At 37.9% G+C, this 576,716-nt stretch overlaps 2 protein-coding genes, 1 long non-coding RNA gene and 2 other non-coding genes across 11 annotated transcripts in view; 1 reads left to right on the top strand and 4 right to left on the bottom strand.

Annotated features, from left to right (window-relative positions):
• Positions 1–11,571, bottom strand: part of NPAS3 (neuronal PAS domain protein 3) — an 856,869-nt gene extending 845,298 nt beyond the window's left edge. For 3 of the 4 annotated variants that reach the window (XM_043555962.1, XM_043555964.1, XM_043555963.1), the window contains exon 1: positions 11,342–11,570. In XM_043555962.1, the coding sequence (XP_043411897.1) occupies positions 11,342–11,499 (158 nt within the window). In that variant the 5' untranslated portion in view covers positions 11,500–11,570. Of the gene's footprint in view, positions 1–11,341 lie in introns of all 4 variants that reach the window. The other variant, XM_043555965.1, reaches the window with a different exon arrangement.
• Positions 11,572–19,593: 8,022 nt separating this feature from the next.
• LOC122469891 lies at positions 19,594–19,722 on the bottom strand. The gene has a single exon (XR_006293770.1). It is a non-coding gene; the product is annotated as a U6atac minor spliceosomal RNA (small nuclear RNA).
• Positions 19,723–62,367: 42,645 nt separating this feature from the next.
• On the top strand, positions 62,368–64,134 carry LOC122467933. Its single transcript, XR_006293103.1, has 2 exons — positions 62,368–62,596; positions 63,687–64,134. It is a non-coding gene; the product is annotated as an uncharacterized LOC122467933 (long non-coding RNA).
• Positions 64,135–91,641: 27,507 nt separating this feature from the next.
• AKAP6 (A-kinase anchoring protein 6) lies at positions 91,642–571,702 on the bottom strand. Of its 4 annotated transcripts, none has more exons than XM_043555958.1 (14): positions 571,496–571,702; positions 461,568–461,925; positions 376,073–376,324; positions 364,859–366,625; positions 338,682–338,804; positions 320,093–320,189; positions 318,789–318,955; positions 239,893–240,041; positions 222,192–222,312; positions 188,134–188,280; positions 184,854–185,078; positions 154,040–154,255; positions 100,104–103,516; positions 91,642–94,863 (listed from the first exon to the last, which is right to left on the bottom strand). In XM_043555958.1, exons 2-13 carry the CDS (start codon positions 461,889–461,891, stop codon positions 100,145–100,147), a joined length of 6,960 nt encoding a protein of 2,319 aa, XP_043411893.1. In that variant the 5' UTR covers positions 461,892–461,925; positions 571,496–571,702; the 3' UTR covers positions 91,642–94,863; positions 100,104–100,144. The 4 variants fall into 4 exon arrangements, with proteins under 4 accessions (XP_043411893.1, XP_043411896.1, XP_043411894.1 ...); XM_043555961.1 differs by having other exon boundaries at positions 318,789–318,952; XM_043555959.1 differs by lacking the exon at positions 571,496–571,702 and adding an exon at positions 477,960–478,057.
• On the bottom strand, positions 212,984–213,090 carry LOC122469698. The gene has a single exon (XR_006293593.1). It is a non-coding gene; the product is annotated as a U6 spliceosomal RNA (small nuclear RNA).
• Positions 571,703–576,716: the final 5,014 nt, after the last annotated feature.

Raw genomic sequence — 576,716 nt, 5'->3', positions numbered from 1 at the left:
CCACAAGTGTCTGTCTGTGCCCACGGGGGAAGGGGGACTAAATAATGAGAACTTATCATTTATGTATTTATTGTCGTCCATTTTAAACAAGTTTTTAATTAAATGAGTTAATTAATATATGTAAAGCCCTTAGACTAGTACCTGTCACATAGTGCTATATAAATGCTTGCTGTCAGTATTCTAATGCCAGATAATTTGGCAGGAAGCCAACTTGTAGGAGTCCTTATATATTTCAAAAGACAATACCCAGCAATACAGTTAAGTATGAAAGTTGTTATTCAGAACGTCGATGAGGCTGTTTCAACCCATTCAGTGGCAAAACTATTACAAAATAAAAATGTCTCCACTGTAATCTTTAGGCAAACTGTGGCCCACTCTGAGGATGGAAAACGTGTGTGGAAGAGGCCCTGGAATATTTCACAGTCTATGACCAAAAAGGTGAGTGTACGTGGCAAACCGATTCTAAAACCATTTTTTAGAAAATCTGCCCTGCAGTAGACAGAGCTGGGGTGCTTGCCCACAAAACTGCTGGAATGTTAAGGGGTAGAGGGAAAATAATTTAAATATTAATTCTTCTTCTAACTTTATAATCGCCGCATTTCTGAATTTCTCCAAACCACTGACGAAAGACCAAGAAGCGGAGATCTAGCTCACTATCCAGAGTGTACAGGGTCTTCCTGCCCCAAGAGCTCTCTGGCATCAGTGTAGAAATCCCTGGCTCCAGGAAAGTCCAGAAAGGGAGGCCCTGCACACGGCTGTTAAGGTGCATTCCTACAGAGACAAACCTGCATTCAGTCTCTAACTCTACTCCCTTTGTTGGTTGGATTAGCTTCTGTTTTCTTGACCATAAGTAGGGATATTAGCACTTCCCTCACAGGGCACTGAGAAATTTCTTGTCAAGTGTTTAATACAGAGCCCGAAACATGGTGGTCAATATTAAATGTTTACTATTGTCATACGTGATCTATTTTTATTTTTTAATCCCATCAGAGAACATTTTAAAAATTTGCTATGATTTCACTTGCATTTATATGGCATCTTTTCTTTCTCACCTCCAAGAACCTCTAACCATTTCATAGTCATTAGTTACAATATTTTACAATCTCAATAGCTGCCCCCCTCTGCCCTGAACACTAAACTAACACAAGTCAAAAGAGATAGAGGGCCTTATTTATATTTCTATGAATTCTGCTCTTCCTCCTCTTGCAGAAAAGGATGTTTTCTCACTTTTGATAATATTTGCATGTCCAGTATAAGGGCAAGTCTATGACCAGAGCAACTGCTCTTACGGAGTGTTATTTACTATCAACTCTGGCACAAGTCATGATGGTCCATAGTAGAGGTTCAATAAATAAGGCTGAGTGAATGAACAATCACTAATCATAGTCAAAGGCCACGAGCAATTTGGGCCATAGCGATACGCGATTTTCATCTTGTGTCTCATGATTTTGTACACAAGACTACAAATATTCCAATTAATTCACCAAAACATTACGCTCTAAAAACATATCCAGACAACAACTTCAAGTGTTGTTTAATCTTGTCACCGCCCTAGTCATTTTAGATATAGTAGTAACCATTTTACTGATACTAAGCTATGTCCTGCTTATGCACTGTAGTATTACTAATATTACTACAAATTATTCTAACTATGTAAGGTTCTATCAAACTTAATAGTGCAAACATCCTATTCACACTAATGGGGCCCAGAGCAGTAAAAATACCATTCAGTTACAGTTGGTTTATTACACTGCCCAATGAGGAAAAAAAGGGGGGGGCACTATTTACCGTGAAAATACTAACATCATTAAACCCACAGCAATATAACTGAATTTTCCCATAAATCCTAGAAGTTCTTAGTACAGATTTTTGTTTGTTTGTTTGTTTGTTTTCCAACGTTTATTTATTTTGGGGACAGAGAGAGACAGAGCATGAACAGGCGAGGGGCAGAGAGAGAGGGAGACACAGAATCGGAAACAGGCTCCAGGCTCCGAGCCATCAGCCCAGAGCCCGACGCGGGGCTCGAACTCACGGACCGCGAGATCGTGACCTGGCTGAAGTCGGACGCTTAACCGACTGCGCCACCCAGGCGCCCCCTTAGTACAGATTTAAATATTGGTATATATCACAGTACAGATTTAAATATTTAAAGTTTCACATATTCCATTATGTGCAACTTTGATAGCATTTAAATTTTAAAATTAATGTTTAATCAACTAATCAAGTAAATTTTCCACATACCAACTCTCCTAAGTTTCCGCCTTATCTAGTGTAAACAATTAAGGAATGTCTATAAAACACCTGAAGTTAGGTTTTAAGCCAAGAGAAACACAAAGTTTTTAAAAATGTAACTCAAATGATGAAATGTTACACTGTAGAAAGAGTGGCCATGTAAACTTAACATGAGGGGCTACTTCTGCTCTCCTGCATGCTGAGTTTTCTTTAAATTTAGCAAGAGGCATTCTACAGAGGAAAAGAGGATCACAGGAATACAGGAAAAACAAGAAAACAAAAATAGACCATCTAAGGTTTACACTGGGGTCTTTATTAATAGGGAAGCACTTAAGAAAGTTTATAAGGGAAAACATTACTAGGAGTGATTTAGAAATATTTGTGACATATTCCCCACAAATATCTCCCAAAATATAAAGCTCTACAGCTTTAAACATAACTAAATGAAAGCTACACTGTCTAAATCCTCCCCCAAAAGTGCTGCTTTACCAAAGCATGCATCTATACATCTTGTCAAAGAAAACCTCAGCACAGAGCAGGGGATCCTGGACATCAGGACCCATTTCAAACAGATGCGATTTTAATGTGCCACTGGATGCCATCCATGCTAAGATCTGGGACAGAGCAAAATTATTAAGGGGTTCATGGAAATTCTGGCATTCCCATAAAATAGCTCCATTGTAGGGGCAACCATTGTGTAGAATTTCAGGGGGAAATCAAACTTCTTGTCACTAAAAATATCAAACTGTTGCAAGATGTAGATTATATTTAAATTACAATGCAGTTCTTACCAATTCATTGCTGAGATCTTAATTTTCATGTAACTTTTAGTAAAATGAAAGTCATCTTTTTAAGAATATGCAAAGATACGGGAACCAAAAACTGTACTCATAATACCACTTGGTGCAGAAAATACCCCATGTAGCTTTTTTTTTTTAACCCAAAGCATCAAGTAATGTTGAAGTCAAGTTTGCTCCTCGTAACAAATCAAACCTAGTAACTGCATTATTATAGAACATGCAGAATTTGGAATAGCGATTTGTCTCTCAATTCATAAATCAGAAATTGGGAATATGGGAAGATGTTGCAATGTGGGAGGGTCCTACTAATAAAGGTCATTATAACTCCTGGCTCCGGAGCTATACTATCTAATATCCTCTCTGGTGGTTCTATGATATGCCCATGCATTACAGTTCTTGTTGACAGCCTGTTGCCTTGGAAATATTTCATTATTTCAGTTTTTCCATTTGTAGACCCTTGGCCTTGTGATATGAAGGCCATCCTATTTCATATTTTCGATTATCATTTAAGCAATCTTGTGGAGCTATTTATATATAAGCAAGTGTTAGACAACGCATATCATCATTTATCACTCTGTGTTTAAGCTTACAATGTAAAAAGAAATACCTCCCAAAAAAAAGTCTCCACCACTACCTTCGACTTTTTAAACCAAAAGCCCCGTGCTGTTGGAATATGCTTTGCAAACCAGCATGGGCACATCACATGCTTGACACTTCTATCTGTCTAATCTTCTTGGTTATACATCCACATAGTGGAAAAACTCTGTGGCAGTGCTATATAATTTGCAGCCTATGCAGCCTATTGGAGTTTAAAGAAAAATCAAGCAAATTTAAATATACAAGGTTTTCAACTCCTTCTCTCAGGCTCTAAAAAGCTACTTTCTGTGTGTAAGAGCCACAGAAATTCCAACAGTACTAAAGAGTAACCAAAAACATTATTAAGAAGAAGCTGCTTTTTCCAAAAATTACTCTGTGAACACTATTGGAAGGAAATGACTTTTGTTCTGTATGACTAAACTCAGGTCAGGTATTTTATAAATCAACAAGACAATTCAAAAGATATATTTTTTTTTCTATAAAAGTTTTCGATTACTAGTGTATTTGAAAAGCAGTAAAGAGTAGTGTCTATAAATGCCTTTATGAAATTGATTATTTGGAAACCATTTTTTTTTAAATAAATGTCAGGATGTCCCTTAAAGCATGTCCACAGGAAGTCATCTTTTATAAACATACTTGTGTTCAACCATTAGACAGAAATACTACTACTAACCAACAAGTTTCAGGCACAAAGTGAACATATAGGTGAAATGACTCTACTTAGTTGAAGCAAATAACTATGAAAAACACCCCCCTCCTGAACAAACCATCTGACTTTCCATTTCTCATTACAAAACCAAATCAACTAACATGTGTAATGTTTACACTTAAAAGTGTTAAGAGCATTTAAAGCCCTAATAACAAAGTGAACCCTCGGGGTATAAAACAACTGTTTGGATAACGGGCCAAGTTTGAGGTTATTACTGTTTGAAACATTTAGTTTATAACTCCTTCTTTCCTCTATACTGTTCCTTCTGCCCCCTACCTCATTATTACTCCTCCCTCTCTCTACAGGTTAAACCTTCTCAGATCCAACCTTTAAAATGACAGCATCCGAGCTGAACAAGAAGATGCTATTAAAGGGCATTAAATTAAATACAGTATATCCTCCTACAACTTCAATCAGAATTTCAGACCAAGTGTTATTTAGTTCAGCTCTCAAGTGGAGCAGAATAACAAATCGCGCACTTTGATTTACCTTCTTCGAATGCCAAATGGAGACAGGTGATAAAGAACGCGCTCATGCACAGGCTATGAAGTTTCCTCTAGAAATTAATTCTATCTTCAAGATTCCTATCTCAGAAAAATTCCCAAAATGGCACACAAATAGGCCTCTGCTAGAGAGATTACTGGGGCCATCCCAGTAAATACATTTACTACCAACAGACTGGGGAAGAAGGAAGGGTGAAAGGGAGGAAGGAAATCAGTTACAAACTTCTGATCTGAAATTGTTAAATGTTAAATTAAAAAATAATAATGATGATGAACAGACCTGCACAATACTCTGAAAATTCTTTTCTATCTACAAGATAGAAAAGAGCAAAGTACTTAATATGTGAATTCTTCATAAACCACTGAGTATTCCTTTTAGCTAGTATGAATTCTCAGACAGTTAATGCTATACACATTCAACATCTTTAAAAACTGGATTATGCGTGATTTACTCTCAGGTATATAATTTATACAGAAATTATCCAGAGTTTAGAATTAGTCACTTATGTACCTACTTAACAAAATTATTTCCTTAATCCTGACAATTCTTCTGTCCCCACTGTATGAAGGAAACAAGCAACAGAGCAATTGAAGCTTTCTAATGAATAGCTTGTTTAAATACCTCTCTACCCTCTCTTGATGGAAGCTATAGGTTAAATGCTAAGTTGTATCAAATATAAAACTGCTCATGTAATAATAATTAAATCTTGCAACTACTACGGATTTCCCTCATCTTTTTTCTCAAGTTCATTTATGCCTATGAGGAAAGTGCGGGGGCGGGCGGGGGGGGGGGGCAATGTATCTAACAACATTTGTTTTCCTCAAGAAGCAAAGCCTGACATTTCATACTTCCTACTGAGCATTTCCTCTTCGGAGACAGAAAAAGATACTTTGCTCAAACCAATATGCTATATGCAATTAATGTCATTAACGCTGCCAATTAATAGCAAATAGGATTCCAAACAAAGTAGGCTGGGTGGACAGCAGGAGGGAAAACCACGTGGGGCGGTGGGGGTGGGGGGTGCTTAGTTACTCTGAAACCTAACAATGCCATTCACGTAAGACGGTTAAGGATATTTTGAATACAAACTCCCTTTCCCTTTGGCTTTAGTTTAACTAACTTCAAACAGACATGCTCGGCTGAGCCCCTTGCCTGGATATGCAATTCTCACCAGGAACTTTTTAAAACACAGATCCCCAAACAGTAACTAACGGGGCATAGATGTTCCAACTGTTGGCACATTTTGAATCTCGCTGTTTACTTGCTAATTTGGATTTGAGGGTTTTCTTCTTCCTTTTTCTTTTTTTTTTTTTTTTTTCCTTTGGGGACCGGAGGAGTGGAAAGGAGGGCAAGATGAGAGCACAGCAGGGCAAAGCTGGAGACCCACAAGTTGCCAAGGCTAGGGGCGCAGCCTGGGCGGCGGGGAGGCGGCGGCCGCGCGCCTCTCTCCGCCCGGCCCGGCCTAGCTGCTCCGCGCGGAGACAGCCCCTCCGCGACACATTCCGGGCCTGGCGCGAGCTCCGCTCCCCGCCCCCGGCCTCCTCCTCCTCCTCCTCTCCTCCTCCTCCTCCTCCTCCCGCTTCTCGCCTGCCTTCCCTCCCCCTCCCCAGCCTCATTCCTTCCTAGAGAGCAGCTGCCAAGGGACCTGCGGCGGCCCCGGGGATCCCCCGGCCCCCCACCCTCACTGCTGCTCCCCGTCACACTGCAGCCCCTTCTCTTTTTTGTTTGTTTCTCTCTTTTTCTTTCTTTTTTTTCTTTTCTTTCTTTCTTTCTGTTTTTTTCTTTTCTTTTTTTTCTTTTTTTTTCTTTTTTTTCTTTTTTTTTTTTTTTGTCAGCGAGTCACTCCATTCGCCGAGCCGAGGAGGTGCGACTGCTCAGCGAGCCTGGCGCCGCCGCCGCCGCTGCCGCCGGAGCCCGCTCGCTGCCGCAGCCGCCGCGGGCGGACAATGCGCGCGGGGACCGCGGGCGAGCGCGGAGCCGCAAGCCCGCAGACGAGGTCCCCGTGGGCTCGCGGCCCAGGAGGCGGACTGCGGAGCGGGCCCCGCCACCTCGGCGGCGGAGGCGGCGGCGGCGGCGGCGGCGGCAGGAGCAGCCGCCCCGGCGGCAGGTTCAATAAACAGAAAAGTGTTACCGTTCTCGCCTGGAAGGATCCTGCTGAAAGCTGGGCTTGGTGGGCGCCATCTTCCTGCTATTTTTTTTCCTCTCTTACTTTTTGCCTCTCTCCCCCCTCCCGGGGTGGGGGGCGTGGGGAGGGCGGGGGGTGTGCGTGTGCGTGGGGTGGCGGGAGTGAGTGCGGGCGTGCGCGGCGCTCAGCGGCGGCCCGGCGGGCGGCGGCCGTGGCCCTGGCCGTGGCCGTGGCGGCGGCGGCGGCGGCGGCGGCGGCGGCGGCGGCGGCGGCCGTGCTGCTGAGGCTGGGAGGCTACGGAAAAGTAGTGGGGCCGGAGCCTCGCCGGCGGCCGGCCGTCCCCTCGCGCCGCCGGTGCCTCTCGCCGCAGGTCGCCGCCTCCTCCGCCGCCTGCGCCTTCTCCTCCCCCTGCTCGCCCGGCGCCGCCGCCGTCCATGCGCCGCAGAGCCCCCGCGGCCCGGGCCGCTCCGGCTCCCGAGACATGCCCAGCGCGGAGACTGGCGACCGGCGGCGGCGGAGGAGGAGGAGGGGGAGGAGAAGGCGGCGGGGGGGAGGCCGCCGCGCGGCCCCGCGGGCAGCCCGGCCCAGGGCCCCGCCGCCTCCGGGTTCTCACCCTCGCGCGCCGCCACACCTCCCCCGCCCCCCCCCCACTGTCGTCCCCCACCGCCGCCACCCGGAGCTGGCCTGGTGGCAGGTGGGGCACACACCCTCGCGGCGGGGGGCGGTCGGGGCCTAGGCCGGGAGGGGCGGGGAGGGGGAGGACACGCGGGGGTTCCCAGCTTGACCGCTGTGAAAGTATTTCTGGGCATTTTCCAGCTGCTTTGCTCCAGAGCGCTCTCTCGCACGCAGACACACCCCCCCTTCTCTCTCCCGACACTCTCTCACTCCCCGTCTCTCTCTCTCCGTCTCTCTCCCCTCTCTCTCCCTCTCTCTCGCTCGCTCTCTCTCGTGGGGGGACTGGGAAGCTCGGCTGCCAGCGCAACAACGCCACTCAGTTGCAGTTGCGAACACTTCCCTTCTCGGGAGTATGTCAGCCCGGGAGAAAGAGGCGGAGAGGAACTGGGAGGCCACGGAAGCGGCCTCGGACAGGACACCGTCCCGGGAGCTCCTTCAGAGACCGTGGAAATAAACGCGGGTGGGCGTGCGCTGACCAAGACCGGGAGCCACGAAACCCTGTGGGCTAGCGCAGCGGCTGCACAGGCACCTTATGGCTCCGGCGCTCTCGCCAACATTTCCTGACCGGAGCATCTGCATTATTCACCCGCATACATGTCTGCAGACCCAGGGGTTCACAGGTGAATCCCCAGGAGTTTCAACGCAGTTAGATACAAATGCCTGTCCCCACTCGGCTCCTGGCACCTAAGACCGGACCGGACTACGGACATCTCTCTGTGGTTTCCCCGGTTTACAGCTCAGCGAGGCCTAGAGAAAGGGCCACTCAATGAAGGGCCAGTGCTGGAATCCTATTACCTGGGTAGACCCTGGTCAGAGCGTCCCCTCCACTAAACCTTACTCTGCCGAGTGTGGGCAGCTTTTTAGGCAGAGACTTGGGTCAGTCATGTGTCAACCAGGAAAGCAGAAAGGACTCCCAATGCATTTCCACTTTGAATAAATGAGAGAGCCACACGGAAAACATCACTCCTATGCGAGGCTTTGCATTTTACTTTAAACTTAAGAAAAGAAGAAAAAAAAAAAAAAGACCTGAAAGGGGTCCCATTCGGTCCTACCGGTGCAGTAAAGTGTGGCTGGGAGTTGGAAACTTTGAAAACACAAGTGTTTTTCGTTGCAGAGGCGTTTAATCTGCATGATGGTGTTTGAGTTCTCTTTGGAGTACACTCTACAGGTAGAAGATGAGAGTGATTGAAAAATGAACTGAAGTGGAGAGTACAAGATATTGAGTACAAGATATACATGGGCTGGCAGGGAGGGGGAAAAGTTGCCGGTTGGAAGTTTTGGCTCCAGGACAGCCAGCCTAGGGTGTTGCTGCCCAAAGATGACAGATGAGAGAAGTTCTGTTCTCCCAACAGGCCACTCTTGCTGGAAAAGCCCCCTACTACTGTCACTCCCTCATCAGACTCCCCAAAAGCACTTAATGCAGAAATACATTTTGATAGAATGATGTGTCACCATTCACTTTAGCAAACATATCCAGCTCTTAAAGTGAAAACTAAGTCTGCCCCTCAAAGCCTCTGAAGCCTATCATGCTGGTGGTCCGATGAAGAAGTGCCAGAGGACGGGGGACTCATGACTCAAATCCTCCCTTAAACATTTGGCTCACTCTCCTGTCCCCAAATTAACAAAAATTAAAGGCAGTAACAGGTGTCATCTGACTAATGAAACCAAAGAAAGGTCCATTTCCCACAGCTAGCACCTTCTCTTCAGTCATTATGACTGAACATAAAAAAGAAGGAAGGAAATTATACACCCAAAGGCTAAAGTTGATTATTTTTAAAGCTCTAGTCTTTAGAACCACAGTGGGATTCAAAGACTTGATAAAGTAGCCCAGATTCAAAGATGAAGGTGGAAGGCATCAGTTGGCTTTTCAGGGTGGGAGGCTATGGAGGATTCCCCCTGGAGGCTCCTGGCTTATTGGGAAAATTGGCCCTGGGAAGATCTTTGTGGTGAAGGACATCAACACTCTGAGGGCAAACCTAAAGGCTGAAAATTCACGACCACCTCTTATGTTCCATTTATATCTCATGGATTAGTTGGAGGTCTCTGAAATTGTCCAAAGGCCATCTGACATTTCTGGCCCTTGACTCTCTAGGTCACAACCATAGTATTGTGACTATTGCCTGCACCTCCTAGGTAAAGTGACCACCAGATTATATTGTCATTTAAATGTTTTGTGAGTGACCAAAAAACCTTACCTGAACCATGAAAAGGAAAAATCTAATTCTTCTCTAGTCCTTTATGTTTGAAAGATTCCCAGATCTTTTGTATTAAAGGTTCTTGTAATCACTGAAGTAAAACAAGACTAAAATAATTTAAATTAAAAAAAAATCCTTTGACCAGAAATAGCCTGTTTTTTGAGTTATTTTCTCAAGACTCTCTTTTTAAAACTTCTGACAGTACCCAGAGCATATAATGAAGTCTTCTACAGAATATTTGCAGTCCTGGGCATCAACTTGGAAAACACTCAGTGTGTTATGCAAAATCTGCTCTGGTCGCTGGGCCATTGGTTAGAAAGCACAAAATATGGCAGTGATAGATTATCTTAACCTTTTCAGTTTAAACACTGTTGGTTCAAATCAAAGGTTCTCAAATCAATGAAGTTTGAAATACAAGGTAAAAATAGGAACTGTTATTTGAATTATGCATTGTGTATATTTTAAGTTAAATGCCATTGGCAAATCTCTCAGATATTTAATCGTGTGCAATCTGGGAAACACAAATATTTAATTTCACACTTTCACGTGTTTTTTCTTCCTTCTTCTCTAAAACCGAGCCCCACAAATGGGAAGCTTACCTTTCATACTACATTGTTAGTTTTTCTCAACACATTTTTGTGGATTACATTTTTGATAAAATATTGGAAGATTACAACTTGTTCTTAAGGAAAAACTTTAGGGTTCTAGAGCTGTTGGTGGTAGTATTTCCCCCCCACACACACACTTCCTTTCATAATTGCATCAAAGAATGTTTACTAATTCAATGTCACAACTCTATTTTATTAAATATCTATAAATGTTTGGGAGAAATGCAAACAAGTAATACTTTAAAACTTCTTTCTCACCCACCTAGCCTAACTTTGTAAAATTTGCTTCCTAACTCGCATCTCTGAATCTGACGCATTTGCATTATAATGCATTTAAGATGAATACTTAACAGCGCCGAGGAGACTCGGATTTCATGCTGTATTTCCCTGTAGTAACAGGTGACATGATAACACTATTATGTAGAATTGCGAGTCTACAGCTACACGTGAAAATCGTTCCTATTCTGTTTGGAAACAAATGATCAATCAGTCTCCCGTGATCAATTGCCCCCCTGGCTGCCGGTCAGCGCGGGTCCGCACCCGGCAGAGGCAGTGAGAAAATTCCGCGGAAGGGGACAGGGATCCCAAACTTTGCAAAAGCACCTTGTGCTTGTGTCTAAGACTTCGCTGCAACTCCTAGGCTACGCGGGGCTGGCGTTCTGGATTTGGGGCCAGGCAGAGGGCAAAGGATGATTTCACTTCGCCAGTAAACTGGAGTGCCTTTCAATCCGAATTGTGAATTAATTTTTTCTTTCTCATCTGTAGAACGAGGAGCAAGCGAAGTGAGCCCTGACGATGTGCATGTGTGTTGTAACGCATAAAACAGGAGGCAAAGTGAGTCCCACCCCAGCACCCCGGGGCGGGGGCACTAACCCAGCCCAGGCGGGACTACTCACCGCTGCTGGTAGGAGGTGATGCCCTGGACGTTCTGCGGGGTGCCGTTGGCCGCGGCGCCGGCCCTCCCCATGCCCGCGCCCGCCGGCACCCCCGCGGCCGCCCCGCCGGCCGCCGCGGCCGTCACCTGCACGCTGAAATCCGGAAAGATTCGGATCATCGCCGCGGCTTCGGCCCCCGGGCGCGGCGGCTCTGGGCGAGAGCTGGCGGGGGCTCTGGTTTGGGCTCCGGCGGCGGCAGCAGCAGCAGGGCGAGCAGCGGCGGCGGCAGCAGCGGAGCCAGGCACCAGCCTGCAATCCCATTAGTGAGCCGCGGCCACTGTGCGCGGCGGAGAGGCGCTTTGATGTGCGCGCAGCGGGCTGGGGTGGGGGGCCGCGAGCACTAGGAGGAGGTGCGGGGGGGCGTGCGAGGGACTTGCAAACAGCAAAACGTGTCAGGGTGGGGCCTTTTTTTCCCTTTTGGGGGGCGGTGGTGCTCCCCCCTCTTTCCAGGATGTTGCTCTCACTGGCTGCTCCGGCTGCGCGGCGCGAGCCCAGCTGAGGGAAGAAGGGGAGGGGTGGCGGAGGAAGGATGCACCGGGAGGCTTGGCGAGGACTTGGCCGGTGCAAGGGAATGACGGGCAGCGGAGGGTGTCTTTCTTTCCCGCCCCCTCTACACACACACACACACACACACACACACACACACACACCGCGCACTTCCGACCCAAAGTGCAAGACTGAGGCGCGCTCTCTCCCCTCTTTTCTCTAGAGAAATAACCACCATCCAAGCAGGCTCGCGCCTCCCGCAGCTTCCAGCAACCTGGACTTCAGCCCGCGTGTGCAGGAATGGGGGCGCAGACCTTCCCCTCCCACCCGGGACCCCTCTCTGCCAGTCTTCTGCACACCAGGCGGCGCGGGGGTTGCCAATTGCAAGTTGGACTACTGGAGAACTTGCTTATCGAGGAGGGATGGTGTGCAAAGGAAAAGGGGGGCGGGCGGAGAAGCCGCTTTTGTGCAATGGAGAGTTTGTTCCCTTTATCAAAAGGGACTCTGCTTGCTCCTGGTGGGCGGGCAGGTTAGTCTTGGACAAACTTGTGAGCTGGGGAGTGTAGGTCCAGCTAGAGGGATCCGGGTGTGCTCCCGATGACCCATCTCTACACGCCCTTTTCAAACGTTGAAACGAATAAATTAGCAGCCACAACTGAGGCGAACTCTGCAAATTCCAACCACCAGGGAAACAAAAAGAGAAAACACGTGCATTTATTTCCTCGTGTCTCCCAGTTACTTCTCTGCATTGTTACATCGGTATTTCTTAGGGTGTGAGGAGGGATGCTAGTGATTTCGGCGCGCCTTTTTAATGACAACTTGCACCCCTTCGGGCCCGATTAGTAGGTGGGGGCAGTGGGAGTGGATCGTTTCCCCACCCCCTGCCCAGGACCCCCTGTTGCCCCACTTCCTCCCTCTTTCTTCCGGCTTGAAAGCCGGGACCGGAGTTGCGGGGCAGAGGGGCGCGTCCCTTGCGGGAAGCGGGGCTCTGTAGGGCTCCCTTCCTCTTGCACGCACCCACCCGCGACCCACTTTGCTGGTGCTGGTGTGGTTTTCCCCATCTCGTTTTCTCCTCTCCCCGCGCGCGGAAGCTCCGGCCCGGCAGCCGGGGTGCGAGCGGCCGCCGCGCCCGCCGCACGAACCCAAGTTGGGCTCGGCGGAGCATGGTGACCGCGGCCGCGCCGCCCCGGCTCTCGGCCAATAGCGCCTCGCCGGGCGAGACACCTGCTTAACCCTTTGAGCCTGGGGCGCAACCGGCCGGCGGGGACCCAGAGGGGCAGGGCGGATTGGCCAGAAGTTGCCAAGGCCGAGGGCGGCAGCCTGCCCAGCCCAGCATTCCCGCACACGGGCTAGGGGCCAGACGCCTGCCCTAGCTGTAGAGCTGGACGTCCCCTTCCACCCTCGCGGCTCTCGGGAAGCACAGAGCGGCACAAAGGCCCGTCCGCGCCCCAGCAGCGTCCCGCGCCTGCCTAGGCAATCTCTGCACTCCCCTAACCCGAGTCAGTTTCCGGAGGAGCCTCCCGCGCCCGGCAGCCACAGGGAGACAGAGGGAGGGAGCCCCAGCTCTCGCTGGCCGGGCCCACGGCGCAGCTGCGTTTCCATTTTCCTCTCAAAGAAAATGCTTTGGACGGCAGATAATACCAAGAGATATGAAACTGCTTCGTCCCCCACATGTTGCACGTAAAAAGAATCGTAATGAGCATCTGTGGCGTGTGCTAAGGATCCCACGAGTTAGTTGAAGACCTAACCCAGGTCCTGACTCCTTCCTTCCTGGAAAGGGGTCATTCTCTAGTTTAATGGCATTTCATTCGGAGATACTTGCTTTTCAGAGGCCAAACTCAAGGTCATTGAACGGAGTGGGGGTGGGTGTTGAGAGAGTGGATGGTCTGAGTACATGGAAAGCCGCCTTGTAAGGATCTGGTCACAGATGTGGGTCCCTGTGGGAGCACCGCGGCCAGGAGATGCTGATTGACTTGGTTTCTGAGCCCTCTCCTCTCCATCTCTCATCCTCAGGGCCGGATCTTAAGCGAGAGATCTCAAAAAGCATCCCTTGACTCCAAGCTGGCTTTCCAGTTGAAAGAAATGGGAGTTCATTGCAATTCTAGAGAGGTCAAGAATGTTTCAGGGGTTGGGAAAAGTTCTCCTCTGACTGCAGAGGTCAAGGCCGGCCAGCAGTACTGTAGACCAAAGGAAGCCAAGTAAAATGGCTGAGGAATCAGGCTAAAAATGAACACAGATCCAGGCCGTGGCTTTCTATAAAATAGAATTTGTCTGAATTATTGGCCCATTGTGGGGTGATGCTGTGCCTGCCACCTGATATCTAGGTCGGCCAGTTGATGGAGGCTTCCAGCAAGCAGGTCCAGCTTCCATGTGTGCTTTGACTCCAGTAGCATAATGCAATATTCCAAGCCAGATCCCATTGATCCAGAGGCATTCCCAATGTGCCAAATGATGCCAAAGGGGGGAAACCCTCTTTGGCCAAAAGAGCAGAATTTTTAGATTACTTTCCCTTTTAAAGTCTTTCTGCACAACCAACAGTGAGTTATATTTATAAACAATATCCCAGTTCTTCTTTGTTTCAGTACAATTCTATGAACGGAAAAAAACCAGTGATTATATTTTATGGACTACTTATTTTACCAAATAGCTGGTCTGGAAATTTGTGGTCCTGCTTCACTTCCCTTCTGGAGGGCAAGTTTTTCTTGAAAGCCTAAAGGGCAAAAGTGTCCCAATAGAAAGAATGTGTGAGATCTGTTGTTAGACATTTAAGACTAGACTTGCTGAAGCTCACTTCAATTCTACTTTATATTATTAAAAGCAAGTTTAATGAGTACATTCAACTTCAAAGTTCCAAGCTGTCAATGCCACATTTAAGAGAATATATCTCCTGCCCTCCAGAAACTTTCTTTTCTAAAATAGAAATACACAGAATACTTGAAGAAGACTTGCACAGTAGGTTACCTTAGAATGCATATAAATCTGTTTTCAATATTTTGTCTTTAAATGTGTAAGTCCAGAAGTTTGGTTTGCATGCGTGAGAGACAAATTTCCTATTGGACCTGCTTATCTCCATGTTCATTAAGGACCTTGAGCAAAATATAAGTTTATGCACTCATTAGTAATTCAGATTTCATTACTGTATTCTTTCAGTTAAAATCTTTACATGCTGGCAGCTGTTTTGAAATATTTTGAAAGTTGTTTTGGCACTCATCCAACTAAAAGGGCTCCAGTTAACATTAAACTGGATACTTTCTCATTTTATATTCTCCTCCCCCCCCCGAAATCTACATATTAGTGTATGTAGAGATCTAGAAAGACTTTTACGATCTTTTAACCCTCAATACGTACATATGATATATACACAGCTATCACAATTACATATTTACATCTTCATCCTTGTTGTCACTGTAAAACTACGCCTTTTTCTCATGTGATAAAAATATCTATTCTCTGGAAATTCATTTCCATGTACTTAGAGTTAAATGGTTTGACTTTGAATTTTTACTACTGCCTGTCAGAAGCTACCAAGGAAAGAGGGGCTATACGGCTTGATTGTATCTAATGTTTGTGTTACTTTGGTCAGATATTTAAGAGGAAAATAAAACAGTACATAGAGATTAGGATAATATGAAGCAAAACAAAATAAATAGAAAGAAAATATAGTATGTCATGAATAAGGTAAGAGATGTTTTACTCTGAAATGTTGAGTGTTTTAGCAAAGTGATCACAATGCAAAGAGAGATTTTCTTTTTCTATTTAAAAAAAGACAAAACAAAAACAAAACCTCCTGTGATCATTTACTACAATCTGTGAGATGAGTCTTCATTGTAGGAAGAGCCATGAGTTAAAACGAAGATCCCTCCATACCAGGGGAAGGAGATCTTACATTCTGTAGAGGGGTTAAATATTTGATTTAAACAATTTTCCATCTTTGCTCCTCAATCCAAACTGAATTCAAGCTCTTACTGCTAAATTTGCCATGCTATTAATATGTCCTCTAGTCTGTTCAAAAGCAAGACTATAATGTCAGGGGAGGAAAAAAAGTAACATAAACTTAGCAATATACACTTTCTGGATATTCCAGAAGAGAAACTAAGGAATTAAGAGAGAATATCTAATAAATCATTATTTATAATATATGTATGTTCATATATAATATATAAGGAGAGTACTGAGAATTTTTCATATTAATACTACCTATATCAAATACTGAATATCTCAAGCTATTATGCTAAACTAATTCTCAGAGGACTTTATAAATATATAGCTAGAAAGAGAAGAGATTTAGTTAAGAGAGGAAATCCTTTAGCTATTTTCTAAATTCAGCAGCAGACAGTAAAGGAGGAGGAATTGTTTTAAAAAATTAGTGAGTAGGAAATGGTCTCAAATCCTTATGCTTTTTTTTTTAGTTATAATATTCACATTGTAGCACATATTATTCCAAAATGTCTGCAAATCAATTGAATCTAATATTTGTAATTTTGGAGGGGAATATTTAAAATCTACCTGTCATTATAAAGGAATCACAAATGTTGGTTCTAGTTGTTTCTTCTGTCAGCATGATTAGAATTTGCACAGAGCCCCTAAGTGTGTGTGGGTTGGTACTTGCACCACAGGTCCAGAGGCCATGCACCTTTGTATTTCAGTGAAAATTATACCTAGTGCTAACTGGAAATTTCATTTGTTTGCTTTGGTTCCTCCAGGTAGGCATATTTATTTAGCCAATGGACTCTTTTCTTCACTGAATTTTTGAGTGAATTTAATCATTATTAATTCAGTGACGGATTGTTTAAAGGAGTGGCTATTGTTTTGGATTAATTTTTTTTTCAAAATAAAAACAACCATGCTAGATGAGTTTTTGCTTGAATTTTTCATTTTCTATAGGATATTTTATAAACCTAATCACACAGCAAATCAAAGGAATGGTTTTATTATGCTCCATGCTGAGTCAACCATTCTGTTTCTATTAAACTGCTAGGTTTCTTCACTTAGAAGAGTGATTCTGGAACTTTCGTGTGCATTAGAATCACAATAAAAACATATTAAAATACAGATTTCCGGGCCTTACCTTTACAGAATCTTATCCAAGATTATCCAAGATGGTGGTGAGGGGAGGATGCTAATAATTTGCATTTCTAACAAATTCCTAGGTGATACTGATATAGTTGGTCCATGCACCATATTTGAGAAGCACTTACCTGCAATGTTTACCACAGAAGGTTAGGATGGGAGGCCTAGATTCAGATCCTGACAATACACACTGATTGAGTGGGAAAGCTATTTAAACTCATTCAGCTTCTATAGCCTAACATGGTATTAATTCAGCCCAGCAAAAATGGATTTTCCTGTGCGGTGGGAATTCAGACACAGTTCCTTCCTTCAGGGAGCAAGAAGTTGATTAGCAGAGGCAAATACATAAAGAAATGAATTGCAACAAAGTATCCTAAGGGCAACAATAGATTCATGTGTAGAGCACAAAAGTGGCAAGTGGGGGAGGTTAGGAGTTGAACCAAATGAAAAGTAACAAAATATGGTCAGCAGCTTGGGGTGACAATCACCGGCACTCTGGGTTTGAATACAGTTCTACCTTTCACTGTTCTTGAGAAACAAGGTAAGTATATAAAGTACTTAGGACAGTTCCTGACTCATGTTAATTACTCAGTGAAAAGTAGTCATAGACATGACAACAATCTCTAAATTATCTTCTAAGATCTCTTCCTTGGAGATGGGACAGATCTTGATAATTACCCAGATAAGTTATGCAATATTGACATGCTCTATTTATGAATGTCTACAAGTCTAAAGAGTTATTTATTTTTTAATTTTTAAAAATTTTCTTTTCTTTTTTTAAATTTTTAAAAATTTTAAATGTTTATTTAAAAACAGAGACAGAGAGCATACAGTGTGAGTGGGGGAGGGACAGAGAGTGAGAGAGAGGGATAGAGAAAGAATCCCAAACAGGCTCCATGCTCAGTGGGAACCAACCTGGGGCTCCATCCCACCACCGTAATATGACTTGAGTGGAAGTCAAAAGTCTGATGCTTAACTGACTAAGCCACCCAGGTGCCCTTTTTTATTTTAAAGTTTATTTATTTATTTTGAGAGAGAGAGAGAGAGAGAATGAAAAGGGGAGGGGCAGAAAGAGAGGGTGAGAGAGAATCCCAAGCAGGCTCCACACTGTCAGTGCAGAGCCTGATGCAGAGCTCCAACTCAGGAACTGTGAGGTCATGACCAGAGTCAAAATCATGAATGGGTTGCTTAAGTGACTGAGATACCCAGGCACCCCAAAAGATATACCTCAATTGTTTATAGTGGTCATCTATAGGTGGTGGATTGGCAGCGAGTTTTCTTTTCTCCACTGTCCTTATTTATTTTCCATCTTTGAGGCGTTTAAAACTAGATCAGAGAGAATTTCAGAGTCACCTTTAGAATGACTTACTCTCATTTTTGACTACTTCTGTTTTTTTCTTCCTTTTTAAACTCTGAGAGCACAGAAATATTTAATTATCCCATTAATTTCATTAGTTATTTTTTATCAGTTTAAACTTTTTCAGGTACATCTCATTTCTATTACAGTGAAAAAGTCTCCAAAATGATACTAGTTATTGATAGACGCGAGAGGACAGTCAACTGGGAAATACCTTTTGTTTTAAATGTTTATTTATTTATGTTGAGAGAAGGCGGGGGAGGGGCAGAGAGAGAGAGGGGAGAGAGAATCCCAAGTCACTGCAGAGCCTGACATGGGGCTCAATCTCATTAACCATGAGATCATGACCTTAGCCGAAACCAAGATTGGATGCCTAACTGATTGAGCTACCCAGGTGCCCTTTTTCACCTTCAAGTTTATTTATTTATTTTGCAAGAGACAGAGAAAGAGAGCAAGCATGAGCGTGGGTGTGCAGAGAAAGAAAATTCCAAGCAGTTATTTATTTTAAACTCCAGGACATTATACCTGCAGTTATGAATGACTAATTTTTTTTATCAAAATCAAGAAAGGTAACAGATAAAAATACTGCAAGTGTTCCATGGAGTTTTTACACTTTTTTAAAGGCTTCAAGTTCTAGTTTACACGAAGGGCAGTAAAATTCTGGCATTAACTGTGTGCAAGATGCATAGAGGCATAAAATAAAATAGCTTAACAAAGTGTAAATACAATACTATTGGTTATTAGAATGAAGACATTGGTTCTGTTTTTTGTTTTTTTGTTTGTTTTTTTTGTTTGTTTGTTTGTTTGCCAATCTTTTGGAATGAAGGAGGGTATGACTTGCTGTAAACTTTGACCAGAATATCCCTAGTGGAGTCATTCACAACTGCTTTTGTCTCAAGTCCCCTCTAACTCTTAAATGTTTTCGGGCCACTCAAAGAGCTTAGGATGATACATATCACATTTATCAATATTTAATGCAGTCAAAATTTAAATACATGTAGAAATGTCTTATTCATCAAGGTCATTTAAAAATGATAAAAAATGATGAACTCATTACATGTTAACATAAATAACATTTTCAATTAAAAATTAACTATTTTTCTCCAAACAAAAAAACCAGAAGAGTGATATTGTTTTATATTTTTGGTTTTCTCAAATACCTGGCTCTGTATAAGACAGCCAGACTCCCATATCTTTTCTGCATTCAATCTGTTATAGTATGTTGTTTTGGTTTAAGTATGTGAAGAAAATTCACTTCACACAGAGATATGTGTAAATACTAAAGAATTAATAACTGGATATTATTCTTTGTTATTATACCAACACTCATTAAGTAGTAATTTCTTTACCATACACATGTGGTTATGTTGTCAGGCCCAAGGGCCTCTTCCATCCTTGTCAAGGGGAGTGCTAACCTTTCACACAACACAGTAGTGATTTCTTAAAACTTAGCTGCACTGTAGAATCTGGAATTATAATAAGAAATTTGTTAGATTCTAATCATTGAAATCCATTGAACTATAGATTGTTTTTTGGTTGATGCATGACTTTGTATCATCAAGCAGTGATAATTTTTAAAACACTTTGACTGTATTCTGCAAATCTTCCAAATGTTAACACATTTCATTGCACAATATCAGAAAATCACATTTATTAAGATCACTACCCATCTGATCAGTAAAGTCTTTACATATTGGGAAGCTGTCAAGCTGACGATAGCAAATACAAGCTTCTTAAATACTAATTTTCACTTGGAATCTCAAATATTATTATTGGCAACCGAACTCTGTCAGTTGTATCTTCAAAGTCATAGATGCATTGTATTCATTTTCAAGAAAATGTCTGCCAAATACCCACATCTGAATAACCATAGTGTGTCAGTTATACTTTCAAGTATAAACAATGTTCCATGGGAAAAAAAAAACATGGCTAGCTCAGCTCATAATTCAAGAAATGGCACAAGTATTTTTTTGTTCCAATAGCACAAGTACTTTTTTTAGAGACAGAGTTAGAAATTTGCAATAAGAGTACTTTATGTGTACTTCCCACTTCAGCAGAAAGAATATTTGGAAGATATGTGTTTAAAGGTCCAGATTGAATAAAGTTAATAATTCTTACTGCTTCATCAAGGACATTCTTAAATGATACAGGCAACTCTTTACTGTGAATATGTGGCAGGGGAGAATACAGTGACTATCAGTACAGCTTGATTCACTCTAATTTCGTTTTACTTCCCAGTGCTTTTGCATCATCAGTTCAGACATCCACAACAAAGAAAGCAAATACTGTAGTGTCTTGGTATTATTGTAAAATAGTGATACCCTGATAAACTCCTAAGCCTACACTTTGAGAACAACCATCTGAATAGTAAGCAAGTCTCACGTTATTACAACCAATAAATAAGAGAAGTTTAAAGTCTTCATTTTCTGTGCACTTTGTAATTATGTACTGCTTTGCTATCAAATCATGAATGGATTATTATGAACATATTAGGATTTTGATTTTGAACGGAACTCAGAAATAGGTGCTTTGTTGTCTTATATGGTCACTCAGGAAGTGGGCATAGTTTGGAGCAAAGCAATTCAAATACTTAACATTGAAGCTCTGGGAACAGGAAATTAGTTTTCCCTTTATTCTCCACAAAAAAAGGATGAGAATACAAAAATTAGAACACTGCTCCAGAAGGATGGAATGATGAAACACATAAGGAGCTAGATTAAGTTCCAGAGCAGAAAGAAGTTTTCCATTATACAGAAACTAAGGAGGACCACCTCTGGAGGTGCTGAGCATCCCTTACTTGGAGGTATTTTAGCAGAACAAGATGACTACCTTCTAGGAATTCCAATGAAGAAATGTTTCACTAGGGGTCGGTTAGGGTCAATGTCCCTTAAGTTCATAACGTTTACACACATAATATTTAATTTATATTATCTCTATACCATAAGCCAAACATCATAACATTGTTTTCAAAGTGTTGTACAATCTTTCTAATATGATTTACATAGGCAATCGCAAATATTTTATTTATTACCGTTATTCTTTATCATTATTCAAAGTCTTGTTCAAAATGGAAAAACTAAATTATTGTAAAAAGCAGCTTCATTTTCTCAAAACCCGCAATCCAAGAAAAAAAGGGAAAAAATCAGTAATTTAAGTATTTACAGTAATTAATTTTAAGTACCCTGGACAGCTGCTCAAGATACAGACCAAGTAGGAAGAGGTAACTGAACCTTTTGAAATTAAAGAACACTACTTGTTCTTAGTGATTCATAATCAAAGACTTATCTCAAAGAGATGATGAATTACCAAAGAATTAATCATTTAATCTATCATTTAAAATAATCTTGTTCAAGAGTTGTATCTCAACTATCAGATAAATATTGATTAAATTTCCAAAAGATGCAGCTTCTTGGCTAACTTATTTACAGAGACAACTCTCCAGTGGTTATATCTCAGGGGAGTCAAGAAAGAATGTCATCAGAGAAACGGTATCTGTGTAAGTCTGCCCAAAGCAAAGACACTTAAAACTCTGCTTTAATTTTACTTATTTTGACTGAGAGAAATGATCCCTGCTAAAAAAGTGATTTGTGTGGTCAAAGCCAAAGAAAACTACAAACTTGAGATTCATTAAGAATTATATGAGGGAAAACATCTAAACAACTTTTCCACTTCAAAATTTTGCCAATTTTATTTAGTTTTATTTTGGAGAATGATACCAAGTATTTTCACTCTGCAAGTGCCTTGTTGTCAAAGATCTTGCTTATTATGATTTCCTCATCTTTCACTTTTTCTAAAAAAAAATTGAACATTACAGAAATAAAATATATTGTATATGAAATCACTTCAGCTGTGTATAACAAAAACCCAAAATAATAATTGCTTACATCAGATAGAAGTATTTCTCATGTAAACATTTGGAAGGTAGTACAAGACAGATGTACCTGGATTATCACGCAGGGGCCTGGACTTCTACCTTGTTTCTCCATCATACCAAGACCGTTGAACTAATCCACATAGTCCCAGATGATCAGCTGCCATATTCACCTTGTAGGCAGCAGGATAGAAGTACCAGGAGTAAGGAAGAGAAGGGCACGGATCTTCCTCTTAAGAACATGCTTTAGAAGTGACACGTACCACCCTTACATCTCAGTTAGCAAAATTTAGTCACATGGTCACGAATGGCTGCAAGATAAGCTGGGAAATGAAGTCTCTGTTATAAAGTCATGTGGCCAGACACAAATCAAGAGTTCCATTATTGTAGAAGAAGGAGCCAGTCCAACCCAGAAATCCACTTGAAATTAGGAGAGAAATAAATCCAGATAAGTGACTCTTCATTGAAGTTTACGAGGTGTAGTTTCAAACAGCATTTATTTGAAATCTAATAACCACATTCTGAGGTATTCACCAATGAAGCTGAAATGCATTCTGATTGTAACTTAAGCCAAAGAGAAAGGGATATAGGAATAAAATGTGATTACATTTTTTTCTTTTTTAAAGGGAAGAAGTTGACAAACTTTTAAGTTTCAGTGTAATAAGAAATGTTATATGTGCTGTGTAATTTTCATTTGATTTATAACTAAATAAAACCCAGACAAATGTGCAAATATTATTTATTCAATAATAATGTGGTTAACTATTGTTCCAAGGACACTAGGAAGACTCACGCACACCTTTCATTGAGGAAATGGCTGCAGGCATTCAACAGTTTGAGATTGAGAGAACTTGCTTTTGGTAATCTCAGATGTCCTTAACATCTGTTTCTGCACAAAGGCAAGATACAGCTATTGAATAACTTGCTGATTCCAGCCATTCCTTACTAAAGACTCTCTAACTTTCAACTCAAGCTTATTTTGAACTTTTATCTAAATTCCAAGTTTCTTTTTAACTGTTACCATTTGAAAGTTACAGGCAAACTCAGATATTTTAATAGCTTAGAATAGTCCAGATTCTAAAGTATATGTTAAGAGTCAGGAGAAGAAAAACTTGAGTCAGAGCACCCGGACTTTAACATGGCCAAGGACTTGAGGCAAATTTCTTAACTTCTCAGGGAAGAGTTGCTTTCATTCATTTCCTTTCATTGATGCATAAATTTATTTCAACACTCTTTGAGCATCTACCTACTATATGCTAAGTATTTGTTTGAGCAGTGGGTCTACAGAAGGATATAAAACAACGCTGTTGCTAATGGAGCTTTCACTGTAGGAAGAGGAGATAGCAATAAACAAATATCTGTAATAGTAAGAAAAGACAACTTCATAGGGTTGTTATAAGGATGAATTAAGGCAAGCAATGAAGTTTAGCCTAGTTCCTGACATGTATACATACTCCTGTCTATTATCTATTGTTGATATTACATGGATTTGGGAACAGTATGAATCAAAAAATTCAATTTTGCAATAATCATCTAAAATAACATGCCTGGTCTGCATTGAGGACCTATTATCTAAAAAAATTTTTTTTGAAATTTTTGAAGGACCAAGAGACAGCGCAAGCAGGGGAGGGGCAGAGAGAGAGGGAGACATAGAATCTAAAGCAGGCTCCAGGCTCTGATCTGTTAACACAGAGCCCAATGCGGGGCTTGAACTCACAAGCCGTGAGATCATGACCTGAGCCAAAGTCAGGGGCTTAACCAACTGAGCCACCCAGGTGTCCCCCTATTATCTAATTTCTACTTGATTAAAAACATTTCTGCAATATCTAATAAAAAATAATCCCACATTAAAATGATTTATGCCCTTTTTTCTTATTTCTCTGATTTTTCAGAGTAAAAATAATAAATAATAATAAATATATAATCTATAATATAATATATATTATATGCCATTATATATAATAAATAATAAATACATATATTTTTAAAATACTGAATAAAACTAATGGTGTTAAAATGGGCAAAGAGATGAAGATGGAAAATTAATATTTCTTGATTATCTGCTGCTAGTCAGGCACTATGTTTGGCATTTGATACACTTTCTTTTAAGCCTTCTAACAATCTTATAAAGTACCTGTTTTTAGCCCCATGTTCCAGATGGGAAAACTTTCTAAATTTCAACAAATTCACGTAAATATTTGACACAACTAAAGAAAAAGACAACTAAAATCGTTTATGTTTTTTTAGTTTCCAGTTATCGTTTTACAAATAATTGGCCACAAGTACTTTTCCTGTAAGAAACAAAGGAATGTAATGCCCATGAGACAGAGAAGATAAATGACAGGTTTTATATCTTAAGTAATTGTCCTAAAATAAATCAGGGTTTTTATTTTCTTTCCCTGTTAAGTTCAATTAGTTATAATACAAAACAGTTATAACACTTTCATTCAATTAGGAAAGCTCACAGAGATTTTAGGAGTTTTTTCCTATTAAGTAATATAATAATGGTATAGATCAACAGTTCTCTAGGAGTGTTCCCAATCTTTATTATCATCATAGAAACTTGTTAGAAATGCAAATTCTCAAGCCCCACCTATTGAATGCAGTCCTCTGATAGGGGGCCTGGCAAGCTGTGTTTTAACATCCTCCAGATTATTTCAATGTGCCCTAAAGTCTGAAGATTACTACTAGTGACCAACAAACAGTGTTAGGGACAATTATAATACTACTTTTTTCTGAGGCAAGAATGTCTCTTCTTTGCCTAAAAAATGTATGTCCTTAGTTTCCTCACATGCAAAGAGAAAGCGGAAGCCAAGACGTTCTTTTATAAACTCCCAGTTTCAAAACAGTTCCAAATATCACCCATTTGGAAGCTGCGCTGGTCGTAACACTGTAGCAAATGTTTCAAAGGGAACCAAAGACTGATTCCCTTCCTAAATTCTTCTGCTTCCAAAAGAGTGGAGAATATTTTGCAAAGACTTAAGATCCTGAAAGCACCGAAGAGAAAACCAACAGAAAGGGAGAATACAGAGCCCTCACAAATGTGCTTTAGAGACTTACTTTCCTACCTGGAGGGCCAGAAGGAGCAGTTCCTGTTCAATATGTAGGAGGCCAGAGAGCCGGATTGGTTTGTTAAAGCTGTCACTGAGATTAGAGCTTCCCGAAGCTCCTGTCCTAACATCAAGTCAATTTCTTGCAAAACTCTTTCTCATTTTAAATGGGAAAAAGATTAGACTGTTGAGTGCTTGGGGAAAAATATAAAACTGGCTGGTGGGCAAGCTTTCTTTCTTAAAAGAAAAATTCTCTCAGCCTTCTGAACTCAAAGATAGCTTAATAAAAGTTACAGAAAAGTCTAAAATGAGTGGGTAAAAATGAGAGGGTAAGGAAAGGAAACCAGATCCCTCTTAAAATCAGTGTTCCTTCTCAGTATCCGTGCAAGAAAACACCTTCGAAGCTCTGAGCAGAAATACTGTTGACACAGAGGGAAAAACTAAAAAAAAAAAATCATTCAAAATAATATTTGGAGACTTGAACTTCAGAATAAGTTGGGAAACATAACATAAAGGATCCAAAATAACGTTTCACATTCAAAGTGGCCATAGTTCCCACACGCACACTTGCCCTTCTGTGGTATGGATGCCCTTCCCTCTATTTCATCAGCAACTCCTTGGGCAGAGACCTGTTGCAAACTATAAGAGAAAGGAAGCAAAGGAGACGAAATTGTATTTTCATACAAACAGAAAAAGTAGTAAAGAAAGGATTTCTGAAGCTGAAATTATCGCCCCAGTCTGTTTGCCACAGAGCTTTGACTTGCACTACAGTTTTGAAAAATGAGGCTAAAGTGAACATCATTGAAGCAAAGGTTCTAGTGTTAGTTTCACCAGGCACTGGTCAACAAGTTCTGTGAACTAAACTGGAGGAGAATTGACTGATCTTGAAGCAGGTAGGCAATGTAGGATTTAGCCCAAATCAGAATTTTACCAGATTATTTAGTCAGTTATTACTCACTGGGAATTAAATGCTAAGGTGAAGATAGGAGTCCAAGAGGCTCTAAGGTGTGTGGGAAGGGGATGGTAATAATGCCCATGAAAAATAAAGAGACAGGAAACAGGATCTGGCAAGGAAAGTTGGGATATAAATCTGGATAAAGCCAAGATGTAGACCAGGATATAAATCTGAGATGGAAAGTGGAGGGGGAGGAGAGAATTGGTCAGGGAGAGTCTTAGACTGTGAAACATGGAGAGTTAGACCATGTGTCAGAAGAATCCCGCACTGGGAAAAAGTGGTCAGGTTCTGGTACCCCCATATTGCTCAGTCATTGAGGACCACCAGGGAAGAGGATAGCCTTGGTTCAAAAGTTGTGACATATTCCCAAAGCACTGTCACTGGAGGCTGCCAACTGTATGAATTCCTTGAAGTTGGATGGAAAGATTTTTTTCCTGAAGGGAGATCCAAGCAATACACTTCTATGGTGTCACAGGTCACCCTCATGCCATATGGATCCACTTCTCCATGTATTTAGCAGTCCTTCAGGATTCCTGTGGGTCTCTCTTCCTACGACAAAACTGTAATCCTTTTTGCAACTGCTATTTGTCATTGCCTTTCTGTACTCTTCATTCTAAGTTCTCCTTGCCCTCAGTCATCACTTCTATGGTCTTGATGGTTTTTCAGAAGTGTCTATTTATCTGCTGCAGATAGCTTGGACTTTAGAACCTCAGGGTCCTGCAGTGAGATTCTCTGGCTGGGGTTTGCCATCAACCCCACTGCATCTTTTCCACTACTGACATCTTCGAAATATAGAGTCCTGCTCTAGAGCCCTGCACCCTGGCATTTGAGCTGAAGTAGTGTTCCCAAGTATGAAATGTGTTTCTTCCAGAACCCAAAGAAACACCATTATACAATTATGCTCCTTTCTTTGTTGTAGTCACTGGTATTTCTTTTCCTACTTAGCAAGGAATGTCTTAGCATGTCTGTGGCTGCTGAGTCCTGAAAATTTTACTGATATTATGGGCCTCTGAATCTTCTCGTGGTTATTTCTTGTACTCTGGAGTACATATGACTTACCAAGACTTTCAGGATGTTAGCCACCTCTTACTCAACCTGCCTGATCTGCATAATGTAATCAATGCAATGGATAAAGTGATATTCTCAAGGATATTGGGTGGTCTAGATCTCTTAGAACTATAACATAGTTCCCATAGCCCTGTGGCAAAACTGTCAATGTATATTGTTGACCATACCATGTGGACCAAGGTGAACTATTTCTGTTCATCTTTCTTGATTAGGATAGAAAGTAATAAACATTTGCCAAATCAAAAGCTGCATATCATGTCTTGAGGTTCTCACTAAAGTGAAATCCTGTATTCCAAGATGGCACTCCTAGGTCAATTAAGTCTCCAATATCTAGTCTTATGTTCTGGCTCCCTTTGTCCAGCACACTCAAAATCTAATACCAGGGGTCTTTCCCCAGCTTCTGCTGGAATATGCTTACTAGTTTTTGTAGCATATTTAGGATATGATTGCTTTATCTATTGCCAGGTTCAGCACATCTCTAGCTGGATTATGCTGAGAGTTGATCCTAGTCACCAGCATGAAAGTCGGAAGTTCTGGAGGCAGATATTAAGGGGATCTTTCTAGGAAGAAGACTGCAGTGTCTTCCCATATGGAGAGACTTCTAGCTCTTGGTAGGGATGGGCAGACCCCTCTGCAAACTCTGAATGTTCAGAGGGTTGGGGAACCAAAATCTTTAGGGGTATCTACTCTGATGCCCCCACACCATATGTCAAGCTTGCTGATTTTCCCAAAAAGTGCCTTGATCATGAGATTTGCCTCTGCTGAGCATTTAATCATCTGAAGCTCAGTGATTCTAACTCTAGAGTTTCTTTTTTTTACTTTTCCTGCTTTCCTTCCACAGAAGGTAAAGGCTACTTTTGAAGCACCAAAGAGGTCCCCTGGACTTCTCCCTTACTTTTCAATTTGGTAATTACCCTCAGCTTGTCATTATTTTTTCTCTAGAGTTTCAATTCAGCCTTATAACAGCAAGCCAAATGTATTGTCCTTATACACATTTTTCCCCACCCATCTCATACTCAACATTTTCAAAGTCCTGAATCACTGTTGCAGTCAGGCTGTTCCCCTCCACTGCAACATTGTCCCAGGTCACCCCTCTCTGAAGGTTCAGTAATGGAGTCACCACCTGTGCCAAGGACTATGTGTACCCTGCTTACCATCCAAGTACTTGCCAGGTAAATGCTGAATAATCTAGGCCCAAACCCCATCTTATTATCCGTTTGGTCCTCCAGGAGGCAGATGCTGAGACAAAGTTAAGAATGAACAAGATTTATTGGGAGAGCTAACACTTTTGAAAGGTAAAAGGGAAGAAAGCATTATTTGACAGGGAAAGCTTTCAGATGAGACAATTGCCAAGTTGCAGGGGGACACCTGTGAATTTTGTCCATTCAGCATCCATGTCCCCTGTTCGGAAAACTGTACCTCAGTTTTCCTTTGAGGAATCACCACTCTCTGTTCATGTGGAAATGCCCTACACCCCCGTCTTCACTCAGCCCTAACACCACCAAGACCTGGCCAGTCAGGACTGTTGTTAGAATTAAGTTTTTGTTCCCCACCAGTGTCGCTGACTGGAAAGACGAGGTAATCTGGAGTTACCAGGGAATGCCACCTGAAGAGAGCCTGCCTATGAATGAAGCCAAGACAGAGGAAAGCAGAGCTGAGAAAAAGAATGTGAAAAACTGGATTCTGATGATATATCTGGAACCCTTGGATCCCTCCAGACTTCGAGACTCCTGGACTTTTGGGTTTCAGGAGCCAGTCAACTGTCTTTTTGGCTTTGGGCTGTTTGAGATAGATTCAGTCCCTTTCAACTAGAAGAGTCTTACTACAGAAATGTTAGAGAAAGGACTGGACAGTGGTATAAGCCATAATACTCCTTAATATGGGCTCAAAAAGAGTACTTAATGTTAGAATTAGAACAGAACTCACAGAGCATCCAGTTGCAACCCAACGCCTTTAAAAGAGAAGCATTACAGGGGCATCTGAGCGGCTCAGTTGGTTAGGTGTCTGACTTTGGCTTAGGTCATGATCTCACGCTTTGTGAATTCTAGCTCCTCGTCGGGCTCTGCACTGCCAGCTCTGAGCCTGATTCGGATTCTCCGTCTCTGTCTCTGTCTCTCTCTCTGCTAGTGTTCTCTCAAAAATAAGATAAGCAAACAAAAAAAAAAGGGAAGCAGCAGCACAAGTTGACGAGTTGAGTGACTTATCTAAGGTCACAGAGCCACTTGGTGGCAAATCACATTTTGATTCTGAGTCTTCAGTTTCTAGGCCACAGTAATTTTCACTGTAACACTCCATCCCTAGAGAGACAGGAGATTACACAATGTAATTCGTAGAACTCACAGAAACAGGAAAAAAATTAATTTATAAACAATAGCAGTCAGCTAATGCTAATTTAGTATTTAATGCCAGTAATCCTGGATAATGTGGCTATTGAAGAGTAGTTACTAACGTGGGCTTCATACTGTAATTTAGCATTACTTAAGTGAGAACAAAATCAAAATATGCACTTTTGAACAAAGTGTGGAGAAGGTTTAATCCTTACTAATTTTTCTTTTTGTGACTTGCCTCAAAATGTTCCTTTTCTTTGTTCAGCACATTTCTATTCTTTAGGTCTTCTGTGTAAAATCTGGAATGTTGTAAGATGAAAACCATTTTGGAAAATTAACAGGAACTTTTTCTAGTGCAGTGTTATTTACTTAATTATTATAAGGAACGTCAAAGAGACTTTGCTGGTTTGAGAGTCCCTGTCCCTTGTTGTTATAATGTATTCTTATAGCAGTATTTTTTAGAAATCAGCAAGCTTAGGTTTTAAAGGTTAAATTAAAAGCTAAATTTTTGAATGATGAGTGTGTCCACATAAAACACCTTAAGGAAAAGGTGAAACATTTATACATTTATGAGTAATTGATTCTTTTATAATTTTTTATTTTCTAGAAAAGGGCTCATAAACCATCTGAGGGTTTCTATTTCAGAGAAGATTTATTTGTAGGTTTTCATTTGTTTCACCCAGGCATTATATTATTTTAATTTTAAAATGTATTTGGATTTTTTCATAAGCTGGATTTTAAAAATATTTTCCAGGTTTTTCTAAAAGCAACATTATGATCAATCACATGCTGACTGTTATATAATTAGCCTAGTACATCAGGTTTACGCACTGCAAAATGGAAACGGAGAGAAACAGACCAAGACTGAGCAAGGCAACAAAAAAGGTATACCCCATGATACACACCCCACTTGGTAACTCTCTGGCCTTCTATTTTTTAAAGATAAATTTGATACCAGGAAATTCATCTACAATATTCGACTTAAAGCCTCAAGTAGTCCCACACAGATCTTTAGATTCAAGAGGCCGTAATTGCAATTAGATGCACTTAAATTGTATGTAAATTGCCATCACTGCAAACATCTAGTTAAAAAAATATGGATTGATAAGAAAAGCAAAGAAATAAAACTTGAGTATATCAATAAGGAAGGAGAGAAGTTGTATCTTGGTATTTTTCTATTAAGGAAAGCTTGATTTGTTTGCCTCCTCAGATTCAATAAATCCATTTATACATCCAAGGAATACACACTGAGCATCTATGTTCATTTAGCACAGGAGTTATGGAGATGGATGGATCCAATCCTGATGCCTGAGGAGCTTCAAGCAGCAGGGAAGATAGACACACGAACAAATGACTAGAGTGCCATGTGAGAAAGGTTGCAGTACAACTTTGTGATGATGGACGGGGAAGTGGAGCTGAAAAGTGAAGTGGACCTAGACAAACAGAAGGGAGGATGGGGAAGCCGTCATGAATGAGGAAATCAGTAGGAACTTAACAGGTGTAGAAGAACAACACAGCAGTTTCAAGCAGATGAATGAGAGTATGTATGTCTTCTGCAGGGGGTGGAATGTGGTTAGAGAGTAGGCAGGGTCTGTGGTGGGACACGGAGGTGAAGCAGCAAAGCAAAATGCACAACGGGAAATAAATTCAGGTGCGCAAGACGGGCAGGTGTCAGATATTAAAGACCTTGAGTCCCAAGCTATGGCATCTGAATTTCATCTCACTGTCCATGGAAAGTTATGAAAGATGTTTTAATTTTATTTTATCAAGATTATGGCATGATCTTATCATAATATAGAAAGATAAAGTCTACCAGATTTCACAGGATGGATTAGTGGGGAAAGACACTGGAGCCATGGACCCTCTTAGAAAACTATTTCAGTAGAACGTGGTGTGGTGATAAATGCTTGACTTGGGGTAATGTCGTGGAGTAGAGGAGACAGGAATGTAGCTTAGACAAAGGATAAAGGTCAGTGATACTAACTAAGGTAGGAGACATGTTGCAGTGGAGAGGAAAGCCATGTTGGGATTAGAACATGTTAAGTTGAGGTGCCTGTAGGTACTGAGGTAGAACTACCCAGCTACCTTGGAATATGAGTCAAAAACTGAGGATAGCTTCCTGCTGCTGAGCGTCGCTGAACACCGACACTCATGGCACAGAGGGAACACAGGCCATTGAAGACCACTCAATGCTTTCACAGCTATAAACACAGAAAGTTGCTGTTTTTATCTTAATTGTCTCCTGGATGGCTATCAACACACAAGAAAACATGTTTGAGCTCATACAGCTTTCATTAAAGAATAGATGTTCAGAGAAAGCAGGTGACTTGATTCAGCCAAACAGCTGGTAGGCGGTAGAATCCAGAATCAAGTCCAGACCTCTAGGCCATTGTATTTCATCCGACAAAACCAAAAGAAATGTGATGTCTGAAGTAATTAACACATCCAATTCTCTGGGCCTTAACTTCTTCATCTGGGAGAAACTTTTAGATGGCATGGCCTCCAAAATCCCTTTTGACTCAAAAATATCATTATCATGTGCCACATTAAAGAGTAAAACCTAACTCTGGTTTACCACATCCAAGCTGAGTGAATTTGAGTAAATCACAAATCCGCTGGAGCCCAGTTTTGTCATTAGTACAAATTGCTAGGAGGATGTGATCAATGTGGCAGTGTGCTTTTCTATTTATCACAGTGGTCTTTAGGAAAATGCACATTAAAACAGTATGATGCCACTACAAATTTTCTAGAATGCCTCAAATGTAAAGCACAGAAAAGACCACGTACTGGAAGCTATGTGGAGTCACTCTCAGTCACTGCCTGTGGGATTGTAGATCAGTACAACCATGTTAGAAAACCAGCACTGTCTAATATCCAAACAGCATGCACACCTTGTGACCCAGCATCTTCTCCTTAAAGTACCCAACAGAAACACGTAAATCTATTAACCAGAGGTCCTACACAAGAATGTTCAGGTAACACTATTTGCATGAACCTGTGGGGTTATAGAAAAAATATATGTTGGGGGATCTCTGCCCCTCATTCCTGGAATAATGCTCTGAAAACCCTTGTAATTTCCTAAATGATAAGAGTGCTGGGAGCATGTCTTGTAATCCTTGGTCCATGTCCCCAAACTGTGATATAGGCTCCTAAAACCTTTATAAATTCCTAAGTGATAGGAGCACAGGGAGTATCTATTGTTCTTTTTTTTTTTTTGAGTTTTTTTTTTTTTTTTTTTTTGAGAGAGATACACAAATAGCACAAGTAGGGGAAGGGCAGAGAGAGAGATAAGGAGAGGGAGAGAGAGAGAGAATCCCAAGAAGGCTCTGCACTGTCAGCAAAGATCCTGATGTGGGGCTCAAATCCACAAAGCAGCAACATCATGACCTGGGCCAAAATTAAGAGCTGGACACTTCACCAACTGAGCCACCCAGCTGCCCTGAGTATCTATTGTTCTAGTGAAGCAACTCTGGGTGGGCACCTGGCTTCTGAATGGGAGCTGATCACCACAAACAACTAGGCCTTGATTAGAAGCTTGAACTTTTCAGCTCTGCCTCTGCTGAACTTCTTTAGAAAGCTGGCTGAAAACAGAGTTAAATGACTGATTAGGCCTACATGGTAAAGCCTCCGTAAAATCCCCCAAGTACAGGGTTTGGAGAGCTTCCAGGTTGGTGAACACATCCACATACCAGGAGGGTGATGCACCCAGAAGTTCCTCTGCTTGGGACCCTCCCAGAGCTGACCCTATGTATCTCTGTATCTGGCTGTTCATCTGTATCCTCTGTCACATTCTTTAATAAACTGGTAAATGTAAGTGTTCCCCTGAGTTCCACGACTGTCCTAGCAAATAATCAAATCCACAGGGGAGGCAGTCATGGCAACCTCCAACATGTGGAGCCACTTTGGACACAGCCTGGGGACCTACTATCTGTGATTGGCATCTAAAGTGTGGGGGAGGGGCAGCCTCATGAGACAGTGCTTAACCTGTGGTATCTGATGCTATCTCCAAGTAGACAGTGTCAGAATTGAGTTAAATTGTAGGGCATCCAGCTGGTGTCACCAAAGTGCTTGGTGCAGGGAAAAATCCCACACGTGTGGGGACCAGAAGTGAAGTGTCCTCTGTGAAAGTAAGAGAGAAAGACACAGGGGGAGAACTCTAGGGTTTTTTTTGTTTGTTTGTTTTTTTTGTTTTTAATTTTTTTTTTTCAACGTTTATTTATTTTTGGGACAGAGAGAGACAGAGCATGAACGGGGGAGGGGCGGAGAGAGAGGGAGACACAGAATCGGAAATCAGCCCAGGGCCCGACGGGGGGCTCGAACTCCCGGACCGTGACCTGGCTGAAGTCGGACGCTTAACCAACTGCGCCACCCAGGCGCCCCTTGAGAACTCTAGGTTTTTGACAAAACAGAACTACAAACTGGAAATTTCCCCCAAATTCATCATCAAGAAAATGGATAAATAAATCAAAGCATATTCAAGATAAAATGACAAAGAAAGAACAGTTGTATACAACATGACTAAATCTCACCAACAAAGGTAGAGCAAAAGAAGTCAGACACAAAATAGTACACACAGAATGTTTCAAATTATAGCAAGTTCCAAAACAGGCAAAATTATTCCCTGTTGTTGGAAGATAGGAAAGGGATACCCCTTGGGGTGGAAGAATGAGTAGCTTTAGGAATGCTTAGAATATTCTGCATTGTGATCTGGGTGCTGATTATGTAAGTATCGTTTGTAAAATTCACGGAGTTCTACACCTACGATTTTTGCATGTACATTATATTTCAATAAAAGTTTAAAAACTCATCCTCGTATCTAACAATTATTAGCATCTCTCTATATAAATATTTACTTCTAGATAGACCTATGCTGATTTTACTGTAAACAATGCCTTCTAATTATTGTAATCTGGTACAAGTATGTCCTATTGATTGGATTACCATGCTAAAAATAACACACAGTTTCGTTAATTAAAATACTGAGACAGGAAAACCAATACTTAAAATTAGGTAATATTTAAATGTAACACCGTCAGAGCTTTAAAGCCATGGAAACTGGGGCAAAAAGGCTGAAAAAACTATGAGTTTCAAATAATGAATATTTGTGATGGTGTAAGAAAAATCCAGGCAATTTTTTTTTAATTGAAACTTTCAGAGAAATTTTGCATATTTTCTTTCAACTGTTTGTGTAAAATAAGAAAATGAAGATTGGAACAATTATTTGTCCGACTTGAAACAATGCTCAAAATTTGTTAAGCAAATTATAATTTGTGGATCAAATATAACAGTACCTAAATCTTCTCATTCTCTAGCCCGTTTTCTTTGTCCAAATTAAAATAAAAAGGATTTTAGTTTGAAATCCCATATGATTTATTTCTTTATACTAGTTTATATTTACAAACCATCTCTAGTTGAGGGGAACCCTCCTCAACAGCTTGAAGTTTCTTGCAGGAGACAAACCATTTAACTATAATAGGTGAAAACAAAACAAAACAAAACAAAACAGGAGACAATGCTGACAGGAGGGAGCCGCACAGTAGCCCACAGAGGGGGAAACCAACAAAAGAGAAGAAACGCAAATACTTACTCATTTGTCTAAAAGGTATTTTAATACAGTCACTTTCTCTTAGCCATGGGTTTTCATCTTGAATGTGTATCACGCACGTGTTGAAAGAAAATTCTGTTATTTAGCTGTCCTCACGTTCAGTGGCCAGAGGGGGCTGGTCACGGCTTGTGGGGAGGGGGACATTTTTAGCAACTTGGATTTATGGGGACCTAGACATGGCTTCATATTTAAACTGGAAGAAACCCTTTGGCTACGGTTTCTGACTGGGCTCTAATTTCTGAAATGATGAGAACATTCCAGTGCCCACTCCTGCTACCTCCCCTAAGACTAGCTCTTTCCCTTCTCCTTCCTTCCTCTTCACCCCACAGGCAGCAGCCTTAAGGAGTATTTTCCTCTCCAGCCTTTATTTCACAACCAGCCTCACTGAAACAGCATTCTCAAAATAAATAACACACGTCACCAGCCCCCTACCATTGTCTGACAGAAAAACGCCAATTAAAAGAAGAAACAAGGTTAATGTAAAAATTACAGCTTTTGGAAAAACCACCACTAATTTTCAGTTTTAGAAGAAACTGGGGAATACAAGCCTGGGTGAATTGGAAATTGCAGTGTTAAAGAAGAAAATGAACACCAGTTTAAAGTTGCAAGTCAAGGGGCGCCTGGGTGGCGCAGTCGGTTAAGCGTCCGACTTCAGCCAGGTCACGATCTCGCGGTCCGGGAGTTCGAGCCCCGCGTCGGGCTCTGGGCTGATGGCTCAGAGCCTGGAGCCTGTTTCCGATTCTGTGTCTCCCTCTCTCTCTGCCCCTCCCCCGTTCAAGCTCTGTCTCTCTCTGTCCCAAAAATAAATAAACGTTGAAAAAAAAATTTTTTAAAGTTGCAAGTCAAAAATTCACCGGTACCAAAAAGTAAAAGCCAAAAAAAAAGGGGGGTTAAAAAAGAAGGTGACAGATATGCTGATTAAAAATGATCTTAAAAATGAGTTTCTTTCGAACATTAAATGGAAAAATCCAGAGTTTGGATTGCCAACTGTTTACAAAGAAAAGATTATTCAGAAGAACTACGTGACTCAAACAATAACATCTTTCAGATTCTGCTGGGAAGATTGGTAGATAATATGAAATTTAAACTAACATTTGGACTTTGTCCATTTTGTGCTCAGTGAAGACATTTTTGGCATGCTATTTAAAATATTTTCATATCAGTTTATCATTTCAAAATACAGTGAAAACACACACATCTGCAGTTGCACTCTGTGGTATAAAGGAAAAAACTGGAAAAGGCTAAGGCCATTTTACCTTATATAGAAACAAATAACAATTCCCTGCATCCACTTTGCACTTATTTTCACCCTTTAATGTACATAAGATACAATTTTTAGACATTCTTGGTAAGAGCAAAATCATCATGAAGACTTGAGCAACTTGTTTAACCCCTGCTATGCTTTCATTCTCCAGGCTAAGGCACAGGAACAACAAGACAACCTATTTCCCCGGATTACTGTGAGCATCTCAACACGGCTAAATACCAAAAACTACTCAGGATGGTGTGTGGATGTAGTCCCAAAAATCAAGAGAAAAAACCAAAATATAAAAGTGAAACATTATTTGCTGTTTATTAAATTACCAGCCATTGAAACATTGGGAACTGCTAGGAAAAAAAAAAATACAAAGAACATGTGACAAAGACCATATGTGTCCTGCAAATCCTGAAGTATTTACTATCTGGCCCTTTACAAAAATATTCATCAATCCTTGCTCAAATAGATCATCCTAACCACAAAAGATAACGTTCATTAAGCGTGAGTAATACGTATGGAATGCCAGAAATATTCAGATTTTTCTCTGGGGTTACATAGCATTTACCAAAGTTAAAAATTGATTATATAACCAAGTTATAATTTCTTGTATAAATTCAAATGGCACCAAAATATTTATCAAAGAAATGTATTCTGAAGTATGCCTGATGCCAGCAAATTGTTGAATCAGGGTTTTGTTTTGTTTTTGTTATCTTTTTTAAGCCTGGCCTATGAACATGATCACCAGGAGCTACCATATGTGCATAAATGCCTCAAGAGTATTATTGCCAAATAAACCTCATTCAGGGCTGTGGTCGATGCACAACTCCAGGGGGCACTAGCTACATTGTGTTCTATGAGTTATGCTGAGGGGTTGACTTGTGAGCAAAAGACAACATGAATGAAGCTCCCTGAGGTGTGCCACACAATGGTATTGAGCCAAACTCCTTTTCATTGGTAAAAAAGGAAAATAATTTACATCATGTATTTCTATTTTGACAGATTTTATTTGTTATTTATTTATTTGTTTGTTTATTTATTTATTGAGGGAGAGTGCACACACAGGAGTGGCAGAGTGGGTGAGAATTTAGCAGGTTTCATGCCCAGCCAGAGGTGGGGCTCAATCTCACCACCATGAGATCATGACCTGAGCCAAAAAACGAGAGATGCTTAGCCAACTGAGGCACCCAGGCACCCCATATTTTGACAGAGTTTTTCATAAACTCCACATTGAAACCTTCCTATGAAGAAAGAGAAATAAAGTTGAGATACCAAGAGAGTAATTCAAAAAGGTTAGTTGATTTTTCCAGAAATTTAAAGATCATTGACTGAAATATGCCAGCTTGTTGGGGACCATTGCAGCCATACTAGTGGCCTACCATTGGACAGTTATCTGGTCCAGGAAAGCCCAGTTTAGTTTCAAACAGTGATCTAAACGAGGACACAGAAGCTATGCTTGTGGAATTTGCTCATGATGTCAAGTCGGGAGGCCAGGAAGATATTAGGCCTGGTTTCCAAGTGAAAATTTCACCATAGGCTAAAACTAAGCAAAACAATCCTAACAGAAATCGCTCTTGTATATTAAGAAACTCTCTAAATCGTGACTATCTCAATATTGATCTGCATAAATGATTTTAGAACCTGAATGTACTTTGGGTTCAAACGACTCAAGAAATTTCAAGAACACTGGGGTAAATATGGAGAACAATAGTTGTCCTTAAATATTGGACTTTTGTCCTCTTTTTTGAGTAAAATATAAATTTAATACATGTTTTTTACCCTCCCACAGGTGAAAAGGTGAGGCAGAATTTAACTCCAAAGTTAAAAAACTGAAGGGCTACAGCCAGGTTTAACCCACAGATATGTGTATTTAATCTACCAACCTCATCCACAGTGTTTTATCTAACAGTTTGAATTAATTATCATGTTGAAAAGCCACAGATTTCACAGCTATATCTAGATTTTTGGTATCTCTTGAGTCACAGGATGGCTTGGCCACATTGGCCCCTCACTCCTCTGGAGGTATTCAGCTGGAACAGAGTAGCACCTTCCAGTCCCCACAGTCCCCACCACACCCTGTTGAACCACACCTGGCCTGCTGTACTCATGTACATACAGATATTTGAACTTATGTAACTCCTGTAAAATAAAATGATAAAGAAATTCTTTAAAAACAGAATCTGTCCCCAAATGTGATGGGTTGCCTTAAGAGATGTTAAGCTTCCTATCATGGAAAGCAGCGCTACTGAAACAGGTTGAGATGAATGTTACAGTCAGGATGGTTATATGGGGCTTCAATTAGGCTACACCAGTATTTATCAAATTTCTTTTTAAAAGAAAAGAGATTTGTAGTGTTTGCTTAAATTAGCTTTATTCTAATGACTCAAGTCTCCACAAACATAAAATTTGTGAGTTAAATTCTTGTTTTATCTCAGATTTGTATAAATCCCAAACAAATATTTAAATTCCAAAATTATTGCTGTCAACATCTCTATAAAAACTTAACAAAAAACCCAGCCAAACCTTTGTGTTTCCAGATTTTTATATTTTCAGATTTTAATCTGAGTGTTTATGATGTACGCAGGCTACTTTATGTTATCAACTTAGTTTTGGATCAACACCTAGGCACTGTGCTTAGTTGAAACTATAAATTTCAGGATGATTCCTGTGGTCCAAGATTCCCATGAAGGTAGGTCATTCACAACCAATATTCAGAAAAAAACAAGAAGATGATCCTCATTATGCCAATTCATTCCAATCATGAATTTTCAAGAGCTGGTTTATACTATTTGATATTCAGGTGCCCATTCATAGGTTCCTTTTTCAAATGAAAAGCTCTGACTCATTGAAATGAAGTCAACGGGTATTTGTAGTAAGTACTTAATGAGTGGCCAATATTGTGAGGACAAAAGATGTATAAGATAAGGTCCTTGCTCCTAAGGAACATATTCCCTCTTGAAAGTCAAGTCCTAAACAGAAGAAATAAATAAACATAATAAAATCAATGTATAAACAAATATAATACAGACTACAATATACAGTAGACATTTGAGGAAGGGAAAGATTCATACACACTGACGTAATTTGTGGAGAATAAGTAGAATGTGAACAGTCCAAAGGAGGAGAGAGATATTCTAGGTAACAGACACAGTATGTGCTAAGAACATCCTCCTACCTTAAAAAAAAAAGTTTGAGGCATATGTGGGTATGTGAGAAGCTTGATCGTAGAGGTCCTTAACACTACTCAAGGTTGGAACTTTAAGCATTCCATCAGTTATCGATGAAAGAGATTGTATGAGGTAGTGATTGTGAGAGCATCCTGAAGACCAGCCAGGACCTTAGTGCTCTGATCTAGGTGGGGTGTGAAGAGGACTATCACAGGAGGCAAAAGAAAGGAAACTACAATTTGTTTCCAAAGATGAATGCATTCAGTTGACCATGGGTTGGTATAGCAAGATGGTGACAAATCAAAGAGACATCCTATTGAAAACCTGGAGGACTTTGAGCATGGTGGTGTGCTGACAGAAACAGTTGAATGAACTCAGATTAGAGCCTGTTGTATTTATTTTGGTATTATTGCCTGAAAGGGTGGAATTAGCCTACAGCCTAAAGGTGGGCTAGTTTTTATTCAGAGATAAAACCAAAGAAAGGGATTGGCTAAAGGTACCAATTTGGGGGTGGAAATAAGAGAAATTTAGAGACCTTAGGTTGTAACATCAGTCTCTGGTTCCCTCTCTCTTTTTTCCTCCAGTGAAGTAGGAAGCAAGGCCATCTACTGAAAATGAGTCATAAGGTTAGGGTAGAAGCATGGGGAATGTGGAAGAAGCATGAAAGGAATACACTCATCCAGAAATTGAAAAATACACAATAAAATAAGAATGCCATTTCAGCAGATGAGATAGTATGAATTTGTAGCTGAGAATGATATCATGGCTTTGAGATTTTTCTCCAGCATCCTTGATAAGAACCAAGGATACAGAAACAAGAGAGTAGACAGTAGGTAAAAGGGTCCTAAGATTTTAATATGCATCTCATAGGTTATTAACAGGATTGCTCCTTTCAAGAGTCCAGCCTAGGTAAGGAAGCAAATAAAATCAAAATTGCATGGATATGAGCTGGGAAAAAGGGAAGTATTGAGGGCATAGGGAGAACAAAGTGAAGAGCAAAAGGAATGAGGAAGTGAATAGATTATGTACCAAAATCAAACAAAATTCCTGTGTTCAAGATATACTAGTGTGGAGGGGTGCCTGGGTGTCTCACTCGGGTAAGTGTCTGACTTCAGCTCAAGTCATAATCTCACAGTTGGTGAGTTCGAGCCTCACGTTGGACGCTGTGCTGAAAGCTCGGAGCCTGGAGCCTGCTTTGGATTCTGGGTCTCCTTCTCTCTCTCTCTGCCCTTCTCCTGCTCCTGCTCTGTCTCTCTCCCTCTCAAAACTAAATAAAAATTTAAAAAAAGATGTACAGGTATGGAAGGCCCAGGTGGGAGTGTAGCCACATATGTGGCTATGGCAGGGCTAACTGAAGTTGAGCGATGCCTGAAGATGAGGAGTTTTGAGATGAGGAAGTAATAGAGTCATCCTCATCAGTACTGAAGCCAGGGAAAATGGTGACAGACCCAGAGAAGAAGATGAGATTGTAATGCCATTGAGGAGGTTGGAACAGCATCCTGGTGGATATGAGGGAAAGTGGAAGTGAGGGAAAGAGTAGTTTAGGAAGATGTCATGTACCCCCCAAAATTAGTGACTGAGTAAAGTTAGAACAGTATGCCGGGTGCAGCAATGATTAAGGAAGTGGTTGTCCCTTACTTAGAACATTCCCTGTGCCTCTCTTCACATTCCCTTCAGCCATGGATAACTTTAGAAACTGCTACAACCACCAACTTCACACAGATGTAACCTGACAGCACCCCAGCTCAAGCGTATCACTCGGCTGTTGACTTCTACCTCTGCCTTTCTAAAGGCAATCTAACATAGAGGGAGTTGACACCAATTAGGACAATATTTGTCCAACATTTAGCTGGTGGATACATCCTCCCCTCTTCCATCTACTGGGCAAACAATTCTGAGGTGCTGTCTGTAAGGCTACTAAGGGGTGTCCCACATAGATTGTTCTCCCGTTGTCCGTGGCAGTGATCAGTTTCATAAGGCATCTTTGTATTGGCTTTCCCTCCTTCCTGGGGTCATCCCTCCAAGTTTCCCACTCTATTCCCTGGGATTGCTTCTTAAAATTATACCAACTCAATGCAAGCCTTTGTGGCAGACCTGCTTTGTTGGAGGAATCTAGGATCCTTATCTGTAAGTAGAAGCCATCAAGTGAGCAATATAGAAGGTTTCATGGTCAAGTAAAGGTCAACTTTCAGTTAGGTTGAGGAGGAAGGAACCCTGAAAGAAGAGAAGTTATTACAGAATGTAAGTTTCTAAAGGATCCTCTGGGTGAACGGATGGGTGACAGATCAGAGCTAGAGCAGAGCTGATAGAGATGAAAGCATGGAGGAAAAAAGAGGGAGGTGAAATATGAATCATATATGTTAAATAACTTCCTTCATGCTAGAAAATAAATATGCTAATAACCATGAAGGTCACGTTTTAGACAATTGTATTTATTGCTATAGCTTTGCATTTGCCTTTATCTTCATTTGTTCCACCCTGGACAGAACATCAGACAGTCTAGCCTGCTGTAGATTTCTATTTCTTGCCAACATGCTGATGTCATCCCATATCCAGCCCTTAAAGTCATTTCAATTCACATTCACATCTTTTGTCTTTTTCTTGGTGTCTAATTTACTGTAGCTTCGTTGAACTTACTTTTCCCTAAGTAGGAGATGTGGTCAATTCAGCTAAGAGAAAATGTCAGGAAACAAACCATATGTATACACGATGATACCATGTGGTGATCACCAGAGAAAGTTTTAAAAATATGTATGCACACAGTAATTTAAAAATATATACATAAAAGCATATAATTCTGTCAGATCACTAGATTCGCAGAGAAATCTTTTGTAATGTCACCACCGAACTCTGCCATATTCCTTGAACTTTTGAAATTTGAACCAATAAGTCATGAAATATTTTGAGTCTATTTTGAGCTGAAGTTTGCCACTGTTAGACACTTTTGGTTTCAAATTTTAAGTTATAAGAAGCTTCAGTCAGGAGTTAAAACAAACAGAGCAAAGACATCTTTTGTTACTTTCTGAACCTGCTGAGTCATAAGCCATGAACACTTACCAGACCTGTACCATACAGCAGGCCTGGGAGAAGGCCCGACACATGTTGACATTCAAGTGAACCTCGAATTATTGTTGCTTAGAAAGAATTCACAGAGGAAACACATTTATTTTGGAATCATAGAAAACTGAGATCAAAAGAGACCTTTCAGGTCATGGGCACCCCACTTCCTGCCAGTCTTTAATGCCCTGTTCTATTTTTTGTTTTATGCACTGTTCCCTTTGGCCTTAAATTTCTTCACTGATGACCCTTTATGAAATTAAATTTCATAATAATATTATTGTGTATAATATTGTCGATAAAACTGCTTCACACTTGTAGGTCTTGTGCCCCCAGCAGTTCTGGATTTGGTCTTTCTAATGCACAGCAAAGTGCTGATTGCCCAATTCCATCACACTCTCCTCTTACCTGCTCACATCAGGATCATCTTACTCCCATCGTCCTGACTGAAAAAGTCCTACACACAGTTTGTAGACTTCATCTTTTTTGTTCAGGCTCTTTCAATTATTGCTGCTATTTGTTTTTTTAATTCCTCCTAGTTTACCTCTCACTTCTCAATGATGAGGTAGTTTAAGCTGATTTTTTTTCTTCAGTATAATTCATCACCCCATCATCATAGTTAGTGATGGCAGTTTAAGTTATGGATTTAGAAGCACAATTCAAAAAAACATAATCCTCACCATCCAACAGACTCTAATCCACAGAAACAGTCTTATTGGGTACCACCCTTCCTTTCTTGAGTAATCACTCCAAAAGCTACTTGGTCATAGCAATACTAATGATCAAGATTAAATTGAATTTATTAAGCATGCATTGGCAGGTGCTTACTAAACCCTCTATGAAACAAATTAGTTCTCTGTCACTAGGAATTTGAAATCTAAGATCATCCACATACACAGCTAGGTGGAGGAAAATGTAGCATTTTACTGGCATCTATTGATGTGAAATGTGTTATATAGTAGACTTGGACTGTTTTCCATAACTAACACATTGATTTTTTGTTGTTGTGGAGGAGAGATTTACTTCTACCCAATGGTTAATCTGTGGAGTTTAGTTAGATCCATTCCCTCTGCCTCCCAACACACACAAACATATGTTTATACACATCCACACACACATACACACACACACTCACTCATTTCGGAGGTGGAAGGGGACAACTGGGCAGATGACTCTGGCCTGGCCATTCAGAGCATTCTGAATGTTTTAGGGATCAGAATATGATAAAACTCAGTCTAATTAGGCTCAGTCCTAGGACTTTTGTCTTTCCAATGAAGTTGCTGAGAAGATGGCATATGAGCATAGAAATGTTGCTGACCAACTTGCCAACTTTTACAAAGAGTCTTCCTGAAGGAACCAACATAGAGGAAAACAAATCCAAAAGATGGAGTGAGAAATAAAGTCTGGATGATATCCTTTGAAAGCCAACAGATCGTCAGATTTTTTTTTTTTACTGGTCAGTTCTGATCCTATATTTCCAATTACATGAGTTAATATATATTTGCTTTAAGTCCGTTTGATTTGGGTTTCTGTTACCTGACACTGAAAGAGTCCTTATTAATGTATGTAGTTTGACAAATAACCAGTTTGATCAGACTTTTTTCTTCTCCCTTCCCTTCCCTTCCCTTCCCTTCCCTTCCCTTCCCTTTCCTTTCCTTTCCTTTCTATAATCTCTATACCCAATGTGGTGCTTGAACTTATGATCCTGAGATCAAGAATGCATGCTCTACCGACGAAGCCAGCCAGGGACCCCTTGACCAGAATTTTATAATATATCTTTTGTATTCCAACATTTGTCATGGTGGGATATACATGCCATTTGCTTCAGAATCTCCTAGAATGCTTATAAAATGCAGATTCTTAGACCGTATTTCAAACTTCTTAATCAAAATCTATAAAGGGAAGGCTTAGGATCCTCATGTTTGTCAATCTCCCTCTGGTCATTTTATGCACATTAAATTTTGAAAAACACTATTGAAGTCATAACATTACATTATATCAGCACAGATCAACCAGTTTTTATCGAATTGACTAGTGAGTTCAGTCAAATGGAAATTCTTTTCAATAATTGATCATCAGATTGTTAAATGTCAGCACTGATGTAGATAGGGGAAAAAAAGCAAATACTTAAGGGCACGTGTGAAGGAACTGTCACAGGACTTACAGGTTTAAATGACTGCAGAAGTTCATTACATTTTGCCTGTAATCTATGTGGCCATTAAAAGAAACAGATAAGGTAGGAGGGAGAAATTAAGCAACTTCACCTTAAAGAGATACAGGAGGGACCACTGCAGAGACCAGACTATTCATTGTCTCTGTTCTGTCAGATGTTGAATGAACTTTACACCTCTCCAATATGGCATTAATTCCCTCTCTTGAATAATTCCACATTTCCCAGAGAGCATTAGTTCACTGGAATGTGGTTTATTTGTAAGGACCCTATGGAGCCCTCTGCTTCATTGGACCTTTTCCATGACATTAAAATGCAGATATGTTTAATTAGTTAAGTTTTTTAAAGCAGACACCTTGAGACTTAAGAGATTCACTTCCAATTCAGTTTCTTTTTTTTTATTTTGCATATATATGTATATAAATATGAAATGTATTGTCAAATTGGTTTCCATACAACCCCCAGTGCCAAATTAGTTTCAAAAGACATGGAAGATGTGGAAAAAATCAATATGAATCTGTTATCTAATCAACTGATAAACATATTGTGGTATACACTCAGCAAAAAACACGGGAAGAAATATTAATACACTTGATTTACTGATGAACCTAAAAACATTAGGCTAAGTGAAATAATTCAAATACAAATAGAGTGCATATTGTATGACTCCTATATGAAATTCTAGAAAAGACAAAACTACCATGAGAGAAAGTAGTCAATGGTTGCCTAGACTGGGGAATCAGAAGGCTTCTATTACAATGAGGCTCAAGAGAATTTTTCAGAGGAATGGAATTGCTCTATTATCTTGCTTGTGGCCGAGGTTACATTACTGCATATAATTACAAAAATTTAACAAGGTGTATACCTCAAATGAGTGTATATTGTATGTAAATATACCTCACTAAAGCTATTAGTAAAAAGTAAACTTTACATGGAATGGGAACAGATTTTATCAGAACAGGCTAAGTAGGACATAAAGAGCAGTTCTAGGGAGGCATGGGTTGAAGTCTGGGAAGATTTCCCATGGCCTGGAGGTCCCAGAAAAGAAAGGACTTTGGAGATCTAATGGGAAGGGGAGGGAGTCTCTTATTCTAAAGTGGCAGCTCCCTCACCCACTCTTGTTTACGTCACCTACTGGATTCAGGGCCACAAGTGATCAGAGCCACAGGAGGCTCATAGCTCTACCTAAATAGTAATCATGGAAAGAACGAGGCCTTTTGAATGAGTTCACTGATAAGAGCATATCAGCATAGGAGGCATGGGCCAAGAAGGGCTGTAATAGATGAGAGTAACACACAGAGACTCATCCCAGTGGTGTGCCGCTGACAGACGCACTGGGAAGGAAAAGAACACCTCCTAGTCTAGAGGACATTCATCCAGAGATCAGTGACCTTTTGTTGCAGGATAGTCCCCTTGGAATTATTTAAAGATATCCCCTGGGTATTTGTCCAAGGCACAAGTTCTAAACAATTTACAAGTGTAAAACTAAAGGATACTAGTAAGTATCCATTGAATTAGAAAGTTACCCTCTGGAGGGGAAAAAAAAAGCTTTGTGAAAAATAAGGAATTGCTTCTGAAAAATTGAGTGCATTTAGCAAGCAAGCTTGATTACAACCACTTTACCTCAGACCTTTCCGTTGAGAGTGGAAGGATATGTTGGTTTTTTTTTTTTTTTTTTGCATTTTTTTGAGAGTGCTTTCCTATAAATATCCTGTCTGCATGCTGAGGGAACAAATGGGAACAATTGAATTTTGTCCATTTCATGAACCCCTTAAAAATAATAGGGTGCCCCCATCAGTAGTGTTTTATGAGCCAAAGGATAGGTTTGGGCTGCCAAGTGGGATAACTTTCTATTGAAACCCTAATTTTCTCTTTTACTCATTTGCTGCCATAAAGCAAATGAAATTTGGCTTTTAAAAAAAGTGGTAACTCATGTAAAGAAACTATTAGAGGGATTATTAAAAATCCATAAATTACATTAAATTTATAAAAAGCTCTTAGTGCCAATAAATAAGTCATGTCCTTATCTAGACACATTCAAACTGGGCATCCATAAAAAAGCACAAGGAAATGAAAAGTTCAAATGGAAGAAGAATCACTAGATGAATTACTTCATCCTAAATGTTGCAATTGGCTTCTTTTACAGGAACAATTTTTTTTCCAGAGGTGATAAACGCAGAACCTCATCAATCTAGCTCTTTACCCTTGGCGGATACTTGTCTTTCTTTATGCATATTTTTTTTTCTTTGGCTCCAGACACAAAACGGAGAATCTTTGTGATCCAGGATTTGTTTGAAGAGATTTCATCTGGAAAGAAGTCAAGCAGGGCACTAGCAGGGGAGCTTTTACAGATTATGACCCGTAATCTGGTTAATACTCTGAAACACAAAGATCCGAATGTTGGGATAATACTGCTTCATATGGGGCCATGCGCCCTACCTCTCCCACCCCCTTTGGAAGTCATCCCAGAGAATGAGAAGAACCCGGCTTGCACAAGCTGGCAGACAAAGAGGGAAGAGAACGTGGCTATAAAGGCATATATTCCGAATCTAGCATAGGATAATCATCCAATCATAAGATTCACTTATTCTGCTATTGTGGCCAAAGAAATCCATTTTTTTGTTTGTTTGTTTTTACTTTAGGATATCACATCCATCACCCTTGATAAAGACTGGCTGTTGGGATCAAATGTAAGGCTTGATTTCCACTCAAATATTTGGGTTAATCCTTCAAGTTTTAGTTTTTGTCTTTTTTCCCAAAAGTTTACATAAAACTAATGGTTAACTTTACTATATCCATTTGGAGACCAGTCCATTTTAATTTGTCTTCTTTTCAAAACCATCTGCTGAGAGTAAATTTTCATAGCATCTAAGTTAAATTGTGAATATATTTTCTTTATGCATAAAGAAGTTTCTATAAGACACTCGATGATATCATTTTTCTATCTAAAACGAAAGGATAAAGTGCATTCCTCAACTCAAATTTGATGCTTTTTTGGTTGTCTAGATTACAAACAGATTTTTCAATGGCCATTTTTAAAGTTTTAAGACATTACGTGTGTTTTGAAAATAATAACTTGGTGTGAGACAAAACCTCCAAAACTCTGGTTTTGTGTAGGTCTGTCTTCCAACACATTCACTTGCATACACATGCCCTTTGTGCATAGGAATTAGGCACCCTGTCAATGATTCCCCAAATAATAAATGCCTGACCAAAGAACAATCTGTGTGCAGAAACATTTAGTGGAGGAAGCAGACCCCAAACCCACAGTTCTTATAAGCACCATCCCTTTGCTTCACAGTAATACTGGGAGCAAGTTATTTAGGGAATACTAAAGTTATTTTGTAGGAAATAAATAACTGTGGGAAGTAAGTTATTTAGAAGAATACTTTGACAAACGCATGAGAGAGAAGTCACGAGACCTCAGAAATACCTATCCACCTGCTCTTTGGTGGAGCCATTGTCCTCTGAATCTGTACCCTGTATTGCTGATGCCCCCAGGGCCGAGAGACGGGTGAGAAGTTGGAGTGCTTATTTCTGCTGGAATAACATCAAAGTTCCTGATTCACGATGGATGAAGTTTTCACAGACTAGCTGGGGAACCAGACTGCATTTTAAAAAATACTTCCAGAGAAAAAATAAATTGCAAATTTCATTCAATTGACTTTTCTACTCACTCTTAGAATCCACTCATAAATTGGGAGCTTCTGGGATTATTCTTCCAAGGTCAATTATTTGCTGTATTCGGTGACGTTAGGCTAAGTAATTTCCTCAAAAGATTCAGAGACTGAAATGACTGGAAATTCCCAGACAGGTCTACTCTACACATTATTTATCTCATTCAACCTGCACGTTGTTATTTTGTTCATATATGCACTGACTTGTCAAAATAGGAGCTAAAGCATTGTTCCAAGTGAAATTTTCAGTGTGAACGTTTTTAAAAAAGTCCTTTTGGATAGACAAGACAGTAGATTTTAACTCTCCATTCGTCTAAGACTTAATAGAAAGGATCAGTTTTTCTTTTTCTTCTTCTCCTTCTTCTTTCTTTTCCTACTTCTTTCTTCCCTTCCTTATTATTATTATTATTATTATTATTATTTTAGAGAGAGAGAGAGAGTGAGGGAAAGGGACAGAGGATGAGAGGGAGAAAGAGAAAGACAATCTTAAGTAGTCTTCATGCTCAGTGAAGAGCCCGATGTGGGGCTTGGTCCCAATGATCCTGGGATGATGACCTGAGCCGAAATCAAGAGTCAGATGCTCAACCGACTGAGCCACCCAGGTGCTCCTAGAAAGAATCAGTTCTAATACCACCTTCACCGTCCCACAGTGTTGAAATTAACCTCATTTTAAAAATTATGTTTTGCATGTTTTATACCTGTTAAGGTAGAGAAGAAAAAGAAAAGGGAAAAGGGGAGCTTTCAACCTGAATATGTATTGCTGATTTAGGCAAGTCTCTCTGCCCTATTTTCTCTATTTATCAACCCAGCTTCTCCATGCATTTTTACAATAAGATTTTTAAAAACAGGTTTATTTTAATAGGGAAATGCAGAATAAATTTTAAGACACAGTTAACACAATTCTGGGATAGAGCAAAGTGTTAATGTGAAATGAACATACGTCAGAGAACGTGTAACCTTTCCCAGGATGAACTTCCCACATAAATCCTCTCCTTTCTCTGAAGGCTGTGAGACAAATATCTAGGCTGTCAAAATTGGAAAGCTTTTGATTCCGAGTAATAAGGGGCCTGGGGCAAGGGACATAATTTTTTTATACCATTCTCCTCATTTGTAAAATGAGAATAACAATACCTTCTTATTCTACAACACCATGAAAACTAAAAACAAAATTTAAAGTTCCAGTTTTGTAGAGGTACACTCTAAAATATCAGTCTTTAAATTTCAAAACCCACTGGACCACGTGACTAGGACTTTTAAACACCTGAGCAGATGAGTTCTATTTCCTTTGCACATCTCAACCTTTTTTCCCATTTCTCTAATCCACACGCTTGTTAAATTCTAATATTTAGAAGGTGACCACCGGTTAATAATACCCTTCCACAAACATCATTTTGTTTGATCCTCCCAGCAGCCCTGTAAGGCAGATGTGGTGTTCTTGGTGAGAAAACTCAAGGATGAAGAAGCTAACATATTCCCTGAGTCTCACATCAAGGAAGCAGCAGACTTCTGTCCTGAACCTAGGACTGCCACGAAGCATCATGGCTGGACACAGCCGGTTCCCCATCAGGGAGAGGGCCCCGTTTTTTTGTTTGTTTGTTTGTTTGTTTTTGTTTGTTTGTTTTTTTTAATCCCTCTTGTTTTCAGGACTCCCTTAAAGCCCACCAGAATGCTGGGATGAGTTCTCAGGATGGGAGATATATTAAATAGGATGCAGATTCTGTGGAGACAGCCACAGAATTTTATGCAGCCTTAACTAAGAATTGCTAATTGTTAGTCCTTTACCTTATTTGTTCCAAATATTTTTTTTTTCAAACGATCAAATGGGGGATGGGAGCAAGAGAGAATGAGCCAGAAAGAAATGCCAGTAATCACGGTGAATAACAGTCGTAGGGGGAAAGTGACAGCTCAAGGCTTTACTGTTGTCATAAAAGTGGTGCAGTTTCAGAGCTTTCAGATGAACAAATCTCTGGGGTCTATGGCCACCATGGTTCTAATAGCATGAGAAAGGGTGAGTCGGTATAAACAATAACAAGATTTATGTGAGCACAAACTGCTGACTATTGACTCTGATTTTGAAGAGACGAGAGAAGAGAAAGCGAAACCAGACCGATTCTCGTTATGTCCCTATTTATGGGAAAGTGGGAAACTTGACTGATTCCAGTGGACATTAACAAAGAGAAGGCAAGCAACTGATTCAGATGCCTTAAGATTACAGTCAATAGAAATAAAATGGAAAAGAGACAATAAAAAAACAAGCTGTCATGTGGCTACTTTGCACTGAAGGTCTCTGACCACCAAAACGGACTGAGAGAGAGCTGGCCGGGGCAGTTGTATACTCACAGCAACAAAGACTTTGAAATTCTGCTTGGTGGAACAAAACATCCACCCTATGGTGGCTACCAGCAGAAAATAAAACTCAAACACGCCTTTATTCGTGGCTTGTCCTTCAGTTGGTGAAACTTATCTGAAGAAAAAACCCAGGTTTTGCCTCTTCTGCTTTTTACACCATATTAATGTGTGAGCGATCCCACCTCCTCTACCTTCTTTCCTTGTCAATAAAAAGGACCTTAAACCAGACTCTTCTTTTTTCAGTTTATTGTAAGTTAGAAAAGGTACTTTTCTACTCTGGAGACTTCTCTTTGGTTTTACGACTACGGTTGAGCTATCACATTTTGGCCTCACAGACTTATATTAACAACCTCATTAACTCAGGTAGATCTTTTCAGTAACAAAAGAATGCTCCTTATTACATTTTCTTAGATGGGAAGAACATCTTCTTAAAAACCACACAATTATAAAAACAAATATGCAGAAAAGGAGTCTTTGGCCACAGAAGGGAACTTAACCAAAGTGCCACTGACAGATCTTAATAAGAGAAAAATCAGGCTTAAAATAGGGAATTGAGTATTTGAGCACAAGATCTACTCCCATAATCTGGGAATTTTATGGCCTCCCTAAAGGAAAGAGTATGTGGTCTGTTAAATCTGATCATAAAATATCTCCTTGAGACCTTAAAATGTAATGCGTCGGATGTTCAATCCATTCAGTATGGCCCAAGTGCAGATCTGAGACGTCACCCCCCAATTTCAAGACAGTCCTTCTGGTGTTATTGTCACAGTCTACAGCCTTCAGAAAAAGATGGAAACTGTAAAGCTGAGGACATAATACAAATAGTAAGATAAAAATACTCTGTCGTTCCATATTAAATGTATTTGAACATCATATCTATTCATCTACTTTTACACAAAGGCCTGGAAGGATACAAATTAAAGTCTTAAGTGGTTATCTATGGACACTGAGATTGTTAAGAGTCAGCTTTTGCTTTTAATTTTGTCCATTACTGCATTTGATTTTTTTTCAATGAGAATTTGTTAGTGAAATTTAGTGATTAAAAATAAAGTCAATACAACCTTTTTTCTAAAGTATGTATAAAGTGATAGGAGACATTTTAAAAAAAAGTAGCTGGTAGTCTCAGACAGTTTCAGTGCACAGTTAAGATCAATTGTTTTGGGGGTGATTCTGAGGCTAAACAGACATCATGACATTTAGAAGGGTCATTTTAATATTTACTACAGCAGATCTGTAAATTCACTAATTCACCCTAATTTTTTATTGCCCTTGAGATGCATTTAGAATCAAGTAGTCAGCAATTATTTCTTCTTTGGGGAGAATAAATGATCATTCCAGGTAAGCAATCAATCCATTGCTGAGAGTTCATCCCAACAAAAAAAAAATTTTTAGAGTATCGATTCTAGAGTTGCGTGTTATAAATATATACTATGCTGATTTGGAAATGGGAATTTATGCTCAAAAAGTAGAATAACAGCAAGTTTTTAGCTTGTGAGTGACATCATTGGCAATCTTACGCTACTTAGAAGGTTGGAATGCTCTGGGCAGAGAACTCTGCACCCTGTCAGGTTCATCTCAAACGGATCAAAGCATGCGGTTAAACAGACATATTTTTTTGTGAGAATGGAGATCATAGCCAGACTGCAGTTAGGTTTGCTTGCAAATGGTTTAAAAATATGTTGTAGAGGGGTGCCTGGGGTGGCTCAGTCGGTTAAGTGTTTGACTTCGGCTCAGGTCATGATCTCACATTTCCTGGGTTCAAGCCCTACGACAGGGTCTGTGCTGATAGCTCAGAGCCTGGAGCCTGCTTCGGGTTCTGTGTCTCCCTCTCTCTCTGTCCCCTGCCCTGGCTCATGCTGTGTCTGTTTCTCTCTCTCAAAAATAAATAAACATTAAAAAAATGAAAATATGTTGTAGAAACAAAGGATCTAGTGCTGAGGTGCTCAGGTGAGGGAAAAGGGAGGGGCGTGGTGTGGGTGCGTGGGTGCTTAGAGTTGTCCCCACCAATTTCATAAATCAATTGACTTATAAAAGTATACGAAGTAGAAGACCAAGTTCACAAAAGCCCAGAAATTGCAGATTTGTGGAAGAGACATCCTCTCTGAAGCCACTGAGCAAGGAGAAAAAGGGCAAGAAAGAGATACTTCATAAAGCCGGGCCTAAACTAATGCTTTTTGCCCTACACCTTCACATTTACACTTAACCTAAAAAGATTAAAATATCATAATAATTCTGAGATTTCTGGCTCTCAAGATTTCCATTATGACACATCAATAAAGCAAGGCAAGGTGACTGAGAAAGAACGGCCGGCTTTCATTTCCTGCTCATTTGAAGGTCACTTTTGGAGATAAAGATTATATTTTTGCAGAACCAGAGGATACACGAACATTTCTAGAAACTTGTAACATCAGATGTTCTGAACGAGCGAAGGAAAATGAATGATCCTATTAAGATACTTCTGACCATAAATCAGAGGTGTTAAGCTCTGACTGGCTAACTTCAGCTTCCCATTTGACTCATTTGAAAATGGAACTGATGTGAATATAGATTGAGGAAAGATGCTCGGTACCATTAGAGGTGGCTCATAAGCTACCACTCGCAGGGCTCAGCCTGAATGAAATACAGTGTGCCTAGCACCTGGAGACAAATATTTGCATCGTTTCATTGTTAAGTGACTCCGTACGAGTAGCAGAAAAATGGGTGTCATGCTTGTAATACAAAAGAAGTGCTCGTGTTAAAACTCACAGGCTCACTGCGAAGAGTGGTGAGCAATTTATTAACGTCGAGCACTTGGAAAGCCATTCTCGTTTTCAGGCTGACCCTTCTGCCATTTTCAAAAGCATCTATTTCTCCCCTTGTGCCACGGTTCCAACCTCCCTCCCCCTAATATTCTTAGTGAGGGTTTGCTTGGATCCGCTAACGAGCAATGCTTCCGCAAGAGCAGGGTGGCCCCACCTTCTGCCATTTCTTCGGAGTTCTTACTTTCCGGGGACTTTTCCCCAGGGAGCATGGTTTCAGTCTGCCACTCGGTCATAGGCGAGTGAACAAGCTTCCTGAGCCTCAGTTTTCCCATCTGCAAAATGAGACTAAAACATTTCTTATCCCAGAGGGTTGTTTTGAGGCATAGACTTGGATTTGTTAACGTGTATGAAAATAAATAACCTGCCACTTAACGGGTGGCCGACAAATGTTATCTTCCTTCTACCAAAAAGATGTCAGGTCCGTAAAGACAAACGCCTTGACAAAAAAGAATAGAAACTGCATTTACCTTTGTCTTTCCAGGGCTCCATTTGGTGCCTGGCACACGAAAGATTCCCAGTCATGTTTGCTTCATAAATGTTGCGTGGAACGTCCTCTATAAATGCAAATACGTCCACCATTCCGATGGTCAACTCAGGGCGGAAAAGCCATCGGAGTAGTTTAGGAAATGTCATCAGCGAACCTCGTTGTTTGAGACAAGCGTTCCCGGGCTCAGGGAGAGCCTCTGACTGCCTCCCTCTGAACAGGGTGCGATCCCCCTGCCACGTGCCCCTTGTCAACGAAACGCAAAGCGCAGAACATTAGAAACAGCTGCTCAAGGACTTTGCGACTATCACGTCTCCTTAAATGTGAAGTACCGATATGTATACTCGTATCTGCAAAGTATAGAATAGAGACACCCGGACGTAATCTTTAAAAGAAACAAAATTGGTATCTTACACATTCTAACATAGGGACCATAGACATTACAATTAGGGAAGTCATATATGAAAGCAATTATAAGGCTCATTATAAAAAAACACCCTAAGAACTAAATAATGGTTCAACCTATAAATTGTAATTTCATCATCTAGGCGGTTTCTTAAACTTTGACTTGTTGGGAAAAAGAACTATTTTTCATACTTAGAGTTTAAATGATGAACTACAACCCTTTAATACTAGCACATTTTAAAGAAAGAAGAAAAAGATACTCGGGTAAAATTCTATAGGTTTTTTTATAAAGAGTTTTGTTGGACAAGTCTGTAAAATTCTCAAAGAAATACTTTAAATTTAGCAGGACTTCACTGAAAACCCACAGTTCATCTGAACTGAGAGTTTGTTTTTGAGTAAAGAAATGATCAAAACACTGTGTTATAGAATCCAGAAACTGTTTCTATCTCCTAAAAAATTTCTGGAGAGGATACTCTAATTTTGTTTGACATGTTTTTGGTGTTTGTAGGGATGACTTCTGTGCCTAGATAAAAATATTGTAGTCTGTAAGGCTTTGGAAGTTACTTGTTTCTTCATTCAATGACAAGCCAAGATTTTCTTTTTCTGTGAGACTGTTTTCTTTGTTCAAGGTGGAAAATTAAATTTAAATAATTAAAATATCAAATATTCATGGATGCTATGTGGTATAAATGTTAAAATCACAAATATTTGAAAACTACGTTTGTTAACTTACCATCTATGAAAGTGTTTTCAAGGTCTTTCAAACTTCATTTAAAAAAAGTATTATTTCTTACCTTTATCATATACTACATAATGTATTATATACTTGATATACTTGTATACTCCAAGTACAATGTTATAGGTTCCCACATTCATCCGTTCTTTCATTTGTTTATTTAAGTGCTCATTCTACAAATTCTTGTTGTTTCCCTATAAGGCCCTAAACTCTGGATATAAGTATGTACAAATTCCACAATACTTCTTGCCCTTGTGGGGCTTACAATCTAATATGAGAGACAGACAATAATTTTTTTTTTCAACGTTTATTTATTTTTGGGACAGAGAGAGACAGAGCATGAATGGGGCAGGGGCAGAGAGAGAGGGAGACACAGAATCGGAAACAGGCTCCAGGCTCTGAGCCATCAGCCCAGAGCCTGACGCGGGGCTCGAACTCACGGACCGCGAGATCATGACCTGGCCGAAGTCGGACGCTTAACCGACTGCGCCACCCAGGCGCCCCATCAATAATTTTTAAAAAGTCACACCAGACAATAATTGCAAACCATGACAAGTGATCTAAAGAAGATGTCCTGGGGTGCATGGGTGGCCCGGTTGGTTAAGCATCCAACTTGTGATTTCTGCTCAGGTCATGATCTCACAGTTGTGATATCAAGCCCCATGTCAGACTCCATGCTGAGTGTGGAGCCTGCTTTGGATTCTCTCTCCCCCTCTCTCGCAAAACAAATAAACATTTTTTTAAAGAAATTAAATTAAAGAAGATGCACTGGGTACATCGGGTGTATGAAAAGGGGACCTGATCTTGTTCGGTGGCTCAGGGAAGACTTCTCTGAGGAGGATAGCCAGACTCAGGCATGAAGGTTACTGGTCATTCACAATGGATAAAGCTAGAACCGAATGCCAGTTTGTTGACCTAGTTTGAAAAACTGGGAAGAATCATTCTTCTTTGCAGTAAATAGTAAAAATGGCCGTAGGAGCTAAAAACTTTGAAGGAACAGTTCCCCAACCCTGACCACACTGGGGGACTTTAAAAATATCAGGTCCTGAGCCCCATCTACAGAGATCTGGCTATAATCATTCTGAGATGGGATTGACCTTTCTTTTTTGGTTTTTGTCTTTTTTTCTTTGTTTGTTTTAAGGTCCCCAGGTGATTCTACTGCATAGTGAAAATTCAGAACTACTGCCTTAGAGTTAGGGGGAGTGTGGCCAGAGAAAAAGGCTGGGATTAGACCCTGTTAGAACCTTGCATGCCTTCTGAAGGCTTTTGGTCTTTATACTAAGAGCAATGGTAAGCCTTTGAAAGATCATGTCACAAGTGGCTATGCCAATGTAATGGTGGCTGAGATAACCAGTGGCTGCAATAATAGTAAATAATAAGCTTTCGTGACCTGGAGACCCTTATTCATTCATTTAGTCATTTTATCTTTCTCTGTGGAAAACCATTTCATTGAGATACTGATTTGTGTTTTGCCCTCCTACATTTCTTTCTCCATCGCCACTTCCATAGGGTAACCTCCCTTGCCTCTGAACAGAATTGGAAGTGAATGTTTTTGCTCTTTTGCAAAAATTTCTTATCATTGAAGAGATGATCTTAGCAGTCCTGGAGTGGAAGGGAAGGGATGTGGTGCCTGCAAGCCTCAGGCTCGGGGTTGGCTGGGGCCAAAGGATGTGGAAGACCTCACATGAGAGTGGAGTGGGGTCACAAGTAGTGAGCTGGGAGATCACCAGCTGAGGACTCAGGGGTGGTGAAGAGTAGTGGGCATACCCTCTCCTCACTCCAAGAGTCAGTGCTAATTAACATTATTTTCCCACCATCCATGCAGAACCCAGGCTTTAGGTTGAGTTTAATGTGATTTTTAAAAATGAGGACGTGTGCCATATCAAAGACGCTACAGTTATGGTCACAGCTTTGCAATCTGTACATCGCATTGGACCAAATACAATGAGTACATGTAAGCAGTAGTCATCACGCCAGAGGCTGGGAACAGAGTTGTGTGCAAACTAGTCCCTGGTTAGAGCTCACAGTGCAGTGACGGAGACAGACAAGATATAAAGTTAGTCATTCTGTAAAGAGAAGTGCTTGGAAGACATATGCAGAGATGGTGAATGTGCAGGGAGGTTACTGATACAGAGTGGTCAGAGATGGCCGCACAAGGATGATATTTGAGCTGAAGAAGCCAGAAGTGTCCAGAAAAGGGAAGGAAGGAACCAGACTTGAAAACATCAGGCCAGCCAGGCTGGCTATTTTCTAACAAGCAAAGAGGAGAACAACATGAGGTTCACTCTTAGAGGTTTAGAGTCTGATCACGCAGGGCCTGAAAATAGGGAATTTGAATGTGCAGAACAGGCTGACAGCTGACTGCTCTTCGTAGACAACACCCCCAGCTGCTGGGGCAACGAGGCCTTGAATAGGGAGCATATCTCCATATCTACCAGAAGAATAATTCCATCATCTTGAGAAAGTTCCCTTATGTCAGTTCTCAGCCCCACCAGAGGCAATGGCTGGTGGAGATATTTATCACTGTGAGTTAGTTTTGGTTAATCCTAAACTTCGCATGTAAGGAATTATAAGATCTGTTCTCTTTTTTGCCTGACCTCTTTCACTAAACGTAATGTTTTTGAATTTCATCCATGTGGTGTGTGTGAGTAGTTCATTTCTTTTTAATGTGTGCTGTTCTATTGTATTGATATGCTACCATTGGTTTTTCCATTTTCCTGTTGAACATTTAGACCATTTCCAGATTTGGCTATTATGAACAAAGCTGCTATAAACAAGTCTTTTGGGGAACAAACATGTTTCTTTATCTTGGGCAAATACCTAGCAGTAGAAATACTGGGTCATGAGGTAGGTGTATATTTAAGAAATTGCCAAACGTTTTATATTTTCACATCTAAGGTCTGAGAGTTCTAGTTACTCCACCCCTTTGCCCGTATTTGGCATTGTCACACCTTTTCATTACAGTCATAGATGTGACGAGAGGCATCTCTTGGTTGTTTTCGTTTGCATTTTCCTGCTGCCTGACACGCCTTCGTGTGTACTCGTCTGCCATTTGTGTATCTTCTCTTGCATAATATCTATTTAAGTCTTTTGCACCACCACCATCTCCTTTCAAAATTAGATTGGTTGATTTCTTATTTTTGAGTTGTCGGGATTCTTATACATTCTGAATACAAGTCTTTTATCAAACATATATTGCAAATATTTTCTCCCAGTCTGTAACTTATGTTTCATTTTCTTAACTACCTTTGGAAGAGCAAAGGTTTTAAATTCTGATGAAGTTCATCTTACCAATTTTTTCTTTTATAGTTCCTGCTCGTCATGTCTTATTGCCAAATTCTAAATATTTTTCTCATAAGTTTTCTTTTATTTTTTTAAAGTTTATTTATTTGTTAAGACAGCGAAAGAAAGAGAGAGGGTGCCAGCAAGCGGGAGGGGGCAGAGAGAGAGGGGGTCAGAGTGTCGAAAGCAGGCTCCGTGCTGACAGCTGAGGGCCTGATATGGGGCCTGGACTCACAAACCACGAGATCATGATCTGAGCCGAAGTCCCATCAATTGAGCCACCCTAGTTCCCCTCTCCTGTGTTTTCTTGTAGAAGTTCTATTGTTAGCACTTACATTTGCTTCTAGTATAATGTTTCAACTTAAGATTCATTTTGTTTCTTTTCTTTTTTTGAAGCAGTTACAAGCCCACTCAGATTACAGAGAAGGGCATAGACCCCACCTTTCAGTGAGATAATACTATGTATCATTGTTATCTACGGCTACATGATGTATTTGTGTGCCAAGTGGTTGAAATGAAATATCTGGTGCATCCCTAAATATTTTAGACTGGTGGCTGCACTTTATAATAGGTTAAAAAGTATGGAACTTGAAAAAAAAAGTACATAATTTGAAATTCTGATAGAAAGGAAATTAAGACATCCAACTTTGGCAAGAGCAAAATTTCCCATAGAAATGAAGAAACTTGTACAAAATTCTAAAACAAGGTCTTTTATCTTAAAAGAGGTAACCTAATAAAGGATATGAAGCACACTTGAAGAATATAAAATTTGTTTATTTCTTTAAACAATGTGTTTAAGTTTACTTATGTTGAGAAAGAGAGAGAGAAAGCGGGAGAGAGTGAGAGCACAAGCAAGAGCACGAGCAGTGGAGTGGTAGAGAGAGGGAGAGAGAGAATCCCAAGCAGGCTCTATGCTGACTGATGGCGGGGCTCAAACTTATGAACTGTGAGATTATGATCTGACCTGAAATCAAGAGTCAGCCACCTAACCAACTGACCCACCCAGGTGCCCCTGTTTATTTCTTTATCCAATAGTTATTGAGTATATGCTACGTGCCGTGCTGAGTTGAGCTTGGGCACTGAAAGAGTTCACTGCCGACAGTCCCTGCCCTCAATGACTTTACAGTCTAGTAGGGAAGACCATCATGTAAACAAACAACACCCAAAGGACAATGGTCATAAAGCAGGCTTTTGGTACGCGACGTGCCAAGTGTAAGACTTCCACAGATTGCTCTGGAGAGATACAATCTTGTTTGCCAGGATGAGCAGTGACTTGCCATGGAAACTATCAGGGGCCTCTGTGGTCTAGGCAAGGGAAGGAACATGCGAAAGAGAAGATTAGAAAGTTTCCAACTGGGGTGGCATGTTTAGAGAAGTAGGGGAAATCTTGCTGTGTAAAGTCTGCTTTCAGCAGCTTTTCTAGTCCACGGGGGTAAAGAGCCAATGGTTTCTGACAGATTCTGTTGCCTTTTGGTTTGGCACTTTATCCTGAGGACATCAAGGAGACTATTCCCATTCTCCGATCCTGATAGTTAAGGACCAGAAGGAATCTAACATCCTGCAATTACCCTGGAATGTGGAATTATTCCAGCATTTCTTTTAACCAGTTTACAGGATATTGGTCGCTAAATGTTGGGGTTAAAAAAATACTTCGCAAGGAGAGTATCGAAGCTACGTTTATTGTTGTCCACCCTGCCATTTTTCAAATGTACAGAGAAATTCTAAAGAAATTTTTCTAGAGAAGTTGCTGGAATTATGTAATAGTGACAGCTGAACAGTTAAGCATTGCTATAGTCCAGTTAGTCAGGGGAATCTAAATCTCAATCTTAAATGTGAGGAGGAACCTAATATCTCTAAATTTGGTTTTCCTTACCATCTGCTAAATATATTTTAGAGAGCATATACATCCAATTTACATATATTTGTATGAAAAATGCTATGAAATTCTGAACAAATATGTATTTGAGTACTGTTTATTAAGAAATGGCCAGAAAAGTAAATTGTGCCAGAGGTAAGTGCAAAAGAAAAGAACGTGTAGTCTTCAGGAAGCATTTTTATACATGGAGGAAAGACTACAATGAAGACATTATTCTCAGCGAATAATCCTAAATTCAGAAGGGAGACCTAAATATATTTATTCAGTGTTTTATTTGAAGAAGCAACAACTTTAATTTGATCCACATTTGATGAGTATTTTTCTTCTTATCGGAAGAAATACATAAATAAATAAATACCGACAATCTGAGTTTCTTTTTAGGCAGCTTCCAATTTCTGAAGCCCAGGCTGCAGAGTCCTCTGAGAGAAGCATCTCTTTCTGCACTGTGCATTCATCACTGTCATGTTGCGTGGCCATCACAGTTTCAGAAAAGTTTCTGAAGTATTCCCTTTTTTTCTACCCAAGCAATACAAATAACACCGATAGTATTTTCCATTGTGAAGTTGATACTATGGCGATGAAAATAATGTGCTCCTACCAGATATCTGAATAACTCTCAGGAGATGCCACCCAAAGACATTCATGTCCACATCCCCATCCAGAAAGGAGCAGAAAAGGCAGAAAAGTCCAGGAAGCCGTCTGTGGTCCGCCTGGCAGCTGGACCTGTCAGGTTTGGTGTGACAGTGGTTTCTGTCACAGTCCATGTTCTGTTTATTGAGCACTGCTCTTCTGATGTCTGAGAGTTATACTTCTGTGGCTTCATCCTACTGAATTATGGGAGACACCAGCTTGCTAAGGTGGATCATTTGGTGGATAGAGCATAAAAAAATTTCCTGCCTTATTAAAACATCCAGGTAACCTTAGTTTTATAGCACCTTCACATGTAGGTCAAGGTATAAAAGTATTCCAAGATTAAAAAAGAGTTTCAAAGCATCAACGTTTCAGAAAGTTCAGATTATCAGCTACAGATTAGTACTTTTAGATGCATAAAGCTGTTTTGGTTTGGTCTGGTTTTTTGGGAAGACTGTTTTGGAGCTTGCCTGTGACTGGATATAATATCCTATATGGTGTGAGATTCAGAGTTATCACCACTGGGCATCGTGCCGATTTGGATCTTTTTGATTCCTAGTTAACTATTCTCTATGCAAGAAGGGTAACAAACACTACATACGACACCAGCCACATTCTTAGGAAATCTAGCACCTGATCATAGCCAGGCTCCTCAAGTGTCAGTTTTCCTCTTAGAAACTCCAGACTATTCATAATAAAAACTCTGGAGAGAAAACAGGAAGAAAGCTCATTTCTGTTTTATTTCCTATTTGAAGTCCTTAGTGAGATATGGGCATTACAAGGAGAAGAATGCTGGGAATGACAAGTATGAGGTGCTCAGATTAAAATCTGAGAAGTGCTTTCTTGGGCAGGTTGGTCAGGGATGCTGGTGGAGTGAGCTCACTGGAGGAGAATAAGAACTTAAATCAGAGTAAGGAGATATTTCCTGATGCTTACTTCAAAGATTATTGAGTGACTTATTTCAGGTGTCAAGTGATTTATGCCCAAGAAAGGTGGATACATAGGCTTTGAACAGATTGACTTAGTTTGCCTGTAGTGTGTACAGCTAATTTATTCAGTTCATCAATGAAGCAGTAAAATAACGGATAGAACAGCTGATTGCAGGTTAGTTCTAGTTGATCTTTGACATCCTACATTGCCAGCCTCTAAGATGCTCCCCTCTGATCTTTGCTTCTTGGTATTCATGCCTGTATGTAGTATCCTCTCACACTGAAACATGGCTGGTCTGTGTGACCAATAGATTACGGCAGAGGTGACTTCCTAGGCTAGGTCATAAAGGACAATGAAGATTCTACCTTGTTCTCTTAGTTCAGTTTTTTGGAAGAAGCCCATAACTATGTCATGAAGGCACAAAAGAGGCCCTAGGGAAAGATCCATATGAGGAAGAATTGGTCCAACAGCCAGTACCAGTTTGTCAGCCACGTGAGCCACCTTGGAAGTGGATCCTTCAAGATCTGTCCAACATTCAGTTGAATACCTCCCCAGCCACTATCTGAAGTAACCTCATGGGATACTCTGTGCCAGAACTGCCTAGCCGAGTGAGTCCAGAACTCCTGACTCACAGAAACAAAAAACAAATTGTGTTATTTTAATGTATTAAGTTTTGTAGTAATTTGTTACATAGCAGTAGATAGTTAATGTTGAACTTCATCTCCCATCTGATTTCTAGTTGCCTCAAAAATTCCTAAACTTGAAGGCCAAGATCCATACAGTCCTTGTGCTCTCATGGATTGTTATTGTTCACTAAAATCTACTTTCCTCAACTTCCAGTGCACACAGCTAGACTATATCCTCCAGGCTCGCTGGAGGATAGGTAGGCCATGTGATTAGGTTCTGGCCAGTGGAGCATAACTCAAAACCTGGATCATAAAACTTCCCAATTGTGCTCCCCCATGCTATTTTGCCTTTATGCCTGATTTGGATACAACCCTCAGAGTGATCTTTTAAGTTCTGTGTTGAAGATGGCATTGCCACCGTCAGCCCTAGTCCCTCGAAGACCATGTGGAACAACGTGGACTGTTCTGTAAACAAGAAATGACCTTTGTTCTAATGCCACAAAGCTTTGGGGATCTATCTGTTATACGAACCTACCTTATTCTAATCTATGCGGTGCCCTCCTATTTTCCAGACCCTTCCTGGAATCTTTACCAAATTTCCCTCCCCACCCTGCAAAATTTTTCTTTCCTGTGTACTATTTCTTGAAAGTAAAGTTCTCTCATAAACTGGTAAACAAATCTATTCTAATACACTCAACAAGTGGGCCTGCATTAAGGTTTGAGCACTACAAGATAACGTATTGCAATTTAACAAGGTCTCTGACAGATATCTATTAAACTAAAGAAGAAACTCCAGAGAATTTCAAGAAACTTAGCAAGCTAATGAAATAGCTTTTGGAGGAAAGGCAGAATTTGTGTGACTCCAGTCACAGCACACAGGGACCTTCCAACATTAGTAGGATGTTGGTACTGAATTACAATGTATTCTCAGAGTTTTAGTCTCGCTGACTCCAGGGAGGATGAAGACGGAGCTTTGCCTATCAGCTTGGTGTGACACCACATCATTAGGTTTGTTGTTCCTGGAGACTAGTGTTTGGGCTAATTTCTTATACTTGTTTTCCTCATCCTTTAGGCAAACAGCAAGAGAAGAGGCCAAATATAGTGATCTGAAGATGAGAAGTTATGTGGCATACTAAGACACGGAGGAGGATCCCACCCTGACTTGATGAAAGCATTTTGGTTTTAGTTCAGTTTTTTGTTTGCTTTCTGAGAAGGAGATTAAAAAAGAAGACAGGAAGGAAGAAAATATCCACCTAGTGGTAGCCACACCTGGAAGGTTACGCCAACTAAGGAAAGATTATGCCAACATCAGATTTTACCAGATACTTGCCTTCATGACTCCTGCTACAGATTTCTTGCCATTCCCCATGCAGCCAGAGAGGGGTGACTGGAGAGTATGTCATGTTCTAGCACATTAATATCTGTAAGTGGTAACAGAGCAGTTTAAGAATGTCTCTTATGGATAATAATTAGGAAATACAGAATAACTAGGAAATAAATACATAATAACTAGGAAAACATTTTCTTTGAAGTAGTGCCTTAGCCTGGGCTCCCCAGGAAGCAGAGCCCCAGGCAGAAAGCCTATGTGCAATCCCTGTATTAATTCCACACCATCCTAGGGGGCAGAAGTGAGGGCAGAGGAGAATGATGCAAGGTGAAGGACGCATTTGTCCAAGGTTCCATCACCTACTGGCCAAGGATTCTCCCCACAAGGTATTAACTCCCTTGAGTTTCCAGGTTGTACTTGGAGGGGAACACATCAGTAGAGATTAGTTGCATTTTCTATAATTTATGTAAATGGAATCAAAGTAAGTGCTTTCTTTTGTTTTCTATTTTTATTTTTTTTTCCACTCAGGATAATGAATTTGAAATTCATCAGTGTTAGCACACATCAATAGCTGTAGCAGATGCAAGCTAATGTGACCTCCTCAGAGCCATGACCTTTTCAGTCTCCTCCTCCAAGTTGGCTGGGACATGAGACTTGCTTCTGACCAATAGACTATGGCAAAGGTGGTGGGATGCCATACTCCTGTTCATTTTACTTTTGTTAACTGAGATTGTTAACTCTACTGTTAACTTGAGATCCTTAATTCACCTGCAACGTATTTTAAATAGTGATGTGAAGTAAGGTTCTAAATTTTAAAATAACTTGTAAGTAGTCCCCAGCTTATTGATTTCTTTTTTCCATCATTAAAAAAATTTTTTTAACATTTATTTATTTTTGAGAGACAGAGAGAGACAGAGCATGAGCAGGGAAGGGGTAGAGAGAGAGGGAGATACAGAATTCAAAGCAGGCCTCAGGCTCTGAGATGTCAGCACAGAGGCCAACACAGGGCTCGAACCCAGGAACCGTGAGATCATGCCCTGAGACAAATTCAGATGCTTAACTAACTGAGCCACCTATGTGCCCCATGTTTTTCCATCATGTTGCACTACCCGTTGTATCATATATTAAATTCTTATATCTAGAACAGATTCTGGATGAGAAAGGACTTTCCAAAACTGAAAACCACAGGGGAGGTGGAAATCACAGAAAAAATAAAATGAGAAAAATTGGAAAGACAAAATGCTATTACTGGAGGACAAAATAGCAATGAAAATGGGGAAAGAAGGGTTGTTTCCTGCTTATACAGTACTTACAATTTTGTGTGTAAAGGAATTTACAAAAAAAGAAATATACGTTTCTGACAAACATAACCCTAATAAAAGTTAACATGTGTTAAACAGTAGTGCGTCCAGTCACCAGGCTAATTGTTCTACATGGGCCTCAGTTAATCCTCACAATAGCCCTGTGAAGTCATAGAGTTTGAGTATATTTTAAGCTCAGAAAGTACCAAGATACTATTCATTTTTCACTTAATCAATTAGCAAAGTTTATTGACATGCTGTTGGTAGGAATTCCTGGATAGGACACAAAACCACAAGTCATTAAAGAAAAATATCAAAAATGTCATTACATTTAAAATTACATTTTGATATTCAAAATATACCATTAAGAAATGGAAAGACAAGTCACAAATGGGAATAAAAGATTTGCACTAAATATATCCAATAAAAAGACTTGTGTTTGGGAGATGCAAAGAAAGTCCTAAAACTCAATAAGGAGAAAACGCATTTAAAAAATAGGCGAAAGATTGGAAGAGACACCTCAGCAAAGAAGATATACAGATGGCACATAAGCATATGAAAAAGCTCACCAACTTGAGTCATTAGGGAAATGCAAATTAAAGTCACAGTAAGATTCCAGTACAACATATCGGTAGGGCTAATATTAAAAAGATTGGCCACACCAAGTGTTGGCAAGGATTTGAAGCAAGTGGACACTGTTGGTGGGAATGTTCAATGGAAAATCACTTTGGGAAAACAATTTGGTGGGTTTTTTTTTTTAAGTTAAGCACTCACTTGGGGCACCTGGTGGCTCAGTCCTTTAAGCATCTGACTGGCTCAGGTCATGATCTCACAGTCTCCTCTGTAAGTTCAAGCCCTGCCTCGGGCTCTGTGCTGACAGCTCAGAGCCTGGAGCCTGCCTAAGATTCTGTGTCTCCCTCTCTTTCTGCCCCTCCCCTGCTCATGCTCTGTCTTTCTCTCTCAAGAATAAATAAACATTAAAAAAACTTTTTTTTAAAGGTTAAGCACTCACTTGGCATATAACTCAGAATCCCCAATTCTAGGTATTTGGAATGAAAGCATCTTCAGAGGAAAACTTGTACACAAATGCTCATCGCAGCTTTCCTCAAAACAGCCAAAACCTAAAGCAACCCAAATATTTCAAAGGGAAAAAGAATAGACAAATAGTGGTAAATCCATACCATAGAATACTCCTCAACAATAAAAAGTAATGAACTTCTGCCATACACAACAATGTGGAAACATATCAAAAACATTATGAGGAGTAAAAACAATGCAAATCCAAAAGCATACATACCATGTGATTCTATTTATGTGAAGTTCCAGAACAGGCACAACCCATCTATATTGACATATTGATGTTGCCTAGGCCAGGGAAGGGGGGGAACACAAAGGGACACTTTCTTTTATCGAAAGATTCTGTATTTTAATTTGTAATAGTGAATGTAGGGCATGTAGTTTTTTTTCTAAAATTCCTTGAGGGGCGCCTGGGTGGCGCAGTCGGTTAAGCGTCCGACTTCAGCCAGGTCACGATCTCGCGGTCCGTGAGTTTGAGCCCCACGTCGGGCTCTGGGCTGATGGCTCGGAGCCTGGAGCCTGTTTCCGATTCTGTGTCTCCCTCTCTCTCTGCCCCTCCCCCGTTCATGCTCTGTCTCTCTCTGTCCCAAAAATAAATAAACGTTGAAAAAAATAAAATAAAATAAAATAAAATAAAATTCCTTGAAATACAACTTAAAATGTGTGTATTTTATTGTAAGTATATTATACCTTAATGAAGCTGCTTATTTTAAAAGATTTTTACTCCAGTGGGTTTTTTTTACATTATTAAAACTAAAAAACTAAAAAAGTATCTTGAACAAAAATTTTGCTATACAAAAGGAAACGTTGTTAAAGACATAATGACATAGCCTCATGTTCAAGAAGTATATATTATATACAACAAGATTTAACTTATGTGTGGAATCTAAAAAACAAATAAATGATGGGGCACCTGGGTGGCTCAGTCAGTTAAGCATTTGACTCTTGGTTTTGGCTCAGGTCATGATCTCACAGTTTCATGAGTTCGAGCCCCAATTTGAGCTCTGTGTTGACTGTGTGGAGCCTGCTTAGGATTCTCTCTTTCCCTCTCTCTCTCACAATAAATAAACATTTTTTAAATAAATAAATAAAAACAAGTAAATTAAAACAAAACAGAAACAGACTCGTGGTGAACAAAATGGTGATTCACAGAGCGAAGGGAAGTGGGGAGGGTGGAAGAAAAGGGTGAAGAAGACTGAGGCCAGTCTTCAGTTTTAAAAGAACTAAGATATGGGGATGTAAGGTACAGTATAGGGAATATAATAAAAAGAAAGGTGAAGAATGTCTAATGACAGGAAAATGATTAAAATGGATTTTTAAGGGAAAAGAGTCACATAACTATATGTGACTTGTACCTCTCTTCAAAATTTTCCAAATCAGCCCTTACAGCTTGAAAGTCAATTTCTTTTGTGCTTGCATGCTCCCTTATTACTTTTTTTTGTCTTGGCAAAATGCTTGTTTAATTGTGTAGCCTTTTCACAAATTAGTTTGTTGCTCAAGGATATATTTTGTCCCTGACTTTATATTCATAAGTGAGAAGAAAGAAGAATGTAAGTACACAGTTTGCTTCTTCACAACATGGGAATAGATCTAGTCACATGAAGAAATACACTTTGCAGAATTTTTTTTGTTTAGTGGGATCGAACCAAACCAGGTACGCTGAAAATACTACACATTAAAAATTTGGTATAAATAATATGTTTAAAAACACATTTAGGTAGAGCTTATTGTAATTGTGCTATTTTTCATGGGGGCGCCTGGGTGGCTCAGTCGGTTAAGCGTCTGACTTCGGCTCAGGTCACGATCTCACGGTCCGTGAGTTCAAGCCCCGCATCGGCTCTGGGCTGATGGCTCAGAACCTGGAGCCTGCTTCCGATTCTGTGTCTCCCTCTCTCTCTGATCCTTCCCCGTTCATGCTCTGTCTCTCCCTGTCTAAAAAAAAAATAAATAAACGTTAAAAAAATTAAAAAAAAAAAAGAAAATTAGAGTTCATGAAGTTTTGCACAGTACATGATTTTATCTTTAAAAATAGTTATAAAAATTCAGGAGAAATTATATTTGACTTTATTTCACATTTAGTCTAAGATTTTATCATTTTAATTGTCCTTGGGGCTACTTGTATGTCAGAGGAGCATTAACCCAGTTTTCTTTAATCAAGAGAGTGGAACTCAACACCCAAAACATAATCCAATGAAGAAATGGGCAGAAGACATGAATAGACACTTTTCCAAAGCAGACAACCAGATGGTCAACAGACACATGAAAAGATGCTCAACGTCACTCATCATCAGGGAAAGACAAATCAAAACCACACTGAGATACCACCTCACACCAGTCAGAGTGGCTAAAATTAACAACTCAGGAAACAACAGATGCTGGCAAGGATGTGGAGAAAAGGGAACCCTCTTGCACTGTTGGTGGGAATGCAAACTGGTGCAGCCACTCTGGAAAACAGTGTGGAGGTTTCTCAAAAAATTAAAAATAGAATTACCCTACGAACCAGCAACAGCACTACTAGGAATTTATCTGAAGGATAAATGAGAGCTGATTCATAGGGGCATATGTACCCCAATGTTTATAGCAGCACTTTCAACAAGAGTCAAATTATGGAAAGAGCCCAAATGTCCATCAACTAATGAATGGATAAAGATGTGGTTTATATATACAATGGAATACTACTTGGCAATGAGAAAGAATGAAATCATGCCATTTGCAGCAATGTAGATAGAACTAGAAGGTATTATTCTGAGTGAAATAAGTCAATCAGAGAAAGACAGATATCATATGTTTTCACTCATATGTGTATCTTAAGAAACTTAACAGAAGACCATGGGAGAAGGGAAGGGGAAAAAATAGTTACAAACAGGGAGGGAGGGAGGCAAACCATAAGAGATTCTTAAATACAGGGAACAATCTGAGGGTTGATGAGAGGGGGGTGAGGGGAGAGGGAAAATGGGTGATGGGCATTGAGGAGGTACTTGTTGGGACGAGCACTGGGTGTTGTATGTACATGATGAACCAAGGGAATCTACCCCAAAAACCCAGAGCACACTTTACACACTGTATGTTAACCAATTTGACAATAAGTTATATTTAAAAAGAAAAAGAAAAAGAAATAGAGACCTCAGGCAAAGATTGGGAGGGAAATTGAATATCAGCTCCATTTATGTTTCACAGAGCTAAAAAGTACAAATGACCTATTATAATTCTGGAAATGAATACTCCTACCCATAAAACATTTCAAGAATTATTTTACTTGCTCAAAACACCTTTAGTACCTCCGAGATGTCAGCTAAATAGAATCTTCATTCTGCATATGGAATTCAAGGCTTTCCATGACCAGTTCCTGGTTCTACCACTTACCAACAATGACTTTGGGCAAAGGTACTTTTTCTGTCTGAGCTTCTAGTTTCTTAGTTGTTTTTAAAAAATACACAGGGAAAGTAACATCTTGGGCAATAAATGAAATAAAACACTGAGCATACTATACATGTGGCATAGAGTGAATGATTTAAGAATGGAAGCTATTCATTTTATGTGTTATTATTATTTGATTTGTTTATTTCCCTACTGGGCTATAACTTAAAGGATCACTGTTGTCTTTATTTTCATTTTTCTCTTGTCTGTTCAATGGATATTTACTAAAGGCCTACCACTGCTGGGCATCATGCTAGATGATGAGGCTACAGCAGTAAAGAACATGAACGTGGCACAAACACTCAGGTAGCCTTCAGTCTAGTGGGGAAGAGACTCAACAAATAGGAAAAGAAATTTCAAGGGGAAAATAACTGATGGGGGATATTAGCAGGGAGCAGTGGGGAAGGAGACCTGATTTTTGTAGTTGTTGCCATCAGAGAAGACCCCTAAAACGTGAGGCTGAGACCTGAGAAAAGGATTAGTTATCACGCAAAGAGCTGAATGAAAGGGATCCTGGTAAAGGTGTAGTATGTGCCACATCAGATTTAACAGAGCTTGTGTGTGAATGAGCAGAGAGAAGGGGCTAGAAGTCACTGAGTGAAGGAGTGACAGTCCTGAGATCTGCCTAGAGCGGTCTGCAAGGGCTAGTCTTACAGACTTGGCAGTGGAGCTTGGGTAGCATTCTATGTGCTGTGGGAAACCATAGAAGGATGCCTAGCAGTGGAGGGAGAACATGTAATTACCCTGAAAAAAAGACCATCCTGCCAAATACTGACAGTGGAATGAAAGGGGCCTGGGAGGCAGGATGGCGACGGAGGAGGATGAAGGTAGAAGAGGAGGTCTAGCATCTGGCACCTGCCCACCACTCAGTCCTCACCAGGATTCTTTCTCTCCTGTTCTCCAGCCACATCCTTCTTCCTCTCACATGTGATAAGCTGGTTGCTTCCTATGGCCATTGCCCTGTTTTCTCTGCCTTCAGTGCTCCTCACCCAGAGCACTGCCTAAATGGCTCAGTCTTGTAATTCAGGTCACAGCTTAGTCTCCTTCTCAGAGAGACCTTTCTTGATTCTTGCTAGATGCATCCCTAATACTATTCTTTGGATAAATGCTGAATTGCTAAGTGTTAAATTCAATATTTAGTTCATTATAAAAGAGAACATCTGGATTAAAAAAATAAATCTAATGTTTGAATGCATACATTTAATTCTATAATTTTATCACGGAAGATTTTAATAGTTAATTTTAGAAGTGTGAAAACACAGGGCAGAAACAATTTTTCAGCACTGCCAGCCACTATAATGCTGCTTCCTAGTAACTTCAGTAGAGAAGCAAGATGGTTTTGGGTTTCCTGATTTTTCTCTGAAAGTCTCTTCTTGTCTTCAAGCACTTTGTACTCTGCAGTTATGATTGCACTAATGGTGGCTCATCATGGGTGACATGAAACATGCTTTTTAGAATTCCACCTTATTAGGAAATTTTGAGTGTGAAACTTGGTTTACTATTTTTAATTCATCTTAACAAGATGCAAAGAACTACCCAAGAGGATATTTCCTCAAATTTACAACCTAAATGAGTTTGATCATTGAAATGTAAATATACACCTTAAATATTTTTTTAATCTGCTGATCTATTTCCTTATTTATTTAACTGGTTGAAAGTTCTTCACAATTGTGTTTATACATAAATGAAATCAATAGCTTTCATAATCATCCGATAGTATAGCAGTTATTCTTGTGGTAACAATAAATATCTTGATTTTAACAAACTCTTTGTAACTTCAAAGCACAAATTAGATTTTTTACCCCAAATTCTATCTAGAATGCATACCTATAGTCGAAAATGAGCACAGACATTAACAATAAATCTTAATGATATATCCTGTTTGTATTGCTGATGTTATTTTGATTGGAAACCTACATGATTACCCTACATGATAACTGATAAATTTGGGATGCCAAAAACAACCTTGAAGTGGGCATTCAGCTTTTTGTCTTCTGAAATCTGAAGTCAAAGACAAAAAGTGTATTTTGTCTAAATGTGAAGGCCCAAAGAAAAATTTCATGTATCTCTACTTCCTGTTGTCTCTGTCCTGTTGTCTCTGACAACGGAACCCTGTTTTACTACCATCAGTATACTAATCACTGACTTGTTTTTCCTTCTTTTTACAATTTTCTGTATTCCTTCTTTAGAATGCTGCTCCGTGGAAATAGGGACACTGTCTGTCCTGTTCAGTAGTGTCTCCTGAGCCCAAAAAAAGCACCTGGCACATGGTGCCCAACAAATGCTTGCTGAGTAGATTGGGAGATGGATGGATGAATGAATACTAGAGTAGTACAGGCAAGAAATGATGTTGGCTTGGATTCTTGCAAAATAAATGGGGAGAGCAATAGATTTTTTTGGATAGAGAATCAGCAGCACTAGCGAAAGGATCAAATGTGGGACATGAGGGCAAATTATCAGGGTTGATTTCCAAGATTGTGGATTGAGAAATTTTTGTATCTTCAGTGTTTAGCGTCCAGCCCAACACATGGTAGATGCCCTAGAAATGTTTTTTAAATTGGTGAATTGACTTCAGCTTGGACTTTTTTTTTTTTTAACGTTTATTTATTTTTGGGACAGAGAGAGACAGAGCATGAACGGGGGAGGGGCAGAGAGAGAGGGAGACACAGAATCAGAAACAGGCTCCAGGCTCTGAGCCATCAGCCCAGAGCCTGACGCGGGGCTCGAACTCACAGACCGCGAGATCATGACCTGGCTGAAGTCGGACGCTTAACCGACTGCGCCACCCAGGCGCCCCTCAGCTTGGACTTTAATAGATCCAGTTTGTGTTTGTGATATTTAGAAGTACCTATGGACATTCTGGACACGTTTTCCCAAAATTGTGCACACCACCAATGCCTGATGCCCACATTCTTTTCTCAGGGGCTGAACTATGCAGGCTGAGGCAGCTGCATGGCAACTGTTGAACATGACTGGCCTGGAGAGAGACACAAAAGTATGATTGCTATTGCTATCATTTAACTTGTGGTTTCAACCAGGTTGCTATAAAAGTAAGTGGTTTGCAGTTCCTCACCTTCTTCCCTGGAGAAAAATGAAGAACACTAATTCAGAAAAATATGGCAAATTTTCAAATTAATTATTGGAACAGTATCTGAACCATGAAAAATTCAGTTTCCAAAAGAGGATTAAAAAAGAGCATACGGCACTAATTGTCATAGAGTCCTTGTTACATTTTATAGATTTTTCATTTTGTAAAGCAGTGAATCATTTAAAAGAAAAAAGTTGAACAGCAATTCTAGCGAAAAGTTAAATTAATACAGACATTAGCCCAGACTCTACGTGTATGATGTTGGCAGCCTACACAAAGCTCTTGCTCCTGTGGACGCCGTGCATAAGAAGACAGACAGCCTCCCAATTTCTTTACTAGTAAAGTCATTTACTAGAATGTGAACCCTGATGTGTCCTTGTCCCTGGAATTCATTATGTAGGCTTCATGGGCTTGCTGGCCCTCCAATTAGCCAGTTTTCCTGCCTGATTTTTTGAGAAAGGGACAAAGCTATTTGAATGCAGCAGTATCTTGCACAATATGGAGTCTTTATCACCTTCCCCCTGTCAATGATTTTACAAATAATGATGTGGAGAGCAGGGGGAAGATAACCGTTTCAGCATGTGGTCACCAATCATCTCTTATTGTTTTCAAAGAATGGGCAAGTGTTATTCTACACTTTGGGTCAAAAGAATTTTTTAAAAATTGACTAGAGTCATATGCATGCGTATGTAGAAAAGTTTCATTTTTAGAATCAACAAAATCGTAGCCCCTTCTCCTAACTGACCTTACGACACCAAATCTCCACTGCCTGTGACGAGTCTGAAATGCTGTAAGCCTGATGTCTTTTCCCCACCCTCCCTGCCCTGGCTTTCATTGGTTTTATGGACTTCAGGTGACAAGCAGGGCAGCGCAGGGTAGTGGGAAAATAATGGGCTCTGGAAGGGACGAACTTGACTTCAAATCTTTGCTCAGCCCCATTATTGCTGTTTGACCTGAGAAAAGTGGCTTATATTCATCTGTGGAATGGGTTTCATAATAAACACCTTGCAAGGTAATAGAGGTAGTGTGTGTATTAGAGATATATCTGGAGTCGCTGCCATGTCATGAGCAATCACAGCGGTCATTGTCATGGCTTCACGGCACCCTGATTTGTTCATTTATCAGCTGGACCACCTTCCTTTGAGTTTTACCCTGTGATGCTGTCTCACGTTCCATACATTAAACATCTCCCCATTGTTCCTCCTTTGTTCATTTAACAAATTCGAACTGTGGATTTATTATGTGCTAGGTCTGACATGAGTCAGGCTGATTTAGAAATCCCGTCTTTTGGAAGATTGTCAAACTTTTGGAAGAACTGTCAAACTGCCTTTTGGTATTTTTTGGAAAGCCAGGATACCTTTTATCTAAACACTTATATTCGTTTCAACATTAACCCACTTGGAAGGGATGGTGATAGCATTGGCAGAACAGCACACAGACCACTAGGAATCTGCAGTCTGATAGTTGATGCAATTGTATGCACACCATTTCAAATAAGTAATTTGTTTATGTGTATTTAGTTATTTTGAGAGAGGGAGAGAGAGCAGGGAGGGGCAGAGAGAGAAGGAGAGAGAATCCCAAGCAGTCTCCATCAGCAGGCTGAGGATAGCCAAGCAGGCTATCAGCCCAGAGCCTGATGTGGGGCTTGAACTCATAGACCATGAGATCATGACCTGAGCCGAAATCAAGAGTCAGATGCTTAACTGAGACACACAGGTGCCCCGACATCCAAGAAGTAATTTAACAAACATGTTCATAATTTAGGTCTGGTATTACAGTTTCCTATCTCTTGCGAGAGGCCATATAAGATTTGAGGAGTCACAGAGAAAAATATATGGTATGGTATGTCCTTCACTTATGTAAGATTACAACTTTCCAGACATTAAGATATACCATTTTTATATTCAGTAGAGCACCTAAAACTGTTATGTCTAGAAAGGAATGTCCATTTTTACATGATAGAACATGGATAACTGGTACCTTCAATGAATATATAAACCTCATTTTAGTCAAAAATATTAGTTTTTTTTCCCACCACAGTTTCAGCCAGTGCTACTAAACACAGAAAAATGGATGGAGAATGCTAGCAAGTATGAGCCATGAACACAACTGCTGGAGCAGCAAGAATTTGGGAATGTAGGAAAGGGTCCAGTGCTTGGCCACCCCAGAAGGAAGCAGGGCAGTTGCCCAGGAGCTGCTAGGGGTGTCTGTTGACCCATCAGGATTCTAGGGCTGCCGAGGAAGCCAGGAATATGTGCAAGGCCTAAACTCATGGCAGGAGAAAAGCCCAGCCTGTTCTGTGAGGGTAATTAAAAGCCTATTCTAAATGCTCAGAACACTATATGGAATATCCCATGGTTATTTATTTACTAACCATTAAGTGTCTACTATGTGCAAAGACCCTGTGTATGTGGGCATTTTGCACGCCCTTAATCCTGCTTTTATTCTCCTCGTCCCCCCACAGGATCTTGTTGTTAGGGAGAGAAAAGTGCTCTATTTGTCATTTCTGAACTGAAATGCTTCCATCAACCTTGAATTACAGGCAAAGTCTCCTATACTTAGCCATTGTTGGCATCATCATCGTCATCATTATTGCAGGCTCCTGAAAGAGAGCTGAGAGTGCTTCTTTTAATGCCAACTGTGATTTGCATGTTCATAGAAGGTTTGAAGTTTCAGAAATTAAATGTCGGGGTGTAAAATTTTCCTGAAGGAAGAAAGTATGATTGCATCGAACTTTCAAAGTACAATCAAAGTCTAAAGGAAATATAATTATTATTGTCGGTTTATCACTTCAAACATGTTGTTGTAAATGTCATTATATCAGATGAGTTTGGTAACAGGTTTTCCATTTTGCACTTTATTTGACAAGGTGATTCATTGTTTAGTGCAGTTTAAGATGTCAGTCCTTCTGGAAGGAATTGAGCTGAGCTGATGTGCATAAGAACATTCTTCCATCAAAGTATATGATTAAGGAAGGGTTAGGCTCCTGAAATATTGTTTCCAAACTTGCTTTGAATAAGCGTAGTTTCTTTGTCGAGATATAATTTATCACATTGTGCTACATCTGGGAAAGTGTACATAGACTAGACATGCTGCCTATGGCACCGCGCGTAGCTGTAAGCCTGTGCAGGATGACCCTATTTTGGATAAGTGTGTCTGCAACATAGAAACCTATTTAGTAATTGAAATTGTGTACTTTGTTTTTGTCTCAAATAAAATATTCCACAAGGAGCCAGGATGATGGAGCAAACACTTGGCTCCACGTTATTGCCTGTAGTATTTGGATGAGTATGTGTTAGTCACCCAATATTAGACGTTTTAAGACAGATCATCCAGCTTTTGAGTTCATAAAGGGAGCCTACAAAGAGCCAGCAATTGGGCTAATTAATACATTATCTATAATATCTAAGGCAATTTTACAAATTATTTGCATCCTCATTATACAGTCAAGGATCTGAGGCTTTGAAAGGATGAGTAATTCTCCAAGAGACATACAAATGGTGAGTGGCAGAGCTGGGATTCAAACAGAGGCCCTGCAATTCCAATGCCCAGAGCTCTTCCTTTACTGTGTAGATGTCCAAAACATATCATGCCTACCCTCTTTTTAGCAGTTTTCCCTATGGGATTTACTGCTGGCCTGGGCAATGCTTTTATTTATACATAGTATCTGTTAGAAGTGCACTTGGTGTCTGACCGTTAGGGTCTTGCTTTAGGAGCAGTTATTCATATCAAACATAAGCTTTAAGACAGAACATTTCTTCTTTTCTTTCACCAAATTGAAATATGTGCTGATTTCAGGAAAGGTCAAAATGTCCCAGGCTTCTTAAAGTGAAATTAGGTAGTAAGGAACTCCCAAATACCTTCCAAATCACATTATTTAAAATTAACCACAGAGAGGGTATCATGTGCTAGAAGTCCTTGTTTAAATTGAACAGCCTTTTTATGAGATACAGTGGCCAACATTTGAGAATGTAAAATAGTTGTGATATATTTATGCAGTTGCCATTAAAAAATGACTGATATGTCGTAGCTGAATAATATCCTCTCCAATAATGAGAGCAGAGGCAGACTTAACACCTATGGAGGTTCAAGGTTGAAAAACGTTCAAGGCCTTTTAGTTTGCATTGAGGATGGCTAAGTCCAGGATAATTTTCAGAGCTCTGAATCCTGTCTCAGCTTTGCTGCTTGGAATGGAGTCAAGACACCAAATTTTGGACCTGCTTGAAAACTCCAGTATCCCAAACTAGGGGAGAGGTTTTGGTGACTTCCTATTTATTTATGTTACTGCACTGGAAGATTTGAAACTTGAGGTATGTTTGACCATAGGTTTCTTGGCTTATGCAACTATGAATAAAACCATCTCTGAATAAGAGGGCTTGTTTTCATTTCCATTTAAATTTTCAAAAGGTGTATCTGCATGCGTACGTCTGCCTACACACACTTATCAACAAACACGTACTTTATGGTTTTAAGTTCAGTAATAGACTTAAAATAGTCATCATTCATTCTATAAATAACACATTGCTCAGCAAAGCAATAGAGGATTGGAGAGCAGTTAAGTGCTTCATCTCTGATTCATAGGTTCAGATCCCAGCTCTATTTCCATACTATTTCTGGGATTTGGGGAAATTATTTAACTTCTCTCTCAGTTTCTCCACATTTAAAATAGTGGCTATTTCATAACCCTATATGGGTTCATATTTATAAAGTACCTAGAAGAATATTTAGACACATGGTGAATGTTATACAACTATTTGCTTAATAATGTTTTTTCAAAAAACAACATGATTATCACCGCACACCTGTTGAAATGGCTATCATCAAAAAAAGAAATCACAAATGTTGGCAAGGATGTGGAGAAAAGGAACACTTGTACACTGTTGGTGGGAATGTAAATTAGTGCAGACACCCTGAAAAATGGTATGAAGGTTCCTCAAAATATTAAAAATAGAACTACCACATGATCAATAATATCCACAGGATATTTATCTGAATAAAACAAAAAACTAACTTGAAAAGCTGTGTGTGTGTGTGTGTGTGTGTATTAGAATATTATTCAGCCATAAAAAGGAAGGAAATCTTACCATTTTACAACATGGATGTACCCTGAGGACATTATACTAGGTGAAATAAGTCTGACAAAGAAAGATAAATACAGTATTACCTCACTTATTTGTGGAAGCTAAGAAACAAAAACAAACTCAGAGATACAGGGACAAACTGGTGGTTGCCAGAGGCAGGAGCTGGGGTTAAGGAGTGAACAAAATGGGAGTCAAAAGGTACAAACTTTCAGTTATAGATGTCACGAGGATGTAATCTATAGCATGCTGACTATAGTTAATACTGTATTGCATATTTGAAAGTTGCTAAAAGTGTAAATCTTAGAAGTTCTCCTTACAAGAAAAACATTTGTAACTATGTATGATGGATATTAACTAGACTTATTGCAGTGATCATGTGACAATATATGCAAATATCAAATCATTATGTTATACACCTAATATATGTCAAATGTACCTCAATAAAAAAACACAGTCATGGGGCGCCTGGGTGGCGCAGTTGGTTAAGCGTCCGACTTTAGCCAGGTCACGATCTCGCGGTCCGTGAGTTCGAGCCCCGCGTCAGGCTCTGGGCTGATGGCTCAGAGCCTGGAGCCTGTTTCCGATTCTGTGTCTCCCTCTCTCTCTGCCCCTCCCCCGTTCATGCTCTGTCTGTCTCTGTCCCCAAAATAAATAAATGTTGAAAAAAAAATTATAAAAAAAAAATAAAAAAAAACACAGTCATAATGGATTAGAAAAAAACATGTTTAGAAGCAGATTTTGAGAAACATTAACACTTTTGGAGTAATACTTGGTCCTCTTAAAGAGATACTCAATAAAATTTGAAGTAGAAGTCAACTTTTAATGTGAATTGGCCTCTACAGCAGGGTAACTACAGAAAGAACCAGAATAATGTGTATACTGCAAATTGGTCTGGCTATTATTCTTCTGAGCTACTATTCTCAGAAACAGTAAGTAGTGATGGTCAAAGAATTAATCTGTTTGAATTCAAGAGCAAATTGTCTAATTCCCTGAGCCTCAGTTTCCTCACTATAAAACGGAAATACTAATATATCTATCACTTAGGTTGTTGTGAGAATTAAATGAGATAACATTTGTCAAGACCTATTAAGTATAGTGCTTTACTCACCAACAGCTATATAGTTAATATTAATATTAATATTTTTATTATTTGAGTCCCTTATCCACAGTTTCTCATCTATTAAGATTAAGTATAAATGGCATCAACTGACTGCACTTAGAATGAAATAATACATGAGAATGTTAGGAGACCACAGTGAGAGGTGAACAGCATATGGCAGTGGTGGTCAAATGTTTCTGGAATAATTTGTCACTTCTTTATTTCTGTATTTAAAAAAAATTTCAGATAAATCACAGTGAACTTAAAGTTCAAAAATTTAAAAAGATAAAATATTGAGGAAATAGAAACCCAAACCTGAGAAAAGAGATAGAAAAGACTGACCTTATTTACCTGAAAACACTGACAAATGACTTATTCAAGATTTTGAAGGATAGTTTTTATGAGAATGTTGACTTTCATTTATGAGAAGATAAAGGATCTGACTATAAATAGCAGAGAGTAAGGTGGCCAACATAAAGACTGTATAGGAATGATATTCTTTCAGCAGAACGGTCTTTGAACAAACTTCAGAAATCTTCCAACATATGGTAAACAATCACTATCTTGGATATTTAGAGTTATTTAATCTAATGCCTAGGAATGAAAAACTGGACCTCATAACCACTTTCTACTCTAAAATTTGATATTTTATACTTGAAGACCAGGGCTTCCCAAACTTTAGTCTGTCAGACACCAGAATATAGTGTTACTCTTGGGCTGAGGTTGGATCCTGTCAGCCTCCATGGTGGCCCAGAGGGCCTATCACCATGACCAGCCTCCTTCATTCACTCCAGAGTATGAGATCATCACTTCTTATGTATGTCATGAGGTGAAATATAAGAAATCCTTGACTGGCTTGTGTAATGTACTGAAAAAGAGCTGGTATCTAAATACAAATGTATTAGCCATCAACTGAAAACTTTTTGGAGGCTAAAGGTAATTCCCTGATATGCACATGGGAACCACGAGATAAATGAAAAAAATTAAGGAATTTATAGTCTTCATGATTCAGATTTTCTAGGTGTTCTTTACATTTTCCTTAAGAACATTAGAGGAATCCAACTGGAACATTATAATGGCTTGGTCAATGTGACAAGGTCTATAACTTCATAACAAGTGCTGATGGAGCCCATCCATTTTCAAAATCTGTACCTTGAAAATCCGGGAGTGATAGGATTCCACATTTTCTTGACTGAAAGCCAAAACAACCTCTTGAACTAAAATTAAAAAAAAAAAAAAACAGATCACATTCATCACATTCTTTGACTTTGCTTCTTCCTTCTCTGTTTCCAAATTGTATGGTTAGGAACTCTGTTTTTGAACATAGCCAAAATAGGATATATTCATCCATTTATTCATTTACCCACTATTTATTCATTCTTTTTTTTAAACAAACATTGAGAGCATTCATATATTTATAGAACAACTGTTCAAGACTTTGGATGATCCAGTATAACAGAAAACTAATTGGACCTATAAGATATATGTTAAAATAAATACGAAACAGTATGTAAGAAGAGGCATGAAGATAGATTGAGAAGTAGGTTTGGATAATTGAAATGGAGAAATCAGCATGCAGAATATATTTCTGAAGATAAAATGCAGTCTTTCAATCAGTTAGAAGCATTTTAAGACTTTTCATGGAACTTATTGATTTATCATTGGACATTGAATCCATAAAGAGGCCTAAGTGTATGATCTCAATAGAGATTCTAGGCTTATAATTCTCTCTTAGAGACATTACTGCTGAACAACGTGGCACAAATTAACATGGATAGAAAAGGACCTCTTTTTGACAGATGAAATGTCTATTTCACATGGCATAAAACAGGGCTGGATCCCAAGTGCCCTCTTTTTAATTTTATAACTAAACAAATTGGCTGGTTTTAGATGACCTAGCCACAGCAAGACAAGTACCTCTCATGTGTTGATGACATGCCTTCCTGTATGGTCACAGAAGTGGTTTTGACAAGCAATTCAACCTATTGGGCAACTTATGTCAGGAAAAGCCACTAAATATTAATTCTTTTAAAACCAAATGATCAATTTTGGTAGACACACTGTGACATCTAAATGGATAATTATAAGCTGGTCTGCTCAAATGATTGCCATATGTAGTTTCTTAGGATCACAGCTTGTTATTTACCTTGTTAACCCTTGGTATACAGTTGGTCTCAAAATTAAACATTTAACAAAGGTCATGTTAAGGATCTTCTGTGGTCAAGACAGACCTTTAGCACTTCTTATCCTCAAAACCTTCGAAGGCAGGCTATTTCTTTTGTGCTTGATGGTACAGAATTCTGTCATTGCCATTAATTTGTACAGATACAGAAATGCTTGTGAGAAATGCCCTTTATCTGTTTGAAAGTACTCAGTTAGCTCAATGTTGTCCAGAGGTAAAGTGATTCTCCATTAAGATAAAAATATCAGACAAGTAATTTTATCTTTACAAGGAAACAGCATCTTTGTCATCCACACATTGGATCTTTTTCAATCAGAAATGTGGACAACCTCTGAGGAGAACCAGATAGTATTCTCAATTGTGAATTGTCTATTATTCATCTTCAGTCAAAAGCCTGACTGAGACTATCGATGCTTAGAAAGAAGAGATAATCGAAAGAATCCCCCATTCACTCCTTTTTAAGATTCTCCAAAATATTACCATATAATGCCTTCAGTTTTCACCTAAGTTCTTTGTAAGAAGTAGCTCTATGCAGGCTTCTTTAAAAAAAAAGATTTAAATTATATTATCAATGGTCCCCAAAAAATAACCATTGGGCAAATTCCGCTCAAAGCTCGGGTGCGACAGGAAGTTACTTCTTTTTACTAGACAAAGAATATTCTTGGTCATGTTTTCTTCTTTACCTTGATTGCTGAGAAGCTTGGAGTGAATTTTTATGCTTTAGTTTTAGTACTTTCCCTTAGTCTGGATTTTCAAATAATTATTCCCTCATTGTTTTTATTTCTTGGCTCGTGCCTTTTATTGTATTAATGATTTTCCATGTAATTGTGATTTTTATTGTAAGCTGCCTCATATCACACTTCACTTTTGGAAGTAGGTAGTGTAAAAATACATATGAAAAATACCATCTGTTCAACAAGGAGTTGGTACTAGATTAGGGACTATTTGGAAGAATGTGGTCAGTGTAATACCTGCAAAAGAATAACCTTGGTTATTTTTTATACATATGCTTAGGATCTACCCCAGATCTACTGGATCAGGATACAGGTGGGCACTGGAAATCTTCATTTTCACAAGCTTCTACAGACTAAACAGAATATCATAGCTGCCAAACCATTTTCAAGAACATACTTCTTATATTTCACAAGCACTTTCTTCAGCTACAGTAGGGCACAAATTTGGATACTCACTAAGGACTTCACTAAATCAAATGTGTGAGAGAAATTGATAAGCATTATGAATGACCCCAAAATGAATTAAAAAATTATTGCTATGAAACATGAGTCATGGGGGGCTTGGGATCAGGGTGGCAGTAGGAACAGAAAGTACCTAAGTAGGATTTCAAAATCTGGGAGGAAGGAACACCACAACTTTCCTAGTCGCATTTGTGGAATTAAAGAGAGAGGGAGAGAAATCAGAGCTATCCTGGAATTTGAATATTGAACAAGTAGGAAAAGGTTAATGTCAGTATCTGAGATAGAGAATTGTATAAAAGAGTGAAAAATTACAAGTTTGGTTTCAAAGTATGAGTTCCACAGTGAACCATCAGGTGGAAACACAGTTGAGTACAATGAACTAGACCTAGAATTCCTGAGAAAAGTCAAGCTTGGTAATGAGATGTTGGAAAGTTACACCTAGAATTGAGGTGAAATTATGAAAGTAGGACATAGATAGGAACTAGAGAGTGAAAAGAGAGGAAGCTTATAAAGGAAATCTGGAGAAAGACATATAGCAGAAAGGGCAGGAAGGAGACACATGTCAAAAAGGAGGAGGTAGGGGTACCTGAAAGGCTCAGTCAGTTAAGCATCCGACTCTTGGTTTCAGCTAAGGTCATGATCTCACAGTTCATGGGATCAAGCCCTACGTTGGGCTCTGTGCTGACAGAGTAGAGCCTGCTTGGAATTCTCTCCCTCCTCTCTATCTGCCCCTCCCTCACTCATGCTTTCTCAAAATAAATAATAAACTTTTAAAAAAGGAGAATATAAGGAAGAGGATTATAGGCTTCAGAAGTCAAAAGAAAAATGGCTTTGGGAAAGGTTTCAAGTGCCAGAAGCTTCTTTGCTGTCCAGTAGTATTATAATTTTCTGAGGAATTGTGGTTGAGCAGTTTCAGAGGAGTGGAGGGGGCAGAAATAAGACTACAGAGGGAGAATGAATGGGAAGGATATGCTAGCATAAAATTTCTGAGAATTCAAATAGTGTAGGCTGGAGCAATATGATGGTACCATGATAGGAAAAAAGCATGGAGGACAGAGCTGATGTCAGACTCTATAGAGCCTTTCTGAAAATGACGAAAACTTGACCCTTGTTCTGGGTAGACATATTCCCATGTGAGTGCTGACATGACTTGGCCAGCAGAATATTGGCCATATTTTATCCTGACTTGTCCCCCCAACTGGGAGTCTTCGTGCAGTATACAGAGGCAACACTCTTTAAGACAAAGTTTTTGACGACCACAGATATTTAAGCATGTTTCTAGGCCTAGGAAAACCTTCAAGTTGTTGGTGGGGGTAGGGGAGACAGGGAGATAGGGATAACTGCTAAAAGAAAATCAAGAGAAGCATGAAATGATGGACTCAAAACACAAATGCTCTTAGAAAATAAACAGAGCAGATATGACCATTTACACCAACATTTTACTTGAAAAAAAACCTCTCAATTAATCTTCACACAAAATCTTTTGTAGTTGCAAAAGGGCTTCAAAAAAGTTGTGATCAGTGAGTGCCATATAGCTACAAAAAAGATGGAGGAAGATCCTTATGAAATGATATGGATTTATTATAATAATAATAAAGCAAAATAATAAAGCGAAAATAATAAAGCAAAAGACACAATAATATGCTCTTTTGTTCTAGACAAGAAAAAAATATGCTTTATATATACATATATATTTTATTTATATATGCTTTATATATATATCATATATATATGCTTTATCTATATTGCTTATTATTACAGAAAGAAACAGAGGACATAGAAAGCAGAGGACAATGAAAATTGTGGACTTACAAGGCCAAGGGAATACAGACTAATACCAAAGTCAACTGATAATTGGTGGAGATGCAAAATCATAATTTTGCAACCATCTTGGTAAGGAACAGATTAGACAAAAATTACCAATGAATGTTAAATATATGGAAAATTTTTAGGTAGAGCAGGATATTTGCTGGCTTTAAAGTGTTTCTCTACAAAATGGTCAAAATTAGCATCACTAATGGGGGACAATTGGACAGACATTGTGTGTCTCCAGATATGATACCCCGAGAAGGAAAGAACATCTATATTCCTATTGAGAGTGCATGGCTTCAATCTAATCGTGAAGAAAGGTAAGATAAATACAAAATGAGAAATAATGTATTTTTAAAAGAGGTTGGGGGGTGTCTATTCTTCACAATTATCAACATCATAAAGAGACAAAGGTTTGGGGCGCCTGGGTGACGCAGTTGGTTAAGCGTCCGACTTCAGCCAGGTCACGATCTCGCGGTCCGTGAGTTTGAGCCCCGCATCAGGCTCTGGGCTGATGGCTCGGAGCCTGGAGCCTGTTTCCGATTCTGTGTCTCCCTCTCTCTGTCCCTCCCCCGTTCATGCTCTGTCTCTCTCTGTCCCAAAAATAAATAAAAAACGTTGAAAAAAAATTAAAAAAAAAAAAAAAAGAGACAAAGGTTGGAGAAATGTTTCCAGATCAAAGGAGGCTAAAGAGATATGACAACTAAATTTAATACCTACTCTATTGTACTGAAGAATGAAATAATGCTATGAGTGATATTATTAAGGAAACTGACAACATTGGAATGTGAAAAGTAGATTAGATGAATCTATCGTATCAATATAAACTTTTGAAGTTGATAACTGTACTATGGTTATATAAGAGAATATACCTATGTCACTATTAAGAAAAATACAATGAAATATTTAGAGATAAAAGGCCATGATGTATGTTACTTATCTTCAAATGGTTCAGAAAACAACTATATGGATGGAGAGATAGAAAATGATAAAGCAGACATATTATGACTGAGTATTTACCCAGAGAAAATAAAAATACTAATTAAAAAAGATACATACATTCCTATGTTTACTGAAGCATTATTTACAATAGCTAAATATGGAAGCAACCCAAGGGTCCATTGATAAATGAACGGACAAGGAAGATGTGGTATATACATACAATGGAATATTATTTGGCCTTAAAAAGGAATGAGATTTGTGACAACATGAATGGACCTACAGGGAATTAAGCTAAGTGAAATAAGTCAGAGAAAGACAAATACCACATTATTTCACTTATATGTGGAATGTAAACAAAAATGAACAAACATAAAAACCCAAGACTCTTAAATACAGAACACAAACAGGTGGTTGCCAGAGGGGAAGAGAATGGGGGATAGGTAAAATAGATAAAGGGGATTAAGAGGCACAAACTTCCAGTTATAAAATAAATAAGTCATGAAAATGAAATTTATAGTATAGGGAATATAGTGAATAATATTGTAATAATGTTGTATGGTGACAGACAGTGACTATACTTATCATGGTGAGCACTGAGTAATCCATAGAATTGCCGAATCAATATGTTATGTACCTGAAACTAATATAACATTTGATGTTAATTATACTTCAAAAATAAAAAAAAATAAAAAAGGAAATGATAAAGTACATGGGGTAGGATATTAAGAATAGGCAAACCTGGTTAAAGTGGACCCTCTTATTTTCACACTAGTTTGTAAAATCTAGCTATTCTATTGTAAAAAATAAAAGAAACATTGAATTTGCTATTTTAAATGTTTATAGTTTGGTGTGTTGCCAGAGTGAAATCCAATAAATATGATTCAGGAATTCTTCTATCTTAGAGAATATCTCTTGAAGATAAAAGAGAAATTTTGAGATAAATTTTTTGGAAAGTGAGACTTCATTATTTACTCTTAAAGCTAGAATATCTTTGGGGAAAAAAGACCCATGTGAAGAAAAATCATATAAAGAATGCTAGGAATCATGACAAAGCCCAATTTTCATTTCATTAAATTAAAGTTTATATTTTATAGAACTCTCTCTTCAATACCACTTGCAGATATGAAAAAATACATAGAAGGGAAATTACACATTTTAAAGTATTTATCAAGCAAAATGTAATGATAAAAATGTGTGTTCCTGATAGAACATTAATCTCAACCTTCATGATTAACTATTGCGCTTTTCTTTCATCAGGCTCTGACCTTTAAGGTGTTCCTGTTGTGTGTGTGTTTTAATGCCTAACTTTTCTGGAAAATGTGCAGAGGTCATAATGAGGCATAATTAAACACAATATATAATTTTCTTTGGCCTTTTTCAAGTGCTAATTTAGCTATCATTTCTTCCTATAGAATTTTCATAAAAAAATTTTTAAGTGAAAATCTTTTCTTTAGGTTTGGCATGAATTTTATGTTCAATAAGTAATACAGACAGGAAATTTAGCAACGTGTGTATGAATGTTAAGTGAACTCTGTAAAATAACTCCTTATTTATCCAGATGGAAAATTTCTAAAACAGCCTTTTTCCCTCCATACTCTTCTTTAATGAAAAGGAGGCAAATAATAAGTAGCCAACCTCTTTTAGTCCACAGTTCCTTTATTGTAAAATGGCTATCACCGATTAGCATAGTGCCTGGTGCATAGGAAGCACTTGGGTGATAATGAGTTATTTTATTATTATTTAGATTGATTTAAAAAATAATATCCAGAGTATGTTTATTGACGTAGAGTGATTTCCCATAACTTAATCATTTGCTATGCCAAACAATAATTGGTAATCAATATGGTGATGCTGAATCATCAAAGAATACATTTGTTTGAAAATGTTCGAGTTGCCACTAAGCCACAGATGACTTATATAATTAGACCCTTAGGTTCTAAGTAAGAATACTCTGATTTGCAATCATTCCAAATCAGAATCTGTTTTCTTTTTTAAAAATAATATACCTATTGAGTATTATTTCATTCCTATGGAAAATGTCTCTTTGCCTTTAAATAATTAGTAATTTTACTTTCTAAAAAATATTTTTACATATAGTGTGTAGGGAAAGACATCATTGGTAACAGGACCACCCTGAACTTAGAACATTTATAAAAGTATTCAGAAGAGAGGCAAAATGGGTGTTCACGTAAAAAAGAACTGTTTCCTGGGGGCACCTTGGTGGCTCAGTTGGCTAAGCATCAGACCCTTGATGTCCATTCAGGTCATGATCTCATGGCTTGTGAATTTGCGCCCCACATCGGCTCTCTGCTGTAAGTGCAGAGCCTGCTTCGGATCCTCTGTCCACGCCCCCCCCCCCCCCCCCCACTGCTACTCTCTCTCCCTCCCTCTCTGACTCAAAAATAAATCAACATTAAAAAAAAAAGAACTGCTTCTTGAAAAGTTAAGAAGCTTTCGTTTTACAAAACCTTGTTGTAAACATCATTAGTCATTTGAGATCGTCAGGGATAAGAGAACCTATATGAAGACTGATTTGATTTTCACACCATTTTAATGACAAGATAAATTTTCAGCAACTTCGATTTCTATATAAAAAGACACTTTAAAATAAATGAAACATATTTGCAAGCAAGCAAATACACACAGGAGGAATTATTTGTTTTGAATTGCTGACAGTGTAAGTAACTTGATCAACTAATAGAACCAGACTAATTCTATAAACCTTAAAGTATTTTTTTATAAACCAGTGGTTAGGGAATATTGGGACTTAAAGAGGATCTTACGCATTTTTAGGATCCTAATACCTTCTGTCATGTTAGCCCTTGAATAAATTTTGCTGAATAATGTTTGTTTTATGCCTGGAATGGCCCATTTGTTTATAGGGAGTTAGCATGTGTTTTTAATGGCAGGATAAGTGTAAGCACAAAGAAATATTTTAATGATTTTAGTATTGTTACTTATGAAATCATGTATTTATTAATTTTTATTAAATTGACAAAATCCATTATTATATGTCTTGATGGTGTGGAAAAAAACACCAAATTATACATCTGGTAATCTTATTCCAAACTTCCCACATAAAATAAATGTAGAAGGGAGAAAGAGCAACTTCAGAGTCTATAATGTTGACGAACATGGCAGTTTACGTGGTAGACGCACAAAAGGTTTTGTGTACTCTGAAAGATCTTAATGTTCCCTATCTTATGCCTCTGTAGTTAACCATACGTGAAGTTACCTGAGCTAACTAATCAGCATTGGCCATTTTTTTCCAATGTAAATTAGAGCCAAATTTTGTTGCATTTTACATTTGCTTCCTTTAAATTCACTTTTTTAAAGAACATACTCACCAGAGAGTTTGAGTTTTTCACTGTTGTGGAGTATCCAGGGCTGTCCATCCATGCACAGGGGGGGTTGTTTCTCTTGTTCTTTGGAAGTCCTTTCCCAGGTTTTGAGGCACTTCTTTTCAACCAGGAGAATACAAGCCTCAATATCAGTGATTCTTAAACATGATGTCATAAGGAAATTGTAACCAATAATAAGGTATCAATATTTAAAAATAATTTTTAAGTATGAATTAGCTTTGCTTCAAAGTTATGTATAGAGTAATGTCACTCCATTCAGCTGTATTACGATCCCCTTTATGAGTGGGAGATGGGCGGAGAGTCTTTCCTTACTGGAAATTGCTTATTAATGCTTGGTAAAAGCCTGGAAGGGTCTCACACATGTGAACATCTTCTAGTTTTGTGTGTTACAACAGAAAAGAGAATGATACAAGTTGCTTCATGCAAGGCCTTGTTATACTTCAAAACACAAGTGCAAGTAACACTGAATATTTTCTGCATTGGTAAGGGCCCATCAATAAAGGATCAGATGGTCTGAAGGCATTGGCCAAAATGCCTTTGCTACAAGAAACCATACTATTGTGGGCCTGACTTGCACACATCATTGCATTATTTTACTCTGTGAATGCAAGTACATGGCAAGTCTCATATTTAGAGGTCATTGCTATATAAAATGTATGTGGTTGCTTTTTAAGGAGGAGGAAGTAGTTAAAAGCCTTCCTTGAGTGACCCCTCCAAAAGCATGTGGCAGTGGGAGGTGGTAGGGCTCGCAAAGGTAAATTAACTTGTACCTTTCAGACATCTTCTATTCAATAAGAAGGCCCACCTATGGCCACAGTGTGTCTGTGGTGAATACTTATTTCGTTGGCGAATTCAGATTGTTAATAATGATCAGTACATGGGAAACGAAAGTGTATCTGAAACAATCACTGATTATGTTTTTACCTTTGTTTGGGATGAAAAATAAGTTTGAAAAACTGATTCTGAAATGGCCTGGATTTTAAAATGCTTTAGAAAAAAAAATGCTTTAGAAAAACATTTAGAGAAAGGATTCCAGTCTATCAGTGAATTGAAGTGAGTTTAGGTTATGTCAATTTTCCTGTTGGTTCTGACTGAACTAATGACTTAGTCTGTAATTGACTAACCCTCTAAGTCAATCAAAGCCAGGCTATAATAAGTGAACTAAATTTAAATCCTTAAACCAACTGTGGTTGTGGAACAATCTTAAATTTATGAAACAAGGCACACTTTATGTTACTAAAGGTAATATGAAACTAAAATGGAGGCCTCAACAAAATCTGAAAAGCAAAAAATAACTAGGTGCTAACATGTTATATTGATTTTGCAATTGGAAATCTATCTGCCTGTAAGAAAATGGTGTCAGAATTTAGAATATCGTAGACCAGAAATGGGAAAGCTTTTTCTGTAATTGATCAAATCATAAATATTTTGGGCTTTGAATGCCATATGGTCTCTGTCACAACTACTCAACTCTGCAGTTATAGTGCAAAAGCAGCCATAGACAATATGTAAACAAATGTGTGTGGCTATGTTCCAATAAAACTTTATTCATGGACACTGAAATTTGAATTTCAAATAATTTTCACATGTCATGAAATACTTTTCTGATTTTTTTCAACAATTTAAAAAGTAAAAACCATTCTTAGCTCATAGGCCAAACAATAACAGGCAGTATGCCAGATTTAGCCCACCCTGTAGTTTTCTGACCCCTACCTTAAACTAATAAAGCATGAGCTGTAAGAGTAATTTGTGAACTTCAAGATACATCAAAAATGTCAGTGACTCATTCATTCCTCATTAAAGAGTAGGTACTGAACAATATACTATACTTGACAAACACGTTTACCCTGAGTTCAATAATGAAGAAACAACTGGACACATCCAGATTGTGGGTCATTCTATTAAAGTGGCCAGGACTCTTCAGATAGGTTAGCTATGAAAGACCAAAGAAGGAAAGAATAAAAGCACAGGGAAACTGTTTAAAGTGAAAAAGGCATGAAAACATGAAAGCAATGCATGAGCTTTGTTTGGATCTGGGATTAAAACAAAAACAACTATAAATGGACATTTTTAGGGTATTTGGAGAAATCTGAATATAGATTTGATATAGGCTTTCAGATATTACTATATCAATGTTACATTCCTTGGGTGTTATGATGGTATTGTGGACTTGTAGAATAATATTTTTGTTCTTAGATGATTATGTTGAAGCATTTACAGATGAAGTGTTAGGATCTGCAATTTAATTTCAAATGGTTCAATCACAAAAAAATGTATGTGTGTAAAGAGAGAGAAAAAGCAAATGTGGTAAGATATTAACAATACATGAATCTGAGTGATGAGCATGCAAATATTGTACTGTTCATTCAACTTTTAAATAGGTCTGAAATTATTCAAAATAAAAATTGAAAAAAAGTATATAAAGACACAGTTGTAAGTTTAATTGGTTCAAGTTAGAAAATTTGAAATACATTCATCAAAATTCTAAAAAATACTAAACTCATTTGGAAATTAAAATAATTTGACTTGTAAGAAATAGCTGGATTATTTCAGTATGTTTTGATATTTGTATCTAATTTGTTCCCAGGAATTTTAGCGTGGGTAAAACCTAAACTGGATGAACCAAACACAGCAAAATAATTAAACTCAGATTCGCAAAAGCCCTGAATTTAGATTGTTCTGTTGTTGTGTAAGATGCATATTTATTCAGTGACCAGAAATCTGAAATTTTGTTTCTGTAATTAAAAATTTCAAATACAAAAGAACATTTCACTTCTTCTAGTAGTCAGATTCAGATAATTCTGCATACTATTTTTGCTCACTATGTTTTCAAAAATGTAAAGAAACTAGATAGAAAACAGAATAAATGGGTCATCATTTAATTTGGAGAGATCATTCTATTCAAGGATATGAAAGGCACTTTCACAAGGAAAACTATAAACCCTTTGTAGGCAGAGACCATGTTTTAGTTGCCTTTGTATCTCTAATGCCAAACACAGTGCCTCACACAAGTAGCCACTCAATGAATGTTTGTTGAATGACTGCATAAATGAATAAATAAATGGGGGGTGGAGGACCCTGCTTAATATGGAAACAGATTAGGTCTGGATTTGATGTAAGGAAAAGATTCAAGAGGACTCCGGCACTAGACTGGTCCACTAAAGGATGTAATGGATTATTTATTTATTTATTTATTTATTGAAATTTACAATAATAGAATAAACATATATCTTGAATATACTTTTAGAGAAAACCACTTAAATGTTCAGATATTTTTCTACATGTATGATGATGACAGTTCCTCAGTTTCAAGGATTCTGTCTGCTAACATTCATTCAGGTTGAAATGGGTCTGAAAATCGTGGCATATGAAGGGCAGTTGAGGGAATGAAGAACAGAAATCATAGCAGCTGGGAGAAGACAAGTAACTGACCTCAGTTATCTTAAAGGTTGCCATGAGAAAGAAGGGGTACAAACACTCTGAGCGGCTCCTCAGGGTAGAGCTAGAATCGTGAGCAATAATGAAAGGCAGGGGGAAAGGCGCCCTATGCAGCTTTTAGCCACCTAAGAAAGAACTTTCCAACAAAGATACACTCCCAATCATGGGACAGCTTGCCTTAACAAATCACGAACCACTGTCACTGGAAGGTGTGGCAGATTTGGTGTGACCATTTTCAAGGATAACTGGGGAAGTCGTGCCTACACACAGCAAGAGGTTGAGGTGATTCCGTCTCTTCCAACCAGAAAAAGTACTGTTCAGTAAAAGTCATCTTACAAATTCAGTGTTAAAATTAAGTAGATAATTAGTAAATGAATATTTTTAATACCTCATGGTCTTAAACGAGCATATATAACAGGTAAATAGAACATAATGGTCAGTTTGTTCTTTGAAGGTTTTACCAATAGATGTGGCCCTTGGCATCACCCAAGGAAAATTTAGGTTGTCTCAATATATAAAATAGTTCAATACCTCAACAGGGATCCCGAATGCTCTTAGGTAGTTCAAGACTCTAGGATTTCTTCTTTCTCTGCATTTCCGGTCACTATCCCTGCCTACTCTGTTACTTCAAGCCTCCCTTGTTTTCTACAGCTGCCTCCTAATGAGACATTTATCTCTAATCTCTTTCCCCTGTCATCATCTTGCCCACCGCTACTAGATGTCTGCCTAAAACTTCTTTTGAATAATTACTACCTATGCAAAAGCCTAGACGATTAATCAATTTAGAAATACATATGGAAAAGATTAGAAGGGACATAACAATTCAAATTGTTATTAAAATGGGAAAATCATAGACTAGTATTTTAAAAATGTTCTTGGTGTTGTACTAATGTTCTAATGATAAATAAAATCAGGTGCAAAAGAAAGACTCCACAAAGTCTTACTACCTACCGTATTACCTACAAAAGCTCCAACTTAACTTTTTAAAAGACCCCTCATTAGGTCTCCCAGGCTACCTGTTTTCCCACCACCTCTGCAAGAAAACTTCACTCCTTTTCTATGGTCTACCTTTCAGTTCCCTTCTAGCCCCTTTCTTCCCTCTTGTCCCTCTTTGCTACTTCTGTCTTTGTGCCTCTTTTACCACTTTGCTCTGATCCTTGCCTGCAGGACAACCACTGCATCTCATTTGGGTGTTCACTCTGTCCACAGTGTAGGTAAACCTCCGAAGGGCAGGGCCTTTGTTCATCGTTGCATTCCCCACATCTACAATAGTCCTTGCAGATAAAAGGTGTTAATTAACTATCGGTTGAGTGAATGATTGCATTACACATTTTTCTAGTTGTTTATATGTTATAGTGTAGGTCTCTCAAAATGAAAAGGTACATGTCATACATATTGCCTAATTCAATACTTCAACTCAGTAAATGTTTACTGAATACCTACTGTGTATCAGGCACTTTAGTAGGTGTTAGGATATAAATTAAAAACTGCATTTAACAAGAGCAGTAAAGACCAAATGGAATATTTTTCAGCTGATTTCTTTTTGCACAAAATAAATACACCTGAAATCTATACTCTAAATCAAAATAGTCAAATTTTCTAGACTTTTCTACCATCTTTCTATCAAACCCATTCAAAAGAATTACATAGAATAAATATGAGACATACTAGGTATTCTGAAATCCAGTATTAAACAATTAATGATAAGTAGAAATAAAAAAATCTAAGATAAGTTTTTCTTGGTTTAGGGGACCTGGCATTTAATCATTTGTGTTCCAAGATCTTTGCAGTGATCAGAAAGATTTTGAAAATTGTAAAGGCTTCACATGTAGTTTAATTTTAAGCCTCTTATGCGATATGGATATTTTGGAAGCTACTACATATTCTAGTTCTTCCAGAACCAGATGTAATAATTTGGTAAAGAACACAGGTAGAAGAGATCACTGATTTTCCTTTTCCCCCAATGAACTATGTTTATTATGCCAATTTTAATTACCATGCAATCTAATGGTTTAAGGCTTATATTTTCCACATCACTAGACATCATAAACATGAAAGCATTTTATACTGTCATTATACATCAATGTTTGTACTTGGTTATACATATATACAGAAATTATTCACACATCTTAACCTTGCTATTTCCTCCTTTCAAACCAACATAATTTTACCGTGAAAGCAGCTTTTTAATAAATGGTATAAGAAATACAGCAAGGCACACTTTTTTAAAAAACTTTTTTCTCATTACCACCTCAAGAAGCATAAAAAACGAAAATGTTGTACATAATTTAATAGTAGAATGTCACCAGTTTATAATATACAACACCATATAGTTGTTTCTTGAAGTGCTGCATAGATAATTATTTTTAAAATGAAATAAATAAAATGGCGCTTTTATAAGTTGCTTAATTTTGAAAGAAGGACCAGTGTTTCTTCTGTATGCTGCAATCAAATCAAATGTTGGCCTTTTAGGTAAATCTCTTTCAATAAACATAGGCATCATACCATTTAAAAAAATCCAGATCGAAACATGAAATTGGTCAAGTACCGGCAGGGAGGGGGGGGGAGGAGGGGGTCATTCCAGACACGTGAATTTAATGGACCATCAATTTGGTGGACCGCAGAACTTTAAAGAGTAGATGGGGAGGGAGGAGGCAAACAGAAAAGTCTCGCTGGAGAGGTGGGGTTGGTAGAGGTAGCTTGGGAGAGGAATCCATGGGAGAACAAGCAGCTTTGCCGAACTTCAAAGACAATCACCTAAAGAAAACCAGTGCACAATCCAGATCACAAGGCTCATGTGGACAAATCGCATTCGGAGGGAAGTTTCATCTTGGGAGAGGTCAATGTAACAAATGGCAGTGACGTGATGGAACCACAGACCAGCCCAGGGTGGGACTATGAGGCCACCCCCGAGTTACAGCCAGGCTTATCTACAAGAAACAAGAAAGTGACAAGAAAAGGTATCAGAAGTGTCTGTTTCATTTGCAAAACCAGCCCTTTGAGGAATGCTGCCATTTTGGAACTACCTGCTGATATTCTGAAATAAGAAGATACATAAAACATAGTAATTTTAATAGCCCAAGATTCGTATTACTGACAACAGTGTTTCAGAATCCATTGAAAAACACATTGATTTTTTTTAAAGTGACATGGTTTTGAATAAAACAAGAAAAATCATCAAGTTTGACCTTTTCCCTGGATATAATCTGCTCTTCTGCTTGTGAACTTGGTTTCAAACACTCAAGATAGCTTCAAATCACTACGAAAATGTGAGGCTGCTGGTGCCAAGTGAAGCAGCAAAATATCAACAGTGATTCACCGACTGGGAACCTGGGCCCTCAGGTGGTTTAACCTTTACTTCAGTGACTGTATGTGTGACAGCAAAACTGAACAATTCTGCTATTACATAGTGGTAGAATATTCATAGCATCGTTATACTCCCAAATGTTTCAGCCCCTTGTCTGTAAAAGCAGGTAACTTGGGCTTCTAGGTCAAATACGAATGCATTTCATTTAAGGTACAGATGCACTGTGCAAATAAGAATGACTCAATTATATCTGTACATCTTGATAGCTCAGATACAAATTCGTTCCAAACTCAGTCAGTTCTGCCTATTTCTAATTGGCTGAAAGCAACAAGTCGGATGTGAGGAACAACTGAATTCCAGGTACAGGCAGTACAGGATTTAGTTTCTTTAAGTCTGCTGACCAGCTCTCAAACAAAGCAGGCTTTTGCTTGTCTGGGTTTAAAAGGAGTTCTGATGTCTGATGTCAGTTTGCTTTATTATCTTTCTAGAACTAAATATTATCATTCTCCATCTTTCTCTTTCTGTATAATCTTGTAACCCGTTTAAAAGCCAGAAAAACTAGCAAATGTGGTTTGGGCTGAAGCCACAGGAAGCTGGGGAGAAAAGGCAGGTTCTCAAGAACATGGAGAGATAGAGAGATAGACAGGAACAGATGGGACAAAATTTGGTACAGTAAAATGCTTCAGTAACTCAAGAAAGATCATGGTGCATTGTTCACATGCTGAGGACATGACTCATTGGAAATCTGGACGTTGAGTAAGGAATCCTTAGGTGAGGCAAAGCTGGCCTTACTAAATGCTGGTATTTAAATTCTCTATGGATAATCAATTCTTTCAACTTGGCTCACTTGGAGAGGGACAGGCAAAATTGATTGAAGCACAGATCTGGGGTGTGTGTGTGTGTGTGTGTGTGCTCGTGTGTGATAGGTGATGCCCAATAAAATCTTCATTATTTAGCATGGTAGGGCTAGTTACTCAGAAGGGCTGGATAATTTTTGTTAATTTTTAAATTTTATATTTTTAAATCTTTTAAAAATTTATTTTTCAGTCAGAGACAGACCATGAGCAGGGGAAGGACAGAGACAGAGGGAGACACAGAATTTGAAGCAGGCTCCAGGCTCTCAGCTGTCAGCACAGAGCCTGATGCAGGGCTCAAACCCACGAACTATGAGATCATGACCTGAGCTGAAGTTGGATGCTTAACCGACTGAGCCACCCAAGCGCCCCCAGAAGTGCTGAATAATTAAAAAACATTTCACATCCACCAGAACCTTAATTTATTAAAGTGATTTTAAAGGTAACTTTGATAAGATTATACTTGTATTCTTTAGTGAAAAATTAATAAACTATCACCAAGAGTAGTTTCTTAAATCTGCTTGGCCAGCTTCAGATCATATTAAATACTTAGTGTCAATCAAACGAACAGCATAAGAACTTGTGTTGTATATGTGAGGAATGTGTGCTGTTCAAGTTTTCTCAGTTTGTAAAAACTGAGTAGCAGCAATTTTACTAGGTATGTGTATGCTCGAGCATGCGTAATTATAAGTAATTGCTGAAAATCTAAAATCTTTGAACTACCAACAATCAAATTTGCAGACCCATAAGATAGGAAAAGCAATGGAGCTAAAAAGATCTGAAGGAAATCTATGAGTCCTAAGTAAACACAACCCCTCCAACACATACACATACACACACACACACACACACACACACACAAACAAAACTGAAAAACAGAGTAAACCAAAAGGGAAAAAGAAAGGACACACTGGCTGCATGCGATGAGTTAAATTTTTATACCACAGGATTTATCCAGCCTGAAGTTTACGGTTAAATCATTCACCAAAGATCAGAGGCTTATGATGAGGATTATGAAGAAATAACTGTCAGAATACAGCAGAAAGATTAGTGCAAAGTACATCTCTTAGGCAGGTCCTAGGAGGCACTCTAGACATACATTATGTGCTTCCTCCAAATTAGGCAGAAATATCTGGATCTACCCAGTTACCTTTCCTTTGATGTGATTTGCTAGAACTGACCTCTCTATTTTTGTAGAAACATGACACATAAATGAAAATAGTGAAAAGCACAGCAGTGTGCCTAGAAATCAGAGGAAATGCATCCTGTGTTAGATCATGTTTAAAATTCCAACGGTTTCAGTGGGTTTTTAATTAGAGCAGTAATTGAAAAACCTTCTCAAAAATTTTTGAAAAAAAATATTTGTTACCATTGCAGACTGCATCTGCTATTCTAAGTTGAAGTTCCTCCAGATGACATCATAATTTCATCACCTGAGAACTTATTTCTTAAAAAAAAAAAACAATAGCCCAGCAAATTGAATATGTGTATTTTATTACCCTGATAGAGCACCCTGACTGATGGTTTTGAAGTGACTTTAAAAAGTAGACCACTTTTTGCTCCTTTGAACCTTGTAGGAAGAACAATGAGAACAGTTAAGCTTTTAGAGACATGAAGTCTCATATTTACCAAATAATTTTACTATGTATTCTGATAACACCAAGGGCATGTCAATGTTTTGACATTAAATAACTCATCCTGGTTAGTAGTATTTTAACAAAATGTAAATGTTTGTACCCAGGTACCCAAGCCCAATGACTGGTGAAAAATCTGGGCATTCGAGTATTTTGTCTGCATGATACTGAGAAAAATGAATAGGGCAGTAAACATGGCTATTTAAATGGCCCTCGGGTGATAATAAGTCACTTGGGGGCGATGTGAGTTCTGCAGAAGTAAAATCTGGCTGCTTCCCCATTGCCTGAGATAGGGCCAGAAACCACATCTCCGGGGTGGGGCAGGGGGGTGCTCAAGAAAATATTGCTGGCTGGCAGGCCGGCTAGCTGATAGGTTTACACTGTGGTGTCGGTAAAAGGTGAGGGATGCACAGACCCAACAGCACTTTCACTTCCCCGGGTCTGAAGATGGAGCTCCTTGTCATTTACACGGCAATTCTCTATCTATGTAAGGGACAGAAGAAATTCCCAGAGTGCCTAAAAGGGAAGAGTGTGACCCGGAGGCTTCTCCAGTGCCAGAGCTTCTGGAGCTCCGGATCTCAGCATGACTGGTGACTTGAGAGTCATGGTCACATGATATGCTCAGAGTGGTGTTACTTTCAAGCCTTTTATCCCCTTTCAGAAAGCAGAAATCAGCCAGGCTCCGCCAGCCTCTGCCGAAGTTGGCAGAGCCAGCAGTACGATCGGTACTAATAGAACTTGTTTAGAAGCAGCTTATGGAATTGCAGTTACTCTCCCTTAATGGTCAGTTTTACTGCATACTGATGGAGAATGTGATTATAGGGTGGACATGTTTCACAGAAAATACATTTCTCTCTCTCCTACTTTTGTTCCCACTTGCAGCCAATTGTAAATTGAGTCTGAAACACAGAAAATTAGTTGAGCTACATGAGTAAGTAGGATGTCTTTCTTCAGTTTTGCATACTGAGTTTATTTTTAGGGTATATATATGGTATAGATTCCCCCCTCCCCATTTCTAGCAGCTCTACATGGAATCACACATTTTAATGAGCTTAGGGCACAGGTGTTGCAGGAAAAAAAATAATGATGTTTGCCATTCATCTTTCAAATTAAATAATGTGTTTTTAAATAGTAACTTTTTTCATAATACATTATGGGAACAACATTTATCTGTCACATTTTAAAAGATGTATTTGTAATAAATGTAAATTACTTTTAGAAAATCAGTAATTAGGCTCATCAAAAAATAAACAATCTGCCACAAAAAAGATAATCTTTAGCATAGTTAAGTATAATAACTGTTATTTGAATAAGTTAACAAATTAGGGTAGATTGCTTCTGTAATTCATTTCCTATAGCACGAGTTTAGGTTACGGCATTAAGCTTCTTGGAGTGGGGGCTGGAGACACCATTCGGCACCTCATACTTTGGTGAAATACAACTCTCAACATTCAAAAGCTCAAATTTTCTTCTTTAGACTTGATTGAGAAAGTATATTCATCACTGGGGTTTAGAGATGGAAAATAACAGAATTTTTGTGTCACTTTCAGAGCTATATCATCATCTCAGAATAATCAATCAATAGCTGTCTTATTAAATACGAAGAGTGGAATGACTTTCTTAAAAATTTTGATGGAAATCAGCCTGTCACCTTGAGGCAAAATTCAAAAATTCTGTTTTTATCAAAACGCCATTAACTTGTCATGTATTCTCTCTGCATTTGCTTTCGGGGCCTGTTCTCGGTCTGTGTGTGGATAAATAAAAGCTTCTTCTTTAACATCAACTTTCCCCTCCTGTTTGAATCCTCAGACTCGGCCATGATCAGGAGCTGTGACAGCACAGCCTTCCACTGGGGAAGCAAATGTGATGATAGTTACATTAGACAGAAGCATAAAAGGAAGGCCCAGATCAGGAGATGCAGCCTTTAACCTAATCATTGTTCATTTCCAGGCACTGAAGGGTGTGGGCATCTCTGCGTGCAGGAAACTGAAGTGGGAAGCATTGTCACTGTGCATGCATTTTGATCAGAGGCTATAATTGTAATTGGGAGAACCTTTTTTCCTCCCTCCATGGAAGGTCCTAAATTATCCGGCTACTTCCTCAAATTTTGTATTCTTCTTGCCAGAATGATGTCATAAAGATAATGTCACTAAAAATGTCAGTTGTGACTGTTTCTCTCCTTTTTGCTTCACAGTTACTTGCATTGTTGGGAATATGCCTTCCACCTAAATGTCTTATTCAGATCAATATCTGCATGACCAGTCATTTTGACTAGTCTGTTCTCCTCTCTCCTATCATGGCATTGTTGACTCATACACTAAATATGTACATTAAAATATATTAAAAATATATATTAAAATGAGGACTATACATACCTTTCAATGAGATGATTTTCATGCGTGGAGAGGGTTGCATTCTACCTATGCATATTTTTATGTTGTTCTTCATGAAGATTTAGAAGGTTTTCTTCACAGGTTAAAGTTTTGGGGTTGGGATGCAATGCAGCCTTGTCTTTTGGCTGCTTTGCCTTTGAGGAGAGCCCTGGAACTCTAGATTTGGCTGAAGCAGCATTATGTTCTCCTGGCATTCCAGATTCACCTGTGTTTTCCAAACTTTCCTTTTCACTGCCCAGCCTTGAAGTAGTTAACTCTGAGCTTTTCCCATGGACAGTAGCTCGGGGTAAACCACCCCCTTCCTTTCCAACATCAGATTCTTTCTGATGGGGAGAACCTGAAAGAGCCACCATGTCTTCCTCATCGGCCACGAGAGAAATATCATTGAACTTAGAAGAGCCAGATGCTGCTTGTTGTGGCAAGGCAGCTTCAACGGAAACAGGTTCATTTGGAGGAGCATTGGGGAGGCAGGGCTCAACTCCATCTGGGTCATCTTCAACACAGGCCTCAAAGAAGCATTCCGTGTCCTCCTTGTCTTCTAAGCCAGAATCGCTAATGTCCAGTGGCAACGGAGTGTTGCTCTTCTCTTCTACGTAACTGGTGACCTCCCCACAATCACTGTCATGAGATGAGAGAGATAAATAGGAGTAAAAGTCCCCTTTTCTCAGCTGGATGGGCCGGTGAGAATGTTCTAACACCTTCTCCTTGATTTGAGTTAATGAGGTAGGAGCAGCTGCCTCATTTTCAGGTTGAGATTTACTTTTTAGGGCCGTTGAAGCCATGTCAATGATTTCCTTAACAAAGTCATGTACTGAGCAATCTTCAGCATCTTTTTGATGGAAAACATCTGGCTCACAGTCACAACAGGAAATGTTGTCGCTGACAGAAACATTCTCCTCTGTTTCATTTTGTTCAAGTGCTAGGCAGCAGGGAGCAGATTTTCCAGCCATATTTGGTACATCATTAGGTGAAGGTTTCAGTACCTCAGAATCCTGTCTATTGATAATGCTGGTTTCTGAGGGCAGTTCTGGGCAAGACTTCTCAGTGGGAATAGAAGCAGTAGTTGGGTTTTCAACATGGTGGTGGTTTTGACATTTCTTTGGACGATATCTAACGGTTTGGGGAACAGATTCTTTTCCAGCAATATTTGAATCATCTGAGCTATCCATAAATACTTTACACTTACAATGCTCACTGTCTGAATTCTTTTTCCCAGTTGAACCAAGATTATCTGATTCCTTTGAAATCCCATTCTGTTTGTCTTTCTGCCTTTCTGGAGTGCCTTCAATATTGCCATTTTCCATGTCAGCCACATATGGATCTTTATTAACTTTGAAAACATTTTTCTTATTTTCACCCTTTGTCCCTATCTCATGGGTGTTGGATAAGTTCTTACCATTTCCATTATTTTCAGAGAGACATTTTATGGAGCTGTTTAGTAGAGCCTCAATGTTCAGGGTATCAGACGGATTGGTCATCTCACTACTACTTACATCCTTACTGCCCTTTATTTCATCACTGATATTACACCTTCTTTTATCTTTTGTCAAGGAAATCTTTGGTCTAATCCAGGTCTGTAGTTCATTCTTTATATAGTCCAGCCCTGACATCAAGTTGCATTCTTCATAAATTTCATCATCTGTTGCAATACTGGAATCATCATCTTCATCTTTGATGCATAGCTCTTCTTCTGTCAAGGTGAGGGTAGAGCTGGAAAGGAGGTCACTGTCATCTTCATCATCAGTGCAAGCAGAGGTGCAAGAGACATTAACAATCATGCTGACATTGACGTCGCTTTCATCAGCCACAGAACGAGTCAGGCGCTTCCTGAATGATGCATTTGATTCCGGGACCTTGTTCTTGTGTAATACAATATCCTCTGAGCAAAGAGAGAGCTCATCACTGCTGCTAAGTTCTGTAAGAGATGCTGGCGAGTCTTCATTGATAGAGGATGCTATGTCCAATGATAGCTGGCCAGTAAAGGGCATCTTTTGGGAACTACTTTGGAGAGTGATATCAGAAACACTTCGCTTTATCTTTTGCTCTGAAGGGCTCTGGATATTCTCTAAACGATTCAGGAGATCTAATGTCCTTTTACTCAGTTCACCAACTGAGCCACTGCTCACACTTATGTCCCCAGAGCTGTGACAGCTAAAAAGATCCTCATTGCTTTTATAGGATGTCAACCAACTTTCTAAAGAAGTGCTTCGCTGGAGGCTGTCACTGCCATTTTTAAGGATGCCCAATCCAAATAAATCACCCCCTGGAGAAAGAGACTCAATAGATGAACTATGTGATAAAAGGGAGAGCTGTCTGGCATTCTGCATGCCAGTGAATGTCTTCTCCACATCGCCACTTTTATATGAGTTTCGATCCATTTCATGGGATGCACTTGCCAAAATCTTTTCATGGGGAGGTGCATCTGGTTGTAACTCTGTAGCCTGATGTTTAGATTTGCAGGATTTTTTATCAAAATAAAAACCACGAAGCAGGGGATCCTCCACATGTGCTTTTTCACTTTGTGACTGTTTCATTATCATTGGCAATTTGAGTTTTGAGCCTTGGAGGTACGAGTAATCATAAAATGTAAACACATCATGTTTTCCTTGTAATTCTTCTCCCAAACAATCAGGGGTATATTTGGTAACACTGTTTAAATCTCCAACTTTTCCATTTACACAACCCACTGGTGAAATGGATGGCTGAGAGCTATTTGGAAGCTTAATATGTTCCTCCTCATCTTTAAATTTTTGCTTTAACACGTTAACTGCATCTCCCATTTGTGGGTCCAGATGTTCAGTTTCAGGGTTACTTGGGGACCCATCCACCATATTGAGCAAGCACATTTCAGAGTTGGTAGTGGTTTCAGTGTCTCCCTCGCTGACGATTCCACTCTCACTGCCTGAATTCTGGCTCATGTCTCCTCCATGGCACGGGCAGGGCTTCACCAAACTGGAACCTCCTAGAAGGTCTGGCAAAGACTTGGTAGATGAAAATGAAGAGTCTTTACTGAGACTCTTAGTTAAAACACTAGGCTGTGTCATGCTGGTGAACTTCGGGTTGTTTTTCAAGAACGGCATGCTGCTGTCTTCATAGAGTTCAATGTTGTGAAGGCTGTACACTTGGTAAATGTGTGGACTAGAGGGGACAGTGACACTTGAGGCATACTGAGACCCCCCATGGTCACCTGCCTCTTCTTCATAACCAGGGTCTTCACCACCTATCTCTTCAAGCTTTAAGGAAGGCATGAGAGGTTGGGGTTCTTGATCAAGGTCATTTGACTCTTCATTCAAACTAATTAACTTGTTACTTATGTCAGTTTCATCCCATTCCAGGGCATCCTCACTTGTCCCATTTAGGTCCATCAAGCCAGGATCAATCACATTCAAAGTCTCCTGTGTAGGAGAAAGGGGAAAAAAAGAAGAATTAGGGAACACATGTATGAACACTTTATCAATTCAAAATCTCTTGGAAGAGTCAGGGAAGAAATTTTCCCCAAGCATGGATTTGAAAGAGAACATAATTATCAGCTCTATTCTTCTCTGGAATAACATCCAAAATTATTGAAATAGGTTTTTCTATCAATAGCAACTTGTCACTGAAGGCAATTACATTGATTAAAGTGTAAGATTATTACAGTCCATTTGTAAGTTTTGGAATTAACCATTTCCTATTGATTCTTCTACATTCTTAACCTAGGATTGGGAGAAGATAAAACTGTAAGGTAAATTGAGGTAAATAGAGGACAGCCTACGACATCTTTAAGGCACATTCACTCTGATGCTCTTCATTCGGCAGTCCACAGTGGAATACTATCTACACCTACAAATGGCAAACCCCCTCTTGCATCTAATTCTTGGTTTTCCGTTTGAAGCAGCCTTTGCTTTGGGGAAATGGGATACACTTACGGCCACCTGTAGAATGATTCATGGTCAGAGATCCTTCCTTGTCTATCCTTTCTTCTGCCATCCCTTTCAGGGCTTTCTGCCTCTTGAGAATTTGGCCCTGCTCCCAAATAGACACAAGACAAGCAACACCTGACTGGTTTCCTCACCTATATCTTTCTGGACCCTGAGTCTCGGGCCCCAGTTCTAAAAGTCTCTCTCTTCCCCAGTCTCTTTCTATGACAGAGATTCTACTTTGATCTTGTTAACTTGTCTCACTATTGTCAGTCCTGCCCCTATTTATTACAGGCCCCTAGGGCCTGCCTCTAGCCCTAGAATAACAACTATCTGAAGACTTTTCTGGCTCTCAAGTTTGATTTAGCCCAGATTCTCTTGTGCTGCACTCTGCCAGCACAGTTGAGATCCTTGATCTTTCCTTGGACTTCCTGGTTTTAACTTGGTTTAAGTAGAGCTTGACACATAGTGGGACACAGTGGTTTGAATGAGTTCCTGGATCTGTCCAGAATCCTTCACCATCCTCACTTGCTGTCCAGCTGTCTGGATTCATGCTAGAGCCAAGAGAGGTGATATGAGTGTGCAGGCCCTGACAGGCTCACCTATACACAGAAACTCAAATAGAATTTTCAGCTTGGCTTATGTTTATGCAGGGTAGTCAGGCAGATGACCATGGCTCTGAAACTATGCAGAATGGGTGAAATGCTGACTTTGCTGCCTACCAGCTGCGTGGCCTTGGGCAAGTTTCTTAGCCTTTCAGAGCACCAATCCCTTTACATAACTTGTTAAGGGGGGCTAGCACTATCTATATTTTGAGAGAATTCTGAATACTAACAAGCTAATGCTTTCAAAGAGCTTGAGGAGGCCATTGATATAAGGTAGCTATAATTCTGAATACATGTAGCATTGCTCTAGAGTGGGTTCAGTCCATTCATAACGGGTTCTTCATGCCCACCTTCTTCTCTCCTTCTCATTATTCCTTTCAGTTTGTCCTAAAAACCATAAGGGATTCGTGATATGGTAGGTAGAGAGAGATGTCACACAGTATAATAGGTCAGCATATTTGCATTACAATTCAGAATTATTTTAACAGTCTGGTTGAAAAACAACCAATGATGCTTTTTTCCTCAGTAGTGGGGAAAAGGCTTCACCAGCAGCCCACTCACAAAACTTTCCTAAGAAGCCCTCAATCCTTTCTGAAACTAGTACTTAAAGGATACCACACAGTCTCATTAAGTGTAAAATACCCATTAGCACTTTATTATACTGGATATGTAAGAGATTATCTGTCTAGCCTACTTAAGTTTAAAAGAGTCCAGTTACAAAGTAAACATTAATTAAAGGATATTTTTAAATTTTATAACAGAAATCTTTCTTGCTGCCAATGTTAGAGCAGTTAATCTAGAACACTGGCAGTCATCATACTCACTTAGGTATGGAGTACATTCACGGTGATGAATTTTTATTAGAATTTCTGTTTATTCTTTGCTTGCCGATAAAGGAAGTACTAATGACCGGTTAGTATGGCTAATGAATGTTAACATCTTCAGCTGTAGAAACAATCAATCAGTCTAATCAAATAGTATATTAATTTCAAATACTATCTTGCCTGACACTGTACTCTGAGAGTGCTAATAAATAATTGAACTAGTCTTTCAAAGAAGCTCCCTTTGTAGCTCTCTGGTCGACTTAAACATTTAGCAGCACAGATTTTCCCTGGGAGTCCCAAACCTGGGGGCTCACTCTAGATGCAGGAGTTGTTCCATCTGGGTGTGCGTCAGAAGCCCAGCCCACGTGATGCCTGTAACTTGGACTTGTCTTCCGTGACACAGTTGTTCTCTAACCAAATGCTGCCTCTGTGACTTTACAAATGTAAGCCTCAAAACTTATAGCAGCACCTAAAAGAGCAAATCCTTTGCTCAATAAAATAGTTGGAGTGGGAAATTTCCATCAGAAAAGATTACACTTTTGGATGTAATGCTGTCCTTTCCCCTCCTTAACTCTCTCTTCCTCTACATCTCTTAAATTTATTGTAACTGCTGACATTTTTTATATGTCAATTCCTGGGAATATCTGACAAGATACTTTAGGAAAATCATTCACTTTAGACTTTAAAGTTTACATATTAAGGAAGTGCTATTTGTTCTGCCCTCATTCACTCCCTTCTGTTGTGGATTAAATTCTGTCAATATTTTCAATAAAATCTCCATTTCCTCAAGACTTAATGTCAAACATAAAACATCCCCTGGGGGCAAGAGAGTGTGTAAAGTTTCTGAGAGGATGGGCATTGGAATATTTATATAACTAAAAAGTATCTGTGAAAAAAATGATGCATGTTAGAGTGATGTAACTGGCAGGGAAATTATTTGGTCGAATGCTCTCTTTGATGATAGCTCAATGGCCAATAATGCTCAAACTAATTAACTGTATTTTGTTGTTGTTTTCTAGAGGTTCTGTCAGGTACTTTTTTTAAAGACACAAATGTTCCTGTCTTTGATACAGTGATAAATCAAAAATGAATTCAGACAAAATCTAAGAATATTTGACTGAAACCAAAAGGATGGTGAGTAGTACATGAGGTTCCAATAGAAAGTGTGCAATTCAGGGATAATTCAGAATTAAATTAATTTGTGCAAGGGTCCATCATTCATAAACTTTGCCTCACTGGTATAGAATTTGGCCTAAACCTAAAGCTCTATATAAATAACTGTGGGCACACACACACACACAGCCCTTCAAGATCTACTCAAGAAACAAGTGGAATTAATTGGTGCTCTTTTTTTCTTTGTTTTATTCTTGGAAACAGGTGGTTTATTTCAACACAATATATACAGAGAAAGTGAAAGGGGCTGGAGAAGAGATGATGATGTTGGTGAGAGAATGAAGATTCCAATTCTAGTAAGTAATATCTATCCAAACTCATTTCCTTCTGCATTTGTATGGCTTCAATTGAATTAGGTCTTCCAGGATCACATTTCTAGGATTTTCTAAAAATTTTAGGTTACATTGTGGGTTTTTGTAAGAGATGAGAAACACATACCGGCTAAAGAATGGGGACAAAGGAATCTGACGTTCTATAAAACAAGCCAACAGAGATACAATACAGCTACTTCTAGACTCCCTTAATTTCCTTTAAAAGGTTGCATCTTTTGAAAAATTAAAGAATGTCAGAAAGATCAGGATGAACTGGATGTTCCAGTCGAACTTCTGGCACTCTACACCATTAGGAGGTCTTGCAATTTGTGTTCCCCCCATTTATTCTAGATCCAGGAGATTATTAAAGCAACACCACTTGCAAAGTCCTGGGAAGAGAGTTTTATCTATAGAAAAGTGAAATACAACAGAAACACACAAATAAATAAAAATGATAACATAAATATCGTTAATTGTAATCAAATAAAGATCTGCATGTCTACCCCTGGTCTACCCCAGGAGACCACACGGAAGTTTGAGGTGATGGACAGGAGGGAGAAATAATATACATAGATCAGGGTAGGGGAATCAAATTAAACAAGGGGAAATTTCAACTTTCATATATTCACTGTGCTTTTTTTTGATGCAAATATTTCCCCTTGTATCCCCCTCCAAATCTAAAACCAAAGTATCTGAACATTAGATGCATAATTATTTCCCTAAATTTGACTTGAGTAGATATTTTCTCAAAAACAAAACAAAACAAAAAAAAACAAAACAAAAACACCAACACCCATAACAAACCACTAGTCCTCAGAAAATGCAAACACAGCTTTTTTTTTTTTTAACTTTTTTTTTCAACGTTTATTTATTTTTGGGACAGAGAGAGACAGAGCATGAACGGGGGAGGGGCAGAGAGAGAGGTAGACACAGAATCGGAAACAGGCTCCAGGCTCTGAGCCATCAGCCCAGAGCCCGACACAGGGCTCGAACTCACGGACTGCGAGATTGTGACCTAGCTGAAGTCGGACGCTTAACTGACTGTGCCACCCAGGCGCCCCAACAAAGACAGCTTTTAAGAGAACTCGGGGTTTGTAGTACTCTGCCTCTTTTTGGGCAAAGAATAGATTCAAGGTTGGAATGAAAAAATATAGATGAAAAAAGAAATAGAATGAAAAGCAAAAATTTTCACTGTTTATCAATCATTTTGGGATTTAGGGCAGAATCTCAAATAGATCTGAGTGTGAATCCTGGATGCCCCCCAATCCCACCTTACATGTTAGCTCTGTGATCCTGGGCAGGTTCTTTGACAGTTATGTAGTTATTTAGTTCAACTAAAATAATTTGTATATCCAAGAAAACTATAGTACATTGAGTCTACCTTAGGGGGTGTTGGGAGCTTCAAATGAGAAAATGCATGTGAAGTCCTATGGAGGGGGTGGGAGGCTGGTACACAGTAGGTGCCAATGACTGGTAGCTCTTGGCATAGATTCCCCATGCTGAAAAGGGGGAAGAGAGTGTGACTAACCATTAAATAACTGTAACCATGTTTGCATGAAGATTGGTGGTTGGTTGGCTAATCTTTTTGTACAACCACATGCATGGAGTTTAAGGAAATAAACATCAGTTAGACCCCTTACTCACTCCCATTGCACTGTAAATGGGGTGTGGGTTTGTCTTTCCATGTCCTGGCTGGGCTTAGCCCTCAGGAATAACCAGATGAGAAAAGACACCTGCCCAGCCTTCTGCAAGGCCCATAACTCAAGCACTTTCTATTTCCTGAAAATAATCTTTTTTTTTAAAGGCAGGTCCATTGTCTGTGAAATCCTATCACAACTGACACATGAGAGCAATCAAATCCTGCTCACTATCTATCAGATTGACAATAATGTTAAAGTAACTTGTCTCAGCTCAGAAAATGCTTTGAAAGTCTATCTCACACTAATGATCAAAAACTGTTCTAGCGAATGCTCTTTTTCAATAACAAAGCTGATCAGAAACTCAAAACAGACAAGTAAAACCCAAAGTCATCTCACAAATCTCACTAAAATGAGTACTGACATGGACATATTTCCTAGTCTTGACTATACAGACATTTCTGAAATAGTAGAAAATGAAAAATCCATTAGATGTTGTTTTAAAGTACGTTTTACAATAGCAAAAATTGTCTTAGTTCTCAACAGGGACCAGAGACAAAAGAGATCCAATATTAGGAACCAGGGGTTTTCCTCCCAGATATAAACCCCATGAGGGCAGGGGCTCTGTCTTGTCTCCACTAGAGCCCCAGAACCTTCAACAGTGCCTGGGAGAAAGCAGGTTCTCAAAAAATGAGTGAACTGAATGAGGAAAGACTGGGCTGTGGTCTCACAAACTATTGTAGAGATCTGGGGAAAGGTCCCAAGGTTAAATTCTGCCACAGTGAAACACCTGGAGAATTTCTGACTTTCTAGCTGCTACCTCCTAGTTTAAAAAGCTAGTATCCTCTGGGCACCTGGAGGCTCACTTGGAAGACTGACTTCCACTCAGGTCATCATCTCACAGTTTGTGAATTTGAGCCCCACATTGGGCTCTCTGCTGTCAGCACAGAGCCTGCTTCGGATCCTCAGTCCCCCTCCCTCTTCCCCTCCTCTGCTGGTTCTTTCTCTCTCTCTCAAAATAAATAAGCTTAATAATAAAAAAAAAGCTAGTATCCTCAAAAACATCATGCTCAGTGGAAGCCATATAGAAAACCCATATACTGCATGGCTTCATTGATATGAAATTCCAGACTAGGTAAATCCATAGAGACAATAAAAATTGGGGGTCACCAGGAGCTTGGGGAAAGGGAAGAGGGAAGGAATTGCTTAATGAAATATTTTGAGACTAGACAGAAGTGATGGTGACACCACATGTAAATGCCAGTGAATTACTCACTTTAAAATGATTAATTTTATGTTATGTTAATTTCACCTTAGTTGAAACAAACAAACAAACAAACAAGCAAGCAAGTGAATAGGAGTCTTTAGTCCTGTTGGGTTTCAAAAAACACAGGACTTCATCACTCTATTGAGGAACTTGCTTATAAAAATATTAAAACAGATAATATTTCTGAATTCATTTATATCTCTGTGCATATATTATCAATAAAGTAATTTTATATCACAGGCTTCTTTGTTTGGTCTGCACACATGCTCATCATTTTCAGAAATGCTGAAGAAAATAACATCCTGTGTATAGTACTTCTCTCAGCTCAACTTCACTCATTTTGATGCAGCAGTCTCTTTTGAGGAGAGAGGACTAGGATTAACAGAGCCCTTATTTGCTGGGATAGTCCAATCTCCTTCGACCTTATTTTACTTGATTCCTCTATAGTAGTTGACTCCATTTTTTTCTTGAAATTTTCTCCTCTTTTGATTACTTTGATGCTAAGCCTTCTTATAAAATCCACTTCAGCTGCCTTTTAGATGACAGTGTGTCTCACAGTCCTGTCTTGCCTCTTTTCACCCTATAGTCTCTGCTGCCACATTGCTGTTGTCTATTATTTTGAAGGGTATATAGGCTGTGTTGAGAAAAGAATTCAGAGAAAGTATTGGGGGAGGGGGACATTGCAAGAAGAGGGAACAATAAGCAGCGAAGGCAGATGGGATAGAGCTTTATGGGTACTTTCATAGGAGGGAAGAGCAACCAGCAAAGGAAACAAACAGCATGGAAATCCAAGTAGGACTGGTATAATATTCTGGGAGCTGTGAGAAGGGGACGTTTAAAGTAGTGGGTGGGTAAGAGTGTTATAAGAGCAGAAAAGGTAAGAATGGGAGGTGAGGGAAAGTCACTGAATTAGCAAGAAGAAAGTTATTTGTAAACTGAGAGAGGTCAGGTCCTAGAGGCTGGTGGGTGAGGAAATGAGCAAGAGACTAGCCAGAGGAATCCTGGTTCCACAGTAATATTGCTGTTGAAATTGGGAGCTCTGTCCTCACAGGTGCTATTCACCACCTTTCTTGCCCTCCAGGATCAGTCTTGGAAGGAAAACAGAAGTGAAGAAACCATGGTAGCCAAGGAATGTATAAGGTTTAATAAACAAGGTGATCATGAGGCTTTAGGAAGGAATTCTATAGAGGAAAGATGGATACACAAAGTATAAGCACCTCTTTCTTCCCTTTCTACAACTTCAGTTTCTCTGGAGGGCCTGCTCCACAGGACTGCTGTTTAGATTAAGAAGCAGTATGTCTGGAGCACCTGGGTGGCTCATTCAGTTAAGCATCTGACTCTTGGTTTGGGCTCAGGTCATGATCTCACTGTTCCTGAGTTGGAGTTCTGCGTTGGGCTCTGTGCTGACAGCACTGAGCCTGCTTGAGATTGTCTCTCTCCTTCTTTCTCTGCCCCTTCCACACTTGTGCTCTTTCTCTTTCTAAATAAATAAATAAATAAATAAATAAATAAATAAACAAACTTTAAAAAAAAGAAGCAGTATGTTTGTGCCAATAAAGAGATTTATTTATTTAAAAAAATTTTTTTAATGTTTATTTATTTTTGAGAGAGAGGCAGACAGAGTGTGAGTAGCGGAGGTGCAGAGAGAGAAGGAGACACAGAATCCGAAGCAGGCTCCAGGCTCTGAGCTGTCAGCACAGAGCCCAATGTGGGGCTCACACTCATGGACCGTGAGATCACAACCTGAGCTGAAGTCAGATGCTCAACCGACTGAGCCACCCAGGTGCCCCAAATTAAAGAAATTTAGGTGTTGTCATAATTACTAAATAACTCTTAGGTGCAGAAGCCTCAGTGTTGGCAGTATTAAAGCTAGGTGACAAATGCCTTGCTTCAAGCTATATTTTTCTTTTTTCTTAATTTTTTTAATGTTTATTTATTTTTGAGAGAAAGAGAGACAGAGCGTGAGCAGGGGAGGGGCAGAGAGAGAGGGAGACACAGAATCAGAGGCAGGCTCCAGGGTCTGAGCTGTCAGCACAGAGCCCAATGCGGGGCTCGAACTCATGAACTGTGAGATTATGACCTGAACTGAAGTCAGAGGCTTAACTGACTGAGCCACCCAGGCTCCCCTCAAGCTATGTTTTTCTTAAACTAATTATTGTATAAATCATTACTCATATTTGTTAGGAATCCACTGTAGAAAAAAGATACCTTCCCACCCAACTATGATTTTTTTACTAGAAGTTACTAGAAAAATAATCTACTTCTACCGGCAAATAAATTATTTTATCTTGACTGTTGCTTTATATACAAATACATTGTAATTTTTATTATATTCTGAACAGACTGAATAGGAAAATTATTTTTCTCTTCTTGGTCATTATTTTATTTCTCTGAAAAATTTTCCCCAGAGTTTCAAGAAAGTAACTGAATTCAGAATTGCTTAAAAATGAATTTTAAAAAAAGAACTTAGGAAGAGATTTTTAAATAAAAGAATTTCCTTATCTGACCTCGTCAGCATTATATAGAGCTGAAACAAATAAAAGGAAGTAGGGAAGAAACAGAACTTCAATAAAGTTGTAAAAACCCAACCACAATAAAATGGTGGTATTTTCTACATTCTAGCACATGGTAAACCTTCTTGGATGACAATGACAGAACCACATGACAAGTCTAGTAAACAATTTTTTTTTCCCCTAATGATATAACATGTGGCCTCATTTTTCTGGCATTATTTAAGTGGCTTGGTGTTTGCCTTTTTTTTTTTTAATTTTAGAGAGAGCATGAGTGGTGGAGAAGTAGAGAGAGACTGAGAGAGAGAGAGAGAGAGAGAGAGAGAGAGAGAATCCCAAGCAGACTCCACGCTCAGCATAGAGTCCTATGTGAGGTTCAATCCCATGGCCCTAGTATCATGACCTGAGCAGAAACCAAGAGCTGGATACTCAACCCACTGAGCCTCCCAGGCACCCCAGTGCCTCTCAGAATTGACATAACATTGACCTCTCAGAATTGACATAACATTTGAGTTTTGTACCTGTGGATATAGTTTTGCCTCATCTTTGCTTTAATGAAAAGTATACTCTTGTTCCTCCTTTGTGATAAGGATCTCCCATTAATAAAAACTTCTAATTTTTAAAACTACAAAGCATGTTTGTAGTAAAGAGGAGGTGAAGAGTCCTGTAAACAAGTGAAGTTGACTACACATGGCTTTTCTGTGACGTAGGCTGGGGTTTACAACTTTCTGACTGAATTGCAAGCACAGAAGATTTGTGGCATGTTCCCAAGGTAGCCTGATGTGTAAGGAGAGCCTTGTCAACATGCTAAGGTCTGCCTGAAAAGCCGAGCATCAGATAACAGTGTTTACCCCGTTCAGGACCTACGCCTTTTACAAAGTCCATATTAGTGAAGAGAATTTTGTGTCTTTTCATTCTCAACAAGATACATATTAAGTGCGATGTGGTATTATTAACCATTTGTTCCTCTCAGATAAATAGAGCATGGGGGTTTTGTTTGGTTTGGTTTTTTAATTCTAAAAAAATTTTTTTAATGTTTTATTTATTTTTGAGAGACAGAGAGACACTGAGCATGGGCAGGGGAGGGGCATACAGAGAGGGAGACACAGAAATCGAAGAAGGCTCCAGGCTCTGAGCTGTCAGCACAGAGCTGAACGCGGGGCTCAAACTCATGAGCTGTGAGATCATGACCTGAGTTGAAGTCGGACGCCCAACTAATTGAGCCTCCCAAGCGCCCCTTGGTTTTTTTATTTCTAAGACTGACTACAACTTACTGTTCAGAGAAAAAAGTAAGACTAAAATGTTGGCCAATTTTGATTAAAAAAAAATTAAGAATTATCAAAAATGGTACAGGTGCAAGTAGGTCATCTATGATTCATTTTCTTACAATAGCTTAACCGTTGTTTCTATATCTGATTTTATTTGATTTTATTTATATTATTAATAGCTCCTTTAAAGGTAACTGCTTTTAGACTTAGGGAGAATGAAACATTCTCAGAATTGCTAGAACACCTCCCTTGCACTGTCACTATTACCTCCGTGAAAGGGATGAGAGAGTATATACAAGTTACACTTGATGCTAGAAAAGTTGGTTGAAATTTCAGAATGAATTTTCTTATAAGGTAATAAAGATCTTTGAAGTAAGTTTCCAAGAGACTTTATAGTATACTCTGATTCCTAAATCCTTAGACATGTTAAAAATGTACAATCCCGGGGCACCTGGGTGGCGCAGTCGGTTAAGCGTCCGACTTCAGCCAGGTCACGATCTCGCGGTCCGTGAGTTCGAGCCCCGCGTCGGGCTCTGGGCTGATGGCTCAGAGCCTGGAGACTGTTTCCGATTCTGTGTCTCCCTCTCTCTCTGCCCCTCCCCCGTTCATGCTCTGTCTCTCTCTGTCCCAAAAATACATAAACGTTGAAAAAAACTTAAAAAAAAAATGTACAATCCCTCAGGGGTTTTCTTTTTGTGATCTCATGAGAAAAATACTAAGGATCTTAAGATTCCGATTAGATTTAAAAACTCCGTCTTGATTGCCATAGAAGCTCTGGTCCTGGTCTCTCACGGAGGAGGCACTTGAGAGTTTTGAATGTCAGGACATTAATTCAAACTGTAACCCAAATCAAAGGTACCCAAATCAAAGACATGTAAATTTCATTCTAGAGGAAAAATGATCTCAAAATGTGAATTCATTTTGTAATTTTTTTTTTCTAAAAAGCAGTATTAGGGGTTTAGGGTCACCTTAATCCCTTAAAATCCTTTTACAATGCAAGAAATAACCAAAAATAACTATAAGCCTCAAAACCTTCAGATATGGGTCATTACACTGGCAGTTTAGAGAAAATGCTGAGTTTTATAGTCCAGGGAGGCAGGACACTGACCAGCCAGGGGAGCTAATCACCTGGGCAAGATCTGCTGAATCTATTACTCCAGACACTCGACAACGGTAGCATTTGTGACTTATCTCTACTTTGTGTTTAGTCAGTGCACAGCATAGCATACGTTGACTACATAAACCTCCACTGCCTTTTCCCCCCCTTAATAAATAGCAAGTAATCAGGGAAATATAATGCAGGTGACCTCCACCTCCTAACAAATCAACGATATTCTTCAAAGGTCTACTCTATACAAGACATTTCTCCTGGCAAACATCATTGCTGCTATTAAGAAGCATGGGGAATGCTTGGATAAATAGAGATCCCTTATGTTTATCTGCAGATAGGTTCCATACTAAGGTAACACGGCATTATTTTTTTCTCCAGATTCAAAGGCCCTCCTCCCACCAAATTAATCATTTTCTCTCGTTATTTAGTAAAATCACTAGATGAGCTGTGACTCCATAAACTTTAGGAACTCATTTATTATGTCGCCTGATCAGACCTTGCATTTATTTACACGCTGTACCCATAAAACCCAGCTTTCATTAGTGCTGGGGAGGAACAGTCCTGCTCCCTTCGCAGGGGAAGGTGAAGCTGGAGAAGATAATTAACCACAAAACAATAAGGAGGCTTGCTGGGTAAGCAGTAGTGTGAAAACAGTTACTACTCACAAAAGAGGGGAAATTAGCTTGCTGGATAAAAAAGGAAGTGTCAGATTGAAGACTGAAAGGCCTGCCAACAGAAGTAGATAGCTCTATGCATCATTAATGAAATTTTTTAACACTTAAACGCCACAGCTGTCCACATTTGAATGCATGTAAATGCCATGTGTTTCCTGAGATTAATATGCATGTTGAAATATTTCTTTTCCCCTTAAACTTCTAGATGTTGTCTCTGTCTGTTTCATTTCACCTACTTTCTTTCCAAGAATAAAAATGCACCAGCTTTCTCAGCATTGTGTCCTCATTTCCAAAAACCCACGTACACCGAGCATCCCGGAGATGGGCAGCGTGCTCATTATATTTTAACAAACACATTATTTTACATTCATAATACCGATATTTTAGTAAACAGAAAGTTTGTTTTGATTTTGCTGCTTCACAGAGTGAAGACTTATGATGTGCGTTTCCTTTCAAAACTTCCTCCTGGAGCATTAGTGCTCCCTGAAGCAGCCCCATTTTGGCAGAAATTCAGTTCTGTGAAGTGCCAAAAGAAATAGAATAAACAAACACTGCTCCATGCAGCTGGCAAGATCATTTACATATTCCTGCACACCAAACATGAAGACCTGAATATGGATTAGAGCTACGGTGATGACACAAATGTCATATAGATAAAGAGAAACAAAATCCAACACATCGTTGTTTATTTTACCACCGCTACTGTGTGAGTGCCACTCAAGAGAGAGAGAAAAAAATGGAGGAATTGCTTTTTGAAAATTGGACTCCCTTCCTCATTTGAAGTGGTTCTTTCAGACTATAAAACAAGAAAAAGAGCAAAAAGGCATGGATTATTTTGGATCCCCTAATATTCCATGCTTTCGTTTTGGGAGCTAAACCAATTTTAATGTACATCAATTTGAATGAAATGGGTTAGTGATCTTACAGGAACAACCCTTAATATACACACACCTGAATTCCTATCTAGTCTTTTTTTTTTAATTTTTTTTTACAGAGAGAGAGAGAGAGAGAGAGAGAGAGAGAGAGAGGAAGAAGCAGAGGGAGGGAGGGAGGGAGAGAGAGAGAGAGAGAGAGAGAGAGAGAGAGAGAGAGAGAGAGACAGGGAGGGAGAGAATCTTAAGCAGGCTCCATGAACAGAGAGTAGCCTGATGCAGGGCTCTATCTCACAACTGTCAGATCATGACCTGAGCTGAAATCAAGAGTCGGATGCTCAACCGACTGAGCCACTCAGGCACCCACCCCCCCCCACCACCTAGTTCTTTTGCTGCCCTTGATAATTTTGGCCAAGCACATTGCTCTTTAATGAGATTTTAAGTTCCATGAATGGGATCCTTGGGTTGGGAGGTACAGTAGACCATTTGGGCCCATTAAAGCTCCAGCAGCAAACAGCAGATAGTGGACAGGATTTGCCCAGACCCCTCAGCTAACTTATCTTCTCTCTTCATTTCTGCACATGCTGATTGCTTGATTGCTACAAATGAATGGCCCTACTAGTTCATAGCTAGATGGATAGGTGTCCTAGAGAGGAAGGGACAACTCTCTAGATATTTACTGCCATAACTCTTTTTTCAGTCCTTGGGGATGACAAGAGCTATATGAAGAGCTAAGACAGTAACACCTAACAAATGATGATGGTGACAAGGTGAGGAATAAGGAGAATGCTAGATATTTTTAGCCTCCACCAAATTAAAAAATCTTTACCCCACACTGGACAAAGTTGACTTTTTAATGCACAAACTGCCCTTGAAATGGGATTATCTTAGGAGCTTCCAGTACTTTAATATTTAGAAGTAATTGCCATTATACTTTTGCATAAATGTAAAAACAAGGGGAGAAATCAGAGCCATGTGGCAGAATCTAGTTAGTTAGATATCATTAAAGTTTAATAGTCAAGGAATGTTCTTTAACATTGAAGTAACAAACCATTAAGAAAGGTCAAGGGAGTTGGAGCTATTTTACCTGGTGCGAAAGACTTATTTTTCATAGCTTTTGGAAGGTTTATATGACTAGGACAATGAAAAAGTTCTCTATTTCCAGGGTGCCCGGGTGGCTCAGTTGGCTAAGTGTCCAACTCTTGATTTCAGCTCAGGTCATGATCTCAGGGTTTGTGAGTTCCAGCCCTGCGTGAGGCAGTGTTCAGCCTGCTTGGGATTCTCTCTCTCACTTTCTCTCTGCCCCTCACCCACTCTCTCTTGCAAAATAAATAAATAAGCATTTAAAAAACAAAACCAGAAAAACAGTTCTCTGTTTCCAAAGCTCCAAGCTCAAGAAATAGAATTACAATATAGCAAGAAAAAGAAGGTAAGACACATCAAAAGGATTTGTTATTAAAAGGGCAACAAAAGGGGAACCTGGGTGACTTAGTCAGTTAGGCAACTGACTTTGGCTCAGGTCATGATCTTGCAGTTCATGAGTTCAAGAGCCTTAACAGGCTCTGTGCTGACAGCCCAGAGCCTGCAGCCTGCTTCAGATTCTGTCTCCTTCTCTCTTTACCCCTCCTCCATGAGTACTCTGTCTCTTTCTCTCAAAAACAAATGTAAAATAAAATGAAATAAAATAAAATGAAATGAAATGAAATAAAATTAAATTAAATTAAAAAATAAAATAAAATAAAATAAAATAAAATAAAATAAAATAAAATAAAATAAAACAAAACAAAATAAATCAAAACAAAACAAAACAAAATAAAAGGGCAGGGAACCTGGGTGGCTCAGTCAGTTAAGCATCCAACTTGGGCTCAGGTCATGATCTAACAGTTCGTGGGTTTGAGCCCCGTGCTGAGCTGTCAGCCCAGAGCCTGGAGCCTGCTTCCCATTCTATGTCTCCCTCTCTCTCTCTGCCCCTCCCCTGCTTGCAGTCTGCCTCTCTCTCTCTCAAAAATAAATAAACATTAAAAAAAAATAATAATAAATAAATAAATAAAAGGGCAACTAAACATTCCCATAGACTCCCATGAAAGTTTGTAAAAAATCTATTCCTAGACTTTTTTAAAAACAGAAGGGAGAATAATGTGTTCAGGATAATCCTACTCACTACTTTCAAACCAAGCTTCCTAAAATAAATCCTTTCATGGTAGTACCCCTGTCATTAAAAACAAAACAAATACCAACAACAACTTTCAGTCGCTATTTTCTCTTTTAAATTATTCTGACTGACTTTTAAGGCATTCCATAATCTGGTCATATAAAAATGACTAAAATTTGGGGCCCTTGGGTGGCTCAGTCTGTTGAGCGTCCAACTTCAGCTCAGGTCATGATTTTATGGCTCATGGATTCAAGCCCTGAGTTGGGCTCTGTGCTGACAGCTGAGAGCCTGGAGCCTGCTTTGGGTTCTGTGTCTCCATCTCTCTCTATCTCTCCCTCGCTCATGTTCTCTCTCTCTCTCAAAAATAAACATTAAAAAAAATTTTTTTAAATGACTGAAGTTTAATTTAATGCTTCCAAATTTCATCTTCACCACAGTAACTGCCTCATGAATATCCCTCACTCACTTATGGTACCATGCCTCTGTTCATAACAGGTATTCAATAAATATTTTCTGAATGAATGAATGAATGAATGAATGAATGAATGAATATGGTTTCTATTGCCCTCACCAAGTCTCTCAAAATTCAGTCTTAAACTCTTCTATAAAAATTTATCTGGATACTCTGCCCTCAGTGGTTTCTCATTTGATTTATATACCAGTTATAGAATCATGTAACTTAGTATTTACATTTGTTTGTTCATTCAATAAACATTCACTGAATACTTACTATGACCTACCACCCAATCACTGAGCACAGATGAATTGAGCACAGACTCACCTCTCAAGTATCTTGCAGCTTTATATTTAGTTTTGTAATTGGTGCTGTCATTTTCAACCCAAACACAGACTGGAATAATTATTATCTCATTTATATCAATATTACCTTACCATCAATACAGCTTGCAAATTTCTTCAGAGTGAAGATCATGTCCTGTACTACTTCTGTGTAGATAAATCTCAGGACAATGCTGAGCATATAGTAAGTACTCAAGGTACTCTTGATTATCTGTCTATGGGTTCAGTCCCTTCCAATTCCATGACCCAGTGGAATCAGATGAGAAACCATCTTTGCAAATATTCAGAATCCAATTCTTGCATAATCAGCAGTGATACACTGATGCTATTATGGCTATGGAAAGCATATTTAACCTAGGTTAAGATAGCTTTAGTTTTTCAGACTTAGGGCCTATGGATCTGCCTTTACTATACTGCACTACTATACTCTTCTATGCAAAAGTTAGCTTTTTCAGTACTGGTATCAATTTTAACCTCCTGGATGACAAAACATAAAATCTTTTCTGTGATGTTCAGTAAACTTAGCCATTTATGTGTTAAAAAATCGTAAACACAATTCAAGTGAAACAACAGACCTAAAATATTAGACCTGAATAAAACAGAAGACTAGAGTAAATCTGATCATCTTCTAGGGGGTTAAGAAAATTCTTTGACCCCAGTGGCATTTTCAATTAAATGTTTTCTCTTCAATCAAAATTTAAATGTGATTGTTGCTTCAAGATCAGCGGGTTGGTATTGAGGCTTAATACCTATTATTTCTAGACCAGTGCTTCCCAATCTTTTTCCAGTCATGACATATAGAAAATGCTAATATATATATTTGCTTACCAGGAAGGAAGGAAGAGGTTACTACAGAAGGCAGATGACCTGGACTCCTCCCATGCCCTATCCAGCATTTCCCCCCTCCTTCCACACACCAGGAGGAATAACGGTTTCAATATCTTAGCTCACCTCTAACTAATTTAAGGTACATGGGTGGGAATCTATATTTGACATAAATATAATTAGAGGTTTCTTTGGTTGGGAAAACCATGAATATATGAGAACATGGAGAAATGGGTTGATGAAGACTGAAATTATGGCAGTTTGATATAGGAAGAAAAAATAAATAGGTAGACTAAAGAAAGTTGATATGAACTTTTTAGAAAATGTCATTCATTCAATAAATATGTATTCAATAAATTTATTCAGCACATATTTATTGAATGCCCTGTACTGAATAAAAAAGACAGGTTTTAGTGAGTAAGATTTACTAGTAGGTAAGATTATAATCTGTGATAAGATATAAGAGGAAGACTCGATCTACTCTAGGAGGTCAAGAAAGCTTGCCAGAGGAAGTGGCTCTTCGACTGATTTCTGCAGGATAATAAGAATTTTCTGGGAGGGAACTCACAGCATGGTGTGTGGTGAAGGCAGAAAGAACAAGGCTCTTAGGCAGGAGGGAACATGCTACATTTGGGGGCCTGACAGCAGGCAGTGGGTCTGGCCTGCAGAGAGAGGAAATGCAGAGACTGGAAATAAGTCTGGAGAAGCAGACAAAGTGGAATGATCAGGTGAGTATTTTTAAAAGATTACATAGGCTGTAAGGTAAGAGATCGGACAGGAAAGGGGGCAAAAGTTGATACAAGGCAGGCAACCATATAGACTACTGCATTGGTACAGGTAAAAATAATAACTAACATTTGCTGAGCACTTTTTCTGTGCCAGGTAATATCCTAAACACCTTATGAGTGGTGCCGCTAGCTTGGACTAATGTGGTGTACCGTTAGGGAAAACTGGATGGACTTCAGAGCTATTTAGAAATTACAACTAACAGGACCTGAAAAACATGATTTTTAATGGGCTTAAATATTCCATCAACTTACACTTTACTTAAATACAAATTTTACAAATCCCTATTGTTTCCAATTGTTTGATTTTTTTAAAGTATGATAGACCTATTCATATAAATAGCTCAGATTATTTTCTGAGAGTAAATTTGAGACAAAATTTGAGACCAAAGGGTATCACACTTTTTAGGATATTAGTAAATAGCTAAATAAATAATTACGCCAGTTTGGAACTCATTTTAACCTCTCTAACACTGGAATTTGTCATTAGATTGGATATTTATTTATTCATGGGTTTAGTAACCATTTGTATTTATTAAATTGTATTTATTTATTATTTGATCATACCCTTTGCCAAATTTTTGAGTATTTAGAACTAACTGGATGGACAATTATTAGGGTAAACAGTTTATGTAGTGTGAAAGAATTTTAATATAAAATGAAACTGGAGTATACAGAATGGAGAATCTCACACATGCTCCCTCAGAAGAACAGGACTTAAGAACTGAGAAACTGATATCTCTTAAGTTCCTGATTTATAGAAAATTGAAACTTCTCTCCTGACCAATGAATCTCTCCCCATCCTCAAGCCAATGAACTTACTGCTTGGACTCTGGCTGGATTTCCCAACCTTTGCACTCTTTGCGCATAAAGACAGCTCACCCCAAACCCTCGGGGGGACTTACCTGTAGCTTGCTACATCATGCATTTCCTGAATTGCAATTCCTCTACTATTCCTGAATAAACTAAATTTCTGGAATTCAAGCTTGCCTCAGTTCACCTCCTTCTTTAGGTTGACAGTAGTCAAGAGTACGGCCAGTATATGGTGGCTTGGAAGGTTATGAACTCTAATTTCTAAGCAAAATGGAGCGATAACATGTACTTGTTCAGGGAGATAACATCATTACAACAGCATGCCTGTCATTAAAGCCACATAGTGGTATGCTGAGTAGACTGAAGAGGCTAGTTGGAAATAAACACACTGACAAAGAGTAGACACTAGCCATTAGGCTGTGCCAATGGTGGATTAGAGTTAAAAGGGTGAAAACAGAAAAAGGAGAGTGTGAGTTTTCACCAACTCCACTTAAAAGTTACTAAGGTAAATGGAAGCCTTACATACATCCAGCCCCAAACCATTTGCACCATTAACAGTTGCATTTCTACAGATTCTCTCTTAAAAACGTCTGCACTCCTTTGGGAATCACTCTCATTGCCCTTGAGCTTACTGTGCATATAGTCCATTTGCTTCAATACAGATTTCAACCTCCTGTTTTGGACCTCTTGGATCGATGTTTGCCAAGATTTGGATTCTTAGCTCTGCTTGATCCTGATCCTGCATCTTAGATTTCTCCTGAATTTACATCCTGCAGCCTTGGATCTTGTATGCCCTTCTCCTGCACCTAGTATGAAACTCTGGAGTCCTAGTTTGGGCTAGAACATTTCAACTAGCTAACTTTAGCTAGTTTGGGTTAGACATTTCAACTAGCTAATTTTAGCTCTGGCAGGTAAAGAGCTTTGGATGTTGTCACTCCCACCTTCAAAAGAAGGAAAAGCTAAACAAACTGAAATCCAATGACTTCTCTCGGACCCTTCCAGGCTCTAAGGTTGCCAGAAAAACTGTCATCCTTAAATCTATAGATTTAGGCAAGTCCAGATAATCATAGATAAGATCTACTTACCTAAAGCAGAAGCTACTAGAGCCATAAACTGGCTGGAACTCCCTTTAGCTTTCCTGTCTCTCCTAAGGGGTGGAGAAGCTAAGAAACATTTATGAAGGATGTCGCCCCAGGGCGTAGGCCACTGAACTGAGAGTTGATCTTAAAATTATAGAACACTTCTCCTCCCTCACTTATTACCTACACCACATAGGGTGCCAGTAAAGTAACAGTGGATTAGAGCTAAAAGAGTGGGAAAATATCTGAAAAATCCTTAGGAAACCTCAAAGGCAATAGAGAAAACAAAAACAGGACACTAAAGAAGTTTGAAGGGTGGCATAAAAGAATTACAGCTATGGCAAACATGAAATTCAGGTCAACTCCTAGCCAGATTAACATCAAACCCTACATTAATGCCCTATTTACCTCAATTCTTATTACCTGACACACCATGTCCAGCTTTCAACAAAAAAATTATAAAGCATGCTAAAAGGAAAGTTTAAAAAAAAAACAGTCTAAAGAGACAAAGCAAGCATCAGAATCAGACCCAGATATGACACAGATTTGGAGATTAGCAGTCAGAAAATTTTAAATAACTATGATGAATATATTAAAGGCTATAATGAAAAAAGTAGACAACATATAAGAATAGATGGCAGTGTAAGTAGGGAGATAGAAACTCTAGGAATGAATCAATAGAAAACATTAGGTAAAAAAAAAAAAACAGTAGAATGAATGATGAATGCCTTTGATATACTTATCATTAGCCTGGTTATGGCCAAGGAAATAACTGATAAACTTGAAGATAAATCAATAAAGAATTCCAACCTAAATGCAAAGAGAAAAAAAGTGATTAAAAAAAGAATGAAACATCCAAGAACTTTGGGATAATTTCAAAGGATACAATAGATGTGTAATTGGAGAGAAAGAGCAGAGAGAATGGAGGACAAGAAATATTTGACGTGGAATGACAGGATATTCCAAAATTAGTGGCACACACCAAACCCAGAGCCAGGAATCAGGATAAACACCAAACTGGTCTATCATATTCTCAACCATAGAAAACCAAACATAAAGAGAAAATTGAAAGAAGTCAGAGGGAAAAAAGCCTCACCTATGGAAAAAAAATGACAAGAAATACAATTAACTTCTCATCAGAAACCATGCAAGCAAGGAGAGATTGGAATGAAATGTTTACATTATCACAAGAGGGGCACCTGGGTGGCTCAGTCAGTTGAGGGTCCAACTTCAGCTCAGGTCATGATCACACAGTTCGTGAGGTACAGCTCAGGTCATGATCTCATGGTTCATGGGATTGAGCCTGCATCAGGCTCTGTGCTGACAGTGTAGAACCCGCTTGGGATTCTCTCTCTCCCTCTGTCTCTGCTCTTCTCCTGCTTATGTGTGTGCAAACTCTCTCTCTCTCTCTCAAAATAAATAATCATTTGTTAAAAAGTGAAGGAGAAATAAAGACTTTCCCAGACAAACAAAAACTGAGGAGATTCATTGTCATCAGATTTTCCCTGCAAGAAATGTTAAAAGGAGTTCTTCAGGAATAAATTAAATTACATAGATCAGAAACTTGGGATCTCTGTAAAGGAAAAAACAATAGAGAAGGAATAAATGAAGGTAAAATAAAATCATTTCTCCTATTCTTAACTGAGCTAAAAGATACTGTTTACTTAAAGTAGTAATAGTAACAATGTTTTAGGAAACGAATGACAGCGATGTCATAAGGAATAGAAGGAAGGAATAGAGAATACTATAAGTCATCTGTACTACATATGTGAAAAGAGTGTTATTTGAAGGCAGTCTTGGATTAGTTAAACATATATATTGATAGATCTAGGACAACCACTAAAATGTTCTGATATGCTAAAAGAGAAGACAAAATGAAAGGTAAAATGTTCCATTAAAAATTTAAAAAGCAGTGGTGCCTGGGTGGCTGAGAAGGTTAAGCTTCTGACTTCGGCTCAGGTCATGATCTCACGGTTCATGAGTTTGAGCTCCACATCGGGATTTGTGCTGACAGCTCAGAGCCTGGACCCTGCTGTGGATTCTGTGTCTCCCTCTCTCTCTGCCCCTCTCCTACTCATGCTCTGTCTCTCAAAAATAAATAAATGTTAAAAAATTTTTAATTTTTATAAAGCAGGAAAATGAGGAAAAGAAACAAAGAACAAACGCAATGAACAGAAAACAGTTACAGATATTAATTACAGATATTAATCCAACTCTATTAATAATCACTTTAAGTGTGAATAGTTTAAGTACTGCAATTAAAAGAGATTTTCAATCTATAAAGAGCTCACCAAACTCCACACCCGAAAAGCAAATAACCCAGTGAAGAAATGGGCAGAAAACATGAATAGACACTTCTCTAAAGAAGACATCCGGATGGCCAACAGGCACATGAAAAGATGCTCAACGTCGCTCCTCATCAGGGAAATACAAATCAAAACCACACTCAGATATCACCTCATGCCAGTGATATCTGATGCATAAGGCACTTGTACCCCAATGTTTATAGCAGCACTCTCAACAATAGCCAAATTGTGGAAAGAGCCTAAAATGTCCATCAACTGATGAATGGATAAAGAAATTGTGGTTTATATACACAATGGAATACTACGTGGTAATGAGAAAGAATTAAATATGGCCTTTTGTAGCAACATGGATGGAACTGGAGAGTGTTATGCTAAGTAAAATAGCCATACAGAGAAAGACAGATACCATATGGTTTCACTCCTATGTGGATCCTGAGAAACTTAACAGAAACCCATCGGGGAGGGGAAGGAAAAAAAAAGAGGTTAGAGTGGGAGAGAGAGCCAAAGCATAAGAGACTCTTAAAAACTGAGAACAAACTGAGGGTTGATGGGGGGTGGGGGTGGGGAGGGTGGGTGATGGGTATTGAGGAAGGCACCCTTTGGGATGAGCACTGGGTATTGTATGGAAACCAATTTGACAATAAACTTCATATATTGAAAAAAAATAAAAAATAAAATAAAAGAGATTTTCAGAGTAGATAAAAGAATAAGATCCAACTATATGTTGTCTACAGAACCCCACTTTAAATACAAAAACTCAGAAAGGTTAAAAGAATGGAAAAAGATATACTACGCTAATACCAATCAAAAGTAAGCTGGAGTAGTTATAGAAATTTCAGACAAAGCAGACTCAAAAACAAGAAAAGTTATCAGAGATAAAGAGCATTACATAATAATAAAGGGATCAGAAGAATCCAAGGATCCAAGAAGAATTCCCAATCCTAAACTTCTAACAAAAAGACATCAAACTATGTAAGGCAAAAACTGAGAAATGCAAGGAAAATTAGAAAATTCTTTGTTATAGTAAATTTCAATTTTAGTTCTATTTTTTTTAGTAATTAATGTATCAATCAGGCAGAAAACCAGTGAGGATACAGTTGACTTCAACACCACTGTCAAGCAACTGGTTCTAATTAACACCTATAGAAATTTCATTCAAAAACAACAGAATACAAATTCTTCTCAAACTCACATGGAACATTCACCAGGGCGGACCATATTCTGAGCCATAATACACACTTTAACAAATTTAAAAGAACAAAGATCTTACATACAATGAATGTATGCTCTGAGACCACAGTGGAATTAAACTAGAAATCCTTAACAGAAAGACAGCTGAAAAATCCTCAAATATATGGAAATTAAACAACATTATTTCTTTTTTTTTTAAGTTTATTTATTTTTGCAGAGAGAGAGAGATAGACAGAGCATGAGTGGGGGAGGGGCAGAGAGAGAGAGGGAGACACAGAATCCGAAGCAGGCTCCAGGGTCTGAGCCATCAGCACAGAGCCTGATGTGGGGCTCGAACCCACAGATCCCGAGATCATGACCTGAGTGAAGTTGGACACTTTACCAACTGAGCCACCTAGGCACCCCAAAACAATGTATTTCTAAACAACATTTGGGTTAAGCAAGTGTCAAGAGAATTTTTTTAATATTAAAGCTAAATATTAAAATACAATTCATCAAGATCATGAGATACAGCAAACGTAGTGCTTAGAGGGAAATTATAGCATTAAATGCATATATTAGGAAAGAAGAAAGACCTAAAAATTAATAAACTAAGCTCCTATCTTAGAAAACTGAGGTTGGGGGGAAAGCAATTTAAGCCTAATGCAGAAGGAGACATCAATTAAAGTAGATATAAGAGAACAATGGAGAAAATCAAATCAACCAGGGCTAAGAAGGGTGTGTCCAACTGATTTAGGTTTGGCCAATTCTGGCTGGAAAGGAGGCTAAAGATGAGAGGAGGTTATGTTAACAACAGAATCTATCATTCAAGATTTCCTTAACTACTTACTTATCTGCCATTTGTTCATGTGTTTATTAAGTAAAAATATGCTGATTGCTCAGTATGCCAGGCAATGTATTAATTTCTAGACAATTACAAAGGTAAATAAGACTCAGTCCCTGTAGTAAATAATAATAGTTGCTAACATTCATTGACTGTAAGGTAGCAGTTGTTCAAAGAACTTTCCAGCTATTGGGGTGCCTCGGTGGCTCAGTTGGCTAAGCATCCAACTTCGGCTCAGATCTGGATCTCGAGTTTGTGGGTTCCAGCTCCAAGTCGGACTCTGTGCTGACAGCTCAGGGGCTGGAGCCTACTTCGGATTCTGTGTCTCCCTCGCTCTCTGCCCCTCCCCCACTCGCTCTCTATAAAAGTAAGTAATAACAACATTAAAAAAAAAAGAACTTCCCAACTATTAATTCATTTAAACCTCACATAAACTGAGGTAGATATTATTGTTATCTCTATCTTACAGATGAAGAAAATGAGGCATAGAAAAGTTAAATAATTTGCCATAATCACTTTGCTGCTAAGGGGCCAAGTCTGGCCCAAGCTCTTAGTTACCACATTCTACTGCAGCAATATTCAAGGAGAGGTAATTTCTCCTACTCTGTCTACTGAAAATCCTTATATTAAGGACACAGATCTTATATTTAACATTAACCCCTTCAACTATAATTTGGGGTATGTGGGTGGCTTAGATGGTTAAGCATCCAACTCTTGGTTTTAGTTCAGGTCATGATCTCACAGTTCCTGAGTTCGAGCCCTGCATCGAACTATCTGCACGGATAGTGTGGAGTCTGCTTGGGATTTTCTCTCTCCCAATCTCTCTCTGCCCCTCCCCTGTTTGCTCTCTATCTCTCTCTCAAAAAATAAATAAACATTAAGAAGTCATTTCTTTCTTTCCTTCTTTCTCCCTTCCTCTCTCCCTTTCTTTCTTTCTTTCTTTCTTTCTTTCTTTCTTTCTTTCTTTTTTCTTTTTTGGCTGAGTGGAAACAGGAGGGAGGGGATATAAAACTGTATATAATGCACTTCATCTACTTGAAAAAAAATAGTAAGGAATTCATGAAAGAAAAAGAAATTTATTGGAAATTACTTTTAAAAGAGCTTTTTGGTATTTAAAGCTTGGCTAGAAATACTCTAAAGAGGAAAGCTGTTTTTGACATGTATAAAGATTTTTTAACAACCATCTCTCTTGTAAGTAATTAAGTACAAGTAATTACATAATTACTTGATTATGTAGCAGCACTAAAATTTTACAGGAGGTTTTTCACTTAAACTCTAGCCTTATAAAAATAATTGCCACAAGTCAAAATTATTTTCTAAATGCAGTAATTTTTTCTGCTTTTAATTTTTTTGAGGGGGGGGGCAAGGAATCTAGGTCTATTTTTGTTTATCAACCAGAGCCAGAGAAATATGTAATTTAACAATGTGTCACTGTGTTCAGACACTGACTTGAAACTTAGAATGAATCTCCAAGTTACAATGGTGAGAAACACTTAGTTGGGAAATGAAATCATAAGCCAAGGCCACTTTCTAGAGAATTTCCTTGGTCATAAATTTCTAAAACCATCAGTCATATTTGGGTGAGAGTGCTATTACTTTACTCACAAAATAGCATTTTAAAATACTTGGTTTTTCAAAGCACATCACCAAATAAGATCAAGAGAGAGAAAAATCATTAGAAATAAAGAAGACTCACAAAACATAATTTTATGTAACATTGGCTTGTATGATATAAGCTTGAGTAACAAAATATGTAGGTTTCCCCCCTTTTCTTCCTTCCTTCACTTCCTTCCTTCCATCCTTCCATCCTTCTTTCCTTCCCTCTTTTTCTTTTTCCTTTTAAAAGTAAGCTGTCTCATCATTGCAAATTTTCTCAAGTTCTTAGAACTCTAATTAAAATGTGGTAATTGGTTATGTTACCTCAATTACCATGATGCATGGACATTGATGCAAAGTGACACCAATTGAATCCCTTGGGTGTTTTACCCTGGGGCCATCCCATTTATCGTGGCCTTATTATTTTCAATTATGTGGCTAGATGTGTTGCATACTTTCAAGGCCAATAACTGTGCACGGGTTTTCTGAATGCAAGGTTCTGTTTTCAATGCCAGAGCTCTGGAATGCCAAGGCAAAAGGAAAAAAAGACTAAAAACGTAAAATCCTAAATTCAGTAAGGAGTCAAAGGTACATTTGCTAAACTAAAGGTATTTCAAAAGAATACAGATTTTTCTGTTTAAAACATCGGTTTGAAAAGCAAGAATGATTTATTTGTTACTGACAACTACTCCTCCTAACTAGGAAAGTAGTGATGGGACCATTCAGAAACCTTATATGATGAGTTAGGTGAGGAAACAGAGATAGAAAAGATAAATTTTAACAGTTTGGGTTTCAAAAAGGGCTAAGCAGAACTGTACTGAGTACGTTACAGACTTCTATTACAAGCATGATAATATTTTATAGAGATTGGTCCCAGCATGAATGTGAAGGTGAGATCACTATACAATGGTTATAATACATAGTGTTGCCCAATGAGGACACGACTGTTTGTCGGGAAAAAGCCATTGTTGGTTCTCTGCACTCTTACTGTCTCCCCAACCCATTCATCCAATGCCAGTGGTGTCTGTAGTCATGATGAATGACTCCTGGTCATTCTCCATGAAAATCTAGGAATGACTTAGAAAATTATTTGGGCCATTATCCATAAATATAATTTAACACTATGTCAAACCAGTTTCATTTTCTGAGAATGATCCCTGTGTCTTCACAAGCTTTTATATTTGAAAAAAATCACATTTTCAGATTTCTAAAAGTGGAAGAACATTTTCTGTCCTTTTACTTATTAGTTTATATCTTGATTTAGTTTGAGTGTTTCCAAATTGGTAAAACATTTGTTCATATGCTGCAGATGATAGAGGAAACTAAATTGGGAAAGTGGTAAGAGAAAGGAGGAATTGTACTGTTCAGAGATCTATTTTATTTTTCAATTTTTATTTTTTAATTGAAATATAAAAGACATACAATACTATATTATTTTCAGGTGTACAACAGTGATTTGACATTTATATACATTATAAAATAATTGCCACAATAAGCATAGGTACCTTCTCTCACCGTGCAAGGTTTTTAGAATACTATTGACAGATTCCCCTCGCTGTACATTACACTTCCGGGCTGTATCTATTTCATAACTGAAAGACTGTATCTCTCAATTGCCTTCACCAATTTCCCTACTCCCACCCTCCTCCCCTTTGGCAACCACCAGTTTGTTTTCTTTATCTATGAGTCTGTTTCTATTTTGTTTTGTTTGTTTATTTGTTTTGCTTTTCAGATTCCACAAATATGTGAAATTATATGTTATTTGTCTTTCTCAGTCTGATTTAAATCACATAGTATAAAACTACTAGGTTCATCTGTGTCATCACAAATGGCAACATTTTATTCTTTTTTATGGCTGAGACATATCCCATTACATATATACACACTTTTTTAATCTATTCATCTATTAATAGACACTTAGGTTGCTTCCATATCTTGGTTGGCTATTATAAATAATTCTGTGATGAGCGTTGAGGTACATATGTCTTTTCCAATTAGTGTTTTCATTGTTTTCAAATAAATAACTAGAAGTGAAATTCTGAATCATGTGGTGGTACTATTTTTAATTTTTTGAGGAAACTCCATACTGATTTTCATAGAGGCTGTACTAATTTCAATTCCGACCAACGGTGCACAAGGGTTCCCTTTTCTCCATGTCTTTGCCAACATTAATTTCTTGACTTTTTGATAATAGTCATTCTGACATGTGTGAGGTGATATCTCATTATGGTTCTGATTGGCATTTCCCTGATGATGAGTGATGTCGAGCATCTTTTCATGTGCCTGTTGGCCATCTGTATGTGTTCTTTAGAAAATGTCTATTTAGTTCTTCTGCCCATTTTTAATATTTTTTTTCAATATTGAATTGTGTGAGTACTTTATATATGTACTTTGCATGTTAACCTCTTATCAGATATATCGTCCCCCATTCAGTAAATTGCCTTTTTGTTCTGTTGATGATTTCCTTTACTGTGCAAAAACTTTTTAGTTTGGTGCAGTCACATTTGTTTCATGGATTTTGTTGTACTTGCCTGAGGAGACAGAGGCAAGAAAATATTGCTATGACTGACATCAAATAGCTTACTTACCAACTATGTTTCTTCTAGGAGTTCCATGGATTCAGGTCTTACATTTATATCTTTAATCCATTTTTAGTTTTTTAAAAAAACTTTCTATTGAAATATAATTACCATGCCATGTTATATTAGTTTCAGGGATACAACATAGGGATTCAACAATTCTATATATTACTCACTGCTCACTAGACAAGTGTAATAATCATCTGTCACTAAACACCATTTTTACAATATAACTGACTATATTCCCTATACCTACACTGCATTTTTCATCTCTATGACTTATTTATTTTGTAACTTGAAGTTTGTGTCTCTTAATCCTATCTATCTACCTACCTACCTACCTACCTACCAGTCTATCTATCATCTATCTCTTCCCCTATTCACCTCCTCTCTGGAAACCACCAGTTTGTTCTCTGTATGTAAGAGTGTTTTTTTCTCTGACTTATTTCACTTAACATTAGGTCTATCCATTTTGTTGCAAATGGCAAGATCTCATTTTTTTACTGTTATTAATATCCCATTACATATATACATATACTACATTTTATTTATCCATTCATCTATTGATGGACACGAGTGGTTTTCATAACTGGACACAAGTTGTTTTCATAACTTGACTATTGTAAATAATGCTGCGATAAACATAGGGGTGAGTTGATATATAGGCATATATATTTTCAAATTAACGTTTTTGTTTTCTTTGGGTAAATACCCAGCAGTGGAATTACTGGATCATATGATAGTTCTATTTTTAATATTTTTAGGAACCTCCATACTGTTTTCCATTGTGGCTTTACCAATTTGCTTTCATACCAACAGTGCACAAAGGTTACTTTTCCTCCACATCCTTGCCTATACTTGTTATTTCTTATCTTTTTGCTTCTAGCTATTCTGACAGGTGTGAGTTGATATTGCATTGTGGCTTTGATTTGCATTTCCCTGAAGATTAGTGATGTTGAGCATCTTTTCATGTATCTATTGGCCATCTGTATGTGTTCTTTGGAAAAATGTCTGTTTAGGCCCTGTGTCCACTTTCTAATCAGATTATTTGGCTTTTTTCGTGTTGAGTTGTATGAATTCTCTGTATATCTTCTCCTATTCAGTATGTTGTCTTTTCATTTTGTTAATGATTTCTTTCACTGTGGAAAGACTTTTTATTTTGGTGTAGTCCCAGTAGTTTATTTTTGTTTTTGTTTCCCTTGCCTGAGCAGTCATATCTAGAAAAATGTTAGCCAAAATCTATGACCAATGTCAAAGAAATTACTGCCTATGTTGTCTTCTAGGAACTTCACGGTTTTAGGTCTCACATTTAGGTCTTTAATCCATTCTGAGTTTATTTTTGCATATACTGTAAGAAAGTAGTCCATTTTATTGTTTTGCACGTAGCTTTCCAGTTTTTCCAACACCATTTATTGAAGAGAATGTCTTTTATATTGTTGTATATTCTTGATTCCTTTGTTGTAAATCAATTGAATATATACGTGTGTTTATTTCTGGGCTCTGTAGTATGTTTCATTGATCTATGGGTCTCTTTTTGTGCCAGCTCCATACTGTTTTGATTACTATAGCTTTGGAGTGTATAGTTTGATATCTGCAAGTGTGATGCTGACAGCTTTGCTCTTCTTTATCAAGATAGCTTTAGCTACTTGGGGTCTTTTGTGGTTTCACTCAAATTATAGGATTATTTGTTCATACAAATTTGAGTTCTGTGAAAAATATGCCACTGAGATTTTGATAGGAGATTGTAGATCTTTAGGTTGCTTTGGAAAGTCTGGACATTTTAGCAATATTAATTCTCCCAATCCATGAGTAATCCTCCCATATACGTGTATCATTTTCAATTTCTTTCATCAATGTCTTAAAGTGTTCAGAGTAAAGGTCTTTCACCTCCTTAGTTAATTTTAGTCCTAAGTATTTTATCCTCTTTTGATGTAATTGTAAGTGGCATTGTTTACTTAATTCATCTTTTCAATAGTTTGTTATTAGTGTATAGAAACCAACAGATCTGTGAATATGAATTTTGTATCCTGCAATTTTACGGAAGTCATTTATTAGTTCTAACATTTTTTTGGTGTGATTGTGAGGACTTTCTCTAGATAGTATCGTGCCATATGCAAATAGTGACAGTTTTACTACTTCCTTTCCAATTTGGATACGTTTTCTTTCTTTTTCTTGCCTAAGTGTGGGGGGGGGAGGGGGGGCAACTCCAACACATTGTTCAATAATAGTGCTAAGATTGGGCATTCTTCTTTGTTTCTGGTCTTAGAAGAAACACTGTGATGATACCTTTGGGTTTGTCAATATAGCATTTATTATGTTGAGGTATGTTCTCTCTATAGTTACTTTGTTGAGACTTTTTATCATAACTGGATATTGAATTTTCTCACATGCTTTTTCTGCATGTATTGAGATAACTATATGATTTTTCTCCCCTTCTTTGTGTTAATGTGCTGTATCATGTTGATTGATTTGCAGATGTTAAATCATCCTTGCATACTTGGAATAAATTCCACTTGATCATGATTTATAATCCATTTAATATACTGTTGAATTCAGTTTGCTCATATTTTGTTGAGGATTTTTGCATCTATGTTCATCAGGGATATTGGCCAGTAATTACCTTTTTTTGTAGCATCTTTGTCTGGCTTTTGTATCTGGGTAATGCTAACCTCATTAAATGAGTTTAAAAGCATTCCTTCCTCCTCAATTTTTTTGGAATAATTTGAGAAATATAGGTAATAACACTTTTTAAATGTTTGATAGAATTCATCTGTGAAGGCCTCTGATCCTGGACTTTTGCTGCAGGGGGATGAAGGGAGGTGGTTGATTACCGATTCAATCTCCTTGCTAGTAATTGGTCCATTTAGATTTTCTATTTATTCAAGATTCAATCTTAGAAGATTGTGTTTCTAGGAACTTAGCCATTTCCTCTAGGTTTACTTTACTTTGTCAGTAAATAATGTTGGTAGTAATCTCTTAAGGTCCTTTGTATTTCTATGGTTGTAACTTTTCTTCCTTCATTTCTGGTTTTATTTATTTTGCACCTCTCTCTTTTTACCTTGATGAGTCTGGTTATAGGTTTATCAATTCTGTTTATCTTTTCAAAGAACCAGCTCTTGGTTCATTGACTTTTTCTCCTTTTTGGTCTCTCTATTTCATTTGTTTCCACCCTGATCTTTATTTTTTTTCTTTCTATTAATGTTGGGCTTTGTTTTTATTTTTACTAATTCCTTTAGGTGTAAAGTTAGATTGTTTATTTGAAAATGTTCTTGATATTCTAGGTAAGCTTGTATTGCTATGAATTTCCCTCTTAGAACAACTTTTGCTATGTCTCATAGATTCTGGAATATTATGTTTCCATTTTCATTTTTTGATTTCCTCTTTTATTTCTTCACTGACCTATTGGTTGTTTAATAGCGTGCTGTTTAGTCTCCATGTGTTTGTTTTGTTTTGCATTTTTCTTCTTGTAACTAATTTCTAGTTTCACACTGTTGTGGTCAGAAAAGATGCTTGATATGATTTCAGTCTTCTTAAATCTATTGATAACTTGTTTTGTGGTCTAACATGTGGTGTATCCTAGAGAATGTTCCACATTCACCTTAAAAGAATATGTTCTCCTGTTTTTAGATTAAATGTTCTATATATATCTATTAAATCTATTTGGTTCTAATGTGTCATTTAAAGCCAGTGTTTTCTTTTTGATTTTCTACCTGGTGGTGATCTACCCTTTGATGTAAGTGAAGTGTTAAAGTCTCTCACTATTATTGTTTTGTTGTCAATTTCTCCCTTTATATCTGTTAATACTTGCCTTATATATTTTAGGTGCTTCTCTGTTGAGTGCATAAATATTTACAAATTTTATACCCTCTTGTTGGATTGACCCATTTGCCATTTTTGTCTTTTATTGTCCTTTTTTGTCTTTTTATTGTCCTTTTATTTGTCCTTTTTTGTCTTTTATTGCAGTCTTTGTTTTAAAGTCTATGTTTTTAGTATAAGTATTGCTACCCCCGTTTTCTTTTTCTTTCTATTTGCATAGAATATCTTTTTTCATAACATCATTTGTGGTCTTTGTGTATTTTTAGATCTGAAGTGAATCTCTTGTAGGCAACATATAGATGGTTTTTGCTTTTTTTTTTTAAGTCATCCAGCCACCCTATGCCTTTTGATTAGAGAATTTAGTCTATTTACATTAAAAAATTATTATAGGTTTGTACTTATTGCCATTTGTTAATTGTTTTCTGGTTGTTTTGTAGCTCCTCTTCTTTATTCCTTTTATTTCCTGTTGTTCTTCATTCTTCTGGTTTAATTCTTTTCTTTAGTTTCCTGTGTTTGGACTCCCTTCACTTTGTTTCTGAGGACCTATTATAGGTTTTTTGTTTGTGGTTACCATACATTCATATAGAAAAATCTGATGTATAGCAGTCTATTTTAGGCTGATGGTTGCTTAAGTTCAATCACATTCTAAAAGTGCTATATTTTTACTGAACCCCTCCCCATGTTTTATGTTTTTGTCATCATACTTTACATCTTTTTATTTTGTGTATTACAAAATTAATAATTATTATAGAAAAAGTTGATTTTCCTTTTGTGTTTTAACCTTCATACTAGTTTTATAAGAGGTTGATCCACTACCTTTATTATATAATTGCCTGTACCAGTGAAATTTTTGTCTTTCATTTATGGTCTTTTCTGCTTAAAGGAGTACCTTTAACATTTCTTGTAAGACTGGTTAAATGATGATGAACTCTTTTACTTTTTGCTTGTCTGGGAAACTATCACTTCAATTTTGAATGATAATTGCGAGGTAGAATAATCTGTGCTGTGTTTTTTCCTTTCAGCACTTTGAATATACCTTGCCACTCCCTTCTGGCCAGCAAAATTTCTGCTGAAAAATAAGCTGATAACCTTATGAGAATCCCCTTGTATCTAACTAGTTGTTTTTCTCTTGCTGCTTTTAAGATTCTTTCTTTTTTTTTAATTTGACATTTTAATTATCATGTGTCTTGCTTGATCTGTATCTCTTTGATTTTATTTTGTTTGAGACTTTCTTGTGATTTCTGAGCTTGGATATCTGTTTCCTAGGTTAGGGAAGTTTTCAGCCCCTTTCTCTTTCCCTTCTCCTTCTGAGACCTCTTAAATGCTAATGTTAGTATGCTTGGTGTTGTCCCAGAGGTCCTTAAACTATTATCATTTTTTAATTTTTTAAAATATATTTATTTATTTTCAAGAGAGAAAGAGAGTATGAGTGGGGGAAGGGTAGAGAGAGAGGGAGAGAGAGAGAATCCCAAGCAGGCTCTGTGCTATCAGCACAGACCCTGATGTGGGACCTGATCCCATTAACTGTGAGATCATGACCTGAGCCAAAATCAAGAGTTGGGTGCTTAATCAACTGATCTACCCAGGTGCCCCATCCTCATTTAAAACAATTTAAACTCATTTATTTTTGAGAGAAAGAGAGACAAAGTATGAGTGGGGAAGAGGCAGAGAGAGAGGGAGACACAGAATCTGAAGCATGCTCCAGGCTTGGAGCTGTCAGCATAGGGCTTGACATGGGACTCGAACCCAGGAACCGCAAGATCTTGACAGGAGCCCAAGTCAGACACTTAACCAACTGAGACACCCAGGTGCCCCCCCACACCATCCTCATTTTTTAAAATTCTTTTTTCACTTTGTTTTCCAGGTCACTGATCTGTTCTGTATCATCTAATCTGCTGTTGATTCCCTCTAGTCTGTTTTTCATTTTAGTTACTATATTGTCCATCTCTAATTGGTACTTTCTTATATTTTCTATCTCTTTGTTGAAGTTCTCACTGTGTTCATCCATTCTTCTCCTGAGTCTTGTGAGCATTCTTATGACCATTAATTTGAACTATTTATCAGGTAGATTACTTAGCTCTGTTTCACCAAGGTCTTTTTCTGAGGTTTTGCATTATTCTTTCTTTTGAAATATATTCCTCTGTCTCCTCATTTTGTCTGACTCTATGTGTTTATTTCTGAGTATTAGGCAAATCAGCTACCTCTCTCAGTCTTGAAGAAGTGATCTTATATAGGTGTCCTATGGGGATCAGAAGCATAGTCTTCCCCCGATCACCAGAGCCAGGTGCTCAAAGGAAATCTCCTGTGTGTGCTATGTGTGCCCACCTTTTGTGGTGGGGCAGTGGTTGTGGTGTAGCAGTGGACAGAGCTCTCTGCCCTGCCCAGCTGGCTGGGGTACTACAGCTGCCACTGAAGTGGAAGAAGTGTTCTCTCCTGACCCAGGAGGCTGGGGTTGTACTTAAGGGAAAGGCTCTCTCCTAGTTAGGCTGGTTGGGGTACTGTGGCTGCCACTGTGGATGCTGATGTGGTAACAGGCATGGTTCTCTCCCTGGCACAGGTTGTTGGGGCACCACATTTTTTGTTGTGGCTATAGCAGTGGGTGAGGTCTTTCCTCACCCCCCAATGCCACCCCACACCCCACTGTAGCCATGAGAAAGGCTCCACATCGGTCTAGCTAGCTAGGGCACTACAACTGCCACTGTGACCACAGTGGTGGGCAGGTCTGTCCCCCAGACCCAGCTGGCTGAGACACCATGGTGCTGCTGCAACTGTGGCAGTGGCTTGGGCTGTCAGCAAACTGCACTTGCCCACATTAGCAGGCTAGAGTGAGAGTTCCAAGATCATGCCCACCAGCAGTGGCACTGGTAAGGTAGACTAGGACTGCAAAAGTGGCATCCAACATTGTCTACATCCCCAAAGAGTGTCTCAGCAGATTCTTCCCTGTGTGGCTAACACCGCAGGTGAAAGTGGGTCTCTCCCATCTGTGTTCTAGGTCCTTTTCCTAAAACTGGTATTTTATCATTAAGTGTCAGGGTGCATGAGACTGCACACGAGCTCTTTGAGAGTAGGTTCTCCTGGATATAATCCCTGTTAGTTTTCAAAACCTAGCTTTTGGGGGGCTCATTTCTCCTGTGCAGGATTTAAGGGTTGAAGTGCCTGATGTGGGGCACCTTGGTCCTTAGAGGAAAGTTCTCTCCTTCTAATATGCCTCCCAACTGTGGATTGCTACACCTGAGATGGAGTTTTTCTTTCTTTGGCAAGACCTTGTCTCTGCCACTCCCACCCATATTAATGCTGCCCCTTTGTCTCTCATTGGGGAGGCTCTGTTTATACAGTTCTTAGGGCTTTTTTCTGAAGAAATTATTCCATATGTAGTTGTATATTTATTTTGTCCATGGATGGAAGTAAGCTCAAGACCCTCCTATGCCACTGTCTTGAGCAAAGATGTTTTTACCTTTCTCACTCTATTTTATTTTATTTATTTATTTATTTATTTATTTATTTTGGTGGTGTTATGCTACACAGTTCATCTGCAAGTTTTTTCAATTTGTTGCAAGTCTCTAAAAATTTTTCCTATTTACTGGAAAAAGAATGTGCATATAAGTGGACCTGGGCAGCTCAAACCCATGTTGTTGAAGGGTTAACTGTATGTATGTTTGTTTATTTACTGTTTTTCCTCATAGCACTTATCACTATCTGCAATTATTTTATTTTAATTCCTGTAGTTAACATCCAGGATTATATTAGTTTCAGTTGTGCAATATAGCAATTCAACAATTCCATATATTAGTGCTCATCAAGATAAGTGTACTCTTAATGCCCTTCACGTATTTCACCCATCTCCCCTACCTACCACCTTCTATTTGTTCTCTATAGTTAAAATTTTTTTTTGGTTTGTCTTTTTTTTTCCCTTTGTCCATTTGTTTTGTTTCTTAAATTCCACATATGAATGAAGTTATATGGTATTTGTCTTTCTCTGACTGGCTTATTTCTCTTAGCACAATACTTGGTAGATCCATCTATATTGTTGCAAAAGGCAAAATTTCATTCTTTTTTGATAGCTGAATAATATTCCATTGTATATTTATAGCACACTTTCTTTATCCATTCATCTATTGATGGACACTTAGGCTGCTTCTATAATTTGGCTATTGTAAACAATGCTGCAATAAACATAGGGGTGTATGCATCCCTTAGAATTAGTGCTTTTGTTTTCTTTGAGCAAATACTCAGTAGTGTAGTTACTGGATCATAGGGTAGTTCTATTTTTAATTTTTTTAGGAACCTCCATACTGTGTTCCACAGTGGCTGCACAAATTTGTATTTCCACCAACAGTGCAAGAGTGTTCCTTTTTCTTCACATCCATGCCAACACCTGCTGTTTCTTGAATTTTTGATTTTAGCTATTTTGACAGGTGTGAAGTGGTATTTCATTTCGGTTTTGGTTTGTATTTCCCTGATGATGAGTGCTTTTGAGCATCTTTTCATGGGTCTGTTAGCCATCTGTATGTCTTCTTTGGAAAAAATGTCTGTTCATATCTTCTGCCCCTTTTTTTAAATAAAAAAAATTTTTTTGGGTGTTGAGCTGTACAAGTTCTTTATATATTTTGGACACTAATCCTTTATTGCATATGACATTTGAAAATATCTTCTCCCCTTTAGTAGGTTGTCCTTTAGTTTTGCTGATCAGAAGCTTTTTGTTTCTTTGCTGTGCAGAAGCTTTTTGTTTTGATGAAGTTCCAACAGCTTATTTTTGCTTTTTTTCCCCACTTGGCTCAGGAGACATATCTAGAAAAATATTCTTACAGCCAATGTCAGAGAAACTCCTGCATGTGCTCTCCTAGAATTTTTACAGTTTCATTTAGGTCCTTAATTCATTTTAGTTGGTTTTGTGTGTGGTGTAAGAAAGTGGTCCAGTTTTATTCTTTTACATGTAGTTGTCCAGTTTTCCCAATGCCATGTGTGGAAGAGACTCTCTTTTTCGCATTGTATATTCTGGTCTCCTTTGTCAAAGATTAATTGACCATATAATCATGAGTTTATTTCTGGGCTTTCTATTCTAGTCTGTTGATCTATGTGTCTATGTCTGTGCCAGTACCATACTGCTTTGATTACTACAACTTTTAAAAACTGGCAACGCAGGGATACTTATGGCAGAATCCCAGACTTATTTCCAATCAACACCCCAAAAGCCTTGTATTTGCAACACTTTTGAAGTCCTCTCTAATCTAGCTTCTTGCATAGATTAACCGTCATGTCATTTTCCCCTTTATTTTTGTCTTTGAATTCAATAGCAAACTCAAGAAAATTTTACAAAGAAGTCATCCTATTACATTTAGAAATACTTTTAGAGTAAAAAAATATGGAATGATGATGTGTGATGATCATAACCAAAACATTTCAGTCATAAAAATACATGCCGAAATCTAAACTTTACTCTATTATTCAAACTTTTCCATTTTTCAAAACCAACTTTTTTCCTATCAAATATTTTTCTTTTTTTATTCAGTGATTTTTCATTATTTGATTTATTTTTTCCAAATAATCCACTACTTAACTATACCCGTGTATTTTTTTCCAATGAATCCAATTCTTTCTTTACATGAGAGCCAATGGATAAGATTGCAGGGAAGCACTGGGTTTACTTTCAAATGGAATCCTCTAACTAAATCCAACTTAGCTTGAGTCTTTAGATCTTCAACATATCATTTACAAATTCTTAGGACTGACCATCTAATAAAAAATAGTATGTTAACAGAAATTACTGTGTTGCCATTTGTTTATATGATTTTTCTTGTATGCAATTCAAAAAAAGATTTCTAGGAAGTTTCTAATATAAAGGAAAAATAAGATTATTGGGGGTGGTGGTGAGGCAAGAAATTATATCAATAAAGCCTTTAAGAGCTGTGAAAGAGCTTAAAGCCCTGGAGTCACATATTCATGGATCCAGATCTTTTTCCTCCACTTACTAGTTCTATGTCCTTGGGTAATTAATCTTTCAAAAAGTTAGTTTTGTCATCTACAATGTTATCACGATTAAGTGACACAATGGATGGTAACCCAGTGACTAAGACAAAGTACACATTCAATACTGCTAGCAAATAAACACAACAGCCCCATCCTTTTAGTGACTGACACTTAATACTCCTTGTCTTTTTATAGGGATATTGTCCAGATAATAAAAAAAAAATAATTTGAGAAAATAAAATAAACTGAGAGACATATGTCCTCACAATGTTTGATACCTTGTTTTAGGAATGTTGGGTTTCCCTGAGGGAATTGGTCTATATTAGACCAAACCTGTCTGGTAAAGGTTTATTGAGATGGCATTTGAAAAAAGAAATCTGACTTGTGATATATAGAATTCACCACTGGAAAACTGACCTTCTTGGTACAAATTCCATGAAAGTCAGGAGTTTATGTGAAGCAATTGTGAATTAATAAGAACCTCCACGTTCTTAAAAAAAATGTTTAAATAAATAAGTGTCAGTGAAATATCAGTGGTTAACCAACTCACATGGCAAACCAAATTCTCTTTTTTATTTTTTCCTGGTATTGTAAAAGGGAAAATGCTTGCTTAGTTCTCTTCCTTAAGGTTCTGTATAAAATATTACTCTTTTTCAAATACAAATCAAAACCACACTCAGATATCACCTCACGCCAGTCAGAGTGGCCAAAATGAACAAATCAGGAGACTATAGATGCTGGAGAGGATGTGGAGAAACGGGAACCCTCTTGCACTGTTGGTGGGAATGAAAACTGGTGCAGCTGCTCTGGAAAAGAGTGTGGAGGTTCCTCAAAAAATTAAAAATAGACCTACTCTATGACCCAGCAGTAGCACTGCTAGGAATTTACCCAAGGGATACAGGAGTACTGATGCATAGGGGCCCTTGTACCCCAATGTTTATAGCAGCACTCTCAACAATAGCCAAATTGTGGAAAGAGCCTAAATGTCCATCAACTGATGAATGGGTAAAAAATCGTGGTTTACATACACAATGGAATATTACGTGGCAATGAGAAAGAATGAAATATGGCCCTTTGTAGCAACATGGATGGAAATGGAGAGTGTGATGCTAAGTGAAATAAGCCATACAGAGAAAGACAGATACCATATGGTTTCACTCTTATGTGGATCCTGAGAAACTTAACAGAAACCCATGGGGGAGGGGAAGAAAAAAAAAAGAAAAAAAAAGAGGTTAGAGTGGGAGAGAGAGCCAAAGCATAAGAGACTCTTAAAAACTGAGAACAAACAGAGTTGATGGGGGGTGGGAGGGAGGGGTGATGGGCATTGAAGAGGGCATCTTTTGGGATGAGCACTGGGTGTTGTATGGAAACTAATTTGACAATAAATTTCATATAATAAAAAAATAAAAAAAATAAACAAGATACCTAGGTAATTCATATGTACACTAGACTCTGAGAGCAACTGTTACAAATCTTGGCACTGTAAACTAGTGCTGTCCAATAGAACTTTGTACAATGATGGAAATTCCCTGTGCTATTCAGTACAGTAACCAATAACTGCATATAACTATAAGAACTTCAAATATGGCTAGTGCCAATAAGAAACTAATCTTTTTATTTTATGTAATTTTAATTAATTTAAATTTAGATAGCCACATATGGCCAGTGGATACCATATTCTACATTGCAGCTGTAACTTTTTATTCAAATGTATTTATGGGAACAATGTATGCCTTCTGAAGCTTTGGGACATTTGTTCTTTTTATCTCATTTGCCAAAGGTTATGGGACCCTCATAATACATTGATACTTGTAAAAAAAATATTACTCCTTTTCATAAATGAGTTAGAGATGGTTAATTTTTGGCAGTTAAAACTTCTTCACATATCACTTGTGATAATGAAGAAATTTGATCCATAATTTCCTAAATTGTATTGGAAAAATGGAATGACCTAATTTCAAAATCCAATAGACTTAATACGTATTTATAAAACTATTAACTTAATTAAAACAAGAGTGGATGCATATGCAACATTCATATCATTAAAAAAGACCTTATCTTAAAGAGACAATTTAGGATGCTGATTCAGGACAGTGACTCTGGAGCCAAGATGTCTAGGCTTTGACAGATCAGTTACAAACTAGCTGGGTCACTTTGGAAAAGTTGCTGAAACTCTGCTTCAACTTTTCTTATGCAAAATTGAGAGGATAATAGTACATATATCATATGACTATTAAAAGTCTTAGATTAATTAACATGTAACAGAAAAGGGCCTAACACCTAGTAAGTGTTATTATGTTAGCTATTATTATTTTTGTTGCTGTTGTTTTTTGGTCCTTCAGAAAAGGGATGCTCATTTTATTTACTTACTCCAAAGCAAGGATACTCACTGTCAGGCTTCAGGGCAATCTATCAACCCATTTATAACTACATGTAAAATTCTGTATATCCCCATGTGTTTTTTAAATAGTCTTATTGAGGTATAATTGGCATAAAATAACTGCATAACTTAAAATGTACAATTTTATACATTTTGACATATAAATATACCCACAAAACTATCACTACAATCAAGATCATGACTATATTTACCATCCCCCAAATCTTCCTCATTACACTTCATAATTCTTCCAGTGGTCACAAAGATTTTACCCTATAATTTTTTTTCTATTTTGTTTTACATTTACATTTAGATCTATGATCCATTCTGACTTCATCTATTTTTAAACTTTAAAAAAAATGTTTATTTATTTATTTATTTTGAGAGACAGAGAGAGAGAGAGAGAGAGAGAGAGAGAGTAGGGGAAGGGAAAAGAGAGAGGAGAGAGAGAATTCCAAACAGGCCTCTCACTGTCAGTGCCGAGCCTGGTGCGGAGCTCAAACTCACAAACCATGAGATCATGACCTGGGCCGAAATCAAGAGTCAGATGCTCAACTGACTGAGTCACCCAGGCTCCCTGACTTCAATTTTTCAGGATGGTGCATGCAATATGGAGTTCAATTTCATATTTGTGCATATAGATGTTAAATTGTTCCAGGATCATTTGGTGAAGGACTACCCTTGGAATTGCCTTTGCATCTTTGTCAAAAATCAATTGACCATTTTTGTGCAGCTCTATTTCTGAAATATCTACCCTGTTCTATTGATCTATTTCTTGGCCTTGACACTAAAGCCATACTCTCCCAAACACTGTAGCTTTATTTTCAGTCTTGAAATCAGGAGGTGTAAGTCCTTTAACTTTATTCATCTTTTCCAAAATTGTTTTGACTATTCTAATGCCTTTGCATTTCCATGTGAATTTTAGAATCAGCTTATAAATTTCTACAAAATACATTACTTGAAATGTCATTTGAATTACACTGATCTTACAGATAAATCTGGGGAGAATTGATATCTTAATATTGTGCCTTATGATCCATGAGCACAGTATACTTCATCACTCATTTAGTTATTTAATTTCTGTCACCAATATTTTGTAATTTTCAAAGAATAGGTCTTCATGTATTTTGTGAGATATATCCCTAAGTATTTTGTATTTTTGCTGTTATTATAAATTATACTGTTTTTTTAATTTCAAATTCTGGTTGTTCATGGATAGCACGTAAAAATACAATTGATGTTTGTATCTTGGTTTTGTATACTATAACTTTGTTAAAGTCTTTTACTAGCCCTAGGATCTTTTTTTTTTTTGAGAATCTATAGCATTTTCTACATAGATGATCATGAAGCATGTGAGTAAAGGTAATTTGGTCCCTTATCTTCCAAGTGGCATGCCTTTAATTCCTTTTTTCCTTGCTTTCTTGTATGGGCTAAAACTTTCAGTGCGATGTTAAATAGAAATGGTGAAAATGGACATCCTTGCCTTCTACTGATACTAGGAGAAAAGTATTCAGTCTTTTACCATTAAATATGCTAGCTTTAGATTATTTGTAGGGGTTACTGGGTGGGTTTAGTCCATTAAGCATCCAATTCTTGATTTTGGTTCAGGTCATGATCTCATGGTTCATGGGTTCAAGCCCCACATCGGGCTCCATGGTGACCATGTACAGCATGCCTGGGATTCTCTCTCTGTCCCTATCCCACTCACTCTCTCTCTCTAAAAAAATAAATAAACTTTAATAAATAAAAAATAAAAAATAGATTATTTGTATACATCCTTTATTAAGTTGATAAAGTTTCTACATTATTTTATCTAAATAGTTGAACTTAATGGCATAAATATTCATAATATTCCCTTCATATTTTTTAATATTAGTAGAATATGTAGTGATGTCTATCTATTATTCCTGATGTTGATACTTTGTGTCTTTTCTCCATATTCCCTGATCAGTCTTGATAAAGCTTTTATCTTTTCAATAAAACAGCTTTTTTTATTTCATTGATTTTTTTTCTCTATTGTTTTTCTGTTTTCAATTACAGTGATTTCTGCTCTGATATTTATTTCCTCCCCCCCTTTCTTCTACCTACTTTGTGTTTAATTTGCCCTTATTTTTCTAGTTGCATGTGGTGAAAGATAAGATCATTATTTTAATAGCAAATTTTGGTGGCACAAATTTTAATTTTTTCTATTTCTATTCAGTACAAAAACACTTGATAATTTCCCCTTCTAATTTCTTCTTTGTTCCATGAGTTGTATATAAATTTGCTATTTAGTTTCCATATATTTGAGGGTTTTATAAATATATGCCTATTATTTATTTCTAAATTAATTCCATTATAATAAGAGAGCATACTTTGTATAATATGAGTCCTTTTACATTTTAGACTTATTCTGTGGTTCAGAAAAGAGTCATTTTGGTAGATGTTCTGTGTGCACTTGAAAATAAAGTATATTTTTTGTTGTGGGATGAGATGTTTTAAATGTCAGTTAGATCAAGTTCATTTATGGAGTGTTTATGGCTTTTATATTCTTACTGATTTTCTGTCTGCTTATGCTGCCAATTATTGAGGAAAAGTGTTGGAATCTCTTTCCAAAACTGTATCCCTGCCTACTTGTATCAGTTTTTGACTCATGTAAGTTCTGTTATTAGAACATCAACATTTACTAATGGTGTGTCCTCTAAATTAATTAGCATCTTTATCATTAAAAAAAGTGTCCTTCTTTATATCTTATAATATTTTTGCTTTGAAATCAAATCTGTTACATATTAACGCTGTGTTAGTTTAATGTATGTTTTTCCATACTTAACCTATTTTGTCTATAATTAAGGTGGGTTTATTATAGACAACATATAGCTCAATCTTGTTTTTTTAATCCAACCTGACAATTACTGCCTTTCAATTGAAGTTTTTAGTCCATTTACACTTAGTAGAATTACTGATATGATTGGTTTAATCTTCCACCTTGCTTCTTTCTCTTTGTTACACCTGTGCTTTATTCCCATTTTCCCTTTTTTCCTTCATTGTGTGTGTGTGTGTGTGTGTGTGTGTGTGTTTATGGTTAATGATTTCATTTCCCTTGTTGGACTATTAGATACAGTTTCTTGTCATAGTATACATTTTATGTTTTCACAATCTATCTTTAAATGATATTATACTACCACATGTAGTATAAGAACCATTCAACAGTATAATTCCATTTCCTGGTCTTTGTGATATTGTTGTCATATGTTTTACTTCTACATGTTTTGTAAATCCCGCAATACATTGCTACTATCTTGTTTTAAACAACCTATTATCAATTCAAGAGATTTAAATAATACAAAAATAGTTTCATATTAACCTACATAGTAGCCATTTCCAGTACTTAACATTCCTCTGTACAGATTCAAGTTTCCCACTGATATCATTTTTCTTTTGCCTGCAGAATTTCTCTTAACATTTCTTGTAATGCAGTTCTGCTGGTGATAATTTTTTTCTTCTTTTGATGTCTGAAAACTGTTTTTATCTTTCTCTTTGAATATTTCCCTGTGTGTAGAATTCTTGGTTGTTATTTTTTCCCAATACCTTAAAGATGTTGCTCCACTGTCTCCTGATCTGCATTGTTTTGAAAAAGAATTCTGCTATAACTCTTAATAATAATAACTCTTAATAAGTCTGCTATAACTCTTAATAATAACTCTGTTTTCTCTGCATGCTTTGAAGATATTCCCTTATCACTGGTTTTAATCAATTTGGTTATGATGTCCCTTGTGTAGTTTTTTCATGTTTATTGTGCCTAAAGTCTACTGACAAGTATCAGTTTATACTTTTCATCAAATTTGGAAAATTTTGGCCATTATTTCTTCAAAAATTGTTTCTCTTTATGTCCTTTCTTTTAGGGATTCCAATTACATATATATCGTGTTGCTTAAAGTTATCTCACAGCTCACTCATGCATTGTTTTCTATTTTGTCTTATTTTTCTCTGTGTTTCATTTTAGACAGTTTCTATTGTTACATTTTCAGGTTTATGAATCACTTCTATAATATTTAATTGGCTGTTAATACCACTCAGTGTAGTTTTCATCTCAGTTATTATAGTTTTTATCTGTAAAAGTTTGATTTTTGACAGATATCTTCAATGTCTGTACTTAATATGCACAATATTTTTGTCTAACTTCTTGGAAGTTAGCTTCTCTCTGCAGCTCTCTCCTCTCTATTACTCTATAGCAAATAGCAAAATAGATATAGTCCTATAGCACATTTAGCTGTCTTGGCCTCCTCAGACTCCCGGACCTGTCTCTTCAACTCAGTGAGACTGCCAGAATCTGTATAGACTTCCTCTCCATATGCTGTGCCTTGGAATTTCTAGGCAGAAAATTGGGTAACCATAGTATCACTTCATTCATTTCACATGCAAGGTTAAAATTTGTGATTTTGGGAGCACCTGGGTGGCTCAGACAGCTAAGTGGATGACTTCGGCTCAGGTCATGATCTCATGGTTCGTGGGTTCAAGCCCAACATTGGTCTTTGTGCTGACAACTCAGAGCCTGGAGCCAATTCAGATTCTGTGTCTTCCTCTCTCTCTGCCTCTCCCCACTTGCTCACTCTCTCTCTCTCTCAAAAGTAAAAAAAAAAATTAATGTGATTTTGCCCAGTTTTTTAGTTGTTTCAGGTACAAGGATAAATGTGATCTCATACTTTATCTTGGCTGAAAGTGGATATCTGCTTATGTACTTTAAGAGGAAGAAGGCCTACAGCCTTCATCAAGGAGTTATGGCCTCTTTATTAAAAGATAAGAAACACTGTTCTGAGTAAATTTATAGATTATTGGTATGGATGATTGTCGTTACTATGGATTGTCTTATACATTTTAATTTTCATCTATTGTAAGAAGTGATATTTAAACTGGTAGAATCTTGGTTCTCTATAATAAACACATAATAAATTCAGAATGCTATTTTGGAAGATGGGATGGCTTAAGGTAACATAAATGTATAGTACTGTCAGTCAAGATATGGGCCTGAATCAATGAAAGGAATAAAAGGAACAAAGCTCAAGTTTCTTTGGCTCACAAAGAAAGAAGGCAGAAGACTAGGAAAGAGAAAAACCAAAAGATACAATTCAAATAAAAATTAGAATTAAAGCTTGAAAAGTATGGACACACATTACAGTTAACACACACACACACACACACACACACAAACACACAAAAGTAAGTCTGGGTAAAGAGTTTAAATGTATGAAGAACAAATGTAATGTAAAATAATTATGCAATTTCAAAATCTTGATAAGGGAAAAAGATACTTTTGGGATTTGTCAAGATACTTGATAAGGGAGAAAGGTGCTTTGGAGGTTTTATACAAGATCTCTTGCTTTCTTGTAACTTTTGAAAAAGAGATAAATATATTCATTATTTACCTAGTTAGGGGTAATAGGGAAGTTTGACATTTATACACTTACCTAAATTTTTCTGAATATTATGGAAAGTTTTTCCATATTTTTGTCTGTAATTAGCTATGGATATTACCTAGTATGATAGTTATTTGTACATTTGTATTATCTTTTGAACTGTGCTTTTTAAGGAAGGGGAAGGGATCTAATTTACTGCTGAATCTCTAACACTGACTACTATAGAGCATCTCTTAGAGAAAATTCACTTATTTAACAAATATTATGAAGTACCTATTAAACCCTATATAAAGTTTTAGGAATGCAGAGGTGAACAAAAACTGGCTATGTGGCTGCTTTCTTCAGACCAATGGAGAAGACCAATAGTAATCGAATCATCACACAAACAGATGTCAATTGAACCATAAGGAATACTGCATATGGGATTAAGTGACATCTCTTATATAAGCTATTTCCAAAATGACTAATGAAGACAATCCTATAACACAGTGACTGAATCAGAGCTTCTAATTTGCAGTATCAGAACCTAGTCCACATTTAAAAAAAATTTAAATCCCAGTTAGTTACCATATAGTGTAATAATGATTTCAGGAATAGAATTCAGTGATTCATCACTTGTATATAACACCCAGTGCTCTTCCTAACAAGTGTCCTCCTTAAGGCCCCTTGTCCATTTAGCTCATCACCGCCCCCCCCCCCCGCCCAACACCACACCCGTTTGTTCTCTGTATATGAGAGTCTCTTATGGTTTGTCTCCCTCCAGTTTTTATATTATTTTTGCTTCCCTTCCTTTATGTTCATCAGTTTTGTATCTTAAAGTCCACATATGAGTGAAGTCATATGGTATTTGTCTTTCACTGACTGATTTATTTCACTTAGCATAATACACTCTAGTTCCATCCACATTGTTGCAAATGGCAAGATTTATTCTTTTTGATTCAATTCTTTTTCATTGAGTAATATGTCATTTTATATATATACCACATCTTCCTTATCCATTCATCACTCAATGGACATTTGGGCTATTTCCATTCTTTGGCTATTGTCAATAGTGCTGCTATAAACATTGGGGTGCATGTGCCCCTTCGAATCAGCATTTTTGTATCCTATGGATAAATACCTAGTAGGGCAAATGCTAGGTTGTAGGGAAGTTCTATTTTTTATTTTTTGAGGAACCTCCATACTGTTTTCCAGCGTGGCTGCACCAGTTTGCATTTCCACCAGCAATGCAAAAGAGACCCTCTTTCTCTGCATCCTTGCCAAAACCTGTCATTGCTGGAGTTGTTAATGCTAGCCATTCTGACTGGTATGAGGTGGTATCTCATTGAGGTTTTGATTTGTATTTCCCTGATGATGAGTGATGTTGAACATTTTTTCATGTGTCAGCCATCTGGATGTCTTCTTTGGAAAAGTGTCTATTCATATCTTTGGCCCATTTCTTCACTGGATTATTTGTTTTTTGGGTGTTGAATTTGATAAGTTCTTTATAGATTTTGGAGACTAATCCTTTATCTGATATGTCATTTGCAAATATCTTCTCCCATTCCATCAGCCTTTTAGTATTACTGATTGTTTCCATCACTATGCAGAGGCTTTTTATCTTGATGAGGTCTCAATAGTTCATTTTTGCTTTTGTTTCCCTTGCCTCTGGAGACATGTCAAGTAAGAAGTTGCTGTGGCCGAGGTCAAAGAGGATGTTGCCTGTTTTCTCCTTTAGGATTTTGATGGCTTCCTGTAATACACTTAGGTCTTTCATCCATTTTGAGTTTATTTTTGTGCACATTGTAAGAAAGTGGTCCTGGTCATTCTGCATGTTGCCATCCAGTTCTGCCAAAACCATTTGCTAAAGAGACTGTCTTTACTCCACTGGATATTCTTTCTTGCTTTGTCCAAGATTAGTTGGCCATATGTTTGTGGGTCCATTTCTGGGATTCTCTATTCTGTTCCATTGATCTGAGTGTCTGTTCTTGTGCCAGTACTATACTATATTGATGATTACAGCTTTGTAATATAGATTGAAGTCTAGAATTGTGATACTTCCAGCTTTGGTTTTCTTTTTCATGATTGCTTTGGCTATTCAGGGTCTTTTCTGGTTCCATACAAATTTTAGGATTATTTGTTCTAGCTCTGTGAAAAAGCTGGTGTTATTTAATAGGTATTGCATTGAATATGTAGATTGCTTTGTGTGTGTAGTTTTGACATTTTAACAAGGCTTGATCTTCTAATCCATGAGCACGGATTAGAATTTTTTTCCATTTTTTTGTGTCTTCTTCAATTTCTTTCATAAGCTTTCTATAGTTTTCAGTGTATAGATTTTTCACCTCTTTTGTTAGGTTTATTTCCTAGGTATTTTATGGTTTTTAGTGCAAATGTAAATGGGATTGATTCCTTGATTTCTCTTTCTGCTGCTTCATTATTGGTGTATAGAAATGCAACCGATTTCTATGCATTAATTTTATATCCTGTGACTCTAGCATATTCATGGATCAGTTCTAGCGGTTTTTTTGTGGAGTCTTTTGGGTTTTCCACGTAGAGGATCATGTTGTCTGCAAAGAGTGAAAGTGTGACTCACTCCTTGCCAATTTGGATGCCTTTTATTTCTTTTTGTTGTCTGATTGCTGAAGCTAGGACTTCCAACACTATGTTGAATAACAGTGGTGAGAGTCACATCCTTGTTGAGTTCCTGACCTTAGGGAGAAAGTTCTCAGTTTTCTCCCATTGAGGATGATATTAGTGGTGGGTCTTTCATATATGGCCTTTATGATCTTGAGGTATGATCCTTCTATCCCTAATTTCTTGAGAGTTTTTATCAAGAAAGGATGCTGTGTATTTTGTCAAATGCTTTTTCTATATCTATCGAGAGGATTACGCAGTTCTTATACTTTCTTTTACTAATGTGTGGTATCAAATTGACCTAGTCCACATTTTTATCCAATAGCTCATACAGAATTTCCTTCAGAAATAACTTTTGAAGAAAAGAGTATACTACCAGATACTTTACATCATGTTTTAGAACTTGGAAACATTGTCACTATCATTGGAAACATTATCACCATCACACAGGTCAAAAGGCACCTTCTTGGTGGTCTCATGAAGGTGAATAGTCTTATAGAAATGTAATAATACTCAAAGCCATTTTGGGGGAATATGAACCCTGATCATGAATGTAGATATAGTTTTAAACCAAATGTCAGAATAAAAGAAAATTTATTAAATAAAAGCATGTACTCATCCATTTAGCAAATATCTGTCAAACATCTACCATGTGCAAGTACGTCCCAGGCCTTGCAAACAGTCACTGAAAGTCCCTGTGCATGAAGGACCATGGGGATGGCATGAGGGTGAGGCATATGATAAACAAGCAAACAGACCACTTAGAGACTTCTGATTTTCTGCATAGGTAGCCTCCCACAATGGTCAATGGTTGCTTGCCTATCAAAGCAATATGGACTCTTTACTAAACAACAGAGATCAGAAGCAAGAAATATCTCCAACTTAATTAGGTACCCTCTGCTGACTGAATTGTTGCCATTAGCCTTACTCTGTTCTATCCTTTTCTTGACAGTGATTTTCAACCTTGTTTAGCACAGACTTTATTTGCTACCTCCATCATTCCAAAAGCCTACACACTCAGTAGACAACCTAAAGAAAAGGGGAGACTTTTCTCTATCTGCAATTTATATCTACCTCTATGTGTTAGCTTGAGCCTCTAAGAAGTAGCCAGGGTTTTAAAATGAAAGCTTACTTCTACCAAAGAAGCAGGATAAAAATGTCTACATCTAGTCCACAGAGATCTAGTCCTGCAACCCTGATCATATGATTTCAAGTAAATCCCCAAAGAAAGCCATTTTTGTCTCCTCCAAAGCAGCTTGAATGCTTCCAAAATGTCAGAGCTTCTCCAGGTGCAGATGGTTTTTGTGTAAGTTTTATTATGGTCACTACTATGCTTAGAGGCTTCAAAACTATAGAATAAAAAATAACCTCTTTTGCCCTTCTAAACACTGAAAGAAAGAAAGAAAGAAAGAAAGAAAGAAAGAAAGAAAGGGAAAACACAGTAGCTAAATAGCTTCATAGGTCTTTTCCAGGAAAGACATCCAATTATATAGACTCTGATTACTGGTAATAACTTGGAAGTCTTAAGAAATTTAACAACTTCAGCTCAAAACAATTAAATTGAACTGTTGATGATACAATCATCCCCTAGACTCAACATAGCTGCAGATGCAGAAAAAGTGAGAAGGCTTACTGATTCATTGTCCTTTCTGTTCCCAGTCCCCAATGCCAAACACATCAGACAGCAAATATTAAGAATTTGTTAAAATTAGAATTCACAGGAGAAGACTTTTTTCAGTGGCAGGATTATTACATTTGATTTTTCAATTTTGAATCTTGGACTTTCCAAACCCATAGAACTGATAATATAAACATATAACAATAACTTTCTATTCCATGTATGTATGTATGTGTTTCATTTATGTAAGTCAAACATGAAAATTAGGTATTCAACTAATGGTCAGTGACTTCAAAGTCATTTGGGGAATGCAATCTTTTTATCAATAAATCTTTTCTATTAAGAATATGAAGGTTTTCTGGACAAGAACTTATTCTCTACTATTATTAAACAACCTTAGTCACATATATTTCCTTCATGTATCAATGGTTTGAACTTATAATCAACTTGGAAAATTCTTAAAAGGGACCCTACCCCTACCTTGAACACTGCATTAGAATTCACAGAGAAAACTTTCTAGCTCTCAGCAATGAATATCTATCAAAAGAAGCTCTAAGCAAAAGAAATGGAGTTTGTTGTACGAACAGTGTTAAGTCATCATGTAATGAAAAGGTAAGCAGTATACTTTATGTCATTGCCTCATAGAGCAATGCTTCATAGAGCATACACACTGCTACACGTGCTTTCAAAGTAGAAAGCCGCCTTCTAACAAAATCTTCATGGGGTATTTTATGATTAAAGAATATCACTGGTGAAGGAATGACTGAAGGAATTAATGGCTTAGTTTGGCAAGATTAAGCCAACTCTTCCTGTGATTTTTTTCAAGACAATGAGATACACTGAAACACTTCTTATTGGTAGGCAAATAAATCTCTGTGCCATGACAAATGGAATTTCATCTAGTGGTTGGAGAGATCTATCCCTTTCTTTTACAAAACCACTTGTAAGATGAATACATTTTCCAAGTTCTGAAATAATTTTTTTCTGAGAAAAATAAGAGACCATTATGCTTTAAAAAAAATATATCACTCACAGACTCCTTTCCCATCTTCTTTTGTAGCCGTGTTTGCCACTGAACAGCTTGCATGACAATGGCTTCCCATCTTCTTTCAAGATTTACAATGATCAGTTGCATGGGCTGGTGGTCTGCGTTCAGATTGCAAGTGTCCCGGTCATCCAGAAGATGCTGGCACAATCGCAGGATGGAGGCCACTCCACGTCGTCGCTGTTTGATTTCACCACAGAGGGACTGCAACACAGAAAGGGCTTGATCCGTGGGTGTTTATAAAGCATAATTCCCCCCAAATTGAAACACCTACTTCCACCATAATTTCAAATTATAGTGATATGCTTGGCTATGAATAAGACAAGAATGGCTCTGGAGTTGCCTTTAGATTGGAGACCGTCTGTTGATACCCAACTAATGCCAAAGAATTCAGCTGCATCCCACTCTTCTTCCCTTTTTTTCAATGATTTCTCCATCTAAAACGCTGGGTCCCACCTGGACACCTAGGTGATTAACAATTTACAACTTAATGAAATTTAGGTCATATGAATGCCAAACAGATTGACCTGCTTTAATTCCAGGTGACAGGAAACACAAAAGATAGAGAAGTGCTCCAAAAGGAAATGGAAATTTTCCAAACTTACTCCTAGATTTTTTAAGGCCAAAAGTTTAGTTTTCTACTGGCTGGGAATAAGTTAAATAAGATTGCAGAGAAGTTTCATACCTAACATCTATTATTGGGGAAAAATGGATAAGCAACATTTCTCTTCCGAAGCTTGATTAACAAAGCAATAATGTTCTGAGAACAGAAATTAGGATACTGGATTATTACTGCACTATTTGTTGGTTGCTGTTTCTTTTAATAGACATTCACACAATTTAAGAAGGATATGCATGCATCAAAATAGCATTTTGCCCCCAGAAGCATTTGTATTGCTGCAGTGACCCTAAGCTGAACGATTCAAGCAAAATAGTGGGTACACATGTCTAAAAATATTATATCTTTTCTTTGCCTACGGATAGTGTGTAAGTGATATTCTAATTCAAAGCCTTCAGGAGAAATGATGATTGTATCCACAAACATCACTGAATTACTAATCTCCTTCTACTGCTACAATTGGACTGTTCTAACAGTTAACAGATTGCTTATTAATCAACAAGGGTAAACAAGACAATGCAATTTCATTTAGTGTGAGAGTTTTAATGCCTAAAAGTATTTGTGCTTAAAATGTTAATCTAGATAAGGCTTCATTAGTAGAAGTCTTAAAATGATTAAATGCGGTTCATTGAAATGTGCACAGAGTGGCAGTAGATCAGCAGGTGGACATTTCATACAGATGTTCCACTTACTGATATAATACATGCAGTAGCCATTTAAATGACCCTAGCTCAGTAATAGCTGAAATTCTATTATTTCTGTAATGAAAGAACACTGTACCTTTAATATTTCTGAATTTTAAATAAGGTGAATGACAAATTCCCAAACCTCTATTTATGGCAAAATATGACTAGGAATTTTATTATTCAATTTATACCAGTGCAGCATTTTTAGTTATGTTTCCTGAACTTACCCTTATTTATTTTCCTAGCATTCATTATTATTTTCCTACATAACTCCTGATATAACCACCAGGTCTGACAAATTTCTTTACTGATGCTATTCATTTGTTCAAGGCTGAATGAGGAGAAACCCCTAGATATTCAAAGATAAAACTTGAGGGCCTATCAAAGCAAAAAGCATTGTTTCCATCTCCTCCCATCCTGCTAACTGCCCCCTCCTAAATACATTCTCTCTCTCTCTCCCTCTCATTCTCTTTCACACACATACACACACACACACACACACACACACACAATTTGCTCTCTTGCTCTAGAACTGTTGAGCAAGTCAAACTGTCAAGTCCAATTAATACCTGCCAAGTTTTGATCCAATATTAACACTTCAAGATAATAATATAGCCAACTGAAATTCATTGAAATGAGTCCTATGAATATGAATATTGAGGATTTCTTTGTTTTGTTTTGTTATACATTTGTTAACAATAAAGGGCTAGAAAAATCAAGAGTGATATTTCCATACCATAAAATTGGATCTTGCAAAACTCTGTTTGAAGTTGACTAGACCAGTAACTGCATTCATCAAGCTAGCAAAAAGTCCCCATGTCTCTTAGCCAAATGAAAATTTGCCATGGACAGCACTAAACGTATGTGTGTAGCTAGCACAGCCACATTGGTAACATTTACAAAGTAGCCCAAATAAGCTTCATGCACCTTAAAGGCATTTTTGAAGTTCTGAAACAGGGCATGTGAGATCACTAGGGGAAATTTTCATAAACGCCATAATCTTTTTATGAGTATCTAGAATGCACCCAGTATTTAGGTATCCAGATGAACCCCAACCCACATCTTAATGTGAGTCAGTCCAGGTAAAAAACTGTGAAAGCTGTTTTTGATGTTCAATATAGGATTTTATTAAATGTTGACATTCACTACCTAATTTTGGGATCTTCACAATTCCACAGTTTTTTTTCTCTTACTTTAAATATCTAAAGAACTTAGTCTACATTCTGGATTAATAATTTATCCTATATGTACAGTGGGAAATAAACGACTTTAAAAAGGAGGCAAAAATTGAGAATTTTAAATGCCAACATAATTTTTGATAGTTTTTTATATCTAGGAGATATAACTGATAAAATAACATTCTTCTACATAAATGAGTTTCCATGACAACCATTAAAATATACATATTTATTTATAATCACAAACACATACTCAATAAAACCAGTGCATTTTCTGGTGATGTTTCTTAGAATCAGTAGTTTACGTTATTTCCATGATAAACTATGCACAGAAAAATGTTAAATGTAACTACACAGGAACAAATAAGTATTGTAACTACTCCTGGCTTACATCTTCAGAGAAAAGTACTTTTAAACACAAATCCAAACTAAATAACCTAAGTAAGGCACTGAAATAAGATAAACTCATCCCTGCCTCTTAGACTTCCTCAAATGTGCATTGTACCTTCTGTCTGCTAGGCAGTGGTTTATGCATGGAGGCTTCAAACAGGAGCAAGTTCCTGCTCCTTCTCTCAGGGAGCTGAAGTCTACTGAAGGTGGACTATCCACAAATAAGCATGGTACCAAGAGTAATGTAGAGAGAGACCTGTTAACAGAATGTTTGTGCAAGTTGCTTTTGGAGGAGTTGGTGAAATCTCCAGGGAAACAATGGGAACCAGATGGTCCAAGCTGAATGGTTGTGGTTATAAAGATAGAAGGTTCAGGAAGCAAGTAGCCTGGGGCAGCGGGAGCACCTAGTGTGTTAGGGAGAAGAGACAGTGAAGCAACTGGACAGGAAGTAATTAACAGAAAAATTTGTAATGTTTTCATTATTGCCAATTCTGAAGCATTTTCCTTGATATCTGATGAGATATGCTTGATTCTCAAGCATAGTCATATTGCCTTCACAGAAAAGTATAAAGACAAGAAGAGTAAAGGAAATTTATTTTTTTTTAAGTTTTTTGATGTTTATTTACTTTTGAGAGAGAAAGACAAAGCATGAGTGGGGAAAGGGCAGAGAGAGAGAGAGAGAGGGAGGCACAGAATCTAAACCAGCTCCAGGCTCTGAGCTGTCAGCAGAGAGCCCGATATGGGGCTTGAACTCAGAAACGGCGAGATCATGACCTGAGCTAAAGTCGGTCGCTTAACTGACTGAGCCACCCAGGTGCCCCGAGTGAAGGAAATTTAAAAAGACAGAAAAAAGACCCCACTAATTATCAGTATGTCTAAGAAAGAGATTCCAAATGTTTTTGTATTAGTTGTCCTATTATTTGGTCATTGTTAGGCAATGTCTTCTTAGAAGACTACCTCTCAGTATGGAGGTCATTGTCTTACATCACTTCAGAATCCAATTGGTGGAATATAGTTTGGTGTGCTACTTTAAAATTTCTAATCTCTTATTTTCTTTATTTTACATTTCTATTCAATTTCCTTATGTTATTAAAAAGGCAGACTTGCTATAAGAAGTGTAGAAAAGTAAAAATCAAAATTTCTAAGTCATTGTTTTCCTTTACAATAATCGGATATCCAACCTTCTAAACACATCTTTTTCGACATGTTACAATAGAGTTGCCAACAGGCTGAAGGTTTTTCTATCACACGTATAAACGGTCTGGTTTTCAATCAATCAATGGTGATGCAAAGGATGTTTTTGGTCTATCTTGCAGGGGGGGGGGGTCTTTTATTTATTTAGTTGTTTGTTTGTTTATTTTTAACATTTTTATTTATTTTTGAGAGAGAGGAGACAGAGTATGAGCAGGGGAGGGGCAGAGTGAGAGGGAGACACAGGATCTGAAGCAGGATCCAGGCTCTGAGCTGTCAGCACAGAGCCCAAAGCAGGACTTGAACTGGTGAACCACATGATCAAGACTTGAGCAGAAGTTGGACACTTAGCCAACTGAGCCACCCAGGTGCCCCTATTTATTTATTTTTTTAATGAGGGTTTTTCTTTCTCCCCTCCTGACATTCTGTCAGCCTTTCTGACTGTTTAAGCCACTCTATTATTAGCCAAATGTGATGTAACATCCTTTTTGACATTGGCTTCAGTTTAACACGATTAAAGGTAAGACTTCCAATACTGATACTTTGTTTTTCATTATATATTAAACATATGCATATATACACACATATACATACATATATTGCATAATATTATACTTACTTGTATACCCATATTCTTGACCTTAAATAATAGTGTCATCTACTATCACAGAAGGATATAAATAAGCTTACAAGAAAAGAACTACAATTAGACCAAAAACCAAACCACACAATAAGTAAAACAAGAACTAAATAGAGAAAAGAGAGATGAAGAGGAAAATAAAAATTTTAAAATACCAAAACTAAGCAGAAAAAAATCTGTTTAAGAAACTCCAAAGCAATTTGTGTCTATATCTCTTACATAATTTTATTCAGCAGGTTAATGTAACATCATTAAGTAGGTCAATATTAACAAAGTGACAGGACATTAGATGATCTGTCAACTAAAAACTATTTATGAAGTGATTCCATTTATAAGAGCAAACATAACTTTATTTTCTAGATTGATCAAGTTTTTAACAATATCTATTGAGTAGGCCCTCTCTGTAGTAAGCACAATAAAGAAGTTTTAACCTGCATATATATATGATACATACTTGCCTTCAATCTAGTTGGAGTGAGGAAATAACAGAGAGAAGAAAAAAGTGAAAAAGACATGCAAGTTCTTCTGGCTTAAAGAGTCACAAGTAAATAGCTCCACCTCTTTGTTGCAAGGGTCCCCCCCACTTTTTCATGTTGTCTTTCCTTTTTGCACTTTCTGTATTTTACCATTTTAATTTCATAAGGTGGGAAACTGTCTTCTCGTAGTCTGCTACCTGTGACCAGATTTGTAGAGCAAATATTCTCAGAGACTTCTCCAGGCCAAGTAGCACTAGCATCACCTGGAAACTCGGAAATGCCAGTGCTCTAGGGCCACTCCACCTGTTCTGAATCTGCAACTCTGGGACAGGCATCAGTGAGCTATGGTTTAACAAACACTATATGTGATTACAATGCATGCTGAAGTTTGAAAACACTGGCCTATGGAAACAGAGGAACTTAGTTTTATAGATAAGAGAATTAATCCAATTGAGCGGATTTTTTTTTTAGAAGTATAAAATAGAAGTTACGGGGCGCCTGGGTGGCTCAGTCGGTTGAGTGTCTGACTTCAGCTCAGGTCACGATCTTGCGGTCCGTGAGTTCGAGCCCCATGCCAGGCTCTGGGCTGATGGGTCAGAGCCTGGAGCCTGCTTCCGATTCTGTGTCTCCCTCTCTCTCTGCCCCTCCCCCGTTCATGCTCTGTCTCTCTCTGTCTCAAAAATAAATAAACGTTAAAAAAAATTAAAAAAAATATAGAAGTTACAATTCTGTTTCTGGAGTCACATTGTTAGCCAAGAGCCTAGAGACCACACCAATGGTGCTCAGTTCTTTTTTTAATTGTTACTGAATTACTGCCAGAAAAAGAATCAATCAATGAATAAGTCTTTTTGACCAGAGATATCTTTATCTTATTAGTATGTGCTTGATGATCTTTGGAATTTTCAGTATAATTATTAAGCATGATGATGTTAGGTTGTTTGAATACTATATTGGGGGATTTTTCTCCTTTTAATCAATTTTATCAAAGAAATTATTTAGTAATTAATGACTCCAATACATGTGTCATTGTGCTAAAGATGCTTCTCTCAGAAAGTGTATATAATAAAACAAAACCATGATGATTGTTCAGAAGGTACAAAGCATCAGATGCAGATAATGTTAATGCTACAGCCATTGTCTAACAAGAACATACAGTATGTGGGGGGAAATGAGAGGCAATACTGGTACCTCTATGAGCCTTCAAAAGATGCTTTTTACTGGTTGGTTCTGGATTATTATTTTGGGGCAAGGATGCCAAAGATAATATGAATGGTATTTCTTACAGCAATAAACATTTATTGAGTATCATCTATGTGCTAAACACCATACTTTTCATTATAGGTTGGAATTAGTAAGTAAGGGGAATATAATAAGATGTGGTACCTGTTTTTAGGTGCTTGTTATTTGGCTGTAAAGAAAAGACTCTCCCTTCTCAAAGTAAACGTTGACTTGGGGGATGAAAAGATCATTACCAGCAGGAGTATACAGATTAATGTTCATGGACCTAGTACTATGTTAAAGTTGCTGAAGATCAAAAAGGTGGAGGGAAGAGAGGTCAGGCATTACAGTTGGAAGAGTCACATAAGAAAGGTCAAGAAACTACAATTTTGGTAACATTTTAAAACAGGATGGAAGTTCAAGTGGACAATGATGATAATCATAATTCAATTATCCATGCATCCATCCATCCATCCAACAATCCAAATGCGCTTATTGAGTGCCTCTTATGTACCAGGCACTGTTCTCAGGGATGGGGATATAGCAGTGAGCAACAAGAGTTCTGTTTTCATAGAACTTACATTTGAATTTGTGTGTGTTGGGGATAGTGGTAAGAGGCTGGAAATAAAACATAAATAAACCTACAAGAAAATATCAGATAATGATGAGATATAAAATAAAAAAGGGTGAAATGGTGGAAAGTGGTGGGGGTTACTTTAAACTGGATAGTCAGTAAAGCTTCTCTGAGGGGGTAACATCACATAATAAAACATTTAGATATAGAAACAACATAACTTAGTGTTCTGATGCTGCAATAATTTAGACAAGATAATGTTTGTAACATGGCCAATTTAGGCCATAAAAAGGCATATTTTATGATTAAGTATAGGATATTAATGATTAATAATTGAATGCTTTCCAATAAAGTTAAGTGGAATTAAAAAGATCTTGGTACAATTAAGTCAGAAAAAGCATTTTCAATAAAAGGGGCTGGGATAATTGCATATCCACATGCAAAAGAATGAATTGAACTCCCCCACCTCACATCATATACAAAATTAACTCAAAATGAATCATAGCCCTAAATGTAAGAATTAAAACTAAAATTGGGGTGCCTGGGTGGCTCAGTTGGTTAAGTATCTGACTTCAGCTCAGGTCATGATCTCATGGCTCATGAGTTGGAGCCTCACATCAGGCTCTATGTTGACAGCTCAGACCCTGGAGCCTCCTTCTGATTCTGTGTCTCCCTCTCTGCCCCTCTCCTGCTCACACTCTTGTCTCTTTCTCTCAAAAATATGATAAAAACATTAAAACATTAAAAAAAAAGAACTACAACTAAAAACATCTGAAAAGAAAACATAGGAGTAAATATTCATTACCTGGGGATAGGCAATGGTTTTTTAAATAGGACACCTAAAGTAGAAGTGACTTCTGACTTCTTAGGCAGTGATTTCTTAGAGATGCCACCAAAAGTACAAGTGACTTTTGGACAACTTAATCAAAATTAAAAACTTCTGCTCTTCAAATGACACCATAAAAAAATGAAAGAACCCACAGAATGGGAGAAAATATCTGAAAATCCTATATCTTATAAAGGACTTGTACCCAGAATATATAAAGAACCCTTAAAACTCAACCATATAAAGATAAGTAACTCCATTTTTAAAATGGGCAAAGTATTCAATAGACATTTATTCAAAGACAACATACAAATGACCAATAAACATATGAAAAAATGTTCAATATCATTAGCCAACAGGGAAATGCAAATCTAAACCACAATTAGATACTACTTCACCCACACTATGATAGCTAAAATAAAAAAAGACAAAAATAACAACATTGGCAAAGATACAGGGAAATTGGAATTCTCATACACAGTTGGTGAGATTGCAAAGTAGTGCATTCATTTTGGAAAATAGTATGACATGGAGCAACTGAGTGGCTAAGTTGGTTAAGCATCTGACTCTTAATTTCAGCCCAGGTCATGATCTCACAATTATGAGATAGAGCTCTGTTTAGGGCTCCATGCTGGGTGTGGAGCCTGCTTAAGATTTTCTCTCTCCCTCTCTCACTACCCCTCTCCCACCTCTCTTTCTCTATCTCTTTCTCAAAAAAAAAAAAAAAATAGTATGACATTTCCTCAAAAAGTTAAACACAGAATTACTACATGATCCAGCAATTTCTGTCATAGATAAATACCCAAAAGAATACACAAAAACCTTCAGACTAATATTCATAACAATTCATAATTGATATATCAATTATATCAATATATAATTGATATATATTAACCATATATATCAATGGTTAATGGATTTAAAAATGTAGTATTTTTTGGCCAACTAATCTTTGACAAAGCAGGAAAGAATATCCAATGGAATAAAGACAGTCTCTTCAGCAAGTGGTGCTGGGAAAACTGGACAGCAACATGCAGAAGAATGAACCTGAACCACTTTCTTATACCATACACAAAAATAAACTCAAAATGGATGAAAGACCTCAATGTAAGACAGGAAGCCATCAAAATCCTCAAGGAGAAAGCAGTCAAAACCTCTTTGACCTGAGCTGCAGCAACTTCTTCCTTAACATGTGTCCGGAGGACAACAAAAGGAAACAAGGAAAACAAGGAAAACAAAAGCAAAAATGAACTACTGGGACCTCATCAAAATAAAAAGCTTCTACACAGCAAAGGAAATAATCAGCTAAACTAAAAGGCAACCAACAGAATGGGAGAATATATTTGCAAATTAAATATCAAATAAAGGGTTAGTATCCAAAATCTATAAAGACCTTATCAAACTCAGCACCCAAAAAACAAATAATCCAGTGAAGAAATGGGCAAAAGACATGAATAGACACTTCTCCAAAGAAGACATCCAGATGGTGACAGACACATTAAAAAATGCTCAACATCACTCATCATCAGGGAAATACAAATCAAAACCACATGAGATACCACCTTACACCTGTCAGAATGGCTAACATTAACAACTCAGGCAACAACAGATGGTGACGAGGATGCAGAGAAAGAAGATCTCTTTTGCATTGTTGGTGGGAATGCAAGCTGGTGCAGCCACTCTGGAAAACAACATGGAGGTTCCTCTATTTTATTTTATTTTATTTTATTTTATTATTTTTTTTTTAATTTTTTTTTTCAACGTTTATTTATTTTTGGGACAGAGAGAGACAGAGCATGAACCGGGGAGGGGCAGAGAGAGAGGGAGACACAGAATCGGAAACAGGCTCCAGGCTCCGAGCCATCAGCCCAGAGCCCGATGCGGGGCTCGAACTCCCAGACCGCGAGATCGTGACCTGGCTGAAGTCGGACGCTTAACCGACTGCGCCACCCAGGCGCCCCAAGGTTCCTCTATTTTAGTTATTAAAAATAGAACTACCCTAGACCCAGCAATTGGACTACTAGGCATTTATCCATGGGATACAGGTGTGCTGTTTTGAAGGGACACATGCACCCCCTTGTTTATAGCAGCACTATCAATAATAACCAAAGTATGGAAAGAGCCCAAATGTCCATTGATGGATGAATGGATAAATAAAATTTATACACACACACACACACACACACACACACACACACACACAATGGAGTATTACTCGGCATTCAAAAAGAATGAAATCTTGCCATTTGCAACTATGTGAATGGAACTGGAGGGTATTATGCTAACTGAAATTAGTCAGAGAAAGACAAAAATCATATGACTTCACTAATATGAGGACTTTAAGAGACAAAACAGATGAACATAAGGGAAGAGAAACAAAAATAATATAAAAGCAGGGAGGGGGACAAAACAGAAGAGACTCATAAATATGGAGAATAAACAGAGGGTTACTAAAGGAGTTGTGGGAGGGTAGATGGGCTAAATGGGTAAGGGGCACTAGGGAATCTACTCCTGAAATCATTGTTGCACTATATGCTAACTAATTTGGATGTAAATTTTAAAAAATAAAAAATAAAATTAAAAAAATATGAAATACAATAAAATAAAATTGTTAGAATGCATCCAAAAAATGTAGTATTTTTTATTCATACAATGGAATATTATTTGACCATAAAAAGGAACAAAAGGGGCACCTAGCTGACTCAGTTGGTACAGCCTGTGATTCTTAATCTTGGGGTTATGAATTCAAGCCCTGTGTTGGGCATAGAGCTTACATTAAAAAAAAAAGAGGAATAAAGTACTGATACATACCACAACATAAATGAACCTTGAAAAATTATGCTAAGTGAAGAAGCCAGACACTAAAAGGCCACATAATTGTATGATTCCACTTATATAAAATGTCTGGAACAGACAAACGCATACTACGTATATTAGTGGTTTCCTTGGGTTGCAGTCAGTGGGGGATAAGGAATGACAGCTAATGGTTAAGGGATTTCTTTGGGGACTGGTGAAAACATTCTGAAATTAGATTTTATGGTATGTGAATTATATCACAATAAAGCTATTTTTTTAATCTCTTGGTAAGGCCAGGTATATATTATTAGCCACATAACTGGTAATAGAATCAGAGAATTTACCACACATACATTTAGGGTGTGTCATGACAAGAGATCTTATGATATTACTAATACCATTCAGACATCACAGTTCTGCAACAGTGAGTTCAAACACATATTAATACACTTAAATAAAGGCAAACTCAGAGCTTTCATTTTTTTTTTAAGTAATGGCTATACAATTCCCTGGGATAGAGTCATAACTGCAAACCTATAAATCTCAGTCAACAGATAAGACATTCTGCTATATGATAAAAATAATACAGTGCTGTTTTTAATATAGCTGTCCTACTTCTAGAAATATCATAAAACATAAACAGAAAAGTATATATAGAAGAGCATGGATCTGTTAAAGGAGTTGAAGAAAATGTAGAAATTAAAGAATGTTAGTTAAGTCTAATTACTGCAGTGGTGAGTTTCATGCACGATCACACATCTTATGAAACTGTAATCCATTGTGTTGTTGGTGTCCATATGAAAATGAGAAAAGTGACATATCAGATGTACTTCATGTATTTTACCAACAGTCATTCTAAGTTAACTATATGTATGTGAACCTATAAGAAGTCTTTTAAATGTTATGTTCTCCTCAAATATTTAATCAAGGATTTACTTGATTGCAAAATAATAGCCAACAATCATTGAATATTATTAAATTGCTAGAGCACTATTCTTAGTATTTTTTTAGTTTTCACTAATCTCAAACACTAATGACAAACATTATTTGTGTATTTCTTTCTGCTATGCATTCTTTAGGTATTTTATATGTATTGGCTCATTTAATCCTCACAACAGCACTATGAAATATATATTATTGTCATGTACCTATTTTACAAATGAGGAAATGGAGACACAAGGAGGTTAAGTAACTGACCAAAGATAACACGGCTAATAAGCAGCAAAGGCAGGATGTTACCCCATGCAACTTGAATCCTGAGCTAATTCATAAAAACACTATGCTACATTTCCTTTCTAAAAGACCTGAAGAGGCTTATAAAATGTTTCCATTTTAAGACTGTTCCTGTCCCTTATTTCCAACCAGAAGTGGCCACAACCATAAAGTTATTGTTGATAAGAGAGCCAACAATGTACTTCAGTATACTTTTCATAGGTGTCTCTTATACCCGTTTCTAGACCTGAGTTAAAAATTAGTAATCTATGGGGTGCCTGACTGACTCAGTTGGTAAAGCATAAGTCTCTTGATCTTGGGGTTGTAAATTCAAGCCCCATGTTGAGTGTAGAGATTACTTAAAAATGAAAATCATTTGGGGCTTTGGGTGGCTCAGTTGGTTAAGTGTCCAACTTCGGTTCAGGTCATGATCTCACAGTTCCTGAGTTCAAGCCTCGCGTCGGGCTATATGTTGACAGCTCAAAGCCTGGAGCCTCCTTTAGATTCTGTGTCTCCCTCTCTCTCTGTCCTTCCTCCCCTTCTCTCTCAAAAATAAAATAAATATTAAAAAAATAAATGAAAAAAAATAAATGAAAATCTTTAAAAAAATAGTACTCTGCTATTCTTAATTCTAGCGTGGTTGTGAGAGCAGAGATGGAAAAAACACAAATTCATTTACTGAGCAAATATTTATTGAGCACCTATTGTAATGGGCACTGTTCTGAGTGTTTGAGATGCGTCAGTGAACAAAACAGACAAGCTTTCTACCCTCAAGACCCTCATATTCTAGCAGACAGTGGAGGATAATCTTTTTTCTGAGAAAAATGTAAATTAAATACATAATCAAAAAGAGATCGAACAAAAATAAGAAACATTTATTAGGCAAATGATTATCAGAGTTCCCAGCAAAGGTCAGCAGATCTTTTGGTCTTGAGAGCACCATTCTTGAGCCAATTATGTGCTTACCTCAACTGTATCTAGTGCATAGTGTTGCAATTAAGAATTTCCATCCAGAAATTGTAAAGGGGTAATTCTTCAAAACAGCAAAAAAAACTAAAATACCTCAAGTGAGGTATGAATGATGAATTGCATATTTTAAAGGAAATATGGGCAAATGACGTCTGCATACTTTAACTGATTCCAAACTTAAAAGACAGCGTCAGCCAATATAGGAACTCAGCTCAGTTGAGAACCCTGGGACTTAATCTATATTGAAGCTAAATATTCTATAAGCATGCAGTGAAGTGCAAAAAATAGCAATTGAAAAATGACACGATTAAATGGCACGACATGCAATCATTTGCTCTCAATTATATCAATGTATCTTCTTCATTTCTAGGAGTCAGGCAGAAATATTGTTTTTTAAATGCCTCTATTAAATTGGTCACCAATAATAAAATAGATGAGAGTCCTAATAAGCTCATTTACATAACATACATCATACACTACAAAACTATTCTCTCCAAACAGTTTTGCTCATAGATTTGTCTCCTGGTTGTCATGAGTCTTTGCTACATTAGCAGATTTCAAAAGCATAATACTGCCTTCAGAACCATTTGTAGAAAAACGTTTATGAAACTTTTCTAGTTAACCCTTGGCAGGATCCTTATTGCTAATTATGGAAAAGGTATTGATATAATATCTTGGCTGTCACATTTTATTATGGTGATGGTAGAAGCAGAATCTAGGTCTGACATTTTGGAAATACCACCTAATTGCAAGTTAGAAACACAGAATGACAGTTTTAAGTAGATTATAACTTCTTTCAAAATAACACACAGGTTTATTTAATGTAAAAGCTGGATTTTAAAAATAGCATTAAAGACCCCTGAATTGGTTTACTAAGCACATCTCTATCAGCTCCTTGAAGATGGTCTGGGATGTGTGCCAAAATAGTTTCAAAATTGTACATGACAATATAAGTCTAGATTCTAACACCAAATGATTTCTTATAACCATTTAAAATCAAAATATTTCCAGTGAGTGCTTCCATTTTTAAGAAAAATCATCTCCTCTCTGTTCATCGAGGCAGCAAATGAGTGAGGTCCAAAGTCAAGTTACCTTAACTTTCATGGCCTACTTAATTTGACCTTTGACCTAGAAAAAGCTTTTACTTTTTCTTGCAATCTAGTATCCTGTCACTTGGATACTAGTTTGGATCACTTAGGGCCACCAGGACTATTGGTTAATACTATAAATTCTTGGATGAATGGTGTCATCAAGATAAAAGCTAATCAGTTTGTTATAAACATTCATTTAATTGTTTGTACTTTTCATGTGTTGAAAAACATTAATTATATTTGGAAAGGAGATTTCTATTTCTGTTGGCTATTTTGTTAGCTGTGGACCAAAATATAATAACCATTTTAGAATTGCAGACCTTGCTTTGTTATTCCATAAAAACTGTTGCTATCCCTGTGTGGTATTCTTTAATTTTTTTCTGACTTTCCCTACATTAGGTTAAGTACTTTTAAATATGTTTGTTTTTAAGAATCAAGCTCAGTGGTCGTGTGCTTAGTTCATAGTCACATGTAATTAGTAATATGTTATATACTTCCTTTTGTAAATTAAAAACACTATTAAAATTCCAGACATACAAAACAATATGAAGATTAAGTTACTCTAAAGAAAACTGTAATAGCTTACAGATTGCTTGTATCATTACTAAAATGCTGGTATCTATTACAGAGTCTCTCTGGAATAAAGAATGCACTTTGGCAATAATCTTTTAAAAACATGTCCATTATTGTTAAGATGCTAAACTAGTCTGCAATTATAGAAAGGTAACTTTTAGCAAAAAGGGGGAAAGGGTGCTGGATATAAATGCAACTTAGCCATTATACTACAAAATACCTTTTCTTAAAATTCCACAATCACTCTTTTCATAAGCAGATAAGGTATTAATTGCCATTTAGTTCTACATTATTATATTTTGAAATCTATTTACAACACCCACTGTGCTTTTTATCTCTTGTTAGATTCCATGGGAATCATTTCAAAGTAATTCTGGGGAATGGATAAAGGTGATTTTCTTCCTCTAGATTCTCTGTTGATCCCAGGTACCTGAACTCATCTTCGTTTTTAATGGATGTTGGGTATTCACTAGCCAGGTCAAAGGAATATTCAAGTTGGTCTTGAGGAAAGGAAGAAAATAATTCTATGTGACAAGGTGCAGCACAATACATCCATTAGGCCAAATCTACAAAAGAAGGATCATCATAAAGACCACACTTGAAGAATGAAATAGCAAGGAAAAGCAAGGAGAAAGAAGGAAAGTGAGAGAACACAGGAGCAAGGATAACCTGGGAGGAATTCCCAGGGATAGTGTGGAACACGCAGGAGAGGACAGATTACTGAACTAACTGGTTTCATGACTTGCTCAGCTCTGTTGCATGGTATTTTCTAGCTCTCTCATTCATACATTTGACTCCTTCTCTCCTCTATTAGACCGTGTTTTCCCAAATTTATCTCTGAGTAACATAGTTTATTTCCTATGAAGCCACTCTTGGCACTTGTCACAAAGCTCGGAGTGTTACTGGAAGTAGAACAGCTAGGAATTGGTATTTTAGGGAAGTATTACTGTTATTCCAGAATCCTGCAGATGGGAAATAAATGAATTCAAGAACACGTGGGACACAATAAGAATGCAGGAAGAGAGTTAGGCTTTGGGGAATAACAACACTAAAAAGGAGGAAAATGATACTAGGGACAAAAAGTCAACACTAGAAAGATCCTTCTGTTTATTCATTTATTCCTCCCTGACCTGGAAGAGACTGAGGTATAGACAGCTCTACAAACTTCATATTTCTGATTTTATTTTTATGGCATATAAATAGGACATTTTCCTGTGAGTTTGGATAACTAGGAAATTGCTTCTTAGCTCTTTTCCTTTGCTTTTGTGGTGGAAGCCCAGGGCAACTTGACTCCTTCTCGCCAGTTTTCAGTATTCCCAGATGTGCAGTAACACTAACCACACTCTCAGGGTCGTTTAGAAGTTTAACTAATATATAATAGCAACTCACTCTTCAACCATTATATTAGGTAGTAGAGAGATGCTGACTCAATATTAGCCAACTGGTAAATTGCTATAATGATTATTTAGCTCAAAGCAATATTCCAGAACCATGTGAAAAGGAAATGTAATAAGAACTTCATTCTTTAAACACTCCCATAGCTAAAATAAAGCAGAGGTCCAGGAGAATTTTTTGAGAGCATTTTCCTGAATAAAGTTAGTTTTCCTTTTAGAAGGATGATGTTTTCATTTCTTCTGAGAAGAGATACTACATCTCTCTCCTGCTTGCTCCCCAAAACATGAATGAGTATATTGGGGGGCAGTGTCCTCATTCACCTCATCTAGTATTTTGGCAGCAAGGCAGAATATATGTCATCAGGGCATGAAGGTGTTCTAACTAAACATCTGAGAAGCAACTTGGACTGAGGGGAAAAAAACACAACTTAGAGTCTTTGCCTAGTTTGGCAATAAGTAGTTGTATTATCTCAAGTAAATCATATAACTTTTATGTGCCCTCCATATTCTTTCTCTAAAATGCAATGATCCTTTAGCATTTCACATCTTCTGGCATCAGATTATGACATAATCTTGTTCTGTTATGAGGCAGGAAAAATATCAGTCTATCTAAGATAGACTTCTAAAAAATAATAAAATACAACTTTGAATATTTCTCAAATCAGTTGCAAGTTGACTCTCATCTGCTCTGGTGAACTTGTAGGAGTGAAAGAATACTAACTTCATTTCGTCTTTCATTTTTATTTATTTTTCCTTTCACTGTCCTGAACTGTAGGAAACTAATTGGGCAAGTGCTTTGTTGCAATCACTTGTATGAATCAACCTTGCTTGGCCTCAGATTCTGCTCATGTATTCTGCTCATGTTCTAACATATTCAAAGTCTAACTCCAAATATCTTTATAGTGAGAACCACATGCCTAAGCAAAGCACACAAGATTGAAAATTTTAACTTCCATTGTTACGTTTGTGAAGTTTTGAAGTCCACTGCACCAGTGTTTTACCGAGAATTAGGATGGCATGTTTGAATGGATATCCATTGGCTCTCTTGGTGGTAATCTTGGCTGACAGATAAAGGAGTGAATGGGTCTTGAAACATCCTTCTAATTCCTAAAAGTCATTTCTCCTGTCATGACTGAAGGGTAATAAAGAAGGACATTTTGAGAAAAGGAGGAGAGCTTGAGGGGAAGGAAGAACCTGGTTTACCACCTATCCTGTACTTTTCAAAGAACTTCTAACACCAGACCCATTGATCTATTTTTATACTTATCCTCATGACATTAAATTCAAAAAGAAAGAAAAATATCCTTGGGGAAGAGAATGCAATATTCTGAATGTAAGGGTATAAGTTAGGATTTAATCAACAGTTTAGAGCATCAGTGAAATTAAGAGAGATAACTTAGGCTATTTTTTTTTTCCAGATGGGAATAATGATTTATGCCTCCGTCCTATCTTAGAGAGGTTTGGGGAGGATTAATGAGCTAATGTCTCTAAAGCTCTTTAAGCTCCTCATATGGAGGTGCAACATAAACAGAAGGTGAAAAATGATAGCAAACTGTACACTGAGTTGAACTTCCAGAGCAAAGCCCCTGGAAATGAGAAGATGTTGCAGGTCAAGATGGTAAGTCTCTGAATTCCAATACCAGAGGAGTCTTGGTTTATTGTCATATGTATTTTTAACACTATTTAAAATAGGACTTCATAGCATTAACAAGCATTTCTACATTTCTTGTCAATCACAATGTCTGTTGTAATGATCATTTTTTTAAATTTCCAATCATCAAATAACATAGACTTATTATCTCTATTTTATAGAGAAAAAAAATTGAGTTGTGAAAATTGCAAAGACATCAGTATTAATTCACATGAAATCATTGGTTTGGTATTATTGGACTATGGCCTGGATTAGGATTCAGGAGATGTGGGCTGACATCTGGCTCTGGTTGGGTAGTTATTTAATTTATCAGAGACTTGGTTTTTTCTTCTTCAGAATAAGAAGGTTAAGCTAGCTAAATGATCTCAGGTCCCATCATGATGATCTGCAATCTGCTAAGTACTTCTTAAGTATCTAGTGACTCTAAAGTACATTGCCTATGGTACTATGAAGGGTATGCAAAACAAATACTTTAAGATGGTTCCTACTTTTAAAAAGTTTATACTCTTAAAACAACAATGAAATATCAAGACACCCCTATTAGAGTGGCCAAAATTCAAAACACTAACACCACAAAATGCTGAAGGGGATGTGGAAAAAGAACTCTTATTCAATGCTGGTGGGAATGAAAAATGACACTAGCACTGTGGAAGAAACTTTGGTAGTTTCTTACAAAACTAAACATACTCTTACCATACAAGTAGGCAATCGTGCTCCTTGGTATTTACCTGAAGGAGTTGAAAACTTATTTCCAAACAAGAATCTGCATATGGATATTTATAGTAGCTTTATTCATAATGGCCCAAACTTGGTAGCAACCAAGATGTCCTTCAGTAGGTGAATGAATTAATAAATTATGTTATAATCAGACAATGGGATATTATTAAGTATTAAAAAGAAATGAGCTACCAAGCCATGAAAAGACCATGGGAGAATCTTACATGCATATTGCTAAGTGAAAGAAGTCAATTTAAAAGGGCTACACACTGTATGATTCCAACTATACAACATTCTGGAAAAGGCAAAACTATGCAGAGTAAAAAAAATCAGTGATGGGGTGCCTGGGTGGCTCAGTCGGTTAAGCATCCGACTTCAGCTCAGGTCATGATCTTACAGTCTATGAGTTCAAGCCCTGTGTCAGGCTCTGTGCTGACAGCTCAGAGCCTGGAGCTTGCTTCAGATTCTGTGTCTCCCTCTCTCTCTCTGCCCCTCTCCTGCTCATGCTCTGTTTCTCTCTATCTCAAAAAAAAAAAAAAAAAAAAACAACTTAAAAAAAAATCAGTGCCAGGGGTTGGGGCAGGGGGAAGGGGGCTAGGAATAAATAGGCAGAGCACAGAAGATCTGTAGTGCAGTGAAAATACTTGGTATAATAAACCACAATGATGGATACATATCATTACACAGTTGTCTAAACCCACAGAATGTATAGCATTGAGTTAACTGTAATACAAACTATGAACCTGGAGTGATCATGATATGTCATTGTAAGTTCATCAACTGTAACAAATGTACCATTTTGGTGGTACCATGTTGATAATGGGGGAGGCTCTGTATGAGTAGGGACAGGGAGTATATGGGAAATCTCTGTAACTTTCCCTCAATTTTGCTGTGAACCTCATACTGCTTTAAAAAAAAAGCTTAATTTAAAAAAGGTTTACACTCTAGTTTGTTGATAAGACACATAGATTCATAAATTTTTTTAATGTTTATTTACTTTTGAGAAAGAGAGAGAGACAGAGCACAAGCAGGGGAGGGGCAGAGAGAGAGGGAGACACAGGATTGGAAACAGGCTCCAGGCTCTGAGCTGTCAGCACAGAGCCCCACGCAGTGCTCAAACTCACAAACTGTGAGATCATGACCTGAACCAGAGTCGGACACTCAACTGACTGAGCCACCCCGGTGCCCCTAGACACATAGATTCATACCTATCCACACAAGAATAACATTTAAATAAGTACACAAAACAACACAGAAGTCTCTTATCTCCAGAGCTCCATGCACATGCACATGTTATTCTGTTCACACTCCCCCTCCTTCACTTGAGATATCAATTTAGAGTCACTCACTCTAGGAACTTCCTTGTCCCTCCCCAGGAATGCCCCATTTACTTCCATAGCACATTATGTTAACTCCAAATAATCTTGAACTGGCTTCTCTTTTTAGGTACCAGAGCCTCTCCATCCTTACATGTGTTCTATTACTTCCAATGCCTTTTCTTGAAGATTTTCTTCTTTATTTAAAGGGGACTGTGAAGGCAGAGGCAATTGCATTCCAGGAAAAGAGGAGCTCTTAGTGGGAGTGAGTCCTGAGAAGGTTTTCTCCTACTTCCTCACCCCTACCAACATTAGCAGTTTCTAAATCCTGTCATCTCTAACAGGAGGACTCTCTTAAATCCAGCCTCCTATCTTCCACTATAATTGTACTAGTTCAAGTCCCCAGAACGTATCACCTAAGTAACAGCATAGTTACCTTCTAATGGGGCTTTCTCTCTGAACACTGATGGACACACAACTCTGCAAGACCACTCTGCTGCTCTGGGACACTGAAGATGCCCCTGATGAATGAGAAAAGTATTGACTCCTTAGCTTGCTTTAAACTTCACCTGATATTAGTTATATAGGTACCCCATGTTTCAGTATCAATGGACAATTGGCTATCCCTTGTATATGGTCTACATTTTCTCATTCTTGAATTTTCATAAAACTCAAGGGAATCTACATTTTCCATTTCCTTTTTGTCAGGGCCTGAAATATTTGTAGAGGAAGCCACTTACAGATTCTCTCAGAGGACCTACCTTAACACTCAGTCCTGGCAAACAAAACTCTCTCCTTAAGAACAAAGAGACATAGAAAAATCAACACATAGATTAATAGACATTGTAGTTAAAAGGAGGGCCCAGTTTGAGCACTCAAAGCAACAGACTAATAGACTCCTTTTGAAATAGAATTAGTACAAGAAAAAAGAAAACCTTAGAAAATTTTAATCTAATTCTCAAAAATATGCACAAAGATATTGCATCCATGGCACTGAAGTAGGCACTTCTGCAAATGAAACAAATCAAGAACAGGAAAGATTGTACAAAGATGAAAAGAACTTCTGTTGAATTAAAAATTGCAGTGAAAAACTACAAAATTAGGTACTACAAAAACAGAAAACCTTGAGAATTCCACCAAAAGTCCCTGTATTAAAAAGTAGAAATAAAAATAGGTTTCTTTAAGGGAAGGAAAGATCTGGGGGACTCAATATACACAGAATGGGACCTCTAGAAAGAGGGAACTAAACTAAACATATGGAGAACTTGTGATAATCAAATGGTAGGCAAAACTCTCTGATCTAAAGCAAAATTTCAGTTGTCAAAAATCAATTAAGACTCACCAGGTTCCCAGCAAAAGAAATACAAAGGGACCAACACCCAGCCATAGATAAGTGAAAAACAAGGTTACTATGGAGCAACAAAAATCAGCCTTCTTTATGACTGTAAATGCCAAAAGAATCATTAGCAGTTTTGATGGTCAAAGGTTATATTTTCCATGACAAAATTTTACAGTTGGCCAAGCTATTGTTTATTTGTGAGGTCAAGTAAAATATATTTTCTGACACACAAGGTTTGGAGCATATACTAAGAATGCACTTTTCCTGTAAAAATTATTAGAAGATAATCTAATAGTACTAAGAATAATTTTTTTTAATGGAAAACCGTGGTATTAAAAAAAACTGATGTTGAGCAACGAAATGAGTATTATAAAGAATTAATTCCAGGGGCGCCTGGATGGCACAGTCGGTTAAGCGTCCGACTTCAGCCAGGTCACGATCTTGCGGTCCGGGAGTTCGAGCCCCGCGTCGGGCTCTGGGCTGATGGCTCGGAGCCTGGAGCCTGTTTCCGATTCTGTGTCTCCCTCTCTCTCTGCCCCTCCCCCGTTCATGCTCTGTCTCTCTCTGTCCCAAAAATAAATAAAAAACGTTGAAAAAAAATAAAAAAAAAGAATTAATTCTGAATCATGTTTCATATTCTTATAAAATATAATGCAAACATAAAAAAATTATTGCAAGTATGAGAAAGAATGTCATTGTGTTAGTAAAATAATAATAACATTAGGTAATAACTGCATCCAAGATGACACCAACAAAAATGGAGAAATAGGGTAGAGGATGCAGAAAAGTCAATTTATCATTTTAAAAGTGGCATCAATAAAAGGTAGATTCATTCTTGTTCTTGAATATAAGGGATATCTTTTTAAAAAAAATTCCAATTCACTAGGATAAAAATGAAGAAAACAACATGCCTTATAGCAAAATATTTAGACAAGACCACTGTGTAAGTAAGCTTCATGCATTGCTAACACTCAGCCCAGGGCCTGCCACATGGTAGGTGCCCAAGAAATATTTATTGGATGAATAAATGAAGGAACATGATGAGTTAAAAGATCAGCAATCTTAATCAAGAAACTAAATGTGGGCTGCCTGGGTGGCTCAATCAGCTGAGCTTCTGACTCTTGATTTTGGCTCAGGTCATGATCCCAAGGTTGTGGGATCAAGCCCCATGTCGGGCTCTACACTGAGCATGGAGTCTGCTTAAAATTCTCTCTCTCTCTCTCTCTCTCTCTCTCTCTCTCTCTTTTCTTCTGCCCCTTCCCTGCTCAAACATGTGCCCCCTCTCTCTCTCAAATTAAAAAAAGAACTATATGTGAAAGGGCTTACTTTTTTATTAGAAGATAGAGACTTTCAGATTTGATTAGAATGCAATTTATTTAAAAAATTCACCTAAAACAACATGCTAAAAATTTGATAACCAAATGACAGGCAAAGATATATGAAGACTTTAGGCATATTGTGAAGGACTTCAAGGCACCTAATAGATGAGAAAGGAATAAGGCAATGCCTCTGATTGTAGGGTCTCTGGTTAGTTCTGTTACATTCAAATCCCGCATCTCTTCAACCTGGTCATTAATTTTAACCAAGAGTGTTCTGTATTCTGTTTCTCACAGACCTGTACATTTGCTTGCCATCACTGTACCAGCCATTTGTATAATTCTTTGCACTTTTAAATCAACCGAGTCCTGATGATGTATAAAACAACAAAAACATATATATTCATGCTACCTGTGCCACCTTTCTGATTGAAATTTATAACTAGGAAAACCTTTTCTTTCCCATTTTAGACCCGCATGTCTATTCAAATTATAAAGATATTATAATGTTAGAAAGGAAATGGATATAAAGACAAAGTTGGCTACTGTGGTGCCAAAGGCAACAAACTTTGGTTCAAAAGATGCCCTTGTCCTTCTGAAGCATCATTCTCAACGAAGTAAACATGACTCCTGGAATACAGAATTGTCTGTATACCAGAAGTTTTATGCCAAATGGAAAGTGTTGTTTAGAGGAATTAAATGACATCTATAATTGAATAGATTCATCCAGGGAAAAAGATGGCTACGACACAGTCACAGAATGCTAGAGGTGAGGGGAAGCCTTTCAAACAAAAAGCCTAAATTTACAAATAAATAATATTAGGCAAAAAGAAATTATTTACTGAGATCACACAGCTGGAAATCCTAGGTCATAATGTTGCCAACAAACATGACCTAGTAAGGGTACTCTATAACTACCATTAATTGGTAAACTGTAAAAGAATGATGTGGTACTAAAGTTACAGAAGAGGATTCACAACTCAATATTAACACTAAAAAAATAAATTTTGTTTATCTCCTTAAGTGGAGTTCTAATTGTCTGTGTAGAGCAGTAAACCAGGAGAAATATGATGAAGATATAAAAAGAGTGTTTACAAAAGAAGGTCAGGGAGACAAAAAATGGGGAAGAAAAGGGACTCTAAGCAGCTGTTTTGCCATCTTGCTCAAAAGCCGAAAAGTAGCCTGATGTGGAGATCCACCTTTGATAATCTGGGATCTGGTCTATTGCATCCCAAAAGAGCTGTCCTTTTCCCAAGTGAGAGGGGAAACTTGGAAGGTGTACTGATTGCCTCCTTTTTGCTAGGCTTTAGAGGAAAACAATCCTCTTGTGGTTTTACCTAGATGATTATAGGTCAATGACCAAACAATAAGATAGATAATTCACTTCCTATTGAGCATACAACTTACCTCAAGTAACTGAAACCCCATGGACTTTTCTTTATGTTTACTACTTATCTATTTATTTTGCTGTATTAACAATAAATATTTTTTTAAAAGACCAGTTTATGCTATAGTAATTATAATGCTAATATATATTGAGTTCTTACTATGCAGGCTCTAGTTGCAAGCAACTTTCATATATAGTATCTTATAACCACTCTATGAGCTAAGTGCTATTACTATCCCTATTTGTAAGATGAGAAACCTAAGGGGCTTTAAGATCAGGGATTAGAAATAGTTAGAGTCATGATAAACCCAAGCATCTTGAACTCACCTGTGTAAGCTTCTTCCCTAATGTGGAACAGATTCACTGCTCCCATCCTACACTTATATAAGTGGAGAGCATGGAGACAAGTTTACAATTCTGTTCCCCATTTTCTACTCAAATTGAGTGTGTTAACAATAAAAATAACATTGAAATAATGTTAAGAAATCAATTAAGACTTAATAGAAACATTAATCACAGTGGTTTCAGAGCCTAAATGTATTTCTGTCTGATTTTCTAAGCAGCAATAAAGTAAAGATGGGTGAGATCTCCCTCTCATCTTCCTAGATTAGCATTGCAGCCTTTAATTTCCATGAATCTGGTTTACCTGATAGCAATAATATGAATGACACCTTTGAAATAAGTACACGGCTATATCTTTGTATCCTCAACTCATTCCCCTTCATGGGAATCATTCAGTATCTCCTTCTAGTGAAAGGTGTGCTCAGAAAGAATTAGGTCTTTGTTGTTTCTTTCTTTTTTTCTTTCTTTTCTTCTTCTTTTTTTTTTCACTTCAGAAGGCTGCACTAAGACTGCCAATAAAAATTTCCTGTGGATCTTCCCACCAAACCCAAATGGTAGTGTGTATAACATTTATTTAAATCTCTCTTTGAATTCAAACCTTAACCCAGCCAAATTTTTTAAAAGACAGTTCTGGATTGTATCCAGTTACTTAAAATTACTTCCAAAGTGTTAGATGATGGATTTCTTATATGTGGTGGGACAAAATATCTGCTAAAAGCTGAATTCAGTATTTTCTTTTGATGAACCTAACATGGTTAATATAATAGCTTTTTAAAAAATTGTATCTAAGACATATAGAAAAGATTAAATCCTGTCTGATGTCTGTTGATTTTGAAAGCATTTGCATGCTTTTGTCACAGCCAGATTGAATCACTGTAATTCTTTGCAGCTTTGCCAACAACATCATTACAAAGTTTGTAATGGCTCCAGGACACAGCAGCAGGGATGATCCTGAACCTGTAGGAACCATGGCTTCCTTTCACATATTACAAAACTTCCAAAATATTTTCTTCTGTCTTTCAACCTAGTCTTAAAAATGTGGGTTTGGGGGGACACGACCAGTGTATTTATGCTGCCATTGAGATTGGTTACAGTGGACATGGGAAATTCCCTCTAAATGTCTTGGCCAGATTGGTCCAATTTTTACTTCTGGAAATTACAGTGAGATTTGAGAAAATGTTTCTTAAAGCATGAGGACTGTGTTTAGCTCTTTTATTTATCTCTCTCTTTTTTTAAGTACATTAGTGATATCCCTTTTCGGAGTAATTACTTAGTAATGCTGCACATTTAATAGTTAATTTGAAATCCTTTTAAAGACTGTATCCTGAAAATTTTAATTTCTAAGATTTCAAACATTGATTTGCTGATTCCTTCAGCTGGCTGTCAAGTATTCAGACATGGGGTGAGAGCAGGCTACCAGTTGATGTGTGTTTTGTAGATCTTTGACCTAGGGACTATTGAGTTTACAAAGTAGTGGCAGATTCTGGAATAAACTTACTAGGTCTGACTATTGGCTCTAACACTTACTACCTGAATGACCTTAAGTAAATTACCTCAATTTTCCCTGCCTTGGCTTTCTCATCTATAAATACAGAATAAAAAACTACCTGCCTCAGGATGGTGATAAGGATTAAATAGGCAAATGCAGGTAAGACATTTTGAAACTGTGACTTACATCCTATGAGCAGGTGATAAGTACCAGTTGTCATCGTGTCATTGCTAAAATTATTAAAGAACATTTTGTCTCCTTCTACTGCAATTCCCACATGGCCTCCTTTCCTCAAAGGAGATGCAGATGGTACCATTGCCATGCTTGTGATAATTTTTGTAATCTAGAGCACGGTCAGGAAACTAAGGCCTGATGGCCAAACCTGACCCACTGTCCACTTTTGTAAATAGTTTTGTAACTTAGTTCTATTGAACACACTATACTAATTCATTGACATATTATTGGTGGCTGCTTTTACACTACAGCAGCAGAGTTGAGTAACTGTGACAGAGATTATATTATCTGGCCTTTGGAGAAAATGTTTGCCAACCCTTGATTTAGAGTAAAACAAGGTTTCAATGTTCATTTTGAAGGATCAGTGAGTGACAGGGAGAATACTGGAATTTGAACCCAAAGACCATGGCTGTTGCTCTGTCTCTGCTCCTTGTTGCTATGTGGATTCAAACAAGTCATGTTGACTTTCCACATCTCAAGTTCTTCATTCATAAAAATAAATAAAAACATCCTTAAGGAAGTGACCACAATTTTCAACTTACATAATTAGTAATTAGTCTAAGGTTTAAGTATAATAGCTTGCATAAAAGTGCTTGGTCAAACTTAAATTGCTAAGCAAATTTGGGCCATTAATCATTGCCAAGCTTACCAAATCTATTCCACTCATTCATTCACCTTCTTGATGACAGAGCCTCTTGGCAACTCTAAACTTGTCCTTCCCAGGCTGATTCTGGGCCCAGTCCAGTGCTGCAGCCTCCTCTGGCTGGTAATGAATAATTTCTCCCCAATTTGAGTCTTTAGAATAATGAATTTAGTTATGGAATACAATAAACATATGATTAGGTAATTATTTTCTCTTTGAAGGGCCATCATTAAAAAGTAGTGCTTTCCAGCCAATGGCATTAAAACTGCATGCAAACAGCTCTAAGGGGCCCTTCGCCAGCTGACCTCATGAAATCTCTGACGTGCCTTCCACATTTTATTGTAATGGTGTGTTCACTCCTTGACAATTTTGCATTTCTGTCCCAAGGGTCTCAGGTTCGCATCTTCATGTATCTCCCCATGCTGGGCTTTGACTCTTTCTTTCTTAGGTAGAATTTCACCTTGTGTCTAATCCCACATTTATCACACTTACTGCCTTAAAGAAAAAGAATACATTCCACAATTGCTTTTTCCCTTTTTCTGAAAACTTAAGATCCTGATCCTTTCTCTCATCCCAGACCAAACTCAAAGAAGGAAACAGTTCTGTCTACAAAGGGACAGGTTTTCCTTTTCATATGCAGCACCCTCCTACCCGTTCTCCTGGGTAGTGCACTGTGGCTTATCTATCATTACTCTGGGTGTCATATAAAGGAATTTGTTCCATTAAAAGCCTGAGATTATAGAGAATGGAGAATCATAAAGCTATATCCTGTGGATAAATCCTGTCTTCCATGTGACCAATGACAGCAGTAGACATTTGGGAACCCACAAGAAGAGGCAAATTGTGGCAAAGAGTTCCACACATAAAGATTCTTTAATAACTCCTATCTGAGAAATTTTATCACCTAAAAAGGCAGAGGGTATCTGTTCTTTGGATTTGTGGTAAGTAAAAAGTTTTTATTCTGCATATGCTTATTATCAATTATGATTTTGACAGGTTATAAACATTATGTTACATTATTATTATATTACAAACATTTGGTTTGATTCTTCCAATGAACGTGATAATATACAGAACACTTGATTAATCATACACTAAGCACTAAAGAGTAAACAGCTCAGAAATATTTAAAATTCTGGCTAGGAAAGACATTTATTCCAACAGACAGGCATAAAGCTTTCTTAAAAAACAAAAAAGAAGTGCCATCATGCTAGATCCACTTAGCTCATCTGATCAAATTCCTCAAGGTCAAAACTTTAGAAGGGACTCAAGTTTCAGGTTATAGAGAATTATCAAGACTCCATAATCTCAAAAATTTTGAAAGTTTCAATTTAAAAAGTGACACATGACAAAAATAAAGGTCTACACTGATATAGTATAAAACTGTAAAATAAAAACACAAATACTTTCACCTCCCAAGATCTTCAATAGCCAAAACTATTTGCTATTCTGGCCCAGTTGCTGAAGATTGTGACTGATAAACCAACCGCAAAGCAATAGTGACATTTAGTTCTGTTCTGTTCTTCTCTCTGAGTCATCCAGCATTGAAGGGAATTCAGTAAATATCAATAAATATCAATTTTGCATAGTAGTTCAGAGAATAGACTTTAGAGTCAGACAGCCCTAGATTTAAACCTAATTCTAGGGGTGTCTGGGTGGTTCAGCTGGTTAAGCATCTGACTCTTGGTTTCTGCTCAGGTCATGATCTCATGGTTCCTGAGTTTAATTAAGCCCCATGTAGGACTCGATGCTGATAGTGCAGAGCTTGCTTGGGATTCTCTCCTTTTCCCCCTCTTTCTGCCCCTCCCCTGCTTGCTCTCTCTCTCTCTTAAAATAAATAAAAAACTTAAAATTTGTTTAGAAAACAAAAGAAAAAAAACCCCTAATTCCACCACTCATTCTGGCCTTAGACATACAAAACTTAACCTTCAACTGGCCATTTCCATACTTGCAAAATCAAGATGCTATACTAACTTCACAGGCTGCTATTAGCATTAAATTAGATACAGGTATATATTCACAATGGAATATCATACAAATATCAAAATAAATGAATTATAGCCATACTCAATGACATGAATGAATCCTGTCATTACAATATTAAATGAAAAAAGAAGTCCTAAAAGATAATACACAGCATGATTACCTTTTAATAAAGTTAAAAACAAATAAAATAAAAAAAAATATTCTTTCCTATCAAAGGAAAGCAAGGGCACAAAGAATATGGGGTTCATGATTATCTAAGGTGAGGAGGGCAGGGGATGGAATAGGGCTAGAAAATCAGATCGAGAGATGAACATTATCATCAAAGTCTTACCTTTTGTGGGAGGGGCAGGATAGAAAAATGTCTATACCTACTTTAAAACCAGCTAAATATGTAAGAATGGGGTACAAAAGCAATTAGTTTGATGACCAGAGACACTGAAAATATAAAAATGCCCTAAGAAAAAACAATCTTTGAGGAAAACAAATAAAACAGCAAAGAGCATATGATAGTCTCTAGCACTTTTGAAATAAAAATCCTAGGATTATTTTCAGGCACTAAAATGTACATGGTAAATACTGATTCAGATGTAGTGAATATTTCCCTAGTGGCTACAAAGTATTAGCAAATGACTAGGACACCTAGGAATTATCTACTGATCTGGAAGTCTAGAGATTTTTCTCTCTCACTGTTTCTCCTTTGTTTCTTAAACTCTCTTAAATTTGTTACTAGGATAGCTGAAAATCATGACACTATACAAAGCTAAAGCATAAAGCTAATGTCTTTTGGAAGCGTCAGCAAAATGAATGCAGAACAGCTCACTCTTACATTTATAATAATAACAACAAACATGGGAGGGGGAGTTGTTTATAAATATCTATAAGATATGGTGTAGGTATATAAATAATTGTAATAACAAACTTCCTGTTTTTATTTCCAATTATTGTATAACATTTTTGGGTTTATAATATTAAGAGATTTCTGGCCTTTAAATGTACCATTACACAAAAAGCAGAAGTAATAATTTATACATATAAACTCATAACTGTGTGAGATAAATACTATCAGCATCCCATATTTTAGATGAAGAAATTGAGGCACCAAGGGATAACATAAGGAACATGACCAAGGTCACACAGCTGGCTGGGGTCATTTACTGGTTCATTAATGCTGTGACATAGATACTGTGGAGAAAAAATATATTTCACAACATCCAGCCTACTAATGACCAGGATGCTTTATAAGGTGCATGCTATGTTCAAGTAACACAGGGAAATACCAGAAGGCTCCATCTCCCTGCGATGGGGGTTAGAGCAAGACAAGTAGAGATGAAATAACAAATCTTCTGGACATTAGAGTTTAGAGAGTAAAACCTATTTGCCTTGGAAAGAGGCTTTCATTTCATTTCCAGTTTGGTCTTGTCAGTTCAGCGGCAGAAGAGAAGGTTTTCAACCAAAGCAATTTGTAGGTGTGTAATGCAGACAGTTTATTGGGAAGTATTGTGGCCTTACCTTTGACAGCTCCTCCTCTAAGGCTATGCAAGTAAGCAACATGAGCCTGCTTATGTGGCAGACGGAAAGGGAGCCATCATGTGACTCAATTCTACGACAGACAGTTGGAAGATTGCAGGGCTGCAAGGGGATGGCAGTGGGGGGAGGGGCTGGGAGTGAATAAAACCTGGTCCTGGAAAGCATCGAAAAGGGACAATTCCTTGGTCCTAAGAAGTTCTCTCCTTCTTGGTTTTCTCCTTTCTCCTCTTTGAGACTATTTATGCCAGAAGGTTTCTTGCCACCAAGTTCATATCCTGTAACCCCAGAGCCTCAGACTGATAACAGCCAGAGCCTAAATAATCACTGCACTTACAGGAAGATTCAAAGGGAATAGACTAGCATAGGCAATACAAGAAAATATTTGAATTTTAAACTGCTTTTGAATAGATGGTGCATAAACCATGGACACAAATGAGGTACATGCTTTTTCGTGGACATCCAGTGAACACACACATAGCTGTGTTGCTAAGGTTGGCATTTTTCTATGGTGGAATATGCCTGTAATGTAGGAACCTCTTACTTTATTTCTTCCCTCCATAAATAATTGATACTCTCACATGTAAAAATTATGTTTCTTTTTGTTAGCATTAATGGTATTCAATTAAATCATGTGCTTTTATCATATCACTTCATGGAAGTATTTTTAGCCACATTATTTATGGAACATTTAGGTCTGCCTTTCAAAGTCCTCAGGAATCTTTAGTGTTTGCTGGTCTGCTTTTAATTTATCAAAGCCCTCCCTCCACAGGCACTGCACAAAACACACAAGCAGCAGAGACTCCCCCCCCCATACAATGTGTATTTGATATGCTTAATGTTCATCTTTATACACACACAGACGTTGGCGTACAAGAAACGTGGAGGGTGTCTATAAATTCAAGGAAACATTTGAGTGCACAGTGATACATAGATACATGGGTATAATACTTTATGTACTTGATAAATATTTCATCCCTCCCATAAAGAAAGCTTTTTATCAACTTGGATTGTTTTTTTATTACCTTAAAGTATTGCAGTTGTTTCTCAGCATTCATTGTTCCTTCCTTTTCTTGTCTCAGACAGGAATTGAAGATGAAAAGCTCTGTATCTCTTAGCCACCCTTTCAGTTCTTTGATCCTGACCTCCAGCTGCCTTACCAGGCTTCCGCTTTCGGGAGAGAGCAGGTCACGTGGACCAGACCCACTGTGCCCTGCCATTGTGTCCTGGATCTTCTGTCCTAGGGTTTTCTAAGGCATCGGATTAAAAACAAAAACAAAAACAAAAACACACCAACAACAACAACAAAAAAACACAAAAACATAGATTAGCTCAGGTACCAAAAACATATCACAGTTTGGCTGGTAACAAGAGCCACCTGGAAGGTGTCCGGCTGCACCTGCTACTTCACAACTGACATTCAGTTCAGATTAGCTCATTGTTCCATTTAGGATTTTCGAATTCTTGAGCCATGTGTGTTGTTCTGACCACCACCAGAGGCTTAAGAAGACCTCATTCACTTATAATTTCCTTTAACAGGAAGGAAAAGTTCACCATGGACACTGATGAAAATTCATTTGAATTCTCATGATGGGAGTTTACAGTAAACTAGTGTCTGCATAACATTTTCAGGAGATAGAAGTCTGAGTTTAATCAATATACTAAAGAGGCCAGGAGTAGATTATGCATGGAGAATTAAATTCCTTTTGTTTCGTTTTGTTTTGTTTCATAAAGTATAATTCCCCAAACCATATATGACTGAGGGCTGTTCAGAAGGGGTAGCCTCCTCGGTGCTGTTGGCACATTTTACCTGACTTGGAAATTGTTCAACCCACACTTAACCACTTTGCATTTCTGGTTGCTAGATTTTCTTATATATGTGTCAAAATAAGCCCCAATCCACTATGCTAGAAGCCTTCTTAGATTAACCACTATGGCATGAATGTGCAGTTGGGAGGGCTTTTTTTTTTTTTTTAATGGAAAACACTCTGGAGAATCAGTAGGAGTTAATCTATAATGATGAATTAAACCTACAAAAATAAGCTTAAAACACAAATAAAATTAAGTCAACAAACATTCATTTGCTGTGTGGTGTTCTGTAAATAGTATCTTTAGGAGATCATAACAGAAAAATAGCCTTTCTTGGCAACACCCTTGTATTTTCATGGTGCAAATATTGATAATTTGAAGACCCTCAGTGGAATCCAGATTTAGCTATTGTTTTTATGCTGTAACAAAAGTAGCAGCAGGAGGTGAAATCAATGCCCTTGGAGGGTAGGGTCACAAAAAAGAATTTATTGCCACTTTTTTGTTCTGGAACAGTTTGCAATCATAAATTCTTCATAAACAGAATACTTCAGAGAATGGTCCGTCTTCATAAATATACGACAGAGGACATCAATTTCATTTAATTCACAATTTGTGTCAGCACAGCAGATGCCAATGCCTGCCTTGATAGGGTTGTTTAATATGCAATTGAGACAGAGTAATATGCAGCACAGGGGACAAAATTTCACAGATTAAACTGTACGCACCACTGACATTTCATTCTAATGTATTTCCATTCCACACTGTTCACCTTAGATGAAAGTAATATTAAAAACCATATCCCTCTATTTTACTATTGTTAGAAGTTAAAATCCTTGTCTTTAAATTTTTTTCATGCCAATTAAAATGTAATCATGCCAATTAAAGCGGTATGCCTGGTGGTGTTACTGCAGCACAGGTTTTGTTAAAAATCTTCCCCCCGCCCTTCTCTCCCCCTAAATCATGACAAAACTCTGCATATTGTATTCAAATGGTATTTTTGTCAAAATGGCAACCGTTTTTCGGGTATCTGACTCATGAAGGATAGCTAAATATTCTGTTTCTTTAATATTATGTTGATTTAAAATTTTTGTTGAGGAAGCAATATACGTGCCATCAAACAATTTTCAAAAAAGATTGTGTTTAGTTATTTATCAAATTAGAAACAGATATATTAAACTAAAGCTCTTTCTATCAAACACATAAAGTTGCTGTTCTCATCTCTTTAGTAAAACAACCCTTTAAAAATGTCGTACGCTAACCACATTTCTCCTGCAGGAGATCAATGAATTCTGTACAAGTTAGTAGGTTCCAACTTAAATCACCATATTATAAGGTGGAAGCCATTAATTACTATTAAAAAGTAATGTAACAGTAGGTCAGAGTAAAAACTTTCCATGTTTTAAGTTACTTTGCACAAGTGTAGAGCCTAGTGAATTTAGATGAGAAAGCAAGGATTTAAACTTGCAGTTTTTTTAATCACCTAGATTAAGTATGGCATAAACTGAACACTGGCAATCCTCCAAGTCATCAAGGTACACGGAGAGCTTTTTATTCAAAATATTTTTGGAGTATTATTTCTTTAAAATTAAAAAAAAAAGAGGCAGGAAATGGAAGGCATGCAAAATTATGCTCCATAACTGACACCACCCATACTTTGCTGTTATAATTAATCATTTAAGTAATTGACAAATTTAGCTTACCCTTGATTTGAAGTGAAGGCAATTTAGGAGAGAAGTTGATGAAAAAATACAGTCTAACCTCTCTCTCTCTCAGCTGTCTTCCAACAAAAGGACAGTACTGTCTCATGCACAGTGCCATCCAGGTCTCTGGGTAACAGAATCTCTATATTGCCTTTTTGCCAGATTCTTGCATCTCAGGCTTTGGCTGAGACCCAGCCCATCATTGCGTGAAATGAATTACATGAAACTTTTTTTTTTTTTTGGCTTTTGTTAAAAGTGAGCTGGAAATTGAGGCACAAAACAGAGGCCGATTTCATTCTGCAATTCAGATTTGGGTCAGATTTGCATCTTTGTTTTGGTGGCTTTAGTGTCACTTGAAAGCTGTAGTGACAACTCCCCTTTTCATCTGAAGGGTACAGTAAATAGTTACACAGTGGATGTCTCTAACATGTACCTTCAGAGTAAATTCTATTAACATTCATTCAAGCATGACAGTCAGTGTATATCAGATATACTGTATTATAGTTCACTTGGTGCATACCCATAATACATGGCATATTTTACTTACTTTTGTATGTATTAAAGAACCAAAATTATTAAAATCTGAGAGGAGACAAGCTCAGTGTAAAAAAAATCCCACAGAAAAGGAAAAGCAGTGTTTTTTCCTCATAATAGCATAAATAGCTTGTTTGAAATGTAGGTAGTGAATTGAAAGAGAGAGATATTTGTGCTTCAAATTAGAAATTAGACAGATAGAGTACTTCACTACACAAAAAATGTACACATAACCTACAAACAGTAATAAAAATGCAAATACCCCAAGCAGTTCCCATTTTTCATTAATTGAATCCACTTTTTCAAGGAGATCATTTGGTAGTAAAACGCCACCTTTCTTCAAAGCTTCAACCTTACTAAGCAGCTCCGTCTTTTTCAGGTCCCTGATGGACATTTCCACACTGTATCTCTAAAACGAGAAGAGAGAAGGAAAGCTATCATTAGGGAGACAGGTGTTCTCTGCAAATCTTTGAGCACAGAGTTAGTGACGCTCATGAGGGTTAAAAGTTTTTGTTTCCAATAAAATTTATGGGAAGGCTAAACCTAAGTACCTTGAGTCGTTGAGCAATACTGCTGAAAATAGTTAAAGTATATATTACTCACACATACATAAACATCCAAGGTATTCCATTTAGTTGACTAAAATTTATGTCACATTAAAGTAAAGTTTACACACACATTGGGTCTTTAATTTAGAATATTCCAAGTAGGAAAATACCTGGTCTAGGAAAATTTACTGTTACAGTTAATTTGGGTCAACATTCGCTCCAGAGCGCTGCCCATCTCTCATGTCTGCCCCACAAAGGACTAGTGGTACAGGGTGGTACAAATAAAATGTTCCCTAAAGATTGTGTAAACTTCCTCCTTATTCTGTAAGTCTCCAGAGTTCTCAGTTAACCCTTTTTTCCCCATTTTCTTTTACTTAAAAATTGCATGGGCTTGAAGAAGAAGTACTTATATAGAGAAAAAAGCAAACCAGAGCTTTGAAATGGTTACAAATCTATGTTTCTTTATTGATTATTGTAAAATGTCCCAAACATCACAATTGATTACAGTCCCCTCTCCCCCAATATACATTGTATTGTAACAAACTGCCAAGTGAGTCTCTAGATGTTTTGCTAGATGTTTTGCCAGAGATAATGTAAGTGCCATTTAATATGGCAGTTACTATAGTGACTCTCTTCAAATAACTCTATTTGGATAACTTCATAGTTAGAAAGTCTTGTATTATGAATAGATATAAATGACTGTGGCTATATTTTTAAAAGGTACTACACACAAAAAACACCTCTGCGTTGAAAACTAGATTCTAGTTAAAATACTACACCTATTTTACAACTTCAGCACATTGTCAAAGTATAATGGCAATCCCCATTTTTTTTCTTTGAGCCATAAAAGTTGGGGCACTAAGGTTCTTGGTAGTACTGCTCCATTGCTCTAACCAAGCTAAGAGGAGCACCTTAACAGATCTAATAAGAAAAGCTTTTGTCTGGGCAAATCAGCAAATCAGCAAGTTCAAAACCTGCCCAAGCATGTTATTCACCTTTAAACCATGATATTGTATATGATCCCAAACTAAAATACGATTGGAAGCAGCTTAAAGGAAAAGAAGGTGTGAAATCCTTGTTTTGGGTAATAGATCCTCAGCATTTACGTGCATATGTTTGCATACTTTTAGTTTCTTATTTTAATCTTTCATTTACGCTAAGCATGCACATCATTTGTATTATGTAAACTTCTCCAAATGTTAGTCATTTGTGGATCACAGAACAAAATGTTTTAAATGAGGTGATTTAAAGCATTTCATAGTATTAATGAATGTTGATCAGGGTGTCAAAGTATCCAAAATTACATGAATATGCATAACGAAAAAAATCAAGGGTTGTTTGAGAACTCTTCCAGAATTTGACCTGTGATAGGTGGGAGATTCTGATTGCATTTTCTAATGGCAGGCAATTACCAGGATCATGTTACTCCAATACTTAAAAAACACACTGGCCACTCGAGTTTTCTGGACCAAACACTCAACAAGTATTCCAGAAACCCAGATAGTGTTTTATTTATCAGAGTGATGATTGAGGAGAGGGCAATCTGCTTTATGTAATCAGATTCCCATCTAAAGATGATGCTGCCGACAAAGATTTACATAATTAATTTGGTAAGACTTCTTTGACATAATATTGGGGAAACCAGCATTTCGGGCAGGCAGACGAGTCCTATTCAAATCTTTTGCTTTTGCCACGTGCCCTGACAGAGGGAGTCCTCCGGCTGTGCCACCTGGGAGCAGCCTCAACCAGTTATCACTGTCGCTTGTGACAATCTCATCCCCTCTCTTTATCCCAACTTTTAATGGCTCCCACATAGCAGATCAGTCAAGAAAGAGAACAGTTTAGATTTGGCCCATAAAAATAATAGTCTTATAATAATAAAAATATAAAAAGCAATTAATTTAATTTTAGACATAATAAAATAATTTTCTCTATGAAATGTGGTACAAGTAGTCACAGCAACCTCTAATAAACGGTTATTACATTAAAAAAACTTGTCTTTATGTACTCTCTCTGGTCTTGTCCCCACGTAACCTACTGTATAAAGAGCTTGATTAAAGATGTGATTGATGGACAATGCCTTCAAACTATAAAAGCTAAGATAATCCAGCCAATTATTAGGTGTGTTGGTATGTACCTGAAAGATACTAGAATGTCATGTAATTTAAGGCAAAAATATTTGTTCTTATTTTTGAGGCACTCTGAAGGTTGAATCTGATATGATTTGAGACCTCAAGCAGTATACATATATAATAATGCAAACGTTTTCGTTGATGCTCAGGACATTTTGCTCTTCTCTCTCCAACATCTTTTCAGAAGCATCAGACGGGGAGAATCAACGGCCTGCTCTATCAGTCATCCTATCGAGTAGGGCTACTTTATCCTGTGGTGAGAAGATAATTTAATCTTCATATTCATTTCACCCACAGCAGTAAGTGAGCAGAGGCTGCCCCATTGTGTCCTATAGCCTGGGATATTATGATAGAGACTACTCTTCAATAGCCAAAAATGAGATTAACGAAGTTAAAGTCAGATGGCTTTTCTTGAGTGCTAAGGTAAATAAGCATCCAGTATTTAATTTCCCCACAGCACCTGCTGTGGGCCTCTCTGTCTAGTCAAAAATAAAATATACTCTATTGAAAGGGCATATTTACATTATTAAGTGTATTTGCTTGGCCAATTCAATTTTGACTAATGAAGCCTCCTAATAGATACGTGAATGATCTAAATTAAAAACGCAGGCCACTTCTATCCTAAATGCCACTCCTAGGTGTACAGAAGGTATACGAAGAAAACTTTAAAAACGGAGTTAAAAATAACCACCAATGTTAGCTTGCTGTTGCCACTAAAAATTAAGGAAGTTTTCAGAAATTCTCACTCAGTCCTTTCTTTTTAAAAGTACAAACGCTAAAATTGAATTATAAAACAAAGCCAGTAAAAATAGGGATTTCTGAAGTAAATATAATTAGAAATGCATAAAGACTTGATTGAGATAACTTTTTTGACAGTTATGCTAAAGGCTCTTTTCCCTCCTAAAATCTTTTTTTTTTTTTTTTTTGTTAAAAATCACACCAAAAATTCTGCCTAAATGGAGACTGGAACAATGCCTTGAAACAGTGTTAATTGTCACCATGGAAACCAGAAGAATAAGCCATTTTGAAACTGGTATAGAAGGCACACATTGAGAAACTCCAGCATTTTTCTGCCTCCCTCAATGTTAAAGAACAAGATGCCTTGTCACGGTGAGGTCAGAGAAAGAAAGCATCATGAAAGGGTTGTAGATACTCACTGTCTAGTAAATAAAAAAATAGAAAATAAACTACATACAGCTAATGCTATAAGATTCTACCCAGTGAATCTTTTTGAAATAGAAAGATCATCAAAAGATGGCCAGGATTGGGGGATGGATTCCACCTAAGCAAAACTTCAGGGCTATATTATGTGAACCTTGCCCCCAAAGCTCCCTGGGAATTCTGCTGTTGTAATAAAACTTCAGAAGAGGAAAGAAAAAAGGCAGCATGATGGAATTCAAAATAATGCTCTAAAAGCACACAGAGAGATTAAGACATCCATTGTAAGACTTTTGTATGGTGCTTCTGTTGGTTATGCTGAAAAGAGACCAGACATTGCTGAGCAGAGAGTGAAGTTTTGGCTACGAGAAGCACAAGAATTAAACCAAAGAATTTTCTTGATTATTAGAACAGGGCTGTCTGATTCTGTGTCTTCGGGGTTTAAGTATTTACATCCTATACCATATTTTAACTGGGCTTGATGTGACTTTATATTAGGAAGAGTTAAACTTTAAGCAAGGAAAATGATCTAGTCATTAGAATAACAAATTTGAATATCTTTCCAAGTGCCAAGTAATACCACAAACACCTGTATATCCAGCATAATCTCCTTTCCTGTAAACACACAACAGATAGAGAAAATACAGTGGGGGGGGGGGATGTATTTTAGTCTTTTAACAAGAAAGCCTATGGTAGGAACACACCAAAACACCAAACTACCACCAAAACTATATGTGGAAAATAGGCATTTTTGCACAAAAATGCAGAGATGTGTCTGTCTATGACTCCCGCATTGTGTTTTCTGGCTAGTGTTTGCCCTCCTCATGTGAGACTTCATGGTGGCCCCTCAGCAAGTCCATGCCTAATGCCATTCAGTGGTGAACAAAGAGTCTTTTTATATGAAAGTCCAGGGTCCACAGCTCAGCTGTACATGCCCCCGCATGCTGGAATCTGCTAGAGGCCAGTGTCGTCTCTGCAGCACCTCTGGTGTTGCCCCCTTTTCCAGAACACCAGTGTCCAGCATCTCATGACGCATGTGATGTTTCACATTGAGCCAATTTCACCAACACTTTGGGAAGATGTTCGAGAATGAAGAAGGCGGCTCGAGCCCACGACAAATAAGAGTCGTTATTTCTTACAAACTCTTTGTATTTTACCATTAGCAATTTATGGCGAATAATTGCACAGAGAAATTATAAAGACTCCTACAATTGTCCTTGTAAATTAATAATAGGCTTTCTTGATTGGGATAAATTTGCTGCTGAGCCTTTGGAAAAATTAAAAAGTGCAATGTCATTTAAAATTGCCAGAACTCGCACAGCAAATTACATCTGAGGTTAAGAATTGAGTTTTACCCCCTCTTCTAGCTTATTCCATTTGCATGATCTGGAAATCACATTACATTGGCCATGTATTGTTAATTGGACATAGATTGCATTATCTTTAATATAAATCAAACTACAAATATTAAAATGAATTGCAAATTCCCTAATAGAAGATCATAAAACAATCTTTTTTAAAGTATCTCCCATTAATAATTTAATTCCAATTATATCACTCAGAAAACTTAAGTAGGAAACCTGGCAACTTATTTCTCCAATCATTTCTTTTACATAACAAATACCTAAGCCTTTGAAAATAAATACCCAGAACGGTATTCATTGTTATAGAACAAAACTAAAAACACCAAGAACTGAAAACTTTTCATTCTGATTTCCTGTAAAATACTGCCTAAGAACACCAAGCCTGCCTGTCTTCTCCCTTCCCTGCCCATGTCAAGGGTGAGAAAAAAGTCTCCATTGAAAAGATTTACTAAGTTTAAGAACTATTGTAATCTTACTCTCTAAAATTATAAAATTGATTCTCCTTCTATTTATCTTTTAAAGGTTCTCTAGTCCCTTACATTTCTCTATAAATCTGATATCTTTCTGAAGCCTTTGCATGGCCTTTAATGAGTTTATATTAAATATTTAATACTGTTTAGGGCATATCTACTACTACCAAAAACAGTTATATTCCCAGCAGTCCCACTGTTTCAGGCAGAGGACTTGATTGATCCTCCTAGCCTGAATTGAGTAGAATGAAAAGAAGCAGTTGGAAAATAGCTGCAATCATTTAATGCAGATGACCTCTGACAGCCTCGCAGCTCTTCTATCTGAACAGAAATTTGCATGGGGTCTCTGTGCAGAGGAACAATGTAACCTAAATGGTAGACAATCTTTATTCTAATGAAGTGGGTGTCAAGGTCAATGTAAAACTGCAATGATAAATGGTGCACCACTAGGCAAGAGAAGTTGCATAGGCATTGTAGTGCTTTCACATTAATTGAAGACTGAAATGCGCTGCGTGAAAAGCACAAGCCTCTCTTTTCACCATAATGTGTTAATGCGCCAACGCCGAAATGATTTCTTCAAGATGTTTGCCTGTTGACACGTATCTTATTGCAAAAATAACGCAAATATGGAATTAGGGCAAAAATGGGCATTTTTAGAATTTAGCTTTTTCCTGTAATAGAATTACAAAATTCTAAATAAATCTCCCCAAACAGCGTCCTGACACCTAATGTAATTCCTTTGATCCCTTTTTCTTTTCTTTTTCTATTTAGACCTGTCTTTAATTAGTTTCAACCAAGCAACCTTTACAGACCCCTTTGCTGGGTACTTTTATACTGAGCTAACTGTAAAAGAGGACTGAGGAGAGGAGAATCATTCAGATATTATTTTTTCTTCGCACTTCTAAGTTTTCTGCTTAGTCTGCAGTTAAGATCTTCAGGTATTGTTTGTCCTGAATGAAAATGTAATGAAAAGCCTATGGTTTGTAAAAGAAAATAACTATTTTCTAGTGTGAGAAGTAGAAAACTATAATCTGGCCGTTTGACATTGCCAAAGTGACTACACAACAATAATTACACCATTTCTTCAGTTGATCTAGCAATTCTGTGGCAGCCAACTTTTTTCATTATATAAAAATAAGGACTGTAAGCTGCTTTAAAAAAAAAATCCTGATCTACTTAAGCCTGTAGAGGGGACATTGTTTGCTAATACACTCATTAGCAACCAAGCATTTTAACTTCATCAATTAAACAGGAAATGGAGTTGCACCATTAGTTTTACAGTTTGCTAAAATACTGATAAGGGCATATTACTAACCATTTGAGAAACATTTCCAGGCTCAACCCATAATATGTCATAAACTCGATGCATTTTTATGGTTGACTTTTTTTTTTTCCTGATTCGGGTAGATGTAACCACCGATCTAAAACTAAGCTTCCTGCTACAAATAGATTTTAATAGTGGAATTACACTTATACTAGTCAGAAACGGTCTACACGTCTTTCAGTCTGTAGTCTTGGTGACTAGGAGGCTATTAGTATGATTTACTAGAAAATAAATGATATTGCCAGTTTGTAATTCTGATGGAAAACAAACTGTTCCACATAGAATTTAAGATTCCTTAAATGGTAATTCAGAGGGAAAAAAAATCTCAATATGAAGGAGGATAGTGAAAAAGATAAAGAAAAGTTACTGATGAAACTGTTTAAAAAACTGTACAGCTTCATCTGTGTGTGATTTGTCAGGTCTGAAGCTTTGACGTGCCCAAGGGGCAGACCCCAGCGGGGAGTAGGCTGCCGAGCTAAATAGCTGTGAAAGAAGTCTTAATGTAGGATGGAATTCAAACTAACCTTGACATGACCTCAGGAAAAATATGCAAAAAGTAAAATGAATGCACTCTGCAAGATACATCCTAATTTTGTGGTGGAGCTGGTTAGTTTTACAAACATAACTGAGACCTTAAAAGAAAAATAGAAAGCTAGTAAAAGGGGCAAACTTTGGAATTCAGGCAAAAAACGTAAGCAAGCATGATGTGTTACTGTGAAGGCATGTGAACCATTTGGAAAGAATCCAAATAAAAACCCACACCGAACAATATTGTTGTCAGCCTGTCTATTCAAGAAAATTGTTTTTTTTAGGTTGAATATAAATGACACAAAGCCAAGATTACATCACTGCATTACAAAGTCTGTTGTGGTTTTTAGCTGAACAAGCCCCATGGATCTATTGGTTTAGGACAGTAATTCAGTAAGGAGGTTTTAATGTGTTATTTTTCCTCCAGTGACAATAAAAAATAGAGGAATTTAAGGAAGAAATATCGTGGGTGCTCTCTAGTCTATCTCTTGCTTTTGATCTGTATTTGATAAGCCAAACTCACATTTTAGTTGAGGCATTGAGTCTTGATTTGACTGTATTATAAAATTTTGCCTGTTTTGAAGTGATCGGCTTAGGAGGAAGGCATTTGTTCTAGCTCCCCGGCCAAGAACTGGCTAACTCATTGGATATATGGAAATTTTAATTGACTGTCAACTTGTGTAGAAATTCAATCCTATTACCTTCTCAATGCAATTTTGTAGCAATACCAGTTATTTACTACACTACTAACCAGATTTTAAACATAATTAGATTGCTAAGAACATACACCCAAAATCTAATGACTTAAATCCCTACAGCAAGGATGTGAATTCCTGTATCAGGTGTATGTGCTTCTATTAGATTTTCATAAGCATAAAGGGAGCTGAAGGATGCAATCATTTAGAAGCACAGAAGTACAAGGAGTTTTCCTGAGAACCTGTTGAACAACCATATGCAATGATCACTGTTTAATGGATAGGTTATACCACAGGTTGTTTTTTGGTCATCTTATTCAATATTTTTTTATTAATGACACATATGAGTAAAATACATGTATGGCATGTTGATTTGATTGGCTGATTACACTAATCTCAGTGACCAATAAATAATAATAAATATCTTATGTCAGAGATCAGAAATTCAAATACCTACAGGTGGTGGTATACTAGTAACCCAGCTCTCTGGGGGTGTGGGGGAAGCCCTGATTTATGGTGCTTGCTGATTTCCCTGGTGTATATACTCCCACCATGGCAGATTTCAAACTACCAAAAGTTGCTACTGCTAGCAAAACTCCTGAATATTTAACAATCAGCTCTCTTGAGCCAGTACTGGCCAGCTCCAATAGCCTACTAACTGGCAACTAACTAAAGTAGTTGAACGGAGCTAAGTCATTTTCTTTCATATTCTAACTACTGCCAGTGTCTTGGAAAAAGAGAAGTGTTTTCTCTACTAAAGGAAAAACACTGCAAAAATGTGATGATTACTAACATTTGATCCCAGTGAAGGGGCAATAGGAAGAAGTAGTGTGGATTGTGGAGGATAGGAGAATACAAGTTTCCTCTAAAAGGGGTAGCCGCTAGTCAGCTTTGCCAACTGTTCACATGTGAGAATATGGCTTCAATATGGCTTCTATATGGACAGGTATATGTATTTTTTTTTAATTTTTTTCAACGTTTTTTATTTATTTTTGGGACAGAGAGAGACAGAGCATGAACGGGGGAGGGGCAGAGAGAGAGGGAGACACAGAGTCAGAAACAGGCTCCAGGCTCTGAGCCATCAGCCCAGAGCTTGATGCGGGGCTCGAACTCACGGACCGCGAGATCGTGACCTGGCTGAAGTCGGACGCTTAACCGACTGCGCCACCCAGGCGCCCCAAGGACAGGTATATGTATTTAAGAGCAGATAGAAATATATATTTTTATGTGAAATCTCCTAACTTTTATATGTTGAATTAAAAGTTTTTAACACCTACAGGCCAAACTATATCTTTGAGTTGGATCTGAATGCATAGGCAACTGCTTCACAGTGTCTATTTATGACGATACTATACTCTAAAGGGAACACAATATACTGGCATAGTAGATTAAATCTAAGTAGGAGATAAGATCAATGTCAAGTCTGAGTTCATAATCTCTCCCTGATAAAAAAAAATACAAAAACTGTACACACAATAGCAGTTAATAGGCTTCATTGTCATTAGGTTCAATGAGTCAACGGATAGTGGAAGGTAAATATAAAAAAGGAAATATGATTTGGAGCTGGACTGAAACAATCACAGGGTTATAAATAAGAAAAGTAACAAATCAGCTCGACTATGATTTACTAAGCCCAAACCTGCAGTCCTGGTTCTGGTTGGGTTCCATTTTCCAAGGGAGACTTAGACAATGTATAAAATGTCCAAAGGAGAACATTCAAGGAAGGCAGAATATTCAACACTTCTCCAAGGAGCAGGCTGTTGAAGGAGCTGAAGATATTCAGCCAAGGAGTAAGGAAGAATTGAAGATGACAGAAGAGCGGGAAGGACATGTTAGCAGACTTGGAAAATTTAGAGGGCTTTCAATAGAAAATATTCATTTCTTTCATCTGATCTCAGAGATCAGGAATGGGCTCAGAGGCTAAAGAGTAAGTAGAAATGAAGCCTGGGCAACCGTGAGTTTCCACTTACCACAGATATTCAAACACAGACCAGAAGTCTATCTGGTTGGGAAATTTTATGAGACAATAGGGCATTAAATGAGGATTGACCTAGAAAATAAAATTGAAAGTTCTCTACTTTAAAAAGTTGAGTTTCTTTGGGCTCACATCTGCCAAATAAGCCGTAACAATCATATTATTATGTATAGAAAGAATGCCAAGATCAAAACACACCAAGTTAAGAAGAAGCCATCATTTACTGAACAAGACTCACATATAAGATTCTCATGTAGAGAAACCCAGGAGAACAATAAGGGAGCAAAGCTACAACCACATAAAACGTAAGCCATACAATCTAAGCTCAAGATAGGGCACGAAAAATGAGAAGAAAAGACAAGATTAAATGAAAATCCTCAAATCATCCTCAATCTGTCCTATTTCAGGAAAAATACTTCAGTCATTGAATTTGAGGTATTAAACGAAACCTAAATATTTTATAGGAAACTTCTATAGAATATATGCAGTTAGGTCCATATTTCAACAAGGTCTTTCTTGCAGATTTTTTTTTAAGACAAAAACTTCACAAATACCAGTCTCAAAAATTTTCTTCCATCAATGCAGAACTTTCTCTAACATATTGAAGAAATGCATTATATACTCTTGCTGCCAGCAATGTGGGCATAATGGCAATTTCTCCTCCATGCTATGAAACTTCATGGTTGTGCTATATTATGTTGAAAATCTGCACATCTCAATGGGTTTTCTGTGCATTCCAATGCACTTCAGTGACGATGTGGATCATTGCCATAATACATCATGACTGTTCTAATTACGGTTTCATTATGATGCACCATATCAGGGCTGTCGTAATGTCATGTCAGCACATAGTAAGAATAGTTATGCAATTATGTAATATCTGTTAGAGTACGCAATGTAGGAAGAAAAAAGACATGAGGAGCAGCAATTAATGTAATGAAACTCAGTTTTCTCCTTTTAAAAAGTTTCCAATTTAAAAGTATTATTTCTTTTGCTTTCCATCTTCTAACCTAAACAAATGCCTTGAAATACATCTATTTTTGCTTAATTGGGAACTACTGTAAAATTTAATGGATTTTTTTAATAAGGCAAAATAAGAAGAGAAAAGGGACATCTGACTTGAGCTGTTCTCCACATGTCACAGAAGAATGAGACATGCTAGAAATCTACTATATGCTAGAAATCCAGTAAAAATTTGAATGTAGTAAAGCACAGTCCACTGAAGGCTTACTATTATGCAAACTTCAAACACAAGGTCACCTTCTTCTGTCTTCTTTAATCTCTTGTGTAGACATAGAACTTCTTACCTTACCCCTTAAAGCTTGATTGACCAGCTATGTCTTAAGTAAACTATGATAATGAAATGAGATAAAGCGCTGATATCCACACTTAACTTCCCTGAATTAGGACCATAAATATATACTTGCCTTTAGTCTAGCTGTCAAAATATACTCAAATATCTATTTAAAAAAACAGCAATCTTATTGTTTGTCTTATATTTGAAGAATAAACTCTCAAAGGATGAGGACTATACTTTGTTTGACCAATCATGGAGTACCTTGAATATTTGAGATCTTTAGAAAACATTGAGTCAATGGATAGTTTCTCAAATGAAATGACGCATGAAATGCTGTTTGTTGTTTTAATATATAACCATAGGAGAATTTATATATCAAAGCTTACCCCCATATCTCTATAGCTGAATTATAGGCCTGTTCAATGCAAGTATTTATAATAGAAATGCTGATGAAGCCTAAACACCATGGACGTATATGGTTGTGCAGCGGCAGCCATTTCAAATATAGATATATTTTTAGTATTAGGAGGCACCGAGTTTGTTTAAATCTGGACTTTTTTTTTTTTTACAATTGCAAGTAATGTTAATAGCACACTGTAAATGTTAAGGCTAAGTGTGCAATGTCAAAATAGATTGAATCTCTCTGAAAATTGGAAATTCAGGCTTTTCAAACGTAATCCAGATGTTTGGCTTTTATTCAGATTTCAAGAAAGAGGGAACTAATATGATATAAAATTCATACATGCATATTTCATTAGTGCCTTTTGTATTGCTGAATTAAACATTCTGAAACGTGCTTTTCCCAAATCACAGAGTTTTAAACCAAAGCAGTTGCCAAGATATTGCGCACCTCAAAAATAATGCCAAATTAATTTCATAAGGAAGAGACTATATATTTCTCATGTTAATGCTGTTGATAATGCTTCTTCAAAGAGAATGCCTTGCTTTCTCTTTGAGGATGACAAGAAAAATGAGAGGTAGAATACTGTAGCCATAGTAGTTTATCAAAAAGATATTGCTTCAGAACATGGTGACTTTGGAAATCCATGAGAATCAGTGGCCCAAATGAAGGCTGAAAGCACTTTCCCCCATATTGCCATTATAAAAAACTATCTTGTCAAGGTTAGTGCAAATGGGCGTTCCCCAGGGACTATGGCCACTAGCTCCGAGAAACATATCCACAACTCACTATGTGTGTACGTTTTAAGACAAAGCCAATCAAAACATTTCAAGAGTTACTGCTCTCAAAACACAATGGAAATGCCATCGCACCTTTATGTATTCACATCGAGGCTTTTTCTTTTTAGAGCACTTATGACTTTTTACATCTATAATTTTAACAGACCCAAATGCCACGGAGTTTTTCTTGGTGACCACCCAAATCCCTGAACTGTAAAATATTTGATGCCTTAGGCCACTTTTTTGACGGTACTCTAGTACCTTCACAGCAGATGAGGATGAATGTAGTTACAGAATTACATTATAAATTCCAACAGTGGAGTGTGTAACATCATGGATCATGTGTTGATCACCCTTTATCCACTGTAACTTTTAGCATTATGGGTTAGATGTAGAAGGTAGTTGGAAAACATTTTATTCATTTGAATTTCTCCCCCCAAAAAGGCCAAGGGAGCCCATATCATCTGTTGAAATATATGTCAGGTATAGTATTAGTACACAGAAATGAGAAGCATGTGATTGCCTCCATTTATCTTTGAACATTAGGCACACCTGGATGGCTCAGTTGGTTAAACATCCGACTCTTGGTTTTAGCTCAGGTCATGATTTCACAGTTCGTGACTTCGAGCCCCACATCAGGCTCTGTGCTGATGGTGCGGAGCCTGTTTGGGATTCTCTCTCTCCCTCTCTTTCTGCCCCTCCCCTGCTCACAATGTCTCTGTCTCTCTCAATAATAATAATAATAATAATAATAAAATGAACATCATGCTCAGTGAAAAACTTACTTGATCAGAACTTCCAATATAGAAGTATTACTCTCAATTTTTAGACAGAAACTGTGAACAAAGTTAATTGTTTCCCATGGCCAGGAATGGTTAACATAAGAAAAGCTTCTATAAAAAGTATCAGGGGGGCGCCTGGGTGGCGCAGTCGGTTAAGCGTCCGACTTCAGCCAGGTCACGATCTCGCAGTCCGTGAGTTCGAGCCCCGCGTCGGGCTCTGGGGCTGATGGCTCAGAGCCTGGAGCCTGTTTCCGATGCTGTGTCTCCCTCTCTCTCTGCCCCTCCCCCGTTCATGCTCTGTCTCTCTCTGTCCCAAAAATAAATAAACGTTGAAAAAAAAATTAAAAAAAAAAAGTATCAGGGAAAAGAGGAAGGTGACAGAAACCTTTTCAATATTTAAGGACACCTTTTGGGAATTCAGTTTTCTCATAGCAATAATATTTGACCACGATGCAAGAGGCTGGGTCCAATTTCCAGTTCCAACGCCAGTCTGCTATAGACTTAAAAATCTTTCTGTTGTAGCCTCTTTGATTGGTTTCTTTGGGGTACATGTCCATATTTACTACAGAGAGCTCTTAAGGAAATAAACTAGAGGCTTCAGGCTTTAAGCTTTAAGCACTGTTTGTTGCTTCAGCATCAGAAAGTTTGTCATTTCAATGGATTGTTTTCTTTTTTGTTCTCCTATGGCAAGCCCATGGGGAAAGTAAGTGATATCACTTCTGTCTTACAGATTAGAAGTTGATACACAGAAGCTAAGTGACTTGCCCAAGGTCGTTAAGATATCTCTAAAATCCAGAACAGAACTTTCAGAAGGAATTTAGCTTAATTTGCTAGGCTATGCTGTTATTCTTGAAAACACATCTTTAGATATCGTCCAGAGTTGTGAAGAAATTAGTAGGCCCTGGGGGTACAAAGTCAATAAGGTCAAGAATGCCATTCAAAGTGACTGGAACCAGGTTCATTAGGGATATTGGCCTGTAATTCTCCCTTTTAGTGGGGTCTTCAGTAAGGGATGAATCACTGGGTTCTACTCCTGAAACCAATACTACACTGTATATTCATTGAATTTAATTTAAATAAATAAATTAAACACACACACAACAAACAAACAAAAAAATAAAGTGACTTCTGGGTGGTCAAAACACACTTAAGAACTCCACCCTTGCAGCTTCTATGGCCAGATTCATTTGGTATAATTTCATCTTCCAAACCTCCACAAATTTTTAGTAGCATGAAGTTGAGGCTAAAAGGGCAGATAGGCTCTCACTGAAAGTCATAGTTATTCAAAAGAATGATAGCTCATAATTTAAAGAAGCTCTAAGGTACAGGTGAAAATTTCTTAGCATAAACTACAAAGAATAAACAAACCTTGGTTATGATACTTGCTTTTCAGCATTTTTCCAGCTATGTGAGGGAGTCTGCCATAAACATTCAAGGAAGTTTATTGGAACAGATCCATCAAAAAGAAACACAATGTGCGTGTGTGTGTGTGTGTGTGTGTGTGTGTGTATGTGTATCCAATCACAAGAGTGATAAAAGTGAGAAAGAGGAGGGAGTAAAGATTTAGAGAACAAAATGAAAGAAATGCACAGATGGATGGAGAGAAAGTAATAAGTAAATAGGGGAAATTACAAAGGTTTTTCCAGATAGGGGAAACAGTAACAGTCCACAGAGTATAAAGCATAAAAACTAATAAAAATAGAGAATGTTGCAGAAGGGGAAAGAAATCACAGCTAGAGAGAAGGTTTTCGGTGAATGGTTCCTCGGAAATAATCAGATGAAAGAATATGATAATGATGACTTAAAATTTTGCATAGGGGCTGCAAAAATCTAGCAAGTGGAGATCTAAACAAACAAAAAAGCAGAAGTACTAGAATGTGGCCATTTAGGGCAGCCATAACGCTGGATAACTTTTCAAGAAGAATAGGTCCTAACATTTGTGATTTCGTTGAATTTTCTCTAAGCTTATCAATAGGGAGCCCCTGGACTGGGCACCACTTTCTTTGTGACTGTTACTTCTGCCTTTGCTTTATGGTGGCTTGCTATAGTGAGGGACTTTATTTCATATTTCCTTGGTCATCCCATCTGTAAAACAGGGACAATGATATACTTACCACTTATCCACCATAGACATTTTAAGATATAAATAGATCTTGTTTGTATGAAATTTCAGTTTTCTATGTATAATGTACTATTTTAAAACAAAGTCTTTGATTTTAATATGTTTGTAGTATGACATTCTCATCTGTTACCCATTTGCAAGGTAAGACTGCATATTTCCCATTTGTTTTTGTTATATGTCTTAGGAATAATGTATTGTAACTGCTGTTCACATTAGAGGATAAAATAGGACACAGGAATGGAGTCACTGAAAAGGTAAATAATATTTATATATAACATATATTATATATATATTTATTATAATACATATTTATTAACTATGTATATACAGTTTCCTTCTTTTAGAAAATATATCAACAAAGTGTTACTATTTTTCTCTACCATTAATGGAAGGAGGAGGGAATATGTTGATATTACCTAGTAAAACTACTTCTCAAAACCTACATACACATAACCATTTGATCACTAGGTTCTATAAACATGGTAATAGACAAGGACCCATGCCAAATATATTAATTTGTGAATCAGTGAGATTCAAAGAGTTTGGCAAAAATAAATAAATAAATAAATAAAAAATAAAATATATGCCTGGAATTAGATTGCCCATTTTTGGTTTTGCATTTCCAAATGGATTATAAATTACTTAAGAAAAAGGATAATCTTCCTTTTATTTTGTTTTTTCATAGCATATAATAATCCCCAACAGACTGGACAGCAAAATTTGTTTGCATTGCTTGCTAACTGTGCAATTCCCTGTGCCTTAGTTGCTCATCTGGGGATACTACCGATACTTCTTTCACAACCTTGCTGTGAGGTTTGAATGCATGCATACACGCAAAGATCTTAGAACAGTTCTGTTACATAAAAAGCACTATATATAAGTGTTTGTTCAAACTTGATCCAATGTTGCCTGCTAAGAAAATATGACCTTTTGCATAACTTTTCTCATCTCCTTTATGCCATTAGTTTGTATATTTATGTATATAACTTCCCTTCACTAAAGAAAACACTGAATCTAGGATTCAACATTCAATAGAAAAGTCTCTTGCCTTTTGTTGACTTTAATTGAACACATGGACAAAAGCAATTATGATGTGTTGCTCATTTCCTACTCCTCTCCAGTGTATCTTCCTGATTTTGGTAAAGTCCTTGTTAGGTGTCACACCAAACCAACCCCTACCTCTGAAGGTTTTCCTCCCCCACATCCCATTCTTCTGCAATGCCCCTATATCCATTCCACCTATTTACATTCCATCCAGCAAGTCCCAATTCAAATATCATTTCTTCTATGAAGATGCTCTAAGAAGGCTAGCACTTATTTTTTGGTACCACACATATTTGTTATCTTTACTATTCTTTTGTGTTTTTTGGTTTTGCTTTTCCAAATGGATTATAAGTTACTTAAGAAAAAGGATAATCTTCTTTTTATTTTGTTTTTTCATAGCATATAATAATCCCCAACAGACTGGACAGCATAATTTTCTACTTTTCCCTACTTTTAAAGTAAAGGTGAAGTATTAGACCATTCATTCCTAATATGCATCAGACATCAACATGTGACATATGAACATATATTTAAAAATACATGAGAAAAAAAGAAAGTAGGAAATGTTTGTGCTTATGCAAACAGAAAGTAATGCAAATTTCATATATTATTAGTTGAGCTTGATACTAATTAGTGCAGTTTGCAAAGTGGGAAAAACCTTGTAATCAATTTTTCCCCAAGCAAGTATGAATCTGCCTTTAACCAGATAGCTCTCCAGAGAAGTAGTCCCAGTAGGGAATTCGGAATTAGAGAGATTGCCTGTCACAATGTCTCCCTGGGTAACTCTGAATTCAAACGTGAGCCTGTTCTTTACCAAAATGCCCTAGGGACAATTCTGGTCCTTTCCTCATAGACAACTAAATGCCTTTAGCAGTATTTGCCATGACATCCAATGTGACAATTCAAATACAAACCAGTGATGTGCGTATCCCAACTCAGGCAGAAAGTAAGAACAGGTTATCTGTACCATATAAAATGACCCATTTTCAATGGAAATATAAGTGAATATATCTATTTTCTGCTGTAAAGAAATCTGAGGATTTGATCATTGTGTCCAAAGAAAAAGGTAGGAAAATTTAAATGTGTAGAAAATAAGACATCAGAGAGAAAGCTAAACTTCCATGACAGATTTAAGACACTGTTGAGAATCCAACTGAATAGTTATCTACCACTGAACGAAAGTAAAATGTAAAGGAAAGGTCTAGAAGTCTCATAAAGTATGCATTTATGAACACCATATGAAATGAATCAAAATAATTTGACATTTAGAAACTATACACTTTTTATGGTAGTTTTCCAAAAAATTATATTTACCCATGGGTTTGTTTCCTTACCGTTTGAAATTGAGTTCCTAAAATTCTGGTTTTGCCAGATTGTTCATATCAAATCAATTACTAATTGTATCAATCATTGATTTTTCACCAATGAGAGAATACTGAAGTTGGAACGGGCCTCAGAGGCTCCCAATCCATCCTTCTGGTTTTACAACAGATGAAGAAAATGAAACCTGCGGGGAAGAAGAGTCTTTGCCCAAGGAGAATCCAGCCTCCTTCTCTGGCACTTTATCACACAGCTTTCTAATCTTTCTCGCCAAGCACTGGTCTTTCGTAAAGCTCAAAAATAAGATAAAATAAAACTCAAAATAAGAATCTGGAAAATAAAATAACTTAATAAAACTGGGGCACTGAGGTGAAGTCCACCTATGCTCTTCAAGAGAAATTAACATATGGAGATCTGAGTGGCAGTGGCTTTTGTCTTTCCTGTGGAAGCTTCAGGATTAGTTAACTCTGCCAGTACACATATGAGAATAATACTGAGTCATGGTAAACCTCTTATAGAGATAGCCAAACTTCTTTTTTTAAAAAATCACTTTGATGTATGTGTGAGTATGCATTTATATATTTTTATTTTGTTTTTACTTTTTAACTCTTTCTAACTCTGATCTATAATTCATCTTCTAAAAAGGTCAATGTGAATTTATGTTTCGGGGCCAAATATAAATATAGAGCGATTTCAGAGCAGTGGAGTCACCAGAGAAGTGCTAATAAGAGCAGCATCACAGCCAAAGTTAAAAGAAGTGCATTAGATCCATTTTCTGCTTTCCTTTGGGTCCCACAAGCACAATAGAGCGTAGGAGGCCACCTGGTGGTGAAATGAACCAATTAACCATTTAATGCTACATTGAAAAGCAAGGAAAACAGGCCGACTTTGGGTTGTTACAAAAGGAAAACTAGAACCTTGGGCAAAAGAACGATATTCAACAGGTATTATTGCGATACAACAGATAGAAAATTTGAATTGGAAAATCATTCAAGTCTGTAGAATAATGTATATTACAAAAGAGTTGACATAATAGTTATTTATACCAGGGACTGGTAAAATTTTTTTGCAAAGAATCAGATGGTTTAGGCATGCTGGACATATGGTCACTGTTGAAACTATTCAGCTCTCTTATTGAACTCTAAAAAGAGTCACAGGTGATATATAAATGAATGCACCTGGCTATGTTCCAATAAAACTTTATTTAAAAAACAGGCTGGGGGCTGGATTTGACCTTCAGACTATAGTTTGTTAGCCCCTGATTCTGGACAGTATTACTTATGTATTAAGCTATTTACCAAGCACAAGGATGAACCCCTTACATACATTACTCATTGAACCCTGACAACCTTTCAAAGTGGGTGCTATCCTTATTCCCATTTCACAGGTTTGAAAACTACAGCTTAAAAAGTCTAAACACTTTGGTGGAAAATGTACTATGCTCCTTCTAACTTAGAAATGCTTTCTGTAGCCTCAAGACCATTTTTTCTCTGTGACTACAGAAATATGTTCTGACCCTCCCTCCCATTTATCCTGCAGAGGCTGCTTTGGGTTCTCTCCATGGAGACTTTGCTCCTGTTTCTCCATCTTGCATTCCTTTGAAATGTTGTTTGTCTCTTACCATCTCTTTCTCCATCACTTCTTTTATGTTTAAAAACTTTATGTCAGTTTTCATAACAACAGATGTAAGCAAGCATGAAAAAAAGACAAAAGCAATGTATTAAAAATAGATAGCCATATATACAACAATAAGCCAAGGAAACTGTCATACTGTATGTGCTCCAAATGGAATGTGAGCCAAAAGCATGATGCTCTCTCTTACATAAATAATATATTACACATCCACTGGGAGAAGCAGCAGCTCTGTCCCTAAATGGGAAGAGGATTTTTTAGCCCACTTTTATATCATTTTCTTTTCCTTTTCAAACTCCTTTTTCTTTAGGTATACACTGTAAGTCATACCATCTCAGACAGGCCATATTCCTCTTCCAAACCATCCATGAAGTATTTTATTAACTGTTAATAAGAGAGAGTTGAAAAACCTGATGGAGAAATCCGTGGAGCTTGTTAAAGCTCCTCAAATATATGGATTTACCAGTACTGTCTCAATATTAGCATATTTTCTCCTACGAAAGAGGGCAGAAGTGGTTTCAGTTAGATGGAGTATAGACAAAGCTGATATAAAGGACTTCTAAAAGATTTTTTAACTTGAAAAGAAACCTGCAAAAGCTTGAGAAATGTGACTGTATAGAAAACAGAAAGAAGAGGTTTAATTACAGACCATGGATTCTGCCCGATTTGACAATTAAACCTAACAACAGAAGGGATTTACACTAGATATAAGAAGACTTTAAGGGCAGAGAGAGTTGTTAAACATTTTAATGGGCGGCTGTGGAATTCCCTCTGGAAAGATCTTTAATGGAGGACAAATTCTCTCCTATCTGGGATGGAGGAAAAACAATCCTTGGAAAAGATGAAATGAAATGAAGGTCCTTATGAGGTCACTTGCAGTCCTGAAACTCCAGGTAACATCCTTACTTCCCATGGAAATAAATAACTGTGCAAAACCTCTAAGAGATTCACTTTGGAAGATTCAGAAGAAAACACTCATTACGCAGGCAGTTTAAATCAGAAAGTATTTATCAAGTGCCCAATATTACCTAGCCCCAGGGAGACGTACGCCCCCAGCAGAGCACAGATCTGAGCAGCAGTGTTGGCCAATGGACAGAGAACACAATTATTCACTTCAGTTAATTTTTTAAAAAAAATCTTTGAACTCCAATCAGCTTTCTGGAACTGTCTATTTCCTGAACTTGGTGAGCTCAAAAAAAAATCCCACAAGAGCTGGCTTTCACATGAGATTTCTGGCATTACTCATGGTATCCCTGGATCTTTTTGTAAACAGAAAAGGCTTCTGACAGTGTTTCCATACTTCATTTCTTTCTCTAACCCAAACTTGGACGGACAGAGCCTCTTAAACTATCATCAAAACATGGATTATAAAATGCTAGCCAAATTTGAGTTATTTTGCTATATTCCCATGTTGTAGAACAAGAATTCAATTAGCTTAAGTTTTAATGAACATGAGGATTTTTGTTCATGGCTTGTAAGAAATCCAGTGATTCACAGAATGGATCTTCAGCATCAACAGGCAGAAGAGACTGAGGAAGAAGAGAGAAAATCACACAGAGAGGAATGCTCTTCACACTTATTTTCAAATGTCAACATGTCTCAGCTGAAGAAAGCTGAGGAGGAAGGACAAAGTTCAGTGGGAAGGATGTCAAGGTGGACATAAATAGGAGCAAGAAGTAAATTCATCACAAATCTTTCTCAAATTCCAATTATAAATAGTACATCTTTTAGTTTTTTCTTAATTGCTTAAAATCAATAAATCCTATAATTAATGGCTAAGTAAAAAATATAAATGACCATATATGAGGATTATTTTTAAAATTATGAAGTGTGAAACTTTTTTTTAAATGAAAGAGTGGGAGAAAATTTCAACATTACATTTCAGCCTTCTGACATTACAGCAGTGGATTTTTTAAGTTGCATATTCTGAGTTAGTTAGCTGTAGCTTTGGGGAGATGAATCAGTCTTTTAGGTTCCATCCATCCACCCTCATCATGATGAGCTAAAGTCCAAATCTCTTATTGTTTTTCTCACTTCCTTCACGACAACTTTGTTAGATATACGTACCCCTCTGAAGCCAATTTTCTACAATAAATATGTCAATAAACTCTCCCATTAACCATGGTAGAATAAAAAAATGTGCTGATATTCCTACCATTTCTAATGGCGGTGCATGTTCACCTGTATCTATTGTTCTATTTTTAGGTTTTATATTTGCATGATACATGTTATCGTTATATGAAATAAGTAATTATAATGTCTACATAAATAAAATACATCAACAAATATTACAGTTTGAGAGGTTGTAGACTAGCTACAGAATTATGGTGATTAGTTGTACATTTTTGTACCATTTGTCTCAGACATGGGCATCATTATCCTTCCCTTCCTCCCTCCCTCTTTCTTTCCTTACCACCCTGTCTTTCTCCCTGATACCAATCTGGTCAAATTCAAGTATTCTGAGTATTAAGAACTACAATTAATGCACTTTGGTTTTTAAATGAGAGAGATTTTTTGTTTTTCTTTTTTTTATACAATATAAGAGGATGCCATGATGTTTCATTACCAGAGCATGACAATAGGGTTGTTCTCTTGCAAAAGTAATGAAATGATAGCATAGTTCTGATTGATAGAATTTAATTAATAGATTATTAAATAAACCTATTTGAGAAGTGTTTCTCAACTTATATTTATTGGGTTTCTATTATGTGCCAGGTATTGCACTAGGCAGTGGAGATATAGCAATAAACAACACAGACATGAACCTTGCCATCCTGGAGTGTGGAGTCTAACAAAAATTATAATCATTCATTCTCAAATTTGGTCCACATAATCCAAATCTATCATCACTAAAAATATGCACTTAGTTATAACAAAGTACTCATGGCTAAATTATTCTCAAGGAGGGCTCTTTTAGGGATGCACCTATGAATATTGAAGGAGTAAACTATTCTAATTAAGGTAGCAAAATCCAATATGCCCAGATTTATAACCTAGAAATGAGCTCCAAACTGAAACTTGGCATATACGAAGGAAGTTTATATAGTTATTTACACATGCATGATTTAAATGTCTTGGGACTACAAGCATATCTGGTCCAAGGAATCTGGTTTCATCCAGATTCAATCCTGATGAAAGATTTTTTTTAAATAAATGAGTTAATACTTTGTAGACGCATGTGTATATCTGTAAACACACATAAATGTGTGTGCATAACCACGTGTGTGTTATACCTCTCCCACAAACTTCCTACTTTTCAAAAACAAAACTTCCTACTTTTTAATGGATAAAATGAGATGACAAGGGAAATATCACAAGTCACAAATTTCCTTTAAGCAAATGTCAGTGAGCATATAGAATCAATTACTTAGAAAGAGGCTGAAATAGTGTGTTCAGATGAGTTACTGGGATGTATAGATGTCCTTCTGGAGAAAGGCTGGAGATCTGTGGTCTAAAAATATTTAGAATAAAAATTATACAACCCCAAAGGTATTAGCCTGCTTGACTCTTTCTTGGCTTCAGTACAAGAAAATATGGGTGTGTATGTATGTGCGTGTATGTTTATGTTTTGTGTCTTATGTAAATGAATGAAGGTTCAGCAGGAGCACCACTTCCTTCTTAGCTTACCCCAGTGTGCCTCATTAGGTACAGAGTGTCACAGAAGTGCCTAGTTTAAGAATGTATGAGCTCTGCAAATGCCAACATTATTAAAAATATGCTTGGGAATGCCCTTGTTTCTGAGAACTAAAATTGCCTCCTTGACAGGACTGGAAAATGGCTTTTCCGCAAATGATATTCCTCTAGAGTATCTCTCCATGGGGACCCTTCTTCAGTAACTCCCTTTGGCAATAACAGGATCCATGAGGTTGAACCTTTCTAGGGCAATGCTGCCTTTAGTGCATCTCACCCAAAAACATAAATATTTTCAGCCTTAGCTTTCCTGAGTCTGACAAAACATGGGAGGTTCCCGTGAGACTCAAAATGGTAACACTTTCCCAGGGTGCTAAGGTGCTTAAGAAAGTTTGGGGAGTTTCACAGAATAGCCTGATGATTGGCTAAAGAGCGAACCCAAGTCCATCATGCTTTCTCTGCTGATGTTCCATTTAATATGTAGGACCTTCTTTCTTATCTAGGCACAAAAAGCTCATATGGAGGGAGGAAAATGCATTTGCAAGAATTTTTCCTCTTGTGGAGAAGAAAATATGGGACAATAGTGAGCAGGCAAGGAGCACGTGAAGGAAAGATTGTGGGTATTAGAGCCACCCAGACTGGGTTCAAAGTGACTTATTTCTTGTGATAGTTATTGATACAGCCCAACAACAATTTCTTGCTTTCTGCCTTTCAGGCTTAGAGTAGAGATGCATTTCCCCATCCACTTTGGAGTTGGGTGAGGCCGTGTGATTACTTCTGGTCATGATTTTGAAAGGAAGTGAACTGTGTCTCTTCCAGGTAAAGGTTTAATGGCAAGAGTGAGACCCTCCAGAACTCTCTTTTCTCTTTGCCACATTGAAGGAATATTTAAGAGGGTGACTGATCCTGTGAGAAGTAAATCTTCATAACCGTAAACTTTTGAGACTTGGGGGTTGTTTGTAATTTCAGCAAACCCTAGTCTAACTTGAGGCACAAGTTGTCTTTTAGGCTAATCACTTAACCTCTCTGTGTTTCAGGCTCAGATGCATGAAGTAGGGAAAAATAATTCAGGATCATTGTGAGCATTAAATAAGAATGTGCACAGGGGGCACTAACATAGTCAAATAGTAAGATTTGACCAATTTAGTTTTTTTTCTCCCTCCATCCTACTCCTATCTCATAACACACACACACACACACACACACACACACACACACACACACACGAATGTACTTCCCTTTTTATCAAATGGTGGAATAAATAACATCTATCCTTGGTCCCCTTCCTAGATTTCTTCTCTCTACCCCTTCTATCTTCCCCTTCTAGTGCCCTTCCATTTAAACTAAATGTTAAAATTGACATTTAATTCAGTATTATTCTCCTACCCCCATAGAATACCTGCATCCAGTAAAGTGAACTCTTTTTTACCTCAAAGAAATGAATTAAAAAAAATTTTAATGTTTATTTATTTTGAGAGAGAGAACAAGTAGAGGAGGGGCAGAGAGAGAGAGGGAGAGAGAGAATCCCAAGTTGGCCCTGTGCTGTTAGCACAGAGCCCCATGCAGGGCTCAATCCCATGAATCGTGAAATTGTGATCTGAGCCAATATCAAGAGTCAGACACTTAACCGACTGAGCCACCCAGGCGTCCCCAAAGAAATGAATCTTAAGGCTGGGATTTAAGGCAGGATGGAAATTTAGTAAAGGAAATAGTTGGTTTTGGACAATCTTAATACTCCAAATATGATGTTCCTCAACCACAAATCTACCTCTTTCTAAGGTTAGACATGGTAGCGAGATTAGGACAAGAAAAAAGCAAGTTAATGAGTTTATCTGTGAAAGTACTATGGTTAAGCTTTTCCCATCCAGGGTTCTCCAGACTATTCTGAACAGGTACCAGGACTTTTTTTTTTTTAAATACGGAATGCTTCATGAATTTGTGTGTCATCCTCATGCAGGGGCCATGCTAATTTCCTTTGCATTGTTCCAATTTTAGTATATGTGTTGCGGAAGACAGCACCAGGACCTTTTTTGAAATAACTAAAATATCATCTAGGTTCCCTTCTATCCCCACCTTCCTGTTTTGAGAATACATGCATGAAATTCTAATAAATTATAAAAACTTAGAATAATAATACAGACTTAATATTTGGGTTCAGTAGCATATCTTATACACTTGATTATGGTATAACTTACATTGTAAGTTACATGATTTAGTGTCGTCATTATGATATGGTTACGAAAACCAATGCCTTCCTGATATAGGCAGTTATAGATGACAACCAGTGCCTTACTGATGTAAATGCATGGAACATTAAACCTAACATTTATTATTTTTATATCAAGACCACTTTGACAATGATAATACTTGGTTTTCATCATTAAACTTTGGTAGTCCTTTTTTAAAAAAAAACAAATAAATAATTCCCAGCTCATATCATGTAAAGTGTAATCATACATCATACATTTTTTTTCTAGGTACAAGCCAGATTAGCCTACATATGATTATAACCATTGAAGATACATAATTTAAAAATAGGAAATGCAAAAAAGTAGGTGAGGGACATTTCCATGCAGTCACTTAACTGAAACATACACATAGTATGGAGCAGTTCTGGAGCCAAAGGTGGCAGTGAACCTAACAAACACCCTTTCTTATGAGGAGTTTAAATGTTCCTCTAATTTATTTTATAAAAAACCAGAAAGAAATCTACAAATATGTGGGGTTGAAGCCAAATCTCTCAGCTTAACACAGGAGGGAACACTGCACATTCACATCTAATTAAGAGTCGTTTTTCAAAAGTTAAAGGCTGAAATTTTTGCAATTTAATCCAAATTTTATTAGCAAACTCTAATGATTATCCTGATAATTGCAATTAATAAAAGCTCCCAAACAGGTCAACTCATTTAAGTGCTATCTGTAATCATTTGGATTTTAACATGATGGTTATTACTTATTACCCTGAAACCAAGCTGCGCAATGAGATATTGATTACTTTTAACCTTTAGATCCAAGGATTCGGGAAAGGTCAGAGGAGGGGAACACTACACCTTTCATGGCTGGCAAACGTATTGCCTTCAGGAGAATTCAAATGATTCCCATTGGCCAAGTAGATCCAAGATTAGTTTATTCTCTGGGCTGACAAGAAATGATGATGCTTTTAAAAATAACACCCAGCACGTATTTAGTGAAGTGTTACATTTATATAACCAATGGCCTCAAGATGTGCTTCACATCACAGCAATTCTCAGGCTGTTAACCCTTTAACAAGTTTTGTTCACGGAAGCATCTTTGTTGGGATGCGATGCTAAATGTAGTAGCTCTAATTGGAATAAACTCATCTCATTAAATTCAATTGTAGGTTCCAAAAGGCTAAACACAATCACTGGACACCGTTGGCCACCAGCACTCCTTTTGGTTTTCTTTTTCCATGACAACATTTAGAAATATTTTTCACATTTTGCCACTGAAAAGCAAGGAGTTAGCTCTTGGTAGGGTCCAGCAGAATTACGGGCAAGGGAAACATAACTGTTATGTGTTAGATTAATTTGCAGAACACTTGGCATTATTATTGCCAAGTCGTCAAATTGTTCCAAGTTGTTCCGGAAGGTTGTTATTAATAGTATGTTTTCTGAGGAAAGTTCTGTCTACTTTTGGAACTGCATTTCTGTTGCCAAGGAAACTCCTTGAAGCACAGTTTTCTAGGAGCACACTGCTGCTTTTGTTTGCCAGTGTCCTATTCATATCATCTAAGTAAGCGTTTTACATGCTCCAGCCTTCAGTCCCAAATGTTGAAGTGTTAGCCCATTTAAGTTGCTTTTTCAAACACAGCTAATGCCTGCTATGATTTCCCTCTTTCTCTCCCCCCTTTTCTCTCTCCCTCTCCATCCAAAGCCCCTCTCTCCCCGCCTTCTTCCCACTCTCCCTCCAACACGCCCAACTCTTACTATTCAAGGTTTATTTTTTTTTAAACAGTTGCATTAGGGGAGATAGTTTTCACAAGTTTTTGATAAATTAACTTCAATTTGAATAATAATTCCATAGGTTGTAGCATTAGTCCTTCAAGTGTTAATTATCTTTTCACTTTAAAATTAATGTAGTCATTTCCTCCTGACTCCTCTACCCCATTTATTGAAGTGCTGAGGAAAACATGTCATTGAGTCCTGAGCCAGCCCTGTTGTTGTGATTAAGCGTGGTCACATGGCCCATCTCTGCCAAAAGGAGGGCCCTGAGAAAAGGTGACAAAGACAGTGATTTCCTGTCAGCAAAGAGTACGACAGGGCTGTCTAGAAGTGATGCAAATGAGGGGAACTTTCCCCACGGCTTGTTTGATCCACTCTAGGCCAGAGCAGGCCAGGCCAGGGAGAGAGGGAGCAGCACAATACAGCAGAGGCAGCCCAGAGAGCCAACGCACCTTCCGGACAGTAGCTCACCCACCAGAGACAAAGACTGCTGGCGGCCTTTCCTCGCTTGCCCCTATGCACACACAGCCAACTATTTCTTGGCATACTATTCTCTTAACATCCTTCTTTTTTTTTTCCTCTTAAAAAAGTGATTCAAACAGGAATTGTAAGCTCCAGCAAAAACAGTGTTTCCTATATTGTTCAGAAACCTCATCCATCCACTTTTTCCTCTGAACATGTTCAGGATGAGTTTTATCCTCTCTCAAAAAAGGAAAGAAAAGAAAAATATATGCATATTTAAGTCTTCATAGCAAACACTGATTCATCAATGCTCACATTAATATGGCAGTTAATCTAAGGACTTTTTAACTTTAATAAAAATGGAAAAACAAATCCATTTCTACATAGCAGTGGAGGTAGCCTAGATTTTCCTATTCTGATCACTTTTAAAATGACTAGAAAATGTTATTTGAAATATTATAATGATTTTAAGCATATTCTTCTTATCTTAATGGAGTTTTAATCTAACATACAATTAAGCTCTACAATTAATCTACTGAGAAAGAGGTAAAAAATTATCATTAGATTCTTGTGCCTGATATATCTGCTACATTTTTACCTTGTCTGCTTCAATAACTAGTAATTTGCTTCATTTTGGTACTGAAATTCCAAACTAAATCCTAATTAACAGAATTTAATTTTTTGACACACTTCTTTTATACCCAAACACCAACATGTAAAAAAAAAAAATTTTTTTTTAGGTAATGGATTTTCTTCTATTTTAAGCCTACCTCCTATGACCTAGACTATGAACCACCCTAACATATTTTTAGAAGCTCAAGTTCAGTCTTAAAGGTATCAGGCCACATATGAAATTATTTAGACCTGGTCCAGAACAAAATAAAAGAGAACTATTAGAGAGGGTTGATTTGTGAATTTATAAAATATAGAGATAGCGTGATTAATCTGTTTTCTCTGATTGGTTCATAGCTATGACAACATCATTTTGGCATCAATAGTTATAAAATAGCAAGCCAGCTATGTCCCACTTTTCTTTTTTTATGCTGTTTCTTATTCCCCAGAAGTTTTTCTTTTAAAAGTCATAATGCTTGCCTTTTAATACAGACCCAAATTCTCTAAAAGTGACATTTTCTCCTTTAAAATTTATCCCTTTCTCTTATCTGTTTTTTTCCTAAAACAATCCTTTCAGTGTTTAGCTCTTTTTATTTGTTCGTATTTGGTTTTTTTTTTTTAGCATTTTCTTATCTATTCATTCACCCACCCATGATTTAAACTTACTCTTTTCTATTTAATTGTTTTAAATTATTCATTTTTGTTTGGTAAACTGTAGATTAACTAATTTCAACTGTGTTTCTTTCTCTTCAATGCTTATATTTCCCTCTCACTTTCCTAATATCCTCTTCTCTTCAAATATATAATATTGATGTCCTCTCTTATTAATTCCACCTGGCCAAACTATCATCAAGAGGAGTGCCACCTTCGGGTGAGAGCTGTGATCAAAGTCTGTAAACATTACCTGGCAACAGAGTTAGAGAAAAATAATTAATTCACTTGGTAGAAGTATTATGTTTAGAAACTTACTTGTAAGAAATATGGTGGTTAGATATTTCACTACCATGCCATTCTAATCCCTTATATATTAAAAAAAATCCTAAGAGAAAATGTATTCATATCTAAGTATCAAAATAAACTTAATGTCTTCAAATGAAGTGTGATTTTTTTTCTCATGGAAGATGTAAATTTTGCGATTGAGCATATTTCCCTCTTCGCTTTCACTACCAGGAAACCCAGAGTGGAGTTTTGGGATCTTTATTAAGTGTGTAGGACCATACAGTCTATATGCCTACATATTAACTCTTCTCAGAGAAAGGGACTCTAGTCTATGTATATTTTCCCCAGTTCTGATTTGTATTTCAGTGTTAAAAATATTTTAAAAATTTTCCTGTGAATTCTTATAAGCAACCTCAAATCCAGAGCAGAGTAAAAATGTAATTAGCCCCTTTAGTGAACATTGTATTATGCAAAGTGAACGGGCCTTTTCCTTTTGCACATAGGACATAATTGTGTAACACTTATACCAACAGAGAAAGATAGAGGTCATTTGCATTTTTGCCATAAAAGCAGAACTATATGAGAGCAACTAACCCTTAAAATTAAATGTAAAATCTTCAGTATGAATTCCTTGAAAGTATAAAGGTCTTAGTTGAAATGCGTACTAATTTATACAATCTTTAAGCTGTAAGGGCTATTTTAACCCCTTGGAAATGATATAATCTAATATTTTATTGATGAGGAGCAGCTAGACCATTCTCAAGGAGTAAATCCATAAATGTGCTGTTTTTGGTGAGCTTCATACTATCTGAATACTATCTGAAAACAGCTCTTGTTCAAGTATAATAGTAGTAATCACCAGACTGCAACTTTTGAATTTGGCCCTTGAAATTAACCTTTGGACTCTAGAACTCCACACCAATCCAGGATCATGAAGGGCTCTGTCATCTGTGCTTTGCACTTGGCAGAGAATGGGCAGTGCTTTGTGGCAACAGTAAGGAGCCCTGGCCAGGGCACACCCTCCCAGCCCTGCAGAGTCAACTGTGTCTGCTGCAGAGGGCAGAACGGCAACAGCAGCAGCCTGAGCTCCAGCCTCGTTGATTGTGGAGATACTTCTAGGTCACTCAGTCTATAAAATTCATAGGATGGGGGAGGAGGTGTCTTAAGCTTCCCTGAGCCCAAGAATAATGCCACCTTTGATCTGTAGAAATGAAAAAATGGAGCTTTTCCTTTGCAAGTGGGTTTTAAATATTTCTCCATTAATAGTTAATGCACATGCAGACCAGCAGAGTGACAGCTCCCAGTGATTATGAATTCTGGCTACGTAACTCCAGTCCAAATAGGAGCTGAACTTTCAAAATCACGGTGGTTACTTTTGACAAATTAAATTGTCCTACTTAGGAAAGTAGAAGGAATGAAGAAAAAGAACGTGAGAGAGGGGGAGCAAATTCTCCTTGGAGGTGATTCTCACATTGAGGAAGAAAAAACGAGAAAGAACTACGTTTCTGTTTTCCAGGCTGACAATACTGCCAGTGTTTATTAGAAAATAGCTATAGAAGGTCCCCATTCAGAGGTTGGGTCAGTGGGCCGGACAAAGAAGGGAGAGGGAAAGATATTGGCAGTATGGCTTACTATCTCAAAACAAGTAAGAAAGTATTTTTAAGGAAGTGGTTATACAAGGAAAGAATATATAAGGAAGATACAGGTTGCTCTTAAGACCCTGCGGTTGAAAATTTAGAAAAAAAAAATGGTCTTCAATTTCTAACAATCTGAAAATAACAAGAAATGGTTTAAACAGAAAATCCACTTTGTAGCCCATTGTAATGTTAAGTTTCTAAATTATGTCAGGTTGTGTCAATGTATTCTTTGCCTATTAAGTCTAATTCCTTTCCTTTAATAAATCCCTTTGGTATTTTGCTGGTTTAGGGTAGCCAATATACCACAGTAGGCACCCAACTTGGGAGGTCTGCTGAATGAATAGTCTAAGGTATTTATTGGTACCTCCCTATCTAGGAGTAAAGGTCAGATGACTTTCTATCGAAGACCAGAATATACAATAAATTGGTAGTAGTACTTGATGTTGAAAATGCTAAAAAATCTTCACTCTCATTGACTACCAACTTATTATACTTTCTCTAACACAACATATCCAAATGTGGACTTTGGGAATCAACTTAGGACTGTATAATGCATGTAATGAACCAGGATCTGGGCATGACTATCTACTCCAGGAAAAGAGTTGAGTGATGAAATATAGAGATGCCCCCAGAGAGAGGACAGAAAAACTTTTGGATTCTATGATAACAGGAATAATGATTCTGTCCTGGTCTCCAGTTCCTGGGATTTTACCATTGCTCAGCTGAAGGTCTCTCTTAAACGTTTCCCCTTCATTCTTTACATTAATACCAGAGATCACAAACTTCATTCTCATTCTTAATTTTTTAGTATATGTGCTGCTGAAGCAAGCATTCATCCTTAATTTTTTCACTCAACAACTATTGGTTCAACATCAGCTATATAAGGTGTTTTACTTCACAATGTACAAAATACAAAAGCAAGGAATTTTTCTTGGGTGTTACAGAAGCATTTTAAGAAATGAAGATGATGTACATAGGTTGAGATGGATTGGGAATGCTGTGACATGTGGTTGGGCATCCTGTTGAATTGTCACAATGACTAGGGAATGTGAATAGTAAATGCTCTATAGTGGACAGGGTAGTCCCCTTCACCAACAGAAAATTGTTTTGTCCCAAATGTCAGTGGTGCCCTTGATGAAAAATGCTGAGAAAGCATTGATATCTTTCAGGGCCAACAAATTTAAAGATTAAAGTCTCAAATGGTATTGAAAGCCTAGGAAGGCCTGGGGACCAACTGAAAAGCCCTATTACTCAGGGGTCTCTATGATCAATAGACTTCAAACCTCCCTCCCCCAAGTCATCAGTTGAGTTGATTTCTGAAAAAGCGCATTAGAACAGACGAATGGGACATTGAAAATGTTGACCTAACCTAAGAATCCCTGAGGATTCTAGACAAAGACCTGAAATTAATTTTCCTCCATCAATTTTTCTAATTCAGGAGCCATCCCAAGTTCTAAATGACTCCTTAGCCAATATCCTCAGGATTGCTTTGGAGGTTTCTAAAACTCTGGAATAATGTGGGGGTTTGTATAAAGAAAGACTCTGCACACTTGTAGCATTCGCCTTTGGTGTGTAATTCAACCTTTAATTTTGCTTATAAGCCAAATGCAAAGTTAGTGCTAGTCTCATGAACTTAGTTAGCTATGTTGAACACCTCTAAGCAGAAAGATGATAACAGGACATGAGTCACAAACGAAGAACCCTGGTACGGAAAATGTATGGGAAAACACTATAATCCAGAAGTACTGAGTGGGTGGAATAATAGCTTTGAATATGCCAGAATGGGAATTCTTAGGCAGAGCACTTACAAGGAAACCACAAGAAAAAGAAGACTGATTTCCTATTAATTGTGATGTAAATTATATGGATGTGATTTTGACAAAGAATAGCACTGTTTCTGAAAAAAAAATAGTGGTTTATGTGCAAAATACAAAATGCATCAAGAAGAAAAGAAATGTTATTTGGCATCAAGAGTGCAATAAAATCTGAGATAATGGCTTATGATTAGTTAACTTTTGTATTATTTTTTCCTGGTTGGCTCGATTTTTAATGCTTAAGTATTAGGAATAAAACTAATATTTTTGTATCAATAAATTAATAAAGATTAATAGGCATTTTTTCATACATAATTCTTGATCCTGACATGAAATGTGAAATCACCTAGCTTTGTTTACATTAGGTGAAGACTGTAACTCTAACAATATATTATGCTCAGAAGATATATTGGATAGCTTTGTTGTTAATGTGGACAGCTATCCATACAGGAAATAGCTAATAGTCAACAAACACGATTAATGTCGGAACACAATTCTTTAAGGAATAAAATATCACCATGTGCTGACTCCCTGGGGAGCTTATATCTTCTCTTAACCAAGACGATTCTCAGGGGACACTAATTAAAGTCAACCAGACCCTTGAAAAGTATAAATAAAGATCTCTCTTTAGAGAAGGTAAAAGTTAATATATTAAGGAAAGGAACTCAAAATGATAAATAATGAGGAAGAAAGAAGACAATTTTTATTTGACCTTGAATGTACTTCTTATTCTATAAGAAATTTTTTAAAGCTAGAGGGTAGTTGTTTCTTGTCATTATACTGTTGCTGATTCTGTGGTTAGTTATTAATTTTATTTTTTATGATTCACAATCTGCTCTTTGAAATATGCCATATGCTCAAAGCAATTCAAGGATGACAACTGTCAGAATTACTCCAATAAAAATTGCCTAAATGAGGAAGATTTACTGCAATCTGATATTTCAGTGGAAAGTCCCTCTAACCCTCCCCAACAGCTTTTTCAGACACTGTGAATCTTGCAACCATTTTTTTTCAGTCAAAATCACATAGATGTTTTATAAGAACTTCTAAGACTATTTAAGTAGAATTGGTAAAACATACTAGGCTAAAGGTGAATTAGCAGACACGGAAAAACAATATAGATAGTTATTAGATGGATTGCCTGCAATCAATATATAAGTTCCAAGCCAGTTTTCTTAAATCACACGAAAATGTATTGACTTAATATGACAACGTCTGCTCTATGTATCACTAATAAACATTAAATTGAATGAGCCCTCTACCCTGAAAGTAGCAAGCCAAACTGAAGGCAAATTTCTTTTTTCTCTGCAAAGATCTGAGGGGTGGATAGAATCCACCTGAGTGCTCCAATGAAAACACATTTTGTTAAATGTTACCAGTCCATTTATCCTTCATTTTGTTTCAGTCTATTTATTAATGCAGTTTCATTTATTGCTATTCATCTTGGAGATAAATCTTTGTCCTTCTATAGAATTACACCAAATAGAATGTGATAAAGGGAACTTTCTTGCAATTATGATGTCGGTGCAGCCTGTCAGCACACAAGGGATGGAAATGAGTTTGGGGACAGGGAAGGGAATTCTAATAGACACCATGATACATACAATGAACGCAAAGATATCCTGAGAGAGAGAGACTTGTCAGGCTAATCAGATCTTCCACAGCAAGGTAAAGGCAAGAAGGGTAGCTCTAACCTTGTAAAGATGCCGCTGCTGCTCCTCTGACATCATCAGGTCGTGGCTGTCCATCACGAGGGACTCCATGTCAATCAGCCAATCCCAGAGCTCCTGATATTCTGAATCAAAGTCCAGAAGCCTGAAGATAAGGCACAAAATGTATTATGCATAAATACAGTGTAGTTGTTAAAATCTCATATTAGAATAATATATTCTTGAAAACCCATGATGTTCCTAGGTGATACCTGTAAAAAGAGAAGAGAAAAATTCTCTGTGTGGTTACACAGTGGGCAAAATAGAAACTCAAGCCTGTGACATAGCATTTCTTAGATTTTGAAAACATAACATGTAATTCTGATGCTCATACCAGCGACACTTCATCACTCTTTCCATCTGCAAACCCTTTTTGAGGATTTGCAGCACTTGAACAAAATGACTACTTCTATGTCCTTGAAAGAGAGCATTGCCATATTAACAGTGTGAGGAATGGAGGGTCAGTGTCTTGTGAAAGTTACATGGCCCAGAATTTGGGGTCAGAATAGCACCCTCAAAATTCAAATCTCTTTATCATCTACTAGGTTTTCATAGGTATCACATCCTAAAATCAGCCATGATTAAGAATACTAATTTGACTAATTTCTCTATTATGATCACAATTTCTTATCATATCTTAAATATCATTTTCACTGGGAAATGACTCAATCATTTATTTGTCCCTCTGCTGTCTACCTGCCTATCTCTGCAAACATATATGCTACATTTATTGTCATGGATGAGTAGCCAGCATTTCAGCTTAACACTGAGAGATAGGCTTGAGTGACTCTGGTAAGCCAGTGAGAACCAGGGGCAGATCCAGTATTAGACAGGTGTTCCCCACAGACATGTAGGAAACAAAGGTAAGGACAGGAAGTCAAAACAATGAATCTTTGAATAGCCAGCAATCATTAAAATTCAAAGGAGGATCACTATGGTTTTCAACAAAATAAATCATTAGAATAAGGAGCTTAAAAGGATTAATGTGATTCTCTATTGAAAGCCTGGTGCATAAGTAAAGCCCAGATTCTTCTAAAACACTGTGATCAGAAAATGAAAGTGCAGGATGAAAAACTATGACTTTGTCCTTTCTCCAAAAATCATCTCTTTAAAAGAAATCACATCCTTGCCAAACTGTAACTGAGCAAAACCCTATCAGTACCAATGAAGCAGCAGGCTCAAGTATGAATCTGGATTTATCTATCAAGTGAGTATCTTATTACTATCTTGTTCCTGTCTCTGTACGTTAAATGACTGCTTTTCAAGAAAATGAACACCCACTTTTCATAACTTACAATTTAATCTTAATCTGTCAAAAAAAAAAACAATTTAAGGTGGGTATGGTGATGGAGACTGAATCTAGAATTGTCTATTTTATTTTAATTACTTTACCATCATTATAAATATTACTGGTTAAGACCATAAGCATCCAAGGGCAAGGATTGTCACAGACTGACATGTAGAATTAATGTTTAGCTGAATGCTGATCTTGGGTATAGGTGATATGACCAAAAGCTTCAGAAAGGCTATGGTGGCCCAGAACACTGATTCTCAGACTTTAATGTGCAAGTGAGGAGTTTGTTGAATGATGATCCTGATTCAATAATTCTAGGGTGTGGCCTGAGATTCTGCATTCTTAACAATTGTTGGCAACTGGCAAGGCTGCTGGTCATGGACCTCGCTTTGAATAGCAAGGAATTCCAGCATACACTGGAAATCTGAAATAGGATCTTATTTCAAAATATTAAAAAACAAACAAAAACCACGGTAACAGGGACAGATAAACCATCAACTTTCTTTATTAACTCTGTGAGTTACTAGTAAGAAATGACTAATAAGCATTTGCTCACATGAAGGTTCAATCATTTAGAAATACCACCTGAGGGGTTCCTAGGTGACTCAGTCTGTTAAGCATTTGACTTGGGCTCAGGTCATGATCTCATGTTTCTTGAGTTTGAGCCCCACATCAGGCTCTGTGCTGACAGCTCAGAGCCAGGAGCCTGCTTTGTATCCTGTGTCTCCTTCTCTTTCTGTCCCTCCCCTGCCCGCACTCTTTCTCTGTCTCTCTCAAAAATAAACAAACATTAAAATTTTCTTTTAGAAATGCCACCCGAATTATGGTCATCATTTCTCTCTCCTTGCATTCTCCCACATTTTAACCATAAAGACAGGAGAAAAGCAGAATGCCATCCCCCAAATTAGGAAGGTATGATTCAGGGGAATGGTAAGAACAAAGGAGAAATAAAGGGAAAAGCTCACCCTTTCCATATGTATGGATCTGGAGAATAAGGAAAAAATAAAGGCAAAAGGAGCAGGTGCTAAGATACATATCCTCCCATCTCTTGGACTAAGATCCAGAGAGGAAGTATGTGAGACAGGTTGAAAAGAAAGCCAAAAGCACAAGGATATCAGCTCCATCACCTGCTAGGAAGTCTGGGAAGAGACTTCCTTAAAGTTCCTTCACCATAACCTGGAGTGGGAATGCTATGGTCAGAGGAAACTCTGGTCAGGACTCCCCTTGCTACCTGCTCTTTTATCCCCTCCCTGAGGACACTTCTCTCTCCCATGAAGTTTCTGGGAGTTCACCTGATGAACTTGACAAAGGTGTTGCCATAGCAACAGAGGCACAGTGACCCCAAGGAGAGGAGGAGGAACCTCTGAAGCCAGACCTCAGAGAGTTGGCAGGGTCAGTGAGGGCTAAGATAACGCCTAGTCAGCAAGAAATACCCCCTGTCCAAGCCATGAGATAACAACACAGACGCAGTCCTCAGTGGGAGACAACCTTGGAATATCTAGGGCAAGATCCATTTCATTGAACCCAGCCAAACTATACCCAAAGGTCATGGTAAGCCAGGGGAACTCACTGCACCCTAGAATCACAAAGTCATATAAACCCAGATGCCATCTTAGAAAAAAGCAGGGAGAGACATAAATCTGAAAAACAGCATTTACCCCAAGAGGTAGTTCCCTAATGACAATGTTAAATTTTAGGGGAGGCTATAAGCATCGTGTTTAAGTGCCTGAGCTCTGATCTTAAAACAAGAATTTTCCCTGCTTCACCAGGAAATTGTGTGTTTAGGATGTTTCATAAAAATCATTAATCAGCAAGGAAAACAAAGAGGCCTGTTTTCTTTTCCATATGTGTCTGAAAAAAAGAAATTTTGATTATGACCAAACAATGCAAGGGTAAGATATGAGTTTATCTTTGCATTGCTAATGCTCAGCATAGCACCTGGAGAATGATGATGAATGAATGTAGATAATGAAGCCAAAAACCTTTAGTAGGGCAAGAATGACTTCAGCATGTGACAGAGAGCATAGTATCTTATCTTCAAATGCCAATACCAACACAACCAGTGCAACATGGACAGGCTTCTTCATTCATTCGGAAGGTGGGATTTTGCCTTCTAGTACATGATAATGGCTCATTTGCTAATAAAAAAAATATTATGTGCAGTAGATTCTCAATTAATGTGAGTTGCTCTCCTGTTCTTTCCACATTTTCTTCTTTTCTACACTGAAACTTAAAGCAGATTTGAATAAACAAAACATATATAGGGTGGTAGAATGTTCAGAACCATGGACATTTTTTCACCTTTATGTCTACTGAGCTGTTCCCTCCTATTATTTCCCTTATCAAGAGGCTTGGAACAAAAAAACATTTCTTCTAGTTAAATGCACCTCAGACTTCTCAGAGAGTCTACACTGGAGACCCACCAGAGGCAAATGAACCTAACACAGATGCTCACCCTTTCTTTAGCCTATTTTCATTTTAGCTGGGAATATGCAGGCTTGAGTTTGTTAGGTACAGTAAATGCTTTGGTTTCATATTTTGCTTCATTAGCATAAAATCAACACCAGTGTTTGCCAAACAACAATTCTCATAAGGTCTTAATGCTGAAGATGAAAACACTTTTTTTTAGCATTCGGGCCCGATTTCAGATTCTTGGCCACGTGTTAATTCACAGCTTAGAAAAGACCTGAGAGCTTTCCAAATTTACTAAAATAAAATAGGTAACTTTGTAGCAAATCACAAATAAATTACTAGAATTTCTCTGTTGGTTCTTTGAAACCTTCTGAAATGAATGCAATTTAATGTGCTCATTATTTCAGGAAAATTCTTAGGTAAGAAAGTAGTTTACTTCCTTATGTTTACATTACCTGCAAAGGTGTGCTAAGTGTTTTTCAAGTGATTTTAGGAAGGACGATGTCTTCCAGGAAAAGTGGCAGCTATTATACAGGAAAACAGGATCATCAATGAGTGAATTTATCAGGGGTAGCATAGAACTAGTTAATAGTTTTATATCCCTTTGAAGAATATGCTGATTCTATCAGCTGAATTCAGAACAAGGTTCTTTTCTTGAATTCTTGGTGACAAAGGCCCTAGTCTTTCTTTTTAGGAGAGAGAGGTAATTGAAACTGTGGCCAGTGGCTCAGAATTTTATAAGTGTATAAATATAGGAACTACTCTTTTGGAGGAATTTTCCTCACAAACTTTTCTCTGTAGTTGTGCTTTGGTTTGTGTTAACTCTTCCACTCAAATATGTAATCTGTTAGATGTTAAAAACTCTCAAATTATACCTTTTCAGTACTGTAGGAATCTGTTATATTCTCTATGAAACTGTTACAAAGCAAACTCATATCTACTCTATGAAAGTGTTACAAAGCAAACACATCACCCAAATAGTATTATTTTGGATACTTCCTTAAATTGCCATATACTGCATCTTAACTGGGTTCACAATAAAAGAGTCAGACACTCTGTTGTAGGTATAATATTCCCATTTTAGGAGGTTGAAAGCCTTCATCACATGAGGAAAAACAGTCTTCTAAATCAGAGTCAGTTTTTGTTAGAGAAGCACAGAATTATGAGTGTATTTATTTCATAGATGGAGAATTTAATAGAGATGGAGACAAATCTATGGAGAAATAACTGTGTAACTTTTTCTTTAGTATTTGTTTCTAAGTTTGGGTTCACTACTATGGGTAATTGCCAAAAATATTTCCCAACATCCTGTCCACCATTTTACTCTGCCTCTTCCAGGTTACAAAAAGATTCTTTTCACCACAGAAATAAAATACTAACAAGCTTATTCAGTATTATTTTCCTGCAGATTGGAGAGCAATACATTATTTGTAAGGCTAGCATAGTTTAAGAAATAATCCTTCCTCTAAACCCTGATGGGAGTTATGTTTGACTAGCTAAGTGTTTGAATACATAAATGCATTCAGCCTTTGGTATTTAAAGTGAGCATCATTAACTCAACATTTCAACTTAAACTTTGCTTAAAAGATAAAGTTTCACCCAAGTGAAATCAATGGGAGGTGTGTGTGAATATATGAGGTTTCAGTTTGGCCCACTGAGGAATTTTGATTAAAACAGACAACCAAATGAAGAAATCATCCAAATAGAGCAATTATTGGTTGAAGAAAAGATAACACTATAAAGTCCTGGCAGTTTTTCTACCTAAGTCTCAGTGACACATATTTAGGAGCATTTAAGAATCCATCTTTTATACGCTTAATGGTTCATTTCACACCAATACATCCAACAACACAAGACCGGTTCCTGAAATACCAGCTTGTCTATATTGGGACTTCTATTAAATGATCCAATTTTCCTAGCTTCTTTAGCATATTGATTCTTTCCCCAAATATTCACTAAGTGCTCACTGTTCACATTATTTGCTCAAGGAAGTTTGCCTCTGCTTTTCAAAAAAGACACTAAAGGGAGTGGTAACAAAATCTTGTAAAAATATGTTTTAAGAATTTTACAGAAGTGAAATACTAATAATAGATCAGAATTTCCCATCATCCTCTACACCATGTGGCACGTAAGCACAGAAGGGGCACCTGCCCCAATCATAATATCATTAAAGAATAAAATTTAGCTTTCTGGACATGGAATCTGATATGCACAGTTGCATGTAGAATCCCTTTCCACTCTAAACATATTAAAGTGTGGACACTAATTTACTATTTTGAATGAAAATTCATGAGCGACTTCCTCATGAGAAAAGCAGTCTGCCTTTGCCATTAATAAATAAAAAGGAATATGGAGTTCTTTCCAGCAGTAATTTTCTCAATTCTCATATATACCCACATACATGTAAAAATGCCTGAGAAAAATAAAATCAACCCTACAAATCTGTTAATGACTGGCCCCACTTTCTCATGGGCTCATGGGCTGCCTGTCCATAAACAGTTGTTATTACAATAACAGTCACAAAGCAAAACAAAATTCTGATCTCCAAGGTTAGAAAATATCAATTAGAAATATCAGTGTATATTTCTGGATGTATTTGGAGGATTCTGTTAGGCTGTCAGGAAGTCAAACCCTTGTCTAAATTTCCAGATAATACACTGGACTAAGCTCTAGACAAAGAACTGGAAAACATTCTGAAGAATGTAGAATCAGTAGTGATTCTAACACAAATGGGGGAACAATACAAAGCAAGAGACAATGTTGTTTTTCAAAAAAAAAAAAAAAAGAATAAATCTTCCTTGTATCATCTGTGTGTTAGAGGGGCTGGATCTAGACGTGCTACCAGCACACTGGCATGCGTCAGGCAGCTTGCTCTTTTTAAAAGGACTACCACACCCTAGGCCTCACTGGTTTTCAAAGATTTAATAGGCAACGGAGAATATGGACTCTTAGGGTTAGGGCAGGAAGTAAATAATCTGGAAATTATCCTCTGCCACCTAATCCCTAACAAAAGCCTGGTGGCAGAATTAACACAGAGAGCTCTCCCAGAATGATTCTATCTCCTTCATCAAGGTTGTTGACTCTGCCCAGAGAGTGCTATGCTCGGACTACAATTTTAGTTACTTGTAGAACTGCTCTTACTGAATTATGCTTTGACATCACTTCTCCAGCCTACATTTAAAAACTGCCTTCGGAATTTTGTTTCTCTTGTAGGGCTGTAGTATCACAGATGCCTGTCTTCTCCTTAAAGCCACAAGAGAAATTCTCGGGCCACAATGGCATAAGAAGCTGGGCTTCCCTAGGGGCACCTGGGTGGCTCAGTTGGTTAGGCGGCTGACTTCGGCTCAGGTCATGATCTCGCGGTCCGTGAGTTCGAGCCCCGTGTCGGGCTCTGTGCTGACAGCTCAGAGCCCAGAGCCTGTATCAGATTCTGTGTCTCCCTCTCTCTCTCTGACCCTCCCCCGTTCATGCTCTGTCTCTCTCTGTCTCAAAAATAAATAAACGTTAAAAAAAATTTAAAAAAAAAAAAGAAGCGGGCCTTCCCTAGATACATATGATTTTTAATCTTAGGACACCATACATTTTCTGATAGAGGAGATTTTTTTTCTTTTCTTTCGTATGTAAAATTGAGAGCCAAATCACAACCCTTCTTGAGGACAAGCAGAGAATACGTATCTGTTTGTTTTCTTACATGTATTTTACTTTTGCTTAACTTATTTCAGTCAAATATTTATTTTATTTTATTGCAAATATGTTTGTAAGTTGACTCAAATCCTTTGTGAAGATGGGGGTATGAACAGGAATAAATTTTAAAGTGAAGAGTTAAGCTCTGCACATTACAATAAGGTAGCTTAGATCTGTCTTAGGTACCCTCTCATTGCCCCTGCTAGCATCTCTCTGCCTCTTCAATGGGCCTCATCAGCCCTCCAAAGCAGTACAGAAATTAAGATGGAAGGGAGATACAAATATATCTCTTTATTGGTTGACTTTCCTGTTAACTTTGAAGTAACAGTTTCCCGGGAAGTATGCTTCTGCCTCTCTGGCTTGCCTTTTGCTTGATCCTGGCATGGATGGCATTAGATCACTGAAGTGGAAGACTGCCCAGGTCTAAAATTAGTTTAATGTATTTGCACATTAAAAGGGTATAATATCATGACTCCAATGAAAACATTTCTACTGGTAAGGTGTTTTTTTTTCCCAGAAAGACCTATTTTAACAGTTGCATAGTACCCAGAATATCAGTTATGCAGAGGGTAGCCGGGTACTTTTTGCTCCCTTTGACTACATCCTGATCTTTCTATTTAATAACATCACGATACAAAGGATGGAGCAAAAATAACCTGAAATGAACACAGATCAGCTAGCTATTCGTTAGATTGAGACAAGCCAAGAGTCAGAGGAAGAAAGTAGAAATTCATGGTGGAGATAAAATTTGTGTTGCCTAGTGATTTATCTGCAAGAGCATTTCCAACATTAGCACAAATAAAAGATGGTACTTCATTTTATGGCTGGCGTGTACCCGAAAGAAAACATTTTACATAGCAATGTTCCAAAAAACACCCATTGAGCAGAAATCAAAATGGTCATTTTGTGTATGAAAGAGAGAAAGAAAGAGAGAAAGAATATGAGTAAGCATGAATGTTCATGTAACTGCAACAGAGATATTTTTAGCATGTTGCTCAACAGAAAACCAGGAAGATCACCCTGCAGCAGTAAAATCCAGGTTGATTATATCCCTTCTCAGGAGGTTAAAATCATTCAGTGTATCTTACTGCTTAATTAATTTAAAGAATCAAATTTGATCTTTAATCAAACAATAGTTTAAATAGTGATTTATTTGTTTTCATTTATCAAAATCATTTCCCTTTGGGGATGCTATATATATATACATATATAGTATATGTGTATATATATACATGCATATATACACATGTACATATATATGTGTGTGTATGTATATATACACACATATATACAATACATATATAGATATATATATGTACATGTACATATATACATATATATATATATATGTGTGTGTGTGTGTGTGTGTGTGTGTGTTTGTTCACACCAGTACAGAGATGTTTCTTTTTCTAAAGAAAAATGGACTCATCCTTTCTGCCAAACTTAACTTTTTACCTATTTAAAGTTCATTTCAGACTGTTGTGCTTGGGAATTACCTATATATTCTGTTTGTATTTGGGAGTAAAATTTACACTGAAACCTTGCATGGTGAGGAGTGAGTTATTCCTACATTCTTAGACTTAGGACAGAAACCTTGACTGCGTCTCTGAGACATGGCTCAAATTTCCCCATAGCCAGAGGAAGCCTGGCATATGGCCAGTGAGACTTGAGGTATCTTCTAGAACTTTACCACCAGAGCAGAAGTCCCTAAAAACTCACCTGGTATTCCCTCCTGATCCCAGGAAGCAGAGTCAAGAACAATCTCCATGCCCTTCTGCTTCAATAACATTGGATTATTATTTATAGTAACCTCAACACACATACACACACACACACACACACACACACACACATATTCTTTCTCCTTACACAGTTACTGTCTTCTGGCCGAAATCCTCACCTTCCCTCTACCAAATCTTTTTCTAATAGCTAGCACCTTTTCTAATATCTATGCACCTTTTCTGACAGCTCAGATATTCCCTGCCCCCATAAGTCTCCCTGATTAGGCAGACCTCCTAATTACTCTCATAATACTCTCTATCTTGAATTTTACCACTGTTTCATAAGGATTATCCGAGTGTCTTTCTCCCTCACTAGACTGAGGACTATACAGATTAAGTTTTTTTTCTATCTTTTCTATTTCTAGTATCTCCTACCACTTCCTGCAACATAGTAGTCAATGCATATTTCATTAACTAACATATATATATAACATATATAACATAAATATTTTAGGCATTTTCTTATAGACTATTGTATTTCTGTGCTACAAAAACTATACAGAGTAGGGGGGTAAGGGGATGGGCAAAATAGCTGAAGGGGATTAAGGGGTACAAACTTCCAGTTATAAAATAAAGAAGTCACAGAGATGAAAATACAGCATAGGGAATATAGTCAATAATATCGTGATAACATTGTTTGTTGATAGTAACTAGACTTACTACCGTGAGCATTGCTTAAGGTATAGAATTGCTGAATCACTATGTTGCTCACCTGAAACTAAAAATAGCATTGTATGTCAACTATACTTCAATTAATAAAAAAAAATAGGTATTTAAAAGTACAGACAGAGATATTGCATCTTGAGAAGGTTAAGTGTCCCAATCAAAGTCACACTGCTAAATGCATCAGAGTGCCGACTTGAATTCCAGTCTTTAGTTTTTAATCTAGTACACATTCTTTCCTCCTTGAAGAAATTAGACTAGACTGAATTCATGACTACCCCTAAAGGTACATGTTATTTGTGCAGTTGGAAGCAATCTGAGCAGTCTTAACTCATTCTAATATCTAGGATCAGGAGCTTTTACCTGCAGCTTTGAGGCAGAAAATAATAGTTGACTGTGGTCCTAAATTCCTGCCAATCAAGATACCACCTTGAATTCTCAATGATGTAGTTTTTATTTTGGAAGCCTTGTATAATATAGCATGAAAGATTCTAACTGAAATCAAAACGTTCTGATTATCCACACTTTTTAAAACAAGCATTCCTTAAAGGTAACGTTATGTCCACCTGGGTGAGGGAGTAGTTTACCATAAAGTAAGCTCCTACCTCTCTCAGCGTCTGCTGCCTCATAGTTACCACACTGTCCTTGTTGATGGTCGAGAAGCGCAAAACATTCTTGAGACCCAGACCTGCTTCCTGGGCATTTACACTTGGAGGTTCCACAGACCATCAAACGGTTTGGAACTGTACCGCAAATACTCAGCTTCTTTCCCCCATTCCTGCTCCTCGCCTTTCTTCACCACCTCAGTGAATGACATGTCCATCTGCCAGACTGCACAAGCCTGAATCATGGAAGTCCATTCTTAAATTTCCCTCCCTTAATGTCACCTGCTTGGTGTCCAGGGCCTGTCTTCAACTTCCTTCTTTCAGTTTCCAATGGAAACTTTCAGCGGCCATTGCTACTGTCCTAGCTCAGGCCCTATTTATTTCTCACTTGGATGACTAGAGTAGGATCTTAATTGAACACTATCTAATCTTGCCCATGCCAATCTATTCTCCTCACCACTGCCAAGATACCATTTCAAAACTGACCATCTAGTCAGTCTGGGCATGCTTTACTGGTCCTAGAAGTTTGTACACAATGCCTCCTCTGTAGGAAGCATTCTCATGGTCACTTCTGACCCTGAGGCATATTCCATGACACTTCTGGAAGGCTTTCCTGACTTTCACACACCTGCCACATGCTGTGTCTCATTGTCTCTCCATGCTCAGTACAGCCTGCACTTAACAGTTGTAATTCAACGTTAAATGACACAAAAGTCATTTGAATCCAGATTCTCCCATCTTCTTTCTCCTCCCTGAACTAGCAATCAGAACATCAGTGTGGCTCCTTTCTCTCCCTCATTCCCCTCACCTGATGGGTCATCAAGGTTTATCAATTCTTTCTGGCTTTAGTCTCCAATCCAGTCTCCACATACTCAATTAATTTCTAACCTGAAATCTTCATTGACTAAAGCAGTGCTTCTCAAATAGCAGCACCAGAATCACCTGGAGAGCTCATTACACAAAGATTGCTGGTCCCCAGGTCTAGGCTTTCCAATTCAGTAGGTCTGGAGTGGGACTGAGAATTGGCATTTCTAACAAGTTCCCAGGAGATGCTGATGCTGCTGGTCCAGAGAACACACTTTCAAAACGAATGGCACATTGGTTCTCAAACCTGAAGTGGGCATTAGAACATATTTATACCTTGGCTCACTCCTGACTACTGAATCAGAATTTTCAGTGCAGTGGGGTAGGCAGACATTTCTCAGCTTAAAGACTCCACAGGTGATTCTGATTCTGAGTAACAACTAGGAATTCAATGATTAAGTCCTGGACCTGGACTGTGCCTTCTTCCCAAGGCTTAATTTCTCACCCCTGGCTTTCTATCCCGCTTTCCAGTCATATGGAACCAGCAGGCAGTCTGATGATTCCAGACCTGTGTTCCCTCTCTCCGAGCCCCAGATCAATTTGAGCTACTCATTTATGCATCCATTCATTCACTGACCATCTAGCATGCACAAGCCTAGCACCCGGTGTAGGGCGGAGTATGGTGAGCACTACAGATGCAGCTTTGCCTCACGGAGCCCACACTGTTGCTCTGAGCTCCTCAGCATCCTCTGCTTCCCTTTCTCATTTCCCAGGTAAATACTGGCTTGATGCCACACTTTCTTGCTAGACTGTAAATTTCATGAAGGCAGGGGCCGTGGTCTGTCTTTGTAGGTGCTAAATAAATATTTGTTCAGATTAAATTGAGAAGCTCTTTCCCTGACCCAGCCTTCTTTCTTTCCTTTTTCTTTTTTTAAATTTGAGTATAGTTGACACACCATGTTACATTAGTTTCAGGTGTACAACTTAGTGATTTGACAGGTTTATTCATTATGCTATGTTCACCATAAGTATGGCTACCATCTGTCCCATTACATCACTATTACAAGATCATTGACTATATTCCTTATGTTCTGCTTTTCATTTCCATGACTTACTCATTCCGTAACTGGAGGCCTGTATCTCCTTTTTCCCTTCACCTGTTTTGTCCCCCCCTTACCCCTCCCCTCTGGAAACCATCAGTTTGTTCTCTGTATTTATTGTTCTGAATCTGCTTTTTGTTTGTTTATTCATTTTTTAAAATTCCATTTATGAGTGGAGTCTTCTGGTATTTGTCTTTTTCAGCCTTACTATGTCACTTAGCATAATATTCACTAGGTCTATCCATGTTGTTTCAAATGGTATGATCTCATCCTTTTCTATGGCTGTATAATAGTCCATTGTGTATATACCCTACATTTTCCCTATTTATTTATCTACTGATGGACACTGAGGATGCTTCTGTGTCTTGGATATTGTAAATAGTGCTGCAATAAGCATATGAAAAAATATATAGTGGGAAAAAGACAGTCTTTTCAATAAGTGGTGCTGGGAAAACTGGACAGCCACGTGCAAAAGAATAAAACTGGACTACTTTCTAACAGCATACACAAAAAAGAATTCAAAACAGATTAAAGACCTAAATGTGAGACCTGAAACCATAAAAATCCTAGAAGAGAACACAGGCAGTAATTTCTCTGACATCAACCATAGCAACATTTTTCTAGATATGTCTCCTAAGGCAAGGGAAACAAAAGCAAATATAAACTATTGTGACTACATCAAAATAAAAAGCTTTTGCATAGCAAAGGGAACCATTAACAAAACAAAAAGACAACCTACTAAATAGGAGAAGATATTTATAAATGATATATCTGATAAAAGGTTAGTATCCAAAATAAATAAAGAACTTACACTACTCCATACCAAAAAACCCCAAATAATCCAATTTAAAAATGAGCAAAAGACCTAAATAGACATTTTTCCAAGGAAGACATACATATGGCCAACAGACACATGAAAAGATGTTCAACATCACTGACCAAGCCTTCTTTCAAAAATCCTCTCCCTGCTGTCATTCGTAATCTGCTCCAGATCTACCATAGTCAGAATTGAGCTATGTCTTCCCTGAGCCGAAGCCCCTACCCAAATAACGGTTTCTAACTTAACACTTGTGATCCTTTATTCCATGTTGTTTATAAACTGGTTCCTTCTACCAAACTGTGAACCTCTCTTTTTTGCCTTTAATCTCTATACTTCATATTAGTAATATTTGTCAAATTAATGACTGAAGTCAATTTTGTCTTCACTTAAGCCTACTTCCAAATGTTTTTGCTCAAACTTCCTTGTGGCTTTAATGAAATCTCCTTAAGACTCTTCAATTTCTCCATAGTAGAAAAATACCATAATTAAATTTCATACACTATGTAATATGCACAACATAGGATTTAGAGGGGGAAAAAATGTTTATCGAGAGTCTGAATGAAATCCTCAGAGAGAAGGCAAAGCATGACTTTTTGAACTGTCTACTGCATTTAGACCCAGGGTCCTGCACTGAAGTCTTAGCTCCAACTTAAAAAATCATCCTGGGCATGCCAGTCACCCCAGCCTTTTTACCTCCCAGTTCTATCATTTATAAACTGAACAAAAGACGTGGTTTGTGATCGACAGTAAGTCTTGACAGCAAGTAGGATGCTACTTAATGAATTAAACAGCATCTTTGAAATTCATTTAAAAAATGAAATCAGACAACGTCTGGATAGAAAGAGGTGTCAAGAAAAGAGATGGTTACACTTTACAAAATATACAAAAGGTAAGTGTTCTTGACAAACTTTGCTCAGACCATTGTGTCATTCACATAGTAGGCCTTCAGTGGATATTTACTAGGCGAAGGAAACAAACAAACAAAAAAAAACAAACAAAACAACAAATCTGTAAGTGTTTTCATTTAACTTGGCAGGAATCAAAAAGCACCAATCTGCTCCCATAAATAATCATCAGTGATTCGTGCATTGCATGTCCCTCCAGGAAGCCATAGTTTCCTGCTTTGTGGTGCTGGAGCCAGTGCCAACGGTCTCCCATAGGTAAACAACTCTGTTACTAGCACTCACACAGTCTCACATATTCAGAGAAATCTTCCTACCACAAATATTCATGACTGTTCAACACACAGTTCATAGTTGTATATTAGCTCTGTTCTATCACTTTGCTACCCAACTTTTCATTAAGCCAGAGGGGTTAAAATTCATTTCTTTAAGAAATATTTTAAGTTCATTTATTTATTTTGAGAGACACGGAAACATCCTGAGCAGGGTAGGAGTAGAGAGAGAGGGAGAGGGAGAAAGAATCCCAAGCAGGATCCATCTACACGGTCAGCACAGAGCCCAATGCAGGGCTCACACTCACAAAACTGTGAGATCATGACATGAGCTGAAACTGAGCATCAGATACTTAACCGACTGAACCACCCAGGTGCCCTGAGGTTAAAATTCATTTCTACACTTGATCTTAGGCAAAAGTCCAAAAAGCGATTAAAATTCATTTCTAAGCAATACTGTGGTTATGTAAACTTCCTAGAAATTTAAGATCACCATTCTATCCAGCTGCTGAGTTTTCCCTGGAGTAGCTTATACATTTTTTCAACCACAAACTGATAGTGTGCATGTAGACATGGGGAGGAAATAAAAATATACAAATTGTATCACCAGCTTAATTAAAAAAATTTTTTTAAGTTTAGTTATTTATTTTGAGATAGAGAGAGAGCGCGCGCAGAGAAGGTGCAGAGAGAGAGGGAGGGAGAGAATTCCAAGCAGGCTCTGTACTGTCAGCACAGAGACTGATGTGGGGCTCAAGCTCACAAACTGTGAGATCATGACCTGAGCCAAAACCAAGAGTTGGGCATTTAACCAACTGAGCCACCCAGGAGTCCTTAATTTTCTCTTTAGTAGACTGGATGTCTGTATATGGAATGAAGACCCTAGAAAGCCCACACTATTCCCACAATTGCTTATTGCAAACAATGCTCATTCTATGCAACAAAACTATTAATGAAGTTTATGTATCATTGGAGCAGATAATTTTACAAGGCGGTGTTCTTAAGGCTCCAGAATTAAGGATTTGACTGTGGGAGCAGGGAGTCTCGGGGGCAGGACACCCCAGATAACCTCACCCACATGCATTCCTCAAACAATGCTTTTCTGTATGTAAACAGAAAATAGAAAGGAGTATATGGTTTTTGTCTTTAGTATTAAATAGCTGCCTTTTCTTCAGTACGCTCTTAAATTTCTGCACAATGCACAGCCTTCAGCACCCCAAGGAGCATAAACAAAGGATATCAGGCAAGTTCACCTACTCCCACTTCACAGAACAATGCTTGTTGTTAACTAAGCAATTCCCAGGGCAAATTTATGATTTTTGAAGCCCAGAGTAAGTACTCAGGTTGGGTCCTTGGAATCTGAGGTCAGAAGCACGAGGTGCCCGCTCAGTCCCCAGGGCTTTCAGAAAACATGAAAATGTGACCTAAAGTTTGTGCTTGCATCTACGCCAAAGACTATTTAGGCACAGAGAGAAATTAAAGCATATTAAAGCCTCAAAACAGCTTATTGTTCATGCTCCAAGACCTAACCTTTTCTTTCTTATATGCTGCAATGCTTTTCTATATACATAATGTATCTGTATATAAAAAATATCTTGATAGAGAGGAACCTGGGTGGCTCATTTGGTTAAGCGTCCGAATTTGGCTCAGGTCATGATCTCATGTTTAATGGGTTTGAGCCCCATGCTGGGCTCTGTGCTGACAGCTCAGAGCCTGGAGGAGGCTTTGGATTTTGTGTCTCCCTCTCTCTCTGCCCCTCCCCCACTTGCTTGCATGTGCGTGTACGTGCTGTCTCTCAAAAATAAACATCAAAAAAATTTTTTTTAATATCTTGATAGAGCAACAAATTATATAGATTTGAAAATTTGAAATTTGAAAATTTGAAAATTAGGAAAATTTAGTCCATTTCCTAAACAGAATTATAACCCGCATCATTTTCCTGTATTCTTAGACCTTAGGTTATATCACAAGACAGAATTTATAATCAGTACTTAATTTATCCCAAAATATCTGTAACTATATGCATTTAAAGTGTAAATGCAAACAAGTACACAAAAAGATTTCTTTCTTCCTGCCTTTTCAGGGAATATTTTGGCTACAGTTAAACCCCATATGATGCTTATTAACATGTATGTAATGGAACTTGAGGGAACAGTTTCTCCCCCTTATTGTCTGGCGCAAGTATAAAAGTGAAATAGGTTACTGTTCCCATTTTTATGAGTATACTTATTATTAAGTCATTAAAATAATGAAATAATTAAATTTAATTAGTATTCTTTTATTCTTTAATAATCGCCTATAAAATAATAGAATTGAGCCAGAAAAGAAAAAAAAAAGAAAAATATATATATACATGCAGTATTTGCATAACTTGAAAGTCATTTGGAGGGGCGCCTGGGTGGCACAGTGGGGCGCCTGGGTGGCTCAGTTGGTTAAGCATCTGACTTCAGCTCAGGTCATGATCTAACAGTTTGTGGGTTCAAGCCCCACGTTGGGCTCTGTGCTGACAGCTCAGAGCCTGGAGCCTGTTTCGGATTCTGTGTCTCCCCTCTCTGCCCCTCCCCTGCTCATGCTCTGTCTCTCTCTGTCTCTCAATAATAAATAAATGTTAAAAAAAATTTTTAAGTCATTTGGAAATATCTGAAAGTGTAAGTTATTTATTCAATAGTATAATTGAACATAGTATATATAAATTGAATATAGTATATTTGGGTATTTAGTACAATGTAAATACAGCCATGTGTGTCAGACTGAGGGAAGTTGTTGATGGATCACTGAATTTGTTGGGTCTTTTCACATACCATGGACAATTCTAGTGCTAGACTGTTATTCTAATTGACTTTATGTGAATGCCACTGGCTAACCCAGTGTCTATGAAGAATTATTAAATATCTATGTTTTCAGGAAAATTATGTAGTACCAAATTTCCAGTGAGATTTTGATATTTAAAAGTCCCTTGGATAGACTTTAAAATAAATGGTGAAGTTAAAAAGGGGGAAAAAAACACTGAAAAAAATTTATGAAGAAGAAAGACCAATACTATAAGCACAACATAGTCACACAAACATTCCCAACATCACTACTTTGAAACAGAGATTTGAAGCTTGCAAAAAAGCTGTTTTGAAAAAAATAACAAGAAAGTTAGGAAGTTCTGGGTTAGATGAGAGAGTCTGATAAAATCCACACTCTTCCATTCTGGCACAAATGGAAAAGAACGTAAACGCCTACTCTACTGAGCTTCGACTGGTCTGTTAGCTAAGGAGGAAATGCCTTGCCTAACACTAACCAGTGGAGAATCATTGAAAAAGTAGAGATTAGTGAGAATAAAACAACAAAAAGAATAGCTCCCTACCCATTGCCTCCCACTGAATGAACTTTTGACATATCAGCAAACTCTTCTTTCCTCTTGCTGCTGCTGGTGTACTGCTCACTGTACAGCTTTAGGGACATCTGCTCAACAGCATCTCTTTGTGCTTCCAGGTAGCATAGCTGAACCTCAGCCTGGAGAGAGAAACAAAGGGGAATTGCTGTTTTAATCCAGAAGGAATGCATTTCAAGTGAGGTGTAACAACTCAAAGAATGGGAATTGTTCACATCATTATACCGTTCCTTTTTGGGTTGGATTTAATGGGATCAGCTGGGCATATTACAGAATTATACTTTAGATCTGAATCTTATAAGTTCCTCCTTAAAATATGACTTGAATAAGTGAACTCTCAGAAGACTCAGTAAATATCACAAAATATCCCTGTGATCATAATACTGCATGATGAGATTTTACATAAAAATTCTGTGAAATTCCTTAATAATATTCTTCCTTATATTGCCACATATGTAACATTTATTTTTTAAAGATCTCCCTCAAACCCATACATTTTCATGGACATATATTCTGAACGTTTCTCATTATCTTCCATGAGAAGAATAAAAGCCTAGTACAAATTCTAATGTTTCAATAATGACAATAGACTTCCTTTGTTACTTTTTTGGGGGGTCCCCTGTATTATTACCTTAATTTTAAAACAGACAGAATCATGATTTTGCTTACATGTTGGTTTGAATTGTTACATCTTTCATAGTTACTTGGGGCTTACTGTAGTAAAGAGAGGTAGTAAGTTCACCATGCTGTTTTCTATCAAACCAAGGCCAAAAGAATGCTGAATAATATTTGGCATGGAAATTTATTGAATAGATGCTTTATTTATTGCAGCTGTTATGATCCCTGTGGCTTTAGGGTTCCCCAGAACACCAGATGAGACCGGGAATGCGTGCCCATGGTAGAGGGGAGGGAGAAATGCTGACTTCATGTGCACTGCGCACCAAAGGAACTCTTATTTTCTTTTGGCGTACTTCACAAAATCCATCCATGTCTGTTAACATTTCTGATAAGCCTTAAAACTGCTACTTCTTTCTAATTTAATTACATATTGTGTTAAAAAAAGTTCTGGGTCAGCTGTTGGGTAGTTGCCAGAATTCTGTAATGTTTAAGAAAAGCCAAGTCAGACATGAGGTCCTACTTTTTGTGAACCTATCAAGGCCTTTTGCCTGCTCTCTGGCTGTATAGACTTGACCATGGAAGAAAAACAAAACAAAACAACAATAACAACAACAACAACAACAAAAACAGTGTTACAAAGTGGCAGCTGCTTAAAACAGCAAATCAGGACTCTGTAAATGAAACGGGTAGTTTATGAAATGTAAGATCTCTGAAGTTCCTCTGTTGTTGCTTTCTACAAGCAGCTAATTATGAACACTCTAGACTATGGAGGAGAAACTTATAAAAATGCTAAAATTACTATATTTTGATCACTGAAATTTCAGAAATCAATTAAAAGCTATAATCTATATAATGGTTCATGTGAATTTTTCTTGCCCAAACTAATTGGAAAGTAATAGTCAAAGAACTTAAAAACAATAATCCTCCCAAATGCCAACCCCTTTTATCCTTCCCCTCTTCCAAGCTGTAGGGATAATAAAGAGGTCTTCCCATACCATGTATTCTATTGGAAAACCCATTCAAATAATGTTTCTCCACCATTAGGTGCCAAGGGACATGTCTGATCCCTAGAGATTCTCATAAGTTTTTAAACATCCTAAGATAACAAGCCAGACCATCCTCATTCTGGATAATGATCTCACAAATGTGTGTCACTGGTCACAAAAAGAATCATCAAGAATGAAGTCAACTTAATGTAGACATCACTACTATAGAAAAATAACTGGAACTCCTCCCTCAGAGACTCTAGGCCATTTCTGTGTACAAAGGAACATACCTCTCATATGACAGGGATACATGGAAAGGAGTTCAGAGAACAATGCGGAGAGCAACTCAAAGATAATTAGTCACCTTATGAAAATGATTGAAATGTTGTAATGTAAGACTTTTATTGTACAATATCTCACAGGCATTTGACATAGGAAACTTCCCTGCACTAACAAAGAGATGAATTAGATGGCCCAAGTCTTTCCTATCCATCTCTATTTCTCTCTCTGCTTTCAATGATTCATTCCTAAATGTGATGATAAAAATAGAACCAAAATAGCTCCTTCTGCTAAGGTTGAATGGCTTTGCCAGTCTAACTCTCTGCAGACTGGTTAAATTTTTCTCATACTATATCTTAGTCCAAAGACAATTTTTTAGGAGGAAGATATGAAGAAAATATACTACTTTAAAAAACAGTAACACTGAATCTCTGATTAAAGGAATTTTATTTGTTAGCATTTATGATAATAGTGGATATTCTGTAAAATACTATATTTTACAAATGGTAGCTCAACTTAATTAAATAACATTACTGTTATGTTATCAACAGAATTTGGCAACTTACTCATTAAGGAAAATAAAGGAAAAAGAGGGTGCAAATACAGTGACAGATCAACTTGTTACTTCCTGGTTGCTGAAAAGCCTATGGTGCCATCAATTAGAGTAGGTATAAAAAAAACAGAATTATGGATGGATGAAACAGATGATCCTGGATTTGAGTCTTTTGGTTTGAGGTACTGGTGGAACACCCAAAAGGAGATGATCAGTAAACAAGTGGAAAAAATTAAGTCTGATATATAAACCTAGAAGCAATGAATGGCTGACATTAGGAGAGGAAATGAGAATGCCATGGGAGAGAGTATATGATGACAGAAAAAAATATCAGTTCTCACTTATTCTACTCAAAGTCTGCATTACCCCTTAGCTGACCTAATGTGATGGATTCTCAATCACTCTCCTTCCTTCCTTCTCTACCATCACCAAATCTGTTTTACAGATGGTTCACTGATTGATTTCTGAATCAGAGCTGAGATCACTAGTTGTTGTTTCAGGGCTTAATTCTGGATTGCTTTTCTTTATTTATACTATTCTCCATGGCTTTCACTGAAATCTATATAGTAATGGCTCCTAATCTTTTCTGAGCTCCATATTATACATCCAAGCAAACACCTGACACTGCTCCTTGGATTTACTTTAGGCACAAATATTCAAAACTGAATGCTTCATTCTCATCCTCACCACATCCCCCAAAACATTCTGCACTTACGTCCTTCCTTTCAAATAAATGGCACCATGTGTTGCTAAGGTCAGAAAACTGAAAGTTGTCCTTAATTCCTCCCTTTACTCATTTCCCACAGCCATTTATTCTCTAAATTCCATTGATTCTTCTTCCAAAATGTCTCTCCAGTCTGTCTCCCCAATCTGCATTCCTGCTAGCCTAGTCCATGCCTTCATCACCTCTCCTCTGCAGTGCAACAGTTATCTTCTAACATTCATCTCTACTCACCCATTCCTGCCCCTCCAATCTTCCTTTATAGTGGCCTCAGTGGTTCTCATAAAAAAATAAAATAAACAAAACAAAACAAAACAAAAACCCAAAAACAAACAAACAAACAAACAAACATCCCAAACTTCTATGCTCCAAGACATTTGGTTCTTCAGATGTCATTTTCTAATTGTCTCTCTCATGATCCCCATGCCCTGTCATCTCTGTCTATTTTCAGTTCTTTAAACAACTCTTTCCAATCTCAGGGCCTTTGCACATATTGCTCTCTTTCTCTGGAACACTCTCTTACTAATGTCTTCTCATCCTTCATTTCTCAGTTGACATTTTATCTCTCGAAAGGCCTTCCCTGATCACCCTATCAAAGGTATATTCATTCTATTTTTTTTCTCCTTTGGAACAGTATTAATTTCTTTTACAGAATATATCACAATTTAAAAATTCTCATATTTACTTGTTTATACTCTGTCTCTGTCTCCAGACTCTAAGCTCCATAATGGGACTGGGTCTGTCTGTCTCCTTTGTTATTTTGTACTCCCAGCACCTTGGCAAAATATGATAGGGGCTCAGTAAATAACTGTTGAATAAATGAATTATACATTCATCCATCTATCCACTTATTACTCATATGTACATTGAGCCTTCAACATTTGTCAGGAACTGCACCCAGGACTATGTGTATGACGAGGAAAAAACAGTCCCTTTGGAGAAGGAAAGAGCTATGCCAACAGATAGCCTCAAGTGTGCTATGTAAAATGAATGTGGGGAGGATGGGAATTAAAAAACAAACAAACAACTAATTGTCTGAAAATGAGGAATGGGCAGTAAAAGCCTAGGAGAGGTGTCATTTGAGCCAGATCTGGGAGGATGGGTATGATTTTGTCAGGTGAAGAAGCAGATAGATTCTTTATAGGCAGTGACTTGTTTGTTCAAAGGCCTAGAGTCATGAAAGGATATGGCATGTTCAGAGAGTGGGCTGGAGCTTTGGGGCATTTAGATGAAGAGTCTTACAGAGAAGAGGATGTCAGGTTAGAGAATTTGGATGCTATCCAACAACATGACAACAGAAGATGCCACTGTTTCTGTAATGGCCTTAATCTTCCTCCATCTCCCCTTTTCTCTCATGGCAAGGGAGTCATCTGATGGATTAGTCCAAATATGCTCATAAAGCACTTACCTCCTGATGTACTTTGAGAATACTGCATTGAGAAGGAATCAAGTTTCCATCAGGCCAGAAGGTCAGTGTCCCAAATAAATGCCTAAGAGATTCTAGTAACTTGTACCTCTAGTAAACCTTTAACATAATATGGACTGAGCTCCTCCCACCCCCAATTCATATGTTGGAGTCCTAACACCCAATATGACCATATTTGGAGATAGTCTTTAAAGAGGGAATTAAGATTAAATGAGGTCACAAGGGTGGGGCCCTAATCCAGTAGGAATGGCGTCTTTAGAAGAAGATGAAAAGTAGGGACAAAGAGAAAAGGCCATGTGAGGACACAGCGAGAAGATGGACGTCTCCAAGCTAAAGAGCGATACCTTACAAGAAACCAAACCTGCCAACATCTTGATTTGGAATTTTTAGCTTCCACAACTGTGAGAAATACATTTCTGCTGTTTAAGCCACCAGTCTGTGGTATTTTGTTATTGCCACCCTAGCAGACTAATACACATAATAAAGTTAGAAATGCTGCCTTCCCATCTGAGGTTGAATATAATTCCTTTGCATTCCTTCACTATTCCTAATAGCACCTTTGTGCCTTTGTTTTATAAGCACCTAGAACCTAAGTCACAAGGGATACACCTCTTCAAAGTTAGACTACACATTAATAACTTAATCAGAATATAAGGCACAGTGTGTTAAAATAGTTTACTTAAATTTGGCTTCATATGTAGTGATCCAAATTCAATAATCTTCTTTTAGGGCCTGAATAATTACTTAACCATACAGTTCCCCTTGATACTGAATCGAATAACAATATAGCTAACCCATGATAAATTTGCAGGAAGGGTTAAATTTCTTAACAATCTTTTTTTTTCAATATATGAAATTTATTGTCAAATTGGTTTCCATACAACACCCAGGGCTCATCCCAAAAGGTGCCCTCCTCTATACCCATCACCCACCCTTCCCTCCCTCCCACCCCCCATCAACCCTCAGTTTGTTCTCAGTTTTTAAGAGTCTCTTATGCTTTGGCTCTCTCTCACTCTAACCTCCTTTTTTTTTCCTTCCCCTCCCCCATGGGTTTCTGTTAAGTTTCTCAGAATCCACATAAGAGTGAAAACATATGGTATCTGTCTTTCTCTGTATGGCTTATTTCACTTAGCATCACACTCTCCAGTTCCATCCACGTTGCTACAAAGGGCCATATTTCATTCTTTCTCATTGCCACGTAGTACTCCATTGTGTCCTAACAATCTTTAATGATTAAACACATAATCACTTTTATAATTACATATAGACATATCCCTTATCCTTGCCTTAAAAAGCACTGATTTAGTCAAGAAATGTCAATTATTTCATCATTGCTGCATGTCCCAGAACCCTTTGCTGGGTTAAGTATCCTGAGAATGTTAAAATTAATTTCACTATTTCTTAACTCATGCTATTAGAAGTCTGCCCATCCATTCATACTGTATTTCATAGCTTCCCACCACAACTACCTGCCTTCTTGCATCTGGGTCCACATCCTCTTCCTTCCCTCCTGTTTCTGTGGAAACAGTCCTTTTTCCTTTCTAAGTCTGGTCCCCTTCACCTGTGCACCAGATCTCCTCTTATCTACATAAATATTGTCACCTCTGTGGTAAATCGCCCTTCTTTCCTGCATAAAGTTTTTTTCTCTCTTCTGTATTACTCTCATCAGCACATCAGCCAGAAAAAAAATGCTGTTGCTTTTCCCTTGCTGAGAAAAAAAAAAAAGAAAGAAAGAAAGAAAAGGAAAAATAATCCTTATACACCAATTGACACTAATCTATCCCCTGGCCAAAGCCCCATTTCTCTGTTCTCCATTATTGCAAACTCACTTTTATACTATATAGATATACACTATCTATTCACTATGTCCAATTCCTCTCTTATTTACTCTTGAACACACTCCAGTCAGGGTTTTGTCCACATTCCCCATGCCAACAGTTAGTCCTCAGTCCTCAACCTATACTGACCTGCTCCAGCAGGGCTAGTAGGCATGCTCTAGGGGCACTTGGCCTTATTTGCATGACAGCTCAGTCCCTAACCTCTCTCAGGTCTTTGCAAAAATGTCATCTTCTCATTCAGGTCTTCTCTGATCTCCTACTTAAAAATTCAACTTACACCCACCCCCCACATCCTTATACTCTTTCATACATATTTACCATATCTAGCCAAAATATGTTACCTATTTTTTATTGTCCATCTTCCTCCAGTGGATTAGAAGCCCCATGAGGGCAGGGACTTTGTCTATGTGCTTGTTGCAGTATCAACAGCACCTAGCACAGTATAGGGTATATCACAGGTGCTCTATAAAAATTGGCTGAATAAATTTTACTGAGTTTGAAAATCTGAAACAGTTTAAAATGTACAAAGAAATAAAATAGATTGTTTGAAGGCTGCAGCCTCAGCTTGATTTCTGAAACCGTTGGCATCATTCTCACTTAAAAAGGAGATTCTTTTCTTTCACAAAAGAAAATTATTGAAATATATAACTTACTTTTCTCTATGAAGAAAAGAAGAAAAGGAAAGCTTTAATTCAGGAATCACTTGATAATGTTTTATTCAGCTAACAGAGTGATCTTATACGCCATACACTATATTAGAAACTAATGACGGCAGTCACACACACATAGAATAAAAACTTGAGCTATTTTCTTCATGTGGTTATCTTCACAATGCGTTTCAAAACAAGTTTTAAGTCTTTAAGTCTTCTGGGTAGGAACTTGTTTTCGCTTAATAAAATCTGATTTCTCATTTTAAAGAAAAAGAGTATTTGAGCTTTTGGAGGAGACATTAACAATGCCATAGTTTGTTTTTGGAAGAGTCCACAGTTACTCAGGAAGATCCTTTAATATAATGTGGGGGGGTAAAAAAGAGAGAAGATAGTACTTTTTCTGGCAATAATTTTGTCATTTGGAAATATATTTCTACTTTTACTACACAGACTTTTTTAACCTTTGATGCAGTAAATGTAAGCACATGCCTTCTTCTCCTCCTTATATAAATATTTACTATGACTTCTCTTTTTCTTCCCCATTGTATCCCTCTCATGCAACTAGCCGAGACTGCCTCTTCTTCTGGAAGCACCTACAGGTCTCAAGACCCCACAGTCCTGACAAGGACTTCCAGGGTTTATTAGAATCTACACTGTAAATCTCCATAATTTTGTTTGGTAGAGCTCCCCATACTCACTCCAGGATTTAGAGTTGTCATTTTACAGTATTCCTGGGTTTTTTTTCCCTCAAGATTCTAGTTATTTGGGGGCATTTTTGCTTTTGTCATCATTGTAGGTGGTTCATAATTTCCTAAAATAACTCACCTCAGGAACTGAATTCAAAGTGCATCTCCTTTGAGGAGGGTTTGAGATGACAGTATAGAAGAATCCTGAACTCACCTTCTCCCATGAACACAACAAATATACAGCTACATATGGAACAATTCTATCTGAAAAGGAACTGAAAGGTAGCTGAACAGCACCTCCACAGCAAAGAATAAACTGCAATGGAGAGATGGGTCCTAAAGCGTCTGGCCTCAAAAACCAATAGGACTTACTTCTAGGAAAACTATAGGGCTGTAGGGAATGTAAAATCTACCCTTAAAGGGCTCATGCACAGACCCAGTAGCCTAGGGACCCAGCACAAAAGCACAGTTTAAAATGCACCTATCATAAATGAAGGACACTCATTTGTTAATATTAAAGTATCTACCAGAAAGTCAGGAGCCTGTTGGAATTCTCTCTCTGAGGACAAATGCACTGGTGGGAGCCATTTTTGCATTCTGCTTCTGTCTTGTTGGTGTTGGCCCCATGGAGGGACATTTTCACATTACCTCCTAGCCTGCTAACTCTGGTGGGAGTGCCTACATCTAGGAGTTGCAGCCATGTCCCACTATACCCTTGCTAGGTTGGCTGAACACACTGCCCCCACACACCATAGCCATAATCCCTCAGGCATCATAGCAGGACTACCTGAGTGCTCCCCCAACCCCTGCATCTCCAAGCCTTACTCCCCTCCTCTCCACAGTAGCTGGTGGGAACATGCAACCCATACAGTGGATGTTCCTTGAACATCTGCCTCTGGTAGTCAGGGGGATTGTATTTCTGGCTCCCAAAGGTCTGAAACAATTGAGGAGATAGTCTTTGGCAGGCTAGTCCCAGGGCACTGCACAAACACTAGACCATCACCTACAGCCATCATATAAAAAAGGCCTATTTTCTTGTCCTGGAGCTTCAGGCCTGAGGGGCAGGTTTTAGGTTTGCCCTACATCCAGAGGCAACAGAGTTGCCCCCCAGGGAATATGGGTGGAAAGATATAATATTTTCATCCTTCTTTGACCTCACCACAGCTAGCTGATACCTCCCAGAAAGGTGCTTATACACACATCAAAAGCCACAATATTTACAACTATTGTCCAATAAATACCTCCAGATCTCCTGATCTAGAAGTCAGCAGGGTTTATGATTGCAGACCCACAAGACTGTAGATATTTAAATACCTTAAAAGATGCTGCCTGAAGATCTGGTTTACAATTACCCTAAAACTAGGCACTGTCTTAGATCCCTCCATTTAGAACACTGAGAGGTTTAGGCACACCCTCAACAGCAGGGAACTATCAACAACAAATCAGGCTATTTAGACAATCACAAAGGTCTGAGAAACAACCAAAAGCTAGAGAGCAAGGTTGAACCTTAAGTTCTATCACCTACATAAGGCCATTCCTTCAAGACTAGAACAGGCAGCTGTTTCATCTAATAGATAGAAACAAACACAAAGAGTCAAGCAAAATGAAGAGAGACAGGAATGTGTTCCCAGTTAAAAAAAACAAGACAAAAGCTCAGAAAAAGACCTTAATGAAATGGATATAAATAATCTACCTGACAAAGAGCTCAAAGTAATGGTCATAAAGATGTTTAATGAACTTAGGAGTATGGATGAACACAGTAAGAACTTCAACAAAGAGATAGAAAACATAAGAAAGTACCAAACAGAACTCACAGAACTGAATAATACAATAGCTGAACTAAAAAATACTCTAGACAAGTTCAACATCAGACTGGAAGAACTAGAAGAAAGGATCAGTGACTTAGAAGACAAGGCAGTGGTACTCATCCAAGGAGAACAGAAAAAAAATTTTTTAAAGTGAAGATAGCTTAAGGGACCTGTGGGACACCAAACATCAAGAGAAAAGCATCTGCATTATAGATGGAAAAGAGAGAGAAAGAAAAAGTGGTAGAAAAGTTACTTGAAGAAATAATGGTTGAAAACTTTCCTAACATAGAGAAGGAAATAGAATCCAAGTCCGGGAAGCAGAGAGTTCCAAATAAAATGAACCAAAAATCTCCACACCAAGGCAGATTGAAATTAAAATGTCAGAAGTTAAAGAGAGAATACTTAAAAGCAACAGGAGAAAAACAATGGCTACGTACAAAGGAGCCCCCATAAGGTTATCAGCTGATTTTTCAGCCAAAATGTTACAGGCCAGAAGGGAGTGGTATGATATGTTCAAACTGCTAAAAGGAAAAAACAAACAAACAAACAAACAAACAAGAAACAAAACAAAACAAAGCAAACAACTTCAAACCAAGAACACTCTACCTGGCAAGTTTATCATTCAGAACTGAAGGAAAAATTAGGAGTTTTTCTGATAAGCAAAATTAAAGGGGTTCATCACCACTAAACTGGCCTTACAAGTAATATTAAAGGGATTTCTTTAAAATGGAAAGAAAGGCACTAACTAGTAACAAGAAAACATGTGCATGTAAAACTCTCACTAGTAAATACATGTATATTGTAAAGGTAGTATATTAACCACATGTAAAGCTATAAGAAGGTTAAAACACAAAAGTAGTAAAATTAACTATAACCATAATAATTAGTTAAGGGATACACAAAATAAAAAATGTAAACTAGGACATCAAAAACAGAACATTGAGGAGGGGAGTAAAAATGCAGACTTTTCAGAATGTGCTCAAACTTAAGATGCTATCAACTTAAAATAGACTGTAATATACATAGGATGTTACATGTGAATCTTATGGTAACCACAAAGCAGAAATCTACAGTAGATACACAAAAGATAAGGAGAAAAGAATCTAAACGTAACATTAAAGAAAATCACCAAACCACAATAGAAGAAAGGAACAGAGAGGAAGTACAAAATTAATAAACTGGTAATACATACATACCTGTTGATAATTATTTTAAATATAAGTGGACTAAATTTTCCAAATAAAAGGCACAGAGTGGATGAATGAATAAAAGAACAAGATTCATCTATATGTTGCATATAAGACACTCACTTCAGATCTAAGGATACAGACAGAAACTGAAGGAAGTGCTGAAAAAAAGATGTTCTATGCAAATAGAAATAAAAAGAAAGATGGTGTTCAGGCTCTGCACTGACAGGGTGGAGCCTTCTTAGGACTCTGTCTCTCCTTCTGTCTGTCCTTACCCCGCTTATGTTCTTTCTCTCTCTTTCTCAAAATAAATAAACTTTTAAAAAAATTAAAAAAAGAAGGATGGTGCTGCTATACCTATATCAGAAAAAAAAAATTTTAAAGCTAAGATTGTAATAAAAGGCAAAGAAAGCCATTATAAAGGGGTCAATCCAACAAGAGGATATAACATTTGTTAATACTTATGCACCCAACATATGAGAACTTAAATATTAAGAAACCTAAGAAAGAAATTAACAACAATAAAACAATAGTTGAGGACTTTTAAAACCACCTACATCAATGGATAGGTCATCCAGACAGAAAACCAATATGGAAACATCAGCCTTAAATGATACATTAGACCAGATGGACTTAATACATATATACAGAATATTCCATCTGAAATCCAAATGCAGAATACACATTCTTCTCTACTGCACAGGAACATTCTCCAAGATAGATCATATGTTAGCCCACAAAACAAGTCTCAACAAATTTAAGAAAACTGACATCATATCAAGCACCTTTTCTGACCACAACAGTATGAAAATAGAAATGCATTACAGGAAGAAATCTAGAAAAATCAAAATATGCACAGATTAAACAACATCCTACTGAAAAACTAATGGTTCAACAAAAGCAACAACAACAAAAAAATCAAAGGAGTTCAAAAAACACCTGGTGACAAATGAAAATGGAAATACAACCATACCAAATTCTATGGGATGCAGCAAAAGCAGTTTTAAGACAGAAGTTTATATTGGCGCCTGGGTGGCGCAGTCGGTTAAGCGTCCGACTTCAGCTAGGTCACGATCTCGCGGTCCGTGAGTTCGAGCCCCGCGTCAGGCTCTGGGCTGATGGCTCGGAGCCTGGAGCCTGTTTCCGATTCTGTGTCTCCCTCTCTCTCTGCCCCTCCCCCGTTCATGCTCTGTCTCTCTCTGTCCCAAAAATAAATAAAAACGTTGAAAAAAAAATTTAAAAAAAAAAGACAGAAGTTTATAACAGTACAGGCGCACCTCAATAAACAAGCAAAAAGAATCTCAAATAAACAATCTAACTCTGTATCTAAAGGAACTAGAAAAAAGGAGAACAAGCAAAAATCAAAGCTAGCAGAAGGAAACAATCTACAGATTCTGTGTAATCCCTATCAAAATTCCAATGGCATTTTTCACAGAACAAAAACAAATAATTGTGAAATCTGTATGGCACCACAAAAGAGCCCAAATAACCAAAGTAATCTGCAGAAAGAGAAACAAAGCTAGAGGTATCACATTCTCTGGTTTCAAACTATACAACAGAGATGTAGTAATCAAAACAGTATGATACTGGCATAAAAACAGGAAGATAATCAATGGGACAGAATAGAGATCCCAGATATAAACCCACATATATATGATCAGTTGGTTGTTGACAATAGAGGCAAGGACATACAATGGGGAAAAACAATCTCTTTAATAAACTGGTGTTGGGAAAACTGTACAGCCACACATAAAAGAGTAAAAGTAGACCACTATTTTATACCACTCACAAAAATTAACTCAAATGAGTTAAAGATTTGAATGTAAGTCCTGAAACCATAAAACTCCCAGAGGAAAACATGTGGTAAACTCCTTGACATTGGTCTTAGCAATGTTTTGTTTTGTATTGTTTGGAATATGACTCCAAAGGTAAGGGAAATAAAAGCAAAAATTTAAAAATTGGACTACATCGAAATAAAAAGTTTCTGCATAACAAAGGAAACCATCAACAAAATTAAAAGGCAACCTACTGAATAGGAGAGGTTATTTGCAAATCACATATCCAATAAGGGGGTTATATCCAAAACAGATAAAGAGCTCATACAACTCAACAATAAAAGCAAAAAACCCGATTAAAAAATGGTCAGAGGATCTGAATAGACATTTTTCCAAAGAGGACACACAGACAGCCAAAAGGCACATGAAAATATGCTCAACATCACTGATTATTAAGGAAATGAAAATCAAAACCAGAATGAGACATCAGCTTACACCTTGTTGGATAAGATAAGAAACAACAAGTGTTGGAGGAGATGTGCGGAAAAGGGAAGCCTCATACACTGCTGGTGAGAATGTGAATTGGGGCAGCCATTATGGAAAACAGTATGGATATTTCTCAAAAAAATTAATAATAAAACTACCATATGATCCAGAAATTCTGCTTCTGGATATTTATCCAAATAATACAAAAACACTAATTCAAAAAGATATATGCACGCCTGTGTTCATTGTAGCTTTATTTACAGTAGCCAAGATATGAAAACAACCTAAGTGTTCATCAATAGATGAATGGATAATGATGATGTGGAATATATATATACATGGAATACTACTCACCCATAAAAATTAATGAAATCTTGCCTCTTGTGACAACACGGTTAGACCTTGAGGGTATTATGTGAGGGAATTAAGCCAGACAAAGACAAAAACCATATGATTTCACTTACATGTGGAATCTAAAGAACAAAACAAAACAAAACAAAACAAAACAAAACAAAACAAAAGCAAGCCCATAGGTAGAGAACAGATTGGTGGTTACCAGATGGGAAGGGGGCTTTGGGGTGGGTGAAGTGGATAAAGGGATGCAATTGTATGGTGATGGATGGTCAGTAGGCTTACAGTGGTGATCACTTGGTAGTGTATACAAATATCAAAGTATATCACTGCATGCCAGAAACCTATCTAATGTTACATACCAATTTTACCTCAATGACAAAAAAAGTTCATTTCCCCTGTGCAGAAATGAACTCTCTAAATATGTTATTATTAGCTACATTCTGGCTAAGTACAAATAACATTTGGCATCACAGTGGATCAGAATCTCACATTTTTAAGTCCCGTGTGCATGACTAAGTGGAATAGCAAAGCCTCCTTCTCCTACAGAGTTGGAGCAGAGAATCACAGGATTACGGAGCAACGTATTTTCTGTAATAAAATTGATTAAGGGCCTTCATTTATTCATGTGACAAATATATCTTGCCAGTCTTAAGTGTAAGATATCGTGCAAGTTTCAAATCTGGGTCAGACATGGTCCCTGCCTTCAGGAAACGTAGAACTTAGAATTACAGAAAAATTGTACTGCATAATAGGAGCTAAAATATTCATCCAAGGATAAAACTAATATTACACTTCAACAATGTTGACAAAGAGACAGTAAGTTAGTTAGAATGTTCTTTTGAATATTATTCTTGGATAAGAGCGTTATAAAAGTATTTAAAAACAAATATTTTTCCATTGTTAAGAATTAAATATACATCAAGTATTTAATAAGTGACTCAAAGCTACCTCAATATTATACTCAGAAAAGACTACTGTATATACTAATCTTTTACATTAAGATACAAAACTCCCATGACCATACTGGCAGCTCCAGAAAACCAAGCCTTAGGTTCCCAAGGTTTATTTATATTTCATTCATGGATATATGGATAATCAAATCAGACAAAAGATAACTGATTTAAGTGAAAAATACTGTATTTATATCCCTCAAAAGTTATCTTTATTTCTACTGACTTGATGCTGTTTGCAAGCCATTAAAAACATTCATGATAATCTTTAGAAAATTCAATTTTAAAGCTATGTCTTTAATGATATTTGTTAAATGGTGAGCATTTAAACAAAGTGGACAAATTAACATGAATGCTAATTTCATTATTTATTCTGCATTTGTGTGTAAAGAAAAATGCCTTCCTCCTCCATTTTAATGATAGATGAGTTGTTTATTAAAAACAACACCACCACCTCCACCTAACAAATATAAAGAACAAATACATCACGCAACTGCATTTGTGGAGAGCCTCACCCACCACCATCCTCCTCTTTATAATGCAAGTAGTTAAAATCATTAAAAATTCAGCATTTTATGTCATGAGCTACGGTGGGAAGGGAGTGTGATTACACTGTGTGGACTGGAGGGGATGATTAGAATTTCGATGTTTCTCCATTACTGTTTCCTTAGCATATCTCTGCACAATGACACAGGCATCAAGTCTGTGTTTATATTCTATGGCTGCACCTTGTTCCCATCTTCCAAATTCCACTACAGCAAATCCTTATTTACTTTCTGGCAGAAACTAAAAATTAAAGATGTATAATGTGAAGATACAATCTTAGCTTCTCTTGCCCTGCAGGACTGGCAGTTCCTTCCCAAGTACAATTATGCTGGCAAATGCTGCTATTAACTCTATGGCTACAACATGCTCCCCAGTTCCTTTGAAATTCTATAAAATAGTTGTCCTTAGATGGTGATAGAGAGGAAGGAATGAAGCAGGAACAACAAGAATTACTTTACATACTAATAATAACAATTTAGTTATCAAAACAGAACTGAACAAGTGTGCCTTTATACTGTTCTTTTAAAAATTTAGCCTCCTAGGGTTCTAATAATCAGGGCCTATGGTTCAGGAATGCACGGTAGCACTCAGCTCAGTGCCTATATCCTCATTTCAAAGAGAATCATTCAAACCGACATCCACCCTGTCAAGAATCTCGACTTTGAGCTGCTAATGTAGAATAAAAATCAATATAAATTTTGATCATTTGATGAATATTTACTTCTTTCTTTAGTGTTTGGGGAGTTAGAATTGAAAAGTGCTGAATCAAGTCATTTTATTTTTTTGTGTTTGTGCCAACACCAATTTACTACCCTCCAGAAAGTTCCTGAACAAGACGTCTCAGGTGGCACGCATGTTGGTTTTTCCTGTCAATCATAACTGTATGTCAGTAGGGAACCATAATCATTTCCCTTTCATACTCTTAGTGTTCCAAAAAGGAATATTTTCATTACTTTCCTGGAAGAGGTAAACTTTCTCATTTAGACACACTATTGTAAGCCTGGGTGTCTCTTGTTTTTGGCATTCAGCTGAGCCTAAATTGATACAATCTATTAAAAGTTAAACACTTTATCTGAGGCTCCAAGGGTCGTGCACAATAAATAGAGTTTACGAATGGATTCTTCTATAAGCAACATTCAGCATCACCCCCAAGACAAAGAGCTTTTATAGAAACTTCCATCTTCGTCCATATGTTTTCTGAAAAATAGCAAAAAATATCGGCTGGCTGCTCTAATCAGCAGAATGACTTCACAACAAAAACTTTACAGTTTTTTTTTTAATAAATGAAAAGAAAATGCACTACAGACAAATGACTCTAAATGAATGTGGCAATTAAAACATGATTCTAGTGTAAGGCTAGTTCTAGGAGTAGAGCACATGCCACCATTTTTATTATGATATATATATATATATATATATATATATATATATATATATATACATACACACACACATATATATATATGACTGACTATTCTTACTTACTATTCTTGCAGAATGTTTCCATAGTGATTTTTAGAAGAATGATCTTTCCCAATTTGAAAAAGGCTAAACTAATTGCAAGCACCAGAATGGTAAGCTATTATCATAAACACACACACACACACACACACACACACACACACACACATTTGACATAATTGCAGAAGATTCAATACTAAGGAAACATTTTTGATGGCTCCCTATAAATTAAATAAAAATGGCAGCATCTGCCTCTCCCAAGGATGATATAGCCCTGGACAATCACTAGATATTATGTAGACAGATGTTTTAAATAAAATAAGTATTTAGATTGCTAGATACCTTGCTATATATGAAGGCAATTATAGGATGTCTTTGTTAAATTACATTTTTCATTTTTGTGAGGGGAAAAAGAATTGTCCTGGAAACAGTACCGACAGGAAATGATCCTATATCTAAAACAGCTGGAGACTGTAACTAATATAAATTTACTTGAAAATAAAAATGCTGTGTGTCTCTGGAGACATGCAGCAACGTGCCATAAAAACAGATGAGAATATAGAAGTATTTAAAAGGATGGAAAATAGCATTTAATCTGGATATTATATTGAGATGTGGTTCACTGATAAACGAGAAATAAAGATGAAAAAAAGAAAGAGAATCAGAAGAGTTGTTTTAAAACTTATAATATTTTATTTAAAACCATATTTATAGGGAATATGAAAATATATTTCCAGAAAAAACCCTCTGCTTTTCAATATATTGGTTATTAATCAATTTACTAAAGTTATAATAAAAATATAAAGGTGATAACAGTGTTTAGTTGGGAAATTCTAATGGAAGCCAAGAATACTCACTTCCTCTGTGTAAGACAACCCCAAATGTTGGATAAGAATACTCCATTAAATTTCAAAGCCATATGTAACAGCCTCCACACAAAAGCTCCCATTATCTTTGTCCATCCCCTGATCGCTACTTTGGTTAGCTATTGAATTAAAAAAGACTTCAATATATTAATTCATAGTAAATATTCACAGGCATTAACATCTTAACATGGTAGTTATCTCCAAGCTCATAAATTTCAATATTCTTCATTTAAACACTGAAATGCATAAATCTACAAGATAACTTTAGGAAAGACTGGATGAAAATCTACTTTCACAGTAGAGAGCCTGAAAAAGACACCCAAGTCTTGAATGTCCACCTCTTTCGTCTGTGCCTAAGACCTATCCTGGCCCTGTTCCTGGTGATCTGGGTATCAGGCAGGAGGAGGTCATGTGAAGCTGGAATTTCCTATGTGGCCCCAATTTGCATAGCCAGGGAAGATTGCAGAGCCTCAGAAGTTACCTTATGCATGTCAACCAAAAGGGAGACCCAATAGGAGGAAAGTGGGATGACAAGAATAGGGACAGGGAAGAGCAAATATAAAAAGCAAATATGGATATGAGTGTGAAGAATGGTTGTCACAATTGTGCCCACAGAACCCAAAATGAAACGTTCTTAAAAAAAATCTTGACTTCAATAATTCTTTTGTAGGCTGAAGTTTCAATACCCTCAAAAATGAAACTCTAGAACTCAAACTCAAACTCAAAACATATTTGGTGTAGATTGAATATTTGTGCCCCCCCATTCATATGTTGAAACTTGATCCCCAGTGTGATAGTATTAGGAGGTGGGGTCTCTGGTAGGTGATTAGGTCATGAGCCCTCATGAATGGGATTAGAACAGAACTCCCTTGCTCCTCTGCCATGTAAGGTCCCAGTGAACCAGCAAGTAGATTCTGAACAGACACTGAATGTACCAACATCTTGATCTTGGAACTCCCAGCCTTCAGAGCTATAAGAAATAAATGTCTCTTGTTTATAAGCCACCTGGTCTATGGTATTCTTTTAGAGAAACCCAAGCCAATTAAGACAATATACACTAATTATTTCCTCCTTTCTACAAGTTCCCCCAAATTAAGTAGCCACTGGTGCTATTTTCTGGTAGATCTGTCTCACAAACACACTTGCACGAAACCCTGTAACAGTGATTCCTATACATTCATACCATCTTTATGACTACATCCATCCATCATCATCACTGTTGCTTAGAGTTCATAAAGGTTGGCTTGTTTTTGTTTTTCCTGAAAATTCCCACTAGTTCATTGCTATTATATCCGGAAGAGACTGGGAAGAAAAAAAAATACGTATTTTTTTTTCCCTCTCCAGTGACTTGATTCCTCCTACCCATCAGGCATAGTGTTATTCTAAGTTAAGGATAGGTTAAAAAAATTATATCCTCCTGCTTTTTCACCTCCTGCTTCCTCACCTTTGCTTACCCCAATTATATATTTTTCTGCTCTTTATTTTAGGACTAGAGTGAAAAAATGAATTATTGTTATCTCTTGAACCAAAAGACTAGTTATAGAGGATTCCTAAGCATTGCTCTGTCCACAGAAAATTTCCACAAATTTCTCCATTATTATCTTATGTTTCTATTATTCTGTATCCCTCCACCACCCATACTGACAACATAAGGGTAGGTATTAGATACTATGCTCAAAATCTATTTAGAGGAAAGATCTGACCTGGGCCTCAACTTGTATATTGCAGACATATCTCCCCTTGAATACCAGAATCTTCAGGGGCCTGCCTGTCTAGTCTTCACTGTCCATCACCCCTCCTGAGCAGCTCTCATCCTTGTCCACTTATTCTAGCTATGCTAGGCTTCTTTCAATTCCTTGAATGAACCTTGCTTCTTCTCACCATGAATACATTGGACATCACCTTCGTATCCCCTTTAATTCTTACTTTAAATGTTACTTCCTTCCTTGATCATCTCACCTAGGACAGGTGTCTCCTGGTATGCTCTCTCTCAGGTCTTATTTATTTCCTCCCTAAGATTTACTAGCTTACAAATATATTTATTTGATCGAATAACTTTTTTTGCTTATTTGCATGCTTGCTTTTTCTTAATTGTTTTCCATGCCTATTTATTTTGAGAGAGAGAGAGAGATAGAGCATGTGCACATGTGAGCAGAAGAAGGGCACAGAGAGAGGGAGAGAATCCCAAGCAGGCTCCATGCTCAGTGCAAAGCGTGAAAAAGAGCTCAATCTCATGACCATGTGATCATGACCTGAACTGAAATCAAGAGTCAGATGCTTAACCAACTGAGCCACTCATGCACTCCATGTATGCTTGCTTTTTTTCTGATCCATATCCCACTGAAATGTAAATTCCACAAAAGCAAAAACCTCATTGTTTTTATTCATAATTGCATACCGAATGCTCAGAAAACTGTATGCTGAATGAATGAGTGAATGAAGGGTGGTGAGCAGAAGTTCATGAACAATCTCAGTAGAAGGCCTGAAAAAGAAGTGATGTCCTAGTAGAAAGCAGAGATCCCTGGCAAGTGCTTGCAAATACCTCAGGTTGCCAATCTGAGAGCCAAGATATGAATGGAGACATTCAAAGGACTTCCTGAACTGTGGCAGCATAAATACTGTTAAAAAGGGATGCTTTGACTGAGATTCTTTCAGCTTAAGAAATAGGTTTGGATTGTCTATGAATTGCAAACAAAAAAATTCCTAGTGGGTACTAAGCCTCCATGCTACACATTTTAATTTAAAGTGGTGACGTTTAATTTTAGCAGATCTCTATGACACTTTAACCCTAGTGATAAAAGACTCAGTTGAGCTCAGACATGGGGAAAATATATCACATTCCAGGCTATAGTGAGAAGCAGAATCTTTAAAGTCATTGTAGGGAAGAATAGTTGAACGACATATAACAGGATAGGAAAGTTCAAATCACGAGGAACCAACAGAAAATGAAAATGCTTAAAAAATAGTCAAACTTCCTAAGATGAGTTTACAAATCCAAAACCCCTCTAATTAGGCTGTCAATCATCAAAGGGGAGAGGGATGGAGCACTTTACCTCTTGAAATGCCAAGAATATTTCTTTGAATTTAATTTCTTCCATTTAGGATGGAAGTCTGAAATATTACATATCCTTAAACTGAATCTATTCTGTGGGTGACTGTCAAGATATAAACAACAGTTATACTTGCAGACATTATTAGAGCTGCTTTTCGTCATACAGAATGGCTTTAGACCCAATGATTTTAGTGTTCTTGTTTCCCATTTAACAATGTATGCCCTGTACTATATCTAGGCTAGAAGAATTAATTATTCCTTGCAATTCTTGATGTGACAGCCTCCAGTAGCTTGTCTTATCTTTGACATGATATGTTAAATTAAGCTGGGAAACTACATAATGAAAGTTGTAATAAGTATCAAAAACAAGAGTTAAGTAGCCTCAAAGTAAGAGCGTGAGATCCTAGGCTTTGAATTTTCAGCAGCATTTCAGTTGTTCAGGTATTTTGCTTATGTGCTGTAGCTTATACAGTAAAAGTTGACCATGTAAAAGTTAATATCTGGAGGTATAAATATCAAGATTTCAAGAAAGAACCAAGAAGGAAGGAGTTCTGTGCTTGGGAGAAAGATATGTGGGCTGCATGGGCTTTTTCATAGTTACAGGCAATTGAACCAATTCTTACTATGAAGTGACACTAAAACTTTGTTGGTGGGGCGGTTGGGTGGCTCAGTTGGTTGAGCGTCCGACTTCGGCTGAGGTCACGATCTCTCGGTCCGTGAGTTCGAGCCCTGCATCGGGCTCTGTACTGACAGCTCAGAGGCTGGAGCCTGTTTGGGATTCTGTGTGTGTGTGTCTCTCTCTGCCCCTCCCCCACTCATGCTTTGTCTCTCTGTCAAAAATAAATAAACATTAAGAAAAATTTTAAATAAACTTAAAAAAAACTTTGTTGGTGATCTGCTGTTGCATGTAAGAAATATCACAGAAGTACCTAGTTCCCTGGTATTCTAGTCATTATACCCTTTACTAGCCAGTTGGTTCAACATCCAACTGACCAGCAGTATGATTACATTCTCCTTATGATGGCCCACATGAGAAAAGGCCTCTCTGCGAAGCTTCCTCTGGCACATCTGTCATATCACTGCTCTGGTTTAAAAATAAAATAATAACAACAAAGAATAAAAGCCTTTTCATGGTTGCCATTTTCTTTAGAATAGAATTCGAATGTCTTAGAACACTTTTTAAACACTGTTCAGTGGTAGATCCCAGTCCACCTTCCTCTGTACCCTCTGTGACTTCCTTTTCTAACATACAGCAAACCCCACATATACGCACATCAGACTGAACCATGTCCTCCCAGGTACACAACCTTTCCACCTCTGCTTCTTCACAAGCTTTCTCCGTCTCTGCAACTCTACATCCCACACATTCCAACAGGCCCAATAACCTTCCCCCTCACCTGAATTTCCTCAACATATGATACGCCCTTCTATTATAAAACATGTATCTCTTCCCACCTTTAGATATCCCTGACTCCTCTATCCTATTAGATTTTAAGCTCCCCAAGAATAGGACATAAGCCAGATTTATTTTGATATTGCAGGTTCCTGACACATGGCAGACACTTAGTGAGTACTTGCTAAATGAATGAATGAGGCAAAGAGACAGTCTGGTACAGCTTGTTTCCTTACAAAAATAGCCGAACATATCATTTAAAAATCCTTTTACAAATTTGGAGCAGGAAAAGAATAAAGTGAGCCTGGGACATCTTGTGCCAGAAAGCAAAGCATTCATTGACTAATGGGATCTGTCAAAAGGGTACAGAAGTCATCAAGATGAGGCTCCTTTTTGGAAAATTTGAGACAATCTAAGCATCCTAAGAAGAATTATTCTAATTGATTGTAGCATATTGAATAAAATCAATCAATCTATAATTTTACTCAAAAAAGAGAATGAAAAAAGGAGTGTCACTACTGAAGGTGACTATTACAGCAACTCCTTACCTCAAAATTTGGTAAGGAAAGAAGAAAGAGGAACTGTAGTTCATCTGAAGTTGAAAAGGAAGATTTATAGACAAATAATGCCTGGTAAAAAAAAAATGTGAAAGAAACAATAGAATTAGAAAACTACCATTTTACAAAGAAATAATTGATTCCAGAAAGACTCATCAATGGATTCTAAAATCATTAAGCAAACTTTTCATGGTGAACTGAATATTAACACGATGTCAAAGCACTGCCCTATAGATTACCTGCTAATGACAAGGGAAATCTATGTATGTAGCTGTCACCATGTTAGCATCGCAAGTAAGGGACAACCTGACTTAATGAGATGCCATAGAAAGTACACTTGCCAAAATGTTTAACCTTATTCCAAGCAAGCTTCAGGACAAAACTTACAGTTTCCAGGAAATAGGGGGCAGAGAAAAAAGTTACAAGACACTGTGAGGAATCAATCAGACAAATCTAGAACATAAAACATTTCACATGACAATTCACCTGTGTATTCACATTGGTATTTAAAGATGGCTGGGACTTCAGCTTGAGTAGAGTTCTGAGGCAGAAAGAAATGTGTGGGAATAAAAGATGACAGTGAGGAACAAAGTCATTTTATATTGGCACTAAATGCGCAGCTGTCTTCAATATCCTACTTTGCAGTTTGAGGACTGGCCTTAAGAAAGAACTGTATTTTAAAAAGTGATAAATAGCTTGCTTTTAGTCAGAATTCCATACCCAAAAAGAAACTCTCCACCCTTTTATTGGACGTGTGAAGAGAACTGTAAGATTTTATATTTACATAATGAGATATTTATATTTTATAGTTCCATCCCAAATAATCTCTTTTCCTTGAAACAAGTATTGATTTTGTTCTGTTTTTTGACTCAGTATGTAAATTAACAGGTTAATTGGATGTGATGATCCTGGGTTCACTATCTCTCACCTACGTTAGCTCACAATTCGCTGCATACCTGAATAAATGCTTCGATCATCACTCAGAATAGGATAGTGATACTTTTTGACAATACATTACATTTGTCCCTCTATGACTCATGTGATTTCACATACATTTTCTCATTTGATAGGTACAACAATCTTAGGCTCTGCTCAGGGAGATCTGGTATTTGTATCCCCACTGAACAGACGCAGAAGCCAGAGATCAGATAAATGAGTTTGTCCAAAGTCACATAAGTAAAGAGGAAGAGCCAGGGGTTTCTGGCTCCCAGTCTAGAGCTTCTTCTACTACCCATCTCTGGCATCCTCTTAAGCAGGCAGTCCTGCAACCATGATTCCCAATCCCCAACCAGTCCCTGGCTAAGGCAACTGAAATAGCTGGGGTGTGGCACGAAGTCCCTGTGTAAGATATACACATCAGTAACTTTCTTGCAAGGCTCAACATATGTTATCCTGTGTTTCGTGGACTCAATAAAAAACAGAAACAAACAAACAGACAAACGCCTCTCTGCTCCTTTACCTCTAGAAATTACAGTGATTATGAAATGTTAGTTGCTGGGTGCCACCACAATGTGCTCCTTCTCTGCCCTAATTATTACCTTGCCCTGGAATAGCTCACCACTCAGCCATCTTGTCACTCCTTCCCTTCATAGGTCCAGGGTGTGATGAGTAATGCCGCCTCACTGTAAGGAACTTTTTCTTGACAATTCTGATTGCTGGTTCCCAGTCAGTAATAATTTATTACCATTATCATGATGTATTGATATGCCCTGTCAATAGGGGTCCTGTGGTAACTTAGAAATTTAGGGCTGGGGTTGCAGTACATGTTGAACATTCAGTTCGTCTCCCTGCTATTCCTTTCTGGAGACACTATACCTATTCCCCTGTGACCTCCTGTTCCCTGTTTACCACCATTTCTCTGAACTACTTCTCTAGGGCTTTTGTTTATGTGCCATCCTGACTCAACTATTCTTGTCCAACTGTTTCCCCTCTCATCTCTGGCTCCTCACTCCCTCATCCCTCCACCTCCCCCCTTCTTTCTCTGTAGTTGGGTTCCACCTGACCCTCTGCTCACAGCAACCTGCCTTTTCTGAAGAGAACACATACACGCCAGACGTTTGGAAAGTAAGGTGGTCAGACCTTGCGTATAGTAAATGGTTCCACTTCTTGTTTTCATTTACTTATTTGTTTGAGCCTGGGTCGCAAGGGCAGGACAGACATACAGCCCAGTTGTTAAGGGGGAAGATGGACCTAACATTTATTGAAAGGCTGTACTTTGAACAGTCTGGTTTAATCCTCTAAGTGATTTGAACAGCAACTGGGAAATTCACGGATCCTCCGGCACCAACACAGGCTTCATGGAGTAACTAAGGGCTTGTCTGGTAACCTGTGAGAAAATCTGCCCTAATAATGTAACAGGCAACGGTGGCCTTTGTCTCCCCAAATTCTACCTATCAGCCCCATAGGGAAAGTTGTCCTCACTGTTCCTGTTCTATGGGAAATAATAAATTTCCAAAATGAAATGTCACTCTCTGTATGGTGAATCTTGACAGAGAGGTTATGAAAAGTTAGGTGATCCTTGTCAGAAAGTGGGAGAGCAAGCAATGAGACATAGACAGTCAAGGACAAATGGCTGGAGTGGAAAAAAAAGTGAAGAAATATAGAGACAGAAATAGCCAAAAAGCCTTTTTATATTTCATCTAGGTTCCAGAAAAGTCATGAGACAGTAAATCAAGAGAGAGGAATGGTGAATAGAGTCATTAAGTAGTCCACCTTCCTCACTCCAGTTTAATTAGTGTTTCCATATTCTCTCTGAACACCTAACCTTTCCATATACCCTCAAAATCCTACATTTTAAATATTATTCATAATTTGGTGATGAATCAAATTTCTTCCTAAAGTAGATTCCAGGTCCATTGTGAGCCTCACAGACACCTTTAAAAAGTGTGTTCTTATTTAACGCTTGGGGAAAAGCAAATTAATTTTCTATAGTTTTTTCTCTTCGCCAGGCTCTAAAGTCCACTTATTTTCAGAATTCCCTCAAATCACTGAACTAGAATGTAGTACTCCATCCAACTTCGTTCTCCCACCACCAAAACATTGAAGTTTCTTTCCAGGCTTTTTGAGTGATTGCCTCACAATTAGGAAAAGCCCAGCACACCCATTAGGTTGTCACTTCCTACCAGATGTTTTCCAGCTGTTCCCAGTGTCTTTCTGCTAATGCTCTGCCATCTGCCACCTTAATGGTGCCACGATGGGGAATGGATGCTTTGGTGACTTTGCTCTCCGAGTTGTAAAGACCTGGCCCATTGCCTCATCCTGGGAAAATCTGATCTGCATATTTGTCATATTTCTCCAGCTAATTGTTGCATTTATTCCACCTACTAACTAACCAACAATGAACCAGTTGTGACATGAAGTAAGAGAGCTCTCTCACTGTCACATCTAAGCCTGCATTGCTCTTCATTAACAGATACATTCACATCTCATTTCCAGTAATCACATGGCTTGCCATCAGGATGACATATTCTTGCTCAATCAATACTAATCCTGTTTACCTTAATTTTTTTTTTTTTACCAGCATGCCAATAGTACATCAGGACAGTAAACAGTGCCTTTTATGACACCTTGCTGGTTATACCTTACACATAGAAATCTTATGCTTATTTGATATTCTCCACAGTTGAATGAAGACAAATCCTGGCCCCGCTGCAATCAACAGTCAGAGTCAAAGTTTGCGAAGGAACACCAGTAACTAGTACTTATTTCCAGGAGCTGCAAATCAGTGTGTGATCTATTTGTGTATACTTATCAAGGAGATTATTGCTTCCCCTATTATGCAGAGTAATGGAAAATATTTTTCTGAAACCAGGATTATACTAGAGGTCAAAAAGGTTAGCACCATTAGCTCATAATCCTTTCCAAAGACCCAATAGAAATACTTGTTATTGGGTCTTCAGCAAACATAACAGTAAGTTCAGGAGAATTGATAAGCATACTGATTACAATGTATTTGTCTCTAGCCATCTATTTATATTTTTAATTCATTTTTTTAAGATTTGGGTCCACTACGTGGCAACCCCATGCGTTATCTTCCAAGATAAAACAAACCTTCTATGGCTCTCTTAAATGAACAACTTGTTTAAAGTGTCTGTGCTTATGGTCATGAGCTAAATTTGCATGCAGAATGGTCAGATTCTAAACCTGGGACTGAAAGGGGATATTAACATCACCCCTGCCAGCATAAACACAGGTCCTCTGGTCTCATAACACTGACCATTTTATCTTGAACAAGTAGCCTCTTCCCCATTCCAGCTCATAGTTAACTGAAATTAACAAAAACATCAATCTTTAAGGTGATAAAAGCAATAAGATCACAAACAGCAATTTCATGCTTTACTTAAAGCAGGCATAAATATAGCAACAGTGCAACTGTCATGTGCTAAAAGTGAAAAGTTCACTCATTTCCACTTCAGTCAATAAATGTATTTAGTTGCTTTGCAAACAATTAAAGACTGTCTTCAACTTATCGAAATATGCTAGCTTCTTATCAGGTGTGCTGGCCCTTGTAAGGGATGGAGACAGGCCTTTAAGAAGCTTCTAGTTAGCAAGGGACACAGACTGTAACAAGTAATTATAATACAAGGCAGAATGGCATAAAAGAAGAGCAACAAACAAGTGCTGATACTATAATGGGAACTGGAAAATACCTCATGGAAGAGATATTGTTTTCACTGGGTCGTGGCTGATGAACAGAATTTTGACCAGTAGACAAGAAATAAATGTAGTTAGACTTTAAAAAAAAAACGAGTCTCTATAAATTCACCTACCAAACTCCACCATACTTCATATAATCACTGATATTTTGCACCCCTAAGAGTGTTATTTAAGTTTTCAATGCTGTTAATTGAAACCCTACTAGATGCAAATCAAAAGTTTCAGCCTTAATTGAGATATTTTGAAAATTGAACCCATTGCTTCAGGCAGGTGCTACATGAGATTCCATTAATATAGGTAATTAACATTAGCCTCTGCTTTAATTAACATGCACACTTTAATTAGCAAAGCATTAACCAACATTAAAAAATCTGATCTTCATGCATCACAAAAAACTGCAAAGTTATGACTACTATGTTATTTTTCTCCAAGGTTGTAAATCACAAAACAGCGATCAGTTTTGAAGTACACACCAAATTTAAAATATTAAAGAGGGAGATACATACAATATGAGCGAAAACTCTGTCAAAATGAAAAAGAGTATTCTTTACAAAATATAGAGCCCACAGCTTTCACATTTTAAAGATGTGACATTATAATCTTTCAATGATCATTTGGGGGGCAGAAACCTTTGACTTGAAAAATCTCCACAGATTGGCACCTTTCTTACATGTAATAAACAAATGACTATAATAGAGTTAATATTATCAATGTGACTATCTACCTCCTAACCTCTATTCATCCTTCCCAGAGACCAGAGAAAGCATCAGTTGCAATGTCATTTCATACTTGAAGCCTCAAACCAGCAGAAACTTCATTTTTAAAACAATCTATGTTGCTTTATCTTAAAGATCCAGATGTGTTAGAGTAGTTCTTTATTGCCAACCTACCATGTGCTGGACTATCAACAATTAATTATTAAAATGAATTTTTGTTAAATACAAAACTGACTTTCATGTTCTTTCCTTACCAAATCAATTAGATGGGCCAATTTTCAAGTACCGTTAATAGTGTACACTACCTTTTTATTTTTAATCATTTTAATGAAAACAGCTTCATCATTATATGGAATAAATGGTACCCATGTAACACATCACTGTATTCTTTTGTCCCAAGGCATGCTAAGATTATAGTAAAAAAACCTGCAAGCCTTTCCAAAAACACATTTTTAGAAAAAGTGCTCATATTCTGGTTAAGCATTAAGAAAAACATTCATAATATTGCACAAAAGTTCCCATTGATACCCTGCTATGAATAAGGCGGTATTTTAAGCAGAGAGAAACCCAAGTGACCATGACAAAAAATGTCCCTCATGAGCTTACATTTAAATCTGAAACTGAAAATACCAGAAATCACAGCCATTGTGGTAAATGTTGGCACAATGAGAGACAAGAGCTAGCAGGTGGATCAGTAGGCCCACTTGCTGTGTTAGGCAGTTACTACCACTGAAAATTCTTGTTGCCAGTGACTTAAAAGAGAGTTGGGCTTCTCTCCTGTTGCCACCATTGACCCCTTCACCATAGCCTACCATAGGGTCAGCATGAATCAGTATCTTTATTCTCTGAGCTCCTTTTCAGCTGACAAACTAGGAAATGAATATTTCTTGTGTTTGCAAAGCCATTCTCCAAGCTGTTACAATGAATTCCTTGGCCCTTTCTCTTCTGGCAAATCAGGGCCTGGGCTCCTGGAAGACCATATGGGAACATTCTTCCTGGATCAGTGTTGAGGGCAGTGCCCTGGAAACTGATGCAAGGGGGAATTCTCAATCCTGTTTAAATGCATTTGAGGTTTTATGAAATTATTTCTCTATTCTAGAGACTATATTATGACAAAATTCCTTATAATAGGGTTGCCATATGTCAGTATTATCCACATTCTGCCCATTAAATTCACTGGGCTTTTAGGCAAGGAAGTAGAAGGAAGAGAAACAGAAGCACCGAATGTTGGTTTTAGAAATGTGTGACAAACCCTCACAAATATCCCTTCTGATTTTAAGTTCCAAAGATCTTCTTTAGAGAAGGCCTTCAGAGATGCAAGAGTAGACCCACAGCATCAGGCACTGAGTCATTTGTTTGCCCTTATATACATATTTAAGACAAGAGAGAGTTCACTCTCCACTCAGTTGGTTTATTTTCCTTCACTCTGGATAACGTTTCTCAGACCACCAGCTTCCCAATCATCCTGTGGATTCACTAAAATGCAGGTTCCAAGGACCAATTAGCATCATATGAATCCTAGTTTCTGGGGGTGGGTGAGTTTTAACCAGCACTCCCAGGTGATGTTTACTCATAGTAAATCAGAAGAAACTCTAAGAAAAAGAAACCAGTTTCCTATTTATTATATTACAAGAAATTGTCTTAAAAATAAGCAAAATATTCCATGCCTAGTCTTACAGCCTCTAAATAGATTAATATGAGAGGGAAAAAGTTTTGAGGGAGAAAAAGATTTATTAAAATAGAGTCACTTTTGATAATGAACAAAATTTGATGGGCAGATAAAAGTCACATAAAAATGGAAAGATTTATGTTTACTTTGAATATATTTTTATAGTCATATCTGCTGTAAATATTGCTTCATAAATACATTTTTAAGCATGGAGTTTTCAAACACATTTCTTTAAAAAAATCAACCTAAAAAACAAAACAAAACAAATAAATCAAAATTAGCTCTGCTGGTAGAGTATATTACTTTTATTTCTTTTACTTCACTAGTAGATGGCTGAATCTTTCTCATGGTTCATGTCAAGCAACTCCTTCTGATTTTCACTAAATAACAAAAGGACAGACTTATCTTTGGAGAAACCAACAGATTTATCTTAAAAGACACAAGTTTAATATATACTAACTTTCTTTATATTTCTGATTATATTTCACATAACATGACCGCCATAAACCTGAGAAAATATAGTCCAACTCACCTACCTACACAAAAAGGTTAGGTTGGCAAAAAAGTCTTCTTTCAGTCTGACCCCAATATCCTTTTCCAATCTTATCTATCTCCCATTACTTTGCACACAACCTTCTTCCTTAGGCCATTTGTCTACTCATTACTGGCTCCAAAATAGAAGCTTCTTACCCCTATGTCTTTGTAAGCAACATTTCTCTGTATGAAATACCTTCTCTAGTCTGCTTTCTTACTTACTTAAAACCAGAAAGTCCTCTAAGAGCCATCACAAACACCAACTCCCCAGTTCCAACCGTTACACTTCTATTCTTCCACTATGCATCACAGACCACCTTGCACTGGCAGTGAAATCACTAAACATCTGTGCAGGTATGTAGGTCTTATCTTCCAAACTAAAGCATGAGCTCTTTAAAGTCAAGGAATCTCCCAAAGCATGTAAAACCTTGCCTTACACATCAAAACTTGATTATCAATATTTTAAAAGATTTACATCAACATGGAGGTGAGAGGGGGAGAGGGTGAAGTGGGGAGTGAATTGGGTGAAGGTGGTCAAAAGGTACAAACTTCCATTATAAGGTAAATAGGTCCCAGGGATGTAATGTATAACATGACGACCATAGTTAACATTGCTGTACTGTATATCTGAAAGTTGCTAGAGGAATAGGTCTTCAAAGTTCTTATCACAAAGAAAAAATTTGTAACTATGCGAGGTGATGGATGTTAACTGATCTTATTGTGGTAATCACTGTGTGTGTGTAATATACATATATACATATATGTACATATATACACATATATGTATATGTATATATGTATATGTACATATATACACATATATGTATATGTGTATATATATATAATTATGTTGTATATAATATATATACAATTATGTTATAGACCTTAAGCTTATGCAATGTTGCATGCCAATTACATCTCAATAAAACTGGAAAAAAAAGCTTGAAAATAAAATAAAATCAATCACTCAAAAACAGATTTACTAAAAGATCCAGTGATAAATTGTGCAAACATGCTATATGGTTTAGTCCTTAGTTTGAATTACAGTTAAAATCTTTCATCTACAATCCAGCTGAGAACCAGATACAGATTCACATAGTTCACAGATATCACCAAGACAGAAGGTAATAATAGAATGTTAGTGAGTAGGTAAGTGTTCAGGTGAAAGAAGTTCAATTATCAGAATCATAGGCTGCTACAGTTAGGGTTGACTTCAATTTTTTTTATAATATTCAATTTCTAGAACAAACTTTCAGAATGATAGTCATTATTAAAGAAAATAGCACAAAAATGGAAAAGCACTTTCTTATCTATCCCTAACTCTAAGTAAAAATGAGGCTTTTGTTGTGTTGGGGAGAAAAATTTTTATATAGCATCCTGAACTAAGGATAAAGAAGTAGGGGTCTGGGGCTTCAAGGTAGGGAAAGACAATTCACAGGAAGATGAGAAGAGCAAATGTTTGGTGAGCAAATGTTTTGTAAACAAACGTTTGCTACACCATGCAGATACATCTTTCTAATATAAAAAGTTACTTTTGGCAATAGCCCTCTCCCTGTTACAGGCCCTCCACCTAAATCCTTTTAGACAGAGATAAAAAGTTTTTCCTGAGTCCACTGGGTCTTAACTGCTTTCAGCTCACAACAGTCCACATGCCAAAGTGGCACATTTTGGGGTAGTGTATTCCACTCCCCCTCAGTTGCAATCTGTAGTACCTTATTGGGTAGAAGAGTATGCAAAGGTACAGTGGTATACAATCCTCAAAGTACTGACTCTACCATCCCTCAGAAGTAACCCTGTATTAGCTAAACTAGAAAAAAAACCTGAAAGACAAACAGGAAAGACAATAAAAATATGAAATGCGATTAATTCTAATATATATTCATCCACATGTCATAAATTAATATATCATCACCCTGCCTTTTTTTCTTTATTATTTAAAAAAATTTTTATTTTAATTCCAGTTAGTTAACATATAGTGTTATATTAGGTTAAGATGTACAATATAGTGATTCAATCATTCTATATATCACCCTGTGCACATCACAAGCGCCCTCCTTAATCCCTGGCTTTTACGTTATGTTACTATATGTATTTATCCCACACACATTTCTGAGTGATTGAAAATTCTTTGGGAGGACAATTTTTACTTTTTCTGCCAGCTTTTCTTTTTTCCTTCCCCTTCTTTTTCTTCTTCTCTCCTGTATTTTCCCTTTCCTCTCAAAAATGAAAAATATTTTAACGAATAGGAGCTACCTATTGAATTGAATAGTATAATCAGGGTAGAAGGTAACTGAGAGAAAAGAAAGGTTGATAACAAAGGTGATAATCTGCCCCAGTTACAACCAATTCACTCTCTCACTTTCTGTCTCTCTTTCTCTCCTCAGAGACTGAATCTAACATTGTTCAGACAAAGAGTAGTGATCCTGTGGCAAAACAGGCAAAACATGGTAGAATCAGTGGGATACTTCGGTCCTTCAAGGAATTTGTAGGAATCGTCTAAAAATCAAGCAGAACCATAGGTTCTGCATAGGTTTACAATGCATGAAATAAATTGAAACTTGAATTCCGTTCTTAATTGAACATTAAGTAGAAAGTCTTATGGTGAAACCATAGTGATTTTTATGCTTACCAATTCAGAAAATATTTTATTACAAAAGGTTCTTTATATCTTAATTCAAATTAAATTATTCAAATAAAACTCATTTTTCTGATGAGATAATAATCCCTGCCACAGTCAACTATTTCTTAATCTGCTGCATATTCATGCTTTTCCTGATAGTTATTTCTCTTTCAATAATCAATTTTAACCATTGACACAGTATTTCTATTGATGAATTCTTCTGAATTCAACTCCTCACTTTGTATTTTCCTCATCAAAATATTTTACAACCAAAAGTTAACTCTTAAACAAGATTAAGATTGCAAATCTTACATAGTTTTGTGAATTTATAGAAGTGCTTAAAAGATGATTCTCTTGTATCCTCTATATATTTTATAAAAATATCTGCTTAATATTTTTAATTGTGTACAAGGTATCTTCCTAAAAGACTATCAGTGTAGTATATCTCATTCTTAACTAATAAATCCACAGAACTGTGTTTTGTTTTAATTGGTTTGTTGCATTTGTGATTGGGTTCCTCTCAATTCACTTTCTCATAGAGGAGAAAATTCTCATTTTAGTCAATGCCACTTCATTCCATGACAGAACATCCCCTAGGGGAGCCCTTAGGGTATGAAAAATATGCTGTGGGATTGTGACAGGAAGAGAGACCCAGAATGTCAGTGGTGCAGGCTTCAGAGCCCAACTCTTGTGAAACTAGAGTTTGTAATGGCCTCACAAAGACTCCCAGCCACTTGCGAACGACAGACCAATATTAAATTGAGCATGACATTTTTTGAAAGAGGAAATTACACAGCAGATATATAGCTGCTAAAAATTATGGGCATTTTATAGTGCTAAGTCTGATTTTTAATAATGATCTAAAATAATGACTTTAAGTTTGAGCAATTAGTAAGAGTTTAAGGTACAATGATTTCAAATTAGACTTCTGAACATGGCAGAAGAACCCAAATGGCCCAAGACAGGGGTCTTCTGATTTGCTGCTATGAGTCTGCACAGGTTTTTAATAGGCAGAAACCTGGAAATTGCCACTCATTCAACTTGCATGAACATGAAATGGTAGAAATCAATTATCGTGTTTTTCCGTTGAACATGCTAATTCATGACCACACACAAAATGAGGCAATCTTTGGTTTGCTCTAGTTTTGCTAACACAGAGACCAGAAAAAGCAAATGAACAAATACAAACCTGTTACTTAATACATAACAACTTTTTCATGTTCACTGAGATAAATATTGTTATGCCTATTTTATAGACGAAGAAATTGATACACAAACCTTATTTATAGATTAATAAAAGAGAAAGAAAGCAAAACAGGCCAAACAGGGTAACTAAACTTTCAATGGTAGAATACCTAAATTGAGGCCAAATATGTACCAGTTAATACAGCAATTCCTTAGCACTTTAAATGTAAGGACACACCAAGTTGCATGGGAGTAACTCAGCAATGGATTGAGAGGTTTGAGAGATGCACATTCAGAAAGAAGAAAGGGGAGGAAATATCAAGCAAGGACAAAGGAGAAGAAGTTCAGAGGAAAGCAGCCGAGTTTTAGCTTGAATGGAGAGTAATTTTCCTGACTGGAAATGAAAAATTGATTTGGTGTGATGGCTGGAAGTATCTTTAAAGAAAAGGCCAAATAACTTGGATCTGATGCAACAGGGAATGATTATAATGCATGGAATTTCCTTCTAGGAAAATTTTCTGTTTTATAAGGATCAGAAGGCAAAAGAATGCTTAAAAATAATCCAGCTCCATGATATTCTGGGTTTCTAAGAGAAGGAAAGACAGGTAAGAGGCTGGTGGAGTCATCGAGACATAAATAGATGAAAGCCTAGGCTACTGGGACAGCTGGGGAAATGGACAAGTATGATTCCAAGAGGCCTTATCAAAGAAGATTCAGTAGAAGTTGGTGGCTGATGGTTCCTATTTGGGAAATAAAAGAGAGAAGAAGAGTGAAAATGACTTCTGGTATCTATTGCTGAAGGCAGTACTAGCAGGGTAATGACGGGAAAAGTAGAAAAGGATGAAGAGATACATTTAGTTATTATGGAAAGTTTTAGGTGTCACCATCACATAAAACTGGCAGTCTTCTATAGAATTAATTGAAGATGGAACTGTAGGATGCAAAATGCACAGTGATTGAACTAGAGACGTACATCTGGACACCACTGCTTATGATGGTGGTTGAAATCATCATAAATGATAAGACTCCTAAGAGAATATGTATATAGAAAGATTTACAATGGACTTTGAAGATAGTCAAAGGTGGGAGGAAAAAGGGTAGTCAAAAACAATGAATCTAGGATATAAGGGACCTAAAGGAAATCATAAAAATTTGTTGTTTAGGGGCACCTGGGTGGCTCAGTCAGTTAAACGTACAACTTCGGCTCAGGTCATGATCTCAGGGTTCATGAGTTCAAGCCTCACATCAGGCTCTGTGCTAACAGCTCAGAGCCTGAAGCCTGTTTCAAATTCTGTGTCTCCCTCTCTGACCCTCCCCCTGCTCATGCTCATGCTCATGCTCTGTCTCTCTCTCAAAAATAAATAAACATTAAAAAAATTGTTGTTTATAATCTCTATAGGAAGTAGGTCTTCCACAGTACACAGAGCTGCAATTGATCCCCCAAAGACTAGCTAGACTATTTGTAACATTTAGACACCATGCCACCACCATGATGACAAAGAGCCAATCAAACAATGTATAAAGAGTTAACTTCATGATGCTTGGCTGACATGAGGCACAAATAGAATAGACATGAGCACCTTGCTTAAAGTACAGAAAGTGGTTGGAAATGTGGAGGAATGGACAAGGCAGACACTGCATAAGTGTGTTCACTGGCCACCCAAGGTGGGCCACGCAATAAAATGTGTGAAAGGGCAGAGAGAGGCTACTGGGCAAATTCCTGTGACTGGTCAGTAGGTAGAGCATCCAATAACCTATGCAAGAGCCAAGGATTTCTGTGTCCATCTGGGGCTATCCTTGGTTATTTATATGTTTTCCAATCAAAGTTAAAATAATCAGCTATTATATATAATTTTTTTCCTTTATATGTCTCACTTTATGGCTTAGAATAAGCAAATTTTACAATCCTCTTTGGTAAGTCAAAGAATTAACTTTTAAAGATTATGAAATAGAGAAAGAGAACTCTTGGAATTACCCAGCCTAAACCAGCCTTCTGAATAGTTTTTACTATTTTCTCAAAGTATTAAAAATCTATGCACAGTCTAGATGAATGCAAAATAGGTCTAACAATGCTGCTTTGGCTATTATTGTATATGTATGGGGAACCTTGGTCTGATTAAAACATATTTGAGCTGGTAAGTGATTTCTTTTTTAGTTGGTATGGATTTTTGTAAATTTATTGCAATTAACATTTAGAAGTTAGACTGGATCACTAGTATGTCTTTAAAGGGCAAACTGCTGGGGTGCCTGGGTGGCTTAGTCAGTTAAGTGTCCAACTTTGGTTCAGGTCATGATCTCATGGTTCCAGTTCATGGATTTGAGCCCCACATTGGGCTCTCTGCTGTCAGCACAAAGCCTAATTCAACCCTCTGTTCCCTCTCTCTGTCCCTCCTCCACTCACATTCTTCCTCTCTCAAAATAAATAAACATTAAAAAATCATTATCATCATAATAATAATAAATAAAAGGTAAATCGCTGGGGCACCTGGCTGGCTCAGTGCAGGCTCATTGGGAAGAGCATGCAGCTCTTGATTTCGGGGTCATGAGTTGGAGCCTCATGTTGGGCGTAGAGATTACTAAGAAAAAAAATATACTTAAAAAAATAGGCAAAATACTGTAAGATATACTGGGCTCCTTGCACAGTACACAGCTAATGTGGCTCAAGATGAAATACTGTAGAGTAAATTGCATATACTTGTCTGCATTGTACATGACTACATTTTAGAAAAGAAGAAAAAGACTCCAATAACAAGTTACCTTTTTAATTCTGACATTTATGATTATGAGATGAACTCAAATCTACAAAATTATAAGAAAACCCCAAGCCCTAGATAATTAATTCAACATCTATGTTTAAAAAAGAAAGAACAAGAGCCCTTCTCAGGCTCCATTTTTAAAAGTGATCTAGATAAAATGTGAGCCATGTGAGCTGCTTAGAGAAACCCTGTGTCTCCATCAAAGGCAAGGAACTTTTCTCTACAACATACTTTCTGCCTTCTCTTTATTTGTGAAACCAACTTAAAATCATCTGCCACATCAACTTGCAAATGCAGTTTAGTGACCAATCAGCTCTTACATTTTAATATTATTTTTATGAAATCCAGGCCCCTTCAAAAACGGGTTATAAAATATTAACCATAAATTATTTAAAGTGATTTGTTTACTATTGCATATTTGTTCCATATTTGCATACTAAATTTACAGACTGCTGAAATTTATATTTAATTAATTCATATTTATAAAAGAAGAAAAAATAATGCATAAGACTTGCTGTAAAAAAAACAAATGTTCATAAGTGATAAACATGAAATAAAAATAAAATTACATTGAAATCTATTGTAGTCTTTCAGTTCATGCCTTAGAAATATAAAGATATTTGCAGAGATTTAATGAAAACTTTGCAGCACAATTAAATGTAAAATAAGTTTTCACATGCATTTCTCTTGCCAATTGGCATACATAATAGAAAAATGGTAGAGAATAGGTTAAACAGTCTAAAAGGATTTTAACCTTAAATTTGACAGAAGTTAAATGGCTGTGACATTGGGTTCTTCTGCTTTATTCCAGCTAGTAATCCACCCTCAAAGTTCCTGTCAGGTAAATGACCTTGTATTTCATTAACTGATAATTAAATGGATTTATTCCACTAACGGTTTTAATTAAAATGCTAGAAATATTGATTACCCCTCTCATCCTTATTCCCCCAGATGAAAAAAAGGTTTTAGGAATGTTTATTTAGAGAAGACAGAGAATTAAATTAGATTGAATCTCTATGAGACCCGAAGACTGGTTCTTTCATTTCTGCTGCTCAAGCAGAAAAAGGTTTCAATTTTTTGATGTTTGATTAATTATTTTGAAATCCATTTATGCTTACCTTGGTGTTTAATTAAAAATGTCATTTTTAGCATAATTAAATTGGCTATCTGTGGAAGACTAACTTCAAACTTATATTTTAAAAATGCAATGCCTTTTTTTTTTTGGTAAAAGAAACTTTTTAGTTATTTGCTTTTTCGGTAGAGCTACTGCCTCATGAATGAAAAACTAAGGAGAGCTGGAGCTTAATTGGATTTCCTACATTTGAATATTAGGCCACATATGCTTATGACTAGTCTAGGTTTATTTGGCTGTGCTCTTTAATCCATTAGTGATTCATTCATTCTAACAAATACAGAGTATGTTCTTCCAAATGTGTTGGATTTCATAGTGTTTACACTGACAAAATGTACCTCATAAAAGCTGTCTTCAGCATGCCTGGGTGCTTTTCTACAGCACTGATTCAAGTAAGTTAAGATACAGTTTCTACTGTCAGTTCTGTCAAAGCACATACAGGCAATTGGAAAGCGTTTTTGCTAAACATCAGACCTGATAATGACAGAGTGGGAAGTGTAATAAACAGGAAAGGAAGACCCAATACTTCTTGCTTGAGGCAATTGACCAAAAGGGAATGCATTCACATGTGCTCCTCAAAAAGGCAATCTAAAAATGATCACTATTATTATTTATAAAATAGTGCCAAAAAACTAATTTCTACATAAGCGAATAGTAAAAAAAGACGACCTGGGAGGTAACTAATGGAAACCAAATCTTACTTAACAATGAGATATTTTGTTATAGCTTTTAAACCAAAACCAGCTCAAATCAACACATTTTCTAAAATGTCTGTCTTTGAACAGCTTCTTCTAAATTCTTCTCTAGTTAACTTTGTGAGTTACTGTATAGGTCAGGCTTGCTGAAGTCACAGAAATGAGAATACATGCAATTTCATGCTCATGATTAGGCTACAAGAACCAATGGCAGTCATTTGCATTATTTTGAATGGAAAGACAATAAAGGGAGAAATAGTGATCCAAAGACTTTAGATAAATTCCTGTTTTGGTGCATTTTCATATTCCATGATTTGGGGGTTTGTTTGCTTTTGATAGCTTAAAGGTATACCTTTTCAGGGTGCACTGACATACTTTCTCTTTTGATGGAGAAAGGCAAGTGTAGTCAAGCTGATAATATAATTCTTTTAATTCTTCAAGTAACTCTAGAAGGGTTCTTGGATATGTTTGTGCTCCGAATAAAAAGGCATATTTCATAGGGCTGGGCAGAGTAGATTCATGGTAGCTCAATGCTCCAAAGACATAAAGTTCTCAGCTTCAATTACTAAAAAGAATAGTAATTGTCAGCACTCATATTCTTAAATTACACCAGTGGTACCAACATTTATTGGCTAGATTTTAGCAGTCTAATTTCAACTATGTGGATTTTCTCAAAGACTGTAACAAGCCATTGATTGATACATCTTCATCCTGTCATTATCAGAAGAAAATTCTGGCCAAAGCTCTTCCAGAGAGCTCCATTCAAAAAGTGGGGATGCCACTTAAAGTCTTCCTGAGAAAGGCTTCCTAAGAAAAGGTAAGGAAAAGGGCTGTACGTGAGCAAAAAGAGGACCAGCAAAAATGAAAGTGGAGAGGATTCCAAAGCCTACTTTTCTTACCAGTAAAAGGAAACATATTTGGTTATATACCTCAGTTTTCTCATCTAGCAAATGGGCATAATGCTAAAGGAGAAGGATCATTCTTTTCTAAAAGCACCAGCATCTGCTTCACTGGAAATGAAGACCAATGAACACCATTTGCAAAATGATATTTGAATCAACAGTTTAAATTTGCACAGAAGAACAAAGACACAGAGATAAGAGAAGTTGGCCTGAGCTACTATACTTTAAAAATGTCAGGTTTCATTTTCATAATAATAGAAGCAGGTTGTTCATAATATCTATCATTTCTGGTACTTAAACAACAACCACTTGTCAAGATTGCTGATAGTCCTAGCACATACACCTACTTTCTTGACTACTGTTTTGGGAGATAGTGACTGGGTATGCCCTCAGATACATATGGAAATATTTTCAAGTTACTAATATAGTTTTAGTGCCTTTCCCATGAACTTTAAGAAACTAGCCAAGATGAATAACTTTATTTTTATCACTGATATATGACATATTTTAACCTGTCTACATACAAAAGTAGTGCTGTTAACAATTGCAACTTTCTTCAAGTATGCTATGAATCACTGTATTCCTTTTCCCTTTTTTCATGCACCATTGCCACTATCTTACCTTCAGCAGTTTTGCTAGATTTCAATGAAGATGGAACTAGAGGGCACACATTAGAATTTTATATTAGTTCAAGAAGGGGAGAGAAGAAAGACATATGAAGCCAGAATGACATTCATTGAAGGTTCCCTAGGGAAGATAACACATGTTTTTTGTCTCTCACCTGCTAGGCATGCTAAATCAGTGCAATGATAAGCTAATTTATGAAATATATTTCATTGAAACCTGGACATCTTTACTGTTGCTAGTTCAGCCATTAGAATTTCAGAAATAATGGACGTCTAATTTTTAAAACCTAGAAGATGTGAATTCTCTGCATGCAGCTTCAGATGTCTAACTAAAATAATTGTTAACCATGCATGTGCTTAGCCTAAACTCAGACTCTCTATCTGTGCCTCTCTGAAACTTGTCACACCAGTGTTGAATGCATTTATTTTTCACTATAATGTCAAAGTGATTGGGTTTTGGGAAATCCAAATATATATAAACATGCCTATTATATATTATTGTATGTGTTTTCAGATGTACAACTGCCATTTAGCTCTTTAAATATCCTTTATAATGCTTTATAACTCACATGGCCAAACTTGGCTTTTTTTCCTGATCTTTTAAGACCCAATCCTGGCCCATTTTTCTTCAGAACTATGACTTTAACAAAGCTTTTAGGCAACATAATCAGAAGAGTGGGCACAGAAATAACAGAGATGGTTCCAGAGGTGTGTGCTTCAATGTTTCCAGGAAGGCACCACTAAAATACAATGCCATCATGGTAGCCCCTGAAACCAATCCTGTTTTGTTAGCAATAGAGCAGATAGTTTTTCATATAATCAATGCCTTCTCCAAGGAATGGCAAATTAAATGTGGATCAAATTAAAAGCATCTAAGCATAAAATTAGAGTCAAAACAAGAATTTCCCATTAAAAAGTGCTAGTCAGCCTTGTGTGATATTTTTTGAAGACTCCTTCTCCCTGCCATGCTCTGATCTTCCTGCCAGGTTCCCAAGAACTGTGTATAAACAGCATTTGCCTCCCTCACCATTCTCCTGTCCCTCTTGCCAGACTCACTGGAATTCCACACAGCCTTGTTTAAGGCTCAACACAAGAGTGCGGTCCTCTGCCACCCACACTAGAAAGTGCCATCAAAGAGTGTACAGGGTAGGAGCAGGCCAGTTATAAAAGAGATTGTCTGTTTACCCACAAATCTATTGTCAAGCAGCAATGATGGGAAAGGAAGTGCACCAAACATTACTGATAGCTTCATGGCATTTAAATAAGATACTCGAGGTTGAAAGTTTCCTCAATGCTACTTTGCTCTGGGAGCTGTGCACCTTTTAGGATGAAATCGTTTTTCCTGATACTATGCATATAGACAAATAATTGCATTTTTATTTAATGACCTAATTCTCCTGTGCACAGAGATAGAATTTAAGTAAAATTTAACCTATCAAGATTAAGTCACTGTCAAAAGTAAATATTCTTTTTCTTCAGCTAGAAAATAGCACCAACCTAAGCAATGTACTAATGCATGTTTTACAGCAAAGATGATAACAAAAGATTTAGGATTGTTACAGAAATAAATCCGTAACTGAGAGGTGACTGGTTTGTAACTTTTGTGCTTGAATGATCCATTGATTACAGTAAACACACCTGTTAGTCTGTCAAAGACCAGAAGCATCACCGTGTGGCAGCTTTTTAGAAAAACAAAAGCCTCTCTTGAACAAAGACAGAAGCAAATTTTATTGGGGAATCCTATGAAGAACTCTTGAGGTCTCTGTAACAAACTGGGGAAATTAAGTGAAAAGGCTAAAAAATAATTTGTATATTTAGGGAAACACAAATGTTTCAGTATATGAGAGTTGGTGAGTAGAGAGAAGAGAGAAAAGAAAGCAGGCAGAGAGAAACAGAGAAGCTGCAGGGTTAAAAAAAATCTTGGTCCCCCCAAAAAATAAAGAACTAAAACAATTCAAGGCCTTGTTATATAGACTTTGTGCCTTTTTAAAGCAAACAAGAAAAAGAATTTGAGTGCTTAAAACCCTTTCTACTTCCTAGGCCAGTAGAACTCTCGGGAACATCTTGGAAACAAAACCCCTTGGGCAGTATTTACAGAGAGATCAAGTGAGTGTCTCAAGAAACCAGCACTGCGTTAGACTTTTTTTTGCTCCAAGGTCACCAGATGATACCCAGCCAGGTTAGAAATTACTGACAGCTTTCCTCTCTGACGCTGGCCTGGAAACACTTGAGAGGACGGAGAAATGACCTTCACAGAAAGAGCCACTTCTCTGGATGTTATTTGACAGCCTTCGGAGGGTAGCAACTTCCCATCTCTACAACCTCTTCAAATTCCTTGAGTGCAATCCCAACTCCATCTGGACTAAAATCTATGTAGATGTTGGACTTCCAATGCCTCTGTATAAGTCTGTGGTAAATAGAAGATCACCAAACTAAATCAGATCATTTAACATCAAATGATCTGTCAGAAATGGTCTATCCAGCAAATGTCTCATCCTCAAGCGTCTGCAACTGAGTAGCTTTCATAAGTCAAAATTATGAGCTCTCTCTATATGTGTATACAGATATATATGAGCATTTATTAATGTAGGATTCATTAATATTTCAGTATGTCAGGTGAATATATCTATGAGAAACAGGGGAAAGAGGCAAATAACCAAAATCAGCATTATGAGTAAGTTAAGCCTATGAATTGAATCCTATGTGAAGGTCAAGAACCACGCATTTTTCATTTCAATTTCAGATGGCTTTGGTTGGGCAAAGAATGAAGACTAAGTACTACACACATTAGAGCTGAAATATCCATTTATGTAAAGGATGTCTCTTATCTTTATGTTTTCCCCTGATGACTCATAGTTGGCATAAGGCAACACTATAACCCTTCACCCTTCTTCAACAGCACAAATGTTTATGGGAAAAAAACACAAAACAACAACAAGAAATATATTCATGAATCAGGAGAGAGGAAAACAATTGTGGAGGCAGAGTGTGCAGAGAAAAGCAGAAATGGAGAATGGAGGAAGAAAATGAAGAAGGCAAGAAAAAGAAAACGGAGGGAGGCGAGCAGTAAACACTTTTCTCATCACAATATACATCCTTGTAGATGAGTTTTACTTTCTACTTTCAGGGCCAGAAGATTTCAAACACTCATTAGGACAACATGATGGTAAGAGAGTCCTTTTCAAGAGATCCAGAACATTAACCTTCCTTATTATATGTATTTCAGAGCTATACTGAAACATGTGCATTTGTTACAGTTGCACAAGTAAGTCTCAATTTATCCTCTTATATTGTCTTGAAAACTTTTTTTATCTTAATGAAAAAAATTCTAATACTATGTGAACTTTAATTGTATTGCCAATTTCCTTGTCATATTGTATTCCCACGGTAGAGTATTAACACTGATATACTTTAACTGTGCTTCATGTATAAATTTATACACACAGAGGCATATGCATTTTTTAATGGGATTTACCTGAGTAATGCTAATAGGGAGCCACACATGTAAATCCTTGAACATCCAAATGAAAATATATCTCCACATATTTTCAAATAAGGTTTCTTGGGGGTTCATTTAATGTTTATGGGGAATTCATTTATATTTGTAACCAATTCTAATCATCTGAAGGTCACAGAATTTGGAGTATTTTTGAAATGCTTCTTTCTGTGGTGAACGAATGGAACAGACTACGCTCAGGTTTGTTGCTTTCTTCAAAGCCCATTTCAAAATAAGATGCCTAATTTTAAGGACATTCTTCCCTTATTTTAAAAAATAAATCAACTCTGTGAAAGAAAAAATATACAGCTGCCAAGTATATATAAGTTCAAAAGTTTTTCTATTGCCTGAAATAGAGATGCAAGAAATTACATTAAAGTTTTAAACAGAAACAGAAGTTTTCAGTCGATGTAGATAAAAATCTATTAGAGATAAAATTGTTTTGACAAAAACTGTGTAAATACAATGCCACTGGCTGCAAGCCTATTATTGAATGCAAGTGGAAAATAAGAATAGCACTCCTGAAGGGGCATTGCTAAAGTGACACAAAATAAACACAACCATTTCAGTATAATTTTTCACATTAATTATGTTCTCTTATCGTAGATGTATAACTAGCCAAGTATAACAACAATAACAAGATAGCACTGAAGTTATTTTGCAAACAGGAAAAAGCAAATAAAATAATACTGATATGCTAGTTATTAGATTACTAGCCTTTTATCTTGTGGAATAGCTTCCCTGAACAAAAAAGACTATATTAATCATTTCTGTTCCTCCAAGTAAATGATACTGCATTTCTGGAAAAATAATGTTAACAGCCTTTTTCCTTAAAGATACCTTCATTTATTTGCTGATTTGCCATCTCCAAGTCTCCAACTACTCAGAATATTTTCAAAAACAACTTTTAGCTTAATAATGTTGGCTTCTTTTTCTCTCTCACCAGGTTAAAATGTAATACCCTAAAGACAAAAGGTTCCCCACTTCCTTTAATGGAACCCTTGCATTCTGTTATTTGAAATTTTTATCAAGGATGTACCTATAGATAGCACTATTTTTAGCCTCCTCAAATAAACTCCCCTTTACCCAAGTTCTAATTGTAGCTCTCTGCTGTTTCTCACCGAGTGGAAGTTAAGGGACCACAATGAATTTAACCTATCTCCATGGATGGCCTTCAAGGTTTGTCCTCTAGAGGCCAACATTTTTGTCAGTTAATCTTAGAAATAACTCGCAAGTTCAACTGCAATAGGTTTGGTTAACATACGTTCTTCAGTTTTCAACTAGAAGACGGGAAGAAGTTCTTCTTCTCTTTGCCTGGTAGGTCCTAGCTTTCTGATTTTCTTTATTGTGTTGTGTATTATTGTATATTCCACTTCTGCCACTTGCATACTTTGTACTCTTCTCTTGCCTTCAGATCTACCCTTTGGTATACTGAGCATGCCAAATTTAATTGAACACACACCTGATTATTCATTACCATCACAGAGAGGAGATGGGCATATTTTTCTTTATTAGTCCCAAAACATTATTTTTAGCAAAGGAAAAATTCACAAGAATCTTCCAGGGAGTAGAAGAGCAGTAATCTGTTTCTCTTTCATCTCCACTAAAAATGGTATCCGTGATATGCCCACAACTTTGGATTTTTGTTTGTACATTTCTGTTTGCAAACTTTTGTTCGTACATTTTTTGATTGTATATTTGTGCAACAAAGAGTCCTGTGCCATTACTATAATAAATTTTCTGAGGTAGTATTTCTATGTCATTTCTAAATCACATTCTTTGAAGTCTAGCATTCATAAGGTTTAGAACCTTGGTCTCTTTGAGGGATAACAGGATATTAAAATATACAACTAAATGTTCCTAAGACTCTCAGTCAGTTGAGGGTTATCTGTGAGGGCTAATGTGAACACAGACAAGAGAGAGTTGGTCTCTATTCACAATGTGAAGCATATTGAATAACTGACTTATTTTAAGGATTGATTAGAATACATGCTTATGTTTGAATTTTATTTATATAGGTGTTTAAAAATTGACACAAAAGGAAAATTATTTATTTTCATCTTGCTAAGTCAGTTATGAGAAAAATAAAAAAGAAATGTTGAGGAAAAAAACTGAAAAGTCATGGACCCCAAAAAGAAGTAAGAGGGCTCAATCCTCTCTAAGGCCTAAATCAAAGCTCTTGAGTATTTTTAAATGTTTTTAAATGTTTTTTTAAAAATGATTTAATATAGTGAGTTGAGATACATTACATTAGATATAATTAGACCTAGACAGGAAAGGTGGTTCTGAGAAGCTAATGAAATATCATTAAGGTTGAATATAAGATTGTTGATTAGGATAAAGCTAATCCTGATTAGGATAAACAAGATAGGAGCTAGAGATCTTATTTTTCCTCTTATTTATATATTTATTTTGTGAATAAAGAAGAGGTGTGCTACCTCACCTTTATTGGAAAGAAAAAATAAAGAATATTACCATTTTTACATTTTGTTAAAATATTCCATCATGATGATAATGTCTTTTCAACTTTATTCTTGGGAAAGGCATTTGCCTTGAGATGTATCTATATTAAAGTAAAAGATATGAATAAAAATTGAATTTACTTGCTATATATTGTGCCTTTATGGCAAAGAAGTACCACAAGGCCCCAAGTAATCTGGCTGTTCCTTCCCTCCCAAACCTCACCCCACACCAGGGCCCTCCTAGAAAAAGATTTTCAGTCCCTCATTCCCCTTCCACTTTTGCCCATTTAATATCTAATCGTTATTTAGGTCTCTACTCCACTCTGCTTCCTTGGCAAACACCTGCCTGACCTCCCTGACTAGATCAAATCAACTACAGGTTCTCCCAACACTCTGAACTTCTCCCTTTGTGGTATTTTTCATAGGTGCAATTTTATTTTATTTTTACATTCCATCTTTCTCAAGCCTCATGAGGGGACAAGTCCCCATCTGATTTTGCTCACTATTGTTTTTCTAAAAGCTTAATGTCATTCCTAGCACATTCAAGGCACTCAAAAAGCATTTGACAACTGAATGAATGAATTAACAAATAAATGATTTTCCCTTTGTATTGAAATGGTTGGTGTTGTACAGATGCAAGCAATCATTGGTTCTAGTTGTGAGACTGACGAAGATGACTGCAGCATCCTCTCTGTAAAAATTTGACATATACTTGAAACCTTTTCTCCAAGAGTAAATATCTCAGTTCTTTGAGCACATCAATGATTAACCACAAACCATAATTTCATACACACTCATGCAAAAGCAACTTAGGTATTTCTGGATCATTTACAGTTCCTTTAATCATCTTCAGGTCTTATTTGTAAGCATTACTACATTATAACATTAATACATTGTGAGTTATTCAATAGCAATAGTATTTAAATACTATATATTGCATATATACCAGTTTTCCATGATGATGGCAGAGAAGCAAAGTAAATCCGATATATAATACAAAGCCAAATAGACTTTGAAATTTAGAGACCACTATTGCCATATTAGGACCAAAATCCCCACTGAGGCATATAAATTCATAAGGTATTTCATATTCTTTAATTGCTCCTTCCTCTACACTTCCATAAGAGATCATTTATACCTTCATTTTAGCCCATGTTTTTGGCTGGCCTTATAGTTATGTATAATGTTAATTTTTTTCCTTATCTATAACAACCTTAGGAATAAGAACCAAGTTCTCTTCATTAAATACCACTTCCAATACTCTAGCACACCAACAACCAAGCACAGTGCTTTGGTAGTTAAAACACAATGTATATGTTTTAAATGTAAGGGGGGAGAAAAATTAAAGTAAGAAAGAGAGGGAAGGAGGAAACAAGAAAAAAAAAAGGAGGTACATAGAAAAAGTGGTTTTCCATTGATGACACCAGTTTACTTGGATCAAGCCATTAGATAATATCAACTATTTGCTGAGTTATTTTTCACAAACTCAACAGTTTTTAAGATTTCACCACAATATACAATCAACTGCTGATTAGATTTTCATTCCTTCTCACTATCTCTCTCCCCTCAATTATCTGGCTGACATGCTAATACACAGTGAAATAGGCAAAATGTTGGATATAGAAGAGAAAAGGAACCAAAAAGAAACATATAAAACATAGAGTTGAATATATTGTCTATTAGGCCGCAGGCTGCTGTATCAAAATGGAAGTTTGGGGCCAGTTAATTCTACTATGTTTCTCGTCCTCGCTAATCTTCACAACTATTCAAAAAAGAAATCCCTTGTTCTGTCTTTTCACCTAATCTCACACATTACTGCTCCCAACTTATCTTCTGCATATCTTCACCATTCCTTTCCTCACAGGTAGAGACTACTCATTCTTCCCCTGTACACTCACCATAATGTGAAGAGAGATAGTCTGTGTCTCCCATAATCTTTTCCAAACCATTGCTCCTTTACCGTAATTTAAAGACATGTGCCTTGAGACTTATCTCGAATCTCTGTGTGTGGCCCATGACTCCTGGATTTTTCCCATTCATTAGTTGAGGATTAAGGCACCTGGCTCAGGATCTTTATCTCTGCCCAACTCCAGTGTGCCTTGGACAATTCCATTTTACATGAGAGTGACTCTTCCCACATTCCAGTTCCTTGACTTCTTCAATTTTGATAAACTAAGCATTCTTCAATCTACTCCCATAACCATTTCTTGACATATCTAGGATATGAATGTAAACTCCCATGTCCCACTTCTCTGACCACAATCTTTTATTTCTCCCAGCTCACTTGTGTTTGTCCTCCCCTTCTCTCTCTCCCTCATTGTTAATGGGTTTACTCTTTCTAGACCTGTCTTGAGTAATTATAATCCCTGCTCATATATCAGTAATCTTTTGTCTTCCTGTTTTTTCCAACCCAGATCTCAGGGTTCACTATAGCAACCACCCCCTGGCCATTATTCCCTGATTCTTGACTCAGTTGAAATAGTCTTATAATGTTACAAACAACCCAAAACAAAAACAAAACAACAAAAGAAAATCTTTATATAGTATCTCTCTTTGGCCATGATCTTGATTGTCTCCTTCCTTTCATAATCAAGTGTCTTGTTAGAGTAATCCTTCCTTTCTACAATTCTTCACTCTGAATTGTTCTTAGACCCACCACAATCTGGCTCCTGTTCTCCAGGATCAGTTTTTCCTCCACAACTGCGTATCTTACAATACACTGCTTTTCATCCATTACCTCATCAAAAGCCAGCGGTTGCCTATGTTCTCCCTTCCCTCCCATCAGTTACCAAGTTCTGCTGATGTATTATGATATATCATAAGCTAACCTTCACTCAACTTATGTTATGTTCCAGCCCCTGTGCTAACAGCTTTACATTTCATCCTCATGGCAACCCTGTGGAGAACATAGTACTATTATTATTCCCATTTTATACATATGAAAAGTATAACTAGAGATGTTAGGCTAAGCCCAAATCCTTCTACCTCCTTAACATCTCTTGGACTCATCCTCTCCCCCATTTTCCCACTGTCACTACCTTGTACCAGCTCAACAAGAGGCCCCCCTCCTCACTGCTTTTCCTGGCTCCATTCCATGTCCCCCATCCATGCTCTCCATTGCTGCCAGAGACTCTTCTAAATTTCACAGCTTAAGTACTTCCACAGGTTCCCCTTAACTATCACGGTAAAGTTCAGTGGTCATACTTATTACACAAGTCTGTTCACAGTCTACCCCTTGCCTGCCTCTCTGTCCTCAACTCATGCCACTTTCTCCTTCCCACACACCCAAATGGAATTATTTATTATTCCCTAACAGTGTTGCGCTGTGGCCACTGCATGAAGTATACTTTCATTCAATTTATTTTTATTCAATCTTTAAAACTAAGTTGCAGCACGGGAAACTTCATAACCCCTGGTGTAGACACCTTTCTCCACCATTGTGACCTACCACATTTCACTCACAGCATGGTGTTACATGTCACTTTTTCACACTCAACTAGAAGTTCCTGTAGGGCTGGAAGGACTGTGGTTTTCTGAACTCTGAACCACCAGTTTTACTCATAGTGCCTATCAATATAGAAGAACTCCAATAGTCACTTTTCAATCCCTTCTAATTTAGCTGTTCTGATTTGAACCCACACATCAAGAGTGTTTCTCCAATTCTATCATACACCTAAAGAAATGTTTTTATCATTTTCCAAGCGCAAAACAAATGATGTTGTGCTAAGTTAACACTCCTAATGAAGATAGCATCCATGAATTTAGAGTACAACAGAATCCATTTGCTTATTTTGATGGGCAAGTCATTTGATTGCCAGCAATTATGTTATGTGTGTAGATATTTCTGCACATGTACCATTTGCTGCATTTCAAAGTTTGTTATGTTGTAAGGTATATAGATTTTTGGTTTAAAATGTCTAATAGATACGGGGACACCTTCATTTTAAATAATTTTTTAAATAAGCACAAAACAGTTCTGGGCAAAATACAAAGTCCTTACAAATACTAGTCTATATACAACTGAGCAAGAAGACAACTATTTGCATGTAAATCAGTAAGCTTAATGGTGGATTTCAGGTCTCTTGAGAACTATCTAACATAAAGCAACGAATAAATTGAATGGTACGACATTGTTCTCACAAAAGCTAATAAACATGGCTTTACGGCACCCTGTTCTTTGAAGTAATCTCCTCTTCTACCCTTATTTGGCTTAGCATATATATTCCTACAACTTTCACAGATGTACTCATACTTAAAAAAATTAAATACTGTAATTAATCACTCATTTCAATATTCTTGGTGTGTTTAGCAAAATATGTCCAGTGAAACATAATTTTCCCATAAAAATATTTGACATTCTTTCCCCCCACACCATACTTACCAATACCTTGAGTATAACCATTGTCTATTTCTATCAGTGTTCTTCAATCAGATTTTGCTCTAATTCATTCATCTATCCTATTTCCCAGCTCTAAGACAGCTTCCTAGCCACAGTCCAATTAATAATGAAGTTCTCTGTTGAAGCTAGTACTTTCTAAATTTACTTTCAATTTAATAATTACAGATGGATCCGTGATGTGTTTGCTTCATGTGATTCTTTTTTTTTTTTTTAGTGAATGATACAAACTAAAATAGACAATAAAACATCCAAACCCAGGGCCCTCATTACTTATTTGTACATAACTCACATATACCTTAAGCCTTGAAGCAAAGACTTTTTACTCTGACCATGACTCATAAATCAAGCTTTCCATAATTCCCTGTTATTCACAGTTGTATAGAATTGGCAAGCTGCTTTTCCATGCCCCTATTCCCTCACTAAAATAAATTGACTCCCAGAGTTTCCTGGAAAGGCTGTAACTTTATTTTTCAATCTGAAAACAATTAATAAAGTACTCAGCAGTGAGTACCAAATAACACAAGACAATTTGACAGAATGTACACTTCACTGAGCTAAGAATGATTTTCCCTTCCAAAACTTCCCTGATTAAACTCAGTAATATTGAGGTCACCTTTGAGTCCTACACTGAGAACTGACCCTAATGTCTGGCCCTCACTTTCTTTAGCTATGAAGTCCCTTCTTTTTTTTAACTTTATTTACTTATTTTGAGGGGGCTGGGGGCAGAAAGAGGGAGAGAGAAAGAATCCCAAGCAGGCTCCATGCTGTCAGCACAGAGCCAGACATGGGGCTTGATCTCATGGTTTGTGAGAAGATCAAGACTTGAATACTTAACCAACTGAGCTACTCAGACACCCCTAGCTTTGCATTCTTGACATGTTTTTATATTAACATGAAACCAATTGTTATGTCTACATGATTCTTTCAAGCTTGTGGTGTAATTAGGCAACTGGATGATATGCTAGATGTTAATCACTTTCACACTGGTATGAAAATCATATTCTGTTCAAACTATGGCCATTTCTACAATGAATCTACCCCTACATCCCACTTCCACCAAATACCTAGCTCTCAAGCAAATAACCTCAACAAGAGAATTACTATTAATTGATTAGGTTGGATAGCCATGATGTCCTCAGCCTATAGAAAGACACAGAGTAAGTTTCATTCATCACTGTTTTCAAAATATTAAAACCAGAAGTAAATAATAATAAATAAAGACAGTACCAGAAAAATTGGAAGACTTCATAAAGAAAGTGAACTTTGAACTCAAAGCTGAAGTTTGTTTAAAACTGAGATAAATCAGAAGAAAAGCACTCTACATGAAAGCAACAACATAATCCCAGTTACCACTTACTGATCATTCACAATCAGGGGATTGTACCACACCGAGCACTGTACATGCTTAACATTGGCTAATATTACAGCTCTGTGACTTGGGTATGCTTATTATCCCCATTTTTCAGCTAAGGAAATTGAACCTTAAATAGCTTAAGTAACTTATTCAAGGTAACCCAGCTAGTTGGTAGTAACAGCAGGGTTCCCTCCTATGTTGTCTCAATCCAAAGCCACTCTTAATCACTATACTCTAATGCCCTAAACATATGTGTGCAATGAGGAACCTGGCCCAACCAGTAATGGAAGCTATGTGAAGTGAAAACAGAAAGTAAGTTTGCCATATGCATTAGACTATAGGCTGCCTTAGAACTAAAAAAAAGGTTTGAATTTGAAATAAGGAGCTATGGAAGGTTTGTGAGCAAGAGAGAAGTGTTGGAAAAAGACAGAGTTGGGGAGACATGCAGAAGCATAGACTGGTTTGATGAAGATGGGGAAATACCCAGTCAGACCTTTGGTAATTGTATTGGGTAAGCTTTGCTGCAGTAACAACCCCCAAGTGTTGGGGGCTTACAAAAACAAATGTTTACTTCTCACTTACATAACGTGTCTGCTAAGGATGGCTGTGAGTGAGTTGTGAGTTTTCTCCATCTGTCTTCTTCATTTCCTGAATCCAGGATGAAGGAGCAGCCCTTATTTGGTCATGCTATTCTTGTGGCAGAGGAAAAGAGCGAGAGAGTGGACAGAGATATGCAATAGCTCTTAAAACATCTGCTCACTTACCACTGTCAAAGGGAAGTCACATGGCCAACCTTGAGCTCAAGATGGATGGGACTGGGGTGCATCCTCCTCCACAGGAGGCCTGAAAGTCACATGGTAGTAGGCAAGGGTGTATAATCCTCTTACAGGAAAGGGGAGTGAATCGTGGGAACAATAATGCAATCTACCAGAGGAAGCCTGCGATCTTTAAAGATGCTGTCACTATAAATTAAAGCAACAGACCGAAATGAGTAAACTTCATAGAAGGGGGTGAAATCTCTTGTTCTCCTCAGATAGAGGGCTCTGTCCTAAGGAGAACAACTGCTGTTCTATTTCCATATTTTCTGGTGTAAAAGCCTTATGGTGTATGATTTTATCATCCTGTGCCTAAAATCTGTCAAAGACTGAAAAGTGAGTCAAAGAGAGTTTATATAAATTGTGGAGTGGATATGAATCCTTTATACTCTGGTTCATCACAATTAAAATGAAATTAACTTTGAAAAATAAACAGAGAAAGGACCCAATTAACAGGTGTCATACCTTCTTGATTTTCTATCATAGATGGCATTACAATTAAGATGCCTTTACCTGCTGACTCTTTGTGGCTGCTGACCTAATAAAATATTTTAGCTGCATACAACATATATGTGACACAAATTAGTGATAGTTAAGAATGAATGAATCTAACTACATTTGGGTGCTAAACAAGCTTCCCCCAAATATGCAAACCATTAAAGCAAATAAAAATGATCTAATGGTATTCTTAGAAAGAGTTGTTTCTAAGGCTTTCTTTGGAAATTTTGAAATCTACAAAACTGAAGCCTGAATCTTAGCTTTACACTGTCTGTTTGGTTTTTTGTTCAAATTTCTTGTCCCTACTAGTCATTTATAGATTCCAAGGTCTTTTCAAAGGTCACTGTTTCTCTAGTCCAAAGCCTGGTTCTTTGATCCTCTTCTCAGCTCCCCATCAAGTTCTCTTGTTTGGCTTCTTATACACGGATGTATATCTCTGGAAATTTACCATTTTATCTGAGCACAACATTTGCTTAATGCAGAACATTCCCATTAAAGATCAGTTTTGCCTGATTTTCAATTAGAAAATGGTCTCTCTCCTTCCTTGCAATACTACCAAATCTTTTAGGGGAAGCCCAAGTTTTCCCGGAACACAAAACTTGAAACTTTGGGGAAGATGACATATTGGGATTTGTGGTATATATTAAGTACTTAATAAGTGTTTGTAGAATAAATTGACAAACTTATCATTATAGCAGTTAAGTCCCTCCTATATAGCAAAGGCTCCTAATCCTTCATTCAAAGACATTTAAAGAGAATACCATATGTGTTTTTCATATAAGATGCTCAATAAATATTTGTTGTTTAGTTGGCAAGGAGGGAGAAAAAAGTATGGTCAATGGTTCACAGCAAATAAGATGTCCAGTCCCACCATCTCCCACCTCCCCTATTTTTAAAAATAAAAGAAGTATTTATAAGCCCTGGAGAAAAGAATGAATATAATAGTGAAAATTCTACCAGTAGGAAGAGAAAGTTGTCTCACACTCCATCATCTACAACGTCATTTCCTAAATACTATAGAATGCTATTAGAATGTCATCAAAGTCTAAGAGGGCTTCTTTTGTATTACAATGAGCTACTACAGATAACCATATTTATAAAAGAATACTGACAACCCACAGCATAACCACATCTACGGTATATTGTATTTACTTTCTAAAGACCTTTACTAAATTGACAATAGAAATGCTGCTGTAAATTTTTAAATCATTTTAAACATCTCATTTATGTGGCAAATTCAACAGCTTATTCTAAGGCTACTTTCAACAGAGTAACTCAAATAGTCTTATGAGCTACATCTTATTGGTGAAATGCTGGAGTGCTGAGTTCAATCATAGCAACGAACTTTGAAGCACTAGAAGAATGTGAATAGAATCCCATCTCTTCACACTGCAATTACTGCTCTCAGGAGATCAATAAATGTATTTCTCCTACTTTTGTACAACTGCACAACGGTAATATATAGTGTTTACTAACTCTGTTTTGCTACATTTGTAAAACCTATTTAAAATCTAGCCAATCTCAATCTTAAAAAATCATAAACTATTCAATCATGAAATCCAATCATGAAATCATAAACTATCCAAGAAAGCATTCTGAAAAGTGGAAAATTGGTAAATATAAAACCTGTCATTATAACATCATGAGCTTATTTGCATAAGCACAGAAGTGGTGCTAATCTTAATCTTATACACAAACATAGGGTACTTAAAGAATAATTTTCTAAAAATAACATGATAAACAATAGATGGGATATTTCAAGCACAATGTGAGATTTTAGTAAAATAAACATGAGAATGAAGCTCCCTAACAAAATGAAATGCTATTTGTGGAAAATGAGGCATGGGAAGGATATTTCTTAATAGAAAATAGGAAGTATAACATATCTGAATTTAAATCTCTTTCTATATAATCTGTGAATTTTTAAAAATTCACCAAAATTATTGGCAGTAGAAGAAAGACTAGAAGGAAATATTGTACATAAGAATTTTAGCCATCCTTCAATGATAAGAGAATTATTTTTTTATTGTGGTCTGCAGCTTCCAGGTTTTCTTCACTGAACATCCATTACTATTGATATTGGAAAGAACAATGAATCATTTAAAATTTTAAAAGAACTAACACCTTTGAATCAGGAAAAGGTTACACTGTTAAGTTGACTTTGTACGTTCTATGTGGAAGGGCTTACCATTTACCTCAGGTTTCAAAGAACACTGAAGGCTCACATTATCAGTTATAATTTCACTGTGTTGGAGTTATTGCTTGCATATAAGTCCTAGCAGGAGAGCTTAGTTGTGATAGGGATATTTTCTCTCTGATACAAAAGCATCTTGCCTTTTTCCCTGAACTATTGTAAAAATTATTACCAAAATGTCTCAGAAAATAAAATCAATGCTGATATCTAACTCTATTGCATTAACAGGTTTTTCATCAAATTCTACAAGCAATGCATTATATTGCTTTTCTTTTCCAAAACAGCAACATGAGGTAATTCCCATTATCCTCTTTTTATAGTTGAAAAAAAAATCCTTCATTTTCTAAATGTTGAACAATACAATAAGCTGCTTGCTTATATTCTCATCTGGGACCTTATTTCTAATTTCAATTTAAAGATGGTTTGAAGTAAATTAAATGGGCCTATGAAACAAGATCTTCTCAAAACCCAAGTTTAAAATGAGATGAGATCTTCAATGAAAAATTTTACATGTTATGTTGTGACAACATTATTTAATGGGGACAGTAAGAGGCAGTTGAGAACTGCAGCCTCAGTTTGCATACAGGAAAAGAGAAATCCACATATCAGAATAAATTCCTGGGTATTACACAGAAATGGCCCATATTTACCTAGTTATCAGGAAGCAGTTTGCTTTTCCCTTCACATCAAGGTCTTTCCAAACTTTGGTTTGGTCCATGTAATTACTTTGGTTAGTCCATGTAATATAGCAGAGTATTACCAAGACATAATTTCAAATCTCTGAAGAAGTTTGGTTGTGTTTAAAAATCTAGCGTCTAGGGGTGCCTGGGTAGCTCAGTTGCTTAAGCATCCAACTCTTGATCTTGGCTTATGAACCATGAGATCACGCCCTGTGTCAGGCTCTGTGCTGACAGCATGGAGCCTGCTTGGGATTTTCTCTCTCTCTCTCTCTCTCTCTCTCTCTCTCTCTCTCTCTCTCTCTTAAAATAAACATTTAAAAAATAAAAATTAAATTAAATTAAATTAATTAAATTAAATTAAATTAAATTAAATTAAAATCTAGGGTCTAGGGATGCCTGTCTGGCTCAGTCAGTAGAGCATGTGACTCTTAATTTCAGAGTTGTGAGTTCAAACCCCATGTTAGGCATGGAGACTCCTTAAAGTATAAAACATAAAATAAAAATCTAGGATCTAACCCTTACAGCTTCCTGATGAATGCTTACATGCAACTAGCTCACTAGATAATGTCATAACCTTACATGTATGTTCTCTGATTAGGAACAAAGCTTAGGGCTGTCCTCTCACATTTACAGAAAAATCCTCCTTATACCTGGGCATCCAGAGACGTGGGGCTAGTTTAAGAGCATTCTTCTACTGGATCTTGAGGAGGAAATGCTGAATGTCTTTCATATTGAAAACATTTATGCATGTGTTTTTTCATTTCTTTCTCCCTCTTTTCTTTCCTTTTTGTTTTTGTTTTTGTTTTTTTCTTGTTTTTTGAGAAACTATCACCTTAGCAAATCACATGGTTACACTGTGTTATGATGCATGATGTTTTCATAGTAATGTGACATGTCTAAATGACAAAATTCTGGCTATCTACCAAAAATGTAAAGTAGTTTAAATATTTTTCCAAAGGAAAAAAAGCCATTATCAATTCCTTTAGCAAATTTCTTTGCCGTAAAATGGCAACCAACCAACTTAACACCAAATCTTCACAAAATACAATGAAACAAAGCGTTTTAGGTATGGACGACTTTGTTTATGAAATTGTTCACTACCCATAGCTTCTTCCTTCTTGGCTCAAAGAGGTAAAATTATGAACCTTGAAATTGCTTTATCTCTCCTTTGTTCCTAGAAAAGGAGTAATAGAAGCCTCCCTCCCCAAAATACATGTCCCTCCCACTTTATGAGATCTGAACTGCAGGTGGTTGGATGTTTTTATTTAGAAAACAACTTATTTATAAATCATGAATGGCAAAGTTCTGGCATTGATTCTCACTTTCGTGTGGTTCAACTTCTATATTTTAATAAAACATTTCTTTTTTCTGACTCCTCACAGGGGCTGCTACTCTGAAAGAGCCAGTGACACATATATGTGTGTAATTATCAAGAGAGATGAGCTTCCTTCAAATTTAGAAGGGAAAAAAAGCCCTCTTTTGGGGGGAAACTTTTTCTATTTTTTCCCCGTTTATTTGTACACAAAGGGGAAAAAAAAGAAAGGAAGAACGGAAAGAAGGAGGATGTATACTGTGTTTTATGGGCCTGGTATATGTACCCAAACCTAGCCATACAAACGAACACTTTCAACTTGAAAATAAGAAAGCAAAAAAAATAAATAAATAAATAAAGGAACTTTATCATTCCCTCTTTTTTTTGCTTTGCAATGGTCCATAGTGAAATTTTTCTGGGAATCATTCACCCAGCCCTAATTCTAATAGAAGACTTCAGAGCAGTTTGTGTCTAATAACAGCTCTGTGGAGGCCCTTGAAATTCTAATAAAGAACCATCAACCTATCAGAAGAACATGTAATTTTATGTTCATTACTTCTTGGTGCCCAGCTGTAGAATTTGGATGGTTGCACCTCAATTAAAAGTTGAATTGAAGTTAATATCATTTAAATAAAAACTTCAATAAAAAGTTAAAGTTTTATTCTTAATAGCATTAATACCCTCTAATGACCGCTATGGTCATCACCACCAGATAACTGACCTCCTTGACCCTTTCCTAACTGAGAAACCTTCTTAGAACACAATTATTTAGCAGTAATGAGCACTCTATGGGAGATTACTGTGGAACCCAGCACCTTGACTTACCATGCTCAGTTATCACCATTCTTCCACAAATGTTGCGTTTTTCCATTACAAGTGTTCCGTTTGGAAAAGAGAAAGCTGCTCCAGTTCCACATCAGCTCCTCCCACCCACCTCCCCTTGCCCTGCAGAGGTTTATCATATAATTGTTAAAAACCTTAAATGTAATTACAATGGCATAGAGGAGGTTCTGCTATTCATGTGCAGTGACTGCTGCTTATTAAGGACCTTAATCTCCACCATTTGAGACCACTCTAAAGAAAAAGAAGGGGAAAAAATGAATGCCTAAAAAAGAAGTTAAATGTGGCTTTCTAAGTCTCTTTCCAACTGGACTTTGCATATGGTATTAAAGTGGAAAATATGGGAGACAAAAAGAGGTCCAAAAGGATGATTTTAACAGGAGAGACTCCCACAAATCCTTTAAGAACTTCATTTCCTGTTTGCCTTTTCCTGGAGACTGCCATTAACTGAGGGTGGGGCCAGAGAAGAAAGGAAAGGGACACTAACCCAATTTTCTGTTAAAATAACATCCTAGTAGGCTCAGTTCCTGAAAACATTGAGAAATTCTTATTTCATAATGTATCTTTCTTTTTTAATGTTTATTTTTGAGAGAGCATGAGCACAGCAGGGGAGGGGCTCTAAGGAGTCACATAATCACTTTTTTTATAAGTCTGTCAGACTTTAAGTCTATATTGATTTAGGTCTATATACATGTCCATAAGTGCTGAACAAAGGCAGGGAGACCGAATAAAACTTCAGTTGATATCAGCCTTTTAAAGGCTCAGTGATTCCCATTTCTTTCAAGTTAAAAAAGAAAAAAGAAATATTGTTCATGCATTCACCAATAAAACAGTACCAACTAAACATTGCGTAAGGTATTGGTACAAAAACAAAGATGAAATTGGTATAATTCCTGCCCTCATGGAGTTTATAATCTAATGAACAACAATAAGGTAGAATGAAATTTATGAGAAATATGTGTTGCTTCACACAAAAGCAACATGCCGAAGGAATATAACAAATGTGATTAATTTTGACTGAGGGAGAATTAGGATGACCCTAATGGGTGAAGTAATATTTGAGATGGACTTTGAAAAAAATTGAGTCAGGATGGATAGAAGGCAGAGAAGAGCACCCATCCCTGGGGAATAAGCTTGGACCTGTGGTTGGTCAAGTGAGGCATTGGAGAAGTAGGGCTGAGGGAAGGGCTGGGCAACAGGACTAAGGGCCAATGAGCCCAGAAAAGTGATTTGTTGCTGGATCAAGGAAAATTGTGAATACCTTGTTAAGCAGTCGGATTAATTTCTGGCAAGGCTTCTGAGCTGGCATTTCATGTGATCCAACATGTATATTAGGAAGATGACAATGGAAGTAGAGTGATCAGTATACGGAGATAATATTGAAGCTGAGAGTCAATTAAGTCAAGGACATTACTCCACCTCAGCACTGTGGCCGAATACTGAAAGGCTCAGGGTAAGGGGAGCACTGCCAACATTAACTATAGGATTATAGGCCAACAAGTCAGGAACTTCATATGCAATATACAAACTATTTGCAACTCCCTGATTCAGTCTGTGGGAAATCAGATTCCAAGATTAGCCGCAACCCTATCTGGCTAGAATGACAAGGCCCATACCAAATGAGTGGATGTAGAAGAGATGAGAAGTAAGAGAAAAGCACCTCTATGGTTCAGCCAAATGCTAGTGCTCCAATGATGTGTAAATAAAAGCGTTCTTGATGAATCATCCTTGACCCAAGCTGGGAAAACAAATCAAATTAGACATAAATTTGGCATTATAATGGGATTCCCATTTAGTCCTTATTGCTGTCTGTACATATTAGACCAAAGCCAATTGCAAGTACAGTCAACTAAACAGCACCTGGAATGACCCCTGAAGGGCTGGTAAAATATCCTTTTGGCTAAAATGGCTGAAATGGTGCTTTACTCATGTCTTTCCCCTAGATGCCAGAAATAGAACGAGCAATGTTCTACATGCAGCTGGTGCTCAGGTATGACCACAGGTGAGGCTTCCACCAAAAAGAAAAACTGTCAAGCAAACATTTTTACTACACTGAAAGAAAATGGAGCAAGAAGGTTTTTTTTTATTTGTATAAAATATATTGTTCTTCCAGGCTGCAGTGAAATAGTTTCTATTTAATTGCACAGAAATCCTAAGAAGGTTACAGCAGTGAAACATTAAAATTCTAAGGGCAACTAATAACATTAAAACTTTATAGCCCCAGATAGAATAATTTAGACAAAAACAACATGAACATATGTTTTGTGTAATAATAACAAACATTTATAGCTGTCAAGAGAGAAAAACACAGGTTTATGCACACCTTAATGGTGTGCATGGGTGAGCATGAGTATATTTAAAACATAATATATTACAAAAATGACAGCAGGCATGGCTCTTCTGGGTACTATGTTAAATCAATGAATAAATTACCAAAAGTGAGCTGTGGCTGTTTGGATGTGTAATTGAGCTTAACGTATGTAGTGTTATTTCAAAAGAAACTGTTCAAGGAGTTTCGAGCCCAATCCACTCTGCCTCTATCCTAGGCAGTTTACAAATAGCAATAAATGAAACTGTTTCACAGTAGGAAGGAAGTTTAGTTATACACATTACTTAAATGGAGGAAAAGTTAATTTTAATATGCTTTGCAGGAATTGAAAACAAACTTATAATAATTTGCTTATGTTCACCAAACTGGAAATTGAAATGTTAATATTTGAATTTAAATTTATTTTAATTATTCACTGGGTGACTCACAAAACCACTAAAAATTATCTGTTCAACTTAAAACAAATACATATACAACCCTTCATAAATACATGTTTATTATTCTACTTGTTTTAATTACATCATTTGAATGCCACACTTTTTCAAAAAAATTATTAGGACTACAGAATATGAAGTAAATTTTAAGCTTGTTTGTGCCAACAAGTTAATGGCAATTGGTAATAACTGTGCTGCAGACAAAGCCATTAATGTGATTTTTAGAATAAAAATAACTTCTCATAATTTTCTTTCTAATTATAAGGTTGTTTGTCTTACTTAGTACTCTACCACAGTTTTATGAAACAGGGAAAGAGGTATGCTTTCCTATTTTTCCCTGCCGATTTTTTCTGGCCTTAATCATCTCATATTTTCCTGTAATATATAAAATGCTATGACCCTTTTACACAGAAAAACTGAAACAAAATTTCATAAGAATTAATTCCTAAACCATTTGAATTACAGATCTGGCCAAGTAGCCAAAAGGGCCACTCAACAACTATAATTTCTTTTTAGGAGATTGCAACTTCAAGCAATTTAAAATGTTGTGATGGGCTTAGGTAACAACCATGCTGACTCCTTATTTTTCATTTCTTTTGTGTTAATAGGGTCATTATATCATGGCAGATGCAGGATGCAGGACTGTCAAGTGTTTTATGAAAAGGAGACTGTTTTTCTCGAACAGCATATTTTCATCTGTCCTATTAGTCCTGTGCTTTGTCGTCATTTATAGCCACCTAATACAACAAGTATCTTCCAATGCTCTCCACAGTTGTGTGGGGCCCTGGACTCATAAACCCAGACTTGCTTTTCATTCGCACTAAATAAATCGCTTCCTACTAGCACTGAAGATTACTAAAATAAGGTTGCACTTAACAAAGATCTTTTTATTCAAAATCACAATACAATTAGACAGGAGGCTGTCCCTCTGCATTTTCAGCACCACTTTTACTCATGTTGCCACTATTATCTCACTTTGCCACTTTATTCTCTTTTCCCAAAATTTTGCACAAACCGACCAATTTACTGACTCTGCCAAACACTAATCCCTCCAGGGTTTCCATGCTTCTGTGAACAGATGATGATTAACACAGCTGGGGCAGTCAGATGCAGACAGACAGTGGAGCCCACTTAGTGCTTAGTGCTTGTTAGGAGATCAAGGTATGGAAAACACTAGGAAATACTGCTTTATGAGCTAGGAGTTTAAAGACTGGGCCGTATATGCTGAAATAGATAAAGCTATTTGGAAGAAGCTTCCTTATCCTCTTTGGAGTCTTCTCAGTGTGTGACTATGGCCACAATTCTCTTTTCCTAGGGACTGACCCCACAGAGGTATTGCTGGTAGTTAAGCAGCAAGCATCATTACTTTGCAGAAAGAAATTACTGATGCTCCTATGGGCAAGGCCATAAGAGCCAGAACTTTTCCCTAACTATATTCATTTTAAGTGGCCCATTTTCCTTTACTTATTTAAACTGAGTCTTATAGAATTAATGGGCAAGGAATGGGGGAATGTGGAAAGTAGAAAGGGATCAGCAACCAAGTCAGTGTTAAATCACCAGCCAACTGGCATGTTTCCAATGTTGCCCTATGAATACTATACCTCCTCCCAAGAATAGATAATGAACACAGAGTCATAGAAGCAATTTAATTTAGATCTCTAGATACATGTTAATAAAATCTTAATATAAAAGACCCTTGACAAGGTATCATAATAATTATTTCCAATAACAATAACAAATATCAAAATCATAATTTAAGAGTTCAGATCCTGTACCTTTTAAATTTCAGAAGTTAGTAACCTTAGGGTATAATGCTAGAGTTCAAAAGTATGAAGATGTCACACACTGAATCTATAGAGTGTACAGGGCAAGTATTTTTGCACTGCAGAGGAACCCCAGGCATCACAGAATGGTGTTAGAAGACATGGCCTGCGCCTTAATAGTTCCTACCATTACCACTTCTGGTATCATCCAACGTCCCTATTGTGAAGCATATGGCTCTGAGTACCGTTGCCTCCAAGTGGCTCTTTGCAGGCTCAACTTCCCATTTTCCTTTTCATATCCATCCTCTCTGCCTCCAGTTGTGGATTCAGTTCTTGCTTTCAATTGTGTCTTTGTTTCTCATGCCCACCATCTCCCTGGATGCTGTGATTCTCCTTCATTCCATGTTCTACTTAAAGCTCCTCACTTTAGCCCAGACCATGGCTCCAGCCCCCTACTCACCATGTATGAGAACAGGGAGTCAGACACCTACCTTGGAAGCAACTATAGAAGCTTATGTATGACATATCTCTAATCTTCTTAGCAAAATGTATGAATTAGTCAGCCATTCAACTCTGACAATATATTTATATATATCATTCCTCGTTTGCAGGTAAAAAAACAAAAAAGGATTCTCTGATTTGACAGTCCTTGGAGACAGCACCTTCCATTGCCTATTTCTTATGGATACAGAGACTTATTTCAAGCTTTCAGTGATCTATTATGAAATATATCTATTTGTCTCTATCAGTTATTTCTAGTCCCAAAGTCAGTTACTTACTTCCCAGTTATGAAAAATATTGATATCATGAGTCTTGGAAAAAAAAACTTCCTAATTTATTTTTTCTCCTCAAAAGCATATCAGTTACTATGCTATCACTACTGTATTACATGATATATTCCTACTATAGTTCGTTTGAAATGCTAACTTGATCAAGTCAGCATACCTTTTCCTTTTCATTGGAACAATTTAGTGATATTAATAAAACTAGGAAGCATAAAGTAGCTAAAATGAAATAGAAACTAAATAGTTGTACACTGGTACCTCCTTTCCTTCAACAACTTTCATAACTTTTATTAAACTTGGTGTAATTGTCAAGCACATTCTATTAAGATGTGATAATCTTACAGTGATTATAGAAAACAGGAAAACAAAAAAAGAGATATACTTTATTGAAATTACATATTTGATTGTCATTCCTGATAACTTAATAACTTTACTTAAATTAAAAGTAAGTGAGTGAAAATTATAGTATTGTATAGCTTCCACACTTTCCATTAATTCACAACTTGTGATGTCAGTGAGCTAACTCATAAGTAACCCTGCTTAAAAAGTCAAAAAAAGGCAAATTTCCAAGTATGGGTATAGTAGGCTGCTTTGTTTTTCTTTTTTTAATTATGACATGAAAAGCTATAAAACATTTTGCATCAAAAAAGTACTTGACCTTAGTTATAGAATATAACCAGCTTATGTTTCATTATATCAATTCAATTCAATCAATTGAATCTGCATAAATTCAGAGTATAGATCAATTTATAAAACTGATACAAATATTTAAAAGACAAACAGAAATAAATAACCTAAAGAATTCCCACATAATATAAAAATTTTGATTTCTGTTGTAAATTTTTTATTCATTAACAAGCATTCTTTGAGAGTAGTCTTTGAGGGACATATGCTGAGCACTGCAGTGTTCAGCACAATGAACAAGAAATAGTTCCAGAGCTTCAGAGAGCATACAGTTTGAGAAATAGCTTTCATACAAAATTCAAAGAGAGAATGTGCCAAGTGTTATAACCGAGGTACAAATGCTGTGGGAACATTCAGGAAATTGACAGTCACTCTGACTTAGAAGTGTACGAGTGGGAGTGAGAAGGTTTGAAGAGGTGCAGATGGGCAAAGATATGAGGCGGAGAATGAGAAGAGCATAGAGAAAGGGACGAATGGACAGTTTTGGAGACTACAAGTAACCCCATGTGGCTGTAGCAAATGAAAACAAAGGAGACTGAAAGGGGCAAACCTAGGGTGGAGGGAATTTTAGAGGTGGGCAATGGAAAACCACCAAAGCATTCCACGTGGGAGAATTACAGTGCAAATGGAAAAGAGGCAAGAGAGGCACTGACAAGGAGGTCAATTTGGAATCTGGTTTTAGAACTATGTGCTGTAGGAACTGTGAGTTCTGCAGAGGTCAGGGGCAGGGAGGGCTAGATAAGGCTAAGGTGTCAATAAGCAGGGTGAAAAGCCATCGGGTTCTGCGTCAACCAAGAAACTCCACTTTGGTTCTCTCTCTCTCGTTAAAAACAGCTTTTGGGGCGCCTGGGTGGCGCAGTCAGTTAAGCGTCCGACTTCAGCCAGGTCACGATCTCGCAGTCCGTGAGTTCGAGCCCCGCGTCGGGCTCTGGGCTGATGGCTCGGAGCCTGGAGCCTGTTTCCGATTCTGTGTCTCCCTCTCTCTCTGCCCCTCCCCCGTTCATGCTCTGTCTCTCTCTGTCCCAAAAATAAATAAACGTTGAAAAAAAAATTTAAAAAAAAAACAGCTTTTATTTTTATTTTGTTTTTACACTTTGGTTTTATATACTGGGGGGTATGAGTAAGATTTGGTTTGAAATAAATTAATTGGTGAATACCTCTTTAATTAAAATCACCAATCGAGATCACATGTTTTGTTTATTGACTGGAGAACTGATGCTCAGAGATGGATTTGGTAACCAAGAGGTCATGAGTGAACACTGATAAGGATAATTTCGATAGAGTACCTGTGGCCAAAGGCACCATGTAGCAATGAGTTGAGAAGAAGTTTTTAAAAAAGAGGTGATGGTTTAGCAGTGAGGGGAAAAAAAATAAAAGTATTCTGAAAAGTAAAAGGTAGAGAAAGATTCAAAGTGTAGCATACCCAGGAGCAAAAACACTTCACTAAAACAGTGAATTTGTTGGTTAAAATGTATGTGTCCCCAGTAACAGAAAATTCCAACTCCACTACCAATAGAAGCCAAAACAAAGAACAAGATTGTTAAAAATGCTAAAGGTAGGGTATCCCCAGGGTTGGTTAATTCAGCTATTCAATGATATAAAAGATCCATCTTTCTCCTCTGTCATCTTTGGCATGTAAGCTTTGACTTCCACTTAGTTCTATTCATAATGTCACAAAATGGCTACAGCAGTTTAAGCTTCAAGTCCTTGTGAAAGCATCCAGAGTTTGAAAAGGAATCTTTCCTTCTTGTTTGTCTTTTTCTACAAGAAAGAGACTATGGAGAGTCTTTTCTCCATAGTCTATGGAGACTACGGAGAGACTCCATAGTCTATGGAGACTACGGAGAGACTCCATAGTCTATGGAGACTACGGAGAGACTCCATAGTCTATGGAGACTATGGAGAGACTCCATAGTCTATGGAGACTATGGAGAGACTATGGAGACTCTCCACAGACTATGGAGAGACTTTTCTCCATATCTCACTGGTCAGAAGTGCATCAGTTGGCTGTGCCTAAACCAGTCGTTAACATGGCAAGGGAGGCTTCATGGTTGTTTGATGGACTGTGATTCACTACCTGGCCTGGAGAATATGGACCACCTCCCTGAACCACACAGTACAGAAGGGGGGTGGGGGGGATGGTAACAGCCATTGGTTAGGCAGTCCACATGTCTGCAAATGAAGCCTAATAAGCACTGTTTGATGCCGCTGTTTATGATTAGTCATTAGTACATCTTCCCCAACTCATTTCCCTCTTAGGAGGAGAAATGTGCCTATACTTCCCAATATCCAATCTTATCATTTGTGGGAAGAAAGAGAACTATCGATTGCTTAGGAAAAGTACACACAACAAGAGTTTCTATTTTAAGGCATTCATTGAAAGAAGCTTTTGTGAGACAACACTGCTTAAAATGCAGGATTTCCAAAGAGATCCTATCTTCAAACTCTTTTACTCTATTCCCCTTTCGTATATTAGCCAAAAGAGAACAGTCATTAAGCTTTTTGTGTACAAGCGACACTAAAAGAATCTGCAGGTAATGATAGGAGATGCTATTTGTCAAAAGTCTGAAGCAAAAACACAACTGAAAACTACTATACAATTGAAGAAAATACAAAAGTAAAACAAAGTAAGAAAACCACTCAGAGCATCAAATTTGCCTTTATCCAATGATACCTTTGTTCACATTGCTGTTCTCTTTGTCTTGTGTGATACATTAATAATTCTTAACCTTTCACCAAAAAAGGGGGGTGGGGGTATTTTTAGTTACTGATTAACAGAAATAGTTACTGAAGTTAGTTATGAAGGTCTCAACCTGTTAGGAAATGAGATGATTTCATTTCACCCTAAAATGCAGCAAAAATGAGTCGCAATGCTATTTAATGATAATTTTGAAAAATACAATTTGGTTTTCTGTTGAATCATATTAGTTTACCATACTTGAGAGAAAAAAACATAAGAACTTCATTAATGATAATGGGTAGTGGGCCCAGAAAGCTGCCATTTTATAAATATGTAATACTAAAAGAGTTTGGGAAGAAGAGAAATAATGGTCAAAAGAGGAGGGGTGTGGTGAGTATAAAGCACTTGCTAAGTGCACAATAGGCCAGGTTCTGGAATTTCCAAAATCTTGAGTAATGGGAAAAATTCCAACACATTAAGCAGTTGACATCCTAAAATAGTATCACTAATACTATTGAGCCTCCTTAGCATTGGAATCATGAGTTTACATTATGTGGTTATTAGTTTACTTTCAGCTAGGAAAGAAAAACAAGCTTTGGGCATGAGGGTCTGAAAAAGAGAAAAGAGCTGAGACAAAAAAGAGTTTTTCAAAATTCCTCATAATTCAAAATACAGAGCCCTCAAATTATGGATGAACTTTAGAAGGTTGAAATAAGTACCCACGTTCATATGTATTAATTTCTTTCTAGTCTTGCAACTGGACCAACAATTCCCATCAGAAATTATTTGCTTTACTGGTTTTAGCCAGATGGAACTATCCAGTGAAATTCAGTAACCCCCCACCCCACCCCATCTATCTAATGGAAGCCAGAAGAGGCATCAAATGAATGACAGAAGGAAAATAAATTTGACTAAGCTGGTTTGGAAAAAATGCATGAGTGTGTGTGTCTTACGGAGACTCCATTCCAGAGAAGTGATCCAGGTCACTTTACAGAGCAGAGCGCCTCAACCCTGTATTTCCTACAAAGGTCTAGAAGAGTATAAACTATATTATGTTAGCTAAACCTCATTCATCATTTACTAGAAGCATGTGTATGTACACAGATTATAGTACACCAAATATAATATGTCAGAGATTAGACTTTGTTAGCGATTCAAATAGTAGTATGATCCAGTTCTGCCCTTTCAGTTTATGTCAATTTAGAGACCTTTACCTTCTCAGGTTCAATTTCACCTAATCTTGTTAGAGAGCTTTAGAGCAAAGACTACAAATTTTATCAACCAGGGTGCTGGTCAGCTGGTAAGTTATATTAGATGCTTTTAGTCCTTTTCAAAGAAGCAACTCAGTATATTCTTTCAGTAAGTCTGTTTAAATAGACTTTTTAAAAAAATCAAAGAACCTATTAAAACAATTAATCAACTAGACCTGAATCAAGAAAGCACAAAAATAATAAGAGAATCATAGTTCTTCTTTTCTATGGCATAGATTACTAGTTATTTTGGGAGAAATAGGTGAAACGGCTCTTTTAAAGATTGTCTTATTCATAATAAAAAGCAACAGGCAAAGGCAATGAGAGAGAATTGTAGAAAAAAAAAAGAGAAGGTGATAAGACAGAATTGTGCCATTATTTATACAGCCAAGATAAAGTATCGTGAAAGATGAGAAAATAAAGTGTAATTTTGTCCTTAGCTTTAATAAGAGTATTATATATCAACCAATTAAGAATAAATAAAGTATATTTTTAGCTCAAATAATGTTTAAAGTGAGTACAACAAAGAAGTTCAGGTTGTAAATGCTGCCCTGGGGAGTTTGTAGTCATGGAATGTAATCGCCTTAAAAGTTAACTTTAAAAGATATAAATGGAAGTTCAAGACAACAATGGAAATGGTGTCACAAGATTGGGTGTGATTAATCACTAAACGTGTAGTACAAACAGTAAAGGTAATACAGTTTAGAGGCGATCGCAATCACTTAGGACTGGAAAATTACAGGAAATCTCTATTGAGACAGCGGAATTTGAATTGCAATCTTGTTCTCCAGTCTCTCTTCACCCTAAAGCCTCCCTCTAGTCAAATAATTCTCTCACTGACTAATCACATTGAATTTGTCTTCATTCTAAATCCTTTGGCTTCCCTCCCTCTTTACTCTTGCTTACCACCCAACATTCCTTCTTTCTCTCCTATTTTAGAAGATACATCCTCCTTTCTTCAGAGATTCACCTGATTTACTTTCTCTCCCTCATCTGAATCACTGTGCCAATTCACTTTCTTTCTTGCCTTCCTAAATCTCTCTTCTTCAACTGTCTCTTTTTCACCAGATGTATTCTTTGGCCTATAAACATGGTAGGGTCACTCATATTCCATGAAAAGTTCCTTTGACCTACATCCCTATTCTCCCCTGACTGCCAGCATTCTGGGAGTTTCACTGTTGAGCATGTAGATTTTCACTTAATCCCCACTTTTAAGATGACATCCGTGCTCTCAGTTACTCCAGACATTCCTCAAGGTTCTATCATATTTCTCTCTTACTCTTATACAATAGTCCTTTCTTGTCACTATCAACTTCCAAGGCTACAGCTATTATTTCTATCTTGACTGCCAAACTTATATCCTTAGCATTGACCCCTCCTGAATAGTGCACGTAACCACATCAATGATTTTCAGGCTTCTCTTATTTCTAAATCATTGTTCTCAAACTTTTCTGCACTTTGGAATCACCTGCAGAGGTTACAAAAATATCTATGCCCAAATTACATACCCAGATATTCTTCTTAACTGGATACCACGGTCATTTTACTTAGCTTTCAAAACTGCTCCTTATCAAAATGTGCCCAGCCTCAGTAAATGCTACCACAATTCTCCTAACTGTTCAGGCTCAATTCCTTTGAGTTATCATTGACTGTTCCCTCCGCCCCTCATTTTCCAGATACCAAAACCTAATATTTATTCTTCTATAATATCACTTCCATTTTTTTCTTTGTGTTATCACAGCTACTGCTTTACTTCAGCTGCCTTTAGTTATTGTACTAGATTCCTAATTCGGTTTTTCCTCTCTCATCCTACTTTTGCCATCTGTTTCCTATGGCTAAATCCAATCATTAAAAACACTCACGGAACACTAGTAAAGTACAAACTCTTCAGTTGATATTCAAAGTTCTCCATTATAGCTCAAAAATTATCAGGCTTTATTTTCCACTAGGTCCTCATCCCTTCCCATGGACACCCTATGCTTGAAAGAGCCAAACTATTCGCTGTTTGCCATTCTCTAGAAGTCCCTCATATATTCCCTTTTCCATACTTTTGACCATGTTATTTCCTCTGCCTGGAATGTTCTCCCTCTAATATCTTCCTACCAACAATTTATCAGAATATTAGAGAATTCCAAAAATCCATTTTCTCTTAGGGGTGGAAGGAGCTTTCCCAGACCCTATTAGATTGAAATAATGTCCCCTTCCCTAATTTCTCTATCTCTTTTGTGCCTTATTATAGGATTTATCATGCAACCTGCTTTAATTTAGAATTACATATGTGTAAGTCTGTCTCCACTGATGGGCAGTGAGCAAGGAGAGGTACAGTGTCCTCTCCAGAGCTATGACATCACAGTGTGGTAACATATTCAATAATAATTGATTTTAAGACTGGATAAGATTAGTATAGATGGAGAGAATAGGAAAAGCCCTGGGCAAAAAGAAAAAAAGAAAAGAAAGGGGAAGATGCACTTGGAAGATAGTGAATCAGGTGGAGTCAAATGACAGGGTAAGGAGTTTGCCCTTTACCCTGTCATGTAAGGTTCCTAAAAAGACTGAATAAGCCTGAATATCTTATATATGTTTGGAGCCTAAGTTTTTCCATCAGTAAAGAGAAAATGATTAGAGGGATTATGACTGCTAGTTCTTGTTTTATGTTTATTTATTTATTTTGAAAGAGAGAGAGAGTGTGTGCATGCATGCAAGGGAGGGGCAGAGAGAGAGGGGGAGAGAGACAATCCCAAGCAGGCTCCATGCTGTCAGCACAAAGCTCAACACAATGGGGGGCTTCAACTCACAAACCATGAGATCGTGACCTGAGCCGATATCAAGAGCTGGATGCTTAGCCTAGCCGACTGAGCCACCCAGGAGACCCATGACTGCTAGTTCTGCTGAGAAGAGTGAATGAGACAATCCACGTAAAAGGCGTGACACAAACCTACACCATAGTAAACCCACACTAAGTGCTAATCCCATTAACAGAGTAGTTACTACACACACACACACACACACACACACACACGTACAATAGTTATACAATAATATCTAAGATGTCAAAAGTAAAGAAAGCTGTTCTGACTTTGATTTCCAGAGCTAGAGAAAAGATGGAATGAGAGAGACAGAGACAGAGACAGAAAGACCAAAGCATAAATGTCCATGAAACAGATGTGGACAATTAGCTTCTACTATATTTCACTGGACAAATACTTCCTTCTTTTGTCTTTCTCTTTCTATTCCTTCTATTTCTCTTTCTCCCCTCTCTTTTCCTTTGTCTTAGTCTCTAGCTTTAGGCTTCATTTTTTCCCTGTCCTGCTACTCACTCAGCAAGATCTGTGACTTTGCTTAGCGCTGCAAGGGGCAATGATAAACAAGTGTTGGCCTCTGCAGGCCAACTAAGTACAAAGATGAGAAGCCACCGCCCCAGCCCAGTGCAAAATGGCTTGGAAGCTGCATTGAGATGGTTCCCTGGGCTCTGGCCCAGCAGGACCTCCAATCTAGTTAACATTTCCTGAGAAACATTAACCCTCATTTAGGCGCAGTGGGAGGTAAGACTGGGAATGTTCTGTGAGCCCTAGTGGCTACGAGCACTACCTTACACTAAGAAAAGATCTGCATCTCTGTTTACATCAGCACCACACAAATGGCTATATTCCAAGTGGTTTCCAAGGCAAAGGAAAATGCAGAATGTGGACCTCTCGATGCTTTTTGACCTCACTGGATGGGAGAGATACTCTGGGTATGAGAACAGTTAAACAAACGTTTGGAGTATTCAGGGTGTTGAGTGCAGGTGTGTGTACATTTGAAAGCTGCTGTTTTATAAGAAGTCCTAGGTGACTCAATAAACACAAGAGCCAGAGCAGAGTAATCCCGTTAGCAGGGCTCTCCTCAACTCAGACGGCTCCCCTGCCAGAAACAACACATTCCCAGGAAAAAGGGTAAATCAAACACTGAGGTAATTGTTTCACACCTTCAAAGAATTTACTTATTAATTTCAAAGTGTTTTTAGAAGCAATTCTGTATCTTGCCTTCCGTTTTGTCCTTACATGCTTATAGATTTTTAAAAATGTTGACCTCCACCTCATGCCAAAAAAGTTCCCCTAATGTATTTACTATACACTATCTTTAACATAGATCAGGCTGAGTTACAAAATGTGAGTTCTGCCAATAAAAGAGGGCTGCTTTCCACTGAATGTAACTTTGTATACAATACCATGCATCTTTGCAACTCTAGGTATTATAGATTCTAAGATTAGGCACTCTCACTAAATAGGGAAAAAAATAGACTACCTACTCATGTCAATGACATTTCTCTGTATTGATTAGAGACACCAAAGAATTTCACTCTCAGATTTTTGCTGACCCAAACATTTCTACCCTTAAGGCCACCAGCAATGGAAGTACAGTATGAAAAATTAAGATAAGCTATGGTCTTACATATCATATAGACCATGATAGGAATAACCATTAGCCATCCTTTGACCTAGTATATATTTTTATCATCTCAACCATTTTTTCAGTCACCTCATTAGAGTGGCAGACCATTAAAAAAAAATTCCTCATCTCGGATCCACCCATACATCTGAAAATATGCAAATTTAAGTGCCTCAAGGAGATTAGAGGAACTATCTTTTATTCGATTCTATCATAAATTTAGTAACGACAACTGATCTTCAAAGAAATAACTCACTTTTGTTTCTGTCTTTCAAAAACACTTTTGAAGAAAAGTTGCCCTTCTGATAACAACAAAAAAAAGAACTACTGAAGAATCCACAGTAGAAGAAAGGGCTCTCCCTAGGTACTGCATATCAGGACTCTGTTTATATAGTTCAGCAGGGAAGTAACTGGATCAGATACTGGCTTTTGGGAAGAATTCTGCATGAAAGAGGTGGAATTGGTAATGCATTTACTACTCATTTGCTTGCATCAAGAACCACATTCCATTTCAATCTGCCAACATCCTAATTAAGATGATCTGAATCTTAGGTGATCTATTATTCTAGATCTGAGATAGCCCAATTTACATTAGACAAGATGTTACACTGTGTGCTTACACTGAGATGATAAGAGCACTGAGCATGTCTTCCCTCATGTCTGGCCTAGCACTGGGCAGAGCTCTCTGTCAGCACTCAATCAATAATGGCCAGGCCTTTGCCTGTTGTCTTTCTCTCTACCACTTCAGGCACAATTTAATCTTACTATCTCATTTCTGGTTCCTCTTGACACATAAAGCTGTCCTCTTTTTTGCATGAGGAAGAAAGTAAAGTATCTCAGGGAATTCTTTCTACATGCATGTGTCAGGGTATGTGGGACTCACAACATAAATGCAATTACCGTTCATTACCTTCATGCTGTCTCTGAAGATCCTCTATTAAAGAACATGTTAGCTACATAAGCTTTTGAGCCAGAAAGGGAAAGAATACAAAGACAATGCTTTGGAAGCACCAGGATCAAATTCCATTCCAGGATAATAATATCCAGCTGCAATATTACCCAAGAGGCACTACAGAATACAGAGAAAATATCATACAAAGATACTCTCCAAATCAGTTTCTTTCTCCCCACTTCAGTTAAAGAAAGTTACCCATAATTCATTAACTAGGTTAACACTCAGGTGTCTGTTAAACAAACAAAACAAAACAAAACAAAACAAAACAAAACAAAACAAAACAAAAAACAAAATGTGTCTTAATACTGGACCTGCTCTCTCTAGACATCTGAATAAAGTCCAGGTTCTCAGTGACATAATCAAGTCAGAGGCCAGGCATACCTCCCTTCTTAGCCGCTTTCTAAAACTGTCATTTGTACAGCTGAGGAAACATATTTAAGATATGTTCTTAAGCTTGCTCTAAGTGCTACTGTTGAGCAGATAACATTGATGACCTTCATAGTCTGATATCCATTTCCAAGGGATGACAATCTAAGATGTCAATCTAAGAACCTCCAAGAAGGCAGATAAAGAAGCACATCCCTGGAGTTCAAAGGAGCTAACCCTGTGTCTCCTTTCACTAAGGAAATGAAGAGGTGGGTTGGAACCCAGGCTAGGTCACCCTTCTAGGAGCTGTAGAGTTTTCTGAATTTACAATAAAATCTCCAAATGTTCTTTGTTTTGGAAACTGATCTGTTTCTTTAAAGAGGACAAAGTAACCACTGTGATTTCTGTGATGCAAGGTTTGAGACGTCACCTTAGGCACATCCTGGCCTTGATTCTTAGAGAGCTGTAATGATGGCTGAATAGCTGTAAAGAAACAGAGAGGAAGGACATCCTAAAGGAGGCAATGTGCAAACTTTAGGAATGCTTTTTTGCTTTCAGGATTCTTGTTTTTGGCCTTGAAAGGTCAAAAAAAAAAAGGAATGTAACCTTTGTTAGGTGTTGGGTGTTCCACATTTTGAAATCCTTCCAGCTATATACCATTCAAAAATTCAACATACTGAAAGCCTAGTTTTAGCTGATAAACTTTAACCAATCTATCTTAAAATAAAACACATAATTACAAGCATATTTTCAATCTTGGAAGTGAGTGCTGAAGCTCTATTTCTAGAACTGGTGAATTCTGTTCTCTATTTCCATGTATAAAAGATCTCACAGTCCTGGGAAAACACTTTTTTAAAAAATGAAATACAACAAATAAGGTATGCTGCCGAGTCCTGGGGGAGAAGTTTCCCAGAGTCTTTGAATTTCCTCCTATCCTCCTTCTTTACAAGATTTCTAAGACCAAGTCCTTTTCTGCAGTCTCTCAAACAAGGTAAAAAAGAAAAATACCCCGTAGATATATTCTTTAGATTTTCTATTATGCTTCTCAAGTTCCCAGTAGCTTCTGAAGTAAACTTTAGATGAATTCTGGAGTTATTTTTTTATTATGTTTTAATTTTAGTTCCTCTTTTTGGTCTAAGATGAAATAGATGATCATAACTGCTCTGCTTAGAGATTCATTTCATGGCACAATTTGTACATGACCTATGCAAGGTCACGTCATGGAAGGAGAACTGACATGATAGATAGCAAGTCAAATCCATGCCTTTTAGTCTTGGACAACTTCGGGGTAAACCCATTTAAGTTTGCTCTATGGGCAATATCACAAGGAAATTTTCTTTTTAAACAGTATATATGAGATATATTCTGTATAGGGTTCTCACTCTGGGTTGGACACCGTCAATTTCAGACATATGAAGAATTATTGCTCAAACCACTGGTCATAAGGGTTATTTTCAGTCACAATGTGAGCCTTGGTGCAGACTGCGGCAAGCCGCCCTAATTCTCGTCCACAATAAGATGTCACGTTCCAGCCACGCCATACATTCTTACACCTCTAGGTCTCTGCATATGTTTCACACTAACAAAAATCCTTTCTACCCTTCATTTAAAACATCAACCCCCCCATAAATCTTTCCTTTTCATTATTTTCATGCTGGCAAAAATCCTTTTCATCCCTCATTTAAAACTTCAACTCCCCTGTAAATCTTTCCTTTGATACACCCAAATAGGGTTCATTATTTCCTTCTCTGTGTACTCATAGTGCTGTATACCTATCTTCAGTAGAGTATTTTTCAGATTCTATTATATTTATTTACTGTCTCCACCACTAGAAATGAAAGCTTGTACATTTACCCTAACCTAGGATTTCCCATGTACCAGGCATTGTTCAGAGCACTTCAGGGGTGCCTGGGTGGCTCAGTCAGTTAAGCCTCCAACTCTTGATTTTGGCTCAGACATGATCTCTCAGTTCATGAGATCGAGCCCCACATCAGGCTCTGTGCTAACAGCGTGGAGTCTGCTTAGGATTCTCTCTCTCCCTCTCTCTTTGCCCCTCCCCTGCTCATGCTCTCTCTCTCAAAATAAATAAACATTAAAAAAAAAAAGCACTTCAGATACATCAGCTCTTTGATCTGTATCAGAACCCTTTTGTGGTGGGTATTATCACTGCCTCCATATTAAAAATTAGGAAACTGAGACATAGAGAAGTTAAGTAATTTTCCCAAGGACACATAGCTGTAAGTGTCAGGAGTTGAACTCAGGCCGTCTGACTTCAGGGTCTGAGCCTTCCCTATTATTCTTTGTGCTTGCCCAACAGACTAAGGGAGGCAGTTCATGACTATTAAACAAATAAAAAGAATAATCATCCTGACTTCTCCAGTTAGCTTAAGTGAGCTAACTGGAGAAAGAAGCTTAAGTTATAAATATATTTTCTTCGTCTTCAGTTGATTTCACCTTTACCCTTGGCTGTGGAGGACTTCGTCTGTCCAGAGAAAATTCAGCCTGGACTGGGCAAGAGAGAACTAGTTGAGAGGTGGAAGGCCTGGGGTTTTGGTGACTCTGTCACATCACAGTCGCACTCCCAGCACATCCAGGTCCCACGTGTGCCAATCCCGACAAGTGCCTCTCCGGGAGCTGCTCTTAGATGTACAACACGGTGCACACACTGGGACACAGAGTGGCTTTGCGTAGAAATATTATTCATGAGAAACACTTAGGTTATTCTTTGCAAACTGGTGTGAGTCAAGGAAGATACTTTCACTTTGGGGATGATCTGAGCAGAGAGGTTTGTGTCATTGTTTCTTTAGAACTGAGGTACCCAAATCATTAAGAACCAGATGTATTTATTCTTCCTCCTGACCTTGAAATTTATATCTCAAGTCCCTACAGACGACTGTCGTCTATTTTGCCTTTTAAATCTCTTCTTAATTCTTGTATTTTACATATGCTCTTTATTTTTCTGATTAAAATAACTTTTAGTCACTGTAGAGATTGGGAAAATTCAAAGATACTTAAAAATATATCATATTTTATTTATGCATATATCATATTGCACATTATAGGACTTTTTCCAATGTTTAAAAATTCTCTTCTAAAACATTATTTTAAATGGCTAGATAACTTTCATCAGGATAAGATGTAGCATAACATTAAACAGTCCCTATTTTAGACATAAGCAACAATGTGACAGACACTCTTTCTTTCAGAGTGTGTGAGGATCCTGGCTGTGCACGAATCAAATCGGGAGCCCTGCAGGAAAAGGGCCTTCCTGGAGCCTATATGACAGTGGTTCTCTGGAAGCTTATGGAATGCAGATTCTGGGACCCCAGTCAGGATGTCTCTAAGGCTGGGCCTAGACAGGTTCTTCTCTGTTTGAAAAATGCAGACATTGCCTTTCCTTTCATAATACTTTCTCCTCATTGGGTTCTGAGCAGTACAGTGAGGGGCAGTACTCTAGGTGGTGACTGACAAGGGCTCTGGGGCCAAAGGGGTCAGATTCAAAGATGAGTTCTGCTACTAAGCACCTGTGTGACCTTAGGCAGGTTACTTAATTTCTCTGTGCCTCCATTTTCTCCACTGGGGATTATATGAGAACTACTGTATAGGTTTGCTGTGAGAATTAAATGAAAGAAGCCACAGAAGTGCTGTAGAACAGTGTCTGGTCTGTAGAGTGCACCCAGTACAGGAGAGCTTTTTAAAAGTAAGCAATCATGGGGTGCCTGGGTGGTTCAGTTGGTTAAGCATCTGACTTTGGCCCAGGTCACGATCTCACTGTTCTCTCAGAGCCTGGAGCCTGTTTCAGATTCTGTGTCTCCCTCTCTCTCTGACCCTCCCCCGTTCATGCTCTGTCTCTCTCTGTCTCAAAAATAAATAAACATTAAAAAAAAATTAAAAAAAGTAAGCAATCAGTGTACTTCATTAAATAAATAGAAAGAACAGACTTTTTAGTCGGTCTTTTCTCATCATCACTGCCCCCTACTCCAGCCAATGCATTAGCCCCATCAACTTCTCCCTGCACTCTGTTCCTTGAAAGAGCCCTCTTTCTGCCCTGAAAAATCTGCTGAATGCATTCTCCCTTCCATGTTATTAGTTCCAGCTTTGATCCTTTCGCCACATCACTTCCTAAAATGTGTGCTCCTGTGCCAAGCCACTGCTCTTCCTTCCTTCAAGTATTTCCTGAAATGTGACCTCCTCCAAGGAGCCTCCTTTAAGTGGAACTGAGCTCATCATTCCATTCTCTGTTTCCAACAAATAAGTTAAAGGTTGTTGTTTGAGGTTCCAAAGCTATAAATCTTCTGACCTTTCACTGGCTGCATGGTCTCACCATTGCAGGGTAGGGTGGGTTTTTCCTCTGCCTGCACTTAAGAATGTGAGTCTAAGAAGGCAAAGGGTTTGTTTAACTTGCTCTGTATACATTTAGCACAAGGCCAATCCACATGGACGCTGAATAAATGTGACTCGATGATGATTTAATTACTTTGTCCATGCCAGGAATAGAAACCATGAACTCTTAAATCTGTTCCCCCCCCCCCCGACACGTTGCAATATGTTTCGATGCTGAGTCTATTATAAGACTGGTTTTCTGCACTTACTTTCACAAAAGAATAAATACAAAAGAAAGATTACGTGAAAATATAAAATTAATAAAATTATTTTCCACATCATGAGTCCAAAGATACCTCTAGCAAAGCAGTGCATTGTATGAAAAGGTGATTCGTTTAAAGTTTACTTGCATATGCTTTATGGGTTATTTTGTAAATCTAAAATAGATAACCAAAACATGTCAATAGTCATTTTTAAAGTACTTGTTGTATTCGGTGCATGCACCATTATGGAGAACTTACACTCAGAGCAAAAAGATTTGTAGCGAAGCATATGACCTTCTTCCCACTACAATGACCATCCCCTAATTAGGCAATGCATCTGATAGTCATTAACAGGAATGAGATAATGAATCACTTTCTCTCTTCTTTGTTAATTTGCTGTAACCAAGCGGCTAATGGATGTCAGAGCTGAGTGATTGCACTGATTATAGTGATTTATAGTTGCAACAAAACAATTTAAAACCATTCTGATTATTCACGTTAAAGATGCTTTATGTTTTGTTTACTAAATGTTTTATGTCCCCCTTTCTCCTACCTCTAAAGTACTGTCCCCCTCCTTCTCTGCCACTTTTGACAGAAAGACCTCTTCCTGGAGAAACTGAAAGTTGCAGGGTTTTTGTTTTGTTTTGTTTTGTTGTTGTTATTTTAAACTAAACCATTTCATTGTGTTCGTCTCTCTCATTTTTCTCTCTCTCTCCCTCTCTCTCTATATATAGTTAGATATAGAAATAGATATGGATATATAAAGTTTACCCAGTAGAAACAAAAAGCCTTAGGGGTGGAAAGAAAACTTCAGTGGTGCCTAGTTCAAAAGAAGGCAGAAATGAGAGGAAATAAGGCAAACTTCAAGCCACTTACCTTGGGGCTTCCAGTGCCTTCCTCATCCTCCACAGACACATCAGTAGCCAGAATCTCAGCTTTGATGGTATCCAGAGCCCTGAGAATCCAGCTGTGTTGTCGTTTGATTTGCCTCTGCAGCTCCTTCCACTGACTCGCAATCATCCGCAGCATGTCCTTCAGTCCTTCTCCAAAAGGAGGGGAAACCACAAGTTACAGACTTGACTGCATTTTTACCCATTGTTTGCTTTTATTTAGAAAAATTAGATGAATATTTCAAAGAGTAAACATAATTTTAAACGACCACTACCCATCGCCTGCTGTATAAGCGTTTGTCACTAAGGAAAGGGAATGGGAATTTTTGCCTTCACTTGAGGCATAAGGACACAAAGATGGGATAACCACCTAGATGCATGGTTGGGAGTCAAGTTAAATTCAGTCTAGGGACTAAAAAGATGCATGTGGAACAAAAATCATGATGTATGAAAATTACTAACTCTAAAGCTTCACATTCCATATAAAAGGCCCTGTGTGTACATGTGTGGAGGCTTTATAATGACCAGAAAGATGTACAGAAATAGGTAACATTAATTCGTTGAGGAATATAGTAAACGGGTCAGAATTAAGAGGGCAGTCTTTAGTATTAGCATGTCGGATTAATGCTGCTCTTTCCTTATTTAGCTGTGGTAAGCTCAAAGCAAGAGCCAAATTATAATTCATCCTGTCTTATGGTCTTTTACTACCAGGATAAGTATAACCAAATGACAAAACTATTTTTTATTTATAATCTGTTCCTCATAAATACATTAATACTGGGTAAGAGTTGGTTTAAGGCCAAAACTCTGCTAATGCAATGACCAGCAAAAAACATGCAAAATGTTCATGTGTGTGAATTGGCAGGGAAATAATCAGATATATCTACACCGCCTGCCTCATATCTGTAATGATATCTATAAGTACCCTAATGCATATGCATTCTAACTATTTGCACCATTCTCATTCATTATCTTAATGTTATTTCCAGAGCACCTACATCACAAAGCATGTCAACGTGAAGTTTTCAGGAATGTGATTTCAATTGAAACTCAGGCGAACAGCAAGCCCAAAATAAAATGAACAGACCATTTGGAGGCAGTATTTCATCTTAGAAGTATCACAGCATTGTATGCAGTATATGAAACATTTATAAATCTTGAAGGTCAATCTGATAATGTAAATATTAATAATACATAAGGAAGTGAATATATGCAGTAATTTACAGCAATGCTTCTTCATTCTTAATAGTCTGGAGACATAAAGGCTTGCAATATTTCAGGAGGATTTACCTGCTTTGTGAGACGCAATAAGCTCGAGAAGTTGGTGTCCTTCCTCCTCCACGGCTTCCTTGAGAGCACAATGACTGTCTACATTCAACTTGAAACTCTGCAAGGAAAAATAGGAGCATCAAACCCTGGCAAGGCAGTTAAACATAAAACATCCATACAAAACCACTAGCTACTTTTTATCAAAAACCACACAGCCCAATTTACCCAATAGACAAACTCATTTGCAATACTAAAAGCTATTGATATTTGGGATCTGGGCTCAAAATGTTTCCATTAGATTAGCAGAGTGCATCTGTTTGGAAACAGCTGACAAATCGAGAAATTCATTAGGTTTTTATGAAAAGTCACATCCCGTAGGCTATATCAAGAGTAGCAGTGTTCTATAAAATACACTGCATTTCTACCAGCACATATGAGCGCTTTTCTTCACTTTTTAAAAATGTTAGTGATAGCACTATTTATGAAACCATAAAAAAATTGGCAGCATAAAATATATTAGCCTTATGTGTGCATATATAAATCCATTAATATAGTAGGGGTTGGATTCAGCAGTTTTCTCAGCTATCACGCAAACCAGAGAACATCAAGGTGGATTCAGGTGCTATACTGAGGAGTCAAATACTCTCCAAATCTTTGATTTTTAAAAGTTTATTTCTTACATTGTGACTCTCCTTTAAAAATAAATACATCAAGCACATCGGGGGCATTTTTCACTCACAATAGTCATCCAAAAACCAGAAACTGCTGGAATGGGGGAATCCCAACCCAGAGCTATTTCTTTCAGGAAGCGTTCTCTCATGCCTTACGTGGAGTTAATTCGCCCCTTCTCTCTGCTCCTTGTATGTGTTTCTACTACAGAATTTATCATACTGTATTCTGCTTTATTTCTACATTTGGCTACCAAATTACAAGCAATTTTAAAGAAATGCCAGTTTCACATTTATCTCCAAGATGTTCTATAAATTTGCAGAAATAATGGCTCTCTGTTGAACTAGACTGATAATACTCTCTGAAGGGGAAGGCTTCCATTTAGATATTTCAAGAACCACAGATGATTTTCCAAAGATTTTCCATTTCTGTAATGTTATAAGGCATTCCAACCATAGAATGTCCAAAGGAGAGCAATCATATTAACCAATCTGTTGAATCAATGGTTACTCTTCAGGGTGAAAATCAATCCCTTGAGTTGATTAACTAGAACATGAATTTTGAAATACTGTGTGCCAAATTTTGGCTTCTCCATGATAGGACTCCAAAAGCAATAGCCATATGGACTGCACTAAACTTAGTATTAAGAATATATAACAGAAGTTCAAGATGATACAAACCCAGTTAGAATGTAATTTGGATGAAAGAGGTTAAACAACCATAAATTGTGAAATCAGGTATCATTTATTCATGCATTCATTCATTTAAAAACCATGTATCATGCCTATTCTATACACTGGACTGAGTAATACTGAGTAAGAGTGATTTAAGGGGTTTAAAACATGACCTCAGGCATCAAAGGGCACCTGAACATGTAGGAGAACACAGGACAGCCTGAGTCATCTTGGATGTTCAGTAGTGAGTCTGGGTTCTCTTTATTTTAGAGGGTCTTTTTAAAGCTTGGAGGAAAAAGGAGAATAAAAGAAACTGGAACTTAAGGGACAGATCAAATCATCAAGTATAAAGGTAAGAATTTTGACTAAAAAAAGTTTTGACTCCAAAATGATGAACCATTTCATCTGACAAGAGGCATAAGAAATAGTAAATTTTTAGCCAAACATAATGGAAAGAGACAATATTAAGTTTCCCCAGGAGTTATTTATTCACTGTTTCTTATATTGTCCTCGTTCAGCTACAGGTGTATGGTTGGATAAAAGAAAGCATGGCAAAGTATGGAAGCCTAATGCTTGTGGTCAATAAAAATAGTATAATATCTATGAAAAAATAAATGTTTACTATTTTGTAGCCAAAATATGGCTGCCTTTACTTTTTGCCACTGCAGTAGAAATCCTCAACTTGAAGCAATGTCACTCAGAAAAAGGCTCACATGTGTTTCAGGGAAAAGGGACAGGGAACAGAAAAACACTTGAGATCAACCCAAGAGCACCAAAATTTAGGAAGAAATCTTTTCTAGAGATATCCTCATAACTGTACATTTAGCCTAGTGCTCTCTCTGATTCTCTGTTTACTTACAACAGACTTGTGCTGAATGGTTAGTAATCATGAGCTTCTGAAGAGGTGCATCAGGCCTACGTCTCTGAGCAAAAGAGAAACTAAGGACCTGTGAGTAGGTTGGGTAATTTGAAGTAATTGAAGCCACGAGTATAGAATAGATGCAGCTGGGTATGGTTCTGCCTCAAGATGATGTGGAAGCATTTGATTAGGCAAGTGGAAAAGATGAGATATTCATTATTAGGAAAAAGATAAGCTGATAAGCTTGATGCTGTAGAAAAGACCCATTTAATATGTCTATTACCCAAATAGCCCAATATTGCTTGATTTCAGGTGCACCCATTAACTATTAATAATATCAACTAAGGAATTCACAATGGACCTCTGAGAAGGCAGTCACGCAGGCATGCTAACAAAATTGCCAATGAAATTTCTGGCCGCTAAGGTCTGTAATAAGCTCTCCCCATTCTGCCCTTGCCTCTTCCCTAGGGAAGGAAGCTTAGACAAAAGGGTTTTATTTTCTTTCTTTTTCTTTTTCCTTGAACATGATAGTTGGACACATTTCCATTCTTATGCTCCTGACACATTTCCTCAGCAATGCCTTATACTATAGTCCTTCTGCAACATCCACAGTACTCCCTGAAAATACAGGGCATTCTCTGAAGATTTAATTTATGGCAACCACATTGCAATAGGTGGGTACCACGTTCCTATGTCAGTGATTATATGAAATTCCATAAATATGAGTAGTCTGGGTTGTATGAGACACCAAATATCTTTTAGTATCTTCAAAGCAGCATGTAATTGAACATCTAGACAACAATAACTAAGGAAATGGAAAATACAGTGACTGAGACAAAGGATTATCAAAAAGATGGTACATCAGAGGTTGAGCAATGGGTATCTCCATAACTGCAATCTCTAGCTTCACCAGCTTAGATAGATCTGAGTGCATTACTCCTTGGCAGGGTCTAAATTTGGGTAAGCACACTGACTGCTACTTTGTCCATGATCAGACTTCACAAAACAGATGAAATATTACATCTCATTCAATTCTATTCAAATTTCTGAAGAGCCCAGTTTGATGGAAGTATGGCAGTCATGTAGGTACGAAATGAAATCAAGGAAATGTATACTTTGATGGACAAAACTATGACAAATGGAAAGGATGAGTACTCCAGGGGAATGAGAAGAAGAGATATGGATCTCCTGGTACAGGAGAGAGTGGGGAAGACTGTAATCACGTTCAGAAGCTTACAGATACAAAGTTGCTAGCCTTAGCAGCATGTATCATGAACATAGACTTTCAATCATCCAATGAAGTACTGTTAATGTCTGCCAGGTCCATCGAGGTCCATGAGTTTTGGGGTTGTTGGTAAACAATCAGAGAGGCCAAAAATAAGTTATTGAGTCTTTCCCGACCTAATTTTAGGTATTTTTTTAAAGCATAAATCAACACAATAGATATTTCATTGAAAAGGCTTTGCCAGGCCTATAGATACAAAAGGTAACAATACACTATCCTGGCACAAGCAGCGTATAATCTTTTTGGGTAAAAGAGAATTTAAAAAGCCAGTAGCTTCATACGACCCAGCATAGAATAAATGTGGAATTATGGTTTGGTTAGAGAATTAGAGAATGGTGGGCCTTAAGCAAAATGAATGATATGCCCTGCCAAATGAGATTTTTATTTTACTTTATTTTTTTAATTAGAGTATTATGCTGTGAGAGATACCAAGACTGTGGGCTGTATTCCAAAGGAGTGTGGTAAAGGCTTGATATGTGCTCTGGGAACCCCAGCTGGGAGCCAGGTTCTACCGAGCCTTGCAGGGACCTTGTGGAGAAAGGACTGAAATGTATGCAGGCCTGGACATATCACTTATTGTAGCAGGAAATGGGGAGCCATAAGCAGCTTGGTGTGGCCGGGACAGGGTACAAGCAGGGGAGGTGGAAGTTGTGGCTACACGTGGTAATTAACTCCAAGGGCCTTGAAAGAGTCGGGGAAGAAGATGTCAGCAACACTGGAGAATGCCTGGTGTAGTTCTGTGTTCTAGAAGGATCTCTCTGGCTGTTGTGTAGAGTTGATTTTGAAAGGGCAGACTGGAGACAAGGAGGCCATTTAGGAGGCTGCTATGGTAATAGAGGCCAGATGTTTCTGCATGCTCACATTTTTTTTAATTAAAAAAAGGTATGCTTTTCTTCTAAATGAATGAAAGAAGAAAAAAATGGAGAAAATCTTCTGTCTTTTTAAGTTTTTCTCAGTGTGTGAGAGCAGCATGTGCCAGAATTTAGTTCTTTGGCTGTTCTGATGATAAATACCAGAGGTTATTAGTCAGGAGTCTCCCAATGTGAAAGACATATTGAACTGATGAACTTTTACTCCCACTGTCATTTTAAAGAGATGGTATATATGCTGATGAATAAGGCACTTGATGACACTTTTTCTTCACACAAAAGATTTTTACTACCCTGAGAAAATGAAAACTTGCTTTTTTACAAGGGCAGGAGGAAGAATGTGTGTTCAGTCAGAAAAAGCAGAGGCTTAAAAAGTCACCTGCTACCTGCCTCAGGCCATCTTTGCCCAGGCTCCACTCTGAGCTATGCCTACTACCATGCTGCGTTCCCACAGAGGCTCCTGCTGAGGAAGAAAGCCACTCTCCCCTGTGCCGAGCCTGGGAGCTCCTCTTCTCCTTTGCCCAGTGCCATCGACAGACGATGATCATCTGGTCCTCAAAATATAAAATATACTTTCCAAATGCCACATGTGCCAAGAACTGAAAGATTTTTATGAGTAAACACTTCTTTGCTTAAGAACCTCCTAAGGGGCATCTGGGTGGCTCAGTCAGTTAAGCGTCCGACTTCGGCTCAGGTCATGATCTCACGGATTGTGGGTTTGAGCCTGGCATCGTGCTCTGTGCTGACAGCTCAGCGCCGGGAGCCTGCTTTGGATTCTGGGTCTCCCTCTCTCTCTGACCCTCCCCCACTCGTGCTCTGTCTCTCTCTTTCTCTCTCTCTCTCTCTTTCGAAAATAAACAAACATTAAAAGAAAAGAAAAGAAAAAAGAACCACCTTAGGGGCGCCTGGGTAGCTTAGTCAGTTAAGGTTACTCTTGATTTCAGCTCAGGTCATGATCTCACAGTTTGTGAGATCAAGCCCCAAGTTGAGCTCTGTGCTGACAGCACAGAGCCCTGCTTGGGATTCTCTCTCTCACTGTCCTTCTCCAGCTCAGGCTTTCTCACTCTCAAAAATAAATAAATAAACTTTAAAAAAAATCCTAAAAAAAAAAAAAAACTTTATAAAAACTTGATATTATACAGCCATTCAAATGAAGACTATGAAATAACGTGAAAAGTACACAGAAGGGAACACATTACAAGCCAAAAAAGAAGATTCAAAACTATATCTATGGTAACAGTATAGCTTGTAAATGAATAGTCCCAGTGCACAGGAACAGAAGACTGTAGGGAAACACAACAAAATGTTAACATCATTTGCGCAGGGTAGAACTTGCAGGTAACAGAGTCTAATCTTACGGAATGAGTTCTCAGTGCTTTAGCTTTACAAAACATAAATGAAAATAACACTAACTTCTAGGTTATTGTAAGAATTAGAGACAATGATTGTAAAGCACTGAAGCAGTGCCCAGAAATAAGTGGAACTAAAGAGAAATCATTACGACTTTTAAGTTCATTTTCTCTATTTTCCAAATGTGCTGTGTAGTAAATGGTACTTCATGCCATCTTTAGGTGACAAGTAGCACTTATTGTTGAGGCTCTATCAACTCTTTGAGTGCAGACACCAATCACGTTCTCTTTGCTTTAGTGCCACCATCCAGCACAGGCCTGCCCATACCAGGCACCAAAAGATCGGTGCTGCTACCTGAGATTTGGGAAGAGGGTGCACAGGCTGAGAGGCCAATGATTTGGGGCTTCCTTTTGCCTCAAGTGTGCGCTCTTGGGTGAATCATCTAACCCTTCTGGGCTTCTGTTTCCTTCTCTACAGTCCAGGCATTTGGACTCAATATTTTGCAGTCCTTGGACACTTTGATTTTATCTTTCAGCCAGGCAGCTAAGGATAGGTGGCTGGGGAGACTTTTTATTTATTCTAAACTAGAAAATTTTCAAAGGGGGAAGAATCCCAAAGGCCATCTAACCATTCATCTACCCTAGAGCAGCTCTGTCCCTCAACCATCCTGGGCAGATGTGTTCATTCTATTTTTAACTATCTCCAGGGAAGTCTCTTCTAACTTCTCATCCTGAGTCCGCAACATTTCTTCTCAGGAATTTAAGAGCTCTGTGAAAAGCAGCACGAGCTTTCCTCTGCTTCAGATTCTTTTGCCAAGTCATCTCTCCAGTGTAGGAGTTGGAAATCAGAAACATCGTGAGAATATGCCAACAAAATCCACACGTCCAATCACTCACTGAGTCCTGCCAATTTATTTCCCCAACCTCAACTCTTCCATATTGACTAACACTGCCTTAGATTCAGGCCTTCATATCACTCCTTGCTAGGATGACTTCAACAATCTTTTGTCATGGTCCCTCAAAACTACAGTTATTCCTTATTTGTCACATGCCTGTCAAGGTGCAGACATTGTCCTAAGCATGCAGGATGTGGTTGTAAATTAGGTGAATATAGCCCCTGGCCGCACAGAGCTCACAGTCTAATGAGGGATGGAAGATGTGCATCTTATAAACAGTCAGTTGCCAGCAATTGTGTCAAGGAGGCCATGACATAATGTAGGTGCTGGTGACAGCACAAACTCTGGAAATGGACAGCCTGGGTTCAAATCTCAGCTCCTCCATCACCCACTGTGTGACTCTGGGCAACCTCTGGGTACACAGCTTCTTCAACTGGAAAAAGGGAGAAATGTTAGTGCCTACTTCATGAGGTTACTGTGGAAAACAAATGCCTTGTTACCACTAGAACAGAGCCTGGCATATGGTAATAGCTCAATAAAACATCTTCTTACACATAATGGCCTGCCCCGAAAACAACTCTGAAAAAGATGCTCCTTCTCTCAAAATCCTCTAATGGTTTCCCAGCGTTGCAGGATAAGGTCCTTTCTCTATCATGACCTATAGGGTCTTCTAGAATGCTAGCCAAGTCTGCTTCTCAGGTCTAATGGCTGCCTTGAAATGTGCCTGAACTGCTTAAAGTTTCCAGCTTACACCAGCCATCTTGCTCCTCTGAGACTCTGGTCTTGCTGCTACTTCTGACGAAGACTGGCAGGGACAGTCCTCCCCTTCCCCTGGTTAAGCCCTGCTCACCCTTTAAGATTTATCTCCGGTGTCAATCTCTCTAGCGAGTTTTCCCTGACTTTCTTCTGCCTTCTGGGCTTCCACATTCTCCTCAGCACCCACGGTACCTGTGCAGACCTCAAGACTCTACTTACTGCAATGTTGGCTAATTATTGGCGATGCATTTGCTTCCCATACATGAGTTCCTCGAGTTCCTTCTCACTCATTTTTGAATCCACAGTGCCTAGGACAGTGCCTGGTACACAGGACACACCTAACGAATGTTCGCAGAACAAATAAAGATTTGTACCAAAAACCTTCCATGTAGCGTTCAAACTGTGTATGGCACTTTGGGAGATACTGGTATAGTCACTCTTCACTTGAAAGTGGTTGATAAATGTCCCCAAATTTTACTCAGTGAACACCATGTAAATGAGCTGTCATGTTCCTTCACTTACAAAATTACTTGCCAATTACACTTAGATGATCCCAGTGTAATTACCATGTAAACTGTACCCTGGCTGAGATAGCCTAAATCATCAATTCAACTTTACCCTCTCATCATATGGTACTTACCATATAATTAAAAAAATGGTCAGCCACCACCACAATTGTATATCTCCCCAACAAAACGAAGTGGCTACATTTGCAACTGATTTATCAGTTATGACAACATGCAACACACCTCCAGGTATAATATCAGAAGCTTAAAAAATGTAAAAGCTCTATGTGGTCTTGAGGGAAAAAATGCCAAGTTTATGATAAAAAATATAAGCATTATAAAAATTTTGTTTTCCTTAAAAAAAGAAGAAGCACTAAGATATAAAGACAAAAATCCTCATTCTCCCTGAGAAGACTCCCTTCCTAAAACCTCAGATAATAAAAACATTTCCAAGCATTCGAAAGTGAATTTAGCTCTTCAAACAAATCACAATTTCTTTCAAACAAACAGTTGCATTTTCTGTGTGTGTGGAAGGTAAATGTGTTTTACTAAGGTTGACATTCTTTTCTGATAGACTTGCTAATATCTTATGCGAGAATTAGATACATGGGAGAGATCCTAAATGTTGACAGTACCTCTTAGCGAGCAAATTTTCATTTGCTCTTCTGGATGCCACCTTCACACCTGGCACAGGTGATCACATTGACTTCCTAGCATGGCCACATTAGGCCAAACAGATTCTCAAACAGAGGTTCTGTCTAAAGGGACCATTTGACTTCCAGAACACAGTGCTCTGAGGCTCTGATTGAAAAAGAGGTCAATGCTGGCCCAAATATCCCTCAACCCCCTGCAGTGGAATAATTGATGTGCAGCAGCCCCTACAGATGTGGAGTCACCAAGGTGATGGATGGATATAAGTATATTATTCACATGTACATCTGCTAATATACAGGTCCCAGTGCAAACACCAAGACTTAAGAATATTATGTGGATTTAGGACAATCCCTGAAGGACTCCAGTTCCATTAAAAATTTGTTTGGCAGCCTGGGGCAGATCTATTCCAACTCCCACATGCTTCGTGCGTTTGAGAGGGGGAACCAAACTGCTTTAAAAATAAATTTAATAAATTTTGTAATGTCAAATCATTAACATCCTGTCTAGTCATTTATTCTTTGTATTTTGAAACAGTAACATTAACCTGTGGAATTTTTTCAAATCTTTCTAATATCTGAGTTAACATTTTTATTTTCCTGTGTTTTCTGCCAAAGGAAATGAATTATGTCCTGAAAACAGAAGAAAGCATTCCAATTTTTTTTTCCCTCTATAGGCCTTTCTCTTGTCACAAATATACCAGACAATACCCAGAAAACTCTGTGACCAGAGTCCATTTTGGTTTGGAAATAGTAGAGGAAATAATTTAACTTGCAGACATTCTCAGTTATTGTTTGCTGATTTACAATATTAGTTATAATTTGCTGCCTGTAATGGTTGTAACACTGCTCTTACAAATGCTCATTCATTCCTCCAGCAGATATTTTTAGTACCTATTATGCACAGGCTGGGTGTCAGAGGAGACAGCAAAGAGACACGCAAGCCGTCCCCTCAAGTAGGTGACAGTCTGGGTGGACGGGAAGAAATCCAACTTCTCCTGCCACATATTCTTCTCATGTCTCCAACGAAAATGCTCACGATTCCCCTGAAATGAACCAAGTATCCTCACATACAACATGTTTATCTGGTCTTCGCAACAATCCTCAGTAGATACGGCAGATCTATTTCAGGCCTGAAGTTCTTACCTTAATATCCCTTATATTGGATAAACTGCTTCAAGGGTCCAAAATTCCATGTCATGCAGTAGGTAAATAGAATGTACACATGTGTCTCCCCAGGAAGAGAGGTGATAGGTGACAGCACCCTGACTTAGCTGAGTTCAGACATGCGCTGGCTTTTGTCCAGTGTCCAGCAGCCTGTGTTTGAACCCTCATAGTGCAAAGCCAGTCTACAAAATTTCTCTTCAGCCCTTAGTATATCACTGCCCTAAACAGGGAGTGTTTAACAAATGTGGTGTTTCCCTGGCATTCTAATTAAAAACAGTCATTACATCCTAAAAAGAGCAATAAACAAAATAATAAATTAGTAAAATGTTTTGCCACCAACAATTTCCAAAATGATGAGAAGTGTTGGGTATTATGGCTCAAGTGCTTAAACCGAGTTCAGTTAAAAGTACATTCCCAGGTGCTGTGAGCAATTCAGGACTCCTAACCCGTAAATGGAAGACAATGCTATATGTCTCCTAGAGGTACAGAATTAGTTACACGAGCAAAGGAATGTGGTCCAGGACTTTTTACATGTCCAAAATGAGCCTCCTGTCCCCACACATCTAATTAAAAATGCCTGCATCCTTACAAATTCGCGACAGACTTTTCCATTCCCAAGCCAGCAAAGGAAGCAACTCAAGGCTGGGAGCTGAGTATTTTAAATCCCCCAAAGAGAAGTAACGCTGCTCCCTACTAAACTCTCAGCTAGTTACCTTAAACTGATGGGAATCAAGGGGAACAAGCAAATGGAACTTCAAAGCTCCTATGAGGCCACCAGCTCTGCTCAGCAAGGCTCAGGGAAGTGGCGGCCAAACTCACACAGCTTGGGCTTTTGAAGTCTAACCGACTGTCTCCCATTAGCTGAGCAATACAGCCGCTGCTGTACAGTGGCAGTTGCTGGTCTTGTGAAGCTCTGCTTTCTTGGGCCAGGACTGCCTCTCATCTCAGCAGAGAAAGGTAGCCAGGGAGCAGTGGGCACCAGGAAGTGGGAAAAAGGGAAGCCCATCATCCCTTAACTTCGAGCAGTGAAAAATGGAGCAGACAGAGACAGGAGAGCAAACAAAAGAAAAACAGCTGAATGTATTTTGAGAAATTTTCTTGTATGGCTAAAAGCTCTGTGAGAAGTATATTGTTTTATTTAAATGAAACAAATGAAAACTATTTAATAAAACAAGGTAACATGAAGTTCTAAATATAGATGATACATGCATGGAAGTATCTGTGTGGAGATTTTGTTAGCCAGGAACATTAGCAGTTTAATCCAGACTGTCTTTATAAATAGGGTAATGGCACAGTAAGGAAATATTTTCAAACCTTTCAAAGGTACCAAGATAGAAGCATTGTTTGCAGGATTTGGTGTTTTTGTGCCACCTGTGGTAGCCACCTCAAATTGCAGGTACCAATCCTAAAATAAACAACTAAGTTCTAGAAGGTGGGCTTTAAAAGCTACCCCTATAAACACAGACTCAACCTCTGTATACACATCAACATGGACCCTACCACTTTTCCAGACCTATGGCAAAAGCTTCCCTAAGAGTATGGAAGACTCTCATCACATGGGTGGCCTGAGCTGCTGCTGTAGACAGACACTAAGGGGCCAACAAGAAGATTTCCAACTAATTAAAAAAACCAAAAAACAAAAAACTGAATGTTCATTGCAGTATTATTTGTAAAAGCATACATAAGGAGGCAACTTAAATGGCCATCATGATGGGAATGATTAAATAAATTGTGGTACATCCACACAATAAAATATTAAGGAGCTGCTAAAATGAAAATGTGTAGTAGATCTTCATGTACTGACAGAAGGATGACTGCGATATCTTTAGGCACAAAAAGCAAGTCATTCAACAGTATGTATAATATGAATTTTAAAAATTCTTAAAATGTATGCACTGTTACATAAAGAGGTCCAGAAGGATATAGAACAAACTGTTTATGTGGGTTATCTAAGGGAGGGTAAGACTTTTTACTTTTATTTTTATGCTCTTTTATATGGCTTGAATTTTCTCCAGTGAATATAATGTTTTTCTCCAACTAGAGTGCAATATAATATCAGCAGTTGCATGAAAGTCCACCTTCAGCACATGCCCCTGATGGTCAATCAGTTCTTGTAACATCTGCCCCCTCTTTCCCATGTAAAAACTCCTCGTAATGTTCACATTCACTGGTTTCACACACCCCCAGAAGGCCATAGAGATTCAGTCCCACTCCACACAGAGAAGCTTCCTGCCAATTTCCACACTCTGCAATACATTCAAGTCTTGGTCAGATTTCTGTCAGCTGTGGGGTATCAGGCCTTGCTGTGGTGTTCTTGAGGATATTAGGGGAGACTAGGGAAAAATGAAATAGACATTGGCAATGAAGTTTCTAACTATTCAAGAGACAGCATCAAAAAGAGAACTATGATCCTTCCCCTTCTCATTAATCTATCCCCTCTCCTCTGTTCTTACCTAAGTCCCACCTGACCTTAACTCACATCCTCTCCAGGTTTCTCATGGCTTGTACATCACTTACTCCATGCATTCTACAAAAGCTTCCCTGATCTTAGTTTTGTTCCACCCATGCCTATGTAAGCAAGCTCCCTGGAATACACTGGTCTTTCCAGGACTGGAATCTGAACATGCTTTTGCCATGGGTAGAGAGACCTGTTGCATGCTTATCAGCCTGGCTTTGAGGTCTGCCAAAGCCTGGATTCCTCAAACTGTTGAGATATCTGGGTTCTTCTGGAACAGAATTCCAAAAATAGCATATTTTTAACACACTTTCTATTCACATCACAGACCAGGGACTCATTTCCTTAATATATACAAAGGTCCCATAAATCTTGAAGCAAAAAGCCAATGACCCAACAGAAAAAATAGGCTAAGAATATGAACAGTTTTCAGAAAAGAAACACAAATGACTCCTAAAAATATGAAGAGGTACTCAACTCCACTTATAATACAAGAAATACAAACTAAACTACAATGAGTTGCCATTTGTAACTATCAAAGGAACAAAGATCAACCAATGTGATAACATACTTCAATATCAAGGATGTGCAGATAGGGCGTTCTCATGCCTTGCTGAGTATAAATTGGTACAATCTCTATCAAGGACAATTTGGCAAGACATAAAAATTTTAAATGTGCAAAACTTTGACCCAGAAATTTCATATGTAAGATATTTATTCTAAGGATATACTTAAAACAACACAAGATGATGAATATCCAAGGATATGCACTGAAGCACTGTTTAAAATTTTTAAAAAGACTACAAACAACCTATGTTTTCATCAATAAAGAACTGGCTAAATGAATTATGGCATATTCATAAATGGAACATTATGCAGCCATTCAAAAGCATAAAGTAGTTCTACATTTAATGATTTTGAATTATTGTTAGCATAAACCAAGGGACCATAGTTAAGTACACATATGCATTTGTTTTCAGATACCATGACTAACTCTGAAAGACTATAAAGAAACAAGTAACACTGGTTGCCTCAGAGCAAGAGAATTGGTAACTGGGTGAACAGAGGTAGGAGGCTTACTTTTGACTTTCTACTTTTTTACTAGCTTCTTTTATTTACCTTTAGAATTTTGTGTTATATTCATATGTTAGTAAGTAAAAAAAATCACATTAAAGAAATTGATAATGTTGTCTGCACTAGCTTATCTTTCAAATATTATACTCAAATACATTTTCTATTATCCCCATAGTTATTTTATCTCTAAGCCATGGACCTCATCCAGTTAATCTATGTCAAACTGACCCTAACCTAATGGAATTTACATTTGATTCATGTCATTCTCCTGTTTTAAAATAAAATCAAACTGTCACTTAGTCCTTTTGCTCCCAAAGAAATGTTCAATCCAATAAAAAGACACTCAGTCTCCTTCACCATCTGACCATCAACCTCAACCTGGTTCTCAGCCACATGACGTGGTTCACCACACCTTCCTTACTTGCCCATAAAATTTCCTTCCATCTCTTCTCCTCCCCTCTCTATCCAGCAAATCATGTATGTCCTGTGAGGTCTACATCCAATTACTTCTTTAAGCCTTCTTTACTCTCAGGAAGGACTAATAAAACTTCTCTCTGTGCTCCTAAGAGTACTTTGTGTCTCCTGCAAGAAGTTGACTGATAAAAATTATATTACATTTATCAGAGTGCTTGTGTGGCTTAGTCAATTAAGCGTGTGACTCTTGATCTCGGCTCAGGTCATGATCTCATGGTTTGTGAGATCAAGCCCTGCATCAGGCTCTGTGCTATGCTGACAGCACAGAGCCTGCTTGGAATTGTCTCTCCCTGCCCCTCCCACTATTGCCCATGTGCACATACACACACTCTCTCTCTCAAAATAAATAAACTTAAAAAAATTATATTACATTTATCATATATGGCTCTATAGATGACTACATTTTATCTATGGTCATGTCCCTCAGATTGCAAATCCCTGGGAGGAAGAAGCCAAACTCATTCATCATGTATTCCTGGTACCTACATAACTGCCTGGCACTCACAGGTGCTTGATATACATGAACTCATCACCACTATTTCCCCCATGTTTTCTCATCCATCAAGCTGAATGAAGAATATTGTTTCTCTAATGCTATTTCTATGTAGTTGGCTAATGTTTGCCCAACATGACATGGTACCACCTATGCAAATTTATCTCCCAAGTTTAATACAGGCTCTGTGCTTAGTTCTTTGTACTAACTCTTACACAGCTATCTGGGGTCAGCTAGACTTTGCTTTCTCCAACTAGATATCTGATTGGCTGTATACTGAAAAATCTATTGGCCTGTTTTCCTACAATTGGTTTCATATGATATGGTGCCCATTTGGTGAATTAGGCATACATAAAAACCACTTGGGAGATCAGAATTATGTTTTCAGAAGCAAATGGACATGAAATGAAATCTCTAGACGGAGAAGTTGCTGTCCTTCTCTGCTGCTTTACTCTTAAGCACACTAAGATATTATAAATTATCTTAAAGGAAAAAATCTAAATAGTCTGCCCAGAACTATTTATGATTCTTCTATTTATGATGCATCCAGTCAAATGTAGCTTTTGGTAACTTCTGTTTCTTAAGCCACTAAAAAAAGGTGATACGAGAAACAGCCTAAAGGTCCAAAATCTGTCGATGAAGATTTATGTGATAAATCTCTATAATGGAATATTGCTCAGCAATCAAAATGAATAAACAGCTGAAATATGTAACATCCAAATAAGTGTGCTGGGTGAAAGAAACCAAAGTATGCTGGGTGAAAAAATAACCAGATGAATGGGAGTGGGAGGGGGAGGGAGGGAGAGAGAGAGAGAGAGAGAGAGAGAGGAGAGAGAGAGAGGGAGAGAAGGAGAGAGAGAGAGGAGACGAGAATAAAAGAGAGAGAGAGGACACACATTGTTTGACTTCTTTTATGTGAAATTCTAGAAAGTGCAAAATAATCTTCATAATAACAGAAAGCAGATCAGTGATTGCTTAGGGGTTAGGGAAAGGCCAGGAGGGAAAGGAGGAAGGAATTACAAAGGGTCAGGAGGAAGCTTTTGGAGGTGATGGATATGTTCACTATCTCGGTTGTGAGGATAGTTTTATGGGTGCATACATTTGTCAGTTTGTTGAAACTTGTAGGCATATGTATTTTAAATACATACAATTTATTACATGTCAATTATACTCCAATAAAGTTCTTTAAAAAAAGTTGACAGAGGTGAAGAAGAAGGGAATCTGTCCAAAAACATATGTATACAATACTGTTTTGAAAGTGATTTTCAAAGAAGAGGGATGTTCACTACTTGCAGAATACCTTTCCAGAATGACATTTTCCTGAGAATGTCATTTTCAAGGAAGACAGGAATTGTATTTTTGAAAGGAGCAGCCAGGTTGCAAGCAGATGATTAATTATCATGGAAAATCATTGATGTATCATCGCAATTTCACAGTATTTCTTACAGTTAAAATAAAGCTCTTTCATATCTCTCATAAAGGTATTGTGAAGCTTTAATTGATTTGTGTTGGTAAAAACCCTTGGTTACCGTCATGGAAAATAATTGAATTAAACATCAAAATATAAATGTACAACTTTTGTTATTGTTTTTATGTTTGTTTTTCTTTACAATGATCATTGCAGGGTGCCAACTATTCTAACACATGATTAAACCAGGGAAGACACTGGACTCAAGGGCTTGCACATCTGCTGATTTAATGTTAAATTATAGAATCTATAAAGGTGTTTAAAGAAACCTGTATAGCTATCTCTACATCCTGGATAATCTTGCAAATACCACGGGCCCACTCATTAAGGAATACTAATGCCTTACACAAGCTGAATTCAAGGATATAAATCTCTGGGCTTACTTGTATACTTTCTTACTTGTATATATTTTTTGCCTTCTTTTGAAAAGAATAACTTAATATTAACTCAGCACCACAGTAAGGAAATACAATAAAAAATATAAATGACAGTATCGATCAGGAGGACAATGTAGACATTGTCCTCAGGGACACAGAGTAACTCAGGGTTTGTTTGAAAGACATTTAAACAACAGGCTGTATCTAGAGTAACAGACACTGCACACAGCACAGCGGTGACTCAGTAAGTGTCCTTAAGTATCACTGGTGATCCATGCACACTAAGTCATCAGTAACTGTTGGCCAGGATTGCTTATAATTTTGCAAGTCAAAATTGTGACTATGACTTAAGACTCACTGAGCAGAGCTGGAGAACATAGCCCCTCACTATTTGCAAAGCAGAGATAAAGATGTTCCTATGTTATCTCTATCCCAACCAATATAATTAGACATGATAGTAGAGAAAACTCATTTCAAGAAAGTGTTGATCATTAGGCAACAAAAAAATTATTCTTTAAGAGCTAAACATTTTAAGGAGGACTCCTTGCTGTGGATCCAATGTAGGGTGTAAAGAGGATGATGGGGCTCATGTTTTGGATGAGACTGTCACTATGAGGCAGGTACACATACGTGCAATTCATTATGGTTAGCTGCAAAGAGTTTTGCAACTTATTAAGGCTACAATACAGTAGTCACAAGCTACATGTGGCAATTTACATTTAAATCAAGTGAATTAGAATTAAAAATTCATTTCTTCAGTTGCTCTAGTCACATTTCAAGCGCTCAGCAGATACATGTGGTGAGTGGCTCCCATGTTGGACAGTGCAACCTTGAATATTCCATTCTTACAGCAAGTTCTAGCAGATAGTTTAGGGCTAGAATGAGGCTGAGGCCAACAAAGGGATGCTAAGGAAGGCACTCTGTAATGGGGACTTGAGAATGATGAGAGTGCATTGGTTACAAAGAGGCCATGTTGCTCAATTCCTGAAGAGAGGGGAGACCCTGGTTCATACTCTTCTAGCCTGGCTTTCAATAAATAGCCTAGAGTTAAAGCACTTTGTATGTCCCCATGCCCTCTGGGACCTCAAAAACTAAATGTGTGTTTTCCATAAAATATTAAATCAAGAGAAATTAAGACAGCACACTTAATGTGAAATAAAGTTCATATACTCCTGTTTAAACACAGATTAGAATTTCTGTCAGAACAATGCCAGTGAAAAGTTGACATTCTAATTAATACAATTTACATTATAAAGCACTGAATATCTTTATCTTGCTATTTTGAAATGCCCTCTTTAAAAAAAAAATCAAGGCTCTACTCAACAGGGAATTGAGTACCAAGGGCAATATTTAAAAACCCATGTACAAGAGAGGTGGTTGGGGTCACTGGCATTTTTACACACAATCAACCCAGGTCTCTAAAAATGGAAGCAATACACTCATCCTCTTAAACATAGTTTTGTGTCTTTTATCATCCACAAAGCTATTTTCATGCAGCAATAGGATTTTGAGTCTGTTTTACTTCCAATGACATAAAACATACTGCAAAACACAAACACCAAAAGACTAAAACATCCTCTTTCTCTTTCCCCTCTTTCCCCCTCTCACCTCCCTCTTTGTCATTCTCTCATTTAACATCACAGGGAACGTTCTGGAACCCTGTGAACTCACGCATAGGTAGGACTCCTACACAATGTTTATTCAATCCAAATTCTGAGTGTGTAAGAGGGGCAGAAAATCAACCCCACAGTTGGGTACCCAAGGATTCGTGTTCATTGCCTTTGTCAATTTTATACTATCGGTGAAAGGAATAAAGATGAGATCCTTAAAGCTTGAATTTTCATTTCCTATGACAACGTGCTTTTTCTTCATGCTTTATCACACTCCACTACTTGGTTTCCACCCCTTCATAATTGATATCGGCCATTTGAAGCATTCAGTAAAAACCTCATGAGGTTCATCAAATGTCCCCCAGTCTATAATTCTTGCTTCTAACATATTCAGAAGCATATTCATCCAAGTATTTTCCACTTCCCCTCCATGGTTTTCCCTGTGCACAGGGACGGGTGTAATGACAGTTGTATTAATTATATGCTGAAAAACCCACATAGCAGCAAAAATGATGGAGATCATCATTTTAAATATTTTATTAAAATAACCCAGTGTAGAACAGATAATGTAGACCCTCTTGATAATGAGAGGTTCATTAATTTTACAAGAATTCTAGAAAGCTTAGAATGGTCATCAAAATTATCTCTTTCATTTATTTATTTTTTAAGAAGAGGAAAGCCTTCAATCATAGCTTTAGAGAACAAGTGTCTAGTATATTTTCTAAGGTATTTTTAAGTTAATTACTCACCTTCCTGGAAAAAGTTTTGAAAAAAATAGCTTGAAATATGGAGGATTTAGATTTCATAATATATTGAAATGCCTGTAAATTTTCAGCTTCTGTAGTTTGCCCCATTAAAACTTGGTTTCATTAGCATATAATGTCTTGTGATAAATAAAAATGATACTCCCCATAAACAAATAAGCAGTGCATTAAAATCCTCCCATTACTAACAGCAAAAGCAACTCAGTTTTGCCTACCAAGTGTGTCTCCAGGTACAGTTTAAGGCCATCCGTCTCTGCTTTAGGGGGTGTCCAATTCTCAGTGGTTTCCATGGCTTCATTTAACCATTGAATGAATTCATCCAGCTTGTTTACAAACCCCTTGACACAAAAAAAAGGGAAGGGGGAAGAAAAGGACAAGAAAAGCATGTTAGTTGGTCATTTCTTTAGGCAATTTAAAAAATCCCAAACGTCATCAATGGTAAAAATTGATACCACTGGACTCCCATTCTGGTTCCACACTGTAAATGGAATTTCCATGATTCCCAGCACTGAAATCTATCAAAATGGAAAGAAATTGTGCATGACTCCCTCTCAGTTTTTCCCTAGGAACATTTTTTTCTGAGGAATTTGGATTGGATTGTCAGATGTCTTCGTAAAGATGTCTTCAATCATCAAAACATTTCTGGTGTCTGACAAGTGCCCCCCAAAGCAAAAAATCAGGTCAGGCCTGCTAGGAACACTCACTGGATTTGGGGGATAAAAGCATTCCCGTAAAGATGGTGTTCTTTACTCAGAAGCCTATGGAGTTGAGTTGCCTTAACTGAACTACATATCTATTTTTAAATCACATAAGTGTTTAAAGGGATTTGGATGAGTTCTACTGACAGCCCAACTGTCTGTGCCTGAGCATGGGTTCTAAGAAGCAAGGAAGGGTAGAGGAGGTGGGATCAGTGAACAAAAACATAAACACCTGACTGGGTGTGTCCTGCACATAAAGAAATATTCTTGGCTAGGAAGCACAAATCACAGTAATCTCGCAATTTTTCAAATAGTGGTTATAAAAATTTATTGACCATTTAAAAGAACACATCTGTAGAAACGGAAAATATTTTGAAAAAATGAAAGCCCAGCTATGAACCTAAGGGAAAGAAATGGGGCTGGGCGCCTGTTTTCTGTGTCTAGGTAAACAGCACCACCTGGAGGTCAAAAGGAGCAAGGACCAGCTTCTACATTTGTACTCACTGAAATGGCTTGGAGTGCTATTTCTCTTACTAAACTTAACCCGTTCTTCAGATTTGCCTTTTGATTAATTTTGGTTAATATTTTTTTTTAATTTTTTTAACGTTTATTTATTTTTGAGACAGAGAGAGACAGAGCATGAACGGGGGAGGGTCAGAGAGAGAGGGAGACACAGAATCTGAAACAGGCTCCAGGCTCTGAGCTGTCAGCACAGAGCCCGATGCGGGGCTCGAACTCACGGACCGCGAGATCGTGACCTGAGCCGAAGTCTGACGCTTAACCGACTGAGCCACCCAGGCGCCCCTTGGTTAATATTTTTAAAGCTTAACTTAGGATATCCTGAGACTAAATTAAGAATAGGTGAAAATTCATTTTCTTTATCATGCTTCTCAGAAGCTAGGCTTTGTTTTTTTCTTTTTCAATGTTTATTTTTGAGAGAAAGAAACAGAGTGTGAGTGGGGGAAGAGCAGAAGGAGAGAGAGAGACACACAGACCCAGAAACAGGCTCCAGGCTCTAGGCAGTCAGCACAGAGCCTGGCACGGGGCTCGAACTTGGGACCAGAGAGATCATGACCTAGGCTGAAGTAGGAAGCTTAACAACTGACTGAGCCACCGAGATGCCCTGAAGCTAGGCTTTGTTATTAAAGTTTCTCCTGAATAATAGTTTAAGATTTATAACCCCTTAATTCTAGCAGTTGATTGGCCTCAAAATGATTGTTAGGAAATGAGAAAATGGGACTGAGAAGGATGGTAAAGAGGAAGACAGACAAGTAACACTCAGAAACACATTTCTGTCTGTCAAAGGTTGATAGAGAAGAGCTGTGGTAATCGGTACACCTGGAGTCCATCAGATTGTCCCACGATGCTCTGGTACTGCTGCCAGCCTGTTCAGAGCTCAGCCAATCATCCCACATGGTAGTGTATCTATCCCATGTTTCGAAAAGCTACCCAAAGCTTTCCTTATTTTATCCCTATTGTGCAAAGGTCAAACGATAATCACACTCATCCTTTTGAAAACCTAGCCTAATCAAGTTTTTTTGGTAAAGCCAATAAAAAATATCATATTGGAGTCATCTTAATTAGAAGCTAAGGCCTATGCATTTGCAATGGACCGAGCTGGGAACCAGAAGGTTGTTTAACATGCCTCATGTCCTGGCCTCCAACCCCAAATTAAGGACCTCACTGAGACTTCCTCTGGTCATCACTCAGAAGTGTTTCTTCCAGGTGAGGTGAAAATGTGTCCAACAGGGATAGCTTCATGAATGTCAAATAATGCACTCCCCTACCAAATGCATTTTTCTGATGATCCACCTAATGGTAGGAATCCATGCCAAGTAATTCTTTTTGCCCTTTCTCATAGATTGAGGGTATCAGTTTGTCTGCTCTTTTTCTACATTTCCATAAATTTGAGAGTTGCTTTGTTTTTCATTTCCTTCCAAATACTCGAGCCTTTTAACACAGATGCTACTTTAGGCTCCCTGTTTTGAGTCGAGCCTCCCACCTGTTTTAAACATCACTCCCCAAATCCATCTTTCTGGTAGACTGCCTACGACTCAGAATACATAAGACATTCTTATCAGACTTGATGATTACCATAGATCCCTACAGATATGTACAGTAAATCTGTGAGCAGAAACAATGATAGAGTGTGTTAGAACTGATGTCCTAATTCTTCATGCTCTCATAATTAAATTCTATGAAAAATTAAGATATTCTTTGTTGGCCAAATGGACTTACTGAAACATCTACAGGGCCTCATCAGAATACCAGACTCTAGATGGTTGATAATTGTGAGATGAAATAGTACTTTATATCATTAAATAGTACTTACTATTGAATTTGGACTTGAGTTGTTTTATCTGCAAATTGGTCTGGGGAGAACATTAAGTCAGGAAGGAAATTATTTTGGAAAGAATTGATTAAATCCAAGAAGACAAATAGTAAAAGATGTTATTTGAAATATGACCAGTTATATACTATTCATTATCTTCTCTTCCTCCAAAAGACAAGCAAACAAAACAATGTGTGTATATGTGATCGCATGGGTACTTCATCACAAAAGGTTGGTCGTAGCCAAAGAGTATTGAACAATGTGTGACAGATTTCCTAACAGAACCATGATTACAGAGTTAGCTGAAATCCATGAGGTGCAGATTAGGCAAACTCATGGGACCCAGGTGAAACTTTCTGGATGATCTTTCTGCATAGCCTAGCCAGAGAACAAAACCAAGGCTGTCTGATACAGATGAAACAGGTCCTTTTCAAGGCTTCTCTCTGGGTTTCCTCTGAATTATATCCCTACCTCACCAATTTTCATTTGTTGCACATTTTCTCAACTCTTCTTTCCAGTGCTTAAAAGTTCCATCCATCACAACAGAAATCCAGAGAATCCCTGCAATCTTATAATAAAATGCTAAACACTTCTTCCTCTTAGGGAGCTCTTAGCTTTCCACCTCCCCTCCTGCTAGTATGTGTAGCCACAAAAACATAAACAGAAATCATAAAGGCAGATGAAAGTGAAATCCATCCAATCCTTGACACCTTTGTCACTTGCTGTTTCTCCACCTCTCCCAGCCTCTTTATGTGTGTGCTTTTCCAGTGTACTGTGTAATGGACAGTATACTGTGTATTATCCCCATATCATGATATGCTCTTCTTAGAAAGACCAGCTAAGTGCCACTCAGTATATCGAACCAGGCATGCAATGTGCAAGAGAATTCACATTTGGATGTATGCAGGGAATATCTGATGCTAATTTTCAGAAGCTCTGTAGAGTCCTTGTGGTGTGAATAAAGGAAAATGAGGTTACGTTAAAAAACCACAGGGGAAAATACAAAATTTTATTTATTTTATCATGAGGATCAAATCCTAGTATAACAAATACTGGGCACTCATTCACTTTTTTTAACTAATATTTATTGTGCCTACGCTGTATAAAGCACACCTCTGGACATTGTTGAGAATAAAAAGATAAACATCATTGAGGCAAAAATTTCAGCAGAACTTAAAGCATGAGTAAACACTTGCCTACTCAATTCAACTAATTTTAATAGTTAAAAAAAATTTACCACCAATAAAGAGTTGAAACACTCTCCTGGATGTTTCTGTGAAATATATTCTGCCTGTATCACAATTCTGTCTTTATCCAAATTTGTTCTTATTCTTATTATGTGACCCACCTCTGTTTGTTTCTCTAATATTCTCAGTTCATACTTACTTATTCTGAGAGTCCAAGATGACTATAAAACCAGATTTTCTTCGTGACACAATCCAATGCTGCCATCGCACTATACAAAAGCACATCTTACGCACACTCAACTCATTGCTACAGGCTGAATTACAAACTTCTGAAAGGCCACATTTCAGCCTTCATTGTTCAAACTCCTGTTGATGTATCTTATCTGCTTCGTCTCTCTCCTGTCTTTTTCTACCATGAGTTTCCTTATTGTCCATTTCCATTACGCTTCTCTGACTCCTGCCAAGCTCTCCAGGAGAGCACTGAGTGTGACTCAGTCCACAGGCTCCAATCCTCCCAGGCCACCCCCCTTGATTATATCCTTTTGTATAGGTCCCTTGGCATATTCATATCTGACACATGTTTTGAGAGTCTGTATACTCTTCACTAGAGTCAAGCCAGGATTCAACACCCAGAAGAAACCCTGGCCATCCAATGTGAGAGGAAACAGAAAGCAGTTAGACTTGTTACCACCAGTTGAAAAGCACATTTCACACTTCCAAATCATTTGCATTTTAAAAGTTCCTTAATGAAGTGCTTCTTAAAAATCTTACTTTTAAACTTTCTAAAGAATCAATCTTTTTAAAGACTAAGCAGCAAAAAGTGTGTGCAAATACACACTTTCAGATTTGAAGATCATATTCACAAGGAAAATTTACACTCAAGTCTTGCACATAGCTACACCCTCATGACAGATTAAGAATGCCCATTATTGGGGCACCTGGATGGCTCAGTCAGTTGAGCATCCAACTTTGGCTCAGGTCCTGATTTCACAGTTCATGGCTTTAAGCCCCACATTGGGCTCTGTGCTGACAGCGCAGAACCTGGAGCCTGCTTCGGATTCTGTGTCTCCTTCTCTCTCTCTGCCCCTTCCCCACTCACATTCTCTCTCTCTCAAAAATAAACATTAAAAAAATGTTTTTAAAGAATGCCCATTATTTGTTTTATGTCCCTACCTGTTTCTTTCTACCACAAACCTAGTTTGGTTAAATAAAACCTGTGGAGGTGATTACTGTTGCCCTCCAGCAAGCCTGTGATGTGGAGCAGGAATAAAAAGGGAGAGCCTTCCTGGGTGCCAGGTATGGGACCAGAAGATAGCAATACAGTATAAAACGAGACATAGTCTCCGCCTTATGGTGTTGTAAGCCTAGCAGGTAATTTTTCTTTATAGAATTACATAATTTTTAGACCAAATTGATATTGAAACCTATTTCTCTAAAAGGGGAAAGGGGGGCATATACGACAGGAAGTAGATGCTGTGTTGTTACACATCTGTGGAGTGGTTCTGATTCTGGTCATTTTACAGATGAGGAAACTGAGGGTCAAAGAAGGTGAGTGACTTCCAATGGCAGAGTTGGGACCTGACCCCACATTTCACTCCGAAGTCTATTTCTCTCGCCCCACCACACTGACCTCTAACAATAGTACTCTCAGAGACATGTCACAGGACCCAGATGAAAGGGAAGCAACAATTCTTCCCAGCCTCACGGTCTTGGCACTGAGGCAAAATTCTCTAAACTTCCAGTGCTTCCACCTTCACTTCACTTCACTTCACTTCCACCTTCACTTCACTTTCTGTTAATTTTTCTGAAAGGAGGTCTTTGATGAGGCTAGATGCTTAACAAGGAACACACACCTTTTGTCTGTTTGTTTGCAAGCAAAAATCACTGTAAATTTCACTTGTAACTCATGGAAAATTTCAACCAAACATGCAGGCAGTTACATGCTGCAATTAGCCCATTTTATCACTGCCTCAATTATAGATGAATCTGATATATTTTAATCAGGAGAAGAAGGCCCTTAGTTCTCAGGAGTTCAGCCAAGGACTTCAACTGCTAATTTATTTTTGTTGTTTGTTGTTTTATTGTGTGTGTGTGTGTGTGTGTGTGTGTGTGTCGCCAGAAAGATTCTCATTTCTCAGTGGACAAAGAAATCAAGCATGATGTCTGACCTCGTCTAGATCAAATTAGCTGCGTTCAGATAGGGATCTGAAGAGCATCACAAAAGTAAACTATTTTCACTATATTTATGAAACAATTGTTCAGTCTCTATTGTTGAATCTTGTAAACATTTATTAAAAAGTATTTACTTTTTTCTTAGTATTCCAAGATTCAAAGATTCACTGAATGATCTCATCTGAATGATGCTAGCTGAAACAGTATGTAACCTTCAAACTGACCTCACTGTGTGCCATGACCTTTTAAAAGTATTTTATATCCATTAGATCGTTTGAGTTTCATAAAGACCTTGTGAGGTAGGTAGTATTGCGACCTGTTTTACAGGTGAGAAGACTGAGGCCCTGAGAGGTGAGACCTGTCTAGTGCCATATGGCCAGAAGATAGTGGATTCAGAACCTGAATCCAGAGAGCCTCACTGGCATCACAGGAAATCGTGAGAGGCCAACTGATCTAACAATTTATCTGAGGCCAACTGATCTAACAATTTATCTAAGTTCCTGGCAGAAATTGGAAGTTGAAAAACATTTAAATGAGGATTAATCATGAAGGTAGAAGAAGTTATATTAAAAGAGAAGAAAAACCACCCCCATCATGAACCAGTATGGATATTATTAAGAGAACAGTTGCTACAACCAGACAAAACTGAATTTGATTCCAGGCTCCATCCACCTCTTACCACCATCATAAACCAAATGAGCTACCTAATGTCGCTGAATCTCAACTTCCTCATCTGTAAGATAGGGACAGCAGTTTCCATCTTGGGTTTACATGAGGATTTCAAAAAAAATGTATATATTTTAAGGCCTGATGTAAAACTAGGGCTTGATAAATGATTTTTAAAAACCATTCCTCATTGCCACGTAATATTCCATTGTGTATATAAACCACAATTTCTTTATCCATTCATCAGTTGATGGTAAGTGAAATAAGCCATACAGAGAAAGACAGATACCATATGGTTTCACTCTTATGTGGATCCTGAGAAACTTAACAGGAACCCATGGGGGAGGGGAAGGAAAAAAAAAAAAAAAAGAGGTTAGAATGGGAGAGAGCCAAAGCATAAGAGACTATTAAAAACTGAGAACAAACTGAGGGTTGATGGGGGGTGGGAGGGAGGAGAGGGTGGGTGATGGGTATTGAGGAGGGCACCTTTTGGGATGAGCACTGGGTGTTGTATGGAAACCAATTTGTCAATAAATTTCAGAAAAAAAAAAGAAAATAAACATTCTAAAATAAAAAAAAAAAAACAATTCCTAATTAACAAGTTCTAATTTGATCTTTTATCTAATTCACTCAAAAAGCTTTGATTATTCACTAAGTGTGCAGCATGGTGCTAGGCCACAGGGGAGATGGATCAGAAAAGTACCCCCACAGCCATGAGGTGAGAGGAGAGGGAGCACCGAGGCTCTGGGCATGCAGAGGAGGGAGTCGTGACTTGTCTCAGATCATCAGATGAGACAATGTGGAAGGGGAAACCTCTAAACCTGTAAGTTAGTATGGATTCCCCTATCTCCTTATTCCACCAGTAGGTCTGAAGGGGATCACATTTCTCCATAAATAGCCAAGAGTTTAAGAATAATCTGGCTTAATTTTTTAAAACACGCCACAGGCTTTGGAGCCAATCTTTACATTAGCGATGGCTACCAACGAGTAATTGCAATCCTCTTACCCTACCCACAAGGAAGCTTTATTTAGGCTCTGATAACTGGAAGACTTAGAACTCCATTTAGAAGCAAAAGTATGCATTGAGATTTTATACGTACATCTACCAATGTCTATATTTAGCCTTCCATTTCCGGTTAATTCATATATACATAGTTCCTATATGAAATGCCTAATTCAGAGTTTTACACAATAGTACTCAATGCAATTCACCTTTACTTTCCAATTTACCTTTCCTTCCTTTTTTTTGGCAGGGGCAGGGGGAGGAAAGGTAATCCATATACTTAATGTGCTACCCAAAATCCAGAGGCTCAAGATAAAATGCCAAGGAGTTAAAAGAGATGTTTTAGATTCTACTACCTCACACATTTACCAATGTTCCTACCCACAAAATCCAACACAGTGTAAGTAATTGACAGAAGGGAGGATATGGTGTGTGCTTTTAGAAAAAAGATTGAAGCGAAAATGAAATGGTTTAAGGCAGTTTTAACTCTGATGCCACAAGAAAACTCAAACACTGAAATGTTTTATGAAATATTTAAGCTTCTTTTCTAAAGGTTGAATGGAATGTCTTTAGAATATAAAAATATTCCTGATAAAATTATCCCAGAATAAAGTAAAAGGCTGTCAGTTGGAAAGAGAGAGAGAAAAAAAAAAAAAAAAAGGCATGGAATGGTATTATCTAAAATTGACCAGGTGGGAAGTTCTATTCTATCATGCAGAAGGGATAAACGGAGCTGAATGACTGTTGACAATACTGTTGACAATAATTTCAACTGGGAAAAGAAGAGCCCAGAAAGATTCCTGATTCTCACAATGTGAAAGAATTTCCTCCAACAAATCCAGAGTTTGAGTTCGGTTGCTGCCTATTGCTTTATAAAAAGAAGTAATCAACATATTTAAGGGGAAAACAAGATTGAAATGCATATCATTAATGCCTAATAAAAATACGAATGAATAAAAGACTTGGAAATAGACTGGAACTAATAACAGGTTAATATTAATTGAGCCCTTTTATGTGCCAGGAATGTATTCAATTCTAACAATGACACTACGCTATAAGATTCCCACACCCTCTATTTTATAGAGGAGAAAACTGAAATATAGACAAGCTCATGCACTTGCATTTGCACAACTGTGAACACTTCCACAGGAGTGAAGCTAGGGATCTTCCCACGGAGTCTGGCTGCCCCAAAGCTTTGCTTACTTACTCTAAAGGAGATCTTGCATCAAGCACCCCAATTCCCCAGAGGCACTGACTGAGCAAATCAGGTCATCTTTATCTGCCTCTAAATCCCCAAGAGGATTCACACCTTAGATATTCACACTTCACAATTTAGGATTATGATAGCTGAATGCTTTATAGGCTTTTCATATTTTGTATTATAAACAACAATCCTTAATATCTGGATGATGACTGTCTACCAGCTATTCTTCTAATAACTTATGTAGTCATTGAGTCTTTATGAATTTCCCTATTGTACAAAGAGGCTGAAGCATAGAGGAGTTATGCAATTTATTCAAGGTCACAAAGCCACTAAATAGATATTAAGTAGTTCTGTTCCAGAATCCAAGCTCTGAGCTATCACACTGACTTTCTGACCAGACTTATTCCCATGAGGTTCACAGAGAGAAAAAAAAAAAGGACAGGAACACCCAATGTGGTCCACTTATTTTTTTAATTTTTTAAATGTTTATTTATTTTATTTTTGAGAGACAGACACAGAGTGTGATAGGGGGAGGGGCAGAGAGAGAGGGAGACACAGAATCCGAAGCAGGCTCCAGGATCTCAGCTGCCAGCACAGAGCCCGACGCAGAGCGTGAACCCACGAACTGAGATCATGACCTGAGCCCAAGTTGGTCACCTAACTGACTGAGCCACCCAGGCACCCCATTCTTATTTCCCAAGCCTTTGTGAAACCCCAGCCTGAGTCACAGAGCTTCAACCATGCCCATTACAGCCACCTCTGTTTTAGAGAAGTCCCTGCATCTGTGCTCTTTTCAATCCCCCTTTTTCTTTCTTGACCACTGTTTCTCTTTTGCCTTTTTTCTTCTCTTTCGTCTTCTAATCACTTCCTTCTCTTGGTCTCCACTCCTCTCTCCTTTCTTTTGCTCCCGTCCCTTCTTCTCCTCTTCTCTCTCCCTGCTCATTCCTTCTCTTTTTCTATAGTTTTAAGTCTCCCCTGACCTAATTAACTGGAGCTAATTAACAGCTTTTATTAAGCATTTCCCAACACGTCCATAAAGTTTTGGTGAAAGGGGCTGCTTCTTGATACTAAAGTGCAGAGCTGAAAATGTTATAATCCTGTGTTTAGATTAGGTCTAAACTTTCTGATTAGTACTACCTCCTTGCAAATCAATATCTGGAACAAGAATGCACGTGGCTAGATGGGAGTGTTTGTAGAATGCTAAGATCATTCAAAAGATTACCTGCAATTGTTGAGTTCCTATTTATATAAATACTCTCAACTTTATTTGGGGAACACAGAGTTCTTTAGTAATGACAAGGGTATTATTTTTAGGGAAAAAATGGAATTATCACACTGAGTGAGCAAGAAAATAGCCATCTTTAGTAAATGGGGTAAGAGTTTTGCAATGATATATCCAATAAGGGATTAATATCCAAAATATATGAAGAACTTATACAACTCAACACCAAAAAATACAAATAATATGATTTAAAAATGGTCAGAGGACCTAAATAGACATTTTTCCAAAGAAGACATACATATGGTCAATGACATGTGAAAAGATGCTCAACATCACTAATCATCAGAGAAATGCATATCAAAACCACAATGAGATTATCACTTCACATCAGTCGGAATGGCTAGTATCAAAAAGACGAGAAATAACAAGTGTTGATGAAGATATGTAGAGAAGGGAACCTTACTGGTAGGAATGCAAATTGGTGCAACCATTGTGGGAAACAAAATAAAGTTTCTCAAAAAATTAAAATTAGAAATACCATGTGATCCAGTAAATCCACTACTGGGTACTTACTTAAAGGAAAAAAACTACTAATTCAAAAAGATATATATGCACCTCTATGTTTATTTGTTTTTTGATTTACAATAGCCAAGATATGGAAACAACCCAAGTGTCTTTTGATAGGATTCTAATTTATTAGAATCCAAAATGATAGTCAATTTAATTTTAGTTGCAGGTACTATTCTCCAAAAGAAGCAATAAGATATTCAGAAGGAAGAAGCAGCTCGTAGGCAGATTATGAACATGGTATTATTAGATATTATGAGTTTGCTTTCTGAACTCAGTTGAGGTGTGGAGCAAAACCTGGGTTAGAGAAAGAAACATACAGGTGGTCCTGGAGACCATAAGCATGGATGAGATAACCTGGGAACAGTGTAGAGGGGCATATCCACTGTGCCTTCTACATCATGAGGCCCCAGAGGGCAGTGCACTCAACATGCTTCACTAGTCCCTTATTCCATGTCTGTCTCAGTGATTCTTGACACTGGGCTGTGTCTCAAAATCAACTGTGAAACTCTTTAAACATATGCCAAATTCTGAGAAGGAGAATCTGCTTCAAAGTTTCTCAGGGCTACAATGATATAAAAGCCGACAGCTGTGGGGCACTAGGGACATTTTAGTGTTGATCTCTGAAAAAAAAGTACTTGCTGCCCCTTTGTGACAAGGTTGCAAGATATGGTATAATCAGGAGATGGGATGTTCTCATAGGAAGTACTCTGGACTGGGGGAGACAGGTTCTAGCTATAAAATGAGGGCACTGAGCTGAATGATTCCTCATGCCTTTCTGACCGTTCACATCTGTGGCTCTTGCATACAGAGCCTCCTTTAAAGCTATATACGTTCAGGTGGTTGACCGCCTCTCTTCTAGCTAGGAAACTGATCTTGGTGACCTTCACATACTCCCAATGTCTCCCAATCCACTCACCGTGTCTATCCTTTGACATTGAGCCTAAATGTCCCTTTCCCAACAAATCACCCAACCTATTACTGCCTTCCCAAGACACTTTCTTATTCTTTCCATCTTTAGCAATCAGAGTTTTGAGGGATAATTCTAAACCTACTGGAGGCCCTTCCTTTTTCTTCCTGTAATACATTGTAATGACCCTCCCTTTGGTTAAAGAGTGCTGTAAGAATTATTATTTATAAGCACATAATTATAAATAAATATTATAAATATGTATAAATACAAATTATAAATAAGTAAGTACATATTATTTATAAGGTTGTTGTGTGACAATATTACAAACTAGCAGCTTGTTTGTATTTGTCTGAACGCACATTCATAGCATAAATTCCCCTACATAAACTTCCTAAAATGTCAAGAAGTACATTAACTAAAATTATTGGGCCAATTAGAGGAGAATTATCTCTAATACAATATAAGAATCATCTGCCAAGACAGGAGGCCCAGAGTCTCATAGAGAAGAGAAGTGCAAAAATCTGGGGCAACCAGCACAGTTCCCAAGAGGACGGAGAAGTAGCCTTAATCATTGTGGGTGGGGGTCTGAGGCTTCATAATGACCGAGGTGGCTGGAGGTGAGAGGAGAAAACAGGGTGGTGACGTCTGATCCCAAAAGGCTGAGTGTAAGGGTGGGATCAGAGAAGCCAGTTAAAAGGCTGCTACAGTACACCATGAAGTAGCCGCTGAGGGCTGGACGGAGACAGCACCAGCGAACGTGGAGGTTACAGACAGAATGACCTACATATAGGAAGCTGCAAAGGCCTGACCCCTGCCCTCTCATAATAGTAATAATAACAACAACAGCAACCACAGGAGCGAACGTTTATTGAATGCTTACTACGTAGCAGGTACTCACCTCAGCTCTTCATACATTTTAACACGTTCACTAGTCACCATGCTTACGTGGAAGGTAACACTTTTAACCCTATTTTGCAGAGGAGGAAACTGGGACAAGGCCACATCGCTTGGTGAAGACAACATAATATTCCCAGCCACCACACTCTGCCACCATGTAGCACCACAGAAGCTCCCCCATCTGTTAATACAGGTGACTCCAGTAATCACTTCCTACCAACGTTACCTTTTCCTTTGCCGTAGAGTTCTACCTAGTACTTTGCAGTATATTCATCTCTTTTGGCATCTTGAAAAAGTCTACTGTTCTAGGAGTTCTTTCCAGCTATATTTTGCTCATATAAATGTGTCTCTAGAAAGAAGAATGGGCACAATATAACTTTTCATGAGCCTTGTATCCTATGGAGAAGGCACTAGTTGACAGTCTCTTGAATACCATGGCATGCCCCAAACAATGTAAAACTAAAGATGTAGTGAGGATAGGATAAGTAAAAGGGCTTTAATGGGACTTTATTTTATATGGGTACAAATAGTCTTCTCTACACTATAGGAAATTAAAAAAAATATTTTTGTTAATTCAACTTATCAGCTTTATCTTTATAAAGTAGTGGGCTCCAGTAGGAAGAAAGAGGAAGAGTACTAGATTGTAATTGTGACATACACCTCTTTCTCTCTGTCTGCCTATCACTCTCCCTCTCTCCCTTACACACCACCCCCCCCACACACACCTTTCAAGCTGAAGTCTCCAGACAAATCAGAAATATCAGAGCACCACCTCTAAGTGACACCTCTATGGTTTGATTATTTTAAAAAGCATTAAAAAATAAAGTAACAACAGCTTCCTTTATTCCTGGATAAATAATTAAAGCAAACAGTAAAGCCACTGGCTTCCTAAAAAGTAATGCACAGGTCCGCATCAAAATGGTAGATGAAAAGCATATGGGCCTGAGCTTCCAGGCAGCATCTTTCCTGGGTAAAGTTGTTTATTTGCCATGCAAAACTCAGGCCAATCATCTTCATATAGTAATATCCGCAGCCTCAGACATGGTCTGACATCTGAGTGACCTTGACACAGAACCCACCCTCTTGGAATGATTTTCCCCTACATGGTCTGAACAGAGCACAAAAGCAGCGCTGACAGGTAATTTTAAGAAATCACAATGGCAAGTCTGCCAAGGTGAATGCTTCCTATCTGCTTCATTTAGCTTACCTGATTTCCTATAATTTCAGGCTAATCCATATCTAATTCCTACTGGGTTACTCTGTTAACTGTCACCACTGTTCCTGGTCTCATGGCATCTTATGAACTCTAGTCAGGCCCCAAATTCCTCTAGGATGTCTAGTTCTTGTCATATTACAGTGATAGGAATGCAGCCTGAATAGTGTTATACCTTCAGGCTCACTGATGTCACAGCCTCACATTCATGTACCAGGAGGATCTTGTCAGGAGAATTTACCCAGAATCCCATGGAACAGAAAGCCAACCATGTTGAAGTGATATATTCCACTGTGTATCTTACTGAGAAATGGCTGCTTAGTTATTGCCTTACAGTCAATCTCACAAAATTTCAAACCTAAAAAGGATCTTAGAGGTCATCCAATTCACCTTCTTTATTAATGTATACTTTTCAAAAGTGAGGTTTAAGAGATTAAATTTCCAAAGTAAAAATACTACTTAGGGGCAGAATTAAGATTCTTATTCTTGGGGCACCTGGGTGCCTCAGTCAGATGAGTGTCCGACTCAATTTCAGCTCAGTTCAAGATCCCAGGGTCGTGGGATCAAGTCACGTCTAGGGCTCCATTCTGAGCTTGGATCCTGCTTGGGATTATCTCCCTCTCTCTCTTTCCCTCTACCTCTCTCCCCTGCTCACCCTCTCTCACATGCTCTCTCTCAAAAAAATTTTTTTTAAATATTTTACTGAAGCTGCTGCTGATTACCTGTATTCACAAGTGAAGTCACACTAATGGTAAGACTAGTACAATGAGCCATTGTTGTTTGTAATTTCATATAATAATCTGTGCAATGGCATGAAAAACAATTAATATTCCATTTTAAAGACTAAAAAAGTTGGGGGGTTGTATAAACTGAGCCCTAAGTTCATGCCTTCAACTCCTTTACCCTTGAGAAAATGACCATATTTTTATGCTTCTCTATCCTCATTGGTAAAATGGGGATACAACAGAAGAGTATTTGTATCAGAGAGGGCTTTTTTCTTGAGAATTAAATGTGATGCTGTGTGAAATGAATAAACCTCTCGGTACCTCACCTGACACACTTGTAAGCGGGCCATAAATGTCAAAGTTTGCTTTGGTTTTGTAAATTGTTATCTTTCCAAAGCATCCTACTAGCAATAATGGGTCATGACATTAGGTTTAAGGATAAAGAAGAATTCACTATAATTCTAAGAATTATTTTAATTGAATTAAAAAACGTAACATTCTTGATTTTCATCATCACAGAAATACTTCCTGTCAAATGTGGTTGGGCATTTTCATTATCTTTAGACAAGATATTATTTAATCAGAACATCTCCATACTAAGAAAATAACAAAGAACTATTTTCATTTAATGTTTACAACTATAAACAAAAAGAACTGCACCTCTTCGTTTTATAAATGAGGCCAAAAACCAGATGCAGTGACTAGATATACCCTCATGGTGGTGCTAAATCATCACGATAAAGCCTTGAGACACATCTAAGGCTCTGCAGAAACCAAAGTGATGCAGGCCTGAAATATTCCTAACATATTAACCAGGAAGGAATTTGCTTTGGATCCCTACGGTTCTTTTCTAACAACCTTGAGCAATAACCTTGGCATACTATCTCAACAAGTCCATTAGCAATGTTAATTCACAGGCTTTTCCTGGCATTGAAACAAACAAAATGTACACAAAAGCTTATTATCCTTTAAAAAGTGTAGCCTTATCTTTAAAAATATTATGCTGATTTAGAATTCTCAATTTGGATTGGGGCAACAGAGTTTACATATAAGATAACATTTACCTTTGCCCCATTCACTCACTGTGTACTTTAATTTCATATGTCCCTTGCAACTATTTGTTAAACTCCTTACATCTCTCAGCCCCCCAAACCAGATTGAAATCCCAATTCTTTTGACCCCTTTCCCCCACTCCCTTATTTTTAAAAAGCCAAAAATTTTTATCGACTTGTCTTTTATAACATCTCCCACCTCTATCTCTTTATTTCCTCAGTTGGCTTCCAAAACCACTGTTCAAACCCTTTTATATGTCCAGGCTATTGTAATAACCTTCCAAATTAGCCTTAGAGCACTAGCTCCCAACCTTGACTGCACATCATAATTGTTTGAAGAGCTCTTAAAATTACCCACCTGCTGAGATCCTAATTTAGTTAGTCTGGGGTGGAGCCTGAGGTTGGGATTTTTTTCAAATCTCTCTAGGAATGAAAATAAGCAGCCACAATAGAGAACCACTTTGCAAGTGGTATATCCAGGCAGGTGCACCACAATCAGATTAACCTTCATACCAACTCTCTGGACCAAAAAATTTAAGTGGTTTCTTATTTTCACAAAGATTGCAAATTAGTGACTTGAAAGCCACATCTATCCTATATATGTGTTTTATTTGGCCTGTTTTAAAATTGTTCAGACCCAACATTTTTTAAATTGGAAGATGTCACATAAAACCGAGATTTCCTACTTTTTAAAACATTGCACGATCTTGCCACACAGGGTCCACAACAATCACCTGGAGCTGACCAGTGGATAACCTTTAGACATGGCACTAACCCTCCAGTTGTTCGGTTCCCATCCCTCCCCATTTACACCTGGCTGAGTGACTCACTTATGTTATTTGTCTGAACTCTTAGAGGCATTTTAGTTTGTAGCTCCTGGTCTAGAGGATAAAGTTCAAATCAAACAATACATTCATTCACTCACCCACTCCCTCATTCATTTATTCATGCATTCATTAGACAGGTATTTATTTTTGTATTTGTACTATGCAAACACTTGGAATTCAAAGTCCATCATATTTTGTCCCTACAACAAACGCTATTATAACCAGCAGTCGGCTAAGAGACATTTGCCTCCCAGTGTTCATAGTCTAGAGGCTCATTTCTCAAACTCCTTTGCAGTTAGGTGATGCCATGTGACAAAGTCTGGGTCAGTGGGTTGTGAACACACACAGTATGTGCAACTTCCAGGTTGTATGTGTGAGAAGAAAGTTGGCTGCTCTCCACTTCCCTCTTCTGGTGGGCTGGAATGCAGACAGAATTGGTGAGCCACAGAAGAGCAATAGGGAGAAGGTACCTGGATGCATAGGTGGCGTCTTTCCTGGACTGTCTGCCTACCTCTTGTTATTTACAAAAGATAATTCTATCGTATTATATTTTGGGGTCCCTTTGTTTATAGCAGTTTAACATATACTCCAAACACCAAGCATCTCTCTACCCTTTCCCAAATACATCTTAAATATTCTTGACCTTAACCTTAGCCTATGCCAAAATTTCAGTCATTAACCTTCCACCTCCTCATCTCTATCTAAATTCTATTCACCATTCAAGACCCAGCTCAAGTAGTTCCTCTTCTATGAGGCTTGATCTAGTTATACTTGTTATTATCGTCTTTCCTCTGTCCCCCCATTGTATGACTTTCCACATGGTATTTACCAAATACTATCTTATGTAGTAATAAGCACAGTGCTTTGAATTATGTTGATAACATAATTAAAAATAGGTCTATAGTTTATAGACCTAAAACTATAAAACTCCTATAAAACTCCTCTGGGCTTCTGTCTAAGCCCAGAAGACAAATTCTAAGACAAAAATTTAGGTTGTACATAGTATAAATAAAGAAGAGAATAAGGAGTTCCTACAGAATTCTGCTATTATATTACACCTTTTGTTGAATCATCTTCTGTACTATCAACTTATGTTCAATTAGTGATCCTTTAGGACTTTTGAATCTTCCAACTACAAAGCTAAGCCTTCCCGATTCATTAAGAATCTTTTTCCTTGATATTTAAACTAAATTATTATTTTCTTTATTCTTGCATATAAACAATTCCTCAAATCTCTAGATACATATTTCTAAGACTAAGAAATGCACTGAAGGGAGCAAATTCAAGCTTAGTCATGAAAAGCCAACTCAAAGTGCTCTCATGTCCGGAATCTGAGAATCTCTATGGCAATATTAAAGGGAGAAAGTAGAAGATACTCATGGGAAAGAAATTAAAAAGAGAAACAGAAAAAGAGAAACAGAAAAAGTGAAAACTAGAGAGTCCAGAAATAAAAGTAAAGAAAAAGGAATGAGAAAGAAGATGTAAGGAAGAGAAGGAAATGAGAGACAAGAGGAAGACCAGCAACCAAAAGAAAACAGTTATCATAAAGGAAATGCACATACAAAATGAAATGCCAGTGAAAAACAGTCGAATCCAATAAACTTAAAATGCTTCTTACCTGATGCTCTTAGGAGATCTTATCAACACCTAAGAGCAGACTACCACTCCAACGACTCTAGGAAAACTGGTACATGATTGGTATAAAAGAAATATCAAAAGTGAGTGAGAATCGAATTTGTGGCAGACCTTGATTATAAGCTACTCTTGGGGGTGAATAAGAAAGATAAAGCTGTATTTCAAATGAGACTTATTCAAATCTCAAATCAAATAAATAATGCCCAGCTGAGATTATTAAAAAGAGTGACTCCGAATGTGTGTGTGTGTGTGTGTGTGTGTGTGTGTGTGTGTGTTTAAACAAATCCCAGAAGGTGACTTGGCTCTAGCTATGAAACTGCATCCTATCTCACAAGAAAGCCTGGGGTGAGATCCTTAAAACATGAGCAGTAATCACACTGAGAAAAAATAAAGGAAAACTCAAAGACCTAAAACTATAAAACTCCTACAAAAAACATAGCGGAAAATCTTCATGACATTGAATTTCGCATCGATTTCTTGGCTATAACACCAAAAGCCTAGGAAACAAAAGCAAAAACAAATGGAAATACAGCATACTTAAAAATTTTTGTGCATCAAGGTCTCATTCAAGAGAGTAAAAAGTCAACCTACAGAATGGGAGAAAATCTTTCCAAATCATATGTATCATAAAGGGTTAACATCCATAATATATAAAGAACTCTTACAGCTCAACAACAAAACATCAAATAACCTAATTAAAAATGGGCAAAGAACTTGAATACTTCTCCAGAGATGGTATACAAATGACCAACAAGCATGAAAAGATGCCTCAACATTACTAATCATCAGGGAACTACAAATCAAAACCACAATGAGATGCCACTCCACACCCATTAGGATGGCTATTATTAAAAAAAAAAAAACAGAGGGGCGCCTGGGTGGCGCAGTCGGTTAAGCGTCCGACTTCAGCCAGGTCACGATCTCGCGGTCCGTGAGTTCGAGCCCCGCGTCAGGCTCTGGGCTGATGGCTCAGAGCCTGGAGCCTGTTTCCGATTCTGTGTCTCCCTCTCTCTCTGCCCCTCCCCCGTTCATGCTCTGTCTCTCTCTGTCCCAAAAATAAATAAACGTTGAAAAAAAAATTAAAAAAAAAAAAAAAAAAAAAAAAACAGAAAATAACAAATGTTGGCAAGGATGTAGAGAAAATAGAACTCTTGTGCACTACTGATGTAATTATAAATGGAGTAACTTCTATGGAAAATGGTATGGAGGTTTCTTGAACATTAAAAATAGAACTATCATGTGATCCACCAATCCCATTTCTGGATATATACACAAAAGAATTGAGAACTGAGTCTCAGAGAGGTATCTGCACACCTACATTCATAACAGGGCTATTCACAATAGCCAAGAGGGGGAAGCAAACCAGATATCCTTCCACAGATGATGAAAAAACAAAATATGGTATAGATACACAATGGATTATTATTATATTATTATATTATATTATTATATTATATATATATAATATAATATATTATATTATATTATATTATATTATATTATATTATATTATATTATATTATATATATATTATATATTATATATTATATATTATATATTATATATAATATAATATATTATATTAATTATATTATATATTATATTATTATATTATATTATAATAATAATCCATTGTGTATCTATACCAGCACATAGTAGATGCTGATAAGGAGATCCTGTCATATGCTACAACATGGATGAACCTAGAGGACATTATGTTACATGAAACAGATCAGTCACAAAAGACAAATATTATATAATTCCACTGATATGAGGTATCTAAAATCCATAGAAACAGAAAGTAGAATTGTGGTTACTGGGGCTGAGGGAGATGGAGGAAAGAGAAGTTTCTGTTTAGTGGGTAGAGAGTTTCAGATTTGCAAGATGAAAGAGTTCTGAGATCGGTTTCACAACAGTATGAATATACTTAAAACTAATGAACTGTACACTTAAAAACAGTTAAAATGGCAAACTTTATGCAATGTCCTTTTCATCACAATGAAGAAAAAGAAAAGGAAGAAAACTCAGGACAATGAGCTATTTCTTTAATGACTGCCATCATCAGCGTGGTATCATCGATAAGTCAACATACAGTCAAAATGAGGGTAAAAGATAGGACAACTTCTATATGGACCCATTTTATCTCCTGGAAAAAGGAATCAGTGCCAAGTTAATCCCAGGACCAAATCTCTTCTACATTCACATTACTCTGGGTTAACCAACCAGCTCCCTGCTCCATCTTGAGGCAGTAGCAAGGGTGGCTGCCTTCATACTGCTACCACAGACTTGACTACAATTTTACATAGCCTACTTACAAAAAGCAAGCACTTGGCTAAGTATTTGCTGCACTGATTCTGAAATAACTTATGTGCAAAGACATCCTTAGCTGGCACCAAAGAAGTTTTTAAAATCAGGTTATAGATGTCTGAGATAAAATGCTAACAAGCGTTGGGTCACTGAACTCTAGTTGAGATGCCATAATCTGGCATTTGAAGACACTGGTTGCTGGAGAGAAAAGGGATCAGTTACGTCATGTATCTATCAACTTGGTACCAATGAGCTCAACCTAATGGAGTAACATCTTCCAGGATGAGCTTTGAGAACTTAGTGTGAGCAGGAAGTCTGTGATGTGAAAAGTGGACATTGCACTATACCCCAAAGGACAGATCTCCTGAAATGCTTCACTGAGGTGGCACCACACTGTACTGCATTCTCCCAGCCCTCCTGCAAATCATATAGCTGTTAATCTGGTGTCAAAATTGCTCACCTTAAACAAGTGACTACTCATTAGGCAGTTCATTTCTAGTCAGGTCATGAGGAAGAAGTCACGCTATTCACTTATGAATCTAGTAGTGGTTTGTGGGTTTTCTAAATAGATTTTATCGGGGTATGTGATTATTGTCTAACTCCCCTGGCATTGGACTATATCTGTAGGAGAAAACCAGGTCAGTCCTGGCATCTCAGTTGGAATCCCAGCTCTCATAGTAGCAGCAGTATGACCCTGAGCAAGTCATTAGCATTGGAGCTTCAGATCCAACATCAGTAAAACAAGACCAATAAGAGCTCTTCCACAGGGTTGTCATACAAGTTAAATGAAAGAACCTATATCAGAACCTGGCACATAGTAGATGCTGATAAGAAATCATTTCCCTTCTTTCTTCCTTACTCTAGAGCAGGGGTCAGCAAATTTTTTTTGAACATTTCTTAAATGTTTTGCAATGAATGGGTCTGGTTCAATAACTTGACTCATGTTTTTCACTTTTAATTTTACACCTTGAGAAGCTCCTATTGGAGGTGAACATTCAGACCTGAAATGCTCAATTACCTCATCCACACAATAGGTTCTGGAAGGATCAACCATGTCTCAGCAAAATTCCCTCAACTCCCACTGAGAGATTGGGAAAGGGACATCCCTTAGGAACTCACAGAATTAGTTAACAGAAAAATTTTTATTTGCAGAGAAGAACAGGCTGCAACTTGTTTCTCAGGTTTTAAAATATCACTTAATAAATATGTTTGCATTTGCTTGTATATGTATAAAGCACTTCTTAAAGGACATATAAACCAAAACAACAGTGATCACCTTTGATGGGGTGGGAACTCAAGATGTGGAATAAGGATAGAGAGTTTTTTACTGGATATTTTGTTTTTGAGAGAAAGAGAGAGAGAGAGAGAGAGAGAGAGAGAGAGAGAGAGAGCACAAGACAGGGAGGGGCAGAGAGAGAGAGAGATTGAGAGAGAAAATCCCAAGCAGGCTTCACACTGTCAGTGCAGAGCCCAATGAGGACTCGATCCCACAAACTGTGAGATTATGACCTGAGATCATGAAATCAAGAGTTGGATGCTTAACTGACTGAACTATCTAGAAACTCTTTACTGGATATTTTTAAACATATATGTTTTTAAGCCATGTGAATACATTATCTATTCAGAGAAATGAATTTTCCTACAGAATAAAAAAGATAAAGAGAAATTTTTCACATTCACAAAACCAGCCCACTTTAAGAAGGACCCAAATGTGAGGGGTGGGGAATGACAGCAACCTATACGGCATCTGGGACACTTGTCACTCGGGTGTTGTCCCAGGGATTCTATCACAGCCCCATAAAATCCCTAGACTGTTAGTGGCCTTTTATGTGTCTTCTACCTTGTGTTCTGTGTGACTCAGAAAGGAGGCAGGGGAACTCGGGATGGGAAGGGAGGAGGAAACACCCCACTTTCCCTTTGATAAGGGTGGAGTCTGAAGCAGGATACATTCTTCAGCATTTTATAACTTTTTTATATCAGGCCAGAATTCTCCCCACAGATTGCACACTCCCTCCCTTCTTGGTTCGGTGTGTGCCACATTTACACATTCTTCCCAGCCACCTCCATCTCTCTTTTCTTTTCTGCCTTCACATAAGCTTTACTTTTTTAATGAAACTTTTATTTGACTTTACTTTCAACTATCGTCTTTTGTCTCATATTGCTTTCTCAACCTAGTTCCTTGAGCTATTAGGAATGATTCTCTCACTTCTCAATCATCTGTATTCCAGCTTCTACTTCTACTCTTTCATTGAGTCCATTTTTCTCGAAGGTCCTCACTGACTCTCAACCAAATCTAAGGGTTGTTTTTTTTTTCTTTGTTATTATTCTTCTCAATCTCCCTTTTGCAGAGAACAAAGCTAATATCCATCTCACATCCCTTCTCCATCCATTTATTTAACACCCAAGAATCCTCTCTGTCCTTTCCTGGTCCCTACAGATGGGCCTATTCTTTGTTCCTGCCTTATATCTGGGCTACAACTTGAGTCTCAGTTATCACCACTCTTCTATTCTCTATCTATCCTCATTTTCTCAGGGAATTCATCTATTCTCAAGACTTTATCTAGTGAATAGAGTAAAGCACATGGGGCTTGAAGACTTGCTCCATGACTTACTAGCTGGGAAGTCTAGGAAAAGTGATTTCGTCTCTCTGAATTCAGATTCAGCCACTCTAAAATGGGATTCATTCATTCGAATGAATTCAGTCTTTACTGAGCACTTACTATGTACCAGGCACTGTTATAAGTTCATTATATTCATTAGCATGCTTAACAGATAAATACTTCTTCCCTCACAGACCTCTCATTCAAGCAAGGGAAACAGTAAACATACTAAAACAAAAACCATATTAAACAGAATAAAATGGCAGAATACAGTGAGAGCTGTAGAAAAAAATAAAACAGTTCAGGGGACACCTTTTAAAAGATGGTGAGGGTAGGCTTCCCTTAAGAAGTTGGTGTTTCAGTAGACACAGAAGAGGTTAACAAAATTAGAAATGAGGGCATCTGATGAAAAGATGCAAGCAGAGGGAACTGACAGAGGTCCTAAAGGCAGGGGCATGCCCAGCTTGTTCCTTCCTGGAACAGCAAGGAGGCCAGTGGGAATGGGGTGAAGTGACCGTGAGGAAGAGCAGTTGGAAATCAGGTCAGAGAGGAAATCAGGGGCCTCTCAATTGACAGGAACTGTTTGGGGTTTTGAGCAGAGGCATGATATGATCTGATTTATGTTTTAAAAGGGTCATTCTGGCTGCTGTCTTAGAAATAGACCATAATGGGAGCAGGATGGGAGCAGACAGACCGGTTAGGAGGCTAGTGCAGTAAGCCAGACAGATGATGATGATGGTGGCTAGGACCAGAGTGGGAGCACAAGGGGGAAAAAGAAGTGGTCCATTTTGGGTAATAAAATCTATGCTGTAGGGCTGTTTGAGAATCCTATGAGAGAATTACTGCAGGGAAAGTGCCTAGTAGAAGCCTGGTACCAAGAGGATGGTTAACACCCTTGTTATTATGTTACATTTGCAGGTAGAAAAGGTTCTCTGGGCCCACAGGTAGATCAAAGCTGGAATGTGATATCCTAGGTCAACTGACCTGGGGGTTGGCAGCTGCCCCACTGAAGGGGGAAGGGAGGGTAGACTGACCAAGGGTCTTAATCTTCTTTCAGCCTTTGCTTCATATCCCAACTCTGGGACAAAATTTCCAACTCCCTACAAGACACTTTCCCTTAACAGTTTTATCATATAATCAACATCAGTGTATTTATTTTTTAAATTACCTGCCTCCCCTCCACCTCAAGCCAGCTACCCATCCTAATGCTTCCTTCTGAGGAAGGAAGAGGCTGAACATTTGGCTTCATCCTTACACAATAATGGAAACAAAACGTGCTACCATTGTAAGTTGGTATTGTAGCCATTATCTGCTTAAAACATTTCTATTTACAAAAGAAGAAACAAGACCCAGAACGAAACATGATTAGCCATGGGCCACTCTAGGCTTTAATGACTGAGCAAGGCCTAGAGCCAGTTTTCTGGATCCAGCTCACTTCCTTCAACAGCCCTCTCCACCCTTGCCTGTCCCACAACACAGAAGTCCCTCAGATTGGCTGCCACAGGCCAGTATCTCTGCCCTGGTCACCATCACAATTATCATGACCTCCTTCCTGTTCCTGTCAACTAAATCTTCCAGAAAGGCTATTGGAGGCCATGGCCTACACTGCTTTTAAGTGTGGTGCCTCTGAGTTCAAATCCTTACTCTGTAATTACTAGCTATGAGGCCTAAAGCAAATTTTCTAATCTGTTCTGCCTTAGCTTCTTCACCTAAAAAAGTCCTACCTCCTATGACTTAAACAGAATAAAGCACATAAAGCTCTTATCACAGAGCCAAGCATGAAATAAGAGCCCAGGAACCATTAGTTGTTGTGGCTTATATTACTATTCACAGTAGGAGTAACTTCACTTTCAGAGAAGTTTCCATAGGTGTCTGGTGAGGAAATTCTAACTGCCTTGCTCTGGTCTTCAGGGCCTTGTAGCAACCAGGTCTATTACATATATGGGAACTTTCATTGCTTTCTGTTTAAAACCTTCCAGTCAGGACAGTTCTCTGTATCTCCCCACCCCCCATAAACATGCTCGTTCCCAGTTCCCACCTCTGTGTTTTGGTTTATGCTCCTCCTGCCTGAAATACCCACTGTCCTCTCTGTCTAAATCCTGGCATACTCTTCAAAACTCCACTGAAGTTCTCGCACTTGACAAGAACGCCCCAGGAAAATCCTAACTCCACTGATATTATTTCTTCTTTCCAATACTACTGTATTTGCATGCAGTATATATTTATCACTTCCTTACTGGGAGGCATGGGAGCATTTAGTTAATAAGTATGGGTTCTAGAGCAGGTACCTGATCTCTCTCAGCCTCAGTCTCCTTAACCATACAATAGGGATGTTGTGAGGATTGAATATATAAATTCTTAGTAAAAATAATCATTAATATATGTTATTATTGTCTATTGACATTAACTCTTCCTTTGTTTTAGGCACCTTCATTTTCCTCCTCCAGGTTAGCCTGTCCATGTGTACTATACTTTTATCCAGTGTCTTAAATCACAGCTTAAATTATGGAGCTCAGTCCAGAGAATTTTGACATCTGTCCTCAAATACTTCATCTAACAGTCCATTCTAAAAGTACAGATTTATCCAAGATATCACCCCCACCTCATCTCAGAGCCCATGGATGGTACACAGTACAGAGAGCGTGGTGATCAGCCAGGGGCCTCAAAGAGGAGGAAGACTGAAGAAAAACAAGGTCTCCCCCGTAATTAGAAACATCTGGTCTATTTCTATAGGGAGCTAACATTGGGAATGGTAAGCTGTTCTTGGGTTAGAACAAACCAATCAAAAAGCAGTGAGGACAACTACAATATTCCATTCACATACTCCTGAGCTCCTGGTCTGTGCACGGCTGCCATTCTGCTTTATTTCGTGTTCCATTCAAGGGGGCCCACCATTCACCAGGAGTCATGATGGGTGTCACCAATATCAACAGAGATTCCTGCACCAAGCAGCGCCACACCAAGCTAATGCACTGACAAGGGTCGTTCCTAATGATGCACATTCTGCCACAGTGCAGTGATCATTGGGCTTTTTCTTTTCTATCTTCGGGGAATCAGGATTATGAAAAATAGCTACACTTTTTATGATGGTGATGGGCAGGGGTTGACCTTTTTCCAGCATTATTTCCAAAGATCATAGAGGAACTCTTTCAAGTCAAGAAGACCACCTTACCTCTATTTTTTCCCATATGGCTTCATAGTTGTCTTGGTGTTGAATATCTTGCATCAGTTTCTGAATTAAAGCAGATTTTGTGGCAGAATGGCTCTCGTTTTTCTCAGAGGATGAAGCTCTCTCCGACTTCTCATCAATGTATTTTTTCATACCAGAAAGAGGCATACACAACTCCTCGTCAGAAAGAATGTCACTCAGGGGGCCAGACTCCATGCTCTCTCCCAGTGAAGAGGCTATGTCACTGGACGAGCTGGGAGACACTCTGCCTAGCCTCGTATGCTTCTTCTTGACATGGTACGTGGGGTAGATCTCGGAATCCGAATTCATTTCAGACAGTTCCCAGTCATCGATATTTTGAATGGTTTCTCCTCTGGGTTTCTGAGGCAGAAGCTTTGTTAGGTTTTCCAATTTCAGAGCTAAAACTTCTGTCTGCTTGAGGTGTGAGGGCAGTGCCAGGTATTCGTCGGAGCCATACCAGGCCTCCACGACCTGACCGTTCCTGGTGACGTGACTTGGGGAAGAGGAGTAACTTTTTTTGCTTTTGTGTTTTGAAAGAAGGGGCACTGGAGACAGGATGCTGTCTGAGCCAGCAGAAGATTCACTACTTTGAGTAAGAGGTGGTGAACTGGATGTCTCTGACCTCACTGGCAATTTAGCATCCCAACTTCTCTGGTTACACGGCTCCAGTGAGGATGTGGAAACGGAGTCTGTTTCTGGCCTCTCTGTGGCGTTGGAAGTACCTGAAGGAATCCCATTCGACACTACTGAGCTCCTCGTGTTTTCGGCTTGCTTGCCTGAACCGGCTCCCCGTTTGGGTGTTCGGCACAGAGGCACCTCTGCTGGGGCCTTGTGTGGCTTCTTAAGTCGAGGTTTCTCTTTATGGCAGTCACTAAGCCTTCCCAGGCTGGAGGATATTTCCTTAATGTGACTTTTGACTGTGTTCTCAAGATTCCCATCTGCAACCTTGTGCAAACACTCATATGACTGGCTGGCAGCGGATGGGCTGTTGGGGTAGGAAGACTGTAACACCAGACAAAGCTTGGATCTGTCAGGAGCTTCCACCAGAGAAGGGGTGCTTCTGCTCAACTCAGGCTTGAGATCAGCCATCTGCTTCTTTGTAACAGTGCCTTTCAGATTATTCTTAAAAGTTTCCTCTTTAAGGAAAAGCCCTCTTTTTGGCAATGTGGGCTGCGTGGGAGAGTCCTCATTATAATTAAAGCAATCTCTGATGGATCGCTTGGGAGTTGCATTTTCACAAGGCAGAGGCTGTTGGTTCTTTGCCCCAAGCTGGGAGGAGGAACTGGATTCTTGCTTCACAGCCTCAGAAGGGGGTTGTTCAGCATTTGTCAGAGCTTCCCCTGAAGATGACGTCCCAGGCATTAAGCCTGGTGGCTCCTCGACGGTAGAAGCACTGTTTTTCTCACATCCACCTCTGTCATCTGTTGAAAGAGGTACTTGCGACCTCTCCTCCCTGACTGCTTCGCTGCAGTTGGGAGGGACGGGGTCAGTAGCCACCGTGAGTAACCCAACGCTTCGGATGAGCTCGGGGAACTCCTTTTCCATCTCGCTGTAGCTCCAAGAGTCAAAGGGTTTGGTTTTGATCTGGCTAGAGGTCATGTCACCTAGGCCACCGAGCAAATCCTCACTTGGACTGTAGTCAGACAGTTCAAAAGCAGTAATACCACAATCCAGGGACAAGTAATTTTGAGAGCATTTGATAGTTAACTGTCCTGAGTCATCCACTTCTGTTAGAGAATCAAGTCGGCCCTGAAACAGACAAGGGCAACAGTTTCAGTAAATGCAACATCAATTACACTCAACTGCTGTTCAAATGAAATCTCAGCAGAGGCCACTGTAAAGGTCAAAAATGCAGCTGTCTCAATTTCTTCTGGTTTAACATACAGAAAGGCATATTAATCAATTATATTGCTTTATATAGTATCCTGTTCTTAAATATTGGATATTCCTTTAATCTGGAGAATAAAGCCTTGATAGAAATGGTCAAGGTCAAGCCAAAAATATCCATTATTGCCTTAACTTTCTATTTTAAAATAGCATACGCTTCATTGAATAATTCATTTTTTATGCAATGCCTTATGTAATGATATTCTGGGAACCAAGTAACGTTAAGAGTAAAATCTCCATGAACATCTGTTTTGCCCCTTGCTATCATTCTAGCACCTACCACAGTGGTTAGCTTATAGAAGATGCCCAATAAATATTTTTAAGTGGTATAATTAATTACACTAAGTTTGACATGTTAACTATATATTTCATATATATTTGTCATATTCACAAATCACAGGAAGGTGAACTATGATTTGCATACATCACAGAAATAGTTCAAGACCAGCTTCTGTTTGTACACACCCTTTTGAAGGTAGACACAGGTAAACCTGGAGAAGAGTAATGAATATTAAAACCTTACCGTCTCAGTCCCTGTCCTCTTTCTCTCTCGACATGCATTTCTTGCCCCCACTCCCATTTGTGTGTGTTAGGTACCAAGTGCCTCTCTCCCTTGTTATTTATAATTCAAGATAGCCCAGTTTGATTTGAAACCCCCTATGCCATCAAATAGCTTTACAAGTATTTTTAATTTTTAATCTTTAATTATGTGATTAAGGCTTTTGTGTCATCACTAATACAGTTCCTAATATCACACAACAAACAGGGAGATTTTTGATGGATGATTAGCTGAAGAAGAAGGGCCCTGGAATCTTGTGATGCCTACCATGCTAAGTAAAGCCTGGTCTAATCTAGCCCCTTAGGAGATGAAGGAAGGAAACTAAAACATGGAGGGTCATTTATCCCTTCAGTCCTCTTTTCTCCTGGAGGAAGAACCGGGTGAGCAAACTGAAGGCAGAGGTCATGTGGCCGCTGGACCCTGTGTCCTTTCAGCCAGGTCATCCCAAGATCTGGTCATTCTAGAACCTTGCACTGGTTGTTGTTGTTGTTGTTGTTCATTTGTTTGTTTTACTTTTGGAAATTTTCTCTCCCTTCCCACCTTCACCTTGCATTTATCTCTTACTCCCCTTACTGGTACCCACAACATTCAGATAAATACTAATAAGCCTCATTTAACTTTTCTAAGCCTCAGCTTCCTCATCTATAAGTGGGGATGGTTGATTACTACTATTACTTTTTCATTTAATCCTCGCAATAACTTTCTTCTGGGGCCTGTACCATTGTCCCTGTTTTATATAGGAGGAGCCTAAGCCAAAAGAAGGTATGTAACTAGCATACAGCCTCACAACCAGGGGCTGAACTAGGCCTTAAATGCAGGCCTTCCGACCCTGAGTCCACACTCTGACCTCTATATCATAATCTTCTTTGATTCATTGGCTATTATTTTAAACAGACATACCCCCTCCTCCAGTTTGTTTTCCACATTGTCACTAGAGTAATCTTTACAAATTACAAATGTGATGCTTAAAGTCTTTATTAGCTTCCTGCTGCTGGGTTAAAAATCCAAACCCTTCCAACGACAGTCATGTAGAGGACTCTTTCAAGCCACTCTCCCCTCCCTGGCTATACCAGCCGCAATGCCCTCCTTTCAGTTTTTGAACATAATGAGTTTCTTTTGCCTCAGGGCCTTTGTACATACTATTTCCTCTGTCAAGAACATTTCCCACCTACAATACCCCTTAACTAGTTTACTCTTACTCACCCCTCAAACCTCAGACCAAGCTTCACTTCTTCAAAATTCCAAACTCCCACCTAAGTCAGCATTTTTTCTTACAAGCTCTCATAAAACTATGTTGTTTTTCTTTTAAGCATTTACATCAAACTATAAATAAATACTTCTGTGATTACTTGATTAATTTGTTTCTCCACTATTTTGTAAGTACCATGAGAGTATCAAGCACATGAAAAATGGCTGACTCACGAGAACATTTGCAACATTTGGCATGGTGATGTGCATAGAGTAAGTATTCATAGATACATCTGTTGAATAAATGAACGAATGGGTGAATGATGATATTTTGGAACGTATCTCTATGCCTTCATGTAATTTCTTCCTCTGATTATGTAGTTTTAGCTGACTCCAGTGACTAAAAGCCCAAGTTTCAGAACCAATTCTAGCTCCAACACTAATTAGCTATGTGACCATCAGCCAGTAGCCTGATGTCACTAAACCTCATTTCCTTCATCTGTAAAAAGCAAATGATAAACCATGTCAAGGGCTGTTGTAAGTTTTAAAGGAGATAATATATGCAAAACACAAGTCTGGCACATGGATAGGTGCTCAATGAATGTTCACTCTTCCTACTTATTATATTATTACTTTTATTGATCAAGTATACTGAGGGGGAAAGTGTCATCAAAATGAGAGGTATCCCTATGCTAAATTACATTGTACAAAATGAGAAACCATTATTAACTGCCAATCTCAACAATAATTATCTAAATGAAATTGTGTGGCTTTTATGCTTCATTCCTGGACTAAGCCCATGAAATGACAAAGTCAGAAGACAAATCCACTGACGAATGAGCCAGTCAAACAAAAGTCATACTTTATGCAATTTTTAAGAGAATAATATGGAAATTCTTATCTAAAAGCAGGCTTTGGAGTGCCTGGGTGGCTCAGTCGGTTGAGCATCTGACTTCAGCTCAGGTCATGATCTCATGCCTCGTGAGTTCAAGCCCCACGTCGGGCTCTGTGCCGACAGCTCGGAGCCTGGAGACTGCTTCTGATTCTGTGTCTCCCTCTCTCTCTGCTCCTAACCCACTCACATTCTGTCTCTGTCTCTCTCAAAAATAAACATTTAAAAAAATATTTTAAAAGCAGGGTTGTTCAGGCAACTACAGATGTTGGTGAGGATGTGGAGAAAGAGGATCTCTTTTGCACTGCTGGTGGGAATACAAACTGGTGCAGCCACTCTGGAAAACAGTATGGAGGTTACTCAAAAAATTAAAAATAGAACTACCCTACAACCCAGCAATTGCACTACTAGGTATTTATCCAAGGGATACAGGTGTGCTTTCTCGCATGGGCACATGCACCCCAATGTTCATAGCAGCACTAATCAACAATAGCCAAAGTATGGAAAGAACCCAAATGTCCATCAACAGATGAATGAATAAAGAAGATGGGGTGTGTGTGTGTGTGTGTGTGCGTGTGTGTGTGTGTCTGTGTGTGTGTGTGTGTGTGATGGAGTATTACTCAGCAATCAAAAAGAATGAAATCTTGTCATTTGCAACTACGTGGATGGAACTAGAGGGTATTATGCTAAGCGAAATTAGTCAGTCAGAGAAAGACAAATATGATATGATTTCACTCATATGAGGACTTTAAGATACAAAACAGATGAACACCAGGGAAGGGAAGCAAAAATAGTATAAAAACGGGGTGGGACAAAACATAAGAGACTCTTAAATAAAGAGAACAAACAGAGGGTTGCTGGAGGGTTGCTAGAGGGGGGTATTAAGGAATACCCCTGGGTAAGGGGTATTAAGGAATCTACTCCTGAAATCATTGTTACACTATATGTTAACTAACTCAGATATAAATTAAAAAACAAATTAATTAATAAGCTAAACAATAAATAAATAAAAGAAAGGTTGTATTTTTAAATTTTTTAATTCAGTACTCAGAACTTATTCCTTCACAAAATTAGTATTATTTTTTAATTTTTTTTTCAACGTTTATTTATTTTTGGGACAGAGAGGGACAGAGCATGAATGGGGGAGAGGCAGAGAGAGAGGGAGACACAGAATTGGAAACAGGCTCCAGGCTCTGAGCCATCAGCCCAGAGCCCGACGCGGGGCTCGAACTCACGGACCGCGAGATCGTGACCTGGCTGAAGTCAGACGCTTAACTGACTGCGCCACCCAGGCGCCCCAAAATTAGTATTATTAATGATAGTTAAGTTCTCAAGCTATCCCATAAGTTGGTATTTAAATTACTAACTAGTTGAAATTTGCATTATTTTCTATCATTTGTGTCATGAAAGTACAGCACTGCAGCTACTTCAGTGAGGTTAAAGAGATTTTAAGTAAAAGTGTTTCTATGATGGGTAGAGAAAAAGAAATTTGAGAGTTCAGGTAAAAATTAGACCCTTACAAGTGTCAGGCGCCTGTTTCTGGCCATGTAGAATACTGCAGCCCTGGGGAAGTATTTGGTCTCCATTTTGAGATACTGTCTTAAGTATCTTAAGATCAGGGAGACAGTTATGCTCAAAAATAACTGGTGCTCAAGAAATATTAGATGAATATATGGCATGAAACCGCATCTCAGATAACAGGGTATGGCTGCTATTTCCTAAGTCTTCCCCTAGAGATCCCTTCCCTAGCCAGTCCTTTGGAAAAGAAAATGCCATACTCAAAGACACTTAGTGCTCCAAAGGGAACCCTCTCCCATCCTGTTCCCAACCAGGCCAAGATTTCTGTTCATGGCTGAGTGTCACTCAGGGGTAACTATTTTTAATAATGCTGCACTTTTAATGTGAAAAAAAAATCCCTCCCTGAACAACAAAACAAAAAACAGCATATGGAGTATCCATTTCATACCCTAAAGACCAAATGATAAGCATGTACCTGAGGTATTTTTTAAACACAGTTTGTTACTAAGAACATTCTTCAAAAGTACTTTTTGTAGATTTCACCATGCAGAGGGCATTTTTTTAAAGTTCTCTGAAGTATCTCAGAGCAGATGAATAATGAGTTTCATTTCCTAAAATATTGCTTAGTAATACTAATATTTTTAGCCCCACTGCTTTCTTCTGGACCAGTCGTCCCAGACAGTTTTCTAATGTGTGTAATTAATAGTCTCGGGTGGATAGGGAGGTGGGGAAGAATGAGCGTTGTTTTTACTGTCCTTTTTTCTTCAGAGATATCACATTTAATTGCATAGTGCCGTGAGTTGTGTCATGGGTGCCTAGCAATGTCTAAGCTCGAATATACCTCCATTTCATATGCTATGAAGCAGTTTCTCAGATGAAGCTTATGTTTTGTGGAGATGGTAATGTATTCACTTTATTGATGGATAATTTATTCACTTTATTGCTGGCTTCTATCTGGTCTCAGACATCAAGGAAACCTTTCCCCTGACCCCAGTTGAAAACAAAAAATTTTGCTTTGTTCCTCACCTATGATTAACTGAAGCTCTTCCAAATGTCTTCTTAGACATTTTCTTTTTATACAACTGCATTTTGCTACCAATGAATATGAGATTTAATACTCATAATTTAGAGATTTGAATATCTCCCTATTAAAAAGCCCCCAAAGTTATATCAGTGTCCATGGTCACATCAGGGTTAGTTTTGTGCCCTTATTTAGAGTTCTTACTGAGAAGAGAGTTTGAAATAGAATTTACTGGTTTTAACCATGGGTACAGTAAAAGAAAAATTGTATGCCCCTCCTTCCCCTTCCTCCTCTAATCTCACTACATGCTGTTTGTTATGCTTCAACTACCAACATATAAAGTCACAGACCTCTTACTGGTGGGCAAGAGGAAAACACACACGAATAAATTCAAAGAGTCTCTATTTTCTACAGGCTAAAATTATGAGTCAAATGATTAATTTCCAAGATTGATCCTATTCCACCAACCTAAAATAGTATCTCCGTCTTCTATCCCTAAAGCAGTGATTATCTTCATTATTTAATTCAACTTAACCCATCAGATTTTTGTATACAGTGATTCTAATAAGGTGCTGTGGTTGATAGAGATGATTATAATCCGGTACCAACACTCATGAAGTTCAGATCTAGCGTATACTTTGTCATCATATAAACTGACCTGTGACAAGTGCTCATAGAACACAAAGGGTGATGGTGTGTGTGCTCTGGAAGGATAAGTGCACTCCCACAGAGACGGTTAAGTATCATTTAGGTAAAGTGCTTGCCACACCATCTGGCTTAATCACTGTTTGCTATTGTGTTAATATTATTAATAGTTACCACTACTGGTGTGATTTTACCTCAACCTCAGTCATGTCATCTGTAAGATGGATACAAAAGTATCATCTGTAAAATAAGAATACTAGGACCATCCTTGCCTGCCCTCCAGAACTGTTTGAGGCTCTAACAAAATTATGAAGGTGATTCCTAACAGGTCTCATTCATCTCTGACTGCCTACTGCCTTACAGATAGTAGGAAATCAATAAGTATTTAGGGGAGGTAAAAGGAAAGTGGGAAGGAAGGGAGGGACAGAGGAGAGAGGGAGGAAAGAATCACTATTATTATAATAGAGATTGATTAAGAGGTAGTTTTCTTTGTTCTATTTATTCCTAGATTTATGCCCTGAGGTAGTCACTTAACCTCTCTTAGATTCAATTTTTCCCATCTATAAAATGGAACTATTTTTAATATCTCTTACCTTCCTTACTAAATGAAACAATAAATATAAAGTGTTTATCAAAGTACCTGAAATATAAAAAATTTCAGTACAACACATTTTTACACAATGTTGAGCTTTTCCCTGCTCTTTTTATTTGTTTACTTGATTGGTTTTATCTTAATACAACATTTGTTAATTTGTTTTCAAATATGGTCTGCTTCATATTTAAATACAAGAATTAAACTTAACATTTTGTTTTTGCAAAGACAGAAAAGAGAGAACTTGCCACTTTTTCAGCTTCCCAACTTATCCTCTAATATGGCTCAGAAACTCAACTGGCTTACAAAAAGAGAAAATGAATTCACTTTCACTGGAAGGACATCTACTATTCCAGGTCATCAGCCTGTTTTATGCCATTTCCTTCTTCATTCTAGAAATCTTCCACAGCTGACTTTATTCTGATGAAGCTTAGAATTTTAACCCAATTCTCTTCCCATTATTCACAGTCCCAGTGTGCTTGCTGGCAGAAACAAATAAAACTAAGCAGTCTTTGAAATGGTCTCATGGAATTCACACTAGAGGCACAAACAACTAGGATCAGGTATCCATTGCTTTGGGAAGGATGGTAATGGAAACAGTGCTTCGATTCATAGAAAAATGTCAACAAAGCCTATGGCTGAGAATCCACTGTTCCTTTATCCCTCACACAACATATTCTTGCATATTTATGACAGAACTAAAGAATTCCAAATATGAAAATTCACTAAATTGTTTCCAATCAAATATGTAAATAACTGTTGAGCTCACATTGCGAGAACCATAATGGATACTACTTAGTATAAACTTGAAACATAAAACAGTGGCCAGTGACAATTAGTTAGCCTTAATGGCTTTTTCATCATGACCTGGGCTACCCTTCATGAATGACACAAATACATGATGAAAGTATTCCACAAAACAACAACAATGATAACAATAAATCCTAGAACACTGCTCTATCCCCCACTCAACAACAAAGAGTTGGTGATTAGCAAATGTTTATTTAATGAATAAATAAATATATAAAGGGAAATGGTTTGATCCAATACGTTCTAATGCCCCCTCTAGTAGTAGAAAGTAGGCAGATCTGATGACTGATCAATACTGGATGCTAGAGCCAGCAGAACACATAAGGAGGAAAAACAACAACAAAAATATATAGATTGAAGATGGCAGGTAGATTTCTATAGAGCTCTTCAGAATTTAGAAAAATCTTTCCCAACTCTCATGTCTACCTCATTACATATACCTCATGAATACCAGATTTAGGGCAAAGTTGGACAGTTTGGGATTCTTAATAGCCTCTCAGGACCACAAGAGTCCCAATCAAGGACCACCTAGGGATCGCACTGGGGAGGGATGGCATCTGGGCACTAACACACACACCAACGGATCACCTTATGATTAAAACAGGGCTCTACCGAAGTTGGTATCACCTCCTCCACTGCCTTGATGGCAGCAAAAGCTGAATGAAAACAAAGAACACGACATAAAGCTAGAAGTGAGCCTAGGAGATTTGGATTCTCATAAACTTCCAGGGCCTGCAGGGAATTTGCTACAGCAAGAGCATCATCATGAAAACAATAATCAACAAGTATAAATCATTTATGAGAATAAGCACAAACTTGTTTTGTTGTTGATATTGCTGGAGACACTGAAACATTAATACTAAATTATGCAACACTCATTATAAAACCTGTTAATCTTACTTATTTATGTGTCTTGTAAACCTCTATAATAAATATTTTCCACAAAACCAAAGGTAGAGCACTAAACTGGATGTCAAGAGCCAAGGGACTATATACACGTATATGCACACATTCTATGATTCTCCACACCACATCTATCTACACATCCATACACACACACACACACAAACACACAAACACACACCACAGCCCCTGCTTAGTTAGCACAATGTTTTGCTCCCATACATATGTCAATTTTATTTGGGGTTAGGAGAGTTCACTTGGATTAAAATTCACAGTCTTCATTCTTAAGCCATGCATCAAAAGTGACAGCAATAAGCTCTTTAAACTACCCTTAATATGAGTACAAAAAAATACAAATATATTGGTTGTGTAAAATTCTGAAACCCATTTGACTTCTTACATCCAGAATGACTTTTTTTTAAAGCATGAATTTAATCATGTCAATTCCCCAAACTCTTTTTCTTTCCCTAAAATATATTCTAATTCTTTTAATATGAGTTTTAGTATGACTTTTCATCTTCATAATCTGACCTCTGCTTACCTAATAGGTAATCCTGGTCCCTTAAACTTTTTGCTCCAATCCTTTCTATAGCTCTCTGAGACTGTCATTCTTTCTCTTACTTCTGGATCTTTGATGATGCCATTCTTTTTGCCTAGAAGATTTTCTACCTTTGTTACCCAGTCTAATACTGCTTCTCCTTTAGGTCCAACCTGGGACTTTCCTGTCTGAATTAGGTTCCCCTTTTCTATCTTCCAGTAGCAATATGTAGACTTAATCATAATCTGCCTTTAATGTCTGTCCTTCTGTCTCTATCCCCTACTAGACCACTTGAGGGAAAAGACCACATTTTGATCATTATTATACTCTTAGCACCTAGTGCTTAGCATATAGTAAGTGCTCAATAAATATTTATCAAATAACTGAATGGGGAGCAAGAAGCCAGGTGAGTACCAACAACTGTGGGTGGTATCCGGGCAAACCATCAGGTATGAATTAACTCTGGTCTAAAGCTTTATTCATATTAAAAGTACCCTAGCCTCCAGTCACTATACCTAGATTCAAAGCCCAGCTCAGGCCCTGATTATTTACCTACAAAAAGTTCCTATCCCACATCTCTGAGCCGAAAACATTCTTCAAATGGTCACACGTGATGACACATGACTTGGCTTCACATACCCACCTCATTTGTCTCTTCAGAGAAAGCCTGCAGAATGTCTGTCTGCCTGGTGTAGTTGCCATTGGCGTCCTGCAGACCCTGCAGGATGCGCTCCCGCAGGACCAGCACCGAGACTCGGAGCTGATGCCAGAGGAGCTGCACGGCGTGGATGTCCACAATCACATTGACCGAGTAGGACAGCAGCTTCAGGGAGAACTCTGTTTCAAGGAGGGCATGGATTTGCTCAACATGATCAGAAATATCTTCGCAAATGTCCTGTAAAGAAAAACAAAATACATGAAGGCTATTTTCCCTTAACCTAGGGACAGTGGCGGCAGGGGGTGGGAGGGGTGGGGGAGGTGATAAAAAAAAGTCACTCCTTCACTTAACACCAATTGCCAGGGCCAACAGGTCTGGTAAACTGCGGGTTGGGTAACTTGCCTTTATTTTTTTTTAATTTTTTAAATTATTTTTTAAATATAAGTTATTGTCAAGTTAGCTAACATACAGTGTATACAGTGTGCTCTTGGTTTCGGGGGTAGATTCCCGTGATTCATCGCTTCCATACAACACCCAGTGCTCATTCCAACAAGTGCCCTCCTCAATGCCCATCACCCATTCCCCTCCCCCACCCTCCCCCATCAGCCTTCACTTTGTTCTCTGTATTTGAGTCTCTTATGGTTTGCCTCCCTCCCTCTCTGTTTGTAACTATTTCCCCCCCTTCCCTTTCCCCATGGTCTTCTGTTAAGTTTCTCAAGTTCCACATATGAGGGAAAACATATGATACCCGTCTTTCTCTGACTGACTTATTTCACTTAGCATTATACCCTCCAGTTCCATCCATGTTGTTGCAAATGGAAGGATTTTACTCTTTCTCATTGCCAAGTAGTATTCAATCATATATATAAAACACATCTTCTTTATCCATTCATCAGTTGATGGACATTTTTTTTAATGTTTACTTTTGAAAGAGAGCGACAGAGCATGAGCAGTGGAGGGGCAGAGAGAAAGGGAGACACAGAATCCAAAGCAGGCTCCAGGCTCTGAGCTGTCAGCACAGAGCCCAAGGTGGGGCTCGAACCCACAAACTGTGAGATCATGACCTGAACTGAAGTCGGATGCTTAACTGACTGAGCCACCCAGGTGCCCCCATTGATGGTCATTTAACTTGCCTTTATTTAATATCAGATACATAGCTGCAGGCTGTATTCTTGGCCACTGGACCTTCAGTACATGCAGGTAAGTTGATCTTTTTCTAAACCACAAAAATGCTACTATTCTTTCAGATTCAATTCTTTCAGATTGAAAGTTCAGCCAAGGTAAGAGGTCACCTCACAAATCCGCTCTCTATTCTCTTTAGTTACTGTTTGTTTGTGATCCTGGCAAGGGAGCCAACAGCTGGTCTCTTTGCTAGTGGCGAGTTCCTCTGAGCACACAGTGTTTCAGGAGAGAGGCATCATCCAGACAGGTAGCAGGGAGAAACGTGGGCTAGAATGTGCACTTCATAGGAACACCCAACCATGCTCAAGAAGCCATGGGGTTTTTGATGTAAGGGACAATTGTCACATTCCCACAAGAACAGATTTTCATCTTTAAATTCATAATGAGTATCTAAATTTCAACCCACACTTTGTAATCAGAATCACTCTTTTTTAAAACCTTTTTGGGGTGCCTGGGTGGCGCAGTCGGTTAAGCGTCCGACTTCAGCCAGGTCACGATCTTGCGGTCCGTGAGTTCGAGCCCCGCGTCGGGCTCTGGGCTGATGGCTCAGAGCCTGGAGCCTGTTTCCGATTCTGTGTCTCCCTCTCTCTCTGCCCTTCCCCCGTTCATGCTCTGTCTCTCTCTGTCCCAAAAATAAATAAACGTTGAAAAAAAAATTAAAAAAAAATAATAAAAAATAAAAGAAATAAAACCTTTTTATTTGATTATAGTTGACACACAATGTCACATTAGTTTCAGGTATGCAACATAGTGATTCAAATTCTCTAAACTTTATGCTATGCTCCCTGCAAGTATAGCTACCATCTGTCACCATACAACACTATTACAATATCATTGACTATATTCCCTATGCTGTGCCTTTTATCCCTATGATACTTATTCATTCCATAAGTGGAAGCCTGTATCTCCCACTCTTCTTCCCCCATTTTGTCCATCCCCCATCCTCCCCTTCGCTCTGGAAACCATCAATTTATTCTCTATATTTATAGTTCTGACAGAGAAAGAAAGTCAGAAAAATTCCAAGGACAAAAAAGACAAAATACGGCTGTGTTTTTAAGACCTGCACATTTTAAATAAAAACATTACTAAATCAAAGTTTCAATCTCCTCCACACATACTATTAGGTAGGCAGATTTGGTGCCGGATATGTCACTTGTCCTTACAATTTCCCAAATTTCAATTGTGCTGTCAGAGGCTGGCAGCACAAAATGGGTAGCATCAATGGTAATATTTACTCGAGCAATTTGAGTCCATTAAGCATCAAAAGGATGAACATGTCAGCTAAAGTACTCAGTGACTCATGTTTAGTTATGTATCAGTGATTTTTTTAAATGGGACTTTTATTTATGATTTTTATTAAGGCTAAAATGTAGGATAACATTTGAGGTCTGAGCCCTATCATGACTATCCAAACAGTCAGTCTAGCTGGAAACATAAATTTTCAATTTCATATCATTCAATTACTCGTTTTTAAAGAAAAACTAAAATGGAATCTGTATTTAATGTGTAATAGTAGGCAAAAAAAATCTATTGAAGAATGACATAAAATTGTGCTGAATTTTTAATAAAAATTATTGTAAAACTCCAATAAGTGCTCCAATATTATTTCTTGAAACTCAAGAACTAATTGGTGATACTTATGTAAATTGGTGGTAATAATTTGAAATAGATTAAAAGTTTAAACAGACTTTGGAATCCTAATTAGGTAAAGTTCTGACTAATGTGGCCCTTGAGCACATGCAGTCCAAAAAAGATTTGGTGCAAAAATCACATTACCTCATCAACCAGTACATGGAAACCACTCAAAGCCAGATTAGCCAGGCTCTGCTGGCCTTCAGCACATCAGGGCAGGCCTCTAACTGCTATCATCAAATAGTCCATATTGCCTGGGATCTCAACAGATGCCTCCTTGGAGCATTTACTCCAGTTATTTCCCACACTTCTTATTCTTGATACCTCAACCACCACCCCAGAGTAAATGTCCTATATCCTTTGCCCTCTTAGGATGCTCATTTCCATGTAGTACTGTGTTACCTTGGGGAACTCCCTTCCTCCCACTGCTGATCTCTTACAAACACTGTGAACTTTCCTGGCTAATACTCCCAGTCCATTGTATAAGAAATTCTCCATAACTTTTTCACAGAATAGTACATGTATCTCCTGCTCTTACCCAAACGTGACTCTGTCCCGGGTTCCTGCTTCCCCCCCTGCTATCCCATTGAAGTCTGTTCCTTCTCCCAGCCCTCACCTGAGGGATGGGGGAAGGGCAAGCCTCACTGCTTCTTTACACTTTCTGATCATTACTCTTTTGCCCTCATACTAACACCCTTTGTTTCTACTAGGTGTCTACCCTCTGCTATGCCTTCCCATCTTCCTTCTTCATTGCTATTACCTATATTCTCTTGCACTCCTCACACTGAAGAACGCATGTGGTTCAGTTTTCCTCTCCCTATTGAGCAGACCATTACCTGAGGTAATGTTTACACTGATGAACCAACCAACACCCTTGCCTCAAGTTTCCTTTACTCCACAACCCTTAAGACCTTCATGACTACTCCATTAGGACAACTCTGCCATATCTCTATTTTGGACCTTGTCACCACTCTACCTGTGGAACAGTATCAGAAAGTCTCCTATGCCCCCAAACTCTCTTTGTCTTTTTCACTCCCATTCTCCCACTACAGGTGTTCTCCAACCTCATCTAGGCCACCAGCCCCCTCCACCCCTTTTTCTCATAAACCACCCCCTCCTGCAAAGCCTCTATAGTGATCACTTCAACCACACCCTTGGCAGTGTTTTCCACTTTCTCACATTCTTGATTTCCTCACTTGGATTTGTTAATATCAGTCTCCTGGGTCCTACTATGATCCTGCCGATTCAGAATACATTATATACCTAGGACAGGAAAAGGTCTGGGTAACTATTATGCCACCTGCTCAGAATAGCCAAAGAGTCATTTCTCAACCACCCCACTCCCACCTTCCCATATAATATGTTATATACAGTCTTGGCACCATCAAAACAACATGCCATCACTCCTCTTACACATCATTTGGTTCCTTCATGATGAATGTAGGAATTTAACCAGACCCAGGCCATGGTCAAGATTGCCAGGCAACTATCCAGGGGAAACAATGTATAAGGGGCACTAAAGCATCAACGGTGCCAGTTAACTAAGGTCTTCACACCCTCCTCCTTACATATCTGTGAAATAGAAATTACCCCTGTTCCTACAGAAACAGATGGGCTCTGAGAGAAAGAAACACTGTCCCCACAAGAGCTCACCTCTCTCTATCGAGTATTTTCGCAATGTGCACATGCAGTGTCTGCTGAAATTCTGAAACTAAATAATGCATGGCATGGTACAACTTTCTGGGGTCTATTCATTTATTTAATCGTTTGTATGCCCTCTATTCTGTCACCAGGTGTCTGGTTTGACAAAATTACATGTACACACAAACTGTAGAACAAGAATTCCAGATGTATGTGTAGGGTGTGTGTGTGTGTGTGTGTGTGTGTGTGTGTGTGTGAAAGTATGTACACCCTCCCCCAAACATAAAACTATACTTGGAATATTCGATGAGAGGTTTGTTGAGAGAAATAACTGAGTGATTCTGAATCTGTACATACTTTTTAATGATATAAAATCTGCTTTCCTCTGTCCCTCTACATAAATGTCAACCAAACATTTAAAGAATAATCAGTTTGAAGCTTCTAAGCCTTAGACCCTTAACTATTGCCAATTTGCCATACGTTTATATGAAAGAAGCGGAATATTATTGACATTCTGTTTATTTTAATGCAGTCAGATAACTAGGTATTAGAAACTTTTAAAAAGGATTTGCTAAATGCCTTCCTTCCAGCAGAGACTGTTTGGAATTAAAAGGCTCTGAGAGATCTGACTTGTTGGAGGCCCTGTGGGCACTAAATTAGCAAGGTGAAGAGGAAGCATTTGAGGTGGAGTCGGGGAGAGTGGAGGGTCAGACCAGAGCCCCACTGATGCCTATAAGGAATCACTAGTGTTCGGCCTTGACTGGACATGTGACTCAAGTAGATAGCAACTGGAGACTGGACTCAACTCACATGGCCAAACTGCTCAGCATATAACAAACTTTTGAGCACTGCAGTGCTACTTGCTAGAAAAAAAGTTAGTAATTTTAGATTCACAGATTTTTAGGAATACAAAAAGAAACAATCCCTTCCGGTTCAGGACTGTATACACACACACACACACACACACACACACACACGTCCTAAAGATGTATAAGCAAAAATATTTCTCTCCATCTGCTTACTGAGAGCATTAACACTAACATTAACATTATACAATTAGAGATGTCAAATTTAACATGGCAATGACTGGTTAAGCTGATTTAGTGACTAAAATTCATAACAAATGTTAATGTTTGACTTCAGGTTCTTTCCTATTTCTATAGAGGGTGTTAGTAGGCAGAAACCTGAGTGTAAAGGAGATAAGATCAAGAAGGGGATGAGGACGTTGAAGACTGTATGAGTGGCAGCCATGGAACCCTTTCCAGATTCAAAGGGAGAGATGATTCCCAAATATGCCTCACTTGGGACAAGGTGATCATGGACAGACCCACCAGTCCAGACTTCTATCACTCTAAAACCCCAAATTCAGTCTCTTTCCCTTAAAGGCAGCTCTCATCCCTTGTATGCCATGTCCACAGAGAGCTAGAGGACTCTGGGACTGTGTGGAGGTAGGAGAAAAGCAGATCCAGAGAAAGGCAGCAAAGGATGCCAAGACAAACCATCAACCTTCAGAAGTTTACCTGTCTTGTTCTCTTATGAACAAATGAAAAAAAATCATCTAACTTCCTATGAATATGGTGAAAAAAATGCTGTTTCATATAATTTGTGAAGATTTTATCATCATCATCATAATGTAGCTTCATTTCCAGAGTATATATTTTGGTTGATGAATGTTCTCCCCAACTAGTCAATTGGTTCCCCAGCACCTCTTCATATAATTAGTGACTATCAGTAAGTTGGGCACTCAAGAATTTTGACAATCAGGATCTTACTTCAACATACTGACAATAAACAAAAACTTGAGTAGATAGAATTGTTTAGTTTTACTTTTCAATACCATCAATTGGTATCAATTGCTTTAGCTACACAAAAGCTCCCATGACTCTACATCAATATATTATTCCCTTATATCTTTTCCTCTGAGAAAAGATATTCTCCATCAAGCCCATTTAGTTGACTCGATCAACAGATGTCTCAAAGAATAACAAAATTTTAAGTTTAGGGTAGTTTTTAAATGTTCTTGTTCAAACAATAACATTTGTTTTTAGAGATCCTTAAATTGTCCCTGGAATGACCCATAATTATTAAGGATAGAAGAATAATGTCTTTGGAAATCAGTCACTTCTGTTTTTTCAGTGAATGTGCTGGGGATATAAAGTTGAATAAGGCCAGGGCTTGCCCCCCTACCCCAGAGTTCCTTGCCTGGTAGGAAGAAGCATGTAACCAGAAGCCATAGTTGGGAAGATAAGTATTCACAGAGGGTACACAAATGAGGAGGAAATGACTGTGCCCAAGGAGGCAAGGAGGAAAGGGACAAGAAAGCTTTTCTAAGGAAGTAAAGTTTGGGTCTTCAAGGAGACCAGGAAGGTGAGGTGGAGAAGGGCATTCCAGGGAGTAGAAGATGTCAATGTGGTCGCCCTAAATATGGACCCAGGGTTTGGCACTGATTTTTCTTAGTCATGGCATATTAGACACAACTCATAAAAGAACACAATTTATTTCATCAAAATATAAAACTTCTACTCTGTGAAAGGTATTTTTAAGGAAAAGATAAGTTACTGGGAAAATATTTGCAAATCACCTATTCAATAAAGGATTTATATCCAGAATACCCTAACTCCCTCTGATCTATGGGAGATATGTTCAAGATCCCCAGTGTATGCCTGAAACAAAAGATCATACTGAAATCTATATATACTCTGTTTTCCCCCTATATATACACACCATGATACATATACATGATAAAGTTTAATTTATAACTTAGGCACAGTAAGAAATTAATAACTAATAATAAAATAGAACAATAGTAACAATGTACTGTAATAAAGGTTATATGAATATGGCCTCTTTCTCTCTCCCTCTCTTTCAAAATATCTTATTGTACAGTTCTTACCCTTCTTCTTCCTATGATGTGAGGTGATAAAACACCTATGTGATGAGATGAAGTGAGGTGAATGACACAGGCATTGTGATGTAGCATCAGGCTACTATTGACCTTTTGACGATATGTCAGAAGGAGGATCATCTGCTTCCAGACTACTATTGAGCACAGATAAGTGGGAGCTACTATATATAAAGAATTATCAAAACTCACAGTAAGAAAAAACCCAATATAATTACACCATGGGCAAAGACTTGGACAAATGCTTGACCTAAGTGGGTATAATGATGGTAAAAAAGCACATGAAAAAGAACTTTCAGCCTCATCTAGCCATTAGAGAAATGCGAATTAAAACCACAGTGAGATACCTGTATACATGTATACTTGTATACATTTTTTAAATGGATACAATAAAAAATACCAAGGGCTCAGAAGTGCCAGAGCAACTGACACTCTCCTACACTGCTAGTGGAATGCAAAAGGGTACAGGCACTCTGGAAAACAGTTTAGCCGTTTCCTATGAAGTTAGACATACGCTTACCATATAACCCAGCAATCCCACTCCTGAGTGTTTGCCTTAGAGAGATAAAAAACTTAGGCACATACAAAAAAGAAAAGAAGCTACTCATAATCACCAAAACCTAAATGTCCTTCAGTGGTAAATAGATAAACAAATTACAATTATGGCACGTCTATATAATACACAACAAGTAGGGGAAAAACTATTGATACATGTAACAATTTGTATAAATCTCAAAGGCATTATGCTAAGTGAAAGAAGCCGGTCTCAAAAGATTGCATGCTATATAATTTCATTTATACGACATTCTCTGAAGAAAATTATAGTGATGAAGAATACATTAGTGGTTTCCAGGCACTGGGGTTGGGAGAGCATGACTATAAACTGAGAGCATAGGGGAGTTTTGGGGTGATAGAATTGTTCTGTATTCTGACTGTGGAGATGGTTATATGAATCTCCAAATGGGTTAAAATTTGTAGAACTGTACAAAAAAGAACTGTACCAAAAAGAAAGTCAATGTTGCTGTATGATCATTTTTAAAATAATGAAAGAAAAGAAAACCAGTTTATAGTCTCTTAGTAAAATGCATATAAAAATTAATTTCGGGTCACACATTCCCTTCAGATTCTTGGAAATTACAAAGAGCACACTCATTACATGGCACTATTATCTACATCCCTGATTCCACAACTTCCACATTATTTCCTGGCAAGTATAAAAGAAAGTGAGACTAATCTAGAGCCCATCTCAAAGTGAACTAAACCAAATGGCAGTGGTTAACAATATATCTTCAAAGTTGCATCAAGACTTTTTCCTTAGACATGACTGTGTTAACGTGGGAAAGTGACGTTCTTCATTTTGTTTAATCCACACACAGCACCACTGTAGTCTCTGTGGCATTCAATTACTCACAGAATATGATGCATTGAATACATTATGTTGCCAACTGCCCGCTTTACTCAACCTTCTTGACACCTGTGGTCTCAGAATTGCAGCTGCTGCCACCTGTCTGAAACAGGAATCTCCTGTGGTTACTGAAGCAGCTCACATAAACACTGACCTGAGGCTGGAGTTTACAATAAACTCCAGCTGGTTGGGTGTTTTTATTTTATTTTATTTTTTTATTTTATTTTTTAATTTATTAACTTATTTTGAGAGAGAGAGCATGAGTGGGAAGAGGGACAGAGAGAGAGAGAGGGAGAGAGCGTCCCAAGCAGGCTGCACTGCCAGCGGGGCCTGAACCCACGAACTGTGAGATCATGACCTGAGCCTAAATCAAGAGTCAGACACTTAAGCAACTGAGCTACCCAGGCACCCCTGGGTGTTTTTCTTTTAATTTACTTGTGTGTTTACATAAGAGAGTTGTGTGTTTATGTGTGTTTATGTTTATTCTTTTTTGTGTGTAGGATTGTTGTATATTTTTCAGTTGTATCTTATCCTTTCTAGATAGAGTACTGATATGTATTTAACCAGTATGTTCAGTTTCCACTAGCATGGGAGAAAGATGAGGATACCTTTCATGGCAGTGCTCTAATTGCTTCAGCTTCTGCTACTTGTCCCTGGGAAGGGATCTGTTTGCTGTCTCACCATAAGGCCACCATGCCCCTTCTCAACCATTCTCAAGACATCTTGAAGGTTTTCTTGTGAAAGTACAAGTATCCATGGACCAACATTCTTCCAAAGGGTCCCAAAGTGTCAATCTCCAGGCTCTGTGTGTATTTTTGGAAGGAAATCCACCCTTCCTACAACTTCCTCGCCCAGGTACCAAAGCATTACTAGGCACCTCAGTTTCATGAAGTCCCATTAATACAGTCCTTCCCACTTCTTTCTGCTTCTTGCTTTGCCCCACATGCAATCCCCAAATGAGAAAACACAGCAAATCCCCCCAATACCTACAATCTGCCTCTCCATAGGAACAAACAGTAATTGGCAGGGACTTCTCCATTCATCTATAACCCCAAATAGTGTTCTCTTTTTCTTTTCTCCTAAAAGTAATTTCACTGTTTCCCTCAAAACATTCCTGACTTATATTTGTGTAACTGTGGGACACATTCAAATGTCTTTTCTAAGAAATTGTGAATTAAAGCATGCTTTTTAAAGGGTAGTCAGGTCTCACTTCCACTTCCAATGTTTTCCTAACAGAGTTTCAAAATTCTTGAATCTTCATCTTAGCCAGCATGGACCACTACATTTAGAAAAATGTAAATTACATTTTTGAATTACAGTTATAAAATGTTTTCCTAATCTAAAGTCACTAAGACTAGAACTAAATATCAAGAGGCAGGGCACATGGGTGGCTCAGTTCGTTAAGCATCCAACTTCAGCTCAGGTCATGATCTCACAGCTTGTGGGTTCAAGCCCCATGTCGGGCTCTGTGCTGACAGCTCAGAGCCTGGATCCTGCTTCAGATCCTGTGCCTCCCTCTCTCTCTGCCCCTCCCCTGCTCACACTCTGTCTCTCTCTTTCTCAAAAATAAGCATTAAGAATTTTTTTAAATATCAAGAGGCATTTTCTATACATATTTTAGTCTTACTGCAAAACGCCATGTCATCCTGACTGCTCATTTTGTTTATTAGCAATTGTAGATATTCCCACTGTATGTGTGTGTGTGTTCACTCACTAGAAAAAAAAAAAAAAACCGAGAGGAGACTCCTACCTAATACATGGGCTTTTATTTTAAAGTGCAGATCAAGGGAACACTACAGTCACTTGGTTTAAAAACAAGAAAAAGAAAACCTCATTTGTGCCTATCCCTGTGAAAGTGAGCCATTTGAACTGAACCTTGCAATTTTATATTAAAAACTTCCTATTGCAGAGTATTAATGTCATCTTCAGTTGACTTTCAAAGCTGTGCTTTCTCCAAAAAACAGACAGATATTCCTATGACAAGGTATTTTATTTCCCCAAATTAGACTTCTCCCTCTTTTTTCCCTTCCTCGAGTAAATATACTTTTTAAAAAAATGTTTATTTATTTTTGAGCGAGAGCATGAGCAGGGGAGGGGCGGGGCCCGGGGGGGGGGGGGCAGTACAGAGGATCCGAAGCAGGCTCTCTGCTTACAGCAGAGAGCCCAAAGCAGGGCTCAAACCTAGGAGCCCTGAGATTATGACCTGAGCCAAAGTCTGACGCTTAACCCACTGAGCCACCCAGGCACCCCACAAATATACTTTCTTAGTGGTCCTGGTTTCTTCTTTATCATATCATTTCTTCTTTATCATATCATATCTCCTATCTTTATCATATTAGAATGGCTGTGGTGGGAGGGAGGGAGGGGTCCTGAGACTTTTTATGGTCATCACAGTACATACTTCTCTCCAGAGTTTGAAGAACTTATGGCTGCAAACAGTTGTTACCCTTTTAATTGCTACAGTTTGGAAAGTATGAGGACTGAAAGGAAATTACTTATGTGGAAATGATTTTGCTGTTATCATTAGCTATAACTCATCCATTACTCTGACCAGACTGAACCTTTCTAGATGCAGGAAATGCATTTTAATTGTCTCTGTGTCTATCATGCCACACTGCTAGTAGCATACTGCCACATATTTGGTCAGTGTTCAGAGGATGTTTGTAGAATTCAACTGAATAGAATACTGTGTTTCACAAATCAATCCCCATAAAGTGAGGACTAGTTTAGTGTCCTCTCTTAAGTGAATCCACACTGAGTGGCGCTCAATTGGCAAATGCAAGCAGCTGACACTGGATGTCAGCTGTCTTGATCAGTAAAGGGGCTGAAAAAGCATGTAGGTTGGGGAGAGTAAAGAGAATGATACAAAGAGGAGGAAGATGGCGAATATAGACTTGGAAGCCTTTACACTTCCACTCTCATATTCTGAAAGTCTCCTCTGTCTTCCGCTGATGAAGGACCAGCTGGAAGTTCTATCTGGCCATACCTGGCCACATCCAAATCTACATAGTTCTTCTTTTCATGATTTAAAATTTGTTGCTGTTGTTGTTAGTATTGTTATTTAAAAACTTCAGAGGATTCATTGATTGAAATATCACTTTTGGGGCACCTGGATGGCTCAGTCAGTTAAGCATCTGACTTCAGCCCAGGTCATGATCTCACGGTCCTTGAGTTCGAGCCCCATGTCTGAACTGATGTCAGTTCAGAGCCTGGAGCCTGCTTAAGATTCTGTGTCTCCGTCTCTCTCTGCCCCTTCCCCACTCACACTCTATCTCTCAAAAAATGAATAAATATTAAAAAAATTTTTTTTAGAAATATCACTTTCACTTCCTAATCTCAGGCTCTCACTTGTATGAGAGGGAAAAAAAACCCTTAGCAAAAAAAGATGAGAACAAAATTGACAATTGTTATTGCACACTGGAGAAAATGTTTTATTGGGCTATTGCTTAGACACATTCACACACAGTGTTCTACATGACTCAACTACATAAAGATTCAAAATCTAAGTTCATTCATTAACGAAAATCATAGCTGTGGCCTTGACTCTAAACAGCCCATTTGGAAATTGCTTAGAAGATCTATACTTCCCACATCTTCATAGAAATGATTTCAGGTAGAAATTGACAGAGAAGTCAGCGGTGGTTCTTACACTACAGTGTGCTTGTGAATCATACAGATTCTGGGGCTGCTCCTTTGAAGAGAGATGGGACCAAGAGATATGCAGTTTCTTAAGTACAACAGAGTGGCCATGATGCCAGTGTTCTCAGCACCGCATGCTGAAAAACACTGAGACAAAGATGGGTCATCTGTCCAGTCCAGCTGATACTAAAAAGGGAACCACATGCACACCTGTTGCTACACAATCATAAAAACAAAATCTCCCAGCAGCTTGAGAGGTAGCCCACCACTGTCGTTATCCAGATGTGTCTACAGTACAACTTACATTCATTTTGCCCCAGAACATGATTTCCGCAACTTTTTTTACCCACTGCTGACAGTGTTATGATAAACTCTAGGTCAGCATCAAGCCTGCAGACTTGTTTAACATGCTTTTTTTTTTCTGTTCTTTTACACTTATAGAATGAAACAGATATGCGAAATCACACAAAAACATATAGCTTGGTAAATTATTATAAAACAAACATCCTTGTAACCAATACCCAGGTCAAAAATTTTCCAGCCATGTACCTCCTCCCCATCATAGGCTCTCTATCTCTGTGAAAGTGACCCCTATCCTGACTCACATAGCAATCACTTTCTTGCATCTCTTTCTGTTTTATTACCCAAGTATGCATTCCTAGATACTATGACTTACTTTTGCCCATTTTTCACTTGATATGTCCTTTAAGTCTTTTTTTAATCTATAGATTCCATATATATTCCTTTTTCATACAATTTATCTGTTGAAGGTCGTGGGGCATTAGACCTGCAGAGTTTCCCATAATTAGGATTTGTTGATTGCAGTCACCATGTAGATTCCTCTGTCTGCTCTACTTCCCTCAAATTGGCAGCTGAATCTTGAGGTCTAATTAGTCGTATGTTCAATTTCTTTAACAAAAGTGTAATTACTGTTGTGTTCTTTCAGCAAGAGGCTTTTAACTTCGGTTTAGCTCTTCTGTGACAGTTGATGATACCAACTATTCTGATAGTTGGTGCTCTTTGCCTCAATCTGTTAATGCTTTGGAGGTTGCAGAATGATGATATTCTGTCATTTTGTTTTCATTTAGTAGCTGGAATAACTTTATTAGAAGAAGCTTCCCTTTATCAACTATTTGTTTACAGTGATACAATTCACAAAGGAAAGTCAAGATAAATGCTTGATTTTTTTGTTACTCAGTTTTCAAGATAATGAACTGCTCTTCTGTCAAATCAGAAGGTAACCAACCATTTGATTTACTTAGTATCAAATACTCATTAACTTAAACATATTTGATGAGTTTTGATCATTACAATTCTCAATCTTATTGAAGCTCAGATTGTCCATCATTGGCCAGTGGGATCCCCTTCAACTTGACTTCAAGTTGATTGTTCTAGTTGTTTTCAATAGCTTCCTTGCTCATCTTGTCTATTTATAGACTTGAAATTAGCCATTTCTCTAAAAAGCCTTGGTTTCATTTCATGGAAAAAGTTTTTCCAGACTATAATTTGTGCAATAGGGATGCTAATTACTACTGAGTTAGTCATTGTTTCTTTTTTTTTTAATTAACAGAGAAAGAAATATGAATATTTAAAAACAAAACACCTTATGAGTTCATAAGTGATATTTCCAATTCAAATTCATGACTGCACTGATTTTATCAAATATCTTCTGTACTACATCAATATCTCTTTTCTTCCACACCAAGGATCTTGGTTCTCAAGAACCAGGGGTGATAGAATTAGAAGATCCCATAATTACTCATTTGTTTTATAACGTATCACACATTTGATAGTTTCAGAATATTAATACCAATACTACCCTAATACTACTACTACTGACACTGTCTCTGAAGCAAATGACTAAGTCAGGCATTTATGAAGATACCTGGCCAAGTGGCTTTTGTTACCATAGAAGAGGGCAGGGTCACCTTTGGTTTGTCTTTAGTCTTCAAGAGAACAGAAAATACAGCCTAGTCTCATATTCACCACAGTTCAAGTTATACAGATCAAATGTTTGAGGGTTTTGTATGTTCCTTTTTCATCTTCAAGGTCTTTATAAAATGGAAAAAAGGCCTCAGTAAGAATATGTCTAAGAACCACATGACTATTAACTAGTTCTCTAGGGCAGGAAAAATGCTTTGGTTTTAGAAGGCATTCACTTCGAGGCTTCTTGCCTCACCAAACTCTTCCAGTCTTTGCAGACCATCAGAGAATATGCAAAAGACAAAAATTAGAGAAGGAAGTAATCAACAATTACCAAAGAAATAGCACTATTACATGTACCATAGTGCTAGGTGTGCCACATTATATACTATTTTTCTTCTATGATGACCTATGAAAATAGGTCATCTCTTTATGCAATGGACTGTGAGAATCTTTTTATTTACCATCTCACATGGCAGAAGTTGTATAATTTATGTATTTGCTTTGTTTGTTTAGTTGTCTATAAGTCATTTTTGTCTACTTCTATGAGATCTGTCTTCCTTTGAAATTCCTATGTGTCAAGTGCTGCATTTGTCTATTTTGCTTTATAGAGTACAGCACCACATGTAAAATAGATTCTTAATACATGCTGATGTTAGTGATACTGAATTCACAAACGATGAAATAGAAGCTTGAAGACAATCATGAGAAAGAATAAATGAATCACAAGCTATACCTAAATCACTTTGTATCAAGCTGAGTGTCAGAAAGTCTGAGTTCTTAGTCCTAGTATGTACTAATTACTTATGTCCCAATAACTCACTGAGCCTCAGTTTCCTCATCTATAAAAACAGTGCTGGATGGCTGATCTCTACCCTCAAGCTCCAAGGTTTTCTTTTGTTTCCTTTCTCTTTTATTTGTGTACCCTTCCCATAATGTAGAACCTGAGCTTTAGTTACCCAGAAACTTTTGTGTATCTCTGAAAACTCTGGTAAAATGACCATGATTTCTTACTAGTACTAGAATGAGCACTAGACTGGGAATCAGGATACCTGAGTCCCACTCCTGGGGACATTGGACAGTATCTCTCTGGCTCCTACAAGCAACCTGCCACAGGTTTGAAATAACAGTGCAGATCCATACCATCAGGCAGAGGAGGAAATATCTATGATTCATTCATAAGACCTCTACCTTCACACCAGGGTTAATGTTCTGAGGAGCCTCTTTGGTTGTGTGTTCCTTAGTCACCATGGTAGGCTCAGGCTATTACTCTTCCCCCATCCAATGTCCCTCCCACTCCATCCCCACCCCCTGCACACACAAACACACACACACACACACACACACACACACACACACACACACACAAACACATGCACACTCCTTTGAGGTTTATTTCCATCTGTCTATACCACCATAACTCTCTATTCATTTCAGTCACTTTATATTTTATTTTCTAAAAATCTATCAATGCCTTTTGGCAATTTAGATTTGCCTACCCGGGATGGGAATTTTCTAGTAACTCTCTCGAAATTGTTGAGCACTTCAAGTTATAAGTGGCCTTACAGGTTCATTTATAAATGCTTTCTCTTGACCTATTCATAAGTACTCTTTATAGTGGGATAAAAAGGTTAAGGAGATGAAAGTCCTATTTAGGATTTCATTGCTGACTCATGATATGACCTTGAGCTGGTCAACCTCTTTCTTAGATGCACTGTTTATATATTTAGACCACTAAAACCATGGCACAGCTTCTAAGGATGTGTTTCTATGTCTTCCTCCCCCACATAAATATCCACAGCAACTAGCTTGGCTGTTGGTTTCTGTTTAAACACCTACAACATGCCTGTTGGGGGCTAACATTATAGACACAAGTTTTTAGATCCCTAAACTAGGGAATCTAAAGAGAATTCTAGAAAGAATCTAGAAGAGGAAATGAAACCTCATAAGATGAGAGTCCTAAGAACTAATTTCAGGGGCCATGATTAAGACCCTGTAAATGAGGTAACAACAAATCCAAATTCTAAAGCCAAAGCCATCCATTCATATAGGGCAGATGGGAATACAAGTCATCAATTAACCTCCTGGACAGCTCCGGGTGCCTCCCACTGACCCAATTTCATTCCTAGGAATCTCTCCTAAGGCAATAATGGATTCACCTACTGAAATGCTATCACAGAATTGTTCATAATGGTGAAAAATTCTACTAACCAAAAAAAAAAAAATCAAAAGAAGGGAGATTGGTTTTTGAATCACTGTATTGTACACCTGAAACTAATACAACTATCAAAGAGTCAATATACTTGATTTTTTTTAAAAAGGAGATTGGTTTAACCTGATGTGATATTTCATATAATGAAAACATACATAGGTGCTAAAAATTATGTTGGAAAATATATTTCCTAGCATCAGATGTTCAAGACACATTGAAAAAGTAAGTTATAAAGGAGTTTTATAAAAAAAATGATAGCCACGTATACTCAGAAAGAACTCAAAAAGATGTCAAAGCTGTTTATAGTATTTTCTGTAGGTGGCAGTATTACAAATGACATTTAATGTACTATTGGCCTGTATGTTTTAAGTTTTCCCCACTAAAGATTCATTTCTTTCTTGAAAAACAAAGAAGTAAAAGTGAAAGAACAACAAAGAAGTAAAGTCAGTGTCCATAGCAAACATAGCAAAACAACAGTCAAGAAGTACAGGCCAAATTAGGCATAGTAAGTGATATAAAGGATCAGGATCCTTAGGCTCCCAGGATTCTTTTTGTAGAGAGAAATAGCTTCACTTCATCCACACCCACCAATCTCTTAGTTTGCTCTGTCAGGTGGCCAGGTGCTACCAGCCAGGTAGTAATCACTGGCTATTAAAGCTTTTAACTGTTTGGCTTGATTAGCTTTTTTAAGTTCAGCAGATTTGAAATAAAAACATGGGTGAGGAAAAAAAAAAACATTTAACAAGTGAAGTAAGTGGGAATGTAAATACCACTCATCCTCTCTTCTTTTGATTGATTTGTCCTAGAGTATGGCTGGATAGATCATCAACCCTCTTCTACATTTTCATACAAACCCACCTGGGAGGGATGTTTCTAAGGACAGATTCTACCAATTGATAAAGTAAGACTTTGTTTATTTCCAGGAGTGACCTCCATACTCTAGGATTCAGAATCTTCCACTTTCAAGCTACTCTAGCTTTTGAGTAATTATCAGAGAAGTGAAGACATCTAAAGAGAATTCAGTCCTCCCTTGAGGGCACACTTTATGTAAGCAGAAGTTCAGTCCTTCACAATTGCCAGGGATTATTAAAATAAATAATTCTTGCTAATTGATTTATATGTTTGTTTACTTCCATCAACCCAAATAATCTGTACTGATGGATTTGTTTTGTTCCTATGCTCATCCCTTCATCCACAGAATCAAAAAGAGGAAAATGCATACATCTAACATATTTTATGGAAAATTTAAAGCTAAGCGTCAGAGCCCAAATTAAAACATAGAATTTAGCTTATATCTTAGTTTAAAAAATCCATTTTGGTATTTTGCCTGTTCCATGCTTGACTCACTCTCTATATTAGAACTACTCTTCAGCAAGCACTAGACATACAAAGCAAGACAAAAGTTATTGAATTCCAATAATGTGGTTTTAAATCTACTCTCATTGCCCTTTTCCAGAGGCCCCTTTGGGAAATAAAAATGGATCAGAATAACATATCTGACCACCAAGTGCAGCAACCATCCATTATTAATGTCCCAATGACACATCAAAATGGAGGATGAAGGATCCTTTCAAACAGTCCTGTAACCCCAACTAAGCCTCCTCAAAGGCCTTTGCATTTGAAATCAGCAACCAGCTAAGAAATAAATTCAATTTCAATTCACTTCCCAAACATCCAGATTAATTTTACCTATAAAGTCATTTTTAACCTCATTGCTTATTTGGATTGACTATAAACTTAGTGAGGAAGAACTTTCTGATTACACACACAGAATTCTATTTGTACATAACAATGAGCAGGGTTTCAGGAAGCACACAAAAGGAAAAACAGGACAATAAATGAGCTCTGAGCAAGCACAAATATCAACTGAACCTCAGGTCATTCCTTTCAACATTTAATCCATGATTAATAATCTCCTGCCTACAGGATCCTAAATCTTATGCTCCTCCACCCCTATTTAACTGCAGGCAGAAACCATCTTGTGAATGTCTAGTGAAAATTCAGGTATGTACAAGTAAGTTGATAATGAATAATAAAATTAAAGAAACAAAGGGGCAAATGAGCTGGAGATACAGACAATATGAATAATAAAAGACTACAAGGGAGATTTACAAGGATAAGATCATTTATATTGTTTCTTTATGATTTAGACCTTATCTACTTACAAAAAAAGGAGAGATTGATGGTGGCTTACAAATAGTGAAGTATACTATTAAACAAAAAAAGCAGGATGGAGAAAGATGAACAAGACATTTCAAATGAGATCATTGCTGCATTTTAGCACTCTGTGTAGATCTACGGAAGGAGGAGAAAAAAATGTGTGGCCATAAGTGGATGGCTGAAGAAAAAGATCTCCTGTGGGAAATTAGAGACATAAAGGAATTATCAACAGTTAATGCAAGAGGGTCACAGTAGGTGATTTCTGTAAGTAGAGTGAACTAAAAACCTGGAACACCCAAGCTCAGAAGATCTCACTTCTTTAGAACTGCATGACATCTTAATGACAATAAATCAGACTTTGAGTGGGGAAGGTAAAACCAAGATTGAGCTGAAAGAGCCCAGTGCAGAGACGCCTAGGGTGGAGAGGGCTGCATTCACATCAGAGAGAGAACACTGACAAGGAAATTCCTGAGGAAATTTATCTCTGAAACTAGTGAAAAGTGGACTCTGTGATTACACTTTCTCCATGTTGCTTGTCCACTTACACTGTATGGAGGATTTGTAATCCAGGACCGCTCATACAAATGTCAAGAAGGTTCTCACATTCCAAACAGAGGGTAGAATGTGTATGGAGGATGATACAGTCCAGAGGGACCTCTGTTCCTCCTTTCTTTCTCAGGTTGGTGCAATGGTCAAGACCATCAGTGACCCTGAGGAGACTTCTGCGTCAAAATGCCCCTGGTGTTTCATCACAGAGCAACAAAGAGTGAGGTCTTGATTAGCTAGATTGACTATAGTAATTTCCTTCAGCCAGAGCTGACATGAAAAAATAAATGAATGCTTCTTTGAAATGGACAAACATACTGTCATTATATGTTCAGGGTGTAGAGGCCATCTTAATGTTGGAAGCAGTGAAGTGCCGAATTATAATAGCTTTCATTTGCTATAGAAAGAATAGGCTTACTTAGATGGAAAATACTGGTATAGACACAGCATAAGATCTATAAATAGGCTACATAAGTGATAGAACAAAGCCTGAAAACTATGTGAATAGAGAGCAAAATAAGTACACAAAGAATACACCAAAACATCTCTGGGGAATAGGACACAAGTAATTTTTTCTTCATCTATGTATCCATAAGTTGATTTATATTTTATAATTTATTATAAGGAACAGAAATGCTTTCTCAAAAAATAGTAATTTAGTAGGGTTTTTGCTGGCTTGTTTGCTCTTTGGCATATACTCAAAGATCTTGCCTTTTAAAAACAGGAGGCAGTGATGAGTGCATTCTAGCAGAAAGACATGGTTAGTAGTAATCATGGGAGAAGAGCTGTTCGGAGGTTAGGAAAAAATAACACAAAGGCTTTTGTCTAAGAGCCCTGGAGCCTAAGTGATCATCAGCGCCAGATCACCCTTTAGGTGCTCTGCCCACAAACGTCTTCTAGCCAAATCCTCACCCATGAACTCACCCCCAAAACTTCCTTTAAATGTAGCCAGAATATATTTTGTTTTTCAGACTGTGGGAGGTCAGCTGCACTGCCAGGCAGTTGCCAGTGTTTATGGAATGACAGAGATTTCCGGGAGAGGCAACTTCAACGGGAATAAAGGAGTGTCAAGTAACGTACAGCAAATGTAAATGGACACCAGGCTGGAACGACCAGCCCTCAGGAGGACTATAAAAAGCCAGAGAGTCGAAAGTCTCATCAGCAGGACTCTATTTGCCTTGGAGCCAGACTGCGTCTGGGAGTTCTGACCACTCTGGCTGCCAAAGCGCCGGCAGTGCCCTGATGTCCCCTAAGCAGGAGGCCGGTGTCCCGGAACCACCTCCCCTCTCGGGGAAGCACCTGGAGGAAACACAGGCCAGGACAAGTGTCATTTATAACAGCACCACCTCCACTTCACTTGCACAGCCAAGGAGGGGGTCATAAAACACACTTGCGCACCACACAGACGACATATGGAAGAATCTATTAAACTTTTTTAAAAAATTAGTTTTCAACAGAGGTAATATGAGTAGTTCATTGCCAAAAAGTTAGAAGAGACAAAAAAAATCAGCCATAGGTGTCTACAGCCATACCACCCTGAATGCACCCTGATCTTTTAAAAAAGCCAAAAAGTAATCAGGGACCATGTCTGTCTTATTTACCACTTATCCCTAAAGTCCAAAACATTGCCTCACACAGAGTATGCCCTCAATAAGCAATCACTGAAGAATAATAAATCACCAATAATCCTACTCTTCATACAAAGTGGTAGACAACTTTCTATTTTGTGTTCTATACTTGTATTGTTTTTCATTCAATGGTATATCATTAATATTCTTTCATATCAGTAAATATGTTTCATAATTCTTTATGGCTGCATTGTATTCTGTTTTATAAATATACAATATTTTTTAAACCAATCCTCTGGATGTTTGGCCTTGCAGCAAATATCATTCTCTTCAAGACACAAATCCCCTATTGGTCAATCACCAAATTCTGCTGATTATTCCTTTTGTTCGAATGTTAAGAAAAAAGAATAAAGACCTTTTCTGTCTTACTTACCACTGTATCTCCAGAACCTAGTACAACTTTTTATTATCAGTAAGAATGAATGATTGATGACTCTTGTCTTTCCCCTTCTTTTGATTCCTACTTCAACTGCCCTCCTCCTGTCTGAACTATCTGCATAGCCTCTGAGCTGGTTCCTTCCTCCAATATGTCTAACCGCCTTTCCCAAGATAATCATCCCTTACTGAATTTAATACCAACGGATGCTCCTTTAATTATGTGGTAAATTTCCCCTTTTGTTACATGAATCCCTTAGAACAACCTTAAAGGCTCTGCAATGTTGGGATAAAATCAAAAGTCTTTATTCTAGTTTATCAATGACAACCATAAAAGAATCACAGGTTGCTTTCAAATAGGAAGCTGCCTTAGCGATTTTTCACCCGGAAACCATCATTTCACATTTGAGGTAATTGAAGCTTCGAAGGTTCAGTGACTTGCCAAGGACGCATGACTAGCTAGAGCCACAGCCCCAATCTCTGGCCTTCAGGCCATGGCCTGTTCTTCAGGCCACACCGTCTAGCTCCCAGTCTACCTTGCCAGCTTCATCTCCTATCCAGATTCAGAGGAGACAGTTTCAGACTATCCCAAAATAAACCTGACTCATTCTGGCTCCTGTCTTTTGCTCACAGCATTACTGTTCCCTAAATTGTCCTTCAGTCCTGCCTCTGTATGTGATCGAATCTTTTTTCAAGGCCCTGTTCAAGCCCTGCCTCTTCTATAGTGCCTTTCACAAGCCAAGCTCAATTTATTTGTCCTCTCATCTCCAACAGCATTTGCCTGCCCCACTCACTCCAGCATTTAATTATACATTGCCTCGCAATGCTAAATATTTCACGGTTGAGTGAAACAGTTCCTTCTTCTATGTAAGAAGGAAAAGGAGGGTAGAACTGGGCAAAAAAACAAAAAACAAAACAAAAAAAACCCTACAATGTGCTGAGCCAGCCAATTACATTCTGATACTGGAACACACCATTCAATAAGCACAACCAACCAGGCATTGCATCTTGATGTTTTCCTTAACCCTTTCCTACCTTAAATGTAAACCTTTCATTTGAGGCCAGTGTTTCTGGTTTGCTAATTTTAAGGCTTTCCACCTTAAAAGCAAGATTTTTTTTTATACATTGAGGCACTGGATACTAAGGCCTTGGAAGGGAAGGAGGATGCTTGACTTATTTTAGTATTCCTACAAGACTACAAATTTTTGAACAAGTCTGGTTACTTTTCTGTAAGTAATTCTATAAATGCCTGAGGTTTGCCATGATATTTTCCTCTAACTGACTGACATCATTGACAAATAACAAGCAATTATTGGATAGATAGACAATACTGAGCAAGCTAGAAAGAAGATGGTTAAGAGTTTTACTTCATAACTTTGTCAAAAAAATCCACAAAACCCTTCTAATACAGTGAATACCTTATGCTAGCCCCCAATGTCTCTTCCTATTCTACAACTCACAGGAAGCACTGCTTTTTATTCATGTGACTAAATATATTTTTTATTTTTCTTAAGGTCTTCCTAAGAAGTGTGTGTGTGTGTGTGTGTGTGTGTGTGTGTGTGTTGTATGGGTATTCTTTAAGGTGAAATAAGTAAAATGAGATCTACATATGAAAGACAGTTGCAAATGCCATAAAACTGTTTATTACTGATATATTATGCTGTGCTGACAGCTCAGAGCCTGGAGCCTGCTTTAGATTCTGTGTCTCCCTCTCTCTCTGCCCCTCCCCACCTGTGCACTCTCTCTCTCTGTCTCTCAAAAATAAATAAGTGTTAAAAAATTTTAAAAATAAAACACAAAAATAAATAACCCACCATGTATATTATATACTGTATGTTATTATAACTACTGTGACTGTGAAAAGGAGTATATTTATTTGCTATAAATATCTTACAACTGATTAACTAAATGGAAAAATTTCTATTTATACATCTCATAAACAGGATCTACATATACATCATGTATGTAACATAATGCCTTATACATAACACTCAATAAATATATGTTTTCAATAATTGTTCATAAAGACAGGATCAGTATTACTGATTTTTCCTTTTGCCTCAGGCTCCAATATGGCTTAACACTGCACTGTTATTGATCCTACCTTTATTTAAAACTTTGATATTTTGTTCATCATGGATTTGTCTGCTTTAATTTTAGCTTTAAAAAATACTACATTAAAATATTATTTGTTTTGATTACTAAATTTTTTTGTCACCCTATTACATTTTGTGCCTGAGACAAGCCCTCGCTTGCTTCAACCTAACCTCAGCCTGCTTTGGCTAACCCACTAGTTTGAGGAAGATCAGAGACATGAAGCAAAACCCCCAATGCTAAGCAAGGCCTATGTCAGCCACCACCAGCTAATCAACAGACATGCGAAATAAATACTGAATTGTGGAGTGGATGTTAAGCCTTAAGAGTTAACAGATAGAACAATGACAAATTAAGTATTTGGGGCTGGTGGACTATAAGAACTATGGTTATGTTATTCAAAGTTTGCTGCTTTTCTGGAAAAATTAATTAGAGCTTATAGTAGACTGTATTATTGATCTCTAATAACCAGTGCTCCTCTCTTTAAAAAGATTATGCTTCCTTGTCCCACTGATATCAGGCTTGGCCATATGACATGCTTTGGCCAATGAAATGCGAGCCAAAAGAAGGTAGCTGGAATTTTAAGAGCCATGGAGTGGCTCTATCATCACTCTTTCCTTCTTGATTTCAGGAGACCAGCATCTCCCAGATGTAGATTCTCCTTCAGAATGGTCCTAGATGACAAAGACATTGAGCAGAGCTAAGGTCAGCCTGTGATAGGCATGTAGTATGAGCAACAAATATACATTATTGTTCTAGAATGCGATGATCTACAAGTTGCCTGTTGCCAAAATAACTTAGTAAAAGCCAACTGCACCAGAAGAGTAACTATTGGGAAGGAAAAAGTAACCCTACCACTATTCAAAGATGATAGGACTGTATGCTTGGAAAACTCCAAAAAACAAGAAAATTTCATCAGACAGTGGGTAAAAATTTTAAAAATTAATACCTAGAAATCAATACTCATAATATGCACAAATAACTAGCTATTGGGAGCTTTAACTGAAGATTCCATTAATGATACAGCAACAACAAAGGTAAAGTACCTTGGAATAAACTTAAGAGAAATGTGGAAGACCTAAAGGAAGAAGACTTTAAAATACTACCGTAAAAGTTTTTTAAAAAATGAAAAAATGTGATAACAAAACATGTTCTTGGATGGGAAGATTTTACCTCATTAAAATATCAAACTTCCCTAAGTTATTTTACAAATGTAACGCAATTCCTAATACAAATAACAAGTTTTTATTGGAGGTAGGTGTTGAAGAAAGGGGATGGGAGTCTGATCCTAATATATAAGTGGACAAACAAGAATAGCCAGAGAAAACAACAAAAGAGCAATGAAAGCAGACTAGTCTAGCAAATATTAAAGTATAATATAAAGTCTTGGTAATTAAAACTATGTTACACTGGCACAAAATGCAGACAGTTAGCATAAGTCCAGAAATGTGATGCCTGCTGGCTCAGTTGGTTAAGCATCTGACTCTTGATTTCAGCTGAGGTCATAATCTCACAGTTCATGAGTTTGAGCCCCATATCAGGCTCTGCACTAGGGATTCTCTCTCTGTTGGTCCCCCTCCCATTCTCTTTCAAAATAAAAACAAAGAAACAAACAAAAAGAATAAGTCCAGAAATAGACTCAAATACACATGGGTATCTGAGCATGTGATAAAGGAGGCATCTCAAATTGGTGGGAGAAAAAATTGATAACTAGATAAATATTTGGGAAAAAATTAAGTTGAAGCTACTGTGTACCTGGATAAATCCCAAATGGATCAAATATTTAAATATAAAAAATGAAAACAAAAAATTACTAAGAAAAACAGGTAAATTATTTATAACCTTGGAGTATGGAAGGCCTTTTGGATTCAGCTTCCAGAGTCCTTAAAAGAAAGATAAACTTGACCACATTGGGGGGGAAAAAAAAACAAACAAAAAAAACTTCATCGTGATGAAAAATATACCTTAAGCAAAGTCAAAAGACAAATAACAAGCCATAAAAAAAATATTTCAGCTCATACCCAAGGCCTTATCCTGCTACTCAACACAGAGCTCCCATAAATCAATAAAGACCAACAACACAACTGAAAACAGGCAAGGAAATGAACACAGTTCACAGAAAAAGTAATACAAACAGTCCTCAAATATACAAAAAGCTGCTCAATCTTTCTCACAGTAAGAGAAATATAAATTTAAACATCAAAATATCATTTTTCAGCTATAAAATAAAATTCAAAAACTTGATAACAAAAACTATTGGCAAAAGTGTAAGAAATAGGCACTCTTTCACATTCCTGGCTGAAGGGCAAAATTAGTGCAACCACTGGGAGAGCAATATGGCCATTTCTATCAAACTCCAAATACATATACACATTGACTTGCAATCCTACTTCTGAGAATTTATGCCTCAAATACATTTGGACTTTTTGTGGAATGACTTATATTCATGCCTACTTATTGCAATACAATTTGTAATATCCGAAGATTGGAAACAGACTAAATGTCCATCATCAGGGGACTAGCTAAGTAAATTATGAGATACTCAGTAGAATACTACAGAGCTATAAGAAAAAATGATGATGACAAAAAGGTTCTATATTCTGACATAGAAAGATTCCTATTAGGTTTAAAAAACAAGATGTGGAACGGTGTGTAAAGAATAACATAGGAAGAGGGGCGCCTGGGTGGCTCAGGAAGTTAAGCATCAGACTCTTGATTGCGGTTCAGGTCATGATCTCACGGTTTGTGAGATAGCCCCACATCAGGCTCTTGGCTGTCAGTGCAGAGACTCTCTCTCTCCCTCTCTCTCTGCCCTTCCCCCACTCTATTCTCTCTCAAAAATAAATAAATTTAAAAAAAGAATAACATAGGAAGAAAATAAGAATATACATTCATGTCTCATTATACATGCATATACAAACTCTAGAAAGATCGTTCTAAAAATCAGTAAGAGTCAGTACCTACCCAGCTGGCGTAGGGAGGGAGAAGCTAGAGGAGGGCTAAACCTCTGCATTAGAGGACAGAATGGGGACCTTGCATTGTATACCTTTTAATGTTTTTAAAGTTTTGAACTCTGTGAATGTATTCAAAATATTCAAAAATTTAAGACAACAAAACCCCTAAACCAGTTTGCTATGGATAATTTAAACCTAAAGGACAGTGGTCTAATTATATTTTCTTCAATAAAAGCTGCCTCTGATGGACACTTATAATCAGTGTTATAATCAGTAGTCCATGGAGAACCATCAGTCTTTACCACTAGTCTGCTTTGAGGAATATTATCTTATTTCTCCATCTAAAAAATAAAGCAGCTTATCCAAGCACTTCAATTCAATAATTTTACCATTAAGAGCACTTCTGTTACTATTCTCCTAAGCACTTTTAAAAAGCTGAAAACTCCAATTGAACAGACTGCTCATTATAACATAAAATGCAATTTATCCATTGATTGAATGGCTTGATGAGGACCTTAATAATCCTTTGCTTTGAATGAGGAGCTTCAGTACACGGAAGGAAAAGGCCCACTCAAAATGATAATGCAGTGCTCAGAATAGTACTATTATTTGAACCGTTCAGTAATAAGGCATATTTGCTTCATTATACTGGACTGCTTGTCATTTTCCAAAACAGCAGTAACAGGATACTGTCATTAAGTCATAGAGCAGCCTAGGAGAGACGATGAGATAAAATATTAGAATCGTCAGGTTTTCTCCAAGACCTGTATCTATAGGATAAACTTAAATGGGAGGCTGAGAAACAAATATAGGGGAAGAGGCAGGGCAGTCTGATGGAAGAAACATCACTCTAGGGAGTAAAGGCCTGCATTCTGTTTACATTTTCCCATTAACTAGCCCAGGATTTAAACTTCTTGGGCATCGATTTCCTGAATTGCAAAGTGTGGTGAATAATACCTTCTTTGCTGTGGTGGAGCCTCTGCCACGTGCTCACCAACCCATTTCCTTTTCCTCCTGGGCACCCGGCTGAACCACTTTTCCCAGGTGCCTCAGGCAGTTTAGGGGGGTCACGTGACTGAGTACTGGTCAACGGAATGGGGATGGAAGTAACATACTTCATTGCTAGGCCTATCCAAAAATCTCTTTGAGGCTCTTCTATGCACTCTCCTCCCTGTCTGCTGGCTGGATTCAAAAGATCCAACAGAGGAATCTGATGTCCTAGAAAAATGGCAGAGCCTCTATATCTGCACTTTTCAGTCTGATAACACTTGAAATGTGGCTAGTCCAAATCGAGAGATATACTGTAGGTGTAAAACACCTACTGTAGGTGTAAAACGCACACTGGATTTTAAAGACTTAATATTAAAGTAGAATTTAAAGTAACTTATTGGGGCACCTGGGTGGCTCAGTTGGTTGAGCATCCAACTTCGGCTTAGGTCATGATCTCTCGTTCATGGGTTCGAGCCCCACATCGGGCTCTGTGCTTACAGCTCAGAGCCTACAGCCTGCTTGGGATTGGGTGTCTCCCTCTCTCTCTGCTCCTCCCCCACTCATGCTCTGTCTCTCTCTGTCTCTCAAAAATAAAATAAAACATTAAAAAAAATTTTAAGTAACTTATTAATAATTTTATATTGACTGCCTGTTGAAAAGGTATGATTTTTTGACATTTGGGTGACATAAAATATATTATTAAAATTTATTTTACCTGTCCATTCTACTTTTTTTTAATATGGCTACCAGAAAATTTGAAATCACATATAGAATTCACACTCACGGTTCATATTATAATTTACTGGACAACACTGCTTAAGATGTAAATAACTTTGATCCCTAAATGACTGCACAGAGCAGAACTGCCCTGCTACAGTGCTGTGTCATCACCACTCCAGAATGTACTTGAAAGGAGGAACTGCAAGTGTCAACCCTTGTTCCTTTGGGAATCCATCCTAGCATTCCCTGCATGTGTACCTGACTCAGTTGACATAAAGAAAAAGAGATTTGTTCACAACAAGGGTAAAGAGGATGGGGGAGAAGTATCTTATAACATGATGGTAAGTATGACTTATAGCTTTAGATTCCAGCAACATTTGGCAAAACTGGTAAAAAAAAAAAAAAAAGGATAAACATTGGAGGATATAGATTTCTCCCCATGGGTGGTGATTAGCCCTACAGCATAGAACTGGTCAGTTCCATTTTTTCTATCCAAAGCTTTATCATTCTAGGTAACAATGGCACTCACACTGACAACAACTTACCAATCCTGGTAGATACACTATATGGATGCAATTATAACCATTGGCACCTGTACAACCTGTATGGTACCTACACCTCCTTCCAACCAGGGACTGAGAAGGATGTGCAGTGTCCCAAAGTGATAAAAGTATAGGAAATAGTAAGTGATTGAATATTAAATTTTGTTTCTCTTCTTGTAATAAAAATCCATCAGACATATTACAGTATTTTCATTTTCACAAAATATTAATTAATAATCTTATCAAGTAAATACTTTGTAGCAGTTTGCCAAATTATCAGGTTATGGGACGTATGAGGGTGCCCACTTCTCCACAAAAAACTGCTCAGGTTTTTGCAAGCAAGATCATTGCTAAGAATAATCTGTTTATATTCCCTGTTTCCTGTTGATAATTCCATGGATCAAGCTGATGAAACATGTTAGTGAGTGTTCCCTAGCTTTTCTTCTCATCTCTTTTTTCTTGGCGCTAAAGACCTCATATAAGTGGGTCAGACACAAAGAGGCTAAAGAAGCAAAATCTCTAAGTTTCAGGAGTTTCTTGGATATATCAATTACAGTTAAGCTTAGAAATAATAGCTAAGTATAGATGCATTGTTTCAGTTCATACAAACACAACTTCTTACTGAAAAGCTTTAATTTTTTATCAGGTACATATGCACTTACTCAACAGGTTCTACTTTTAATAGTGTTCGGTATAAGTAAAAATTTATCAACTGTAATTGTGGGATTTCTAAAGTTAAAAACCATGTAACAAATGAACATTGTGTGGATCGGTTTCTCTTTTTAAGTGATTGATGCTTCAAAAATTAAGCATGTCAAATGTATAACACTCATCATTTTTAGTTTGATAATATATAACAATATCAAATATATAATAATAAATCTGATAGAAAATGTGTATAATACTATCCCAAACATCATATATTCGTAGTGATATTGTTTACTATTACTACTGCTGTGTCAAAATGTTATCCAAGTTTTATTTCTAAGCATCAATATCAAAGCTTTGCATTATCGACAACATTCATCTTCTGAACTATAACAGATAGAGACCTGTATATGTAAGCCCAAAATCAGTATCTATAACCTTCTGCAAGTAGCAGCCTTCCTAATTGTATAAAAAATTATAGTCCTGGGGCACCTGGGTGGCTGAGTAGGTTAAACATACGACTCTTGATTTTGGCTCAAGTTATAATCTCATGGTTAATGAGATGGAGCCCTGAATTGGGATCTGTGCTGACAGTGTGGTACCTGCCTGGGATTCTCTCTCTCCCTCTCTCTCTCTCTCTCTCTGCCCCTCCCCCTGCTCATTCTCTCTCTCTCTCTCTCTCTCTCTCAAAATAAACATTTAAAAAAGATGATACTTCTAAATGAATAAGAATAAAAATTCCTTATTCCTCTCCCATTTGTTACACTAAATTTTATTTTTGTGTTGTAAAATATGGCATGGATAAAAGTTTATAAATCATAAGTGTACATCTTAACAAATTATCATAAAATGAAAACATACTTAACCACCACTGTGCTAAAGAAATTGAACATTGCTGACAGCCAAGATGTTCCCCATGTATCCTAGAGGTGATCAAGCCTATTACTTTATAGTAATCACTTCTTGCTTCTTTTTTCATCATTTTAGCTAATTAGTATGCACACCTAAATAAAACAGTTTAATTTTCCTTATTTCTGATCTTTAAGTGAAATCAATACTGTAAGAATACAGTATGTATTCTTTTGTTTCTTTCACTTAACATTACGTTTGAAACATTTTTCATACTTGTGTATTTTCTATCATGAGAAATGTTTTAACACACAGAGGAATACATAATTTATATGTAGAGTATAAAGAGTAATAATAAAATAAACACTCATGTACCCGTCATCTAGCTCTAGAAATTTCCTTCATTTATTTTTATAATTTTTTAATGTTTATTTATATTTGAGGGGGGGGGGGTGGACAGAGAATTCCAAGCAGACTCCGCATTGACAGCAGAGAGCCCTATGGGAGCTCGAACTCACAAACTGCAGGATCATGACCTGAGCTGAAGTAGGACGTTTAACCGACTGAGCCACCCAGAGACTCCTAGAAATTTCCCTCATTTCTAAATTGGGTTTATCTAACACTTTCTGAAGTGTTTTGACAAGAAAAAGAAAAGGGGAGAAAATACATGTAACGATTTATCTACTATTACTGACTTGTGGTTCAAATCCTCTAAATGGCTTTGCCAGTAGTACAACCAAACCAGCCAGACTTCCCTAGGCCAGCCCTCTTGAAGCTGCCTGAACTACCTGGTGACTAAAGCTAATTTATTCCTGTGGCCAAGCTGCTGAGACTACACTGTATGGAAAGGAACAAAGGCATGTGTAAATCCCACCCAGGGCCTGAGGTGACGTAAGCTGCTTTTGCCTGAACTCTGTTCTCAGTACACAGAAGACTCTACACACGAAATTATTTTGTTGTTCTGATTTCAGTCCTATATGCATATCATGATAGCCCACTCCTGTTCCCTGAAGATGCCTCCTCCAGTTCTGCCATGGGGTGTCATCTGGTGACAGTCACTTCCTTTGGGTGATATCCAGCTCATGACAGAGCTGAAGGACAGCTCCAATTTCTTCCTATATCCTCCATGCACAGAAGTAAAAATTCATTGCACAAATATTTGTTGAGCTCCAAGAGTGTGTAAGGCACTCCACGAGATAATATACCCTGCATCGAGTATGGTAAGTGGAGTGAAAGCTCTAGTAAAACCCCAGACATGGACAAAAAAAATTAATCATTGAAAATGCACTGATGACCAAGTAAATGGTAAAAATCCCTGGAAGAATAAAAATAACATATATGTTACAAAATAGGTCCTACCTTTTGGGAAATGGATTAATTTATTTTGGCTCTTACATCCTGAGAGATCCTGTGAGGACGAAGGGTGCCCTCTTAGACACCACCCACACACTGCTGTACCTCATCCTGGGTTTTGCAAAAACTCTCAATAGACCTCCCTCCCTGACTACTTCTTAAGGGCAGGAACAAGATAGTATTGTTCATTCTTGAATTCTCAATGGCTGACATATGATAGGGGAGGGCCTCAATAAATAACTAGTGAATTAATGAACAAATATTTGCTACCTGAAACATCAGCCAAAATCTAAAATAAAAGTTTAAAAATGAGTTCCCTTATGGATTATTCCCTTAATATAAGAAAGCCATGCCTTAAGAAGTCTATATACTTGTTAACTTGCTTATTGAATAGCTTTAGGGGTTCTAAACAGATAAGCATTCTTTAAAAAAAAAAAAAGTATCAGGCATCTGGATGTTTCAGTCAGTTAAGCATCTGACTTCAGCTCAGGCCATGATCTCAGTGTCCGTGAATTCAAGCCCCGCATTGGGCTCTCTACTGTCTGCCCAGAACCTGCTTTAGATCCTCTGTCCCCCTGTCTTTCTGCTCGTCCTCCACTCATTCTCTCTCTCAAAATAAATATATAAACTTTAAAACAAACAAACAAAAAGCAGATCCCTGTGCAATTTTTTTTTAAAAAGTTTTTACAAATGGTAGCATTATATGTATGCCTGGAAAAACAGTTCCTGTACCTAACTCAGGGATCATCAGTTGTTATATATTCAAGGACAGATATTTAGCCAGCATGCAGCAGTAAGGCCACACCTATTGTTTGCTGGCATCCATTGTGACTGGTCAGTGCCCATTTCTTGCTACATGTTAAATATATAAATACCATGCATTATATAGAAAGAAGGTTACTATACAATGACAATCACATAAGAGTGGAGGTATGATAGCTATAGAAACCCTGCCACTGTGAAGAAGGAATTGTAGAAGAACATCTGAAAATTATTAGTGAATTCTACTTATATCTTAATTAATAAGCTAAATATATTAATACATAAAAGTTATGTAGTTTATTTTTACAGAAATACTTTAGATAGAAACTTAACAGAGAAAGCCTTTAAAATAAAGCTGGAGTAGCTATATTAATATCATAAAAAGTAACTTTCAGAGCAAAGAATATTACCAGGGATAAAGACAGCCATTTCATAACAATAAAGGGATAAGTTCATTAAGGGGGCATTATAACCCTAAATGTCCATGATTTTGAGAGAGCTTCAAAATACATAAAGCAAAAACTGATAGAACTACAAGAAGATTTAGACAAATTTACAGTTTTGAATGGATATTTCAATAACCCTCTGTCAATAATTGATAGAACAAATAGACATAAAATCAGTAAGCAATTATAGAGAGAGAATATTTGAACAACACTAGCAACCAAGTTGACCTGACATTTTATGCTATGTTATGTTATTTTTTAGAGACAGAGGGTGAGTGAGCACGCAAGCGTGCATACACACACACAAACACATGTGCATGCACACAAACACATGAGCAAGCAGGGGAGGGACAGAGGGATAGAGGGAGAGAATCTTAAGTAGGCTCTGTACTGAGCACGGAGGCTGATGTGGGGCTCAAGGCCACAACCCTGGGATCATGACTTGAGCCAAAACCAAGAGTCAGATGCTCAACTAACTGAGCCACCCATGTGCTTCTTGACCTAACATTTTTGAAATCTCTATCAAACAATAGCAAGTACCTATGAGTATTTAGCAAGATGGATCATAATCATAAAACTAGTCTCAATAAATTTTAGAAGATTCAAGTCATAAAAAGTATGCTCTTTGGCTGCAGTGAAATTAAAGTAGAATAATAAAAACAATAACAAAAGACCTCTGGAAAATCCCTAAGAAGGTAGAAAATAAATAATACACTTTTAAATAATTCATGAGTCAAAGAAGAAATCGAAAAGTAAATTAGAAGACATTTTTAGATTAACAGAAATAAATATACAGCATATAAAATTTCTTACATTGTTGCTAAAGCAGCATCTAGGAGAAAATTTATGGCACTGAACACTTACATAAAAAAGTCTCAAACAATGACATAAGGAAATTAGAAATTAGAAAAAGGAGAGCACTGAGAAAGCACACATAGAGAAACCCTAAAATTGCAACTTACATTTGTCATTGACAAGCTACTACAGGAAGAACCTTCTCAAAGACATCCCAAACCCTGCTAAACCCTCAGTCATTAAGGATGTATTCCCACAGTCACCGGATCTAATAAACACCGTAGGTAGGACTTGGCAGACACAGTAAGTTCTTTTTAAAAGACCAAAGAAGCTAAGGAGTAGGGAAACAAAGGCGGGGGAGGGGGGGGGTGAATAACACATACTACTGGGTTTCTTCACAGGAAGTGACCCCTGATGATCATGTTTTTAACAAGATAGCTCTCATACTTGATGAGAATATTTGACACTTGCTACTATTGTTTTGGTGATTAAGGCTAAACTTCCATTAAAATGAGTTTATGTTCATTAAACAATTGGAATGAGCCACACAAAACTGCCATTTTTATGTCCAAGATTGTCAAATATTTGCAACTTTTTATTGGTCAAGTTGATAATTCCTGAGATTGCAATAGATATAATATGTTATAAAAAGCCACAATATTACATATTTTCAGGTTCATTAAATTGACATAATGCACAAAGAGTAGGATAATATTCTTTTTAATTTTAACTTTTTAATTTATTTTGCTTCAGACCATGATCCTTACCTTTAGAAAATCTTTCTCTACCAAAGCCACAATTTAATATCCAACATAGCCAATAGGCCACTCCCAAATCTCACCACACAAACATTTTTCTAGAAACACCCAAAAGGCTTCGCATGATCAGATACATATACACATTTTTCCTTGATAATGAAAAGGCAGGTTTTGCTCCTGAGAAATTTATCCTAAGTTACACAACATTAGTGTACCTCAAATTAAGAACCTGATGCGTGAAAAGAATGATCAAAGCATAATTTAAGTTGTGACTTCCTCTTCGTTTTACACAAGGATTTCTTAAAAGTGATCAGCTTTCTAAGTATTCAAATAATTCCAACTATAAAACCCCACTTGACATATATTTCAGAAATGCGTCAGTCATATGATATGAGGTATATGTATGAATTTGAAAAATTACTGGATTAAATAACCCACTAGGTGGAAGGTCCAAAGCATCATTTGCAGCATTTACAGACTTATTTTATATGCCAGATACCTGGAAGCCAAAACTAAATCTGATACTTCATAACATAGGTCAACATTGGAGAAAGATGAGCAATAATACTGCAGCATTTTATGTTAACTAAACTAATATGGGGCACAAACAGAAAGTTAAGTGAGGTTATTTGGAAAAGAGTAGTGTTGATTTTCATCTTAGTCTAAAGATAAAACCCAGATTTTATTAAGTGCTCTTAAAATATAGGAAAATTATACTAAGAAGCTTAACATCTCCTCCCATCATTTCTCACAAATATAAAAGCCTGCCTTTTGGATCTAGAATAAGGGAAGTGATACAGAAAAGAGGAAGATAAATTGTAAAGAGGCATTTTCCACATGCCAGATAAATCATACTTTGTATGAACTCCATTAGTTTCCCTAATGTCCTAGAATTTCAGCGCGCTTGGGTAAGAACACGAAGAACTTCATTCGGCATAACGTCAAGGTAGGGAGTGAAATGTAGTGCCCACCAACTACGTATGTGCAGTAGCGACACTTGAGACTCTCATTTCCAGCTGTGGAATTGAACAGTTTATGACCTCTGTCCAGCTTATAAAGAATTCCATACAAACAACATCCTACCTGCACTGTGAGGCAAGAAGGGGTCCAAAGTACCGTAGGCTCCTACACAGACTGCCGAAATGTCACGTTCCTCAGCCAAACAATCCACTTCTGTCAGTTACTCCACAACCAACCAGCAGGTTAAAGCAGAGCACAGCTAGCCAAGATATTGTAACTCAAGCAGACCTGGTTTTTAACCAGCTGTCACCGGTTAACCAGCTTTATGAACAACAAACATAAAACACAAAATATAACTTTTCTTTTCTTACCTGCACACTAACAGGCTTTGGACCTAACTGCCTACAAGTTATGAACCGTAACTACAGTAAGGTTTCAAATCCTCAGTCCCTCAGCTCCCAGACTGCTAACTGAAATTCCAGTCCACATGTGCCCCCTCACAATTAGCAGGGTTATTTTAGGCACTGACCTAAGTTCTCAGAGAATGTTAGCTGATGGCAAAGGGGTGTCTAATGTGTCGGTTGCTTGGTTACAAAAGAAAGCTTATTTGAGAAGCGTACAATCTGTGTGCAGGGCTTCCTCGATACCCTGCCGCATGGGTTTTTACTTTAGCTAAGGAGACACACTGAAATGGTGCAACTGTCTTTTAATACCCAAAACAGCTTAGACCAATCATGAATAATAATAATTCAGTAGAGGCATGCAAGTGACTTGGACAGCTGTTTTAGAAAAGAATTTTAAGTTCTGACTGGCAGTGTCCAGTCACGGAGTAGACCGCTCCTCAGGAAGCCCCCAGTGAAAGTAAACGTACTGCCCAGAATATTGTCAAGATTATTCATACCCTTCCGGGCTCGCACAGATAAAACTACAAATACAAAATACTCTGAACGTTCTTCATAACTAAGAAAGTTAGCTCCCCTTTAGAAACTGATACAGATCTGCTAAGGCCTTGTATTCCTAATAAACTACACCACCTACTGGTTAATGGGACTGTCTTATAGACACATATCTCATGGGAGAAATAACCAAAAAAGAAATAGTAAAAGAAAATTGCATTGTGCCTCCTTACCAGTGAGTTCCTCCATGAAGCACTGAGCATTCTGACTCCCAGGGTCAGATAAATTCACAAAACTTTCAACTTCCTCATCAGCACCCTTCTCATGGTTTCCACAAAAATCAGAACTAAAGGAGAGCCCTTGAATTTCCATGGGGGGGGGTAGATATAAATTAGATAAAAGAATTTCCTGGGTTGGAGATTTGCTGAGAATCACTTATAGGAAGAATTAGCCAAACATCATTCGGAGAGAAGGTTAAATAAAAGGGTTGAAAATTCTATTAAGAATGGTCAGCGATAGTCTCCCTAAAGACAGCACCAAATCAGATGAGGTTTTCAATCTCTTCTCTTGCCTTTGCTACTGCTCTCCTAATCTCTTGACAGTCTTCTCAGTGGTTACCTGGTCTGGAAGCCTCATGACTCCCCTCAACTGGCTTCATGTCCCCTCCTCAGTGCTCCCAGGCTCTGCTACTGCCCAACATCTTAATGGTCTGGTACTTCCTTCCTAGCTCCTCAAACAGGGCACTCTAGTTGGCAGTTGCTCTCTCAGGTTTATCTTTGCACAGATGGCTTAAAACACCACTGGGCCCCTAACAGACACCAATGAATGTTTGCTAAATAAATGAGTTCTGGGATGTTAGAGAATCACTAAAGAACCTCGGGCCTGCCTCTGCCTTCAACAAGCTCCTCCCACCCTATTCCCACTTTCCTAAGATACTGTTAAGTCAGAGTGACCAGCAGTTCTGAGGTGGCACAATGGATGTCATATAGAATTCTTTGTTACAAAACTCAATGACTGTCTGACGAGGGAGCAAATGAATGAATAATGGCATGTCAGATCTTGGGTAGGAATATACTTAGAGTCCATTTCCAGCTTCCAACTCCAACTGGGCCTGGTCTAGTTAGTCAGTTTCAATGATAAATAAGAATCTGCTTTCCCAAAGCCAAAAGGCTTTTCCACAGCTCCCTCTCAGACAAGCAATTACTCTATTTCTTTCACACCCCAGCACCTGCTTCCTTTAAGCTGAGGTTCTTTCATTTATGATGATAATACAGAAAGGGAAGACACATCCAGCAGTCAAAACAACTCAGTGTGGATGAATCACAGACTATATGGCTACCAACTGATGGAACTTTAACTTTCAGATTCTTCAAACAACTTTCAAGAGTAAGGAGAAAAAGCATATTTTCTACTAGAAGTGAAGAAAGTATTTGGACTACTAGGATATGTCTTAGGAGTTATCTTTTTCATTATTGGCTTTTATCTAGAATTTGATAGCATAGTCTGTGACAATTTTATTTTAGAAAAGAGAGAGATGTAACCTCAGTTCTATGGTCAGTTATATCCTGGCAGGAAAAGAAAAGGAACATGTACTTCACAGGGTCCTATTTTTAATTCTCATTTAAATAGCTGTCAGCTCTTGCCAGCACAAAAGAAGAAAGATGATAAAATCAAAACAATATTTTTCTGATCAGAACCAAGTATTAGTATCAGTCTGGAAAACTATGTTTATGTGAGAATTTACATATTCTTCAGAAAATTTAAGAAACATCTAAACATAATTTTCCCTAAGTCTGTCAAACACCAAAAGTTTATATGTATAAATATGTACATGCATGTGTGTGTGTGTGTGTAGTATATATATGTGTATATATATATATATATATATATATATATAATTTCCAAATAGAGGCATAGAAGCACTTGACAAAGTTAGCTGTAAGAGGGATTCTTCTAAGATTCCTATAAGGGAAATGTATTTCTTTAATGGCTCTCATTGTGAAATATAATCATTCATTTATTTTTTTTTTTAAACATTTTTTTAAAGGGTGCCTGGGGGCGCCTGGGTGGCGCAGTCGGTTAAGCGTCCGACTTCAGCCAGGTCACGATCTCGCGGTCCGTGAGTTCGAGCCCCGCGTCGGGCTCTGGGCTGATGGCTCGGAGCCTGGAGCCTGTTTCCGATTCTGTGTCTCCCTCTCTCTCTGCCCCTCCCCCGTTCATGCTCTGTCTCTCTCTGTCCCAAAAATAAATAAACATTGAAAAAAAAAATAAAGGGTGCCTGGATGACTTGGTTGGTTAAGCGTCTGACTTCGGCTCAGGTCATGATCTCAGAATTCTTGGGTTTGAGCCCCATGTCAGGCTATGCTGACAGTTCAGAGCATGGAGCCTGCTTCAGGTTCTGTGTCTCCCTCTCCCTCTGCCCCTCCCCACCTTGTACTCTGTGAGACAGGGGAGTTGCAGACAGAGTGGGAGAGAGAGAGAATCCCAAGTAGACTCCTTGCTGCCAGTGTGGAGCCTGATGCTGGGCTTGATCTCACAAACTGTGAGATCATGATCTGAGCCAAAATCAAGAGTTGACCCTTTACCAACTGAGACACCCAGATACCCCAATTATTCGTTTAATTATAAATTAATATGTTATAAAATACTCATTATATATTAAGCTCTGAGCTCAGCTCTTGGAATTAAAACAAAAAACAAACAAACAAAAAACAAACAAACAAAAAAACATGGCCCCTGTCCTCAAGGATCTTAGAATTTGGAGAGATAGCAGATAAGTAAATAATAATGTTTGAAAAGCACAGTGATGGTATCTGCAGATGGTATCATGAGAATGAGAAGGAGGGGGTGGGTACCTTGCTCAGAATAAGAGAAGCTGGTCAGAGGAGGTGAGGCATAGCCAAGTTCTAAAGAACAAGTAAGAGGGAATCAGACCTGGATTTGGGAGGAAAGCATTCCAGGAAGAAAAGGCATCCTACAGGAAGACCTGGAAGCAGGAGAGTATAGGGCAGTTTGATGCGGGAGCTGAAAACACCTTGGTACGAGAAACTCAGAGTGCAAAGGAGGGAGTGAGCAGAGAGACAAGAAAAAGAACCAGAAAATAAGAGAACTCGTCACACCTGAAGCCAGCCCAGAGTAAGGGATGTCTAGGATCACAATTTACAGTACATCTTAATCCTAAGGGGCTCCTGTGGCCGTTAGTGTCAGAGGACTGCAATTACAATTGAATTCAGTCATGATTTAATTTCCCATTTGAGTCATGAATTCACACAGATCAGAATCGATTGTTGTTACAAAAACAGTACATAACTGATGTTTTACATTACTCTCTCTATATATTCACAATGTAAATATAGATGTTATATAAACATCAACTTCATTTTTAAAGGCACACATAACACATCCTAAAGCAATGATTCACAATCACGAAGTATTGGAGTTGGAAATCTCCTGGTTCAATTTCTTCTTATTGTAGAGGAGGAAACCACGGTCCAGAGAGGTTGTCATTTGGTCCAGTCATATTCTAGGCAGGAACAGCCCCTGTACCAGGACAGAGGTTTCTGAGTATCCCATAGCACACAGTACCTGCCTTTAGTATTTGCTGGGGGTGCGGGAGCGAGGCAAATATGTATAATATATATAATTTTATATATTACATATTATAAGCTATGAATTATAAGAGCTACTGTTGGATTTTAAGCACAGTAGCAAAAGCTTGGATGAAAGTTGTATTTTAGAAGGATCATTCTTTGTTTTAATAGGAGAGTGGGATTAAGGGGCTTTTCAACAACTCAGAAAAAGAATGAGGATAGTTGGACTTAGGCAAAGGCAGTGGGAATGGAAAAGAGTAAACATATTGTAGAAACAATAGGGGGATATAACAGACATGATTTGGTAACCAGATGGACCTGGTGGGTGTAGAAACAGAGATGCTGAGCATGAGTAACTCTTCATTTCCAGGTATGGGTAACTGAGTAATCCTGGAGGAGGTATCTGATGGGATGCACATGAAGCGTTTGTGGAGAAAGAAGATGCCAGCCAGCCTTGAGATGAGCAGAATCAGCCTGCGATAGGTGCAATGATGGATGTCACAGCCAGATCATCTGCACATCCCACGTGGTGCTAAATGACATTCTTGGTATTTGAGGTAGTTTGTGCTACTTTCATTGCCTCCCAAGGTCTGGGCACAAATTATAATTCCTGATACCACTACTACACTTTAACAGCACCTTAAACTTCTATTTTATATCATTTCTTGATTTCCATTTCTGGTTGTGGCAGATGTGCCTATGCAGAAAAACCATCTCACCGAGAACAGCTACACATGCTGAATAAAAAAGAATCAGTTTGGAGGCATCAGAGATTTGCCAAGGCAGCAGGGATTTGAGAGCTTAACATCCCACAGAGAATGGAAATTCAGAGATGAGATAGCTGGAACCATTTACCCCTTAAGGCCTTTGCAGATTTGTAAGCAAAGCTAAGAAGTTTAAAGCTGAGATTTCAGTTTTAGCCATTTTCACTGCTGGAGAGACGACAACTGGAGCTCAGAATCTACCAAAGAGAAGGGGCACTGGTAAAAATCCAACATTTTAGGGAGCTCTAAGGGAGCACTCCAGAGGAGTACAGGTAAACCAGAAAGTAGACCAGTTTTCACAAATGAAGACAATACATAAAAAAGATAATAATCATGACCAAGTTGGATTCATTCCAGGAAAGCAATGTTAGCTTAGAGTTTGAAAAAGAAATTTTAAAAAATCATATGATAATCTCAATACATTCAGAATAAAAACATATTTGCAACAATTTAAAAACATGAAAAAGGAAATATATGGTGACAGGAATGTAGAAAGACTTGGATAAAGAAACTTCTTATTCTTGGATAAGAAGACTGAAGATTATGAAAATGTTAATTCTTCCTAATTCATCTCTAAATACAAAAAAAAATGCTAAAGCCAATAGAATTTTATTTGGTACGAGACAAGTTGATTATAAAATTTAAGTGGAAAAATAAGCAACAAAGATGGAAATATTTTGCAAATATCATTAATTTCAGAACTTTTAGTTGCGGGTAGAGACAAAACCAGCCAGATAACTAAAGAAACGTTATAAAGCTATAATATATCAAGTAATGTGGTATTTATACACAAATGAATAGATAAATGGAACAGAATATAAAGCTAGAAATAGAAATTGATGGAGTTGGCATCAGTGAGAGAAAAGACAATTTGTTCAACAGATATTTGGACACTATGGTACTATTGATCTTTGATTTAAAAAAAAACTTTATATTCCCATATTTTTAAGATGTACACAAGATAAATTCTCAAGTAAAAAAATATTTAAAATGTAAAAAATCAAAACTTAAAAGGATTGGAGGAAAATATATGAGAAAAATATCTGTAATGTCAAAGTGAGGAAGATTAGAGCATGACACAAAGCCCATAAGAAAAAACTGATAAACTCCACTGCACAAAAATGTTATACTTCTATATGAAAAATAAAACATCAGAAACAAAGTTAAAATATAAAAGACAAACAAAAAAGTACTCACAAATATTTACATTTTCTGTAAGTTAATGAGTAAAAGAGCAACAATCCCAACAAAGTTTATTTAAAAAGTATTAGTATAAAGATTACATAAAAGGGAATATAATTGTCTCTCTTTTTTTTTCTATCAAAGGTGGTTTTTATACAACTGATAAGCACTTTTCTACAGCTGCACTTGTGGAACATCACATGGCAAAAACAGAAGTTATTTTTCGCTAGACACTTTTTTTTTAAACCTTATTAAAAATGAGAATCGTCCTGCAGAGCCTTGGTAGCTCAGTCAGTTAAGCATCCAACTCATGATTTCTGCTCAGGTCATGGTCTCATGGTTTGAGAGTTCAAGCCCTGCATTGGACTCTGTGCTGACAGTGCAAAGCTTGCTTGGGATTCTCTCCCTCTCTCTCTGCCCCTCTCTTGCTTGCACTCCCTCTGTCTCTCTCTCAAAATAAAAAATAAACTTTTAAAAAATGAGATCGGTCCTAAAATATAAATATAGAAAGAAAGAAATTTAAATTCACAAAAAAGGCTTGTACATTATCAAAAAGTCACTGAAATATCACATTTGGTTTTATAAAAATTCAAGTCCCTTTTGTTGTAAAAGGAACACAGCCATTTGTTGGTGTTGATGGTGTGGTTTCTTCCTGCAGGGGATGGGTTTTACTATTTTTTTACCTGCTTTCCCTAGCAAATACTCTTACTTGCTAAGAAGAGAAAATCCACCTAGCTCAAGAGGCAGTGAAAATGAGGAAAGAAACATGAGAAATGGCCCCTTTGGTCATGGTGCACCCCCAGCCCCCTTTCAGCTCCAACTTCTTCAAACTGAGGCTAAGATTCTACCCCACCTTCCTTAAGAGTGCCTGGTCCCTAGGGAAAGAAATGCAGCTGGAAGGGGATCACAAAGCAGGAACATGGAACTCCCTCAGCCACCTTCCCCGACAACAATAAAATTAATTTAGTACATTTTATATCAAAAAGAAGAAGGGGAATAAAGAGTGCTAGGGTGGTAGTGGATATGCTACTTTATACAGAGCGGTAAAGAGACAAGCTCTGATAAAGTGATATTTGAGCAGAGATCTCAAGGAAATGAGGACTGAGACAGGAGTGTATTTGGGGGAAGCATACCCCAGGAGGTCAGAAAAGCCAGTGCAAAATCTCACAAGTGGGAGTTTGCTTAGTATACTTAGGGAACCCCTAAATAACACTGAACAAACAGGAGAGTGTAGGAGATGTAGCCAGAAAACTTGGCAGTGGAAGAAGGAGAGACACACAGAGCCATTGCAAGACTTGCTTTTCTTCTGAGATGGGGAACCACTAGAGGATGTCACAGTTGGTTTCCTGGGAAGCAGACTCTACAGTGGATATTGGTGCGCAGGAAGTTTATTAGGGAGTATACTTGGGATGAACTCTTGAGGAAGAGGAAGAACATAAGCAGGGTTGGGGAAAGTTGAGCTGTAATGCAGTCTCAAAGAATGCATCGGCTTACCTACATGGAGTTCTGAAATGGAGAATACTCTCCAAATTGCCCCAAGGTAGAAGAAGAAGCCAAACCTTTATAGCCCAATGAGTTCTTAAACAGACCATAAAGATCGAGATTGCTGTCAGTTCATCAAAGGGTGTGAGAAGAGGAATAGGAAACCATAATTAGAGAAAAATTTTTAGGGATTACTGCTGTAAGGGAGCAAAGAAATGAGATGGTAGCTGGAAGGGAATGTACAAATTGAGGAAGAGTTCTTCCTCTTTCAGACTGATATTGTATAGCTTGTTTGTATACTGAAGGGAATAATGAAGGTTGCATTTGTTCTGGAAGGATTTATGTGAAATTGATAACAATAATTGCTTCTGGAGAGGGGAACTGTGAGGCAGGAGAATAAGGGGCAAGAGAGAGACATCCTTTTCAATGTTTGCCATTTTGTATCTTTGCATGCATTATGCACAAATCAGTCAATCGATAAAGTGGAACAACTAAAGCAGATCTTTGTAACACTGATCCAGAAAGAGATCCTGAAATATAATAGGAAGCAGGACAGTTGGTTAAACAAGAGCAACAAACATGCTTTAAAAATTACATAAATATGAATATAAATACAGTCTAGAAGAATATATGCCAAGTTGTTAATGGGGGTAAACCCTAAGAATATAAAAGGAAAGTTCTCACTTGTCTGTTGTTTGATTTTTTTACGACAATCTTGTATATAAGGAAAATATGTATTTCACATTTTAAAAGTACTTTTACTATACATGAATCTGTAAATATGAATTAATTTTCTTTGTGTTAAAGCAACCAGGAAACCAACTAGATACTTTCCTGGGCCACTGGGATCTGCAGGCATGAGCACATGCGGGTAGGGCCAAAGAAGAATAAGAATAATCAGACTGGGGTTGATCAGATAGTGTACTGAACTCTGGCTCCTGAGAGTTTGTCTTGCATTGTTTTACCTACCAAACTTTACCTACTATTAGTGATACCTAAATTCAAACAAATAGTAAATGAAAATGGATTTTTAAAAATCTTTGAGCTCCATACTAGTTTATGATAAATCACAAAACTGTTTCTTCTTTCCTTAAAATAGCTATGTGAGTCACTATACACAAATATGTACAAATCGTGGAAAGAAATCCAGCATCAGAAAGCATGACTGACTATGAATGGGCACTGACTATGAATAGGGTACAAATGTTTAAGAAGAAAGCCCTTTGAATACTGCATATTGTGCTATTATTTCAATCATAAGATTTGAGGGCTTAACACAGATCTTCCATTAATTAACAAAGAGCCCATATAAGAGAATTCACTATTTAAGCCAGTTGTAAATTTTTTCACCTTCAAAGATGACCCCAACATTCTCTTACTTTAGAGCTATGATTTTTTTTCACCCAACTCTGAAGAATATAGTTCCACTTCTTCTTTATTCTGAATATCTAACATAGTAGCCAATGTTTCTCTCTGAACCAAGCAGCTGCCTATCATTTGTTCGAGTTAAGAAATGCAAATGTATTCACAATGCCCTACTCAAAGGAAGGCTATTAAGAGACAAACTCATACAAATAGGATTGGGGAGCTCTGTTCTCTCTTCTCCTCTCCTCCGAATACATTTTCCTCAACACCCTCTCACTTGAGACTAGCTCCTTCCTCATAGAAACTAATTTTATGCTGAGCCAAAGAGGGCAACATAGTAGAAATCAGGATCTCTAATTGTGAAGGGTGAATTCCATTGCACCGAGGAGGTTTGTTTATACTTCTATTCCCTATCTTAGTCCAACAATTCTCTTTCTCCAACCCATGTGACCAGGCTCTATACATGCCCATCCCCTGCCTAAAAGCCAAAACCACCTTTCTTCACTTTGAGTCATCATAATGTATTTTGTGTGTTCTGGGAGCTCCCCATAAAATCTACTGTAGTGTGCATCTTCCTTCCGGGACCTGCTCCTTAAGCAAACATTATCTCAGGCTAACTCTAGTTTTCCACATGCTGATTATGTTGTTTAGGCATTAAATACATTTTTGTGTTTTTTGATGGCAGAGATCCTTATTTGGCTTTCTCCCTGAGGACATTCAGTTCATCTTTAATCCTTGTCACCATGGCCTGTTAGCTTAGCTGCTGCTGCTTCACATCTTGACTCCAGTTGGAGCCTGGAATTTTCCTCCTCACTACTTACTTAATCTTTCCAGTCATCTGTTTAGCAGAAGGACCTTCATCTCCCTAAAATCTATCCCTTGATTTCATAGATCTGAGTGTAATGTCTTCCTGACACATTTGAAGGCAATCACACAGGCACTTGGCCTGAGGGCACACATCCACAAGCCTGGGTGGGGGGGGGGGGTGCTTCTTGGCAACAATGTTCACTAATGTTGGCTCTTAATCATTGAATATGAAAACTTAAAACTTCATACATGGCTATGGTCAGTATATGCCTTTACTTTAAATCTTAGAGTTTACTTTTGGCATTTAGGGGTGATGCCAGTATGTCTGGAAAGCTATGTGAAAGATTCACTGTGGATGCTAAACCCCAGCCAGGCAATGCCTATTGACAGGAGAATCTAAGACTGTCATATGAGCTACATTTATATAGTGCTTACCATGGCCACTCATCATTCTAAGCATTTCACAGATACTATTTCATTTAATGCTCATTACAATCCTATGAGACAGATGCTATTATTATGACCATCATTTCACAGAAAAGGAAAATGAGGCACAGTGAGCTGCTTTGTGTAGCCATGTAAGAGGTGGGGCTGGAATCTGGGCCCAGACAGTTGGGCTCCAAGCATCAACTCCTTTAACCACTACTCTAAATTGCCTCTCATTTGTAGCAAGATCTCTATAAATAAAATTGCTTTGCTACTGAAAAGATCCTGCTCAATTGATTTGGGGGACCAAAGTAGTAAATATACCGCAGAGCATTTTTGCAAGTCTGTGATACATACTAGACTTGGAACTGTGGCACTAAATTGGTTTGTCAGGACAGACACACACACACATGAGAGCCAAGTTGCCTCGGAGCTGAGCTTCAACCAGCCAGGCTCAGCCACTCCTTGGGAGAACCGTGAACCCCACCCTCAGCTTCCCTCTTCAGCTGCTTCTACTTAGGGAATTTTTCTATTATTTTTAACTCTGGGATTCAGAAAGATCTGCAACTTGGTGCCCAACATCTAAGGGTTTTCATCTTTGTGTGACATTTAAAATGTGGCCAGAAAAAATTCTATATATGGGTCACAAGGCTAAAGTCCAGTAAGAGTCTTAGATTGCTATGCAAATATCTTACTACAATGTCTTTTTGAAGTGATCTACACAATGGAAGCTAAACTGGAACCTCTTCTAGCCCCCATTTAGCTGTTTGCTCTTAATCTGAGTAGAGTCTGAGCTGGCTCTGGGGCCTCCTGAATAAGAAGGCACTGCAAATTTTTCCCCAGGCCTCTCAATAATTTCTAAGGAGTTAACTCTATAGATCCACCCTCCTTCTCTGGCCTTCTGTTGGTAACCCTTTTAAAAACTAATCACCACAAGAATGTTAAGTGCTTGAGGTCAGAATTTTTGCCAGTTTTGTTCACTGCTATGCTAAGAAGAATGTCTGGCATATGGTAGGCTCTCAATAAATATTTGCTGAACTGATAAATATATAAGATAGTAGAAAATACAGCATATAAATATGTCTTAGAACAATACATTGAACTTCTGTTTCAGCATAGAAACAAGAAAATTTAAAAGTATGAGGTAGATAATAATTACAATGTTGTATAGTTGAAAGAGGGCTCAAAACATTTTTTATGGGGAGCTCAAAGAGCTAATAACAATTTCTGTCTACAGACTTGATTCATCAGATTAAAAAATTTTTTTAATGTTTATTATTTTTGGAGGAGAGAGAGACAGAGAATGAGCAGGAAGGGGTAGAGTGAGAGAGAGAGAGAGAGAGAGAGAGAGAGAGAGAGAGAGAATCCAAAGCAGGCTCTAGGCTCTGAGCTGTCAGCACAGAGCCTGACCCAGGGCTCAAACTCACAAACCAGGAGATCATGACCTGAGCCAAAGTCGGACACTTAACCAACTGAGCCATCTAGGTGCCCCTTGATTCATCAGATTAAAATGCACCTGGGTGGCTCAGTTGGTTTAGTATCTGACTCTTGATTTTGGTTCAGCTCATGATCTCATGGTCATGGGATCAAGCCTGGTGTCAGGCTTTGAGCTGAGCACTGACCCTGCTTGGGATTCTTTCCTTCCCTGTCCCTCTGTGCCTCCCCAGCTCATGCTCCTCTCTCTCAAAATACATAAATAAACCTTAAAAAATAAAATGAAGTAAAATGCAAGGATTCAAGGAAGCAGGTTGGTGGTAATGCAAGTGCTACAAACACAGCTGGTTTCTCTTGCATCTCTACATGAAGAAAATTCATTAAAATGCTTCTTTTGGGGCACCTGGGTGGCTTCAGTCAGTTAAGCATCCGACTTCAGCTCAGGTCATGATATCACAGTTTGTGGGTTTGAGCCCTGCGTCAGGCTCTATGCTGACAACTCAGAGCCTGGAGCCTGCTTCAGATTTTGTGTCTCCCTCTCTCTGCCCCTCCCCCTGTTCTTGCGCTCTCTCGCTCTCTCTCTCTCTCTCTCTCAAAAATTAAACATTAAAAAAATTTTTTTAATGCTTCTTTTGAAGTTTTGCTCTTCATAAAATGTTAACATACCTGCCTTCAGTCCTGCAAGACACCTTGCCCAAATCCCACCTTCAAACAAGAACTGATAACAAAAACATTCACTAAACATGATAAATTGGGGGGAATGCCTGAATTGGTTACAGTATGACAGCAGAATGGTATAGTAAATTAAGAGATGGTGTAGTAAATTAAGAGAGACAAGTCTAAGAGACAAGTCTAGGGACAAGTCTAGAGACAGTCTGAAATTTAGTCTTAGCACTGCTATTAACAATTTTGATTCCTTAGAAGAGAAACAATCTTTGTTCACCAATTCCTTCATTTGTTAAGTGAGCTAACACTAGGACCCATGTCATAGAATGAGGATTAAACGTGACAGTACATGCATAGTACCTGACATGATGTAAATGTTGAATAAAGGTTCACTATGGTTATTAAACACTCATAAGCCACTAAAAATGAAGTATAAAAGAAGACTGCACTAAGATTTCCATTCTTCTGCATTATGTTCACTGGGTTGTAGCTCTGGGTTCACTGTCAGAGAGAAAATTTAAACAAATATACTTCCTGTGTCTCAAAAATATAAAACTGAGAATGAATGTTCTAGAGCTGAGAAAGAGAACAAATGTATACTTTTCCCACAAATGAATGGAAACTTAGAGTTTCCATCTAAAAAAGTTAATATACCTCCTAAAGCAAGGAGCATGTGAACAATTTTTTTAAATGTAACACAGAGATCTGAAATCAGAACAAATTTTGAAAAATGAGTGAACCACAAATATTAAACAGAATTTATGTTAATCTTTCAAATTTCCATTTATCATTTATTTATTTAATGTTTATTTTTGAGAGAGAGACACAGTGCAAGCAAGGGAGGGGCAGAGAGAGAGGGAAACACAGCATCCGAAGCAGGTTCCAGGCTCTGAGCCGTCAGCACAAAGCCCAATGCAGGGCTCGAACTCATGAACTGTGAAATCATAACCTGAGCTGAAGTCGGACACTTAACTGACTTCCACTCAGGTGCCCCTTCAAGTTTTTATTTAAATTCTAGTTAGTTAACATACAGTACAATGTCAGTTTCAGGAGTAGAATTTAATGATTCATCATTTACATACAACAGTCAATGTTCATGACAAGTACCCTCCTTAATACCTATCACCCATCTGGCCCATCACCCACCCACCTCCCTCCATCAACCCTCAGTTTGTTCTCTATTGTTAACAGTCTATTATGGTTTGTTTCCCTCTCTCTTTTCCCCCCCCTCCCATACGTACATCGGTTTTGTTTCTTACTTCCACATTTAAGTGAAATCATATGGTATTTTTCATTCTCTGACTAACTTATTTTGCTTAGCATAATACACTCTAGTTCCAACCATGCTGTTGCAAATGACAAGATTTCATTCTTTTTTTATGGCTGAATAATAATTCATTGTATATATATATATACCACTTCTTTATCCATTCATCTGTCAATGGACATTTGGGCTCTTTCCATAGTTTGGCTATTATTGATAGTGCTGTTGTAAACATTGGGGTGAACGTACCCCTTAAAATTTGTATTTTTGTATCCTTTGGGTAAATACCATAGTGCAATTGCTGGACCGTAGGGAGTTCTATTTTTAACATTTTGAGGAACCTCCATACTGTTTTTCCACAGTGGCTGCACTAGTTTGCATTCCCACCAACAGTGTGAGAGGGTTCCCCTTGCTCCACATCCTCACCAACACCTGTTGTTTCTTGTGTTGTTAATTTTAGCTATTCTGACATGCATGAGGTGGTAACTCATCATGGTTTTGATTTCTATTTCCCTGATGATGAGTGATGTTGAGCATCTTTTCATGTGTCTGTAGCTACCTGGATGTCTTCTTTGGAAAAATGTCTATTCATGTCTTCTGCTCATTTCTTAATTCAATTATTTGTTTTTTGGGTATTGAGTTTGCTAAGTTCCTTAGAGATTTTGGATACTAGTCCTTTATAAGATATGTCATTTGCAAATAGGTTGCCTTCTAGTTTTGTGGATTGTTTCCTTTGCTATGCAGAGCTTTTTAACTTTAGAGATTTTGGATACTAGTCCTTTATAAGATATGTCATTTGAAAATAGGTTGCCTTCTAGTTTTGCTGATTGTTTCCTTTGCTGTGCAGAAGCTTGATGAACTTGATGAAGTCCCAATAGTTTATTTTTTCTTTTATTTCTCTTGCCTCAGGAGACATATCTAGAAAAATGTTGCTATGGCCAATGTCAGAGAGATTACTGCCTGTGCAATAATTTTTAGGCCTCACATTTGCTTCATTTCAGGTTTCACTTTAATCCATTTTGAATTTTATGTAGGGGGAAAGAAAGTGGTCTAGTTTCATTGTTCTGTGGGTGGCCGTCCAGTATTCCCAATACCATTTGTTGAAAAGATTGCTTTTTTTCCATTGTGTATTTTTTCCTGCTTTGTGGAAGATTAGTTGGCCATATAGTTGTGGGTCCTTTTCTGGGTTTTCTATTCTTTTTTTCTTAAGATTTTATTTTTGAGCAATCTCCACACCCAATATGGAGCTCGAACCCACAACCCTGAGATCAAGAGTCTCATGCTCCACTGACTGAGCCAACTAGGCATCTCTCAGTTTTCTAGTCTTAAACAGAATTTTTAAGATAAGTGCAAGACCAAGTAAGCTGAAAACATATCCTACAAAGAAAACTTAAATCCTCATCTCCCTCAGAAACTAGTTTCCTTCAAGATGCAATCCCTATTTCTCTTCCATCTGTAAACTCTAAGCCAGCCCCATCTGGAATTTAGTTTGGTTACAAATAAATTTGTCAGTATGTTTACCTTGAAATGTTTTCTCTCTCCTCAGAGAATTCTTCTAAGGACAGTTATCCTTAGATATCACTTAGAATCACTCAAAATCACTCAGTTGTTAGTTTTAAATCAGAAACTTGTCTGTATATGTAGAAGTTGAATCATGTGAAATTACCTGTATTTAACTGCCTTTGACCTAAAAAAAAAAAAAAATCAATTTCATATGGTTCCATTTCATTTGTTGTAAATGTTTTGGATTTACAAAACATTTGGATGAATGTTTTCTTGGGGGCATTGGGAGGTAGGGAAGTGAATGGATAAGAAGAAATGTATTTCTCAATTTTTATGTCACCTCTTCAAAGTTGTTTTGTCATAAACCCAAACACTTTGTTGAGAAACTGGAACTATTTCATGTGGTCCTCTTAGCATTAATGAAAAAAGACAGAGAAGCTCACAGTGACAGCAGCAGTAGATCCACGGCCCAACCATACGGGAAGGTGGCAAGGAAGTGAACCACTAACAATGTTAAGAAAACGATGGCTTTCTGCCCACTGTGCTAGGATAAAAGCTGCATAAGTGGTGGATGAACAAGCTATTCTGAGAAATATCAGGCAGTTACCTACCACGTAAAGCACTAGATTTTCAATCCCCTCCCTTGTAGTCCACATCCCTTCAAATGAACCTTTTCCAGGCAGGTTTACTAAACAGTTGAAAAATGCTTAGATTATGAACCTACAGGAATGCAAGCAGCAAGCAGCTCACTCCACTAATTAAGTATTTTAAGCTCTTCTTCCCCCCAGTCTTCTTCTCTCTTGCCTTTTTCCCTCCGCTTTGGAATTTTCATTAGAGTATGATATTTGAGAGCAAACACTATATTTTCTGGCTTTCCTAATTTGAAAACCAGATGGCCTCTTCACTGGCCCCAGGGAAGAGGGAAAACAACTTATTATCAACAATTCCACTTGGCTTTCCATTTTCTAGTTTTCAAACACCCAATTCCATTGCTACCTATTGTACATGCACCCTGGAGACAGTGTGAGCAGCCTATAAAGCAGGCTTCCTGCCTCCAGAGGAGGTTCATCACTGCCTCTGAGGACCACCCCTCCTTTTCTCCCATTTTCACCTCTCATCTCCATGACCATTGGCCACCAGAAGGAAAACAAAATATAACTCTAAGCTGTCATCTATGTTATACTGGAATTATTGTTTCAAAGCCCATAGTAAGAAAGCAGTAGGTTAATCTTAGAGAAAATTAATGCAGAAAACAGAAACTGTTTTCTATGTTACAATTCCAACACTCCACAAGAATTTATATTTATATTTTTATATATATTATAATATATTTAGGCAAATACATGTGTTTGGGAGTGCTCCTAGCCTCAACTTTAATCATTCTGAGAGAGGAATAGTCCAACCAGTTTAAACTAGCTTTTCATTCTTTGTAGCCCATGTGGCATTCCAAACATTTCTAAGCATTAGAGTTACATCATTTTCTCTCTCTTTTTTCTTTAATACAAACAGCCATTATATTCCATTTTCATGACCTTTAAATTCCCAATATCAAATTACCCAGCTGTTGTTTCCATCTCTCTCAGTTGCTAAGAGATGGAGATGGTGGCAGACCAGACCAATTTTCTTCAACATAGAATTGCAAGTTGACATAAGAGAGAACTAAATTCAGCCAAAGCACAATGAACCCAACAGTTGGCAGCCGGGCTGTGTGTCTTTTCACAGCTGCAGGAGACAGTTGGTTCATAGAACCTCATTGCCATCTCCCTGCCAACATCACTGCCATGTTTTCATGCACTCTCCACAATGCCCTTCAGCAGAGAGGCATTTTCATTTGCATCACAGGGATCTGTCTGCTGTTACACTGTCTCTCCTAGAGTTAAGTTCCAGGGCTAAAGACCATGACCTGTTCTGGACTAAGCCCTGTAATAATAATAATAATAATAATGATGATGATGATGATAATAATAATAATAATAATAATAATAATAATAAACAGAGAAAACAGTTTAGTGAATGCTATGGGAACATCCATACTCCCCCACCTCTTCTGATTGAGGTACTTATTCTCCCATCTTCCAGGAGTATTGGCTGCTTACTGATCTCAGCTAAGACCCTCTCTGGGAACTGCCCTCAGCTGCCTCACCCAAGGTCATGTCCTTCCCTGGGAGTTTTCTACATCCAATGCCTGCTCAGTGGGAGGGAGTATAAACCCTAGCAGGGAAGGGGTAGGGACATAACTCCATGGAGTCTCCAGTAGGAATGACTGAGGTCTCTATTGCAGCTGCCCTGGGTTTCAACTCCTCCCCCCTGCTTGATTTGATGTCTCACACCTCTCACAGATGTTTTATCAAATGGCCTCCAGCAAGCAAATCCCAGAGCCTGAGAATCTGCTTCCTAGGAACACAACCTATGATGTCAAATACATTATCAAAGCTCTAGTTTCTTTTAAGGAACAAGCCATGGGCTTCTATACATTGAAGTGTGAAAGAAATTTCATAGGGATTATTTTTCATAGGGATAATTTGGTTTACTCACAATAATTGTGCTAACATTGAAGTCATAACCCAGAATGAATGACACACTGCAGTATCTGTGCTTACTCAGAGGAGTCCAGTAACACAATGTCCAGTGTTTCATTCTCAGCCAAGCTCCAGTCATGGTGCAATGTCAATAAAATGACTGTAAAATGGAGGCAGATGAATAAAGACAGTGTATGCCCTGGATAGCAGCGCAGGTTTCAATCAGTGCTAATTGTGCGATGACAACATTAGCTGCAACCCTGCTAGGGGGCACAGAATTCACCCACCCAAAAGAGGTAGGAGAATGTTGAAAGAGTTTACAATAAAAATTGAATAGGGGCGCCTGGGTGTCTCAGTCGGTTAAGCGTCCAACTTCAGCTCAGGTCATGATCTCATGGTCTGTGAGTTTGAGCCCCGCATCAGGCTCTGTAGTAACAGCTCAGAGCCTGGAGGCTCCTTCGGATCCTGCGTCTCCCTCTCTCTCTACCCCTCCCCCACTCATGTTCTGTCTCTGTCTCAAAAATAAATAAACATTAAAAAAAATTTTTTTTAATGGAATAAAGATAGAATAAATCCTGGAGACAAGTGATACACAGGGTTGTCAAATTAAGTCCCAGTTAATAGCCACAGACTTGGATTGCCCCACTGGCAAGAAAGAATTAGACTGTATATAAGAAGGTTCAGCATGGTAATCTATGGTTTTGGAAGTAGCACCCAAGTCTTACATTCTGGTCTAGACTGTCTTAGTTACTATATTTGCCCATGACTGGATTAAAGGACTGGTCATGGATCAAATAACTTCTGCTTCATTTAGTTGTGTAAATGACTGTAAAACACTAGGAAAATGTAGAAATAAGTATTAGAGATGATGACATAAGCCATGGTACTTTAAGCTAAATTTTGTAGTAAGATTTGTAATTATGGAGGTAATCTGTGTTTATTTACAATTTTTGAAATGTTTTGCGGAAACTGGGTGGCTCAATTGGTTAAGTGTCTGACATCGGCTCAGGTGAGGATCTCATAGTTCATGAGTTTGAGCCCTACATCAGGCTCTGTGCTTACAACTTAGAGCCTGGAGCCTGCTTCGGATTCTGTGTCTCTGTCTCTCTCAGCCCCTCCCCAACTCATGTTCTCTCTCTCTCTCTCTCTAAAAAATAAACATTAAAAATTTTCTTAAATCAAATTTTGAAATATTTTAAAGACTCTGAAATATAATATTTCCTTGAAGGTTTTTTTTTTTAAGTAATCTTTATGCCTAACATGGGACTTGAACTCACAACCTCGAGATTAAGAGTCACATGCTCTGCCAACTGAGCCAGCCAGGTGCCCCTGCCTTTAAATTTTAATTTGAAATATTTAATAGGTATCAGCTATGATTTTAATTGAATAATTTGATTAATTGTTTAATATAAAGGAATTTTTATCATAGTTATAAGTTTGGTTTATTACATTTTCTAATTTGTCTACATGATAGAAAGATTAATTTAGTTAAGCTTCTAGGTCTGTCCTATTCATCTAAGGTGTCAGAGATCATTAGAGAGGTTAAAATGTTTTAGGAATTTAAATGTGTGAATGCTATTAACTTGTTAGACTTATGAGCTAATTGAACATTAATCAAAAAACAAATGGCAGTGACTGCTCTTATTTTTACACTAAACTTACTAGATGTATAAATAGAAGCAAGAGATATTTAAGAAAAAATGAAGGCTTAAGAAAAATCAAGCTTTAAGATTTCCCACTTTAATAATAATACAAGCTCTAAGTGTTCCTTTCTACCTCAATTGTCAGGAATTATTTATGCCTCACCCCCTAGTGTCTGTTCAAACTATGAATCTCTCTAGCACAGCAAACTTAATTTAAATATTTTCTTAGCATTTCATGCTCTAAAATTTCAGAGTTGGCAGTTTTCCTCTCAGCTGCTTTACGTGGCTCTGATTATGTTTCCCAAGAGATGAAGCTGATGGCTCCTGGTAGGACAGGGATGTGCTGCTTTTGTACAGCTGCTGATGTGAGTTCCAACAACAGCAGTGATACAATTTCTTTGAAATAAGTCCGAAGTCAGACAAGAAAACCACAATATTTTTTCCAAGAATAAAATCTCGTAAACCCAAAATTATCATTAAAGTCCTTATTCTTGGTTTGATGGCTGTTCAATCTTTGGGGAGTGGAGAGGGCATCTCTAAAATGGTGTTTCTCAAATTTTAATGGGCACATGAGTCAGCTCTGGAGATCTCATTAAGCTGCAGGCTCTGGTTCTGTAGCTCTGGGGTGGGGGCAGGGATTCTGCATTCCTAACAGGTTACCAGGTTTGTTCAAGCTTCTTGTCCACAGAGCACACTTTGAGTAGTGAAGTTGTGAAGGTCAATACCCCCCCCCTGACGTTTTGTGCCCTTTTAAGGGGTGAAGATTCTCTGTTGGGGGTGGCAGTAATGCACTTACATACTAACCTTGAACCTCATATGGCATCACCGTATTTGAAGCAATGGCTGTTTCACCACTTAAAGATTTGTTTGTTGAAAAAGCAACTGAAGTTAAAGCAAATCGGTCATTTCCCAACATCTACAGGCTAGTTTGTTAGGAAATGATAAGATAAATGGATATTATTAGGCTTAAAAGTGACAAAATATGTCAAATACACATATCAAAAAAAATTCATTCTGATCATGAGGTAACTGAAGGTATAATCCTTCATTTAAGAAACGTAATATAAACTGTATTTCATAACTTAGAACCATCCCTGAGCAGCAGTTCTGTGGCTAACAGGCCGAGAAGGTATGCTCTAGGTTTCTGTTTTTCTAACTAGCCAGGCAAGGAAATGCTAGGAAAGCTGTAGAGAGCCTGTTTCTCTATCAACACTAGGTGGTGCTATAATACAAGTAAACAGTAAAAGTATATCCAATCCCTTCCCTTACCAGGATACAATTCTTAATGATTTAATTATTCACCAAACTTTGTCTACTTTCTTACAGATTAAAGTAAAAACTGATTTTGAGTTCATTCTGTACAGATAATTGGACATGTTTTAAAAGTTTTCTACTTCTAAGAAACGCTATAGGAAATCTACTGGAAGTTGAATACGGCATATAACTTAATGGTTTTTTAAATGAATGAACATTTGTGTGCATATGTGTGTTTTAGTTCTTCTTAAATTACATGGGAAAATCTTAATGGTCACAAAGTTTGTGATATATTGGCATACAAAAAAAGTTGTGAAAATCTCTTTCCTTAGAGATCTATAAGAATAACACAAAACCTTCTATTGATTTGCTGGATTAGTTTCATAGGCCTGCTGAAGCGAGTTGTTAAACTTCAGCAAACAATGCCTAGAAATTATTTCCTGGCACAAGGTCTCTTAGCAGAACAGGAAAGCACTTCCCCAAAGCTGCATGAGTTCTCACCACAAATCCCATGAATCAGGGAGGAGTGACAAAGCAGAGGGAGGATCAGCAAGTTTTCTAGCTGGAATGCCTACTAAATACGTCTTCCAAAAGCATCACTGTAAGTTTAGGACTGTTTTACACATTCCACAAAGCAATGAGTAATTTCAACAAAACCTGCCTATTATTCATATCCTATTAAGAATCACTTTAGGGGCGTCTGGGTGGCTCAGTTGGTTAAGCTCCCGACTAGGTCAATTCATGATCTTGTGGTTCCTGGGTTTGAGCCCCGAGTCAGGCTCTGTGCTGACAGCTCAGAGCCTACGCCTGCTTCAGATTCTGTGTGTGTGTCTCTCTCTCTGCCCCTCCCATGCTCTCTCTCTCTCTCTCAAAAATAAGTAAACACAAAACAAAAAGAATCACTTTAAACAAATTCTCTGTCTCAGATCACTACCTCAGAAGTAATGATGTTGATAAAGGTGAGATAGGAGTGTTAGAGCAAAGGCGGCAAATCCAGTTACAACACAGGACACTTGGTGACTGGCAAGTCTCTGGAGGCTGTTGTGGCGAGAGGGGAGTTTTGATTAAGAGAAAACAACAGGGTATGGAGTACCTGAGAGAGAGGACAGACAGACAAAGATGGGAGGTGGGAGGCAGTGAACCATAAACAAAAGTCCCATTTTGCCATTTTACCTTAGGTCATGACAGCACAGGTGTGTGACTTAGCAGAGACCCTTCCTAACACTTGAAATGAACAGGAGAGATGACATCTTCCAACACCCTGCACAGAAATGTAAATATGAATCAATGAGGTCTCCGCCCTCAAGTGTTTCTGTGCCACACTGACCAGGTGGGCTGACTTTCATTCACTCCATGAAAGGGCAACACATTGTCTCACAAGGCTATGGTATATGCATTGCCTGGATATAGATAGCAAAGCATACAGGGATGAAAATGGAGTCCAATAAGTCAAAAAGCATGGAGTGAGGAACATTTTTCTCATGCAACCAGCTTTTCCTGGTATGTCATTTCATTTCTTCTTCATTGATGGCAGCCATAAATATTAATAGGGCATCTATTTTGCTCAAGGTGCCAGGTTTCCTCTTGTACTAATGTTTGAATAGAAAATTCATAAGTCTTTCTAGATTCTAAATGCTATTGCTTGGGTTCCTATTTCATGAGGACTGCCTTATGAGTGCTCCTTTTACTGATTCAGTTTCTCAAAATTGCCCAAATCCAACTCTTTGAAAAGGAGGCAATCATTAGGGTGAGAAGGAGGGAGAAGAAATAGTATCTGCAGCAGAGCCAAGAAGAAAAGGATCGTAATCAGCCATTGAAAAGTCACCTGACAGGGGCACCTGGGTGGCTCAGTCAGTTAAGCACCCAACTTTGGCTCAGGTCATGACCTCGTGGTTCCTGAGTTTGAGCCCCGCATTGATCTCTGTGCTGACAGCTCAGAGCCTGAAGCCTGCTTCAGATTCTGTGTCTCCCTCTCTCTGCCCTTCCCCCGCTCATGATCTGTCTCTCTCTCTCTCCTAAAAATAAACATTTAAAAAATTGAAAAAAAAAGTCACCTGAGAGATGGAGAAAGGCTAGGGAGGAAAGAAAGAAAGAAAGAAAGAAAGAAAGAAAGAAAGAAAGAAAGAAAGAAAGAAAGAAAACTGAAAGCAAATAAAACAGGGAAAATTTAACATAATGACAGAAGGAAAGAAGTGGAGTTGTGAGCCCTAAAAAAGGTGCAGTGCCTGAAGGCAAGCTCAGGAAGACTGGGGTTCTCGTTGTAAAGCAAAAAGTGTGAAGTTGCAGGAATCATAGACCAACCTCTTGGGATTCTCACCTCTCCCATAACTAAGATCAGAGTACTAGGAAAAGTCACCCAAACAACCAAGGAAAAGAGCCACCTGGCTTTTAAGACAGCACAGTTTAGAGGAGCAGAGATAAGACAAGGTGTCAAAGAAGCAGGGTTGGATTCATCATTCTGACACTCTCTAGTTAAGCGTCCCGGGCCAAATGATCACCTCCTCAAGTCTCCATTTCTTGTCCTGGAGAACCATAATCCTTTTGCTACAGGTTTGTGAAAAACCTGATATAAATGTCAATCATTCATTTTTTAAACTTACTATGGAAAATTTCAAACATTCAAAAGTAGAGACAACAGGATAATGAATCACCATGTACCCGTTGTCCGGCAATAACAGTTACCAACCCTGGCCAATCTTGCTTCACCTATGTTCCCACCTACTCCTGCTGTTCTGAAGTTATTTTGAAGCAAATCCTAGACATGCTGTCATTTCATCTAAATAATATTTTAGTACATATTGCCAAAAGACAAGGACTCCTTTTGTTAAACACAATGACAATACCATTATTATATATACCCCTACAAAATTTAATTCCTTAATATTATCAAATATCCAATCAGTGTCCATATTTCCTCAATTGTCCTATAAACATCTTGTTTGTGTAGCTTGCATTTTGAATCAGGATCCAAACAAGGTCCACACACTGATTGGTTAATATGACTCTAATAGCTGTATCAGTCTATGTTTTTTCTTTCCCACTCTCTCTCCCACGTGGGAAGTTTGTTGAAGATTCAGTTGTCTGTCCTGTTGAATATCACATTTCACACAGTCTACGTTTTGCTGACTACAACCTCATGGTATGATTTGACACTTTCTCTTCCCCCTTATGTTTCTTGGAAATTAATAGTTAATTAAACTTGATCATATTCCAGTTTCTTTTCCTTCTCCTTTTTTTTTTTTTTTTTGGCAAGACTAATTCATGGATGGTGGTATATAGTTTTGTCAAGAGTTGTATATGGTTGTCTTCCTTTCTGTGATTTTTATCAGCTAATAAAAGTCACTGCCAGTAGTCCTCACCTAGATGTTTCTCTAGTTATTCTGACTGGCTAACACATATATTCTCCAGTAGATTCCTCAGTAACCATTCCAGAGACAACATATCCTGGCTATTGGCAAGTTTCTCTGTGATCTTTATACTTGAAGTGCTATTTGGCTGAATCCTTAGTTCTCGATTTTTTGTTTTTGCTTTTGTTTTTTATTTATTTTTGAGACAGAGCACAAGTCGGGGAAGAGCAGAGAAAGGGAGAAACAGAATCTGAAGCAGACTCCAGGCTCTGAGCTAGCAGCACAGAGCCCAACATGGGGCTTGAAATCACAAACCATAAGATCATGACCTGAGCTGAAGTTGTATGCTTAACCAACTGAGCCACGCAGGCGCCTCTCATTTTCTTTCCCAAATATCCTAAATATGTTACTCCATTCTCTTCTGGCAGAAAAAAAAAATCAGCTGACAAAAATCTAGTGACAATCTAATATTCTTTGCCTTATCAATTACTTGGTTGTTTAGCCTGGATGACCACAGGATTTTTTTTCTTCTTCCATTTTTTTCTCCTTTTTATAGTCCAATAGGTTTTAGTTTTCTGGGTAGATTTTTTTTACCTCATACATGTAGCACCTTCCAATATGTAATTTTAAATAATTTAAAAATTTATTTCAAAAAAGTTTTCATTAAGTAAAGATGTTTTTATTGGTTCTATTCTACTGTTTTAGTTTTCTTTCTTGGGGATTCCTATTAGGCATATGTGTAATCTTCTTAGCAATCTGCCTGTATTCATTACTTTTTCTCAAATCCCTTTTTATGTCTTTATCTTTATTTTTCCTGAGGTGTAATTTACATGTAATAGAATTAATCCTTTCTAAGTATATAGTGTGGTAAGCTTTGGCAAATGTATGCAGGAATGTAACCAAGATAAATATAGCATTTCCATCACCTCAAGAAGTGTTCTCAGGCCTCAGCGTGGTCAATCACCTTCTCTTCCCCTCATACACACCCTCTTCCAGCCTCTGGCAACTACTGATCCACCTTCTGTCCCTATATTTTGCCTTTTCTAGAATGCCAGTTAAGGGGCGCCTGGGGGGCACAGTCTGTTAAGCGTACAGCTCATGATCTCATGGTCATGAGACTGAGCCCTGTGTTGGGCTCTGCACTTACTGTGGAGCCTGCTTCAGATTCTCTCCCTCTGTCCCTCCCCAACTTGTGTGAGTGTGCACGCATGCGCACTTTCTCTCTCTCAAGAAATAAAAATTGTTAAAAAGTAGAAGATCAGTTAAATGGAATCTTACAGTATGTAGTCTTTTTCTTATTTATTTCACGTAGCATTATGCTACTGAGATTTATTTATGTTAATTCATGTATAATTGATTCATTCGTTTTATTGATAAGTTGTACTCCTTTGTGGATAAATGAAAAATTCTATTCACCCAGGTGATGGGCATTTTGGTTGTTTCCTTTTGGCTGTCATGAATATCTTTCCTTCTTTCCATATTCTTTATTTCTTAAGGTATTAATGATCTGTTGTATTTATTTGCCCTTGTGTTCCTTCCTTTTAGTAGAGACTTCATTCCTGAACTTTTTCCCTTGTATTTCTAATTCTTCCCTGAGTTTTTCATGTCTCAAAATCTACCTTCTCCTTAATCACCATACTTCTAAGTTTTTCTAATTATGATCCATGTTTGTATTTCATAGCTTCCCTCATTTTATTCAACTGCCTTTGGCTCAATTGGAAATATTAAGTATCATCTTCATATGTTTTGTGGGCACATCTTTCTGGCATGATTTCATTCTCTGTGAAGATGTTGGTCTGCTCCTTACTCTCTTTTTAAAAAAAATTAGTAATTTTGTATAGTAATCAATATTCTCTGTTGTTCATTTTCTGTATTACTATTATGGCTAATAATAATACTTTTAAAGACATTTGGATAACAAATAATATATGGAAATTTACTAAGAAAGGAATATGTAAACTAAGTATAGCATCATCAACACATATAATTATATGGCTTCTGTTATCTGTGGAAAGTAGGTAACATTATTACTGTCCCTGAATTTTATTAAGTCAGTATTTATCCTTACTTTACTGAAAAAGAAACTGATACACTAGAAATTTAAAAGCTTCAAGTTAACAATAGGGCACTATTATAATACAAAGCTCTTAATTGCCAGGCTATATATGAAATGTACATAACTGGAATGAAAATTCATTATTCTAAACTGAAGAATTATCTTTTCTAGTTAGATTTTTCTCTGCCTAGGGTTCTTTTAAAAAAATGTAAGCAAATTTGATATACTGACTACTAATATAGCATTAGGGTAGTAGAAGAATTACCATTTTGAATAAGGTAACTTTCTTCTATATACTTTCATGTATTTGTCAAGGTGTTTTATTTACACTAACCTTGATATCAAGTATGCAGACTGAACAAGATGTGACTTTGATCACTGGAGAATCTCTGTAGCAAAACTGATAGAATCTCCAGATAGCAATGTAAATGATTGTGAGTTACTAAAATGATGACTAGGTCAGTCTTGCAAAGTTGGCTGGGGCATGGGACCTGGGCAGGGGTTGGGGGGCTAGGGAGTAGGTTTCAGGTAAGTGAATGGAAGAGAAATGTTTAAATTTTCTATTTTGACATAACTTGGGTCCCAATTATAAAACTAAGGTTTGTGGCCTCTGAACAGAGATAAAAAATGCCAACAGGAATAATTCAGAAATTTCATGTTTGTGACGTAGACAAGAAACATGTGGCCTAGAGACCAGGCCCTATCTGTGCAGCTTCACCAGACACCTGAACTTTATCAGAATGTCAGCACGAGCAGCACACAGGGAAGAATTTCGAGTGTGATTATCACACAAATATCTCTGTTTGGTTTCACTCTCTTGTCTACTACTGTGTTGAGATCCTGAAGTTGATCCTAGATTAACGAGAAGCTTGGGATTTCTGAGTTTTACCTGCCCCAGCCCAGAGCTGAGAGCTAGGTGGAGAGATGTGCTTTCACTATATGTGCTACATAGAGAATTTTCAAGCAGCCATGGCAAGTTTCTAATTTTGAGCTGCCTTCACTCCACACCAGGGCCATCTGAGCACCAAACTGAGAAGCAGGTAAAACAGAGTTCAGAATCCTCATGACCTCACCTGATACTGCTAAAAATGCTCTTTGCTGGGGCAGGGGATGAGGAGGGGGGTATTCAGCCCTTCCCCTCCCCCACTTGATCAATACTTACCTCTTCCATAGTGAATTTCCTAAAGCCTTACTCAGTAGATAAGGACCTATTCAGTAGATTAATTCAGTGGTTCCTCAACCTTGTCTTCACCAAGAAACCTCTCGTTAACCCTCATTATATCTTATCCTTTCCCACCATAAACCCCATGTTTTGAAAGATTATTCTTGTTGGACAAGCTAAATTTATTTAGAAAATATTATTTTTCCATTTTTCCTTTTACTCAATTACAAATACAAATGTTTCTCAGAGCTCCCTAACAAAATGAGATAAAACATGTTTGTTATTTCATTGGTTTGATAGAATTTCAGATAGAAGGCAATTAAAAATCAGCTGTAAAACCATATCACAGATAAATGTACAATTTCCATCAGGCTTTTTGAAGTTTTCAAAGTAGTTTGAAGAGTATCATTTGTTGGGAAATTACAGATTGAAGATCACTGATTTTCTTTACATCAAATTATTTCTCGTAATGTGTTATACCCTTCTCTTGGGGAACATAATATCTTTGGTTAAAATGTATATAATTATCAGCACTAAGGAAGTAGTAGCAAGTCCATTAAAGAGTTATATTTGAGGTCCCTGGACATGATCCAATTCTCTGACTCTGGTCGTGACCAGCCCTGTTTGCCACCCACAGACACGTGACAATTTAAGGTACTTATTTTGGAACAGATATGTTGACCCAGCCATTTACAAACATTATTAAACCATCATAAAAGCTTGGTTAGTTATATTTTACATCCACCAAAGTTATTTGTTTCAATTTGAGAGCATAATTCATTTTGAAAGTCTGCTATCAGCTCTGTGTTTTTGTTATTTGAGATTGAAACAAAGCAATCTTCCATGTTTACTTCTGAAAACAGTTGTAGTTGGTGATTTTTTTACATATTATTATAGCTTTTATTCTGATTTTTTGGTTTTTGTAAAAAGAAGAAGTTTTTAAATTTTTTTAATGCTTATTTATTTTTGAAAGAAAGAGAGTGCAAGCAGGGGAGAGGCAGAGAGAGGGGGAGACAGAGAATCCCAACCAGGCTCTGTGCTGTCAGTGCAAAGCCCAGCATAGGACTTGAACTCACTAACCATGAGATCATAACCTGAGCTGAAGTAGGATGTTCAGGGGACTGAGCCACCCAGGTGCCCCAAAAGAAGAACTTTAATCTCTACTGTTTGTTCTTTTTGAAGTCAAAATCAAACATGTCTGGGAAGTAAAGATGATATTTCTATGTTTTTTCTTCATTTTGAAGGTTTACCAAATTAAAAACTATGGCACTATTTGGCATTCAAAGACTGTTCATCATTAAAATTAAACCATGGTTAATGCTGCTTTTCATATAAAGCATTTCATATAAAGATAATAACTAGACCAATTTCCAGGGACCCTAACAGCCTTAGCACTAGTATATTGTATCTGCTTTATAGTAAAATATTCTCATTCATCTATCACATCAAAATAAAATATTAATCCTTAGTCACTTTTACATTTTTTAAATGCATGTGTATCACTTTTTCCCTACATATGCTCCTCCACCACTGAAAAAGTAGAAATAAAACAAACAAAAAGCTCCAAACATTTGCCCTTAAAAATGAGGTATCCCTTACTCTCATCAAAGTGGCCACTCCAGAATGTCCTGCTTTGACCATCACCTCTCCCACCAACCCATTTTATCTAGAGAAATGACCAGTCAGTCAGCAAACTCAATCATTTGTTTGGGATTTATACTTTGAGTACTTCCAAAGTAGGTTTGGGGCAGGTTACAAATGTTATGTAATTAAAAAATAGGACAGTCCTGATAAAAGCAGATCAGAGTCTCTTAAAGGAGATAACGGGGACAGAAACTACAAAGCTCACCATTTTTATACCCAAGTATCAACATCACAAAGGAAAATTTTGGAGTGAACCAGTTTTGCTTCAATAAAAATGAGAGGGCAAGCAAATTTATTTTCCAGAAAGAACTTCTTGGGATTTTTAGCCAACCATGTTTGAGGACAACTTGGCAAATACCTGAGACTCTCTTCCAATGGATAATTCTCATATCCACATCATTCAATTGCTACATATTCAAGAAAAACACTATTCACTTGCTCTATATTCAAGAAAAACACAAATCTTTAAATGAAAAAAGAAGGAAAGCAATTTAACATAAGGAAGCATTTATGTTGGGGCAAATAACCCTAATCCATTCCAAATCTATAATTATATGCCTTTTTAACTACAGAAAAAAAGAAATGTGAAAAAAAAAACCCACAAAAACCCAGCTGTTTAAACACCTACAAATGTCTATTATCTTCATCTTTTCATCTTATGTAAAAATCAAGTTTTCACTGTAAGTTATGTCCCTATTGGTCTGTTCCAACAAACCGTTAGTACTTACACTGTGTTGCCTCATCTTCTAATACTTTATATCAGCAAGTGCAAGACCAAGTATTGTCGTTTATGGAAAGCCCTTTGATATGGGAGTCATGCACAGCCACAGGAGAAACTATGCTTTGCATGGAAAACGTGTGAGTCTTTGGCTCCTGAAGAAGGACTAGCAGTGTCAGTGAGTTGCAATTCAGCGCACAACTCACTGAAGGTGGTCTGCCCTTTCTAGATTTAAGAGTTCTTACTCTCTTCCCTTAGAAGACCCATATGCAAATAGGATGACAGCCATCAACCTTAATTTCTCTAAGTTATTTATTGCCAGAAGTTAATGCACATTCAAAAAAAAATGCCAGGGGCGCCTGGGTGGCGCAGTCGGTTAAGCGTCCGACTTCAGCCAGGTCACGATCTCGCGGTCCGTGAGTTCGAGCCCCGCGTCGGGCTCTGGGCTGATGGTTCGGAGCCTGGAGCCTGTTTCCGTTTCTGTGTCTCCCTCTCTCTCTGCCCCTCCCCCGTTCATGCTCTGTCTCTCTCTGTCCCAAAAATAAAAATAAAAACGTTAAAAAAAAATGCCAGTGAGAAGAGAAATCCTGAGGGAGACAACTAGGCACACACACTGAGGGAATGGACCCTGAAGGCATGTTCAGACAGTGGAGTGGGTGGGGGAGGGGTGGTACTGGCCATATGGTTGGTTTTGCAGGCTGATCAAAATCCTCCACATAACTTGCAGCTCTCATACTTATGGTTTCTTAGGTAAAGTCATAAAGTAAATTAAGGTATCAAGGTTGAGTACGAAAGATGAGCTAAAGACAGGGACTCAGAGCTTCATCAATTTGTTTCTAAGCAGTGCTGACTAAGTTAGATGCCATTCATGGGACAGATTTTATTCGTAATTTGGCTTACAGAGCCTGAAAAGTTCTATTATCACTACAGGAATTTCAAATTGCTGACAAGCATTTGGCAGCCTGACTCTCAAATAGCCCAGTTAGCCTATACAAGCATTTATTTCAAGAATAAATTTCTAGATATATATTAGTTATCAAAATGGATTGCAAGACTGACTTAAACTTCATCTGAGGGACAGCAAAGACCCTGCCATCTCCTGCCTACATCATTTAGAGCTGCAGAATGTAGAGGAAAGGATTCTGGCTGGAGGATCAGAAGACTGGGGTCTAACCTAGATCTTGCCCTTGTCAACTGTGTAAATCTAAGAACTCATTTAACTTCTCTGGGCCTCTCCTTTCTCATCTGTAGAATGACGAGTAGGATTGGATGCTCTCTTAGGTTTCACCCCTTTCTAACATTAAAATAAAAATTATCCCACTTCTGTAAATGTTTCTGTATGGAAAATCCTACCTTCATACTGATATGTGTACAGCAATAAATGATATTTCTAAGGCCAGGGGTCCCATTCCCATGATGAAATGTTCAAAGGCATGTTCTCTCCACCACTAAATAAAGGCATGTTCTGCCACCTTTATTCCTTATTTGGGGTGTTCAACTAGACTGCAGAGGATTAAGGGTCCCTGGTGTCCATATTTACAATCAACAGATATTTTAATAATATGAATATCATACAGACACACTTTTCCTTTTACTTGTTTAAAGTATTCACAAATATTATTCCATTCCTAGTAACTACCTAGTGAGGCAAGTGGTATTATTTTGAATAGAAAAATTAAATGTGACTTAGAGAAGTTAAGTGACTTGCTCCAGTAGATATGAATGCTTCTCTCACAATTAACCGAGGGAATGTTTACAGATACAGTGTCTGGAGGGCAGCTCTGCAATATGTACCAAAACGTAAAACGTGAATAGCCTTAACCAAGCAATTGAAATTTTAAATATTTTGGACAACTACAAAAAGATACATGCTCAAAGGTAATAAACACAACACTTTTTATAATGGAGAAAAAAAAGAAGCAAGCTATATGACCATCAATAGGAGACTGGACAAATAAATTAAGACACATCCAGGCAGTGGATTATGATGCAGCATTAAAAGTGATAGCATACAGCTATAGTTACTTAAGTGGAAATACAGACACAACTTATCCTTGAATTAAAGAAAAGAGGTGAATAAAGCACAGGTTAAAACATCAATCCAACGTCCAATACTACTTCTGCAATTATGGAAAAGTCTGCTGCTATCAAATACAGTTGCTGCTAACTACACTTAAAGTGTGGCTAGTGAGGCTAAAGAACTGAGTTGGTTTTTTTGTTTGTTTGTTTGTTTGTTTGTTTGTTTGTTTTTTACTTCTATTTAATTTTAACGAATTTAAGTTTAAATATCCATTGTGGCTCATGCTACCATATTGGACAGCTTTATAGACACTGATGTTGATTTTATGACTATGTGTTACTTTATAATCAGAAAAAATACAAAATGTTTTGTTTAAACATCACACCTGTGCCTAGAAGACACAGAAATAAATTACTCAACAACAGGTTTATCTAAGGAGCTGCTATGTCTGCAGCATGAGACCCCAGTCTATGTTTTACCAGCGTGCTTTCCACACCTAAACGTGATTGTGCTTATTTGGCAAGTTTCCTAGATACCAGTTCACATACTAGCAAATAAATAGCTTTTATGCCAAGAAAGCTATGCCCTTTGTGCTAGTTATGCAGAATAGACCAGAAAGAAAGAGTGATAAATGGAAAGAAGCAGAAAATAGAAGCTGGAACATTGAAAGTAAGGCCAGATTTTTTTTTTGAAAGGATGATAAATTATTCAACTAACTGAATGGATTTGTACTGATCAAGAAGTTCATGTTTTCTCCTTACAAATATTGATTACATCAAAATGTACTACCGCAACAAAATATCTTATTTTCTCATATATCTAGATCTATATTAGTTATCAAAATGGATTGCAATATACCAGCCAGTATAACATTTAGTCTTAGATAATCATGCAAACTAGCGAAAGGCTAAAGAAAGGATGTTTGTTTGTTCACAGGTATTTGCAGACTCCAATCTATTTGCAAATCTAAAGCAACATTTTCCCCCTGAGGGAACTACTTTTTCCACTACTGGATTATGAGGTAGATAAAACATCATCCCTTTCCTCATTTCTGTTTTTCTTAACATTATGCTATTATCAACAAGATACAGTAAACATATTCTTATAGAAGGCTTTTTGTCCCTGTACTGGGAATTTAAAGATGCCTTCTTACAGACATAATTGGCCAAAACTGGATCCTCCCCATATTCCACATTTTAGGAGAAGAAAAACAAACCCTGAAAAGGACATTGAAGGAAGTAGAAAACTTTGGCATAAATCACTTACTACATCTAAATCTACATTATTTTGTAAAAATGATGTTCCAAGTGATAACCTCAAAAGCTGCAATACCTTTAATCCTGAAAAAGATTTAGGTATGTTCAGTACCATGAGCTTGAAATTTGGGAAGGAAGTGTGCTAATATTCTGTAGAACATTTTTTAGCATAATATAAAATCAAATTTGTCTTTTTATTTCATTCTGTTAACTAAAAATATCAAATTAAAGATGGCCTGCCCCTTGTGGGTCTTAAGGCTATATTTTATTGTGTTTTAATGGCAAAAGCCAAATTATAGAAGAGTGTATTATAATTGGAATGTATATAATTCCTTCAACCATAACGCACATCTACATACACATACTTTGCCTATTCACCCTGCCACAGTCACAAATGCAGCCAGCAGTGTTTAGACTGGGAAATAATAATCATAACCAGAACTACTAACATTTATGTACCACCTGAGAGATTTCAAAGTTCTTCCAAAGAAAGTTCTTACTTAATTTTTATAATAGCCTTCAGAGGTAGATATTTATAGTTAAGGAAATTAAGGCTCATAGAAATCACTGAATTGCTTGGAACCTCACTTCCAGTAGGTAGCAGAGACCAGATCAGAACCAGGCCCACCATCTCCAAATTCGAAGGGCTTTCCACTCTGCCTCACTCCGACCAGTGGGCCAGAAGGAAGGAAGGAGGCATGAGGGCAGTGGTGACAACGGATTGTCACTGATTTGAGAAAGTTCCATTCCAGCATTATTAAGCTGGTTGATACGAAGGAGGCAACAAGCTTTGATTGTTTCCAATGTGCTTCTGAAATCTCTGAGGCAGCTTGCACTAAATGAGCCACCATCACGAAAAGGGACTGGGGTATCTCAATTTGCCCTGTAAACTCTAGAAGACAGCCTCAACTCTGTTTTCAGAATGCCTTCAACTGTCTTAGCAGTTACTCCCCATGTGCTCAGAATCTAGTTTCTTCTGCTTGAATTACATTAGCAGTCCTGAGGCTATATGACTCAAAGACTCCCCTCACCAGCAAGGCCTCTGTCTGAAGCCACTCCCTTCCATCGCCTCTCCTCCAGAAACAAGCCCAGAACCCTCTCCTCCACCAAAAAACATTTTTTGAGAAAGCCTCTGGTATGTATTCTTGATGTGAATGTAAGCCAATACATTATTTATCCCAATGACATGTATATTTAATGCTTTATCTATAATTATAGAAAGAAAGCCTTTGTGAGGACAGAGAAAGAGCAGGCTGGGAAGCAAATTTTTCAAGGTGAAGATCTCCCCTGCTATTCCATTATCTTTCTGGGAATGGGAGCCTCCCCCAAAGCCCCTGACATTCATGCACGTGGAAAAAAACTAATGCAAACGAGAATCCAGGTGGCTATTTTCACTGAACATAAGACTATGGAATCAATTATGCATTTTCCATCTCTCTCCTTCTCTCTCTGAATCTCCCCATTCTGAAATCAAGAAAAAGTGAATTGAAAGAGCAGTATGATATATTATACTAGAGGAGTTAACTTGGAGTGCCCACGAATGGGTTTCAAAGGGTCTCTTGAGATAGTATGCAAAATATTTTGGGCATGTGTGTGCAATGTCTTGAGAAGACAGTTCATAGTTTTAACATATTTTCAAAGAAAATGTTAATCTACAAATGGTTAACAGACTTTAGGATTATAAAGACTCAGCTTCTATTCCTAGCTTTACCACTTGACCACTTTCTAGCTGTAGGACCTTAGGCAAGTCAATTAACCTCTCTGTGCCTCAGGTCCTGCACCAGAGGTCCAGGTGCTACTGTAAGGATTAACTGAGAGGCAAACCACTCTGAGGAAAGCAAAGCATAAATGTTAGGTAACTGGCTAGTATTGTTACTAGCAGAGTAAAGGACTTGAGGAACTTCAAGAGCAAACAAGAGTCCCGATCCAGACACAGAAAGAGGAGATTGTGGGAGCAGAGCCACAGACTTGCAGGATTTACAGCTTGCTCAGAGTGTGCCTGGTGATTCTGCAAAATGTTAGGACTGGAAGGAGCCCTGTAGTTACCTCTTTTTACAAATGAGGAAGCCCAGAACAGGGGAGTACTGCCGCATCATAAGGTTAGTGTCAGAACATGGACACCGGATTTGGTTCTACTCCAGGAGGTTGAAAACAAAGAGAAGCTGCCATTGAGGTACCACTGTTATCCAACTACAAACAGAAGCCATTCAGCCTCACCTGATTTATAGATATTTTGCCTCCCTTGCAAGAGGACCTTTGGTCCTAGGCATCATTAATCAAGATGTCAGTGCATTTCATTTCTAGTCCCCACCCCCCTTTGCTCTCCTTACTACAGGAAAAGCAGGGTGTGGGTAGATGTGTAACTGATTTATGTCAGTGCACCTGTTTTAACCTTTGAAACCAAAACTCACGCTACAGGAGGTATTCAAGTGAATGTCGTGAGGGAGCACATTTCCATACCAGCTCTCATTTGGACGGCGAATGGATGGAAATGAATATTAAGCTGTATATTAAGCTTGGACAAGTAGCCCAAGATGGAGAGATTCATAATTCCACTTCCTCTCAAACGTGAATATGTGTTACACTGGAGATTTATTAGAACTGAACTGATAAAAGGCTTGCATAGGACTCAGAGATTTAATTTGGCCCAAACTTTGGGTTATATTAACTGGAGTTTCTTGTCTTTGAAGGAACTTAATTAAGGCTACTTCATCACTCCATTCTTATTAAGAAAAATGTCAAATTTTGTCCTGAGTTAATTCCAACAAAATTCTGTTTGTTTCAACAAAATAATTTATAAACAAATTGTTTATAATTTAAATTTGTCTAATTTAAAAATGCTTATGAACATATTTTATTATTTCACTGAAATATCCTTGGGAAGTTATGGTTTCCCTGGCATGCTAATTGCATGTAGAGCAGAAAGGAAAGTTAAAAAGGATAATGTGAGGATTTAGTCAACTGGCTGACCAAAAATGTTCACAATTTTAGACAAAAGAAATGGGAGAAATTTCCCTTAAAAAACTTTTAGATTTCTTTGAGTAAATTAGAAAACAACATGTGAGGGGCACCTGGGTGGCTCAATCAGTTGAGCATCAAGCTCTCGATTTTCGCTCAGGTCATGATCTCATGGTTCATGGGATCAAGCCCCCCTTTGGGCTCTGTGCCAATGGCACAGAGCCTGCTTGGGATTCTCTCTCTCTGTCCCTCCCTCTCTCTCCAAATAAATAAATAAACTTTAAAAAAAAAGAAAGAAAAGAAAACAACATGTGAAAAAACAAATAAGAATGCAAGATAGCAAACCCTGGCCCTAAATTATGGATCAAGAGAATAGGGGCTGAGCAGCACAGGCTGAGAGCACCAGAAGGGCTTTATAGTGGAGAGCAGAGTTGTGTGCTAGGCCTTAGATCAGTGAATGTAAGTTTGATGTGGACGAGAGTAGCTGTGAATCTAGAATTGGTGCTGCACTGTCCAGGTGGCATCATGATATAAGGGAAACACAATGATTTACATTTTTTTTCCATCTTTGGCTACAAAATCTACAAAACTATCAATAACAGACCAAAGGAAATGAAAGAACTTAAATTTGATGAGAAATAAAATAGACTACATTTGCTTTTTAAAATAAAAGCAGAGATCATAAAATTTTATTAAATGCATAGTCTTTATAAAATCTTGTGCTTTAAGCATCAGTAAATTTGTTCTGGAAACCTGCAACACATTTATGGAATTGCATTTTAAAAGATGTGCTGAAGTTTAGAATAACCATGTTAAACAGTTATGAAATATTTATTCTTATTTATGGTCCTGTGGGAGACAAAAATTATAATTGTGTGTAGATCTGTAGGAAAAACTAAGCCCCGTAACTTTAAAACCTGAAACAAACAACAGTAACAAAACAAATGTCCACCAGTTCTGACATGAAAATTCACTGGTTTTTCTAACTGAATACATTCTACATTATCTACAACTTAATTTATAAAAGTTTAAAAAGAAATACTATTTAGAGAAATATAGACACCTCAGGTTTATAACTAATTAAGAAGAGATACATATAGATCACAAGAAGCAGAAAAGAGAAAAAATGAAAAGGAAAGCATGTAATCATATGCACATAAAATAATGTCAGCTACTGTATTAATTATGCAGAGGTTAGATTCCTTTTGGTTTATCTAGCTCATTACTTATTGTAGAAGACCAGAATCCAACAGATAGATAATATACACCCCAGGGAAAACTACTAGAGTTCATATATTTAAAGAAGAACCCAGCAAATCAAATCTACATGCTGTTTAATAGTTTTTGCCATGATAATGACAAAATCATCCACTTATACAAATCCTACATTTGTCTACAAAATATAGTACAAAAAAAAAAAAAAAAAGAATTGAAGATACCTCAACTTTGAATGTCTCCTTACAGGAACTATTCTTTAATGACATCAAGCTTTTATTACCAACATGATTTACCTTTAAATGTTCATTGACGCATGATTTTTAGAATTGCAAATAGAGTTTTGAGGTAAGGGTCTTCCCCCCAAGTCATATCCCTAAAGTGCAAAGTGTCCGGGATGTTCTGTCAAAGGTCAAATGAAATGCAAACATGCATGCCCTCAGATTTCCAACAGAGATATGGAAACTAACTCTCCCTTCATAACACCTGCTAATTATTGACAGGTCTAAGTATATCAATTTGCATTCAATGAACCAAACATTCAAAGGAAATATATTTTATGCTAACATAAGCTGTATATCAAGCTGGGACAAGAAGAGAAAATAGGATTCCTCATAATGGCTAGAGTATTAATAACTCAGATTGAAGGCTGTGTCTACCACCATGCTACAGTGGATACCATATGAAAAGAAGGGGAGAAAGTACAGAAGGAGTGACCAAATTGACCTCCAAAATGCCTTCACCCCAGATAATATTTCAGCTGCAATTCAAAGGATGTGTAGCTATTTTCACAGAGACATATGTTTGGGGTAAAGAGAGAGGTGATTTCCCAGGGAAAGAGAAACCATGTTCCAAGACATGGATTTCTAAAAGGGCTTAACTTTTTAGAGGTGCAGGAAAGGAAATGTCAGAAGACACAGTGGGTCAGCTGGGTCCAGACTGTGAAGGAACTTATGAGCCATGCCCAGGCATTTGGACTTTATCTAGGAGGGCACCTGAAAGCTAAGGCAGGTAAACACTGCGGTTAAAATACTTTTTCTTTTTTTTTTAATTTTATTTATTTTGAGAGAGACTGCACACAAATGCAAGCAAGGGAAGCCCAGAGAGAAGGGGAGAGAGAGAATCCCAAGCAGGCTCTGTGCTGTCAGTGCAGAGCCCAATGTGGGGCTCAAACTCAAGAGCTGTGAGATCATGACCTGGACCAAAATCAAGAGTTGGACACTTAACAGACTGAGCTACCCAGGCACCCCTATAGTATTTTTCAAACAACATTTAATTCCTAGTTATTTCCAAGATGGGGGCATAGACCATGCATAAAGGAGGTAGTCTCCTATGTGGTGTTATTTGAAGAACTCTGTCTCCACCTTGTCATTAATGCCTGACTCCCACAATTACAGACAGAGGTGGATGCCTTTGGCCAGTGTGATAATATTCCCACTGCAAAAGAAAAAGTTTGAGCTGCAGCCACTGTTAACACTGTAGTTTGAATTACTTTACAGGGTCTTTTGACAGAAATTCAGTTTCTAGAAGAGAGGAAACTGCAAGAAAGCACTGAAGACTTTCTTTTTTTATATAAGATCTTTTAAAATGTTTATTTATTTTGAGAGAGAGAGAGAGAGAGAGAGAGCATGGGAGGGGTAGAGAGAGAAACAGACAGAATCCCAAGCAGGCTCCGCACTGTCAGTGTGGAGCTCGATGCGGGGCTCGAACTCACAAATTGTGAGATCGTGACCTGAACCAAAATCAAGAGTGGGATGCTTAACTGACTGAACCACCCAGGCATCCCTGAAGACTTTCTTCATAATTTGCCTAAGGTCAGTTTCCCTCCTTGTGAACCAATTCTCTAGCAGCTATTATACTCATTCCCTCTTCCTCAGGAGAGGAACAGATCACTTTTCACTTTCATTTCATATATTCCTTTTCCATTTAATGATGTATTTGGCAGATTTGCTACATTCAAATAATGAAGAAAATTGGTGCATTAAGTTATCATAGAACAATGGAAGCAGCTACTCTAAAAAGCCCACTAATAACAGTCACACTGCTAAAACGAACACCAGAGAGATTTCTCTTCTGTTCCTTTCTATTCTATTCACATTAATGCAAAGAAATACAGCCCTCAGCCCTAACACAAAGTGACAATAGACATGGCAGTTCAATTTGAGCCTGATGAGGGCAAATTCAGTGGCAGAGTACCAGTCGCCTCTGACTCCCAAGTGGCCTCTCTGGGCTTGCATCAGCCACCTGGTCTGATGGACTTTTTCTTGCTTCCCACTTTCACCACCCTTTGTCATTTACCAAACAATCTTATAGCTGTGTCACATCTCTCCCCTTTCCAGAGCACCCTGCACATACCCGTAATCTCATTGTAAGACATAGGTTTTTACCATTTATTCCTTTGTAGATGTTTTTATGACTACTAGATCAAGTCCAGACTCCTCTGAGGCATTCAAAGTATTTATGGTCCTTCAAAATGTGTCTCCACTAACTTCAATAATATATGTCATTCATCATTCCTTGGCTCCAGGGAAAAGAAGCCCTTCGGTCTTTCATATTCAAAGCACTCTTTGCTCAGGCAATCTCCCCTGCTTATACAAGGCAGCCATGGAAAGCTGTGCATGTGGTAGACTGCACAACTTCAAAAAAAAGGTGCCATTTATACATAGCCTGTACAACTATAGGTGGGCAGCCCTGTGCCTGGACTTCCCTATAAAATAATTTCTAATTCAAAAAGTTATATGAATTAAATGAGAGAGAAATATTTATTCTATTTGGATTTGGTTTTTCTTTTGTTTATAAGAATTTTAAGAGAATAACATTGATACTTTTTAAACATACAGGCTGGTATCTGGCATGGATTTATTCCTTTCCCTATCACTGTTTTTACTGACTTTATGAGGTCACTTGACCTCAAAAAAAGTCATGTAGGAGTCTTTGCTCCTAAATCAGTTACTCTGAATCTCTGGTTGTTGTTTTTTTTTTTTTTAATTTTTTTTTCAACGTTTTTTATTTATTTTTGGGACAGAGAGAGACAGAGCACGAACGGGGGAGGGGCAGAGAGAGAGGGAGACACAGAATCGGAAACAGGCTCCAGGCTCTGAGCCATCAGCCCAGAGCCCGATGCAGGGCTCGAACTCCCGGACCGCGAGATCGTGACCTGGCTGAAGTCGGACGCTTAACCGACTGGCCACCCAGGCGCCCCTCTGGTTGTTTTTTTTTTGGGGGGGGGTGGCGTGGGGGGTGGGGAAGGGATCAAATGCATTGATCAAGAGAAATGAATCCAAGAGCCCTTTGCTCAAAATCATCTTCCAAGGGTCATCAGCTCTAGCTTGTACTGGAATCACCTGAGAAGTCTTTCAAATGACTGATGCCTAGGTCTAAACCCAGATTCTAATGTATCTGTCTGGAGCATGGCCTGGTAAATGGGTTTGTTTGTTTTTTTTTTTTTAAGCTTCCAAGGAGATTCTACTGTGCGGCCAACGGTAAGAAACACTGTCTCTATGCATGCCATACCTGGAAATCAATTGATTTCTTAACATTTCTCATTAAAGATTTCTATCGCTTGTTCCACCCACTTCCATGTTAGAATACTAGTAATTCACAGCTTGGTATCATTTCACTTTAGTTAGATCACATGTTTCCCTCTTTGGGATATAACATTTTGAAGGGGGCAGAGTGGGAAAAGTAGCAGCAAATAATGAAAAGAAACAAAAGAAACAAGTTCTCTCCCTAGTTCTGGGTAGCTGTGAACGCCCCTAACTCAAAGGGACCCCAGGATTTCATTTACATCCCACTTCAAAACCCTCACATGCCTGCTGGTGATGAATTAAAATACCCATAGTTTAGATCTTCTTCTTAATTAAAAAAAAAAAAAGGGGCGCCTGGGTGGCGCAGTCGGTTAAGCGTCCGACTTCAGCCAGGTCACGATCTCGCGGTCCGTGAGTTCGAGCCCCGCGTCGGGCTCTGGGCTGACGGCTCAGAGCCTGGAGCCTGTTTCCGATTCTGTGTCTCCCTCTCTCTCTTCCCCTCCCCCGTTCATGCTCTGTCTCTCTCTGTCCCAAAAATAAAAAATAAATAAATAAATAAATAAATAAGAAGACGACGAAAAACAATGAGCCCCCCACTCTCAAATCCATTAATCTTAAACATCTAATACAAGAAAGCCAGAACTTATTGCCCTATACTTTATAACCACCAAAATTTCTCACAGTGTAGAAGGGTATGAGACCACTGCACTAAAGTAGAAAGAATATTCAACTTAAGAATCTTTTTGAGTATGGTTTGACTTTTCTTGAGCATGGTTTGATTCCCAAGCTGATCAGCTTCTAACCTTTCTAAGACTCAACTTCTTCATACATTATAGGGGATTATGGTAAGGATTAAATAAAATATTGTAAATAAAAACTCCTGGTTCATATCAGCCATTCAGTAAATGCTATTGAACTGAAAACTCTCTAGGCAAGGAAAGACAGTTAACTAATATCTTGCCTCTGGTGCACTGCTCCTACAAACACCTAATCCCCTGAGTTAGGTGATAAGTGAAAGCTGATAAGTAGGGTTGCTCAGTGATAGTTCATCCTGGAATTATTTTATTTTTTTTTTTTAATTGAAGTGTAGTTGACATACAATGCGACATTAGTTTCAAGTGTATGAAACAGTGATTCAGCATCTCTCTGTGTTATGCTATGCTTATCATGAGTGTAGCTACCATCTGTTACCATGTGATGCTATTATAATACCATTGACTATATTCCCTATGCTGTACCTTTCATTCCCATGACTTATTCATTCCATAACTGGAAGACTGTACCATACCAACAGTATTTTAAACCCCCCTTTTTTTTAAGTAACAAATCCCAGTAAGACTTCTCTAATCAAAATAATGTGTTTCTTCAGACTTTTCTCACTGGTCTCACTTTCAAATCCTTTTATGGTATTTATTACCTCTCTCTAAACTCTCTTTTCATGGTTTCTTTCAAATTATGAAGTCTATAATAATCCTCATTTTCCATGCTACTATTGCTAATTAAAAATCATGCAGCTGGGGGTCGCCTGGGTGGCTCAGTCAGTTAAGCGTCCGACATCGGCTCAGGTCATGATCTCACGGTTCGTGGGTTTGAGCCCCTTGTCAAGCTCTGTGCTGACAGCTCAGAGCCAGGAGCCTGCTTCAGATTCTCTGTCTCCCTCTCTCTCTGCTTCTCCCTTGCTTGTGCTCTGTCTCTTTCTCTCTCAAAAATAAATACTAAAAAAAAATTTTTTTTAATTACACAGCTGGGAAATCTGGTAGACTTATTGGGCCACCTTGACAATTAATGTTCCCATCCTGAGCTCTAAATACATTAGTGTATGTGAGTAAGGCTCATATATACTCGAAAATTTTCCATAGTAGTATGTGTCAGAAGCTACCAATGTTAATTTTTCCATGTTGCCCTTCCTAAATCTTAACCAAGAATACTGACTTGTAGTAGGAAACATGTGCTAGATCTGAGACTTTTAGATCATCTCCCAAAATCATGATGAAAATATATTAACCAGTCAACAATCAAAAAGTATTTATTTGGCACACAGCCAGTTTTCTAGCATTGAATGTGTGAGCAGGGAAGTGGGGAGATATTTATTCCAAGATTGAGATGAATTTTCCACATAATTGGGTGTCCCGAATATCTAAACTTAGCTTTTCAAACATTAAACACTCTTTTTATTTCATCCATTTTTATTGGTCAATGACACCACACACTTTTTCATAATCTAGGCACTAAACATAGGAAAAACTTGTCCACTGATAAGCACCATACTGAAGCCACACTCCCAAAACACTAGACAATGAACATCCAGCTTTCCTGGGAAAATACTCTCTGAGGAATTCACATCAACCATATAAGAAATTCCAGCCACAAATCTGGGCTTGGGGAAGTCAAAACAAAGTAATATCTTTATACCTACCAACAGAAAACTCAGCTCTATTTTCTAGTTTCCTGGAATTTGGAATATGCTTTTGGGATTGCCATTTTAACGTACATTTCAAGTTGGTCATATTAACATTAAGATCAGAATCCTTCAAGCTCCAAACTGTTAATGTCAGTTTACATTATTTAGTTTCATTCAGGGTTCCCTTTATGAAGAATTTCTGAGAATCCTAGGGCATATTTTAGCTGTGCCCAAGAATCAACCCTGGCTGCTGCTCAGTCATGGCCAGCAGACCCAGCACTTCACAGCTGCCACTCTGAAACAACCTCTGCCACCTCCAGCAGACTTCAGCTAATTATGCTCCAGTAGTGGGAGAAAGAGAACACTCCTTCCTCTACACCTGCTGTACAAGAGGAGGGAAGAATTTCAGGCAGAGAGTCAGCTGACGCAGGTCCTCCAAGTCACCTCCACAACCTCTTCCCTTCCCTGGGTCCCCACGCTGCCTGGCTGGCTGCTCAGGATGGATCCAAGAGTCAGATACACACTTTACCACAAACTACCACCCCCCTCCCTATGTTCCCTCCTGCACTAGGACAGACCCCTGGCCCCATGATGAGGGTGAATTCTCTCCTAAGAGCTCCCTCATCCTAGGACCTCCATCACTTTCAGTCCATCAGGCCCATCTGATGTGCCAACTTCAGCTACAGAGAGAATTCAAGCTTTTCTTTCCAGCAAGCCCTCCAGACCCCACGTGAGTCACTGGGTATCTGGCTCAACTCCAGATATCAGGCACATCTCAGTCTGGATACAGCCCAGTCAGAACATCTTGTAAACAGAGTCTCTGTTTAATGTTCTAACTTTGAGAACCAGGCCCAAATCCAAGAAACAGACACAAACTTCATTTGGAGGTGGCTGAGAGCACAATTTATCTAAAGTAGGTTGTTTGGAGGAGCTGATTCCAGCTATGTCACGTCAAGACTTCTATTTGTCATGTAGGCACATAATTTAGCCTATGCTAGCTAGTCTAAGCTTTGCCTCTTCCCTGTCATGTTTCCAGGAATACAAATAATATTTTCTCTAAGAAGACTGTTAATCAGGAAGCAGGGGTGCCGAATTTGCCTGTTTAGCACCCAAATACATTCATCCAGACAAGAAGTCTCAGTTAAAGTCAAAATCTTGTGAGGTTCTTAGTCTGGTTTCCCTACACAGCACAGCCGTGTAGTTCACATGGCTACACGGATTGGTTACATTGGATTCCGTGTAGGAATCCAAAAGAGGAGAGGCAGGAGAGGGGAAAGTTTCTAAAAATGGTTCAGTTGGTTTCTCATACTTCTTAACTAAAGAATATCTGGAAGCTAAGAAGTAAGATATGCGGATTATATTTTCAGCTTAAAAATAATGGGAAAACTACACAGTATAATATATTGCATTGTTTCCATATTTTAGTCTTAAGGTTAGATGTTTTTATTCACTCTCTAAAACAATCACTTCTCCACCTGCCAACATGGGAACTTCATAATAGTGCTTTGTAGTTCATCCTGGGGGTTACAATAAAACTTCCCCTAAGAACTTGGAAGTAAAGTTGATATAAATACAGTTTCTGATAAATAAACTTTGAGATCAACATAATGACCAGAAGATAAGCAAAATTACCTTTAAAGAAAAAGAGTGGATTTGAGTCCAAAAGACCTAAGCATATGCTTACTGACTAAAATCATTACCAAAGAAGGAGTCAAACAGAAAAGTGAGGAGGGGGAGAAGGACCAGGCATAGTTACTTACAGAAAGAAGCCACCTAGACTCTTCCATGCAGACTTTCTTAGGAACGATCACCAAGACTTCTGAGCCACTCAGATTCTCTATGATGAGAAAGTAATACCCCCAAATGTACTTGGGCCTTGATTCATCCAATGCCTCCGTCCTAACTCAACCCCTGACAAACAGCCTTCCTTGTGTGAACTTCCAGGGCAAGCCTATCTATGGGGAGAGAAGGCACTAACCATAAAAACTTGGACTCAACCACAAATGTGAACTGAGCCCCCCTCAAGTGCTTGGCTCTTGTCCTAGGCAACAGGGATAAAGTGGAGAATTAGACATTTGAGGTCGTTGGGGCTAATGCAAATAAGTAAACAAATAAATAAGATAATTGCAGCTAGTGATCGCTACTAAATAAATAAATAAGCTGAATAATGGACTAGATAATTGCTGGGAAAGAAGATGGATGTTTTAGAATAGGGGTCAGGAATGGCTTCCTTGAGAAAGTGACATTTAATATATAATAACATTATATATTAACATTAAAATGTCCTTATTACCTAAAGCAATCTATAGATTCAGTATAATTGCTGTCAAAATACCAATATTACTTTTTACAGAATTAGAACAATAATCCTAAAATTTGTATTGAACCACAAAAGATCCTGAATAGTCAAAACAACCTTGAGAAAGAAGAATATGGTTGGAGGTATCACAATGCCATATGTCAGGATATACTACAAAGCTGTAGTAATCAAAACAGTATGGTTCTGGCACAAAAATAGACACATAAATCAATGGAACACACTAGAGAGACAAGAAATATACCCACGCTTATATGGTCAATAATCTATAACTAAGGAGGCAAGATTATACAATGGGAAAAAGACAGTCTCTTCAACAAATGGTGTTGGGAAAACTGAACAGCTACATGCAAAAAGATAAAACTGGACCATTTTCTTACACCATATACAAAAGTCAGGTGATGGGTACTAAGGAAGGCACTTGTGATGAGCACTGGGTGTTATACATAAGTGATGAATCACTGAATCCTACTCCTGAAACCAATACTACACTATATGGTCACTAACTAAAATTTTAAATAAAATAAAAATAAATAATAAATAAATAAAAATTAAAGCAATAAATAAATAGATTCAAAATGGATTAATAACCTAACTGTGAGACTTGAAACCATAAAACTCCTAAAATAAAACATAGGCAGTAATCTCTTGCACATTGGCCTTAGCAACATATTTACGGATATGTCTCCTCAGGCAAGGGAAACAAAAGCAAAATTGAAATATTTGGAATACACCAAAATACAAGCTTTTGCACATCAAAGGAAACCATCAACAAAACAAACAGGCAATGTATTAAATGGGAGAAAATATTTGCAAATGATATATCTGATAAGGGGTTAATATCCAAAATATATAAAAAACATATACCACTCAACATCAAAATAATAATAAAAATAATAATCCAATTAAAAACTGGGCAGAGGACCTCAATAGAGATTTTTCCAAAGAAGATACACAGATAGCCAACAGCCACATGACAAGATGCTCAACATCACAAACCATCAGGGAAATACAAATCAAAACCACAATGAGATTTCACCTTACATCTGTCAGAATGGCTAAAATCAAAAACACAAAAAATAACAAGCATTGGTAAGGATAAAAGGAAACTGTTATGCACTGATGGTGGGAATATAATTGGTGCAATCACTATGGAAAACAGTATGAAGTTTCCTCAAAAAATTAAAAATAGAAATGTCATACAATCCAGTAATTCTACTACTGGGTATATACACAAAGAAAACAAAACACTAATTCAAAATATATATGCATCCCCATTTTTATTGCAGCATTGTTTACAATAGCCAAGATATGGAAGCAACCCAAGTGCCCATCAACAGATGAATGGGTAAAGAAGCTGCAGTATATATACACAATGAAATATTACTCAGCCATAAAAGAGAATGAAATCTTACCATTTGTGGCAACATGGGTGGAGCTACAGAACATTACTTTAAGTGAAATAAGTCAGATAAAGAAAGAAGAATACCATATGATTTCACTTATATATGGAATCTAAAAAACCAAACAAAGCAAACAAACCATAGGCTGAGCCTATCCTGAGCATTTTCCAAAAGCACTTTTCAACTGATTTTTTAAGTTAGACATCCACACAATGGCAGAGAAGACCATGGTAACAAGACATAGAGCAAGCAATGTTGAAAGGGAGTGTGAAGCACAAAAACAAGCTAGGTAAGGGTAGTGCCTTTTTTTGTGCTTGCCCTTCATCAAACACAGTGCAGGCCCCACCTCACCCCAACCCTTGCCTAACTCTCTCCTAGGCTTGCACCTCCAGATGTTAGAACTTGGCTGCGCCTCTGCCTGACTGCTTGATGAGAATCCAGACTCTACTAGGCAAAGACAGAGGAAGAAAGTTTCTAGGCAGAGGCAACAGGAAAAGTTCTGAAGCAAGATGTCTAACTTAAAAAAAGCCTAACATCCCTTTGGAATTTCAATGTGCCTGGTGCTTTATGAACAAGGAGAAAGTAACAGGAGAAATGGCCAGAGAACCAAACAGGTGCAGAGCCACAGGAAGAGATTTCGGATTTATTAGAAGCCAATAGGAAGCAAGGGAAAAACATGACCTGATTTACATTTTTAAAAGATTCCATTGGCTACTGTGTGGAGAATAAACTGCAGGTGGTAGAGGAGACTCTACAAGTAGCCCAGGCAAGCAGTCTTGTGGCTTGTCTAGGGAGACAACAGTAGTGTTGTGGAAAAGTGAACGGCTTTAAGTCATATTTTGGAGACGGATCCACAGGACTTGTTCATAAGACAGATGGGTGGGATGGAGAGCCACACTTGGGCTTTGCAATGTGTGGTGCCTTCCACTGAAATTGGAAAGACATGGGGATAGGACGGATTAAGAGCTTTTCAATGGTCATATCTGGTTTGAGATTCTCACTTAAAGATACAATTAGAGATGTCAGTTAGGCAGATGGGGTTCCTGGGAGAACATTAGGATAGATATATAAATCTAGAAATTATCTGTGCCTAGATGGTCCTTAAAGTCATGGCATTACCATCCTTGGGATGGTTATTTTTCATGGTAAATTAAAAAAATGAATTATTCACCAAGGCAGTAAGAGCCAAAATGGGACATCCCATAGCAGATGGCTGGTCTTGCCCAGGCTGGGTCTGCCCCTCTGCTTTGCCATATCCCTTACTTGAGAGCTGCTCCCACAAGGTTGTTTTGTTGTGCTTTCACATATAAAACATTATGTCCAAGTTGCCCCTTTATTCTGTGGATCAATGTGGGAATCTGAGAAATTGACATGTATTTAAAATTGTTTTAAATGCATCAAAGTGCTTACTTGGTTGAATAAAGAAATATTACACAAATAAAGGGGAAATTTAACCATATGTGAGATTAGGAGACTTGTGTAGATTAAGTCTCAGTTCACTGACCAGAGTTTGTTGACTTTGGGCTCAATGTGGAAGGGCTCTATTATTACAGAATATTTGAGAACATAACAGAAAATGTTGGTTAAGTCCCTTGATGAGACAAGTATAAAAAAAAGTAGTGATAGAAACCCTAAAATTAAATTAATATAAGACAATGTCAATTCATCCCTTTAACAGTCTTTGATTAACTACTCTGTGATTACTATGTTGAATTCCTGCTCTTTGGGGGCTCCTTTTTCAGCAGAGGAGACAGACCACACCTTGGGACAGAGCTGGGTGGAGGCAGGTGTTACATGCTTTTTGACTAAAGTGAGAAGGTGACAGTTCCAATGAGAAAAAGACAAGCAAATCACCCTAGAGGTGATTTCTCAAACACTAACCCAAACCCTGGCTGATTATATAAAAACTTTACATTCCTGCATGAAATTAAGATTTAAATTTTGATGTAAGTATTATGTGTTGTAATTAAATGAATTTAACTGACTCATTGATGTTTTTAGGAGCCCTTAGCAGCATTTTTAGTGGAGTCATCTCAAGATATTTCCATTTCCCCCATTCTCCTTTAATCTTTCGCCATCTTTTCTGTGTCAATCTGCAAGATTTGGGCAGAGCAACAGTCAACTTGCCTTACAACCCCAACCCCGTATTTACTTACAGGAGTCTCATGTAAGTGCAGCATTAGAGGCAACAGAGGAGAGGAGGAATGAGGTGAAGCCCCTGACTTCCATTTCACTCCAGCCTCAAGGAGAGCTGCTCCTTTGATTAAAGGAACCATATTTCAAACACTGAGACAAATTATTCCCTATGGACACAGTGGGGAAACAGGCAGGCTTACACTGAAACTAGTTCCTAGCCTTCTCTCTATTATCCTTTTTGCACTTTCTCATTCCCAAAAACCTGTGGAAAGACAACCACCCAAGCCTACTCAACCTGGGAGAAGCCCAGCTAGCCACCTTGCTATTCTGGCTTCTTTTGTTTTCTCTCTCTCTCCTCCAGTTCCATCCTTCCCTCTCTGGGACTCTCCCTAATGTGGAAGACGGGCTCAGGATCTATTGAGCCAGCCTAAAGGCTGAGCCAGCTCTGCTCTAGACTTTGGGGCACATGTTCTCTTACCTTAACTACCCACCTTCTCTTCTCACACTGATGGCTGCAGCCTATAAACCATTTAAGTGTTAAGATCCAGGAATCTGTTTGGTCTTTGGTTTCAGATCATTTGGGATGAATTCGCTTAGGTAAAAAAATTCTCCTTAAGATCTCATCTAACTAACTAGAAATTTACATTAGGATTTGGGGTCAATGCCCTGATTGATGACAAATTTGCCTTGCTTTGCTGGTCATTAACCTGAGCATGTGTCTGCCTCAGGGACCTGGATGAGATAAGTGGCTATGACAGGACAAGATCCACTGTACTGTGGGGTCCCTAGGCCAGAATCTCTATTAATAACACTCTTTACTAGCACCTCCATTTCATGATTAACAAACATCAGGCTTTTCAAGGGCTCTAGAATCCACAGACATTTTTTTAACATCTGAACATTGAGTGAGTTGTTATAAAAGCACCTTTGTTCTTCATGACACATTGTACCTGGATGAAAGGACTCATTCTAAAAGGCAAACACTACCCTTCCCCATCATGCCAGAACTCACTGTATGCCACAAAGGTGGCATCAACTGCAATATAAGATAATAATCACATACACACACTAACAATCACAGCTCAGTTTGATGTTTTACCTGTGAGAGGCTTATTAAACCTTTTAAAATACTTTTATTCTTCATAATTGATTTCTATGACACTGCACCAAAATGCCCTCCTCTTTTCCCCCCTGTCTGCATTACCCCCTAAGATCAGTTTGGTTCCAGATAGCCAACCCGTGACTTGAAATCAGGCAAGAATGAATTCTGCCCATGTGTATCGAACCTGGTATTCTATTTTTCTTCCTGGAAATTTCCTCATTGCAAGTTACAGAACTCAGGCGCCAGGTACTACAGCCTTTTTTAGACTTCTGTCTAGAACGGACCTAAGTCCAGAGACCTTCCTTACCTTTAGTTGAACTAGATGCACATCCACATGCTTGCTGTCTGAGTCCTGCTGGACTGAATAGGTTAGGTCACGGACCCTCTCTGAGGTCATCCGGAGCCAGGTCTCAATTTCAGGTAAATGGAGGACAATCTTCCAGTCAGCCCCTGTATGCAATGGGGGTGGCTTTTCATACTGCTGGTCAGAATCCATATCCTTCATTGCCTCTTCTCCCTCACCCTGCTCCACAGTGGGCGTCAAGTTGATGGCCATGGGTGAAGCATCAGTAGCCATGGGATCCAGGTCCTGAGACCTCAGAGGGGAAAGTGTCACGCTCATGGTTAACATGGAGAAGTCTAAACCTTACTTCTTTCCAAAACAGCTGAAAGGCAAGAGGAAAGAAGAAAGCAAGAGTCAGACAAGATTGCCAAATAAAGAAATCATACTTCGCAGAAGAAACAGGATTTCTAAATTAAGCCAGATTTCTAAATTAAGAAACCATAGCTCATGGCAAAAACAGAAGGAGGTGTTGTGAGTTTCTACATAGTAGCTCCAAGACCCAGCATATAATAAGAACACAAAACCATGTGGTATTGCCTACCCCATCATCCATCGTCTCCTCATTCCTTACTAATAAAATCCTGCTTTTCAGCTGTGCGTATTCCTGCCAAGAATTTACAACTACATTCCCTATCTCCATCACAGCTAGGTATGGCCATGTGGTAAGTTCTGACCAATGAGGTGTAAGTGAATGTGTGGGAGAGCTGCTTAAAAGGAGCTGACTTAATTTAGGAGGGGCCTCCTTTCTGCCCTTCTGCTTCTCCCCCTGCTTCTAGCCTATAATGTGGACTTGATGACTAGAGTTCCAGTTTTTGTCTCTGACCAGGAGATGCATTTGGGTATGGCAGTAGAGGATGAGAGAGCAAGGTGGTAGTAACATGGATCCCACAGGATAACAAGGAGCTACTGTATCTGTCTTAGACTGCTGCCCTGAACTACTTTTATTGAGAGAAGAACAAACTTCTATCTTGTTTTAGTCACTATCACTTGGGGCTTTTCTACTATAAGCACCTAAGCATCATCTTGGCTATTATAATCAGTATATTCAATACGTGGGATAACTAGAGCGGCAACAAGGTTCTAATTCACAAAAACACTATGCTGAATTCAGGAGAGGTTGCTCCTTTCTATGATATGTTAGATAAAAGGATATCATGCAGTAATTTCAAACCTATACTTTGCCAAAAAGTATAAGTCAGGAATTAGTATATGCAAAATATCTAATTAACTATCAACTTAAATTACATTAATTTTTGGTGATATTGAAAATTTTAGAAGCTTCTAGAATTTCAAGAGTAATAAATTACTCTTAAACACTTAACATTAAGAAGTTAACTAAATATGTTTAAAATAACATAACTGTAAGTCATAATAAACTTTCTTTTTAAAGTAAAGATGATAAGCTTGTTAGTAAGCTAGCTTACTAATGTAATGATCTAAGCTATATAATTTATCTTTCTTCTAGAACTAGTCTAACATAAAATGACAACGTTTAGGATCTTGTACTTTAAACATTTCAAATAGACATTTTTAGTTTCAGAAGCAGCTTCTTCTACTCAAGGTAGTGGGTTTCTTTTCCTTTTTTTTTTTTTTTTAATATTTAATGTCCATTTACTTTTGAGAGAGAGAGAGAGAAGGTACAAGTGGGTAAGGGGCAGAGACAGAGAGAGGGGGGCAGATGACCCAAGAGGATTCCCAGCTGACAGCAGAGAACCCAGTTTGGGGCTCAAACTCATGAACTGAACTGCAAGATCATGACCTGAGCTGAAGTCGGACAGTTAACTACTGAACCACTCTGGCATCCCTGGGTTTCTTCTTCTTTTATCAGACTTTCTCTGGTTCTACACATTCTAGCTCCCTTCTCCAAAGATGAAATGTGGTTGAACAAAATATGAAATTAAATGTGATTGCCATAAAGTAGCCTTTATTTCTTTAGATTCTCACTATTCACTTAGTAACAATAGCAAAATTATTTTACCTACAAAAATAGAGGGGGGAAAATCAAGAAAGCTCCCATTTTGACCAGCAACATGTAACTTTCCATACAGAAATGGGCACAGAGAATGAAAAAACTTATTGAATGGACAAAAGCCTTAAGAATAGTTATTCCTATGACATTATTTCAGAAACCTTCCAACTCTGCATTGCACTGCCCCCCTCCCAATTTCTTGAACATTTAACTTTTAAATTAGATGATAATCAGGATTATGGATGAATTTTTGAAACCAAAGTTATTTGTAAAAATAAAATATTATGTCTTAAGGTAAGTTTATCACTCTGGTACTGGCCTTAGAAAGTGATTTTAGGCTTCAATTCAAAAGTTTTCTCCATCTAATTGCGAGAGAGAGAAATCCATGCCCCACATTATTAACCACTCTTACATACAATTTTTAAAATCATACTAGACCTGGCTATTTTTTTAAAGATTTTTTTAATGCTTATTTATTTTGAGAGAGAGAGACAGAGCGTGAGCAGGGGAGGGGCAGAGAGGGAGGGAGACACAGAATCCGAAGTAGGCTCCAGGCTCTGAGATGTCAGCACAGAGCCTGCTGGGGGGCTTAAACTCATGAACAGTGAGATCATGACCTGAGCCTAAGTCAGAAGCGTAACCAACTGAGCCACATAGGCACCCCTAGACCTGGCTATTTAAAAAAACACAATTAAGAGATATCAAAACTTCAGAAGCAATAAAAGTCCAGGAAGAGTGAGCTGCCATCTACTTATTCATACCCTAGCCTCAGACAGGCTCTGGTTCTGATTTCTCAAAGCACTTTTAAATTTTTAATCAATTCACTTGCTCTCTGGGCGATCCGTTTAGAATCACAATCCCAGAGAAGGAATCGGATACACAAAGGTTAATAAAGGTTTCCAATGGAAGGTCACAGAACTGGTGTTAAATGAAGAAGACAATGGTATCACAATGGTTACCTCTTATAAGAAACCAGATTCACCCAAATCAGAAAACTAAATGCCAGGGTAGTGTACAATGAACTATTTCTGCCACACCCACACACTGACTCACACACGCAACCCCAGATCTCTCCTAAGCACGCTGCGCAACTGAAAAATGATGCTTGGTCATTGTGTTTTCTCTGAAACTCCTGAATCAACACAGGGCCTTCTCTGGAATACACATCCTACTATAAACTAAAGAACATATAAAAAATCGACTCAAAGCAATTTATGTCCTAATATACAATATTTCCAAAGATACCATCAGGCTGTGCACTAAGCAGGCACAGTGCAGTTTTATGTGGGACAAGATGCTCCACATTTCTGGGTCTCAGTTTCACCATATTTAAAATGACAAAATTGGACTAGGTGATCAATGAGATCCCATCAGACCATAAAAATCTGTGATTACCCTGGGTTATTTTCCAGAGATTCCAAAGCCATTAAAATAGCATCCTGCCTATACTGAGAGCTGTGTAGATACCAAGTGCTGGTCCTCCATTTTAACAAAGCACATGAACAGCATCAATAGATTTTCCTACTTAATGGAATGAAATAAAGTATTACCACGCAAATGCATTTTATAAATCATTATTAACACATTATGTGTTGCTAATTCTTCCTAGAGAAACAAATATGGGAAATTCTCTCCTCTTAGAGTTTGAAACGAAAGACTGACAACAGAGATGTGGCTGTATATGTAGAGGACACACAGAATAAAATAAAAACATTAAACAAAAATGTAGCTGGTGTTCATCACACATGAGTAAATGCTAAGGAAACCTAATATTCAAGCCGCAAAGCAAAATTTTCCTGTGTCTATAAAGTTTCAACCTGGATGTGATGTTTCTATATTTAACTGAGCAGAGTATAAACAAGAAAACTTCAGTATCTCAGAGAAGTAAAGCAAAGCAGGGGTCTACTCAAGTTTTATTTTAATCTCTATTTTCCCTCTCGTATACCTTTGCCACTGGGAAAGGAATACTGCCTGTGTTGTAACAGCATAGCAAGCCTGGAAAGTGGCATAAAATTGATTAATTATCCATTTTCATGCAAAGTAATTACCATAAACATTTAAATTTCCGTTCTAGTAGTTCACATTTAATATGCCCCCATGGATAACCAATCTCTTTTTGATTTTCACAGAATCACATCTGATTTCAAAGATAAATTTATAATTTAAAGGAAAACTGCTTCACATTGTAGAGACCTATAGTAACAACCTTTATGTATATTTTTCCTACCCCTATCATGCCTATTCAAGCTTGCTTTTCCATTGAATTAATTACTCTATTTGAATGCAAATAGTAGGAAATTCAGCACAGGTCTATTATACGTTCTTCTATAAGTTTTGTATTCTTTTCTTAAGTTTTGTATTCTTTCTTTACAAGGCGTCTTAAAATGAGATTCCTTCCCAGGCACAGAGAAACTTTTTTAAAAAGCCAGTAGACAACAGATGATACAGATGAAAGCAATGACCCAAATGTGCCCAGGTGCCCACCCACTCACTCAGGTTCCAAAGGTGCATGTGTGACAGGAGCGATCAACCAGCTTTTTGGAAACCAGTAACCTCCCCTTTCCCCTCCCCCATCAAGTAATTATCTGTGGCCACCTCTCCAGCATTAGAGATAATACCACCTTTATCCCAGCTGCTGTTAAAAATAACATAAATCAAATCCTTCCCTTTCCGCAAATCCAAAGAAGATTCAACATTTAAAGTGCAAGAGCTGCAAGCGGTAAAGATTTAAAAGCTTTTTCTTTTTTCTTTTTTAAATATGTGGGAGGGCTTTTCCCACCATACTCTATTTATCATCCTATAGAAACAGAAGAAACATGCCACAAATTGCTTACTGACACGGACCAGTTCTGCTATCTTCCTGACAGTCCACAAGTTTTTAGCTGAAACCTGACATTAGCAGAAAGCATTTGACTTGAATAAGACACATTTCAATCAGAGAGTGTTCATGTACCAAGCTAGGAGACCAAAAAATGCAGCCACACAGCCATCTAAGCTGCCCACCTCCTTCTCCCTTCTCTAGTAATCTTTCTCTCTTAAATAAAAGAATAGAAAAGCCAGAAATCTGCCATATGTACTCACTGTAAATGCTTTTGTCCCTAAAGGTCCTTCGGGATTAAGCGTCTGGCTCCTCCTTCTCCACCCCCCTCGGGTTCTCTTCCTGTGGCCAAATAAGATAAAGGCTGGTGTCAGGCCTGCTCCATGCCAGCAGGACACTGGTGAGTCTGCAGGGCACCAGCTTCATATGTCCTTAGTAGCCCAAATCTCTTAAAAAGAGAAGGCTACTCCGCTGTCCCTATTTGGAAACTAATGTATAAGCTCCAGGCCTGTTCGGTTACAGTTGGGTCTTTTGCAAACAAGCCGTGATAAGTGAGCAGAGAAAAAGGAGACAGTTGCCAAAACAAGGATCACTATGGAAAAGAGTGTTTGGGTGGACAGAGCACATCCAGTCACAGTTAAGAAGAACCAAGACGAAACATACCCTAAAAACTGAGTAATCCTAAAGCAGAATAAATTAATAAATGCATAATTAAATTAACAGTACTACATTAACATAACCAGCTGACAAAGCCAATCTGAGTGGAATAGGGTCAGGCCCCCTTTCCTTTCTTAGGAAGAAATTGCTCTTTCCAAGTAAAGAACATCATCCTGTGTATCGTGTGAGAGGCAGTTCTACCATCCATGTAAATCAACCCAAACGTAAATACTTGCTCTCAATCTTTCTGTGCTCTGCCTAGTCCCTAAAAACAAGTGAGAGACGAAAGCATAATTCTAGCCAAATTAACAGATATGTTTGCTACTACGCACATGTTACAAAACTGAGACAGAGAAAATTATGTTAGGCGTCACTGAGGATCCTTTTTCCTCCCTCCTCGTTTCATCTCTTTCATGTTCTCATAATCACCCTTTACAGAACCTATTTATAGAGACACTGAATTTTGAAAGGAAAAAAAAAAGTTCCACTGGAATGTTTTCATTTTTGTCCAAGGTTAAGCTCTTATGCTTTGATTACATTAAGGAAAAAGAAATAAACTTAAGAGGGGGTACCCTGTATCTGGTTCCGGCATTCTAGAATCAGACTCTGCGAAGAAAACACAAAAACAAGTTTAATAAATGGCTGAATTAAATGTCATGGCCTACCTAGACGAATGAGGCTCTAATTCATTATCCGGTTTTAAATCTTGCTGCCTGTGTACATTCCTGGCCTCTTGCGAGGTCAAACATTAGGAAACTTTAAATGGCTCTAAGCTCTTAAAGATGAGAGCCTAAGAGTTCCTGACAAGTGTTAAGTTAGATTTGCTCTTGGGGGGGAAAATAAAGGGTGGTTTTTGTAAGATGCTCCTAAGGAAGTTTCCATAATCACTGTCTGCTTCTTCCTTCTCCTTAGCCCTCTTCCTGGCTCCAAGCCCTGCAGCATTCACCTGGAGTAACAAGGTTTAGTGAGATCACTGCCATAACCCCAGATTAGTCTCACTTTCTAATCCTCCTGCCACAACAGAACAGCCTGCAAGCGGATAGGATATCCGCGAGAAGGACTTTGGAGGGAGGGAAGGGGGCGACAACATGTAAATAGTGGGTCCCTGACAGACTTCTGCAATTAAAACGATTTTCTTGGTGTTATCACTGCTGTTTCCCCTCTCTCTTTTTCCCTCTTTAATATGTCCTCTGTGCACAACTGTGTCCCCAGGCAGATGGTTGATTATACGCTGCTAATCACACAGGGACCTCTCCCAGTCTCCCTTCAGTCACCACTAACTCCCTCACCCAGAGCATAGAGTCTTCCATCAGCCATAACACACTTCATCAAACCATCTTCCTTCCTTGGCTTCTCCTCCTACTCCCCAGCCCTCCACCCTGATTATCAAGTCCTTCTCTTGTGGCAGGAACACCCAGATTCACTCGTCTAGTCATTACTCCTCCTGTGTTTTCTTTCCCCCACCACAGCAGTCGGCTCCTGTCACCCAGAGATTCACATGGCTGCATCAACTGGTCAGTTGCAAATGGTGCCCATGCTCATGAGTGCGTGGACCTGGATTCAGTGATGAGTCTTCATATTTCTTACTCTCATCCCAAGTTCCTAATAATCATCTTTAACTGTTAGGCAGCTACTTTTCTACTGTTCAAGAAAGCGTCTTGAGAGGAAATGGATTTGTAAAACCATACATAATCTACACTATTTCTGCTCTTGTCAGTGCTATTAACAGAAAGAAAACTGACATTACTGAAAATCAGCTTTATATAAGGTATTATGTGTATATATGATTCATCATATTTTCCCTTTATACTATGGACAATATTATAATTGTCCCTCCCTCCACTCTCTCCCCCACAACCCCTCACACACACTCACCCACTGATACCTGTTACACAAGCAGGAGGTAGGCAAACAAAGCCCTGTGAAGGCCCCAGTGGATTGGGATTAATCCTGAAAGGAGGAAAGATAAGAAGGAATATTTTCTGGACCAGGTAACATTTGAGATAGGCTTATAAAAACAGGTATGATTTAGATGGGCAGGGGTAGAAGGGAAGTGGGAATACAATTCCAGCCTGGGAGAATGCCGCTACACCAACAAGTTAAGAGAATCAACAAATAATTCAGCATTGAGAGGAAATGGGAGCTTGATGGGGACCAGAAACAGACAAGGCTACAAAGTAAGTTGTGGGCATAATATAAGAGTACTGCAAAGGCCATGCTAGGGAAGCGTTTGGAATGAATCTCACAGGAAGCAGAAACTTGAAAAAGACTGTAAAGAAGAGAAAAGGATTGCAGTTGTATTCTAAAATGGGACAGGAAAATCAATGCATCTACACTTATTTACCAAGAAAATGAAATGAGAAATCAGCAGTATGAGAGGACTAACATCCTCTTTTCCAGGTAGACTTCATTAATATAAAACATAAGCTTAAAAACCTCTTTCTGGTCCAGAAAAGAGAGTGGGTAGGAGAAAGAAAGAAAAAGAAAGGAAGCCCACAGAAAAAGAAAAGATGCCTACAAATATGACTTTCAGATCAGAGTAATTAAAGGAGTTCTGTGCTCTGTTCTACCTACTCCATTAAATATAAAAAGAATTCTCCATTTTTAGTTCTCCATTAACCCTAGTATCATAAATGTGAAGTGGAAATTTTTTAAGGATTATTTTATGCAATGTTTTTACTTTTTCCTGTTCTAAAATTATTTTAAATTAATTAAAAATTAATATATATTAATTCAAATATTGTAAAAATAGATAACATTGAAGTTAAAAGATCCTCCTCTATTCCTATATTTTTATCCCCAGTCAATAAGTGATAAGAGGCTATTTATCTTTTGTGACCTCATTATGTAAAGTAGAAAGGAAATGAGCCTTATAGGAACAGTCATTTTTAAAAATTCTGAAGTCTAAATTAGTTTTCCGTATTAATGCAGCAACATACAAGTGTTTGCTAACTCAATATCTATTTATCTAGTGGTAATAGGTATTCTACTAGAAGTTGAATAAATTCTGACAAATAAATTGAGAGTTCTGGGTGACTTCTGGGTAGAGATAGCAAACTGAATATCTAATTCTGCTTCCTCTAGAAATCCCACTAACACCATTGCAGAGGGATTTTTTATTTGGGACTTTTTCTTTTTTTTAACGTGAACATTCAAAAATGGGAGGAAAAACAATAATCTTTTTGGAAACAGAAAATTGTATGAACAAGTGATAAATTCTTTAGCTGACCCAAGAAAGCTAAATCTTAACCCAGAAGAGCAGAGAACAAAGAACCAACCTGAGTTTACTTCAGAATCCTTTAAGCATTTTGGAACTGGTAGAACCAGGTACCTCTGAAGTAAAGAAAGAAGAGTGTAGAGAGAAAAATTAACTTTACAAAAAGAGAAGTCTGGCCTTTGTCCTGACTTCTAGGAGGTAACCTCTGTACCTTGGAATTTCCAGAATGTAGGAGTATTTTTGTTATTTATTGTGGGCCCCTCAGAGCACACCTGACAGTTTATGCTGACAAGGTGACTCATGATGGGGGCTAGCCAGACAGAAAAACCAACCATGTGGTTAAAGAGTTCAGGCTTTGAGCAACCACCAGAGCAATCATTCAATCAATCATGTACAAGTAATGAAGCCCCAATAAAAACTATGGACATTGAAGCTCAAGCAAACTTCCCAAGTTGGCAATACTCCATAAGTATTGTCACACATTAATGACAAGAGGCTAATGCATCCCTGAGGATGTGGAAGCTCTGCAGTTGAAACCTTCTCAGTCTCAGATTCCACCCTATCTATTTCCTCCTTTGGCTGGTTCTGATTTGTATTATTTTGCTATAATAAAATTATAAGCACAAGTATAGTGTTTTTCTGAGTTCTGTGAGTTGATCTATAAAATTATCAAATCTGAAGGAGTCTGTGAGGATCCCTAAATTTATAACCAGCTGCTTTAAGGTGAGGATATCCCTGGAGACCCTTGAATTTGCAGCTGTTGTCAGAAGTCTTGGGCTCACTTGACAGCCTTGGAGGACTGTACCCTTAACCTTGAGTGTGGCCTAACTCTGGGTAAAGGGGCAATAGCACATTGAGATTTATTTTGTTTGAAAAATGTTTTAAAAGAAGTTATAACCCTAAATCTTTCCTTACTCTGTGTTGCTGGGTGGTTGCTCTCACACCCAATGCTGTCAGAAGACTGGAGGTTTCTTCTCCAGAAAAGATCAATCAAAAGGTCTCTGGATTTGGGGACACTGGACACAGTTGAAGAAAGAAGTACCTTGAAAATGAGGGAGTTAACATAACATTCTGAGTGTTGAGAACCCCCCTTCCCGCCAGTCTTCTCTCCCAACTTGATTCTCCAAAGTCTCTACCCTGTAGTCAAAAGACTAGAGATCCCTTTTCCAAGAGGTCTGATCAGTCCAAGAAGACAAGATATAAAACTAGCACATCCATATCACCCTACAGTGACATCCACAGTCAATAGGTCTGTCCACATATTCAGAGCATTCATTCAGCATTTTAGTCTCCCACTCCTAAATATGATCAGGCACTCAAGAATTAGCACAGATTTAGGGAAAGCTCTAATATGGGTAATAGGCCTGAAGTAAGCAAACAAACAACCTCAACCTGTAGGAAACAGGTTCTGCACAGAGAAGATGATTTTGTTGAAAATGAAATATTATCAGAGATAAGATTTTGTATCCATAAAAAATAAGAGAATGTTATTTTTAAAAGATATTTTTGGAACAAAAAAGAACTTTGGAAAAATAAAAACATGATAGCAAAAAGGGAAATCTCAATACAATGGGTGAAAATAAACTTGAGAAAATCTCACAGAAAGTAAAGCAAAAAAAAAAAAAAAGACAGAAATTAGGAAAGAAAAGGTAAGATAATTAGCCACCAATCTAGGAGGCCCAACATTTGGAGAACAGGAGTTCCTGAAGGCAAAAGTAAAGAGAAAAGAAAAAAATCATCAATGAAATTTTGAAGAAATAGAAGGACATAAGTTTCTAGATTAAAAAGACCCACGTAGTGTATAAAAATAGACAAACACTAAGGCACTTTATTTGGAATCTCAGAATATCAGGGAAAATGAAATTTAGGTTAGAGGTATAGACATATACAAAGAATCATAACTTAGATTGCTTTGGATTTCTCAAAAGCAGCTATGATATTATGACTTATAATAAGAAGCATATTTTTGGTCTATGTCATCATTTCTAGCAGAGAGTTCCTAAGACTTGGAATTTCCTAAGCACAAAGCAAGGAAAGTATCTTTTGTTATAGTAGTTGGTCTTTTGTCCTTGGTTCCTGAAATAGCACCAAAACCAAAAAGGTAAAGACTGTCCTTATTATTCATAACTGGTCCCTTTCAGCCACACCTGAGTTTATGTTAATGAGGTGACTTTTGGAAAGCCCTTAAGGAAGGTGCTGCTTACCAGAGTAACCAACCATGATTAAAGCATTCAAACTTTCAGTCCCACCCTTCAATCTCAGGGAAGAAGAAAAGGGCTGGAAGCTGCATGAATCACCAATGATCAGTATTTAATCAGTCATGCCTATGTAATGAAGCCTCCATAAAAACCCCCAAAAATGGTTCAGAGAACCTCCAGATCAGTGAACAAAAACACATCCATGAGGACAGAAGCTCTTGTGCTCAGGATCTTTCTGGACCTTGCCCTATTTATCTCTTCATCTGGCTGTTCATTCATATGCTTTAATATCCTTTCTATCAAACTGGTAATCTAGTAAGTAAATTGTTTTCCTGCATTCTGTGACTGGCTCTAGGAAATTAATCAAACCTGAGAAGGGGGTGGTAGGAACCTGAGGAGGGGTTTGAGTTATAACTAGTCAGATACACAGGTAACAACCTGAATTTAAGATTGACATTTAAAGGGGGTGGAGGGAGGGAGACAGTCTTGAGGAACTGAGTCCTTAACCTGTGGGTTCTGACACTATCTTCAGGTAGATAATGTCAGAATCGAGTTAAAATATAGGATACCCAGCTGTTATCATAGAATTGCTTGGTGTGGTAAAAACCACCACACAGTTAGTGACCACAAGTACCAGAAGTAGAGTACTGAAAATAGAGGAGACACACAAGGGTGTGTTTTTCTATAGCAGCTACATTGTAAACAACATTTTCCTTAAGAAGGAAAAGGAATTGTAGCATAGAGGGGCACCAGGCTGACTCAGTCAATAGAATATTTGACTCTTGATCTCGGAGTCATGAGTTCAAACCCCAAGTTGGGTGTAGAGCTTACTTTAAAAAAAAAAAAAAGTTAAGAAATATAGCATAGAATTGTATACCAAAAATAATACAGATTGATAAACAGTAAAATGTAAGGATAAAATAAAGATATTTTCAGATATTTAAGTTCACAAAAACTAACTTTCCACATACTTTTATCAAAAGATATCAAAGTCTCTCTAGACACTCTACCAAAACAAAGGAAACCAAGAAAGAGGAAGCCATGGGAATCAGAACCCAGGAGACCTAGCATTCCAGGTTTATGAAGAAAGGAAATCTCAGGATGGCAGCTGTGTACCAGACAAGGAAGCATCCAGTCCAGAATGGAACAGGTCAGAAGACTCTCAGAAAGACTGCTTCAAACAGGTGACATTGAGAGAAAACCTGATGTAAATTAATATACTCAGAAGAGACTTACTCAACTGGTAGAGAATTGGGGGTTGAAATAGAAATAAACATAGAAAACTAAGCAAACAATAATTATAAATTCCAGAAAAGATTAAAGAGTGTACAAAAATAAATCAGGAATCATATTACTCTATGTGGTTTAGCTAAAAAAAATTACATTTACCTAATCTTAATAATATAAACACTAAATGTTGATATAATCCAAGTCACAACATAATTTTACAGGATGAATGAGAGAGCAGGAATTGTGAGCGGGCTCACACATATGCATGTGCACCCTTATGAAAGGGTAACAGAGAGATGGGATGGGGGCAAGCTAAATAAATTCTCATCTTTCATAATAAGAAGTCAACAGATAAAGACAAGAGAAAAGTCACATTTGTATGGAACCACAAAAATAGCCAAAGCAATCTGAAAAAAAGAAAACTAAAACTGGCAGTATCACAATCTCAAATTTCAAAATATACTATAAAGCTGTAGTAATCAGAACAGCATGGTTCTGGCACAGAAACACACAGAATAGAGAGTCCAGAAATAAACCCACACTTGTAATGTCAGTTAATCTACAACAAAAGAGGCAAGAAAATACATGGGGAAAAGACAATCTCCTCAACAAATGGTGTTGGGAAAACTAGACAGCTACATGCAAAACAATGAAATTAGACCACTTTCTTACACCATACATAATAATAAACCCAAAATGGATTAAAAACATAATGTGAGACCTAAAACCATTTAATTTCTAGAAAAAAACATAGGCAGTAATTTCTTTGGCATCAACCATAGAAACATTTTTCTAGATATGTCTTCACTGGCAAGCAAAACAAAAAGCAAAAATAAACTAGTAGGGCTACACCAAAATAAAAAGGTTTGTACATAAAAGGAAACCATCAACAAGCAAAAGTTGACATAATGAATGGAAGAATATATCTGCAAATTATATATATGATAAGGAGGTAATATCCAAAAAATATTAAGAACATACAACTCAACACCAAGAAAACAAATAATCAAATTAAAAAATGGGCAGAGGACATGAATAGACATTTTTGCAATGAAGACATACAGATGGCCAATAAACACATGAAAAGATGCTCAACATCACTAATCATCAAGGAAATGCAAATTAAAAACACAATGAGATTATCATCTCACACCTGTCAGAATGGCTAAAGTCAAAAGCACAAGAAATAACATGTGTGGATGAGGACATGGAGAAAAAGGAACCCTTGTGCACTGTTGGTGGGAATGCAAACTGGGATAGCCACTGTGGGGAAACATTATGGAGGTTCCTCAAAAAATTAAAAATAGAATTATCATGTGTTTCAGCAATTCCACTACTGGGTAGTTACCCAAAGAAGACAAAAACATTAATTCACAAAGATATAAGCACCCCCATGTTCATTACAGCATTATTTACAATAGCCAAGATATGAAAGCAACCCCAGTGTCCACAATAGATGAATGGATAAAGAAGTGGTGCATGTGTGTCTATATGTATGGAATGGACTATTACTCAGCCATAAAAAAGAATAAGATCTTGCCATTTGCAAAAAACATAGATGAACCTAGAGGGTATAATGCTATGTGAAATAAGTCAGTCAGAGAAAGACAAATACAATATGTGGAATTTAAGAAACAAAACACATGAACAAACAAAGAAAAAAAGAGACAAACAAAAAAGCAGCTTCTTAAATATATAGAACAAACTGGTGGTCTGCCAAAGGGAAGGTAAGTGGGAGGATGGGTGAAATAGATAAAAGGGATTAAGAGTATACTTATCTTGATGAGCAGTGAGAAAGGTATAGAACTGTTGAACAGCAATTCAATACATTGCACACTGAAACTAACATAACACTGTATGTTCAGTATACCTGAATTTTAAAAAGAAAGAAAATAGGAAGTAGTCATACAATTCTATTGTCTCAACACAGAGGTTGGTACCAAAAAAATCAGTTAAAAGATGAAAAGTCTATGAGGTGCCTGGCTGGCTTAGAGAGTTAAACGACTGACTCTTGATCTCAGGTCATGATCTCTCAAGCCCCACAATAGGCTCTGTGCTGACAGCGTGGAACCTGCTTGGGATTCTCTCTCCCTCTTTCTCTGCACCTCCCCCCACTCATGTTCGCTGTCTCTCTCTCTCAAAAATAAACAAACATTTTTTAAAGAAAAGATGAAAAGTGGTAGAACTTTTCCTCCCGTTCTCCTTGGGAGAACAGGACATGGAAAAGAAGAGCATATATTTGACTCTTAACTATTTGTATGCAAACATAAAACTTAAAAATAACTAGATTAAGCAGTGCCTGGAGGGTTCAGTTGGTTGAGGGTCTGATTCCTGATTTCGACTCAGGTCATGATCCCAGGATTGTGGGACACAGCCCCTCCTCCCCACCTTCCTGTCGGAGCGTGAACCTGCTTAGGATTCCCTCTCTCCCTCTTCCCTCTCCCCCAGTTGCACTGTCTCTAAAAAATTTAATATATATAGATAGATTAAAAAACAAGAGGTTTTTTTATTAAAAAAAATTTTTTAACATTTATTCAATTTTTTGAGAGACAGAGTGCAACCGGGAGAGGGGCAGAGAGAGAGAGAGGACACAGAATCCAAAGCAGGCTCCAGGCTCTGAACTGACAGCACAGAGTCCAATGCGGGACTAGAACTCACGAACCGTGAGATCATGACCTGTGCCGAAGTTGGACGCTTAACCAACTGAGCTAGCCAGGCACCCCTAAAAGAGTTTCTTAATTGCCAGACAGGGTTTTAATACTCTCAGGTACACTGAGTATTTCTAAATAGGGGTCACTAATTCCCAAACTTATGTGAATATGAAAATTATTAGTCTTTGATTTTTGGTAGAGAATGTTACAAGATTGGATGTGGCACTTGGTTAAAATACTAAGTTTAAAATTGTACCTACCCACCTCCTAAAACACCGTGGTTTGTAAAACAAAGTGCTTACTGTGACTCAGTTCAATAATAAGGTTGTATTTATTTCACTCAAACAATCTCTTTAACAAAGAGCTGCTTCCTATAAACTAAATCTGATTTCATGATAAAAGCCACAGGTGATTAAGTGATCAAGTTAAAGGTGAAATTATTTTATTATTTGTTTCACAAAGAGATACATGCTTTAGCAAACAACTTTCATTTTTGAGTACAATGAATCAGAGTGAAATACCAAATAAGGAATTTAAGCCAAATCTTTCAAGTAATATTACATTCGTTTTTGCTGTTCATGCTGCAACATGAGAACACATCAAATAACTACCCATACTGCTGTTCTTCCATAAACAGAAGGCATTTTACGGGTGATGAACTCTCATAAAGACCAGGATTTTCAAAAGCATTATTTCCTATTCACTATTATTTCCTTCCCACCCTAGCCTCCCAGACATGCAAAAATGATTTTTTTTAAAGATTCTGATGTCAGATTAAAAAAATATCAATGGGCAATGGCAAAGGCTTTTAATATCCAAAGATCTGATGTGATCAAAGATCTTTCTCTGAATATTCTTTATTAAAGAAGGAATAATTAAGTCTGCTTTTCAAAGAAACAATTTTAGCCAAGTAGAATCTGTTTTTTTTAATATATTACAATGGTTTTGTTTCATATGCATCACATTCATTAAATACTGTCAAACATTTCTGCCCAACCAGCCATCTAAATTGAAGGTGAGTGTCTGATAAAATATGACTTGTTGTCATATGAATCAGTGTTTTGAAAAATAACTCCTGGAACAAACAAAAGTTATATATCACAGACCTTCAAAGAAAAACAAAATACATATTTTCTAGTGAAAAGTATAGAGACAGTATAAGTTCATAAATATTTTTAGGCTGTGTATTCTGGTATACAATAAAAGGCTGAGGCATGGACCAGCTTAAGCATAAATTCACCTTCATTGAATTTTTATCTTTTTCTTAATAAATTATTTATTCCCTTGCTTAGTGAAATAAATAGCAATATAGAAAATGCTAAGTAAGGGCTAATTACTTAAAAGCCTCTAAAAAGAACTCAGCAGATCCTATGTCAATTCTAGAAAATTAGTTATAAACTGAATATTACTAGATGCTTTGCCAGGTTTTCCTTTCAGCAAACACAGAAAAAAAACTTTTTGAAAAATTTTTTCTGTACTCCTCTAAATCACAGAAGTACAAAGGGGAAAATGCTGAACAGTGTAACAGACAAACCCATATTCTCTCTCCTCTGCCATGAGAGTGTAAAGCCTAAGCTGAAAGCTAAACCCTCCAGCCATTTGATTTTATCACTCACCATGAACCAAGTCCAGCGGTGGCTGGCGGGGAAGAAAAGGAGCAGCAGGTTCCCAGAGAGGTCATCATTTCCGAGCCTTTCACTTCTTGCCCTACTTAGGTAAGTCTTCGATAAGCTCTATCATCCAGGCACATGAGCACCTGGCTTTCATCCAAGAGGGATTCAAATGCTTGAAAGCTGACTGTCTCCTAAGCTTTTTATTCTTATTTTTCATATCTTTCTTTGTTAGCAATAGTTAAAACCGATGTGACACTCAGAAACAGCTGGCCCTTCTCCAATAGGCTCTAGAAATCACCCATTTATAATTTTTCAGTTACTGAAAAACAATCATATCATATATCACATGACACAGCTACTTTTGGTCTTACTTAGTCATTTGAAGCCAAATACAAATGCATCTCAGACAGATTCTGCTTGTCATAGCTTCTATTCACTGTGGCCTTTGCCACGATCCTGTCATTGTTAATAGTTCTGTATGACTCAACCACTGATTTAGATATCCAAGGTCCTTTAAATGAGTTTCTTGAGTAAGAAATATCACTTATGCCTGAAAATGAATAATCCAGAATATTTTATTAACATGCAGCTGACTCAATTTTTAAAATAAGAGCATTTGGAATGGCCCTTTAATTAAGCTGGAGTCTATAAAGTGAGAGTTTTGTTTATTTCATTTTTTTTAACATAATGTAAAAACTGAAACAGTTGACAGAATATGGTTTTCCTCTTCTACCATAATGTGCAAAATAAGATGCAAATGTAAAAGAAAACAGATTTAGACATATTTATAAGGAGGTAGAAGAATATATCAGCCTGACAGTTTTATGTACACTAGAGTTTGAGAAAAAAAATGTATTTAATGAGCATCTCACTTTGCTTGACACTTTCCTGGGTAGTCTGGAAACCAAGTTCAGTTAACACTTGCTAACAACCCACCCTCCAGAAACTTCAGGCCCAGGAAACGAAGGTCTAGCAGCTTCTATGTGTACTTAATTCTCAGTTGAACTGTAAGGATGAAGAGGTTGTAGAAATTTGATCATGAACATAAAGAATAAGCCTCTGTACTTTTTTTTCCATTTTTTCTTTGTTTCCCCAGCCCTACTGAGATACAATTGACATGTGACATTGTGTATGCTTAAGGTGTACAAACTGATTTGATACACATATATATTATAAAATGATTACTGCAATAAGGTTAGCTGACATATCCATCAGCTTGTATAATTACAGTTTTTAGTATGTGGTGAGAACATTTAAGATTTATTCTCTTAGCAACTTTAAAACGTATAATAAAGTATATTGTTAACTATAGTCACTATGCTGTACATTAGCTCCCCAAAGCTTATTCATCTTATAACTGGAAGTTTGTACCTTTTGACCAACATCTCCTCATTTCCCTATGCTTAGCCCCTACTAACCACCATTCTACTTCATTTCTAGAGTTTGGCTTTATTTTAAATTCCATATATGAGTGATATCATATGGTAATTGTCTTTCTCTGCCTGCCTCATTTCACTTCACCTGCAAGACCCATCCATGTTGTCACAAATGGCAGAATTGCATTCCTTTTTATGGATGCATTATATACATATCACATTTTCTTTAGCCATTCATCTGCTGACGAACACTTAGGGTTTTTTTTTTTCCCATGTTGTGGCTATTTTGAATAATGCTGCAACAAACATGGGGCTCCAGATAGATCTTCAAGATAGTGATTTCATTTCCTTTGGATATATATCCAGAAGTGGGACTGCTGGATCATATGGCGGTTCTATCTTTAATTTGCTTTTTAATTCTTTATTTTTTTGTTTAAGTAATCTCTACCCAACATGGGGCTTGAGCTCACAACCCTGAAATCAAGAGTCATGTGTTCCTCTGACTGAGCCAGTCAGGCACCCCTATTTTTAATATTCTGAGAAACCTTCATACTGTTTTCTATAGCGACTGCACCAATTTACATTCCCACCAGCAGTACACAAGGGTTCCTTTTCTCCACATCCTTGTCAACACTTACTATTTCTTGTATTTTTGAGAATAGTCATTCTAACAGATGTGAGGTGATATCTCATCATGGTTTTGATTTGCATTTCCCTGCTGATTCGTTATTTTGAGCACCTTTTCATACATGTATTGGCCATGTGCATATCTTCTTTGGAAAAAATGTATACTCAAGTCCTCTACCCATTTTTAATTGTGTTGTTTGTTTGCTTGCTGCTCTGTTTTATGAGTTCCTTACATATTTTGAATGCTAACTCCTTATTTGATACATAGTTTGCAAATATTTTCTCCCATACCATACCTTGCAAAGACTATCTTTTCCCCATTGAATATTCTTACCTTCCTGGTCAAATATTAGTTGACTATATACACATGGTTTTATTTCTGAGCTCTCTATTCTATTACATTCCACATGGTCTCTGTCTGTTTTTATGTCAGTATCATGCTGTTTTTATTACTATTATTTTGTAGTATAGTTTGAAATCAGGAAATGTAATGCCTCTAGCTTTTTTCTTCTTTCTCATGATAGCTTTAGCTATTCAGAGTCTCTTCTGGTTCCATACAGATTTCAGAAGATTTTTTTTTCTATTTTTGTGAAAAATGCCATTGGAATTTTGGTAAAAATAACATGAAATCTATAGAGGTCTTTGGACATTTTAACAATATTAATTCTTCCAATCCACAAACCCAAGATATCTTTCCATTTATTCATGTCTTCAATTTCTTCCATCAATATCTTCTAGTTTTCAGTGTATAGCTCTTTCATCTCCTTTGTTAAATTTATTCCTAAGTATTTTATCATTTTGGATGCTTTTATAAATGATGGAATTTTTTAAGTTTCTCTTTCAAATATTTTTTTGCTAGCATTTAGAAATGCAACTGACACCTGTGTAGCTCAGTTGGTTGAATATCCAGCTCTTGATCTCAGTTCAAGTCTTGATCTCAGAGTCATGAGTATAAGCCCTGCATTGGGCTCCATGCTGAGCATAAAGCCTACTTGAAAGAAAGAAAGAAAGAAAGAAAGAAAGAAAGAAAGAAAGAAAGAAAGAAAGAAAGAAAGAAAGAAAAGCAAGAAAGCAGGAAAGAAAAAAAGAAAAAAAGAAAGAAAATTTACTGATTTTTTATGTTGATTTTGTATCCTGCAACTTTACTGAATTCACATATTAGTTCTAACAATTTTTGGGTGGGGTCTTTAGGATTTTCTCTATATAAGATCATGTCATCTGCAAACAGAGATGATTTCACTTTTTCTTTTCTGATTTGGATGCCTTTTGTGTCTTTTCTTGCCTAATTATTTTGACTGGCACTTCCAGTACTATGTTGAATAGGAATGGTGAGAGTAGACACACTTGTCTTGTTCCTGATGTTAGAAAAAAAGCTTTCAGCCTTTGACCATTGAATATGATGTTAGCTGTGGGTTTGCCATATATGACTGCTAAGGTATGTTCTTCTACACCCAATGTGAGAGCTTTTAATCATGATAGGATATTGAATTTTGTCAAATGCTTTTCCTGTATACGTTGAGAGGATCATATGATTTTTATTTTTTATTCTATTTATGTGTAATATCACATTTATTGATTTGTGTATGTTGAACCATCCTTGCATCCCAAAAATAAATCCCACTTGATCATAGTGTATGATCCTGAATTTGGTTTGCCAATATTTTGTTGAGGACTTTTGCGTCTATATTCATTAAGGATATTGGTCTGTAGTTTTCTTATAATGTCCTTATCTGGCATTGGTGTCAGGGTAATGCCGGCCTCAAAAATGAATTTGGAAGTGTTCCCTCCTCTTCATTTTTTTTTTGGAAGCATTTAATGACTCATGTTAATTCTTCTTTAATGTTTAGTAGAATTCACCATTGAAGCTATCTGGTCCTGGGGTTTTATTTGTTGAAAAGTTTTTGATTCGTGCTTCAATCGCCTAAGTCATTATTGGTCTCCTCAGATTTTCTATTTCTCCCTGATTCAGTCTTGGTAGGTTATATATTTCTATGAATTTATCCATTTCTTCTAGCTTATCCATTTCATTAGCATAATAATTTCAGGGTGGCCTCTTATGATACTTTGTATTGCCGTAGTTGTAGTTGTAATCTTTCAGTTAGTCTAGCCAAAGGTTTGCCAATTATTTTACCTTTTTAAAAACCAACTTTTATTGATTTTTTTCTATTGTCTTTCTAGTCTCTATTTCATTTATTTCTGCTGTAATCTTTATTTTTCCCTTTCTTCTGCTAAGTTGGAGCTTAGTTTGTTCTTCTTTCCCTAATTCCTTGAGGTATAAAGTTAAGCTTTTTTTTTTTTTGAGATCTTTTTTCTTAATGTGGTCATTTATCACTATAAACTTCCCTCTTAGAACTACTTTGCTGTATCCCATACATTTTAGTATGTTGTGTTTTCATTTTCATTAGTCTCAGCACACTTTCTGATTTTCTTTTTGATTTCTGCTTTGATCCATTGGTTGTTCAGGAATGTTGTTTAATTTCCCCATATTCAGATTTACTCCTATTTTTATACCATTGTAGTTGGAAAAGATACTAGATATAATTTTGATCTTCTCAAATTTGTTAAAGCTTGGTTTGCAGCCCATCCTATCATCCATCCTGGAGAATGTTCTGCATGCATTTGAGAAGAATATGTATTCTAGTGACATTTTATAGAATGTTCTATATACATATCTGTCAAGCTCATTTAGTCCAGACTATTATTCAGGTCTGCCGTTTCCTTATTAATTTTCTGTCTAGATGTACTATACAATGTTGGGAGTGGAGTATTGAAGTCCCCTATTATTACTGTATTGCTATCTATTTCTCCCTTCAGTTCTATTAACACTTTAAATATTTAGGCATTCCAGGGACCTAAGTTGGTTAAGCATTCAACTTCGGTTCAGGTCATGATCTCGTGGTTCCTTAGTTCAAGCCCCGCATTGTGCTCTGTGCTGAGCCTGGAGCCTACTTCAGATTCTGTCTCTTTCTCTCTCTGCCCCTCCCCTGCTTGCTTGCTCTCTCTCTCCAAAAAATAAATAAACATTTAAAAAATTTTAATATTTAGTCATCCAATGTTGGGAACATATATCTTTACAACTATTTTATCTTTGTGATGAATTGACTCCTTTATCACTATAAGTGACAGTCTCTCATCACAGATTTTGACTAAAAGTCTATATTATCTGATATAAGTATAGACACTCTTGCTGTCCTTTGGCTACTGTTTGCATGGAATATCTTTTTCTATTTCTTCACTTTCTACCTACATGTGTCCTTAAAGCTAAAGTGAGTCTCCTGCAGGCAGCATATTGCTGGATCTTATTTCTTTGTCCATTCAGCCACTTTGTGCCTTTTGATTGGCAAATTTAGTGTATTTATACATAATTACTAGTAGGTAATCACTAATTACTATTGTGATTTATTATTTTCTGACTGTTTTTTTAGTTCCTTTGTTTCATCTTACTGTCTTCCTTTATGATTTTTTTTTGTAGTGGTATGCTTTTATTTCCTTTTTCTTTGTCTTTTGTGCAACTATTAAGGGTTTTTTCTCTTGTGGTTACCATGAGGTTATATAAAGCATCTTATAAATATAACAGTCTTTTAAGCTGATAACTATCCTCCTTCAACCTTATTAAAAAACTATACTTTTATTTCTCCCACCACATTTTATGCTATTGATGTCACACTTTACATCTTTTTATATTGTGTATCCATTAGCAAGTTATTTTATCTATAGGATTTTTGGGGGTTGTTTTGTTTTACTTTGTTTTGTCTGAGGGAGTAGGTGTTTGTTTTTTTTAAGTAGGTTTCATGCCTAGCATAGAGCCCAACAAAGGGCCTGAACTCATGACCCTGAGATCAAGACCTGAGCTAAGATCAAGAGTCAGAGCCAACCAGGTGCCCCTATACCTATTCTTAATGTTATTATTTTTTAGCTTTTATTCTAGAGATAAAAGTGGCTTACCCACCACCATCACATTATTTGAGAATCCTAAATTTGACTATATATTTACCTTTACCAGTGAATTTTGTGTTTTCATATTGTTATTTAGTGTCTTCTCATTTCAACTTGAAGTACTCCCTTCAGCATTTCTTGTGAGGCAGGTCTAGTGGTGATGAACTCCTTTAGTTTTTGTTTGGGAATGTTCTCTCTCCTTCATTTCTGAAGGACAGTTTTGCCTTTAAGGCATAAAGGTACAGTTTTCTTGGTTGATATATATATATATATAGATAAATATTTTTTTTTCCCACACATTGAATATATCATCCCACTACCTCCTGGCCCCTCAGGTTTCTGCAGAGAAATCCACTGACATCCTTTTGTGGTTTCCCTTGCATGGACAAGTCATTTTCTGCTTGCTGCTTTCAAAATTCTCTCCATGCTTTGACTTTTAACATTTGATTATGATGTGTCTCAGAGTAATCTTTGGGTTGATCTTGCCTGGGGTCCTTTGAGCTTCCTATAACTGAATGTCCATATCTCTTCCAGGATTTGTGGAATTTTCAGCTATTATTTCTTTCTATAATATTTTTTCTCCTTTCTCTCTCTTCCCTTTCTGGGACTCCCATGATATGATATTCATTTGCTTGATGGTGTCCTTAGCTCATGTAGGCTATCTTCACTCTTTCTCATTTTTTTCTCTTTTTGTTCTTCTTACTGGCTAACTTTAAAAGATCTGTCTTTGAGGAGTGCCTGGGTGGCTCAGTCGGTTAGCATCCTACTCAGTTTCAGCTCAGATCATAATGTCACAGTTTGGTGAGTTTGAGCCCCATGTTGGGCCCTGTGCTGTTGGTGTGGAGCCTGCTTAGGATTTTCCCTCCCTCTCTCTCTGCTCCTCCTCCACTCACGCTGTCTCTGTCTCTATCAAATAAATACATACATACATAAATACATACATACTTAAAAAAAAAAGTAAAGATCTGTCAAGGTCACTGATTCTTTCTTCGGCATGACGAAGTCTGTTGTTGAAGCTCTCTCTTAAATTTTTCAGTTCTATCATTGTATCTTAAGCTCCAGGATTTCTGTTTGGTTCTTTTTTATGGTGTCTATTTCTTCATTAAACTCATTTTGTTTATGCATTGGTTTTCTGATTTAATTTATCTGTCTATCTACATTCTCTTGCATTTAATTGTTTCCTTAAGATAATTTTTTTTTTAATTATTTTCAGGCAAACTGTAGATATTTCTTTTGGGGTTAGTTGCTGGAGCCTTATTAGCTTCCTTTGGTGGTGTCAAATTTGCATGATTCTTTATTATCCATATAGTCCCACACTGATGCATTTGCATTTGAAAGAGCCAACATCTTTTCTAGTCATTACAGACTGGTTTCAGCAGGAAAAGACCTTGTCCTATTTGCTCCTTGGATTGATGGGATTACCTCCAGAATCACAGTTGCACTGGGTTGGAGCTTGTTATAAAGCTGTGACTGGGTATGCAGCAAGATCCATGGTTGTCAGGCTTGTTACCAGGGTCTCAGGTACTGTGCCTGGTCCCTGAGTAGATGGGACTACCTCTAGTAACTTCTTCAGTAAAGTGGTGTCAGGACAAGTATCCACTTCAAGGTTCACAGCTCTATCCTCAGACAGGGGACCTATTCCCATGTCTGTGGCAGGTGTGGCTCCTGCCAGGACCCTAGGAAGACTACTTTTTGGTTCCTGGATGAGTCCCTGGGTGGACAGGACCAGCTCTGGACCACGGCTGAGATTCAATCCACAAGGCTGTTTTAGGTTCCACAGCTAAGATTGAGGTCTGCCCCTTCCTCCAGAGGCACAAATAGGTGTGTCTCCCATCAGGTCCCTGAGTAGGCTGGATTGGTCCCTGACAATAACTAGAGGGCTGGAGCCAACTGTAGCATCTTTTCAGGATCTGAGGTGCAGACATGAGGATGTTCCACCTGTCCCTGTACCAGCTGGACTACTCATAGCCTGCACCTGGGAGGGCCTAGAACAAAGTTTAAGGCCCTTTCAGGATACCCTGAAAGTGTACACAAGTATCTGTTGCCCTGTCTCTGTGCCACCAGAACTACTGACATACTGAGTGTGTGAGGGGCTGAAATACAGGGTCCTTTCAGGATCTCCCAGGGCACAGATAGAAATGTCTCCCTCTGGGACCCTGGCCCCCAGACTGCTGGAAGACTGACAGTCTATGGCTGTGAGGAAGCTGGAGCCATGTATAGGGCCCTTTTATGGTCTTTGGGGATACAGATAGGAGTTTCTCCTTTCTGGCCCCTGTTCCAACAGGACTGTCACAGATTGTGGCTAGCAAGGGGCTAATGCCTAGTATAGGGCCCTTTTAGGATATCCAGGACCCAGATGGGAATATCTCCTGCTGGGCCAAGTCTCTTTACTTTTAAACCAAGTTTATCAGTCTATATTACAACAAAGGAAAATATCTGGCTGTCACCTCACAGGGTTCTTACAACCTTCTACATTTACATTTATATATTAAACTACACACACACACACACACACACACACAAACACACACACACTCTTAAATATAACTAGGTTTATATTATAAAATGATCTCAATGTTCAGGCAAACACAAGTAAAACAATGTACTTTTACTACAAAATTTAAAATATTTATCTTTATGATGGCAAAACATTTTAAAATAAGTCTTGGGTTCAAACTATGAAGAAGTCACTTGAATTAAATAACACTGTTTTTATTATTCAAAAAGTAGTCAAAAGTCTTAAAATAACAAAGGTAATTCTTAAATAGGTATTGAGTATTTGCTCATTTAATGGACTGGGATAGGCACACACACACACAAAAATCATTAACCTAAAAATCTTAGGAAATTCATGGGCATTACATACAATGACACTGTAGGATGACATCATCCAATGGCTAACAGAGGGTCTTCTATACTTGTACATCACATTATACCCCCAAAAGAATTCATCATCATACAGATTTAACCTCTTCTTCTTGTCTTTGACTTTTTCTAGTATCACTGGTTATTTGTGTGTCTATGAAATATTTAAGGAGAAAAATATCCAAAATCTCAGTCTTAGATTATAATTGGATCAATCACTTCTATTTAAAACTCTTCTTGATCTTAGCCAAAAGGCCAAGAAGCAATCCTCTATTCAAAACTGAACAGGGGGGAGGAATTTAAAAAAATATGTGAAATAATTACTTCTGCTTCAAACTAAACATGCTTCCAAATTTAGTTATCTGGGCAAAGGCAAGTTTTACTCAGTAAATAGATTAATCTGGTAATTTGTTCAAGGTTATTTTCTACCTAAGGCAAGACTAAATTAGAGATCTGAACTGCCCAGAACTTTTACTGTGGTCATTCTCTCTTTGTAACTTGGCTGTAAGGTGAAAGGGCTTCAAATTTTTCCTCAATGCATTGTCATCTTAATAAACAATGCTTTGAAAATAAGTATAAAAATATATCAATAGATTCATTCAGCTACAAAATTTCACAAGGTGAGCTCTGACAGCCAGCAGAACAAAATGTTCTGAGCAGAAGACATGGAAATTCTACATGAACATCCAGATAGCAGCCAAAACATCATTTCCCAAAATGTGGCTCACATAATACTGGTAAGAAGAGGTTTGGAGGTTGAACAATTTGGGGAACACCGTTTACACATTTCTCCTGTGGGAGGATATGTAGCGCACATTTGCTCCTAGGAGTCTTCAGGAAGAAACTTCTTAATTTTGTTTAATTTATTATTTTCCAAATATTTTTCTTCATTAACAGTGCTCCTTTGGGGAACACTATGGGGAACGTTGCTCTAGAAAACTCCAAGTATCACTTGTATACAAAAAGAGTATGGATTCCAGACTTCATGTAGTCAAAAGCAAGAAATCTTCCTATCCTGCCTCCCAGCCCTTTGTCTTCAACAGTCTCTGCTCCTATGTGCCCCAGCTGACCCAAACTCAATCAATCAGTATTAAAAGGAGAAAAAACTGAAAGCCATGCTTAGCTTCGCATTTTATTTACTTTTTCATCTCAACTCTGAATCTCTCATTTTGCTTTTGATAAGCTTATGTCCCTCTTTCAATATGTTCCTAGTTTCACACTGGAACCCTTCATCTGGCATTCTAGATTTTGGCTAGCTAAACCTCTGATTAACTTCTGACAATGGCATCTCCTGTGCTCAGAGTCTATATTTTCCCTTTGATCCTCTACCTTGGCTGCCAATTTAGGTCTCCACTTTGGGCTCATCCTTCTGCCTGGGACAAAACATTAAAGGCAAACCCCAAAATGTGAGAATGAGGATGTGCTCCATGGAGAAGTAGAAATCCAACACTGTTTCTTGCAGCTTGGATTTAACCATCAGTCAATGAAGAAAAATGTGAAGAGCTTTTTTCCTCAAGTCATGGTGCCAAGAGCTGTGGTTGAATGCAGCAGAAAGTAGAGTGACAGGGCACTTCACTGAGTTATTGCCAAATGTCCCTAAGGTGTGTGTTGGGGTGGGGGTGGGGGGATAGCAATGTCACTCCTGGTTGAGAACCGATGCCTTGCTCACAGTTAATATGCCTCTCCCACATACTCAGGACTTCAAATCAGCTTCTTAGATATTAAATAAAATTATGTATGGGTAAATATAGAGACACTTGTAATTTATGCTTGAATTAATTAGCTATTTAGGAAGCATAGTATGGTCTAGTTCTTCTCAACTAAAATTAGTTTTTTTCTTATAAGATCTAAACCTTAAACAAAACTTCCTAAAAAACACCATCAAAGGGCGCCTGGGTGGCTCAGTTGGGTAAGGGTCCAACTTCGGCTCAGGTCATGATCTCATGGTTCGTGAGTTCGAGCCCCACATCGGGCTCTGTGCTGATGGCTCAGAGCTTGGAGCCTGCTTCAGATTCTGTGTCTCCCTCCCTCTCTGCCCCTCCCCTGCTCATGCTCTGTCTCTCTCTCTCTCTCTCTCTGTCAAAAATAAATAAACATTTAAAAAAATTAAAAAAAAACACCATCAAAAGTTAAAAGTATCCCAAAAGAATTGAAAAATAAAACAAAAAAAATTTATTAACATTGTCTACCTATGAGAAATGAATTAGGTTTCACTTTACTTCATAAAATCCTAGTTTTCTCTTTCTCACTCAAGGAACATTTATCATCATCATCATCACCTTTTAAAAATCTCATCATACATGATCAAGACAGGTAAGTAAGTCAGGTAGATTCTCATGAGGACACCTCTGAAGTTCTGGTCTTCTTGTAAGAGCTGAGCATCTAACATCAGGTTGAACATGTGGAATTTTATTACCTTTCACATTATTTACTATTTTTTAATTAAAAAAATTTAATGTTTATTTTTGAGAGAGAGAGAGACAGAGCATGAGTGGGGGAGGGGAGAGAGAGAGGGAGACACAAAATCCAAAGCAGACTCCAGGCTCTCAGCTGTCAGCACAGAGCCCAATGTGGGGCTCAAACCCATGAACTGTGAGATCATGCCGTGAGCCGAAGTCAGATGCTTAACCAAGCCCCCTAGTGGTTTTAATGTCAATTTCAAATCAGAAAAAGAAGAAAACCTTTGTTATTAAGCTATGTCAATATGTGAAGTACATTTTGCATATAAGAAAAATATTTTTATGAGAACCATACAATTTCAGAGTAGAAAGGAACCTCAAGAGTCATTTGTCAACCTCCCATCCCAGGAAAAATTACTTCAAAGTTCCTGCTACATGTCAAGGATATAGAGCTGCTATTTTTTGAAGAAGATGGTTCAACTATGAATCAATTACAAAGCTATTCAAATGTGCTTTTATAACTTTGACCCATTGGTCTAGCCTTTAAAGAAAAAAAATATTTTCTAATTCATCAGTTTCAGTTCAAGAGTTCTGGGCTCCTCCTTTATCCATGTAATTTTGCATCCCCCCCCCCCAAATTTTCCTGAACCTCAGCAAAATCAAGAAATAAGGGAGCAAAATAAGCTTCTAAGCCACCTGACTGAGCATCCATGCCACCAAACCCCTTTGTACCTTCCTAACTCCTTTCAAACACACCCAAAGTCATCTCAGTAGTTAGCATTTTCAAAAGGGAAGGGAATCTTTGTACAAGATGGCGGCTTATCTGAACTAATCGTGATTGATTATATAAACTAATTATCCCACACATGCAGCTTCTCACTAGGATCATCCTCTCTGCGGACATGAACTTACACCCTTCGTCAATATCCACCACGCAGTGATCCTTATTCCTACTCCAAGGCCATGAGAGTAAAGGCACAAAATTCATATTCCTCCACTACATATACCTACTTGGAGATACTTTTTTAAACTACAGCAGAATATGATTAATAGTGCTAATTATTAAAAGAAGCTAAAATGAAGTCATACTCAATTTACCTGTATTCTTAGGGAAAACTGCAGCAGATGCCCTAGATCTCATTCTTAAACACTCCTTGTCCATTCAAATGAAAATCAAATGAGGTCATAACACTTAAAACCATCACCAAAATCTGTTACTCTGAACACTGAAAACTTTAGTATAAATATTGTTGCTAATGTGAGATCTTTTCTTTTCTTGTAATCACTCTTAAGTTTTTATCCCAATTCAATTATTTCAAAGTTAATTTACAACTGATACAATAACTACTTTTACAAGACAATGCAACATTTGAAGACTTACTAAAATTTTTATTGTACCCTTCAATAGACTTTTGTTCTTTACCCTTCCTTCCCTATTCATTTCCACTTGAATAATCCTGGCTCCCAGCCAGCCAGTCTTGGAGAAAATCCTGCTTCCCCTCCCACTCCCCATCCCTAACCAGGGTGTGCCAAATGCTAATTTTTATTCATGCTGTGGCAGTTCCTTTCTTCTGAGAAGCTTTTCCACCTCCTTGGCGCTACATTTTGGGGGAGTTTCAAGGCCAATGATTTGTGCATGTAATACAGGATCCTGACACTGTTCAGAGGGAGCCTACTCTTCTGGCACTTTTCGGCACATCGTCAGGAGGTAAATATAGTCTGCAGTCCAGCAAGGAACTCTTTGTGGGACCTTGGGGTGTTTCTGGTGCCTCAGCAATTAACAGGCATTAAAACCAAATATTTTACCCAGATTTATCCTACCCACCATTATGGAAGCCTCATTTCCCCCAAGTTGGTATCTCCCAATCCATAATCCTAGGGGATTTTGTTTGGTTTTGTGTATTTATAGAGATTGGCTACAAGAGTGTGTTCAGTGCCATTGCTCTGAGGTTACTCGATACCAGCTGTTAGAGTCTTTAAATCTAAAATTATGGGTATCCTAAAAGACACTAAGACGTGAAATGAGAATGTGAGAGATCATAGAGTAGAGAAACTGAGATCATCTCAAACTACCACACCAACATACAGTGACTAGTCTGTTTTTGTTGCTCTACAAAGGTGCACACACCTCTGTACAGGTCAGCCTCCCCAGGTGCTTCTTCAGGCCTGGCCAGGTGGGCTCTGCCACTGCCCTCTCCCTCAATGTGGAGGCTGAGGCTCTTCTCTGTGTCTCTATGGGGATCTCCTTAGACATAGCTGAGCGGGTGAACTGATGCTGCCCAGACCCAAAAACAGTGGGGACTGAACCATTTTTCTAATTCTCTGAACATAAACTTGGCAGGAGGTTCTTTGGGTTACCAAGCAACTGAACATCTGACATGAAGCCTTTAACAACTTTTTCCATAGATTACTAAAAGTTCCCAGAACAAATTCATGTCTGGTCCAGTGAAGAAGAAGGAAACAGAGGTAGCCAAGATGTAGGGTGGGGAGAAGGCCAAGAGAGCAAAAACAGCCAGCATATCTTGAAGACATGGGGAAGGAGAAGGAAGAGGAAGGTAGATAAATGGGAGGCACTTGGGTGTATGCAAACTCCCCCCAAAAGAGAATACACATATAGAATACAAATTATCCCAGAACAGCATTTCCTAAAAGCTCTAGGAAGCAGTCTTGCAGCTAGAGAAGAGCTCCTAAAGTGTTCATTTGTTATATAGAATTATGTTCTATTTTCTTATAATCACTCTACTCAGCCGCTCATGTTGAGTACATAGCTGTCACAAAATCTGTAATCGGAGGCTAATGTTCCCAACAACCTCATGCAGACAAACAAGGGGTAGAAAAACAGGGATGTAAGAGCTCACCACTCCTGGCTTAGAGAACTCTCAATTCATAATGTAATGTATTGTCCTCAGCAAGATGCCTTGCTGCTGTCCCTCTGGATCCACTCCCTACCCTGCTCTGTGCCCCTGGTGTAGGCAATAAGAGGAGAACTGTTTGCGGATAATTTGAAAACAATAATGAACCAACCAAAATTCACTCTGTTTTTATTAACACTATGGCTAAATTCTGAAACAAAGAATTGCTACAGTTTTAATAATGTGTATATAGGCCTCCAACTCTCTCTCTTTTACTTTTAGTTAACATTATGTTCTACATGGAAGTTAATTCAGAAAGCTTCCAGTTATACTGTCAGCCCTGACCCACAGAGACCCAACTACAGGCATTCCTTTCCAGACTAAGTTCTAAGGGTCCAAAATCATCAGAGCTTGCTGTAGAAGCATTTCTTCCCTCCAGCCCCTAGAGTACTTCATATCCCTTGTTTAAATAGTATATGGTATTAGAAACAGTGATTATCAAGAAGAACCAAAACCTGAGTTATATCAATCGTGCCATTTTGTGTGACCCCCTGGAATTTTTAATTCATGCTTAAAATTTAGAACACGTGCAAACAGTAAAGCAGAGTACAACTATATCATTTGTTTGATAAATGCAAATTTAAGATCATACATAAAATATTTTACTGAATTTGAATAATTTTAACATTATATTCTTTCTAAACTGTTATTTTTTGTAAAACTTAAGAATGAATCAAGAAAACAATGACGATGACTGATTATGTATATGACTATTATTGAAAATAATTCTGTCTATCCCATAGGGGTAGGGGGAGGCATATTAAAAATTATCTGTTCTGGTGTCAGAAATGTTTGGTACGCCATTACCTCCATGGAGTGCATTGTCTTCCCTGCCCTCTGGCTTCCAATTGGACTCATAAAGGACCACTAGTATAAATCAGGTAAGAAGAATGAGACTGGGGCGTTCATGTCTTCCTTTCCCTGCAGGCTTGCCTCAGTCTGATAATATTGTTTGACTTTTTTCCCCAGATTTATTGAGGTATGATGGACAAATATCACATACATGATGTTTTGGTACATATATACATTGTTAAATGATTCCTTCAATCAGGCTAATTAACCTATCCATTACTACACATATTCACCTTTTTTGCATGTGTGTGGTAAGAACACTTAAGATCTACTTTCTTAGCACTTTTCAAATATATAATATAGTGTTATTAACTATAGTCACCATGCTGTACATTACTGAAATTTTTTACCATTTGACTAATATCTCCCTGTTTCCCTTACCTCCTTGCCCCTGGCAACCAGTGTTCTACTCTCTTTTTCCATGAATTAGGTATTTTTAAATACCACATATAAGTGAGGTCATATGGCATTTGTCTTTGTCTGACTTATTTTAATTAGCATAATGTTCCCCTGGGATCATCCAGAGGACAGGATTTCCTTCTCTTTTTGCCTGAATAATATTTCATCGAATATTATTCTGCTGTATCACATTTTCTTTATCGATTTGTCTGTAGATGGACATTTAGGTTGCTTTCATAAGCAACCTAAATTGGCTACTGTGTATAATGCTGCAATGAATGTTTGGTGCATATATCTCTACAAGACAGTAATTTTTTTTTCCTTTGGATATATACACAGAAGTGGGATTGCTGGATCATATGGTAGTTCAATTTTTTAGGTTTTTTAATTTATGTTTTTATTTTGCAGGGGAAGGGGTGGGGGTTGCAGGGTGCAGAGAAAGAAGGAGAGAGAGAAACGTAAGCAGGCTCGACACTGTCAGCACAGAGCCTGATGCAGGGCTCAAACTCACAAATGACAAGACTATGACCTGAGCCAAAATCAAGAACCAGATGTTTAACCTACTAAGCCACCCAGGCGCCCCTGTTCTTAGTTTTTTTGAGGAACTTCCATACTGTTTTGCAGAATGGCTGTAGTGTACCATTTTATATTCCCACCATCCTCTGACTATGGTCAGATTTCAGAGTTCTTATCAGAAACTCCTTCCACACAGCTGGTTCTCAACATTCTCTCTCTCCCACCCTGTCTCTCTCCTTCTGTGTGTGTGTGGGGGGGAGGGGGGGAGGGGGTGGTCTGTGTGTGTGTGTCTGTCTGGATTACAATTATTGCTTATTCCTTTTCCCAATTTAGACACACGGGTGAACAGACACCATCCTCACCCCTTAGTAGCCTAAGAATACTGCACTATCCTTTACCATTTCTCATACCTTTATAAATTTAGTCAAACTCTGAAATTATCCAATATCAACTATTTCCTGCTAAGACTCTGATTAATTTATATTCTTACCCCCTTATAACCCCAGTTTCCATCATTATCCTAGACCTCAAATGGAAATTTTCTCCTCCTTAAATATGCATATTCTAATTCCATGGGCTCTTAGACTCCTGGGAATAGAGTAATTGATATTAGTTGTTTAATTATAGTTTTAGGGTTCAGGGAATATTAGGGGAAATATCACAGAACATGCACCAAGCTGAGGAATCTCTGCAGCACAGCCTCCATATATAACTTCCCTTCTCAAATGTTTACTAGTCACTTCATAAAAGTAACATTGGATGAAAAGTGCCTCATTTAGTACAATTTCTCCCTCCACAAAAAACACATCATCACTTTTCTGCTTCTCTCAGAAGTGGGAACTAAGAAGTCACTAGTCATACCATCTCTGCAAATGAAATTTATACATTCTGGGATTAAATCGAAACTTTTACCATTTTTAATGCTTATTTATTTATTTTTGAGAGAAGGGGTGGAACAGAGAAAGAGCGAGAGAGAGAATCCCAAACAGGCCCCATGCTATCAGCACAGAGTCCCATGCAGGGCTCGAACTCACGAACCTTGAGATCATGACCTGAGTCAAAATTAAGAATCAGGATGCTTAACTGACTGAGCCGCCCGGGTGCCCCTAACCTTTCATCGTTTTAAAGGGTTAATGTTATAGCTAATAGAATTAATTCTAGGCCATACTGACTTCAATCTGTCTGCATTCTTTGCCTTTCATTTAACTATTTCTAAGTAAACAGTAACTAAAATGTCGGTAAGAAGACCCTACTAAAAGTTTTTCTTAGAATGAAGAATATTTTTGTAAATATTTTTTAATGTTGTATGAGGAAAAAAGGCATACTTATGAAACTCAAAGGATCTTGATTCTCTCCCCCTGTAATGTTTAAAATGACTTATGTACTTTCGTAATGTAAGAACTTGACCTCAGAATGCCAAGCAAACTCCAGCAAGAAAATAGAGAATTATACCTGATACGGAGTAAAACTACCTAATTTCTGCAAAGCAATTCATCAATCTGTTGTGACCCATAAGTGATTACCTGGGGGAGAATGTGGTGGTGGAAAGGGCCACTGAAGACATAATTACCACGGCTAATCTGTACTGATGAAAATGAGGTAAAATTGAACAACAAAAACAATAGCAATAATAACAGCTAACACATCATGCTTACTATGTGTGCAAGGCACTGTTTTAAATACTTCACAGGTATTGAGCCATTTAATCCTCAGGGAAACCCCCAAGAATTAGCTCACTATTACCATTCCCATTTTACAGATAAAGAAACTGAGATTCAGAGAGTTTCAGTAATTTATCCAAGGTCACAATCAGTAAGTGACAGAACTGGGATTCAAGTGCAGGTCGCCTGGCTTAGAGCCCTTATATCTAACCACTGTGGAGAATATAGGAAAAGACATCATACAATCCCTGCCTTCAAAGAGCTACATAGCTCTTTACAAAGTAAGATAAGATAATAGTATGGTGATTAACTTCTCTGGGTGATCAGAAGAAAGAAATATTATTTCTAGCTTGGGATGTCAAGCAAGGCTTCAAAAGAAGACTTGGAATATGATCTAGCCTATAGACATGATTACAATTGGAGAGGAAATGGAAAAGGCATTTGATATCAGGAAAAAAAGAGAATTCATTTTAACACTTGCCTGGATCTGTAAGTTTAAAAATGTAATTTAATGAGAAATATTATATGTTAGCTATAATTATTAAGAACCTTATTGTCCAGGGCACCTGGGTAGCTCTGTCAGTTAAGCATCCAACTTGATTTCGGCTCAGGTCTTATGGTTCATGAGATCAAGCCCTGCATCGGGCTCCATGCTGATAGTACAGAGCCTGCTAGGGATTCTCTCTCCCCCTCTCTCTCTGCCTGTACTTTCTCCCTACTTGCACTGTGTCTCTCTCTAAATAAATAAACTTAAAAAAAAAAAAGAACCTTACCATCCTACCAGATAGTGTGCTTCATGACTCATCAGTACCAATTTGCTCACCACAGTCCAGCTATCTGCTGGGAAGGAAACACACAAGTTGAAGCCCTTGGCCCTCCATCTGGGAAGACAACTAGGACATGCATCACACTGTTAACCATGATAAGGATACCTGTCAATAGAAATTAGCTTGAGACTTTCAACTCATTTCCTTGGGGCCAGAGAAGCCAACAGATAAAAATGTATTCTGATTTAGGGGCTCCTGGGTGGCTCAGTCGGTTAAGCATCCAACTTCAGCTCAGGTCACGATCCCATGGTCCGTGAATTCAAGCCCCGTGTCGGGCTCTGGGCTGATGGCTCAGAGCCTGGAGCCTGCTTCCGATTCTGTGTCTCCCTCTCTCTCTGTCTCAAAAATAAATAAAACGTTTAAAAAAAATGTATTTTGATTTCAAGGTGGCTTTCTATCTCATTAGCAATCCCATGAGCCCCTACTCTTTTCATTCATCTGTCAACAGTCCTTGATGTTCTGAATAAAGAAGCTGTCCAAACTAGGATTAAAAAGAAGGAAAAAAAAAATCACTGTTCCTTTTTTCAGTTTTCAGATTCATGTGGAGGTGCTGACCTGGCCCAACTCTCTAGAGAGCTCCCTTATTATTTTCTTTGCAATCCTGGTCACGATTCAGGATTCAGGCACTTGTATCATGTGGCCCTGATTCTTGCTGTAATTCTTTCCCTCAAAAATTCAACACAGAAGGACAGGGTATTTTTGAAATTCTGGTAGAATCAATGTTAACTTGATTGGGGAATTCTAGGAACTGAAATTAAAGTCTGAAGGAGACAGATTACATTCCTAATTACCTAAGGTTGTCAGAAAATAACAATGTATAGAAATAGAATACAAGAAAGTAGACATCCAGTAAAACTGTCATCATGCATTCAACCAGAAATGGATCCTACAGTCCCACATGTGCAAATGAGATGCAAGCTTGGAGCAGTTGCTTCCTTTCAAAGGATTCACAATTTTGACAGTGTTATAGCACATCCCCCAGAGGACCACGGGGAGGCGGGGAGTAAAGTGGAGAAGAAAGTTTCACAGGAAATTAGTAGTTCAAAAAAAGGAATGAAAGCATAATTTTAAATGAACTCAAATACTTTAGCATAGCTGGGTGTGGCAGAGAATAAGACAACATCTCCACATGATAGCTGCATCACTTAGAATATTTGAAGCTGTTGGATGCCTGGGTAGCTCAGTTGGTTGAGCATCCAACTCTTGAATTCAGGTCAGGTCATGATCTCACAGTTCATAAGTTCAAGCCTCACGTCAGGCTCTGTGCTGACAGCATGGAGTGTGCTTGGTATTCTTTCTCTCTCCCTCTCTTGGGATTCTCTGCTCCTCCCCCACTCACACATATGTGCTCTTTCTCTCTCTCAAAATAAATAAACATTTTAAAGACCAAAAAAAAAGAATATTTGGAGTTTTCAATGACCAGGAAACAGACTCAAACAGTACTTAAAAAGTTTTTTTTTTTAATTTTGCATTTACACAGTATCTCACATAGAGAAATAACAGAGGTAGGTAGTGTCTAGACAAGGAAGAGCTATTAGGATTCCAGCTCTGCACTGGGAGTCTCTTGGTTCTGCGCATTACCATAGATGGCTTCATCCTCTGGATGAAGGCAAGATGCCTGTGGCAGTTCTAGGCATCATGTTCTGACACAATGTCCAGAGGAAAGCAGGACCAGATTTTCCTGTCTTTCCTCGGGGTTGAGGTAACCTTTCCTGAAAACTCTCAGCAGACTTCCCCTCACATCTCAGATTTAGATTACATGCTCTTTCCTAAACAAATTATCAGTGGGAAGACTAGGATTACCATGACTGGTTGTCAACATGTGGTCTCTGGACCATCAGCAATTCCTGGAAACAATGTGAACTATTAGGACCAGCTCCAGACTTACTGAATCAAAGTCTCCAGAATTGGGCATAGCAATCCATTTTACAACAAGCATTCCAGGTGATTAGTATACACTTAAGTTTATGAACCACCAGTTTAGAATGGAATGGGTGTTGGATTATCAACCACCATGACCAGGACACCTGGATCAGCAACCATTAAGATCACTAAAGACTTATATTCAACTAGCATTATTGAATGCTTGCTCCATTCTGTTTTTTTTTAACCTATACTATACCCTTTAACTTTCCACAGCAATTCCGTCAGCTACTTGTGTCTCCATTTTACAGATGAAGAAATGGAAGCTCAGACAATTTAACTTACCCAATTTTATTTTTTTATTTTCTTTTATTTTTTTTAATATATGAAATTTATTGTCAAATTGCTTTCCATACAACACCCAGTGCTCATCCCAACAGATGCCCTCCTTAATACCCATCACCCACCCTCCCACCCCCCATCAGCCCTCAGTTTGTTCTCAGTTTTTAAGAGTCTCTTATGCTTTGGCTCTCTCCCACTCTAACCTTTTTTTTTTTTCCTTACCCTCCACCATGGGTTCCTGTTAAGTTTTTCAGGATCCACATAAGAGTGAACACATATGGTATCTGTCTTTCTCTGTATGGCTTATTTCACTTAGCATAACACTCTCCAGTTCCACCCACGTTGCTACAAAGGGCCATATTTCATTCTTTCTCATTGCCATGTAGTACTCCATTGTGTATATAAACCACAATTTCTTTATCCATTCATCAGTTGATAGACATTTAGGCTCTTTCCATAATTTGGCTATTGTTGAGAGTGCTGCTATAAACATTGGGGTACAAGTGCCCCTATGCATCAGTACTCCTGTATCCCTTGAACTTACCTAATTTTATATAGCAAAGTCAAGATGTACTTAGGTCTTGTGATTCTAAATCTGGTTTTCATTCTATTATGCCAGAACTCAAAGTAGGCTACCCCAGCCCATACCCATATTCTAGGGAGGCTCTAAATTCCTTCATGTTCATATTTAAATGAAGATCAACCAGAGAAATGTCCTCAAGTCTACAGTCTTCCTTAGGTTCTGGAATTGTAAGAAATTCCAGGTTGTGAGGCCTCCTTGCTCCTTAGAGTCTAGAGTCTAGAAGCCTCAATAGATGGTCCAGAAATAAAACAGAGACTTTTTTTTCCTATCTTGAAAATGGAAGGCTAACCTCGAAAGGCCTCAAATAGAAATCTGAAAAACAGGTACTCAAGCTTCTGTTACTCTGGAGGTCACTGACACTCTCAGTAACAAAGGGCTTTCTGTGTAAATGACACATACGATGGCCACAAGGTGAGGCAATAAAACTGAGACTTGTGTTGAGCCAGGACCCTAAAAGGACTTTCTCTGAGAACAGGTAAACTAGAAAAAAAAAATCTACCCACAGAGGAAGGAAACAATGAACATTCTATACCTCAGGCTGAACTCTAAGGGAAAAAAATCTCCCCTGGTAATTTGTAACCACAGTCCTGCCCTCATGTGGGTTTGAAATACACATTTATATTACCTACAAGGGCAGGTAAACCTCAAACAGAAATTAACATCAAAAGTGGTTTCCAAATCTCAATGTCCCTGAGGTCCTGGCTTAATAAGGAACAAACAGGAAGCCTCTTTGTAAAAAGACACATCCTCAACTCAGGCCATAAAGGGTTCTCACAGATAACAAGAACTCACAACCCTAAATCACAATACCTGAAGGAACATGTGACTGTGACCAAAAGTCAGCAGAAACAACAAATCTGAATTTCATGTAGTAGAATTATCAGGACAGGCAAAAAGACAAGTAGGTTTTAAATTATTTTTAAAAGTAAAAGAAGGAATAAAACTATGAGAAAGGAATAAGATATTATCAAAAAAAAAAAAAAAAAAAAAAAAGAACCAAGCGGTTTTGAAAAGGATACGACAGGGAAATTCCCAACTTCTATCTTTCTCAACAAGAAATGTATGACCTCACTGAGAAATCAGCCTTGGGTGGAACAAAGAAGCTATGGAAGCTTATTGTTCCATAAAGCATTTTGTAATTTGGGTATCTGATCAGGGAGTTCCCAAAATGCTCAGCTTTATATGGTACCAAATGTCTACTACCATGACATGGAAAGATTTATCCCTGTCCCTGAAGTAACAAGGTGAAAATCAGACAACAATTAAATGACTGGCAATGATATTTTTGAGAATAAGGAGGGAACATGTGATGAAAAGCTTTGAAAAATTCTTGCTCTGTAGATCTCCTTATCATATGCTAATTTTTCAGCTTAATATTTATATTTTATGGTATTTCCCAACAAAGCCATCATTTCAGAAAATACCAGATTAAACTGAAACCTCTGATTATCTAAGTGAGTCTTTATCAAACTATTAATAGTGTCTTCCTCTGACTACCTAAATTAGGAGTATTTTCTTGAAATTTTATTTCTAATAACTTGTGGAAAGACAAAGGGAAGAAAGCAGTATGCAGAGTACCATCAATTTGTACAAAATAAAAATTCAATTCCAGTGTTGGAGCAACAACCACCTGGAAGGTCTGCAAATTTGGTGATCATCGCAAATTCACTTGTTCACAGAGACTGCCCCACTCTTTCTGGCCCAGACTCAGCAGAAGCCTGAAGCTATGGGAACGGCCTGAAAACATCTGTGGATGGCTGAAAAGCACAGGGATTGCTCATCAAATATGAAGTTCCTGTCTTAATCCATTCCTGGCTAAAGTAAAGGCTACTCCTTCAGGTTCCTCTCTGCATTTCCAGCATATATGAATCACTTGGCAAAACCTGACGCCAAAAGAAATGCAAAAGACTACCTACGCCAAGAAGTCCTTGCCTGACGATGCCTCAGGGTGAACAAACACCTGGTTTAAACAAAGGCTTGGAGGAAGTAGCAACTCCCTGCCAGTGAGAAGGCCTCATGCCTGCTGACTGCGGATTTCCTCCCACCACAGGTCAGAAGTAGAGCCTCACTGTATTTGGGACCCACCGTGTGGAAGCACTTCCAGCCTGTGCATAAATATCAATTATGTTCCTTACTTAAGAAATGGTTACTTATCTGAATGCAAGGTACACAGAGGGCAGGAAAGCTCTCTCCTCTGAGAAAGTGAGAGTTGGTTATCTATCTGTAACACATAGGTCTCCTTTATTATAAACCTGGAGTTGGGGTATCTACAGAGGGAGTAAATACTTGAGGCAAAAGCAACATTGCCAAATAAGTAGAGAAGTATCAGAAATTTATTCTGTGGTTAGTATGAAAAGTAAGTAGAGGGTGATAGGTGATTACAGTTTTCCCATTCAGAAGTCTAAAACTTCAAAGCAAAGATCTCAGTGCTGCCATTTCCCTAAAGAGCAAATTTTTGCTAGAGTTTCTTAGCAACTAGGGGAGCTTTTTACTTAATCACTATATCCTGTGTTAGTTTTCGACTGCCTCACATATACCGTACCCACTCTTGCCTTAAAACATCCAACCAAAAAAGCCTGGCAGATAGTGCTTTCCTTCCGGTGGTTAATCAAGTGTTACTGAGTGCCTACAATGTGCTTAGATCTGTGTGTTAAATCCGATGGGGAGCAAAGATATTTATGTCATAGATGCCCTCTTCGTGAAGTGTATAGTTTGTTTAAGAAGACAATCATGTTTTGATAACTTGGCCCATTATGTGGGTTTACCTGCCCAGCTTGTTTTGAGGAGCTCAGTGCCTCCTGCAGGAACAGATAGAGCACCTTTCTTGGTACCATGGCCTTGCCCAATGCCCTTGACTATCCCAACAGAAAAAGCAAAATACTTGGAATCTGATGTAGTGGTTCTCCAGGTGTGGTCCCTGGACCAGCAGCATCAGCACCATGGGGGAACTTGTTAAACATGCAAATCCTTGGGTTCCACCCAGAGCTTCAGAATCAGATGCTCTGGGACTAAGTCTCAGCAATTTGTGTTTTAACAAGGTCTTCAGACAATTCTCATGTATGCTCAAGATTGAGAAGCGCTGGTCTAAGGAAACTGTCTTTTAAAGACTCTCCCACCTTCTAAACTATCTTGCATTGTTTCCATTTTCCATCTATTCAAAACTGGGTAAGTTTTGTTTTGTTATTTTAACGAGTTGTGACACTTTTGCTGTAATCACAACAGAACAATTATCAATTAGCTTGAACAGTAAGAACATTTATTGGCTCACATAACTAGAAAAGTAGCATAAGGGCAGATTCCATGGGTGACCTAATCCACCAGCCCTGGCTTGGTTTCCCCAGAATTCTATTAATTCTGCCAACCTCTGAGGGTCAACATATTCAGGATGCCAATGAGATGGCAGCAGCCCTTCAGTCTCACAGCTGTCCACAAAAGCCTCTAGCACAAGAGAGAGAGTTCACTTATGCAAAAGAGTGAGGGAAAACTTTCCCAGAAATCATTAGCCCACCTTTCCTCTTTTATCATGGGTCCAGGTTGTAACACAAAATCATTCCTGAACCAGTTACTGGCAGAAGGATGGGACTGATCAATCAGGACTATTCCTGCATCTGGGGGTAGAGTCAGCTCTGCACTTCCTCTCCTCCCCCCTGAGCAGGGTCTATCCCTTGCTCAGACCACCTGCCTAGTGTAGAGAGAAGCTGGATGCCAAAAGGAAATCAGGCTTCAGCTAGGGGAGAGAAAGGAAACATGATTGACAGGTAGACTACTCAAAAGTCAACTCATTTCCAAGAACATGCTGTTAGGAAGGAAAATCATCTGTTCTTGACATGGCAGTTAAAGCTAAACATCTTAAAGCTGGGAAGTCAAGACCATAAACTCCACCCCTTACTGTTGGATGGCAGTTAGTCTGGAATGAAATTTATCAAATCACACAGGCAAACTTAGGAGTTAAGTGAAAAAGGAAAACTATTTCCTCTTTGTTTCTTCTCCCATCTTTCTCCCTCTTCTTCCATCCCTAACAATACTCTTTACTCATCTACTGAATAGCAGAGGTCTTTTGGCCATTTCCCCAGTGATATGAATACACATTGTAGATAATGAATGACATATTTCACTCACAAATAATATATCTTGGAGTTATTTCCACAGCTCACCAGACTTTAATTAGAGCAGCAACTCTAAGCCAGGAACAGTGTCAAGCAAAGGGGATATGATGATAAATAAGAATGGGTCCTCATCTCTAGAATCCACAGTGAAATGGAGAGACAGACAAGTGAACAAATGAACACAATACAGCAGGGGCAATAACAGCTGTATGCTTACACTATAAATGTACTAAGACATCAAAGCAATGAACTCCATCTGAGATATGAAGGATGGAGGTGATACCCCGGGAAGGTTTTGGTAGATAAATAGGGAGAGGGGGTGCCTGGGTGGCTCAGTTGTTTAAGCTACCAGCTCTTGGTTTCTGCTCAGGTCATGATCTCATGGTTCATGAGTTCAAGCCCTGCATCAGGCTTCATGCTGACGATGCACAGCCTGCTTGGGATTCTCTCTCTCTCCTTCTCTCTGCTCCTCCCCCTGCTTGATCTCTCTCTCTCTCTCTCTCTCTCTCTCTCTCTCTCTCTCTCAAAATAAATAAATAAACTTAAAAAAAAGACAAATAGGGGGGAAAAGTGCAAGTTTCTGGACAATCTTTAGAAGTCAACACAGATGGGGAGTCTGGTTGGGTCCATCAGAGAAGCATGCAACTCTTGATTTCCAGGTTGTGGGTTTGAGCTCCATATTCTTAAAAATAAAATCTTAAAAAAGAAAAAAAGAAGTAACACAGATAGCAGCATAGACAACAGAGCATTTCATCTATATAACAAAGCAGCAGACCTGTTCTAGGACAGGATGTTCCACTTCAGTGCAGGTGTTCAAGGGCTATACATGTTTTTGAGATACATTGAAAGTAACTAGCTATGAATAATAAAGTACCAGACTATGCAAATAACTCACTACTTAATAAGTGAAAGCAGGTTCAAGGTTATCACTATAATTCTGTTACTATCATCTGCATTCTTATGTGCTTTCAGAGGTGGAGGAGAAAAAGGATAGAGTTACATTTAGCCTGCAGGAGGTTGGAACATATCCCTAAGTTTCCCATGATTGCCCATAGTAGGCATGAAAAGGATCTGTTCTGAGCTCCTGGTCGGAAAAGGTAAGGAAAACAGCTATTAGGTTAATGCTGTTAGTATTCAATTTCTGAGGTCAACTCCTAACCTGTGGTAATTAAGGCCCCTGGAAAGAACACCAAGGTGACCTTGACTTGCACCAGGATCTACTCTAATTAGAAGACATTTAATTTTTACATGCAAATTTGTTTTGCCCCACAATTTTCAAGAGACCCAGGTCTTTTTTCTCCTCTTCCTTTAGTTTCTAAGAATGGCAATTATAGAACCTTTAACACAAAAATAAAGCTGTGTCCACAGGTCAGTAACTGCTTCTCCAACTAAACGACAGAACTCAAATTAAAAAAAAAACTATTTTTCAGTTGACTAGGAAAAGAACTGAAGGTTACCCCACCAAAAAAAGACACATGCAACAAACAAACATGATGCAGCCACATCCAGGGAAATCTGTGTATGTGCCTTTGTATGTGTGTTTGCATTCAGATGCAGGAAAGAGAAAAGGAAAGAAAACTACCATGTGATGGGAATATACATTTCTCTAAGAGTAGGTGACCTTGATTGCTGTTTGCTCTGTTTGCCAACATGCATGTGACCCATATTTGCTGTGCTTTAAGACTTTTTATTTTATTTGAGACTCTGATGTTCTGTCTCATCCTATAGAAGTATAAGGCCAAAGGTCAAACACTACTCCCTGCCCACTGTCCCAGTTTTTGAACTTACCTCCCTAATGTTATAACACATACTTGCCAGACTCCTTTGCAATCCTAAATCTTTGGAATTTTAAAACATTTTCCTCAAGCAAACAGAGAGCATATCCCTTGTGGGTAACACTCAACATATCTCGAATGCTCAGTAAGCTATATTGAAAGCAGAAAATGACCTTGGAAGAAGAGCATCAGGAAAACTCCTCTTGAAACACCACTATCAAATGGCTTTCAATTTCATTTACAGCTCAAAGATCATCTTAATGAATGTGATACTACTAGTTATCAATTTCATACTTGAAAAAGCAAAATTTATGCACCTGTGTTAAATATAATCATTTAACATAATGCTGTAGATGAGAGGGCCTCATGGTCATTATTGATTTTAAACATGCAGTAATTGAAGCCTAGAGAACCTGGTTGAAGGTGGATATTTTCTACATGATTTCTTTTCTTTTTAAAAAACTGTTCTTCGCTTCCAATTTAATTTCCACACCCCCTCCTATTATTTACACATATACTCAATTTTTCAAGTTAGAGTTGAAACAGAATTTAAAACACATGACAAATATCGGGTGTTTTGAACATATCTATTTCTTTAGAGGAAGAGCACTTTCTTCCTTTTTCATCATTATTAGTCATATCCAGAAATAAAATGGCCAAGAAGAGGACTAGAAACTATATTTGTCCTTAAATCTCTCCCTGCTACAATTCTTCTTTTCAGTTTTTTTAAATTTAAATTTCACAACTTGAATTGTTCATGTTGATTTACAAAAGAGTTGCAGAATAGCATAAGGAATTCAGTAAACTCTTCATGTACCTTCCCCAAATGTTAATCTCTTACACACCACAATACAACTATCAAAGCCAGGAAATAAATATTGATACAATACTATTAACTAATCTATAAACCTGATTCAAATTATGCCATTTGTCTCTCTAATGTCCTTTTTCCAGTCTAGGGTCCAGTTCAGGATCACACAGTGCATTTATGTGCCATGTCCCTTTGGTCTCCTCCAACCTGGGACAGACAGTTCTTAAGTGTTTCTTTGTCTTTTAGCCCTGACAATTTTGAAGATTATTGACTTGTTATTTTGTAGAATGTCTCTCAATTTGTGTTTGTTTAATGTTTGTTCATTAATAAAGTCAGTTTATGCATTTTCGACAGGAATACCACAGAAGTGATATTGTACCTTTCTCAGTGTATCCTAGCAGGAAACACATGATGTTGATACGTCTAATTACAGATGAGGTTAACTTTGATCATTTGGTTAAGGGGTATCTAACAGCTTTCTCCACTGTAAAGTTAGTATTTTCCCTTTTAAATTAATAAATATTTCATGGACAGATACTTTGAGACTAGCAAATGCTCCTGTCTACTAGTTTAAGCATCCATTGATGATTCTTGATTATAGTGATTATTGTTCTAGTATTTAACCAATGATAGTTTTTCTATTTCCATTTTTCTTCTGTATTTATTAATTAGAATTCTACTACAAGAAGAGATGTCTCTTGTCCCCATTTATTTATTAAATTTAATACTGTGGGATCATGGATCCTTATTTTATCCATGAATTATAATCCATTACTATCATTAATTACTTTGTTGCTCAAATTGTTTTCTATTTGGCTAGTAGGAGCTCCTTCACATTGGCTCTTATGTCCTCTTGGCATGTCCCAATCATTTCTTGAGCATGTCCTTACTTTCTGACATAATAAGACACTCTACGCTCATCTTGTTCTTTCTCTGCCTCAGCCTTGCAATTAGCCATTTTTCTGAGGAGCTGAAGTTCCTTTTATCTGAGAAAGATATTTAGAAACCAAGGTCCAGGCTGGTAGTGCTCATGGCCACTGGGTTTTTGTTCTTTCTAGGCCCTCTCGGTGGACGGAAGTAGGAAATATCCACATACTAACCCATACATGAACAATTATAGCTATTTCTATATATGTTTGTGTATATATTAAAACCATGTGTTCATACTGATACCTCCAATTCTAATCCATCGAAGGGGTCATCCCCTCTCTATTTACATTTACTTTCCCTGAAAGTAACAGACTTGGTTTTCATTGTCTACAATGTGTTTATTTGCTCTAGAATACACATGAAATCATTTCAAAATTTCTAACCCACACCCCTGTGGAAAAAGATAAGCTGTTAACCACAGGACATTATTTGTGTGCAGTTATTTTGGTTTTTGGTCTTACATTATATAGTCAAAAATTGTTTTCCAAAGTTACTTTCCTTTTCCATCCCACTTACTGTGGTTACCTTATTCGTGTGTAATAATTAGGTTCATTTGATATCACCATATTCTATTTGGTCTTTTGCCACATCCAGGATGATTTTCTGAGTAAGTAAAGCATTAACATGGTTCTCAAAGTCAGAACTATACAAAGTCAGAACTATATACATTCAGAGATATCACGTCCTCTTCATCTCTTTTATGCACCCCCACCCCCAACACACACATATTTTCCCCTCCTGCCTTCTCCATATAACCAATCTCATTTGTTTCTGGTTCATCCTTCCTGTATTTCTTTTTTCACAAATGAACCTTTTCTTATTTGTCTGTCTTTCTTATATGAAAGGTACGATACTATAGATAATCATTTACATTTAGCTTTTTTCATTTAACAATATACCAAAGAAACCATTCCATATCAGTTCACAGAGATTGTAATCTATTTTGAAGTCTTTTGTTTGTGGTGAAATTTTCTCTAGAAGGATGGAGGAAAATGATGCAACAGCTTGTTCAAATTCTGGAAGATTTCAACTAATATTTCCTAGAGAACAATGTTTCTAAAAACACCTGTTTCACAGACATGCATGCCTAAACTTGGCAGGACTCCTCCTTTTATTGCACAAAACAGCTCCTCATTCATCTACAGGAAAGCATTTGTTTGGAAAAATTCTGCACATAGATATTAAATTACTATTTCTGGTATCTCTCTTTGGTGCTATATTTTAACTATCTGGGACCTTAACTAGATATTAATGAATACTTATTGGGCACCTTCTGAATGCCAGTAATTATGGACCTAAGACACTCTGGAGCTAGGAAGATAAGGAGTACAGTAGAACAGAACTGAGAAAAAGGCTATAAAGCCAAGCTCATGACGGGAAGGTAGTGTAAAAAGTACCCTGGAAATTCAGAACAGAGTCCTATCCAATAAAATGGCTAGAAACACCAGAAAATTTTTGTTTATTGTTGAACCAATGGTTCTTATTTTTTTTCTTTTATTAATGAAGTATAGAGTTGAGAAATAAGGTAAAAGGAGAAAGCAGTTATTTGTGGAGGAATGTAACGAAAGAGATGATTTTAAAGTCCCAACTCTCTCCAACAACCCTGACTCTGATCTTGTCAATACATAATTTAATCATCACTGGAGAACAATGAAAAATAGCCACAAAAACCAACAACTAGAAAGAAAACAAAAACACAAGAAACATTGCTAGAAAGGGGTGTCTGGTGGTTCAGTCAGTTAAGGGTTTGGCTTTGGCTCAGGTCACAATCTCGTGGTCGGTAAGTTTGAGTCCTGTGTTGGGCTGACTGCTGTCAGCACAGGGCCTGCCTCGGATCCTCTGTCCCCCATTTTTTTGCCCCCATGTGACTCTCATGTCCTCTATCTCTCCCTTAAAAATAAACATTTAAAGAAAAGACATTGTTAGAAAGCAAAAGAAAGGATATGAATGACAATTAACTTCTACATAATCAGCATTTTCTGTGGTCTGATGATCATTAACAGATAAAACAGTGTTAACAGAGACAGTTATTTGAAAGCCCTCAGTCCATAAGACAGTTTTATCTTTTATAAATTATCTTTCTTGGCTCTCAACCACTGTTTCTGAACCTGTTTTTTTCATACCAATATCCCACAGGTGCTGCTTTAGCACCATATTTTTGTTATCACTCCTCATAAAATTTTACCACCGCAGATAGACTCTACATGTACTATATGTATATTTGTGCTTTATATACTAAAAGATTTTAGGGTTTTTTTTACCCTCAATAACCAATTTCCACCAACTTGGTGAAATGTAGACTCAAGATATTCTCCATGATGCCATTTTTCTATGAAATGAAATGAAATGAAAATGAAAAGACATGAGGGCAAAAGCAATGTCAAACTGCTGAACAACAAATAAGAGGAAAAGAAAAAGGAATGCAAATAGCTAACCACTGAGAATTAGAAATAGGGGCACCTGGGTGGCTCAGTCGGTTAAGTGTCTGCCTTTGGCTCAAGTCATAATCTCATGGTTTGTGAGTTCAAGCCCCATGTTAAGCTCTGTGCTGACAGCTCAGAGCCTGGACCCTGCTTTGGATTCTGTGTCTTCCCCTCGCTGTCCCTCCCCCACTTGTGCTCTCTCCCTCTCAAAAATAAATAAACTTAAAAAAATTGTTTTAAAAGAACAGAATTGGAACAGAGGGAAGCAATGTACATTGAGAGTCAAGCAATTTCATTAAGCTTATATATTTATTTCTCAAAACTACTCTATGAGGGGTGCCTGGGTGGCTCAGTCAGTTGGGTATCTGACTCTTAATTTCAGCTCAGATCATGATCCCAGGGTTGTGGGATTGAGTCCTGCATCAGGCTCTGTGTTGAGTGTGGAGCCTGCTTAAGATTCTCTCTCTGCCCTTCTCCCCCACTCATGATCTCTCTCTAAAATTAAAAAAATAAAACCAGATTTTAAAAAAACCCAGCCTATGAAATTATATTTCATTTCATTTTCAGAGACAATGAAAAATATGGCTTAAAAAGGTAATCTAACTCCCTAACTTCTCCCAGAGTCACACAAAAGCTACATTATGGAACATGGATTTAGATCCAGTTGTAACTCTAAAACTAATGTTCTTGTTCCAGAACATCATGTGTCCAGGACCTTGCTATAGTTGCCTACTGCCCTTCTTGACTTTGATGCCATTTCTTCCTACACTTTCCTCATTCTTTCTTCCTTAATACATTTGTACACAAAACCTGCATGTCTTCATATTGCCCTAACCACCTCCTTTTTTTCTTTTTCTTGGTTAGTGTCCCACTGGACTGGGTTGCTCCTCCACTTTCAGATTCTATGATATACCTGAAGGATCAGGTCTTTCATGTAGTTCTTCAGAGGAGTCTCTAAGGACACTGCCTGCTGAGTGATCTGTTCCTCATTGTCAAGGGCTAGCCAGTACAATAATGCTTTACATCACATAACTTGGTATTCTTCCTTGCTTCATTTCTCTTTTACTCTCAATCCTCACTACCTGGGTTTGCACCTTCAAGCAAAGCACCTGAATTCTTGCCTTGGGCTCTGCTTTCTAGAGAAACTAAGCAAAAACTCTTAGCCTTATAACATTTATTTTTATTCAGTGTTATATTGAATTTTTTTTCAATAGGCTTTATTTTACAGGAGTTGAGGTTCACAGAAAAATTGAACTAAAGGTACAGAAATTTCCCAAGTACTCTCTGCCTCACACATATGCATAATCTCTCCCACTATCAAAATCTTACACCAGAGTGGTACATTTATGATAATCAGTGAATCTACATTGTCACATAATTATCACCCAAAGTCCATAGTTCACATTAGATCTCACTTTTAGGGTGGCACATTCTATGGGCTTTGACAAATGTATAATGACATTGATTACACAGTATAGTCTCACTATACTAAAAATCCTCTATGTTCCACCTATGCATCCTTCCCTCCCTGCTAACTTGTGGCAACCACAGATCCTTGTGGTTTCTACAGTTTTGCCTTTTCCAGAATGTCATATAATTGGCATCATATAGTATGGAGCCATCTCAAATTGACTTCTTTTACTCAGTAATATGTTTTAAGGTTCCTTATATATTTTCATGGCTTGATAGCTCCCTTTTTTTTAGCACAGAATAATATTTCCCTGCTTGGATGTATCAGTTTATCCATTTACCTACTAAAAAAATCTTGGTTGCTTCCAAGTTTTGGCATTTATGAATAAAGCTGCTATATACAACCATGTGCAGGTTTTTGTGTAGACATAAGTTTTCAATTTGTTTGAGTAAATACTAAGGAGTGCAATTGCTGGATCATATGGTAAGAGTATGTTTAGTGTTGCAACAAACTGCCAAACTGTCTGCCAAAGTAGCTGTGCGTTTTGCATTCACACTGGTAATAAATGAGAGTTCCTGTTGCTCTACCACCTCATCAGCATTTAGTGTTGTCAGTATGCTGGAGTCTGGTCACCTTAGGTAAGTAGTAGTATCTCATTGTTGTTTTGGTTTATAATTCCCTAGTTATATATGATGTTTGGCATCTTTTCATATGCTTATTTGCCATCTGTATATCTTCTCTCATGGTGTGTCTGTTCCTTTTTTGGTCCCTTTTTTTTTTTTTTTAATTTTTTACGTTTATTTATTTTTGAGAAGAGAGAGACAGAACATGAGTGGGGGAGGAGAGAGAAAGGAGAAGACACAGAGTCTGAAACAGGCTCCAGACTCTGAGCTGTCAGCACAGAGCCCGACACGGGGCTTGAACTCACGGACTGCGAGATCAAGACCTGAGCCGAAGTCAGAGGCTTAACCGACTGAGCCACCCAGGCACCCCTTTTGGTCCCTTTTTTAATCAGGTTGTTCATTTGCTTATTGTTGAATTTTAAGAGTCTTTTGTATGCTTTGGGTTATAGCCCGTTATCAGATATGTCTTTTGCAAAAATTTCTCCCAGTCTTATTGTCTTAAAAGTGTCTTTTGCAGAGCAAAAGGGTTTGTTGTTGTTTTGTTGTTGTTGTTGTTGTTGTTGTTGTTGTTGTTTTTATTTTAGAGAGTGAGAGAGCACACACAAGCAGGGAAGATGGGTAGAGGGAGACACAATCTTAAGCAGCCTCCATTCCATGCTTCAGCTCAGAGCTTGATCTCACAAATCATGGAATCATGACCAGAGCTAAAATCAAGAGTTGAACGCTAAACTGACTGAGCCACCCAGGTGCCCCACAGAGCAGAAGTTGTTAATTTTAATAAAGTCCAACTGATCAATGTTTTATTTCATGAAATGTGCCTTTGGTGTTGTATCTAATAAATCATCACACACCCAAGGTCATCTAGGTTGTCTCCTATGTTATCTTCTAGGAGTTTAATAGTTTTGCATTTTATGTTTAGGTCTATGATCCATTTTGAGTTAAGGTTTGAGAAGAGTGTAAGGTCTTAACCCTCTTCATGGATGTCCAGTTGCTCCAGCACCATATGTTGAAAAGAATGTTTTTGCTCCATCGTATTGCCTTTGCTCCTTTGTCAAAGATCAGTTGAATATTCTTCTGTAGGTCTATTTCTAGACTCTCTATTCTATTCCATTGATCTATTTGTCTATTCTTCCACCAATACCTCAGTGTCAGTCCTCTTTTGTTCTCCTTCAATATTGTTTTGGCTATGGGTCTTTTGCTTCTCTGTATAAACTTTAGATTCAGTTTGTCAATATCTACAAAATAACTTACTAAGATTTTGATTGCAACTGCATTTAATCTGCAGATGAAGTTGGGAAGAACTGACATGTTGACAGTCTTGGGTCTTCCTATTCATGAACATGGAATACCTCTCCATTTATGTAGTTCTTCCTTGGTTTCTTTCATCAGAATTTTGTACTTTTTCTCATATAGATCTTGTACATATTTTGCTAGATTGATATTTAAGTATTTCATTTTGTGTGTGCCTAATGTAAATAGTATTGTATTTTGAATTTCAGATTATTCATTGCTGGTATATAGAAAATTTATTGACTTTTGTATATTAACTTTGTATTTCGCAACCTTGCTATAATCACTTACTAGCTCTAAGAATCTATTTTGGATTTTCTATATAGACAGAAGATAATCATATCATCCATGAACAAAGATAGTTTTATTTCCTCCTTCCCATTCAGCATACTTCTCATATCTTTTTCTTGTATGATTGCATTACTGGGACTACCAGTACAATGTTGAAAAGATTGGTAAGAGGGGACTATCTTTGCCTTGTTCCTGATCTCAGTGAGAAAGTTTCTAGTTCATCACTATTAAGTATGAATTGGGTGTAGGGATTTTTTTTTTGTAGGTGTTCTTTATCAAACTGAGGATGTTCCCTCTATTCCTAGTTTGTTGAGACTTTTTATCATTAATCAGTGTTGTATTTTGTCAGATACTTTTTCTGCATCTACTGATATGATCATGAAATTTTTCTTATTTTGCCTGTAGATATGATGGATTGCATTAGTTTGGTTGTGTTGTATTATTCTTCTTACCTATTTTTGGATTTGACTTGCTAATATTTTGTTGTTGCATTCAATTTTGATATGGAAATGTACTTTTCTACTCTAAAAGTGTGATAACTACCTTAAAAAACAGGGGAAAAAATGGAAATGAAACACCACTCCAAATCCTACCATCCAAACAATCAAAGTTGCATCATTTTCCTGTATATCCTTCTGGAATTTTTTATTGGTTTTACATAATGTCTAATAATTGCTATAATGATAATGATAAAATGTTTCTATCTAGTTCAGAAATTAATAGGTACCATATAAGTTACAAATGAGAACAATATTTAGATGGTTAAAAGTATTTTTAGCACAAACTATGCTTTTTAGGTAACTAGTTTGTTGTTAAACTGAAAATGGGAAAACATATGTTAGTCTATTCTCCATTTAGATTTGTTTCTGAATACTAAATAGACCTTAATGTTCTTATTTCATCTTTATCTCTATTAAAGAACTGTTAAATGAGAAAGAAAACGAGTTGAGCAACATCCACAAGATAGTAATTTTTATGTCTTGTCAATCTCTCAAAATGCTAGCTTTGATTCATTGTTAAGGTCACCCCATGCTCCAGAATGTAATGCTGAACACTGCCACAAGGACAAATTTTATTTACAGACCACTTTCTGGATTAATAAATACATGCAGGTAACAAATCAAGAAGTGTACTGAAAAACCATCTGCTATTCTTGCTTCTTAGCTAATACACTCAGTAAAAAGCATATTTCTAAATGAAATGTTTGTTTATGTACATTCTCATATTTCATTTTCAGTAATACACTAATGTCACATCTGAGAATGAGGAGTGTTTTTAATAAATGAGTTTTACTTTCCATAATTCCTTAGATCCATTCCACACAACAGAATACACAGCAATCATTTTATAGGGTGGTGAATATCTAAATTCTCTGATGTAGAATAATGTCTATGACATATTGGTGAGTTAAATATGCAAACAACAAGAGATTTACACTTTAGGCAATGAGTGATTAGCAGAATCGAGAATTACCTTCCCAGCATAAACAATAAGAAAACTGGATACAATACATGACAATTATTTTCATCAGGTCTGGGACTAAGGGGGGGGGCAAGACAGGTGATTAGGGTGCAAAATTTAAGAAGGCACTCCTTTTTAAAAAAATTTTTTTTTAATTTATTTATTTTCAAGAGACAGAGAGAGACAGAGCATGAGTGGGGGAGGGGTAGAGAGAGAGGGAGATACAGGATCCCAAGCAGGCTCCAGACTCTGAGCTGTCAGCACAGAGCCTGACACAATACTCAAACCCAGGAACAGTGAGATCATGACCTGAGCTGAAGTCAGACACTTAACTGACTGAGCCACCCAAGCACCCCAAGAAGGCACTCCGTTTTAAAAGCCAATCTTGCACTTGCATGAGCCTGAGAGTGAGTGCTTTCTTAAATTTTGTACCTTTGGTACCTCTCCTAAACCTGGTCTTAACCCTGTTTTTAGCCATTGAACCAAAGAGAGCAACATGACCATGATTCCTGGAAAAAGGAAAATAAATGAGGTCAGCACTATAATAGGCACAGATTTCTGCCCAGAGGCAAATTCCAGACCATATTGCAGAGAAAGGAGGCCTAAAAAATAGCTGATGGTCTCACAGAGTTGAGGAGACAGAAATTAGAGTTTAGAGAGGGCATGGCACCTTAAATTGATAGGGAAGAATACAGAAAAGAGGAAGCTAGAAAGAGAAATAGCTCCAGAAATGAGTAGAAATCTCCTTGAGTTTTTGGTTGAATACAATATGTGGATGCACAGGATGAAACCCTATAAGGCCAGTCAGCTTCCTAAGAAATAGCAATTAAAGAGAGTTGCAAGTTGAACAATTCTCAAAGCTCACAGAGGATTGGGACTCATTCTAACTCCCACTAGGCAGAGAAGAGAAACTTCCTTCAAAATACAGGGCATTCATAGAGCCTCCAGAAGAGTCACACCCTAGTAGTAGGGCTGAACTACCCATAAAGTAAAGACTGCTCCAGACAAGTACTATAGTTTATAAATAAAACTCTAAAACATTGAAATGGTTTGCAAACCATCTAACTTCTTCTTGAGAAAAGTTCAAAAGCCTTTAAAGAAATATGACAAAATCCAGTGCACACAATGGAAAATTCACAGGGGCTGGCATCCAATCCAAAATAGTAACAGAAAATTTTCTGTCTCTTATAGAAATTATATACCCACAAATCCAAGACAGTCAATACCTCTAAGTAGGATAAATACAAAACACACACACACACACACACACACACACACACACAAAGACAACCATAATCAAATTGCTAAAAAAAAAAAATGTTAAATTACCTTAAAAGTAGTCAGAGGAAAGATATTTTATGTTGCAAAGAACAAAGAAAAAATGATCATAGGTTTCTTGTAAGACACCATGCAAGGCGGAAGACAACTAAGTGACCTTTTAGGGTGTAAAAGAAAAACTGTCAACCTAGAATTCTATAACCAGTAAAAATATCTTTCAAAAGAAATTATTTTTTAGGCAAACAAAAGTTGAGAAAATTTATCAGTAGCAACATTGTATTATAAGAAATGTTAAAAGATGTTTAGACAAAATGTAAATAACTCAATCAAAATGTGTATCTACACAAAGAAATTAAGAGTATTAAAAAGGGCAAATATGTGGATACACATATACACATAAGATATTTTCTCATCTAAAAATGTTTTTAACGGGTGCATGTTTGGTTCAGTAAGTGAAGCATATGACTCTTGATCTCAGGGTTGTAAATTCGAGCGCTACATTGTAGAGATTACCTAAAATCTTTAAAAGAATGCTTTTCAGAAATAATTGATTGTTTAAAGCAAAATAATAGTAACATATATGAGATTAACAACATATATAGAAGTAAAATGTATGACAATAATAGCACAAAGGCCAGGAGGGGAAAAATTAAAAGTTTTAGATTCTTGAAGTATACATGAAGTAGTATTATTTGAATATAAACTGTGATAAGTTAAAGCATACGGTAAATTTTAGAGCAATAAAGCAGTATACCAAATATAAAGGAGATAGAGGAGACAGAATAATAAATATTCACTACTAAATAATACTACTAAAGTAATAAATACTCTACCTAAAAGAAGGCAGGAAAATAGGAAAAAGGGAACAAAGAATAGGCAGAACAAATAAGAAACAAATAGGAAGGTAGTAAGCTGAAATCCAACTATTCAGTAATTATACTGGCTAAATATTCCAATTAAAAGGCAGGAATTAAAAACCAAGACCCAACTGTATTCTGTCTATAAGAAACTTACTTTAAATATAGAGACAAAGATAGGTTAAAAATAAAAGAATGGAAAAAGATATACCATGAGAAATATAAAGCATCTATTTCAATATCAAACAAAGTAGACTTCAGAGCAAGGAGTAACACCAAGGAGTAAAAAGCACATATGATAGGGGCACCTAGGTGGCTCAGTCAGTTAAGCCTCTGACTCCTGATTTCTACTCAGGTCCTGATCTCATGGTGGTTCGATGGGTCATGAGATTGAGCCCTGAATTGTGGAGCCTGGTTGGGATTTTCTCTCTCCCTTTCTCTATGTCCTTCCCCTGCTGGCATGCACATGCACAGGTGTGCTCTCTCTCTCTCTCTCTCTCTCTCTCTCTCTCTCTCTCTCAAAATAAATAAATAAGTTTTTTAAAAGGGGGGATATATGATAATAATAAAGGGGTTGATTCATCAAAAAGATGTAACAATCTTATAGATTTTCAAATTCCTAACAGTTTCAAAATACAAGAACCAAAAACTGATGCAACCAAATAGAGAAATATCTTCTTTCATAGAGTTTTTTCAAATCTTTTGCTCCTTTGTAGTGGGTTACTTGTTTTCTTATTATTGAATTGTTAAGAGTTCTTTATGTCTTCTTAACTCCTTAAACTGTACATTTAAAGTGAGTGTATATCAGGGCACCTGGGTGACTCAGTTGATTAAGTCTCTGACTTTGACTCAGGTCATGATCTCACAGTTCATGGGTTAGGGTCCCACGTTGGGCTCTATGCTGACAGCTCAGAGCCTGGAGCCTGCTTCAGATTCTGTGTCTCCCACTCATTTTGCCCCTTCCCCACTCATACTCTGTCTCTCTATCTCTCTCAAAAATAAATAAAACATTTAAAAAAATGTTTAAGTCATTTAAAGTGGGTTTATTTTATTCATATAAATTATACTTCAATAATTTTTGGATTAAAAATTCAATTTTTTTAGAAAGAAAAACTTAAGTTGAAGAGAGGATTATGTTGCCACCTGCCTCTTCAATTCTTGGATTCAATAAAAGTGATTTAAAACTTGGGGCGCCTGGGTGGCGCAGTCAGTTAAGCGTCCGACTTCAGCCAGGTCACGATCTCGCGGTCCGTGGGTTCGAGCCCCACGTCAGGCTCTGGGCTGATGGCTCAGAGCCTGAAGCCTGTTTCCGATTCTGTGTCTCCCTCTCTCTCTGCCCCTCCCCTGTTCATGCTGTGTCTCTCTCTGTCCCAAAAATAAATAAACGTTGAAAAAAAAATTTAAAAAAAATAATAAAAATAAAAATAAAAAAACTTAAAGCAGGCTACAAAGATGTACAGTATGATCACATTTGTATAATAATAAATGTGTGTATGCACATGTAAATATGCACAGACAGATGCTAGGAAGGAAGATCCCAAAATGAGTTTAAATGATATTTAAATGAGTTTTTCCCAGACCTAAAACAGGGGTGAATTTTCCTTTGTGAATTAGACTTTTGTTGGTGTCAACCAATGACAACATCCTTATTAAGGTCTTTGTATAGAACTGCTGCCCTACAAATATACTTGCCCTAAAAATCTACTTACCTGCATATAGCTGACAGGCAAAGGGTCAACACTAGATAAGACTGCAGAGTTAATATGATAAATTTCAGACACTGCCAACATTTCCTTTCTCCTCTGTTCATTGTCAACTGCCTTCATCAAGATGCCTTGTGCTCTCCTGCTCACTCCCTTTGCTTAGCCAGATGAGTTAAGATATGAAAGATACCAGCCATGTAACCTTACTCTTTTGGTCACCACAAGCTGAAGCCCAGACTGAAGATCTGCTGCTGCAGATGATAATATCTCTTCTCACAGATTCCTCTTCCAGGACTCAGATCCCACCCTGCCCCATCAGAGGCTGCCTGAGGGAACTGCCTCCATCAAAATCTTTACCTCAGCCTTGTTCCCACTGAAAAACAGGTCAGCCTCTCCTGACTTCAATACCAACCAAGCCATTTTTTCTGGAGTCTCCCAGACGTTGTCAGTTTTCTTGCACATTTGATGATGCACACATGTCCAGGGTTCAGGAGAAAGCCCACAGAATACAGAAGAACTGTGTCCTATCCCTGCTTTGCCTCTTTAGCTGGTGAGCTCTAGCAAAGTCACTTCACATCACTGTACTTCAGTTTCTGATACCAGGAAATGACAAGCTAAACTGAGATCTTTTCCAGCTCTCACACTAGAATTCTAGAGATATTTTCTGTTCTATAATGACACTCTGGAATACAGCCAAATTCCTCCTGTGGCATATCTGAAAGTCTAGCATATATATTTCTGTCTTTAAAAATGCAGTTGAAATGTGTCATCTTCATCTTCAGGGATACTGCTGAATAATGGGGCCAATTCTAAAATCAGAAATTAACATAATCTAGCAGAAGGTGAAGCCTTCAGATAAATACTCTGTCTCTCAATCTCTCACACCCCCATCCCCTTGCCCTCTTTCCACCCACTACCCCATGCTTTTCCTTCTTTCTACCTCTTCTAACCTGTCTCCCTCTCTCTTTTCTCACTCACTGACTGCATGAATAGAGTCACACAGCCAACAATCAGAAAGCTAGTAAACTTGCTGAGTTATATTTGCCTATAAGATTCATGACAAAATCATTTATGCATGAATACTAATTTATGCTGATTTAGCTCATTCAGAATTGAGTTAAGAGAATTCCCTATCCCCATCAACTCTTTGTGAACACTTGTGGGTTGTAGCCCAGGAGTATCATATGGAGTCGGTGACTTCTTTGTAGAGGAGGAGGCTTTAGGTCAGAATCCATTGAGAAGTAGCTTTCTTCCCAGTCAGAGTCCAGGTGGATCATACAACTGCCTTCTCAACTGCACAAAGGTCAGAAAGAAGCTGTTTCCAAAGAATATGCTTTGTAGGAAAACAAACCTCTAAAAAAGCTAGATTTTTACATATTTGTGCAGAAACCTGTAGGAACAGAAACACCTACAGCCTATATATATAGTCTATATATATGAGCTCCCAACCACTACTGGTAAAGACATTGCAAGTTTTTCCCAGTTGGTAATAAAAGCCTGGGAGGAAGGAAATAAACTCTCTAATGTAGAGAAAGAAAAGGTATAGACCCAAGAGCAAGACATCAGAGAAGATCTGAATAAGGCAAGAGCAGAGATACTTGAGTCAAGGAGTTGTGCCAACTTCCTAATCAGGAGGCGCTGGAAATCAATGTGAGAGTGACACTTCATGTCATTTGCCATTTGATTTAAATTAACAGTTAGCAATCTCAAGTCCTTTGCACTTAATCTCTTAGCTGCTTTCACAAAGTTCTCAGTAAAGAGTCTGGTGCAATTGAGGAAAGGTATCTGGGTGGAGTTGGTCCCAGAGAACAATTGTAAATCCTCTATCTACAGCACAAAGAAGCAAACCCTTATACACTGGTACCTAAACAAGATTTATTCTCTGCTGGGTGTGGCACATGTCGTACTGTAGCAAATACAATATTAAAAAACCAGAGGCTACTACTAGCAGGTAAAAAAAAAATACAGTAGTAATCTCAGTGAAATAGAAGTTCCATTCAAACCAATGCCATTAAAAGATAAAGGGGAAGAAGAATTCCTTTCCTTCTATGGCCATGTGACAGGAACTCCTGGACTTCAAAGCTTGAATCAGAGTAAACGTTTAAATAAATGCCTTCAATCTGCATAATGGCTGCTTTTGCCTCTCAGCTTATCAGGCCCACCCATTTTCCAGGGTATCATGAGGATAGAGGGGATTTCTTATCAAAGGTGAAGTAATAGCAAGACCAATGACAGGTGAAGTACCAAGAAAGTCGTCTAAAACTATTTCTCATTTCAGATTTACTCCTTGCAGATCTGCCTAATAACAAATAAATCAAAGTATGAAATATTCATAAAACCCCTATCAATCCCATAAGCATCCATTACCAAAAGCATCCACTTTTGCAATTGTGACTTTCATTATGAGCATAAACCATACCCCTTCACCCACCCTAACCCACCCATTCTAATCCATCCCCACCCCCTGCACATACAAGCAAAAGTTTTTAGAGCTTAGGCACACATGGCACTTTGCCAGTGACAATCAATCATGCACCCTAAAAACAAAACAGATAAGAATAATATGGACTTTGTTCTCCCCTTTTCAGGGAGAGCATTAAAGGGTGGGGCTGTGCAACCACCAAACAGGTTAAACCTGTTCCTATTAAACCAGTTCATCCCAGACATGGTAACAGCATAAGGAACCCCAGCCTGGGGCCAGGAAACTGAGGTTCTGGTCCTAGTTCCGCCACATATTTTGACCTCAAACAATCATTTCACCCCTCTAAAACTCAACAAGTGGAGTTGAGATTCCCTCCTTTACCAAAATTCTATGATTCTATGACTTTGTAGGTAGCCATTAAAGCTACCCCTGTCTTCTTTTCTCCTCCTATCACTAAGGAACAGCAACAAAACATGAGGTGACAACCTTAAATTTCTCAGAATTTGGCCTCCCACTCCCCCATGAGGATCTGTCTAGTGGTATTAAAAATATCCTAAATATTCCACAGACTAGGGCAATTCAAGACACATAGAGACTCTACCTATTGCTCTGGTATTGTTAGAATTAACATAGTCTAGAAAGAAAGTCTTCCTCTCATTATTCTAGCAAGATGGAACACAATGACTACATTCCTCTTGGGCTAGAGTCTGGTGTCACAAGTTAAGGGATACTGCTCCCTCATAGTGTTTCTCCAAACCTAAGCCTTCAGTTTTCAGGGTGCTAGTGGCTACGCAGATGCTCCTAATTCCAGCACTGAACCCATTACTGGTGGCCATTTGCTGGTCATGAACTAGGCCTTCTACAGCCTCCCTAGTCACTTATATGCACAAAAGTGAAAGAAGAAAACATGAGTTGGTGGAGGGACTGTGGAATGGTAAATAAGAGAGGTAATTAGTGGTGGGTTCACCAGGGCTTAAACTCCCAAAACTGCAGATGTGGCAAAAGATACTCCTTTTGAAAATCATTCCTGAAAATCCATCAGGAAAGCACCACATTAGAGCTTCATACTTGGCCACTCAGTAACACTATTTTCCACCAGGGTTGGAAGGGTTAACTTTATCTTGGGTTAGGCAGAGATGAAAAGTTGGCCTGCATTCAGGAGTTGTGTTTAAACCCAGAAGCACCCTTAGCTCAGGGAGATGCTCCACCCTGGGGATCACAAGGGAGCTGAGATCAACTGAGGAAAAGAAAAAGGGTGTCTCCCATCTCAAGAGAGCTCTCCAGCAGGCCTAGGCTTATGGAGTGAATTGGCATGTAGAATGAATCACAATATTTAAATCTCTTTCCAAATGCTCCTGGTTGAATTTGCATATGTTAAATTACACATGACCTAACTCCCCTATACTGTCACCAGGCAAGCATATTGGATTTTCTGGGACTGGCCAAATTCAGGTATTGTCTCTGACTCAGAATATGTGATAAATTATAGGTTTCAGAAACTAAAGTGATTCTAGAAAATAATACAGGCCCTTGAAAGATAACTCATTCATTATTTCAGACTAGACTAAGAAATAGCATAGTACCTTTATGTACATTGACACACTCAGACACACAAACTCTTGTTTCCTATTTAAAAGCATTCTAGTCCTGTGGCCAGAATGTTATATGATAATATTTTTGACAAACAGTTAAATAACAGATATACTTTAAAGTTGCTTTAGGACAATTCTTTTTTGGGCACACCTAAATATTTTGCTAATCTTTGAAAACAGTTTGATCTTCAGCTTCTCTCCCTACTTTTCACTGAGAAAAAAATATGTGAACTCTGCCCTCCTGAGTAGAATCTCAAAATTCTGTCTTGGAATGGCACATGATCTTTCTAAAGCAGTTTTTTTAAACGTTTATTTTATTTTTGAGAGAGAGAGAGCCAGAGTATGTGCCAGGGAGGGTCAGAGAGAGGAGACACAGAATCTGAAGCAGGCTCCAGGCTCTGAGCTGTCAGCACAGAGCTCCAGGCAGGGCTCGAAGCCATGAACTGGGAGATCATGACCTGAACCGAAGTCAGATGCTTAACCGACTGAGCCACCCAGGAGCCCCATAAAGCAGAATTTTTTTAAGCAGGGTTTGCAGGGCTCTGGTGCTACTAGGTGATTTCTGAGCTGGAGGCAACAAGGTGAGGCTGGTGGTGATACCAAAAGCATTCAGGTGATGGCAGCAGCACCCTTTCTACTCTCCTCATTCCAGCTGCCACCACAACTCCCTTCATGCGGAGCCAGAACCAAGCGACTGCATGCTTCCCTTTTGGGATAGCTTCCTTCCCAAACAAAGCAAAGCCAGTGTCCACCTTGAAACTCCCTCCTCCCCCACAGGCAGTGAACACCAGCAAATGTCTATCAAGGGCCTGCTCTGGACACACCTCTGTAACCAGCACTTGAATCCTGCCGTGCTTTCTGACATGAGATGATGAAAGTAGGACATTGAGGACAACATGCCATTAGTCAGCAAATTTTCTTTCTTTCTTTCTTTCTTTCTTTCTTTCTTTCTTTCTTTCTTTCTTTCTTTCTTTTGTTTATTTATTTTTGAGGCAGGGAGGGACAGAAAGGTAGAGAGAGAGAATCCCAAGCAGGCTCTAGGCTCTGTGCTCTAGCACAGAGCCCAACACAGGGCTCAATCTCATGAACCATAAGATCATGATGTGAGTTGAAGTCAAGATTTGGACACTAACAGACTGAGCCACCCAGGCGCCCCAGCAAATTTTCTAAATTGAGGTATTTATAACATTTATTGAGCACTTACAATGTGCTGGACATTACACTAAATCCTTTCAACAAAATAGCCTATTTAATCCTTCCTACAATCCTAGAAGTAGAATTATTATCCCTAAATTACCAATGAGGACACTAGGCCAGCTGTCCAAAGTGAAAATACAACCTGTCGAAAGTTCTCACAGCAAGTACATGATGGAACTAGGACCTGAGCCTTGATGTTTCACTCCGTAGCTAGTACAAAGATGTCCTCACCTCAAAGCCTCCCTCTGAAACCCTACTCTCAGACACAGGGATAGACTCCAGGGAGAATTCCAGAGGCAAATTTCCAACCAGTGGCTTAGGTGGTGAGAGGACTGGAGAGCACTTGTATCAGCAAGAGGAGAAGTGAGGTAACTAGAACAGAAGCAAAAAAGCAGAGAGAAAGAAAATAAATGTTTGTTGAGGTCCTCCTGGGTAACTCACAGCCTTGTGAGGTATGTATTACTAATCCTCTTTGCACGTATAAGGACACCGAGGCCCAGAGGGCTAAATAACACACCATAGGTTAGTTAGGATGCCACCAAGCTGCGCATGAGCAGGTCCAAGTTTCATCCATCTGAGGGAAAGGAGGAATGAGACCCCACAGCTCATGGGACTCTGGGCCCTAGGCCAGTGAGAGTCTGGAGCAGAGAATGAGGATAGAGACTGATGAGAAACTGAGAGAAGAACATGAAGTACCTTGGGTGGACATACCTTTGGAGGATGGTCAGGGCCAGACGAGGTAGGTTAGAAAGGAGGGAGGGACAATGAAGCTCTACCTGCCCAGCTTTCCCTCTAAAGCAAGCTGTGTTCTGCTTCCTACTTCCCCCACTGCTCTGCCTCCACATCTGTCTTATATTTTTTCTTTCCTTTAATTGTCCAACCAACAGAACTGAAGCATGCTTTTATTTTATGTATTTACTGAATAAAGTCAGACGCTCTCACTCAATTTTTAAATTAGCTAAATGGATCATTTCCTATCTCTATCATTGCCCAGAAACATCACTAGGATTAAAACCAAGTTTCTCTTTGTAAGGATGGGTACCTCATTGACATTTTCTACATTTCTTCCAAAGCAAAAAGGTTTCTCATTCTTATCATAGATTAAGTATTTTGGCTGCATGTTTCTCCCACTGTATTATTATTTTTTTAAATAAAACTTTGGGGATTTGTTGTTTTTGATTCATAGGCCCTGCCAAAGACACTAAGGAAAAAACGCTTTTGTAAGAGGCTCTTAACTGAAATCCTCCAGAAATCTTGCAAAGTGGAAGCTCTAAAGCAGATGTACTCCACTAAAAGTGGTTTTAATGATAGGGGATTACTTTTCTCATGTAACAAGGACTCTAGCAGCAGATGATAATGGAGGTAGTTCAAGGGTTTGAGGACATCACTAAGGACCAGAACTTTCTGTCCTTGTTCTGGATCATCCTCAAGCTTCAGGCATTATTTTCCCTTATAAGAGATAAAAAAAAATTTATACCCTTTCTAACTATATGCCCCTTGAAGGGAGAATCTGTTAAAATGTTTTATTATTTCAATGTATGAACCCCACCTTCAATAACATAGCTTCAAGCCCAAAGGAAGTGAAAAAGACCTCTCAAAATCTTCATTCCTTCACCAAATGTTTATTAATCTGTACCTGATGTCAGGTAGGCATTGGGATGAGGATGAAGCGAGAAATGAACTATACACTACATTCTCCAGGAGCATTTATTCTGGTGCTGGAGGCACACATAAAAATAGATCATTGTAGATCACCATGCCAAGTACTGTAAATGAGGAAAGAACAGAAGGTGGGCACCCAGACGGAGGCAGGTGTCTGCCTGAAGGTAGTAAGGAAGGCTTCACAGAAAAGACACTCCACCTAATATGGAAGGACACACAGACATTTGTGAAGTGAATCAAACAGCTTTCAGTGGCAGGAGCAAAGGATTTCCTGCATAGAAAAGGAGCTGGAGAGGCAGCTCAGATTATAAAAGGTTTTAAATGCTCAGCTGAGGCAAATGGGGAGATTCTTAAGTCTGGGAATGATATAGTCAGCATCAAATTCTAGGAAGAAAACTTGCAACAGTGAGAAGACAAGTTTGTACAAGGATATAACAAGAGAGGCAGCTGTAGTTACCAGCAAGATGTGATAAGGACTAGACCAGATGTGGCAGAGAGGAGTGAAGAAGATGGGCTGATCATGGAGTTCCAAGATGGACACGACAGGATTTGTTAAATGATTAAATGTGGAGTGACAAGGAAGACACATTTTCAAGGACAATTCACAGATCTTCAGGCTAGATACAGGCTGGGTAGAAGGTGATGCCATGACCCCACTCACAGAGATTAAAAATAAAAATCTTGGTGGGAGCTGCTGAGCTCAGCTTTCAAGTGTTGAGTTTGAGGTCCTGAGAGGCATCCAGGTCAAATCCAATCAGACAGGCAGTGTGCAAGCCTGCGCCCAAGTCTACAGGCCAAACATGGATGCAGGCCCCCTCTGCACCTGGGGCAGGGGGCTGGCATTGTCAGAGCAGAGCAGGCCATAGGGGGAAAGGAAAGGAAATGAAGCAGACTGAGGTAAGGAGAGACAGGAAGTGAGGAACAGGACAAGATGAGGAGAGAGGAAAAGAAAATGAGGAAAGGGGTAATCTTAGTGCTTTACCCTGTAGGAAAGGTATAAAGCTACCTCAGGCCTCCCCAACCTTCTTCAAGCAACTTTGTGTAAAATATGAGAGCAGAATAGAAACAGAGCACATGACCTGCATCACAGGGGACAACTGGCAGCAGCAAGAAAGAGGCAGGAAGAATGACTAATCAATTACTTCCTATCTTGCTCCCATGTATTTAATGATATTTAAAAAAAAAAAAAAAAGCTAAGCAGTCTAAAGTAATTTCACGGAGAAAATAATCCTACACTCTTCAATTGTCCTTGAAGGAATTACTCTATTAGATAATTATTAGTTTCATTATCTGGAAAATTCACTTAGGTAAAACAGCATTTGTGAGAGTATCAAGATAAAAGAATTACTTCCATTTATAAATATTCATTTTTCTTCAATCACATTAAATGAAAACACTGTCCTAAAAAAAAAAAAGTAACTGGTCTGGGTCATCTTAATACTTTCACAATACTAGAAAACAAATCAACCATCTTAAAAATGACTCTGCTATGGAGCCTAATAGACCATGTACATGAGGACAATCACGTCCTCTCACAAATACTCTTTTCTGGTGATGATTAGGCTGGTCCCTCTTCCCCAGCAGGCACCCAGTCTTCAGCTACTTTCCTTTCTTCCAGGCACGAGCTCCCACTGACTTCAAAGGAAGCTTTAAAAATGGATTAAAGCAAAGATCTTATATTGACTTCAAAGGGAGTGATGAAAACACAGAAGATATTTCATAAGGGAGGGGACAGAGATGGAAATTTTGTTCCTCATATTATTTTATGCTTAATGAATACCATCAGCATTCCCTGTGCATTCAGCCAAAACTGTGTTTTCTGCCCTTTACAACACTTTCAATTTTGATGACATCATAATAGTTGTTCACTCTTTAAAAAAAGTTCTAATGCTTGCTCTAAATATTTCAGTATTATTACAGTGATACTAAGTGTTAGTTTTCTCCCTATATGACATGGTGGCCACGACAATACAATGTTGTCACGCCATGTAGAATATTCCCATTTTAATTGCATACCATAATGTTGCTAAGGAAATTGATGAGAATTATTCTTGATAGCATAATGTTCTTTTATTATAATAAAAGAATATATCTGGCCAGATCTGATTCTTGGGTCTTTTCTCCTCTCCCAAATTACAAATCATTTAATATAATAAACTTAGAACTTTATGTGTAAGTGACCACCAGGACTGTTCTCTCTCTGAATAATGATTATTAATATACTACCACTACATTAACATATGCAAATTAAAATAACTTACTCTCCATGGCATTGAGGAGACTCCAAAAATACAAAATATACCCCAAGTAGGGGTTTCCTTCTCCATAAAAATAGCTGAGACTCATTCTAAAACAATAATTATGGTTAATCAGGGGCTCTTAAACAAGTATTGTGGGCTAATAAAACTCCTACAGAGCCCTCTAAACTCACAAGGAGTCTTCTCCAGAGGTAGGACAGCCAGCTAAAACACAAACAAAACTTCAATGCAGGTGCGGTTGATATAAAGAAGGAAAGTAGTCATTTTACCCAAATGTTCAGGCCTTTGCTAGGAAACTCCATGCTCTTGGACTGCCTGTGCTCATGCTGGCCTGTGTCCCACAGCATGACTCATGCTGACTTGTACAACACATATTCTCTTTCTCTCTCTCTCTTTCGTCCCCGGCTCCCCCCACCCTTCTCCCTCTCTCTCTCTCTCTCTCTCTCTCTCTCTCTCTCACACACACACACACACACACACACACACACACACTCACACACACATATACACTTCTATATGACTTAACCACATGTGGGAGTTCTTTGCCACAGGATGCAGAAAAGGTGTAGGAGGGAGTCAGAGAAATCTCTAGTCTCATAGGGAAAACAGAGTAGGGCAAGCTGAATGTGTTATATAATTCAAAGGAGAGAAAGATCAGACACAACATCACGTTTGACTAAAGTCTATATAAGGACTCACAAGTAAAATAATGAAACCAGTGGGACTACTGCCAACAGTAAGTCTTTTGCAATAAGCAAAAGAAATAATTATATCAAACTAGTAAGAGAGTTAAAAAGGTATAGGTATGCACTGATCTACCTAAGAAATCCAAGTCTGACTTCAAATTAGAAGACCAGACACTGCTCAAGAAAAGTGGTATTTCCAAGATCTCGTGGTATACCCCATATGCAGTTGGGACAGTAATAACCAAAATGTTACCTTCCTCAGTTTACTCAACTAAAACCAAAAGCAAACAGTTCAAATGGAAACAAAAAGAGAAAATATACACTCACCTTATTCTCCAAGAAAAGCTTTGAGTCTATTTGCATTCGTGTTTTGAACAGTTAAGTCCTTTTAATAGAAAACTTTTATGTAAAAAGAAACGGTACTAATTTCTTCTGTATTTTGTACATTTTATTTATCAACAAATAGACTCTGACAGAACACTGACTATGTAAGAGGCACTGCAGAAGGTCTTATGTAAAACCCCAAAATGAAATCGCTGTGGACTCCATTCTCTTGGGCCATGGGAGAGGTGCAGGGCATGAATAATGATATTATAGGGGAGAATGAGTTTTGTGGCCATCGAGAGTGAGAGGCAGAAAAAGCTATGTGCATCTCACATAAGACCACCTGAAGGAAAGAAAAATCATGTTTCACTTGTAGCCATGGTTTCACTTGAACCTTAGTTCTGAAGGAAGCTTATATATTGTCTATATGGAAAGGGGGGATAGGGCCCAAGATCAAATAAGTTCAAAGAATTTTGGAAACACTTGGCAAAGTTAGAATACATTCTTTATTTATTTCCCAATACTTTTGATGGACTAATGTTACTTGCAAATACCCAAAAGAAAAATAGAGTTGGCAACATTTCTCAAACTTATTTGACCACAGGACACTTTTATTCACAGAGCATCTCATGGAACTGGTGACCCACAAACCACTTCGGTAAGCTGTAGCAGAATTTGAGCTTGTGTGGAAACATGGAGCACTAGAAATTGACAAGGCTTGGGTAGGTGAAGACTAATTAGAAGACAAAGTTGGAAAGATAGATCAGGGAGGACTGTGACTTACTGACTGCTTTTTCCTGGAAACTCCCTCTTCTGTTGGCCCTCCTAATAAAGCAAACTAATCTGACTTCAGTTCAAAAACCAGCTTGCCACTACTAACTGTAAGAACTTCAGCAATTACTTCTCTATCCCTGAGTTTCCTTATTTCCTTATCTATAAAATAGGGTTGTTATGAGGATTCAATGAATTCATGAATATAACCACCTAGAATGCCTGGAACATAGCAAATACATAATAAACCTTTACCTGTCTATCTACCTATCTATCTATCTATCTATCTATCTAAGGCTTGATTTATTTTCTAGCCTTCTTAGTATTTCTCTCTACCTCCTTTGTTGGCTCAGCATTGTCTTCTTGTTCCTTAAATACTGGCTTTCCCCAGGGTGGTCCCCTTAGCCCCTTTTTCTCCTTATTCTAAATACTCTCCTTGAGAGATGGCTTCAACTTACCTGGCCTGATGCATTCCTTGACTACAACCCCAGCTCTGATATTTCTCCCAAACTCCCGAGAGTATTTCCAAACACCATCTGAACATACCCACCTGAAACGTTATGCAGGCACCTAACGTTATTCAAACGATGTTCAAAACTGTGTTTACTATCTTCTGTTCTACTTCCAAAACTTTTTCTCCTCTGTATCCATATCTCATCATCCAACACCCAGTTGTCCAAGCTGGAAAATTTTGGATCCATTTTTCACTTTTTTTCCCACTTTTTATTTTAATCACTTGGTGCTCATCACGACAAGTGCACGCCTTAATCTCCTTTACCTATTTCACCCATCCCACCACCTACTTCCCCTCTGGTAACCATCAGTTCGTTCTCTATAGTTAAGAGTCTGTTTCTTGGTGTCTCTTTCTCTCTCTTTCTTCCCCATTTGCTTTTTTTATTTCTTAAATTTCACATATGAGTCCTTCTCTGATTTATTTTGCTTAGCATAATACTCTCTAGCTCCGTCCATGTCATTGCAAATGACAAGATTTCATTCTTTTTGATGACTGAGTAATATTATATATTACTTATATATTACATATAATATAATATTATACACACACACACACACACACACACACCACTTCATTATCCTTTCACCCACCAATGGACACTCCTTCCATATCTTGGCAATTATAAACCATACTGTTATAAACATAAGAGTGCATGTATCCATTTGAATCAGTGTTTTTGAATCCTTTGGGTAGATACCCAGTAGAGTGTGATTGCTGGATCATAGGGAGTTCTATTCTGAACTTTTTGAGAAACCTCCATACTGTTTCCCAGAGAGGCTTCACCAGTTTGCATTCCTACCAACAGTGCAAGAGGTTCCCCTTTCTCCATACCCTCACCAAAACCTGTTGTTTCTTGTGTTGTTGATTTTAGCCATTCTGACAGGTGTGAGGTCATATCTCATTATAATTTTTATTTGCATTTCCTGGATGATAAGTGATGATGAGCATCTTCTCATGTGTCTATTGGCCATCTGGATGTCTTCTTTAGAGAAATATCTGTTCATGTCTTCTCTGCCCATTTTTTAATTGAATTCTTTGTTTTTTGGGTGTTGAGTTGTATATGTTCTTTATATATTTTAGATACTAACCTTTTATCAGCTGTGTCATTTTCAAGTATCTTCTCCCATTCCATAGGTTGCCTTTTAGTTTTGTTGATTGTTTCCTTCACTGTGCAGAAGTTTTTATTTTAATGTAGTCTCAATAGTTTATTTTTTACTTTTATTTTCCTTGCTTCAGGGGAATGTATCTTGAAAAAAGTTGCTACAGCCAATATCAAAGAAGTTACTGCCTGTGTTCTCTTCTAAGATTTTTATGGTTCCAGGTCTCAACATTTAGGTCTTTAATTCATTTTTAGTTTGTTTTTGTATATAGTGCAAGAAAGTGGTCTAGTTTCATTCTATTGCATGTAGTTGTCCAGTTTTTCAACACCATTTGTTGAAGAGGCGGTCTTTTTCCCATTGGATATTCTTTCCTGCTTTGTTGAAGATTAATTGACCATATAATTGTGGGTTTATTTCTGGATTTTCTATTCTGCTCCATAGAATTAAGTGTCTATTTTTGTGCCATTACCATACTATTTTGATTATTATGGCTTTCTAATATAACTTGAAGCCCAAAATTGTGATTCTTCCAGCTCTGCTTTTCTTTTTCAAGACTGATTTGGCTATTTGGAGTCTTTTGTGGTCATTTTTTACTTTTAATACTCCCCCAACCCTGCCTTTGCCCTCCACTACTTCCATCCCTATATTCATTTGGTCAACTGATCCACTGATTCTATTTCTGGATTATCTCCTGAATTAATTAGTACCTCTCCATTCCTACCACAGGCTCTCATCACATTCTTACCATCTCTCATTTAGAGTTTTGAAGCAGGTTTTTAATGTCCTTCCCTCTTCCAAGTGATCCTCCACAATATATTTCATAAATACAAAATTGATTGCCTTATTCTTATACTTTAAAACTTATAAAGATTATAATTTTACATTAAATATCTCAAAGAGTGAACTCTAGTTAATGATATTCATTATGAAGTATTTACAGAGGGATTTACTGAAATCTTTAATTTGCTTGGAAATGTACAAAAAATAAAATGGATTGATGGATTATAACAGGATGGATTGATGGATGGATGGATGGATGGATACATATGTGATTAAAGAAATACAGTAAAGTGTTAATAGCATAATCTGGATGATAGTTATGCAAGCACTCATTATAGAATTATTTCAACTTTGCTATATGTTTACAAACTGTTCATAGGCTCCCTGTCATCTAGAGGAGAGTATCCAAACATCTTAGGTGGGCCCTTCAAAATCTTGCTCCTATCTACCACACCAGCCTCTCATTCTCCCCCCAGTTTGCACCCTATGTTCTAGCCAAATGGAATGAGTCAACATTCCTTTATGTCTTATATACTCTCCTGTGGCTAAGGCTTTGTCATTCTTTGTCACCTTTGTCATCCTTTTCTTTTTGTCATTGGAAGACCCTTCCATTATTTCTCTATCTGGCAACTGTTTAAGTGTTCTTAACAGCAGCATCTCCTCTTGGCTGACTTCCTAGAAAATTAGCTTACTGATACATCAATCAGTTATTGTTGAGCTGGGGCTGGGGCTGGGGCTTATGTGTGTATTTTTCCCAAATGCACTAAAAGCTGCTTGATAGACTATGTCTCAATCTTTGTATATACAATACCCAGCATAGTCCCAACATTCTAGGCCCTGAAGGCATGTCTCTGAATTAAACTGAATACCAGCTAAGAAGTGTACTATTTCTTTTTTTAGTTTTTTTTAAGTTTATTTATTTATTTTGAGAGAGGGTATGCAAGCAGGGAAGAGGAAGAGACAGGGAGAGACAGAATCCCAAGCAGGCTCTTGACAACACAGAGCATGACATGGGGCTCAAATTCACAAACTGTGAGATCATGACCTGAGCCAAGATCAAGAGTTAGACGCTTAACCAACTGAGCCACCCAGGCACCCTGAAGTGTGCTATTTCTTACACTAAGTTGTCAGTTGCTGTCTCTGGGCCTTTTCCTTCACTCAGTAGCAATATGCTTGTTATTTGTTCCAATATAACAGTTGTTCTCATTATCCCTCATCTTTAACCATAGATAACTATGGTATCAGGATGTACAGCTCTTATATATTAATCAAATGGATGCACACATTTCAAGTCTGTTTTATATAATTATGTAGTAATTATTTCTTCCTATAAAGATTTTAAGTGAAGAAAAACTCACTCACAACTAGCTGATGCTTGGTCTATTCCCAGAAGTGCTAACAATGACCTTGCGTGCATGAATACACACACACACGCACACACGCACACACACACACACAAATATGTTTTGAAATGAAATTTTATCTTATAAAGAACCAGGACCATCAGATTCCAAAATATTAAGAAGTTCCTCAAAAATTTTACCAAAGTTTGCATCTAACCTTCTTATCTTTCCCTAAAACTTGACAGGCAACAATTAGCAATAACACTTCAACCTCTCACTTCACTTCTCTCTAATTATTTGGTGTTCATAAGAAGTAGTCTCCAAACTACAAAAAACTATTTATTTGGGAGTTCCTAATCTGTCCTTTTACTGTGTTCAGAAAAATTATTTTCAATTAATGAGTTAATGCTTGATTCCACAAACCTGAGAGACTTGCCATTTCCTCTACTTTGTCTCTAGTGTCCAAAAACCAAAAATATGATTTTTAACATTCGCATTTATTATAAAGAAGTGTTGCTACAGTGAAATAAACTGTGACTATTTCCGGGTTCACTGTGTTGGCATTTGATTCAGATGACTAATATTTCTTATCTATTACAAACACTACATCTGACCCACTAAATTTGCATTGGTCCAAGGTTCACTGAACTAAAACATTCCTTCCTCTGTCTGCCAAGCGCGTATTTCTTTACAGAAATCTTCAATAGTCAACTCTACAGTCACAGAAATCCACAAAGGATCCATCAAAAGTAAAAGAAAAATGTTAAGTTAATAAACAACATTTACAAAATGGTTACAATTTTGATTTGTGTAACAAGCATTCCCTGACTCCTAGCCTGTCAGACACTCCCTCAGCATGCCGGCCTCCTCAGAACCACATGTATCCTTCTACAAGGCAATTTGTTTGCTCATCCCCTCTACAACAGTGGAGGGGGGTGCAATTCTATATCCCAGCACAGAGTACAGCGCCAGGAATAAGTAGGTACTCGGTAAACATGTGTTGAAAGGAAAGAAGGAAGAAAAGAAGGAAGAAGATGCAGGCGTTATACCTCTTGTACTGCTTATGATGTCTTTTAGGTCATAGAAAACAAGATCAGCATTTGTTTTTAGGAAATTGGACAGTTAATTTTCACGTTTCTGAAGTTCTTTTGTTATAGTCTAATCTACAAACTTCTGCTTCTCAACATTACTGTTTAAACTAGCAAATAGCTCCCCTCAAATGAAATCAACCAAAGTTTAAGGAAAATTATTTTGTTAACACAGTTTTGCACCTTCAGGAATCAACTGAAACTAAAACCAGGAGTCATCATGAGTCACTCCTCTTCCTCTTACACAAGGAAAGAGGATGCTATTATGGAGCAGAATACATGAAGAATGAGGCAAGCCAAGCCAGTCCAGTACAAAAACCAACCTGCCCACGTCTCTGCATGGCCAGTAAACCCAGAAACTACAACCCCCAAACATATCTCTAACCACTTACTCATCTGTTTATATTTTGAGAGCCCTTTATAAGAGTAATATATTTTAGCTTTAAGAAACTATCTTCTCCCCACCCCCATCATTTAACAGTGAAATAAAAAATTTATTTTATGCAAATTGCCCTGTTCTTCCATTTCACCAGCATTAATAGAACCACTGGTTTCCTCCCTGATCAATCAGTAAGTTATTTATGGCTAAGCCTCAGGACTGTGCAATTAGAGACACGGCAGAACTCCGCTAATGTCATGCATCAGGAACAATTCCACTCTGCAGGAAATCAAACTCAGTCATTATTTGGGTTCATTTCTGGTAATTAAGCAATTAAATAGCACTTTGGATATCTAGTGTGTTCAGCAACAAATTTTATAAGCATTCCTCATAAGAACCTAGAACAATACCATCCAGTCGAGAGCATCATCTTTATAAGACAAAAAATGATAGGGACCAGGAACCAAGAAAGTCCTTCCTTTCTGTGTGACAGTGATGCTACTCTTGTGAGGGCAAGCACCACACTGCTTCCTCAATGGCAATTTCTGATTTACACTGATTTGTCCACAGTCTTTTCCCCTGCATTTTAAAAGGGTTCCCACCTTTTCTACTTTGCCCAATTTACACCTATTGTCCAGCATAATTATTATTAATATCTTCATTCTCAAGAGTGATGAAATCATATACCTAACTTGAACAGTATAATTCTAACCACATCACTCCCTTGTTTAACTCTTTCAGTGGCTTCCCCCTGCCCTCAGAGTAAAGCCTAAACTTCTTCAACAAGGCTTTTTGATGTCTTGATAGCCACTAAACTGTAAGCACCATGAGGGCAGGGATTTTTTATTGTCTGTTTGTTAACTGTCATACTGAACAGTGGCTGGCACATAGTAGGGGCTCAAATATGCATTGGATGGCTGGCTTTTAAGGGGCCCACAGTGTGGGCGCTGCCTCTGTCTCCTACTGCATCTCTGCCTTTTCTTCACAGGCTAATCTTCAGTTGGATCTTACTGTGTTCAGTTCCTTTCTCACCTCTAGGCCTTTGCATATGTCCTTCCTTCTGCCTGATATATTCTTATCCCTTGCACACCTCTACCTGTCTCATCCCCCCCATCTCCCGCTCAGCTCCTGTAGGATCCAGCTTGAAAGTCACTTCCTCTGGGAGGCTTTCCACAGCCTGCTAGGAAATGTGCTCTAACTGTTTGTATGCACACCAACCACCTGTGCTTCTCCTAGGCTAATGCTCATCATACTCTCCAGTTAACTATTTCTGTACTCACTTACTCGCTCTATCTCTCTCTTTTAATTTCCTAGTCTGTTTGTTCCATGATAGCACTTATACACAGTCCTGGAACCCAAGCACCTATTACAATTTCTACCACCTGGGAAGCAATTAATAAATTACTGTTGAATTGATTAAAATAAACTAATGGGACCTTAAAGGTACAGTATAAAGATGAAATGGTATGACAGTCCCACCTTACCCTGCAATCGATTATGTTCAGTCCTGCGTACCATATGCTAATGGAAACAAAGCCCCTGCCTACTCAGAGAAAAATAATCAGGAGGGCTAATAGACTGACTAATGGAAACTGAGATAGTTCTGCCTAGAAGAGAGACATGGAGGGAGGCAGGGAAAGAAGAAATAAAAGACATGAGAACTGCCTTCCAATTTCTAGATTAAACATGCTTTATATGGCCTTGGTGGGATTAATGAGAGGAAGTTAGAGGGCAACAGATTTGGGCTTTTTAGCAGTCAGAGCTACCTGGAAATAAATGTGCTGTCTGTGAGGCAGTGAGTTTCCTGTCTCCAGCAGCATTCCATGATGAGCAAATGCAACTTGGTGGGGATTATGAGGTTAGAGTATGTTATATTTTTTTATTTTTTTTAATGTTTATTTATTTTTGAGAGAGAGAATGAGACAGAGTGTGAGTGGGGGAGGGCCAGAGAGAGGGAGACACAGAATCAGAAGCAGGCCCCAGGCTTTGAGCTGTCAGCACAGGGCCCAACACGGGGCTTGAACCATGAACCATGAGAACATGACCGGAGCCCAAGTCCCACGCTTAACTGACTGAGCCACCCAGGCACCCCTGGACTATGTTATTTTTAATCTTAAGTAGCAAAGAAGAAAAATGGTAGAAATTGAAGTAGTTAAGCAGCTTGATCAGATTAGAAGGGAAGATTAGAAGGGAAGATTAGAAGGGAAGACTCCTATGCAGAACTCATTGAGGTAGCTGGGAATTCAGCCCTGTCCCCATACCTCATGCCTGTAGAGAAAAATAGGCTTGTTCAGGTAAGACAAAAAGGGAGGTTTAACAAGCAGGATACTAATGGTCACACAATCACTGAAGAGAAAATTAAAATCTCAAAAATATGATTGATGGAAATTCCTTCCTATTTAAAATATAATAAAAAATACAAACAGATATTGGAATTACTAGTCCACTTCATAAAAAACAAAGAAAAAGAAAAATCTGTTCATCTTAATTAAAGGTGAAGAGAAAGAAAGATCTGCCTTTTTTCATAATAAATGTAAATAACATGTATTTTCATAATCTCAGCTCCTGAGCAATTAATACTTTAAAAAACAACCAGCAAAGAGATGGAGTTTTTGACCACTTAATTACATGAGTGTGAACACTTCTGAAGATTTCATACTTTTTTATTATTTTTTTTAATTTTTTTAATGTTTATTTATTTATTTTTGAGAAAGACAGGACGAGCAGTGGAGTGGCAGAGAGAGAGGGAAACAGAATCCCAAGCAGGCTCCATGCTGTCAACACAGAGCCCCATGTGGGGCTCAAATCCAAGAACCTTGAGATCATGATCTGATGAGCCAAAACCAAGAGTCAGATGGTTAAGCAAGTGAGCCACCCAAGTGCCCCTATTATTACTTAAATTCTAATCAGTTAACATATATGGTAAAATTGGTTTCAGTTGTAGGACTTAGTGATTTGTCACTTACATACAATACCCAGTGCTCATCACAAGTGCCCTCCTTAATATCCATCACGCATCTAGCCCATCCCCCACCCACCTCCCCTCCAGCAACCCTCAGTTTGTTCTGTATCATTAAGAGTCTCTTTGACCTTAGCCATAGCAACTTCTTACTCAATACATCTATGGAGGCAAGGGAAACAAAAGCAAAAAATGAACTATTGGGACCTCGTCAAAATAGAAAGCTTATGTACAGTGAAAGAAACAATCAAGAAAATTAAAAGGCAACTGACAGAATGAGAGAAGATATTTGCAAATGACATATCAGATAAAGGGTTAGTATCCAAAATCTATAAAAAACTTATCAAACTCAACACCCAAAAAACAAATAACCCAGCAAAGAAATGGGCAAAAGACTTGAATAGACACTTTTCCAAAGAAGACATCCAGATGGGTAATAGACACATGAAAAAATGTTCAACATCACTCATTATCAGGGAAATACAAATTAAAACCACAATGAGATACCACCTCACATCAGTCAAATGGCTAACATTAACAACTCAGGCAACAACAGATGTTGGCGAGGATACAGAGAAAGGGGAAACCCTCTTACACTGCTGGTGCAAATGCAAACTGGTGCAGCCACTCTGGAAAACAGTATGGAGGTTCCTCAAAAAATTAAAAATAGAACTACCCTATGACCCATAAATTGCACTACTAGATATTTATCCAAGGGATACACGTATGCTGTTTTGAAGGGGCACATGCACAGCAATGTTTATAGCAGCACTAATCAACAATAACCAAAGTATAGAAAGAGCTCAAGTATCTATCAACAGATGAATGGATTAAGAAGATATGGTATTATATACAATGGAGTATTACTCAGCAATCCAAAAGAATGAAATCTTGCCATGTGCAACTATGTGGATGGAACTAGAGGGTATTATGCTAAGTGAAATTAGTCAGAGAAAGACAAATATCATATGACTTTACTCATATGAGAAATTTAAGATACAAAAGAAATGAACATAAGGGAAGGGAAGCAAAAATAATATAAAAACAAGGAGGGGGACAAAACATAAGAGACTCTTAAATACAGAGAACAAACTGAGGTTGCTAGAGAGGTTGTGGGAAGGGGGATGGGCTAAGTGGGTAAGGGGCATTAAGGAAGACACTTGTTGGGATGAGCACTGGGTGTTATACATAGGGGATGGATCAATGGAATCTACTCCTGAAATCTTATTGCACTATATGCTAACTAACTTGGATGTAAACTGAAAAACTAAAAAAAAAAATGTAAAAAAAAGAGTCTCTTATGAATTGTTTCCCTCCTTCTCTCTCTCTCTCTCTCTCTCTCTCTCTCTCTCTCTCTCTCTCTTTCTCTGTCTCTCTTTTAATATGTATTCTTAACCCAAGCTTCGAGTCACTGGAATAAAACTACATGTCTTATCAGTCTCTGAGATAAGACTCCTGGTGACAAACTAATGACACTGATCTCTGTTTTGAAGGCCCTGTTGTATTGTGGATTTAGTGGGGCAGGAAAGAGGGAAGAAGTAGGTGGGCCTCTCATGCAAAAGAGTGGCCCCAGTGGGGCCACTGTTCCCAGGAGGGCTTCCAAAAGACCTTCTGAATAATTCATGGTTTGATTGGAGCAGCCCACTGCAGGGAATGCCCTTCTGTTTGGCTATCATGCGGGCTTCTTTCAAGAACCTACTCTGGGAGCTTCATCAAGAGAGAGTTCAGGCTTGTTTGTAAAGTAAAGCAGTCGGGTGTAGTATGCCTTAGAACTTCTTCCCCCAGCCTCCTCTGAGCTGTGCTATGACCTCACACAAGACTCTCTTTCTCCTAGGGGACAAATTTGAGATTTAAACACCTCAACTTAACATAATTAACATTTTGACTAAACAGACTAAACATAAACGGAAATCCTTGTTATAGCTTTAATGACCAACAGCACTTCCCAAAATACACACACACACACACACACACACACACACACACACGCATTTTGTAATCCAAATGTAGAGAAAAGAAGATGTCACTCTCTACTTAGAAAAGAAACACAGCAAGAGATGAAATATGTAATGCCAGTTAAAGTCAACATTCTGAAAGTGAAAGGGCTCCATTCTCAGGGCAGACTGTCTTGATCTCACAATGGTTTTCTAAAGACCTTGGACTGAAGTCAGAGAGTACGTGCCAAGGATCACAGCCATTCCCCACCCCACCCACAGTCACTGTGGTGTGGGAGACAGGCTATCAACATTCAGAGGCAACTGACCCCAGAAGGCACTGCCCTACAAAGAATTAATTTCTGGGGATCCCCGGCATCAAGTTTAGTTCAAGTACTACTTTCTAAGTGAAAGAAGATGTGTTGGCTGATAAAAGAATGAAGTATGGCAATCAGACATCAGGCGACTGTAAATGGGTAGGAACAGAACTGGGAGTGATAGCATGAAGCTGAGCAGAGGTGGTCCTTCATGGAAAGGGGCAAACAAGGAAGGTTAGGATGACAGGAAAAGGCCAGGACGAACAGATTGCTGTTTGATGTGTGCAGTTTTCTTTATGTTGTCCTATTTTAATGGGAGAGATTTTGAGGGTGTTTATATGTGAGGAGAAGAGTCAGTGAAGAGAGGTTTGAATATACAAGGAATAGAGAGGGGCTGACCAGTGGGAAAGGGCCCCAGGAAGGGGAAGTGGGGTAGACTAACTGCGGACAGGGCAGGGACACCTTTCCCCTGATGAAGGAGGAAATTGTGGGTGCACATGGTAGTAAGCAAGCCTGGGGTATGGAAGTTGAATTGTTTCTACCTTATGATCAACAGTTTCTTGGGGAAGTCAGAGGCATGGTATTCCTGAGAGTGAGGAGGTAAGGTAGTAAAGAGAGGCTTGAGGTAAAAGTGAGGACTGGTTGATGAGAAGACAGGGAAAAGGCTGACCAGCAAGACTGCTAGATGGTCCAGTGTCCCTCCTCACACTCAGCCTGGGTACAGGTCCTCCAGGAGTAGCACCTACAGAGAATCACAGGAAGAGTGTAGTCTCTGAGGGCCAGAGAGGTTGGAGGAAGCTGTTCAGAGGAGATGGAAAAGGATTAGAATTGGTAGTCAAGAGGGTTAACCAACCATAAAAGGTACACATTATATGGTCAGTTCCAAAGGAAGGCTCAATGGATCCTGGGGTTGTCAGTAAGTTCTGGTTAAGACATCAGATACTCTTAATGACGGGTGCCCCCATTAGTGCTCTACAAAGGAGAGAGCATGCTAGGTCCTAGCATGGGAAAAACAATGACTATTGAGCTACAGAAAAACTTCTGCCTAGAGAATCTCTCTCCCTACTGTACCATTACTTTATCATTAGATAAGTAACTTTATTGTCCTGAGATGACTCACTCGACACAGGTACTGCCACCATGTAGCTTATGCAATCAAGAGAGATAAAAGCAGCCTGGAAGCAATTAGGGAATGAGAATGTGGTGCTGTGTCCTGTCATCTGCAGCAGAGGTTAATACCAGTCAATCAGGGAGCCAGGTCTGGACTCTAGGAACAAGTATAGCTTAGCTCCCTGTGCTAACCTGGGCACATGGCTTAGACTCTTTGAGTATGAACTTCTGAATTTGTGAAGTATGGAGTTTGAATCTAGATGGAGTAGAATCTAGATGATTTTCTAAGCTGTTTCCTAACTCTATTATTCTTTATATTTTTAACACTAAATCTATTTATAATTTAAATGCCTGATTCCAGAGCCCAACCATCTCTGGCAATGTAAACCTACCACTTAGCAATGAATAAAACAAAAATATTCTGACTGGGGCCCCAGTGCAATTGTCATGATTTGCTATTCATGTTGTATTATCATCTAGAAAAGTATTATTCCCAGTTGAGACTTTGGGAATACAAATTGTGAGAAATGATTTAAAAAGCCCCCTATTTGCTTTTCCTTTGGAATTAAAATCTAATCTCTTTTACCTTGAAATATCTATACTTCAATGGGAGGTTGGGGTGAGATAGAAATGGATAATACTGGACTGGACAGGGGGACAGGATCCAAATGAAAAAAAGAGTTTAAAATATTGCCAGTGTGAAAGATCAAAAACAATTATGGCTATTTACCTTAGCCAATGGGATAGTTACTTAGATATTTACCTAAATAATCCCTCTCCCTCCTACCACCACCACCACCATCACCCTCAACAAATGGGATGAGGGTTATGGAGGGGCACTGATTTTACAGTTACAAATCTAAAGTTGGGTAAACCACTCCATTTTGTCCACCAGGCAGAGTCTACAGTCTATAAACCAATCATATTTTCCAAGGGCCCTAGTTGTGTTAAAATATAAAGTAGGGGACTTACAACGCATCTGTTTCTAGAAGAATCTTAGAGAATACTGATCTAAACTGGTCCAAATGCACTACTTTATCAGTTTATTTCCTTCAAAACCTGCCACCTTCTTTCTCACACCCCACGCCCCACAAATGGGGAACCCAGCCATTTCGTTTGCAATTCATCCTCTTTCATTCTTTTTTTACCTATCAAAGGTTACTCCCTCACCATGGACTAGCCACTGCCCTCTTATCTCCCTAGTAACCATCCATTTGTCTTTTCAGTAGAAGCTCAGGTGGCACCTCCTCTGTGAAACCTCTCTCTACTGACCTAGGTAGACTTACATGCTTGTTTTCCTGTGTTCCCATAGCATTAGTATATAACCAACCTGTTACTGACAGGGGTTTGGTTGGTTGGCTGGTTTGTTGGTTGGTCAGTTTCATGCTTCTGTCTATTTACTGGGATGGTAAATTGTATGAGAGAGGGGACAATGTGTTTTCTCTCTGTAGCTCCAGTGCCCAGGAAAGCATGGCATCCAGCAGCAAACTAACAAAAATGTTCTATCTAGTCCATATCTCAGATAATGATATTCCATCCATTTTATCATTCACACTACAAACCTCAGGGCCAGCCTTGGTTCATCTCTTTCCGTCCCCTCACTCCATTGAAGTCCTGATATAAATACCTCTGAAACTGACTCTTTTTCCCATTTTCCAGTTCCACTGTTACAGCTTCATACCAGCCTTTGTTTTTTCTTACCTGGCCTATGACAATAACCTGCTCACCACTTTCAGTCCTCCCACTACTCACTGATCTTTCAGGTTGTTACAAAAGTGATTTTCTAAAGCACAGTTCTCATTGTGTGACCTATCGATTCACAAGGATAAAGTTTTAACTCCTTAGCATGGCTCCAGCTCACTTCTCCAGTCCCATGGACTTATCTGCCCCAACCAGGCATCTACTCACCTGACACTCAAGTCACATAAAACTGGTACACCCTATGCTTGCTCCTGTTTCCAAGCTTTTGTGTGTGCTAGTCATCCTACCCGGAACTCCACTACTACCAGTATGGAGTTTTACACACACACACACACACACACACACACACACACACACACACACATATGCATGCATGCACACACCTTTTCCTAGCAAATTCTAATTCGGGATAAAGGTCCAGTTCAAATGTAAACTTCTCTGTGAACTTTTCCTGAGTCTGGAAAAATTCATTCATTTCTCATAATGCACTCACATTATGCAGTGAATTCACTTAATGCAGTGAATTCTGATTCTGTCTACACAACTGTGTCCCCTACAATACTGTAAACTTATTGGTGGCCAAGATATATTTTACTCATATTTGTAATGCACATAGTCATATAGTACCAACATATAAGAGGTTCTAAATAAATGTTTTCACCATTACTGAAGATGGCTGTGGAGTCTACATGTTTGGAAATATTAGAAAATACATAACATTTAACCTGAAAGTTGGGGGCACTCACTGGTCCACAGGCAGAAGAACAGACTAGATAATCTTTTAAGGATGCTCTCAGTTCTAGTAAGATTCTCATAGCATTTATTGAGTACAATAGTACAACAGGCTAGGCACTATGCTAGGTAATTTTTTTTTAATTTTTAATATTTATTTTTGAGAGAGAGAGACAGACAGACAGAGTGCAAGTTGGGGAGGGGCAGAGAGAGAGGGAGACACAGAATCTGAATCAGGATCCAGGCTCTGAGCTGTCAGCACAGAGCCCGATGCAGGACTCGAACTCACAGACCACCAGATCATGACCTGAGATATAATCAGACGCTTAACCAACTGAGTCCCACTAGGTGATTTTTTAAATCAATCATCTTATTCATTTGTCACAACAGATCTGTAAGGCAAACAAATTATCTCCTTTTCAGTGGTAGAGAAGGAGAAGCTCAGAAAGGAGAAAAGACTTGCCCAAGTTTCTATAGCCAGCCAATAGCAGAGACCCCTTCTCACGTGCAATTCAAAGATAAGTCTGCACAGCCGGAAGTAAGCCTTCTTTAAGCACTGAAGCAAATCAACACCCCACTGGCCCCAGTGAATGGGAAAGAGCAATCAAAGCACAATAAATAAACGAGCAGAAATCAAATGATTTTAGTCTAAGTGAGCCCTGGTCTCTGATGAGATTGAGCCATGTAACGTGTAAAGCTTAATAAAAAGCAGTAAGAAACCAATCCTTATTAAAACTGTAGCTGGAAATATCCCCTACAGGAAGGAGAAAGATTTCAGAGCCAATGAGGAAGAAATTCTAATTAATCCCTCACATCACACTTTACCCAGCAGAATCCAAAACAAAACTCTAGATGGCGTCCCTGTAAATGGTCCAGTGATTCATTAGTTACTGTGCTTTGAAATAGATGCCAACACGGCTGTTTGCTGCCTTCTTTTCAGTGCTGGCCTCGAGGGCCTCCTGGCAAGTGTTTGTTACTCCTGTTCCCCTTCATCTTCTGCCATTTACTGCAGAACCTAACCTGTATTCCCTGATCACATCAGGTTCCTCCTCTACCAGATCATTACTCACGCCGTGTTCTCAGCCTAGAGTGACCTTCACCAGCTTCTCAAAAATATATATTCAATGGCCAAAGCCGAAAGAATTTGATCAATGTAATGAATAACTACAATGTTGATGTATAATCTAAAGCGTAAAATAAATATCCATTAGTTATACTGATATAAATAAATGATTGAACAAATAAAGAAATGTAGGAGTAACATCTCTTACCAAAAAAAAAAAAAATCCAATTAATAAATATATGGGAATGAGGGAAATAGAAATTCACCATTATAACACCATAGTAATAATTACTACAGGCAAGATCCATTGATGAGTGCTAAAATCAGTAGGGAAAATACTCAGGAGAAAGAGGATATTTGCATGGCTTCAGAATACTATCTCCCAAATTTACTAAGACTTTTAGCATATGCCCACAGATTTTCTGATAGACCATCCCTGCCCCTGCTTCCAAGAGGTGAAGTACAAGTCCCCTCACCTTGAGTGTGGCTGAAATTAGTGACTTGTTTCTAACAGAGCATGGAAAGAGAAAAATAATACTGGAAACCACCACCTCAAGCATGTGAGCAAGGTTAATATCATCACTTGTGTGGATAGTATGAGCTTTCTGATTTATGTAATGAGAGGGATCACTTTTGTGGTATTCTCCCCCAAAATCCATAACCTGTTTATTCAGGAGAAAACACTGGACAGACTCAAAATGAGGGAAAAATTTTAGAAAATGCCTGACCACTAGTTCTCAAAAGTATCAAGGTCATAAAAGACAAGGAAGGATAGTGACTCCATAAACCATCATAGATCAGATGAGACTAAACAGATGATGAGTAACCATAATGTGGGATCCTCCACTGGATCCTGGAACAGAGAAGGGGCACTAATGGAACAAATAGAAAATCTCAAATAAAAAGGTCTATAGTTTAGTTAATAGTACTGTACCAATGGTAAGGTCTTACTTTTGGTAAATATATCATGGTTACATTAAATGTTGACATTGGAGGGAGATGGGCAAAAGCCATATGGGAACATTCTGTATTATCTTTGCAACTCTTATACAAATCTAAAATCATTTCAAAATAAAAGCATTTTAAACGTATACCTTTTTCTTTTTTATAAGTTTATTTATTTATTTTGAGAGAGAGAAAAAGAAAGAGAGAGAGAGAGCAGGGAAGGAGCAGAGAGAGAGAGAGAGAGAGAGAGAGAGAGAGATGGGGAGAGAGAATCCCAATCAGGCTCTATGCTCAGTGTGGAGCCTGACACAGGACTCTATTTCATGACCATGAGATCATGACCTGAGCCAAAATCAAGAGCTGGTTGCTCAACTGACTGAGCCACCCAAGCACCTCTCTTTTTCTGATTCTTACATGTATTTTGTACTTCCATTTTTCTAATATCATGTTTTCCTTAAAAAATCAGGAGCAAACAAAGATATTCATTTCTAAAGACCCTTTCTTGGAGAAGGCTCCTTTCAAGAGGGTAAAATGCTCCTTATGTTGCACTCCCACAGGATTTTGTCCATTCAGAAACTCTGTTGTAGCACTCAGCTCATTCTACTTTATTTTATAGTTGTTATGTGTCTCTTTTTGGCAGCTAAGGAGGCAAGGGCCTTTTAATCCCACTGAACACTTAGAATCCAAGAGTGTCAGCTGAGTTATTGTCATAGACAGAAGCCTCCACCCATCCAAGGCCAGTCCCTGAGCCAAGCCTAGCTTAGGGACTAGTCTGCCAGCTGCTGTGTCCCCAGACCTCCTCTGCACCTGGGGCCTCAGCAGGTGTCTGTTCTGATGCAATGCTACCAGAGCTCCATGATGGATCAGTAGCAGGATGATTTAAATCTCTACCATCCTGGGCTCTACTGAAAATACACTGACCCTTATCCAGGATTCTTTTCATACTGGCACAGGCATCTTCCCATTTAGCTCCTATCATATCTGACAGCTTCTCTCCCTTTGCACTATCCCCTGGGGAACCCCACCTGCCACTCCAGGTCCAAAGTAAACAAGTTTACCTCCAACCTGTACCTATCCTCAGAATGTTCCATTCACTTCCCAGTTTTACTAGGATCACAACTCTCCTGCTATGACAGTCCTCCTGAAAGGTTAAAAACTAGAATATACCTGGAGTAAATTGCTATGGCCCACTGCATCCCAAGTCCCCACCCAACACACAAGTCAGAGAACAAACCTAGAGGGGAAAAACAAGGGAAACAAAGTACGTCCAAATTCTTTTAGATCCAAAACTCCATTATTTATGAGGAAGTAAGCAAGGGTTCATTTTTATTCAGGGAACAAATAGTTTCCTGGCTATATATGTTAAGTATCAACCACAGGATTTGCATAAGAACAGAGATTCCAAATCTTTGACTAAGGAAGTATAAGAAGTGACAGTGACCAAATACTGGCCATAGTTTTTGGTGCTTTACTATAAACCCAAAATCTGTACTTGGAAATCTTGTCCTGGAAGGAAGTTGGGAACTGAAAGTGGATTCTTGTGGAGCCATAGCTAATGCACATAGTGTTTCAGAACCCTTGAGCTTATACTTTTCAAGTCAGGAAAGCAACAGCCTAAACAGTGATTTTCGGTGCCCGATTTCATTCTATAGGAGACAATGGTCTGAATGTGATCTGAGAATCACTTCAGTAAGCCCAAAGTCAGCTTTTTCTCCTCTTCAGTAAAATGCAACTAACACTTTTTGGTTTTCATCTGCAAACTCTCATCCTCTTCTGAACAACAAGTAACTGGTAGCAAATCCACACAGAAGAAGAGAATGCTAAATACAGTCCTATAGCTAAGGCTGCCGTGTGTGTCACAATGCAGGCTGTGAATTGAACAAAAGCTCCACTTCTGGGCCAGGGATTGGGGTCGGTGGGGACACATCACAGATACCCTAGGTTTGCATATCTGTTAGTGTGGTTTTCCAGAAGATGTCAGGAAAACGCCCTGTTCTAATAAAATAATCTACAATGACAATTTCCTAAAGGTGAAAGTAAAGTGTTTTAAGGAAGGGATGTCTTTTTTTCTAAATTACATATAAGTGCCATATGGACTAGCAGCGGCCATGATTTTGATGTCAGTTTTATTTATTTATTTATTTATTTATTTATTTATTTATTGAGAGTGAGTGAGTGGGAGAGAGAAGTAGTAGTGGGGGGGATAGGGCAAAGAGAAAAAGGGATTGAGAGAGAGAAATTTTAAGCCGGCTCCATACCCATTGTGGAACCTGATGTGGGGCTGGACCTCACAACCATGAGATCATGACCTGAGCCAAAATTAAGAGTAGAATGCTTAACTGACTGAGCCACACAGGTACCCCTACAGCAGCCATGATTTTATTGCACACTCTAAGACTGCTTTCCATTCAGTAATTCTGTGTCTAAATTCTTTTTTTTTAATGTTTATTTATTTTGAGAGAGAGCACACACGAGTGCAAAAGGGAGAGAGACGGGGGAGTGGGGGAGTGGGAAGGAGTAGAGAGAGAGGGAGAGAGAGAATCCCAAGCAGGCTCCTTGCTGTAAGCACAGCACAGAGTCTGATACGGGGCTCCATCTCACAAACTGTGAGATCAAGACCTGAGCCGAGATCAAGAGTTGAACAGTTAACCAACTGAGCCATCAAGGCACCCCATCTGTCACTAAATTCTTAAATGTCAGTCCACAAATAAGAACCTACAAATATTCCTGGGGCTCCTGGGTGGCTTAGTCGTTTAAGCGTCCGACTTCAGCTCAGGTCATGATCTCACAGTCCATGGGTTCGAGCCCCATGTCAGGCTCTGTGTTGACAGCTCAAAGCCTGGAGCCTGCTTCAGATTCTGTGTCTCCCTCTCTTTCTGCCCTTTCCCTGCTCATGCTCTGTCTCTCTCTCCCTCAAAAATAAATAAAAACATTAAGAAACTTAAAAAAAAAAAAGAACCTACAAATATTCCTGACATTTTTGGCTATTTGTCTAAAAATCTCCACTTGCAGTAAATCTAAACAGAATTCAGATAAGCACTTATGGGAATAAAAAGAACAATTTCATACAAAATCATAATATATCTAGCTAAAACAGTACCTTAAAATGGACGTGATTGACTGAACTTTATATACAGAAACTCAGACTAGCTTTTAAAATGTCTACAATTTTGCTCTCCATGCACTACACCAGTTCCTTGACCTAGTTTTCTCACTAAAGAGGTCCAATTATGTTACAACAGTGAGGCTAAAATTTTGTCCTAAATTTATAATGGAAGAGACTCATTCAACATACCCTAAAACAAACTGATTCTCTGTGTGAATTACATAATAGTGTTTTTGGTTTTTTAGTAACACTAAATATGTCAACAAATATTTGTTGGGAACAACTACATGGTAACAGCTCCTGCCGTGCTAGGGGTTGGAAACACATAAATGCATAAAATATGGCCCTTTTCCTCAAAACAATTCACATTTTAGTGAAAAAAGAAATACATGGATACATGATTATAATTCATGTGTTATGACCTGGTAAATTAATATGAACTTTACTAGAAACATATGCTAGTTTTAAGGATGAAAGCAAGAGGGAAGGGTTGGCTATATGTGAGGCAACAAAGAAGCTTCAAAGAACTTGTATCAGTCTGAGTTCTTTTGCTATAAGCAACAGAAGCAACTGTCTCACAAAAGTGAAAAGAACTGTATTGAAGGAATATAAAGCAGATCACAGACTCCAAGGAAAACCTGAAGAATTCACCCACAGAAAAGACAGGAAAAGAGAATGTCCCAGAAGACAGGGTAGCAGGAAGGTAATGCCACCATCCACCACTCCCCTAACTTGCTTGTCTGCTTGGCCTGACTTGGGGTCCTGTGTCCACTCCTTGGGCTGGAAGAAAACAGGGCACCCGAACTGATAGTTACACCAAGATCCTCAGTGGAAGGACAGCTCCCGAGATGGTGCACTGGTAGCCAAAAAGGGAAAGGATGAGAGGTAAGCAAAAGCAGATATCCACTTTAGAGATGCTTGCTGGCAACCTGAGCAAGTTCAGTTTTGGTGTAAGTATGGAATCCAGATTGCTTTAGGCTAAGAGCTGTCGTGAAGTGAAGCAGGGTATCCTACCCTGTTAAAAAACTTGACTGTGAGAAAACAGAAATGGAACATCAATAGGAAATAAAACCAGAATCAGGGAGAGATTTTTTTTGGTTCTTGTTTACTTTTAACCTAGAGAAGATGTGAGCATATTTATAGACAGTGGAAGAAGCCAGAGCAATAGGAAAAATTTACTATCTGGGTAAGCCCTGGAAAGCAGATTTAATCTGGAACAGACAGAAGTCATGATCGCCATTTACCACACCAGGCACTTACTATACCAGATGCCATGCTGAATTGACTGAACCTGCATTATCTTCTAACACTACCAGGTAGGTACATAATTATGGCCATTTAACAGGCTGGGGAATTGAGAATATAAAGTTTTAAGAAAATTGTTCAAGGTTATACAGCTACAGTGGCAGAGCCAGAAACAGGTCCATTTCTTCCTGACTCCAAAACCCATGCTTTTAACAGTATTATGCCTCTTCCTATAAAACCCAGAGAAAGTAGGATACAGGGGTATACCAGCTTGTAGATTTGTATCAGGGAGGCAGGACATGGGAATAATTCCTAGCATTTAGCTTTGCTTCTCTCTGTAGGATATGCCAACCATTGGTGGAGAAATGGGATTTTGGGAATGGCCCAGCAAGTCTGACCAGGGAAGGATGGTTACAACATGGGCTGAGAGTAGGAGAGAAATAGGATAGGAGAAAAGGCCCAAGGAGCATGCTGCAGACCCTCCTATGCACTTGAACATGCACACAGTCTCCCAGGTTTGCACAGGAAACAGTGCGCATGGCTGTGTAACCCTCTTCAGCTTCTAGAGCAGGGCTACCCAGTATGGGTAGGAAGCTGTTTTGTGTGATGCTCAGAACTGAACCATACTCAGGTCCCAGCTCTGACTGTGTTACAAGAAAGGGTGAAAATAAAGAACACCTTATTCAAACTAGTATTTTCTCTGGCTCTGAGCTCAGTCAGGTTACTGTTTTCCCCTCCTGAGCCAGCAGTAATTCTTTTAGATTTTACATATGTATACATATATACATATGCACACACATAAATACATATACATTCCAGTTCTATCACTAACAGCTTCAGTTATGGATGCTATTCCATCTACAAAGTTATGACCTAAATGTGGTCAAATAGCAACATCTTTATTATTTTCATTTTTTTTATTAATTTTTTTTTTCAACCTTTATTTATTTTTCAGACAGAGAGAGACAGAGCATGAACGGGGGAGGGGCAGAGAGAGAGGGAGACACAGAATCGGAAACAGGCTCCAGGCTCTGAGCCATCAGCCCAGAGCCTGACGCAGGGCTCGAACTCACGGACCGCGAGATCGTGACCTGGCTGAAGTCGGACGCTTAACCGACTGCGCCACCCAGGCGCCCCACTTTCATTTTTTTTAATGATGAACAACTTTATTTTCTTAGTCTTTGTTTCTTAAAAATCAATGATTACCAAATACTATTTTTAGAGCACAGCAGGTAATAATCTTGGGTACTATGACAAAAATTCATAAACGTCTAAGATATGTCTATAAGATACATCTAAAAGGCTTAAAAATAAAGTTATAACCTTGATAGTTAGTGACTCTGTGGAAGCAATACTCTCCCCCACATTTAAAAACCACCTGGAAAATCATTATAATCTGTCTTGAAACCAAGTTCATGACTTAGTATTTAGTATAGAACAAAATGAGAAACCAGATAGAATGAAAAGCAAGGTTCCAGTTATACATTTTAAATGTACATATAGATCAGAGAAAATATCTAGGGGTAGTTATATCAAATTTTTAAATTATATTAACTTCTGGGATTGTGATGAGATGGGATTGGAGTTCCTACTTAGAGAGGAGAGGAACTTGCTTTTCACTTTCTATAATACAACACCCTGATTTTTAAAAAAATGAGTCTTTATTACTTTCTAAATTTTTTCAACTATTTCATTTGCTTACTTATTCATTCATTTATCTATATCAATAGGCTTTTTATTTTGGAATAATTTTAGGTCCACAGAAAACCTTCAAAGATAGTGTAGAGTATCCTGTAATACCTTCCTGCCCTCCACTGTTAACATCTCACTATTAAAGTACATGTGTAAAAACTATAAAGCTGATCACAACACATTACTATTAATTACAATTCTGACTTTATTTGGATTTTGCCAGTTTTTCCATTAATGCCCTGTTTTTTCCAGGACCCACTATGGAACAATGCCACGTTGCATTTACTTGACACATCTCCTTGGTCTCCTCTGGTAGCAGTTTCTTAGGCTTTTCTTGTTTTTTTTTTTTTGAAAAGTTTTTGTTTTTGTTTTTGTTTTGTTTTGTTTTTTCATGACCATGACAGTCCTGAGGAAGAGAGATTAGCTATTCTATAGAAAGACCCCCAATCTGGGTTTATCTGATGTTTCACATCAAAATTAGAATGGGGTTGTAGATTTCTGAAAGGAATACTGTGGAGATGAAGAACTCTTATCATCACATCATATAAGAGACAGGTGACACCGGCACAATATCACTAATGATGCTAACCTTCATCACTTGCCTAAGGTGGTATTTGCCATATTTCTCTCTTGTGAATTTACTATTTTTCTCTTTCCATACTCTGTTCCTCGAAAGTAAGTCACTAAGCCTAGCCAGCCTAAGTGGGGTTCAGGGGTGGGTTAAGCTATTACTCCTAGACATAGGAATATTTCCACACATTATTTGGAATTCTTCTGTAGGGAAAATTTGTCTCTTCTTCCCTGTGTATTAATTAATTAAATTATTTATTTAAATGAATATGTACTCATGTATATTTATTTTGCACTTTGGATTATAACTCAATAGTACCTTTCTTACTTTATTTTTCAGTGTTCCAGATTTGGCCATTAGGAGTTCATCTGGCTTGACTTCTGTGTCCCTGTGATATGTCCCACCCTTTTATTTTTTGGGCACTTCCTTACTTTCTCACACTGCATGATGGTCACAATCATCTTACATTGTTCTCTGCCCTAACCCTAGAATTAGCCATTTCTCCTAGGAGCTCTTATTCCTTTTGTTGAAGAATTGTGTTTAGAAACCAAGATCTGGGCACTGAGTATGTCCTTCCACTACCTTTTAATAAATTTACTCAATGTATGGAAACTAATTTGACAATAAATTTCATATAAAAAATAAATTTTCTCAAGATTTAATAAGTTAGTGTACATGAAGTACTTCTTTTTTTATTATTATTTTTTAAACATTTATTCATTTTTGAGAGACAGAGGAGAGACAGAGAGCAAGCAGGGGTAGGGCAGAGAGAGAGGGAGACACAGAATCCAAAGCAGGCTCCAGGCTCTGAGCTGTCAGCACAGAGCCGGACATGGGGCATGAACTCATGAACCGAGAGTTCATGACCTAAGCCGAAGTCAGATGCCTAACTGACAGAGCCACCCAGGCACCCCTACATGAAATACTTCTTAACATAGAGGCTGATACACAGTAAGCACTCAAAAGTGGAATAAAACCATTACTGTTGTGATAATGATAATGACGACAGTGATGTATGTTTTTAATAAATTTGGAACTTCTAACTCCTAAGCCAAAACTGTATCCCACTAGTCATTATATAAAGCCTTAATAGGTTCACAGATCTTTCTATATTTCTGAGGTTCAGGACTATTAAGGCCAAGAAATAGATACTCCTTCACCCCTGGCCCAGGATTCTGCATTCTTTGGCCATAAAACATTTTTTTCTTCCTTTCCTAGCATATACACAGAGCCATAAAATCAAAAGACTTCTGTGGAAAAAGATGTCCCTTGATTTTTGTTTTCAAGTTAAATGAAACATTTGAAGGGCATTTAAAAAATAATCACTACCATATATAAGTCAAACTCACTTTGGATCTATAGAGTGCAGTTTTGAAGTCCTGCCCAAAATAGCTGTTATTCTGAAATACTGCAATGTCATCAGTATAGAACTGGCTATTGTCCAATAGATCTGTAATAGCCCCTTCAAACAATTCCTGTTCTGTCAAATACCAATACCACTGTTCTTAATGAATAGTAGGCACTAGAGAGTCCCTTTTATGAATCAGATAACCAAGAGCAAGGGTCCAAAAGGGATACCTTAAAGGCCTCGAGTACTCTGGCCAGTTAGAGTGGCCACCAGGAATCCTCTGGGTATGAATCAGAGAGGTGTTCTGAAAGGATCTGTGAGGAGGACCGTGAGACAAAGAGGCATTCTCGGGAAATAAGAACACTTAAGAATAGCAAAAGGTATAGGATCACTCACACCTTTCTGGAATTACCTGGGCCCTGCAGAGTTTTTGGGCGGGGAGCACTGGGAAAACTCACCCCGGTTTCAGATATGTCAGAAGCTTCATACAGTCCACAGTAAAAGCACTGCAGAGTGATGCTAGCAGATAAAAGAAGCAGAAATTCCCCAATTTGACAAAACAAAAGTTTTTCAGTATCCACATTCTTCTTAACTAAACACTCTGGGTTTCTATTTGTTTTTGGGTAACTATTTTTTGCTCTTAGTATATCTCAGAATGCACTAATTTCATTTTTGGTTATTCTTTCTCTGTCCCAGGCCTACATTCCTCTGAGCCCATAGGTTGTGCCATCCAAAATCTCCTGGCGCTTGCCTAGCATATTTCTGGTCTGGATTGCCTTGAACTCCTCACTCTTGCTGTCGGCATGGTCCCACCCAGATGTATCCCCTAGTCCTTCATCTCCACCTCATTGTGCAGACTAGTCCTTACCCTTGGGTCATGGCAAATGTCCTCTAGGCCCTGGAAAATATATTCCAATTTATTTGATTAAAAGAGCTGTCACAATCAAAGCAAACAAAGCCACCTTTGGGGAATACAAGTAAAACTTCATAATTCTGGTAGGGATTGTCTTTCCTCTCCTCAGGAAGAATTACAGGAAGGACCAGGTTAGGAGAAGAGGTAGATTCCTCACTTTCTACTATTGGTATATTACTATTTTTTTAAATGTGTATTTATTTTTGAGACACACACACACACACACACACACATACACACACAGCATGAGCAAGGGAGGTGCAGAGAGAAAGGAAGACACAGAATCTGAAGCAGGCTTAAAGCTCTGAGCTGTCAGCACAGAGCCTGACGCGGGGCTCGAACCCACAGGCCATGAGATCATGACCTGAGCCAAAATCAGACGCTTACCTGACTGAGCCAACAAGGCACCCCTTGGGATATTACTATTAACTAAATTTTTAGACTTTATTAAAAAGTGGCCAAGGAGCAAAGGGTTTCAATCCCAGGAGGCAGCACTGGAAGTGCATATAGTCAGGTGCACTCATATTACAAAAGAAACATAGGTTTCAGAGGCATTTATGCCTGGGATCAGTTTTTGATCCATCCTTCACCCAACTAACTCTGGGCAAATCATAGATCGTAAGCTTCAGTGTGAAATGGTAACCCAATGTTACAAGATCTATAATTTACTTTAAAATACTTCAGTATAATCTACATGGTATGCATGACAGTTAAAGCTTCATTTCTAGGTGTCATCAGCTAAAGTGATATCTGGAATATACAGTCCAGGAGTGGGAGTATGTGCCAGTCACCAATGTATCAGAAAGGGGGTAGCCTCACTACTACCTCAATAACCACTGTTTTACCATTTAGCAAGTGGAAAGTTAGAAAGATTCTCTTTGGTAAAATTAATGGTACTCAACGCAAATTAACTAAAATATTGCAGAAATACTCACAAAAAGAAGGACAAGAATCTTCAGGTATACCCTTAATAATGCTGTCTGAGGCTCAATCCCTAGTGTGTCCTTATGTCCAGCCACTGGTTTAGAAGAATTTCTGACTGCATGATGCTTACTAAATGATGCAGAGTCCTATCTCAAGGAAAGCTTTTACTCAAGATATGGCTGGAAACCACCTAAAGGGGAGAGAGCTAGGACTTCATCAAACTTCCCAAACAGATCATATAGGTTATTTTGTGCCTACTTTACTAGTGAATAGTAGTCCAATGAATATCTGTGTTTAGTAAATTCCATCTGAGGCTTACTTTCGTTACAATTTGATAACAAAGTTGTGGAAGAGTAACAAACTATCACCATCTCAAACTTCTGAGGTGGCCATTATAATTTCAAAACAAACAAACAAAAAATCTGAGAATTGGATGTGATCAAATTGACTTATAAGGAAATTCTCAATTTCCATCATTCATACACTATACAGAGTTGTTGAAGAGTTACATGTGAAAAGCTGATGGTAATCTCTAAAATCCAGTGCAGACATATGGTCTCAGAGATGTTTTTGATTTGCATAACCCAATATGCCCCAGGGCTCACCAGCCTGAAGGTACAAATAGAATCACATTATTGGTAATGTCTTGGGTTTTCTGTCTCTTTCTCTTACCTGCCTCACCAGAATTTAGCTCCCTGGGAAAAAAAGTTGGTGTGTGTGTGTGGTGGGGAGGGCTGCCTAGGTACCTATGTAGAATTTCACAAAGTTTCCACGTGGATCTTCCATGTGCACACTCATTAAAGCATGGGCACCTTCACCAGGAAGAGCTGCACCAACAGGTCTTTCCCACTGATGCTCTAGAGCAGTGGTCTGCAAGGTAGTGGCTCACTCCATGGAAGACACAAGGCAAACCTTTAGGAGTGTGAAGAAAACATTAAGGGTTTCTGTTCAATTCTTATTTCATCTGTTTTAAGTTTCACTTTTGTGTATGTTTCATAAAACATATAATATATTAATATGAGAGGGCTTAGATATTTTTAACAGATAAGGATGTCAATCAATAGAATTTGGAAACCTCCAGTTAGCGTCCGTGGAGAGAGAAGAGCATGACTTTCTCCCTCTTGCACAATATATTTTGCTGAAGGCTGCTGAAGCCGCCATCTTGTGCTCAAATGAGGTACACATTCTCTAGTGAAATAGCATTTCTGTACAGCCCACTTGCTCCTCCTTGGCTTTTTATAGGACTCAGCCCTGAGTCCAGTGAGTGACCTACAGGGAGAGGATACCTCATGACCCACATCAAACTGGGCTCAGAATCAATCCACCCTCTGGTGATTAAAGCTCATGGTAGCTAACTCCTCCTGTCTTAGGATGAATTCTCTTCCAAACGAATTCTCTTCTGACCTTGGTGCCAATACACTCTGTTTATTGACGGGACAAAGCATCAACTCATCATAGACATAGGACAGACATTCAGTGTACATACCCAGACATATCTGAAACTTAGTGAGGAGGCATTTCAAGAGGAGAGGCTCCAGGCTATACCAGAGCTGACACTGTAAGAAATATTAACCCTTCATTGTTAAATCACATAATCATTTCCAAGGCAAAGCTTTACCTGTACTGAGAAAATCCCTCTAGGCAAATTTTTCCCTGAGGAAGGATATATAACTCCTGTGTCTGCTCTTGTATATTCAACATCTGTGGGGGAAATGTGAATTCAACTGTATAGAGTATTTTAATACCAAGTGTGTAACAGATTGTGTGAAGTGAATCTGTATTGGAGATGTAAATTCACATTTTCAAAAGATTATGAGTTTTAATGGTAAGTTTTACTATCCACTGGGCCCCAAAATTTGTTTCTACAGAAACATTTTCCACAAATTAAAGGAAGCATAAGGTAAATAAAATTTGATATATAAATATTGGTCATGTTATGTGGTTGTACCTACCCAATCTAGGGGAGAAACAGGGTAGTTGGACAAGATGCTGGTACAAGACTTACTTGATCACTGAAATCCCAGAGGTCTGGGATAGGAACATAAATTCTCCTAAAAAAAGGCAAGGCTGCTCACCAGATAGTCCTCCTCCCTTTACATTATGAATAGCCCCAGCCTCTACTTATCACTCCTGAGAATTTCCTGTATCCTAGGCACTGTGCTAGGTGCTTTACACACATGTCTAAACTACATAACACTTGACAAGGTGGTACTATGAAGAAAAGCAGAGCCCAGAAAGGCTAGGAAACTTTCCCTAGGCACAGAGCTTGTAGTATGAAACTAGGATTTGAACTCAAGATCTAACTGACCCCAAACCAAGCTCACCAACATGGCACTTGCCTTCCTCATGGGAACCAGTTGTCTGAATCCTTCAAGGTGAGGGGCGGGGGGAGGGAGAAAAGTTGCTGCTTTGTTCTCTTGTGAACATTACTGTAAACAATGCCAGTGTTGTGGGCCACAGAGCTAAAATTGGCTCCTGTCCATTGGAATTAATTCAAAAGACAAATGAGAATCATGCCTGCAAAAAAGAAATACATTCTAGTGCTGATGTCAGCAGTATGTTATTCTCTTGAGTCGGGATGTAGTAACTTTATTTACCAATTTTTGGAATGCTCTGATCAGATAAACTTTTATTTCAAAGTGAAAAAAAAAAAGATTCCCAAACCCTTTCCATACAGGATAACACATCTCTGTTCATAGAGTCCCTATCCAGTGTTCACACTGCATTTTCTCCCCCATTTCACCACAGCACACTAGCCATACTGAACACCTGAGGTTGCCCTGGACACAGGTTTTAATAGAGCTCAAAAGGTTCAGAGCACAGCTAGAAAGATCATGCGGATGGAAGGGGCTTCCATGACAGAGTGTCTAATAATATGAGGGCTGTGGTTTAGAAAAGGGAAAGCCAGGAGGTCAGGGAGCAGGCCCTAAACCTATAACATAATAAAAAATTATTTGGGGATCCCCTAAGCTCATCTTCACCCAATCCTGCAGAATTAGAAACTGTACAGGACTTGGTGATTCAGCAGACTTGGGTCTGGGAGAAGAAAGAAGGAACAAAAGGCTGTGAATGATGCCCAGTCTCTACCCTGAGGGAGGGGACTGAAGGCAAGGCTTTATTCTAGACAGGGAGTTCAGAAAGAGGAACAAATTTGGAATAGGGAAGAGGATGAGATCATTTTCAGCATGCAGAGTGAAAGTACTCATGGAAGATCCACAAGACATACAGAAGGCAGGAGAAATAGAAGTCTCAGAATCTCAGAAAAAAATAACCAGAGCCTAGAAATCTGAATTCATGAGACACACATAGCTACAGGAGAAGGCATTGACCAGCACAGGACCCTCTAAAGAAAAGATGGAGGGTTAAAGATTTGTCCCTTCCAGTCTAGAACCAGACCCATGGTCTCATGGGAATCATTTTAGACCAAATAAAACATTACACTTGTTCAGGTAGTAGGCATTAAACATATAGAACACTTGTGAACATTTAATCTCTATGACTTTTTTAGCTCAAACAATTTTACAGAATAAAATGTAAAATTTATTGGCTGCATTTACATACAATGTAGTATAGTCCATAGTTTTCATAAGAGTAGTTTATTAGTGTTCCTCTCAAAAAACAAAATATAGGTGTGCCTGGGTGGCTCAGTCAGTTAAGCCTCTGACTCTTGGTTTCGGCTCCGGTCATGATCCCAATGTCATGGGATCAAGCCCCATGTCTAGCAGCACACTGACAGCACAGAGCCTGCTTGGGATTCTCTCTCTCTCTCTCTCTCTCTCTCTCTCTCTCTCTCTCTCACAACATAAATAAATAAACTTAAATATATATAGGAAAATAGTTGAAGTAAATTGGCAGATGCTAAGTAAATTATAGAATTACTACTCCAGAGACAGTTATTTGAGGGTGACATGACAGGCAGTCTTCCTATCCTCCCCCAAATGTCCCTTAGTAACCTTGTCAAAAGCCTGTTCTGTCCTAGAGGATAGGACCCTTTTTCCCAGAGATCTTCCCCTTGTAACCATTTCTCATTTAGTCAATTTAGGTCCACTTGTTTGTCTTAGTAGCTGAACATTTAGACATTTATGGTTGAGGGAGTAATACAATGGTTACTAGTAACAATATCATGACCAATTACTAAGTGAGAGCATGAAGCAGGGACCGTTCTGGGAGTCATGGCATTCTTCTCAGCAAGCTTGTGAGGCAGGTGTCAGCATTTCCATTTTACAGACAAACAAACTGAGGCTCAGCAAGGTTGAGCAACTTGCCCAAGGAACACTGTTAATAGCAAAAAGCAGAATTCAATATCAGATCGTTCTTTCACCAAAGCCCTTGAGTGCTCTTTGCATTACTTCACTTACTCATTTAAGGCCTAACTTTCATCACTGAATTATAAAAATAGTAATGGTTAACACTGCTATGGTAATTAACAAATTGGTGCGTTGAACCACATGAAACTGCCAATGTTTGGCCATTTTTGACCTACAGAAATGGAAATTTCATGTAATTTGACCTTTAAAAAGTACATACATTGGTATTTTTTTAAATGTCTAGAAAAGCAGTGTGACTTTCTAAAAAGATTCTACATCAAGCAGGAAGGGTAAAAGAGAACCAAATATTTCACTCACCTCATTAACAGAAAATACATATTATGGCTAAAAAGAGAAATAACAAATATAAAATACATGAATTGGGAAAATAAGGACTGTTAAAAAGGGTTTACAACTAAAAATTATTGTGAAAAACAATAATTTGCTGATGTAAGTACTAACTTAGACATTGACTATAGGTTAACCACAAAGACTACTATGAAACACAAGCCTCATGAAACACACAAGTGTGAAATTTAAATGGTGTATAAATTAAAGTATGTTTTAATCTACGTGAAGGCACTAAGAAAATTTAAAATGTTCTATGGAACATTGTTTTGGAAAAACTCAAAAGACTGAACAATCGAAAGATATGGAAAACCCTATAACTGAGGCATAAAATATTAGAGCTACAAGGAAACAAAAAATCATTTAAATATAGTCCTTTTGAGCTATCAACTATAGCCAAATTATGGAAAGAGCCCAAATGTCCATCAACTGATAAATGGATAAGGAAGATGTGGTGTGTATATATACACATATAATGGAATATTACTCGGCTATGTAAAAAAATGAAATCTTGCCATTTGCAACAAGGTGGATGGAACTGGAGGGTATTATGCTAAGTGAGATAAGTCAGTCAGAAAAAGCCAGGTATCATGTTTTCACTCATATGTGTAACTTGAGAAACTTAACAGAAGACCATGGGGGAAGGGAAGGAAAAATAAGCTACAAACAGAGAGGGAGGCAAACCATAAGAGACTTTTAAATACCGAGAACAAACGAAGGGTTGATGGGGTTGGGGGAGTGGGGAAAATGGGTGATGGGCATTGAGGAGGGCTCTTGTTGAGATGAGCACTGGCTGTTGAATGTAAGTGATAAATCATGGGAATCTAATCCCGGAGCCAAGACTATACTGTCTACACTGTATATTGGCTAACTTGACAATAAATTATTAAAAATAATAATAATAAGTGAAATAAAATTTTAAAAGTAAATAAATAAATAAATTTAATCCTTTTGATTTTTTGTACAGGAAACTAATGTTCAGCAGACACTAAAACTCAGGTTCCTTACTTCCAGTCCAGGGCTCTTTAAAATAGACCAGAATAGGAACACCTGGGTAGCAGCTCAGTCGGTTAAGTGTCCAACTTAAGCTCAGGTCATGATCTCACGGTTTGTGGGTTCGAGCCCTACATCCAGCTCTGTGTTGATAGCTCAGAGCCTGGAGCCTGCTTCAGATTCTGTGTCTCCCTCTCTCTCTGACCCTCCCCTGCTCACATTCTGTTTCTCCCTCTCTCTCTAAGATAAATAAACATTTTTAAAAAATTTTTTAATACTTTAAATTAGATCAGAATAACATTCTATTTGAACACAATAATGTCCTTGTGTGTTTCAACTGGCCATGGCATGTATTGCAGATGTAAGAAAATTTTCATGAGGCATAACTTTTATCCTGCAGCATGATGAGGCTGCTAAAGTAGGCATCTTAAATATGTTTCATAACCATAAAATAAAAACACTATGAGTTTTAAAATTCAACAGCATTACATTTTCTTATTCAGCCTGTTATTATTATGGTATAACCAGAACACAGCCCTCTCCCAGGATGTTTTTCTAATTACTTTTGGATATTGTTTTGCCTTTTCACAGAGAAAGGCATTCTAAAAATAGGATGCTGTCAAAATGGCTTGAATTTCAAGAAAAAAAATTTCACACCTGCTCTCTGAGAAATAAATACTCAGTTCAAAAGCATGACATTTAGAATATGTCTTTGGTACAAAATCCAGCTATCAGTATCCACTGCTAAAACACAGTTTGCCTCTAATTCAACATAAATGGCGGAAATCAGCTATCCTAATTATTACCTTCATTTATGAAGCTGTATGTTCTTCTGGATAAACAACTGTATTGCTGTGTGCCTGTGCTTTGCTTTACTTCCCATTAGAGTATTTTAAATAGCAAAAGGAAAGGATTGACTGTCATAGCTTATCATTCCCCCTATCTTGTCCTTTCCCTGGAGATTCTTTAAATAACCACCAATTCATCAATCTGAGATTTACACCTAAGGATTCATGGTTGAAAGAAAAATAAATAACTGTTTCTGAAGGAGACTCAAGTTCACTAAAGAGATAGAAAGAAAGAGACAACCAATAGAAGTATCAGTGTATCTTTCAAATGACCTGTGAAACCCCAGGTATTTTACAGAAACCCTGTAAAGAGTAAGAGCCCATCAGAACTGCCTAGGCAATATGCCTGCTTTCAATGGAATAATGTAGAATAACTGGATGGTGCATGATGGCCTACCCATCAACCACGAGGGCTTCCTGGCATGCCATCTGAAATAATAAGAGCCACTCAAGGATGCTTAGAAACTTGAAAAGCATCACTGCAAAAGAGAACCCATTTACTACATATTGAATATAATCATATTGCCTCCCTCATAGGGTTATATAGATTCATTCATTCTTGCAAAAAATATTTATTGAGCATCTACCATATGCCAGGCATTATTCTAGGAGCTAATGAAACATCAATGAACAAAACAGACAAAAAAATCTCTGCCCTTGTGCAATTTGCTTCATACTAAGACAATGAGAAAAATGTATAGTTTGCAGATGGCGATAAGTGCTATGGAGAAAAATTAAGCAGGGAAAGGAAATTAAGTGAACTAATACATGTGCCCAGCACAGTATAACCATTTAAAATATATTAAAGGGATTTTCTCTCCATTAATGAAAGCTTTGAAAATTATTTCCTTGGTTTAGGGATTGGAGTTGAGAAATTAAATTTCTTCTTGGGAGAATAGTAATCTTATCCCACTACTTCAGAGAAGTAAAATAATAATAATTCATTTGGGGTGCCTAGGTGGCTCAGTTGGTTAAGCATCTGATTCTCGATCTCGGCTCAGGTCTTAACCTTAGGTTTGCCAGTCCAAGCCCTGCTCTGGGCTCTATGCTGGGAGTGGAGCCTACTTAAAAAATAATAATAACAATAACTTATTTATCAAAGCTTTGTGCCAATAAGATTACATAAAAATGTATTTTCAACCTGTAAAATGGATATTCTCCTCATTTTATATGTGGGGAAAATGACACTCTAGGAAACTCAAAATCAAAGATTTAATAATTATAGGTTACAGGGGCACCTGGGTGGCTCAGTCAGCTGAGCGTCCAACTTCAGCTCAGGTCATGATCTCACAGTTTGTGAGTTCAAGCCCTGTGTCAGGCTCACTGTTGTCAGCCTGTCAGATCCTCTGTCCCCTCTCCTTTCCCCTCCCCCACATGTTCTTCTGCAAAATAAATAATATTTAGCAATAATAATAATAATAATAATTTTATGTTAGAGCTGAGATTCAAAGGTAAATACACTAGCTCCAAAATTTACCCTTCCAAGCTCTGTTTAGGGTGTCAGAAGATGGAGTGATTCAAGAAGGAAGCCTCCCCTACCACAAATCTCCTGCATAGAGAATATCAGCATATATACATTTGTGTAAATTATTGGATTTTAGGATTCTAAAACCCAAAATGGAAGCCCTCATTTGGTGCAAATTATTGTAAAAAAATCACTTTAGGTTTGGTAATACAACATTTCCATCACCATCTGAAGTTTTAGACTATCTTTAAAAAGGAACATTTCGTTTTGTCCTCAAGCTTGTTGACCCCACTCATTTACTACTTCTTGTTTAGGTTTTTAATCATATATGGTAGTTATACAAGGATGGCGTTAAGATCTTATATCTAAGAACCAGAGAAAAACAACATGGCAAAGATCATGATTCTTGTTATTTTCTTGAAGAATAATAAAAAATAAAATAAAATTTGGCACCTAGATGGCTCAGTCTAGCATCTGACTCTTGATTTTGGCTCAGGTCATTATCTCGCTGTCATGGGATCAAGCCCTGCATCCAGCTCCGAGCTAGGTGTGGAGCCTGCTTAAGAGTCTTTCTCTCCCTCTCTCCTTGCCCCTCCTCCACCAAAATTAAAACAAAACATGTGGGCTTATTCACCTTCACAACAAATAAATCTAATAATATTAACCAGAGAAAAGAACAAAAGGAAAAACTCTCTGAGTAAAAAATATCCTGGTGAAACATGTCTCTTCTTAAGCTGGTTATGTTACCTTTTTCTTTGTCCTCTGCCTCTTAGCCTATTCCTTTTCAGTTTAATTGGTTAAAATTCACATGTTTACAAATCATGTATCAATTATTTATTGCTAAATTAGTGAAAACCATAATATCTTAATTCACCAGTCTAATTCTTTATTAGTTCTCAAAGCAATCGTTAGTTCTCTGAGATAGTTTTAGAGGTTGTTTTTATTTCTTGCCTTTCTTTTCAAATCTGTCCTTTCTCTTCAAGCAGCTGCTCTTCTGAGACAGGTTTTCCCCTATGGTATTCTAGAAGCTGAATGCCACACCTACTTGAAGCTGAAGAAAGATACACTGCTGTGGTGCCTTGCTGCATTGCCCACCTTCTCACCACACTCTCCTTCTTATGTTTATTTATTTTAAATTGAAAACCTAACGTAATAACAACACTAAAGGACAAATTTTTTAACTACATTTGTACACCTGCTTTTATTTTTGCATAATGTCCTGCTATTCTGAATATTTGTAGTTAATCCCACTCAGGCTGCCTGCATGAGTGACCAAAATCAATGTTAAAAAGTCATTCCCTTTTGGGGTGCCTGGGTGGCTCAGTCGGTTAAGCGTCTGACTCTAATTTTGACTCAGGTCATGATCCCAAGGTTTGTGGGTTCAAGCCCTGTGTCAGTCTCTGCACTGGCAGTGGGAGCCTGCTTGGGATTTTCTCTCCCTCTACCCGCCTGTTGCTCTCTGCCCCTCCCCCCCATCAAAATAAATAAACTTTAAAAGAAATTTTAAGAGTCATTCTCTTTTACTTCACACACACACACATACACACACGCATGCAAAAAAAAAAAAAAAAACAAGTTAAATACAATGTGATATTTGAATTAACTACTAAAGCTAAATGTAAGCAGATTACTTCACTATGGGAGCACCAGTGTTACTTGTTTTAGATGGGCTATTTTTATGCTAATGTAATGGGAATAAACTGTGGCTGGGGAGACTGGAGGGCTGCTGGAGGAGAGAATCATGGTGGGTCCAGAGCTATGCCAGAAGGTAACAGGAGTAAGAAAGAGACTGGTGGGGTAGAAACAAACTATGAACTCTAAGAATTGAAAGAGCTGAGAGGGGCGTGAAACAATGATTGTGAGGGGACCAAAGTAAAGAGTTATTTCAGGAAAAATATATAAATCAAGGAATTGAATGAAAAGAACGAAAGATGAGAGGGTAGCCTCAGATATACCTAGAGCTCCATCTCAGAGAACCTCTAGAAAAAGAGAACTAGTCCACACTGTCTGCAAGCACAGCCCAAGCAACAGAATGTTAAATCTATGACAAGCTCTCCAGGCTATATACATGCACATGCTTTTGGTTGTCCTAATTTGTAAAGTGTTTGTTCCTTCAGCACATGATCTTGTACATGGTAGATAGCTGACACATTTGTTGATGGCTGACTAGTGAAATTATCTAACACAGCTGGTTTTACAGCTTGTACAATGGTGGCCACAGTGGGCATTAGGATCTTTACCAAGTACACAGTAAGGCCATGAGTCCTTGGTGCTTGATCCTTAGAGAAAACTCCAACGCCCCCTAGTTCTCTAAGAAATGACAAGAGCCCCTCAAATATTTGTCAGGTCCTTGTTTACTCTCATCCAGTCAAAACCAACCCCCAAAAAAGTTCTTTTTCCTGTGCAGCAAGTGCCATTATTCATATTAATTCTCTAACAATTCTCTGTACATCTGTAGATTAATATAGCTTCTTCTCACTGTAACATGATGGGTCAGAGTGTTTCACATACTATAAGGTCCAGGAGTCCATTACCAATATCTCATTATTATAAATAGTCATGGTAGATCCAGACTTACAAACATCAGCATGGCTGGGACGGCCTTGCTAGGGAAGGGTTCATTATAAATATTGACTATAATTCCCCTTTTAATTAAAAAAAAAATGTGAACTCTTTCTGTAGTAGTATAACCTCAAATTTTAGGTCCCCAGTTTCCTGGAGAGAGAGAATATTAATAAAATAAATAAATAAAGATAATGCTGAAAAAATATCCAGCCAGCATAAAAATGCTGTGTAATTTAAATAAGAGTTAAACAAAGAAGGTGATAAAAGTAATCAAGGAGTAAACAAAGAGTGGGAGAATAAATATAAACAATGAACCCACAGGATGGTTAATTAGCTTGCTTTGCAAAGATCTGATTTCTCCCCTGAAAGCAATGGTAATGACAAATAGGCCTGACCTACCAAATATCTTCAGGTATAATGTAACATGTCCCCCACTGCCTATAAAAGAAATGCCACTGAATTACTGTGCATGGCACTGAATTACCATGGATGCCTTTAAATTACCACGTATGGAGTCTTTGCCCTGGGTTGTTTTGACAATGGTACTTAAGTTATTTTAAGCTCTACAATTTCTGTTTGAATTGTCCCAGAGCAGAGGTCTCAAACTCAAGTATCTACAGGGCTCAGGCAGTAGCAGTTGGGGGTAAATGGAGGGGACTGATGGGAGACCATGATGAATTGGAGAGTACTGCTAAGTCAACCCTTGCCAAATGAGACACATCATCTAATTCTTAAAGAGAAATCTGGAACTTAAATTTGAGTGTCAATTTTTTATATCAAAATGGCCATACAGGACTGCCAAATAACTTGCAGGGTCCAGTATAAAATGAAAATGCAGAACCCCTTGCCCAAAATTATTCTTATGAATTTCACGATGGTGACTGCAGAACATTAAATCAAGTGAGGACTCTTCTTAGCACGGGCCCTATGTGACTACATGGGCTACAAGCACATGAAGCCCGCCCTGGAGGCCTGCAGGCCAAGTTTGGCCCATGAATTGTCCTGCTTGAGACCATGTTCTAGAGATTCTACAATCTCTCCCCATTTCTCTTTGTGACTCAAAGCACCCAGCTGCAAAATTCCTGGAAGAATTTGAAACATGCCATTTAGCTGAAAAACAGATAAAAACATCACTGGTGGCTTACAAGGGAAACAAAGTCTCTCCTCTGTCCTCACCAAGTCTCAAAACCAGCTGGGGGATTTACCTGCTGATAGGGATGTGCTTATAGAGAAAAATATCTTTTGTCTTATTAATTCAAAATACCTAAAAGTCTGTTGCTGTGGCCAAAGTCCTATAAAAAGTGATATTCCCCCAAAATGCCTTCCCACTCATGGCCCATTTACAGAGTTGGGTATATGCAATTGCCATCAAAGGAAAATAATCAATCTGCAAGTGATTGATTGTCACAAGTCAGACACAACTTACATATGTATGAACATGCACCTGAAAACTTTCAGGAAAGTTTATGAAAATACAATCACAGTTTTAAATGCTTTAGTTAATATAATCACTTAAAGAAATGTCTCTCATTTAAAGTGATATTTGTAAGGCATACTAGGAGGAATGGACAGGCTGCTCATGGCTGGAGGTGACTGAACTTGTGCCCGTGTGGCATATACCTCCACTGGCTCACTGGATAAAACAATTTAGAAGGCTCTCAGGATAGTTTTTAAAAGTGAGAAATATGTTTTGTAAAAGTGAAAAAAAAATCTCTCCTTAACTGATCTGTCATATACATTTCATATTTCCATATGTCAGGTTGAAGTCAATTGAGATGGATATGTACTTTGTGGTTGATGACAATTATACCTTCCAGAACAGCTCATATACCAACAGGATGATAACTGCCATGCAAGCTTTGTTTATACCTAGCAAAATTCTAATCCAAACCTAAGCAGAAAGATAACAAGGCTGTAATTTGATGCAGTGACTTTACCTCCACATGTACATCACACATGCATAGGCACCTATACATATGTGCAGAAATAATATCTATTATATTATTAGATATATATATCTTATATCTATTATATCATATGTGTGTATAAATATATATATATATATATATATATAATATCTATTACCAAGTGGAACGTAACTAAATATAAATAGTAGTATTATAGTATCAGAGAGAATAAATTATTCCAGTATAAATTTACCTGTTTATTTTTGTCTACCCCTCTAGAATATAATGGGGGGAGAGATTTGCATCTGTCTTGTTTACTCCTATGTTCCCTCACATTGCCTGGCACATAGTAGATACTCAATAAATACTTGAATTGAACTGAATCCATAGGATCAAAACAAATTATAATTCACTGATTCTAGGATTAGGAATAGGAGGAAATCAGACACATGTAGCAGGACTACAGACTTCCCTAAATTCCACTGACCTTTTATTTCCTAGTTAGAATCTAACTCATGCAGTCACTGTACCTACTAACTCTATTGCTTTCATGTCAGCCTCTCATTTCTGTAGCTCAGGCAGACACAAGCATGGACCTCCTTGGAGCAAGCTGGGACAAAGGTTAACGTCTTCCCAGAACCTAGAAAAGGCTAATGAGCTCTGTGGAATGATATCTCTAAGTATTCACCATACCAGAATCAATATCAATGTGCTGTCATGTATGCATTAGCCCCACAGTCAAACAAAGAACAGCCCTTAGAGCCCACTAATGATGCTGGGCGTGGATAGCTGGAGATGGGCAAGATGATGCAGACATGACTGTATCAGTTCTCCTCAAACACAAGGCTTCCAGGATGTTGCACAATACCATCATTCTGGTACTTTGTCAGAGATAGGAAGCATTTGGATTCAGCCACTGATACACTCAGCAAAAAAATTCTTTTTATCTTCTTGACCCAAGAGATATATTTGGAGTACACCTTCTGGCTGTGAGAGAAGTTTCCTCTTCTATTCCTTGTCTGGTGCTACCAGGGAATGCAACTGTCTTAAAGTTAGCTGAGCACTATTTATGTAGCTGATGAGATAAAATCAACAAACTTGATTTATTATTGACCTAGATAAGACCTGCCTTTAGTGCAATTCCATCATGCCCATAGTCATTCATCTAGCATTTCCAATATGTAGATCCTACTAGAAATATATGTTGAGCCAGGGTACTGGCAAAAGTTCTAAGCCTCAATTCTGTATTCGTTCAATCTCTAGGATCAGATAAAGATCTCACCAAAATTTAAGCTCTTCTGTGCAGTAAAATTGAACTTAGTGTCATAAATGGAATTTCATTCTATGTGTGAAAATGTGAAATCTGATTTTCCAATTAGAATGAGAAGAGTAAGATAAGTATGATAGAGTAAAGATGACTGATCCGTATGGTACACACAGTTAAGATGTCACAAAACCAAAATGTCTATGGGTATCACAGTCAAATCACATTGGTTTGGAATCCTCACCCAATCACTCATTAACTTAATTTAGCCAACTCTGTTAACCTGGCTAAGACTTGGTTTCTGCAAAACATGAATACCACCACCCAAACCTAAAAATGCAATTATTATTCTCTATCTCATAATGTCATTATAAGGGCTAAATGAGATATATATAATGTTAGGTCCAGTGCTGGATACATAATGAGAACATTATGAGAATTGTTATTTTGGTTACTATTTCTATCACTCCCATAAATAATTAACTTATTTGCAACTTTATAATTCAGGGGGGAAAGAAAGGCCATAACCAAAAGCATGCAGAAGGTTAGCTTCTTGTGAGGTTTCCATGGTGGAAACTTGGCCACATAGTAAACATGGTCTTTATGACCTTTCACTCATCACTGTGAAACAAAATTCTTTCAATTCTAGAAAGTTTCAGTGAAACACCACTAAATGCAGCCATAGAGCAATCTCTCCCCTCCCCCATACACACACACACACACACACACACCCCATCCACCCCTTGGGGATATATTAAAACTAAGGCAACTGAAATAGCCTTAGCCAGTAATTAAGACACGCAGCTAATCAGAGAGCAGCACAGAAGGCTGTGGCCTTCTGCAAAGAAACTGAGGATCAGGATGACAGCTCCCATTACTAGGGCTTTGTTCTCCTGGAGCAAAAAGAGCACAAAAGCATAAAGTTGGAGAACTGTAACTGCATTTTGAATACTTGCAGGAACAGGGGAGGGTGGGGTGGAGGGGGGGGTCACAGGTTCCTCTGAAAGGAGAGAATATTCTACCAGATAACTGCGTCAGCCCACACCCACCAGCGCCTTCCCCACCCTCAAAGCATGACTCCACTTTTTCTAACACTGCCCTTAAGGAATCTGGCTTCTGTGACTTCCAGTAATTGTACAAATCACCCATGATGAAGCAGCTGAACACACTGTTAGACAAAAGAAACAAAAATTAAGCAAATAGAAAACTCATTAAAATGCTGGCTTTGGTTATTTTTACTCCTAACAATTCATGTTACCAAACAAGTCTTTCTTCCTTGCTTTTCCTTGGAAATAATACTTTTAAAGAATTCTAATGGGCACTGGGTGATTTTCTCCAGACTCATAATCCAGCAACTAGATACACTTTCCCTTCCCCCATCTCCATCTAGGACTCCTCCCTGTCACCTTACAGCTTCTGACTTAGCTGCGTTCATACCCAGCAGTCCCAGCAAAGCTTTCTGTTTGCATTATACAACAAAAAAGCAGGCAACGAACAATTCGTGGTCCTAAGTGCTTGCAATAAAGCCAGGCTGAGCTGACCTCTCCCATCCCATAGAGCTGCATGTCAGCCATATAAGCTTAAAGGATGGAGAGTAGTATGTATGTGATATGTATAAACAAACTAATTAAAATCTAAGGTCTCTCATTCCAGCTAGTGCCTAATGGGACCAATATGATCGACTGTGAGGAAAAAAAAGAAAGAAAGAATCACTCCAAGCTCACTAGAGATACTGCTTTTGCTGCTTCCTAGGATACATCTCTTTTAGGCTCAATAAACAGCCTAAAAGAAGGGCAACTCGGGGGTTGCCATTCTTTCCTTTAAGACTTTTCAAATAAAAACTATCAACTCAGCAGCACTGAGCCAAAAGACCACTCCCTGATTCCAAGTGGACATATTGATCAACTGAACTGACATGTGCCTCCTCCTTTCTCTGTCTTCGTAGCAATCAGCTGCACCAGAAAAATTCATTTCATTTCCCAAAACAAAAGGCAACACACGGCTCCTTAACTGGTACTGTCAGACTACAGTTTTTTTTTTGGGGGGGGGGGGGAGGGATATATATATATATATATATATATATATATATATATATAGGCAACGAAGATGCCTAAAGACATAGCTAAGAGTTGAAATGAACATGGTACATGTTTACTGTAGTTTAGAATTAAGTTGAGGTTATGACTGAGCCCAGAGATCTGTATTCACCACAGTCCCTGGGAACTCTGCTATTTATTCGTCTTACCAGATTCTGGCTAAAGTTAACAGCAGCACCCACTGGCACTTCCAGAGGCTCTCTTCAGCGTTACCCTTCATTGCAACTGCCGCAGAGAACAGACTTGTTACAAGTCCGCCTGCAAACAACTCCAGCTATTTTAGAGACTGTCTGGAGATGGAAAAATATCGTGGCAGGCTTTCAACTAACTATGAAGGACGTGGGTTGAAGGACGACCATATAAATCAAAAGGCTCAAGTAATTTCATTTGGTTTGGGTCTTCATGCTTTTAATAAATTCCGTCGTGAACAGGCAAGAGATCCCCTTTCACATCAGGGTTATGTCAAATGCTTATTCAGCATTCGCTCCTTGCCATGAAGAAACTGAAACCCAATCGAGGTAGATACTAAATTTCATACTGTAAATCACTAAATATTTCAAAAATCACAAGAGCAAATAGGGGACCAATTAGCTCTGCCCAACAAATAAAAGAAATATATATCTTCACCATGCTGAAATGCTGTGAACTGCTCATTTCAGAGCCTATTTTGGATTTTGCAATAGAAAATTATCTTATGCTTATGAAAAATTCTATGAGAACACCAAAAATAAGAGGCAGAGATGGAGCAAGGATAATTCTATGTACTATGATTCCTGTATGACTCTTACAGGCCTTTGTCTTAACCCAGCAGCCTGAAAAACAGATTTAGGTAAAACAGCTCCTCTTTCCCTAGTCCATTTTAAGCAGACAACATCCCCCCATCTCCGCCTTAGCAGACACCGACTAACCAACAAAACAGCCGTGCAATTAAGGCCCGGACATTCAACACTTACCATCTCCCGCTCCCACCGTCTCCTTTTGATGTTTACAGCACATCTGTAGGATGCAATACTAGGAGATGCCTTGTTTGACCTGCTGCATGATGCTGTGACATCAGTTCAGATGATGCAGCTCATTATGGGAAAGACTGCTGTTGCTATGGCAACTGGGATGTGCTAGGAATCCTTGCTGCATTTCCAGTGGAGCCTGAGACAATACGGAAGCCCTGTAAGAAACAGACGATATGCAAAATGTAGACTAAAGGGAGAGGATCCCTCATTGGACTAAAATCCATAGATTTAAAAGGGATTTCCCTGAAGGCACATTGGAAAAAAATAAAAATTATCTCCTACTTTGTTGTTACACATTTAGAAAAGAATGAGGTTGGGGGAGATATAGATTTAATACTGAGCAAATAAAAACAAATGCACAGTGTTTCTCTGTTAGGCAGTTTGATCACTTATTCCTCTCTGGACAGCATGATGACATCTTTTTAAAAGTTATTAAAAAGAATTTTTGTTCACTTGTCAAAAACTGAAAGAACAAAGCAGGGAGCAGGAAAAAAATGAAAAATGGAATATAAACAGCTGAGAAAGTGACTCTAACTCTGAAATAAATAAGTTTTAATTCTCAAAACATGAGCAAACTCCCACCAATGAACTCTGCCCTGATCATTTCCCCTGATGGAAACCAACCCTCAGGACCTTCTTAATGTAGTACAGCCCCAGCTCTCAGTTGAGCATTGACAGGCACATGCAAGGATGATCTATAGGGCATAACACATCACTCTCAATTCTAGGGCCCAATCCCTTGGCCTGCAGAGGACCTCTCCTGCTCACAGGCAAAATGCAAATCTTTTTTGGGAACAAACCTGGTGGTTGGAACAAGTAACCAACCTCCACAGTCACTGACGCCCCAAATATTGGAGCTCTGTTTTCCTTCCCTGGGGACAATAAGACACGGCAGGAAATTACTTGCACCTCTCCCCCCACAAAAGCTGGAATTGTGTGAAAAGTCACATTTTTTTTAATTTTTTAATTTTAGAAAGAGAGAGAACATGCAAGCAGGAGATGAGGGCAGAGGGAAAGAAAGAGAGAATCCTAAGCAGGTTCCATGGCCACACAGTCCAACATGAGGTTCAGTCCCACAGCCCTGGGATCATGACCTGAGTCAAAATCAAGAGTTGGACGCTCAACCAACTGGGACACCCAGGTGCCCCTGAAAAGCCACATTTAAACAAGATACAGTAAGGTATTTCCCCAATTGTTGAAAGAAATGCAAATTTAAAGTAATCACTCTTTTCTATTCCTATGCATAAACAAATATTATGTGGTGGGAAGGGGTATGGGGAGGAGAAGATATGAACAGAGCAGCCATTTTTTGCATATTTAATACTCTTAGACCATGGGTTGAGACAGAATCAAGCTGACCTCCCTCCACTCTATCCTCAAACTCTGGAGAAGAACAATATTCTAAAAGCCCAAAATCTAACAAGACAATTATGTTGTCCTCTCTAACTTGAGATTGTAAATGGCATTGTTGGCTAACTGCATGGGGGATGAAGAGACAGAATGGCAGAAGAAATTCACGCAGTGCCTTGGTAAATAGGGGCTGACAAAATGCCTGAGTGATGCCAGGATTCTAGCAGTGTGCATCATCAGCCATTCAGAGAACAGCCCTGCCCTGGATGGGAAGCTAGGATTGTTCCTGTTTCACCTAATGAGTACTTGTGAGACCAAGAGCAAGAGGTCGAAGTTGCCTGCCCAAGCTACCCATGCTTCAGTCACGGGCAGAGCTTGACTCCCATCCTTAATCTTAGACCACATGCTATATGCCAAGAGAAATAACAGGCAACCACTCCAGAGCAAACACTTATCTGGGATTCAGGAAACATAGTGTTAATGCCAGTTTTTCCAGTGAGCATCTATGTGCATTCAGGCCAATTAACCTCTCTGGACTTCAAGTTTTTCATCTGCAGAGATAATGTATTTCACTAATAACCATGGTTTTCAAGTTTTGTTGGTACTTGAATGCTTTATTCTAATGCTACAGTCCAAAGCTAAGCTGCCCTGATTGAGGGGTGATAAGCCCAGAACCAAAACTGATGAGCCTTTCTCAACCCCCACTCCCCCTACCTCATCTGCTCTGAACTGACCCATGAAGACACTTCTGAAGAACCCTTCAGTCTCTGAGGAAGATGGAATGAGTCATGGATCTAGAACAATATTACTGGCCTTTCTAGAACTGAAATCCCATGGTTCTATAAAGAGGAGAGAGCAGGGCGGAATTGGGTATTTCCTATTTGAATATGGTTTCTCAGAATGAGAAGAACCTTGTCAGTCGCCTTTACCAAAAGCAAGTCTTTGTTCACTGGGAAGAGATGGATGGTGGCTCATCAAATCTGAGGTCAGACTCTTAACAACCTGATATAGCTGAATAACTAACCCCAAAAATGGCTCAGATCAGGTAAAAAAAAAAAAAAAGGTGGGGGGGACCCAAAAAACAGAAGCAAGTCACAAAGTGTTTTCTTGCCTTGCGAATGGGCCTATAATAGTTAACTTTAGACCTCCCAGTGGCCTTTCTCACTGTTAAACATCCCCACCTCATGAGTTTATTTTGAGGACTGCATACAATAATGTATATAAAAGCATTTGGAAACCAGCATCATAGAAATGTCAAGCCTTATTACTACTGTCATTAATAGCCCACTCACCCCAATCAGGGGAGGCTCTGTAGCTCTCATTTGTACATCCAGCCAGATTCTGGACCCTGGACTAAGATGGTTAGGAAATGGCTTGTAAGATCTGCTGCTAAGGAGGGCTTACTCCTTACCACTCACTTCAGATGAGGTCAAGGAAGATATGGACAGGAGATCCTCTCAGGGTGCAGAGCCAGGGCCATGGACAACAAAGAATAAATGAATTTCTTCTGCAGAGGAGAATCAAGGCCAGATCAGTGAAATGAGGCAGGAAGCTTCAGACCTGAATGATGAGAAGGATTTCAGAACGGTTGTGGGTTAGGGGCCACTATGTGTCTTCCTTTTTGCCTCTGACAGAGATGACTCTGTATCACTAAAAATTCCTGGATTTTCAGCTGAATTTCGTGACTAGATGGGAATTTAGGTAGCTTCTGCGGGGTTTGAATATGCTTGTCATAGGGCAAAAAGGAGAAAACAATATTTGGAGATCAGCAGGACAACTTGCGACAGCTACTCAGACTGCTCACCAATATCCATGTGTCTCCTCTTCCTCCAGGTACATTCCCAGTGCCCTTACCTGTAGGTGGACCTTAGAATTGGTTCCCACCAATGGAATGTGAGTGGAACTAAAAAGAAACATCTCTAAAGTTAGTTAGGAGCATGTGTGCCTTTCCCATACTTCCCTCTCTGCTAGCTGGATGCAAAGAATCTAGGGGAAAATTCTGAAGCCCTAGAAGATAACAGCCCCACACTGTGAATGGAGCCTGAGTCTCTGGCCCCAATGACCTGGGGTATAGCCATGCTCTCCCAATCACCCACTGACTCACATGGAACTTCAATGAGTGAGAAATAAACTTTTACTGTATTGAACAGATTTGGGGGTAGTTTATTATACATGTATTATCTAATTATAAATAAAATTATAGCAATTAAAAAAATATAAATTAAATTAATAACATAATAAAATTATAATATTTATACTGTTACTTACTAAAAACTTACAGAGTTAAAAACAGGATTCCTTATTACAGAGTTTCTCAGAGTCTTTAATTTGCTTATATGCATTGAGATCCCTCATGGGGAGAATATACTATGTAGTATTTCCCTAATTTATTTGACCATAGAATCCTTTTTTCATGGACTAATTTTCCACTGGCTGTCCATCCACAGTCTAGGTAGGAAACAGGACTGTAAACAACAATGGGCTAGAATCCCCTTGAGTCCCTGTTCCAGTCTGGAGGCTGTAGAAAAGGCTGTAGAAACTTCTCTCATCTTTAGTACAACAGTCTACTTGCAGCCTTTCTCTGCCATTCTGAACTGGGAGGCAGAAATTGGTGGTGTTATTACAGACAGAGCAACATTTATACAAATGTTTCCTCCTGGCCATTTTCCCCTACTTACAATTAGGAGTTGTGTCCCAAATTCTTACCATATCAGGAGTAAATGAGTATTATTTCCAAATCAACAGCTCACGATGTAAACATACATCTTCTGTTTGCATTTTAGAGGTTTAAAAAACCCTGAAGTTATTCCTGGAAATGTGACAAGCCTGCATCCCTTAGTGTATTATGTTAAAATGTCTGAATCTGAGGCCTAGTAGATGTTAGTTAGCAACTGTTAGCTGGGGGAAGTACTAGCTGATTTCACAGGTGAGCCTCCAAAATACCCTGGATAAATATAACAATGGTGTGTTTCTTGTTGACTGGAAGTCTAAATGGATGTTCTGATTGCAGGTGACCTTCTATATGGTGATTCAGGGACTCTATCTTGAGATTTTGCCCTCCTCTAGAACCTTAGAGTCCTTGGCAGTCATTGGGCAGATGGAGATTGCACAGGGAGGGTTTTTATGGGCCAGATCTGGAAGTACTTTTCTACACTTCCATCCACATTCCATTGGTTAAAATTTGGTCAAATAGCCACACATACTGTAGGAGAGACTGGGAAATATAATCTAGCTTTGTACCCAGGAAGAAAAGGAAACAGGCATAATATATAGTTATCTGCCACATCATGATATCAGGAATCTGAGCCTTGTTTCGGGCTACATTTTACATATGTGTTTGCAATACCACCAATGGGTCTTCTTGAGCCCAAGTGAACATTCAGACACACAAGACTATCATAGCCAACCAGTCTGCTAGAGAGTTTGCCAGCAAGGCAGCATCAGGCATTACTCTTCTGCAGGAGTCTTGCGGCAAACAGTTCAGCAACCCACACAGTATCCAGAAGCTATTTTATCTGGCCCCTAGGTGACAGCTCAAGAGCAATGAGCAGAACATAGGCAAGTTTAAGAGCACCCAGCCTTAAAAGCATTATTCCTCATAGGAGCCCATATCTTTGTAACAATTTCATAGACATAATTTCCAGGGTTCCCACAAAAGTTATCCCCAGTTATATGAATCACTGTACTCAGAAAATATCCAACCTATGGCTTCCTCTCAGAATTTACAGTTATCTCAATCCAGACTAAGAAGGGCTTGCCCCTCATCACTCACTGCAGATGTAGCCAGATAACATAATGGATGGTAGGGAAGGGA

Source organism: Prionailurus bengalensis, chromosome B3, assembly GCF_016509475.1.
Source record: "Prionailurus bengalensis isolate Pbe53 chromosome B3, Fcat_Pben_1.1_paternal_pri, whole genome shotgun sequence".
NCBI lineage: Eukaryota > Metazoa > Chordata > Mammalia > Carnivora > Felidae > Prionailurus > Prionailurus bengalensis.
The sequence above is the reverse complement of the archived record's forward strand: the minus strand, read 5'-3'. Positions and strand labels throughout refer to the sequence as shown.

Coding starts and splice junctions, on each gene's coding strand:
- AKAP6 (XM_043555958.1), bottom strand. CDS start 461,891: ATGTTAACCATGAGCGTGACACTTTCCCCTCTGAGGTCTCAGGACCTG. Junction 376,325..461,567: donor TGCATCTAGTTCAACTAAAG/GTAAGGAAGGTC, acceptor TTTTCTTTACAG/GACATTTGCGAAGATATTTC. Junction 366,626..376,072: donor TCTCTGAAGAGACAAATGAG/GTGGGTATGTGA, acceptor TGTCTGTTTCAG/GGCCGACTTGATTCTCTAAC.